Source organism: Leopardus geoffroyi, chromosome A1 (genome assembly GCF_018350155.1).
Source record: "Leopardus geoffroyi isolate Oge1 chromosome A1, O.geoffroyi_Oge1_pat1.0, whole genome shotgun sequence".
NCBI classification, from domain to species: Eukaryota; Metazoa; Chordata; class Mammalia; order Carnivora; family Felidae; genus Leopardus; species Leopardus geoffroyi.
In genome coordinates, this window is record NC_059326.1 from 44,602,173 (window position 1) to 45,178,888 (window position 576,716).

At 34.7% G+C, this 576,716-nt stretch overlaps 1 protein-coding gene and 1 pseudogene across 2 annotated transcripts; both read right to left on the reverse strand.

The window, feature by feature from the left end:
• Positions 1-38,003: 38,003 nt before the first annotated feature.
• LOC123608881 lies at positions 38,004-48,024 on the reverse strand (annotated as a pseudogene).
• A 13,253-nt stretch (positions 48,025-61,277) lies between these two features.
• Positions 61,278-422,148, reverse strand: KLHL1 (kelch like family member 1). Of its 2 annotated transcripts, XM_045478696.1 has the most exons (11): positions 420,832-422,148; positions 301,605-301,787; positions 285,627-285,763; positions 262,870-263,066; positions 210,544-210,756; positions 181,694-181,880; positions 152,227-152,451; positions 106,376-106,538; positions 86,790-87,002; positions 68,660-68,831; positions 61,278-62,435 (listed from the first exon to the last, which is right to left on the reverse strand). In XM_045478696.1, exons 1-11 carry the CDS (start codon positions 421,332-421,334, stop codon positions 62,376-62,378), a joined length of 2,253 nt encoding a protein of 750 aa, XP_045334652.1. In that variant the 5' UTR covers positions 421,335-422,148; the 3' UTR covers positions 61,278-62,375. The 2 variants fall into 2 exon arrangements, with proteins under 2 accessions (XP_045334652.1, XP_045334657.1); XM_045478701.1 differs by lacking the exon at positions 68,660-68,831.
• Between the last annotated feature and the right edge of the window lie 154,568 nt (positions 422,149-576,716).

Below are 576,716 nucleotides of genomic sequence, written 5' to 3' on the forward strand. Positions count from 1 at the left end.
AAAAAAAGAGCACAGGGCGCCTGGGTGGCTCAGTCGGTTGAGCATCCGACTTCAGCCCAGGTCACGATCTCACGGTTTGTGAGTTCGAGCCCCGCGTCAGGCTCTGGGCTGATGGCTCAGAGCCTGGCGCCTGCTTCAGATTCTGTGTCTCCCTCTCTCTCTGCCCCTCCCCCATTCATGCTCTCTCTCTCTCTGTCTCAAAAATAAATAAACATTAAAAAAAAATTTTTTTTAAAAAGAGCACAAAAAGTTGAAATCGGCAAATTCATTATATATTTGATCTACATTCTGTGATCATAATCACTGAAAGCTATGTACTTATTCAATTAAATTTACTTTAGGGTGCAAGGACAGATGGGGTTACAGTGCTTGCTAATCTTGGCAGAGGAGACCTCTGGAAAAAAAATTGGCCAAGAAATTAAAGAAAATGTTAATACAAGGAAGAATACGGTGGTTTGTTTCCAAGACTCTGCCAGAAGTTATTTCTCATAGTTGTCTGAAATATAGCTGACACTTTCCCTTTTTGCAAGTTTTTAGAGCTTTTTGAAATACAGTTAACCCAGAACTAAAAAGTGAGAAGTTGTCTTAAATAAATATCACACATTTGTGACTCTAGTGTCTTTGTATTTTAGGGTCAAAGTTGCTATATCAAAGAGACCTTGAAATACAGTGGTTTATACAACATAAAGATTATTGTCTTTCATTAGAATTTTGAAGTAAGTGTTTCATCTTTGTACCTCAGAGACCTAAATGTCATCCGGACAATTACCTCACAGTTCCCTATAATGCTACTGTCTTTATGGTTCAAATTCATACCTGGTTTCCAATCATTGGGGAGAAGAAAGATTGCTTCCAGGAAGCATGTCTCATGTCTTAAGTCCTAGATGTGTAATTAGCATACATTACTTCTGCTTGTGGTCCAGTGATCAGAACTTAACTAACTTAAGATGAGAAGGCTTAAAAATATCTAGTCAAATAGCATTGTGCAAGCGAAAATTGTATTATAATGGAAAAAGAAGGGAAGAAATTGTGTTACATGATTAGCAGTCTCTACCATAATTCTCTGTCATTAACTTCCATATTATATTTCTAGTTGTGAATTCGCTTTTCATTGATCCGTTATTTTATTCAAACTTTCGATTCACTATCTCCACTATTATGTTTTATAAATATATAAAGATCATGATGCCCACTTAATTTGCATCCTGCTATACTCACTGACTTGCCTATCTCTACTGATGAAAAACTCCATCCCCACTACCCCCCACCCCCAAGCTCAGAAGCCATTTTTTACCTAACTCACCATGATCCAACAAGAAATACTTGTGGAAACAGAAACCACACTAGGTCTTTTAAATAGTTATTTTTATTTTTTTAAATATTTTCTTACATAATATTGAAAGTAACCACAGAGATCTTTGAAATGTTGGCCAGATCGTATCAGTTCTGTGCCAGAAACCTGAATTGTCTCCCAATTTTACACAAAGAAAAGCCAGAGTCCTTATATATCCTAAAGGTACCTTCAGAGTCAGCTCTCCATCACTGCAGTTATTTATTTATTATTTATTTTCTTCACCTCACTTTGCTACAACCATATTTATATTCTTGCTTCCCCTTTAGCTATTTTTCTAACACTCCCATTCCTCTCTCACTTTACAGTTTGGGCATTGGCTATCTGCATAATAAAGAATGCTCTTAACCTAGACAAATGAACATCTTTTTCAAATTTCACCTTTCTGATGATATCTAACTTAATCCCAATTTTAAATTCTAATTTGATCTCATATTACATCTATCATTTTCCGTAAACATTCTCATTCCTCTTAACCCTGTTTTACCACCTGGTTTATTTCATATAATTTATGACATAAAATTCAGTTACTTACCATATGTATTATTTATTGTCTATTCCAATTTATTGACTATGACTAAAATGTAAGCCACAGGTAGGCAAGAAATTTTGTCTCTATTGTTCACTAATGTATCCTAGTACCAAGAACAATGTCGTGTAATGATGCTCAATAAATATTTATTGAAGTGAAAAGTAAATAAGTGAATTTCCTGTATAGAAATTCTCATACGTATTTTAAAATTACTTTAAGGATTGTTTCCTTTTGTCTTTCTTTTTTTTTTTTTTTAATTTTTTTTTTCAACGTTTATTTATTTTTGGGACAGAGAGAGACAGAGCATGAACGGGGGAGGGGCAGAGAGAGAGGGAGACACAGAATCGGAAACAGGCTCCAGGCTCTGAGCCATCAGCCCAGAGCCCGACGCGGGGCTCAAACTCACGGACCGCGAGATCGTGACCTGGCTGAAGTCGGACGCTTAACCGACTGCGCCACCCAGGCGCCCCTCCTTTTGTCTTTCTAATACAATCCTTAGATCCACAATCCTTAGATTTTAAATCTGAATTTCAGTGAAAAACACGCATCCACATTACCTTCATTAACAATAGAATTTGTCCTCGATATAATATACTCAGAACTGTTTGTATTTTCATATTATTTTGTGAACAGCTTATAGAAATAATGGAAATTTTAATATCTGAAGTTTTCTAAAGAATCTTTATGGAGTGCATTCTATTTCTAGAAAGGGGATATTTTTCTTTTAAAAAATCCATAGCTGTGGGAGAAAATCAATTTTCATTAATAACTATGTAAGTAGGAATCCATTTCATTTTGTATGTCAATTTTTTTTTTTTCAACGTTTTTATTTATTTTTGGGACAGAGAGAGACAGAGCATGAACGGGGGAGGGGCAGAGAGAGAGGGAGACACAGAATCGGAAACAGGCTCCAGGCTCTGAGCCATCAGCCCAGAGCCCGATGCGGGGCTCGAACTCACGGACTGCGAGATCGTGACCTGGCTGAAGTCGGACGCTTAACCGACTGCGCCACCCAGGCGCCCCTGTATGTCAATTTTTAATCATAACATTCTAGTGGCAGAACTTAAATCACCCAAAAACATTAAGTTTCTTAGTGGAAATGGAAATATCTCTAAAGATATTTTCGAGTATCTTTCATTCATCCAACAATCCTTCAACAAACATTTATTGAACTAGTTTAATACTAGTTACTAGCCTAACCCATGAGGACATATCACGTTTAATAAATGGATCCTCTTGGAAAAAGTATTAGATAATGGCATTACTGAAGACTAATATTTTACAGGAATTCAAGATGATTGGATATGAATGGTACAGGAGGGTAGCTTCCTCTCCGGAACTGTAAAGATCTGGAGCTCTTCACCAAACACAGATATCAAGGGTAAAGCAGGTTTCAGAGAAATTACAAAGTTTGGTTTGGGGGGTGTTAATCTTGTGTTTCATCTGAGACATCCGGGTAGATGATTTGGAATGGAAATATGGGTTCAGAGCACAGGCAAGAGTTCTGGATAGGAACATAATGTTGAAGCTATTATCATACCAGGAGGAAATTCAATGATACATGCAAGAAAGAATCTATAGAGAGAGGATAGCCACTGAGTCTTAAGGAGCAGTTATATTTAAACTACAAAGAGAAGTAAAAAACAGTAAAGGAGAGCAATCCATCATGATCAAAGAGTAGGAGTAGAATGAGGAAATACACACATTCACTTTAGTTCATTGAAGGTAAGTGCTGTTTGTGTATCTATGAAATATGGTGCTTGGAAAAAAGAAAGGATGCAATAAATTTTTTTTTAATTAAATTTTTTCTACTTTATGTGGTTATGTGTTAAGTATCTTTTAGTAACATTGGACTTATTTTTTTTTCAAATTTTGACAAAGGTGATATTTATCTGGATTTTTAATTCTCCCTTGTGATATATTTTAATAAATAAAATGCCACAGTCAAAAGGTATAAACAATTTTAAGATTGTTGATACATATTTTTAAAAATATTTCCAAAAAGGTAGCTCCTGGGTGGCTCAGTCAATTAAGTGTCCAACTCTTAATTTTGGCTCAGCCCTGAATTGGGCTCTGCACTGACAGCGCTGAACCTGCCTAGGATTCTTTCTCTCCTCCTCTCTCTGCCCTCCCCCACTTGCATTTTCTCCATCTTTCTGTCTCTCAAAATATATAGATAAACTTAAAAAAAAAGATTTCCAAAAATGCTTCACCAATTTATATCTTCACTGTCTTTTAATACAGAAGGGCATTACAAACATTGATTATTATCTTTTTGTTTGTTTTTAATTTCACTAATTTGATAGGGGGGTTGTAAGTTAATTCTTATTACTCCTGTTATTGTAATTTAATTTCTTGGACTTCTGAAGGTGCTAGAACATTTTTTTCCAATATACTATCTATTAGCATTTTCATGTCCTTTGATTTAGGGAATATTCCTACCATGAAAAAGATTAAAGTATGTAATATAGCTTTCATATTAAGAAAATGTTCAGCTAGATTTTTAGTTGAACAAATTGGTTAGTTTCTCTATAGTAAACACTGTTGTGAAAAAATAAAATCTCTTGCATAAATATTTTGAAACTGTAAGAGTAAAAACAGAAGTCCCTGATACATTTTAATATTTCTGCGTGTTATGCATTTATATTCTGTGAGAATAGAATTAATCCATTTCTTTATATATGTACATATATAAATACATATATGTATATACAATTCTTTAGAGTGGTTCAACAAGCATCTACTGTGATATACCAGTGATGTTTCCTTGTTTATCATCCTTCCCAAATGTGAATTACTAATGTAAATAGTGCAATGTCAAATGTAACCAGAAAATCCAGTTGAAATTAAATCTACTTAATCATTTGTACTGAAAGATTTAATAATGTTAGATGGCTTTACATTTTGCCTCATTCTTCCACTATGCTGCATCAGACATGTTTTCCGAATATATTATGTATCATTGGTTCTGTGTGCCAGAGACCAGTGATTTCTTCATGGTGTACTGAACCTAATTCGCTTACAATATGTTTTCCATTCCATTAATTTTGTTTTTTTTAAATAAGGATTTATTCCCATGTCAATATTATCTATGTAGTATTTCTTCTTTGAATTGGAATATTCAATAAAGAATGGTCACAAATATTACTTCACATATGTTCTGGTACAATACCTAGCTATATTTAAAAATTAAGCCAAAATAAATCAAAATAAATTAATAAATTAAATTAATACACTTTAAATGATATTACCAGTTGTTTTAAATTTTTTTAAATGTTTTTCATTACTTTTGAGAGAGAGAGAGAGAGAGAGCACAAGCAGGGGAGGGGCAGAGAGAAGAAGACACAGAATTTGAAGCAGGCTTCAGGCTCTGAGCTGTCAGCACAGAGCCCAATGCCAGGCTCAAACTCATGGACTGTGAAATCATGACCTGAGCCGAACTCGGATGCTTAACCAACTGAGCCACCTAGGCACCTCTAACAGTTGTTTTAATACAAATATATTGTTTGAGGGACACCTGGGTGGCTCAGTCTGTTAAGCGTCCAACTTCGGCTCTAGCAGTCCAGTCCATGGGTTCGAGCCCCATGTCAGGCTCTGTGCTGACAGCTCAGCACCTAAAGCCTGCTTCAGATTCTGTGTTTCCCTCTCTCTCTGCCCCTTCCCTGCTCACACTGTCTCTCTCTCAAACATAAATAAAGATTAAATTCTTTTTTAATACAAATATATCGTTTTCTTTTTTTCTTTCTTTCTTTGTTGTTGTTGTTGTTTTGATTTTTTGCTTTGCCAAGCCATATTCCACTCTAGGAAGGGCTCACTCAGTGAATCTAAATTCAAGCAATAAACAATGTACTGTCTACATTTATGGTATATCATATATATGTATGTATGAATGTAGGCGTGTGTGTGTGTGTGTGTGTGTGTGTGTGTGTGTGTGTAGATAGCTAGATTAACCAATAGACAGATTTTCTTTTTTACTGCAAGCTTACTTTTTGTAATTCTGCTCACACTCCTGATTCATGATTTGACTCTGACCAATTTCTTTGTCATGTTTTACAATAAGTATTGGTAAAATAGTTATACCAAAACTATAATTTAATTTTCAACTCTGTAATCTAACTATAAGACAAACATCTTTGACAATTTATCTACTAATATCTGTCTTTGGTGATTCAAGGGATCGAAAGTGCAGATAGTAGTAACATATGTATGTCAGGAGGGGTGGTACCTTCTCTTTTTCTCACCACTGTCATTTTAGCGTGCATTGCAGTACCAAGCATAATAAACATTTATCAGTAAGCAAAATGAATTATTGTTCTCTGAATTGATGTGTTATAATGAGAAATTTAACATTAAGAGAAAGAGAAGAAAGAAAGCGTGCCTAATTATCCAAGGCATCCCATATTTCTGTGTCTTATGTTCTTTTCTCTCCATCCTTTTAGCCTCATCTGTGTCACCAAATTTCGAGGATGCCAGTAGAAGTGCGCTATTATAAGTATTATGTTGAACAGTCTTAAATTTATTTTAGTGGAAAGAAATAATTTTTCATAACAGTTAATCTTTTTATTTTCAAGATTATCTTATGGGAACCTCATCCTAATGCATGTAACGTATCATTCTTATTGTGGATGTATTATACATACCCTAGGGACCCTTTTACACTATCATAGGCAATATCCCTTTTCTGCCAAACTCTGACCTGCCCTACAATTCATCCACAAACCTCATAGGAAACAATGTCTAACGCAAGCTGAAATCATTGAACTGCAAAAAAAAAAAAAAAAAAAAAATTAGAGTTCCTTTCTCCAGCATATTATTATTCAACCAGCAAAATTCCTGGTAGGTATTTATTTATTAATGCCATTCTCATTGTTGGTTTAGAGCACTTATAAAAGTAGAGCAGCTGTAGTATCTATATTATATCAATAATTGATAGTGCTGTATGGACAGTGAAAGATTTTTGTCTGCAGATAGAAGCACCTGGGGAAAAGAAGCTCTGGATCAAAGCAGGCTCATTCAGATCTCTAACAAGGTGGTTACTAAAAGGGAGATGAGAAACTGGGGAAAGGCTGATCTTAACTAAGCAGGTTTAAAAAACGATAGTAGTTGCATTCCAATCAGAGATTGTCAACTTCTAAATGATACCCTTAGAATATAGCTCTTATGCTAGCTAAAAAAAAAAAAAAAAAAAAAAAAAAAAAATAGGACTAATTACCTCTGTATTTCAAAAATAAATTATTGTTGCATGATATGTTATGATGTAAGTTTGTCACAATTCATCCAGTTTCAAATTCTCTCAACTTTATAGGTGTTGACTTCCTTCTAGATTGTGTTTTGCTGTTATCCAATGCTGCAGTAAACAATTCTGTACATATCTACTCGTGAACATGAACACGTTTCTTTTCCTATGTACACACATAAGAATATAATTGTAGGTTATATATATATATATATATATATATATATATATGTTTAATTTTATAAGACAACGTATACAAGAACTAAAGGGAAAACGTGGCTAACTCATAGAAATATAATACTGTGTGAAAAAAAATTGCAGAATAATACACAAAAGCATTGTGTTAAATGCTTTACAAAAAAAACAAAACAGAGGGGCGCCTGGGTGGCTCAGTTAAGCGGCGGACTTCGGCTCAGGTCATGATCTGGCAGTCCGTGAGTTCGAGCCCCGCGTCGGGCTCTGTGCTGACAGCTCGGAGCCTGAAGCCGGCTTCAGATTCTGTGTCTCCCTCTCTCTCTGACCCTCCCCTGCTCATGCTCTGTCTCTCTCTGTCTCAAAAATAAATAAACGTTAAAAAAAAAACAAAACAAAACAGGGAAGTATATTATTTATAATATACACATGACTTTAACCTATTTTAAAAAGCTTAGGAAGTGTAAAAAAAAATTCTATTAGTGGTGACATAGAGACAGAAAGAAGAAATGGAGAAGATTGCACAGTAAAGATATTGGCAGGCTTCAAGCTGTTAGATTAGGTGGTTGGATCAGGAGTATTTCTTTTATTATGTTTTGTATCAAGCATGTTATATATACAAATACATACATTATTTAAAAATTAAATAAATTATTATCATTTGTCAATTTTTTTCTTAAACAACACAAATAATTTTATTTCACTGTCAGTGTATTGTGGACACCTATAAATGGCCAGAGAAGCTGATTAGATGTATCTCTAAAATAACATTAATAATAATGCATATGAAATGTCAAATTAATAAAACATGAAGAGCTGTAATGACCACAGGAGAATTTAGTTGATAGTGATTTATAGAAAGTATCTTGTTGCCATTTATTTTTTGAACAATGGAAGATTTGTTTTGATTATGGAAAGAAACACAGCATAAAGCCCTGTTAACAACTGCTTTCTTTGTGGGTCCAGAGGACGTAGAAGAGAATACTCAAAAAGGAAGATTTGTAAAGTTCTCCTCCCCTGTAAGATCGATTGTGCCAAACACAGAGTCATGGAGAATGCCATAAGATAAACCCTAAGAATCTAACTAGACACCAGTTTACTAGATGAGGTGGCTAGCAAGTAGGAATAGGAATGCTGGATGCTGGACAAGAAGTTCCAACGAAATCTTTAAGGGAGTATCCTAGAGTGTGTTTACTTTTTGTAGTAGTGATTTTTTTTTTTTTTTTGAGAGACAGAGACAGACAGAGAGAGAGAGTATGTGAGCAGAAGAGAGGGGCAGAGGGAAAGATAGAAAGAATCTTAAGTAGGCTTGCAGAGCCCAACACGGGACTCAATCCCACAACCCTAGGATCATGACCTGAGCTGAAATCAAGAGTTAGATGCTCAATTGACTGAGCCACCCAGGCACCCCTGTAGTAGTGATTTCTAAATACTAAAAAATTTATATGATGCAATACTTACATAATACTTTTTATTGTATACAGATTTCACTGTATAAAACCAATGTTTACTATCTCAGTAAGTTTTGAATACTTCATGTACTACATAAATCTTTGAGAGTTTCTTCTACTCTTGAGCTATAAATGAAATAATTAACTACCTATTGATCTGGATCCCACAGTCTTTATTTTGTACATTAAGTATTCATCAAGCTAATTCTTGTGTAGTTCTTTTATATTATAAAAAATTTTCAGGGCCGCCTGGGTGGCTTAGTTGGTTAGGGGTCCAACTTTAGCTCAGGTCATGATCTCGCGGTTTAGGAGTTTGAGTCCCATGTCAGGCTCTGTGCTGACATTTCGGAGCCTGGCGCCTGCTTCAGATTCTGTGTCTCCCTCTCTCTCTGCCCCTCCCCTACTCACGCTCTGTGTCTCTCTGTCTCTCAATTATAAATAAACATTAAAAAATTATAAAAAAAAATTTAAAAGAGGGGCACCTGGGTGCTGGTTAAGCCTCAGACTTCTGCTCAGGTCATGATCTCATGGTTTGTGAGTTCCAGCCCGGCGTTGGGCTCTGTGCTGACAGCTCAGAGCCTGGAGCCTGCTCCGGATTCTGTGTCTCCCTCTTTTTCTGCCCCTCCCATGCTCACGCTCTATCTCCTTCTCAAAAATAAACATTAAATTTTTAAAAAAAAAAATTTAAAGAAAGCCAAAACTTTGCTGAGACTCTTGGAGGTCTATGAATCTCTCCTTGCCTTTCCACACACACACACACACACACACACACACACACACACACACACACCCCAAGTGGCTTTACCACTCAGAAGAATATAGTAAAGGCAGGTTCAGCTTATAGAAAAGATAAAAACTCAGCCTTCGGGGCTGGAAATTGCTATATATCCTATTAAGAATTTTTTTCTCAGCATTTTTATTGCTCTGCTCTGATGGAAAAAAAAATGAGAATTACTGCCAAAGAGCAAAACTCGCTGAGCTTTTATGATCCGTACTGTGTTGCCTGTTGTTTTAATGTCTATAAAATTTCAGAATATCCACGTGAATGTAAAAGTAAGAAAAAGAACTAAGATCCTTTATATTGGCTGGAGGAGAGTTGTTTAGTTTTAAACAAACACTATATTAAGCACTCTATCAAAACACATAATAGAAAAGCAGCTGCTTGAAGACTTTAGTTACTATTGTCACAACTATCTCATGATCCTTTTGTTTCCTATGAATTGGACAACTGAGTCTAGACAAGTTATATTTTTCCTCTATGCAATTTTAGAGTATGTTAAAATTAGAGAATAATTCTATCCTATTTATTTAGTATTTGACTTGTTCTTTTTTACCACCAGTTTAGACACAATTTAATTCCAACTATTAACCTCCAAAATCAGATCTTAGTGTGTAATTGAGTTTAAAACAGTTACTCCATTACCAGTGAATGTATGACACCTGCATGCTGTAGTGGAGGGCAAGAGTGTGGCAAAACACCCTATTAGATAAATCTATACATTTATTTCATGTAATGGATAAGCTTTTCCAAATATTTTATTAGATTTTCCAATGTGATGATAGACCAAAAGATTTTACACTAGTGCATCCTTACCTTTTCCAGAAATGTGGTGATGAAATGAGTATACATTTGAAATTTAAGCAAACTTTCACGTTGAAGGATGTATAGAAGAACTTATTTTGTGGGATTGTTAAAGTCAAGAACAGCACAAGACATTAACAGTCTCCACATTATTTCAAAATGATGGAATGTAATAATGTATAATGTTGTCCTCAATTTTCTTTTCTTCAGCACAGAACACAAATCTCAGAAATTAGGGGAAATTTTTCCACTATCTACCCACATTTTCTCCCAGCATATACCCTAGGGGACATCAAAGCAACTGTTATATTCACTCCTACTTTCAGCCAGCTGAGGCTTGACAGTAATAATCTACTTGAAGTAATTTTCTCTGCTAACGTTTTATACTTATCACTGTCAAGCAGTCATTATCATTGACATTTGGCAGCATTTCAGAATCTATCATGTTGTCTAACACCTGCCAAGGTTTATGCATAAGACTCAGAAGTGTATTAGGAACTACTCAAATTAATTACTATTTCATTAATGGTTTTACAATACTCATATATACCCATACTCTAACAGACACATACCTTCACGCTTAGATATTTCTCGATAAAGTTTTTAAAAATGTATACACCATTGTTGAATGTTAACATATTTATTAGTCTAAAATCTATGTAACCAGTTCAGATTTCTGGCCTTCTTATATTTAATTTAATTCCAAAAGAGGTAGAGGGGGGGAAAAGCCATTAAAAATGACTCATACATAACAAAACTTAATTCATAGAGATGCTATCTAAATCTTCTATCACTTTTTTTGTTGTATAAAATGTATTTTTAAGAGACCAAATGAAGAGTGCATCTAAAATGTAATTTGTATTAGTTACCATTTATTTTTAACATTTTACCTACATTGTAACCATTAGCTTTATGTTTACAACTTTTTATTCTGTACTGAAACTGGAAATTCACACTTCGTTTTATCTCCTTCTCCATATGAAAAGTCAATACATACAGAGTACATATTTTAGGATTGATGAAAATATGTATATTCCTTAACATTGGGAACTTTAGGGATTATTACAAGATTATTGCAGCTATAGATTTTTCCCTATGGAAAGCTTAAAGTATCCTTGTATGCTGTTGCTAGCTACAGAGATTATTGTATCTTTAACAATCAGGAAAACTTCTACTTACTTGATTTTAATTTGTATAGTTTAAAGTGTTTCCCCCAATATATATATATTTTTAATTCTTGAGAATGAGAAGAACATTGGTTATTTGGGATCTTTTGCAGTTATGTACAAATTTGAGGATTGTTTTTTCTATTTCTGTGAAAAATGGTGTTGGAAGTCTGATAGGGATTGCATTGAGTCTGTAGATTGCTTCGTTTAATCTGGACATTTTAACAATATTAGGTCTACTAATCCATGGATATAGGATACCTTTCCATTTGTTTATGCCCTCTTTATTTCTTTCATCCACATCTTGTAGTTTTCATTGTATGGATCTTTCACTTCCTTAATTAAACTTATTCCTAAGTATTTTATTGTTTTGATGCTATTGTGAGTAGGAAAGTTTCCCTTATTTCTTTTTCAGATAGTCATCGTTAATATTTAGAAATACAACTGATTCTGTTGAGTTTATATCCTGCAGCTTTACTGAATTATTTTATTAGTTCCAACAGTTTTGTGGTTGAGTCTTTAGTATTTTTTCTATACAAAATAATATAATCTGCAAATAATGATAATTTTACCTCTTCTTTTCCAAAGTGAATGCCTTTTATTTATTTGTCTTGCATAATTCCTCTAGTTAAGACTTTAAGTACTATGTTGGATAAGAGTGGTGAGAGTGGGCAACTTTGTCTTTGTCTTGTTCCTTATTTTAGAGGAAAAGCTTGAAGTATTTTCACTGTTCAGGATGATGTTAGCTGTGAGTTTGTCTATAATAAGACTCCTAGTAGCAAAACAATCACATGAAAGAGGAACAAAGCTGGAGGCATCACACCTCATGACTTCCAACTGTACTACAAAACTATAGTAATTAAAACAATATGGCACTGGCATAAAAATAAATACATACACCAATGAAACAGAATAACAATCCCAGAAATTACTCCCTGAATATAGGGTCTACTAATATTTGACAAGGGGAATGGATACTGTGTTCAACAAATGGTGTTGGGAAAACTGGATATCCACATGCAGAAAAATGAAGTTGACCCATATCTTACACCATTTATAAAAGTTAACTCCAAATGAGTTAAACACTTAAACCCATGATCAGACATCATAAAACTCCTGGAAGTAACATAGGAAAGAAACTCATTGACATTGATATTGGCAATTTTTTTTTTTTGGATATGACACTAAAAGCACAAGCGACAAAATCAAAAAACAACAAATAGGACTATATCAAAAAAGTTTCTGCACAGCAAAAGAAACCATCAACAAAATGAAAAGGCAACCTACAGTATAGGAGAAAACATTTACAAGCCATATATCAGATAAGAAGCCAATATCCAAATATATAAAAGACTCATATAACTCAATAACAAAGAAACAGCCCAATTAACAAATGAGCAGAGGAACTGAATAGATGTTTATCCAAAGAAGACATCCAGGACAACAAGTACATGAAAAGATGTTTAAAATCTCTAATCTTCAGGCAAATGCAAATCAAAATTGCAGTGAGTTATCGCTTCACATCTGTTAGAATGGTTATCAGGAAAAGGTAAGGGACAACAAGTGCTGATGAGGTTGCAGAGAAAGGCAACACTTGTAAATTGGTTCAGTCAATATGCAAAACAGCATGAAATTCCTCCAGAAATTAAAATTAGAACTACCATATGATCCATCAATCCCACTTCTGAGTATATTTTCAAAGGAAATGAAAACAGCATGTCAAAATTCGCCCTTTCTGTTTATTGCAATATTATTCACATTACCTAAGATGTGGAAACAACCCAAGTATATCAGTGGATGACTGGATAAAGTCCACTAGATCAGTGGATGACTGGTATATATACGATGGAAGGTTCATCTGTGAGAAGGAAGGAAATCTTGTCAATTGCAACAACGTGAAGGGACCTTGAGAGCATTAAGCTAGGTGAGATAAGTTGACAGAGAAAAACAAATACTGAATGTTATCACTTATAAATGAAATCTAAGAAAGATGAACTTTGGGGCCCCTGGGTGGCTCAGTCAGTTGAGTGTCCAACTCTTGATTTCTCCTCAGGTCATGACCCCAGAGTCATGGGTTTGAGCCCATGTTGAACAGGCTTCGTGCTGAGTGTGGAGCCTGCTTAAGATTTTCTCTCTATATACCCCTCTGCCTCTCTTCCCCACTCAGGCTCTCGCTCTCTCTTTAAAATTAATTACGTACTTAATTAATCAAGTAAAATAAAAAAGCTAAACTCATAAAAACAGAGTGTAGAATAATAGTTACCTGGGCTGGGGATGGGGGAATTCAGGAGATGTTTAAGGTACAAACATGCAACTAGCAGATAAAAAAGTTGTGGAAATCTAATGCAAAGCAAGTGGTTGCAATAAACAATAATACATTATGTTCTTCAAAGTTGATAAGAAACTTGTTCCCACAAGTAAAAAGAAATGATAAATATGTGACTCAATAGGTTGTAGCTAATGCTATAGTGCTGGTAAACATAATGCAATATATGTATCAAATGAATGAGTTGTATCAAATCAGTGAGTTGTACACCTTAAATTTACACAATGTCACATGTCAATTATATCTTTAATAATAATAAAATAAAAAAGAATGAGGAGAGCAAAAGAACTTATTGGAATTAGAAGAACCAGTTAGATTCAGGTATTAGACTGCAAGAGATTTTTAACAGTACAACTATTTAAAACCTTTGCTTGTTATAATCATAATACTTTGATACTCCTTGATATATTTAATTCTTTCTGCATTAAATCATTTAAGAGATTTTGGTGAAATCACAGAATAAAGAGAAAACGCAAACAGGACATCATCTTTCACAGTTTCCTGGAGGTTTTAAACTTGTCTAAATAAACTCTGTAAATGCTCTATGTAAACAGCAAATTTGAATTATACAGGATATATAAACCAAACTCACCTATACCACATAGTTAAAAAAAATAACACAGAGAGAAAACCAATAGTACTTCATTGTTTTGAATCATAGGAAAATGAAAATACTCATAGCTGTGCTTTAAAAATAAATTCACATAAGCTGAACTTTAATATATACATTATCTATAAGGTCAAAACAAATGTGTGATTATTTTGCAGGATTTTCTTTCAGATTTCCCATACTTTAATATCATATTCACATTAAACCTATTTCCCTCTCTCTCCTTCTCTCTCTTTGGTGCATCATCTTTCTATCTCTTTGGTAATTTAATGGGTCATCTATATATGCACACATATATATGTATATATATATATATATGTGTGTGTGTGTATATGTATATATGTATATATATGTATGTGTATATATACATATGTATGTGTGTGTATATATATATATACATATATATACACATAATAGGATAACCATTAAATTACCACTTATATAGGTATATAGTATTTTTTATATATAATGTATATTTCATATATATTTGAGAAATTTAATGGTTATACGATTAAAGACCTGAAAGCCTGAGAGAAAAACATGTAAATAATATAGCAGGTTTGAAGATACAGTCACTGCTGCTGACATTTTTCTACAAATTATGTCTTCAAATTTTCATCTACTTTCTGAAGTTATTGTTATTCACCAGATCTTATAAGAACTGAGTATCAGAATATCTAAGTTACCGGATACATTTCTTGAATTCTATAATATATTTTTCTTTCATGGAACCACCGGAGCTACTAGTATGCATCTCCATTTATTTGGGAGTTGTAATGGTGTTACTGGGTGTCCAGGAAGAAGTGAGGAATGGATATATACATAGTGGAAGGAGAACAGTTTTCTGTCTTTCACAATCAGTATTATATAACACCTAACTTACCAAATGTCAGAAAAGAAATTTGAAACAACCCTTGCTAAGGTCTGAATGTTTGTGTCCTCCAAAAATTTGTTGAAATTCTAAATCCCAAAGTTCATGGTATTAGTAGGGTGAGGCTCTTGGGAAGTGATTAAGTCATGAGGGTGACTCCTTCCTGAATTGGATTAGTGCTCTCATAAAATAGATCCCAAGAGGCCCCTACCTCCTTCCACCACGTAAGGACACATTGAAAAGTCTCTGACCCAGAAGAGGGCTCTTGCCTGGTCGTATTGGCACCTTGATCTTGGACTTCCAAACTCTAGAGCTATGAACAATACATTTCTGCTGTTTATAAGCTAGCCAGTCTGGTATTCTGTTATAGCAGCCCCAACATAATAAGACACCTTTGCTAAATCCAAACCTAGTGTTGCAAATATATGTCAGATAACTCTAATTTTCAATAGAAACATTTTTTAAAAAGAATATTCTGTTTATTTTGTATGAAAATACTGGAAGAATTAACAGTAATATGAAAGTGAAAATTCCAGAATTACTAAAGTATAAAGACTTGATATATTTTAGTTTATGTTTGAAATACTATAAAATATTATAGTATTATGTATATAATAAATATATTTATATACAATAATATATAAAATATTATTGAATGAGAGCAGAGGGAAAAAAGGAGAATTCAAAGAAAGCACAAAGTTTTTTTTTGGCCTGAGAAATTAGAAGGATGAGCTGCTTTCAACTGAGGTATCACAGGCTGAGGCTAGGTCAGATATTGGAAGAAAAGTTTGGGAGTTCAGTTGTGGACATGTTAAGTTTAAGTTTAGATATCCAATTAGAGGCATCATGGAGAAAGTTGGAAATATGAGTCTAGAGGATTAAAGAAAAAGATGAGTTGAAGTTATAAAAGTGAAATTTTAAGCATATACTATGATCATATTTAAAGACATAAGACTGGTTGTACTTATCTGGACAATAGGCATAGATAGGAAAGATTCCCTGGACATTATTAATATGTGAATAAGAGAAGGAACCCCCAGAACGTATTGCCTGACTTTGCCACATCTGAGTGATACTGATTTATATGTCAGAGACATGTCCTCAGCCATGAAATAATGTTAAAGCACAACATGAATTATTTCATTCAATACTGTCAAAAACTTTATTAATGAATTGTATAATTGTCCCCATTTTTATGTATATAAACCTGTTGAGTAACACATACTGATTAAGCAACTATCAGGTATTACTGAGTTTTTAACTATTAGACAGTATTATAGCTTGTATTGCTCTTGGATTGATATCTTCTTTAAGGGAAGAGAGAGAGAAGAGGGAGAGACAGAGAAGCTTCTTTCCAAATTATACACTGATGTAGTATTCACATGCATTTGTTCCATGAATGAATACACATATTTGTTGATTGAATAAACATTTCACTTGGGAATTTAAAAAGATAGCCTATAGCTAATTGTATCAAGTCTCCGAACTTTTTTTCTTTTTTTAATGTTTATTTATTTCTGAGAGAGAGAGGAGGACAGCATGAACAGGGAAGGGGCAGAGAGAAAGGGAGACACAGAATCTGAAGCAGGCTCCATGCTCTAAGCTGTCAGCACAGAGCCCGACGCAGGGCTTGAACTCACAAAATGAGAGCTCAGGACACTCAACCAACTGAGCCACCCAGGCTCCCCAATACTATTCTTACTTTCTAATCTTATAACAAACACAGGGTTCGAACTCATGAACTGCGAGCCAAAGTCAGAAGCCCAACGACTTAGCTACCCAGGCACCCCGAGTCTCAGAACTTTTAATCAGCATTCAGATCACGTTAACTACTATTACTTTTCTAGCATTACTTTTCATTATGTTTTCATTTGATTACTTTTTGTTAAATAATAGCTCCTGAATTCCATCTTAGTTTTTTTTCTGCATCCTCTTCTCTAGAGCGCTTCTTCTTCTTGATATTAAGTAATTTCCAGTATTTCTTCAAAAATCTCAATTACATGAATTATTTATTTTTATTCCTTCAGTTTTATACACACATTTGGTAGCGTGTAAAAATAGATTCTAGGTGGAAAGTGAAATAAATAATCAAAACTAGGAAAGTAACACTATACATGTAAGACCAACAGTCAAAGGTAAGATCCTGTGCATTTACCCTAAATAAGAAAATAATCACATAAAAAGGAAGCATTCAAAGAATATTCTGATAGAAAATAAGTAAGTAGAAGGTACAGAATGTGACATGTGATAAGCCTCCTGAAAAATCACCAATCAGAGTATTTGTGATCAGGTGTATCTATAAGTTTAACTCTTGACAATGCAAACTCAGTGGAAGGTCTATGCTCTCATGCAAAGAATACAAAATTACATATTTAGTGCTCAATTTTATTCATTAGTAATGATTAGGTTTCAACATAGCAGTGTTTTGGATAACATATGTTATTAAAATGAATATGTGCACCATTTTTGTCAGCAATAATTTATAGTCTAATTAATTGAGACAACATATAAGCACATCCTACCATACAATAATCTAGTGGATTAAAAATTTTAGTGTCTTTGCCCCTTTAATCATATCACGTAAAATATTTGATTTTGAGTTTATGAGGGGAAGCACACTGATGTTTTCCGATCTCAATTACTCACTCAATGCAGTAAGTAAAGGTAAATTAAAACCTATATATTTTTTAGCCGAATTCAAATGACTTATTATAAGGAGGCACTAAATAACTTTGTTTAAAAAGACTAATTCTACCTGTGAAGTGTGAGGCCTCCAAATGACCCAGACCACATTTTATTTTCTATCAGAAGATAATAAAACCAGAGAACCCTTTCTTGGTACTATCTGGTCAGGGAAAGTTGGTTCTATTTTTATGTTTGCCCAACTGTGACAGTCTCATTCACATTTTGGAATCATGACAGACAACCCAATGGCATTCTTTCTAGAATGCTGATAAAGACTGTAGACAGCTGACTAGAACAAATTGACATATTTCAGGCTTTTAAAGTCTCTATCTCCTAAAATTTCCACTTATGTGGCCTGGAATCTTAATGCCAGCTAATCATGGCTTTTCCCTCATCTAAAATAATTTTAGTTTAGGGGTGGCTGGGTTGCTCAGTTGGTTAAGCATCAGACTTTGGCTCAGGTCATGATCTCTCAGTTCATGAGTTCGAGTCCTGTGTTGGGCTCTTTGCTGACAGCTCAGAGCCTGAAATCTGTTTCAGATTGTGTGTCCCCCTCTCTCTGGTCCCCCTGCCCCTCTTGCTCACACTCTCTCTGTCTCTCTCTCAAAAATAAATAATTTTTTTAAATTTAAAAATTAAAACAGTAGATAATTTTACTTTAACAATGAATCTTATCTCTTTTTTCACATGCACTGTCTAAACTGATCTCACAGTTATTCTTCAACTTTATGCTATATTACTGTACATTAATGACTGCAATATCCATATAATCATATCACAAGATTTGATTTTGATCTTGTCTTAAGATTTTGATCTTGACAATAACCACCAGCTCTTTATGTATGCTTCTATTTAGCCAGCCATTGCAAGAGGACCTAAGACCTTGATATTCCCCAGAAATAGATCTCTAAAATCTTATATTTCAAATGCTGAGCTTGAGTTATAGTGACTACATTTATTTCCTCATCGTAATTCAAACAAACTGTGTTTTGACTTTATTGAGATCTATTTTATATCCAGCAATTTCTTCTTTCTTTCTATCATGTCTTTTATAACATTCTTTCTTTCCCAATTTGGCTTATAGAGCATAATTTTGGGCGGGGGTGGAAAGATTGCCACAGAAAGACAGTTTTAATGGTATCCTTTGTATTATAACTATAAAATGAATCTAAAATGGGTGCTAAAGAAATTTTAAATAAATCAATAACAAAATGATATTAAAAATAAGTGAGAGAGGGTTGGGGATAAGAAGTGGGTAGGATACGAAATGAGAAGTTTTTGAGGATATCAAAAAATGTAAAACCAGTGTTAAAATCTGTTTGCAAAGAAGTAATACATAAAGTATCATTGCAGGACAAGAAATAAATTGTGGGGTAGAAATAAACTGTAAAGCTCTACGGATGTGTTATATATAAACACTCTCAAAATGGACACCCAGATAAGCTAGCACACTCTATGTTTGTAATCTGGGTACTTTTAGGGTCTGACTAATTAGCTCAGATTTTTTACTGTGAATATCTGCTACTGGAAAAAGAGCATTCATGGTAGTTTTAGTACGTCCATGCTCATTGAGCACTATAGTATTCAGTAAAGTTTATTCTGGTCCAGAGTCATTGCTAACCAACTATAGTGTAATTGCTCAGCATTAAAATTAATTTATTAATATGCAATTAATAAGGAATGTAACTATCATATCTATCATTAAATAATTATCATATAAAATTTATTTCACCATTCAAAGGTGAACACTCTAAAAATCATTTTCCATTTATTTTCCTAAGCCATATTAGCAATCAGCAAACAAAAATAACTCTGCGTTCAAGATTAGGCATATATTGAGAAACAAAATACATTATTTCTTCTTAAAAAGATCACAACTTAGTTGCATAAGTTAGGAAGAGATTAAAGTAACTTTGAATAAAGTTTATTTGCATTCCTGTATTGAAATTGAGAGGTAACACAGAGAAACTTTCTTTACCACATATTAAAATAGTTTATTAAGGGGTGCCTGGGTGGCTCAGTTGGTTGAGCATCCAATTTCAGTTCAGGTCATAATCTCACAGTTTGTGGGTTCAAGCCCCATGTCAGGCTCTGTGCTGACAGCTCAGACCCTGGAGCCTGCTTCAGATTCTGTGTCTCTGTCTCTCTCTGCCCCTCTCCAACTTGTGCTCTGTCTCTCTCTCTCAAAAATAAATAAACATTTAAAAAATTAAATTAAAAAACCCAGTTTATTAAAGCTTTAATAATCCAGCAGTACAGTTCATTCATAAACAAGGGGGGAAGGGAGGGAGATAAAGACAGAACCAAAAACAAAGAGACAGAGAGATACCAAAGAGCAAAAGAAAACCCTAAAACATTAACATTAAAGATCAGTTCCAAGGTGCCTGGGTGGCTCAGTCGGTTGGGTGTCTGACTTCGGCTCAAGTCATGATCTCACAGTTCGTGAGTTAGAGCTCTGCGTCGGGGTCTGTGCTGACAGCTCAGAGCCTGGAGCCTGTTTCAGATTCTGTGTCTCCCTCTCTCCCTGCCCCTCCCCTGTGTCTCTGTCTCAAGAATAAATAAACATTAAAAAAAATTTTTTTTAAAGATCAGTTTCAGTACATTTCCCCTGTTTCCATGAGGGTTTACTGAATTTGAGTAAATCTTAAATAGGTTTTGTGAAATAAACCCATTCGGTGGGGTGAATTTGTAACCTGAAGTTAAACAAAAACAACACATTCTATCCTTTTGACCACAATAATTGATCAAGGATGAACACATGACACAATCTGAACGTGAGTCATCCAGAGGCTTTTGTTCCTGACACTGGGGAAGAGAAGTAATTAAAAACTGAAGGAATGTAAATGCCTCAACACAACACAAAAACAATGTCCAATGTCCTTAGTGAACAAAGTCATGAAAATTAAAAAAAAAAAAACAATTGAAGAGATATATTTTTTAATTATGAAGCTAGATTTTGAAGGATAAGTAAGTGTACAAAAGAAGAAAGACACAAAACACAAGGAATATTGAAAATAGTATTGCGTATTTTTAAAACTGCCAAAAAATAACATTCACCTCCTGTTTTTGTTTGTTTGTTTGTTTGTTTTGCACATGATAAGTCACTAAGTAAATGGTTGCATGGAAATTACTGTCAGCTCGAAATGTCTTTTTTCTTTCACAATAACAACATTTTTTACTTAATATATGGATATTCAAAAGAAAGACTACATTTCCCGGTGGCCTACCACCAAAATTCTAGTCAATAGGTGGAAATATTATGTGGCAACTTCTGGCAAAATCTTTGTCAAAGACAGATTGTACTGAAAAAAATTAAATAGACAAGAAAATCTTTATTCAAGACTGTTGCAATAAGGAAGAGATATTGAAATCAACTCCATTGATTGAAACAAAAGGCAGGAGGTTTCTTAAGCAATGGAGTCATTTTTAATATTTATTTATTTATATTTATTATTTTTGAGAAGAGGGGAGGGGCAGAGAGAGAGGGAGAGAGAGAATCCTAATCACTGGGCTGACAGCGCTGAGCTCGACACGGAGCTCAATCCCAGGACCATGCGATGATGACCTGAACCAAAATCAAAACTCAGAAGCTTAACCTACTGAGCCACCCAGGTGCCCATGAATGGAGTAGTTTCTAAACAGTGGAGTAAGTAGTGAAAAGTGGTAGAGGACAGGACTTTATTGGGGACAGGTTGATCTCTGGGATGTGTTAAGCACATTGAATCATTCCTGAATTTGCAGACATTTTTCTCTGTGATTAGGCCATCTGTGTTTCCTAACTAGTGTTCATCAAAGTTAGGTTCCTAAGCTCCCACAGATACTGGGAAATAGGGGCACTATTTTTCTTGATTGCATTTGAAAGGGATTATCTCCAGGTCCAGGAGAAAGACATTTCTAGGTTGTAAAACTGGCTAGAGGCTGGGAAATTTATCTACGATTCAGAGGAGCAGAGGAAGAATTTGCAATTAGAAGTTTTCTAAAGTAATTGTTCTAACAAAAGAGAAATTAGGGATTTACAGTCAGGAAAATATCTGTCTAAATTTTAATCAAGCTGAAGTAGTCTTGGCTATCCTTTAACAAAACTAAAAATGTTGATGACTTTTGCCCTTTATTAATTTCTTCTTCAATCCTGATGTCTGGGATGTAGATTATTCTTTGGACTTAGATAATATGGGATATACTTTAGTGGTAGCAGAGTAGTAAGCTGAAGAGATCCTGTGTCTGTGAGGACTTTGTGGAGCAGAGAGTACTATATCAGCTCTAGACTGCATACTTCCAGATATTCTGTGTGTTTAAGCCATTGGGTGATTTGGGTCTCTGTTGCTCTCAACTGAACATAATCTAATTTACTGCTTGTTTGTTGAATTGTAGCAAATCCAAAGGGATTCCAAAATAGCTTCTTTGACCTTCACCAACAGTATGTGTTCCTGAAGGTCAGAGAACTAAGAACCAAGAACCAAGAAGGTGTTGGACCCAACAATAACCATAGAAAGGAGAGAAACAAGGGTGGACTGAAAAGTCAAAGGTACAGGCAAAGCTTTCTTGGGGCTACAGCTGGAGCTGAAGGGAGACACAGCGCTAACAGAGAGGAGTTAGGCGGGCCTCCTCAACAAAGGGGAGGTCCTGTGTATTTAGAGAAAGTTATTGCTCAGGGTCCCACCCTGGTCCAATATGCTAATAAGGAAAAGAAAAAAAATGCCTCCTCCTGATTGGTTGGAAAGGCCTCCTCCTGCTTGGTCAGAAGGGCCACATCCAGGCTGGTTGATATTGGTGGGCAACTCCGGCAACTCCCTGGTGCTTTTTGGAGCCAGGGTCCTCAGGTTTGTGCAGCCTTGATCTTAAATCTGGCTCATATAGTGGCCCGCATCCTGGTTTTGCTAAGAGAAGCAGGATAGCAGCCAACAGAAAATGCCCCAAGTGCGTAATGTTCTTCACTTGGGGCTTGTTCCCATGGCTCCTGTCAATATGAGCGCCCTTTACCTAGGAGTTCCTACATTTGTTTACTCTCTATTCTCACTTATTATGTTTTGTGTGCAAGTATTTCACTTCCCCAACCTAATTCAAAGGTAATCACATTTCGTACATCTCCTAGAGGATAACGTGGTAACATAATTTACCCTAGTAATAATTATTTGAAAAATTATGTCTTAATAACATCTATATTTAATAATTGTACAAATTTCTAATATATGTTTTTGTGTGAGTTTGGGAATATATCAGAGAACATGGAAGCTTGTGAATATGTAATTGTCTTTACAACATACTACATTCTAAAAAGTTAAACCAAAATACTGAGTGTACCGTGGGAGAATGGAGTACAATATTTATTACTAATTGGTTTGATTACTGAGTGATTTGGAATAATATCAAAGTAAAAGGCAAAAAGAGAATTTTTCATACTTTAGAAATCTTTGAAGTTTTTAGCTCATCTTTTCTGGTCCCCTTTCTTCAAATAAAATTCTAGCTAATTCAGAATATAGAAAACCTCAAGTTTAAAAATAATTGCCTTTCAAGCTCAAGCAAATAGAAAATCTTTTCATTTTTATCATAGGTATTTTACTGAGAGCTTTAAAACCAATATTAATAATGTCAAAGTTCAGTGAAATGTAGTGCATAATAAATATTAAACAACAAGATAATAATGATAATGATTTTTTCATTGAGGACAGCTTTTAAATTTTTGATTCATATAAACTATTAACTTGAAGCCTTAATAGAGTATTGATTACGTATAAGGGCTCTAAATAACAATAAAGAGATCCTTACAAACAAAAAACATCACATGAGAGAGTTTCTAATTAAAGTTGTAATTTATTATTATAAAATAAATGTTATGGCTATAATTTACGATAACTACACCTGAATAACTAATTCTGATTGTGATCAATAAGTATTGACTAACAGAACTGAGTTGTTTGCAATTTTTTCCAATGAATGCAAATCAGGACACATTTATAAACACCAAAATTGTCTCCCTTTAAACAGTGCATTCTGTTAGCAAAAGTGAAGTAAATATACAATAAAAAGAAACCAATTTAATCATTGGTTTTATTTTACATGGAATCAAATTAAATTTTAATTTAAACTGGGTTGTATATTTGCATATCTAAGAGTCAGTCTGTATATTCAAATAAGTTTAGATGAGTAGAGTAGGGAATATGTGTTTGAAAGTGATGTCTCAAGATAGGAAGCACATTTTAAACACACTTCTGGTTGGGAATGAAAAAAAAACAAACAGCTACTTCCTATTGCTAGATCACGATCAAAGTTGAGACAATCACATTAATGTTTAATCCTAGTATGGAATTTATTCCTAGTATGGAATTTATTCATTTTTAAATGAGAATGAAGGGTGTTCTAAATATATTCATATCGCTAATTTTATCCACACATATTTATTGAGTAATCTGTCTGTTCTGAGCACTGTTCTAATGTGTTTAGGATCCTATGTTTATAAATGTCTTAAAAGAGAGCTCAGGCCTGAATAATAGTGAAGAATAGTGGATCCAGTACTGTCTTTGGCCTCTCATAGACCAGATTTCAAAAATAAGGGCCACTGTGTGAGCTTTGTCTGTTATTTAACTTTGATAGGTCTTTGTTTCTTCTTCTGTAACATTAGGATAATAATAAAATTTCAAGGCTGTTGTAAGGGCTAAACAAGATGGTATGAAAAGTGCTCGTATAGGAGACAACTCAACAGATGGCAGCTCACTGTAATTAAATCATAAGTAATAATTATACGCCTTGATAAATAATTGTGAGAATTGATAAATGCATTATTGGTGGTCAAGATTTCAAGTGACCAAAATATGTGGAGACGTTGAATGGTTCTTGTCTCATTTTAATGTAGATGTTTGCGAATATTTTCTGATCAGATTCCATTTGATAGCATATGGGCACTAACACCGATAATCCAATGTAGATAGCCTCCTCTGCAGTCAGCCATCATATTTGGTGGGCACCCTTATTGCTTCCAGAGAGTATCGCTGCATTAGCATGGCTCTATACCATTCTGAAAGATACTACAGAACAATTGTTCTACTTTTGATAAATTATTTCTTTCAACTATTAATGCCAACTACTGGAATTCTTAGGAGGCAAAAAGAAGTGTGGTAGTCTGTGGCTATATTGAAGAGAATGTCACTTTGCATTTAGACTTTATTCTGTTCGAGAATAATCTGAATCCTGCCACTTGTGCCTTAAAATTTTAGAATTTTCAGTGCAGAAGTTCTTTTAATTTACAACTGTAGCCCTCACTATGAAATTGTATGATTTTCTAATTCACTGTTTAACCTACCTGTCTGAATTCTCAAATGGTTTATCTTCGAATTTTATCAATTGTGTATGATGAATGGCTTTATTCTTTGACTATATATTCTCAAAGTGGCATCAGATAAATAGTCTCAAATCCTCTGTTAATAAAATATCAAAAGCCACATTGTTACTCTACTTCAGGCAAATGTTACCTATTACCCTATTTAAATTCTGAGACAATATGTATATATTTTGTCAGTATTTTTGGAAGACTGCTATGGAGAACATTAGACCCACAGTTACTCAATTAGAATGCAGAATCACTGCAGGTAGGATGTTTTATCTGTTTTGTTCATTGCTGTATTCCTAGCACCAAGAACAGTGCCTGGAAGACACTGAAAAAAAAGTTTTGCTGAGTGAGTGAATGAATGAATGAATGATTAAAAAAAGGAAAATTACTAAGGAAATACTGAATACCCTATCCTAATCTTAGAGATTTGTAGTACATATTTGTATATTAAAGACAGTGGGGAGTCTTGCATCAAATAAAATTATTAATCTAGATGTTTATACTTAATATTCTACAGAAAGCTTTCAACACCTATAAAAATCAATTGAAGTACATGCCCCCAAAGTAAATATACTTTGGAAAACCAAATTGTTTACACAATTTAATTTACATAAGGTCATCAAACTGGCTAACGCTGATTTTTAATATAATATTAATATTTTGTTCATTTAGAATGTCAAATTTCAATCTTAATACAGACACATTCGGTAATGGTATTTTCTTATCCTGACAACTCAGTATTTTAGGTGGATGAAATGATTTGCTTCTCGCTGACTACTTCCCTATCATCCTTATTTTAAGCTGACAAGCTCGTCTGATTTTTCTTTCTTTCTCGTACCAAATTGCTTGTTTCCTTCCCAAGAAATGCTGTTTCTGTTTCTGCAAAGAGATCCATGTTCATTTAAGATTCAGTTTGCTAAAGACTTCTCCTCTGCATGGTACCCTCAGAAGAGTAGTAACAGGCACACGATTCTGTTCTTCTGAAACATCACTTAAGCAGCAGGTCCTGGCTCTTCGTTCCCATGCTGTTCTTTTTTCTTATTCCTAGGAACCTAACTGGAAACATTACGCACAAATTGACATTGACTGGCTACTCTGTTAGGCTTTATAATGGACTGAAAAAGAGAAGCACGCATTCTCATTCAACTGTTTCCATCCAGGGGGAAAAAAAAAAAAGGAGATTCATTGATCCTACAGAGACAACACATCAAGCACTCAGAAAATCCAATTCACTTAAAAAATTAAAGCTGTATTGTTTGTCAGTCATATCTTCATTTTATTCTCAGAAAAGACTTAATACAACTACTTTGCAAGCACTCTATTCTAGTGAAAATATTTGTACATTGACACATTAAATAACGCTTCATTTTTCCACTGTCTTTGTTTTTCTTTCACTTGATTTCTTATTTAAATTGTAATGAAGTAAGGAGCGAGAGGTATGTGTTTTACTTCAACAATTTGTACAAAGATTTCAAAGTCAATCAAAAGTTATTTTTTAAATAAAAAAAATTTCCTCCAAAAACTTCCTCATATGCTTAAAAGTTCAAGTTCATTGGTTATGTCTGCTGCTGTATAAGCAGGATGGTTACAAGACTTAAGTCTTGGATATGAAACAGATTTAGCTGCTGACTATATGATCTTGGTCAATATATTTACTTTCAAGCCTTGTTTTTCTTAAAGAAATGGGAACATTAAAATCTTTACATTCCAAATAGATTATGCTAATTTAACCTGAGTCATTTTTTTTAGAGGGTCTTATGAAAAACTTCTATAGTGAATGCTCTATATATTTTTGAATAAAATGGTTTTTTAACTATATTAATAGCACAATTAATATAATAAATTAATAGCACCAACCAACTTATTTGTTTTTACTATTAAATCATATCTGGGGTGCCTGGGTGGCTCAGTCGGTTAAGCGTCCGACTGTGGCTCAAGTCATGATCTCACAGTTCGTGGGTTCGAGCCCCACGTCAGGCTCTGTGCCGAGAGCCCAGAGCCTGGAGCCTGCTTCGGATTCTCTCTCTTCTCCCTCTCTTTCTCCCCTCTCTCTCTTCTCGCCCTCTCTTTCTCTCCCTCTCTCTTCTTTCCCCCCTCTCTGCCCCTCCCCCTCCGAGGCTGTCTCTCTCTCCCTCTCAAAAATAAATACACATTAAACAAATTTAAAAAATCACATCCTTCATGAATTCTTAAACATTATTTCTTTTTTTTGTATTTTGAAAAAGGAGTAAAGAATTGATATAGAAAGACTTGATTATTTTGAGGAAAGCTCAATATGCATTATGTCATACATAAAAAAACTAGGTATTTAAGGACTCATTTGTCTTTATTGAACACTTACCACATCTTAAGCATAATTTCTATGAAATATAAATTGTGGGATACTACCAAGAAAAGGGAGTTATACCAGTATTTTGTATCACACAACACATAATGTACATCGTCACCAATTGTAATCCTTCTGCATCTTAGTATCAAAGCTAATGTACAGTAATGTCATTAAGATAATTCAGTGAAAAAAAATTAGTTTTAACTGTCTTGCCTCTAATGTTATCTTCATTTGAAGATATAGATAACTAAATTTCTTTTTACAATATCTGAATATTAAACACACAATGTCAAAATGCTAAAAATAGGTAATTTATCAAAATTAGAGATATTTATACAGAGATATATCAACACCTTGCTTTGAGAAACCTTGTTTTTGTACTGCATCTTTTTAATTCAATGTCTTTTGGTTAGTGTGATGCACTAACTACTGATTAATTTGGGTAAACTACTGATAAATTTGGGTAACATATTTTGAAATATATTAAAATACTGGGTAATTATGATGGTAAATTATAATTTCAGAAGAGTCTATATTTTCATTCACCTTTCTTCATATTTTATGAATTGTTTGTATACTGTAATCCATCAAATTGTTATGTTAATATGCTAACATATTAACTATATGCTAATAATTATTTGATTAAGACTTTGAGACCTTTGGGAAATACATCTCCCTATGCAATGCACTGACAAAACGATCAACATTTGCCTGGTATGTCACTCAAAAGGGAGCGAAAGCTACTGCTTTCTTCATCAATGGGAAAATGTACAATTTCCTTTGAAAAATTGAAAAGACTGAGCCAGGTATATTTTTCTTTATTCTGAAAAGAATAATAATGTTTTTAATATTATTAAAATAAATAAAATAAAATGGTTAATATGGCAGAATAGTAGGGGGAACCTATGCTTGCCTCCTCCCTCAAACACAGCTAGATAAATATCAAATCATGCTGAATACCCAAGAAATTGATTTGAGGACTGAAAAAACAAACTACACAGCTAGTGGGAGAAAAGAGGCCCAGTAGTGGAAGGGAAAAGGTGTGGAGATGTGATTCATGGGTGCTGTGGAGGGGAAGGAGCCCTGATCAGAGAAAGGGAGAGAGAGAGAGAGCAGCACACAAGGGATTGCAAAAGAAAAACACTTCCCTAAAACCATTGACTGGGAAAAAGAGGGGCTGATTATTTTGAGTTTTTACAAGCAGTAGAGCTCAAAGACTGAAGTTTTAGAAGTTTGTGTCATTGCCAGTGTGGAGCCTGGTAGGCCTAGCATGCTCCTATGAAGAAGGAGGGAAGACACCCAGGAGCAGACAGTATGGCCAGAGAATCCCTTGGGTCACAATGGGAGAGACAGTTCTCTTTTTTGGAGTGCATTTGGGAGAGGTGGCACTGCTTCTCTGGGGCAAAAGAGCTGAGGGGGTGCCATTGAGATGCTGTGTTCATTAGCATACAAGCAGAAACACCTGCTGAAGACAGCTAACCTGGACTCGGGCTTTTTACTGTGCTTTACCACAAACTCCAAGCCCCTGTGCATTCATGGGACTGCCCTTCTGGGAAAAACCAGCACCAGCCACAGCATGGTGAGACCCTCCCCCAGAAGATCAGTGCGTATATAAGTTGTGCCATATCGCTAAAAATTTGAAGGTGTTGTTGTTTTACACTTATTTTTGAGACAGCACTAGTGGGAGAAGAGGAGAGAGGGAGAGAGAGAGAATCCCAAAGAGCCTCCATACTGTCAACACAGAGTCCAGTGCAAGGCTTGAACTCACAAACCATGAAATCATGACCTGAGACAGACCAAGTCTACTGACCAGAGTGCTGCAAAGCTTCAACTCTACTGGACATAGGACCTAGTTTCTTTTAACAAGCAGACCAAAGTACACCTTGTCATAACTTGCCACATACTGGACAAAGTCCAAACACTCCCCACTGCAGGTAGAGAGAAACCCTGCAGAGGACTGACCTGAGAGAAAGACCAGACAAAACACAGCAGCAGAGTGCACACAGCATACACCAGAACACTTCTTGAAGCAACAGGCCCTCCATGAATAGTATATGACCTCTTCCTAATATAGCCATTACTCTCAGGAGCAGGAAACATAATAGGCTTTCCTAACACACAGAAGACAGAGACCTAGAAAAATGTCAAGACAGAGGAATTCATCTCAAAAGAAAGAACAACAAAAGGTCATAGCCAGAAATCTAATTGAAACAGACATAAGTAATGTGCCTTAGAATTTAAAACAACAATCATAAGGATACTAGCTGGGCTTGAGATAAGCATAGAAGACACCAGGCAGTCCCATACCACAGAGATAAAAGACCTAAAAACTAGTTAGGACAAAATAAAAAAGGCTATAACCAAGATGCAAAACCATCTAGATACAAATGACTACAAGGATGGAAGAATCAGAGGAATAACTAAGATATACAAGATAAAATTATGGAAAATAATAAAGTTGAAAAGAAGAAGGGAATAAAGATATTGGATCATGAGTGTAAACTTAGGGAACTCAATACACCAAAAAAGCATAATAACATTCATATCAAAGGAGTTCCAGAAGAAGAAGAGAAGAAAAAGAGACAGAAATTTTATTTGAGCAAATTATAGCTGAAAATATCCCTAATCTAGGAAAGAAAACAGGCATCCAAATTCAGAAGGTACAGAGAGTCCCCGTCAAAATCAATGAAAGCAGGACAAAACCAAATTTGCAAAATACAGAAATAAGGAAAAAATGCTTAAAGCAGCAAGAGAAAAGAAATCCCTAATTTCAAGGGAAGTCAAATAGGATTAGCAGCAGATCTCTCCACAGAAACTTGACAGGACAGAAGGGAGTGGTATGATATATTCAATGTGCTGAATGGGAAAAATATGTAACCAAGAATACTCTAGCAAGACTCTCATTCACAATAGAAGGAAAGATAAAGAGTTTCTCAGAAAAACAAAAACTGAAGGAGTTGGTGGCCACTAAACCAACCCTGCGAGAAATAGTAATGGGTACTCAGTGGGAAAGAAAGAACAAAAGTGACAAAGACTTAGAAGGAACAGGGAAAATTTCCAGAAACACCAAATGTATAGATAATACAATGGCACTAAATTCACATCTATCAATATTCACTGTGAATGCAAATGGACTAAATGCTCCAATCAAAATATACAGGATATGAGAATGCATAAAAACACAATACCCATTTATGTGCTGCCTACAAAAGACTCATTTTAGACCAAAAGACACCTGCAGATTGAAAGTGAGGGAATGGAGAACCATTTATCATGCTAATGGATGTCAAAGAAAGGTGAAGTAGCCATACTTATTTCAGAAAAAACAGATTAAAAAAATTTTTAACGTTTATTTATTTTTGAGACAGAGAGAGACAGAGCATGAATGGGGGGAGGGTCAGAAAGACAGGGAGACACAGAATCTAAAACAGGCTCCAGGCTCTAAGCGGTCAGCACAGAGCCCGATGCGGGGCTCTCACAGACCGCGAGATCATGACCTGAGCCAAAGTCGGACGCTTAACTGACTGAGCCACCCAGGCGCCCCCAGAAAAACCAGATTTTAAAACAAAGACTGTAACAAGAGATGAAGAAGGGCACTATATCATAATGAAAGGGCTGATCCAACAAGATCTAACAATTGTAAATATTTGTGCCTCCAACATGGAAAACTCAAATATATAAATCAATTAATAACAAACATAAAGAAACTCTCTTGATAACAATACAATAATAGTAAGGAACTTTAAAAACCTACGTACAACAATGGACATATCATCTAAGCAGAAAATCAACAAGGAAGCAATGGCTTTGAATGACACATTGGACCAGATAGACTTAAATATATTCATTTCATCCTAAAGCAGCAGAATACACATACTTTTTGAGTGCACATGGAACATTCTCCAGAATAACTCACATCTGGTTAATGAATCAGGTCTCCACAAGTAGGAAAAGATTGAGATCATACAATGCATTTTTCAGAGCATAATGCTATGGAGCTTGAAGTCAACTACAAAAAAAAAAAAAAAAGAAGAAGAAGAAAGAAAGAAAAAGGAAAGACCACAGATACATGCAGCTTAAAGAACATCCTACTAAAGAATGAGTAGGTCAACCAGGAGATTAAAGAAGAAATAAAAAAATACATGGAAGCTGATGAAATGAAAACACAGTCCAAACCTTTTTCATGCAGCAAAAGTGGTCATAAGAAGGAAGTATATGGCAATACAGGCCTATCTCAAGAAGCAAGAAAAATCTCAAATAGAGTCTAACCTTACACCTAAATGAGCTAGAAAAAGAACCACAAGTGAAGCCTAAGGACAGAAGAAGCAGGGAAATAATAAAGATTAGGGCAGAAATAAATGATATAGAAAAAAACAAAAATCAACCAGTATAACAGATCAATGAAACCAGGACCTGGATCTTTGAAAGAATTAATAAACTTGATAAAATCCTAGTGAGACAACAAGGAAAGAGAGAGGACCCCAATAAATAACATTAAGAATAGAACAGAGAGATAACAATCAACACCACAGAAATACAAACAATTATAAGAAAATATTATGAAAAACTATATGCCAACGAATTGGGCAATCTGGAAAAAAAAATGGATAAATTCCTAGAAACATATAAACTACCAAAACTGAAACAGGAAAAAACAGAAAATTTGAACAGACTCATAACCAGCAAAGAAATTGAATCAGTAATCAAAAATCTCCCAACAAACAAAAGTCCAGGGCCAGATGGCTTTCCAGGGAATTCTACCAAACACTTAAAGAAGAATTAATACCTATTCTTCTCCAACTGTTCCAAAAAAAAAGAAATGGAAGGGAAACTTCCAAACTCATTCTGTGAGGTCAGCATTATCTTGACTCCAAAACCAAAGACCCCACTCAAAAGTAGAATTACAGGTCAATATCCCTGGTGAACATGGAGGCAAAAAATCTCAACAAGATACTAGCAAATTGAATCCAACAGCACACAAAGAGAATTATTCACCACCATCAAGTGGGATTTATTCCTGGGTTGCAAGGATGTTTCAGTATTTGCAAATCAGTCAGTGTCATACACCACTTTAATAAAGAATAAGAACAATATGATCCTGTCAATAGATGCAAAGAAGCATTTGACAAAGTACAGCATCCATTTTTGATAAAAACCTTCAACAAAGTAGGGATAGAGGGAACATTCTTCAGCATCATAAAAGCCATATATGAAAGACGCAGAGCTAATATCCTCAATGGGAAAAATCTGAGAGCTTTTCCTCTATGGTCAGGAATAAGACAGGGAGGTCTACAAGCACCATTGATATTTAACATAACACAGGAAGTCCTAACCTCAGCAATCAGACAACAAATGTAATGACAGGAATCTAAATTGGCAAGGAAGAAGTCAAACTTTCACTATTCACAGACTATATGATACTCCATGTAGAAACCCAAAATACTCCACCAAAAAATGCTAGAACTGACACACAGATTCAGTAAAGTCACAGGATATAAAATTAAAATAATGAAATCTGTTGTGTTTTTATATACCAATAATGAAGCAGTAGAAAGGGAATTCAAGGAATCATTCCCATGTACCACTGCACCAAAAACCATAAGATATGTAGGAATAAACCTAACCAAAGAGGTAAAATAATTACTCTGAAAACTATAGAACACTTATGAAAGATATTGAAGAGGGCATAAAAAAATGGAGAAGCATTCCACAATCATGGATTGGAAGAACAAATATTGTTAAAATGTCTACACTACCCAAAGTAATTTACACGTTTAATGCAATCCCTATCAAAATATCACCAGCATTTTTGAAAGAGCTACAATTCTAAAATATGTATGGAACCAAAAAAAAAAAAAAAAAGACCCTGAATACCTAAAGCAATCTTGAAAAAGAAAAGCAAAGTTGGAGCTATCACAATTCTGGACTCCAAGGTATATCACAAAACAGTAGTCATAAAGACAGTATAGTTCTAGCACAAAAATAGGCACATAGGTCAATGGAACAGGACAGAAAACCCAAAAATGAACCCACAACTCTATGGTCACCTAATCTTCAACAAAAGATGAAAGAATATCCAATGGGAGAAAAAACAGTCTCTTCAACAAATTGTGTTTGGAAAACTGGACAACAACATGAAGAAGAATGAAACTGCACCACTTCCTTACACCACACACAAAAGTAAATTCAAAATGGGTGAAAAACCTAAATGTGAGACAGGAAACCATCAAAATACTAGAGGAGAAAACAGGAAGCAACCTCTTTGACCTTGGCCATAACCACTTCTTACTGGACACGTCTCCAGAGACCATGGAAACAAAAGCAAACATGAACTATTGGGACATCATCAAGATACAAAGCTTCTGGACAGCAAAGGAAACAATCAACAGAACTAAAAGGCAACCTTCAGAATGGGAAAAGATATTTGCAAATGATATATCTGATAAAGGATCAGTATCCAAAATCTATAATGAATTTATGAAACTTAACACCCAAAAACCAAATAATCCAGTTGAGAAATGGGCAGAAGACATACATAGACATTTTTGCAAATAAGACACACTCATGACTAATAGACGCATGAAAAGATTCTCAGCTTCGCTCATCTTCGGAGAAATACAAATCAAAACTACAATGAGATATCATGTTACACCTGTTAGAATGGCTAAAATTAACAACACAGGAAGGAAACAATGGATGTTGGCAAGGATGCAAAAAAAAGAGGAACGCTCTAACACTGTTGGTGGAAATGCAAACTGGTGTGGCCACTCTGGAGAACAGTAAAGAGATTCCTCAAAAAGTTAAAAATAGAACTACCCTATGAACCAGTAATTGCACTATGAGGTGTTTACCCAATTATAAAAAAACTGACTCAAAGGGGCACTTGCACCCCAATGTTTATAGCAGTGCTTTCAACAATAGTCAAATTATGGAAAGAGCCCAGATGTCCATCGATTGATGAATGAATAAAGAAGGTGTGCTATGTGTATACACACACACATGCACACACACACGCACACACACACACACACACACACACACACACAATGAAATACTACTCAGCCATCAAAAAGAATGAAATCTTTCTGGAGCTAGAAAGTATTATAGTAAGCTAAATAAGTCAGTCAGAGAAAGACAAATACCATATGATTTCACTCATGTGGAAGTTAAGAAACAAAATAGATGAACATAGGGGAAGGGAAGAAAATATAAAATAAGATACAAACAGAGAGGGAGGCAAACCATAAGAGACTCTTAACTATAGAAAACAAACTGAGGATTGCTGGATGGTAGGTCAGTGGGGGATGGGCTAAATGGGCTAAGTGTGATGGATATTAAGGAGGGCACTTGTGATGAGCACTGGGTGTTACATATAAGTGATGCATCACTAAATTCTACTTCTGAAACCAGTATCACACTATATGTAAACTAACTAGAATTTAAATAAAAACATAAAGCAAACAAAAAATAATAAAAACTTGAAATAAACAAAAAAGAATAAAATAAAAATAGTCTTTTTCTTATGAAATATTCTATGAATACCTTTAATGATGTAATTGTATTTTATAATATAATTATATTTGTATTAAATATCTTTAATTCTAATGAGATGTATAGGTACTTTGTTATATAATCATAAATATATTATTTAATTTAGGCTGACTAACATGAATGTATGTTCATGTATACAGGTTTATATATTCAGGTTTATGTATATATGGTAATATTCCACACATAGGTCTGTGTCTATCTATTTTATGTATGTATACATTTATGTATATAAGATTAGATATATATACTAGTTAATATAGGTTTATATATGTATGCATACATACCAGTTTATCAAACATATGAATTATCCTGAGTATAGATATACAAAAATCATTGGGATAGTTGTTTCTATGAGTTGTTTTCACTAGTTACTTAAATATAAACACATTTGCATATGTATGCAATATATATATATATATATCATAGTTAAACATTTTTTTCTCTTCTATGTAATGCTGGTAAAATAAGTGGACATTTATTTAACTATCAAAATTATGCTATTTTATACTCTATATGTAGTCATCAAATCTTCATTTTGATATTTGTTTGGGAAATATTTATTTATTTATCAAAATATTTATCATTTTGATATTTATTTGGGAAAAGCCAATGGACATCTGGTTATAGTGCATACTATAGGAAGTTATAGTGCATATGTGGATTAAAAATACAATTGGTAACAAAATGATTGACCTTGCAGACTGATCTGATGCCAACCACCATGATTTCTCTGTTTCAATATACTGGATGAAGAGTTTTCAAATCACTTAATTTTCAGCTTAGAAAATATTTAAAACTGCTTGAAACTATTTAGGTGAGATGTTATGCACTGTACTAACATGAGGTTAATCTGAAGAGGACAATGTTGAGATGAAAGCATTAATTTAACCTATGACTACACAACTGCATCCACCTCCAATTCAAACTATGTATTTGAACTTCTTCAAATCTACCTGGTTGGAAAGCATCTTCAAAATTGTTTTTTATTACTAAATTTTGACATATCTTCAAAATTCATATTAATGATTTGAGTAATTATATTTTCATACCAATATATGTTTAATAAATAATTTTTAATAAATTTTAATAATAAATTTAATACGTTTTAATAAATAAATTTTTTAATAAAGGTTTAGTTGTGACTAACCTGCCTTATCACAACTTATGACTAAAGTTTTGGAATTCTGTAGCATGGCAATAATTGCTTGTCGAGAGCAATTAAAGAAAAAGACTTTAATGGATTATGGAATGAGTATACACACACACACACACACACACACACACACACTCACATGCACAGAGTTTTCTATCAATATATAACAGATTATCAAAAACTTTGGCACTTACAACTACACCCAAGTATTATCCTATAGTTTTTGTGAGTCAGGAATCTGGGCAAATTAGCTGGATCCTCCTCCTGGGTCTCACAAGGCTGAAATTAATGTATTAGGTGGGACAGAGATTGTCATCTGGGGCTTGAATTTTCTTCCAAGCTCATCCAGGTTATTGGAAGAATTTGGTTCCTTGTGTTTGATTGCAGTCCCCCCACCCCGTTTCCTTCTGGCTGTGAAATCTGGGCTGTTCTCAGCTCCCAGGTGGTACTCTCAGATCCTTGATACACACCATCCTTCATTGCTTTCTTATGTTAAAATCTCCCTAAATTCAGAAGGATGAAGACCTTTGGAAGGGCATGCTAGATTAGTACAGGCCAACTTACATAAACTTCCTTTTGATTAAGTCATCTGATTAGTAACCTAATCAGGGCAATCTTTGTCTCATCATATTCACAAATTATTCCTTACCTCAAGAGGAGAGTAGTCCATAGAGCACCATGTAGGAATCAGACATCTTAAGGCTATCTCTGAATTCTGCCTCTCATATTATAGATGTGATATCGTAAGTCATGAAATACTAGTTACATAGGAAGTCTGCACTCTGCTTTTTACTTCACTGTGGGTTCTACTTTTCTGGAATTCATACTGGAAGATAGATTTATCTTGGCAGTCAGATCTACTTCTCTTTTGATAAATCTTCCATAGTAATATTTTGAAAATGTATATTAAATTACCAAACTCTCCCATTAAAAACACCTTCATTCATGACTCTTTATTTATTAAGATAAAGAAGGCCAGTTATCCCCAAACAAATGCAAAGTCCATATTATAGCATCACTTTCTTATGCCAGGATCTCACCTGCTCTTATCCCTATGCTTGCTCTGGACTGTGAACAGGCTGTGCTTCACCATGGAACACTGCACATGCCATTCTTTCTCCTTGGAGTGTCCCCCTTTCCTTGTTCTTCTAAGTAAATTATATTCATTCTTATTAAGCAGCATCAGTGCCTTGGAGAAAGTTCTCTGATCTCTGTACCTGTAAAATTCTATTAGTAGCTCTTTTCATAGATATTTTCTGTCTACCTGTATGATTATAGATTGTTTTCAACACTAGATTATGACTCTGTTCATTATATCATTAGAGCTTAATAATACTTTAAATGAATGATAGAATAAATCAAGGAAATAATATTGAAAATTAAGAAATCTTAGAGTCTCAAACAATTTTCTGGAAACTTTTTAAATTTGTATTTTTTCCCTGTTGTCAACATTTTATTTACAAGAGGTCGTAGGTTGGTTAGTTATTGGAAATCTATTGGAAGAAGTCAAAAATTAAAATAATTGCTTCATTCTTTATTCCAAAAATACTGAGTCATAAGATCTTTGCAGGTTTTATCTAAAAGAAGGGCATGAAAACTTGAAAGCAGGAGCAGAGAAAGGGGAGTGGAAGCTCAAGAATATATTACTGAGAACAAACTCTGTAAAACCAAATTCATTTATGACAAGTGGGTAGCAAAAGCAAACCAGCCTTCTTCATTTTGTTTCTCAGTCTTTGTTCTTGGATTAAGAGGTGTGAATCACCCAGTTCGTGAGGTAGCATTTAATGGAGAACAAGAATTACTAGCAGTCCCTGAAGATCTTGTATTTATTCAATTAGTAGGAGAGACAGCACTGCATTTTAAGCTGTCGGGGGGCTGTACGTGTATAATAAATACTTAAAATGTCCTCTTTTCTCCTTCAGTCCGTGCTCTGGCTCATGGCAGAATGGGCGATACTGTTGGAGAGAAAAGGTCCAAACCAACAAGTATCAGCTGCTCTGCAAGACTTTTCTATGAGTATCTATACTCTGCTAATTCATTCCTGCAATCTCTTCCTTCATGCTTCCTGGTGGTAGAGATTGTGTTGCTGGAAAATTAGCAGTCATGTCACTTGTATGACTTGTCTCTTATTGAATTCCTGAAGTCCATCCCCTTGCTGTCTTTCTGGCCCAATATTATTGCTCAGATGTATCTTGATACTAAATTCTGCAGTGTCAACTCAACAATTTGTACCATGAAATCCTTTCTTTGTATAGATGCCTCATTTGTTCTAAGCTATGGCCCATATCCCAGTACTAGGGGCTCTTCTGAGAAATTGGGGGTTCTGTCCTGCTAAATGTTTGAATGAGAACTGTGGAGGGTCTGGAAGAGGCTAAAAAAAGGAACCTGAGTTTTGTTCTCCATATCTTCCCCCATATGAGAAACCCTCCACCTCTGAGTGAAGAGGCAACTTCTTTGAATTCTGATTGTGCAGTAGGTAAGGTCTTTTCTCAATTTTGTTTCTTCTCAATTATTTTCATAGTTGGAAGAATTTGTGGAGCAGGACAAGTTTGAACAGTCCTCCTCAATACATGCTGCAAGGGAGAGAATTCTGAGTTGATCTTCTGCCTTGGTGGTGTTATTTGAGCTCAAATACATGTGCTGGAAAATTGTTGGCCAGATCCACACGATCTGGGGGGGGGGGGGTTGGCACCTGGGATAGTTTAACAGCCAAGTCTTCCTGTGGGAATTCAACCACTTCTTCCCCTCTGACCATCGATGGCACAGAGATATTAGCATTTAGAACAGGGCCCTCTGAATTATCTGTAATTCCTACCCATGGATCCCCTTTCTAATGCCTGATTTTCTGTGTTGCTATTTATCAAAGACAATTCTTTATGGCATGTGTGAGTGATGTAAGTTGCTACATCTATTGTGACCATGTACTGCTGAAGTCTTAACCTGGGTAGTATTTTCTTCTCCAAGAAGAATTTCAGGTGTAAGAGTATTAGTGAGCTCATGATCACCTAACACTTGTTGTAGCAGCTGCCTGTGTCTACTTTATGCAGCTGCAGCTCACTCTCTTTAAGGTACCAAATCAGGCAACAGAGGGAGCTCACCAGCTACAGAGTGAAACCTGTAAGACGGACTACTCTGTAGTCCCTTGACTTCACATCCTGTCCACCATTCATATTCTTCCATTTAGTGTTCCACTTCATGTATCATGTGTTTGAGGACATCTAGCCTGAATTTATTGCTATTTGGTAAGTCTGTGGAGGCTATGCTACCTGCTGACATGTTTTCCTTCTGCTTGGAAGGAGCAAACAAATCCATTTTTCCTTTTATTTTATTTAACAACTGTTTTTTGCTTCCTTGGGGTTAGCGCCTGTCCCACAATATAGCTTGAGTCTAGAATCTCAGTAGATTCTTCAGATTGAAGCCTGGTGTGGATTCTCTTGGCAGCACTGGTAGGATTTAAAGCAGCTTTTTGTTCCCCTGATGGAGGGACAGATGATGGAGTTCCTGCAGGGGTTACCTGTGACTGTGTTTCTATTTTTTGCTGAATATCAGTCCACAGTTTAATTAAGTCAGAATTATATTCTCTTAGTTGGGGGAGAAACCTGTCTGCATTCCTATTTGACTGAGAGTTTAGAGTTATCCAGTTCATTCTAACTTTCTTCTGTTACAGTTTCTCCTTCTTCATCATCATCTACTTCATTAGGAGCCTGAGGTTCCATGACAGATTCACTAAGAATGGCCTGGGTGACAGGGTCTTGATTTACCACTATGAGACCTTGTTAAAGATCAGGAGCCATTGTTACATTTAGAAATCCTATGCACCTATGAGAATCTTAGTTGATTCTGGTATAAGTATAATGACAGAAGATAGTTTTTCCTAGATTTCTGTTTTTATTTCTTCTTCTTCTTCTTCTTCTTCTTCTTCTTTTTCTTTTTTTCTTTTTTTTCCCTATACATTTCAGGTATTTATAGGAAAAGAATTACAAGCTGTTGACATAACATTTCTCTCTTTGGACACATTTCAGGATAATAAAAATTCCTCCCATCTTCATGAAGATTTGCTTACGTTCTAGAGTATTAAGAAACTTAGATATACCATCCCTTGAGAGACATCTGATTAGATTTCAGTGTAATAAACCAAGAAGGCCTTCCCCTCCTCAGATCACAAGAGTCTTTGACATTCTAGACCAAAATAAAGTTTTTTTTTTTTCTTTTTCCCACAGGGGCTAATGGATGGAAATACCAGCTATCCAACTTAAGCACTAAGTGTTATAATTTTGGAGTGCCTCTCCTGTGATATGAACTCACTGCATTCCCAAATAATACCTTGTTCTCACTCTGGGCAATTGACTGTGTCCTCCTAAAAGTGTACGTTGAAATCCTAACACCAATGTGATTGTATTAGGAGGCAGGGCTTTTGGGGCGATGAGGTCATGAATGGAGCCCTCATTAATGGGATTAGTACCTTATAAAACAGGCCTCAGAGAGCTTCTTCCCCACTTCCACCGTGTGAAGACACAGCAAGAAGAGAGCTGTCTATGAACCAGGAAGTGGACTCTCACCAAACACCACATCTGTTGGTGCCTTGATTTTGGACTTCTCAGCCTCCAGAACTGTGAGGAATAAATTTCTGTTATCTATAAGCCACCCAGTCTATGGTGTTCTTCTATAGCAGTCTCATTGGACTAATGCACTGTGTGTTCCAGTGAGGATTGGGGCTCAAAGAACTGGCACTAAGACCCTACCCAGGCTGGTGTTTTTGATGTGAGTAATGCATGGCCTGTTTTTCTGCAGTCTGATACTTCTGTCAGGATACACATGAAATTACATAGACTAACTTGTTAACTTGCAAGAAGGGTAAAGTCTCAGACCCTTCACACTTTCTGACTTAACATATATTCCATAAAATATTCTCTACAAACAAAAGAACCTGTTCTACAAAACAGAATTAATAATATCAGTCTGAATAATATCCCTAGTATTTAGATTTGTTTCCTTCAAGATCTTGGTGTCTGTGGTTTTCGGTTTATGATACTATCCAAAAAACAAACAAGCATCTATGGCTGTGGTAAAAATCAACAAACTGTGATTAAGCTGAAATAGCATAAACTACCACATGTATATAATAATCATGCATGTATGCAATGACGTCTCCCACAGATTTGGGGGTTGCATAGGTGGCTGTGGTCAGTGGAGCATTCCTAACCACTTCTGGTTACGCGCTGTCCCATTGGAATTGATTTTTGCTCAAATAAGTCATAAAATACTTGTACCTTAGTTTATCTTTTAACCATACAAACCTATTAATTGCATTCCTTGGTTTATTAAAAAAAAAGACATTGCTGCTGTGGGTTTGATTGTCTTCAATCAGTATCAGTTCTTAGTTTCTCTCATTTTGAAAATACAAGTTCCTCAGTAGGCAGGGGAACAGGTTTGCCTTTCTAAACAACAAATATTTCATTAAGAAATACCAAGATATTTTTGAACAAGTAGAGAAAGCCTATAGAACTCTACTTTACTTTCAAAATTGGTACTATCATCTACAAATGGGCAGATGTTGTCTGAGCATAAGAATATCAAAACAATGATGCCTATTTAAAATGTATTATTCTGTGTTGATAAAGCCAAGAGGATATTATCACTTGTGACATCTGAGCAGAAACAGTATAGCTATCATCATTTAAGATGATGGACTAGATAACTTCTAAGGTTTCTTTCTACTTTAAGAATATATTTAGTAATTGTGTGAGATAATAATACTTTCTGTTGCATCCATTTTGAAATTGTGCACAACACTGATTTTAAAGCATGGTTCCCTTTCAGTCTCCCTATCACAATGAATGGTATCAATATCCATTAAGTTTTACCAACTTAGAAACCCGGCATCATTCTTTTTACCTCTCCTCTATAAATAGAATCCATCACTAAGCCCTTTGATGGATGCTCCAATTTATCCACATTTATTCATCTTCACCACACTAACCTCATGCAAGATATAATCATCTCTTACTTAAACTACTGAATTACTTCTATCTGAACTATAAACATGACTCAGTCTTTAAGATCACAATTTGAGAAAATGCATTTTTAAAGCACCTATGCCAATCTTAGAAAAATAAACATGCTATAAATTCCCACTTCTTTCAGTACCTGCATATGTATGCCAACTAATGCCCAATTCTCATAATGTAATCTAAATAGTGTCCTCTAATATATCCTAATCCAAGCCATCATTTCTTCCTTTTTTTTTTTTCTTTTTTTTTTTGCTGTTCTTGATCTGGGCACTGCAAAAGAAAAAGAAGTTTTGGGAGGGAAGCAGAAATTTTTCTGTGACTTCTTACCAAAAGTTCGTAAGGGTTAAATCTCTCTTTACCAAGAAATCTAATCTTCATATATTTTAAAATTAATGTGAATATTCTGTTCTTCATGGTGGCCCTTTTGGATTAGCAAGTTACATTGTCAAAGACTTTAAGCAACTATGATTTCATAAATTTTATTGGGAAAAAAGTCCTCCAGGTGTGTTTAAGCACTATCCTTTTGTATTAGTTCTTCAAAGGGCATATGTTATAAAAGTTCATTCTGAAATATCAAAAGTGACCATAAAATTTGCCATGGTCATACTTAATTCATCCCAGAAGTGATATGCTTTTGCGAAGTTAAAGTGATAATAGCATATCCTCCTTTTTTCTTCTCAGTGAATGACACTCTAGAGGATATGATTGTCCAGTGATGTCAAAGACACTGAGGCAGTGAAATGAACTTTATCACTCATATCTAATAGAGTCATTGAACTGTATTAAAATTAAACCTACATTTTACTTCCTGGAATAGACAGAGGATGAACAGAAACTGAGCTTCAATAATTCCAATTTTGGAAAAAAAAATAGTTCTCTACTATTTCAAAAAGTTTTGGAGGGCAAATAAACTTCAGATATATTCTTTTTTAAAGAGATGAATCAAATGGGTTATTGCTGGGAACTCTTTTAAACACTAAATTGTAGCTATCCAGTAAGTTAGGAGGTATAGCTTGCAGTTTCTTCCCCCTAACTGGTTTGTTTTGTTTTGTTTTGTTCTATTTTTAGTTAGTCAAATTTCTCCAGGATAAAGATTTTACTTCAAACACTCTTATGTAATTAAGTGTGGCCCTGTGACAAAATTTTGGCTAATAATTAAAGATAGAAATGTCAGATGTCAGCTGCTTGGAATTTCTTCAGTAGTTCACATGAGTGCTTTCTTGTTTTGTTTTTTTTAATTTTTTAATGCTTATTTATTTTTGAAGGAGAGAGAAAGAAAGAGAGAGAGTGTGAGTGGGGGGAGGGGCAGAGAGAGAGGGTGACACAGAATCCAAAGCAGGCTCCAGGCTCTGAGCTGTCAGCACAGAGCCCAACGCAGGGCTCGAACCCACGAACCATGAGATCATGACCTAAGCCGAAGTTGGACACTCAACCGAGTAAGCTAACCAGTCCTCCAGTGCTTCCTTGTTTTATGTGTCTTTTCCTGGCTGCTACTGCTTTTATACAGATGTGGTGACTAAGTGCTAAAGCCTCCATATGTCCCAAATGGAAAACCAATAGAGCCTAAGTATATTGACAATGGAATGGAAGGATGCGGCTTATCTGGGGACTCCATGACACAGAGTTGCCGTACCAGCCCTGGCATGCATACCTTCAGCCTTTATATGAAATAGTGATATACTTATATCATCTCTGGTTTATAACCCTTTAATTGTGGTGTTTCCACTCAACTCTAAACCCAGTGGATAGAGTGACATTTCCTGGGAATAAAGATGTTCAGTCCAGTATAATATGCTATAAATTGCTTGTTACAAGTCTTTAACAAGGTAAATACATAAATAGAAAATAAACATTCAGATACTTCTAGAATGATTAACATTAATATGATGTTTTTATTGTATTTTACAAAAATATTCATCTGCACTAGATAAGAAAAATAATAGAGATCCTTATCACAGATAATTTGAAACTATTAGGCAACATGTATTATGTGTATGTGTGTGTGCATGTGTGTGTGTAATTATTATTTCCACTTGCTAGTAAATACCTAATGGAGGACAGGCTTTATCTGAAGAGCTTAAAATTGTTTAACAGATATGAAGTCATTCTATGTCTGCTCTCAGTTTCTATTGGCCCTGAAAGATGATCAGGAACCCACTTTAGCTACTCTTGGAATTATATTTCTTGCACCAAACATATTCGAAAACCCAGGTATGAAAAATGTGCCAAGCATGTGTGTGAGTATTGAGACTCTTTAAAAAAATTTTTTTTTTTAATATTTACTTATTTTTGAGAGAGAGAGAGAGAGAGAGAGGAGAGAGAGAGAGAGAGAGAACAGGCACGAGTGGGGGAGGGGCAGAGAGCAAGGGAAACACAGAATCTGAAGTAGACTCCAGGCTCTGAGCTGTCAGCACAGGGCCCCATGCAGGGCTGGAACCCCTGAACCGTGAGATCATGACCTGAGCCGAAGTTGGGCACTCAGCTGACTGAGCCACCCAGGTACCCCAAGAGACTCTAATAGAGGTACTATGAGTATCTTTGTGCTAAAATCTTGGTCCTGAGAACATCGAAGTTCAGGATGTGAGGGCATAATGATAGGCCCAACTGTAGAGAAATATCTACCACTAAACAAGTTAACTTTGCCCCCCCCCCAAAAAAAAAGGTCAATATAAATGACAGTTCTTGAATAACCCAAATGGATAGAGTTCAAGGTAAAACATTTTTCTAGAAGTGGAATGCAATTGCTGAAGGGCAGAGAAAGGAGGGTGGAGGAAGGGAAGGACAAGAATGAGGGAGGGAGAGAAAGTAGAGGGGATGGAATTTTTTATATTTTACATAGCTCCTACAAGTGTGTAGTGGGAGTGTGATGTCACACAGGAAGAAGTTTAAATAGGGCAATGGTTAATTTATTATTGTATCATACCATAGCAAAAAGGGGAATAAAACTTAAATGTAACAATCACCATTCTTCTACAAAAAATATATTATTCCCCCCCAAATAGCCTTTACAAAAAGGAAAAGAAAAGCAAGTGATGCCTGCATCACAAACAAGAGAATGTTCTTATTCCTTGTCTTCATGATTTTCCAGGCAACGTGCAATTCATTTCTAATTTGTGGTTTTATTTATTGCTCAATTTTGTTTTTTCTTATTTGCTATTGAAGATTGCTTTAGAAAGTCTATCAAATATACAACTTAATGGGTACTCCAGCTTCTGGTTTTATTGCTGACTATGAACAATACAGAAAAAGAGAGAGAGAGAGAGAGAGAAAGAAACAGTTTTATTATTACCTACGGCCACTTAAAGATAAACCGTGGCTCAGTTATTAGGGGGAATTGGATGTCTTTTCCAATCAGATTTGGAGAGAATGTAATTCTTGAGGGTAAATAACATCTAAGTAAGAAAGAGGTATAAATATAATTAAATTACAATTCTCAAAACAAGTAAAACTGTGATGTTTCTCATGATATATTATACCTGACATATTTTAAAAGGAGTAAAGAGAAATAAAGTTTGTTTAAAACTTAAATAAACAATATACTTGTAACTATTGAATGTGTCTAATACAGCTAATGACTAATCTTTAGTATGTACTTACTTTATTTCAGGTTTTGTATTAAATCACATTAAAGAGTAACAACCCCATTTCATAGATAGGGGCTTACTCTTATTTTATATGGCTTTCACGTAAATAAGTTTATGTTAAACATGGCGGGGGGAAGGGAGGAAAACAGAACAAAACTATATAGTAAGTAATAAAATAATAATAAACAACAATAACAAGAAAAATATTTTAAAAAGACAGAAATGAAAATGTAGAGGAGGAAAAGGTTTCCCTTGATCCTCTTAGGGTCCCTGGCTATACCTGAAAATTAAATTTGTAAAGACAGATTTACAGGAGAAAAACATATGCATTTATTTAATTTATAAGTTTCATATGACGGGACACCTGGGTGGCTCAGTCTGTTGAGCGTCCAACTTCAGCTCAGGTCATGATCTCACACTCCATGAGTTCGAGCCCTGTGTCGGGCTCTGTGCTGATAGCTCAGAGCCTGGAGCCTGCTTCAGATTCTGTGTCTCCCTCTCTCTCTGCCCCTCCCCTGCTCATGCTCTGTCTCTCTCTGTCTCAAAAATAAATGAAAACATTAAAAAATTTTATAAGTTTTATATGACAAGGGGACCTTCATAAGGAAATGAAAACCCAAAGAAACACTTAGACCTATGCACTTTTATGTAGGTTTGATGAAGAGTAGACAGCTGTGAAGGAATATGATAGGGTGAGGAGTATGAGATAATTGTAGCAAGTTTGGTCTGTTTATTTAGACTCTTCATGATGGTCTTTGTCTTCAAAGGTAAGGATTCTCCTTTTCTCCTGGTATAGGGAAGGCACCTCTCATTTGAGAGATTTATGACCCCTGTTTCTGAAGAAAGAACAAGGGGCTGGGAGAGAAGGCCAGAGTGACTCAAACTCTCAAATTCCTTCAGCTGAAAATATTAAACATGCAAGGGTGCAATATGTTGGGGTAATGTGTCCTGGATCCCTTCAAAAATTATATTTATGCTAGTGTTAGGTATATATCGAATACTGGTAAGTGTAACATTAGATTTTTTTTTTTTTTTTTTTTTTTTTTACTGAAATACAGCTGTGATATTGGCACTTCAATTACTCTCAGGCAATTACTATCTATACCTTTTTATGAAAGAATTTTAGGACTCTGAAAGGATGATCAGCTTTTCCTAATAAACACTATACAACTAATCATATTTTAGCAAACTGAAAATATTAATGGCAATCTGCACCACTGTAAATACCAACAGCAATTGTAACACACATCTCAAGCTTGCTCTCCCTTTTGAAGAGTACCTTTAAGAAACATCAGGATGACTGGGTGCCTGGGTGGTGCAGTTGGTTAAGTGTCTAATTCTTGATTTTGGCTCAGGTCATGATCTCAAGTTTCCTGAGATTGAGCCCCCGTTAGGCTCTGGGTAGACAGCACGGGGCCTGCTTGGTGATCTCTCTCCCTGGCTCTCGGCCTCACCCACACTCTCTCTCTCTCAAAAATAAAAACATATGTTGTCAAGATGACAACATCAGAAATAAAAAAAGAACTTAGAAAACCTATGGTATTCAAAAAGAGAAAATTTGGAAAATGCAACTGTATCTAGTCTGTAAATATTACAGCTGTTTCCAAAAGACTGCTGTTAGAATTTTCAAAATATAAGAGCTCATTTAATGCCTAATAATTTAGGGCAATCATCTTGACTTTTTCAGTTCTTTTTTCTCTATCATATTAAATAAGAGATTCGAACAGAAGAAATCTTATTGTGAGTTCAATACTGGAAGGAAGACTATATGAATGAATTTAATTTGCTGGTTAACATTAACAAGTAAATGTTAGAAATGGGCTTTCATTGGTCAAATTTGATACGTTTAAATTTTGTGAATTAACTAAAACATTTTAAAGACAATGCCCACCCTTGCAAAAAAAAAAAAATCTGCTGGACCTGTGGACTATACCTTAAAGATAGTATGTGAGGTTTTATCCTTATGATCCTGTGTTCATCCATTGGTATAGTAATAGTTTTAGTTTTCTGATACTATCAGAAGCTTAACTTACCTATTCCAGTTAACCTTTCATTCAGCTTTTCATCCATTCTACTCAGGAGGTTTAGGATTGTCTCTGAATTGTTCAACACTGACTGAATCATATTAATATTGAATAAATAGGGGACTAATGTTGTTACATTTACCTGAGCCCTTTCTTCCTAGAAATCTTGTTGAGAGACCCTCCCCTCCTCTCTTGTGTTCTGAGAAATGGCTAACTGCAAGGGAGTGACTTTTCTGGCATATTTCAAGAATTAAACACCTCCAGCCTTCAAATAAGACTCACTGTCCTCCTCCATAATCTCCTAATTTCCCTGTGAACCCTCCTTTTCCTCACTAGTCTTTTACAAGTCTTCACTAATGAATGTTCCTTCTGTTACAACAGCCTGAATAAAACCATCTAAGTAATTTGGTCTTTCACAGCACTTTTTAGATTGATAAAGTGAATGGAATTTGAGAAGCGGACATTAGGAAGGTTTGGATATGACAAGGAGAGATAATTTTTAATATTTATAATTATAGTTTAATTTTTGACAATTTACTTTTCTCTCTTTGATATTAGGAAGTTTTTCCTTTTTTTCCTTGACTCTACTACAAACAGGATTGCTTTCATAATGTATGAGGTGATTTGATGATCTAGTTATTTTCTTAGTTTATATATATATTTAAAAGGGTTTTGTTTGTTTATTTGTGTTCTGATTCAGAGCTAGTGCTAATATTCACCTGGGTTCTATTAATATGCCTACATTTCTCAGAGAAAATAAATAAACTTTATGAAAAATGTATTTTTACAATTGCTTCTCTTAAAATGGTTGTATAATAAAAAATTTTTTTTATTTTCTCTGTAAACATTTACTGTGCATACTTGTTATTACAGTTCAAGGGAGCTTTTATTTCTTTTGTTTTATTAACATTTATCAAGGATTAACTAAGGATTAGGCATTGGGCTAAATGGTTTTAGTTATTTTCACAATCCTTTCAGTATACTTACAGTGAGGAAATTCAGGAACAAAGAGGTTAGGTAATTTGCCTACTCACATACATGGAGAAAGACAGAGCCTAGACAGAGCCTGAGTGACCTGAACCCCAGTTGTAACCTCTTAACCACTCAGAATACTTCCAGAATGTTTAAGGAAATGTTTTGTATATTATGGAACTTACTACAAATTAAAAAAAAAAAAAATCTATCTGAATTAAACTAGTAAAAGGGAAGCTCGTTCACTAATTCCTGCTACTCTTATCCATTATTTATAGTTCCAAAGAAGAAAAGTAGACTGGTAAATGCATACAATGATTCTTTTTCTGACGGCCTTCCACGAGAGAAAGGCAGAAAAGATGAATCCTTTGGGATTCGGTTTGGGATTATTTCTGAGCCTTTGAAGAAAGGACGAGCAGAAATACCTTCCTCCTACCAAGATTGAGCAGTGCTAGGTATGCAAGGAGACAAGCGGGAAGTGGTTAGAGAAAGAGCATCTCACTCCAAGACTACTTAGGATCCCTCCGCATGACCTTTTGATACTTACAAATAAGAGTGTCTTGGGTAAATTTTTCTTCATCTCCCCAAGCAGTTTGATATTACCTGATCAACGTCTTTTACATCTGATACTTAATCTCTCATAGCACTTCTCCCGGGTATTATTTGCTTTTAAATGCCTTTCTTCTCACTGTTCTGGATATAAAGAACCATTTGTTGTTTAAAATTATGCTTCCAACACCGATTTGGATTCTTGGCATTATAGAAGGGTTTCAATATTTGACAGATGAATATATTGCATTATTAACATATTACATTTAACTTATCTTCACCCTATAGATTACAGAGAATCATATATTCATTTTAACATAGATCTATAATTTCTATATGCTTACATAATTTCAAGCCAATTGAATAACTGAGATTTTTCTAAAAATTCCTGATTGTTTTCATTGGCGCTGTTTAAATTAATAGCATAAAATATGAATAATAGCATTAGTCCAAAAAAGGTTTTCAGTCCCTAAAATAGTGTCTTTTTATGACCATAGATCTGATTAATTTTGATTGTGAATGTAGATCTAGGAATGTGATATATATATACCCTTTTTTTAAGTTTATTTATTTTGAGAGAGAGAGAGAGCGAGCGCGCGCGCATTCAAGCGAGTGGGGGAGGGGCAGAGAAAGAGGGAGACAGAGAATCCCAAACAGGCTGCACACTGTCAGCAGGGAGCCGGACACAGGCTCCAACCCATGAACTGTGAGACTCTGACCTGAGCTGAAATTAAGAGTTGGACACTTCACTGACAAATGAACCACCCAGGTGCCCCAGTGATATATTAAAGAAATATAATTTTATACACTAAACCATTTGATAATCAACAAATGCATAGAATATTAGACTAGCCATCCAAACATAAGTATTTTATGATTGATTAATCTGCTTCTCTGTTCCTACTCTTCCAGGCAGTAAGTAGACACCGTTGATTTCCTAGGACTTAGAAAAATTAATGTAGCATCATTGTATGTTAAAATAAGGCACCTTTTTACCCTGAAAACACCTTTGCTTTCTTTTTACTACATTCTTTGGTATTACTTTGCTAGTTCAATTCAGTAGTCAAGCTTTTAGTCTCCATGGTTACTTTTGCAAATGTAATTTGGTGAGAAGATGAGAGTAAAAATCAATCAAGGCAGTACCTGGATGTGCAATTTAGCTATTCTCCCTAATGTGTACACTTCATAGCCTGTTTTCTACAGTCCTTTAGGAATTATCTTAATGTTTTAATTGACATCAAACTAGATTTAATATAATCCCTTTTTTCAGTATTTAAATTAAACATAAATTTCCCCCAATAAAAATAATAAAAATAAAAAATAATAAATAATAAAAAATAAAAATAAATTCCCTGTAAGCATCTTCTATACCAGTTAAAATCTAAATATGCCATTTGTATCAGCCAATTATTGTACGTCATTTATATCTGGTAATAGAAGTGAGGGAAAGGAATGGGTTTTGGACTTTGAAGAAACATAGGCATTTAAGTATATATTATTTTTAAAAGTGTTGCAAGATTCTTTACTTCACTACACAGGATTCATTGTTTCACCACTTCGAAGAATGAAGAGGTGGACACAGAATAAAATGAGCAGCAGGCAAAAGTTTATTATAAGATTAGAAAGTAAGAATAGTATTGGGGCGCCTGGATGGCTCAGTCGGTTGAGCGTCCTGATCTCTCATTTTGTGAGTTCAAGTCCTGCGTCCAGCTCTGTGCTGACGGCTCAGAGCCTGGAGTCTGCTTCAGATTCTCTGTCTCCTCTCTCTCTGTTTCTCCCCGACTCAGTCTCTCTGTCTCTCTCTCTCAAAAATAAGAGTAAAGATTTTTTAAAAAATTAGAAAGTAAGAATAGTATGACAGCTCTCTGCAGAGAGGGGACACCAGCAGCTATAGGCAAGGGGCTGTGTTTTTTAGGGTTTGGGTTGGCCTCTCTACTTTCCCCTTGTTCCTTTTCAAGTTCTACCCTTACCAGCTGGTTAACTCTAAATGCCTAGTCATTCCTTTTTGATTGGCTCATTTCCATTGTACAAGGTGGTCTATGGCCATACTACTGTTCCTTGTGGGTCATGTGTTCTATGGTCTACTTATTTTTAGTCAGGTCTTCTGTTTGTCAAATTCCTGAGGGAAACCTGAGGGGAAGTCAGTGCTGTCTGTTACATTTTTAAGAGGAACTTTATGCCTGAGGGAGTTTGCTCGAGTTCAGACTTTCCCAGAAGAAATGTTTTAAAATATGTGTTTTTCCCCACCCGGGGACCTTCAAGCCTTAGCCTCTCCCTTTCTGCTTACTGAATCCTATCTTTCCCTATCATAAAAGGACTTTGACATTTTTGTGTATGGGCATGAAGGATAAAGGATATGACAATTGTGAAATTCCAAACATTCATATTGTATCAAATTGCAACTAGCATAGCATTATCTATATAGAATAAGAACACTTTACATTTTACTATAAGTAATCTAGTATCCATAAGTTGGGTTTTGAGCCAGTATGAGCCAATACTTACTTTCTCATAAGTATTATTTAATAAAATGAATTGTCATAGCTGTACTATGTAATTCTGTTCTTAGTTCTGTGATGGATACAGTATAACCTAAAAACAAAACTGTTATTTTGAATATTGAGGTAATGATGAATTATTAATACATATGAAAGTACTTTATAAACATGAAAAATATTTTTGCTTTTGAGTGAGTGTGCTCTATATGCAAAAAATACTGTTAGTGGTGGTTTTCTTCATGGAATAAAAAACTTTTAAAGGTAATAATGTCGACAAACAATATTTTCCTTAAGTTTCTAAATTGAACTTTCAAAGTTTTGGTGCTTTAGTTATAAATCTCTGAAATAGTAACAGTCCCTTTTAAGGGAGCCCTTGATTAATATATGCTTATATAAATTTAAGCACATTAAATTTCCTTAAATGATCAATCCCATTTTGAACTTATTTAAATTCCCTCCAACATTTTAATCTTCATTCATAAATATAACAACACTTGTGTTTTAAGTTTGTGAAGTAATTATCTTGAGACAGAAAACATTAAAACATTAGCCAACTCTAATAATACATTAAAATTATAAATTCAGTGGTTTAATTTTTAATATTCAAGTGTTGTCCATAATCTTTATCACATTTTCTTTTACCCTGCCACATAAAATTTATTTTTTGACTTTTTTAAAGATGCTTATTTATTTATTTTGAGAAAGAGAGAGAAAGAGAGCAGGCATGCGAGCCAGCACCAGCAGCAAAGGGCAGAAAAAGAGGGAGAGAGAATCTCAGGCAGTCTCTAAGCTGTCAACTCAGGGTCCCATGTCGGGTTCAATCTCATGACCATGAGGTCATGACCTGAGTCAAACTCAAGAGTCAGATATTCAACTGATTGAGCCACCCGGGTGCCCCATTACCCTTCCACATAAAATTTAAAATCTCAAATCAGTATTACTTCCTAAATCTTAATATTACTAGGATCTTAAGGCCGTTGTGAAGAATTTCTAATGCATCAAAATCCATAAATACTGTTCAATTAATTAAAGAAGGAGTCCATTAGACTGAGATGGTTCTAATGTCCTGGTGGCCTACATAAGCAAATCAAAACATAAACCTGTAAATGGCTCTAGGTTATGAAATCAGAGTGCTAAGAACAACCAGTCACAAACAGCCAACAAAGCTTCAAGCTATAGTCAATGGAGTAATTTATTTTGTTTCTGTACCTTCTTTATGTAAGTCTTTCCCCTGGCTCCCTTAGGTGGAATGCTTTTAAACCACTTCTGGTGTGGTGCCGCCACAGTGAAATCTATTTTTGTTCAATTAACCCTTAAAATATTTACTATGTCTCAGTTTATCTTTTAACACTACAAATCTTTTAATTGTATCTCTCAGTTTAATGCAAAAGGCATTGCTGCTGTGGGTTTTTCTCCATCCGCTATATAAGAAGTCTAAGTCTCTTTGAAAATACAAGTTCCTCAGTAGGCAAGGAAATAGGTTTGCCCTTCTAAGTAAACTGGGGATTAGTTCCCAAACTAAAATTACCATCTCAAAAGAATCCAGGATTGGTAAGAATAACTGTGATTGATTATTACCCCAGAAATTTGGCTACATGAAACCAGAGACTACTGTCCTCTCCAGTCTCAGTAATACTGAAACAGATTATAAAATAATGGGGATAGTATAAATATATGACCTACTTTCTCTTGCATCTTCCTTTGTAAAAATTTGCAGCTTTTTGTAATTGGAACAGTCTGCTTATCATATACCCCGTTCACCTAGCTAACTATTATTTCTCTGCTGGGTTTTGGGAGTAAGCCAATAAGTAGCACCTTTCCCCATCTAGTTTCTATGCCAATTAAAAAAAAAAAAAAATAGACAAAGAGAAAGCAGAGGAAAACCAAAGCATTACTTTTCTTCCTGATAAAGTTTATACTGGAGTACATGGATTCAATATGAGAACTGAGCAAGATTGCGAGCTCCCTACTTGATAACTTCATTGACAAAACCACAGGGGAAATAGAATTTGCAGAGAAATAATTACTTACATTAGTGTTTCTCAGAGTTTAACAAGTCACACTAGATATTTTGTTGAAAAGTGGGATCTCATTTGGCAGCTTTGGCTGGATCCCAGATTTAGCATTTCTAACAAACTCCTAGGAAATAGTAAAGTTGCTTGTTCAGGGACTATACTTTGATTACTAAGGTCCTAGACTAAGCATCCAGAAACTTTTTCTGTAAAGGTACAGAAAGTAAGTATTCTAGGCTTTGTAATTCTATTGTCTCCATCACAACTAACTCTGCTGGTGTAGCTAGACAGTAACCACAGTAAATAGTGGAGGAGGCATGGCTGTGTTTCAATAACACTGTATTTAGGGGTGCCTGGGTGGCTCAGTCGGTTAAGCATCCAAATTCGGCTCAGATCATGATCTCATGTCAGGGTTCAAGTCCTGACAGGGGCTCTGTGCTGACAGCTCAGAGTCTGGAGCCTGCTTCAGATTCTGTGTCTCCCTCTCTCTCTGGTCTTCCTCTGCTCACACTCTGTCTCTCTGTCTCTGCCTCTCAAAAATAAACATTAAAACAAATAAAGACATGAAAACCATTTTTAGTTTATAAGCCATAAGAAAACAAACAGTGTGCTGCACTTGGTCTGTGCCCTCTGGCTTGCAGACCCCTGTCAGAGATCATTACTTCACCCTGCCCTCACAGAGAAAAAGAACAAATCTGAAGTTAGACAAAAAACAACTGGAGGAAAATTATATTAATGTCAATTGTAAGGACAAATACAAATGTAAACAAAGAGGTTTAATTCTCTCTTTAAAATAAGGGAAGAGATTTTTCCTCCCCTCCTCTTTCTCAGAAAATTTACTTTAGAAAACTTGTAATTCTGAGTACTTTCTCCTCTCTTTGAATTTATACATAAAAACTTTCAAAACCTAGATGGGCCCTTTGCAGCTTTATGACATAGGAATGAATGTCTTTCTCAAGGGCCTGGTGTAGCCAGCACACAGAGGTGTGGGGGTACCTGGGTCCAGGGTCCCAAACAAGCCAGGTTCAGCCAGCCACTCGCTGCTGACAAAATCCAAGGCAGAGAAATTAGCGGTATTGAAACAAGAAAGGAAATTTATTTCAGCGAGGCCGACATCAGGAAGACTAGCGTCTCAAAGACTGTCTCCAAAATTCTGAAAATACTTCCAGGTTTATATAAGGAAAATGTGAGGCAGAAGTGGGTGGAAACGTGCAGGTAAACAGTGCAAGTCAAGTTGATCTTTGGGAGTCAATCAGAGGTGGGATGTTGCTGGTTCAGGGCAAGCTTGCTTGAGGGGATTGCATGGGTTGGCATCAGGGGATGCTTTGCCCTCAGAGTCTTTCATGAGTCAAGAGACCAGCTGGAAGGAAGAACCCAGCTAGAATGAGGTCAAAATGGAGGTAGCTGAAGTCCTCTTTCCCTGAGGGGACCATCTCTTTGATATGTAATTATCATGGAAGACAACAGTCCTATCTCCTAGTTCCTGAAGGAAGGTAGGGGCCTAACTTCAGTGGGATGCTTGGTCCAGGTTGCAAAATTACCTGCTGTCATAAAGTTTGAGAAGTGTTCCTCCCTACCCCCCCCAGATAAAGCTAATTAACACAGATGCTTATCCCAATTACCCAGTAAAATTAGGTGAACTATGTGTGACAAATGGTTCTATCTAGTCTTTTTTTTTTTAATGTTTATATTTATTTTTGAGACAGAGAGAGAGCACGAGCAGGGGAGGGGCAGAGAGAGAGGGAAACACAGAATCAGAAGCAGGCTCCAGGCTCTGAGCTGTCAGCACAGAGCCCGATGCATGGCTCGAACTCATCAACCGCGAGATCATGACCTGAGCTGGTCTGATGCTCAACTGACTGAGCCACCCACAGGTCCCTATCTAGTCTTCTTATTTGAGAAATACTGTTTGTCTTTTTGCTTTTCCAATTTATTTTTATTTTTTTAATCTTTATATATTTTTGAGAGACAGAGCATGAGTGGGGGAGTGGCAGAGAGAGAGGGAGACACAGAATCCAAAGCAGATTCAAGGCTCTGAGCTGTTAGCACGGAGTCCAATGTGGGGCTCAAATTCATGAACTGGGAGATCATGACCTGAGCCAAAGTCAGATTGTCAACCAACGGAGCCACCCAGGTACCCCCAAAAATACTGTTTATCTTGAAAATATGTGGTAACTGAGGCAAGGGAAACCAAAGCAAAAATAAACTATTGAGATTTCATCAAAATAAAAAGCTCTTTCCAACAAAAGAAACAAGAAAATTGAAAGGCAACCTACAGAATGGGAGAAGATACTTGCAAATGACATATCCGATAAAGGGTTAGCATCCAAAATATAGAAAAAAAATTATAAAACTCAACACCCAAAAAACAAATAATCCACTTAAAAATGAGCAAAAGACATGAACAGACATTTCTCCAAAGAAGACATGCAGAGGAGAAGACAGACACATGAAGAGATGTTCATCATCACTTACCATCACGGAAATGCAAATCAAAACTACAATGAGCTATTGACTCACACCTGTCAGAATGGCTAAAATCAACAAGAGAAGAAACAATAGGTGTTGGTGAGGATGTGGAGACAAAAGAACACTCATGTACTACTGGTGGGAATGCAAACTGGTCCAGCCACTGTGGAAACTAATCTGGAAGTTCCTCAAAAAGTTAAAAATAGAATTAGCCTATGGTCCAGCAACTGCACTACCGGGTCTTTACCCAAAGAATACAAAACACTAATTCAAAGGGATACATGCACCACTATGTTTATATCAGCATTATTGACAATAGCCAAATTATAGAAGCATCCACTGATTGATGAATGGATAGAGAAGAGGGGGTATCTGTTTACACAATGAAATTCAGCCACAAAAGGAATGAAATCTTGCCATTTGCAATGACATGAATGGAGCTTGAGAGTATACTAAGCAAAATAAGTCAGAAAAAGACAAATACCATATGATTTACTCATATGTGGAATTTTAGAAACAAAACAAATGAGCCATGGGGACAATAAAAAGAGAGAGAGAGAGAGGGAGGCAAACTAAGAAACAGACTGTTAACTATAAGAACAAACTGATGGTTACCAGAGGGGAGGTGGATGAGGGCATGGCTTAAATAGTGCTGGGGATTAAGGAGTGCACTTGTGATGAGCACCACATGATGTATGGAAGAGTTGAATCACTGTATTATTGTACACCTGGAACTAATATAACACTGTACGTTAATGAATTAAAAAAAAAGAATTTACTCTAGAGGGATAAAAAACAATATACAAAATTTATATGTCACAAAATATTAATTTTCCATATGAGACAACCATAGTCCTTAAGATGATACAATTCTAGGCCTTTTCAAATTATCTAGTAGTGTAATAGTGGAATATTTATAGGAAGAAGTCCTGTTAAACCTATGTAGGAAACAATAAAGTTGCCTTACAGAGGAAGAAAAATAATTTTTCCTTTATGCTTCTAGGCTCTTGGCTGAGAGTCCCCTGTAAAAAGAGAGATTAACAGGAGAAAAACAAACAGAAGTTTAATAATCAATACACCTCCTGTACATGGGAGATACCTAGGAAAAGTGACTAACTCACCAAAATGACCCAACGTACCACCTTAAATACCATCACCAGGAAAAGATAAAAGGAGATGTTGGGGGTGGGAGCCAGTTATGGGAGGCTATCAAGTAAAGCATAGCAAACAAGGGTAAGGTTTTTAGGCAGATTTAGGTTGTTGCCTTCTTCCTTATGAGTTTGGGGTACCTGGGTGGCTCACTTGGTTAAATGTTCAGCTCTTGAGCAAGGATGGGGCTCTTGACTTTGGCTCAGGTCATGATCTCATGGTTCCTGAGTTCAAGCTCTGCATCTGGCTCTGCACTGGTAGTGTGGAGCCTGCTTGGGATTCTCTATATCCTTCCTCTCTGCCACTGCCCCGCTTGCATACTCTGTCTCTCTCTCTTTCTCAAAATAAATAAATAAACTTTAATAAAAAGGTTTCTAGGGGCACCTGGGTGGCTCAGTCACTTAAGCGTCAGACCCTTGATTTTGGCTCAGGTCATGACCTCATGCTCGTGGGATTGGGGCCCACATCAAGCCCTGCTTGGGATTCTCTCTGTCCTCTTTCTCTCTCTCAAAATAAATAAATAAAAACTAAAAAAAAATTTCGACATTTTCAGTCATCCTCCTCTTTTAGTTATAGAGATGGAAACATTCTTACAAGTGGAAATTTCCCCTATACATGTAAATGTCCCTTACTGGAAAATTATTTTATACTCAATTTTCAGAGCTTTTCCTCTTTCTGTTGTTTCTTTAAAAATAACTAGCTCAAAGGGTACCTGGGTGGTTCAGTCTGTTAAGCATCCTACTTTGGCTCAGGCAATGATCTCACTGTGAGTTCCAGCCCTGCATCAGGCTCTGTGCCAACAGCTCAGAGCCTGGAGCCTGCTTTGGATTCTATGTCTCCCTCCCTCTCTCTGCACCTCCTCCGCTCATTCTCTGTCTCTCTCTCTCTCTCTCAAAAATAAAATAAAAACATAAAAAAATAAAAAAAATAACCAGCTCAAGCTAATCCTTATGCCAAAGAGGCAAATTCTCCTCCCCTTCATGCCTAAAATATTAATTTTGATTCTTATTCCTCCTATTATTATATTGTAATTTTCCTCTCTTTTGAAATATTAAAAACACTATGACCAGGTTTAACAAATGACATAGACATGTTTATTATTATTATTTTTTGAAGTTTACGTATTTCTTTATTTTGAGGAAGAGAGAGGGAGATAGATAGTGCCTAGTAAGGGCAGAGAGAGAAGGAGAGAGAGAGAATCCTAAGCAGGCTCCATGTTATCAGCACAAAGCTAGATGTGGGGCTCGATCCCAGGAACTGTAACATCATGACCTGAGCTGAGATACAAAGTCTGACGCTTAACCAACTGAGCCACCCAGTTGCCCTGACATGGACGTGTTTAAAAGAAGAATTTCCCAAAGCCACAAAACCTTAAATTTGTTATAGAAACATTTTAACCTAGAAATGTAAGACCATAGATATTTCAATATTACATTTTAGCCTATGTGTAAATGTTAATTTTTTAGGGTTATTATTTATCACAGGTTTTAGCTGACTGGTTGCAAATTTTAATTTCATACATAGACTTGCTGGTTTATTCAAACCATAATATTATGTAATTAATAATTTAAATTCTTTATACTCTTTGAAGAGCCAATATTTTTCAGGAGATTGCACTAATGCTTCTATTCTTATTCAGTCTCCTGTTCCAGTATTTAGGAGAAACTTACAAATGTCATCTCTTTGATTTTATTTTAACTGTAAGATTGATTGCATTTTATTGGCTTTTAATGTGCAACATAAAAAAATTCAGTACCGCCATGTTTGGAGATTTGGATGTGATTGCATACTTTATAAAGAATTTTGAACCATATTATGTATTCATATTCTCATTAACAGTCATCATTAAAATTGAAAATACTTGCAGAATATTCTAATACTTCATTGTGCTATTTATAAAAATGTTACACTTCAGGAATACCAATGTAATAAAAACATGGAATGGTATCTTGGAAAACTAGCCTCATAGATGCTATTTTCTATACTTTCTTTATTTAAATATGCTTTATTAGTTAATTTTTTAAAAATGTTTTTAATGTTTATTTTTGAGAGAGACAGAGTATGAGTGGGGCAGGGGTAGAGAGTGAGGGAGACACAGAATCCGAGGCAAGCTCCAGGCTCTGAGCTGTCAGCACAGAGCCCAACACAGGGCTTGAACTCACCAACTGTGAGATCATGACCTGAGCCGAAGTTGGACTCTCAACCAACTGAGCCACCAAGATGCCCCAAATGCTTTATTAATTCAAAGAGCCAAATAGTGAATCCTATTAGCAAAAATTTTACCTCAAGTGGCAATCGTTAGCAGAACTGATTTATCAATTGACAGAGTCAAGTTTCAAATCCTGGACTGGAGTCTTGGCAGAGTAGGTAATAAGTGCTGGGACTTATTTAGTATGTGACCTTGGAGGACAATTTCCTTTTCAGCAAATTGGCACAATTAATCCATTCTCCCTATTTCATATAGGCTTATCAGTTCATCATCCAAAGTGCTGTTCAATGTCATCATTTGATCAATTACTGTATACACTTACTCTGCAATATAAGCAGTAGCATAGGCTAATGTGATCTATATATAGAAAGTAGATGGTTGATGTAGCAAGTTTGCTTCAGGAAAATTCCTTATCAGGAAAAAAATATAGTAAAGATCTTGATTCATCAAATTTTAAATATAACCACCACAAAACTTTAGTGGTTAAAAAATAGACATACCTACTTTATCTTCTCCTCTATTCTTTAATTTCAAAACTAAGTTGTCTATTCTAGCTGGCTAATATTCTCTGTATGTTCTATGTCTTGGAGAAAATATGTGGGAAGAAGAAACTAAATGTACTTAATGCTACTAAACTATACACTTAGAAATGGTGAAGATGATAAATTTCATGCTATGCATTTTTTTTACCTGCAATTTTTAAAAATCATTGATACTTCCTCCTGTCTTATACTTCTAGTGGCATAATTTTTCTGAGGTAAAATGTGACCAATAAATTTGATCATATGTATATGTTGGGAAAATTTAGATTTCCTAATATTTCCTTTATACAAACTATCAATATTTTCCTTGGTTATTAGATTTCAAACATTTTTCTCCATCCGGCAATAAAAATCAATCCCATGGCTTACTCTGACTCAAAGAGGATTTTTCTTTTCACCTTTTCTAGATCCTGCACAATTATCAGCACTCATTATGTGATGTGTGTTTTGTAGGCATTATTTCTAACTACCTCAACTGAGTGACTACAAAAGAAAGCAATAATTAAAGACTGTATTTGATGTCAGTGTAATGTTTAAGAGGAAATAAACATTTTGAGAGAGATACATACTCCTTGATTATTTTGAAAACTCAAGCAATAAAAATGCCCTATCTCTACAGTATACCTTATCAATTTTTTTTATTTTTATTTTTTGAAATTTATTCATTTTTGAGGGGGGGTAGGGGCAGAAAGAGAGACACACACAGAATCCAAAGCAGGCTCCAGGTTCCAAGCTGTCAGCAGAGAGCCCAACGCGGGGTTGGAACTCATGAACTGTGATGTGAGATCATGACCTGAGCCAGAGTCAGATGCTTAACTGACTGAGCCACCCAGGTGTCCCAGCCTTATCAGTTTTTCACTCAGATTTGAATTCAAATTTATTGAAGAAAGATACAGTGATAAAAGCAAATTTTCTATCATTTATTAATTATATTTAAAATTTACATGAATCTATTAAGGACAATGTGTAATGTTTCCACTTTATGCTTTAAACAATTACAAACATTTGGCATAAAATAATGTGCATATCAATGTAACAAGTTTGAAAAATGGGGAATGAGAATCTGGAGTCTGCCCTCCTTCTAACAATGATCATTAATACTCCAAATGAATGGATCATAGATTTCTCTCTCAAAATTCTAAGTTGTTTTTGTTTTTTTTATGAACAAATTTCTAAAGGACTTGAACATGCAGTGATATATATAACATTCAGAGTAACTAGCTTCCATGCTTACACTGAACTCAACATAAGGCAAAAGCCCATAATTGTACTGATTCTTTGGCTCAGTGTGTTCAAAAAGCAAAGCAATGTGGTAAGCCTAATGAAAACAATCCTTTGTGTTTGCCAGCTTCGGATTGCTAATATGGCTGCAACAAATTTCAACCATCCACTCTGATGATATAGCAGTTTTGATTAGCAGAACAGTTTGTTTTCTGAATGCAAGAGACAGGCATGAATCTGTTTCTCTAATTGTTCTCATAGTTGAGAAAATGAGGAAGAAGCGTGTTTGTTTTAATAAAATATCATTCTGCCTCCTGGAGTGACCACAACTGATTAGGAAAATAGTAAACCAATCAGGTTCTGTCAGACGAAATATCATGTCTTTGACCTCTTTGATATTGCCACAAACTAATAAAACAATTGAATGAGTTGTAGTCATGAAATTATCCGTGTCACAAATATTGGTCTCTCCTCTTAATTGCTCAAGAAAAACAAGCCTTTGGTAACTTTAGTTATTGTATTCTACAATACAAAACAAATTACCAATAACCATTCCTGAACTAACTAATATACGGCCAGATATTGTTTCACAGAAGTTTGATGTTTTTTTTTTATTCTTATAATTCTTTTTGATAGTCTACCTCTTTTGACATCAGTAGGTAAATCTACAGAAATCCTTGTTCTTGAAGAATTTTCATCTCAGGAAATTCTCATTCTTGCTCTCTGTTATAAAAATAACCACTCCAGCAAATAAAATCTCTCCAAATAAAAATAAGTCAAGGTTGCTTGATGACTACCACACAGGCACCTGCTCTCCCGATATTCAAAGAAGCCATCTGTTGAAAAAGATGAAACACAACTTAAGACAATTTTTACTGTCATAGAATAGTATACAAATTGTAATATATTTAAACACTCATATGTGTTAAAATCATAAATACATGTGCTTCTATTTTCCCAATTTAGCCACAAGTAGTACAATAAAAATGGAAACAATGAAAATGGCATTTACAAAAGAGCAAAAATTTGCATATTGAAGTTGTTAAAACCTGCAGTCATTTATGGGATTTTTAATACAAGTAATAAGATATTTAATGATTTTTAGTGACATAAAGATACTATAGAAAAGTTTCCAACGAAGATTTATTTCTGGGCTTGCATGGACACATTTCTGACAATACTTCATAGTGGTATCTTGGAATATATTTCAGATCAAATAGCTATTACACTTATTGAAATAATTTTGAAGTTATTTCCCCAGATAGTCTACTGAATTAAATGTGTTATTCATTCATTCTAAACAGAGACATACGATGAAGTAACTTCAATATTTTGTCATAAATAAGCCATAATTACAATTTCTATACTGCTTATTAAAAAAATTCTACCTTATGATAGTCATCAAAATGAGAATTGAGATGTTTTTAATAATCCTGAATATGAAACTGGCTAGAAATATATTAAAAACAATAATTTTTTACACTTTGTAATGAAAATTTATTCCATAGAGGTAAGTCAAGAGTTGAATAATTTGAGCATTTTGATATGAAAGATTTTCATTACAGTTTTCTAAGAATAATTTATGCACATAAAAATATCAGAGTAGGCTAGAAATTACAGGATATTATCCCAAGCTGAGAAGAAAGTGAATAAAATGTAAGAAATAAAACAGCTAAGAGAAAAATAATCTCAGATCACATATATTATCTTATTGATTGAGAAAGGATATGGTTTCACTCTCTAATATGAAAATCACCACCCATATCTACAGTTCTGTTAAATGTACTTACTGTTACCTGCCATCCCTTTGCAGAGTTAACACACATACGCACGTAACATACTGTTACCTGCCATCCCTTTGCAGAGTTAACACACGTGCGCATGCACACACACACACACACACACACACAAGCACACAGAGCAACTTCTTATGTGATAATTTTTTATTCCTTTCATTCGTATTAAGAATAATTTTTATAGATCACCACATCATCTTTATAATCCTATCATGTATTGTTATTTTTGTGATAGGTATGTGAATGGAATGTCAGGGAACAATATATAAAGCAACGTATACAAACTGAAATGTATCTCACTCCAAAATGCACATACTCCTTCCATTGTCCCTCTTTTTAAAGTATTGTTTCATATCAAAGTCATCTAACGAACTTTTACAAAGTATATTTGCTCATGCCCTACCACTCAATAGGAATGGGATGAATATTGGGTACTTGTATTTTTGAAAACTTTCCCAAATACCCTCCAATGTTCATTCAATACTGAGAAATGCTGTGCATAGTTTCTAGAAGAAGTATAACATGAATAGCTTCACTTTATATCTACATCTACATCTCTCTACATGCATGAGTGTGTTTATAAAAATAAATCTCTGCACTTCTTTGCAAAAATGTGTTGTTCCTCCTGTGATTCCTGTGCCAGTTAATGACACCACTCTCAAGTTACTCAAGATAGACACCTAAGGTACATCCATAACCTTTAGTTTTACCTCATCAACCCTACACCTGAATAATCATCAAGTCCTATAAGTATCTCTCCATCCAACCTAATTATACCTATTCCTGTCAGTTCACATTACAATTTTACCTTGAGTGTGAAGCATTGCAGTATGCCACCCCAGGATGTGCCATTTTGGCATATTGATTATTTTGAATTAAAGGTACTTCAGAGATGATTGGTACAGAAAGGACTTGCTGACCCTCCTTGGTCCCACTGAAAGCGGGAGATAAATCTCCCATGTGAAAGGTAACCTCCCTGTACCAGGACACTGGAAGGCATCCTTATCACCAGAGATAGGGAATTTAGAGCCAAGAATGCTGTATAAGTAAACTTTGTTACTTCTTCACCAATTTACTACCACAAGCTCAAATCCCTTGTCAGTTCATCACAAATTTATCATTTTGTTGAAAAAGAATAAAGCTTCCTGCTTTGGCCACTTCTTTGACTCTCATATTTTTACGGGGTTCCCATACATACAAAATTAATTTTTTATCCCATTCATCCATCTTATATTAATTTAATTATGAGACCAACCAAATAACCTAGAAGGAGTAAAGAAAGATTTCCACCCCTACAGTGGATTGGTAAAATAACCTCCTAACAGATTTCTCTGACTCTAATCTTGCTTTCTCCTGTTTTTCACATCCTATCAAGTGCAATTATTTTAAAACAGAATTCTGATTATTTACTTCCCTGCTTAAAATTCATTTACTCCCATTCAGCCTTATATTAAAGTCAAGATTCTAAAAACATGGCTTCTGGCCCTGCCTCATATAGACCCTGTTTATGTCTCCAAACTCCTTGCTCACCACTTTATTTTTGGCCAGTACAACATGTTACATGTTCTTCCTGCAATTCTTTTCAAATTCTGTTTCTCAAACCAAACCATTCCCCATATTTTTATCTGATTAACTATTAGCCACCTGTCAGGCCTCATTCTACATGCCATTTCCTGAAGGAAGATTTCTCTACCCAAGACACTTAAATTCTATCATATAGCTAAGTATTTCCCTTACCACAGAATTTATCATGCTATTTTGAGCACTAATATATTCTCCATAAATAAATTTAAATACTTAAGAGATCTTTTGTCTTTTTCCCTTTGCTCTAACTTTGTATTTTATATATATATATATATATATATATATATATATATATATATATATTAATTAATTTTTATTTATTTTTTAAACCTGCTATGTTCTCCCTCCAGGGTTGCACCTTCAACCCTAGAATGACAACCTAGAAAAGTTGGCCACAGAACCAAGTATAAAAAAGAAACTGAGAATGTAGATATTTCACCAGGTTCCCCTGGAACTTATTCTCTACAGTAGTCCCCTCTTGAAGGGGGAATATGTTCCAAGACCTCTAGAGGATGCTTGAAACCATGGATAGTACCAAACACATTCTATACTGTTTTTCTCCTGTACATACAGACCTATGATAAGGTTTAATTAACAAATTAAGTACCATAAGAGATGAACAATAATAGCTAATAATAAAATAGAACAATAATAATAATAATAATATACTATAATAAAAGTTACATGAATGTGTTCTCTCTCTCAAAATATCTTGTGCTGTACTCACCGTTCCTCTTGTGATGATGTGAGATGATAAAATGCTTATGTAATGAGATGAAATGAGGCGAATGATGTCGGCATTGTTACATAACATTAGGCTACAACTAACCTTCTGACAATACATCAGGAGGAGGATCACCTGCTCCCAAACTACAGCAGCCCATTGCTAACTGAAGCCAGGAAAAGCAGAAGTGCAGATGAGGGGATACTACCATATATCTATTGTGTGTAAACAAACTAAACTCATACACAACAGAACTGAGTTGCAACAGTAATATTCAACTAATTTATTTAAGAAATATTCACATTGTCTCTTACTCCGTGCCAGCAATTTTGCTAGTCTTCGGGGAGATGATAGTAAATCACACACTATCTTTATAGTTACGGGTGGATAAAACATAACAGCACTATGACAATGTGCCAAGACAACACATGAAAGGGTGATTTTACCCATACCAGGGGAAATGGAAGAAAGTTCTTTTTTTATGTCTTGAAGCACACCTATTGTTTTTTTCAAATAAAACAGAAGAAATAAATCCAGTGTTAAATGACAAAGTCAAATTTATTAAAACACACACACACACACGTACACATGTATACATGTATGCATGTATTCTTGGTAAAACTATCTAAGACATGAATTGGGAAACTGATCCCTAATCTATTAACATTATTTATAATTAGCTAGCTTAGGAAGTGTTCCAAATATACATTCTTCGATATTTTAATATAGTTTGTTTATTTACTCTAATGCTCAGCCATTTGGGGATGCCAATGATAAATAGGATAACATATTGGTTTTTTCCATTTATGGGGTAAATGGAGGGAAAGTAACAGGCATTGTCCAGCACATATGGGATTTTTTTGCCAGGGACCTAGAATCCTGAAAATTTTCAAAGTGATTTTGTGTGTGTCTGCTATCTTAAAAATATAAATAATGAAAATATATAGACATAAAATCTTAGAGTAATTTAAGTGCTTTACAATTAATGTTTATTGTACTTAAAGTTGTTGTAAAACATTTTTGTAAAGCTGTTATAAACCATTTTAAATACCACCTTCCTGTTTGTAAGTTGTTATATGATCCAAAACACAGCACAGTAAAATACAGATGAGGGAAAATAGTCTTCAGGAGAATTTTACCTATTATTACTACATAGATTATTTTGATTTTAATTTCAGAAGAATGATAAGCAAAATGGCTCATTATTATAAACACGAAATGAAGATTACATTCTATCATTGATATGCCCGTAAACTTCCTTTATTTGATGTTCATTTGTGAAAGTGGCACATTTTAAATATGTATCATTGAACTGGTACATTTCCTTGGCAAATCAACAATCATTAATACATGCAGTGTCTCCTTTGTAAACACTAGGGAATCAGAAGGAGGATAGGTTATAATATATCCTCTAAAAACTTAGTGCAATAATTACAAACTGCTTTTATATTTGCTGCTCTTTGGATAGGAAATGATTCTTTTCTTAGAATTAAAGTGAAACACAGAAAATCACACGACCCAGTTTTCCAAAAACTTTCCCTTCTTTCCTTCATTCTGCCTTCTTTTTTCCTTCTTAGCCAAATTCATTTATCTCCTGTGAAATCAAAGGATTTTCTCTTAGGGAAGGGTATGATCCATAAGGCAGTCTGGACATTTGGAATTTAGTTTTGTACTTCAGATTCAGCCTATTTCAATATTGTGATTGAACATATCGAAACTGGCACAATCAAGGAAGTTATATATCTTTAAAAGTAAGTATCTTTAAAAGAAATTTACTTCAATCAGTGTTCAAGTTCTTCAGATAAACTTTGTTCAATTTCTGCAATCCCTCCCCCCCTCAAAAAAATGGAACCCTCCATCCACTGAGGAATATTAGGAGATGAGGTTCTTATTCTGCTTCAACTCAATAAGACCTTGGAATCTCATTGCATCCATCGATGGAAATGGTTTGTTTATTGGAATGGTATCTTGCTTCTAAGTTTCTGATAAAGGGGAGGAATAATAGAAACACTGAGAAATTTGGAGTAGAAAGTAATAAAATACAGGGACACAAGTCTTAGAATATATCCATTCCCTCCGTTAAAAGTAAGGTCATAGTAGTTATACTGAATAAGGGGTTTTCCATTATAATTTGGTTGCACTGCCCTTATTTTCCCCCAGCACCCACACATGCAACACAAATCTTCAGCTATGAGACCAGACAGGGAGCTGCCTTATTCTAGCATTATCCTGAGTCTCTAACTACAGTGTACTATATATCAAGGGATAGCACCTCACTTAAGATCAGCTAATTATTTCACTGAATCTTCCTGACCAAAGTGATTGTCTGGGAGTGAGCACTTTCTACATGACAGATCATTTAGAGCCCTTTGCTGTTTGTTTCTTTGTTTTGTTGTTGTTTTGTTTTGTTTTTTTTTAATTAAAAAGCAGGTGTTTTGTTTTTGTTTTTGTTTTCTGTTTTTGGTTGTGAGGATTGCTACTTGGAGTTTCTAGCATCTCCACTCCATGGTAAATGTTCTCTGCAGTCGGTAACAGTGGGCCTAATAAAGGGAGTAAAGCAAAAATGGGAGGCAGGAAGTTGATTTCTGTAGCTTTCCATCTTCTTATTCCAGCTATCTCTAAAACCAAATATGCTAAAGTTAGGATTTTGTGAACCAATATATTCCACTTTGATTTTTTTTTTGTTTCAGCTAATTAAAATTCAGTTACTGTTCCTTGTTATTACTTATAATAAAGTGGAAATCCCATTGAAGCATGAATATCACATTTTAATATGAATTTTATTAATTACAAAATACATAAGAGAAAAGTACACAAAAACATGTGATTTAGTGAACTTTTTACAAAATGAACATGAAAATGGGCTAAATCAATCACTTGGGGTTCAAGGAAATTTAGAACGAAGTAAATGAAGTAAATTCTTGTATTTGAAGTATTATGCTGGCAACACTCTTACCTGTGTCCACTCATTTGTTTGTGGATCATAGGATTCCATAGTGTTGAGGTATGTCTGCCCATCATAGCCACCAACGGCATATAATCTGTCACCAAGGAGACAGACTCCAACAGCATCTCTGGGCATACTCAAAGGAGCCACCATGGTCCATGTGTCTGTTTTGGGATCATATCTAAAATGTAAGGAAAATAGGACATAGCATATCCTAACCACATTCAACTTTGAGTATGTGGAAAATACTCTTTCAAAAGCACACCATGAAAATCAAAACTGTGTTTTTTCTAAAAGCTCAATCATTTGAGCAATGTTCAAGAGTTAATATCCACAATGTCTGGCTTTCTAAACTTTAAGGTGTTTAAAAAATATACATAGACTCTTAGTTGGATGCACAGTCACTTAGCAGAAAAATTTGCATCATGATTTCTCTCCAAGGGAGTCGGATATGTAAGCCACTATTTTCCACTGTAGAATGAGGTTCTGTCAAACAAACATAAGCAAAATGCTATGGTAATGATACAGAAATAATGGTTAAAAATCTGGGAGAATTATGGAATTCCCCCACAGTTGAAGTCTCCTTTAAATCAGGTCTGAAAGTGTAACCTAACTTTTCTAGAAAGAAAAGGAGAAGTTTATGCAAAAAAAAAAAAAAAAAAATCTGAAGTGCTAATGAAAATGCATGGCCGGCTTTGAGGAAAGCAGGGTTGCAGAGTGGCTAAGTTCAGGGAGGTAACAAGGAGCAGAGTGCCTGAAAGGGTAGTTTTTGATCAGCTTATGCATTGTGTGATGGGTAGGAAAGCATTCTGTGTTCCAGTAACAAAACTTGGGGAAAATAATTACAACATGAACAGAACTGTGCTTTAGTGGCTTTATTTGGGATTCACTGTAAGGGAGAGATTGGTAAATCAAGACACTGAAGCAGGGGGCCCAAGTTATCATTACTGAATTTAAACCAAAAATAATTGAATTTCCAGAAATTCTGATTTCCATACATTATATATGAATATTTCGTATTTCGAGTGGCAGAAGCCTGAAGAATACTTTGGTGAATGGACTTTACTTCAGCTAAGAAGGATTAAACCACTTCTTTGCCTTTAACCTGCACCTGCAAGGTCAGATACGGAAATGAAAAAGCTAGTACAAGCCAAGCAGAGTAAATATAAAAGAAGACAGGGTCAAAGTTTTTTGTTTTTTTGTTTTTCTTAACAGACACAGCAAACATATTTTTAGTTTGTTCTTCTACTCAAATCTTGCGTTTCACCAATTGAAACTTTCAACCCACAGACTCCTAAAACAAAGAAACAAACACAAACAAGCAAAAAAAAACAAAAAAAAAACAAAAAAAAAAAAACAAAAACAAAACAAAAACCTACTATAGTTTATTGAAAACAAAGAAGGTTGTTACAAAAGAAAAGGCTGAGAATACCCCAAAGATCTGAAATTTATATTTCTCTGTATTCATGTTATCCAAGATGCTACATGCATTTACATGCCGTGGTTGGAAAGGTTGTGACAGCCAAGATAATTTACGTGAAATGAGAGACTGGTTGAATGCCTCCAAAACCAGGACCACCATGAACCATATGCTATCTAGCAAATAAAAATGTAATTTTACATGCTGTAGTTAATAAACTCAAAACGTCACAAACACAGGCACCGATAGACACACATAAACACTTAATCTATGCCATCAAAATTTTATCATGAACATTTTGAAATATAAAAGATTTTTTTTAAATAAGGACAAAATTGGAACACCTGGGTGGCTCAGTCGGTTAAGCATCTGACTTCCGCTCAGGTCATAATCTCATGGTTCATTAGTTCAAGCCCTCCCCCCCCACCCCCACCCCCTCAGGCTCTGTGCTGACAACTCAGAGTCTGGAGCCTGCTCCAGATTCTGTGTCACCCTCTCTCGCTGCTCCTCCCCCGTTCATGCTCTGTCTCTCTCTCTCTCTCTCTCTCTCTCAAAAATAAATAAACATTAAAAAGTTAAAAAGAAAATAAAAATAAGGACAAAAAAGAAGAAGAGGAGGAGGAGTAAGAAGAGCAGGAGAAGGAGGAGGTAAAGGAAGAGAAGACATCTCAAGGAATGAAAATAGTAGAATCCAGAAAGTGTAACATTTTATAGGTTAGCTGACTGGATTTTCCAAAAACTCAGTAGCAAAACAAACAAAGGCCCCAGTTATAATGAATAATCAGGAAGAAGTAGCTATTCTAAATAAATTTGACTTCAACATGAGAAAAAAACGAGTGGACCTTATTTGGATCCCCATTCAAATAGACCAACTATTAAAAGATGAGGTATGTTGAAATTTTTAATATAGCCTGGGAATTAGATTTTAATAAGGAATCATTTAAGTTTTTATTAGTACTGATAATAGCATTTTTGTTATGTTTAAAAAAAAAAAGTCCTGTTCAATTTTGGTTGTTTGTTTCAAGATGAATTTAGAAATGTTTTGAGCTAAAATGATATGTTTGAGAATTTCTTTGAAATACTTAAAAAAGAGTGAAGGGGAAAGGCTGAAACAGGAATGACACATTGGTGATAGTTGTTGAAGCTGGGTAATGAGTATAGGGAAGTTTATTGTATTGTTTAGTTTTTTGTTTGTCAGGAAAGATCTGTAGTAAAAATAACCTTAGAAGTAAGAATGTATAATACACTTTAATTTCAGTGAAAAGTGAACGTTCTTTACACTTTATTCATTCTTCAGTAAAATCCAGGCTGGCTTCTGTCACAATTACTTCACCTAAATAGCTTTTTCTGAAGTCATATTTTATCCCTCATTTAATTGCTATTCAGCTCTATAGATTTTTTTTCAACTATTGTCTGCAAAGCAGACTTTGTCACTTGGCAAAAAGGCAGAAGAACTGAGAAAATAGCCAACACTAGTGTGTGAAGAAATAATAAGTTTATTTCTGAAGACTTATGAAATTTTAAGTGAAACTCAAATATTGAACAATTCTCAAATACTCACATTCCAGGGGAAAATAAGAAAATGCCAGTATGCCCTATATTTAGTACACATTTAGAAATAACATTCTATATTTAGAAATAGAAATAGATGTCATATATATATATATATATATATACACACACTGGCATATATATATACATATATACATGTGTGTGTGTGTGTGTGTGTGTATAAAATGTGTATATAATTTTACAAAATTCCTAAAGGGAACTTTACAAATTTAATGCACTCTAGAAATCCAGACCTTTGAATTGGATATACCTGTCTTCAGTGCTATGTAACATATTTTTTTGTAATAACAAACTTTTGATTCATATCTGGCAATGATGAAAATTTAAATTTATATATTGCAATTCAAAAATGAAATCTAACCCAAATAAAAACAATCCAACCCCTTCCTACCCATACACACACTCTCTCCTAGATATTTAGAAAGTAAATACACAAATACAAGGTTACCGACTAGTGGTTATTTTGTTTTTTACATTAAGGACTCTAATTTTTCTACATTCAGAACTCAATAGATTCACCTTTCAGCCCAGGGATATACAAAATTGTAACCCCCTAAAGTGAAATAAATGGACTTTTTTACCTTAGGAGAGGATCCACAGATGTATAACCATTTCCCAAACAATTATTAACAGTGAACTCTGTCATTGTTGGGGGTGGGGTTCACTTAGTTTTCACTAAGTTCCCCCAATTTTTTTTCTGGTTGCCTGTTCATTTTTTTTGAAAGAGAAAAAGGTGGAGTGGGAGGGGGTTGACTGTCTTTTTGTATTTAGGCTGTCAGCCTTTCCTACATCTCACCTTGGCCTTTGTTGTCACGGTGTGAGCTCTGTATCAGGGACTCTATTAAACTTTATAGCCTTCAGGAAAGAGAAGTGCCAGCATGTAGGGGCTAAAATTGGCTATAAAATGAAAACTTGCTGAAGGCATATGAGAGTCACAGAACAAAACTTAGTGTCTCATTGAAAGTCTCCATTGAAGCTTTTGAGGTACCATTAGTTTTTTAAGCCCCCCCTTTTTTTACATTATTTAAGGATAAAAATTGATCTTAAAATATTAAAGGGAAACTTTTTAAGTATAAAAGCATTACCTCAGTAACCAATAAAATTAAAAATACTCATTTTCCTAAACTTGAATAGGCAATATTCAGCTACAAAGCAAATTAAATGACATAGAAGAGATCTGTAGCCAGGTTTGTTCACCTGTAAAACAAAACAAAGCAAATAAGTGCAAAGAGAAATAAGAAAAGATGAGATCCATGCTACAAAAGTAAACTTCTCTGAAAGAGCTTTTAGATTTCTAGGAAATGAATTATATGATCTATAGTTGAATTTTCATAAATTATTTGAATTAGGCAATCAAGTGTGACAATAATGCTGGTCAAAAATAAATAATTTCATTTTTCCTGTAAAGAAAACGAGTATCTACCAGGCCTCATGAGATTTTCAAAACAGATGTACCTTGACTTCAGAAATGTTTTCATGACAGGAATGGAAAATAAATTAATTTTAATAAAATTAATTTTTAAAAACTTCAGAACAACTGTAAAAATGTTCCTATAAACATCATTGCTCAGATATTTTCATACATATGCATATTTAATGGGTATTTAGGAATAGCATTTGTGGGTCAAAAAGGAGGTATATTTTGAAATGTGGTAGATACTGCCAATTGGTATTATAGAGTCTGGGCAATTTACAGTCCCACCATGAGTGTCATGAGACTTTCAGTTGCTCTCCATCGTCTCCAGCATGTGGTATTAGCTAATTTCACTTTAGCCTGTCTAGTAGGTCCTGGTATGACATTGTGACTTTAATTTGCATTTCTCTGATGACTCCAAGCATTTTTCCCAATAGTCATTTTTTTTTTTATTTTTTTTCAACGTTTATTTATTTTTGGGACAGAGAGAGACAGAGCATGAACGGGGGAGGGGCAGAGAGACAGGGAGACACAGAATCGGAAACAGGCTCCAGGCTCTGAGCCATCAGCCCAGAGCCCGACGCGGGGCTCGAACTCACGGACCGCGAGATCGTGACCTGGCTGAAGTCGGTCGCTTAACTGACTGCGCCACCCAGGCGCCCCCCAATAGTCATTTTTTCAAGAGTTCTTCTCCCAATCTTCTGCCGACTTTTTCTAATGTTTTTAAGTTCTTTGAAAAATCATTTCTAGAATTTAATTTTTGGAAACAAAGCCTTTGTTGGTTAAATGCGTTGCAAATATTTTTCCCACTCTCTGGGGTAAATTTTTAGTCTTCATGCTATCTTTTGAGGAAGGACCTTTCTAGATTTTTTTTCTTTTTGAGTAATCTCTATATGCAACATGAACCTCAAACTCATGACCTCAAGATCAAGAGTCGCATGCTCTGTTAACTGAGCCAGCCAGGCGCCCTGATGAAAGGTATTTTAACAGGAATATTTGTCTTTATGAATGACTTTCCAGATTCAGTTTAAGTAATCTTTCACTTCCCTAAAACTGTAAAGATTACCCCCTCTGTTATATTATAAAAGCTTTGTTTCGTATTTACATTTAAAATGCATCCTGAATTGATTTTTGGTATGATATGAGATGGAGCTAAAACTGATTTTTTTTCCACATGAGATGTGCTCTTTTGCCTTTGCGGTAAGTCAAGATCCCTCATATGTGTGATTCTATTTCTGAACACAAATCTGTTTCACTTGTCTACTCATTTGTACTAGGCCATTACCACAATATCTTAAAGTAACTTTATTAGTTATAACATGTAGTACTTCAAAGTTTTCTTGAGATTTGGGGTCCTTTTCATTTTTATTTAAATTATAGGATTACTTTTCAACATTACATCCACAATCACACTCGACAAACATTTACAATTTTTTAAATTTTTTAAATGTTTATTTATTTTTGAGAGAGAGAGAGAGAGAGAGCGTGCGCACGCCCGCACAAGTCGGGGAGGGGCAGAGACAGAGAGGGAGACACAGAATCCAAAACAGGCTCCAGGCTCTGAGCTGTCAGCACAGAGCCCAATGTGGGGCTGGAACTTGGGAACAGTAAGATCATAACCTGAGTCGAAGTAGGATGCTCAACTGACCGAGCCACCCAGTTGCCCCAACAGTTACAATTTAAATAAGGATTGCAATGAATCCATAAAACATTTTAGAGGACAATTCTTCTGTTCCATGAATGTGGCATTTCCCTCCATTTATTTAAGATTTTTTGAAACTTTTCTCAATATTTTATTTTCCGTTTAAAGGTACTGCATATCTACTGTAAGATTCATTGCTAGGCATTTTTTAAACTTTTTAATGGCAATTATTTATTTATTTATTTAAAGATTTTATTTTTAAGTAATTTCTACACTCAACATGAAATTCGAACTTACAACCCTAAGATTAAGAGTCACATGCTCTGCTGACTGAGCCAGCCAGGTACACCTAATGGCAACTTTTTATACATTAATTTTGTTATTATAGTTTGCAGGTAGAAATGTAATTAATTTCATATATTGACTGAGTATATAGCAAACTTATTAACCCACTTTTTAAATCAAATAGTTTCTAATTAGACTGTGGTTAGATTATCATTAGATATTTATCATGTAACCTTGAATAATGGCAGTTTTATTCATTCCTTTCTAATGATTAATTTTCTTTCCATTATTGCTTTATTACTGGATACTCTAATAAAATGTTGAAAAAAGTGGTATTAACATTCATTTTTTCCCTAATGAAAATCACAAAACAACATATTTCAATATTTGACTACTTTTCTATTAATTTCTCTTCCAAGTTTGGTGAGAGTTTTTATTATGGTAGGTATTGAATTTTATCATTTTTGCATTTATTCAGATGTTTATTTATGACTTATTGATTTACATTGATTAGTTGTTCAATGCTAAACCAAACTTGTATTTCTGGAATAAATGCAAATTGGTTGAGATATGTTATCATTTTTATTCACATCTAGGTTTGATTTGTTAACATTTCTTTTGGATATTTGCATCTATGCTCATGAGTTTAACCACCTTTTTTAAATTTGTTTCTCTTGTTTTTTTATTTCCTACACAGTGTATAAAAGATTTTATTTTTCTATAAATTTGCTTATTTCAACTAAAATTTCAAATAATAGCATAAATATTCAAATAGTCTCTTTTTAGAGTCTCATAATAGTGACTCATTCATTTCTTTTATTTTTAAAATTTACTTATTCATTTTGAGGTAGGGGGGAAAGGTGCAGAGAGAAAGGGAGAGAGAATCCCAAGGGGGCTCCATGGAGCCCAATACGGGGCTTGATTTCATGAACTTGAGATCATGAGCTGAGCCAAAACCAAGACCCAAAACCATGACCTAGGGACCCAGAGGTCCCTACTCATTTCTGGTATAGGTAATTTTTTTTTCTCCTTTTCCTTCACAATCTAGCAACTAGCTTTTAAATTTTATTGCAAATATTTTTAGAGAAATAACCTAGGTTTCTTTTTAATCCTCTCAATTTCATGTTTGCTTTATATTTTGTTAATATATTTCAATCACTATTTCACTTCTGTTTTGGTAGTTGTTTTAGTCCAATTATAACTTGAGATTGAAGCTTAAATCTTTGCTTTTCAGCTCTTTTAACTTGCTAAGTACATGCACTTAAGTAAATAAATTTCTTTTCAAGAATTTCTTTGGAAATGCTAGAACTTAGTACCCCATGTTACATGTCACAGGAGTAGATTCGTCTCTTGGCAATTTATGATACATGTGGTATTCTCTTTATGTGAACTTTTTCAGTAATTCAAACAGTCTTGCCTAAATTGCATGGTTCCTTAAATGATTTTATTGTGTGGTATAAACAGAGTTTAATGATGTACATTTCTAATAAGATCTTGAGGAGAGCTTGGGAAAATTGGGAGGCCCCTCTTTTTTTTTTTTTTTTTTTTAAGTTTATTTAGTTTTGAGAGAGACAGAGAGAATGTGAGCAAGGGTGGGGCAGAGAGAGGGAGAATGTTAAGCAGGCCCTGCACTGTCAGCCCAGAGCTGGGCATGGGTTTTGAACTCACGAATCGTGAGATCATGACCTGAGTCGAAATCAAGAGTCGGATGCTCAACTGACTAAGCTACCCAGGTGCCCCAAGACCTCTTTTAATGATAGTGTGAATTTGTATTTTTTATAGAAATACCAAGTCTAGCGTGAAGCATTTGGAAAAATCTGTAGTGAAAGGAATATGATTTTTAAAAAGGAATTTCTTTAGCTACATCCCACAACATTTGATATATATTTTCATTATCATTAAGTTCAAATTATTTTCCAGTTTGAGTCACATATCATTTCAAAATATCTCCTAACTTCAAACAGTTGAACATGGGGCACCTGGCTGGCTTGGTCTATAGAGTATGCAACTCTTGATCTTGGGGTGGTGGGTTCAAGCCCCTCAGTAAGCATTGAACTTACTCAAAAACAAAAACGAAAAACAAACAGCTGATTAATTCCCTAGTTTAATTTAGTTTAATTCCCTGTTGATCAGAGAACATGCCCTATGAGATTTCAAACTTTTGAAATTTGTTGAGGTTTACTTTATGACCCAGAACACAGTAAATTTTGATAACTATTTCACGTGTAACTAAAAATATGACCTATAAAGGTAATCACGATAGCACCAAAATTATTTAGATTTTTTTCAAAATGTTGTATGTAATAAACTAGAATATGGAGGGAAAACTGTTTCTACTTCAAAACTTATCTACCCTGAAACAATTTAATTCTAGGAATTCTCATATAAAATAGTTGGTTTAATACAACATACATATAAGGAAATCAATCATTTTCCTAATAACTTGCTGCCTGGACTCAGGTTTTACACCACCACAGATTTTCATGGCTTGTCTACTTCCATGGGCCTAGACACAGAGGCCCTAGAAATTAATTCTTTATTGTGATTTATAAACCCTTGTGGCTCTTGGTGCTCCTGTTTCCACCTACCAAGGAGCCCACAACAGCAGTGCCTCCAGACAAAGGCTGGTGACTACAGTCCACACCTACAGGACTGGCTCCCCTAAAGGCAGAGAAAGGAGTCAGATTACATGACCTCAGTAAATTCCCCCCAAAGAAATGAATAGAAAGACATGAGAATTTTATGTTATTTGCTAAGTGATTTACTAAACAAAGAGTTAACTGATAACAAGTAAAGCTATAAAATGAGGGTAAAATATATTATATATTATTATATATTATATATTATATACTATGTATTATATATACATATATATGACTTCATATAATTACATATAAAAATGTGATTTCAATATGGGAAATTACTTTTAACATACAAGCATATTTGTGCTGGTTGTCACTTTGCTGGTGCCTAAAGAACCATACTCTTAGTGTCATACATTTGAGTATTCCACTCCTTCCTTGCTGTGACCAGCATTGGCCAGTGTGACTTTAATAGGTGTGATGCATGTAGAGGCCTGATGATTCATTGTATTGGATGCCTGCCATCTCTGAGCCCGTTCTCTTGGATTCCCGTGTCTTGGAACCCCTGCTACCATATGGTAGAATATCCTGTTAAAGGAGAACCACAGTGCTCTGGCTAAAGCATCAACTGAGATACCAGGTGAGAGGCAGCCCTAACTGCCAGCTCGGCCAGAGAATGATTGCAAATATTAAAGCCTTGTTGAGCCCCACACGATTGTAGCATCAGCCAATATCATGAAAAGTAGAAGAGTAGCCCAACTGAACCCAGTCAACACATAATCATGAAAGATTTTAATCATAAAAGAAACAATTATAAAAGTATTTTAAGTCACTAAGATTGTAGAATTATTTGCTAGAAATAACTAAAACAATAGCAAACAATTTCATGAAGAAGTATATATCTACCTTAAAAATATAAAGTATCTTCATTTATTTATTTATTTATTTTTTATAAAGAATTCTTTTTTTTTTTTTCAACGTTTATTTATTTTTGAGACAGAGAGAGACAGAGCATGAACGGGGGAGGGGCAGAGAGAGAGGGAGACACAGAATCGGAAACAGGCTCCAGGCTCTGAGCCATCAGCCCAGAGCCCGACGCGGGGCTCGAACTCACAGACCGCGAGATCGTGACCTGGCTGAAGTCGGACGCTTAACCGACTGCGCCACCCAGGCGCCCCTAAAGTATCTTCATTTAAATAAAATATTAAAAATATTTGTAAATTTGTATTAACCATATGACATACATATGGTTAGTAACATCTATACCTAATATTTATAAAAATAAACAAAATAACTATTTTGAGTATTGGTCTAAACCAGTGTCAAAAAAAAACCAACCATAGTGTTGGTAGAATTTAAGATCAGAAGCCATAGTCCATCAGACAATGTACATTAATCCATCCATTGATTTATTCAGACAGGATATTTAAGCATTCATTATATGCTCTACTCCTGACATATAGAACCTAAATGTACAATTGGAGAAAGGAACAAAGAAATAGTCTGGCTTTTTTCTTTAATTTAACCTTTGCTAGTAAATATGTCTCAATATATTGAAAAAGAATCAAATATAGACATCAATTTACATAAATGAATTTTAATGAGTTACTGACAAAATTGCTTTCTTTTATGATTTTTTCCTCATGATTTTCTATCACAACAACAAACACTACTTCTAAATTAAAAAAATGAAAACTTCATGGGGCACTTGGGTAGCTCAGTCAGTTAAGCATCTGACCCTTGGTTTTTGCTCAGGTCATGATCTCACAGTTCATGGGATTGAGCCTGGTGTCAGTCTCTGTGCTGACAGTGCAGAGCCTGGTTGGGATTCTCTTTATCCTTGATGCTGCCCTTCCCCTACATGTTCTTTCTCTTTCTCTCTCTCTCTCTCTCTCTCTTCCCCCCCCAAGATAAACTAACTAACTAACTAACTAACTAACTAAATAAATAAATAAATAAAAACATCAGAGTGGTTTAAATATCAGGCTGCAACTATCCAAGACAGGATTTCTTAGTTCAAATCCAGTCTCAATTTACAAATTATTCTCTGATAAGTATAAATTCCTCAACACAGGATCTTCCACACATTCTCTAAGGACACGTTCCCTGTTTTTATTTCATTGCAACAGTCTAAGTTACGGTCACATGTGACATAAGATGGTTTTGAGTTGAGTATCCATTTCAACAACAAGACAGAGGGAGAAAGGTCAGCACAATGTTAAGGGGAAAAAATGATTCCCAATATTGTTTGCGTGTTTCCAACTCTCATATTGATTATGTGCTTAATCTTTAAGATAGGCATTTAAAAAGTAGTTATTGATATTCTCCCAATCATCCTTGTTACTTCTCTTAAATATATAATGGGAACAGAAACATTGGGAAAGAAGACGGGGTAACTAGATTTCTTCTCCCCTTTTCAACATTCCCTGTGTATTTATAAAAAAATGTTTAAAAAAGTTAATTTTATTTAAATTTAATTTAACTGCCTATGAAGGCACATGAAAAATCCTATTTTGACCTAGATCATATTTATTACATCCTCTTTTTAAGCTTGAGGAGAAGAGAAGTGAATTGATGACAGAACAAGGGGAAGCAAGGATAAGCCACACAGCTCTTTGACTCCTTAGATGTAGTTTCCTCAGAGGGGCTTCAAAAATTATTTAAATTATTGTCAATCAATAGAACATGGAGCATACAGGAGATCTGAATGTTGGTTAAAATTCACTTTTAAAAATAAATACCTTGGGGCACCTAGGTAGCTCAGTTAGTTAAGTGAAAGACTCTTGATTTCGGTTCAGGTCATGATCTCATGGTCATTAGATTGAGCCCCACATCAGGCTCTGGGCTGGGCCTGGAGCCTGCTTGGGATTCTCTCTCTACCTTTCCCTCTGCCCCTTTCCCACTTGAGGTGGGTGGAGTTCACTTGCACTAGTTCTCTCAAAATGAATGAATGAATGAATGAATACATGCATACATACACACATACATACCTTTTAACAGTTCAGAACTAAGGAGCAATTGATTATATAATCACTTAATCTACTAATATAACAGAAAAGTCTTATTAGCAGTGTAAGTCCAGGTTGTGTATTAAATAGCTTCTCTCAACATGAAAATGGATTTGGTAGCTTGACACCAGGGTTAATACCCTTCCATCTGTTTGGACATGAGGTTTCATCTATTCATGGACACCTACCTTTCCCCATAATTGTTCTTTTCCTTCCTTTAAAGCATGTAGATGGAGTACCATGATGCTAGCATTCCAGGTAGTACATCCAAGGACAACAGATTATTCTGTTATTCCCTGTCCTTAGCTGACCAATTCAAAGATAACACTCGCCTCATAAGCCATTGATCTAATCACATATCACATATCTACAAATATCTACTCACATATCAAAATTAGTTTAGCTGTGGTGTTAGCTAATAGTTGTTACATCCACTTGTAAAGCAGGGCCCCCACGTATCTAGGCTATCAGAATTTCCATCTTTTGCATACATGTCTACAAGAAATTTGAACATAATTTTTTATCAAAGAAATAGCAAGGATTATGTGTGCACAATAATAGAAAAATAACATTAACAGCACACTAGTTAGTCGTTTTATGCTACACTCATTTGGCTAATGTTAACAGTAAGATCTTAGGAAGAAGAAGAAAATCTCTTACTAAGTAGTTCAAAACCCCAATCAAACATTTTAACTTTAAACAGTTCAGGTAGAAATTGAGAAAATTTAGAATCTTACATATGTCAAAGTATGAGTTAGTATATTAATATGCTATATGGCCTAGGATAAGTGCTTATGATTCAAATAAAAAGTCTCTCCTTGATCGTCTGTTTTCATTGTTTAGAACTGCTACAATTCTTGGATTATGTCCAAACCAAAAAGTTGAAATAAGAAGAGAAATGAAAGAATACAAAATTCTATTCTTACCTTATATATTATTGTGTATAATAACATTAAAAATGTGAAATTAATAATGTATTTATCCCTATATGTCTGACAGCAAATCTTAACTTTCATTATTTCATTCTTTATCAAAGATCTAAAGATGATAAAAATATTGAGCCATATCTGGACAGAAATGAATTAGGTATTCTTATTTTAGGTGACTTTTTCTTTTCTTTTTTTTTAAATTTTTTTACATTTATTTATTTTTGAGAGACAGAGAAAGACAGAGCACAAGCGGGGGAGGGGCATAGAGAGAATGAGACACAGAATCCGAAGCAGGCTCCAGGCTCTGAGCTGTCAGCGCAGAGCCCGATGTGGGGCTTGAACTCACAGACCACGAGATCATGACCTGAGCTGAAGTCAGACGCTCAACCGACTGAGCCACCCAGGCCCCCCTAGGTGACTTTTTCTGATATGACTAGACTAGAATTTGGTAAATTTTGAACAGACGTTTTATATTTATTGTAAGTGATGTATAAAAATTTATTAGATGCTTATTTGTTAATAGTGTTTGGATTAGATATAAAGATATAACTTTCAATAAATATATGAAAAGTTGCTTAATATTTTAGTCCCTATCAAAAATTTTGTCAATAAAACAAATGCCTAAAATATATGGATGTAAATCATTGATACTCAGTCTATAACGGTGGAAATGGGCATTCCTATGCAAATAGAAAAATAGACAAAAATTTATCTGTCTTTCCATCAGTCCACCCACACATCCATGCATCTTTCCATTCTTCCATCCATACATCCGTGCATCTCTATCTTTCTATCTATTAATCTATATACCTTCCTATTTACAGTATATCTCCAGATGTTTTCCCTTGTGAGAAATTTGAGGCCTGTTTTTCTTAGCATCTACCTGATTCACTATAGGCTTGGTGAGGACTCACTTTGTACCAAGAATTGTACCAAGGGGAGGATTATAGGGGAGAACAGGCTAATCTTGATCATCACCAGCACATGGATCTAGCTATGTTAAAAAATTGATTTAAAATTCTTTTTCATCATATTATTGATAGTGGGTACACAAGAAAACTCCCTTGTGCTTTCAGGTCAAATTTGAATTATGAAAAAATCTCTCTGGCTACTACTACATGGAGAAAAAATTGGAAGAAGGCAGAGTGAACATTACAAAGGCAGATTTAAGAGGCTCTTATCTTGATCTCTCTCTCTTGCAGGCCTTATGGCTGGGATGCAGATTTGAGGGTGAAGGTGGTCCCGATCTATTATTAGCCAGCAGAACTGATGCCTTTGAGCATATTTTTTGATTCATTTCCTGGTTTCCTGTTTTATTTGTGATCTTCAAGTTCTAATTATTTATTTGTCTCTTTTTTTCAGGTAAGTTTCAAGCTCTATTTAGTCCAGTGAAAATACATGCAAAACAATATTTGTTGAATAAAAAAAAAAATAGATTCATGCGCTTTGTCTTATGGATTGCACCTTCTGGGCAATCCTGCTAGAACTCACTACATCTTTTGGACATCAATTTTGTCCACTAGGATGCTCTTACCAGAGTGAGAGTTGGCTGTGAAATTGGTTTTCACTGTTCCATCAACTATTCTAAACTGTCTGTTCTTGTTGAGTCCTTGCCTTCTTTCTTGCTCTGATTTGAGATGCCAGTGTTCTTTGTGTTTAAGACAGCCTGACTCTTTACAACTTTTGATGTCTTATATAACTACTTTAACACCACTATTATGTAATACCTTTATGTTTCCATAAGAAATCCTTGTCATATAGTAAAATTTGTTCTATCTGTCAATCTATGACACATAACATTGTACACTACTACTTGTTATTCCTAATGGTTTGTTTTCCTAAGATTATATACTAAAAAGCAGTCTTTACATTATATGTGTAAAATAATCCTACAGAGTACTATTATGTATCTTGATTTATTGATGATTTACATGTGAAATCATCACTATAGAATATATGTGATAGAAACTACAAAAATGCTATTAATCTGACACATAATATGAGCTGGGATAAGAATCATGATAATGCTGTGTGCTTCTGCATTACTTAAACTGCTCACACCCATTGTACTCCTCTAACTTAAAATAGCTACACTTATTTGAGTTTAATTTTGCATCATAAATATATTTGTAGACTGGATTATTTATGCCTCTATTCACAACATTTCAATACATTAGACAGTAAAGTTAGAAGAGAATAATGAAATATCATTTCATTAGTAACATTTATGTAAGATATATAGTAAAAATAGGAGCCACATCATGTTAATCTTTTTTTTCTTTTTGCTATTTTTCCCAAGAATTTAGCAGAGAAAAATGTGAATGAGCTGTCAGTTTATTAGGAGTATATTTTAAATAAATGACTATGTTTGTGTATATAAAAGTGTACATTTATTTATTTGTCCTTTCACCACTGTCCTCACTGTAACACCTGTTGTTCCTAATTTCATTGGACAAGAGAATGGTGAAGTGAAACTGTGTTGAGCTTATTGCTTTCCTCTATGTGTAGATAGCCATAAATCTACATTTATGTATTTCACACACTAGAAATTTCACACACTAGAAATGTCATTAAACATGTTTCTACATTTTATTCAAGAAGTGGCTTAAGTTTGAGCACAGGCAGTTTACTAAAAACTATCTCTTGCAATGGCCTTATTCTCAACAAAAATCATCACGTATCTTTAGACAAATACATTATAAAAGAGAGAGCATCTTTCTGCCACTGACTACACCACCTGCAAGCATGAGTATAATGGATGTGATTTCTAAATATCAAGAGGACAATTGTTATTGCCATCAGTGCAATCTACCAATTATCTCTTGTTCTTCTACCAGGTGGAAGTTCTCCCACCCTCATTAATTTTTCTGTGGCCATGTGACTGGTTTGTCAAAGTATGGAAAAAAGAGAATTATATTACTGGCATGTGGACTCTAAGAGCCAGTGACCAGTGTACACGTTTCCCTTCCAACACTAGCAGTGCTTATACTTAGCTTATCTGCTATTCTGAGTAGCAGAACAATGATATCATGGATCTGTCAGGGACATGCAGCACTAGTAAGAAAAAAAAATACAGTATTAAGTCACAGAGAGTTTCAAAGTTATTCATTACAGAATTACTTATCCTATCTCAGTTGATATAACAGTTGACTTCAATATTCCCAATTCTCATATATCAGCATGTATTCTTACATAATAAGAAATATCATCTTAGGTTTCACTAACTCTCTATCACTGTACACAGTATAATAGTTCCAAGTGATATACAGCGCTTAAAGAGAACTTAGATATAAACATGCCAGGAAGTGTTTGGATTGTTGGACCCAAGCCTGAAGACAGGGTTCCTTTCTACTCCAGACCTTTGTGCACTTGACCATTTTTAGGGAGAATTAAAATAGAACCTATATTTCTACTCCAGAACTTTGTACACTTGGCCATTTTTAGGAATAGTTAAAAGAGGACCAGGATTACAGAAGATAGAGTTCTAATAAGTCTGTCTTCCATTAATAAAGGTATGACACAAAAGAAAGTCCGTAATGCACCTTTGAGAGTTGGAAGGGAGTAGTAGAACAATATAGGATGAACAATTAAATACCTAACTTTTAAAAAAGAATTAACAAATATTCATTGATTTAGTAGATTACTTAAAACTGTTTTAAAGGATCATTTAAAATATTACTTTAAATTATTGTGGAAAAAATTACAGGGCTTTAAATAAAAGTTGAAGAAAGAAAGGAAAGAACTGAGGAAAGAGGAAAGGAGGGAGATAGGAAGGAAAAAAATAAAACAAGAAAGAATGAAAGTAAATCCAAAAACAAACCCACAATTATATGGTCAAATAAACTTCAACAAAAGAAGCAAGAATATACATTGTGAAATGGAAAGTCTATTCAACAAATGGTGTTGCGAAAATTGGACAGCTACATGCAAAAAAAAAAAAAAAATGAACTGGACCACCTTCTGACACCGTACACAAAAATAAATTGAAAATAGTTTAAAGATCTAAATGTAAGACAGGAAACCATAAAAATCCTAGAAGAGATCACAGGCAGTAACCTCTTTGACACTGGCCCTAGCAACTAATTTCTAGTTTCTTCTGCGGCAAGGGAAACAAAAGCAAAAATAACTACTGGGACTTCATCAAACAAAACAAAACAAAGCAAACAACAACAACAATAACAACAGCATCCTCACAGTGAAGGAAACAATCAACAAAACTAAAAGGCAACCTATGGAAAGGGAGAAGATATTTGCAAATCACATATCTGATAAAGGATTAGTATCCAAAATATCTACAGAACTTATAAAACTCAACACTAAAAAAAATCCAATTAAAAAATGGGCAGAGGACATGACACTTTTTCAAAGAAGACCTACAGATGGCCAATAGACATGAAAATATGCTCAATATCACTCATCCTCAGGGAAATGCAAATCAAAACCACAATGAGATATTACCTCGCACCTGCCAGCCTGGCTAAAATCAAACACAAGAAACAAGTGTCAGTGAGGATGTGGAGAAAAATAGAACTACTGTATGATCCAGTAATCACACTAGTGTGTATTTACCCAAAGAATACAAAAATACTAAATCGGAAGGATATATGCATACTTATGTTACTGCAGCATTATTTACCACAGCCAAATTATGGAAGCAGCCCAGGTGTCCATCAATAGATGAAAGAATAAAGAAGATACGGTATACATACACAATGGAATATTATTCATCCATAAAAAGAATGAAATGTTGCCATTTGCAGCAACATGGATGGGGCTATAGAGTATAATGCCAAGCTAAATAAGCCAGTTAGAGAAGGACAAATGCCATATGATTTCACTCACGTGTGGAATTCAAGAAAAAAAAAGGAAAAATTAAAACAAGAATCAAACAAAACAAAACAAAGCAAAACAAAACAGACTCTTAACTGTAGAGAACAAATAGATGATTACCAGAGTGGAGGTGGGTGGGAGATGGGTGAAATAGGTGATGGGGATTAAAAGTACACTTATCTCAATGAGCACTCAGTAATATATAGAATCGTTGAATCACTATGTTGTACACCTGTAACTAATATAACACTATAAGTTAACTATGCTGGAATTAAAAAATAATGAAAGTGTGTATATGTGTATATGGGGGGAGGGTTGGATAAAGAGACAAACAGAAAGAGATTTAGAAAGTAGAATTTACCCTTCCTTAAATTATGCAGTTTTTACAATCACTTAAATTAGGCATCACTGTAATTCACATTATTTCTCTCACTGTAACTGTGACCTTAGGTCTTACCTTTCTACATAATCTAGTAACCTGGAACAGTGATTTGAAGCAGGAGCATCATGACCTCCTACTGCATAGAGAAAACCATCGCATGTGGCCACTCCAACACCTCCTCTCCTCTTACACATTGGAGCACACATGTTCCACTTATTTGTATGAGGATCATAGTATTCCATTGAACTCAAACAGGAACTTCCATCACGACCTCCAACTGAATATAACCTAAAAACACAATCAAAAAAACAAGATTTAATCTTATGGTCTGAATGACAAAATATAAAAAAAGGAGAAGATCTTTAAAAATATATTTTCTATTACCATATGAGTCCCAAATGTTTTTTTTTTTTCAATGTTTACTTATTTTTGCTCACATGCATGCAAGAGAGAGGCAGACAGAGGATCTGAAGCGGGCTCTGTGCTGACAGCAGAGAGCCCAATGTGGGACTCGAACAGTGAACCAGGAAATCATGACCTGAGCCAAAGTCAGACGTTTAACCAACTGAGCCACCCAGGCTCAGCCACCCTCAAATGTGTTTTAATAAGATTAGATGTTATGGAATTTTTGCTTTAGCCAGGGGACATTATAATTAATATAATGGGAAATAGAAAATGAAAAATACAGTATTAAAAGTTTAAGTAAATGTGCAGGAAGACACTATTGTCTAGTATATAAAATCATTCAGGTCTTAGATTTGCAAATGCATGCTCTAATATTCTTTAGTAACTCTAGAAAATGATGTTTAAACTGATTTCATATCCTAGATACATATTTTTTAAAAAGCTGTTTTATGTTTCTCTTAATGTTGAGCATGATAAAATGGAACTGACTGCCCAAGTGTGCCCTTTATGGCTGTAGGCCTCTTTGCTTGATTACTCATGGTTGTCTGCTAGGTCTCAGTCTTCAGTGTGTTGAAATTAACCAACAGGAACATTTTAAAGGACAAGTGTTGGACAATTTAACTCGCAGAAACACCCAGAAGTGAAATATTCACTGAGAAGTTTTTCTCATTCTAAATACTTTATGAAATCTGAACTTCATTTATTTCTATGAACATCTAACTCAAAAGAAGTATGCTCTAATCATGAGATATTATTAAAATTTAAAATTAAAATTATTAAAATTTAAATATTTGTCATTTAAATTATTAAAATTTAGATATTATTTAAAATTTAAAATTTTGCAGAAATTTCACTTATTGAGTAAGTATCTCCATACAAGGCATCTTGCACAATCCCTGGTACAGAATTTATATATAAGAAAAGTATCCCCCATGTTTTCTATTGTTTTAAAGGAATTGTTGACTTCAAGCTACTCTTTTATTTATACACATTACACTGACAAATTATAGTATTGATTTAGCTGAACCCAGCATTGCTAATACAGTATTTATGTGCAAGAATGTATCACATATTTTCTTTTTCTGTAATTATTTAAGATACTAACCTACAAATATATAGTTAAATGTATATAGAAACTAATTACAATTAAGCATATTGCTTACATTACAGAATTCAAATATTGAGCTTGGGAGTATAGCCTTTTATTTGGAAATTAAATAGTCCTGCAAAGTTCACAAGTTACAACATCAATGACTTCTTTAATGTAATTATGTATATTTCAAACACTATTTATTCAGTCTCTTTCTTCTGTGTGAACCCTCCCTTAGTAAAATCCAGTAACACAGGGATTACACAAAAAAGAAATTTATGTAATGCCTTAATGAAAATGACATAATATTTGACAGTCCCTTTTGTAACATAAATGTTTGATGTATAGTAGCTATTATTTTATAAATTACCTACTGCAGCCTAGGCTATGTTATCATGGTTTCTTTCATTTGGTACATGTCACTCATAATGTTTTTCTATATAGATTTTATGGTATTATATAGTCCACAGGTGAACAATGAAATTACTATAATTTCAGTATAATATATTGATTAATAAAAGGCAAAATTACTTGATAAGAGTAAATGCACTGAATTTGTCCTCAAAAATGAACTTTGAAAAAGAAATGAGGAAACTGTCATTTGTGTAAAAGATAACAGTGTCATTTTGGACTGCTTTATGAATTCCTAGTTAAAACTAATGATGTATTTTAATACTTGAAAGATTTTGAAAATTATGTACTTTACAAATATATGCTATCAAACAACATCTCTAATCCACTTATTTTGAAACATAAATTTGCTAAGTGACTAAGAATTAAATGGAAAAATAAGTAACAATAATAACTATTACTGTAAGTATTGTTAAAGTTATAAAAATAACCAACAGATAGAAACAGTATACTCTCAGCAGTTAGAAAAAAGGCTATAATGTATACACATAACTACATGGACAATTATCTTCTCAGATCTGCCCTCGCAAGCTATTTAGTCATAACTTAGGTTGATTCCCTGCTTTGTTTCACTCCAATGACAAATTAGATGCTGAGAATCTGAAGAGCAGAGAAGAATCTGATGCTAGAAGTAAATGCACTGACATGATAGGAAGTGGCAGCTGACAGTTTCACAGAGAGAAAGGAAACGTGACATTTTAACTTAGAGTTGAAAGATGAGTAGAAATTTGTACGATGAAGAAATAGGGGGGAAAGCACTACATGCAGGGAAAGCATTATGCATAAAGACAAGAGGCATGAAAGGTCACAGCAGGTGATAAATAAAGAGTGGCAGGTATGTCACATTGACGGAAGGGGTGGTTGGGAAGGAGGGGACGAAGTGCAGCTGGTGAGAATGAAGGGCTTGTGTGGTATGCTGCTGCATGGGATTCCACCCGTATGCAATGAGAAAAGCACAGAGAAATAACATTCTTAGGCATCATCAGGTTCCTAGTTCAGTTTGCTGCGACTATTGACCGATATATCCCTTGCATGTCAAAAATTGGCAGGAGATCAAAAATATCCCTGATGTGAGTAAACTTTTCTGAATTTTGCAGAGAATGGCAAGAATCTGAGTCTTCCCACACTACTTTCCCTAATTTATGTGTTTATTCAGCACACCTATGAGTTTAACCTCAAGTCTAGCTACCAGGTCTCAGTGTTTAAAGACCTAATTTCCAGGTGCCCATCTGAGCGAGTGCCACATATTTAAAATTGTAGTAAATAAAATATAGCAGTTTCAGGAAACAAATCCTGTATTTGGATATGGGTTAAAACGTGTTGAGACCCAGGCTGTTTCCCACTTGAAAGCATATCATCTGTAGAGTATGACCTTTTGTCAAGAACTGTGAGTAATCTGAAATTGTTTTACTACTTGAAATCTAACAAATTAGCCTATCTTAGCTTCATAGATGCTGGAAGAAGACACAAGACTCCTAGGTCAGAGAAAAAAAATGCTACTATTCACAGCACAATAAGCAACATGAGCTTCATGTTTACGTTGGGTCTTGTCCCCTGCCAAGTCGCAATGGGTAGATAAGAGACTCAAGTAAATACTGCACATGCAGCAGGGCTTGGCCTTTCTCACATCTGAGGAACATTAACTTTAGGAAATGCTAATTCATTAAAGAAAGCTGCCAACAAATCTGCCAAGCTTTGCTGTGAAAGGAGCCATTATCTTTATTATTCTGGCCAAGGAATGAATCTGCTCTCTGCTCCAAAGAAAGACAGTGGTTCTATCTTCCATAGCTGTTTGATTTACAAATATCCTTGCAAGACAGTGTGGAAAAACAATTGCCAGCACTTCTTACTTGGGAAATGTACAGTAATGCTAAAATCCCATTGTAGAGCTCTCTGCAAACTCTCTTGTGCTGATTGCCTGAGGTAGCCCCTGCTATCACAACCACAGTTCAAACATCAGGACAAAGAAAAAAGTAGGAGTGCACCCTCCCCCTTTAAGAATCTATCTTCTGTTTTGTTTCTTTACATTCCACATGTTAATAAACAAACAAAAAGAAGAGTCAGACCTATAAATACAGAGAATAGAGGCGTTTGAGTGGCTCAGCTGGTGGAGCATCCGAATCTTAATTTTGGTTTAGATCATGATCCCAGGGTCTTGGGATTGAGCCCCTTGTCAAGTTCCATGATGAGCATGGTGCCTGCTTAAGATTTTATTTCTGGGGCACCTGTGTGGCTTAATAGGTTAAGCGTTCGACTTTGGCTCAGGTCGTGATCTCGCGGTGCATGGGTTGGAGCCCCCATTGGGCTCTGCTGGCAACGTGGAGCCTGGAGCCTTCTTCAGATTCTGTGTCTCCCTCTCTCTCTGCCCCTCCCCCACTTGCATTATGTCTCTGTCTCTCAAAAATAAATGTTAAAAGTTAAAAAATATATTTTGTATATATTTTATATTTATATAAATATATATTTATATTTATTTATATATTATATAAATTTTATATATATATATTGTTTCTCTCTCCCTCTGCCCCTCTCCCTCTCTCTCTCTCTCTAAAATAAAAAAAATAAATACATTTAAAAAGTAAATAACTACAGAGAACAAACTGAAGGTTGTTAGAGGGAAAGGGGTGGGAGTGGGCAAAACTGGTGAAGGCAAAGGGAAGACACAGGCTTCCAGTCATGGAACAAGTCATGGGAATAAAAGGCACAAAATAGAGAATATAGTCAATGATATTATAATAGTGCTGTAAGGAAGGTGACAGATGGTAGTTATAACATAACTATGTGAGCATAACATGAGATATAGAGAAGTTAAATCATTATCTTATATGCCAGAAACTACTGTAACAATGTACATCAAAAATACTCAAAATAAATAAAATTAAATAATCCATCTTTTATTTTATTTTTTGCTTATTTATTTTATTTTATGTAATTTATTGTCAAGTTAGCTAACATACAGTGTATACAGTGTGCTCTTGGCTTTGGGAGTAGATAACAGTGATTTATCACTTATGCTAGAAAGTCTTTCCTGATCTCATTTTGTCTTTTTCCAAGAAAATTAACATTGTATAAACTGTATCCTGGGTAAGGTTATTTAATTAACTTCATACATTGTTAATAGTTCATACTTTACAATATAGAGTATATTATTATAATTTTTAATAGTCATACTTTATCAATAGTGCATACTTTGGGATGACTGTAACCAAACCCGAGTTCATCTGCCTGATGAGTAGCAAAGACCATCACTGAAACATGGAGTATGCAACAAAGGGAGGGTATATTCCAGAGGCAGCCAAATGAGACAGAAGGGCAAGCCTCAAAACTGCCCTTCTGAAAGAGTAGAGTAGGGGAAATCTAAAGTCAAATGGAAAATAGCTGGTGAAATTTTGCCACTGAGGGGCACCTGGGTGGCTCAGTCCGGTAAGTGTACGACTTTTGATTTTGGCTCAGGTCATGATCTCATGGTTTGTGGGATCAAGCCAAGTGTCAGTCTTTGTGCTGACAATGTGGAGCCTGCTTGGGATTCTCTCCCTCTCTATCCTCTGCCTACAAAATAAATAAATAAACTTGGGGGAAAAATGAAAAAAATTGCAGCTGAGGGTAGCCCTGCTAACTTTTTGGTTACTAGTTTCCATCCCCACTGTCTTTTGATCATTGCTCATTCTTGAGGGAATTGGGATGATGACCTCTCTATTTACTTTCTGCTGGAATGGGGGAAGATTGGGATTAGAGGAATGGAGCATTTAGTTCCAGGTTGAAACCCAACATTTTGCATTACCAAAGTTTTTGTACTTTGGTTATCACTCTGTTTTATCTAGGACTTTAGGGGAGATTTGTTGTAAACAGGTAGCTTGTTGTACTTATTGACTGATATCTTCAAACCAGTTCTCCTAAATAGCAGTTTTAGGTCCATCAGAGACTTGCTAGATCAAGCAGGGCTATTTCAAAGTTCTCCTTACTGACTCTGTGTAGGAAACCTGTGGATTCTTGTCATGCATGTATGATGAATCATGGCTTAATTCCCTTAAGTTTCACTGAAGAATGGGTGGTCAAGAGCATTTCATAAGATCCTGTCCAACAAGGTTGAAGCTGTTACTCTGGGTGCTCGGTTTTCTACATCTTTAATAACACCAAGTCTCCAGAATTTGGGAGGTATAGGGTATAACGGTGGGGTACATCAACCTGCTGTGTTGAATGTACCTAATAATATCCAATTTCCTAATGTAAGCTCCATCAGGGACTTCTAAATCATGGAAGAATGTAGGAAGAGTCTTCACATTTCACAGGGGCTTAATCCCTGCCTACTTCTAGGGGCCACTCTTACCTAAGGGGTTTTCCCCCCATGTTAAGTTGGTTTCTTGGCATATCTTTGCCAAAGTTCTTTTTTTTTTTCTTTTCGGTTGGGTGGAGTCCAGGAAATGTGTAATTTCCATTCAGTGACCAAGGCATTGAACACTGCTTATGTGACTTTTGCCACAAATGCTGGTCCATTGTTGCTCCGAATTGTTAGTGGCAATCCAAACCTAGGAATGATTTTGCTTGCAACTGTTTTGACAACTTCTGAGGCCTTTTCTGAGGGTCATGGAAAGGCTTCAATCCAGCTTGTAAAAGGGTCTACAAATATTAGTAAATATTGAAAATTACCTATTGTTTCTGGCATCATGGTAAAGGCTACTTGCCAGTCTTCAGGTCTGGTGTCTCTAAGTTGTATACCTTTTAATGTTTATTTTTGAGAAAGAGAGAGACAGAGCATGAACAGGGGTGGAGCAGAGAGAGAGGGCGACACAGAATCCAAAGCAGGCTCCAGGCTCTGAGCTGTCAGCACAGAGCCCGACATGGGGCTCATACCCACAGACCGTGAGATCATGAACTTAGCCGAAGTTGGACACTTAACCGACTGAGCCACCCAGGCACCCCAAAGTTGTACACCCTTTAGAGTGGGAAGAACCCAGCCTTAGGATTGTTTTTATTACAGTGTCACATTTTTCCATAGTTCTCTGAAGACTGGGACCAGCAATACACTTCCGGATCCACTGAAGAGTAGTATTTAGCCTTTATTGGATCTTTGGGGAATATGGTTAATCATTTTTCCATACAGTGTTCTTGGATAAGGATTCAATATATTTCCATCTGTTTTTAATGCCAGCATGGTGTCCAAATCCCCATTCCTTAGCTCTTTTGAGGTCTCCAAGGAATATTGGGGCTTTTATTTAGTTATGTCTATGTCTAGTACTAAAGCCATTATAGAGTCTTTGGAGTTTTTGTATGGACTGCCAACCTGGCAGCTTAATCTTCCCAACTGTGCCCTTGGGTTCTTGTACAGTATAATTTCTGGTGCCCTCAACAGTGGACAATAACTGAGTGCCCTCAACAGTGGACAATAACATCCAGCTCTTCCTCATCTTTGATCCATGAAACTGCCTGTCCATAAACATCTCAGTGTCTGGATTTCCCAATGGCAGATGCATCAAATTGGGATGGCCAGAATAAACCTATTGAATTATCTGTGTGTCTCTGGTGATCTTTCTGAGTGGCCTATATAGGAACAGCCATTAAGATCATCTAAACATGGACTGTGTGGCAAATTTTCTCTGAAGTTTGCCTCAAGTTGTCTAGTTTCAGTTTTCAGGGCTTCAGGAAAAAATAGTGGTTTTAGTTCTTGGTGATTCCAAGTCAAGAGAATGGGAAAAAAATGGAAACTTTTGTTGGGAGAGTCTTGCCAGATATTTGAGAAAACAGAATAATTCAGGATCTTGTCCAGCTTTTTAGGCAAACAACAAATATTCAAAGACAATTAATCAGAGCTAGAATCTAACATCCACAAAGGCATATTACTGAAACAGAATATCTCTCTAAAATCACCCTCATTTCCAAAGATAGCCAAATTAAGACTAATTTGTAAAATAAGTCCAATTTTAACAAACTTGGATTCATTATTTACATAAGCACAACAAGAATAGTGATTGGCCAATATAGGTTTCTTTTCTTTTTTTTTTTTTTTTAATCTACTTTTCTGGAATTTTTTCTTTAGTTTTGCTTGTTTATTTATTCTTTTGAGAGAGAGAGAGCATGTGAGCAAGGAAGGGGCAGAGAGAGAGGGAGAGAGAGAGAGAAAGAGAGAGAGAGAGAGAGAATCCCAGGCAGGCTCTAAATTGTCAGTGCAGAGCCCAACACAGAGCCCAGCCCACAAACTGTGAGATCCTGACCTGAGCCAAAGTCATATGCTTAACCAAGTGAGCCACCCAGGTGCCTTTTGCTGGAAATTTTCATAAGGAATTTCAGATTGAATTTTTAAGTTTCTCAAGGCTAAGAGAATACTTGCTATCAGGCGTTGCCTGCAATACCTGCAGATCTGGATGAATTCCTCTCATCTATAAGTCCCCCAAATATCCTGAAGTTTCTGCACCTACCAGGAAGTAACTTCTTTACTGCCCTGGTATGACTCCTGGGAATCTTATAAGCAAGGTTTTAGGATTTTTCCAAGGGGCTTCATTGGCTGCATAAAGCCAACCTTGGCTCTTTGAAGCTACATGGTTATATCTGAGTCTATGATTGGCTCCCTCAAATACGACTGTCCAGCCAAAGCCTCAGTCAACTGAGTGTTTCCAACAGTGTCTTGTCACAAGGAGACCAGATTCTTACTGAACTCCTGCAAATAAATACGTTATCATGGAAATATAAGAATACTCACTGAGAATTTTTGGTTTCTGGAAGGATTATAAGGAGAAAAAGATAAATGTTTCATATTTGTTTACAAAGAAATATTTTATCAAATTTCTGTAAGTCATAGATAGCCTTAAGTCTGGAAGAGAAAACTTTAGAGAAAGAAGAGTCTCTTTGGATGCAGCTTTCCCATTACTTCTAGAAATTCTTAGTTGAGTTTTATGACCTTAAAGATACCAGAGACCTGTATTTGTCATTATGGTGAAATTGACAAGAAAATTCTGTGACATACAACACTTTAATAATTAGAATTACACTTGATGACATTTACACCAGAATGTATCAAAACCTCAGGGATTTTGTATAATTTCTAGAATAGTTATAACATTCAACCATATAATACAACTTAGGAAGATTTATCATCACTTATCTGACAATGCTTCCCATGTAATTTGACATACCAAAGAAATAAGCCTAATTAGTCAAAAATACATTATATTCCAACAAGATGAATTTTTTTTTAAAAAAATGTATGCAGTTCCTCCTTTATTCCTCCCTGTCATCTCCCATGTTGATATATACTTATTGAGACAAGGACATCCAGGGCACTGCATGGATCTGAGTTCTTGCGCTAGATGCTGTGATTTGCTGACTAGAATCTCTATCAGGAATGAAGGACTCTCAGCTATAGGAAGGCTGCCAAGAGTCCTCAGCTCTCAGAGGCCATCAGGGATCGCCTTGACTGAAGACAGCTGCCTTGCCAAGGGCATGCCCTCTGCCCAGGTGGTCACATCCTATGACTGTCATAAAAGTCCAGCCCTTTTGCCTAAATTTAGAATAGTTATGAAGGGTAATTCAACTTTTGGAACTCCTCAGAGAATTAGTTAAGGCTTCTGTTGATATTGTATCACTGCTCAGCTTCTGCCTAATCTTGCTTCGTATGCTTCCTTCTCTTTGCTAATAAACTACTTTACCTACTAATCTCCATAATCTTAGTCAGTCTGAACCACATACAAAATTCCTTTCCAAAGATCCCCTTCTCATAAACCTTCTACAGCTGTCTTTTTTACATTCAGAGTTTGTCCTAAGTTTTCCCTTTTTAAATACCCAGTCTCATTTCCCTTCATACAGAGTTGTTTCCCTTGTTATTTCCAGTAGTCTTAATTACATGTATTAAAATTATTTATATCTATTTTTTATTTTTAGATTACCCATAAAACTTCATGAAGCATTGGACAAAGTCCAAGTTGTTTTTTTTTTTTTCTTTTCTGATGAATTTGTCAATGGAGATAAGTTGAACTTATTTGACGTTCAGTAAGCACAGAAAGAATAAAAATTTCATACATAATTCTGATAATTCTGAAGACATGTCCATTTTTAATTAAAACAACGTTAAATTATCTTTAACTGAATTATTTTCCCAGATCATGTGAACTTGCAAAACAATTGGGTTAGTTTCTATATTTCTGAGTCTTAGAATGCCCAATTTTTATAAGTGTTTACCTTTAAACTAAATAGAGCTCTTTTGCAAATTAATTTTAGCAATACAATCCAGAAGTACAGAAAATATCACATTTACAACATATGTGGAGACACATAAAATATATAAACAAGATAACAAAAAACATGTTAAAGGCCTAATTTCCAAATATCTCTCTTTACAACACAAATCTAATTGCAAGATGGTATTACAATTTATGGATCCATTAATTGGCCATTTTTATCCGGAGTCTAACAAATATTGTGTCCAAGCAGTATTGCACAAAAAAAAAGATTGCCAAGTTTTAAAGAATACAGCCCAAAGGGCCACATGCAGGGGTCAAACTATCATTTCCCATTCTCCAATGAGAACAAAGTTGATTTTTACTATAAGCTGCATCAATAACCAAACCAAATTAAGTCCAGAGTAACTCTGTGAGCACTGGTTCCTCCCTAAAAGTCAGAATGTCACCTACTGAACTAAATGGCTTCCTAGTCATCCTTTTCTTAATCAAGAAAAAGAGGCCAAAAGAACACAACCCCATATTTGGAGGTAACCGAATGGGTGGAAGAATGTAAACCAAACCAAATTGGAGAAGACTAAGCTCATCTGTGGTTGCACACAAAATACTCACCATGAGATGTCTGTCCAAACTGAAATCAAAAACCATTTCCTTGCCATAGTAGGAGTGGGGCCCCAGGGATGTTCTCTAGGACAGAGTCCCAGCTGCTGCATGGACTCATCACCTAACGCCTGTTAGCAGCTGGGGACCTACAAACCAAGGGCAAAGAGCTTCTGCCTGGCTCACCAAATCTGTAAACAAACTTAAGTTCCTCTGCCAGGTGTGCAGCAAAGACAATCACTAAGACATGGCATATGCAGCAAGGAAAGGATTTATTCCAGAGGCAGCCAAACAAAGACCGAAGGACAAGTCTCAAATCTACCCCCTCCACCCTCCTGAAGCAGGAGAGTGAGGGAAATTCAAAGGCAAAACAAAAAGATCTGAGTAAAACATCACAGCTGTTCTTACTAGTCTGCAGCTTACAGCAGTCCCATTAACCCTTTGGTTACCAGTTGCATGGCTACAGAAAGTGTTTCCAATACCACAGCTTCCATATTTGAAGGTCTTACTGACTAAGCCTATAATATTAAAAATATAATTTTCACTCACAACATACTGTTATCTAGAAACTATGTTCAGACATCCCTTCCTTTGCATAATAAAAATATAAGAATTTCACACCCCCCACAGTGTAAAACCTTTGAAGCAACTCCCTGGATCCAGAACTCTGTGTGATCCTTTGTTTCTCAATGGATAGAGAACTCTTTGATCCCAAGAGAAGTCTTGTCAGTGCTGCTGTCAGAATACTCTAGTATCTGCCCTTCAGGGAGCTCTCTCATGAGATGTTCCTGTTAGAGTATCTTACAGTACAGCGAGCAGAATTTCAGTAAGCTTACAACAGGTTCTGTGAATACTCTTGTTCCTGCTTGCTATGAAACGTGGATGCCTGTGGCAAATCTAGTTTAGATTTGCTGACATTGCAACACGGCTGGTAAGCAAGGTTGTATGTAGAAGTCTGATAGAAAACACTTAACTCTAATTATTAGAACATGCCCATTTTTTTACAAGAAACCTCTACTTGTAAATATGCACAGGAATTGGGGTCAATTAACCACATTCCAAAAATTGGTAGAATTCACTAACCTAACACCTGGTAGAAATGGTCTCTACTACCTAATCCTTCCATATTTCCCTGCCAGCAATTCCTCTCCCCCGATTACAATTCTGCATTTCCTTCCTTTCATGTTTCCTATTTCCCTTTAACATAATGTAAGCTCTCTGAGGGCAGATTTGATTTATTTTCTTTGACATATCACCATGGCCGGTACATGTTTGTACATTTTTTTAAATGGATTAAGTTCTTGGATTTCAGTTCTTGAAAAAGGGTGATTCATCAATAGAATTTGTCAAAGAAAAGGCACCTATGTTCCCCTGAAATAAGATTTTGACAAATGGCAGAAAAAAGTATTAATCATGTGTCCTGGGGACACAAAAGAAGGAATGATTAAATTTAAATGGGTGAAGTTAAAAAAGTGGTTTATGGAAAGGTACAGATTGAACTAGGCTTTGGATGATGGAAAATAATATAAATGGTCTCATTTAGGTTTTATTTGGGTAAAAGAAAATCTAATGCATTTTTAATACTTCCTGACACTATTGTCCTCAAATGCAATAACCTGAATCCTTTTAGTATTGATGTTGCCACATGGAATTTAATGCACATAGAGAACCAATGAGAGTTGTGCTAGGCTAGAGTTGTGTCACTTTGGAGAGATTTCAAATGTATCCAAAGATGAGGTGAAAATTTGAGCAGAGAAACTAGGTGGACAGTGGGAGGTGAGTGCAGAGTCACGAGGTATTAAGAAAAAAAAAAATGGAAAAGAAATTGAAGCAGAGAGATGAATCTGTGAAAGGGCAAAAGTGTGTGTACCATGTCAGCATGTTCGAGTAAACTGAGTGATTCGGTATGGCTGGGACATAGCTCGCTGGAAGGCAGCCGGCAGAAGTGGAGACGAGAAGGAAGGCGGGGTGTCAATCATAACACATAGTGTATGCCAGACTGAGGGATCTGGAAGCAGCCATGCTCCACAGGGAGCTCAAATGAACTGTCTTCCTTTGTTCTACATTCTAGTTCTGAGGCATGGTTTATCCAATAATCCCTTTGGACCACGGGAATACACTATATCCAGTCTACTAGTGTGATGAGACTCTGATAATTTTATAGTTTCCTTGGAAAATTATAAATTATTCTTCAGCCAGAGTGATCTTCATAAAATGCAACCGTGTCACTGCCCTTTCTTAACCTTTTATAACATCTTTACCTTAGCTAAGTTGCTGTATGACCCAGGGCCTGCCTTTCTCTCCAAATCCTTGCAGCCACTCTCTCTCATTATGTCAGAGACAAACTTAACTTGTCCTCCTTTTGTTTGCATGTCACACTCAGGTGCTTGACACAAATTGTTCCTTTTCATTACAGTGCTCCCCCACTTTCTGTAAATTTGTTAAATTAACTAAGTCCCAGCTTAAAAAAAAAGTTTTTTTCCAGGAGATAAATTACATACTTCCTGAGCCTCTTAGTAGTCCCAGGGAAACTCAGCAAACAAGGAGTTGTTTTTTAATGTGTGAATCTAAGACAATACAATTTTAATACAAATTATTTATCATACAAAAATTTAGGCAATTTGGGATCCCAGCTTATGAAAAAGAATAGTAAAGTTGAATACAAAACTAAAAATAGTATCTCTCTTGGAAGGTGCCTTGCAAATGACAGTCCTTGAGGCTTAAGTTACTGTGCTAGATATTGGTGCACACTGGAGAAAACAACACACATTTACTTTGTAAGATTCTTCAAACTGTGTCAGTTTCAGGCTGCACAGAAATTGCAACTTCCCCGTGAGTATTATTAGTATGAAGTTTTGAATGAATGAGCAGAATAAGTTTTGCCACAGTGAATCATGAAGCGAACCCAGCTATTTTTTTCTTGTTTGTTTTGAAGATTCTCTGTAGCATACATTGATTAAAAATTCAAGCCTATTTATGGGTGTGCTCAGACAGTATCAGTATCTGCTTCTTGAGCTAACTCAGGAAATAAAGAGAAACAAACCAGAAAGACCGTTAGCTACAAAGTTTGAAAGAATCAACAGAGTGCAAAGAAAAAACAAAAAGACTCGCTAGAACAGATACTATTTGGGGACTCTGAGGTTTTATATGGCCAATGACCACATCACAATGTCTATTCACTGTTTTGTTGTGTTTCCTTCATTTATCAAGTATGTTGACTCTGCCGGCATCAGATGACATATCTACTACTTAGCTTACTCTGTCTTATTGGAAGATTGACAAAAATGTTTCATGAAATTGATGTAATTTTGCTCTTGAATTTATCAGAATATACTCATTAAGTTTAAGCCATGAAGCAATTATTTATTTTTCCTCAACAAATGGTATCATAAAGAATCTAAACTTAAAAGGACTGTTAATTGGCTTTTATTAGTCTAATTGGGAAAATTATTCAAAATAATCTTCAGAAAAGCAACAGTCAGGTTAGAATGACACATTAGCGATATGTGAAAACAAAACAAGGAGAAAAAAGATCATGTCAGTAGAGACGAGAAAAAGATAAACGCCTGTCGAGGGTGATGCTGAAACAATTTTCTGCTATGAGTCTGAACCATGAAAGGTCACTTTCTAGTAATTATGTTTCTCTCTGAGTAAAACAGAAAAAGCAACTAGACATTAATAGACACTCATCAAATCACAGAATTTTTAGGTCATTAAATCACACTCAGGAAAAAAAAAAGGTACTCAAATGAGAGCTATAATATTTTGATTTAAAGGAGAAAGATTATTTGAAAATGAAGTCATTTAAAATACTTACGTAGAATATCTGGATTAAATTTGGGACAAAAGTACTCAAAATGTAACAATTTCATGAATGAAAACTAAGATGAAATACTGTCACACTCTGATACTTGTTATGAAGTACGTTATTAGAGGAAAACAGAATTTCTTAAGATATTACATAACCTAGCTGACCAAAAATTACAAGGACAAGAGAAACGACCAAAATGATGAATTCCATGTATAGCCAATTTAAAAGCCATATACTTCAAGACATATACTTCAAGAAGAAGATAGACAAATGACTAATAAACATTTTTAAAATGTTCAATCTCATTAATCTTTAGTGGAATGTGATAGCTCTATCCACTAGAATGTATAAAAAAACATAAAAGATAAAAGAATGACATTACCAAGTCAGTGAGGTATATAGTATCCAGAATTTTTTTTAATGTTTTTATTTTTGAGAAAGAGACAGAGAGAGAGAGAGAGAGAGAGAGAGAGAGAGCAGGGGAGGTGCAAGGAGAGAGGCAGACAGATGATCTGAAGCAGGCTCCACACTGACAGCAGAGGGACCAATGCTGGGCTCAACCTCTTGAACCGTGAGATCATGACCTGAGTCGAAGTTGGACGCTTAACCGACTGAGCCATCCAGGTACCCCCTGAGTACCCAGAATTTGAATACACTTTTAATGTGTAAATAAATTAGGAAATCAGCTTGCAAAAGCAGTATCTACTAAAGCTGAACACAAGAATGCCACGTAGCCTAGCAATTGCAGTTCCAGGTCTATACCCACCTAAAATGTGTACCCACGCTCACAAAGGATGTACATAAAGACATGCACAGCAGCACTGTTCTTATCAAAGTATTTAAACAATTTTTTAAGGTTATTCATTTTTGAGAGAGAGGGAGAGAGAGAGAGAGAGTGAGGGGGAGGGCCAGAGAGAGATGGAGACACAGAATCTGAAGCAGGCTCCAGGCTCTGAGCTGTCAGTACAGAGCCCGACTTGAGGCTCGAACCCATGAACCATGTGATCATGACCTGAGCTGAAGTCCGGTGCTTAACTGACTGAGTCACCCAGGCGCCCCAGCACTATTCTTAATTCAAGAACTGGAAACTATTAAAATGTCCAGTTATAAGAGATTGAGTACATAAAATTTCTATACATTAAAGAATAAACTACAAAGATAGTTATTAATACTATCTTTTATTAGATTCTGAATTTCAAGACATAAAACAAGTCAATAAATAAAACTAAGTCAAGCACAAATTGATGAATAAAAAAACAAGAGGAGAAAACAGGCATAGCTTCTGTATATGTACATGTTTGATTAAAAATAAATACAGGAGCACTTGGGTGGCTCAGTCTGTTAAGCGTCTGACTTCAGCTCAGGTCATGATCTCACGGTTTGTGGGTTCAAGACCCACGTCAAGCTCTGCTGAGAGCTTGGAGCCTGAAGGCTGCTTCGGATTCTGTGCCGTCTCTCTCTGGCTCTCGCTGCCCCTCTCCCCCCATCAAAAATGAATAAACTTAAAAAAAAATTAAGAACAATAATGAAACAGACAAAAGCGAAGGCAAAATGAAATTAATAAGTATGCTAGCACATAAAAATATCAAATTAGGAGGAAAATAACAATACAAAAGGAAGTTTTATAACAATACAAAATGGAATATTATTAATAATCATAGAATTATAAACAAAATAGGCCTGTCTTCCACTTTAAAATATCAGTAAAATAAAAATTTAAAAAAATTTTTAACGTTTATTTATTATTGAGAGACAGACACAGAGCATGAGCAGGGGAGGGGCAAGAGACAGAGACACAGAGCATGAGCAGGGGAGGGGCCGAGAGATGGAGAGACACAGAATCTGAAGCAGGCTCCAGGCTCTGAGCTGTCAGCACAGAACCTGATGTGGGGCTTGAACCCACGGATCATGACCTGAACCGAAGTCGGATGCTTAACCAACTGAGCCACCCAGGCGCCCCAGTAAAATAAAAATTTTAAAGGGAATATATATAACCATGTACATATACTTTCTACCACTATTTCTTTCTCTTGCTCAAGAAACTTCTGATGTTTATAGCAAGTTATAGCAGATAAATTGTAGAAAGCTCTCAATTCATGTTGTGATTATTATTATCTAAGATATCATAATGGAAAATGTTCTGAAATGGTTTTTCAAAAGCTATGTGGACCAAATATAGATGCAAAATCATAGTTAGAATATGGAATGCAACAAAAAATCAAAGGAGTAATGAAACATCAATTAGTTGGTTTTATTTTATGTATGTAATGAACATTACAGTTAGAGTATTTATATAAACTACCACATGAATAGGTCAAAAAAATTCCATTTTTAATAGATTCTTGGAAATAATTTAATAAAACATGAAACCAATGCTGTTTTTTTAGGATAAAATATCCACTAAACAAACTGCAGACAATAACTTGCCCTTAACATCATGCAGTACATATATCTCAAAGAACAACTAACATCATACACAGATTATGAAACCCTAAAGTCTTTCCAATTAGAGGACACAGACAAGGACACCTGGTCTCATTACTATTTATGCATTATTTTAAAAGTAAAAGCAATACAGTAAAAATGAAATAAATGTAAATATTAAGAAAGAAGGGATAAAGTTTCATTATTAGTTTACTATATGTTTATTTTCCTAAAAAAATCAGTTATTATAAAATAAAAGACTAATAGAACTAACATGAATTTAGTAAGATGGCTATTATATATCTATATCTATATAGATATAGATATATAAACTATTTTCTCTAGTGTACTGTAAATGTATAATTATTAATATATATGAATAAATATAATAAAAATGCACAAAAGTATACATAAATGTGAACAGACTTCAAAATAAGATATGAAGGCCATGCCAAAATTAAAAACCACCAAAATGTATACAGGCTGATTTTAAGAGATGAAAGCAGGCCCATATTCTCAAATGAAAAGATTTCAAATGTAAATACCTGTGATATTTGTTTCCAGGCAAAATCCTCAAGGGATTTTCAAATCTATGACACTAACAATGTCGTTTTCTGCCTAAAATAACTTAAGTGAAACCTGAAAAAGCCTAAGCCAGAGGAAATAATAAACAAAAATAGGTTGATATAAATACACAAACATGAAATTTGTGTGCCAAAACATATACAATTAAAAGAATAAATGGACACGATGTTGATACCAGTGGAAAATATTTCTATATATTCCATAAAAGTAGAAATATAGAAATATACTTGGTCAAATAGAATAAGGAATACACACAACTTTAATCTTGCTACTATAAAAATTTACATTTTAACAAAATATTTTTCAATTTCCTTCTAGGTGGTAACAAATGGTAACAAAATGTTGATCAGGATGCACTGAAAAAGGTATTTTTCATGTAATGCTGTTGAGAAAGTTTTTGGTAAATCTTACGAAGGAAAGGTTTAAATTATATTTATTTTAGTCCTGAAAATAACTCAGTCCCAATTCCCCTGAAATCCACTTTGCAGAAATTCTTCCTAAGGAAATACTCAGTAATTTGCCCAAAAATATTACATCTAACAGTGTGCAATGCAGCTTTATTGATAATATCAAAATTTGGGAAATATTTTACATATATATATTATGTTAAATGTAAATATTTTAGAGATATTTAGATACTTTAGATACTAATCAGAGACTAACTAGTTACTTACACTTCAGGACTTTTTTTCTTTTTTTCTTGCTGACAGTGGACTACTGCATAGCCATTAAAATTTGAATTTGCAAGTCTTTAATTCCATGGAAATGTTTATTTACAATTTAGATGACAAAATCAGCTTCTTTAACAACATGGTATAATAATAACTTTCTAAATATATACATATTTAGAAAAAAATTAGGTTGTCAAAGGTGATTGAAAGTGTCTCAATTGGATAAGGCAATTTATTTAACATTTACTCAATAGACATACTGAATGTGGATTATGCCCATTCATAACAATGAATGATGTAGACAGATCTCAACATTGACTGAACATATGTTAGTGAAAAGAGATGGAAAACAATGTATGTAATTTCAAGAACAGTAAGCAAATTGTTTGAGGTAGTGTGCAGGGTGGTCTATTTTAAGAGGGTAGATAGGAAGTACCTTCATGGAGACAAATTTTGAGATGGCATCTGAACAATAAGAAGGATCTGGACACATTAGGATTGGTAGGAAAATCATCTTGGACAAACAGAATAGCAAATTCAAAGGGACTGAGAGGTTAGAGCTTGCCATATTTGAGGCACAGATACAAGGGCAATTTGGCTGATGTAAAGAGAAAAAAAAAAAAAAAGTAGAGTACACCAGGAGAAGATCCAGTGGGTACCTTTAGGTGAAGATAGGCACTGTATACTCTTTGCTAAGAGAAGGCCTTGAAGAGGAATGATATATGCTTCATATTTGTAAAAGGATTGCTCTGGCTGATTTAGAAAATGGACTGTAGGAGAAAGAGAGGTAGGGAAACCAGATTGAAAGCTTTTGCCGTTGTCCAGGCCCGAGTTGTTATTAACTTTGTTTAGGGCAGGAATTCTCATGGGAGTGAGAGGGAGCCTATTTTGTCATCCCTATAGGATATCAGGCAATGTCTGAAGACTTTTTGGTTGTCACACTGGGATGAAGGTGCAGCTGACATCTAGTGGACAGAAACCCAGAATTCTGCCGAGTACACTCAGGCACAAGACAGAGCCTCAGCTCCAGTAAAGGATTATTTGGCCCCAAATTTCAACAGTATTGATGGTGAGAATTCCTGATTTAGGCCAATAGGTTGGAAATAGTACAAAGTGGACAGACTACTATAATCATGCAAAGAATATATATGAAGCCCCAAACTTTTAATAGCATTTTGAAAGCTTTCAATTTTACCAGTAAGTATATAAATATCCAGATCTTTAGTTGAAATAATTCTTATGAATTATACTTCATACTGCTTTTAACCAGCAATTAATGTGAAGGAGTTTGGGTTTCTGTTTTATATGGAGAGACAACCAGAAAAATATGCAGTCTTAATTTTTCAATTATCCATGAAGACAAAATTAAAGGAAAAAAAACATGACAATCGTAAAATCTATAAAAAGATTTTTATTGGATTAGCTTACTAAAAGTTATTTTAAGAAGAATATTTACTAAAAATATTTTCCAGATGAAAAAAGAAAAATCTACTCACTTGCCATTCAAAGCCGCTACACCAACTGTGCTTCGGGCAATGGACATACTGGCTACAAATGTCCATTGCTGACTCTGGGGGTCCCACCTCTCCACTGTATTCAGATAGCTCCAGCCATCATGGCCTCCCACAGCATAAATAGGGCCTTCAAGAACTGTTACACCTAAAACATGGGGGAAATGAAAGCTGAATGAATGTGCTTCACAGTGAGATTTAAAAAATCAGATTAACAGTACAAATTGTGATACAATTCAAAATAGGCTCTAGCTGTTACACAAATGCAATGGGGTAGAAACTTTTTACTATTAATTGTATCATTTTATTAAAGTGAAAACAATTAGAACCAAAATAAGTATGATCTAGGTGCTTTATAGAAGAAAATTAATTTGCTTATTTATATCTCTATGAAAAAGCAAATTCTAAAAATCAGAGATGATACACAGTGTGCCTCTACTTCTGAAAAACATTTCTATACTGCAGTTTAAAGTAGTTTGTTACTTTAAATGATGCTACATTAAGCAACACAATATTATCAATTTGAAATTCAGGGTAGGGTTTTCTGTGTTTTGGCTTTTTGGTAACTTCATAATAAAGTTATCTAAAACTTATAAAATATGAAGCATTTCATGTCACAAGCCGAAATCACTAAACACAAGCAATCAAAACAAAGTAATAGTGAGTCATGGATGAAAGGAGAGATAGATAACAGATAGATGATAGATAGATGATAGATGATAGATAGACGATAGATAGATGATAGACAGATACTCCTATATACTGCTTTTCCAGTGTATTCTTTTCTTCATAGATGAATTTTATTAAATTCTAGCAATTGCTAAATATTAATATATCATGTTAATATTGGCTGAAATGATTTCATTATATAAAGAGCAATTCTGATGAATTTTTTCTTCAAAATTCAAAGCCTGATTGTCAAGGACTCTGAAGAATCCGTAATTTTACCCTACTTGCCAGCTGACAAGTTAGACTGCCATAAATATACGTATGTTGGTAGAAGACATGAGAGTTGTGTGTCAAAGGGGAAAGGTAATTCATTACTTATAACAACAGTAATAGAGTATCACCTTTTTATTGTTTGTTTGTCTTTCACTTGTTCTTCAAGCCCTGGTTCCAATAGGGTGACCCAAAGAGGATGACCAACATGACCTTAACTTTGCCTTCAGCTTGACCAAAATTTAGAAAGGATTCTTCTTGCTTTGAGGGCCCTGACCTCATTTTCCTTAGAGCACTTATTTTAGAAAACATGTAATTGCACATTATTTCTCTCTGCACAAGATTTCTCTCTGCACAAGATTTCTAGATGGAAATCTTTTGAAATGCCTCCTACTCGTGTTACAACTCAGGACTTCTTTCTCAAGGACCTGAGAACTATTTCTTTGAAATGTAATCATCAAGAAAGATATTGAGAGCCTATCTTCAGTTGACACCTTGCTTCAAGTTGTAAAACTACTTCTTGTTGTGAAGATAGAAAATTTACCTTACCTTTGGGTACGGCCAATTAGCAAATACACTTTGCCTATAATCCCTTACACCTGCCTGAGCTCTTAAAAACACTCCTTGCTTTGTTTTGGTGAGGTTGAGTCCAGCCAAAATTCTGGGCTTTCTTCCCTGTTACAATAGCCCCTTGAATGTTAAATTTGTCTAATGAATGTTTTTGCAGTTCAGTTGGAACTTGAACATGCAGTGGATTGTATTACAAGAAAGGAAATGGATTTGCCATGAGCACTAAACCCATGTGCTTATTACTACAGAAGGAGACATTATCTTCATGCTTTTAAAGCATGCCTGCCTTTCACTTTGGAGAGAGGAATTATCCTCTCTTCTAAGACTTTCCATTATATTAACATCCTTTTGGGGGGTCAGTGCCTTGCTCCAAAGTTATGCAGAAATTTGAGAGACACATGGAGAATTTTCTTTCAATAGGAACCTGAAAATAAAACAACCCCTTGTTTGCTCATTCATTCACTCATTCATTTGAATGTCTGTTGTGTGTTAGAAATTGTTCTTATCACTAAAGACACAGTGCCAAGAACAGAGGTGAACAAGGCCAACAAAGTCCCTGCCCTCGATGAGCTGAGCTCATATTTATTAGGCAATAAATATGTAACTAAAATGGAATAAGTACATGATTCACAGTAAGCAAGCCCTTCACACATATTATACAATTATAATTTAATAAAGAAAAAAGTAACTGATTAGAATATCAAATTACTGTCATACATATCTCCAACTTAGGGATCCTATTTTACACACACTAGTAAGTAGATATGCATATGGAGGACAGGGTTCTGATGCAATGACTGCCAAAACCAAAGGACATAAGCTTTTTATGTTGATCTTTTCTTGGGGCAGCTCAAAGTAAGTGGGATCAGAAAGGATGAATAAATGTTAAGTTTGGGGCAATTTCCAAAGGAGATGAATATATCTTATGGAATTTTACAAGAGCATGTACAATCATTCCCATGTCTCCATAATGATTAAATATATGGAGATAAAGGTTAAACATCAATGAAGTTTTTAAGGAGATATCCATCAGAAAGGGCCAGATCATTAGCATGAATCTAATGAATTTACATTTTATTCTAAGAGCAAAGGGAAATCACTGAAGTGTTTATCAATGAGGGATTTTATCACCATAATATTTATTTTGATTTTGTTGTAGTAAATGGGTTGGAGTCAGTTTAGGAGGCAGTAGAGAGATGGTTAGGAGGAAATTGTAGTTATCCAAAAAGGATAAGATAGCATCTTGCCTTAGTAGGTTAAAGAGTAAATAGAGAAAAGTGGAAATATTTGAGCTTTATTCTGATACTGGAGGTTTGTTGCTAGAACATGCTAATGGATTGGATCTGGGGTATATGAATATGTTTCAACAATAGGTGAATTGACTGAAAAGTCTGAAAACTACATGTTGAAGATATCATGTCTGAGGGAACTATTAGACATCTAAGTGGAGCATTCAAAAAGGCTGTTTAATATACTTGTCATAAGTTCAAGTTAATGTTGGAGCTATATGTATAAATTTGGACTCCTCAGCAATGACATGGAGTTTGAAGGCATGGAATCAGATAAGGACAGTTAAGAAAAGAGTAGTAAGAGAGAAGGTAACAGAGACCAAAATCTAGCCCTGAGTGGCTTCAAAATCAATTACAACAAAAGAGAACAAAAGAGCCAGAGAAGAAATGGCCAGATAGGTGGAAGGAAAAGCAGAAGCTTTTGGTATCTGAAAACTAAGAGTGGAGAGTATTTCTGGGGGGATGGAGTAATCATACGCTTGCATATTTCTGACCAAGTACAAATTTCTATTGGATTTGGAAAAAGGGAGGTTATTGTTCACTTTCAAAATAGGTTCTGGACCATCACATTACAAGTTTTAATACAATCTGATAACTACTTAGTCAAATATATACCCTACAAAAATCATTGATCTGTGACTTGTTTTTTTAACTGTTTGAGATTATTTGACTTTTTGTACATGTTTCAGTCCTATAGTGTAACATATATAAAATGCCACAGATTTATGGACTCTGAATGCCTTATGATGTGACTTGCATAACTTTTGCAGCTGTGATGATTCCTTTGCACAAGGGTCTCATTAAGTAGAGTTAGTAAGTGGACCAGAATAATTTCAAAATTGGAATGATACATTTAATTTTTTCCTTATGTTTACCAAAAATATCTTACAGATGCAGTAATGCAAGGTTAAGAGTGTAAAAATATTTTTCTGTGCTTTGTTCAGTAACTACATTAAACCTGCACTAAAAAAATAATAATTTAATGGAAACATTTTTGTATGTCTCAAGCTTAGTAACTGCATGATTACTTCTGATAAAGAATTTTAAAACGTCTTTTGATGTTTTATGTTACCAAAATGTAGTTTTTCAGAACACATAATTATTTATATATCTTAAACTGTTGGTCTTGCACATATTATCCCCCTTATGATTTCCTCTGTAAAATATTTATTAGAATTTTATGTATAATTTTCCTTCAAGACCGTTCAATGAAAGAAGCAAACCCTCCCTAAGTTTCAGATAAAGTAGCACAAACTGAAGCTGAGCATTTTCTATACGGGTTACAGAGAATAAATGTATGCACCGGCAATTTAGGCCTTTGAACATGGGAAGTAATCAGTGGGGTGTGGTCCATCTGGATAGGTCCCTCCCCAAAATATTTCACTTAAAGCAAAATTTACTCCCACTTACATAATGTACGTCAAAATATTTATTTTACTATTTCTATATCAATACAACCAGATAATTTTTTTCCTGAAAAAAATTATTGCTCTTCTCTAACCTTGTTATTATTATCCATTTAAAATATTGCTAAATTTATTCTAAGCTCTAAAATTTTCCAAATTAAAGAGATTATGTTTTAATTAAAAATTGTGACAACACAAAGCCAGTTCTTAATATTGCTCTATTGTTTGCATTTTTGCCATTAATTACATAATTTGAAAAGCATTAGCCTGCAAAATGAGATCTTCTTTTGTTTAGGTACAGAACATTTTTTTTTTTAATGTTTAGTTTTGAAAGAGACAAGCCTGAGTGGGGGAGGGGCAGAAGAGAGGGAGACAAAGAATTCGAAGCAAGCTGCAGGCTCTGTGTTGGCCTGATGCAGGGCTCGAACCCAAGAACCCTGATATTATGACCTGAGCCGAAGTCAGATGCTTAAATGACTGAGCCACCCTGGCACCCCGAGAACACTTATTTTCAAATGAATAACAATACATTTAAGTTTCTTTTGACCTAATAACTATGTCAAATAAATTACTACAATACAACTAATTATTACCTTTTGGAAGTCTCAAAATACATTTAAATTACTAGAGGTTTCAATATGTATATTGCCTGGAATATAGACATGAATTTATTATTAATCTTCTTTTCTAAACTGTTTTCAAAAATAACCATCAAGGATACAGTAGCACCTAGTAAGTACTCATAACTAGTGATTAGGGTGATTTAAATCCAGTGTTATCAAATAGTTTTACTTTAGAAGCAATGAATCAATAAATAAGATACATAAAATTAATACCTCACAGTTGTGCTGTGCAAAGAATTAAACAAAAATAACTTACATAATTGGGAATGGAAAAATATGTAAGTAAAATTATATACATTTTATATACATTACGTTATAACATTTTCCCAATGATATTAAATTTATATGCATGTACATATGTATATATGTGTGTGTATATATGCATGTTTGTATATGTATATATAAATATAGCTTTGTGAATATCTATATATGCCTATAATATATAATATATTAATATGCTGTCTATATAATTATTATGTAAAATACTAATATATAGAGAGAAACAGAGAGACAGAGTACGAGTGGGAGAGGGGCAGAGAGGGAGACACAGAATCCAGAGCAGGCTCTAGGCTCTGAGCTGTCAGCACAGAGCCCAAAGCAGGGCTTGAACCTGTGAGATCATGACCTGAGCCGAAGTTGGACGTTTAACCAACTGTAACCGACTGTGCCACCCAGGTGCCCTAATACATATATAATTTTAAAGTTTATATATTTTTGAGAGAGAGAGAAAGCACATATGTTAGTGGGGGAGGGACAGAGGGAGAGAGAGAGAGATAGAGAGAGAGAGAGAGAGAGAGAGACAGAGATTGAGAGAGAGAGAGAGAGAGAATCCCAAGCAGGCTCCAAGCTCTGAGCAGCTCTGGACTAAAGACTTAGTCCCACAATCCTAGGATCATGACCTGAACATAAGTCAAGAGTTGGACACTTAACCGACTGAGCCAATCAGTGTGTGTGTATATATATATATATAATTTTAAAATGTTGATAATAGGTAGAGCAAAATGTACTGTGTTGCACAGAGATATTTTTTATGCAATCCTACAAAATCATGTTGGCTTAAGATAAATTTTTACTTTTGCTTAATCTTCAAACAGAGGATAAACACACTTTGTATTGGTGTATTGTATCCCATTCTTTCCTTAATTGTGATTGTCATTGTCAATTTTGACTACCCAGTGAAATCACCTGGGAACTTTTGAAAAAATGTTAATGTCTGAATTACAAAGATTCTGATCTAATTGGACTGAGATGATGTCTAAACACAGAGATGCTTCAAAGTTCTCTAGGGTGAGAAATAAATGTTTATTTTGAGAGAAAGAGAGATCGTAAGCAGGGAAGGGGCAGAGAGAGAAGGAGACACAGATCTGAAGCAGTCTCCAGGCTCTGAGCTGTCAGCACAGAGCCTGATGTGGGGTTCGAAGCCATGAACCATGAGATCATGACCTGAGCCAAAGTCGGATGCTTAACTGAACCACCCAGGCACCCCTCTAGGGTGAGAACTTTTAACTGAATCCTTAGCTGATTCCTCAGTCAAGATTGAGAATGGCTACTGCAGTAGAAAATGATATTAGTAACAGAACCATTAGGCAGAAGGTTTCTGACCAGTAATCTGCTTACCTCACAAGTCACTAACATCTATCATTCATGGTGTGTGTGCGTGTGTAGGTGTTTGGAATCAAGGTTGTCATTGAAGTTTAATAGTCAGCTAACATCCAATTTTACTACTATACAATTTCCCTTTCTTGGATTCATTCATCATCCATCCAGTTTTCCAATAATTATGGTATAACCTCTACCAGTTCATTTCCCCATTAAGTGTACAGTGGGGTGGAGAGGGGCAGGGCATATACATCAATGAAGTTCACCGATAGGTGAAAATTTAGTACCTGTCCACAGGATGAAAGGAATGTTTTTTCTCCAAAGTGAAAAAGTGTTGACTAAGCTAAAACCTGGAAAATATTAGGATTCCCTTGGGGGTTGAGGAATTCCAGGCGGAAGGAACATTGGTATAAGGGCCTTGGTGGTAGGCAGAAGCAGAGTATGTCTGAGGAGCTGCAAGAGGGCCAGTGTGGCAGTAAACCCTGAGAGTTAAGGGACAGGCAGTATGGCATGCAGTAAGCCTGAAGAGTTAAAGTACCACTCGGTGTGGGGCTTTATATATGAACGAGAATTCTTTTTTTTTTTTTTTTCTAATCCTAAGAGCAATGTGAAACTGTTGAAAATTTTAAAGCAGAGAAATGACGCAATTGCATTTATTTCTCAAAAATTGTCATGCTAGATGTGGTGTGGAGAAATGAGAACTGATGAGTCCATACCAACAGTGTATGTAAGAGATGGTAGTGTCTTCTGTTGTGGTAAAAGTTCATATAAAGAAACTTGAAAGACTCAGGAAATGTTTTCAAATGAAGATGTATTTATTGGATCCTTTCCCTAATATCCCTCCTTCATCCATTCCATCAACACGTTCTGTGTATTTAAAAAAAATACATCCTTGCCATGTGATTTGAAATGTTACTTAACCTCTTGTACCTCAGTCTTCTGATTTGTACAATGGAGCTAGTTATGGTGCCTAACCCACAGGGTTGTTTCAAGGATTGAAAGAAATGCGCTTAGAAAAGCACATGGCACATATTTAACATTGTGCAAGTATTCAGCATGATTAAGACTATGATAGTAATTTATCAAAACCCTAAGTCTTCTCATCAAATTTCAGTCTATTGTATCACTGTAGGGATATGGGAGAGACTTCTGAAGGAACCAGTTAAAGATTTAATACACTCCACTGTGCCACATTGTCTCCATCTCTGAGGGCTCCATTTATGTTTGCTCCCTGTAGGCAGTTTAAAATATTGATCAAAAACCTTCCACAAAAAAAGACCCTCTCTAAATATTTTACTAAATAAATATATATTTCCTCAGGATGATTGTGGGTAATACTTAGTCATTGTTTAAAATAGGAATATTGTAGGGGCACCTGGGTGGCTCTGTTGGTTAAGCAACTGACTTTGGCTCAGGTCATGATCTCACGGTTTGTGGGTTTGAGCCCTGCGTTGGTCTCCATGCTGACAGCTCAGAGCCTGGAGCCTGCTTTGAATTCTGTGTCTCCCTCTCTCTCTGCCCCTCCCTCACTTGTGCTCTGTCTCTCTCTCTCTCTCTCTCTCTCTCTCTCTGTCTCTCTCTCTCTCAAAAATAAATAAAGTGTAAAAAAATAAAAAAAAATAAAACAGGAATACTGTATACATCTAAACAAAAATAAATAATCACAATATATTTTGAAGTGCTATTCTTCCAAATGCCAGCTTTCCTTGTAGCTATGCATTGTTGGCTTTTAAGGCAAAAATTACATTGAGGTAACACAGAAAAGTGTTATAGAGGCTGTGGGTTATAATTGGGTGATTAGAGGAGACATCACAGAAGATGAGGCAAGAGAACTGTGGTTTACAGCTTGACTGTAATTTTCACAAACACAGATGCAAGACATTATAAGTGAAGGAAAACACTTGAGCATAACACAGAAGTACGAATCAGGCTACAAATAGCTAGAGTGACTACTTACTTTAATCAGTGGTTATGCCAACCATAAAAATGTGCCTGCCTATAATTGACTACTATTTTTCTGTATCCGCCATGGAATTTGCACCAAGGCCACACTTCTTACCAACCACTCTCAGACAGTGACCGTGCACGGTGATGGTGCTAATGCAGGCCCACTCCTTCAGCACAGGGGATCCCTGCAGATTTGCCTCTAGGATTCCCTCTGGAGTTGGCCAAACTGCTTTGGGAACTGGGTTGGAGTCTGACGCTCTTTCTACCCAATCCCAATCCTCTTTCCTCCCCTTTTGCCTTCGCAGAAGTTAGGTCAAACGCGAAGGTCTGAAATCTGTTTCACTCTCTTGAATCTTTCAAGGCTGTTTCAAACGTCTTGAACAGCGAATCCTGCCTTGGCATCTGCTGTTTAGTGAACCCAAACTAATATTATTGTTAAAAGAAAAAAGGTTGTAAATAAAGTTGAAAAAAATGTGGGGAGGGGAGCAGGTGGGATATAAAAGGCACTTTAAGAAGTACAGATTTTATGTGAGACTCTGAGGAACGTTTTTATGCAAGAGTGTTGGTATCATTAGAGCTGTATTCTAATTAGATTCATCTGACCTCAGTCTTTATATCATTGTAGAGAATATGTGGAGAGACAAGTGATAATGCTATTAAAAAATCCCTTCTCCTAGGAGCACCTGGGTGGCTCAGTCGGTTAAGCATCCAACTTCAGCACTCAGCTCAGGCCATGATCTCACAGTTCGTGGGTTCTAGCCCCACGACAGGCTCTGTGCTGACAGCTCAGAGCCTGGAGCCTGCTTCAGATTCTGTGTCTCCCCCTCTCTCTCTGCCCCTCCCCTGCTCATGCTCTGTCTCTCAAAAAAAAAAACTCTTCTCTTGTCTAGATGAATGTAAAGAAAATGTCAATGTGTAAGTATGCCCATTGGGATAAAACTGGAGAGATGGGATGTGTGACATTTATTATTCAATATGACATGTAGATCAAGATCCAGTAATTCAGCAAAAATGAATAATTGTTGACATTTTTCACGAAGGAAATTGAGAATTTAAGAGATCCTACTGGCAAAGACATATTAAATTCAGTTGGTTTGATGTTAAAATCTGAGCAATTGTCCTATTCAAATTGTTCTCCACTGCATTACTGCTGGAGTCTACCGAAACACACACTTTCTGTGTATGACAATATCAACTTCTTGAGATTCTAGGCTCACTTTCTTTAATGACATAGAAATACTTGAAAATAAATGTTCTTCGATGATACCCTTTTAGCTGCTCTCCTCTAAGGAACAACAAGATGATTAAAAAATAAATGACACTCAATATAATTTTTAGAACAACCAATTTCTCCCAGAGTTGTAGTAATTGTTCTCAAAGATACATAATTACACACAGTATGTTAGTAATGGACATAAAAACAAATATATGTAATCCAAATTACATAAAATTCCGATACATTTTTTTTCCTAATTTGTTTATAATTCAACAGGGGACAGGGACATTTCCAGGCTTAAGATATGGGCTAAACCTAACACCTGCCTGATTACGTGTTAATACCTGACACATATCTGAAGTTCGAAATATTTTGGCAAATGAATGAATGCACAAATTTGGTGTCCTATGAAAATTTCCATTATTCTCTATTTTCTGAATGTTAATATCTTGCCTTCCCAAATGGATTGTAAACTCTGTATTAACAGAGTCTGTGTTTTATACATTACTCCCCAAGGTCCCTAATATAACACTGCCACTATGCACCAACAGCCTCTCCTACTTCCAGTCTTGTATTCTTCACAGTGCCCCTGAAAATTCATGCTAACACAAACACGGTTAGGCATCTTCTTGCTAATGCACTTGTACAGACTCTGGTGTTGCACAGTGATTCTGTAACCTGGCCTCATTCCACCTGCCCATGTTTAATTTCATTGCATTTCCAAATCCCTTAACATTTGATGTATTATCATGACCCATATGTTCCCTGAACTTTAACATTCTATACCTCAGCTAGTCAGACTAAATTCTGTTCTTTTCAGATCTAACGCAAATAGAAAGCTTTCTGTAAATTTTCATTCTTTTAGTAAGATTTTGTCGCATCCTTTACCATCACTCTGCTAAACTTTTTTTATGTGATTCCTCATTCTGAAATTTAATATGTTTACTAAATATTTTATAAATATGTAGTATCCAGATTTCTTTTCAAATACCATTCATTATATGCATTGCCTATTTTATATTCTATTATTATATTTTTAAATATGATGGATGCCAATTAATAAAGATATTGTTTATCTTTTCTATAGTTGTATTGATTTAAAAAGTAATTTAAAAGAACAGCACTGTGGATGTAGTTAATTTCCTCAAGCATCTAATGCAATTCATTCATTAGGATTATTTTTTCTTACCTTTATGTATAGCCTATTGATTATACTTTATTGATTATATTTCAATAACTGCTAAATTAGATAAAACTGGGGAAATACTCTGCTTTCATGCTAAATGAAAATGAAGCAGGTGGGTAGTGGAAAGATCATACATTTTGAAGATTGTGTTAAGACTATTCATTTATTAACTGTGATTTTGTGAAAATCCCTTAACCTCTTTGATTCTCACTTTGTCAATCTTTAAATTAGGGATATGAGCTCTTCTCCTTGGATTGTTCTAAGGAATAATTTACATTACTATTTTTTTAAATCTCATAATATATGTGGGAAATATTTCAGAGCTGGGTTATTATTTTTGTATTTTGTACCTGTGCTTTAAATGTTGAGTCTATTGTCAAAGTAATATTCCTGGTTGAGAATATCAATTTCCAGGGGATTGTAGGTACAATATGAAACTATTAAAAAAAAGTGAAATATTTCACCAATGCTAGTCTAGATATTTTTATACATAAGTCAAGCCTTATTTGGAAGTTAATTTCACAGTATGCAATGAAATTAAAGGGAAGTGTTTTGGGACCATGTTTACTTGAACAAAATTCTCTTCCTCTTTACTTCCAATTCCAAGTTTTTGCTTCTGGGAGGTATACTGGTGATGAGATTTTTAGGCTACTGGGTAGAAGAAGCAAGACTATGAGATTGTTAGGCTTCCACGACATAGCCTGGGTAAGTTTCTCAGAGACACAACAGAATCCAGTAGTAAGAAGAATCAAAAAGCAATTCCAGCAAAAAAAATTGGCATCGTAGACATTTTTCCCCAAAGAGAGAGCTGACATTTCAAGTGACTTTGTGGATTTCTTTGGCTTTGGTTTCCTGGGAAGCCAAAAATTATGTAGAACAGACGGCTTCAGTCTTTTGAAGTTGGGACAGTACAGAGAATCTTCAGAACATGGAACCTCTGTCTGTCCAGAAACCACAACAGAGAACTGATGGTTTCATTGCTTCTTCATAACAGACTCAATGGAGTATGAGTCCATGGTACCTTTTTTACCATCTGTCAGAATTCCATCAAATAGGGTACTCCAGTCACCTAAACCTGAGACACAATGAGCTTATGAACAGTAGTTCCTAATCAACTAAAACTGTAAATATATATTTCAAAGATATATTAAAATTATATATATATACACACATATATATGTGTATATATGTATATGTATGTATATATATTGTAGGTATATATGTATGTAGGTACATATATGTATGTACGTATATATGTATATATGTATATACGTATATATATGTATATATATGTATATACATATATATGCATGTACATACATATATACATTTATATATATACACACACACACACATATATATATATATATATATATATATATATATATATTTGCTTGAGCTCTACTTAGAAGGGTTGTGATAAAATTTGCTAGAGTTGGGGCTCAGTATCCACAATTTAAAAGCTGCCAACGTAATCTGAATGTGTAGCCAGCATTGAGAATTGCTGCCACAAGGAAAAAAAGACTCCAACTGTTCCCAACTGCCAGAAAGGATAAGTAGAATAATCTATAAAGCTACTAATCTAAATAGAATTACAGAGGAACTGCCAAATTGCTTAAAAGAAAGGAAAGTCTACGGGTATTTATTTGTAACCACAAAAGAAAATTTATGGAGATTTTAAAAAGTGTGTGTTTATGTATTTATTTTAAAAATATATTATTTTCTTTTAAATAGTTATGGAAATACAACTGGACAGAATGATTTATGTTGAGACCCAAATGAGTAGCCTTGAGAAATAAAGAGGAAGAAATAGCTTAACTCATAGAACAAAGATATAAATAAATGGATACATGAAACAAAATAAACTAGAAAAAAAAATCCAGGAGAAAGAATATGTGAATAGTAGCAGTTCCTGGATATAAAAGGGGACATATAGATGTTATAATTTTACCTTTGGTAGAAGAAAAATTTCCAGAACTGCAGAACAATATTGATATATAGATTGAAACATCCTTGACTTCTAGGTAAGATCAATGAGGCAAAAAACAAAAAAACAAAAAAACAAAAACAAAAAAAAAAAAACCTCACCCTTGGACATATCCTTGTAAAATTCCCAAGCTTCTCAGTATTTTATTTTATTGGAGTTGGGAAGGAATTAGAGGGGTGGTAGAATATTTTATTTAGAAAAAATTGTCTTGATCAAAAAATTTTGGCTTAAAATATGGGACTCAAATATGTCTGATTAAAAGAGCATTTAATAATAAATTGAGACCTCTAATTAACAAGAGTAAAGAATAAAATAAATAGCATCTTCTATGGAAGATGGAAATATTAGAAGAGTAAGAGGGAACATATTAAGATAAATTAAGAAGAAAAAGGAGGAGGAGGTGGAGGAGGGGAAGGAGAAGGAGATGAAGACAAAGAAGAGGAGAAGAAGAAGAAGGAAAGGAGAAGGAGAAGAAGAAGGAGAAGAGGAAGGAGAAGAAGGAAAAGAAGAAGAAGAGGGGAAGGAGGAGGAAAGAAGAAAGTATGTTAGCTTTGATACTAATGGTGAAAAAACTCATTTTTTGAAATAAAAAAAGCTTTTTCAGATTAGGCTAACAAAACTTAGTCACATGATATTTCTAATAAGCATTTATATGAAAGGACAAAAGTGGAAAACAAATTGGTTAGCAAAAAAATTAAACAGCAGGCAAATGTAAACAGAAATATAGAATTTGCATTAACATTAATGTCACACAAGGATACAGAGGGGCATTTGATATGGCTATATTTATATACAGCATATATAGAATTGATTTCAAAGTTCCCATACAAAAAACCCTGTTTGCAACAAAAGACATAGCTAAATTCATAATGTAAAATCTATTAGAAATGCCAGCAGTGCTAAAAATACAATTATAGTGTGAAATTTAAGTATGCATCTCTTAGAGAAATATCGTAGAAAAATAACAATGTCTGAAGAATTGAACAGTCAAATTAATTGACTTGGCTTAATTGATTAGTGTAAAACCATGCAATATTTAAAATTTTTTTTTCAACGTTTATTTATTTTTGGGACAGAGAGAGACAGAGCATGAATGGGGGAGGGGCAGAGAGAGAGGGAGACACAGAATCGGAAACAGGCTCCAGGCTCTGAGCCATCAGCCCAGAGCCCGACGCGGGGCTCGAACTCACGGACCGCGAGATCGTGACCTGGCTGAAGTCGGACGCTTAACCGACTGCGCCACCCAGGCGCCCCAAAACCATGCAATATTTAAATGGAAAATATACAACTTCTGGAGATAAGAAATACAATTTAACATATTTTCAAATTAAAAAGCTAAACAGATTTCACTAGGGAGACACCATTAATAAAAGTAAAATAGTTGAATTTAATGAAAGAAAACAAACCAATCTAGGTAGTATAGATAAGCTTCAATGTTCTTTATTTGAACAGATCACTCAAATATTTTGATTTGTATACCTACCTGATTTATAAACTAAGATAATAATAATACCTAGATTAGGAATGAGGAAGACATTATCACAGAAGCATGAGAGACTAAAAGAATAAGAGAATACAGTGGTGCCTGGGTGGCTCAGTTGGTTAAGAGTCTGACTTCGGCTCAGTTATTCCTGGGTTCCAGCCCCGCATCGGGCTCTGTGCTGACAGCTGAGCCTGAAGCCTGCTTTGGATTCTGTGTCTCCTTCTCTCTCCGCTTCTCTCTCTCTCAAAAATAAATAAACATTAAAAAAATTAAGTTAAAAAAGAAAGAATAAGAGAATACAGTGAGAGACCATGTGTTATATGGACTGAATGGTGTCCCCCTAAAATTCATCTATTGTATTCATAATTCCCAATGGGATGGCATTTGGAAATGAAGACTTTAGGAGGTGATTAGGGTTAGATGGGCTCATGAGGGTGAAGTGCTTATGATGGGATTAGTGACTTTAAAGAAAAGAGGAGAGAACTGCTATCTCTAAATCATGGGGGGCACGGCAAAAAAGCAGCCATCTGTAAACCAGGAGGAGTGTTTTTACCAGAACACAACCATGCAGGGATGCTAATCTTGGACTCCCATTCTCCAGAACTGTGAGAAATAAATTTCTGTTTTTCAAGCTGCGAAATGTGTGGTATTTTGTTTGGGTAGCCTGAGCTGACTGGGATAGTGTGGTAAAATCAAATACTTAAAATTTAAATTAAATACGTAAAGAAAAAGGCAATTCTTTATGTACTGACACTTGTCCACATTAAGTGAGAAAAGAAAAAAGCTGCTAATCATGTACAGTTTAACAGTACTTATGTAAAAGATACAAGTATATATATACACATAATAGGATGAAGGAGTCACAAGGCATTTCCTCTCTCTAAACTCCCAGGACCTTAGGCATTTTGCTGTCCCACTACCAAGTTTACCTTGTTCTCAAAGGGTATTTTATGCTGGGGCTTCAGTGCTTTTCTTTGCCATGGACTTGGGTTAGAAATTCTTTAGTTCATCTCAACAGATTCCTTTAACTTTGGATTTGGAGGATCTCCATCCTTTTCTTCAATAGAAACCTAAACCACTTATGCAAATTGATCCACACCCTTCCCAGGAACAAGCTATCACCAAGTGATGCAATAGTAACAATGTTAGTCTATACTAATTTTTTAAAAAAATCAGCCATACAATTTTACCTATTTGGTTATATGCTGTAAATTAACAACTGACGACAGAAAAGTTTGCTTATCTGCTATATATCATTCATATGAAAGGGGCATTCAATATTACTGTAATATTTTCCCCTCACTTTCAGAAAAGAAACAGGAAATAGATGTGCATATGTCTAGTTTAAATTATTGCTACATTTATTAGTGACTAGATTTTTAAGAAGTAATTTTAGAAATGAAAACAAATATGTTATCCATGATTTTTTGTTTGTTTCAGGCTTAACCTAGAGTTATCTGCTTGAGGCAAAAATTATTCTTTTTTTTTTTTTTTTTTTAGCTTTATTTATTTATTTATTTATTTATTTATTTTAACGTTTATTTATTTATTTATTTATTTATTATTTTTTTTTTATAATATATGAAATTTATTGTCAAATTGGTTTCCATAAAACACCCAGTGCTCATCCCAAAAGGTGCCCTCCTCAATACCCATCACCCACCCTCTCCTCCCTCCCACCCCCCATCAACCCTCAGTTTGTTCTCAGTTTTTAACAGTCTCTTATGCTTTGGCTCTCTCCCACTCTAACCTCTTTTTTTTTTTTTTTTTTTTTTCTTTTTTCCTCCCCCTCCCCCATGGGTTCCTGTTACGTTTCTCAGGATCCACATAAGAGTGAAACCATATGGTATCTGTCTTTCTCTGTATGGCTTATTTATTCTAACTAATGCAAAATCCAGATTCTTTGCTTTAATATATAGATAAGTTTTGTACACTGGTAGGAAAGTGAGGAAAACATGTTATACATGATTTACACACAAATTTTAAACATTTACAAATTAAAACTGTTTTAGCAAACTACCTTATACTCTTGCAAGTAATATTAATCTACACTGTATAATCAATATCATCAATCTTTATATTAAAGTTAATTTCACAGATTATTTTTGAGAGAGAGAGAGAGAGAGAGAGAGAGAGACCACATGCAGGCTAATACAGGTTGATGGGCGAGGAGCTGAGACAGAATCCTAGGCAGGCTCCACACAGCGTGGAATGGGTCACAGGGCTCCATCTCTCCACCTGGGATCATGATCTCAGCTGAAATCAAGAGTCAGATGCTCAACCAAATGAACCACCCAGGTGCCTCTCACAGAATTTTAACAGATTAATCATTTACATGCTAATGATTTTTCAAAAAATTTTTAACGTTTATTTATTTTTGAGAGAGAGAGAGCACAAGCAGGGGAGGGGCAGAGAGAGACAGAAGCACAGAATCTAAAGCAGGCTCCAGGCTCTGAGCTGTCAGCAGAGCCCGCCCCGGGGATCAAACCCATGAATCTCGAGATCATGACCTGAGCCAAAGTCTATAGCTTAGCCAACTAAGCCATCCAGGCACCCCAACTTCCTAATGATTTTAATAGGATATTCTTTCTATAAAAATTTTTTTACAACATGTTCTTTCCCCTTGTTTTCTCCATATTTTAAATCTTACCCGAATCTGACATCATATATTTCAGTAGCCTTCTAACTGAACTTACTACCTGCGTATCTATGTTCTCCAACTGACTTTTGATGGTTCTATGAGATTGAGATTAACCTTCCAGTAGCACTGACTATTCCTGCTGAAAAGCTCCAAAGATTTTCCACTACTGAGGAAAAAATTAAAGAGAAAACTTCATCATGTGACATAATAGATTGATCAGTATCTGGCCTTAACCTTTGAAAGTTGTATCTACTGCTAGTATATCCATAAGTTTTTAAATCAGTGAAATGAAGTACCTGGTGTTTATGTTCCACGTATCCTCTCTTTCATGACATTCCTTATATTGTATCCTATACTGCAAAAGAACTTCCCCTATGATGACATATCAAAATTATACCCACCATTCAAATCTCTACTCAAGTCTCCAAAGAAAGAATTTTTCCTTACCAAGCAACAAAGAACACACCATGGTTTGATAATATTTTTAAATAAAGTTAGTATTTTTTAAGATTGTATTAAAATAATATAGAGTTTGTGTCTCCTAAGAAACTGCAGTCTTTGTGAAAATAATTTTTTTTCTGATTATTACATCTCACAAAGCACTTGCAACTGTGATTTAGGCTTAGTGGACACTCAATAAATGGATGTTCTCTAGAGCCATGAGTGGATGAACCATGGAGGAATAAAGAAAGAATGAAAAAATTGACTAATTAGGCAAACTAAAACCCAGAATAACAAATTAATCTTCTTCAGTGGTTTGAAATGCAGCATATGATGTTACAGATTCCCAAAAGATATGGAAAAGTGTAGTGCAGTAGTTTGAAAGAAAGTTAAAAGATAAAGCCTTAAGAACTTTTCCTCTATGAGAAAATTATACTGATTCTTGATCATATTTAATTTTTAAGGTAAAGCATATTATTTAATATTAACTATTTAATAAATGCTTACAGAATAAATTTCCAAATCATTAAGTAAAATCACTATAAATAAGAAATTAGACTCTTAAATACAGAGAACAAGCTTGTGATTGCCAGAGAGGAGATGGGTAGGGGGATGGACACAATAGATAAAGGGGATTAAGAGGTACAAACTTCCAGTTATAAAATAAGTCATGGAGATAAGAAATACAGCATAGGGAATGTAGATAATAGTATTGTAATAACGTATGGTGACAGTGACTGTACTTATTGTGGTAAGCACTGGGTAATGTATAGAATTTTCAAATCAATGTTTTCCACCTAAAACTAATATAACATTGTATGTCAATTATACTTCAATAATAAAGAAGAAATTATATGTTTTATTTAAGACAGTGTTCTTACTGTGAATAGTAAAGTGAAACAATTTTTAGAACTGAAAAATGTTTTTCCCCATTATTTCATATCGAGTAATATGACTTTAACTATCAGAGTAAAGGAGTAATTAATTTCCACATTGTAAACCAAAAATTAATGAGAATGTCCACTTCTCTAAGTCAACATATTTTGAGCTATATTTGAATCACAGGATTTTTTCTGGGTCATTTTTATAGAAGTTTTTAAAAGCCAGGTAGTACATAGAGTTCTCATTTTCTAAAACAAACAAACAAACTAACAAAAAACAACAAAAAAAATTCTATCAGAAAAGCAGATGAAAAGAAAACTGCCAGCATCTTGACTAAAACAAGTGTCTAGATGTTTAAAGGAGATGTTTTATCAAGTATAAGGTCAAAACTAACATATCAAATGATTTCCAGATACCAAACAGACTTCAGTGCTAAAAAAATAAATTTCCATTTCACTGTGTCTTAGAGACGAATTTTCCCACATTTGATCACAGTTTGCTTCTGTTACACATTGACTTTGACGTGATGTAAAAGCCTAGTAATTTTTAATAACTTCATTAGTTAAGATCCTGTTTATGCTTTTGTTAATTATTAACTATTTCTTGATTGAACTGAGATATTCCTGAGTTTCTTCTAGGTTTATTGCCTAAAAGAAAAAATAGATATATGCTTGAACTTCAGGTCCATATGGAAATTAAACAGGTATGGTTGTCATCTTAGGAGGGAACTAAATTTTTAAAAAGTTATTTTTAATAATTTTCTATAATCATTGACAGTGTCTTATATTTATTTTGCAGTTTTAATAGGAGCTAGCAATGTTTTAGGCACTTGTGAGCAGTTAAATAAAAATGAATATGACGTAGCCTCATTCTAAAAGCTAAGAGACTAAATGTGGAAAAATGTGTAATTAAATAATCATGATCTAGAATCATGGGTGCTATAATGGACTCATGACGTACCTGGAGCAGATAAGAGAGGATTATAGTATTGCAGAGAGTGGTAAAGGAAGACTTTACCTAGGAAATGACATTAGACCCATCTGTTGAGGGATGCATAATCTAGTTAGGGAATAGAGGAAGGGTCAATCTGGGTAGAGGCAACAGATTGTGCAAAGTAGGCTGTAAAACAGCTTTGTGAGTTTCCAGCTTGGTATTTCTTTTAGTGAGTGTGATAAATCTCAGGGTATAGTAGCAGAGGGAAGTAGGGCTTAAGATAGCAGGAGGCAAAAGCTAAATATTGGTGAGCAGTTAATGTCACATAGAGGAACTTGTTCTTCCTACACAAGTGAATAAACAATCAGATTTGTATTTTGGAAAGTTAACTTTGGTATTAGGGGCTATAAATTGAGAGGGAGAGACTAAGGTAAGTATTTCTGCAATACAACAGAAAAACATATGAGAACAAAATTGTTTTGTTTATCCTAGCCTAAGTTTGTCATTTACATATTAAAAGTATGTATGGCATAAGCAAATATAAAACAAATGCATAGTCTTCGGGGTGCTTTCAGGAAGGTATGATTGGCTTATCTCACTGTTGTAATATTTGGTCATCAAGACAATGATAATCAGCTGCACTAGATGCTTTTTTGCTTCTAACCAACCTGTTTCTCTGTTGTCCCTTAAGTTTACAAATCAAAGTTCTTCCAACTAATCAATACTGTCTGCATATAAACCTGACTCTACTACCTCTTCTATACCTTGAACACTCCTGTTCTCTGTGTTGCATGTTTGGTTATTCTAGCCTGTGCTCTCTGTCTCAGCTATTTGACATTGTGTGCTTTTAGCAACGTTTTAAGGTAAGAGAAAATAAATAATAACAAAGGTAGGGTACTTATCTTCTGTATCTTACAATATGGCAACAGTTTTAATCCATTGTCTTCAAAATTGTCTTAAACAATGAGAATCAACTGCCTCAATTTACTCTTAATGAAGCACTTACCTTTACCTTCCCATCACAAATCTTTTAGGGGGATGCAGACAGGTTAATATGCCTTCTATAAATTTCTAGATTTAAGAGTCAAGGTTAGAGATCCCTCGTATAGCCTTTTCCACTAACGTCTCTTGTCTGTCATTTCATGCTTGCTTATGTTGTAGCAGCAACTGACCTTTGTTATTACAGATTCATGTTGGCTGCTTCTAGTCAAAAACAGTTATAACAGTCTAAAATTAGAACCAGATATACTTTGCCAAGAGGGGACTGCTAGTGAAGGGATTTGGGTACAAAGCTTTAGATCTCAAGGCTTCCTAAATGCTAAGTTGAAGGATTATAAATTATAAAATAGTTTTGAATGGATTCTGTTTAATAGCAGTAATGCTATAACATGTCTCTTTTATGCCTTAACAAATGATCACCATAGGGAAACATGTGAATCAAAATGTGAAGATATGATTTCAAGACAGCAAACTCCACTAAGCGATTTGTCTGATGTGTATCCCTTTCAGTATTACAATATTCATAATTAAATGTGTATATTAGATAAAATAATTGCATTGACAGGGATCCCAGGAAACCATCATTTTATTGTGATGAATTTGTGTAGTTTGTAGCTGACACTGGGAAATGCTATTTTGGAGGCAGCAGAGAAAAGCATGTTGATTTACTAATCAACATGCTATTTTGCTATACCTACACAGTCCTGTCCTGCTATACCTATGCGGTTGTATTCAAGTAAATGGAAACAAATAAAATTAACATAAACAAAATAAGCAACTGTCTGCTCTCAAGTCCCTGAAATGTCCTTTCCTGTTGACTCCTTTTATTTTTTTCCCCCCTCATTCTGGCTGCATACACATCCTTCCGTTAGAAAGTCTTAGCAATTTGCCCATTGTCTGAGAGTAATTGATTGACAGGGAAGTGTTTCCTAAGCTAGAACCTGAGAAGAGTATTAATAAAAAATATCTCTTACAGCATGGAGTTGGTTGCAAAAAGTTGTGAGTATCCTTATGCCAGTTTTAAGTCAATTGCTTTAACTCTTTGAGCTTGTTTTCTGATCTATAAAACAGTGAATAATAGCGATTACCTCAAGGAGCTGTTGTGAAAATGAAATGAAAAAAATGTACTTAGTGCTTGGGAGAGATTTTAGCACATAGATTTTTCTTTCTTCTTTCTTTCTTTCTTTCTTTCTTTCTTTCTTTCTTTCTTTCTTTTAAAGCAGCTTTTAGTTTAATGTGATTTCATGTACTGAGGGCCAAAAATAAGGTCAAGGTCAAAACTTTGTCTAGGAAAGCATAAGGTAATGGTCTGGATTCCCATGAACCCAATTGCTTATTGCACCATTTTTCTTATAATTCTCCCCTTATTCTTCCTAATTATAAATTCTACCTATAATACTGACATTTACACTTAGAATTTCTAGTGTTTGGCAATTATTGAGATTCAAAATCAAGTTACTGCTTGACAATTTTTCAAGTTATTGCTTGAGGATTTTGAATAGTTAATATGTTTTTATTCATACTGATTTATGGAATAAGCAACTATATTTGTAATGGTTGAAACAGGAAAAATTGATCTCAATATTTATTTTGATTACATTATATAAAATTAACATGGTATTAATGAAATACAAGCATTTTATGATGGAAATAAAACAAAATGATAGGCTGTATTATAGAAAAAATTAATGGGACTATTGTGTCAATAAAAGATAAAAACCCTAAAGGAAAAAAAAAACCCAAAATTATAGATCAAAGCATTTGTCTTTTTATTAACAAATAGTGTGAGAGTTTATACATTCAACATGAGACAATGTACTAGGAACAATTTAAAGTTGTTTTATTCATTAAAAATCAGAAGTTTTAATTTCCTGATTGTCTATCTTATGTTCGAATATGTCAGCAACTAGAGTACAATGAGTTTTTCATATTTTTCTTTTACTTTACCCCTTAGAGAGACCAATTAATTAATATATGAAATATTTTTATCTAAAGTAACAGTTGGGAAAGTAACTGCTACAAAGAAGAGTGGTTTGTTAGCATTTAAACACTAATCAGAAGCTCAGATTCAGGTGTAGACAAGAGCATCAGCTATTTCAATTGTATAATGTTTTGTTAAAACATTTTTGATAGACATTTTCTGTCCCTTAATGAAATGAATTGTCTTTAAGATATGTAGACTAAGGGAGAATATTTTATAAGTACCTTCGTCCTCATATCAACAATTTATTTGATTACAGGATAAGGTTATAAGATGATAGTTATAACAGGTTGTTCTGTTCAGTCACCTATTCAAGGTCAAAGGCTTTATCAATTATAGCCAAATATAAGGACTCTATTGCCTAATTTAAACCACAATTTTAGCTGTATTTCACTACAAAGAGCTGTATTTTATTTAGCTTACAAATCAGGTAGTGATCTAGTTTTGCTTGTTTCTGTTTTATTTGCAAATACGAATATGTCATCCCAATTTGATCTGATACTTTATTTTTCATTGACACAAACAGTAAGGCTGTGGGGAACATAATTACATTCCGCAATTATCTACAGCTACTAAAGCCTACAAATATCTATCAAAGAAACTTCAATACTTATGTTTTAAAGTTAGGGTATTTAGGGGTGCCTGGGTGGCTCAATGGATTAAATAACCAACTCTTGATTTTGGCTCAGGTCATGATCTCGTATGGCTCCTGAATTTAGCCGTGAGTCGGGCTCTGCCCTGACAGCGCGGGGCCTGCTTGAGATTCTCTCTCTCCCTCTCTCTCTCTGCCCCTCCCTTGCTTATGCTCTCTCTCTCTCTCTCTCAATATAAATAAACTTTTTAAAAATAAAAATATAAAGTTAGGGTATTTATATAAAATACATTTATATTATATATATATTACATACATGTATACGCTTATATGTTTAAACTATATTACATTACATTATATATTTATTTATTTACACATGTTTATATTATATATTTTATATAAGTATATATATATAATTAATTTGTATTCTCTCAGAGGCACTCATCATTCTGTGCCATTTAGCAAGCACACATATTATGCAATACAGTTTTTCTATCAAGGTAAATATACTGTTACTTTTTAAATTTGAGAGCATAAAAATAAACATCTTTGTTTAAGAAAGTTTTGAAAACTTCAATAGTGTGGTATATCTATTATAATAATGTACACATTATATTTATAAGTATAGTTCTTTTTCTTATTTAAGTAAGCCCAAAGAGAAATTTTCCTAAAATCAAAGATTAACAGCTATGAAATAAATGGGGGTTTTGTCACCTTACTAAACCTGAAGCAACAAGACAGCAGGGTCACTAGTGCTGACAATTTTCTCTCTGGCACCAGACAAACTCTTGGCAATGTATTTGTTGAATTAATACAATTTAGTCTGAAAGTTTCAATCTAATATAATAAAATACCAAGTTGAACTTAATTGATCTGTAAGTGCCTAACAGATTCAATATCAATAGCTAATTATTTTCTAAAAACATAAGTGAAGCAAATAATTCTATTGCATAATTAACAAAATATTAACCTTCTTAAAGGAGTCTATACCAAATAAGGACAAAACTAGTTGAGTGCTCAAAAGAGTAGGAGCAAGCCAGCAGTCCTCTTTTCAACATGCTTTGAGTCGTCCTAATAATTAGGTTTTTCAGACTGAGGATAAAGGTTAATTATAATGTGCTATTCTTTGTAAAAAATATATAAACTCCTATATGATTTAAAAAGCATTAAAATGTCTACTTCAAAAAGGCTTTAATCAAAAAATTTTTTTTTTCAGAGAGTGCATGCATGCTTGCATGTGAGCGGGGGAAGGGCAGGAGAGAAAGAAAGAGAGAGAGAGAAAGAGAGAGAATCTTAACTCAGCATGGAGCCTGACTTGGAGCCTAATCTTAAAAGTATGAGATCATTGGGGCATCTGGGTGGCTCAGTGGGCTGAGTGTCAGACTTCAGCTCAGGTCCTGATCTCACAGTTAGTGGGTTCGAGCCCGGCATCTGTCTCTGTGCTGACAGCTTAGAGCTTAGAGCCCGCTTTGAATTCTGTGTCTCCCTGTCTATCCCTGCCCCTGCCCCACTCACATTCTGTTTCTCTCTCAAAAACAAATAATCATTTAAAAAATTAAAAACAAAACCAAAACCAACAACAAAAAAACTATGAGATCATGACCTGAACCAAAGTCAAGAGTTGGGCACTTAAGAAACTGAGCCACCCAGCCTCCCCTAATCAAATTCTGACATGAGGCTACAAATATATAGTTTTACAAGTATATGTATGAATATATAAATATTGTGGTCTATTTCAACTTCTTAAAACTTAATATATTGTTTTTGTGTATTATAAGTATATTAATGATTCTGCATTTACCATCCTTCAAAATATTAAATAGTACAGCCCAGCAAAATAATCAAACTGATTTGTGCTTTTTTTCTTCCCTCCTCCCAACCATAAAATGTAGTAAGTTAATATTTGCACAACTCTTTCTTTTTTTTTTTTTTTTTTTTTTTTTAATTTTTTTTTTTTCAACGTTTATTTATTTTTGGGACAGAGAGAGACAGAGCATGAACGGGGGAGGGGCAGAGAGAGAGGGAGACACAGAATCGGAAACAGGCTCCAGGTTCTGAGCCATCAGCCCAGAGCCCGACGCGGGGCTCGAACTCACGGACTGCGAGATCGTGACCTGGCTGAAGTCGGACGCTTAACCGACTGCGCCACCCAGGCGCCCCAACTCTTTCTTTTTTATCACAAAGTTTAAAATGCAGTGTGAATCTAACTGGAAAAAAAAAGTATAAATAGACCATACCATTCTGTTCAATTGTAAAGTATTAACACTATAATATTTTCTTGCGTATTAGCTTCTTAGAACCTACGACTTCTCAGGAGTCATGGAGCTGTCTTTCATTGCAGCAAGTAGGATTATCACTAAAGCCCCTTCTGAAATCTATTTGAACTCCTGCATTTAAAACCATCTTTTAACTGAAATGATCAGGGAAGAAAAGTTGCTAGGGCATCATTTTTCATTTTTATTGTTTCTTGAGCAGAGGCTTCATGTCCTGTGAAAATGTAAAATGTCTTTGGAACGAACTTTTGTCTATATTAAATCTGACAATCTAAAGTCTTTATCTGGGCAAAGAAAAAAATGCAGTGTGTTTTTGTTTAAATCATTTTTCCTGTGAGTGCTGAATGATGAAATTGTTTAATGCAACTAATAGATAAATCACTATTAAGGGCAGAAGTAGCTTCCTATGCATGGCATTGCTAATGCCAATACTCAAGCTTAAGTATTTGGTTTCTTGAAATGTTTTTTATGTTACACAAATGACATCTAAAGAGACAGAGAGAGGCCCAATTGTCATAAGAGGTACTAGTGATTCAAAGGTTGGACGATGAAAGATTTATATTATATTTGTCTAGTAAAAATAAACATTACAATAATACATGAACTATTAGTAATTTTCAATATTGATTCCTTCAAACTTACATGGCACACATTTAATTAAGATATTAATTCATTCAAGATATTTGGTTTCCTATATGCATTGGGTTGAGTGCGACCACAAAACCTGAGTCCTCCTGGGGCTTACATTCTACCCAGGGTGATTTGAATAATGATATGAAGAAGGGTGATTTGATTTCACTTAAAATAAAAATAACAACACATTGTCTTTACTTCTATAAGGAAATACTTTGGGGGGTAATTTCAATGAAATGTGTTTTTTTCTGGATGCCTAAAGAATTATAGGACAAAAATTCATACTATCCATTAATAAAATGGCAAATAAGAACATTTTTCTAGTGTCATAACATTGGCCATGACAAAAGTATTTATAAATAATTAATCTCATGCAAGTAATTCAGAAATCTTCTCTAGATTTATATGAACAATGGTTGTAACAATTTAGAACTATTTTATCTAATCAGCCACTCAATTAAACATCATAAGCATGCATATCCATGGAATTTCAGTTGAATATTTATGTATTCATTTTAAATATTTTACACCTTAGTAAATTTATAGCTGGAAAGTATAGGTCATGATCCTTATAACTTTTCTACTAAATGAAAAAAGAAACCAATTTTTATGAAATTAGAAACTGTGTATCCTCTTGAATGTAATATGAATTTATATGCAATGTAATCACATCAGTAATCCCCATAAAAGGGAAAACATACCAAATTACATAATGTATTTACTATAGCAAAATATTAGTCTTAGAGTAAATATTACTAATTGTGCTCATTGAGAAGGGATTTCCTGTGAACTGATGAAGCTGAAAGTTCAGGGCCCCTCACTATCCAAGCTTCTTTTGGGGCCCTGGATGGCACCCTAACAATGCGTTCAGATGACAATTGCATTTCTCTTTCTTAAGGACAGTCTCATCAGTAAGTCCCACCAAACCTGGCTCTGCTCATGGCTCATCATATTTATTGTGAAAAATAAACTTGATACATTCCAGAAATAGTAATACATAAATAATCAGAATGAGGTAGAAAACCAATGCAATAAGCAAAGCAAAACAAAATAAACCTCAAATCTGTGATGAACTCCAAACCAAGTTTTGCCACTAATGATCTGTACGAACTTCAACAAGCTACCTAATCTTTCTGGTCCTCCATTTTTCCATTTGTAAAATTAAGATTCTGGAGTAAATATTTTCTTACATGCTAAGTTTAAGCATCTCTTAGTCTACATAATTTTTGGTTTAAGTTGCTTTAGCATCTCATTACCACATGTACATTGAGATGGAAACTATTGGGGCTGGAGCAAAATTTCTATTTATTATGATTTTAACATGCATTTTACATTGAGCCTTGGAAGATTTGCATGGTCATTCAGGTCGAAGACATTGATGAAAAAAGTTAAAATGTAAACTAAAATTATCTCCCCAGATAAATCTACAAAAGCAAAAGCAAGCAATGAAACTAGCAGTAAAAGCCAGAATAACAGGAACGAAAATGGTGAGCTAACTGTAGTTGATGTAATGGTTTTCCATCTCTGTTAATATTTCTTTTTGTAGGATTCACCTGAGAGACTAGATTGTCCTCATGCTTTCAGAAAACTGAATCTTATTTGTATCTTATTCAATATGGAAAGGATATCAGGTGAATGTACACCTTTATCTTTTGAAATCTGGGCTAAATTGAAACATACAAGGCCAATTATGTGGACATATGGACAAATATGGACAAAAAAATTACCTCAAAATAAATATTTTGTTATTAAATTTCAAGTTTCAATTGAAATATTATCATAAAATGGAATTATAGAGGCCATATTATGTAATATATTATGTATTCTCCTATATTTCTTCTACGGCAGATGAAATATGAAACAGGGCATTTGTTATATGTTAAGATATATTCATAAGAGGGGCTTCTGGGTGGCTTGGTCGGTTAAGCGTCCGACTTCGGCTCAGGTCATGATCTCGCGGTCCGTGAGTTTGAGCCCCACGTCGGCTCTGTGCTGACTGCTCAGAGCCTGGAGCCTGTTTCAGATTCTGTGTCTCCCTCTCTCTCTGCCCCTCCCCTGTTCATGCTCTGTCTCTCTCTGTCTCAAAAATAAATAAACGTTAAAAAAAATTAAAAAACAGATATATTCATAAGATAATACAACATCATTGAAACCAATTTGTTTTCTAACAAGCGGATTTGCTACCCAAATATTCTGTTATTTCTTTTCACGTTTGCCTTGTTACAAATTTCACTTTGTTAGGATGCTTGCCTGGCTCATTTGGTAGAGCATGTGACTCTTGATCTCAGGGTTGTGAGTTTGAGCCCCATGTTGGGTGTAGGGATTATCACAATCAATCAATCAATCAATCTTACCAAAATAAATAAATAAATAAATAAATAAATAAATAAATAAATAAATAAAAAACCCACTCAAATTTGCTTTGTTGACTGAAATGTATTTTTTCTTCTTCAATTTGCCTATTAATCTTTTATAGTAAAAATTAGGCATCACCTCAAGGTGCCTGAGTAGCTCAGTTAGTTAAGTGTCCAACTCTTGACATTGGCTCAGATCATGATCTCACAGTTCATGGGTTAGAGCCCAGCATCAGGCTCTGTGATGACATCACAGAGCCTGCTTGGGATTCTCTCTCTCCTCTCTCTCTGCCCCTATGCCACTTGTGCTCACTTTCTTTCTATCAAAATAAATAAATAAACATTTAAAAAGATTAAACATCACCTCTCTTTAGAAACCTTTCCTAATTACCTGTTCTAACCTCACACAGTATGATGATAGTACTCACTTATTGTATTTATTTAACACTTTATTTTAATAACTGTTAACTTTTCTGGTCTTCTTCCTTAGTCATAAGACTTTTGAATACAATATCATATGCATCTTTTCATTCTAAAATGAATATTATAGTATTCAGTGGTATCATTTTAGTTGAAGGATGGAATGATTTAACCAATGAATATTCTTGCACAAACTTTCCTCAGATTTAACTAGCTTAATTCTTCTAGCCTTATCTTTATTTTAATACCTCATCTTATTATTGAAAAATTAAGGTGATTTCCAAAATATAAGAAGTAGAGACAGATATATTTGATTTAAAAACTATGTGCTAAAGAAGATAGCAAAATAAGCAAAGAAATATAAAATAGAGCCAAATCTGAGATGGCTATAAAAACAGCATGCATACATTTGCATATGCAAATTTAACTCTAGATTTTAAAGTATTTAACACACAAGGGAAAATCTAGTTACATCATCTCTGACATTAAGGGGATAAAAACTGACCAATTGCCCAGGGAGAGAAAACTAATACTGTGACTCAGATCAACAGTTATATTTCTCAAGTTTTCTTATAAAGAGGAAACTGTTGGTACTCAGAACCAGATCTTAGTTTACAGGAGCAGTGTTCTAGAAGATTTTCTATGGACCTTTACCATTTTATCAAAGCATGGTACAGTAGAAGGAATTCTGCTTATTCATTCCACTAATTGTTAGCACCACTGCAGAAATTCAATGTTCTGTGTTTTTTTGTAAAATACCACATCAAGGGGTGAAAAATAGTTCTTGACTCTTTAAGACAAGGGATATCCATAAATCTAAGATGAATGCATTGAGGACTAGTGAAACATTTTGTGACCCAAAATTTTACTTCTGGAAATAAGTAATAGATTAAGTAAAAGATTATTATGTAATGAACAGGGCACAAATTCTCTGTGGCTGAACAAATAAATTTTATTTGTAACTACTCTATGTAACTAGTGCGTAAAATATTGAATGTATGCATTCCTTCATTTGTCTCTTGTTTACCCAGGATTCTACAGAATTTGTAGGACAAAAAAGTCTTCAGTAAATGTTTATTTGAACAAGAACATAACTCAGTGGAAGGACACCAGGGAATATCTAATCTTATAATTCAACAGGTAACAGAATGAGGATTTTACTGATATTTAGAATTTACAAATCAGTGTATAAAATCACATTCTGTTGGGTCTTGTAGTTTGCTGATGCTTCTTTTTCTTTTCCTTCTTTCCTTCCTTTTTTTCTCTTTTTGTTGCAGGGATTATTAATGGTGTATCTATGATATTTATAAGGGGAACTGATAAAATTAGAGAAAATAGGTATAAAAGTTCTAAAATGTTATTTGAAATTTTACCTACATGTCTGTATAAATATCATATTTGTATAAACAATTAGAAAGGTGACCTTATTATGGTTTTCTGTTACTCAATTAAAATTTCAGATGTAAATGGCAACGTTATGAGCTCCAAAATCTTGTTTTTATGTCCCATATCCTGTTCAGAAATGTCACTATTTTATAAATCAGACTTTTATAAGTACTGAAAATTGTGGGCCTGTGTATACATTTGTTTATATGTGTTTGAGTATGTGTTCAGTGTACATTATCAAAACAATTAAATATTTTATTTGCAACCCCAAACTACCTTGTTATATATTTTTTTGCATTGTCAGTGTTTGTATCTGGCATATAAAACTGAGTGGGCTGTTTTGAATTTTGTTTCCTTATAAAAATTTGCAAACCTTTGAAGAGAGGATACTTTTGAATTTATTTATTAGTTGAGAGAGAGAGAGAGAAAGCATGAATGAGGAGGGGCAGAGAGATGGGGGACACACAGAATTGGAAGCAGGCTCCAGGCTCTGAGCTGTCAGCACAAAGCCTGACACAGGGCTCAAACCCACAGCCCTGAGAACATGACCTGAGCTGAAAGTCAGATGCTTAACCAACTGAGCCACTCAGGTGTCCCTGAAGGGAGAATAGTTCTAAAGAAATGTAGGCCCTCTGGTCTTATGAGAAATGCTATTTTTTAAGTAAAAGAGATATGAAGAAGACAAACATATACTGATATAATTTAAGAAAAAGAGGTTGAGTTGAAGCAAATATTCCTTTTAAGACAATGAAAACTGACAGTTTAAAATGAGATTTCTACTCTAATGGGTTTTACCACAAATAAATGCAAGTTTTCATTATGCTCATATTTCCTGCAGTCCATTCATTACTTATTGTTATAAACATAGTTTCTAAAAGCCAAGGAAAAAATTGATAATGTCACTTTGTGTTCTCTTTCTTCTTGTATACATTCAGGAATCTTATTAATTCAAATACGTAATACTGTTTTGAAAATACTCTTTAATATTTTAATGTTAACATCACATTCTGCCCATGCAGTTTATGAAACCTGATTTGCTTTGTTTTCTGGGCTGTGAGTGTTTCTGGATGCAAGTAAGAAGTTCCCTCCAATCTCCCGCCCTGCCCTCTGTTCTGAGCAGAGCATCCTCAGATTGTTTTAGTAAGCAAATCGAGGATAACAGGCAAGGATAACAAGGCAGAAGTGGAGTCAGACTTCTTTTAAGCAACAAGAAGGAGGGCAATTCAGTGACACCTTAGGACTGCCCAAATTTTGCAGATAGAAAACAGTCCTGTATTTGCTTTTGGCAAAGAGACCATCTCATGGCTTACTTCTTCCATGAGACCGAGAATTTTGTGCATGCACAACTATCTTTCCTCTACATTTCCTGACAACGAAGGAGATCTTAGTATCCTAACAGTAGAGTATTTTTTCTTCCCGAGATGCTCCTTTTCCAATGTCAAGCCTGTGAGAATGGAGTTTGAGGTTCACATCCTTACTGAGATCAGCAGAACCAATACTGTCTGAAGATGCTTTTTTTTTTTTTTTCAACGTTTTTTATTTTATTTTTGGGACAGAGAGAGACAGAGCATGAACGGGGGAGGGGCAGAGAGAGAGGGAGACACAGAATCGGAAACAGGCTCCAGGCTCTGAGCCATCAGCCCAGAGCCTGATGCGGGGCTCGAACTCAGGGACCGTGAGATCGTGACCTGGCTGAAGTCGGACGCTTAACGACTGCGCCACCCAGGCGCCCCTGAAGATGCTTTTTCTAATCCCTTCATACATGAGTAATAGTTTGACTTGACATAAGTAAGTTGAAAAGCTTTGCCGTCAGAAGTTTGAAGGATGCTTTCATTATCGTCTAGCATCTAAGATTGATACTGAAAAGCCTGAATCCAGTCTGATTATTCTTCCTTTGTAGTTGACTCAGATATTTCACTGCACTTTTTCATTGCTGTTCATTCATGGTTATTCTTGTTAGCTTAGGTTAATTTCCCCCTCTTTGGGAGACATTATAATCATCTCTTTATCCTTGATATTCTGAAATTTGATGCAAACAGACTGAACTCGCTCTTCACTCAATTTTCTAGTTGCTTGCTGGGTTACTCATTTTTGAGGCCATGTGTTGAACTCAGAGAAATACTCTCACATTATTTTCTCTCCTACTTTCTTAGTACTCTCCTAAAACTATCATGGGGTAGAATATTATGCTTTCTTACTATTGATTTTTATCTCATCTATTTTCCCATTATTTTAATATATTTCCTCTCCTTGAATTTAAGAGATGATACAAATTTTAATTTTTTCCATAAATTTTATTTATACTTAATTTCAGTAAACATTTCAAATTTAAAGAGACATTTCTTTTCTTTGCTATCTTTTTAAATAACTGTTCCAAGAGTTAATATCTTGTGAGTTCTATTAGAGGATACCAAATTAATTTTGTTCTTTTCATTTTATTTTTACTTTTGGAAGCTACCTATGATTTTTCAGAGAATGTTGCATATATGTACATATATCTTTACCCCTCTCCTGTCTCTAAAATGGCCTAGGAATCTTAATAACTTGTATAGTTTTAATATGAGGTAATAAGTTCCTAGACCTCTAATTGCATAGGAAAGTTTCCTATTAGGACGACTGGATGGGAGACTAGCCTGTAAGATGGGTAATCCTGAAGTGCCAGAATACAGAGATTTTTTTTTTAATTTTTCTGATTTACTAGTTCCAAACAGCATCATTGCAATGGCATCAAAATTGTTGATAGGAAAATAGCAAACGATTCACCCAGTATTTTCCCTTTTTCCACTCCTAGCAGAATTCAAATGAATATAGTTGCACAGTGAAATAGCACAGAACATCTCCATCCATTATCTATCTATCTATCTATCTATCTATCTATCTATCTATCCATCTATCCATAATCTACCCATTATCTATCATTTATCTCCCTACTTACCTACTTACGTGTTTATACCTATATCTAAATATATATCTATACATCTGTACTTCAAAACTAAAATATTTTGGTTGAAACATTCCTTGAAATCATCCTACAGGAATTTTCACAATTGATGAACGATGTTATCAATTTCACTCAGACACTCAGGTAGCAAATGCCTATTTTTGTGTGTATGTCTTATTTTGTATGGATAAGGTGATAGATGAGTCTCAATTGATTAATTAAAGTGAAAATAGTAAATAGAATATATTTATATATTTATTATTAATAAATAGAAGATAATTATTACCATTTACTTACATTAGGAAGAGCATGTTGTATTAGAAAGAATATGATTTTGGAGTGAAACAAACTTAGACTAAAATCACAATTCTGTCTTGTCAGATAATGTGACATTAAGAAGTAATTGATTACTTTGTGCATAATTTTTTACCTTTAAAACAGAAATAAGAATAATTACATTATACGGTGGTTGTCAGTATTTAATCAGTTGACAAACGAATAGTAGACATTGTTCTTTTTTCCCTCATGACCCCAATATCGAATGTCCCTTTTATTTTTTGAATATTCACACATATAAATGTTCATCGGAAGCAGGCCTTATCTTCCACTATAGATGCCAACTAGTTGAGTTGCTTCTTTTTCCTGATTCTGAAAAACTGAAGCCTGTACCTATAAACTAAGCTTCGCCAATAAGATGCTTCCAACAGGAACTTTAAAACTAGAATGAACAAAGCAAAGAAGGAAAGTAAGATTTTTGTTTTGTTTTGTTTTGTTTTGTTTTTGCATTGTCAATGTTTCCAGTCACATCTAGTTTCTTGGGTAATGTGACTCAGCTACTTCATAGAACTAGAATAGATAGAAGCAGATGCCAGCTGGAGCACCCAGTGTCTTTCGTGGAAACATCTTTATCTTCAGCAGACTTTCACAAGGATGTAATTTTGGTCTTGAATTAATTGCCAAGTTTCTCTTGGTTTCATCCAGGTTCCTGATTTTACCTGGGCATGTGCATAACCCTGAACATGCACTTGGCTTTCAATCACTTTTCTCAGCTAACCTTTTGTTCATGGATCAGTCCATTTCTGTTTATTGTACCCATTTAAGAAAAATTCCTTCATGGTGACATCAGCAGGAATGGTAGAATAAAGACATCCAAAAATCCACTACTCCATAAAAGTAATGAGAACACTGGCAACTGTATCAAAATCAGAACTTTGGAAAATAAATAAGGCTTATAAATATTTGAAGAGCATTTATTCAAGAAAAATAGCTGAATCTAGATAAGAACAGTAAGTTTGCTTGGTTTTAACCTGTCCTTTTTCCATTCATTGACAGGGCCCCATGTGGCCAGGGAACTCAGACATCATCTTGCCTGCAGTCAGATTCCAGAGCTGGGGCAGGGCAGGATGGAGGTGAGTGAGGCTTTCCCCTTAGCTTTACAATAGCCTTGAAAACCAACAACCTCACAATCAAAGTAGTCATGAAATCCATCAGGCTGGCAGCCACTGGAGGGCCCTGCACAGATTTGGAGATTCTTCAGAAGTCCTATACTCAAATAACTGTTTTTATCTGACCTCTCTGCCAGTTCTTTGGAAACCTTCACTTGCAGGGCTTGCCTTTCTATCCGTTGACCAAGGCTTCCTTTTACTGAGAATGCTCCAGGGCATATATCAAAGGAAAAAGCAATCAGAGGCAATTATTGAATATCATATCTACCCGAGGTGGTGAAATTAGGTGAGGCTAATTCAGGGATGTGTGTACGCTCGGGCAAAATCTGAGAATGCAATAGGTACCTCTCACTGACCTTGAGGATTTGTATAAACAGGAAGTGAAGGTTAAGGTATGAGGAGTCCAGCTCCTGGTTAAAAATCTACATGGGATTTTATAGACCTGACCACAGGTAATTATACTATCTTTACCCGGAAGGACTCACTAAGGAAATCTGCTCTCCCTACACCAGTCTTTGTGCACAGTCAAGGTACTGCAGTCTCTGAAGGGAGCTGCAATTAAGGACTCAGCCCCCTTTGGCTGGTCACACCCTTCATGTATTTGCATGCCTAGCCCAGGCACCTTTATTCCCCGGGCTTGAGAAGAGGTCTTCTTCAGGCACCTCTGCCAAAGTTTCCTTATGGGGGAAGAGGAGGAAAACTTGTCTTTGTTGGCATACTCCTTTAACACTTCAGTGTGCATGTTGGTGTACTCCTTTAACACTTCAGTAGGCAGTTAACAACTCTGCCTTGTTAGGAACCCAACTGAGCTGAGAGCCAGAGAGCAGAGCACAAGGGACCACCGGTAGGATAAGCTCAAAGATATGCACACCTGGCACATCACAAACCATCCAACACCAAAGACAGAATCTTGAAAGTAGCCAAAGAGTAGCAACATATTACATACAGGGGATTCTCCTTACAAGGTTATCCTCATCAGATGATGAGGAGGCCAGAAGACAATGGGATGACATATTCAAAGTGCTGAAAGAAAAAGACCATTAAGAATTTTATATTCTTCAAAAATAAAGGAGAAGTGATCTCATACTCTGGTTAAAAACAAACAAATTGTGGGAATTTATTGCCAGCAGACCTGCCCTATAGGCAATACTATAAGGAGTCCTTCAGGCCAAAATGTTGACATTTTTAGACAGTAATACAAATCCACATAAAGAATAAGAGCACTGATAAGTTAATATATTTTTTAATGTTTGTTTATTTATTTATTGAGAGAGAGAGAGAGAGCAAGCATGACCAGGACAGCGGCAGAGAGAGAGAGAGAGAGAATCCCAAGCAGGCTCTACACTGTCGGCACAGAGTTTGAGGTGGAACTCGACATCACAAACATGAGATCATGACCCAAGCCCAAATCAAGACTCGGACCCTTAAGTGACTGGACCACCCAGGTTCCCCAGTATTTTTGGTTTACAACTTTATTTTCTCCTATTTTATTTAAAAGACATTTACTCAAAGCAATAATTTTACATCTGTGTTGATGGATGTATAAATATGTACTTCGTATCACAATAATAATAAATATGTGGAAATTAAACACACTACTGAATATTAATGGGTCAAAGAAAGTCTAAAAAATAAATACTTTGAGAGGAATGAAAATGAAGACACAAAAACACCAAAACTTCTGGAGTGCACCTGAAGCACGGAAAGTATAGCTGCTAAAAATTAAGAAGGATCTCATTTCACGGTGTGTGTATATATTAAACCAGCATGTTGTACACTGTAAACAGAACAAAAAAAATAAAAAAAGTGTTATGTTTAAAAAAAAAGAAGAATCTCAAACCAACAACCTAACCTTAACCTTAAGAAATAAAAGAAAAGCAAACCCAATGCAAACAGAAGGAAAGTAATATTAAAAAATAGAATGGAAATAAATAAAATGGAGACTAGAATAAAGAAAACCAGGAAAATGGCAGTTGGTTCTTTGAAAATATCAATACAATTGACAAGCCTTTAAATAGTTGGAAAAAGAGAGAGAGAGCCAAGTGCCAGCTACTAAAATCAGATGTAAAATAGGGAACATCACTACCTACCTTAAAGAAACAGAATGGATATTAAGGGAATACTATAAAGAATATAAACCACCAATTTAGATGTTGTAATGAGATTGACAAATTCCTAGGAAGTCACCAGCTAGAGAGTGATTCAAGAAGAAACAGAAAAATCGGAATAGATCAATAAAAATAAAGAGATTTAGTAATTCAAAAACTGTGTCTTTCTGATGAATTCTACTAAATCTTTAAAGAATTAACATTAATCATTCACAAACTATTCCACAAGCTAGGAGATAAATGAACACTTCCCAAATCATTTCATGAAACCAGTTATTACCTCAATACTCAAGCCAAAGATCTCACAAGAAAAATACAGACCAATATTCTTTATGAATATAGATGAAAAAGCTTTCACAAAACACTAGCAAACCAAAAACAGCAACATACGAAAAGGATTATAGACCATGAACAAGTGAGATTTTTCTGAAAAAATAATAAGGTGATTAACATCTGAAAATCAATTAATGTAATACACTGTACTGTTAAAATAAAGGGAAAAATCACATGCTCTTCATATAGATGCAGGAAAAGCATTTGACAAAATCCCAGTATCTTTTATGATAAAACACTCAACTGGCTAGAAATATAAGGGAGTTTTCTTAAGCTGATAAAGAGCATCCACAAAAGAAAAAAAGAATAACATCACATTTAATAGTGAATAACTGAAACCTTATCCCTTAGTTTAAGAAAAAGGCAGGAGCACCTGGGTGGCTCAGTTGGTTAAGTGTCCAACTTTGCTCTGGTCATGATCTCACAGTTCATGGGTTTGAGCCCCGCGTCCGGCTCTGTGCTGACAGCTTGGAGCCTGGAGCCTGCTTCAGAGTCTGTGTCTCCCTCTCTCTCTGCCCCTCACCCACTCACACTCTGTCTCTCTCTCAAAAATAAATAAACATTAAAAAAATTAAAAGAAAAAGTCAACAATGTCCCCTCTTGCTATTTCTTATCAGTATTGTGCTGGAGGTTCCATCTAGGGCCAGAAGGCAAAAATGAGAAATAAAGACCATATGGTTTTGGGGTCTCCTGGGTGGCTCAGTCAGTTAAGTGTTTGACTTCAGCTAAGGTCATGATCTCATGGTTTATGGGTTAAAGCCCTGCATTGGGCTCTGTGCTGACAGCTCAGAGCCTGGAGCCTGCTTCGGATTCTGTGTCTCCCCCTCCCCTGCTTGTGCTCTCTCTCTCAAAACTAAATAAACCTTAAAAATTTTTAAATAAAGACCATATGGTTTCTCAAAAAGGAAATAAAAGCATTTCTCTTTGCAAATAACATTATATGTATAGCCAAAAAATTATTGAAAAAAGAACAACAAAGTCAGAGGGCTCAAACTTCTCAATGTCAAAATTTCAATGACTACAAAATGAGAGCAATAAAGACGGTGTGACACTGGCATAAGGACAGAAACAGAAACAAAAGGAATAGATTTGAGATTCCATAAATAAACCCTCACACTTACGGCCAATTGATTTGTTATTTCTTTTTTCAAGCTTTTATTTAAATTCCCATTAACATACAGTGTAATACTAGTTTCAGGTACAGAATTTACTGATTCATCACAGCCAGTGCTCATCCCATCAAGTGCCTTCCTTAATCTCCATCACCTATTTAATTTATCCCTCTGACCACCATATATATATATCTCCATAATTTGCCCTCTTTCCATAATTGGGCTATTGTTGATAATATGCTATAAACATCAGGGTCCATGTATCTCTTCAAATCAGTATTTTTGTATCCTGGGGTAAATATCTAGGGTAAATCCAGAAATTGCTGGGTCGTATGGTAGTTCTATTTTTAACTTTTCGAGGAAACTCCACATTGTTTTCCAGAGTGGCTGCACCAGTTTGTATTCCCACCAATAGTGTACGAGGGCTTCTTTTTCTCCAAATCCTCTCTAACACCTGCTGTTTCTTGTGGTGTTGATTTTAGCCATTCTAACAGATGTGAGGTGGTATGTCAAGGTGGCTTTTATTTGCATTTCCCAGATGATGAATGATGTTGAACATCATCTCCTGTGTTTGTTGGTCATCTGTATGTCTTCTTTGGAGAAATGTCTGTTCATAACTTCTGACCATTTTTAATTGGATTATTAGGGTTTTTTTGCTGTTGAGTTGTAGGAGTTCTTTATGTGTTTTGGATATTAACCCCTTATTGGATATATCATTTGCAAATATTGCCTTCCATTCAGTAGGTTGTCTTTTTGTTTTGCTGATGGCTTTCTTTAGACAAATACCACATTATTTTATTCATATGTGGATTTTAAGAAATGAAACGAATGACCAACAACAATGAGAAAAGGATAAACAAAACAACTGACTCTTAAATATAGAGAACAAACTGGTGGTATTCAGAGGGGAGGTGGGTGGGGGATGGGGGAAACGGGAAAAGGAGAATAAATTATATGAGTGCTGAGTAATGTATAGATTGTTGCATCACTGTATTGCCCACCTAAAACTAATACAACACGGTATGTTAATTATACTGAGATTAAGAATAAATAAGTAAATATAAAATTAAATTTAAAAAGACAATTCAATGAGAAAGAAAGTTTATTATTGTTTTTTTTAACAAATGGTGCTGAGACAACATGCAAAAGAATGAAGTCAAATTGCTTCTTCACACCATGTGCAAAAACTAACTCAAAATGAACTATATTCTTAAATTTAAGTACTAAAAGTATCACATTTCTAAAAGAAATCATAGGCATAAATTTTCATGACCATAGATTAGACAACATTTTCTTGGATATGTCACCGAAAGCATTAGAAATAAAAGAAAAAACCCTATAACCCAGCAATTGCACTACTAGGTAGTGCAAACAGCACAGCAAACAGATGTGCTGTTTCAAAGGGGCACATGCACCCCAATATTTATAACAGCACTATCAACAATAGCCAAAGTATGGAAAGAGCCCAAATGTCCACTGATGGATGAATGGATAAAGATGTGGTATATATATACAATGGAATATTACTCAGCAATCACAGGGAATGAAATCTTGCCATTTGCAACTATGTGGATGGAACTAGAAGGTATTATGCTAAGTGAAATTAGTCAGTTAGAGAAAGACAAAATCATATGACTTCACTCATATGAGGACTTTAAGATACAAAACAGATGAACATAAGGGAAGGGAAGCAAAAGTAATATAAAAAAAACAGGGAGTGGGACAAAACATAAGAGACTCTTAAATATGGAGAATAAACAGAGGGTTGCTGGAGGAGTTGTGGGAGGGGGGATGGTCTAAATGGGTAAGGGGCATTAAGGAATCTACTCCTGAAATCATTGTTGCACTATATGCCAAATAACTTGGACATAGATTGAAAAATAAATTAATTAAAAATATTATGTGAAAAAAGAAAAAAGAAATAATTTGAACTTCATCAAGTTAATATTTTTTTGTGCTACAAAGGACACTGTCAATGTAGTTAAAATAGAATGCATATAATGTATAAAAATATTTGAAAACTCGTATGTAACAGAAGACATTTTCAGAATATACAAAGAACTATTAAATTCGACAGTGAAAACAATCTAAACAAAAAATAGATGGGGCGCCTGGGTGGCGCAGTCGGTTAAGCGTCCGACTTCAGCCAGGTCACGATCTCGCGGTCCGGGAGTTCGAGCCCCGCGTGGGGCTCTGGGCTGATGGCTCAGAGCCTGAAGCCTGTTTCCGGTTCTGTGTCTCCCTCTCTCTCTGCCCCTCCCCCGTTCATGCTCTGTCTCTCTCTGTCCCAAAAATAAATAAACGTTGAAAAAAAAATTAAAAAAAAAAAATAGACAAAACGTTTGAATAGATATTTCTCCAAAGAATATGAGTAAATGTCAATAAGCACAGAAAAAGTTTTTTAAAATTATTCAGTAGGAAATGCATGTAAAACCACAGTGAGATACCATTTCATATATACTCAGATAATTACAATATAAAAAGAAAGGATAATAAGTGTTGGCAGGGATGTGGAGAAATTTGTACCCTCATACATTACTGAGGGGATAGAAAATGGTGCAACCATTCTGAAAACCAATCAGCAGTTCCTCCAGAAATAAAATATAGAGTTATTATATGACTCAACAATTCCACTCCTATATCTATCTGTATCTATATCATCTATATCTATATCTATCTGTATCTATCTATATCTATAAGAGAATTGAAAACATAGTACAGAAAAAAGGGATACATGAATGTTCATAGCAGTTTTATTTTATTCATAATAGTCCAAAAGTAGAAACAACCCAAATGTCTTTCTATTTATGATGTAAAAACATCATGTGATAAATTCTAACAATGGAATGTTATTCAACCATAAAAGGAAGGAGGAAATGATACATGCTACAACAGGAATGAACCTTGAAAGCATTATGCTATGTAAAAGAAGCCATAAACAAAAGACCACACATTATATGATTCTATGTATATGAAATGTCCAGAATAGGCAAATCCATAGACAGAAAGTAGATTATTATTGTTAGGGGCTAGGAGGAAGGGCGAAGGAAGAACAAGTACTTTTGGGTACACAGTTTCTTTATTTTTTTTCTTTTTTAATATTTATTTATGTTTGAGAAAGAGAGAGCGTGAGCAGGGGTGGGGCAGAGAGAGAGAGGGGGACAAAGCATCCAAAGCAGGCTCCACACTGTCAGCAGTGAGACTGATGAGGGACTCCAACTCAAAACCCGCAAGATCATGGCCTGAGCTGAAGTTGGATGCTCAACTGACTGAGCCCCCAGGCACCAAAAGTACAGTTCCTTTTTAAGATAATAAAAATATTTTGTGGGGGTGCCTGGGGGGCTCAGTCGGTTAAGCGTCCCACTTCGGCTCAGGTCATTATCTCACAGTTCGTGGGTTCAAGCCCTGCGTTGGGCTCTGTGCTGAGAGCGGGGAGTCTGCTTCAGATTCTGTGTCTCCCTCTCTCTCTTCCCCTCCCTTGCTCACACTCTGTCTCTTTCTCTCTGAAAAGAATAAATAAATATAAAAATATTTTTTAAAAAGATAATAAAAATATTTTGGAATTTAATAGTGGTGATGGCTGCACAACTGTAAATATACTCAAAAGCACTCAATTCTACACTTTAAAACTTGAATTTACGGTGTGTGGATTTTACCTGAATTGAAAACTAAACAAAATAAAAATAAAAACAACTCCTACCATATGTTTAATATACAACATTGGTTCCTAGATAATCCACAGCTATCTTACTCTTTATCAATTTCTCCTGAAAAGACATAATTGCAAGCACTGTATTGTAGTAACGTCTTATTCAGTTTTATATAATATAAAATGTGGTGCAAAAAAGTCATGATATGTGGATTATGTGCTTCAAAGACATAAATGCCAAAATAAAAACTCTTAGCATATTGAGAGAACTGTGGTCTTAATTAGTTTAATTCTCTAGGCAGATGCATTGCTCCCTTGACATCACAGACTTAATATGCATATAAGTTTTCTATGCTATTTTATGCAGCAGAAGGAGCTTTCTTCATTTATTGATAGCTATGAAACATTTTTGGCCACATAATCATCTTTAGCAACCAAGGAACTCATGTGACTTTCTCAAAAAATAATTCAAGGTTTTGTTTTTCCTATACAAATCAAGTGAGAAAAAAAAAAGCCATACAGGTCAAAAATGTCTTGAATTTTATACATAGTATATATATATATATATATATATATATATATATATATATATACACACACACACATATATATTATATTTTTATATATTTTACATATTTTTAAGTTTTACTTTAGCCTGTTACTTCTAGTCATTTGAATGCATAACATGGGATTACATAGTTAATTTTGTAATTTCACTGCATATCGCAGAATAAGTACTGATTATATGGCAAATAAAATGGGACATTCTTATTTCTGAACGAATAAAAAACTAGCACAGAAGGCTGTTGATTTATATTCAAACCAAATACCAAGGATTACATAAAGGGAAGGTCATGGTGCGTTTTTGAAAAACAAATATTGACACTGTAAAAAATAATTAGAAAAACAAAAGTTAGTTGTAACTTACTGAGACAAAAATTCATGGCACTGCAATGGGGGAATATCTCGGAGGAAAATTTGATCTGTGCTTTTTTGATGTGGTCAAAAGAACAACCAGTGAACCCTCTACATTGCTTGGCAGCAAGGGAGCAGAACCCATCAAGAGCCTGCCATAATTGGCTGGATGACATCAGAATGTCATCAGAGCCCAGCTTAAAGGAAGAACTGTTAACAGCAGAAGCAAATAGACTTACTGGTTCAGAACATTCCCTTCCTATCCAAGCTTCCAGTCCTATAGTTAGGGCATCACAGATAAAGAAGAAAGGCATAAGGACATTTATTTGCAAGTGAAAGTAAACAGATGTGTCCCTGAGGGTTACATGTCAGGAATAACAGCCGATAGGTTGCACAAAACCAGCTTGCAAGGTCAGGGCTCCACACCCTGGCATAACCCTCCCATCCAGTCCTGAATGTTTTGAGAGGGCACAAAGAATGGCATATGCCTTAACTTCCATTCAATTAGCCAAAGTGTCTGATATATTCATATGACTTAAAAATTACAGTTAAAAATACAGTTAAAAATTACACATTTCCATGGTTACAACTACTGTTAAAGTAAAATTAGAAGAGAAGAAGAAAAAAAAGGAGGAAGAAAAAATAGATATGGGGAAGAAGGGGAAGCAGAAGCCAAAGCAGAGAGAAAAAGAACAGCAACAGGAGGAGGAGAAAAAGGATGACTAACAGGAAAAAGAGAAGAGTAAAAGGAGAGCTGAAAGAGGAATTTGAGGAAGAGAAGGAAGATGATCACATATAATAAACAAAAAAGAAGTAAAGAGGCAGATAGGAATTTGAAATAGGTATAATAAATAGCCTCACAGAGACAAGGAGGAATATTAATATCATGGAAGAAGAAAGCAATTATAGTGAATTACCAAGCAGGAATAACGAGTTTGTGAAAAAAATTAATTAAGATCAAGACATCAATACATGGGAGAAATATCATGATACATGAAGATTAAGGACAATTTGGAGGGCTAGATATTAAAATTAACCAATAGGAAGGGATAAAAGAAAACATACCAAATTAAACTAGAAAGATATGGCGAATTAAATAAGAAATATCAACATCAATGTAATAGGAGTCCCTGGGAGAAGGTAAATCAAAGATTGATGTGTATATCGAAGGGACAGAAATCTTGGGCCAAGGAGGCTTATTGCATTTGAGTATGACATAGAATGATGAACTTCTGAGATTCAACTGATCACAAGGAATGTGATTGATCATAAAGGAAACATTCAACATCATCAGGAAACACACATGTATCTTGCATTGCTATCAATCTGGCTTCAGCTGATTAGAGCTTGGATTGGCATCCAAGTTGAAGGCAGCTTTCTATGTACTGGGCATTGCTAGCAATCTATGAGGCACTCTGGGATGAGAATTGTGTCCAGAAATGATGCTCTAACTACTAATATAACAAGGACGGATCTTGGGGAGTATTGTAGGAGAGAATTTAAAAAAAAACTGACAGGAAGCAATAGCCCCTAGGAAGTAAAACAGAGGAAGCCAATGGTATAAGATATGGAGGAGAGGTGAACCACTTGATAATAGAAGTGAAACAGAATGAAAAACACAAAGCAAGGGAGGGCGAGGAATGAAAATAGTGGACTACTACAGTTAGTATTGGGTCCCCAAAACTTGTGAGAAATGCTGCACTACATTTCAGATACCTGAAATACTTATTAGCTCATGTCATTTGCTGTGCAGCCTTACTTCCACATGAACCTTTACAATGAACCCTTTAGCAAATAAGAAAAACTGAAAGACTATACCCCAGGTTACCGTTTTGTCCAGTCCTGACGCCTAGAGGAGAGGACGCTGTGTGACAGAATTTGGAGGCACACCATCACCTTGTACACTTTAAACACTTGAAATTATATAGCATAAGATGTATTCTCGGTGAAATTTTTTCAAGTATGTTCTCTTAGCATGCAAATAACCTACATAATTGAACCTTAGTACACCTTAATAGAAAATTACTGAATTGTCGAAAACAAAAAGGAAGAAGGAGACATTAAATTCTAAACATTCTAAACCAGAGTGCTCATTCTCTACATTTCACTCAAACAGAAACATAGGTAATTAGATAGCTAGATAATTAAAACAACACATATAACTTTTACATGGATATAAAAGCAAAAATCCTCCATTATATTTGAAAAACAATCATGTAAGAAACCTTTAATACTCATGAATGTTACCTGGGAAGAATAATTTGCTGTTAATATTTTCATATTATAATTTGGTTCCATGAGATTTAAATAAATTATATAGTTATTATTTAAAGCAAAAAATTTTAGAACTTGAAAAGGTTTTCATATATTTATTACTATTCCTTAATTTACTAATACCTAATGTGAAAAAGGGAGGTAAAAGATCAAATAGTCCAGACCTATTTTATTTATGTATTTATTTATTTATTTATTTATTTATTTATTTATTTATTTAATGTTTGCTTAAATTGATGGTAGAGTAAACAAGAATGGGAAGTGCAGTGCTAGAGATATCAAAATTGAACTAGCATTAATATATATTTTAGAAATGTTCTACAATTTTGCTTGCCTATGAATGTCTAAATCAATGAATTTGCCATTAAACCTGGATAGCTCCCTAATATGTATATTCTAAATACATGAAAGACACTTAATTGACTGCCATATTTCAGGTATTCAAAAAAAGTCATTTGTACTTCTCTTTATAATCCCCATGGTACAAGAACAAATTCAGGAACTGTTCACCTTTATTTCATTCCTCTTTTCAAATATTTGTATAGGACTTTACAATTCACACAGTGATTTCATAACATTATAATTATATTTTTATCTACTTAATAACTTTGAATTGGTGGCAAGTCTTGAAATTGAAGTCTTATAGTTTAAGTGCTGTCTTCAAATCATGTCAATACGGTAGATTCAAGACTCACACCCAGATCATCTGAATCCCAATATAGTTCTCTGCATCTCTAGGTTCTTCCACAGGAGAAATCGGTTGAATCCTGTGTTAATGATCCCTGGTGCCAATTGATACGTTATTCTTTCTCTAAACTGTATTGCTCTTTCCCCACAGATTTTTCAAGGTGGAATTAATTACATGCAAAGGTATGGGTAGGCTAGTTATGGGAGTGGAGTGAGCCACCTTAATTAAGTTTTCCTCAATGCACATTAACTATTTTTTCCTCTGGGCAACATTACTCTGGCCTCTCCATGATAGTTCTATTTTTTTTTTTTTTTCATATTGAACTTTACATGTTGTATGAATGTCAGATTGTGAAAACTTTGAGGATTGCTTGAGGTCTACTCATTTTGGTATCTTTGACATCCTTCTCAACAGTTTAATGCACATTAGTCAACACAAGAAAATGTCAAGAACTTAGAAAAAATGCTCCAAATAAGCTCATAATTTATCTAAAGTTAATGATAATTAATGACAGTAATATTATTTTTAACATGCATTTTAACTATCAATAAATGTTTCTAAAAATAATACCAATAAAGTAAGAGATCTTACCTAGACCATGTCTATGTGTTGACATTGGTGGTAAGACAGTCCAAGTCTTGGTTTTGGGATTGTAACATTCAACAGTATTCAATGTCTTTAAGCCATCTCGACCTCCAATTACAAAGAGTTTGTCATCAATAACAGCCACACCAAACTGCAGTCTCCTGCCATTCATCATTCCTGCCTGGATCCACAAATTTGTTCTGAGGTCATATTTCTCTATGGTTGTAGCTCCTGATAAAACATAAAATCAAACAATCACCATTTACTACTAATCTAACACACAACCTGCCCAAGACAGTGTACAAATTCAGATGTGAAAATACACTTGTCACACTTATTTTTCTTAAAGACAATGTGGCAGAAAACCAAAGGGAGTAGTATTTTAACTACATTATTTCTTCTCCTTGGCAGAAACTAATTATCAAAGTAGACACAAATTTATAACTTGTTTGAATGTTATAATGGTCTCATGCTAAACTATCGGTTCAATAGAATTATTGTTGGTCATGGCACAGTTCTGTCAGATTTTACAACTTTTTTATGTCACTGTTTGCCATAAAAAAGTAACATAATCCTAGTATAATTTCTGTATAATCTCTGTACAGTTTCTGAAAGTGAATTGAATTTAATAAATTATTTACCATGTTTCTCTTTAAAATTGTTTTATGCCTTAAAATAACAGAACATTTTAAAAGTCAATTTGAGGTTATGTAAACAAATGTCAGCTATGCCTTTTAAGATCTTCTTTTAAAAAAATGTATCTGGGGAATAGCTTAATAGAATGTAGAGACTAAACTGATTTTCTATCCTTATCAATCATGTTACAATCTCTAAATAAAATAGCTTATCTTTCCTAAAAGCTTTTTATACATAAATCTGAGAAATGGAATAAATCTAACTTGCCATATAGAAATTGAAAGCAGAAATAAGTTAAATTGCTGATGAGATATGTTTTTATAGATGTGGTTACACATTTCACATTAAAAATGTCTGCCTTGAACAAGTTCACAAATGTTTATATGATAAAACATAGCTAACAAAACACTACTCTTGCTTTTCAGTGTTTGATCTTAGTGTTCAGATTCACATTCACCAGTGCTTTATCTTCAATGATTAAATATCCCTACAAAGGGAGTCAACATTCTTGTGTACTTTTCACATACTCACTAAAGATCTATTTTACTTGTAACATAATAAAAGTTTGCAAACTAGGGAAAGTATTCCTCAGGGTATTCACTTGCTATTTAGAAAGTAACCAGCAAGGAACTAAACAAATATGAACAACTTGGTAGGGGAAATTTTGCTAATTGAAATAAAATGAGTAAAATTGAGTAAATGCTCAAATGTTATCCAAAGGTAACAAAGCAATAATAATATAGATACTAGGTTAGATGCATTTAATGTTTTTTAAGTTAATAAAAATATAAGCTAATTTCCATATAACTAAATATGAGGCATTATAAGATTAGTACTATTATTTTTAGAATAAACATACATTGTAATGTTCAGAAAAGTCACCTATACTGATTAGTAACATAAGATATGCTTAAGTATATTTATTATATTTTATATTTGATGATTTTTTCATCCATGTACAAAACAAAATTCCAAGGTGAACTAAACCACTGAATAATTTCAAGGTCATCTGAATTCTCAAAGCTTGATGGCATTGGCATTCACGAATGCTTCACTAAAATTAAGTTATATGGAAGTACCTCTCTCTTATGACTAACTCTTGACAAATATTGGTGGAATAGTGTAACCTATTCCCAATGAACCCAATTTCATGAGACTCATATTTTGCAGATACGGCTAGACAAGGAAGTATTTGTACAACTGTACTTTCCATACTGTCCAAAACCTTGGTCAAAACCTTTGCAGAGAAATTAAGGTCTAGTCATCCTTCTAAGAGAAAATAATTGGGAATGCGTGAAATTAATGGCTTCCGAGCAACCAAAGGTGTTGTTATTCAAAGGGAAAAGTGAAGATTGATTTCAGTTTCAAAGTCTCATCCAAACAAGCTAGATGTATCTTAAATCTCAACACATGGCAGGATTTTTTGCTTTTACAGTGTTTTTCCTTGAACTGAGTTTTCAAAGGTGACCTCTGTATTTTATCCTAAAATTGCTACATCAGAAATTGAGTACATCCTGTCTTCATTTTTCAAATTAGAAGCTGTATTAATTTCCCATGGCTGCTATGAAAAATCACGTCAAACTTAGTGGCGTAAAAAAACCCACACATTTTTCACCTTACAGCTCTGGAGGTCAGAAGTTCAAAATAGGTCTTATTGTGCTAAAATCAAGGTGTTGACAGAGCTTCATTTCTTTCAGGGGCTTTGAAGAAGTAAATGTCTTGCCTTTCCCATCTTTCACAGGCCATCCATATTCCTTATGACCCCTTCTTCCATTTTCAAAGCCAGAAACACTGCATTTCTCTGACATTGATTTTTGTGATTCCTTTAGGCCCACCCCTTTATAATCTGAATTAATGCAGAACATTCCTATTTAATGTAGAATAGACTGCTTATGGTCAGCTAATTAGCAAACTTAATTCTCTTCACCACCTTAAAACTTTCCCACAGTTTTCCATGTAAGCTACCGTATTCATGGATTCTGGGGATTCAGATATAGATATCTTTGGGGAACTATATTCTACCTGCCCCAGAAGACAACACCTATTTTCACTCTGCTGTTTGATTTTGCATAGTTATAGAAAGTTTAGTAGAACAAAACAAAGAAATATTTCTTGATTTGTAGAACTTACTTATAGTAGCCAATCTAATTGATTATTTTCTCATTCGGTCAGAATGTAATATAAATATTTTATTTAGTTTTTAAGGATCACAAAGTTAAGCATATGCTTCCTCTTTTTCTAAGGAAAGCTATTAATAATAATGTTCTTTAAGAAATTCTCTCATCAGGAGTGCCTGGGTGGCTCAGTGGGTTGAGCGTCTGACTGTTGGTTTTGGCTCTGGTCATGATCACGGGGTTTGTGGGAATTAGTCCCATGCTGGGCTCTTCACTGACAACACTGAACCTACTTGGGATTCTCTCTCTCTCTCTGCCCCTTCCCCGCTTGTGCTCTCTCTTTCAAAATAAATAAATGAACATTACAAAAGAAAAAGAAAAAGAAATTCTCTCACCAGTATACCTCATTAGCTATCTGGATAAACATCACAATTCTATTATTACTATTTATTTTAATTTACAAATTTGTTTATGGGTTTGGTTGGTTTTCTTTGTTCATCAGAGTATATGTATTTCCTTAGTGGTCGCCTGAGTCAAAGGAAAGACAAAGCCATTCTCACTGAGAAATGTTACCCTGTTAAATGTGACGTAAAGGTACTATTTGTCATTATGTAAATTAAAAATAGAATATAAGTAACTATTGTGGTCATAAGTCATAAATTTGAAATGTTAAAAAGGAAAACTTATTTTAACATATAGTTACTTTGGAGGTCATGAAACTGTAACTAATTATCTCAAATGCCTGCATGACTTTAGAATGTGTGACTGCAGGCACAATAGAGTCCTGACAACTTTCATAAACTGGAAAGCACCTACTCTGAGACTCCAAACCATAAACATAAGCAACTAATTAATGCTTAGGTTCATTAAAACAGGTATAATGAGAACATCTGGCTATGGAGGACCAATATTAGGACTGGTTAGATCCCTATTGTTTTGTATTTTAAACTCTAGATTACTATGGTAAAGCAGTTTGAAGTTTGCATTATTTCTTGTAGGGAATTTTACTATTATTCTGCGAGCTATAACTTTGTATAATAACAATATTATTTTATAAAATGTGTAGTGTAACTCAATAGAATCTAAAGAAATTTGTAAAACTTCCTAACTTAATGGAGTTATATAATTCAAAGATACATCTCATTCTTGGCATATTGAATAATGTGAAATAAAATGTTAGGCATTTTTGAGACCATATGACATTAGTCCCAATATACTAATCAAATTAGTATACAGCATTTATTGAGTACTTCTTATGCTCTAAGAGATCTACATGTATTAGTACATTTGATTTTTATTAAAATATTATGACACGGGTATTATTATTAGGCCAAATTTATAGAAAAAGAAGCTGAATCAGAGAAAGCTTTAGTAACTTGCTCAGTGTCTCTCAGATAATAACTAGTTGAACAGCAATATTAAGCTGGCTCTAGAGCCCACTCTGATAAACACATATTTACTACCTTATCCTGGTTATATAACAAGTTAATTGCACTTAATGCATGTGGCAGGCAGAATTTTATAAATGCTCCTTCTTGAGATTTAGTGACCTATTTCCTGGAATGTGATAAGAAATCACTTCATTGGATTATTATGCTGTGTGTCACAGTTCACCTTAATATGGGGAGATAACTTGGCTGGCCCTGATCTCATAAACCCTTGAACATGGAGAGATTTCTCTGGCTAGTTGTGGATGGGGAAGTCAGAAAGATATGAAGCATGAGCAGGACTCGACTTGCTCAGGTCAGGTATGAAAATGGAAGGGGCCACATGAGAAGGGATACGGGTGGCCTCTGGGAGCTGGGAGTGTTCCTTACTTGACAGCCAGCAAGGAAGCAATCTTTCAGGGAGATGACCTCCAGCTCTGGATGAAAGCACAACCCTAGCCAACACTTTGATTTCAGTTTTTGACACCCAGAGCAGAGAATGTAGCCATGCCACCCTAAACTTCTGACTTACAAAACTGTGAGCTAAAAGATGACAGTTGTTTTAAACCACTGTTTGTGGTAATTTGGTACACAGCAATAACGTGTAGTTTTAATTTGCATTTTAAAAATTTATCAGGTATTTTTTTTTTCAAGTTGAACAACATAACTAGAAGGTCATCTATACAATGCAAATACAAAAGTATTTTCTTCATGACAAAAAAACACAGCAGACTCTTGTCTCAAAATATCAAACCTAGAATAAGTGTTCAAGATATTATCAAAGTGTGGTTATGGGTCTCTTTAGAGTTGTTTATTATACAGTCACATATGATTAAGTTGTAACAATAGCAATTAATATATACGCATTCCATTTTGGCATTACCGATAGCAGGACTTATTCCAATATCTGTAACTCAATCATTTGGCAACCTTACTTCTCTTGAACATAGCACAGAATAAAATGATCATAGTTTTCCGAACTGACAAAATGTCACAAAAAGCTTTAAAGAAGTTAAAGCTCTTTTATACAACTCAAAAGAAAGGGCCTCTGGTCTTCTCACAAAGCCTTTCTACTATAATTTTAGTGCACTATTAATAAGCTCAATTACCCTACTCACAAGACTTTACAAACCAACAAGTGAGAGTGATCTGGATCCTTTGACAACAGCAATAGCTGACAATGAGGAAGTAACCAGAATAAAAATGGTGTTTTCACTGAAATAGAACAATCATGCACATCAAATCATTAGGAAAAGGTTAAATTATGTTAGAATGTATTCTCTTGAAGGAAGCAGTAAATAGAAACATACTGGAAAAGTTTAAAAGCAAAGATATTTTTTATGATACTTAAAATATAAAACTTCAGGCTTTAAATAAAATAGCATTATAAAGAATGACTTATTTCTTGAATTTTTCATAGGATAAGCTTCTCATTGACTTTCATGTGTCTATATACTTATTGAAAATATAGTTTGGGATAATATTCTTACACTAATATAAAAGATATCACTGCAGGGAAAATATTTTTCAAAGACAGGCAAGTCACTACATTTTAGGTAATTTGTTATGTTTTATAAGGATGGCATTATAAACATTTCACACATAATAATTTCATATGTGCCGAATAAACATCCAACAAAATTCCACATTTCTCCCTTCTATAAATATAACCATTTGTAAGGGGTAATAGACTGATACATAGCTATGCATAGAGATATAAATGTAAATATATCATTAAGCTTAATGCTGAATTTTGAGGTAGATATATAAATTTCAAAAACATGGAGGGTATTTAGGAGGGCACTTGTTGTGATGAGCACTGGGTGTTGTATGTAAGTGATGAATCACTAAATTCTACTACCAAAACCAGTATTGCACTGGATGTTAACTAACTAAAATTTTACTTTAAAAAAATCTAACATTATACTTAGTTTAAATTAATTTCACTAAATTCAGGAATGCCAAAAGATGCCAAGTTCTTAACTCATAGCTTGGAGAAACAAAAGTATGGAGCATAATTTTAGTTATTTGTATTTTATGTAATAATGCACCTTAATAGTTAAATGTTATTACTATTAAAATCTTAGAAAAATTTAAAAGATTTCTGGAAGCTGTTTAATCATATAAGCAAAATGCAAACATCAGTGTAATTTCTTTAGAAAAATTAAATTTACCTTTTAGCACCACTAAAAGTGAGTTATCTAAAAACCAGCAAGATAGGGGCTAGTTCTAGATAAAGAAAAATTAAAACTTTATGGAAATATGTCAATTAAAATGAATGGAAAGAATCACACTAATTTTGAACAAGATGGCTTGTTTTCAGAAATGTGAATTATTATCTTATATAATCACAATTAATATGATGATATTTTTACAAAGTATTAATGAAATTATACTTGTATTTCTCTGGAAATTCAAATGGAAATATCAAAAATACATTTTTAAAAGCTGGATAATTTCTAAAACAAAGGAGTAGTAAGGGAAAAATGGCTACCAGGTTTTAAAAAGCATTATATAAGTATAGAAATTTTTATAAATGCTTTATGACAAAGGAAATAACTGTATTCATAACTCTGAAATGAAAGCAAGACATAACCTTAATACACTTGATATTTATAATTTAATAAAAGTATCTGTCTAAACCAATGGAAAACATGATGGGGGTGGGGGGGGGCGGTAGGGAAAATGGGTAATGGGCATTGAGGAGGGCACTTGTTGGGATGAGCACTGGGTGTTGTATGTAAGTGATAAATCACAGGATTCTACTCCTGAAGATAAGAGTGCACTGTATACACTATATGTTAGCTAATTGACAATAAATTCTATTAAAAGTAAATAAATAAGTACATAAATTAACTAAAAATTAGTTTTAAGATAACTAGTTATTCTTTGGAGAAAAATAAATAAGTAAACTTGGAGTCCTGTCTTACTCTTCATACTGGAATGCACTTGAGATGAACCAATGACTAAAGCACAGCACACACAGCCACAGAACCTACGACGTGGTTCTCTTCTCAAGGCTTCACAGACATTAACATAGACAAGGAGGGGCGCCTGGGTGGCTCAGTTAAGCGACCTACTTCAGGTCAGATCATGATCTCGCGCTCCGTGGATCTTGTGCTGTGTGACTGTGCCCCACATCAGGCTCTGTGGTGATGGCTCAGAGCCTGGAGCCTACTTCAGATTCTGTGTCAACCTCTCTCTCTGTCCCTCCCCTGCTCGCGCTCTGTCTCTTTCTCTCTTAAAAATAAACATTAAAAAAAAAAAAAAAAAACAGAGACAGGAGATTTTAAGTAAATTGCCCTGGGTTACACATTATTAAAACCTTAAATATCTTGGAAGATAAAAAAGCAGGTGATTAATTTTTACTTCTAGGTAGACTTAAGAGTGAAGTTCCATGAGGGAAGGCCATAAGGCCCAGAAGTTATAAAATAAATATGAATATATATGATCACCAATCATCTAAATATAAAATACAGTTACATCAAAAATACATAAAGAAACAAAAGACTGTAATAAACAAAAGGTTTATTACTTATTATATTCACAGCAGATTTGGAAAGTGAGTAATTTTGATATTGACATCAAAATCAGCTGGTTGACCTTAAATTGATGCAACATTTTCAAGGACTCCTGTGTGTGCGTGTGTGTGTGTGTGTGTGTGTGCATAGTAAAATACATAATAAATTTAGGAAATAGGGGGAGTTGAATTTTTGATTTGTAACTTCCTATTAAATATTTTATCAGAAATATGTCTTAGTCCTATAAATGAAATACTAATTCCTTTTTAATACCAGCTTTTGATGTTACTAATGATGTCATAGAAAAGAGACCTAAAAAGATAAGCCAAAATTGTAATTATTTCTATTATTATTACTTAGCCACCTTTTTTACAGCAAAGAACTCATTTATTAAAATAACTTTATTGCAAAAGAACACGTATATTAAAGCATTATTGCAAATACAGTTTTTTCATATTCTTAAAAATATTCATTAAACATAAATTCATGTGCTAACATTTTCAAATTAAATACTTATTTTCACAATTAACATTGGCCAAAAATCAGCGAAAATCTTGCTATTTTGATTGTTATTAAAATGCCCTATGTCCTAATTAATAATTTTTGTAAAATATTTATTAGAATTTTTCTAGCCTTTGCTGAAAATGTGGGTACCAGTGAATGAAAGGAAAAATTAATATTGTGACAATTGGGTTCTAGTTCTATTATTGACTATATAACTAAATACCAGTCATTGAAATGCTTTTTCGTAAGTATAGCAAAAGAACACGAGGTCTTATTGATCTCCACCTAAACTATAAACTCTTCGAAAATACATTTTTGCCTTTTTCATAAATGAGTACCCACTTTACAAAGATATATTAATGAAGGATCTCTGTGATCTACTGGTGTTTGCTCATTTAAAATAAAGTATTACATTAATACCACATTAGGTGAAAGTGTAGTGACTTCTACTTATCTTTAAATCTCTTACTTAACATTCTCTATCACAGAAGTAACTTAAGGTAGCCCTGAGGAGTCCTTCTTTGCCAGAGAAGAGCCACACATTGGAGGATTAAGATCTAGTTTGTATGAAACATATGCACAAACACACACAGACTTATTCCCTGTGGATCTGCAAAAGGAGACTTAATTTAGAAAACAGATGTATCTATTATCGCTTACTGTTCATTCACAGGAAGGTTGATCAAAAAGAATACTGAGTGCTCAAGAATTATAATTATGGTGGGAAGTTCATCATAACACACTAATTTATTATTCAATCCACATTCATAGAAAGACCTACAGAAGACGTATAGTGGCTTGGCCCAATTCCTCTGACTACTAGAAGGCAAAATAAAGTTATTATTAGACTAAATTTTGAAGAATTTGACTTATAATTTTAACCCTGATTTATCCTCACAAGAGATACCAAAAACAGTTACAACCAAAATAGTCACTAAGCTTGGTTTCTTTCTAGTAAGGATGAGGCTAAGAAAGGAGACTTCATTGACAGGTGATTCACTTTTCACCAGCAACAGCCTTCTTTGACTCCTCAGTAAAGAACATGGCTTCCACAGATTCCTAATTAGAGAACTGGTGGTTACCAGAGGGGGCAGGTGAGTGAGGCATGTGTTAAATAGGTGATGGGGATGGTGAGCACAGGGTGATATACGGAAGTGTTGAATCACTATATTGTACACCTGAAACTAATATAACACTATGTTAGCTAACTGGAACTACAATAAAAACTTAAAAAAAAAAAAATGACTTCCAGGGGCTGAAAGTCCCTTGTCTGGAGACTCCCTGAGAATGATATAAACAACCAGAATTGGGGCACCTGGGTGGCTCAGTCAGTTAAGTGTCCGACTCTTGATTTCAGCTCAGGTCATTATCTCACAATTCGTGAGTTCCAGCTCTGCATCAGGCTCTGGGCTGACAGTGTGGTGCTGCTTGGGATTCTCTCTCTCTCCCTCTGTCTCTGCCACTAGCCCTTGTCTCAAAATAAGTGAATAAATAAATAAACTTAAAAAAACAACAACCATATTTTAACAACACGTGAGCATCTTTCTTGATTCTAAAGAGTGTTAAAGAGTTGGATACTTTGACTTGGCCTTGTTCTTCATCTGAGACCCTTGGGGAAGTATGGTTCTCTCCTAAAAATATGTTAGCAGACCAGTAAATAGATGCCCATGACAGAAGACAATCCTTTGTGTCTGAAAAACAAACTGGGCTTACACTAACATGTTTCATGGTTTTGAGTTGTTTCTATAATTTTGTGCAAACTGATGACCTTGAACTGATAATCTCCAATGGTATATGTCAAGTTTAAAGAAAACGTACTGAAGTGGAACCAAAGTGCCTGAATGAAGTTACTGAGGCAGACATCAAATAGGGCAGTACTCAAAGGGCAAAGATGAAAGAATAAGCTTTCTTTTGTTATATTGCTTTTCTTCAGAAAAACTCCAACAGTATTTTAAAATTATCTCACCCACCTAATTGCAAATGCTCAGGTTTCTCTGACACAGAATTGTAAGTGAATCATTTTCTTAAAGCTACATGACGATTACTATTGAGTTAAATGCTTTAAAAATTATCCAGTTGTAAAATTGCTGTATTAAAAGCCATTCTTTAAAAGTTCTTGATAGTGAAGCTTGTACAGCTCAAGCCAAGGAAGTAAAAAAGTCAGGTCAAGATGGTTAATTCCACCTATCTATTTCACTTTCCATTTTTGCCTTTCAACAATACTGATAATGATATATCGAATTAGAGACAAATTCAGGGTAAATAATCCTTTCAAGTCCTTTGAATAAAGAAAGAAAAATAACAGGAGCTTATTCTTAAAGTTAGATAATTTAAATTTTTTAAATATATGAAAGTCCAAGGCACACATTTAATATTTAAATGCCATAATAATATATACTCTATAATCAAATTATTCAATAAAAAATACCTCAAGGAAATTAAGATTTTTATTTTATAATTAATAATTAATGCTTTTTTTTAATCAGCATTTTTCTTATTACCTTTATTAAGAAGATTTGCTTTTAGTTCACGTGAAAGAGGTAGGTAGGACTCTCTGCTCAGAAACCTGGCTGTTAATTGACCTGTGGCTGCAACAGGGCATCAACAAGGAAGCAATGCAAATATGTTGATATCAAAGACTATACACTCAGTCCATCACAATCTAAGAGAAGAGTCACTGCCAGTGTGGTCTTCCTACCAGTGTATCTGGGGTATCTCTTTAGGCTCCATTTATTGTTCACAGCTGTCATGTGTGAAATGATAAACAGAAGATATGAAGCTTCAATTTCATTTTTTTTCTCTTACCTCCAAAGAATATCAATCTGAAAAAGCTTTTAACCATTTTCTTACTCTTTCTTTGGAACTAAAAACAGTTGACCCTTGAACACCACTGGTTTGAACTGTGTGGGTCCACTTACAGGAGGAATTTGGATACTGCACAGTATCGTAAATGTATTTTCTCTTTTCTATGATTTTCTTAATAACATTTTCTTTTCTCTAGCTTACTTTATTCTAAAAATACAGAATATATTACACATACAAAATAACGTGTAAATAGACTGTTTATGTTATTTGTTAGGTTTCCAGTCAACAGTGGGCTAATAGTAGTTCAGTTTTGGAGGAGTCAAAAGTTACACACAAATTTTCAGCTGTGTAGGGATCAGTGCCCCAACTCACCCACTGTTCAAGGGTCAACTGTAGTCTCATACATGGCTTCTCCTAAGCCAGAGGGTCCTCTGCTTACCTGTGATGGTACTGTATTTAGGAAAGCTCACTGTGGTCACTTTGTGTCAAGAAGAGGGTAGTGCCTCTCATAATCTTAATTCTCCTTCAGTCAGAGAAAAGAGGGCTGCTTCATACACTTAGGCCTACAAGAAGGACCTTGCAGTTGCCATCAACCTCACACCCTAACATTCTAATCCTATTTCTTTGTATCAAGCAGCATAATTTAACAATGTCTCCTCAAATTAGACAGTGTTTGCTTTGAATAGTTCTGATATGCATGAATTTCAGTTACCATGGGTTAGTTAAATAACACCAACCCCCCCCCAACAAATTTCAACTACTGCAATATATTAACTGTGAAAAATTGCATAAAATGCAAACTTTGCTATTAGTTCTGCGGTCCACAAATCACTACTTAAAAAACAGATGTACATTATGATCAGTGGCCAATCACATCACTTCTTTCAAAGTCTGCAAGTGATTGCTCATTGCACTTCTCTTACTGAGTTCATGCACAGGCTATTGTGTCACCTTTTTGTCTCTTTGTGATAAAGTCACTGTCATTTTACCAAAATGAAATAAAAATAAAAATAAATAGATGAATGAATAAATAAAGGATAATTGAAGAGAGAATTGCCTAACAAAGGGGTAAGTGGAGCATAAAAGAGAACAGTGATAATGCTAGAAGTGAAATTATAGTGGAATCACAGACTTTCTTACCCTGTTGGTTGAGGATTTCCTCTGGAGCTTTTACCCCCAGCCTGTACTTGCACTATTGGGCTTCCTGTGCATGCAGTCTGACCTTGCTCTTATACCAAAAAAGAATGCTCTTAGGCAGATAAGCAGGGAGCCTGGGAGGTTGCTTGTGGTGGAACCTCATGAACAAGCACAGAAACTGTCCATTCCATCTGCCAATACGTTCAAGTTGGGTCAAGGGAAGTGGCGTTTGGCATACAAGTTTCCTAGAAATACTGTACAGAGGTTTATTTTCTTCTATAGCTGGGATTGGAAAACTTTCTATAAAGGGCCAGATAGTAAAAAATGTAGCTGTGGGTCTCCTTTTGGGTCTATTTGTTATAACCATATGATTATTATAGAGTAAAAACAACCACAAACAATAGCTAAACAAATGAGAGAGGTACAATAAAACTCAATGGCTATTGAAATATGAATTTCACAAAATGCAAATAGTCACTAAATATTTTTCTTTACATTTTTTTCCAGTTAGCTTTTTTTAGGTTTATTTATTTATTTTGAGGGAGAGAGAGAGCACAAGCTGAGGAGAAACAGAGAGAGAGAGAGAGAGAGAGAGAGAGAGAGAGAGAGAGAGAGAATCCCAAGCAGGCTCCACACTATCAGTACAGAGTCTGATGAGGGACTTGAACTCATGAACTGTAAAATCATGACCTGAGCCTAAATCAAGAGTCAGATGCTTAGCAAACTGAGCTACCCAGGTGCCCCATCAATTCTTATGATATAAAAACCAAAGCCATACAAAACCGATAGTGGGCTAGATTGGGCCTGTGGTCCATAGTTTGCCAACCCTTGCTCTTAGATGCCAATATAATATAAGCAAAATGCCACCTAACCAATGTTTGTTGGTTATAATAAATCAAACAAGTCTTCATTTTTGAAAGAAACAAATTGAATTTCCATATAGCAATTTGTGTACCAGTTTTATTAGAGTGGCCTTCCCTACTCAATCTTCATAAAACAGCAACACTGGCCCCTCATCCTGTACACCCCCTCTCACTTTCTTTATATTTCTCTATAACTAGCCATCAAATGAATTTTTTCATACTAACATGTATTTTTGTTTATTGTCTCCTGAATATAAGTTAAGCTATGACAGGCCAGTGAATTTTGCTGTTTAGTTGACCAGCACAAAGAACAGTGACTAGAAGTTTGTATGAATATTTGTACCAGAATTAGAAAATTCAAAACAAATGAGTTGGTAATATGGGAACCCAAGAAATGCTGAGGAACCAGCTATAGCAGTGAGACAGTTATAGTCCAATTTCATAGGGGCGCCTTGGTTGCTCAGTTAAGCGTCCGACTTGGGCTTAGGTCATGATCTCATGGATTCGAGCCCCGCATCCAGCTCTGTGCTGACAGCTAGAGCCTGGAACCTGCTTCAGATTCTGTGTCTGCCTCTCTGCCCCTGCCCTGTTCATGCTCTGTTTCTCTCTCTCTCAAAAATGAATAAACATTAAAAAGTTTAAAAAATCCAATTTCATAATTAATACTTTCCAATAATTGGGGCAGAAATTTAAGGAAAAAAAACACAACAAAATCTATTTTTTCCTAATTTTGGAGAAAAAGTGATAGCAGAATTCTCAGAAAGTTGAGTTTTCTATTCAAAATGTGAACACCTATATAAAAATGATTTTAATCTAATAGAATTATAGTTAAGACTGTCAAATATATGAAGTTGTTATTTATTCATGACCATGCTTCATAGGTAGACATTGGCAATGGTAACCTGTAAACAAGAAACTTAAAAGGAAATTAGAATTTTGTACAACAAAAAATGTCTCTAACTAAAACCTTATGACAATAGATGGAGTCAAGCTTAAGAGTAGTATACTAAATGAAAGTAATTTATTTGTATAACTGCTATAAAATAAACTTAATTATCCTTAAAGTATAATATCTGCTTTTAAAATTTAATTTTTTTAACGTTTATTTCTTTTTGAGAGACAGAGAGAGCATGAGCATGGAAGGAGCAGAGAAAGAGGGAGACACAGAATCAGAAGCAGGCTCCAGGTTCTGAGCTGTCAGCACCAAGCCTGATGTGGGAATCAAACTCACCAGCCGTGAGATCATGATCTGAGCCAAAGTTGGACGCTTAATAGACTGAGCCACCCAGGTGCCCCTCTGCTTTCAAATTCTTATCTGGATAAATAGTAAATTGATACTGACATTCAATTTTTTTTTTATTATTTTTTATTACATTTATTTATTTTTTGAGAGACCTAGAGAGACAGAGCACAAGTTGGGGAGGGGCAGAGAGAGAAGGAGACACAGAATCCGAAGCAGGCTCCAGGCTCCGAGCTGTCAGCACAGAGCCCGATGCGGGGCTCGAACTCATAAACCGTGAGATCATGACCCAAGCCGAAGTCGGACACTTAACCGACTGAGCCACCCAGGCGCCCCTGACATTCAAATTTTGATAAGAAAGCATAGCTAACTGTTTTTATAAGTGAATTTCATGTTGTTCATAAACTTCCTTTCAAATGAAACTTTGTCTAGAGGTCAGAAGCTTACTAGTGTGATTTTTCTTCTTAGGTATCTTTGTTCTTTGAACCATCAAAGTCTCAACCCCAATGACTAGAGGCTTAAGTGTGGACAAAAATTTACTAATGATGAGGGCACGGGGGTGGTTCAGGTGGTTAACCATCTGACTTCGACTCAAGTCATGTTCCTCTATCCCCTTCTCTCTTTCTGCCCCTAACCCCACTCCTGCACACACGGTTTCTCTCTCTCTCAAAAAGAAATAAATATAGTAAAAAAATTACCAGCAATGAATAATATATAACTCTTCAAAATATTACTCCCACTACCATTTACTGAATCAGTGTTCAGTTAAGGTTTTTATATGTGTTCCTGTCAGTATTTGTCACAGTGTCTCAGAGATATGAAATACTACATTATTCTTACTCTATATGAGAAACACTAACATTTGGAATACTTACTCATCTTACCAAAGCTCACACAACTCTAATTGTCTCATTTTTACTAAAATTAGTAAATGGCATGCACCAAAAGGTGTTTCAGGTTGTTGGTGAGGAGTTAGGCCTTCAAATCTATAGTTAAGTCCTGAAATAATTGAATTTTTAAAAAATCCCTTATATTTCTAGTAAATGCCCATTAATAGGGACTTACATAAATATGTATACATGTATGTGTATATTATGTACTTATATGTATATATAACTATATTTTTCAAAAGTTTAAATCTAGCACAGGAATTTATATTTGGTTTGGTGTTTTGACACAAAATGGAATGCTCAGCTTTTTGTGTATAATTTGCTTTTATTTAAAATACAAAGTAAGTGCATAAATGTACAAGTATACTCCTACATGACACAGATACTGGGACTTTCTGAGGCATCAACATTTTCACTTTTCCTATCTCCTGCTTATTACTCCAGAGAAATTGCAGTTGGAATCACCCTCATCATTGAAATTATTATCTCCCTCTCTCAGCAGGCATGGTTGGATTCCTTGAGTAATATGTATAGTTTACATGACTCCAATGTAGTAGAGTAAGTTAAATGTGCTTATCCCCTTTGGTATTTATTCATGAAATTTGCTCTCACACTTAAATTGCCTCTTGGTGGATATATCATTATTTGTATGGATCATTATCTACAAGTGTACATTTGTTTTCTGAACCACATTAATGCTGCATGGTCTTAAAGAATTCCCTAGAAGTCAGACACCAAGATGACTTGAGTGTGAAACACAACTAACATACAATCCTTCAAAAGCTTTGATGTTAAATAAAAATATATCCTGTAATGCTGGTGTATCAAATAATATTTCATATTCATAAAAGATGCCAAAACGTCCAGGTTGCTATTCAACATACGAAATGCTATTATTAGAACAATAAAACCATGAAAAAGAAAAAAAAAAGTTTAGTAATGATTAGGCATAGTGAAAACAGCACTTTTTGTGATTTATTTAGTCACATATTTGTATAGTTTTTAAGAAGTAAAGACACATTTGCAGTGGTATTTTCCACACATTTTTTTTTTTGCAGATCATGTATCTTATAACATCAGCTGATATACCTCTTAAACATAAATGTGCAGTGGCCACAAAGAATAGGCAACAACAGATGTTGGTGAGGATGCGGAGAAAGAGGATCTCTTTTGCATTGTTGGTGGGAATGCAAGCTGGTGCGGCCACTCTGGAAAATAGTATGGAGGTTCCTCAAAAAACTAAAAATAGAACTACCCTACGACCCAGCAATTACACTACTAGGCATTTATCCACGGGATACAGGTGTGCTGTTTCGAAGGGACACATGCACCCCCATGTTTATAGCAGCACTATCAACAATAGCTAAAGTATGGAAAGAGCCCAAATGTCCATCGATGGATAAATGGATAAAGAAGATGTGGTATATATATATATATATATATATATATATATATATATACACACACACACACACACACACACACACACACACACACACAGTGGAGTATTACTCGGCAATCAAAAAGAATGAAATCTTGCCATTTGCAACTACGTGGATGGAACTGGAGGGTATTATGCTAAGTGAAATTAGTCAGAGAAAGACAAAAATCATAGACTTCACTCATATGAGGACTTTAAGAAACAAGACAGATGAACATAAGGGAAGGGAAACAAAAATAATATAAAAACAAGGAGGGGGACAAAAGAAAAGAGACTCATAAATATGGAGAACAAACTGAGGGTTACTGGAGGGATTGTGGGAGGGGGGATGGGCTAAACGGGTAAGGGGCACTAAGGAATCTACTCCCGAAATCATTGTTGCACTATATGCTAACTAATTTGGATGTGAATTTAACAAAATAAAAAATCAAACAAGTTAAAAAAATATTATACTGATTGACAGAAACCTTAAAGAATGTGAAATGTGTGATTACATCCATATGAAGTTCAAGAATAGGCCAAACTAATTTAAGTTGAAAAAAATTAAGGAGTAATTCTCTTTGGAGCTGTGGAAGCTGGGGCCGATTAAAAAGGGATATGAGGTAACTTTCTGGGGTAATGGCAATGTTCTCTATCTTGTTAGAGGTTTGAATTATATAGATAGATATATTTGGAAAAAAAAACTAATTTAAGGTTACACTTAAGATTTATGCATTTTACTCTATGTTAATTTCACCTAAAAGCTCTAAAAATATTCAAATCTAGTTAATAAGCATGCCAATGTTTTTAGGATGAAGTGTGTCTATGTCTAGAACTTTGAATGCATTACAAAATTTGATGGATGAGCAAAGTGTTAACTATAAAATCCAAGCTGAATATATGGATATTCACCGTATGATTCTTTTAACTTCTATATGCTCAAAATTTTTATAAAATTTTGGGAAAATAAAATACTTAAAAAACTGATGTTTTCAATGTAACTGGATTGGTGTAATAAAAGTGGTAAGTATGAAATGCTAAGATATTATAAAAGATGGACAAGATGCAGCTAAGGGGTGGGAGGATTTTAAGTAGGGTTAGACTAGTAAAGGCAGGGGTGATGAAAGATAAAAGACACTGAAACAAAAGACAATGTACATGTATGGATAGTATTGCGACTTGTGTAAAGCTTCAAACCTGAGGAAATGAGTTGCGAAATTTGATAAAGATTAGAGATTTTATATCAAGACATTTTTGATGGAGAGAAAATAGGGAAAATCTGCTGGTTAAATCTGAAATGATAGCCAGTGAAGGATACATACACTAATAAAGAATGGGCTCTATCTAGGTGACTAATGAAGGATTATTATTATTATTCTTCATTATTTTGCATTTAGTGATTATGCTAAAAGTCATGACAAATTCGTTTGCCAGTAGTGAGCTGGATATGTAGAACTGAAAGAGACTAGAGGTAGGGAGATCATTATGTAGCTTATTTATGTACTGTGAGAAAAAATAAGTTTATCTGAGAAACACATGCATTACCCCAGGTTTGTAGGCATAAGGTGATAAAGCTTCAATCAATGTAGTGGAAATGCTGATGTAAATCAGGCAGGCTCTGATAACTGATTAGTTATGGAAGGCAGAGCAATTCTGATGAGAGACATTTGAAGCCAAGTTAGATGGAAATATTGCTGATAGGGTATATTCTAGACAGGATATTAATGGCTTTTTATAGCAGGAAGTATAATGACTTTGTTCAAATTACACTGCTTTTATTTAATAATTATACCATGTATTTTATATGTATCTAAAAGTTCCTTTTTTCACATGGATAATTTGTTCTTTGAGGAAATAATATCAACATAAAAGTTAAACAAAAAAGAGTATTTTGAACACTTTTAATAAACTTTTATTTTTAAAACAAAATACTGAATGTGATCTTTATACATTTGTATTCATGTATGTGAATATTCTGGAGATCAAGCAAATACATGTTTTTGTTATCTAAAAATACTAATTTAATAGTTCTTCATATCTATCCTTAGAATAAAATTTAAAATACAGTCTGAATTCTTATAAAATGTCTATTATATTCCATTTTGAAGATGTGTTATTGAAAGGTAAAGCTTATGAGAAATTGATCAAATAGAGAATTTTAAATTAAGGGGAAATACTTAAAATATTTATAATTCTGTGTGCATAAAAATTAATTTGCAAAACATGAAAGAGAAATAAATATAATAGAGAATATTTAATTTTCTCAATTACCTACTTTCTTATATTCCTAATGTGTTCCCTAGAGAACTAGTCCTAAATGTCAGTAAAATCCTAAAGAAAAATCATATTAAATATTAAAAGTACATCAGGCTTTTATGGTGGCATTTAAAAAAGTCACTTTCAACAAATCTCATCGTTAATAGGTTAAATGTGGGCAAAAGGGTAGGAGAAATAACACTGATTTTGGAATTACACACATGTCTTCATTTAAAATCTATCTTAACATACTTAGTAAAAGGTACAAATTAAGAATGTTTCTCAGGGGTGCTGGAGTGGCTCAGTTTGTTAAGCATCCAACTCTTGATTTCAGCTCAGGTCATGATCTTCAGTCATGAGATCCAGCCCCTGGTAGGCCTCTGTGTGGAACCTGCTTATAATTCTCTCCCTCCGTTTCCCTCGGCCCCTATCCTGCTTGGGCATGCTCTCTCTCGCTCTCGAAAAAAAAAAAAAATACCAACCTTCCTCAAAATCAAATAATTAAGAATATGCTCTCAACATGTTTGTTGTACAAAGTAAATGAAATTTTGTATATGTTGATGCTTAGAAGTAAGTATTAAAGGGGGCAGCTGGGTGGCACAGTCGGTTAAGCGTCCAACTTCAGCTCAGGTTATGATCTCACATTTTGTGAGTTTGAGCCCCATATTGGGCTCTGTGCTGACAGCTCAGAGCCTGGAGTCTGCTTCGGATTCTGTATCTCCCTCTCTCTCTGCCTCTCCCCCGCTCGCACTCTGACACTCTCTCTCTCTTAAAAATAAATAAACATTAAAATATTAAAAAAAAAAAAGAAGTACTGAGGGTCACCTGGGTGGCCCAGTAGGACTCTTGATTTCAGCTCAGGTCATTATCTCATGGTTACTGAGATCAAGCCCCATGTGGGGCACTATTCTGAATGGCAGAGCCTGCTTGGGAGCCCCTCTCTCTCTCTTTCTCTCTCTGCCCCTCCCCCACTCTCTCTCTCACTTTCTCTCTCAAAATAAATATTTTTTTAAAAAATAAATAGGTGTTCAAAGTATGCCATTGATGAAATAATTTTAACATTCTTCAATGTTCAGTTACTGAGGACCTGATATAGATTCGTGATATTTTTTTCTCCTTGAAGGATTATATTAGGAAAATTATTTAGGTAATAGCAATCTCCTATTTACAGTTTGTTTTTTACATCTTCAATTATAAAAAAGGAGAATTTCATATGAACACAGTTTATACTCATAAATGTTCTACTTCAAAGTTATTGCTATATATATATATATATATATATATATATATATATGTACAAGATTTGTTCATTTTGGACATCTACTAAGATCAGTTAAAGAAGTTGTAAACTAAATATGACAAATATTTACCAAAAGCCTACTAGAAGTAACAATATTGATCTATTACATTAGAATAAATATACTTATTAATTTATACTTGTAGTTCTGAATATCTGCTAATGATCATACAGATCCAAGATGTATCAATTTTTTTTAATGTTTTATTTATTTTTGAGACAGAGAGAGACAGAGCATGAGCAGGGGAGGGGCAGAGAGAGAGGGAGACACAGAATCTGAAGCAGGCTCCAGGCTCTGAGACATCAGCACAGATCCCGAGGCGGAGCTCGAACCCACAAACCATGAGATCATGACCTGAGCCGAAGTTGGACGCTCAACCGACTGAACCACCCAGGTGCCCCAAGATGTATCAATTTCTAATTAAGCTTGAGTTTGAATTACATTTGCTATCAGGAGAATGTGTGGGGATTTGATCAAATTGCTAGTGAATCATCATCTATGTTGTATCTAGCTGTTCTAATTTAATACATGATATAATTTAATACTTTGAGTTAGAATTATAATCTCTATTTTAAAGATTTAGACTTTTAAGTTATATTTGAATAGTACTCCCAAATTTGTGAACACTCAGAATTATTTAACCATGGATGTATCAATTATCTACTTTATAAATATGTGATAGATAGGAAAAAGTCAGGCTGCTAACAGTTGAATTCTAAACAAAATACCTACATTGAAAAAAGTATAGGACATAAAGAGGTAAAATAATCTATGAAGAAAAATTCTAAATGGAAAAGAAAACGGAGGCTTCTGTTTATTGGAGAATAGAAGACAGCTGATATGCCCTCTAGTTATAATACCAAGACACCTGAGAAAATTACTATCATAACACTATTTTTTTGCAGTGCTGGACTTCAACGAAAGCGAGAAGGGCACAACCAAATATCAGAAAGAACAGTGAGATAAAACCTGAGAGAGAGCTAACAAAATACAAAAGCCAGCACTTCCTTAGGAAAGATGTCTACACCTGTGATAGGATCTGGAGCACCTGCCCTTGGCCTACCATAAGGTGGAAGAATGAACCAGAGGCTTTGTGTGAAGTCTGGAGCTTTGAAGAGGACTGACAGGACTTATGTCAGTGGTGCCCCCAGTTCTTGGTTAGAGCTAAACTTGTTGGAGGCAAACATCCCAATTGAGTCCCCTCAAAGCCCGACGAATGAACTATGACTTCAAAATAATATTATCCAACAGTAAAAGAATCAAATTAACAAAAATGAGACTTGTCAGAAACAACAGACAACGCTTAGACTCTCAAACTTTTAAATGTTGAGATTATTCATTACGGAATAGAAAATAAATATGTAAAAACATTTAAATAAATAACGGATGAAATTTAAAAGTAAGATGAGAACATGAAAGATTATTTTATAAATCTCACAAAAGAGAGAATTTTCAGAAATGGACACTGTTGAAATTACAAATCCACAGGGGCCTCTGCATAACCAGGATGGATAAGCTTCTATAAGACTATCTTCATGAGAGTAACCATAAAGTGACAGTTTTAAAATACTCCAAAAATTAGCTGTTTAACGACATTAGAGACTAAAAAAGGCAGCTAACACTTAAGAGGTCAAAGACCCATAGAAGAGATGAGCATTGAAGTGATCTGAACAATTCTTGGTCCTTTTCCCCATAAGAAATGCTGATTCTGGGGCGCCTGGGTGGCGCAGTCGGTTAAGCGTCCGACTTCAGCCAGGTCACGATCTCGCGGTCCGGGAGTTTGAGCCCCGCATCAGGCTCTGGCCTGATGGCTCAGAGCCTGGAGCCTGTTTCCGATTCTGTGTCTCCCTCTCTCTCTGCCCCTCCCCGGTTCATGCTCTGTCTCTCTCTGTCCCAAAAATGAATAAACGTTGAAAAAAAAAAAATTAAAAAAAAAAAAAAGAAATGCTGATTCACAAGCAGCCAGAGACCAAGAGCCCTGGGAATATTCATTGCACAGGCTTTGGCAGTGTCATGGTGCAGGGAAGATACTAAGTGCATGCACTTCTACACAACCAAGGCAGTTAGGACCTCAGCCTCAAAAGAGAGAATGGTGGGGCATTGTTGCTTGTCTTCTCTGTGCATTTGGTCCTAAGACATACCTGATGAGAGGCAAAAATCTAGGCAGAAGATAGAAGCTAAAATGCTAAAAATTAGCTAGGGCTCATTCTTCTGAAAATAAAAGGGTATTCAGGGCCCACAATGGATGAATGGCTCTCATATAGATATTGAAAACAAACTAGGGGTAGAGCAGTCCTCAAAATACTGCATTTTAGTCTCAAATCATCCAATCCTGATTTGGAAGATGGGTTTTCCTCTTACTCAAGTGTCTGCCAAAATGAAAGTAAATTCTCTCTGAGACAATGTAATGTTATTTACAATCTCTATATAGAGGCATCATTTTTCCAGAAATCGCCAAGTATCGCTATGCTATTATTTACAGCAAACTTGTAAAATATTAGCTTTATTCTAAATAAATATAGAAAAAATATTAAAATAAAGAAATTAGGAAAATGAGATGATTACCCCAATGAACTGTTTCTATTGAACTTTATACTATATGATATAGGCAATTAGATCAAGACAATGAAATAGAATTTGGAAAAATAAAAAAGAAGGAACTAATATGTCATTCTATATCATTATATACCTGATTTTATACTTAAGAATTCAGTATATTCAAAACTCAATTATTACTAAGAAAAATATAAAGTTATGTCAAAACATGGGAGCTCATTATGTAATTTTTCTACTATTGTTATGCTAGAAAATTTTTATATTAAGGTCTTTTTGTAAGGCAGAAAATTGGTTTAGAAGACAATCTGGCCCTATGGTATAATTTGGTGATGCTATAAATTCTTATAAACTTTCCAGAAAGAAATTGGCTCATATGTCACAACCACTTTACCTTCCCACCCAGTAATTTTTCATTTGGTAAACTTTATAAAGAACACTCAAAGGTTAGGAATAACTCTTGATGCATGCAGATGCTAATGATCACATCATTTAAAGAAAACAGAATTGGATCCTACCAAGTGTTTAATAATAGGACTAAGCTCAAAGAAGCTGTGGTGTTTCCATATGAGTAAGAATTAGTAAGCTTCTTGATATGATGTATTCTAAAATTTTAATGAAATATAAATTAACATATGTAATATAAATAATGAATAAAAGCAACACAAATAATAATTTCAAGTAGGCTAATAAACCAACATATATTAGAACCTTATCTAGACAAGCACAGAGACCGAGATGAAAACAAATGTAAATAGGTATATCTCTATATAAATGTAAATATATAGTTATGGCTGTACACACTCATACACACACACACGTAGAAATTGGAGAAAAGAGGGGCGCCTGGGTGGCGCAGTCGGTTAAGCATCCGACTTCAGCCAGGTCACGATCTCGCGGTCCGGGAGTTCGAGCCCCGCGTTGGGCTCTGGGCTGATGGCTCAGAGCCTGGAGCCTGTTTCCGATTCTGTGTCTCCCTCTCTCTCTGCCCCTCCCCCGTTCATGCTCTGTCTCTCTCTGTCCCAAAAATAAATAAATGTTGAAAAAAAAATTAAAAAAAAAAAAAAAAAAAAAGAAATTGGAGAAAAGAAATATAGCGTGCTGTTAACAGGGATTGTGCTTAAGTTATAAGCTCATACTTGATTTTTCTTATCTATACTGTTGTAGTTTTATCAGATTTTCAATATGTGGTTTACTAGATTGAAAAAAGTTATCTCCAAAAAAAAAAAAATACTATTTTCTGATAGGTACAAAACCAACCTATTCCTATTTCTAAGGAATTGTCTAGTAATCAGTTAATATCAGAATATATACCCAATAAAGATATTTTCATGCCAATATTTTCCCTTAAACACTATCACCAAATTTTATTTCATAGTTTACATGACTCATACATAAGTCAATTCAACCACTTGAAAGTAAACAATTGGTGTTTTATCTTTATTTTTTCATTTATTTTTTTTTGTAGTTCCCACAAGCAACGAAGTTTTTATTTTTTTTTTTACTTTAATCTGCAATGGCTCTTCCTCAAAATAAATTCATCCAACAGGATGTTGCTTCAGCGATTGTTGTGGTTGTTGTTAACACCTGCTATTGGGATAATGCACGATTCCATTTATTTATTTTTTATTTTTTTTTTATTTTTTGGATGATCATATTTTATTTTTATTTTTATTTTCTTTATTTCCTTTTTTTTTAATATATGAAATTTATTGTCAAATTGGTTTCCATACAACACCCAGTGCTCATCCCAAAAGGTGCCCTCCTCAATACCCATCACCCACCCTCCCCTCCCTCCCACCCCCCATCAACCCTCAGTTTGTTCTCAGTTTTTAACAGTCTCTTATGCTTTGGCTCTCTCCCACTCTAACCTCTTTTTTCTTTTTTCCTTCCCCTCCCCCATGGGTTTCTGTTAAGTTTCTCAGGATCCACATAAGAGTGAAACCATATGGTATCTGTCTTTCTCTGTATGGCTTATTTCACTTAGCATCACACTCTCCAGTTCCATCCACGTTGCTACAAAAGGCCATATTTCATTTTTTCTCATTGCCACGTAATATTCCATTGTGTATATAAACCACAATTTCTTTATCCATTCATCAGTTGATGGACATTTAGGCTCTTTCCATAATTTGGCTATTGTTGAGAGTGCTGCTATAAACATTGGGGTACAAGTGCCCCTATGCATCAGTACTCCTGTATCCCTTGGATAAATTCCTAGCAGTGCTATTGCTGGGTCATAGGGTAGGTCTATTTTTAATTTTCTAAGGAACCTCCACACTGCTTTCCAGAGCGGCTGCACCAGTTTGCATTCCCACCAACAGTGCAAGAGGGTTCCCGTTTCTCCACATCCTCTCCAGCATCTATAGTCTCCTGATTTGTTCATTTTGGCCACTCTGACTGGCATGAGGTGATATCTGAGTGTGGTGTTTTATCTTTAAATCAACCTTTTTAAAAAAATTTATGATGATTACTGTGTGATTTTTAATAAATTTCTTAGCAAAACACCCAATTGATCAATACAACTCACTGCACTGATTTAAATCTGTATTTGATTTCAGTTGACACCATTTAAAGAAAATCAGTCTCCTTATAAAAACAGCTTATGATTATTGCCTTTTTAAAAATTATATTTAATTTTATGTCTCCTCATTTCTCAATTCATAGTAGAACAAATATGAATACATATAATAATGTTTTAATTGAATTTAAAATGTGCTATATATTGCTATGTTCTTAAATATTTAGTTTTCAGTATTTTTCTGTTATAAAAGTGAATTAAATCATGCTTTCTAAAACACTGCAAACTTCTATTTATGGCTTGAGTCTTTTTTCTCATTTGATTCATCATTTTTGATGTTCATTTGAACATCAAAAATGAACATTTTTGAATGTTCATATTAGCATAAAAGGTACTTACCATATATATATCATGATATAAATATAAATGTCATTTATATGAATATCTTTTTGTCTTCTTCCCATCCCTGTGCCGTATCACCATTATTTCACAGCACCCTGATAGTCTCATGTCTCCGAAGTTCCTACATGCCTTGGCCTTATTCCACATGATTAGGAAGGTCAGACCAGGTTTCTGCTGAGTCCCTTGGGAGTCCCTTTGAAACATGTTGTCCAACATGTTTCCATGTTGTCCAACATGTTTCCATGTTGTCCAACTCATGAAACAGGAGTCCAACATGAAACATGTTGGAATGCCTTGTGTTTTATACTTTAACCTCTTTACATAATACTTCATCTCATTTAATGAATATAATTTTTACAGAAATGGATATAATACTGAGAAAGAGTAAAGTATACTAGAGATTTTAAGTGACACTCTTGCATTTGAATAGGCACCCCCTGATTTCAAAGGCTGCTTAACCAGCCTTTCAAGACCTCTGTAGCTACAAATCAGAATTGATCCTGTAAAGTGCCTCACTGAAGCCTACTGTGTCTCTCCTTCACTACCATGCTTTCATTTCCCTACTGACTATAATTCAGCCATAAGGGATTTCACTCCATTTTTTGGAAGATGTCACTTTTCTTCAACACTAAACATTCACCTTTCATGTACCTACAGTCTGGAACTCCCCACCAAGACCAACCTCTCATTCCAACAATGTGCTAAACTAATGCATAATAGTTCTTTAGATTTCTGCTGGGGAAACGACAACAACCACAACGAAAGAGCAGACATGTTCTGTGTACTTCCTTACTTTTCTAGACTAGACCAGGTTTGCTCTTCAGCCATTATGCTCCTTCCACCTGCAATTCCCTTTTTATAACATTCGTTTCATTTGGGTGTTTGTTTACTATTTGTTTCCCCAGATTAACTTGGTAGCTCTGTGAAGTAGGAGTTATATTCATAATGTTCACCGTGGTACACAAGTTCTTAATGCAGAGCCTGGCACAAAATAGATGTACAAAACCTGTGCATCAGCACTGAATGTGTACACATATGATTATAAGAAGAAGGAACAGAGAAAACCATGCTCTCAATTTTCATATCTATGGAGAATCTGCAAGTGTTGTACCCATAGTTTATCTATCTCATGTGATGTCATCTTAATCTCAGGAATTATGGAGCTGAAGAGGAATCCAACAAAATGTTTATATAGCCCTATATATAGCACAATATAAATGTGTAAATAATTTCAAAAATGCCACACTGAGTGTTATGTATTGTTACTTTTCAAAATAATCACGCTAAGTAAATTCCAAATTTTTTGCTGTAGTTTTTTTTCTTTTGATGTTTTTTGCATTTTATTCCATTTTTATTATCTTTCAAGAAAACACAATTTAAAGATAAAATCTTAATGCTTATTTAAAGATTATACAAGTTAATAAGGTGTAGAAATCACTATTAAAGCAGTAAAAGCATGATGCAAATAGGAGGGATTACCTTGAAAATGGTCTATTTGCCCTTTAAATCCCTTGAAACATTGGGCTTTTATATGTTTCTGCTTCACTAGGAAAAAAAGGATCTCTGAGGTTTGGTATTAAATTTTAGATTTGTATCTAAGTTTATGGGATATTAATATCTGATTCCTATAGGGCTAAGGATATGGTAAAAATTCCTAAAGGTTCCCTCAAATAATTTTTTTCTGTTGTATTGCTGATTTAATCTGGCATATCTTTTGAAACCTGTATTGTCACATTCTTTTACACCTCTATCTTACTGAATATGTGTAACGATAAGTAAATTGTTGGTATTTTCAATTCTAAAGTGAAAGAAAACTCAGAATCATTAAGAAAGATCAATTTTTAAAGAATTTCTTCAATCTCAAAGACTGCTGAGAGAAATTCAAATGCTGGCAACAGTTTAACTCAGTAGACTCCATAGTCTCATATTCTTCTATGCTATAACAACGTGAAATCACCAGATTTAAAAATTCAAATTCAGTCACGCCCTTTCGTTCTTTAATAGTACAGTAATTTTTTTAAATATTCTTTTTTTTAAATTAATTTATTTATTTTGAGAGAGATGGAGACAGTGTGAGTTGGGGAGGGGCAGAGTGAGAGGGAGACGGAATCCCAAGCAGGCTCAGCACTCCTGGCACAGAGCCTGACCCAGGGCTTGAACTCATGACACTGTAAGATCATGACCTGAGCTGACACCAAGAGCTGAACACTTAACCAACTGAACCACCCAGGTGCCCCGATAGTATAGTAATTTTTGTATCTATTTTAATTTAAGTTTATTATTCAGCCTTCATCAGAAACAAAACAGATTCAATAAATATTCCTCCTCTGCCTCTCCCTCCTCTTCCTCCTCCTCTTCCTCTTCCCCAACTCCTTCCCCTGCTCCTCCTCTTCTTTGTAGTCTTCTTCTTTAGAAAAAAAAAATATCATGTGCATATTTTCAAGTGGAATGGTTCTTTTATGGGCACTCTTTCTGTAGAATACAGTGTTCTTTATTATTTATTTATTTATTTATTTATTTATTTATTTATTTATTTTACAGAGAGAGAGAGAGAGAGCAGGGAAGGAGCAGAGGGAGAAGAAGAGAGAATCTTAAGTGGGCTCAATGTCCAGTGCAGAGCCCAACTGGGGGCAGGCTCTCAAGACCCTGGGATCATGACCTGAGCCAAAATCAAGAGTCAGATGCTCACCTGACTGAGCCACCCAGACACCTCTAACACAGTGTTCTTTACAAAAATAATCACTCATTTGACTTTAAAATTTGAAACATCATAAAACCACCACATATACATATATGTGTACTCATATATATGCATATATAAATATAAATTACCTAGTGCTCATTTAATGTGATGGCTATGAAAAATCAATGTCCCAGTAAACAGAAATTAAACTTGTCAAAAAATAAACAAGTGAACACCATCTAACAGCCAGCCACAAGATATCTTCATGACAGACAAAATATGGGAATATGTATCTTCCCTAAATTATTTCCCTTTAGCTGCTGATTTGGGATCTCAATTCACAATGGTGGAAATAAGTTTTGTTGCTTCCCTCTAATTCTTTAATAACAAATATATTTAATAGAGATTGAACATGTGACCACACTCTGTCGTTGCCAACTTTTATGTGTATATTAAATGTATGGTGGATAATTATATCACTTACCAAATACAAACATATGACAGTTACGTTATTTGTCTTGTGAACTCACAACATAAGATAAGCTGAAGAAGATAAATACTCATTGATCTTTTTCCACTAATTACAGAAAAGAATGAGACTTTCAAATGTATGTGTTCAACTTTTAAATGAATCATTCAATTCCCTTTGAACAGCAAAGTTGGTAATCACAGTTAAATTTATAAAATATAACTGTCACAGTCATTACATTTGTTTATAGTTGTCTATTTATTTGCCAGGCTTCTGTGTAAGATTCCAAATGCGTCAAAAACAGAAACTCTCTTCTTCATAATATTGCTTTTAGCAAGCATGTACCTGGAATGTTATATTTCTTTTACTTAGAATTGAAATATAATTGTCAATATATCCAATCAATTATTTGGCCTGTGTTTGTAAGTAAGTGTTTTAAGTCCCCTTTTCATTTCATATGAAGCCTGGCACATAATGCACAAGAGATAAAGGATTTAAAGATGAATAAAAAGCAAAAGCAGCAACTACAGCTGAAAATAAGAGATGTTCTTTTAATTTTCCCCTTAATCTTAAATCTTAATGTGTAAAGCATGTGAGGTTTATTGGTATTATACAGATTGCAATATTAAAATTGTGACATGGTCTGATACAGGTTGTATTATATATAGATCAAGAAATGTAAAAACAAAACAAACAAAACAAACAACCCCCCCAAGAAACAAAGAATTGTATACCTTTGTTGTTATCCATTCCTCCTACAGCATACAGAGTTCCAACTGTAGATTTTCTAGGTTTAGTTCTTGGACTTTGCATTAAAGTTCTTCTTTCTGGCAATAGATGATATTTCATTGCTTCCAGAATCAGTTTTTGACATTCCAGATCATTCTTAAATAATGCATGGTTTTCTAAGTCAGCCAATATCTGTGAATAATACACAATTACTGTTAATAATATTTTTTATAGGAATGAGTATATGACATCAGAAGTTAAAATTAGAAGCCTAATGCCTATGATTTTACCCCTATATTGAGAAAAATGCAAAATGTAATAGGAATTAATTACATTGACAGAAAACATGAGTAAAATGGAAGGCTTCCATGAGAAACAGAATGGATTTTATTTTCTATTCAATACTATTTATTGTCATTTAATTACATGGGTGGTAAAGAAACTTCTAGAAATCACTTTTTCCATTCCCTTTCCTCTTATGAAACCTGATTATAAATTGAATATAGTTGCCTCTGTTGGCCATAAGGCTGTGTGGGAAAAGAAATTAAAAAATAACCTTCAACAAATTGCATTAACAATCTTCATAAATATATATTTATTTTAAGATATCTCAGGTATAGTTTAAAATCCTTTCGAATACAAAAAATCAATAAAAATGAAAACAATTCTCTTTATCTCTTTAAGTTTGCAAGCAGTTGGAAAGTCGTATAGTAGGCAAAGTTTCCAACAGTGAAACTAAGAACTTTTATACCAAAAATCTAGCACCTGAAGGAGGGTAGAGTAAGACCAGCTGTTTGAAGCTATATTATGTTTTTCTTTTGCTACACCAGAGTTTCATTCCCCCAAATGCTTCCGTGTACATTTCTTTGAACACATCCATTGTCTCTCTTATTTTCTTCTTCCTCTGTTGTTCTTTATCTTCTCTTTCTTTTTCTTTCTTTCTTTCTTTCTTTCTTTCTTTCTTTCTTTCTTTCTTTCTTTTTCTTTTTTCTTTCTTTCTTTTACTATTTCAGTATCACTTTCTCTTTCCTAATGAATCAATATTTCATTTCAAATGACAGTTAAATCTGTCACACATATTTAGAAAAATTAATAAGTTGAAAATTTAATATTGACTCACTGACCTTTTCTTACCCATCAGTAAGAAACTTGACAATATCTGTACTCAAATATGTACTGAGTGAATAAGTTAGTATATGATGGCAGCATATAATTAATTAATTTTAACATTATAATTTTAACCTTAATTAAGTAAATTTATTTAGCCATCACATGACACATAAATTGTTGGAGATGACAGGAAGAATATAAAACAAATAAGATAACTTAAATGACATGTAGGAAAGGTAACATAAAAGTTCTGAGGGTGAATAAGGAATGTAATATATTAGTTTCCTGATGCTTTGGAATATTGAAAGAAGATGTTCAATTAAATTCTTGGCTACATTGCACTTTTTGTACACTGAAATCTTAGTGTTGACTTCCTATCCACCTTCATTTTAAACACTAAACAAGAAAAACAAAAAAAATAAATTTAATGGTATGGAATAGGATAGAATATCTCTAATGGATGTTTTAAAAGGACTACTGTTTTTCTCTTTCAGTAATTAAAAAAAAAATTTTTTTGACCGGCAAAGAGAATATCTATTTCTAACGAGACCCTAATGGTCTTTATAAAGTAAATGGAAAAAAAGTATTTTGATATAGCTTTTGGTCATCTCTGTATCAAAGAATATTTTTCTACATCTAAGCCTTTTCCTTTCTTTAAAAGGAAAACAATTAGCTTTTCCAGTGATAAATGTATATATTGCTGAAGTTGGCTCCCATAAATTCTACTCTCCCTTTTTCACTGTTTTGGAGAAACATGGGGTTAGTTGACCATAAGAAACTTTCTTTTATTAGGAGCACACTCTAGGAATATCTTATCCAGATAAACAGTTAAATACCAAATAAAAGGGGAAAAAAGAAGCACATTCAAAAGATAGTGCTTCATTTCTGTGTTTGTGTCTTGGAAATCTATAACTCATAATCAAAAAGTTTAACTGGAAATTTGAGGCTTAGGTTTTAGATAAATGGATTCATGACATAGATGGAAATATTTGCAAATTTTAACATATGAGTACAAAGTGCCATTTGCATTAAAATAGAGTTCATAGACTATTTCCAATATGCAAATGACTCTTAACTAATTACAGTGGATTAGTTTTAGTTTAAAAATATCTCTATGCCTTCTTTTTTAATTTTATCACCATGTAAAAATAATGTTCAATATTTTAATAAATATAAGATTTGGGTTTAAAAATATTATAAAATATTATAAATTGTTCATTTCAAAGTATAACAAGGAAGATATACAAAATAAAACTAAAACTTGTAATTTATTTCTATAAAATAACCAAGGTATCCTGTACTTTGTTTTTTCCTTTTATTAACAAAACATTGCTTAAATTTTCTTAATTGTGGCATGCCTCTAATCATTTGACAAAGTTTTTTATTTTAAAAGAAATTGAGCAGCACCTGGGTGGCTCAGTTGGTTAAGTGTCTGACGTTTGAATTTGACTCAGGTCATGATCTCATGGTGGTGACATACAGTTCCATGCTGGGGTCTGTGCTAAGTGTGGAGCCTCCTTGGAGTTCTCTCTCTCACTCTCTCTCTCTGCCTCTCCCCCACACATGTGCACTCTCTCTCTATCAAAATAAATAAATATTTAAAAAATTGAATTCTTCATAATCACTTTTACTTTATTATTGTGTATTTTCAAATTATGACTTGTAATTATTGCTTATGAATACTATGTGTCTCTGATTATGTCCTCTGACAACACTTTTTAGCATTATTATTTCATTTCAAATTAAGACACAAATTCAGAATAATATAATGGTTAAGCTGTCTTTTAAACTTGAACTATCTTTAGATTTCCTAAATTAATCCAAAATTAACACCATTCACTCTTCCCTATAAAATGAAAAATAGTTTTTTTTTCATATTCTTCCATTTTTAATGAATCCTACACTATTGTGAAATACCATCTTTGTCAAATTTAGAAAATATATCAATGTATTTCAATAATTGTGTACTACTTAGAAACATACTCATGTTTATACAAGAATTTGTACAATAGGGTGCCTGGGTGGCTCAGTTGGTTAGGCGTCCAACTTCAGCTCAGGTCATGATCTCACTGTTCATGGGTTCAAGCCCAGTGTTGGGCTCTGTGCTGACAGCTTAGAGCCTGGAGCCTGCTTTGGATTCTGTGTCTCCCTCTCTCTCTGCCCCTCATCCACTCATGCTTTCTCTCTCTCTCTCTCTCTCTCTCACACAAAAATAAACATTTAAAAAAGTTTAAAAAAAAAGAAAGAATTTGTACAATAATTGTCTACAAATTAGTCTATTCCTCAGATTACTACCTATCAATACTCCCCCTAATGAAGGAAAATCATAATATAATTTATTTTATAATTTAAAAAGTTTTTAGGACATTTCACAAAATCTGCATTGTTAGTATATTCTTACACTGAGAACAATCATTGACTACATCATTATAAATTAATTGTGTATTACACCTCAAGAAAAGATTTTACTCTCTACAAACAATAACATTTCAAAATATTTTGTCATCTAGAAGTAATTTGAGAAATCAAAATATCCTGAGACTAAAAAAGAAGGGCAACATAAGGTATATTGACAATTAACATTACATAAAAATCTAATGGGTTGATCCTTGGATCTGTGTCAGCTAAGCAGCCACTTTGCAAATAAGTCTTATCTCCAAACAACCTTGGTAGGTTTTCCTTGTGATGAAGTAATGATCTGCAAGTTAATGGTAAGCCTGTAGCTGCAGAATAGAACGTGGTCAAGAAACATGTATGATAGTCAGATTGACTACTATGAAAAATCAGAATAATCTATCTATTAATAGCTAGCATTCTCAAAATAACTTGTTACAACATTACAGTTGCCAGAAATGTCATGAATTTTGATTAGATATATTTTTGCAATTGTGTATATTAAAACATTATTAATTTCTTTTTGCATACTCTTCTTAAAGTTCCATTGGCTTTATTACTAATTACCCTTTGGGGAAAAATACAAATTCAATTTTTAAAACAATGTTTATTTAAAATGACCATTACATTTGTAATTAAAGCACAAATAATTTGATTGTTGATGGTTTGAGGAATTGAACAACATGCTTAAAATAGCCACATGTCTAGCAACATGAAAATATTGATGAATGTTTAATCCCATATGTTTACACATAGACACTCCTCAACTGCACTTTTCCAAGAGTATTATAGGAATTTATTTTAAATGCCTTCAATAAATTCAAATTATGACTCTAAAAGTATTACTTCATGAAAATGGAATGCATTATTTAAGTACCTAGAGTTTGCATTGTTTTGCCAGCCTTCAAATAAGAAAATAGAATAATTATAATATGATGCAGAAAAAAGTTGTCTCCTCTCTGCATATTTTAACTTTATATGTCAAAGAAATTAATCTCTTGGTTAGAATCTTTGTCATGATTCTTTGCACTAAATCACATGTATGGATATTTCCTTAACATTATAAATAACTGTCTCATATAATAAGCAAACAAAATGAAATGCATAGATTTATTTGTGCTTCATGACCTACTCTTATTACATACAGGGCATACTCCTCTAATTTTGTAGTAAAAGTCAAAATATTTATATTATAAAAATTTGAATTATACATAGACTTTTTAAAATACCATAAAATAATGCCAGTTAGGAGATATAATTTACAGTAATGTGTTCTTATGATGTTAATGGCTAGAAAAAGGGAGAGTAATAACTGCATGAATGAAGACATACTTTGAAAGGCAAGGTGACTAACAGGATCTATACAAAACTTAGCAAATACATCTATACTTTCTATCTGGTCAGGGAGTGCACTGGAATATGGAATGCAATGTTGAAAAAACAGCTAAAGAAAGATAAATTTAAACCTCCTATGGACCAAAGGAAGTATTAACTCTTCTAACACTGTGTCCTTTGGCTATCAAGGTTATGAAAACATTCTCACATTCATAACAGTGTGACAAAATTCCATATATCTCATGTTATTTCATAATATTTCAAACTTTTGTTTTGCTACCAGAGGTTGTGCTAAAGAAAATCTATTCACGTTATCTGAATCTATAAACCAAAATTGATTCCATTAAAAGTGACAGTCCTTAGAGAACAAGTGACAGTCTCCTACAGTCTTTCAAGTTTATTGCTTGACAAAATGAATAGGATGAATGATAAAATATTATGATATACTGTAAGCTGCAAGAAAGTAAATGATTTTCTACTTCAATATCTTATAAATAGGTCTGATACAAATAAATTTTCAGGTGTTTTTATTAAGCAGTTTATAAGATGGAGAAACAATGATTTAATAGGCACACTTAGTGGTGAATAAGCCCCGTGCTTGTTTAATAGTCAATATAAGGTGTTGGTGAGAGGGGAGAGTAAGTTATCAGAAAACTTTGTAGCAACCTAAGAAATAGTGAAGCTTGTAGGTCGAGTTGTTCCACTTTGCAAGGGAAAATATAAACTGTCTCATGCCAGAGAGATTTTCTGCAGATTTCCTCCCTTTCAGATAGATTTTCGAAGACATAGAGGGAAGAAAATGGACAATTACATGAAAGCTTGGCAATAGAAGTTAGTTGGTGCACCAATGCCAACAACGCTTCATCAGCTATTATTTGAGTATCTGCTGTGACTGGAACAGCCTAAGCTTGTGTAAGAGTAACTAATCAACTATAGCCGGAATATCAATCTTCTGCCTGAAAGAAACTCATTGATATGAGTAGAGAGATCCTTATATTACATTTAAAATCCCATTTATATCTGTTGAGAAGAATTTTGGCAAAGGAAAGAATCATGACATATTAAGAGATGGAAATACCTTCTCATCTTTTCTGCAAGCATAATCACTATTCTGGCTAAACTACTTGAAAATATTATTTATATTTTAAAATAAATGAGAAAGCGGATACAGTACAGCTTCTATGTCTCCTCCTGTGCTGTCATTTCAAAAGGAAAACACAAATTACTGACACACTAAAGCTTACATCAGTTACATCTGAATAATTCTTGCTCAAGTATTTGAGGAATGAGAGGAAACCATCTACAAAATAAGGATCAGGTTAATTAATTTTATTCTGAACACAGGATATTTTCAATTCTGAATATTTGATTGCCTTAAGATGAAAAGTAATTGGCTAGGCTGACAGTACAAATAGAGAAGAATAATGACATGATCACAAGTAGAGCTCATAAAATTAATTCAAATGATAGTTTTTATTAGTGACAAATGAGATGGGTTTTATGCTGCTATAATTTATGATTATTAGTTATTTAACATGGATTTGCTTTTCCATAGGTAGTTTGAAAGCTCAAAATTTCAAAAAACTGAAATAAGTGATTCTGTGCCCTGCATGAACATCATCTTCATCCAGAAAAATTTCATTGCATTCTAGGTAATCTCTGGACCTTTCATTCATTCATTCATTCATTCATTCATTTAATATTCAGTCAGAACCTATTTTGTGCCAAGTGCTGTAATAGGCACCTGTTTGCCTTCAGTCTCTCTCACCACGAATCTATTCTATCAAGTCTACCTTCCTCCCCGCCCCTTACAACACTTTTGTTAATTTACTCATATCTAGCTATATTCTACAGCATGCATTAGTTTATTATTGTTTCCAGGACATTATTCAGCCTTCTCAGACTAGCAGGACAAAAATTGTGTAATACAACTGTATTTTAGCTATTCCATCACTCTCTAAGATACCTTATGTATATTTTTCTGGATTTCATACTTTAGCTCTTCAGACCTCTTTCTTCTCATCTGACTGGATCCCACCTTTTTAAAAAATAATATTGGTAATGTCTTTTCCCTCTAGGTCTTCTATTAAAATAGACACAATTATCAGAGTTTGGTGTACATTCTATTACTTCCATGAGTACTACCTAATTAAGTGGCTGAGGCCACAACTGACACAATTTGTTTTTATTGATCATATTGGACTTTAATCAGTTGCCATCTGTGTAGTCATTCAAGGGCTTCAGATGCATGCTAGTCATAAACTTGTAAGAAATCAGGAAAAAATGTCTGCTACCTCTTGTTGGGTACAACTAGCAAGGTTATAGGCTCCTAGGAATTGCTCAGTAACTATTTAAGGGATTGAATATTTACTCTGATTAGACTATTAATTTATTTTAAATAACATTTATAGCATTGAAGTTTGAAAATAGATAATGTATAGGCAGAGATATATTCAATATCATTGCAAATTACATGCATAAATTAATTGTCTGTACAAATATTTATGGTCTTGGAGCACCAGGTGGCTCAGTTAATTAAGCGTCTGACTTCGGCTCAGGTCTTAATCTTGGTATTTGTGAGTTCTAGCCTGCATTTGGCTCTCTGCTGCCAGTGAGGAGCCTGCTTCGGATCCTCTACCTTCCTCTCTCTCTGCCCCTCCCCAGCTTACGCTTCCTCTCTCTCAAAAATAAAATAAGCATTAGAAAAACAAAACAAATATTTATGCTCTTTCAGAAACATCTTTGCTTAACAATCAACCAAATATTTACATTTCTAAATAATTTATCTTTGATTCAGCTGATGGCTTGCTTATTTCTAGTCATAGTCAATAGCAAAACTCCATTGCACAAATAATTTGGGCTCTTGAACATTATGTAAGGTGATTTGACTTGTCACTAAGGAACATTGAGCTTGGATGTTCCACTAACAATTCAAACTCACTCATTTAAATCTGAACTTATTCTTTACCATTACCATTCTTCTTTCTGTATTGACTCATGCCTTCTATCTCTTATTGATGGATGACAGTATTTCTTTACCTGTACATCTGTTTAAACTACTATTTAAGCTGATTCAAACTTTTGGAAAATACAGTATATGAATAAAAAATATCCCCAAATGTGTTTTCTTTACTGAGATCCCTCGATAATTCAATCTTTAATCCATTGATAATTCTATTTAGAAAAGTTTATCTTCTCACTCAAGCCCACTCCAAAGAGTCATTAAATATTGTTGATTATTACAATACTGCCTGAGATCCTTCCATTCCGCTATTCTCTTCCCTTTCCGAAAGCCACTTTGCTTGTTGATATGAACTCTTTTCTGAATTTTTGAGAAAGATTAAAAATTTTAATTCTTGTATGTGACATAAGAAATCATATGCAGAATCTAGACTACTCCTACATCGTGTCCTAAAACATATGCATTCACCATTTACTGTCTTATTGTCTTGTTTTCATTCCTTGCATTAAAATTGGAAGTATTTCTTAAGTATTTCCACTTAGTTCAGGCTCATATCTCACTGTACTTCCAGACCAACCTTCTGCTTTGATAACGCTGTTCTATTTGCTACCCCCCACTTGAGCTTTTTCTTTATTGCATCTTTAATGTGATTTTTCACCTTGGAACTACCTGAGTCTCAGTTGAGTGTTCTTGTTTTATCTGTGTTTTCAATGAAAAAAACTTCCTCTATCTTTTCATATACAAATGAATTTCCTTAGGACTTAGACTTGATCTGTAATTTCCTTATTTCATTATTTAGTACTCTTTTGCTTGTACTTAGTAATTGCCAGCAGAAAAATACACTGTTTTTATCTTGCTATTATGGTTCTGTATGTAGCTGTTTCAATCTTAAATGTTAACTGTATTTATTTGAATTTTAAAGGTAAAATCTGGAGGAGTATAACTTTCTAAAATTCTGTTGTCATCTTATTTTGCAAAAAGATAATTGGAAAAGGACATGTTAAAATGTATGCAGATTTCTCATGAAAAACCATTATTACATTTTTGCTTCTTTTAGCTCTTTCACACACACACACACACACACACACACACACACACACACACACTTCTGATTGGGAAATAACAGATCATAGCAGTTAGCAAGCCATCTCTGTGAGGAATCAGGCACAGACTCAAATTGGGAAGAATGTATATTGCACATTTGTGCTTTGTGAGGACACCACGAGACTTATGAAAGATAGATTTCTTTATCTGTAGCATTGGATTAAATGAAGGTATTAACTTTTGAGCTGTGTGATGTAGTAATTTTCCACATGTTAAATAGGTATTGGGCTATGTCTGTGTCATTGCCTGCATGACAGAGAGATGCTTAAGAACCAGTATTTTTCTTCATAGATATTATACATAATAACATTATCAAGTGTTTGATATTTTTGATACATTAATAAAATGTATGCTTTCTAAGAATAAAATTAATAGATATTTCTATTTTCCTTGATGTTTCCTTTTCCTAAACTCCCTCTTCCTTTCTGAAGATGTTTAGCCTGCTCCTATATGTCTAGTCTCTATTATAGACCTTTCCTGGCCTGGACATATCTCAAGCTCTAATTTACACTAACATTCTGGATCATCTTTTCCTGTAGAACTCATGTATCTGCTAGATACCAAGATAAAAAGATAAATCTCCTAGGGAAAAAGTAGTTAAAAACATTTAATTATTACTAGTTGGATGATTTTACTAATATCTTATAGGAATGATTACATTTCAATCCTAGCTGTTTTTGCCTGAAGTTGATGAACTCTACTCAAATGAGGTACTCAAATCACAACCTGATTTCAAAACATCTTGCAATAAGTAACATGCTCTTGAAAGAATAAAATGTATTGTGTTATTCAGTGTTATTTGCATTTCTGTAAGTTTTTCTTGTAAGAAATTTCTCTGAGTTAAGACACAATGTCCCCATACTAACTGTAGTTAACAAGTACAATGCACTAAGTGTACGGGTCACTCTAAAGTATACTTTCCCTTGAGAGGGATAAATGTACCAGTGACCTACACACAATATCAAAAAGGAAGTAACTATCTTTTTTTTTTTTTTCAACGTTTATTTATTTTTGGGACAGAGAGAGACAGAGCATAAATGGGGGAGGGGCAGAGAGAGAGGGAGACACAGAATCAGAAACAGGCTCCAGGCTCTGAGCCATCAGCCCAGAGCCTGACGCGGGGCTCGAACTCACGGACCACGAGATCGTGACCTGGCTGAAGTCGGATGCTTAACCGACTGCGCCACCCAGGCGCCCCAGGAAGTAACTATCTTAGGCTTATAAAGAACATCTGGTGCTACAAGAAAGATTGAAAATTCTTCCCCTGCTCCTCCCATATTCTGTCTCAGAGAAGTTGATGCTGATGGTAAGAAGCAAACACTCCCAGATGTTAACACAGATATTCAGGAAGGCAATTGAAAGGACTGCATTCAGTTTACTCTGGAAAATTAGATTTTTTTAAATTTCTATAATAATGTAGGCACAGTATGAAATTTTTGTTTTGCTTTAGCATTGTCTCAATTATCTTAAATAAAAACTTTTCGATTTCTCTCACACTAATTATAAGGTATCAGTCAGTATTTCACCTCCCTCATTCCACAAAGAGAAGATGGAGAAAGAATTTTAATCACTGCATATTTGCAGATTTCCAGCTTTCTTTAGATTTACTCTGATCAAAGTCCAACATACCTCTTTTGATCATCATCAGTGAGATATGTTCCTGTGAAAACATCAAGGTGAATGCATCTTGCAAGTCAATAAGGGATTAAAATAATTCTCCCAAGTAAAGCTAATTCCACTGGGCATACACTCTGCCTGTAGAGTTTCTAAAGTTTGGGTATGAAATGAGTTGTTCAAACATCTTGACTGAACAAACTTCAGGGATAAGGGAAAATATAGTCGTATTAATATAAATATTAAGGACATTAAAATAATTGGAATGTGTCAAGCCCCATGTCAGGCACTTTGGAGTATGCAAAAGTAATGTATCAGTTCCTAATTTAAATAATTTACAATATAATTTATATTATATTGGAGTCACATGTAATTTATAATATAATGGAACATATGCTTATTATTTCCTAGTACTTACAGCTAAATAAAAGTATTTTTGTTGTGTTGAGAAGCCTATTATATCTTTACCCAACATCCTAATTTTCAGATGGTTGATTTTTCCAAAACAGGAATCATTAAGCCATTCACTTTTCTTCTTTTCCTTACAAGTAACCCTCCTGGACTTGTATAACAGCTGAAAGTCATTTCAACAAGCTACATTAATCAACTTAATGCACAAGAAGATAATTTTTTAAAGTGGTATTCACTTGATCTGACAATTCTTCTGGGTGTTTATCCAAAGAAAATAAAACACTGACTTGAATGTATATGTGCACTCTCATGGTCTCACAGCATTAGCATTATTTACAATAGCTGAGACATGGAAACAATCTAAGTGTCCATTGAGGGATGGATGGATGGATAAAGAGAATGTGATATGTATATATGTAGGATTATTATTCATCCCTATGAAAGAAGGAAATCCTGCCATTTGTGACACCATGGATGGACCTTTTGGAGGGCATTATGGTAAATGAAATGAGTCACAAAGACAAAGACAAATACTATATTATTTTACTTATATGAGGGATCTTCTAATACACACACACACACACACACCCCAAACTCATAGTTGCAGAGAACAGATTAGTAGTTGCTAGAGGCAGGGGACAGGTGGTGGGTGAAATGGGTGAAGGTGGTCAAATGGTACAAGAAATATGGACAAAGTACTCTAGGAAATAGGAAGGCATGCTTAACCAAGTATTATGTGGTAAATAAATACTTACAACAGAGTGTCTTCTTTAAATTGAATCAATAAACACAAGTACCTGTTTGCCAGGCACAGAAAAGAATAAACGATATTTCAATAAAAAAGTTTAGAGGTTCAGAGGAATAAAAGGAAGTCAAGCAGAATCCAGACTAATGATATTTATTCAAAATATGGTATTCATTGAGATTCTTTTTATTTTTTTAAATGTTTTTATTTATTTTTGAGAGAGAGAGTGAGCGCACACACGTGAGTGGGGGAGGGACAGAAAAAGAGAGGGAGACACAGAATCTGAAGCAGGCTCCAGGATCTGAGCTGTCAGCACAGAGCCCGATGTGGGGCTTGAACTCATGAACCATGAGATCATGGCCTGAGCCGAAGTCATACACTTAAACGATTGAACCACCCAGGCGTCCTGAGACTCTATTCTTAGTAAAATCTTTCTTTCTCTTATATCTTTATATATTTTAATCTCCATCCATCCATCCATCCACCCAAACTTCCATCCTTATATATAAAGCCATATAATAGTATAATCAGATTATGCTTATGTAATCATACAATCGAATGTCCTTATGAATCCTTTTTTTCTCTCACTTAACACATCAAATCCACTGGACATACTTTTAGTTTAACCTTCAAGATATTCTAGAATATATTTACAACTTTGGGACAAGCTAACATCCTCCCTGGACTATTGTAAAACCTCCTAACTAGTGTATCTGCTTCCAGTCCGTCCTTTTAGTGCTGATTGTTTTCATTTGTTTCCCTGTCATTCAATTTGCACTGTTCTCTGTCCAGTTTAGTTTCTTGAGAGGCTAAACATTCTGGAACTACATCACATGGCTCCGTTGCTGAATTGCTTTTGGCCAAGTCCAGCCAATGGGACTTACAAGCAGAAAGTTAGATGGTGGAAATAAAGATGAGTGTTTTCTTCCCTATTCCCTGCAAAACATGGCTGTAGTGATGTCGTTTTATGACTACAGCTCATGTAGGGCAGCCACTCTGTTATAGTTCTGATATTTCTGAAGTAAGTAATATGGTTTTCTCCATTATCACCTTGGTTCAGGGGCCCTGAGTCCTCAGCCTACTTTGTGCATTTTCTGAACACTGGCCACATCTCTGTAAGTAGTGCCTTCATTAACATCTCTTCATATGAACCATTTTTGGTAAATTTTATCTCCTGCTGGGATCTTAGCTATTGCACCATCATATAGTTTATTTTTCATACACTAGCTAGAATGATCCTTTTAAGATAGAGTTACTCTCTACTTTTGAATACATTTGAATTTTTCCATAATAAAAAATAAGAAGAAACAACAGAGCATGTGTCTTCTCTGTTCAAAATCCCTCAGTGACTTTCCATAGTAATTGACATAAAAGCCAAACTCCTTATGACCATCTAAGCCCTGTATTACCTATTTCCTGAACACTTCTGACCTCATCTTCCACACACCTGCTACCTTGTCCAAAGAATTCTATTTACCTTGGCCTCATTGCTGTTCCTTCTTCCTGGAACACTCTTTTGTCTGATATCTATTTGGTTTTTCCCTCATTTATTTTTTTGTCTCTGCTCAAAGTCACTTTCTCATAAAGGACTTCTCTGGCCTACCTAAGTTGGCAACCCCAAGCACTCTCTCACCTTGTCTTGTTTACTTTAATTCATAATTATTTTCACCATCTGAGTTTTAAGTAAGGCATAGTTCATTTGATGGTTGTTGCCAACCTTTCATTCTGTCCTCCGCTTCTTGTTAAAATGTGGCTGCATTAGAGTAAAGAGCAGTCTGTTTGAGTCAACACCACTCCATACAGGCGGCACTTAGAAAGTCTTCATGAAATGAGTGAGTGAGTGAATGAATAAGTGAAGAGATTTCTAGACTGATTTTCACCGAATGATTGATTCTGGTGTTTTATTAATGGTAGCAGTTTAGATCTTTGCTGTTTTCCCTGTTGTATGTGTAGATGATTTACTGTTAATCAACATATCAACATATCAATAAAATGAATATGTGTTTTGAAAAATTCACCCTGGAGGCATTGTGAAGAGCAGAAACAGATGGGGAAAGATGTCACTAGAGTTGGACAATTATCACTGAGTCCACTACAAAAAAGAAAAAAAAGACTAATCTAAAGTTATTGAAGATATACATGGAAAGAAAAGATTTAGAACATTTTTAAAGAATCACATTTACCAAAAAACAAAACAAACAAACAAACAACATACACACACACACACACACACACACACAAAATCAAAATAAAAACAAAAAATTCCAAAATTTGGTGACACATGAAGAAGACAATAGCTATTAATAAGGAATTTATTTGAAGATCTAACACATATCTAGTCCTTGTTTCTGGACATGACATCAGGACAAGATGCCATTCCTGTCTCCTAAAAAACTGATCAATCACGGGGTGCCTGGGTGGCCCAGTTGGTTCTGACTCAAGCATCTGACTCTTGATCTGAGATCAGGCCATGCTCTCACAGTTTGTGGACTTGAACCCCGCATCAAGCTCTGTGCTTACAACGCAGAGTCTGGGATTCTGTCTCTCCCAGTCTCTCTCTCTCTCTCTCAAAATAAGTATTTAAACTAAAAAAAAAATTGACCAATCAGATGAAATGTGTATTTATCATTCAACTAGATCTTCATATTTCAGGCACAACTTATGTATGTGCCCAATTCTACATATATTTTAGCATACACAGAAAATAATGAGCATTAGCACAAATATTAGGATGAGGTCAAATCTAATGGTCAGGATAAAATCTCATCTTTTATTTTTATAATAGCTGAATATTATGAGTGACGACTCACTGAAACTAGATTTCACGTGTTCCTTTCGATTAAATATTCATCACTCCCTAAATTCTTACCATATACTTGCCATCTTTTATTCTAGCTTCTTTTTGAAAAGAGTAGAACACTTATGTTGATTTGTAGCAAATTGGGAAGTTGTTTAATGGTTTGGAAAACCCCCATAGCTGACTGAATTGAGAATAACACACTCATTATTATTTATGACTCTATTTCCAGGTCTTTATAGGTCAGCTTATTGAATTCACTGAATATGCTGCTTTTCCAGCTCAGCAAAGCAAATTTTGCAAGCTACTTTGTGGCAGAGAGACTCATAAAAATGTGCCAATTTTTTAAGTTATAAACACATTTTATAATTTGTGTTTATAACTTGGGATAATATACTCTAAATGAAAATCTATTGTTCATTAACCTTTGCCATTAAGAATTCCAAAACTTTAAAAAATAATAACCACCCAGGGACACCTGGATGGCTCAGTCGGTTGAGCATCTGACTCTTGATCTCTCCTCAGGACATGATCTCATGGTTCATGAGATCTTTTTTTCACACCAGGAAAATGAGAAACATAATATGCAAACTACATCAGGAAAGAGATTAATAACAGAACATGATTTATATAATACTTATTTTTAAAAGCTATTTTTCAGTTAACACGATATTTATTTTTTAAATGTTCTTCAAAAGAAAAATAAATATTTTGCTTTAAAATCAACAATTGAATTTTGATTCTTTAAACATCTATTTATTAAATCATTATTCCATGCCAAATAAAGATAAAATTTCTTTGGTGAAAAAACAAGTGCTCAGAAGTATGCCTGAGTATTTTATTTTTTGATTTTTTATTTATTTTGTAAAGATTTTTTAAAAGTAATCTCTAAACCTGACATGGTTAGGTTAGATCCCCCAACCCTGGATCAAGAGTCACACGGTGTTCCGACTGAGCAAAGCTAGCGCCCCATACGTGAAATCAAATTCTATATTAGTTATTCATTCAGGAAAATGTTTCCTTTGAATTACAATAAAATTAAACTTTGTAGTTAAAATTATCTAACTTTCTACTTCAGATATAACAGGAAAAATTGAAATGTTCAGGATCTATGTTGTCTTTTCTGGTCTAGGTGTCATAATGACAGTTAATACCTCAAAAACTACTAAATGCTAAGTAAAAGTTAAAATATTTTTTTTGTTTGAAAGCTTGCTCTCATAGGTGGAAAAAATTGTTTTGATAATTAGAATTCCTAAGTTCCATTGCACATGCCTCTGTGAGTTTTTAAATTTAAAATATCTAAAGTAGTCTGCTTTAATTCTCACAGCTTGAATTTCTACTTGCAAAATATTAGGGGGCTGGTTTTGAAGGTCTTTCCTCCCCCCAAAAAATTCTGTGAAAGTAAGGTAGATACACATTTTAGTATGGCATTGTGATCATTCACATATTTTCCCTGGTGATTATGGAAATATAAATTCTAAACTGATCTGAATTGGCTTGATAAGGAAGGCAATAGTGTGGGTAAGAGATATTAGAGTAAACTACAAATTAGCAAAATTTAAAAAAATCACACAGTTTCACCAATTATTGTTCAGATTAAAAAGAAAAAAAAAGAGAAAAGTAATATACCCACTTAATGAGTTCTACTTGATGGGGTTAAACTATAGAAGACTAACAAAAATTACTGATAATAGCAAACTCTTAATTGTTTTCATTAACTTAAAATTGAATATATGGAAAGTAAATAAACCTTTCTCTAATTTATCAGGAGTCTTGAATTGGAAAATTTGATGTATTTGTGGGAAATATTAAATTAACATGTGCACCATTTTCTTAATGGTTGGAATATGAAATTGCATGGTACTCAGCCCCAATAAGATTATTCTAAGATAATTTATCTTTATATTTGAAAAAAATAACATCACTCCAAAAAATTCCGAATAGTTATGCAAAATAATATATAAGTATTTACCATTTTTTAACATTAGCAGTGCACTGTTACTTTCTGAATATTATTAAAGTAACAACTTATATTCTGGGTGACCTATAAGTATTTGCCATCTAATTAGAATGGAAAAGAGTGCTTTTGCCTGATTCTCTGGATAGTCATTAATGTTAAATTGCTCTTCTCTTGGGGGTATTTTTTCCATTTTCAGAGTCATTATAATAATAAACTATTTTATTTATTTGATACTCTTGGAAATTAAAATTATAGTCATAGTCATTTCAATACTTGTGTGATAAAATTCAATTCACTTGTGATTCATTCACACAGTATATAGTTTGCTTCCTTTCCTCTTAGGAATGATTTAAATTATACAAGCTTGCAAAGTAATTTTAAACAGTTTATTTTTTTAAGTCATAGGATTTTTGTCATTTAAAAGCTGTGAATGATGACTCTCAGGAAAACATGACTCCAGTGGAAGGAATATATATTTCACTAAAGGCCATTTATTTGATGAGCAAAAAGTTCTTTAAGCTTTTTTGTTTGTTTGTTTGTTTGTTTTATTTTAATACATATTGAATGACTGAAAGGCTCATGAGAGGTTTCAAGCATTGTAAAAATTATTTTTTTTCAGATGGAAAGACATACATATCTTAATTCTCCATAAAACTGTCAAGTATTTATTGAGTAGGCATCAATTCTTAGGGAAAAAAAATTAATTTCATTCACACAATGTTACTGACAGAAAAAAATATTTCTATCTTCTTGTCCTGAAGTGAAAACTGAGGTCCAATGAAATTAAACTTTCCATGAACAAACACTGAATTAATGTTGAACTCAAAAATATCAAATAAACACTCATTTATACCACTGCATCTACTCAACTACCAAAACTTGCATGCACATGTTTTTGCTTTTCTCCTGTTCACATAGATAATTTCCAATCCTCTTTTCTAAAGTCAATCTACCCACTTATGCATGAAATCCTACCTACCCTAGCACATTTAGATAAAATATTACAACAGTTCTTCCCTCTGTCTTACATCATCAAATTTCCTGTCTTCAGAATCACACCTGTGAGTATGTAAACATGCCTGATTCCTCTCCTTCAGTTTGGTGTTTATCAATATATTTTGTTTGTTTTATCAATTTATTGACCCTCAGCTCCAAAATGATCTTTTTCAACTGTTTTGTGAAAATGGATGATGAAATGGCCCGTTAAGGTTTTTTTTTTTCTTTGCCAGCTAGCACTATGGTAAGCATTGTCAGTAGAGGACACTGGAGAGACACTAGGGAGAAAGATTTTGCTTCCTGGTTTGAGTATGCCTATTCACCAGATTTCTGCAATGAATGCAGTTTCTCTAGTGCTTGCCTCCTGCGAGCATGATGGCCAGGAGAACCTAGAAAATTATCCCAGAAGTCTCCCCAGGTGATTTTGTAGCAGGTTGTCTCTTTTGGGATACCCAGAGGGAAGATTTCTAGTAAGTTCTAAAGGACAGATTTCTAGAAAATTCTACCACTGCTACAGCACAATGACTTGTCTGCCATTTAGTTAGCCATGGCTGCACTGTCTTCAAGGAGGTCTGAATCTCAGGTGGGGTGCTTCCGTGGGTGCTCTGTCTCAGCCCCAAGGCAGTAAGTAGCTGCTCCTTATACAAGAATACCTTGTTTTATAGGACTTTGATTTACTGTGCTTTGCAGATACGTGTTTATTACAAATTAAAGGTTTAAGACTTCACTGGAGGAAGTAACTAAAGATGTGGTAGAAATGGCAATAGAATTAGAACTAGAAGTAGAGCCTGAAAATGTGACTGAATTTCTGAAAGGTCACCATAAAACTTGAATGGATGAGTGGTTATCCTTATGGATGAACAAAGTGGTTTCTTGAGATGGAATCTACTCCTGGTGAAGATGCTGTGGAGACTGTTAAAATAAAGAATTTGGAATATTACATTAACTTTGTTGATAAAGCAGTGGCAGGGTTTCAGAGGATTGACTCCAGTTTTGAAAGAAATCTCTGTGAGTAAAATGCTATCAGGCATCATTGCTTGCTGCAGAGAAATCATTTGTGAAAGGGAAAGTCAATCAATACAGTAAACTTCATTGTTGTCTGGTTTCAAGAAATTGCCCCAGTCACCCCAGCCTTCAGCAACTACCACCCTGATCAGTCAGCAGCTATCAACATGGAGGCAAGACTCTCTACCATCAAAAAGAACATGACTCACTGAAAGCTCAAATGAAGGTTATTATTTTTTTAGTAGTAAAGTTTTTTCTAAAATAAGTATGTACATTGTTTTTCTTAGACATAATTCTATTGCATACTTAATGGGCTATACTTTTATAAATGTAAACATAACTTTTATATACACTGGGAAACCAAAAAATTCATTGGACTCACTTTACTGATATTCACTTTATTGTAGTGGTCTAGACCTAAAACAGCAATGTCTCTGAAGTATACCTCAGAAATCTGCTATTTCTATATTCTTTAGAGTTCCTTTAGCTTTTTAGTTTCTAATGCTTCCTTACTCCAAATCCTTCTTATACTTAGTGATTTTTTAAATAAATTTTCCATGTTAAAATTTCACTTTGTTTTTGTTTCTCTTCATTGAATCCTGGCTGATAAACCCAGCCACTTACAGACTATTTTTTTTTTTGTTCAATTTTGCAGTTTTAAACATCCTATGTATTTACTATTTTAAATGCTAGTTTTCCCACATTTGCTTAGCTCTATTCCACAGAAATTAATCTTGTCAAAGTTACCAATGACTTTCATATCCTTAAAAATCAATTAACGTACATCATTCTATTTGATCTCTCAGCAGCATTTGGTACAGGTTATCACTCAGTCCTCTCTGATGGTTTATTTTATGAAATTTCTGCCAGCAAGCTCCCTTGGTTTATATACTATTTGACTAGTGTCTTGATTTCAGTTACCAGGTTCTTTCTATCTCTAATTTTGTAATGTTTCGATGCCCAGAACGTGATTCTGAGTTCTCTGTACTTATTTATCTATTCTGACTTCTTAGGTAATACTATCTCATATCATGGCTTTAAATTATATCTATATGCCAACGGTTTCCTAATTTATATCTCCTAGTGTACCTCCACAACACCTAAATGATGCATTCAACTGCCTATTCAACATTTCCACTTAAAGGCTTAATAGAAATCTTCAATTCAGTATTCCATAATATCCTTCCTCATTGGGGCTCAAGCCAAAAAACCTGGGATCATTTCTGATTCCTCTCTTATCTCTTATTCTCCCATATAAACAGCTGTACTTACAAATATAACTAGAATGACAACACTTCTCACTATCTTCATTGTTACTACCTTATTACTCTTATGTGAATTCTCAAATATCTCACCTCTGCTATTGCTATCACCTCCTAACTGGTTTCCATTTTCTACTCTTGTTTCCCTGTGGTATACTCTCTACACAGCAACTAGATAGTCCATTCAACTGTGTACATGAGATCAAGTTCTTTTCTGCTTAAAACTCTGCAATGGCTTCCGTCACACTCAAAGGAAGTACCAAAGTCCTTGCAATTGCTTACAAGTCATTCAATGATTTCGATCCTCACCTTCTCTAAATTCCTCCAACAACTCACTCCCTGGATGACTCTGTTTCAGCCACACAGGCTGCCTTGCTTTTCCTCAAAGAGTAACAAGCAAAAATATTTTATAAAAATAGCAGTGTGGACAAGGGATGCAGGAACATATGTATTTTATCTATATCCCAAATAAATTACTGATCAAAATAAAATAATCTTATAATTGGATCAAGGTAGTTTCCTCTACTATAGCTTTACCTATGATATTTGCCCCCAAATTAAGAGTATTCTTTAGTCTAAGGATCCTATTTTAATCTTCAGATTTTATTTCTATAAACTTCAGTTACTAAAATATTAAAGTAGCTTCATGAGTTAACTGAGTTCCCTAAATCCTAAATTAAAATAGCTAGAAATATTTTAATGATTTAAATGGCTTTTGCTTCATTCCAAACATTCCACAATTTTTGTTAGTCCTCTTACAAATTATTATGTCCTTTAATTTTATCATTGTTATATAAAATAGGCATGAATAAAAAATGAAAATCTTCTTTAATGTTTAATTGAAGAAAATAATTGTTCTCACACTGTGTGGCCTCTTGGTAAATGTTATGTATATTATTTAATATGTACAAAAATGCTTATGAACTAACTGAAGTTCAAGGGTTTTTTTTCCCCATGGAATGGACTTTGTTTTCTGATATATTATGCTAGCAATGAAAATGGGACATTTTTTTCTTATAGCCAACTTATTTTTAAATGTATCATTAAATCAGAGGAATTCTAATGAATTTATGTTCTATGGATATATCTAATAAAGCAAAGAGATGAGGGAGCATATCCTATTTAATTTGCTTTCCTATTGTCCATTCAATAAAGGACTTTCAGTAAAGTCTGAATCAATGTGCTCTTTATGACTTCATCCATAGTACCCACTGTTAGCTCCATCATAGCACACTATTGTAGATTTCTCTCTCATTTCAGATAAGTCATATATCAACATACGGTTAAATGAAACTACAATTCCTAAGACCTAGAAAATGTTTTTTTTGTTGACTCGATGAATACTTTTTGAGTACTCATTATGCCAGGAATTTTGTGAACAAGAGCTTCAAATCTGGTTTTCTGAAAAATATATTTATAAGGAAAGAGATAAAAACAGATTAAAACTCAAGAAAAATAGTAGGTGAAAGTGCTAAGAACAGGACACATTTGATGTGGCATGTGATTAATTAGAAAGAGTCAGCCATGCTATGATGAATGTAAACATCTTCTAGGCAGTAGACGTTTAGAAAAGTGGTGTGGTGGGCAGTTCATCCCAGCAGGTAGGAGTATGTTATTAATGGCATTTTAAAGAATTGTCAAGGTCTAGTAATAACAAAAGTGGGCTGACTTTTGGCCATTTTATTATTGTCTTTAATAATCTACAAACTATGCCTCCCCTTTCATTGCTTGCACTTGAGAAGATATTCCTATCATCACCATCCTCTTCCACTGGCAAGCCACTGCTTCTAGCCCCCAGCATCAGCTGGCACAGATATGCTATAGAAGAAATAAACTTGACCTGTGCCAGAAACAGAAGGAATATCAGTGTACCTAGAGTATACTAAGTGCTGGGGAGAGATTAGGTCAGGGAGTTTGTAATCATGAAATAGACGATGTAGACTTTGCAGGGCAAGGATATTAGCATTTTGTCCTAAGAGTATAAATCTTAAATTTGAGATTAATGTATTCACACTTCAAGAGTTCTGTTGTTGGAAATTACTGCCATAGTTAAGCATAAAAGTTCGAGTAACAGGTAGGATACTATTCCAATTGTGCAGGAGAAGGATGGTGGTGGCTTATTTTAGGATGGGGCTGTAGCGAGGCCAAAAAAAAAAAAAAAAAAAAAAAAAAAAAAAAAAAAACAGACTAAGGACATAGCTTAGAATACAGTCAAAAAGGACTTCCTAAAGAACTGAATGTTAAATGCAATGCAAAGTTAAGAATTAAAAGTGATGCTAGAATTTAAGCCTAAGCAACTAGATGGTTGGTAGTGTTATTTACTGAGAGTAGAGGAGCAGGGGGAAAGTCTTGGGATCTTCAATTCTTCCAGTATGTGAAGTTTTGGATGGCTCTTGGATATCTAATTAGAGATATCAAGTAGTTAACCAGGTATTTGAATCTATCTCTCAGGAAAAGTTTAGAGCTAAATATATAAATTTGGAACTTACAATTGACTCCTATAAAGTATTTAAAAGTACAGAAGTAAATATTATTCTTTTTTTTTTTTTTAATTTAAAAAAAAATTTTTTTTTTCAACGTTTATTTTTGGGACAGAGAGAGACAGAGCATGAACGGGGGAGGGTCAGAGAGAGAGGGAAACACAGAATCGGAAACAGGCTCCAGGCTCTGAGCCATCCGCCCAGAGCCTGACGCGGGGCTCGAACTCACGGACCGCGAGATCGTGACTTGGCTGAAGTCGGACGCTTAACCGACTGCGCCACCCAGGCGCCCCGTAAATATTATTCTTTATGCAGAGCACATGGTGTCTTGGGGCATTGCAACATCACAGAGTACAAAAAAATTAGGAATAGCAATTGGGTAAGAGTGGCCAGATCAATTCTGTCAAACGTCGCTGGGAAGCCAAGTATAAGATAGAAACAAATGAGATAGGCAGAATATTACAGCATGGAGGTTTGCGGTGATTTTAAATTGTTCAAAGGATTGATTACAGTGGATTGAAGAGAGAATGATGATTATTAATAATTAGATTTATTACAACTATAAATAATAATTACATATTTTGCTTGAAAAGGAAACAGAATTGAAACCGTAGGTAGGAATATGAGGAGTTTTGTTTAATATATGCGAAACAACAAATCTACATGAGTCAATACCAATGATCCGATACGGAACAAATTAATAATATAAAATATAAAAGGGGTCACTGAAGTAGTGAAATTTCAATGGCGATAAAGATGGGATACAAACCACAAGCATTGAGATCAGCCCTTGACAAAAGCACAGAGGCTTTCAGCACTGTAACAAAAAAGTAGTCTTTCAGATTAGGTTCCAATTTCTCTACCCTTGTGACCAAAAAGAGAAATGTGTGTAAGTTTGAGTCTGTGCTTGTGCATATCTTTTGTTGTTGTTGTTGTTTTTACATTATAACTCACTTACAAAAAATGATGAAATAAAAAATTATTGTATTTTCTTAATATTATAACTTGAACCGTGAATGCCATCATGTGATAGATGATCATGAAACTAAATGGTATTTCCGGTAAGATTTTAGAGGCATATATTGTCTGAGCATTTCTGTTTTAAAAACACTGTTTCCCAAGTTTCTTTCAGAGAATAACATTATTCTACACTTTTAAAAACTATTACAGTCTAGTTTTGTGGAGAAGACTATTTCTTTGATGATGTCTGGTATAATCATTAATTAATCAGACAGCAAGCAGATCAGAGAGAGAGAGAAAAAAAAAAACCAAACAAAATAGAACAAAAACAAATTGAAGAGTAACAAAGACCGGAAATGCATTGTTAATGTGTTTGATTAATTCCTTTTGCCTTACTCCTTTGTAAGAGTTAAAAGTTTTTTTTCTTTTCTTTTCCTTTGTAAAAGTAAGATACATAATACACTAAATACTGAACATTTATGCTGACAAACTTGGAGAATTGTTGGAATTATCAGGTGGTTTATCAATGCTTCCTTTGGAGAAGTAAAACCAAACAAAACATATAAATTACTCAGGAGTATAATCTACTCAGTATATCTTACATTGTGATTTATGAATGCTCTTGTTATATTGATTTGTTCTTTGTCATTTGCTTGCTTTTCATTAGGATTTTTAGTGGTGGCTATAATTTTTATAGACAGCAGAATCTATATCACTGGTATCTGATCAACTGTCACATTTCCAATGGAGTAAAAAATGTTGATGACCTCTCCCTTCTCATATTGCTATTATTACATAAAGAATCTTTTGGAATAAATTAATTACAGCTTTGCATAGAAATATGTATTCTTATAAAATAGAAGTAGTATCTGTTTCCTTAAGATACACTTTTGGTTTCCTTGTTATTTTGTTATTTTTTTATTATTAAAATAAGCCATTTTCTTCTAAGCTTAGGCAATCATTTGTTATTACATTTCATATGTTTTTTTTCTTTCACATTTTGCTACCGAAAGTGTTTATGTACATAAACACACACACACACACACACACACACACACACACACACACACAGCTACATATTTGTTTTAAAAGTCAGTAGGTGTCTGGTTAGTAAGTTATAAGAAGTCTTTATCCTTGTCATCTCAAAAGAGAAACAATACCAATTCCAAATAAGAAACATAGTTTATTTGTATATGTCTAACCTTCTAAATAATCTCTGACTGTGATAAAACTGAGTTTTTTGGAAGATATTTTGACTTGAGTATATATACAATTGCAATCCTTTCATTTTTGGAATAACATGATTTAAATTTCCAAACCAATCATTAGAAAGGAACACACCAAAAATTGGATAGTTTTTGTACTTTTAAAACAGGTATATAAGAAATAAATATTTATGTATGTATTACAAGTTTATATCTTATGAAATCAGTTAAAACGAGTGGAAACAATAGTTTCATAGTGTTAAAACATGTTATTGCATAGGAACATATTCTTTTGTTGCATCTTTATAAAAGAAAATATAGAAAAAAAGTAAATCGATGCATACACGCACAACACACACATACACATTCACTCTCTAAAATGAAATTTCCATACTTTTTCCAATTCTGTTGAAATTTTTAAACCTCTGGGCAGTCCAGAAAAATATAGAAACTCTTATGGAAAATTCTACTTCTCCCTTATTTAAAATATAATGTTAAAAGATAATAGAAGTCACTCACTATTAGACTATAACTCAATTATGTATTTCTTTCATTTTGCCTTTTCCTCAGTTCCTTTCTATAGCAAAGCCAACTGAATTTATTTCAGCAATAACTATTATATTTCAATACAAGATAAAATAGACATTTCACTTCTGAGTCTTTTTATGTCTCTTCTTTTATTCTCTTCTGAAGCTCATGGTGTCTACCACTGTGCTTAACTAAAATCCATACTGTCTACCAAAATTTATATCTTTATTATATATTTGTACACCAAATTAACATAATTTATACTCTATAATAACATACATTAATTTATAAATAAAAGAGAATATCAGAACAGATTTTCTCTTGTGAACTTAAGAAATAACTAAACACAGATACACATGATGGAAAAAATATCTATGAGAATGCAGATTGTGATAAATAATTAAAGTGAAATCCACCTAAGGCAGGTTGGTCAATTGGCTCACAAGCATAAGAGAAGACTGTTAGTGTAGTAATAATCTAGATTTATTCTTTGACAGCAGTCAATCTTTTAACATGTTTTCTTTGTTGATGAAGTCTCTCTCAATGTCTTTATTTTTACTTTTTGTTTAAGCTCTAGAAATTTTTCCATGCACTTACTAAATAGAAACTAGAAAGTCAAGGCTGTAAAAATACTCCCAGTTATTTAGTTTAGCTTTATCCCAGAAGCACATATTTTTTTCTATATTTATTTCTTTTTGTTTTAGACATCTCTAAATCTTGGTTTTCTACTCTTGCCTTGGTCAGTACTTGTTGTGTTTTGCTTCACAATATTATATGTAGCTCCCAACAGGTCTTCTGAGCATCGTTCTCTCACTTACCTGAAACCTGTCATTTATATCACAGGAATTATCGTACAAATTCTTCTCTCAGGTCTCCTTAAAAAATTAGCCCATTTACTCTTTCCCTTTGAAAATAAATTCTTACCTCACTAGAAAAATGGAGATTTTCCTTCTTTTAAATATTGCTAGTACTCTAAAATGTAATATTGCATTTTATATAACTATTAAAGATTAAATAAAGGTTTATGTATATAATAAGCACATATATTTAATCTTTAATAGATATGTAAATTATGTATATAATAAACATATATATACATATATATAATAAACATATATATTGAGAGAGAGGGAGGAGGGAAGAGAGGAGAGTGTTGGTGTATAAGCAATACATAATAGGTGTAAACATATATTTAATGGCTCCAGGATCAAGAAAAAATGTTTCCTGATCATCATAATGGCTTTTCTTAAAGACCCTAAGATGCTTAGTTTCTTTGAAAGTTCATGTAAAAGGCTAGAAAATCCTAGATTTGATTAAACTCTTTTTTTTTTTAACCTCTGTCGGAGATTGAGTTAAATATGAAGCCAACAGAAAAATACTACACTCATTTCTCCTCAGTGGAATAATCAGATACATCCAGAGCACAATTTGACCTCTACAACTCCATAGGAAGACAGCTATCATTCCCATTCTCAATTTCTTCATTTGTCAAATGGTAATAATAATATTTACTACATGGGATAATGAAGAAATTAAATGAGATGAAGTGTATTATTATTGGTAACTAAAGAAAGAAATAAAAGCATGTTATTTCCTATTCCCCTGCTCTTCTTCCTTCACCAGTCTTTTTGTAGGAATATTCAAAACTGCTGTATTCAGGCGATTTTTTATAATCTTCCATTTTTGAAAGCAAACAAAGAAGCAACGTACACTCAGTAGAACTACATCACAGCTCAGGTTTGCAAGAAGTCTGGATTTCTCACTAGCTCTATGGCCTTTGACAAGGTCACTTAACCTCTTTCAACCTGTTTTCCCTCTGTACAATATAATTCATAACATCTACCTTGCAGTTGTGTATTGAAGGTTAGAAATATATGGAAAGTGCTTATCATGACATGTAATTCTGTTAGTTAAGAAGTGATAGCTCCTCCTATATCCAGAAACATTTTATGAAAAGAAAATGTGTTTTACTCTTTCTTCTTGCACATCTATCTTGAAATTATATATAAAGTTAGTTCGGAATGGCCCTAGTTTGAGAAATGAGGAATAGAGAATAGATATATGCTATATTTATACCTATTAGACACTGTAATAAGAGTATACTTAAAAGTCTTTTACTAGCGAGTTACATCAAAAATATATATCTTAATCTCTAATGTTAATAAATAGTTTAATGTATTAAGATGAATCAGCTGAACCAATAAGAATTAAAACTATAATTTTAATGTGTAGCCTTAGGAACAAATAAGCTAATAGGATGTACATGTCTATTCTGATGGAATAGTATAGACAGATGTATAGGTAAAAGCATCTCCCATTTTTGATGACAGATGAGTATGATATTTTTGGCTAATAGTGATCATTGGCCATTCCTATCCTGAGAGAAGATCCCCAGGCTTCAAAGAATATCTTGCGTCAGAACCTAGGATGGAAGATGCAGACAAATCCAGTGCTTGGCTTCACAGTTTATTCTTTGTTTAGTTACCTAAATGCATTTGTCTCCCTTTTAAAATCCTGGTATTAGGATAATCTTATATAATTTGCTTAGGTAGGATTTCCATAAATTCTTTTTCTCTGTTTTTATTACTTTATTCATTTCAGCAGCCAGATGAAAAACAATTATTACTGTATTAAGTTTGATTTGTTATCCCAGTTTTGACACAGTGTTTTTTTTTTTAACTTTCCAATCTTAATATACGACCATACCTCTCACTTCACGTATTAGCATGTTATATTTGGCCTGTCATTCTTTCCCAGTGCCCTAATTCCCTGTATTACATTCTTAGTAATATATGTATTAGTGAAAGTGTTGAGGGTTGTATGGATCCAAAAGAAGGATCAGGTGAACGTTACAGGCCCCCCACAGCTACCAGAAAAAAAATGTATACACAACACAATTTTATCTAACATTGCGGAGGTAAGAGCTACCTTCAAGCTTATTTTGGATAGCCTGAGAAGACAGAAACCCCATGTTAACATTGCTGCACATAGATAATTTTGCAACATTACAAATTAGTTTAAAGCACAAGACTCCAAATCAGAGAAAAATACTCTTCTTCTTACGAACTGAATAAACTTGTTCTTATCAATTCACCTGTGTCTTACATAACTCATCAATCAAAGGAGGTGGTTGGTTCACTTGGTGTATGGATTCTCCTTAGCTCCAATTATTAAAGATTTCACAATCCCAACTGCCAAAGGCTGTTGTTCCATAAGTATGAACCCCGCCAGTATATGTCTTATCCATCTATAGAGGTTTGATATCTCATGCATTGAGCCTTAAAATATACTTCAAGGATGTATTTTCATCAGAAAATGATCATATTATTACACCTTAGGCTAGATAAATAAATTATATGGAAGATAGGCAGATGGATAGATTGTCAAAATAGGGAACCAGGGAATTAATTGCAAAGTTTTAAACATCTTCTAGATACTATTTATCTAATTTGATCCTCTCAAAATGTTTGTGTGATAGCACAATTTTATTCTATATATAAAGGAATTGAATATCAGAGACATTAAGTGACATTCTCATAGTTATATGAACATGAGTCAATATGTGGCAGAGACGGAATTCATACCTCTCATCATCATTTTCCATCACCAAATTTTCCTGAAAAGAGTATTTGATTAAAAGTAAAAACAAAATTGTGAAGAATAATAATGAACAGGGTGTGATGCTCCTTTTTCTTTAATAATTGAACAGTTGTAAGAAAATGGTAGTGGAGGGGCATAAAACTTAGTTTGGGAAATGGTTGGACTTTCTGCCTTCAAGTGTGTGTGTGTGTGTGTGTGTGTGTGCGCGCGCGCACGCACGCATTTACTATATACATATTAATTGAACATGACTATGTTACCAAATGCTTTATGGGTATTATTTTCTATTTTAAGTTGTTATTATCCTTTTATTTATATTTTGATGTTACTTTTAACGTAGGATTTTTCAACACATAGTAGCCATTAATCAGCATCACATGCAATTACCTGTGGCGGAAGCAGTGGCAGTCTTATAAAGGCAAGAAGCATACTCAAGTCATTGCATCTCCTCTGCATGTCATACTTGACCCACATCATTAATGCATGGAAGATGGTTTCTTCATCAGGGACATTTACATCATCGCTGGCCAGGAGTTTATGGAGCTCCTCAGCTGGAAGCAGTAAAAACTCTTGATTTCTCATAACTTCCATTATGTTTTCCTGCAGGGAGAAAACATCTTGGCATAAATTTGGCTTCACTTTGATTTAGCTAGCAAAGCATCTCAGAAAGAAATGAGAAAAGTCGTCAATAACCTTTGTTCTCATTATAACATAATCCTTGAGACTTAATCCTTCAGAAACTAGAAGCTGTTAAAATGAAAGCATTGTAATTGTAATTGAAGTGTAAATGTATCAGAGACAGCACAGATCTTGTAATAACTGGAGGATTATAATGTTGAGCTTTGTTATGCAGGCAGAATGTACTAAGTGATTAAATGTTCAAGTTTCAAGTGGACCTGCTATGTAAGATTTGGTGAATACGAAGAGAATAGCATTTCAGATTTTTTAAAGCTTGACTACCTATACATGAATCAGAAAGTGGGAATGAAACTACATAGAGAGTAAATGACACTATAAGATGCATCATTGTTTATTTAGAAGCAAAAAAAAAAAAAACCCAAAACAAACAAAAAAACTCCCCAAAAAACAAAACAAAACAAAACAAAAAAAAATATAGCACAAATAGGCCAGAGAAGTCACAAAAGCACGTATGTTCCACCCTTTTATTATCTCTCATACCTCCCTCCTCTCATCACAATTTCTCTGGCTTAATTTAGATCCCCATTTATTTTCTTCCAGATTGCTGCCATAACCTTCTAATTACTCTGCCTGACTCTATTCTTAGCTTCTTTACTGCAGCCCCTATAATAATGATAGAATGTGTCTAAAACATAAAATGTATGCCATTACTCTGAAGTTTTGCTTGGTTTCGTTTGGTCTACTTTTGTTTTTTGGTTCAAATCTCTTGGTTAACCACACTAGTTTTTTTCTGGTCTGACCTCCTTCTGTTCTAAGCCTACACGGCTTCACCTTATTTGTGTTCCAGTCACAAAAATTACTTACTCTTCTTTCAATTTCCATCCTGATTGACATGTCCTCCCTCTCTCCCTCTATCGCTTTAAAATGACTTTCATCCATGTTGTTTTCCTAATTTCTGTCATTTTCAAGACTCAATTCCAAATCTACTTGCTATATATGGGCTTCTCGAGCCCTCTGTCTGCTTGCATTTGATTGGCTGCCCCATCCATCATGCCTCTGCAGTGCGTGGTATTTATATCTGAGACAGCAGTTACCAAACTGTGGCCTAATTTTCAGTGTACTTAGGGGGTCTCATCACAAACTGGAAGCTCCTTGAGACAAACACCTTGACAATTAACCTTGTATATCTAGATCCTGGAACATAGCAGGTGAATAGTATATATTTATTGAATTGCTGTGCTGATGATCTTTGTAGAGAAGAATAAAATCTTGGAATTAGTACAGAACAGTGCAGTTTTTTCAAACACATTTTTAAAACGACTTGTCAAAAACTTTGTATTTTAGCAGACAGGCTTCAGGGGCTGATGTATGGTTAGGGAAGACATATCTGACTGGTTGCCTCTTCTGTTCCACCTTCCTCCGTGTCTCAACCCCAACAAAGATATAAGTAAGGATTCTCAAATCACAGTTTTGATAGAAATCTCAATACATGCCTATTATAGAAAAAAATATAAAAGAGATGGGACTAGATCTCTTCCCCAAAAGGCATTATGATTATCCTAAAGCTGAGTAGGAGATTCAGCAAGTGCCCATTACTGTGTATGTCAGAGCAAATCCAAACACATTTTCTAAGTCAGACCTAACCTTTATTAAGAGTATATCCTTGGAACTGAATCCAAGGCTTGAAATGCCTTCAGCTGTCACAAAAGAATGTCAACTTTTACTTTCATTCAGGTCATTTTTCATATTTATGTACATTTAATTGACATCACAGAATAGCTGATTTCCTGCAAATTTTTGTCCCCGGTGTTTCCTCTGTGCCTAATGTAGTACTATGTAAATTATTGATGTCCAATAACTATTTACTGAAGTAACCAAGAGAGTGTTCAGAGAAATAGTGCCACCAAGTTTCTCTAAAGAACTTGATAAAAAGTAAGATCAAGATGTCTTTGAAATCTTTGAAAGATGTTTTTGTCCATCTATTTTTCGAGTTACTGAAAAATCTATGCCCCTATTAAACTACACACAGAATTGTATAGCTAAACCAGCAGTATACAGTAAAGGGTGCCATAAAAAAGCAGTTCTATGAAACTCTTAGTGGTGTCTATCAAAGACATTGTTTAAGGCATATTTTGTTATATTTTACAGTGTCTCTTTATGATGACCCTTGGGAGAAATTTCCTACAGGTTTTAGTAGCAGGAATAATTGCACTTCTCCTGAGTAAATTGGTTTGCTTTTACTATGGATGTTGTAAATTATGAAATTGATCAGATTTCTCTTTTTATTTGGACTTTAGAAAACTTAGAGTTACATTGAAATCTATCTCATAGGAAGGCTATAGCCTTTCATAGTTTGATTTCTTTTTCAGATGCTCCATAGGTGTCATTTAACATCACTACAGCAGAATTTTTTTCTTTTATTCCTGAATCTGATTTAGAGTATATTTTTATAATTTTATGTCTTTGCAAGGCATACTGCATTTTTGGGAACAAGCCAGGTTTGAAAAAACTGCAATAAATAAACTGGACATTAAGAGCTAGTAGCAGATATTACTGGATCTGTCACATTGTATAGTATGTTGTTTATTATTTTTCCTTTACATATTTTAGATTTCTGAAGTTCTCTTTGCTCTTTTTTTGTTTTCTCCATCAAGTCCCCTTTTCATGATACACTGCCTAATAGTTTCCTGGTATTTTGTTTTTTGTTTTTTTGGGTTTTTTTGTTTTTGTTTTTGCTTTTGCTTATTCTAGCTTCTGGTAATTGTTTTGATTTCATTATGTTCTATTCACTGAAGAAGAAAAGAATATAAATTCACACTAGTTTCCATACATTGCTTGTGCACCTTAGCTAACTCCTTGTCAGAGAAGATCAAGTAATGAAAGGCATCAAAATTCTTTGGCCTATTTACCTTTTGTGCAATAACTTTACTTTAAACTTATTCAATAATTCATTCTATATGGATTTACTGAACACATAACATATGGTCCCGGATAACTGTAGTAAGGAGAACAAAATGGATGTGCATCAAAAAGCATACCACACATGAGACACCTATAAAACATGCAGTGCTTAGAAAATGACTTGTCAAGCAGGTTTCTCAAATGGGCCTAGAATATAGCTAGGAGTGTAAACTAGAAAATGGGAAATGGAAAGATTTAGTATTACAACTAGAGGAAAGCATATAAACAAAGACATAATAGCAGGTAATATGGTATAAATTGCCATATTTGGAATGTCAATTTCATTGAGAATGAGAGAGAAATAATATTGAAAGTTTACTTTAGACCATATAATGGAATACATTTATTTTAAAGATTTGACAGTCTCTCCATTAAATAGTAATATATACACACAACTTTTACACACAGATTGAACCATTTATTATAAAGAAGATTTTAGCACCAAATTTAAGTTGCCACTACATAAGACACAAATAATCTTAATTAATTAGAGCAAGACTAAATTTTAGTATCTACTTTTTCTACTTCATAATATTTAAATAATTTGGCTAACTATAAAAATTATAATTTTTTTATTTGGAACAGAATTTACTCACCTTTTTATTTAATTATTTCATGAATGTGACACAAATATTTTCTAATATTAATTTTCTTCTCTCCCTTAATTATATTATTGTCTTCCCTTAGCTTATTATTGGTTATATATCAATAATTAGTAATTGATTTGAAGTTCCAGTAGGAATTAATTTTTTGACATAATTTTGAAAGTCAGTTAACAATTAATGGTAATATTAGGTCAAAATAATATAAGTAAATTTATTCAATTATCATATTTTAGTTATTGATGTGGTTAAAATTATGAGTATTAAATTGTAGTAAAATATTTTATTAATGTTCAAATAACTTTAACATAAACTTTAACATTGTTTACTTCATCCGCAGCTACTCCCAATGTAGTAGTACACTATATACATGATACACTATTATGGTTAACTCATAGAAACCAATGTTATGCACGTCTACTGAGTTAAAACTTATGTTTTACCATCTTGCACTTTGTGATCAGAGGTCAGTTAGAAGAACTTTCTTTTCTTTTATGAGTATTATTTGTTTTAAAATTTAAAATTTTTTAGAAAGAGAGAGAGAGCGCGCACTAGCCAGAGAGAGGGGCAGAAGGAAAGAGAGAATCTCAAGTAGGCTCCAAGCCCAGTGCTCAGCAGGCTGATGGGGGCTAGATCACACAACCCTGGGATCATGACCTGAGCCAAAATCAAGAGTTGGATGCTAAACTGACTGAACCACCCAGTCACCCCACTTAGAAGAACCTCCTAATTGCTTTTTTAAGCATTATATTGGAAAGGTTAATCCTTTGTCAGACCACCACAGAATCTCTGGCTTGGTTCCAAATCACCAGAGGCCATAGAATTCATTGTCCATCTAAAATGTTATTGGTTAAAAAGATGAATTATTAGGAGACTCAAACTATCAAATAAATGAAAAACTGAAAGGTGAGCCTGAGAAATGGCTACATCCTCTGGCTGAGGCTTATTATATAGATATGAAATTGCAAATGTTTGGTCTAAATTCGGAATTGAAGCAGAAGTTACATGATGCACCACCAGATTGAGTAGGGTCTCCTCAAACTTCATATCCACTTGAAAGCTCATGTGAGGTTTGGAAATAGGGTCATTGCAGATGTAAGTAGCTTAAGTTAAAATAAGGCCATACTGGATTAGAGTGGTCCCTAATCCAATTACTGGTATCCTAAAAGACAGAAACAGACATACAGTGAGAACACCACGTAAAGACAGAGGTGATCCAGAGGGAAGAAGGCCATGTGAGGGTGGAGATAAAAGTCATGCTGTCACTAGCCAAGGAATCCCAAGGATTGCTAGGAACCACCAGAATTTGGAAAAGTCAAGGGTGAATTCTTCTCTTGAACTTTCAGGGAGAGTATGGATCTGCTGACATCTTTATTTCAGACTTTTAGCCTCTAGAGCTATAAGAGAATAAATTTCTGTTGTTTTAAGCTACTCAGCTTTCAATATTTTGTTAAGGCAGCCGCAGGAAAATAATAAATATCATAAGAGAAAGTAAAAAAAAAAGTTACATTAAAAACCCTTACATAAACCTAAGAAACTATTCCCAATCTTTTAAATTATAATTTCTAGGCTCTTTATTTTATAGATTGATGCCTTTAAGAAATATCAGGTTTCCAATTACCTAAAAGATTGTCAGGGTCAGGAAAAAGTGTTCTACTATTAGGATCCAGATCTCTCTCTCTTGTTCTCTCTCCCTCTCCCTCTCCCTCTTCCTCTCCCTCTTTCCCTTTCTACTGCCTCTAGAATTTAAACCTTCTAGAAGTGCAGGGCGGGGAGACATATCTCTTCCAATTATCAAGGGCTTCTTACATCAGCTACCTTGAAGTTACTATACTGATATACTGGTGTCAAGACTAACCCTTTCAAGGTAAAAACTTGGCTTTTGATTACATTCCTTGCCTGAATTTTTAATTTTTAATCCCAGTGTCAAAGTTGCTCTCTGAACTCTTTCAATACTACTTTAGAGTTCAAAGGGAATAGAGACTCATTAAGAGATAAATAACACCTTGTTATTTTACAGGTGAGAATGTTGAGGCTGGAGGGGCTCATACACAGTCATTTCGTTAGTCACAATAGGTCTGGGATTAGGTACTCAGTCTCTTGTCCTATTATATTATCTGGGCTATCTATCCTTTGACTAAGTTCTCCTTCTGCTTCTTCTTTGTTCATCTAGTTTAGATTTCCCGCCTTACTTTGAACTATGCAACACATGTGCACCTTGATTCTTAAATGCTCACCTGAACTTTGTTTCCACCTCTTTTTGATATATCTGAGTTCCATGATGTGGCATGGTGATTATGGAGAGTCACACATTACTACTGACTTGGAGAGATGGTCAGGATTTAGATCCCAACCCTTGCTATCCACTGGTTGTGTGATTAAAAAGTTGGATTCATTGTGCGTAAATGGGATAAACATGGTATCCACTGTATAGTATTGTTGTGAGGATTAAGAGTCAGGATTAAATTATGTTTACTTCTCTTAGAGAAGTAGCTGATACTTAGTAAGTGTTATATACGCATCAGCCATTACCATACCATATCTGTGCCTACCCTTCACTTTAGCCTCCTATTGTTAGCTGTATTGTCTACATTCACATTTCTGTATCTTCCCTATTTTCTTTACTGATTATGTAGTCAACAAAATTTTATCGAGTGTTTTTTTTTTTTTTCTCTGCCTAGTATATTCGCAATGCTAAAGAATACTGAGACTAAAAAATAAAAGTTCTGGCTCCTAAAGAACGTACTTTTTAATGAGAAGGAAAATATGATATTATAAGATATTTTATGACGAGAGAGAAAAAATGGAGAATTTAATGGAGTCAAAATTATAAGAATACAAGCGAAGTAAATGAGGTCAAGGAGGAGTGTGAGTTAGGAAATATACACACCTTTCCTCTCTAGAATAGCAATTCCCAAGACAAGGAAATGTTTCTCATGGAATCACAGATTCACAGAGCACCAAAGACATGTTGCTGTCATGTGATCTAATTCTCATATCATTATCTAGCATGGAGACTTACTCTTTTTTAAAATAATGTTTATTTTTGAGAAAGACAGACTATAAGCAGAAGAGGGGCAGAGAGAGAGGGAGACACAGAATCTGAAGTAGGCTCTAGGCTCCAAGCTGTCAGCACAAAGCCTGACATAGGGCTAAACACTATGAGTGAGATCATGACCTGAGCTGAAGTCGGACACTTAACCCATTGAGCCACCCAGGTGCCCCCAGCATCAGGAATTTCTATGACCTCAGATAATCTCAAATTGGAAACAATCTTTGAAGCTACTTAGTTTAATGTATAGTCTATGTACTTTTCTGTGCACTGTCCACCGAGAGGATTTTCAATGATTGGAAACACATTACCCTATAAGAAAGCCCATATCATTGCTGAATAGCTCTGGCAGAAAATTGCCCTCATTTAAACATTTTTTTTTTTTGTTAATGTTAATTTGTTTTTGAGAGACAGAGAGAGAGAAGGAGAGAGGGAAAGAGAGCATAAGTTGGGGAGGGGAAGAGACAGAGGAAGACACAGAATCCAAAGCAGGCTCCAGGCTCTGAGCAGTCAGCACAGACCCCTACATGGGGCTCAAACCCATGAACCACGAGATCATGACCTAAGCTGAATGACTATGGGTGATGGGCATTGAGGAAGGCACTTGTTGGGATGAGCACTGGGTGTTGTATGGAAACCAATTTGACAATAAATTCTATTTAAAAATTATATATCAAACCCTTCCTTAATAATAGCAGTACGCATTAATGGCCACACCTGTATATGGATCCTCTTCTGAGTTTTCTTTAGCTACAGATAAACTATCAAGATCCAAATCTGCAAAACTACAGGGAATGGTTGCATTTTCATTATTAATTATTTTCCCTTTATTAAGTGTGGTTACTTAACTGGTTGTAACTACCCCCCCCAAATATTAGAGTATCAATGTTAAATAGAAGCCTTTTATAATAATTCTAAAGTTGTATCCATTATCAGAAATGATTTCTGATGGTCATCTTTCAAGATTATTGTATCAGACAAAAGATAGTTTCATTATTTTAAATTCCTTAAAAAATATTTGAGTCTATGACTGGAAGTCTTTTCTGAAAAAATATTGCTAAAGAGTTAAGATAACTTGGAAATTATAGTGGAAAAAGCGGTAATTATTCAACAGGAAGGATTGGAGAATATCCTTTTCTAATACTCTCTAGTCAAGATTTCTCAGGAAAAGTCACTTAATTATTCTAAGATACCATCTTCTCACCTCGAAAATGCGCTCTGTAAAAACACCTAGCCTATAAACCTTTTCTAATTTGCTTTCTAGCACATTGATCTTAGAAGGAAATAATTCCTAAACTTTACAATGTGATACAAATGAACTGCAAGTATCTTCATGGGATTCTGTAACCCTTGTAATAATTTGGTTTGCTTTTGATACTGGAGAAAATTATTCAAACTTAAATATGTGATATATTATCTACTAATATGTAGGAAAAGGGAGAAGGGAGCATATACAAATCACTTATAAACATCACTACCAGGAATAGCCCAGGCAGCTAAACAGTTCTACTTCCTTTTTTTTTTTTTTTTTTTTTTGGTTTAATGGAAAAGTAACTAATTGTTCCAAAACATATTAATTACTTTGCAAATTGTGAGACACTGTAATTATGTATGCATAAATTATTAGAGTAGTAGTATTGATTTTTGTAACTTAATATTAGGTACACATACTCCTTGGTAGAGCCCAAACCTATCTTTCCCCTCTCCCTTCGTAAATTGCTTTCCATTAGTATTTGCCAAGTTTCTTTTGGGTGTCTTATAGAAATCACTGAGAAAGGTAGCAGATGAAAAAAAAAAAGAGGAACATGAAAATCTCTGCACAATCTTTATAAGAGGCACATATTTGTGCCAGCCCACGGGAGAGATGGTAATATTGCCAATTAAATCTGGAGGTAACAGCATACCTATGAATTCAAAGCTGTTTCTTTTCACTGTAGCAAAATGTCCAGAACACCTGATCACATAAACTTTTTCTTAAAGGAGTTACAATGCCTCATAAAAACATTAAAATAATGATCCTCTACAACTTTTCTAGAAAAACAGAATTTTAACATAAGATAGTATTTCTGTCTTCCTTGCAAGGACATCTTGCAGAAAATTGGCTGTACGAATCTTCTTTGGTGCATAAAAATGTGTATTTTATCAGGTAGTGCTCATTCTGTGCTTACAGAAAATTGAAAGAAAGTTTATCCCTTATCTTAACAGAAAACAATTTTTTTCAGGACCAAAAAAGGATTGTTTTGTCAACCTGTATTTATATAGTCTTTTGTTCTTATGCGTGTAAACATAAATGATGCATCAGGAAAGACTGTTATATGCATAATCTAAAATAGCCTGACAGTTGGAGTAAAAAGTATGTGTAGAACAAAACAGAAGAGTGAGTATGGAAGTTGCTTACATAACCACATTGATTAGTTTGCAGTTAAGAACAGCATTAACATTCTGGAACAAAGAATGCATTACAATTTTGCAATCTTAAGGTTTAAATGGTCTCTACAGAAGCATGTAAAATTTTAATTATAATTGTGCATGCATTTATTGCTTAATAAAAGGATTTAGACTATTTTCCTTCTGGGGTGGACTAATTCACTAGCTGCTTTAAACCAATGTTAAAAATTACAGAATAGTATATTCTCTTATATTTAACATCTATAAAAAATTTTTAAACAACAGACATAATTGTAATCATTGTCAAAAAATCAAGTAAAAGTCAAAAGCAAGCTATAAAAATTCTTCCCAAGAAAACTGTAAAATGGAAATTAATGAAAGAGAATACTTTATGTAAAACAATTGGAAGAAAGAGGATAATCCCTTTAGTAGTTATGTAAATGTATAATAAATTTTCCTCCAGTTTGCCAAATAATAATTTAGTGCATGCCATTAATTTATCTTTCAGAAAATAAAATAGCCATTAACTACATTACAACATATATGTTTACATACAATGCATTACATATGAAAGTTGGTGCCAAACTAAGTCCATGGAATATTATTATATTTTATAAATAAAATGTAGTAAAAAGAGACAAGTATTTTACTCTGAAAAGTTAGATGTTCATACTTCTCATAGGCTATATACATTGGCATCCCAGAGTTTCTATATGAAGTAACTATTCATTGTTTTTAAAACAAAAGCTAAATATACATTTTTACATTTGATAAAGCTATTAAATAATCTTTTTTCTGTCTATTTAAAGTAAAAAGAATGATAAACTTGTATATTTGTTTCTTCTTGCTCCTGTAACAAATAACCGCAAATGTTGCGGCTTAAAGAAACACCCATTTATGACTTTATGATCTCACAATTCTGTAGTCCAGGCAAGGTGTGGCTCTGTTGGTGTGCTATTTCAGATTTCACAAAGCCAAAATTAAAATGTTGGCAAGGCTCCTTCACTTTCGGTCTTTGAGAGTGAATCTGTTTGAAGCGCATTCATAGAATTCAGTTCTATGTGGTTATGGGACAGAGATCCCCATTGCCTTCTTGGCTGTTGCCTGAAGGTCATTCTCAGCTTCCTGCATTACTGAGCATGTCCCTTCCTCCATCTTTAAATACAGCAAAAGCAGGCTGAATCCCTACATTTCAAATCTCTCCTGCCTCTCCTTCTGCCTCATGTCTCTTCTTTCTTATTCTGCCACATCTCTGTGACTGACTCTTCTGGCTTCCTCTTCTACATTTAGGCACTCATGCCATTATGCTTGAATAATCCTAGATAATCACTCTATATTGAACTCAATTAGTTACCTCAATTCCATCTGCGAAGTATCTTCACAGCAATACCTAGATTAGTATTTGATTAAATAACCAGGGAATTTTTACAAAGAGAGGAATCCAACAAAGGGGCTCTCAAAAAGTAGGAAAGCAGCTCCTGGCTATTGCTCATGGTCCTTTGGTGATGGACCCCTCACACACTGAGGTGCATCGGATGGAGCTCTAGGTTAGCCTTCGGCGAGTGCCAGGCAAAGACAGACTTCTGGCAATTCAGTGGATATTCAGGCTTATGGCTTTAGTGAAAAAGTGTGGACAGCCCTTTCAAATGGCTTCATCTAGTAGCCTCATGAAAACTCTGAGACTGAGTCTGCTGTCAAAATGAAGGAGGTAATCTTATTAAACTTAGTGAGGCTAAGTATTCCCAGTGAGCTGTCAGAGACCAGGCCCATGCATGATCCAGGAGGTCTCTATACTTGAGTTCCCATTGGGCCAGTGGAGACAGTGGCTTCTCTGCAGCTATGCCTAAGAGGTAGGTGGGCACTCCTGAGACCAACTCATGAAGACGCAAGACTCTAGCCAGGCCAGGTGTCACCCTGCCCTGTATGTACTATTTCCACTTCACTAGAGGAGACTCATGAGCTTCCTGTATCAGACAAATTGAGTCCTCTGTTAAGATCTATGACATGATTGGGATTTCTGGTAGTAAAACTACCTCACAACTATGAGTCATTTGCTCACTATCTGCTGAGCTTCTCTGATGGCTCTTTCCAATTAAGTTCTACTGAGATGGAATGAGGTGTGGCTACCATCCAACCTGAGAGATCTGTCCCTTGAAGATTGTGAGAAAAGACCTGTGGCACAATGACCAGAGCCTCATGGGGTACAGATGGCTATCCAGGCCACCACAGCAAATGTGCCATGTTAGTTTCACTGAATCATGGGCTATGGCTAATGGTCTGGTTGTATGGTAAGGTCAGTGACAAGCCTCAGACTGGCATATAGAACAGGCCTTCTCACCTCTCTGTGGGGACCAGAGATTTAGATACAATTGTATCTTTTTGTTAACCATGTAGATGCTCACCATAAAGTTTCTTACATAGAAAAAAGAGAACATAACCAATGGGCAGGCCATATTTGTCATCTAAACATAGAGAATGAATTATTTTTTTTCCCCAGAACAAACAGATGTTCTGGGATCTATGGAGGATATCGCATGGAAATTCAGACAACATCCCAAACTGAGCCTATGGACTGCCTCTTCTGTCAGAAGCTGCCACAACAGCATGGAAAAGCTGAATCACCTACCAGACTCTGGCCAAAAGTAATAATTCTACTCAGGGACAGATTCTTTGAGCCAATGGGCCAGGAAGATCTTTTCAGGAAGAATGTTGGGTCTGTCACCCCATATGGAGGAGGTTCTACTGGATCTTGAATGTAGTGTGAAACTTTCTCCAGGTTTGGTCTGGTCATTCCTGCCTGTACATTCCACTGACTTAGGCCACACTATGTGGGCGCTGTAAGATAATATTTATTTCTCATTTGGGTTTCCTAAATACATTGCATCTAATACCAGCCCTGAAATTTGTAGCCCAACTTATACCCCAGTAGGCCTAATCACAGGGCATATGATATACTCAAGGTGCTGTGTATCATTCACAAGCCACAGGGGAGGTTAAGTGTTTTAATGGAAAATAGCAGTAAGGTATAAAGGGCTGATGGGAAGGAACAAGAAAACCCCAGCCTGGACCATGAATTTCAGGTGAGTAGTCTGGAGCAATGCAGTAACTATATAAAATAGTACTTCCCATTTGCCCTGCATGTTTGACCAGGCTGTCTGTCCCCTTATTTCAATTGTACACCCCATTTTTACAGCTATTGACACCTTGGACTTTACGGGGGACTCTACAAAAGTCTTCCATCCTCTTTAGTGTCTTTTCAAAAATTCAAATAGATGGGCAATCAGGATGGCTATTAAAATGTGAGAGATAGGGCGCCTGGGTGGCGCAGTCGGTTAAGCGTCCGACTTCAGCCAGGTCACGATCTCACGGTCCGTGAGTTCGAGCCCCGCGTCAGGCTCTGGGCTGATGGCTCAGAGCCTGGAGCCTGTTTCTGATTCTGTGTCTCCCTCTCTCTCTGCCCCTCCCCCGTTCATGCTCTGTCTCTCTCTGTCCCAAAAATAAATAAACGTTGAAAAAAAAAATTAAAAAAAAAATAAATAAATAAAATGTGAGAGATAGAGACAGCAATCTCCTTTTCCATTTTCCCTTCAGGTGTAGAGCTTGAAGTTTTACCTATAGAAACCTTGAGAAGAATGGCTATCAACTTGAGATCTCTAGTTCAAACATTGTTCCTTACGGTGGCCCTGCCACTGTGTTCTTGGTAACCCCAAGGGATGGATATCAGCATATAAAATAGATTTGTCTTTTCTTCCTAAGAAGATCTTAGCCAGAAGACTTGGGTTGACTACCTTTAGGCTTGGATCAAATGTGGTATTCCTGATCATGGATAGGATAGACTGTTCATTTTACTGTTGATGTGGAGGATTCCCTCCAGTTCTGAACTGATAGTATATGAGTACCGTCAGCCTGAGTGCTACATATAAGAGTGGAAGGGGGGAGGGTCTCAATTCTCTTCTCTTTCTCCTATGGGTACCCCATGTGACTTCCATCTCATTGAATTTACAGAGACACCTGTTCCAGGCAGTGGCCACTGCTCTGAATTTGAGTGGCTATTGAGTATATGACAACATCTTGATCCTACAGATAAACATTTGATTGTTGTTCCATTACATACCACAAGTGGATATTTGTCTATGGATCTTTCTGGTATCTCAAGTGCCACAACCTTATGTATCTTGACTCAAAGCATTGCTGCAAACTGAACTCTGGCATAGCAGTAGTGAAATGTGTCTCTAAAATTCCACAAATTCCTGTGACAGGTGGGAGTAACCAGAACATCTGAAACAAAGCACACATCCACCATCAAGGCTGTTTTTGTTTTGTTTTTGTTTTTTCCCTTAACATAGCAGATTTTCCTCCCTATACTCATCCTTACCCTATTGTGTTTTTGCTAACATCTCATGTATATGGATCAATGAAACTAATAAAGTAAAAGAGTCAATTACAAAGTCCATAGGGCTTCTGGCTATCTAGAATAGATCCTAACGGATGTGGCACACCTTTTCCTTGGTAATAGTTGGAAATCATGGCTACATTCACTCTTCCAATCTTCCAATAAAGACACCTTACTGTCCTACTTGGGGTGATTTTGATTATGCCCCTTGTTGTTTGTTATCTTAGATTAACCAGCTCTGGTCACAGCCTCTCAGTTTTGGCTCATTCAAGCCCATGATGGGTAGCCCATGCTTCTTGCTCAGGCCCTCAAGGACCAAGAGATGGAATTGAGGAGTCCAGCTCCAGGAACAAATCTATATGTGATTTTTTAGGCCCAATCATAGGCAATGGCAAGGCTTTGGCTGGCAGGACTCATAAAGGAAAGCTTCCTTTCCATACCAGACTTGTTACACAGCTAAGGCATTACAGTTTCTGAAGAAAGTTGTAGTCAAGACTCACATCCCCAAGGCCGGCCATGCTCATACAGGTATCTGCATTCATAGCTTAGGCTCCCCCATTAAGAGGTCTCCTGATCAGGAGACTCAGCTGAGGCACTTCAATCTACCTTGACTCTGTACCTTTGCACTCCTAGCCCTTTCCCCTCACTTTCTCCTCTACTCAGTACTCCATAAATTAGCAGGAGTCTTCTGCTAGAGGCATCTTGGCAGTGGAACAGATTCTCTTGTCTGTGCCAATCCACCTGACCCTTACCCAGTGCCATTCTTTATGGAAAAAAATGTTTTTTGGGGGGAGCAAGCACAAGGTTTTACCTCTTGTTTTCACTGTCAGAGGATATGAATAAAGGCTCAACTATTCTCAGTTTGGAATAATTTGACATCTGGTTGCTTGATATATATAGGTTTCCCACCAATCCAATATTTTTTTAATTAGTATTTAGTATCTTTATTTTGTTTTGATTCCCTCTAGTTTCCATGTATTAGGACACTAGCCATAAATACAACTCTTAATCCTGTGACTACTCTTATAATAGGTCTTATAATAGCATCCCAAGGCAGGGGGGAAGGGAAGTGAGGGGTAAGAGGTCTGGTAGGAGTGGGATCAGGCAAGGCATTATGGTAGTGGTAAGTTCTCCTCATATGATTCCCCATGATTCCATTTGCTGTTACTCGACAAAGACTGACTTAAAATGTCTTGTTAAAATTATATATATATATATATATATATATATATATATATATATATATATATAATACAATTTATATAAAAAGTTATATAGTGTTTGGGGTTCTTGGGTGGCTCAGTCAGTTAATTGTCAGATTCTTGATTTTGTCTCAGGTCATGATCTCACAGTGGTTCGTGAGTTAGAGTGCCTCTTCCGGCTCTGTGCTGACAGCACAGAGACTTCTCAGGATTCTTTATCCATCTCTCTCTCTGCTACTCCCCTGCTTGTGCACATTCTCTCTCTCTCTCTCTCTCTCTCTCTCTCTCTCTCTCTCTCTCTCTCTCAAAATTAAATAAACATTAAAAAAGTTATATAGTTTTCTATCAAGCATTTTTTATATCAAAGACCATATTTTATCCACTTGATATGCCCTAAAGCTGTTAATACACAATGGTAAATTTAAATATTTACTGTAGCTTTACTGTTATCACAGATTTAAAAATTATTTGCAACATGACTGGTCATATTACAAGTTTGGAGCTATGTGTAATGCTTTTAGTTGAATTGCCATCTGTATGTATTACCATCAATGTTCTAGTAATTTTTATGGGATTCCACTAAATTCATAGTAATATCTGGATTGACTACAAAATAAAGCAAAAAAATTATATTTAGAGAAATATTTTGATATAGGTGTCTCTAACACTAGATAATGAGAGAGAGAGAGAAATTGTAACTTATCATAGGCTAGTAAATAAGGTATGAAACATATAGATTATAATATCTAATGTCTACATATGAATAAATTAAACTAATGAGGGTTAAAGTGAGGTGTGGAAGGTCCTACAGTTGTAAGTTGTAGATAGATGATAAAATCTTATTTCAAAGAAGAATGACTCATATAAGTGACAGGGAAAGAATGGGAACTTGTCAATTGAGATAAATATAGGGAGAGGCAAGCCTGAAAATCCTGAACCCTAATTTTTCTGAACCCTTCCCCTCTAGATTGCAGAACAGTCCCTTCTCTTTTGCTACACAAACAGAAAAAAATAGTAAATAAAAACCTTATCAAATATAACCAAAAAACAGTAACGCCAAAGGTGTTTGGTTTATCTCAATTCCTTTCCTCACCAACTATCATTGCCTCTAGGTTAAAAACCAGAGTCAAGTCTTGGTACCATTTGGGTAGAGAAGTAAAAACTCTGATGCAGGAAGAAGTAACATCCACAGCAAAGCAATTACAGGATCTGGTTAAAGGTATGAAAAAAGCAGGAAGGAATATGTTTTGGAAATGATCTTGGTATGAAGCCAACATGGAGGAATGTAGGAATAAAGATAAGACTACTTATGTGGGCCACTCACTCATTATTTGGGATTCAACATACTGGCTAAGAGTTGATTTTAGTAGTGAAAATGGAAGCTACCCTGAAGTCTGTATATGATTATGCCCTACTGTAAATAAATTGGTGATGCTAGAACTGTATTAGCATATTATTGAGGAAGAAAACAGAAATCAGAAGGAGGTGGAAATATTAAAATGGATTATGTGAAAGAACAGAAAATCCCTTCATTTTATACTCTTATGCCCTCTTGGGAGGGCCCAAAGAATAATGCTGAAAAGGGAACCATAATGTTAAGAAGGCTGAAGTTAGGAGTGGGAGGCCCTATCATCTTCCTGGAGCTTAGTGCCACTGGAATTACTGATATTCCAGCATGGAAGAATCTAGATGGCAGCAGTTAATTATCAGAAGCAAGATGGATATAATAAAAATAAAGAGTAGGAAGACCTGAATGGCATAGTTTTCTTTGATCCATGAGAATCTATGGAATTGATCTTCAAGTATGTTGAGGTTAGATGGATGGCTTTTCACTCAGGATATTGCTTCATTTGGGGAGTTAGAAAACTTGATAGCTGGTGATATGAAAGTGGATATTATCCACTGTAATGACAAATGCTAGTCCATACAATTTCTAGATCAAAACAAGTCCACAGATTCAGAATCTACTAATTTAAGGGGGAAATGAGAGCCCTTGAGAAGCATACCACAACCAGCATATACAAAGAATTTCCCTCTGATCCTTCCCCCGATGGATCTGCAGCCTTTGCTAGTATAGATGAGCACTGAGAAAAAGAAACGGGATACATTTGAGGACTGATAAGAGATTTGTGGTGACACTGAAATGCCATAATGTTTTTTTGGGTATAGTGGGGCCTATAGAAGCTGCATGCAAATGAAATTTTGCCTCGGTGTGGGTACAATGGTTCTATAGACCTTTCCTGTGATTATCTTCTTAGATATAAACGTGTAATTAAGATATGCTAACAGCTGGCAGAGCTCTCTCATTGATTCCCTGATGTGTTAGAAGACTGGTTCTCAAGTTTTTGCATGTATCAGAATGTCCTGGAAGCAGGGCTGGCTACATGATTTGTGAGGCACAATGCAAAGTGAATGCAGAGTCTCTTTTTCAAGGAGCATGAAAAAATGATGTTAAAGGTACATAGAAAGCTTTTTCTTTTCTTCCACTCTAGCCCTTTTGATTTGTCTTGGTGCTTTTTATTTGCTATTTAATGTCAGTCTAAATAAAGAAAAGTTAACATTTTAAACTACGAGGGTGAATTTTACTCTACATCTTTATGTTGTACAATGCTAGATTTAAATGTTAATAGTAGAGAATTGAAGTCATATGCAGAAGCACCAAAATTACATAATTTGCACTTTGTATCTAATCTTCAAAGAGTGCCTAGTGTTGGCCAGAGGAAGGAAACATAAATCAGATTCAGGAACGACTGGAAGGAGGAGGAGTGCATCCCCTCAGGCCTGGCACCAGGCCTAGGTAGTGCTCCCTGGTATGGCACAACCCTCCTGTATATAATGCCAAGGGGTATTATCACCCAGCTACTGATTCGAGAAATACTTTCTTCTCAATTCTCATCATCAGGAAAGAACAAAAGAAGTTTGTTTCTCCGTAACATAGGTGGAAGTACATTTTCATAATCACAGGACTCCTGTTATAATAGAACTATTTTCTGTCATAATAGAGTCTACAAAAACCTTACCTATCCTGACATTCCAAAAAGCATCATCACAGGTAGCCACTTTATTGATGATATCAGCGCCCTAATTGGGGTTAGTGGCTAGTAAGTGAAACGTATTTTGGATAACCTAGTAAGACTCATGCATCCTGGAAGGCAAGTGCTAAATCCCATGAGGTTTCAAGGATCTGCTTCATCTGTGGACTTTACAATAATCTTACAGTCTAGAGTAGCAGGAGAACTTCTCTAGATAGCAAGTCATTGTCCTTCACTCATCTAACCAGTGAAAATAAGGCGCAAAATGTATTAAGTTCCTCTGAATATTTTTAAAATTTATTTATTTACTTTGAAAGAGACAGAAATAGCACAAGTAGGGGAGGGTCAGAGAGAGAGGGAGACGGGGAATCCCAAGCATGCTCTGTGCTGCCAGCACAGAACCCAATGCAAGGCTCAAACCCATGAACCATGAAATCATGACCTGAGCCAAAGTCAAGTGCCTGACATTTAACCAACTGAGCCACTCAGATGCCCCATGTTCCTCTGAATTTTATAAAGCACATAGGAATACGATTCAAATCTATATGTTGGTTGGTTCAGCAGGCTATCAGTTTCTAACGGGTCTAGTGTTTGTAAGGCCCAGTTATTCTGTAAGCTTTCCTCCATTTATACAATGCGACTAGACATTATTTTGCTCTGGAAGTAGCCATGGTGGGTAAGAAGTTGGGAAGAGAATCTATCAAGTCTCAGTGGTAAAATTATGGTTTGAACTTCTCAGTACTACCCTCTGCAATCAAGAATTGTTCTCTGTTTGAGCAAACAGCTCCTGGAACACTGTTGGGCTCAAGTGATGATTGAGGATTTTACCATGGAACATTCAGGGACTACGAAAATTGTTTTGGTATTATTAAATCCATTTGATAATAATGAGAAGTAATCATAGAAACAATCCATTGTACAGTGCAATTTCACAATGGAAGCATTGCATTTAAACCAGGCTTGAGCAGGTCTAAAAGGCACTAATAAGTGAATGCCTGTTCCTCAACTAGTATGTATGGTCCAAGGTTTTTTTACAATAAACTTATTGAAAATGAAACAATTCAGTCCTAGTTTAGAAAAGGGATGGCATGGTATATCAGTGCTAGCCAGGACAGTGATGAAAGTATATTTTTTAATAGGCAAATCTGTGGACATTTCACTTAGATGCCTACTTTGTTGGAAGAGAGAAATAGTCCAAGTCACACATAAACTTCTGAGCACGAGCAGAAGTTGACTGGCTATTGAGAAGCCTGAAAGGAACAACAGAGAAAGATCAGTGACAAGGAGATCTGGAGTACCCTTATGTCAATAGATATACTCAAGTGATCATAAAGTAAAAATCTTTCTTAAGTGCCCAGCAATAGCATTCATTACAGAGGAGGCTCTCAATGATCAGGTCCCCAGTATAACTTGTACCATGGACATCAGCTATATTATTTTCTATGCCATCTCAGTGTTACAATGGGCCCACAAAAAGATGACCATGGTAGCAAGCATAGAAGTTATATATGGGTATGAAAATATGAACTCCCCTTCAACAAAGCTGATCTAATTATATTATTGATAATTCCTAATATGGCACAATTCTTTGAAGAAGACAAGCTAGCCATCTGGTGGAAGAGTGGATTATTTTTTGGAGTAGATACATACTCTGGACATAGGTTTACATCTTTGGCTTCTCAGCACCAATCTCTTAGAGAATTCCTGATCCAATGATACAGTGTGACTGGCAAAATTATGACTGACAAAATTTCCTTGAGAAAAGGAACCTAATTTTATGACAAAGGCAGTACAAAAAAGGACTCCGGAACATGACATTCATTGGTCTTACCATATCACCCATGAAAAAATGCATGTCATTAGAAAATGTCAAGGGTAATATAAATAATATTATATAAATAATGTAACATACATAATATAAATGTAACTAATATTTATTTTACTATGACAGGTACTTTACTCATACTATCTTATTTGGTGTTATTTTCTGTGTATAAGTAATGAGGCTCATAGAGATTAGGAGACTTATCCAAGGATACAAACCTTGATAAGTGGTTAATTTAAACCTAGAATTATGTATCTTCAAACCATTCCTCCTTGTACTTAACTTTGTTCGGGATGGGATTATATTATCAAGAACTAGGGTAGGTAGATAAACTTCCAGGAATGAGTTAGCTAATAAACATAATAATGAAGAGTTATAGAAAAATTGAAAAACAAAAACATGTATGAGATGCTTGGGGGACAATGACTATCCTGGTCAAGGGTAAACAGATGGCATATCTGGGGAGAGCAAAAGAATAAAGGTAGTCTAAGCAGAGCGGGATTAGGTGCAAGAGGCTGAATGTCAACCTAAATTTTAACATCAATTTGCAGTCTGGTTGACAAATACATTGATGAACCTTCGGCAGAAATTAATGTGGTCAAGAAAGACTTAACATCTATGAATGTACAAAGAGTTTTTACAAGATTCATTGCTTTTGAAATAATAAGGTATAATATATGGATACTATTTAGCAGAAATGTAGAAATATAAGCTCATGAAAAGTTAGGTTTTGGGCAGATTGGATCTGGAGTCATTTTAATTGGTAGAGAGTCAAAGAACTTGTATAGTTTGGCCAACATTGCTGATTTAAGGAAAAGGAAGAAAGGGAGATATTCATGAAACAGAGAAAGCAAGCAAAAGAAAACTTTAAGACAGTTGAATTCATACACTGAAAAATACAGAAAGTTGAAGGAGAATGAAAACAGAACAAGCCCATCGATTTTCCATTAGTATCATTAAAGATCACTTTCAGAGGTGCCTGGGTGGCTCAGTTAGGTAAGCATTCAGGTCATGATCTCACAGTTCCTGAGTTCAAGCCTTGCATTGGGCTCTGTGCAGACAGATCAGAGCCTGGTGCCTGCTTTGGTTTCTATGTCTCCCTCTCTCTCTGCCCCTCCTCTACTCTCTTTCTCCTTCTCTCTTTCTATCTCTTATTAATAAACATTAAAAAAAAAAGGACTTTCAGCCAAGTGGTGGGTGTAAAAGCTTGATTGTAAGAATTCAGAGTCTGGATAATCAATTTAGTACTAACAGAAGCAGAAGACTATTTGGAGAACTATAGTGCTGGAAAGAAAAAGTTTGATACCATAGTTTTACAGCATAAGACTCATCTACTTGACTAAATCCTTGATAATTGTCTCAAACCTGGAACAAGCTAGGTGTTTAACATTTTTTTTGTTATGTTTCTTTTCTTTCTTTCTTCTTTCTTTCTTTCTTTCTTTCTTTCTTTCTTTCTTCTTTTTCTTCTTCTTCTTCTCCCCCCCTTTTTTTTTTTTTTAATAAAAACTTGTTTGGACTCTCTTACAAAGTAGAGGGAGGAGCCTGTTGAGAAACTGAATACAATCATAAGAGAACTCAAATTTTAAATAAGGGTAAGGAAAAGGCAGAAGCAAATGAGATCATTAAAAAAGATAATTCCTATAAAGAAGAATGATTGTGATCACTTTAACCAAAAGTTCAAAAAATGAACTTGTCAGTATATTAAAATGAATCTTTGGATTTTAGTCCTGAGATTTTATTATTGGATATATGTAGAATTCCAAAGGATAGAGAGTAAATAAAAATGAAAGTACACAGACCATGAGAGAAATAAAATGGATAGAGCAGCTAAATCCAAGAAACACAGTATTAAAGAAAATACAGATTGAAACATTCAACTGAACCATAGTGGACTTGTATCAATGATCATGACATTATTTCTTAAATTTCTCACGCACATTTAAAGGAATGCTTACTAATATCTGTGCTGAACACTCAGTGATGTATGGAAGCATTGAAGCGCTATACTATATGCCTGAAACTAATATTCCACTCTATGTTAACTAACTGGAATTTTTTTTAACGTTTTTTATTTATTTTTGGGACAGAGAGAGACAGAGCATGAACGGGGGAGGGGCAGAGAGAGAGGGAGACACAGAATCAGAAACAGGCTCCAGGCTCTGAGCCATCAGCCCAAAGCCTGACGCGGGGCTCGAACTCCCGGACCGCGAGATCGTGACCTGGCTGAAGTCGGACGCTTAACCGACTGCGCCACCCAGGCGCCCCAACTAACTGGAATTTAAATAAAAACTTAAAAAAAAAAAGAATGCTTACTGTATGCCCTCTATATTTAAGGAGGCATACTGGAAATTATTTGGAAATATCACTTTTAGTTTAGTTTTTATAAAGCAAATATAACTGCTATGAGGTTTTATATTGATACGTAAAACAGATATTTTTTTTATTTTTAAATTGAACACTAAAAAGAGACTCTATAAAAGATTTATGACAATAATTCTATATTCATTATTTCATGAGAAAAATTCATTAAGGTTAGAGGTTGAAACTTTGCTGAGGTCGAGAAATATGAAAGCAGAAAAATCCTTTACAAAGTTACCTCGTTTAAATTTTATGAGTCTCAACCAGGGCATTATTAGACAAAGCTGAAATAATCATTAGGAATGTTCTCACCTTAAGAATAATGGAATCTGAATATTAGAGGAATGTATATGTATTTCAGCTAGATTCCTATCTTGCAAACCCCTCTTCAGTATCCTTAAGTCTCCAACATTCCTCATTCTTCCCATCAGAAGGAACTTTCTACCAATTGAAGGAATTGACACCAACCATTACAAAAAGCTTTAAATTGAATTCAGATCATTCTCCATGAATCTTATTCCTACCAGTCCTGGTACCATACAAGGACAGAACTCCATACAAAATTAAGTAGCTGTGAGTTTACACATTGATTCTCAAGATGGCTCTAAAGAGTAGAAACCTCTTTGGCCATCCATGTTCACCTTTTGAGGAAACTCAAGCACAGAGAGTAAAATATTCGAAGTTTACACAGCTTGTGTATGGTTGAGAAGGGCTGCACAGGGTTTTATTTCTAGCTCCAGGAACTCACACTTAATCTCTAAATTATTTTGTCTCTCAGTATGGCTTAAATAAAATGCTGCTGAACTATATTGGATTTGTATCAATTATCATAATACAATTTATTTAACTTGGGGGGAAGACTTATCACCGATGGTTTGTAGTTACTCTGTTCTCTGTGATAGCTCCCATAGCTATAGTTTCTGCAATAATGAAATGCCTTACTGAAATAACTAGAGAAAATAAAACTGACTACCTCATGGTTATCCAGAAGAAAGAAATTGAGAGAACAGTTAAAATTACTTTTCTTACATTCTTTCTATGTTGAGTAAATTCAGTTTGTTTCATACCTTTAAACCACATAAAATACACAAAAACAATATTTGGGTTCGTTTGGTTTCAAGTTTATATAATGTTCATCAGAAGACTCCAAGCAATGGCCTTGCCTAATACAGCAGAACGTGAATAGAATCTAAAGGTTGATTTTTCAAGTGTGGTGTGCAGATCATGTGCTTACTTGTAGTAACAGTGCTGATAATATGGGAGTGCTCTTTGATTTTCATAAATTTTCATCACTAACCTTTAATTTTTAACTCGGTTTTTAAAAATACATGTGAGGGGCGCCTGGGTGGCTCAGTCGGTTAAGCGTCCGACTTCAACTCATGTCACCATCTCGCGGTCCGTGAGTTGGCGCCCCGCGTCGGGCTCTGGGCTGATGGCTCAGAGCCTGGAGCCTGCTTCAGATTCTGTGTCTCCCTCTCTCTCTGACCCTCCCCCGTTCATGCTCTGTCTCTCTCTGTCTCAAAAATAAATAAACGTTAAAAAAAATATTAAAAAAAATAAAAATACATGTGAAGGAGAACACCATGCACTGTAACTTGGGGGTGATCTTTCTTCTGTTTATGTTCTAAATTGACCAAACGCTGGGCTGGGAAGCCTGAGTAGCTCAGTTGGCTAGGCATCTGACTTCGGCTCAGGTCATGATGTCAGGGTTCATGGGGTCGAGCCCCACATCAGGCTGTGTGCTGACAGCTCAGAACCTGGAGCCTGCTTCAGATTCTGTGTCTCCCTCTCTCTCTCTGCCCCTTCCCCACTCTGTCTTTCTCTCTTTTTCTCTCAAAAATAAATAAACATTAAAAAATAAATATGTGAATAAATTGGCCAAATTCTGGGGCTGGTTAGATATCATATGTAGTTATTAATATTAAAAATTGGATATGACGATTTCTCCCTATCATTTGTTTTAAAACATTTATTGATTTTCATTCCGTCACAAGCCTTTATGTTGAAAAGTAACAAGCCTTTGATTTCAATTAGCCCAACCTACACAAAAGTATCAGATTCCTGCCGATTAACTCCTGTCATTTGAGATGATTGCAACTATGATGAACTTGGGATTTCCTGCTTTATATTCTTAAGATACTGAATATATTATTTAATATTCAACTTGGTGAGGTGGGTAGTATGATTATTCATTCCCTTTAATAGGTGGGAAAAGTGAGTCACAATAAGACTTCTTGCCTTGAACAGTTTTCCAAGTGATTATATTAAAAAATGCAGGCATTCTGCTTGCAAAGTCCATGTTCTTAATCACATATCGGGTATCTCCTTGCCAAAATAATAGCTGATAAATAGTTAGGAGTAGAACACTGAAATAAATTTACCAAGTTTAACAAATTTACGCAATCACAGCAACCCAGAGATTCATTTAACATGATTGTCACACTAATCAATTGATGTCCCCAAATCAACCCTGTGTACCAAAGTCTCCCAAGGAGCTAAAATAACTGGCATAAGAATTTTGATCAGGAAAGTGACCTCACATAGTGAATTTTTAATAGGTAAATACACTATGTGTTTTCTTTCCTTCTTAACATCCCAGGAGAACTTCCCACTTATTAAGCAGTCACCAAGGTTTCACATGATTCACCTAATAAGTATTTAACAAGACTGGGCATTTTAATTATAGAAATGAAGCTATTTCTGTGACTCACGATTCCTGGGGAAACTTTTATCAGCTAAAAATCATCAGAAGAGCCGCAATTCCTGTTTATTATTTTATTCAGTGGGTCAAGGAAAAGGAATTCACAAAGTAGATTTACAGGGACATTTGTGAGAAAAATCTTATTTTATTTTATTTTATTTTATTTTATTTTATTTTATTTATTTTATTTTTTTCCCCTTGAAGACCAAACTGATCAAGGGCTGTATTTTTAAATTAATATGCAGGGAAACAGGATTAGAATGAAATATTTAAAAGTAATCATCTTATAGTGATATTTTGAGTTGTTTCCTTTGATTATTTAGGCTTAGTTTTAGATTTTCTAAGTTTCTGGAATTAATACATTTTTAATAATGAGAAAAAAACTAAGATCTTAGAATTATAATTTTATAGCCTTTATTTTGGATACAAAACCTTTTTTTTTAATTTTTTTTTTTCAACATTTATTTATTTTTGGGACAGAGAGAGACAGAGCATGAACGGGGGAGGGGCAGAGAGAGAGGGAGACACAGAATCGGAAACAGGCTCCAGGCTCTGAGCCATCAGCCCAGAGCCCGACGCGGGGCTCGAACTCACGGACCGCGAGATCGTGACCTGGCTGAAGTCGGACGCTTAACCGACTGCGCCACCCAGGCGCCCCACAAAACCTTTTAAATATGGTGTATTTCTTATTCTTTCATTCTTTTTGGCACTGAAATAGAAAGCTAACAAAAAGGTAAAATTTCTATCTTGATTTTTATACATGATACTTTCTTCATTTGTAATGAAAATTCATTTGATTGTAGTGGTTACACATACTTTGGACACCTTGATCCATTTTATCAAGTCTACCTAAAACACTAAAACTCTTGATGGACTAAAAAATATATATTTCATTTGGATTTCAGGTTAAATTAGCAAGCTTTCTCAGCTGGTAAGAATATTAGCATATTACCACATTTTTAAATCGTTTGTCTAATGCTACAAGAAATGAGGTTATTGCTCTGATTTAAACATTTATTTTCACATCAATAATACTATCAATGATCTTTAAACTTTCCCTTAAATCTCAGAAGTTTAGATTATCTTTGTAATCTCTAGCATATATTTCTTCATAAAGCATTGATATAATCTTTACCTCATTAAACAAACAAACAGATCAACAACAACAACAAAAGAGTTGACACAGTTGGCTATATGGGCCCATTGATGGCTAATATTTGTGGGCAAAGCTCTATAACACAATTTTGAATATTTACCTGATAGCTCTTCATTTTTAAAAGTATTTGACCTTTTGAAGTATTAAATTAAATACAAATTAAATTTGTATCATTTTACAAAATTCGAGATCGCTCATAAAACTACAAATAAGTGTGCTATACTGGCAATTAAAATACTGTGAGCAGTGTTGACATTGGCATAGCAAATTTCCAAAGTGGCAAACACCTATGGTAATATTCTGAACAGATGATATTTACATTATTTCTTCTATTTACATGGTAATTGCATTCTTCAAAAAATCCTTGGGAATATTTAATTCATATAAAATACTGAAAATATTTTGTTTATATGTAAATTTTACTCTTGGTTTCAGATAATTCTGAATAGCTGTCCCACTTACATTAATGCTTGGTTAGACATCTGAAAATCATGGATGGAAATGGACAATTCTTCATTGTGCAGAACTAACAATGTTGTAAGAAAGTTAGCTGCAATGTAGATAATACAGATTCTTTGGGAAAATTTGGAGAGGGTAGAGGAAGTGGATATAACCAGAGACATGCTGATTTAATGAAATGGAGTGTTAAAGAGTGCTTGGGTGCCTTGTAAGGAGTTAGGGCTTTATCCTATAGGGAATAGAAGACCAATTCACAGAATGCCCATCTTTTTACATAAAAAAGATCATATTAGCAGGATGCAGGGTAGATTATAATAAAACAAAATGGAGACGTGGAAAATTTGAAGGGATTTCAGCATAGGAGGTGAGGTCTCAGGATAGGAGTTGTGGTTTGTGAATAATTATTGAAATCATAGACCATGGATATACTGAAAGAGTAGAGAATAGTAAGAGAAGAGAAGAAAGACCAGAATCCTAGGGGTCAAGGGCAGGGGAGGGTGAGAGTGGCCAAGGAAAGACATTGAGAAACATGTTCAGAGAGTCAGGAGAATGAGAAGCTGCAGGTTAAAGTGTAATTATCAATTATTAGTGTTGTCATTTATGTCTGAATATGGTGAAGAAATGGTATTTGAGAAGAGTTGACAAAAGAATTTGTTTGTTAGGCATTTATGCTTTCTATCTTTGACCTGATTCAATATTCCAGTCAATTCTATAAACTGGGAAGTATAACAATTACATAGTTATGTATGGGAAGAATTTGAGTACAAATATGAAAAACACTTTCACTGAAATAAAAAAAAATTCTTGGGGGCACCTGGGTTGGCTCAGTCAGTTGAGTGCCTGACTTTTGATTTTGGCTCAGGTCATGAACCCAGGGTCGGGGGATCTAGCCCCACATCAGGCTCCATGCTAAGCGTGGAGCTTGCTTGAGATTCTCTCTCTCTCTCTCTCTCTGTCTCTCTCTCTCTCTCTCTCTCTCCCTGTGCCTCTTTCTCTCTCACTAAAGAAAGAAATTCTTTGTTGACAGATAAAATGAAATATATAATATATACATTTTATGTGTTATTACACATTTTCAACAAATATATCTTATGCACTTACACAGTAACCAAAAGTAACGCATATTAATAATTAGTACTGATTTAGACATCAATTTCCAAAATTATAAGGGATGTTGGTTTATACTGTTTTTGTTTCCTTTGGTAAATAAGGGCCAAACAATATAATAAGTGAGTTCCTATTTACCAATATTTCTTCCAAATTGATCAAATAATGTAGATTTGACTGCAATATTTTCCTATCATTTTACAGTGTTAAAATAGAGTATTTGTCCTTTTTTAGACTATATATTCTCTATAAATTCAAAATATTGCTTAAAATAATCTTGAATATTAATACACTTACATTATACATATTGATAAAAGTACTCATTATATTTAAGGTAAATCCTGGTTCTCACATGTGGCTTCAACTAAATTATGACAACTCTTTATTTACTTACATTATATACAAGTAATATTATATAGATATATAATAGAATTATATATTAAAAGTATTTCATTGGATGTTCAAAAGAGAGAGACAAAGAAAGACAAGAAAAGAAAGGGGAATAAAACTGTAAGTTAGATGCTTATTTGTCATATTTTAGCCCAGAGGAAATCTTAACTGCCTTTAATTTATGGCAGAATTTGTGCAGAATAAGCACACCTTGAGATGCACAGAGAATTTATTCCAAGTGGATCTACATCCACATAAATAATATTTCCTGAGTGAAAATATAATCCAGTTGTAAAATATTTCACATAATATTATTCCAAAGAATTTTCTTTCAAAATCACAACATAAGGGAGGTTAAACAGCAAATACCTCCAGTAAAGAAAATAAAGGTCACAAAATATATAAAAAATTACATAATTATTAAAGCAGAACATATTCAGACTTTGCAGTCATTGTTGTTTTTCTACTGGGGAGAGTTAAAAAAAATCTCAAAGTCCAGATCTTTTCTCATTACTGAAAACATCAAAATGTTTTCCCAATAATTTATCAAATATTAATTATATAGATCATAAAAATGTTCCTATTCATTCCATGAATGACATTTTGTATCTTGGAAAAAAAATTGAGAATCTTTTTAATGGTATAAAAGTCTCTATTTTAAGATACAACTATGTAATGAGGCTAAAGCACAAAATTGCATTATAAAGAACTCTGAGTATATGAAATTCATTTTATGAAGCTAGTAAAAGCAATGCATTAAATCCAGAAATTATCATTAATTAATATGTTACTATATCTTTTACCCATTTTTATTGTTCTGGTTTTCTTTTCCCAAGCCTCAGATCAGGTATTAAATTAACTGTGAAGTCCTTCTTAAGTTCCTTAGGCCAGAATCCCCTCCTTTGTGGTCTCCATATAGTCTGGCAAATCCCACTGCACTGAAAACTTTTTGTACTAGAAAAAAATATTGTCATGTTTAACATTGCCTCACCATCTGTAACAAGATGCCTGGATGGCAAGTTGCCTGGCCTTGGCCTTCAAAATTTAACAAATTTCCAATGTTTGCAACCACGTAGTGAATGGCCAATCTACCACAGATAAAGAATTTCATATGAAGTTTAAAAATATATTTAAAGAAATCTATCAGAGGGGAAGATAGCCATAGAATAGGAGACCTTAGGCTGGCCTCATCCCATGAACAGAACTAAATAACTATCAAAATATCCTAAATACCCCAGAAATCAACCTGAAGACTGGCAAAACAAACTCTACACCTAAAGGTAGAGAAGAGGCCACTTCAAGGAAGATGGGAAATCAGACACGGTTTGGAGGAGAAACGGACAGCTGCTGCTGTGGTAGGGAGGGAGGTGAAGTCACAGAAAAGGGCAAGAGAATCACTAGCACACAGGGGACCTCACCAAGGGAAAATGAATCGCCATAGCAATTGGCTTGGAAAGCAAGAATTTCATGAGTTCTTGCAACCAGTGGGTCTTAAAACCTAGAGTTCTATAGGTCAGCAGGCTTGTCTCAAGTAGAGCCCAGAGGCATTGTCCAGGAGGACAGAAAATAGCGCAAATAGCCTGCAAACATAAAGCATGGAAAGAGCAATCTAAAGAGTGTCTGGGGTACATGGTGGGGAGGTTATTTGCTCATCTCAAAATGTGTTCCAAAGAGGCAGCATTCACAGAGACCCTTGCAGGAAGAGAGCAACAGGCAGGTGCCAATCCCCTCCACTGCTGCTCAGCATAAACACAGAGCCACCTACAGGAACCTAACTTGCTTATACCAAGCCCTGTCTCTGGTGCTCTGGAAGAACCACACTTCCCAGTCATGATTGCCTCCGTCCCAGCAAGGTGGGCCCCCTCTGCCAGAGGACCAGCCCAAACTTCTTCTCACATCACATCTACTAACCAGGAGTTTTGCAGGGCCTCGGTTCTGGCAGCAGTGATGACAAGGTCTCATTTCACAAGAACACCTGAATGGTAAGGGTAAGGGACCAAACACTGCCCACAACAGGCAAAGCAAGCCTCTGCAGACTGGCCTGAAGGATAAAATGGCCGGAACCAACAACAGAGCCCATGTAGCATTCAGTGGAGACACTTCCTCAAGCGCCAGGTCCTGGGGAACAGGGGGCATTACACTCCAGGGCACTATAGAACCTCTTCTTCATAATGCCATTACCCTCTAGAACAGGTGACATAGCTGACTTTCCTAACACAAGAAGCAGACACAGAGACTTAGACAAAATGAGAAGACTGAGGAATTTGTTCCAAATGAAAGACAGGGAGTGGCTGGGTGGCTCAGTCACTAAAGAAAACCAGCAAACCATGAAAGAAAGATAAGAAAGGATCAGAGAAAATCTTCAGAAATCATCACAAAACAGGTAATAAAATGGCAATAAAGACATATCTATCAATAACTACTTTGAATGTAAACATACTAAATACTCTGATTAAAATACATAGGGAGACAGAATGGATAAAAAAGGAAAAAAAAAGGAAAAAAAACAAAACAAAAAACAAGACCCATCTATCTGCTGCCTACAAGACACTCATTTTAGACCTAAAAACACCTGCAGATTGATTGAAAGTGAGGGGATGAAGAAACATCTATCATGCAAATGAATGTCAAAAGAAAGCTGGAGTAGCAATAGTTATGTCAGACAAGATGGACTTTAAAACAAAAACTGTAACAAAAGACAAAGAAGCACACTATGTAATAATCCAACAAGAAGGTATGACAGTTGTAACAGGGGGTAATCCAACAAGAAGGTATAACCATTATAAATATTTATGCACCTAACATGAAAGCACCTAAATACAGAACACAGTTAACAGCAAACATAAAGGAACTAAAAAGTTTGCAGTATAATTTTGCTGTGCTCTCTTTCTCCTTCTGTATAGGTATGGATTCACACCATAAAATCAAGGCATACAAATATATGTATATGCAAAACCTTTTGTCTGCTATATAGTTTTCTGCAAAATTTTTATTTTTCCTTTGGTATAACATCATGACTTCACATGTGAGGCTTATAGATAGTTTAGTCATTTCAGTGATTTACTTTACTAAGGTATGTGATGTATACTTTATTGTCCATACATCTGGACTTATACTTGTATTTCTGTAGCACTGAATCCTAAAATTGGGATCAATTTATTGTGGGACATCCCACAATTGCTATTTTGATCAGCATGGCCAAATTCAGAATTTACATTCTTAACAATGATAGAAATATTGTATTTTACCTCACCTTCTTGATAATGACTGTTATTAGAGTTAAATTCTGTTTATTTTTGATAACCTTATAGGAGAAAAGTAAAATAGCATGTTTTTACTTTAATTTTCTTTTACTTAATTAGCACTAAATTTTGGCTTTAGTGCTATGTACTACGTCCCTTGGTTTTTATGTTTTGCCACATTTTTAATTGGTTGACTCATTTACTAAGTAATTTGTAAATCTGGTTTATATTATTAAGGTTAATCTTTTTTATTACATATTTAAACATTTTCTCAGAAAATGCCACTTGCATTTTGTCTCAGATAAGCTGGATTTCTATATGCACTGTTTATTTTTGACTGGCCATGAAACTGAATGTTGCATGAGGAAGCAGCAAAGTAGATGACTTTATTTATTTATTTATTTATTTATTTATTTATTTATTTATTTATTTGCCTTCTTTGCTTTGCTAGCACTTCACAAAAGGATATCCTTATAAGATCAGCTTATGTCAGCTAATTGAAGATGTTCTTGATAACTGGACTCCTTTCATGAAACCACAAACCTAATATAGTTTAGAGTCAGCCACAACAATGCAATGTAATTAAAGGTCAGGTTCAACTGGACTTAGTGTCTAATCTCATCAGGTGCTTTCTGCCTCCACAACATTTCCAAAATCTTCCTTTCTAAGAGTCTGAATACAGCCATCTCCTAAAGAGATTATTGCAGTGGCCTAGAGCAATTCTCCCTTCTAGTGTGCCCTTCCTGTAATCTATAAACTACATTCTCCTTTCCCTCATCTTTGTACCGCAATTTGTAGAATTCTTATAACTAAAAGCTGTCAAAGTCTCCCATTCAATTATAGGAGAAATATTCAAGTTTTTTTTTATTATGATAACAGAATCCCTTCAGAGTTGATCATCTACTAATTTTCCAGCTTGTTTTCAGAAACTACTTCTCACATACTCCTTAATCAAACATACAAACTCTTCAAAATTCTGAGCAATATTTTGTACCTCTATGAATTTTTGGAAATACAATTTCTGTGTCTCAGTAGTATGTTTCTGGATCACGAAATCAGAAGAAAAGACCAAACTTCTGGACCATCGTGGACTATTTTGGCATTTTTCCCCAGGAGTAGCAAGTATCTGAAGGCTGGCTATTCTACTCTTCAATGTTACGCTGAATGAAAAGAACTCTGAAAATTTTACTCCCTTTTCTATACTATGTAGACTACTCTTTCAGAGCATCCGTGTATTTTATGTGGAATATTTATGTCCTTCATTTATTTGTAATATTTGTGCTTGTTGTTACACATGATGATGATGATTACTATCAAAAGGAAACATTTGTATCTGGGACTGATATGTGTCCACAACAGATGCTGTCAACTTTCCTTAACTGATTGCTTTTTTTTTTTTTTTTTTTTTTTTTTTTTTTTTACCTGACATAGTCTGCATTCCATCCATGGACTTTAAACTGCATTGGTTAGATTGTTGATTTGTGTTTTTTTGTTCAGCTGTGAAGTTGCTTGAGTGGAAAAGATAAATAAGACAGGTGGTAGAAAAATCCATTTTTGGGTACCTTAGTGACACCAATTTTCTCTACAGATAGATGGAATCCCATATCACACAGCCAGGGCCAGCTCTGGAGGAAGGTCTAATAGTAAGTTCAGGAGAGTGTGCTGAGACTTCAACCCAGGGGGCAGGAGCAAGCCAGGGCAACCTGAAGCAGTCTTCAGAGCCTCTGTCCAAAACAATGGACTCAGATATTTCTGTTCTCTATTTGTCCCTGCCCCACCCTCAAGTTTAGGTTATATCTGGTCCAATCAGTCAATCAATCAATAAGTAAGTAAGTAAGGTTATACCTGGTCCAATAAATAAATAAATAAATAAATAAATAAATAAATAAATAAGGTTATACCTGGTTCAATCAATCAATCAATCAATCAATCAATAAGTTAGGTTATACCTGATCCATTAAATAAAAAAAATAAGTAAATAAGTAAGTAAGTAAGTGAGTAAGTAAGTAAGTTTCTTTCATCTCTGCTTCTTCCACCATTTTAATTTAGCTGATGAAACATCATTGGGGTACCCTCATTTTTCTTATGCCTCAGCCATGTCTTTTCATATTCTCCAGAGTAGAACCCACCGCCCCACACAACCTGCCTGCTTGCATGATGATATAAATTGAAGAAGAGGTATGCCAACTTGGTGCCTCCCTTTTATATTGGGCCTAATGTTTACTTGATTTGGCAACCTTTTTTTTTCTTCAGAGCTTACATTATTGAGTTATTATCATTCACTAGCTCAAATGCAGGTGAATTTTCTCCTTTATTCTGTGTGTTTACATCCATTTTGGAGAGTTTTGTGAATGGAGTTACAAAAACAGCGTTTACTCTCTTTACCAGAATTCCCACCCATTGAAAACGTATGTGAGCTTGTCAATCTCTAAATTTTGGAAGACAATAGGTGAATCCCAGGTTAACCCATTTTAACAGAAAATTAAGAAAGTAAATAAATGTGTAAAGATATAAAGCATTAGCCCTTTTGTGGTTTACAGTGTTAATTTAGAAGATATTCAGGCAGTATTCAATGAAATGGTATAATGAAACTGACATTCCTAAAGCAATGTCACCATGAAGGATTAGGCAATGTTACTTCGCACATATAAAAATGGAAAAGGGGGTAAAAAAGTAATGTGAAATTTTCCTTTGGTTGAAAACAATTAAGAAAGCTAAGTTGATGAGTAATATGTAAGGCATAATGGGTTTTCTAGGGTATTTGTGTTTGTTTTGATATGTTCTTAGAAAATATTAGATTTTACATAAATTTATGACTGTCTTGAGCTCTTTACATTATGGAGATGTATATACATATGGTTTTTTATACTAAACATGGTCACAGAACAAAGGGTAACAGCGAATGAAAAGATTCTGATTCACTGAATTTTTCAGTCTCAAATATTCTTAGGAGAAAAAGAGAGAGGTCAGCAAACATACCTGTTTGTTCACATATTATCTCTGACACAAAATACCTCACAAACATTAATTCTCCTCTGTATGCCCTCATAAAGTAAAGGTTGCACATGAAATAAACAAGAACATTTAATATACAAATACATAAGCAGTCATAAATGTTAACCCCATCCCATTTTAGCATATTCATAAACTCTATTTCTGCATAACAATTAACACCTCATGCTGTTTCAGCACCAACTTGGCAGATAATGAGGCTTCTGTATGTTAAAATGTAAATGATCTTACTGACCAAATAACAGGGGACATATATTTCTTTTCCATAAGAAAATCTAGCCAGTAAAAAAACTAAAGCAGGGCTGCAACTGCAATAATTTCCTTTGGAATCAATTAAAAACTTCTTCCTTCAGTAAAAAGAAACATCATCAAACACTTCACTAGAAATCTGATAAATAAAGTCACAGCAGGTCAAGTCACCCCTATCGTCTGCAACATGGTTTACAATGCATGTGTCTTGTGGGAAATCTATTAATGCAGATATAATCCTATAATCCCCATCCGTCAATGTGAGTGCAGTAATGGAGTTCTGTTCAGGGGATCTCAGTCTTGCATAGCAATGCCTTAGATGTTTCAAATAAGCATTTGCTATATAAATGTTGTTGTATGTGGACTGAGGGTCAGTATAGTCGAATTAATGTAAGCTTATAATTATTTTTGAAACTATTTTACAGTATTCCAAATCCATGCAACTGATCTCTCTTAAGTTTCTGTCCACCTTATTTGATGAAACTTGGTCATTTCAAACTCAGTGTGAAGACAGCCACTAAATCCTAACCCCGTTTCCATTCTGCCTTTCCTCAAATATTGGGTGAGACTTTATTCTCCCTTTTTCCTCATTCATAAGTTTACTCTATTATTCATTCATTTATTCAAACATTCAATCAAAACAATATATTTTCAAGTTTTAGGTAAGGGAGACCAATAGCTACTAGCTTTTAAAAAATTAATGTCTCATGACGATTAGGAATAAATAAGACACATAAAATGTAATAAGTTCTATAACCAATGCAAGGACAAGGTCACATAAAAGCTTAGTAAAAGTTTTTAGGGTGGCTTGGGGATATTTAAGGGAACATTTTACTTGTTATATTTTAGGGTTAAAAATTAGATTAAAATTTTGTGAACACATATGGGAAAAGTAAAAGACTTGGGTAGAAAGAGAACGATGTGTGAGGGCACAAGGTGGTGAAATTCCATGGAATGGGGTGGAGCTGCAGGTATCGAGTATGGCAGAATAGCAGAGTTATGGGGAAATCTGGTAACAGGACTGGAAAAGTAGGTGGCCACCAGATTATAAATCCAGTGTATGCTAACAGTTTATACTTACTAATGAGGAAATCACTCAAGAATGTTCACCTGGAAATAGATTGAATCACGTTTGGATTTAGGGAAGTTAACCACCTAACTTAAGGAAAGTAAATAATAGGGGCATCTGGGTGGCTCAGTTGGTTAAGCATCCGACTTAGGATCAGGTCGTGATCTTGCAGTTCATGAGTTTGAGCCCCACATTAGGCTCTGTACTGGTAGCTCAGAGCCAGAGCCTGGAGCCCACTTCAGATTCTGTGTCCCCCTCTCTCTACCCCTCCCCCACTCACACTCTTGTTTCTCTCTCAAAAGTAAACAAACATTAAATTTATAAAAAAATAAAAAAATTAATAATAAAATGCTATTTGATCTCCACTGAAAACCATGATTTAATACAATTTTTATGAAGCTCTAGAACAAGCAAAAACAAACAATATATATTTAGGGATACATACATGTGTGGTAAGTACATGATAAAGGACACATGTATTTAAAACACAAAATTCTTACTGTCCTCAAAAAATAGAATTTACCAATGAAGGAACAACAGGTAGAAGGGATTTCAGGGATTGCGCAGGTAGAAGTGTACTTAAGTGTAAGTAAGAAGACGTTTGATTTTTAAGTTACATACCACTATCATGGAAAGTTATTTGAGTGTTATACTTGATAACATTAATATATATTCTAAGTTTTAAGTTTTACGAAATAACCCACTTAAGATGAATAAACATTTAAAAATAAAATATTTGAAAACATTACAAATGAATTAAAAATATTACAAAAAATATTACATTATAATATTACATTTTAAAATGAATTAGATGGGGAGAAAAAGAAGCTAATTCAACATCTTAGGTAAGAACAGATGAGAGATGTAACAGAGTAGTGAACTCTAGGCAGAAGGGAAGAAGTCGGGTTCAGTAAATGGTAAGAGACAAAGGAAAAGAGTAATGAAGGCTGCCGCAAAGTTCAAGGTAGGAGGCACTCTAAAGAAGAAAGTGTTCAACAGAGTTTAACACTGCAGAAAATTGGGAGAGAAAAGAACAACTGGATTTTTTAAACTCCAGGGTGACTGGTCAATTTGGACCATGGCTTGCCTATGTCTTAGTGGAGACTGAATGCATACTGCAATCGGGGTTCAAGAATTTCTACGCTGGAGTTGCTTAGGGGTGATGATCTGGTTTGGAGGGCAAGTGCTAGGGCTCTTGCGTTGATACTGTGAAGACAAACTTTAAATTGTTAAGGTCAACTACATATCAATTAAAAATTACATTCTAAGATGCTTTTGTTTATTCTTATATTACTTTTTAAAAAAAATTTTTTTTTAACGTTTATTTATTTTTGAGACAGAGAGAGACAGAGCATGAACGGGGGAGGGTCAGAGAGAAGGAGACACAGAATCTGAAACAGGCTCCAGGCTCTGAGCTGTCAGCACAGAGCCCGACGCGGGGCTCGAACTCACGGACCCTGAGATCATGACCTGAGCCGAAGTCGGATGCTTAACCGACTGAGCCACCCAGGCGCCCCCTTATATTACTTTTTGAAATGACAGTTTTTAAACAGAATCATCATCATCATCATCATCATCATCATCATCATCATCATCAGTATTGTTCTTAGTGTTATTATCTTGCTCTTTGAGGCACTTCTAGGAGGTGCTGATGGGAAGGGAGATGCTCTTATGGCACCAAAATAGTTGAGGAGGAATCAGGATGTAAAGAGGGAGAGTTAGTGAGAGACAATTTAGTGCAATGGTTAAAATTACAGACTTTGAAGCTAGTTCTGCTAATTTGAATTCTGGCTCCATGTATCCATGAATAAGTTACAATTCAGTGAGTTAATTAACTTTTCTTTAACCATAAAGATACTCCCTATCTCATAGCACTGTTAGGAATAAAATAGTTAACATATAATACTTAGAATATTGTATGGCTTATAGTAATCTGTTATAATTATTAATATTATTTTGGTGAAATTGTGAAGAAATTGTAATTGCTTGTCATGTTTGCTCTCTATGTAGCTAAGAAATATTATGTGACACTTATAAATAAGATACATGAATGACTGTGTATCATTTTAATGTCATATTGGAACATGAAAGTCACCATTGAAGGATTATTTAATTTAATAGAACAATATACCTTTGTTTGATTTACCATTCCTATTGATTAGAGACTAAGTTCTGTGAAATTACATGTTAACTTGCAGAATAATGACAGTTGCAAATAATTTCTGCCCTCTGCAAAAGAGAAAAAATAATGTTTAAAGTTTAATGACTTGTAGGACATTAACCAGATTTGTCTTTATCTTTCAAGTTTATTTCAGTGTTCTTATTCTTAGTAACTTTGGCCTCTTTAAACTAGTTTACCACCCTGCTGGTACTCTCATTCATGAGAAAATTATATGGCATATGCTCAATATATATTTGTGTGGCTCATGTTTTTACCCATGATTTTTTGTTTGTATTTGCATGATGTTGTAACTTTGGAAAATGCATACCCATTTCTTTATATGTCACTTTTACCTACTTTCCCTTCTTGTATAGTAGCAGTAAACCAGTAAATAAGGTTCAATAACAAGTTTAGTGTTGTTTGAAAATAGGCAATTCTTACCTGGATATGGAAATATTATTATAATATTTGGGGAGCTTATTTCCTATATCTTAGGAACAGTCAAGCTGCCCCAGTTCTCAGGTAACCATTGTTTCTATATTTTGTTCCAGAATGTAAAGGCCGTGGGCACTTAGCATGCGCTAAAACTTAGATATCTTTCTGCAGCCTGCTCCCCTCTTTATGCCTATTGAATCATTGAAAGGCTCCCATTTTTTCTGTTTAGATCACACAGAACCCTATCACTATGAATTTGTTTAATACTGGCATGTAGCAAGTTTTCTTTCTCTCTCTGGGTAAGATATTTTTGAATGATTACACCACATGAAACTGAGATCGAACAAGCCCACTAAATTCCTTTCTGTACTTATTCTGTGGACTGCCTATTCTCCATTAGCCACAGTGTTTTGAGCTGTGAGTGTATAGTGGAGACAAAGGATAAGACACAGGTGGATAGATGATAAACACATAGTCCTTAATGCCAAGTACCCCCAAGTCCCTCGAATGTAATCTCCAGCTAAATTCGATCTTCCCATTATTATTTAAAGGCCTCAGTGCCAACTAAGCTGAGTCATTGCCTTCTCATAGTTAACTATTACAGTAACCTGAAGATTATACTGCAGATGGAGAAGTGGAGAGAGAGAAAAATGGTTTCTTTGGATTGTGTCCATGCAAAAAATAAAAAAAAATATGAAAGAAGATACTTAATAAAACAATTCTAATAATAATAGAGGAGGAATGAAATCAAGACGTAGGAGAATTAGTCTTGAATAGTTGGAGGAACACCTGATATTCTAAGATTAGAAGTAAACTTAAATGTGTTGATAAAAATATAACACTGCCTTTCATTAGCCTGGCACTTTATACTTCTTAAAGTACTTACATATATGTTCCATGCTTGACATTAATTGCATTATTTTACTTAAAGCCAAAATATATACTTTCACCAATTCTGTTTTTAAAAATCACTTTTGAAAAGTTATCTTCCCCTCTGCATAATATTTTTATCAATAAAGTGATAAAACAATTGTAGTCTTATAAGTAAAAACTAAGACAATGACACATAGTGGTTACTGCTTGCGCTGCGTGTTCAAATTCAGGGTCTGCAATTCATTAGCTGGGTGTCTTTGGGCAAGATTTTATCTTGTATATTGGTTTTCTCATCTATAAAATGAGAACAACAGTTTTACCTATCTCACACAGATGTTGCACTAATGCATATAAAGCCATTTGTGCCAAGCCCTGGGAAAGTCTCTAATATATAAAGAACTTTTTTTTTTTAAATTTTTTTTTTCAACGTTTATTTATTTTTGGGACAGAGAGAGACAGAGCATGAACGGGGGAGGGTCAAAGAGAGAGAGGGAGACACAGAATCAGAAACAGGCTCCAGGCTCTGAGCCATCAGCCCAGAGCCTGACGCGGGGCTCGAACTCACGGACCGTGAGATCGTGACCTGGCTGAAGTCGGACGCTTAACCGACTGCGCCACCCAGGCGCCCCAATAGAGAACTTTTATAACTAAAAAAACAAAAACCAAAAAACAAATAGGGGCCTATGGGTGGCTCAGTCAGTAAGCGTCTGACGCTTAATTTTGACAAATTGTGAGACCATGTCCTGCATCAGGCTCTGTGCTGACAGGATGGAGCCTGCTTGGGATTCTCAATCTCTCTCTCTCTCTCTCTCTCTCTCTCTCTCTCTCTCCCTCCCTCCCTCCCTCCCTCCCTCCTCCACTCATCTCTCTCGTACTCCCTCTCATTCTCCCTAAAATAAACTTAAAAAAAATTAAAAAGATAACCAACATGATTAAAAATGGGCAGAAGAGCAGAACAGATATTTCTCCAAAGAAAATATAAAAATATCCAATAAGTACATGAAAAGATGTTCAATTTCATTAGGATTAGGGAAACATAAATCAAAAGCACAAAAGATCATTTAACATCCATGAGAGTGGTTATAATCAAGAAGAAAGTTAATAAAAAATTATTGACCCAGATACAGAGAAATTGAAAACTTAGACACTCCTGTAGGGAATGTGAAATGCTGCAGCTACTCTGAAAAACAATCTGGCAGGTCCTCAGAATCTTTAACATAGAAATACTATACAGCCACTTCATTCCTGGTTACATATTCAAAAGAAGTGAAAATAGTATGTCCACACAAAAACACGTATGCAAATGTTCATAGAAGTAGTATTCATAATGGTCCCAAAATGTGAACAACTCAGGTGTCCATCAACTGATGAACAGATACATAAAATGAGGATCTATCCATGTGATGTAATATTATTTGGTAATAAAAAGAAATGAAGTCTAGCACATGCTATAACGTGAATGAATCTTGAAAACATTATACCACACAAAAGAAGTCAGTCTAAAAAGCCTACATATTGTATGATTTCAGTGGGGGGAAGGTTAGTAATAGATACAGGGTTTCTTAATGAAGTGATGGAACTGTTTCAAAGTTGATTATGGTGATGGAGGCAGAATTCTGTGAATATACTAAAGAGCATTGAGTTGGACACGTTAAATTGCTGAATTGTATGGTTGGTGAATTATTACCTCAATAATGTTGTTTTTACAAAACATAACATATTTGGAAGCAGGAAAATATTTATCCATTCTTCCACAGTTACTTGTTGGTCCTCTACTGTTATCAGATAATGTTTTACTTGTAGTGCCACTAAGGTCTTATTAATGATAAAATGGCACTTATCCACCTTATCTAGAAATGTATTTACATTTCATGGAATTTCAGATTTAACAAGATATTTGCAAAATCATGAAGCTGCAAGGAACCATATGGGACCAGTATGATCTGAAATAAACTTTATTATTTTATGGTTAATGAGACAGATCTCATGTGAATTGCTAAAAAAACATACAGTTTTATTAAACATTTAAAAAGGCAAGTTTTAAAATTTTCAGTGCTATGTTTTTTGTTTTTTGTTTTTTTTTGCCTTATACTTTACCTTCTTTTAGTGCTCAAGAAGCATTTAAATCTCACACAGCTTGAGCATTTGGGACATAATGGAAACTTGAAACAAAGTAGTTAAAAAATGAAATTGTTGGTCAAAAATCAAAGGAGCAGGGGTGGGAACATATTCTGGACTAAAATGAATGAATGAATGAATTAATTAATTAATTAATTAATGATAAATAAAAGAGTGCAGCCTGGACTTCTAGCCCATGTTTTAAAGAGAGACTTGAGAAATTATCTGGTTTAGTATCTTATCTAATTGGAATTACTTCCACAATTTCTATGGCAAAATTTTGATCATTTTCCTTAAATCCCAGTGGTGTTCTATGCTCTCACAAATTATTTTTAAAATAAACTTCAAGGAAAAAAAATCAAGCTTCAAGAAATGTCAAAAATTCTAAGATATTATTAATTAAAATTTTATGTTACAATATTTAATGTTAATAATATGATATGCTAATATATTTGTACAAAATATTATTTTAGTCATAGTTTGGATTAAAACAATAATAGCAACAAAACTAATACTTGGAGGGAATTATGTAACTTTCAAAATCTAATTTTGCTACACATTATATTGGCTTTTAAAAATAAGACAAAGGGCACTGCAGATTACTATATAGTTTTTGTTCTTCAGTCAACAAGATAAACCTATTCCTGCTAATATTTGGTATCGGAGAATGCCATTGAATGAAGAGTTGATGGTTGGCCTATGTTATTCTATCCACCCAAGCCGATTCTTGGAGTTGGTAAGTTTTTCAACCGTTGATCTTTCAGAATATTCCTTTTATTTTGGCCCAGGACCTGAGGCTTCAGTGATTCCTGTTTTTATTGTCCAGGTTGCCAAAAGATACATTTACTATGAGAAGATTAAAGATCTTGGTGTTTTTTAACTTATGTTTCTTACCAAGTTTTATTTGTACTAAGCTGGAATACTTCACTCATATTTCTTGCTCCTTGAAATAAAATAAAGAAATAATTCTCAAGGCATTTTATGACTTCAAAAGTAAAAGAGAGTGTCAATTTACTGTGATGAATTTCAAGTGAGCTCCTCCAACTGTCCACTTTTGATTTTAAATGATCTAGTAAAATAATATTCTTTCCTAAGTCAAGTGATGTTTCAGTCTGCTGACAACTAAACCATCACAAATCTCTAAAGGCTTTTTACGTGTGAAAGCACACTATTCAAACACCTACCACATCATTGGTTACTTAAAAACCAACCTTCAGAGTCTTTGATGAAATTTAGGATTTTCAAGTTTTCAATATTTAACAATTTCCTTCTCCATAATCTTTCTGAATAATTGAGTAAATGCACTTGCCACATTCTACTTCCAAAGGGGAAGAAAGTATATTACTGCATCTTAAAGTGCTGTCAGAATATATGACAAACTTTATTAAGGAAGACACTATCCTAATTGCTGTCTATGTTTTCTTTATGCTTTTTCTCATTCTATAAAAATATATAAATTTGAACTTATAAAAGTATAAAATGTAGAAGTTATGATAATAATGACATAATATAAGTATATATACGATCTGCGAAAAATGTAGATTTTCAAAACAGTGTAAACTAGGGTTATCATAGAGTTTACTACTTAAAAATAAAACCTTTCTTCTGAATTAATATATGCAGTCAATGTTCATACAGATGTCTATTTGTGCATGCAAATTTATGCATATATGTCCTAATCAGCAATTACATATAATAAAACCTAATTTTAACTTCATCAATTTTCTTCAATTGCAATATATTTATTTGAAAATTATCTTCTTCTACATTTTATGTTATGCTCTGTCTCCTCCTCATTTTGTTACCCTCATTTTTCCTTATCCATATACCAGAAGTAAAAATAGAAACACTACTTTATAAATTTATGATCAGCCTTTTTTCCTTTCCAATAAAACTAGAGAAGAACCTGAATTCCATCTCTATCCATATATTTGGAAACCTCTTAATACTCTTTTAACTTAGATCCAATTAAAATGCAAATTGTCTTTAACAAAGGTTTGGAATAGTATAATATCTTGTTGGAACATTTACTCAGTCTTTAATAAATCTGCTTAGATTTGGTATTGATGAAATAGTCCATTTTGCTTTGAAAGTCTACCCTTCATTATTTCCAAAAAAACCTTTTCACTGATTGTAAGTTATGTAACTCTAATATCATATTTCAAATTATTAATATTTGAAATTATTCATTTATCCTTTCTTGCAAATATCATTTATCATGTATCTAAAATGAGAAAGGTATGGGTCGCCTGGGTTACTCAGTTGATAAAGCATACAACTCTTTATCTTGAGGTTGTAAATTTGAGCCCCATGTTGGGTGTAGAGATTATTTAAAAATAAAATCTTTAGAAAAATAAAAATAAAATGAGAAAGGTGCTATATGCTGAGAACTAAGAATGTAGCAGTGAATAAGTCAGATGTAGTTTGTTACCTTGTGGAACATGTAATCCAGCTCTCTGCATAATATTATACACTTAGACTAACTTGGAGTCTGAGAGGAACACCTGATACTCTGTAAGAAGTTACTTTTTTCTTAAATTTGTCTGGTTGTACATTTCTAAAAGCACTCTTTTTAGGAAATGATCAGCCCCATCTCAACTCTACCCTACATACAAAGGACAGACTGAGTTTCCCCTCAAGCAAAGATAGATGTATCATGTATCATGTATCATCTGATGAACTATAATCGATACCTTTACCTTTTATTCCTCTTTAAAAACTTACTATTAAAGATCTTTAAGTACAAGTATAGCCCTAACTGAAAAATGACAGTGAAAGAAAAATCTAAAAGAGAACTGTAAAAAGAAATTAGTTTCATAGTATGTGATTCATTACCTCATCAGAAAATATAAATATTTTACATTAGTTCATGAGGTGCAAATTATGATAATAGAGTGAAACTTTATTTACGCATAAAAATCAGAATTTTTTTCACTTGAACAAAAGCATATTATTGATTTCATGTGTTGAAGAACCGTGCTTTGCAAACTGCAAAGGGCACTGTACCCAAAATGTTTCTGGCTTTCCTTTCTGCTGACATCACATTAGAAGCTCTTTTAGGACTATTCTAATAATGTAAGAATATTACTTGTTCCAGAAGGGAATTCTATAGATTAAGTGATTGAAATAATTAAACACTTGGGGACTACTTACAAGTTACCATGAAAAAAATCTTTTGTATGTGTATTTATAGGATATTTTGTAACATTAGTTCCTTCTCGATACTTTGTTAGTTCTACTGTTGTTACAGCATCAGCTCAACATACAGCAACGCCATAAACATTTGTATCTGCTGACAATAAAGAAGACCTAATACATTTTTAATCCTAGATTCTGCATGTATGTGTGTGTGTGTGTGTTTGTGTGTGTATTTGATTTTATACAGCTATGCACTGTATCTTTGTGTTTTAGAAATAGCTCAGTATGAGAAATAAAAATAAAATTAAAATATGCAAATGAAATCATCTTTAAAATGAATAGAATAGTTCTCAAGTAGAGGAATATTATAATTATATTCAACATCATCAACATCAAGAAAGCAGAAGGATATGTTTCTTAAAATAGAATGTTCTTCAGTTTGGATATAAAAACCTAAAATGGAAACATATCTGAAGAATATCTGAATAGAAGAAATGGACGGTATCTAAAATGGACCCTTAAGAGGCTTATAATTTTCATTTGATACTCTGCAATAATGCTTAATTAGTCTTTGAAACTGTCATAAATGCACATTTAATTGTGGTTATTTTATGAACCCTAACAATTACAAAGTTCTGTGTAGTCAAACTGCAATCACATGAGTGAATAATTATGTGTTATAATGCTACTATTTATTATACATCTCTATCAGTTTATCCAGTGTCATATGAATATCCTGTTCACACATGACACTGAACACAAAAGTCAGTTTTTTAAAACTTCCACTGAAATCAGCTTCCGGTCTTAGCTAGTAGACTTGGTTGTACCAACGACTGTGATTTAGGACACAAATAAATACCTGTAAAGTGTTGTGAGCCTAATTTAGGCACAGAGGAAGTAAAGAGAAGCAAAAACTAAAACAATAGGAAGTTCATGTCTGTGCAAGCTTCCACCTGCTTCCCTATTACTTGTGATCATTCATCTATCTTCGGTGACAGTTGTCATCGAAGCCACTCAATGTATCCAACCTTCATTTCTTATCAATTTACAAAGAAATGCTGAAAGTCAAAGCTTGCTCATTTTCAACTTGACAATTGTATATTAACTTAAACTCACTACTCAGACCATGTATTACTCAGATACTGAAAAGGAGTAACATGAAGTAATGAATAACATTTTTAAAAAGATAACTTTCAACACACATTTTAGTACTAATATATCACATAATAATCCTGGGGATAATATGGATGAAGGGAACTTTGTTTTGATGACTTAGAAAAGCAAAGCAATTTAAAATTAAATTCCAAAAAAATGAATTAAAAATGTTAAATTAAATTAAATTCCTTGGATTCCCCCAAAGAAAACTCTAACTAATGGGTTATTAGAAGAGTTATCAGTAATGATAAAAAAAAAAAGAGCATGCTTCTAACTAGAAACCATGAGAAATGTCAGGTATTTCAAAACCATGAACAGAAACCGCATAAATAAGGTTGGTTCTTTTTGTCTGGAATTGCTCTAATGGCTCTGAAGCACAAGTGAATGATGTATAGGATTTTTGAGGACCAGACTGAAAGGGCAGCCATTCTCACACTGACTTGGCAGGGCTCTATGCTGCAGTGCTGAGACGTCTATCTTCCAAGGCTATTGATTGAACATGGTAGCCTTTGATCAGCCCTATTGCCACACTTCTGCCCCCAGCATGAACATCGGGAAATGCTGTAAGCCATGATGGTAGCACTGGGCAGAAAGTGAGAGAGTGACATGAACAGGGAAACGAAAACAAAACAAAACAAAAACAAAAACTGAGGAACAAAATGTTCATGGCGTTCTGTACTCTCATCTATATTTTAAGTTTACAATATCCATTTGTCTAAAGTAATCCATGTTTTGAAGTGTTCTGGACATCAGAAATCTAATTTGATTTAATGAATAAAATTCAATTGCTGTGTAGTCATTAGCATATTAGATAGAGCATCTAATTTCTAGTTAGACAGTACTGGCTTAAATCTCCGTTCTAGCATGGTCTTTCTATTGTTCTTCAGGAAATTATTGAACATCCCTGAGTCATTTTTAGAATGGAGATTATGCATATGTTGCAGGGGTTCTGGAAGGATTAAATTAACTAAGCATGCTTCACCCTAGAACAATGCTTGATATGTACTATATACACTTGTATACCTCCAGCACCAGCAGTGGGAAGCTTTGCTACCAGACACAATGGCAGAAGTTTAGAGTTACCTGACTTTCTCTTTTTCTTTCTCACTCACCCAATATGTGTGTGAGTGTACACATATAGGTCTCTATAGAATGCCAGCCTTTATTCTTGGTTTCTTTTCTGGCCTCTTCCTCATGGCAGTCAGGCAACTAGTCTTTAAATTTAATCTCGGCTTTTACTTGCTTAAGAATTTTTTCAGTGATATACCATTATACTCGATATAAAAGCCCAAATCCTTAACAAATTCTCAATAACCTTGGAAAATCGGCTCTGCCTAAAACTCCAGCCTCATCATCCACCTCTCTTCCTTTCTCCCTGACTATTCAATCACAATTGAATTTCCTGAAACAGAATAAGCTCCTTCCCACCTCAGGTCATTGGCACATCATGAATGTTCTTTAGCCAACACTTCACCTGATGAATTCTGCCTCATCCTTTACAACTCCATATAAGGCATCACTTGTTTAACAAGGCTTTGTCTCTTTCACTGTCCCATAGCATCTTACCACTATCCTTTGTAGCAGTTAGCATATGTATGCATGATGCAAATATATATGCATGTATATAAATGTCATTTATAGGAATAATTTATTTGCACTAAGTATCTTAATTTTTATTCTAAGGGCAAACTATGTCTATTTTAGCTACCATTGTATGTCCAATGTGACCTATAGTCTGGGTACAAAATATTCAATAGTCACTCTGTCACTATTCAATCAACAATAAATGCTATGCACTTAAGGTATATAAGTTTAATAAAAAATGCTAACAAGAAGCTACCACAGTAATGGAAGAGAAGAAAACACAGTAACAAAATCAAAAATATAAAGCCAGAAACTAATAACTACACTAAAGGATATAAAACAGTGTGAGGGTGTAGAGGGTTTTGAAGGCAGTGCCACATTATATAAAATATTCAGAGATGAGAACTCTATAGAAGTGACATTTGAGCAGACATCTGAATGAGGCAGAGGAGAAAAGGATATAAATACTTGGTAGAACAGTGTTTCTGGCAGAGGGAAGCAAGAGCAAACACTAAGGTCATCAGGTGAAAGGTCCTTAGGTGAGATGCTTGATGTAGTCAAAAGGCAGTACGAAGACCAGTGTGGTTGAAAGTGTATGAACAGGGAAAATATGGTAAGAAGTGGGACTGAAAAGAAAATTAGAGGAAAACTATGTGTGTTCTTGAATGACTGAATTCATGAGTGGGGAAAGTCGCAATCCTAAAAGAATATCCAAAGGGAGTATGTTAGTATATTACCATTTACTAGATACTTCATCAGGACAAAATAAATTTCAACACATAATGCTTATTCTGTCATAAAGGATTTTGCAGTACAATTGTGAAGACCAGTCACAAAGACAAAAAAGGTCATTGATTGCATAAGGAAATTTATGATGATGTCACATAATCCTAAATAAGGGAACCCTAAGATTTCAAAGGAGACAAAGAATGCCATGGAAAGGTTTCTTAAAAAGATTTTTGGTTTATTTTTGAGAGGGAGAGACAGAAAGAAAGCATGAGCAAAAGTAAGGCAGAGACAAAGGGAGAAAAGAACCCCAAGCAAGCTCTATGCTGCCAGCACAGGGCCCAATGTGGGGCTCAAACTCACGAATCATGAGATCAAGACCTGAGTCGAAACTAAGAATCAGACGCTTAACCGACTGAGCCACCCATGCTCCCACCATGAAAAGTTTTAAGATGTTTCTTAGGCATGAATGAACTTAAACTGGAAACTGAGGGGTTATTTAGAATTATATTCCAGAGATTCCAGGCCAGAGACATTATCATGAGTGAAGTACAAGTGAAGGGAATTCACAGCACATGTTTAGGAGGAGGGAGGTCAGGTCCGCTTATTTTTGAGGAAAAATGCCCAGGTAATGGTTTAGAAGTTAGGTAAGGAAGACTATGCATATCAAAACTGTGTGAATCTGCTATTTTGAGGTAAATAAATGTTGGATGAGGAAAACATGCCAATCTATTCAATGTAAGAAACATTGTGGATAGTGAATTGACAGTGCTATGCAAGTGAAGGTCAGAGAATTCATGTTAATGGTCTCAACCTTCAGTTCTATGTGAATTGTCTTCAAAAGCACTCAGCAAAGGTACTCCATTTCTCAAGAACCTCCAGAAGGCTCCCATCAACTGACTCAGTCTACAGTTGTGAAGTAAATCTCTTTCAAAGGCTTGCTAAGAAGTTATTTCAAGTCTCCATTTGTCCACCTTTCTGCTTTTAACTGCTTGTGAAGTTGTACCTTCCACCTCTTATCTCCCATAGCTTACACGGATGCCCATTATTGACAAACTCTAACCCAGAACCAAAAGGAGAGAGTATTTCAGAGAAATGCAGTTCCAGGAGTCCCCTGAAAAGGCAAGATGACCTTGGAGGGAAGTGGTGGTGATGATTAGTGGAAATAGACAACCCAGCAGAGAAAGAAAGGTCAGATGACTGAAGTAGACCTTTGGACTTTCCATTCATCTTTGCACAAAGCAAATTAATCTTAGTATTATTCTTTCATATAACATTTAATTTGAACAGAAGATTACACCACTAAGATGGAACACAATGAGGAACATTCACACAACACTATTAGACACAAACCTATTTTGTCAAATATGTGAAAATAGCTATTTTCATCCCCTACCGTAATTCAGCTATACGCACCAAATTTTTTTCAATATCTCTTCATATGACATGAGTATAGAATCATGCTATTCTTGATATTCTCATCTGTTTCTATTTGTCACTCTAATGATTTTAAACTATGATTTTCAAAATTAAGCACAACTCTCATAATGAACTCTAATAGTTAGAGGGGGCACATTTCCTTCAATTATTTGTTGCTGTCTGGATATTCATGCAGCCAAAGTTTAAATTAATGTTTTAGAATTAGTTTCACACTTCTGCCTAATATGGAACTTGCAATCAAAATTTTCCAGTAGCTTGCACATGAACCACTGCCAAGCTGGGTCACCTTCCTGAATAGATTTTGGAATTATCCACACAAAATCAATAGTTGAAGCCAAGTACAGAGGTGAAATTTCCAAAGGAAAGTTACCAAATGATATAAATGGCAAAAGCATATAACCAGCACGGTAAGATCTGGATGTTCAAGGTCAAGTTGATATCTAAAACTTTCAGCAAGGAAATAGAAACTTATGGAAAAATGTTACTTATAAAATAAACAAATAAATAATAGATCCAATAAAGAATTTAGCCCCAGATGTACTAGAAAAAGTAGTATGATTTGCTATTAAAGCAACTAAAAAAAAGATAACATAATGGGCTTGTTCTTAAAGCACAGAATGAATAGATTGGATGAAGACATATGCAAGATTGAACAAGGATCAGAAGTAAAGATGTGGTGAGAAATTATAATACCAGATGTAAAACACTCATTTGAAAGTGTTAGAAATGAGAGAAAAGAGTGATGTAGGACCAATAGGTCAGTAAATTTTATTCACTAAAAATAGTAACCCACGAGCATCGAGAATATTGGAGCTTCATGTTCCCAAAAGAATTTGAAATCATGTTTGAAATCACAAAATTAAATTTCAACCTACATGACACAATACATAATCCATTCATAGTCTCAAAAATAAATTAAGATAGAGATGTTTAGAATATTGAGTATATTAACAAAATTTGTGTAAATTTCAGGTTTAAATATATTTTACTATAGAATATACATTTTAAACTGTCTAAAGAAAAAATATTGTTAATATTGTGTGATAAATTGTGGAGCAGTCCAACCAGCTGCAAGAAAAACATCTTTATTACTAAATTAATAATTTCAAACTAGACCAGAAGGGACCATTATCCCTCTGGATATGGACACATATTGTTCTTCGGCTTAGCTACGCCAAGAACTCCTAATTGTAATGAAATGTGCATAATTAAATGACTGCAGTTGGACTTTGATATTTTGGTTGATGAACTGTTTGTTTACATTGATTTTATATGGTTCATGTAATTTCAATAGTGGTATTATGCCTTGTCATGGAATATTTCAAAGGAAAATTTTGACAATAGAATCACAGAGCATGTATCTCTTTCTTTTTATTTGTATATTTTCATTTAATTTACCACTCGGCTTAAAGGATTAAAGAAGAAAAATAAAATAATATTGAAATTCTGTATAAGAATAACAATCAGAATAACTTTTAAATGGCTGACAGTCATTAGTGATTTGAAAAGATGTTGAATCTTAAAAGAACTTTTTCATAAGTAGCAACTACAAAGCTTAATGAGATTTACCTCATATAAATTCTTTCCTTGAGTTGAAAGGGAAAGTTCTATACTTTACAATTGATTGTTTCAATAATTACAATCAAATCATTAGTAATGTTAATAATGACAATAACAAAATTGGCTAGCATTTTGTAGAGGGCTTACTATATGCTAGACACTAGAATAAGAGCTTTTAGAATGTTCTTTCTAGGGTATGAAATATGATCAGTGTGACTTTTTGTAGCTGATTATTCTATTCTAGAATGGAGATAACAAAAAACATCTCACACCACAAAGTTCACACATTTAAAGTGTACAATTCAAGTGATTTTTGGTATCTCTATAAAGATGTTAAAATACGTATATATAGAAAAAATGAGAAAAATATAAATAGACTTAAATTACTTTATGAGTATTTACTGACTGATATTCACTCAGTTTAAACCCATCATTAAAATGGTAAAGAGGGGCGCCTGGGTGGCTCAGTCGGTTAAGCGTCCGACTTCAGCTCAGGTCATGATCTCACAGTTTGTGAGTTCGAGCCCCGCATCAGGCCCTGTGCTGACCGCTTGCTCAGAGCCTGGAGCCTGCTTCAGATTCTGTGTCTCCTTCTCTCTCTGCCCCTCCCCCGCTCACGCTTTGTCTCACTCTGTTTCTCAAAAATAAATCAATGTAAAAAAAAATAAAATAAAATGGTAAAGAATGTCAAAGTTCTTAAAAAAATAGATCAGTTCATTTATACATCTAAATATTTTCCCTTACTATAGAAGTTTGCAGAGGTTCTGAAATCCAGTATGTACTATGCCAATAAATACTTTATAATATATACTTTAAGTAATGATATTTTCCCTGGACAAATCATACAGGCAGAGGCATACCAAATATAATGTGCTATGATGAAAATGCATTTGGCAGCTTGGGCTGCTATAACACAATACTATTGCCTGAGTAGCTTAAAGAACAGGAATTTATTTCCCATATTCAGGAGTTGGGAAGTCTAAGATGAAGGTGTAGACTGATTTGAGTTCCTGGTGAGGGCTCTCTTCATGGTTTATAGGTGGTCACCTTCTTACTGTTCCCTCACAAGGTAGAGAGAGAGAGGAGGCAAATTCTCTGGTATCTCTCCTTATAAGGGCACTAATCTCATCATGAGGGACCCACTCTTAGGACTTCACCTAAACCTAATTACAACCAAAAGTCCCTATCTCCAAGAACCGTCACATCGTGGGTAGGCTTCAACGTTGAATTTTGGTTGATACAACTTATTCCATAGTAGAAATGTTGTAAGAAAAAGGCAAAAAAAAAGTTGTTGTTGTTTTTTTTCTTTTTTGTGGTACAGACTGGTAGCTCTTCATCAGAAAGAAAAGAAGAAAAAAGGGGCAGCTGTGGAAGTAGGTTTAAAAAGAGATATGACAGGAGTACTAAGAAAGATTAAACAATTTTAAAATCTTAAATAGTCTATAGTTGCTTTATGGTTTTATTTATGATTTATACACAATGTAGAAATAAGTCCATTAAGAACAGACTTTTTTGCTTTGATATTATAAAATTCTATGTAGTACATTGTGCCCCATAATAGAAATGTGCCCAAGCCTATAGAACTCATTTGAAACATAAAAAAGTCATTCAATGCAATGATAGCAATTGTTTTAACCTCTGATAATACAGCTATGCCTCTATTATGAAAATAGTACATTTCCTTACCATTGTGTAGCTGTGGGCCACCTTCATTAATTCAATGCATCCTTGAGCATCTGCGAAGGCTCGGATCCCCAAACAGTTGGATGGGTGCAACAGCTTCATGAGGAAGTGGCAGCACACTTCTACTACTTGAGGGAGCTGAAGAAGGCACGCTGCAGCAAGAAGGTTTTCAATGGTGTCTTCCTTTAACTCCAAGCAACCTAAACATTAAGTGAACAGAATCACGAAACTGTTTAGAACAATAACTTGCATGTCTCACTTCACGTAACATTCAAAATCTTCTAGTATGTACAAATGCCTTGTCAACTAAAATGTCTGTATCCACTTCAGCAGGAATTATGGTTGTTCCTTTTGTTGTGAATTAAGGAAAAAAAAGGAGGCACAAGAAAGTTTCACAAAAACATGTCTAGAAGCTTAGGAGGGCAAAGATTTATGAAGTTTCTGACAATACACTTGTGTATATTAGTATGAAGCACCTATATGTGGATAATGAATACATGTATATGTACATGTCTTATATATACCTGTGTTGTAGATTGCTAATACTGTTTTTAACTCACTGTACCCATGGTTATAGTTTTCTGTAATTTTTCTTTCCGTTTAGTCAGTTCTCTTAACCTCAGAAAATGAGCTCTTGAGTATTTCCTCTTTTTTCTAACTACTGGAATAATTTATTAAAGAATTGGACTTTTTGTGGAATGTTTGTAAAACATTCCTGTGAAGCCTTCTGGGCTTAACTATTTGGGGTTAGGTTTTGTTTGGCAACTCAACACATCCTTAATAGGTTTACTTCCATTCACATTTTCTATGTGTCACTCAGGATTGAGTATTTCTAAACCATACAAACAGCTTATTCCATCTTAGTTTTTGTGGCACAGACTGTTACTCTTCACTAGAAATAGCTTCACGCGGGGCGCCTGGGTGGCTCAGTCGGTTGGGCGGCCGACTTCGGCTCAGGTCATGATCTCGTGGTCCGTGAGTTCGAGCCCCGCATCGGGCTCTGTGCTGACAGCTCAGAGCATGGAGCCTGTTTTGGATTCTGTGTCTCCCTCTCTCTGACCCTCCCCCATTCGTGCTCTGTCTCTCTCTCTATCTCAAAGATAAATAAACGTTAAAAAAAATTTTTTTTAATTAAAAAAAAAAAAAAGAAATAGCTTCACGCATTTTCCTGAACACAGGACCAGGCCACATGATAACATCAGGATACATGTCAATGGACTACAAGTAGAGGGATGTTGGTTACTACCACACCAAGGTAATTATGACTTGATTGTGCTCCATCCATGGTCTCTTTCTCTTCTACCAGCAAAGTAAAGATGGCATAAAACCTTGGTGGATGGAGGATGCACATGGTGTAAGGAGCCTGTGTGCCTGAATCTATACCAAAAACTATTAGTTTCAAATAATAACTCAATATTTAAGATAATAATACTCAATAAACTCAAGTACTCAACTGTATATAATTTTATTGGTTTATTGGTTTTATTGATCCTTGCAGTCTAATCTACTCTAAATTTTTAAAAATTTTTTGAGTTTATTTTATTTATTTTGAAAGAGAGAGAGAGCACAAGTTGGGGAGGGCCAGAGAGGAGGAGAGAGAATCCCAAGCGGGCTCTGCACCATCGGAACAGAGCCTGATGTGGGGCTCAAATTCACAAACCATGACATCATGACCTGGGCTGAGATCAAGAGTCAGATGCTTAATTGACTGTGCTACCCAGGTGTCCCCAATCTACTCTAAATTGCAGTTTTAATTTTATTTTAATTAGTGTATGCCTATAATTATTGGAAATTTTTCATGCCATAGATTGTTTATTTTTACTGTCATTCTTATTTTGTTAAATTAACCTATATTTTCAGTGGATTGTTTAATCATTTCAGAGAATCAACTTTGGTGGGTCTCGTTAATGCATAATATAGAGTAATGGTAATGGACGTGAGTTTTTTTAGAATTATTTTTATTAATTTTGCTTAAAGATTTTTGGCTTTGCTAAATATGAAAGTTCTGGAAAAGTATTGCCTATTTTTATTCAAATGGTTTTTCCTCCTTACCTTTGCTTCTCCAATTTTCCCTTAGAGACTATTATCAAGGGCTTTGTATTGATCAAATCATTCTCTCCTCCCTATCTGTAGTTTCTTTATATATTCCATTCACTGATTATGTCCCCAATATGTTTAATATTTCATTTAAACCTGATATGTAAAACTTTACAAATATTTCTTATTTACTTCTAGAAGTTCTCTCCATGAGAATTATTTGTATTAAAATTTATAATATTTTTATATCTACCTTTAAATCCATGGATACTTATTTGGTATATCTAATATCCTGCTTAACCCTAACTTACTAAAAATTTAAATAACTTTTAATTGTAGAAATTCTACAAATGGGAATCACTCATTTCACAGAATTTTTAATTAATTCATAAACATTAATTTTTAATCCTAAGTTTTAATAATGTCATTCTTTTTCTTTGATTATGGATTCGTTTTATTTCTACTGTTCTGTCTTTATTTTATTTATTTTTTTTATGTTTATTCATTTTTGAGAGAGACAGACACAGGGTGTGAGTGGGGGAGAGTCAGAGAGAGAGGGAGACACAGAATTTGAAGCAGGCTCCAGGTTCTGAGCTGTCAGCACAGAGCCTGACGGGGACCTCGAACTCACGAACTGTGAGATCATGACTTGAGCTGAAGTCGGCCGCTTAACTGCTTAACTGACTGAGCCACCCAGGCGCCCCTCTACTGTTCTGTCTTTATGTAACTTTACCACCTTTAGTTTTAATTATTATTACCCAAAAATAAGTATCTGTGTTCTACATTTAATAGCAAAATTTTGAGAATTTTAGATATCTTTCTGAGAAAATAATGTTTTATTTTCCTTTCTGAATGTTCTAAATTTGACTGAGGTTTGAATTATCCAAACAAGTTTTATTTATATGGTTCTTTTACTTTTGCCTCAGTAAGACCTATATTGCAGCCTCTTATATTCAATGATAGTTATTAGTCCCTATATAAAGGGGATATTTTAATTCATCTGTGCACTTGGAAGACAGGCTACATGAAATTTGAAACTCAAACACAAACTTATATGAATAAAATAATTGATGAACTTTTTCTTTCTTTCTTTTCTTTCTTTCTTTCTTTCTTTCTTTCTTTCTTTCTTTCTTTCTTTCTTTTTCATTTTCTTTTTCTTTTTGAGAGAGAGAGAGAGAGTGCATGGGCAGGAGAGAGGGACAGAGAGAGAATCTCAAGCAGACTCCACACTGACCATGCAGCTGGATCCCATGACCCTGGGATTGTGACCTAAGCCAAAACAAAGAGTGACACTCTCAACTGACTAGGGAACCCAGACACCCTAACTTTCATTATTAATATTCTATCATCTAATTGAAATTTAAGTGTGTATTCTTGCTAGCTAGAATTTATTTTCTAACTTTATGATGCTACAGAAAACTTTTTTTTATTTTTCTTTTTTTTCATCTAGCATGTTAGAAAAGTTGTCTACTTTCAAAAATTCATCTTTCAAGGACAGAATATTTATTAAGAAAGATCTTTATAAATAGACTGCCTTTATCTTTTTCCAAACCAAAGTTTTTTATTCTGGATTTTTTTAACCTATAGTAATTTGTTAAGAATAGTACAATAAACACCCATATACTCTTTATCTAGCTTCACCAAATGTTAACATTTTGCCATATTTTTCTGCGTGTGTTTGTGTGTGTGTGTGTGTGTGTGTGTGTGTGTGTGTGTGTATTTATGCTATAGCTGCTCAATTACTGGATTATTCCAAACATTATACTTCACCCCTAAATACTTAAGCCTGTGTCTCCAAGAACAACGGTATTCTCCTACATAACTACAATGTAATTTTTACACATATGAAATTGATAATATTACTAGTATTTACTATGATGCATATTTCCCCAAATGTCCAAATAATATGCTTTATAGATTTTAGTTTTAAATTCAGGATCTAATTAGGGCTTACACATCATATTTATTTGTAATGTCCTTTTAGTCTACTTTAACTTATATTAGTTTTCTAGCCATTTTATCATTCATGACATTTATAACAATAGTGAAAATTCCAGACTAGTTGTTATGTAGAATTTCCCCAGTTGTGTTAGTCATAGTATATCACCACGATTAAACCTAGCTGAAATCTTTTTTTGGCAGGGACATCATATAGGTGATATTGTACCCCTTTCAGTGCCTCTTATAGGGAGGTTCATTACGTATGTCTCATCATGGATGATGTTGTTTCGTACCTTGTTTAAGGCAATGTCTGCTAGATTTCTTCATTTTAAAGAATTTTTTTCCTTTATAATTAGTAAATAATCTGTTGGGTGAGGGATATCTTTGCTTTCAAACATGACATTTCACCTATAACTTAACATGTTTAATAGTTAAAGAGTTTTATGTTTTATTTATGAGTGTCATGGAAAGAATAAGACAGAACAGGAATCTAAAGCATGCTTCCAAATGTTGCAAGGGATTTGATGAGGAAAGAAAAAAAAAAGCACATAAACTCGAAACAATAAATTGAAAGGAACAAGGTATGGGAGCAAAATTAAAATACTTTTTATTATATATTAATTTCCAATTGAATTAGCTACCTAAAGTTTAATTTTAATTTTAAAATAGGGACATTATCAATAACAAAATTTAGAAATAGTTATTTTTAAACTTACAAAATTTTAACAAATTTACAAGTTTCCTATTATTTGGATATTATCAACTAGTAGAACATTGAGTATCATAGGTCAATTTGGCAGAGGAGACATTTGTCAATACAGTTCTTTGAGGTGTTTATATTTCACAATATCATTCAATAATAATGTAAAACAAAACATTCATCTGAAGTTGAAGGATTCAGACAAGCTCAAATTATTTTAAGATAATCATGTCAGTGTAGTTATTGATATATATTTTAAGGTTTGTGAATATTGTAGTAAGCACAAGAATAAAGTATTCTACAGGTCATAGACACCTGTACTTTATAGATTTTGAATGATTTATGAAATGTGTACCTTTACTTGTTAAAATAAAAATATGAAATATAGAGGAGATAACATGAATACATTAAAATATATTATTATTTATACTTGATCATATGAATAACAGCTTTTTATAACATGTATATCTTTAAAACATCATCATGATTTAAGAACTGTAGAGGAATTTTACCTAAAATTTTTCATTAAGATTGCCAAGATATGGATATATGCTTCCTAGGATGGATCCTATGAAAATCAGATAAAAGAGATAAATGAAAGTAGCATGGCTTTTATAGGTTCCATTATTATGACCTCAGTACATTTGGAGAATGACTTCCTTTAATTTTATATAATTGTTTTCAACAGCACTTATGAGGAGAAAACTCACACAATAGACCTGACCTACTATTTTTGAAAAGGCCTGCTTGTTAAGATTTGACCTTGACTGGTGTCTGAAAATGTACATTTCAAAGGGGTTCCTATCATTAACTAATACAAATGGCTCTCTGTACCTAAACTGTCTGTATAAACAATACGGTTTATGCTAAATACTTGCTTTCCTTCTGAGAATCTTGAATTTTGGTGCATGTCAAGCAGAGGCTGCCTATGTGATCAGTCCCCCCAAAAAACCCAGGAGACTGATTCTCTAATAAATCTCTCTGGTTGGAAACAATTCACATGCTTTGTCACAACTCATTGGAGAGGATTAGATGAAGTTGAAGATACACTGTGACTTTTGTCTGGAAAACAGAACATTGTTAACATTTCAATTCACCCCAAATTAAGCTATATGTTTATTATAATCATATTCAAAATCTCAGCAAACTTTTTGTAGAAATGAGAGAACTTATTCTAAAAATTCATATGCAAATGCAATGGCCTGGAATAACCAAAAAAAGTTTGAAAAAGAACAAATTAGGAGAAATAATGCTATCAGATTTTAAGACTTCTTACAAAGCTACAGTAATCAAAACTGATTGGTACTTGTCGAAATATATACAGAACAATGGAAAAGAATAGAATCCAGAATTAGAACCACTCATAAAAAATAACTAGTTTTTGCAAAGCCATAAGACAATTTAATTTAAAAAGTATAGTCTTTGAACAAATGGTGCTGATACAGTCAGATATCCATATGGAAAACTTGTATTTTCATTATAACCCATACAATTTATAAAATGTACTCAAAATGTTAATTCAGTGAAGAAACTTCAGCATTTAGCATTACATTTAGCATTACACGTGACTACTATTTGGAGAGGTTAAGCATGATCTAAGATTGGCATCCTTGTTGGTCAGAACCTGAGTCAAGTTTTGGAATACAGACTTAGATGCCCTCCTAGAGAAACACATTTCTGTTCAAATTAAGGGCAGTGAGTATGCAGAGGACTTTCTGATAAGATAGAGCAGGTAAGATAAAATGCAAATATGTCCATAAGTCATTCCTTTCTTTATATCTTTGCCCTTTGGTAATACTCTTCTATACTAGCTCTGAGGTTGGCCATGGGAAATACCATGGACAAAGGAAAAGTGTAAAACATAAGGCAAGCAAGTCTTTGAAAGGCATTTCCTTTGTTGCATTTGAGACCTTTCCTGTTTCATCAATCTGATGCCCTCTGTCAGGTGGTTATGCTGCTGACAGTCAACTGAGCGCCAATACAGGATTAAGCTTAGTTCCAAAACACTAGAAAAACTTCTCAGCCAAGTCCAGCCAAATTGACCAGCCGCAAACTCATAAACTAAATAAACGGTTGTTGTTTTAATACATTGTATTTGAGGGGAAATTTTGGGGTCAAGCAACTGTTATGCATGAAATGCTAACTTAGAAAACACAAAATTAAACATGTTATAGGCTAATGAAAAATAAATTACTCAAAATGGATCATAGTCCTAAATGTAAAAAACTAAAACTATAAATATCCTGTAAGATAGAAAATTTGTGTAACCTTAAGTTAAAGGTTTCTTAGATAAAATATCCAAAGCATAATCCATGAGAAAAAAATTGTTAAATTGGACTTCATAAAAATCACTGCAAGGGACAACATTAAAGGAACAAAAAGATGAACCACAGACTGGGAAAAAATGTTTGCAAAATCTTACATCTGATAAAGTACTTGTATCCAGAATACATAAATAACTCTCAAACTTTATAATAAGAAAAAAATTAATAGGCAAACGATCTAAACAGATATTTCCTAAAAGAAGATACATGGATAAAAAATGCTCAACATTATTAAGGTTCAGGGGAATGGAAGCTAAAAGGTATTTCATTATACCACCCTGCATGCATTAGCAGTACTGGTGGCAGAGTGAAATGGTGTATCTATTTTGGAAAACAGTTTGACAATTTCACCTCTCAAATGACTCAGTCGTTTTACTCCTAAGTAGTAACCCAAGAAAAATAAAATAGTTATATTGATATAGAGCCTTGTACATGAACATTTATAGTAGATTTCTTTTGTAATAACCAAACACTGGAAACAACTGAAATGTTCATTAACAAGTGGGAGCAGATGAACAGACTGTATTATAGTACTTTGCTTTATCTGTGGGGGATGTGCTCCAAGACCTCCAGGGGATGCCTGAAACCATGGATAGTACTTAACCTTAAACAGTATTTACTGTTTGTCTTTATACATATATAGCTCTAATAAAATTTAGTGTGTAAATTAGGCACAGTAAAAACAATAACTAATATATAATAGAACAGTTATAATTGTATACTATAATAAAGGATATGTGAATGTGGTCCCTCTCTCTCTTAAAATAATTGATTGGGCTGTACTCACCCTTCTTTTCTTTTCATGATGATGGAAGATGATAAAATGCTTCCGTGATGAGATGAAGGAGGTGAATGACGTACGCATTGTGACTTAATAGCTTACTATTAAGCCTACAGACCTCTGACAACAAGTCAGGAGGAGGATCATCTGTTTGGGTAACTGAAACTGTTGAAAACAAAACTGCAAACAAGGGGAGACTATTGTAGATCTACACTATACAATGGAATACTACTCATAAAAAGGAAAGAACTATAGATATATGCAACATCATAGTTAAGTAGGCTTAGTGCAGAATAATTATGCTGAGTGAAAGAAATCAGACAAAAAATAAGCCCTGTGACTCAACTTAATTAAAATTCGTAAACATCCAAACTATTGTGACATAAATCAGATCATCAGTATAGGATGGGGTGAGGAGGGGCAACAAGATGGATCAGAAAGCATGTGATGGATACATTCATTACCCTGTTTGTGGTAATGGTTCTATGGGTATATACAGAGATCAAAACATCAAATTGTACATCATATATATATATATATATATATATATATATATATATATATGTGTGTGTGTGTGTGTGTATACATGTATATATATGTGTGTGTGTATATATATATGCAGTTTCCTGTATGTCAATTATTCATCACTAAAGCTTTTAAAAAGAATAATAAAATGCCAACAAAGATGTTTAGTACCTATGTATTCTGAGGGCTTTAATTCAAACTTTGCTGACAAAATTACAAAGATAGTATATTGTAATTTAGAGAAATTGAGGGTTATGTGTTATTTTTTTTCTTGAAGTTTATAAAATAGATAACATTATAGTCATGGCAGCTTCACATATGCAATTATCATTTAAAATACTTTATCAACATATTGTTAAAATAATCTCATAAATGTAAACCTAGCATATAAAATGGTGTGTGTGTATGGGTGTGTGTGTGCATGTTAGTATCTTTACCTTGCCAGATCGATACTTGAAAAGTGATTCAGAGATATTATGTCAGTGTAATGAGCTAAAAGATATGTAAGATATTTGGTTGTAAGACCAAATAGTTCAAATTCAAATATTGAGTCTAGCATTATACTTCATAATAATTTAGATAAAATTTTAGCAGGTATTTCTCCTTCCTTTCCTAGAAAAATAAAGGCAGAGGTGGGGAGAGGAAAAACATGAATTTTCACAGGTTGACTATAGATTAATTTTTTCAGGTTACTTATGGTAACTTTGGATGCAAATTTGGAGGATATAAGCATTGTGTGTTTCAAAGACCTAAAATATTCTATTTTTTCCACTTGGAATATATCCAATGAAAAGACCATTTGTAAAAGCCAGAAGGCACAAATGGAATATTAGTGAGTGTTGAGCTTGAATGAACACAAATTGAGCTACCTCGTGCATGATATTTTTCTTCATAGAAAATATATAGATATACACCAAATGGGAAAGTCTACATGTTTTTACTTTAGGTGCCATAGAAAATCAGTTTAAAAATATCTGATACTTAAATGAAACTTTGGGTACTTAAGGAGCCTATCCCTGTAATAAGAGAAAGCCCTGAGAAATTTTCTTAATAAGGAAATAGTTATAATCTCTTTTGACAAAGGGATAGGAAGGTTGTCTCCAGAAATGATTAACTGAAAGGCTCAACACATCATCAGAAGATGACCATCTTCTCAAGTATGTTGTTTCCCTCATAGCTGCCATAGTTTCAAGCTTCAGATTGGACAGAAAAACACCCATCAGAAGAGAAACTATTCCTTCGTGCATGTTTCTCTTCGATCAGTGAAGAAATCTTTACTAAAAGTTATCCAGAAGTCTTTCTCCAGGTTGCCTTAATAAAAATTGTATCACATGACCATGCTTACCTCAATAGTTAGCAATATGGTAAAACCCCAATAATTGATTTTGACCCTATATGAACTAGATTGATAGAATTAGAGCCACTCTCCCTTGAGCCAACTTGGGGAATAAGAATGGAATGCCTTTTGAATAGAATACTCCCAAATGTTTACTACATATATCTATAGTCTCACCTTAAGTAAATGTTAAAGTGGCTGAGAATTCCAAATATACATCAGTGGACTTAAGCTGGTTTTCTACAAGAATTTATATTTAAATTTACACTGTATTGGAATGAAAGTATGTAAAATAAAATGGGGAGGAAAAAGTGACGATTATAGAAGAATGGAAATTTATGATGCTGTATTTTTAATGGACAAGTGATATCCTATTACCAACTGTGCTGTATAACCATATTTGATCTATAAAATCAGTTACATTGAAAAAGAATTCATTTTACCAGATAGATACAAAAATTGCCTATAAAGTCCATAAAGTAAATTAAATCTATCAAATCAATTTATCTATCCATCTATATCTATCTATCATCTCTATCTTCAGTAGAAAGAGAAGTAATATCATTACCACAACTAGAACTGAAACAAAATTAAAAATTAGTATTTAATTAATTCATAGAAATTCTTAAAAAATAAACATTTTTCTTCAAATACTTTCAATTTATAGGAAACTTACAAAAATAGTACAGATTTCTCATATTAATTACCTACCTGTTTTACGTTGTTATTAACATTTTACATTAGTATGATACCTATGTTAAATTAATGAACCAATACTGCTATACTATTATTAACTAGTCCATAATTTACTCTTATTTATTTTTATTTATTTATTTTTTACCTATTTAATAGCCCTTTCTCTGTTTCAGGATCTCATGCATGATACCATATTTCATTTAGTGTTATGTCTCCTTAGGCTCCTCTTGGCTGTGATAGTTTCTCAGACTTTCCTTGTTTTTGATAACTGTTTTGAAGAGTTCTGGTTAAGCTTTTTGTAGAATGTGCCTCAACTGGGATTCATTTAATTATGATTACACTGGGATATGGATTTGGTCTCATCACATGGTACAAGGGTACATACTGTCAACATGACTTCTCACTATTGATGTTAATTTTGATCACTTAGTAGGCGTAGTGGCCACTTTTACGTGACCAACTGGAGCAATGGAAACCTGAATACAGTAAAAGGGCCCACAGTTACCCCCAGGGCTGAATACAAAGAGGCCCATCAGACAACCTACCTCAAAATATCCATAAGCCTTTGTTGACCAATGGGTTACTTATATCTGGACAAACGTACCAAAAAAGGAAAAATCCATGTCTCCATACCTCCTCCTCACCTTCCTCACTTTTCTACAGCCTGTCACCACTGCCTCCTGGCAGACAGTCTCTCCTTTGCTGTCCTGCCCCTGCTCCCTTGCAGTGTGCTTCTATCTCCTTTATTCTGCTTAGGTGATTTTTTTCACCACCCGAACTGCTGGTCTCCATCCAATTGAGTCACCCAACAATAGAAGTAGTGTTTGTCAGGTTTCTCCGCTATAAAATTACTCTTGGATCTCCTTTTCTCTATTGTGCTTTCTGGAAGGAGGTCCTTATGAATGGTCACACTTTTTTTTTTTTTTTATAAATTTTTTTTTTCAACGTTTATTTATTTTTTGGGGGACAGAGAGAGACAGAACATGAACGGGGGAGGGGCAGAGAGAGAGGGAGACACAGAATCGGAAACAGGCTCCAGGCTCTGAGCCATCAGCCCAGAGCCTGACGCGGGGCTCGAACTCACGGACCGCGAGATCGTGACCTGGCTGAAGTCGGACGCTTAACCGACTGTGCCACCCAGGCGCCCCATGAATGGTCACACTTAAAGAATGGGGAGTTGTGCTCTATTTCCTTGACGGCGTATTAATTACATAAATGATGTGGAATTCTACATGAGAGGTTTGTATATTCTTGGTTATTTATTTACTTAATAATCTATATCATCAAATTCCTAAGATTTTTTGAGTGTTTCAAAAAAAAGCAGGAGACTTAAGAGAATGTTGGTTTGTATCATTTTATTATTTTTAATAGGCTTACATATCTTTTTAACAGCTACCAAAAGCAATTGATTTTTACTGCACTTTAGATTTCTGCTACCATCAAATTATTTATTCCTTATTCTAATATGCTCCAATTACTGGCTCCCTGGTCTCCCTCTCACCTTTCGTCTGGAAGAAAATCTTTGTTTTTCTCTAAAAACTTATAGCAAACCAGTTTTATAAGACAGAATGACAAGCTATGCCTAGAATATTCTATAATCTTAGAGCTTATTAATCAATAAACAATATCTTTTCTGTATTCTAGTCATAAAAAAAGCACACTTTATGTTTTTTAAGTAGTAAATATATCTCAGAGTTTAAGTGCTCACTGTTTGAAAAGTCAGGGAAATCCCTCGCAAGAACCCATGAAAGGGTAGTTTTAATAATAAAGGCCGTCATTTTTTTCTAATTCTAACTACACATCTTTTACTTTAAAAAGTCCAGGGGTGCCTGGGTGGTTCGGTCAGTTAAACATCCAACTTTGGCTCAGGTCATGATCTCAGAGTTCAGGAGTTAGAGCCCTGCATCCAGCTCTGTTCTGACAGCTCAGAGCCTGGAGCCTGCTTCGGATTCTGTGTCTTCCTCTCTTTCTGCCCCTCTCCTGCTCATGCTCTGTCTCTCTCAAAAATAAACATTAAGGGGCGCCTGGGTGGCGCAGTCGGTTAAGCGTCCGACTTCAGCCAGGTCACGATCTCGCGGTCCCTGAGTTCGAGCCCCGCGTCGGGCTCTGGGCTGATGGCTCAGAGCCTGGAGCCTGTTTCCGATTCTGTGTCTCCCTCTCTCTCTGCCCCTCTCCTGTTCATGCTCTGTCTCTCTCTGTCCCAAAAATAAATAAACGTTGGAAAAAAATTAAAAAAAAAATAAACATTAAAAAAAAAAGTAATAAATAATTAAATAGTCCAATGGGTATCGGAACTAAAAAAATTCAGTAGTTCTCATTTACCTAAGTTGTTTTAAATCCAATATTCTCAAATATCTATGATTTGGAAAGAACAAGGAATTATTTACTGAGAAAAATCTTCACTTTTTCTGAACATACCTTTGACCCACATTCATACACAGGTGTTTAGCTTACTTGATTTTAACCATAGAATATACTCCTTAATTTTTAGTATATCATAGCTTATAACTCTGTCTTTAATCAACTACATAGATTTTTTTTTTTCTACTTCTAGTACTTGCTGTAGGATTTAATCCAACTGAGGCTGTCACTCAATACTTAAGGAAATTTTGGCTGTGAGAAAAATGAAAAATAAAAAGGATCAACTCATAGTTATACAAGTTATCTAAACTTGTACTGGAAATAACATAATTTGTCTACTGGTGTATCAAACATACCCCAAATATACTCACTTGGCTCTTCTAAAATTAAATACTTTAGGGTACCTTTAGATGGAACATATAATTTTGAGTTCAGCATCAGTAATACCAATCTCTTTAAATTAAATGTACCCATAATCCAACTGAGTTTGATCCCTGAGTTTTAATATTTTATTGTTTCATACATGAAATTATTAGTAATTTGTGTGTCTGGGCAACATCATTTGAACTTGAATCGGCCAACAGAAGAAATAGCTCCATAATTCATTATTATATCCACTTTTAGCAAATTAGTGAAGATGTCTGAAGTACATCATATAGTGTTTTACAAATATTCAGATATCCAAGGATATGCTCCTCAGACTTCAATATTAGAAACCCGTGTTTATATTGAGTCAAATATTTGTTTTTATTTTATAACATAACTGATTATGCTTCTTTCTTTGCCTTGGTGACTGAGAAGTTAAAACAAACTGGTGTGTAATTTCTATGAATACAACAGAAACTTAAGACTCTTATGGTGCAAATCATACCACAGGTGGTGTGGATTTGAATTTGGATGCTCTTTTCAGGTCTTTTTTACTTGAATTTCAATGCCTTACACATCATAGATACTTAGGCATGATATTAAGACTAAAATTATAGTCTTGTGCCTTCTGTAAATGACTTTATATTTGTTCTTCCTTTATTGTTCTACTTCAGTCAGAAAAATAGAGGGGAGATTGAAAGGGATAACTATAAGAAAATATAACTTGTCACTGGACAGATTTTACAGCAACATTGCATAGAAGTACGTGCTCATAGAACTAGGCTCGATTGAAGTTATCTACAAAGTTGCTCCATCTTGGGATGCTGAAAGATTTTATGCACTAAGTTGGATGGTGGTGATGTGGAAATAAAAAAGGCTGCAGTTTTGACATTTTATTACCTGGCAATCTCCCCAGATTGAGAGTTCTACCCATGAAGGCAGCCATACACCCACTGCCTCTGTACTCCATGGCTTCTGAGTTGCCAGATGTTTTTTTTGTTTGTTTGTTTGTTTGTTTGTTTAACAGATAACTTTCTTTGGAACACTATCTCGGCTCTCAAAATACGCTTAATATGTTATCTTAGTCCTTTACTGCTATCATTATAGATCATTTCAGAGCTTTACCACTTTCATTTTCTGACTGTTAAGTATTCATATTTTTCTTGAAATTTTCACATATAACAATCCATAATCATACTCAATATTTCTTAGCCTCAAAATAGTTACAAAGTAACTATGTAACTAGTTACAATAGTAACAAACGATATGTTATCATATGAATGTACAGTTAACTCTCCAATACATGTCAAAACACTACCCTATACATTATTGATACCTTATTTCTCTCTCTTATGTATTTTACTCTGAAGTCATTTTAAGCCATTTTGTGACATGGCAAATTCAAATTAAATGCATACAAAAATGAGGTTTGTACTTGAGGTCCTGAATATATTTTCTGTAACTTAACTTGATAAATAAAATAATAATTTGTCAAAAAATGGTTATATGTCCTATTATAGTAAAAATGCCCCTTTATCAGAAATTACAGCATGTAGTCCAAGGAAACACATAAAAATTATTAATGACATATATTTCTAAGTATTGTTTACATTTTGCAGACACGGATGTATCAGAAATGAAAATGTCATATGTTAAACAAAGTAATTTTTTTTAATTGTTTTTTTTTTAACGTTTATTTTATTTTTGAGACAGAGAGAGACAGAGCATGAACGGGGGAGGGTCAGAGAGAGAGGGAAACACAGAATCTGAAACAGGCTCCAGGCTCTGAGCGGTCATCACAGAGCCTGACGCGGGACTCGAAATCACGGACTGTGAGATCGTGACCTGAGCCGAAGTCGGCCACTTAACCGACTGAGCCACCCAGGCGCCCCAAACAAAGTAATTTTTATAATTCTCACAAGAGAATTCTGCCATTACTAGTCCATATTTTCTTTATTGATATTTTATTCTGCACTATGCTCCCCCCTCAATGCTTCCCCCCCACTCCGCTAAATATTTCTTCAGAGAAGAAGAAAGATGGGGTGGGAAATAGATATCAGACTTGCATGAATGCCATTTAGTGGAATATTTTCTCTGGTGGAGGAATGTATGTGCTATGATGTGCCTAAGGAAGCTCAAATGCAGTCTAAAGGAGTCAGGAATCAAGGTATTCCTTTATTATGATGAGCATACCATCCACTTCTGGCTGAAATGTTTCCCCTGTGGGGTAACACCACCCATTATCTGAGGTAGACAAAGCATTTAAAATTAAAGTGCTTAGAGTTCTCATCATAAATCTCCAACATGAAGGAAAAATCTCTCCTGAATGAAAGTGGTAAACCAGACAAAATGGTAATTTCTGGAAGACTTCAGAAGGAGACAGTGACTGGAGTTGTTTTATTTCCTTGTTTTTGTTTATTGTTTTCAGTTGTTTTTTTACACCACAATAGTATCTGTGCAAAGAATCAGCTCTGTCAAATTTTAAATGCAGAGCATTGAGAAATAGTCAAAACACAACTAAAGTAATATTTGAAAAGATGTGTATTGTTGAGAAACATATGTGAAGTTGGTGCTATATTTTTCCAACTGCACGACAAAACTGAATGTTATGAGAAGGACAGAGATGTGTGTAAAACATCCTGAAAATGTTAAATGTTAAACATGTAGTGTTTCCTATAATTCTTCTTATTTACATAAAAACAACAAAACAAAATTAGACTTAAATTTGCAGTTATGAAATTGTGAATGCCCAAGCTTGAGGATGATAGTTTAAATGGTGCTATTATCAATCATAAATTGTTCTCCATTTGTAGCATTAATAAACTTTCCTCAGGTTATTCATGATTTTGTGTAAAACGAAATTAACTGTAAGAAAAAATTTTGTTTGATGGCAGTTCATACTTGGAAAATGGAAGGTGGCAATAACATAAGTACATATAAGCAGCCTCTCTCTCATATTTATCAGTCAGAAGGTTGAATAACTTTAGATCTAGCAGAAAGCACATTGAAATGTCATTGGGAAAACTAGACCATGCTTTCACATCCATGTAATTATGTGGATCTGTCTCTAATAAGATATTTTCATTTTTGTATCTGACAGTAAGATTTGACTGTGTGGGATGGCATAAAATATGCTAAAATAATGAATGCAATATGTGATAAAAACATAATTAAAATATATAAGGCAGCAAAATTACAAGTAGGTGACCTAAAAAAATGTAGCACTAAAAATGTATATAAAATCGTACATATGAATTAGAATTCATATTATGATACTAAAGCATATAATAAATCAGTTCAAAATTAATAAATGTTGACAAAATTATTACTCCCTCCCCAGTTCTGACTTCAGCTTCATTTTAAAAAAATTTTATATGTTTTTGAGAGGGAGCACAAGGAAGGGAGGGGCAGAGAGAGAAAGAGAGAGAAACATGGAATCCGAAGCAGGCTCCAGGCTCTGAACTGTCAGTGCAGAGCCAAGGAGGGGCTATGAGATCATGACCTGAGCCAAAATTGGACACTTAACCGACTGACCGACCCAGACACCCTTCCAGCTTCACTTTTTATAATGGATTGTACAAAGGATTTTACGAAACTAATAAAAATACCTTTTATGAATAATCATAATTGAGCACTGACAATATGCTAAGATTTATGCTAACCTCACTTGATTTTATTTAATTACTCTTTAAAACAATCCTCTTACTTAGACATTATTATTTTTCCTTTCTTATAGTTGACTAATATTAAGACTATAAATCTAAGTAATTTGATTTCTCTAGGTATGAAATGGGGGAGCCCAAGGGATATAATAAAAATACTTGTGTAATAAGAAACAAGTACCTGCCAATTAGAATAAATGCCCAACAATTCAAATGACCACTGGGCTGCAACATCTCAGTGAGTTCTGGTTGAATATTAGTCTTGGAAGTCCAAAGAAAACCCCACATATTTCTGATGTTAAATTCTACATGATATCGCTCAAATGTAACAGAATCAAGTGTATAGATATTTTGAGATTAGAGTGATGGTTAAATAATCCTGAGAAAATATAGTCAAATATAAGATTAATGCACAAAAAATACATAGCATGTACTCTTCACGCATGCTATAGTGGCATATGATTCATTTTCTGCCTTCCTAGCATCCAAAGCATAATGTAAGATCCAAAGGACATGTAAACAATTTTCCTGTACAACATCTAGTATGAAAAGGAAAATCTAAAAAAATTATAAGATTGTGAGCAACAATAACATAAAATCCAAAAAGGTTTTTTTAAGAAGGCAAAGTCGATTATGAGACCTGAGAGATTTTCCTTACTTGGAGACCCAGAAAGCAAATGTGAGTTACAGGGCAGAAGAGACATAACCTTTCCTCTATCTCTAGTAAATATTAAGTTTCACAAAGCAATTTCTTTTTCAACCTGTCTATGAAATCCCATGGCATGAAGCCAGGATGCAGTTCAGTAATAACAATAACAGAACATTGTGAAATATTCAGAAAGTGTACATAATTTTCATTATTTATTTTAATACAAAAAATTTCCCTAACTTAGTTTATATTATTCATTGTTACACACACACACACACACACACACACACACACACACACACGGGTTCTTGGGTTAATGAAAAGGGAGAAGTATGATGGCAATATACAACTGATTTATTTTTATTTTTATAATTTTTCCTTTTTTTCTTAATGGATATATAGGTTATTTAAGCACCCTATGGAAATTATTAATTCAAAATTGTAATTGATTGGTAATAATAATAGATAAAGCCAGTCTTTAAAGGTTCAATTTATTAAATTGAGGAAAGAAATTTTCCATGTAGTAAAAGTTCTTACTTTAAGACTAATATTCTGCTAATGTGCTTGCATAATTCATGCCACTTGAATTAAACCAGTAATAAAAATGCAACGATAATTTACTTTTAATTACAACAAAAAACTCTGAAGGGAGTTTAGAATATTCAGTCCAAGCTGACTATATTGATGTATACTTTTTTAATATTAAAACAGAACATTAAACATCTCAGCTCCTGTGTGTGTATATTTATTTCGTTCAAATGTTTTGAAGTAAGCAGAAGTCATTTTAACATTTGTTAGCATGTACTAAGACTTTAATTAACTTCAGTGGCACACAAACCTTTTTTTTTTTAATTTTTTATAAGGAAGTTAACTCTTCAGTATGATGAAAGGTTTGCCATTTGGCAGTTTAATTTTCTACCTCTCTTCTTAATACTACTGCTAGATGGACAGCTTCCTTTATTTAAACCGTGTCCTTATCTGTTCTCTACAGGACCTGACACACTTAGCTAGTAACCCTGCAATCCCATCTCTCACATTTGTTAGAACTCTATTTCCTTACGCATCAATGAACACAGTATATTTTCAGGTATGTCCAGATAGTAGGGACTATGTAAAAGATAAACCAGAAGGAAATTTCTATCAACCTGAAAGCCACTTTAAAACACAGTGAACTCCAGAGCATTCTTTTCAAATATATTACATTTCTTCTTTCATTTTCACAATGTGATCATCAATTTTTGGCTAGAACTGAAATATGTGTGTGTACACATATCTACATATATATTTATTTATATACACAATCAATATAATAGTCTTCAAAATTTGCTTTATACCCGTCTCTAATGAAGAAATATTAGACTGTGTATATCAAAAGTATGTTTAGACGAAACGAAGACAACAAAGGTTATTTTAAACCCTAAACTCAAAAGTCTCTCTATACTTGAGTGTCTTATGGTTTGTTTCCCTCTCTCTATTTTTTTGTCCCCCTATGTTCATCATTTTTGTTTCTTAAGTTGCACATATGAGTGAAATCATATGGTATTTGTCTTTCTCTGACTTATTTCACTTGGCATAATGCATTCTAGTTTGATGAGGTCCCAGTAGTTCACTTTTGCTTTTGCATCCAGTCTGCATCTATATTTTGTCTTCTGGACCCTAGTGTGACCTGATTCATGCATTGTGCTTACATATTATTAGCTGAATTTTAGTTTGATTTAAAAAAAACTGATATGCAATCATAATTATATAACCTTTCGATTGCAACTAAGAATTCAAACTTTAAATGTAAGGCAGAATTGTTAAAGGGCACCATTTTATAATATACACTGTTGCTTAAATGGGCCTTTGTTCTCTGAAGAGCTAAGATCATACTCAGATTTCTTGCTTAAAGCCATAAAGAAAATCCAATGAAAAGTTTTAAAAAGAAGAAATTTTGAAACACTTTAAACACCCAATTAAGAATTTTGGAAACTGATATGAACCACATATTAGATATACAATTATTTCTAACACCAGTGTAAATTTTCATTTCCTTTTCATTCTTGAGCTATGACAATGTGTGAAAAAAAATTGACCTAATGGTGCCTTTTAAGTAAAGCTTATTTTGATACTGTAATAGACATTGTTTTTATCACTGTATCTTAATCCTTCAGACTTCTAAACATGTACAATTTTGTAAACACAAAGACCTTATTGATTTTCTTTATCCTATCTTACATATTTTTAGTGTTAACCTTTTTATTATTATATTTTTCCTTTAAAAATATTCATACTCCCTTTGAGCTATTACCATCACTGCAGTCACCCTGGGTACCCAAGTCACTGTCCCTAGTAACCAGAAAAAAAAAACCCACAAAACTGTAAATACTGCCTTAGTTCTTACTGAATCTCTACCATGCCCCTGGTCTCATTTCTTCTTATTCTAATTTGTTACAGTAGGAGAAAAGAGGGGTAGATAGGGAGGGTGTCTCCCACGTCTTACCATGTACAAATTTTACTACCTGAAATTCCTTAAGGGATAATTTCTCATTCTTTGAATCAAAGATTATTAAACCCTATAATCATTGAAGTTTATCTTAGTCAAAAGTCTATTTCAAGCTATGTTATCCTTTCATTCTTTTCCTTAATATCTAAGCTAATGAAATAAATTAAGCACATAGGGTTCTTTCAAACCTTACAGAATTTCCAGATCTCATGGATTTTTTATCTGTTTAAATCATTTTAAAGCGATCTTATGTACCTGTAATGAATACTTTATTTCTACGGCTAATAGTTAGCTATCAGTTCTTGACATAGTGGATCCCCCTTAATTTCTCCAAAGCCTCTCAAACCTCAATTTAAGAAAACATTACCAAATAACTGCCCGATATCTTTACTGCTTATTCATTTTTTCCCTCTTCGATGAGGCATTTATTTTTATCCTCCTATCAAGAAAACTCTCAGAGACCAGCTAGCACACTACGTAAGTGGACACATAGACAGGTACCTTCTACTATTCCCTTCCTGTCATTTGCTCACTTGATCTCTTCTATTATTACATTTTGTTATATATCTATACAGATAGATAGGTAGATAGATAGATATAACAAAAGACAAAGTATTTTATGTTATGTCTAACATTCTCCCAATATCAGCTTGTAAATCATTTGCTCATCTAACATTTCTATAAACTAACAATTAGAAATTTATGAACTACCAGTGAGTACGGATGTTGGAGAAAAAACCAAAGTGACAGTGGCACGTGAAAGGCCACTTTGTATCCTGTCTGTCCTCTATAAAGCAGAGCAAAATCTGGGTCATTACATTCAGCAGGGAGGTTTGAAACACCTTCCAACTTTGTGCTGCATGATGATGAGTGTCTTTTGACCTAGTTTTGAACAAGAGAAATGCAAGGTTGCCAGGCCATAGAGGCTATAAGGATTGGATTTATGCTTTTCTGTTGCTAGAAAGATCCCTAAAATGGAAGCTTCATGATTCTTCTCTTTCAAGGAAACACTAATGTGGTTCTGTTTGCCATCTCTTGGCTGAGAGGCCAAAGGTCCTTTCTGCTACTATTTCAGGCTATAAGCAGATTGAAAACAATCAAGATGGTCTTAATGGCCCTTCAGCTTGACGAGGATATAAACAGGCTACTTTCTAAACATTAGGCTTTTGGTCTCCCTTTCCTTAGAGAATTTACTCCAGAAAACTTGCAATTATAAATTCTTTCTCTATCCCTTTGAGATGTTAATAATTTGAAAAGCCTTTTGCCAGTTTTACAAGCCAGGAATCTTGCTCTCAAGGATCCGGAAGCATTCTGTTTGAAATGCCAACTTCAAGGATGATAGCATCCTTATTTCTCAGTTCTTTGTGGGAGAGTAGAAGTGTACTTTGAGTGAGTGCCTTGCTCTAAGTTTTAAAATTACATCATATCGCAAAGGAAAAGTTTACTTTTACATCTGCAACCGCAGATGACTTGTGTTCTCTCTCATCCTAGCATTTAAAAATCTTCTCTCCTTCCCCTTAAATACTGAATTCTGCCTCTCTTCCCTATTGCAACAGCCTTGTTGACTCCTTTAACTTTGCCCAGTGTAATATTTACTTTGACAAAATAGAATTTAAAAATAACCGAGGCTGGGAAATATCCATGTCTGTCCATCACATTGCTACTTTGAGATACAGCACCCAGAGCAGAAGCATTTTTCTTTTTCAAAAAGGCTTCATTTACTGATTGTTATATTAGCAAACTCCTCTGGATGAGAAGCCAAATCCTCCAGGAACACAGATTCCCAATAGTTTTATAGACTTTTCGTTCTAGTGGCCGATCTTTACCAAGTCATCTTACTTTCCCTGTAACCCGAAATACTACAAAAACACAGCTCCTTACACTGGGGTCCTCTGATTTGATAATCAAGTCCTAGCCTACTTTTTTTTTGTCTTATTAAATACCAGGATTGATAGTTCAGGCAAAATGAACCACCTGCCATTTCTAAAAAAAAAAAAAAAATATATTACATCAATTCATTCTATCTGCCTTTGCTTCTATACCAAGATTTTATTATAATGTCTCCCCTTACCACACTAATCTTGGAAATTATTAAAATGTTTTAAATGAATATGAGCCCTGATAATGCCTGGAGAGGCAGGTTTTATGTCTTCAACTCTCTTTTAATGTATCACCTTATACTGTATTCATTCCCTCATTTAACTTCTCTACTTGGACTGTGAGCTTCTGTAAGACAAAGGCATGGCTGATTCATTGGTTTATTCTCCAGAGATACAGCTGATACTTGCACCTTTGAAACATTCATCAAATGTTTGCTAATTGGCAAACTTATCTGAATGTGGTAAACATAACACGGTGCAAAGGCCATTAGGAAACATCAACATAGTAGATCAGGAAGAAAATGCTTCAAAAATTAGTCACTTTCATAACTCTAAATACCTTAATTGTCCCTTTCAACTACATTTGTCAAATCCACATTAAATGTTCTGTGAAGATTTTAATGTTAAAAATAATATATTACAAGGAGAAAAGAGTTCTTTCAACCCATACTTTCCAAAAGGAAAACAAATGAGAATGTATTTCCTTGACTAATGCTCTAAGTATGGATACCAACAAATTTTTATTTGAGAATTAATAACCTCTCCCCAGCTCATTCCATTGACTATTTTTATAAACTTATTAAATCCTTTGTGGAAGGGAATAGGATATATGTATACATATATACATTTTTGATTTCACGACAAATGAACAAGTAGTCTGATTTTTCTGTTAGATAATCTTTCAACTGAAAAAAATAAAAAAATACAAACTAAGCACATTTTTAAGCTTTAAATCCTGTACCAAAATTCTAAAGCTCACAAGACAGAAACATAAAGCTATAATTCTTTTTACTGTACCTGTATATGCAAACTGGACAAGGTCCCAGAGGGCATTGGGGTCTATGCCTTCCATCTTGATCTCCTCTTGCTTGGCTTCACAAACATCACTTGTAAACATGGCAGCAAAATAGTCGGAGACTGAGCTCAGGACAAGCCTGAAAGAGTCATAGGATCTAATTTAGGTCACAAATGTAAAGCAGCAAAATGCTAAGTACTAATAAGAATGCAGTATAGACTCTATTTATCTACCTATATGACATCTATCTATCTCTGTATCATCAATCTATTTACTGCCTTACAGATTGTACTTTTCAAAACTAAATTAGGATCTTCTGTTCCACCTTTGGTCACAGAACATTCTCCTACATTTTCGTCCATCATTTTAAACCATTTTTTTTTCTTTCTCACATTTAGTTCTTTGACCCTTTTAGATAGGAATCCAATTTTATTTCTGTCTACATACTCACCTACTTTTTACCATGCTATCTACTAAAGACTTTGATTTGCCCTTACTGAATTAATGGTGCCATCTATATTAAAAATTTGAGTCCTGAATGTATAGTTATCTGTGTCAGAGATTTCTATTGTTTTTTGCTTATTTGCCTGTTCTTGTGGTAATATAGTATTCTTTTTAATACTGTGATTCTAAATATGCGTTTATAACCAAATGAGGAAAATCCTCTGTCTTTATTTTTATGTAACTATTAGTGAAGTTTTATTCTTCATGTAAAGTTTAATGGAATTTTGTTAAGCTTTTCAAATAAGTTAAATGGAATTTTAATTAAAATTGCACTGGGGGCACCTGGGTGGCTTAGTTGGTTGAGTGACCTACTTGGTTTCAACTCAGGTCATGATCTCATGGTTTTGTGGGTTTGGGCCCAACGTCAGGCTCTGTCCTGGCAGCTCAGAGCCTGTTTGGGATTTCCTTTCTCCCTCTCTCTGCCCCTCCCCCATTCGTCTCTCTCTCTCAAAATAAATAAATAAAATTTAAAAATGCACTGAATTTCTGATTTTATTTATGGGGATCACTGGCATATTTATAATTTAAAGTTATCCAACACAAAAGTATAAAATATCTCTCCATGTAGTCAGGATATCTTGTCTGCTTTCTATTCATGTTTTAAAATTTTCCCTAAAATTGTCTTGTATATTCTTGGTTGCTTTCTTCATACTTTATAGTTTTGTTGGCTTTATGTGTCATAACTTAAGACAAATTCTATTATTTGTTGGTTTTTGTTGGTTTAAAATCCATTAGTTGAAATTGTCATAAATCCATCTTTTATCTGGCACATATACTGAATTATCTTACTAGTTCTTTTGACTCTGCCACTTTTTTTTTTCTAGATAGATGATTATAACACCTGTAAATAATCTCATTTTGACCCATTCTTGTTTATTTTCTATAACACTTTTTCTTTTGTTTTTCTTAAAACATCCTCCAGGACCTCAGGTGCTCCAGTGCTGTGTTGAACATACACTCTGCCAGGGGAGAAAATTTGTGTATTTCTCTATCCTGAAAGGAACACATCTAAAGATTCTCCTTTTAGTGAGATAGTTGCTGAATGGATTGGTATATAATTTTTATCACGTCAGAAAGACCCCTTTAATTTCTAGCTTTGCTAGCCACTTTTGTAATTTATATGGGTGTTAAAATTCATAAAGCTCCTTTTATCTTAATCACAATTATTTTTAGGGTTTTTTATTTATAGTCACAAGAAAAATTAACCTATAAAATTTTATTTTGTGGTATTTTCTTATCTGATTTTTGAATTAATATTATATAACCTCATAAAATGAGGTGGCATCTTCAAGTCTTTTAAATTTTATATAATGATTTATAGAAGAAAGCAATTAATTTTCGTTTTAAGATGTTCTAGAACTTACCCTAAAAATTTCTTGGTTTGACTATTTTGAGAAATGGTGACATGATCTCATTTCAATTATTTAATAAGCGGCATGGCTTATTTTTGTGCTCTATTTCTTCAACATCAACTTTTGCATTGAACAGTTTTAAAAATTTATGCATCTTATCTAGATTCTCAGATTAATAATGCATATTAACATGCAAAAAATTAAGCTTGGCTTTAGGATGCCTGGGTGGCTCAGTTAGTTAAGCTCTTGGTTTAGGCTCAGGTCATGATCTCAGGATTCATGACTTCAAGCCCCACATGACTGCTGCTAGTGCAGAGCCTGCTTGGGATTCTTCTTCTTTCCTTCTCTCTCTGCTCCTTCCCCTCTCACTTTCTCTCCCTCTCTCAAAATAAATAAGTGAACTTTAAAAAGTAATATTAAGAGTTAAAAAAGTATATATTTTAATGTATTTGTTCATTTGGGTTAATCTTTTTGATGCCTTTTTAAAAAATTTCATTCAGGGGCGCCTGGGTGGCGCAGTCGGTTAAGCGTCCGACTTCAGCCAGGTCACGATCTCGCGGTCCGGGAGTTCGAGCCCCGCGTCAGGCTCTGGGCTGATGGCTCAGAGCCTGGAGCCTGTTTCCGATTCTGTGTCTCCCTCTCTCTCTGCCCCTCCCCCGTTCATGCTCTGTCTCTCTCTGTCCCAAAAATAAATAAACGTTGAAAAAAAAAATAAATAAAATTTCATTCATTAATATTTTAATTGCATCTTTTTCTTATGTATATATGTATGTATTTTTTTAAAAGTGCTTTTTCTTGAGTAGGTATCAGAATTTATTTTTTCTGTAAAGAGTCAGATATCAAGTATTTTAGGCATTGGGATACACACACACACACACACACATATATATATACACACACACATATATATGTGCATATATAAATATATTTCCCTTTTCAAAAATGTTCATTTCATTAAAATACAAGAATGAATTTTAGCTCATGATCCATTCAAAAAATCTGTACACCAGATTTGGCCCCTGAACAGAAGTTGGCTGACTCAGTCTAGAGATTGAAATTTTGATTTTTAACTAATAATAGTATCATCAAATAAAATGATACTACTTTCTGAATATTGTAAAAGCCTTACAACAGCATAATTCTACTTACCCAATCCTGGGCAATCAAAAATAAAGAAATTTATTTATTTATTTATTTATTTATTTATTTATTTATTTATTCATGTGTTTGTTTATTTATTTATATTTTGAGAGAGAGAGACAGAGAGAGAGAGAGAGAGAGAGTTCCTGCACACACACACACACACACACACACACACACACACACACGTGAGCAGGGTGAGGGGCAGAGAAAGAGGGAGAGAGGGAATTAAGCAGGCTCCATGCCAAGAGCAGAGCCTGATTTGGGGCTCCATCTCACACCCAGAGATCATGACCTGAACAGAAATTGATTCCAATGCTTTACCAATTGAGTCACTCAGTCACACCAAGAATATTTTAAAAGAAGAATGTATATGCGAAGGTAAATAAAAAAAATATTTCATATTTATCCCTATCTTCATCTTTTCTGGGCTCTATTCATTTCTGAAGAAGTAGACTTCCATCTGGTATCAATACCCTTTAACTGGAAGAACTTTCTTTAGTATTTATTGTACTGCAGGTCTGATAATAATAAATTCTATCAGTTTTCATTGATCAAAAAAGGTCTTCATTTTGGTGTATTGAAAATATCTTGGGGAACCTGGATTGCTCAGTCAGTTAAGAGTCCGACCCTTGGTTTCAGCCACGTCATGATCTCACAGTTCATGGGATAGAATCTTGCATTGAGCTCTGTGCTGGGAGTGTGGAGCCTGCTTTGGGATTCTCCGTCTCTACCTCTGTCTCTGCCCTTCTTCCACTCGTTCTTTCTCATTCTCTCAAAGTAAATAAATAAACTTAAAAAAAAGAATATCATACAAAAGTTTTTTCATTTGATATAGATTTCTAGCATTTGGGGCTAGAAAAATAATAATCTGTTATGATACAGGGTCTAATGTTTATAATTGAAAATCAGCTTTCATTCTTATAATTGTTTTCCTGATGTACTATGTCCTTTATCTCTAATTGTTTTTACTTTCTTCCCCCTCTTTATCTTAGGATTTTAACAGTTTGACTGCTATGATATGCCTCGATGTGGTTACGTGGTACTTACTCTGATTATGGTTTTCTGAGCATCCTGGAGCAGTGAATGGGCCTCTTGACAAATTTTAAAAGTTATCTGCAGGGTGCCTGGGTAGCTCAGTCAGTTAATCATCCAAATGTTGGTTTCAGCTCAAGTCATGATCTGATGGTTCATGATTCAAGCCCCACATCATTCTCTGCACTGACAGTGTGTGGAGCCTGCTTGAGATTCTCTCTCTCTCTCTGTCCCTCCCCAACTCACATGCCCTCTCTCAAAATTTTCTGGTGATTTATTTGCATTTTAATGGGAGTGAATATTTTTCACATGCTGTAAAATCCAAAGTAGAAATATAAATTTAAAAAATATTGAGCACAAATTTTGACAAAATATTCTGTTTCCAAAGAAATATAAAACTGTAAAAAAAATGCATTGTGCTTAAGAGGTATGATTTTCACAGTTGTTTAAATTAGAAATGCTGAAACTTCTTTTTGTTTTAAATATATTAGGGGAAATTACTACATTCTTGAAGATCATCAGAGAAAGTTTACTCCGTGATGGAAAAGGAGATGAAAATACAGAAATGCAGAAGAGTAAAATAAATCCTATGATGCTGGATTGAAATTTGATATATCTTTGTAAATTTACAGTTCTTAATAAAAAAATAGAAATACTGTGTGCATATGTGTGTACAGGTGTATGTAAATTAAGAGATGTGTGTGTACATGTGTATCCTTGGGTAAAAAAACTGACCACAGACAGTGCTGAACCAGGGAAAGCACAAGGGCATTTTGGAACATCATTCTTTGTTTTTTCAGAAAGTGAGGAAATGCTTACAAAGTGATGTGGGATATGTCAAAAGAACCAAAGGTGGTGCTTACATCTGTAAGCTGAACAACAGTACACTTTGGATGCACTTTTCTTTCTAAGAACGTTGTCAGGGAAAAGAGAGGAAGAAACGTCAATACAGGGCATTGTGATCTTAACATTTTCATTTTTTTAAATCAGGAGAAAGTTTTAAAATTATTTATTTTTTAATTTGATGTGTTCATATCTTATTTCTATGTAAGTGAAAGGCATGGTGAAAGCTAACTTTAACAATGAAAGACATTCCTTCTTTTAAGTGAAAACAGTCATTTAATATATACTTTATGCATTTAAAGACTACTTTATGGGATCCATGATTTTAACTATCCTATTAATATTAATGCCTAGGGTAGAAACATGTTCAAAATATTTAAAGTTATCAATTTGTTATAAATTTAATTGATCCATTAGTAACTAAACATGTCTTTTCTTTATATTCTAAAATTCTGAAAAAATAGTAAAGACACAGATATCTTCAAATATTTATCTCATGCCAATTACATACATCAGTGTCAAATCAAAGGAACTTAACAGTCTATACTATGAAAATAACCTGCCATAAACCAGAGATATGTATATCTTTCCTAGAGCACAAGAATATTAATATAAAGTTAACTGGTTTAATCTTACACATAGAAAGCCTTTATTTATAACAGGGTCACATCCATATAGAGAAAAATATGTGACCTGTGGAATTCGATTTTAATTACATGAAATCTTCTCAATCAACTACGATGTACAAAATATGTTACATCTTTAATTCAGTAAGAGAAGTGCAAACAAGTTTATACTGCATTTAGATTTAGTGACACATGAGATGTGAATTAGATTTTGGAAGAGGGATTTAATGCATAACAGAAAATAATATATTTATACATACATACATAACTTCTATTAATGCAAGGGAAGTAAGAGTAGAAAATACATAAACGTGAATGCATGCAGCCATTCTGGAAAATCTTTCATTGAGGTCATCACAAATTTATTTCCTTCCAAATCTATTACTTGTCTAGCCCTACTTCAATTTATTGGTGGTGTTTAACATTGTTGACCTCCCCCTCTTCTTTAAATCCCCTTTTTAGCTAAGGCAGTACAGACTTTCTTATCTCAGCTTACTTCTGATTCTTTGACTTCTTTCTCTTCTTCCTTCTTGACCCTCTCATTGCCCTAGGTGTTTTTTATTTTCCTCAGAATTTTCTCTAAATTTTTGACTTAACACTGACTGTTAAGTGAGTCATTCTCTTCAGAATCATCCTCTAGCATAGCCTTTATTATTACTGTTATGGTGGTTTTACATTTGCCTTGCATCTCAAATGCCTAGAGAAACTGCTCACCAGATATCACAGTATTTCAGATGCTCTAAACCAAACTCAGAGTGTTCCCTGTGAGATTTCTGTATTCATTTTTATTTCTCTGTTACTGATTCGCATACCACCAATATATTGAACTTTCAGAGTATATATTACAAAGTCATTATTTACGTCTCCTCTTTTATCGCCTATATCAAATATGACACAAAATCCATATTCTCTTTTGTATCGGACTTTGAGGTTGCTCTACCCAGACCCCCTTTATCTGTCACAACTATGCCCTCCAGTGCCAGTGATATTATCATCTAACTGCTATCCCATCTCTAGAATCACACTTGGTGGAACAGGAGCTGCCTCCCTGGGATTTTATGTGTTCAGTTCTTCCTACCTCATCCCCTGACCCTCACAACCCCTCCCTCAACCTGTGGGTGGGCCCGATGGCAATGAATCATAGAAGCAGAGTGTAAAATGTTGTCTTTTTCCTCAAAGTGTGACTAACTCTGCAGCAAGTCATGTGCCAGAGCTTCTTGGGAATTAAAGATAAAACAAGGCTTCAGCTGAGACTACATCTTTGATTTGCTCCTTCCTCTGCCCTATCCTTTGCCTTTCTTCTGAGGATGCTCTTTAAATAAACCTGCCTACCTGAATTCCAGTCTCCAGCTCTATTTCCAGGACACCTTACTTAGGACACATAGCTCCAAAATATTTCTCAGTTCATCTCTTTCTCTATATTTATACAGAACTCATTTCATGCCTGGATTAACTTCAACAGCTTCCTAGATCATTAACTAGTTTTGGCTGCCCCCATTTTCTGTGTTTTCTAAAGTGGTCCCATTTTTAGAACTATCTTTGTAAATTATAATAGTTGTTAATATATTGTTTCTACAGAACTACCTGGGTTTGAATTCTACTTCTACGTCTTGTTAAATGCATAACTTGGATGAATGCCTTAATTTCTCCATTTCTCCATTTTCTATTCTGTAAGAAAAAGGTGGGGGAAATAAAGATTTCTTTCCATTTCAGGACAAAATGGGTTAGTATATTCAAAGTACTTCCAACATGGCCTTGCACATAAGCAACACAGTGAATGTTAACTAGCATTAGGCCTATTATTATTATTATTGACTTAATTATGTTATACCGCTCTTCAGGAACCTACATGAGCTCCTAATTATGTACATCATTTGAATTTAAATTTCTCTCCTGGTTTTCAAAATCTGTCATAATCATTTTTGCCCCATTTTACAGCTCAATTCCCCAGTATTTCCAATACAAATGGTTCCACTTCACTAAGCCAGTATCTCACAATTTCCACAAATTCTTTACTTCTCTATTTTTCCATATTATTATCATAATCTAAAATAGCACACTTGTTCTTTTCCACTAGGCTGACCTCAAACAGAATTTTTCAGAAAAACTGCTCATTTCCTTATTTGATTATCTCTGCATTTGGAATCAAAACCATATATTTCCATTTGCAGTTAAGAAATATATGATAACTATTATAACTTTCTTAATTGTCATAGGGGTTATTCTTTCCTCCTCAAAATTAGTGTAAACTTCACACGGGAAAAGTCATATTTTATAATCCTTTTATATCACCAAAAGGGAATAGACCAAGGCATACATGTTTGATATACATTTTTTTTCATGCAACGAAAGATGCTTCATGTATTGCAGAATATCAGTAGTACACATAAAGAGGACATTAAAATGATACCTAAATGATGGGTAAAAAAAGTAAGACAAAAGTTTTTCAGCTTCTCTTATCTCTCCCTCTCCCAGTTTTATTGAGATATTATTGACATATAACATGGGGTGGTAGTATAGATTATGATGATTTGACATCATAAAGGGATTACCACAATAATAAAGTAAAGTAAAGGGATTACCACAATATATTTATAATTGTTGCATTTTGTGGTGAATTGACTCCTTTGTTATTATGTATGGTCATCTTTGTTTCTTGCCACCATTATGCTTTAAAGGCTATGTTGTCTGATAAAAGGATAGCTATACTTGCTCTCTTTTTGTTTCCATTTTCTCAGAATATCTTTTTCCATTCCTTCATTTTTGAGACTATGTGTGACCTTGAAGCTGAAGTGAGTCTCTTGTAGGCAGCATATAGTTAGGTGTTATTTTTTAATCCATTCATTCACTCTATACCTTTTGATTTCACAATTTAATCCTATTTTATTTAGAATATTTATTGATAGGTAAGAATTTACAATGCCATCTAGTTATTTTCTAGCTGTCTTGCATTCCTTTGTTCCTTTCTTCCTCTTTTGCTATCTTTCTTTGTGAATTAGTAATTTCTCATAATGTCATGCTTCGATTCCCTTTTTTCTTTTGTGTATTTACTTTAAGTTTTTGTGCTGCGGTTACCAAGAGGCTTACATAAAACAGCCTATAAATGGAACAGTCTATTTTAAGGTGATAACAACTTAACTTCAATCATATACAAAAATTACTTTTTTACTCCCTCCATATTTTGTTTTGATTTCACAATTTCCCTCTTTATGTACTGTGTACTTTACATACTTTATATTCTGTGTAATCATTAACTAATGATTACAGTAATAAGTACTTTTAACACCTTTGTCTTCTTTTTTTGTCTTCTAATCTCTTTATTAGAGTTAAGTGATAAACACATCATGACATTACAGTTTTAGATTATTCTGAATTTGACTATAGCTTTACTTTACTAGTATGTATTATACTTTCAAGTTTTCATGTTTCTAATTAGAATCCTTTCATTTCAGCTTGAAGAACTCCTTTCAGCATTTCTTGTAAGGCAAGTCTAATAGTGATGTCCTTTCTCAGCTCATGATCCCTTGTGGCCTTGCATTGTTGTCTATGCATTCAAGGAAGGTGGTGGCTCTTCCAATCTTCACAGACTGGCTTGGGCAGGCAAAAACCTTCACCAGTCTGTCTATCCAGAGATCCTGGGTTGGCCATCTGGTGGTATCTGTTTACAGGCTTCATTCTGAAGTCCTTGAGTGGGCATGTCTAGTTTCTGGGTGAGCAGGTGAGTGGGCCTGACATTGGGTATGCAAGGGTCTAGCCTAGTGCTTGAGTATCCAGGGGTAGGCCTGGAGCTTGGGATCACTGCAGTGGGCCTGGCATTTGAGTCTAAAGTGACTGGCTTGGGACCTGGACCTGCAGGGGCAGACGTGGGTCCTGGGTCTACATGATCCAATCAGGTACCAGGGACACTGGTTTGGGTCTGGCATCTGGCTCCATAGACCTGATTTGGTCATAGTATGGTTTGGGAGCCTGGTTTCATGGGAGCCAAACTGGAGGCTTAGGGACATTGTATCCAGCTTGGTACTAGAGTGAGCATGGAGGTTGGGGCCTATGGAGTCAGCTATAACCTGGGAGTTTGGGAGCCAGCCTGAAGGTTCTTTCTGCTGGGGCAGGTCTGGTGTTGAGACAAGTAGAGAGCCTGAATCCATGGGAGCCAGCTTTGAGTTGAGGTTCTCAGGGTCCGGCATGACACTGGGGTGAGCCAGAGATCACAGGTACACAGGAGCTGGCTTGGTGCTATGGTGGCACAATAGCCTAGACCTGTGGTAGTCAACCTGGCTGGGCCCAGCCAGGGACCTGGGTTTATGAGAACATGCCTGCAGCCTGGGTTCCAGGTGACTGATTGGGGGTATGGGGCCACCAGGAGCCGGAGCCATGGTAGCAGGCCATGGCTGGGATGTGCTGGGAGCCCGTGTCCACACGAGTCCTCTGGAAGCCTGGCACTATGGGCCCTGCTTGGGGCTGTGGGAGTTACCTGGGGCCACTGAATCCAACAGGCACAGGGATTTTTTTTTTCTGAAGTTGATTCAGAGCTTTTTTAACTGTCAAGCTGATTGAGAGATTTAGATGGATGTTGGCTTTAATAAAATAGGAGAAATGAGTTATTCCTCTGTTAGCACAGATAAACTATGTAAAACAACTTTCCATCAGTACAGAGACACTACTACTTGCCTACTTCTGAGTATTAATATCTAAGTTACTTGTGAAAGTAATTTCTTTTTACTGTATTTAATATTTTAAGTGTTTCTTTTTAAAATTTTTTTAACATTTATTTATTTTCAAGGCAGAGAGAGAGAGAGAGAGAGCGAGCAGGGGAGGGACAGAGAGAGAGAGGGAGACACAGAATCCAAAGCAGGATTCAGGCTCTGAGCTGTCAGTGCAGACCCCGACGTGGGGCTTGAACCCACCAACCATGAGACCATGACCTGAGCCGAAGTTGGACGCACAACCGACTGAGCCACCCAGGAGCCTCATGTTTTAAGTGCTTCTAATACATCATTTCAATTTCCGCTTTGAGTTTCAACTATTTTCATGATACTAGTGTTCAGTAAAGAACACACATATAAATATGAATATATATTCATAATATTCATATATATAATCTTAAAATAATTAAATATATTCACAAACATTAAAAAAAATGAAAACATAATATGGTGCTAAACGAAATGCCCAGGGTTTTGGTCTACAGAGCAGGATTCTTTCTGTCTGTCACATATTATCATTTAATTTTTAATTTAAGTCTTTATTTGATCATGAATTATTACACACTCATTCTAAAGAGTTCAAAGAATATCTATGTTTATACATTAAAACAATAGCTAGTCCCTTCTTTATCCTGACTACTCGTATTCTCCAGGTATAAGCTTTATTGACAGTATGTTGAATATCTTTCCACACTGTTTCTATGTACATAAAATTATATCTAATATTATTTCCAACTTGGAGGATGTTAGCTATTTAAGATTTTCTCATTTATTTCTGTCAAATGCACTTACCCTTAATAATTGCTAGAGGGGGAAAAGACTTTCACAAGCTAAATTATATTTCATTATATACCTGTACATTGTAACAGAGTAGGCTCTGAAAACCCCTTAAATCTCTTACCATTGAAAATTCGACTATCCAATTATTAATATTGATCTGTCAGTTTAATTTTCAGTATCTGAACTCTCTGATTATAGGAAGACTACACAGCAAAAAATTCTATATAATTAGTACTTAGGGATTTATGTTCAGTTTTTTGGTTCATTTGTTGTTAATCAATTATTCTGGGCCATTTATGAGAAGTTTATATTTATTTTAGAATTCCTCTGAAAAATTAAAGCACAGATGAATTCAGAATTGTGATTATTTTCCATGACAAAAAATGTATTAATGTGTCATCTTGAGTGTTATTAACTTTTCAGAGCTAACTTACTTAAATATATGCCTAGTGGGGCACTTGAGTGGCTCAGTCAGTTGGGCATCTGACCCTCGATTTCAGCTCAGGTCATTACCTCATGGTTCATGAGATTGACCACTGCATCAGGCTCTGAGCTGATAGCATGGAGCCTGTTTGGCATTCTCTCTCTGCTTCTCACTCTGACCCTCCTCCACTTGCACACACATGTGCACTCTCTCTCTCAAAATAAATGAATAAATTTTCAAAATACATTAAAATATGCTGAGCAATAACCTAATATATGTATATAAACATGGGATTTCATAATACATTCATAGTTGTGACTTATATCAGGTTAAAAACATATATACAATATAACCAAAACAAAAACAAAGGGTTTTATGGAGAGCTCTTTAATGGCCATAATCTGTTAATTTAAATAGGGATTAATATGAAAGTTTTGAATGATGAGATAATAAAATGAAATTAAATATATATGACTTTATGAATGGATATTTAGTGAGTACTTATAACACTAAATTTCAATGTCTTTCCTAAAGGAGCAGTAGACCTTACTGAAAGTTATTTCTTTTTTCATTATTTGAAATTATTATAATAGTCCCATGTTCCAGTGCTAATGATCATATCATCATATATATTTTGCCCAAAGGCAATATTCATCTGTCCTAATCAAAATATAACAAAATAACTTCAAAATCCATTCCTTTGTTACTATTTCTAAGATGATTATTTGTTTAAAGCAAAGAGCTAATCACTCATTCATTACTATCATTTCACTGTGCAAAAGTATAAATAAAGAGGGGCATTGTATCTACAATTACTAAAAACAGCACTTGCCTTTTTTCAGGTGCCTTATAAATATTTCCCCACATATTTGTTAATGTATGTTTAACTTAGAATCATAACTATGCAAATTACTTGTAAAATAATAGTACTAAAATTTTAAGCCATGGTGTAAAGAAAATATAAATTCTTATTTGCATCAATTTAGGATATAGACTTAGATTAAATTTTTTCTTGTCACATTTAAGGGAAATATAGATGACCGACAATAATATACTTGTTTTAATATCTGCTAACTATATAAAATATTTTAAATGTTCAGAGTAATATGTATAAAAATAATACATTACTCAAATGTTTTAGAATATCTGAAATTAGAAACAATATTATTTCTGGGACATTTGGGTGGCTCAGTTGGTTAAGTGTCCAATTTCAGCTCAAGTCATGATCTCACAGTTTGTGAGTTTGAGCCCCGTGTTGGACTCTGTGCTGATGGCTCAGAGCCTGGTGCCTGCTTCAGCTTCTGTGTGTGTGTCTCTCTCTGCCCCTCCCCTGCTTGCACTCTGATTCTCTCTGTCTCAAAAATGAAACACAGAAGGGGTGCTTGGGTGGCTCAGTCGGTTAAGCATCCAACTTCAGCTCAGGTCATGATCTCACAGTTTGTGAGTTCTAGCCCAACGTCAGGCTCTGTGCTGACAGCTCCGAGCCTGGAGCCTGCTTTGGATTCTGTGTCTCTCTCTCTCTGCCAAACCCTGCTCACACTCTTTCTGTCTCTCTCTCTCAAAAATAAACATTAAAACAAATTAAAAAATAAAGATTAAAACAATTTAAAAAAATGACATTATTTCTTAATCATCTGGATTATTATAAAATAACTTGCATAATTAAATTATTTATAAAATAATATTAACATTCTAGATTTAAAAAGTAACAAAGAGGGGCTCCCGGGTGGTTCAGTCAGTTGAACATCTGACTTGATTTCCACTCAGGTCATGATTTCATGGTTAGTGAGTTTGAGACCCTCATCAGGCTCTTTGCTGTCAGCACTGAGACTGCTTTGGACCTTCTATTCCCCTCTTTCTCTGATCCTCCTCCACTCATGCTCTCTCTGTGAAAAATAAATATTTATAAAAAAAGTAACAAAGAAAAGAATGTAAAATATAATTAATATGGGAGGATTGCTCAGTATATTGGTTACAAATGCTTCAAATGAGAAATCTTAAATTACTACAAATAAAAGTCTTAAAATATGACTGTAAATTATGTGAAACATTGCTCTTTTTAAAAAAATTAATGACCATTTGTTGTGCTGATATACTTTCGAGTTAATTGAATCTCTCTCTCTACACGCATATATATATATATATATATATATGTGTGTGTGTGTGTGTGTGTGTGTGTATGTGTATACGTAATTATTTAACCAATTTGTAAGTTAAATGAAGTAAACTTATACATTCTCAAAGAAGAATATCTCTTATATTGAAATTTTTATCCAGATGTTAGTTCCGGATAATTAGCATATTTGCCACACATATTACAATATCGAATATCTCAATAATAATGACTATTTGTTAATTGTTTTTTTGCCAATAATAATGCAATTTCATAGAAATATTTGAAAATGCATGTGAATATTATATAATTAGAATTGTCTCCAAAGTTAGATGATCGATTGAAAACTACAGTAGTTATTCAATGTTAAATGTTCCCTCCTATGCATTTCTAAGTGTATCAAATTCAATGTTCACATTTTAATATTGCTATCATAGTAGAAATATACCCTCATTCTTCAGGAATGTTTTTGATTGTCAGCACTTAGATGTATACATATTTTTAGGTAGTAAATTTAAGTTAAACAATATAGAAAATAGGAATACATTAAAAATATTTTTATATGTTGATAACATCTTCTTTCTACTAATCAATTAGTGTTAATAATATTAAACAACATATATCAAGGTAATCTAAGATTATTTGCCTATATATTCAAATATTTAAAATAATAAAATAATAAGAATCCAAACTAAATTTAATTCTTTTCTCAATTAAAATTTCACATTAAAAAATTGAAAAAGTACAAAATTGACCTCAAATTTAATGAATTTTCATAAGTAAACTGATAGGAAATTAATATGGCACAAAGTAATTGGATGTTTAGTTCATGTATCTTGAAATTATTAATGATAAATATATAAGGAATGTTAAAAATATATTAGCTTTCAAATATATTGGACATTAAGAATAATATTAGTATGTCATACATTAAAAAATAATAATAAATGTAAAATAAAGATGTCATCATGAAGTATTTTGAATTTCCTAGTTGAAACAAATAATGTATACCCAATATAACCTGATTTCATTTTATTTTTTATTTCTATTTATTTATATTTTTAAAGTAGGATTCATGCACAGCTTGGAGCCCAACACAGGGCTTGAATTCATGACCCTGAGAACAAAACCAGAGCTGAGACCTAGAGTCAGTTGCTTAACCAACTGAGTAACTGAGGCACCCTAACGCCTGACCTGATTTCCCTTTATTTTTGTCATAAAATTACATTTCATTTCAGATTTTAGGTACATTCTCTTATGTTAAAATGGATCTCCACTTAGTGTGATTATGTGAAACATAAAATGGAGTATTTATCAACCTTAGTTAGAAGAAGTTTTCTTTTTGAAGTATTTATATTTGCTTTATTTATTATAAAATGTTTACTCTAATGGCATTATACATCTTCCCCAAAATAAATAAAAAGTAAAAGAAAAATAACTTAAGCTCTCTTAAAAATATGGATCCTCAACTATTATAAATAGATTTAGCTATGATCATTTGACAGAGATTAGTAGGATACATTTATATTATGATTTATAATTCTACAAATTTATCTCTATCCTTCATCTTTTTTTTTTTGCATTTGAATCATAGCACTATGAAAGATGACATGTGTTAATAGATGGAATATCAAATTATTCTTGATGTTCTTACTGGAAAATCTAACTTTCATTCACAGTAGGCTTTGACCATCTAATATGAGCAGGACAACATTTAAGAGCATAACAGCCACGTTATGGATAAACACATGAAAACACACAAACACAATACAGTAATCCTTAGTTTGCAAGCATAATTCATTCTGGAAACATGCTTGTAATCCAAAACACTCATATATCAAAGTGAATTTCAAGAACAATTGGCTCGATCATGTGAAGTATCACATACGACTTACATTACAAGACATCTCTTGTTTACTAAGTTAAAATTTATTAGAAATGTTTGCTCATCTTGCAGAACACTTGCAGACCAAGTTACATGCAATCTAAGATTTTACTGTATTTTTATAATAAAATATCCCATATGTCATATATTTTATCATAAAATATCTAGAAATTCATAACAAAATATCAAAGTCAAAATATTTCAAATTGTATTTGAACCCCTTTCTTTCTTCCATAAATCAGAGACTTGAGAACTTGAGTCCTTTAACACAGGGATCAGCAAACTATGACCCATGGACTAAATCTGGCCTGCTGCCTATTGCACAACCCACAAGCTAGTTACAGGTTTTATATTTTTAAATGGTTGGGGAAAAATCAAAGGATCAATATATTCCACAACATGTGAAAACTAAATGGAATTCAAATCCCTTTGCCCATAAATAAAGATCTATTGGACCACACATACAAAAAAATAGATTCTTACCTCTCTAATCATATAATGTTTTACGTCTACATACCAGAGTATCATTTCCAAATATATGAATGCATGTATCCAATTAAGACAGGTTACTATACCTGTGCGCAGGTATCTTTCGGTTCCCAACAATGAGGATAACATCACAGAGTTGCTGTTGTTTCAAATAACTTTCCATTTTTCTGAAGGTTTGCTCAGCATGGTGAACAGCCTGATAGAATTCTTCAGAGCTACTGGAGTCCATATCACTTTGAGGTGTCAGTGAATGGCTAGTTGCTGACAACCTGCAAGTCACATACAAAAAAGATGGTGTTTATAAAGTGCTAGGAGTTGACCAAAATGACACACAGAGTTTTAGAATTTTATAGGGAAATCAATGCATCTCTCCTTATGTCCATCATTGTTAATGTAAGTCAGAAAAATCTATTTAGGGTGAAATAATTTGCGCTGGAAGCCATAAATGAATTGTTAATTATCTTTTTTTCTTGTCTTAAAATGATTTAAAAGATAGGTTATCTGTATTTATTAGGACATTAAATTAAAAAACCCAAAAAAGTAACAGAAATAGTCAATTACGAACATGCATGCCTGTTCTAAAATTGATTACTAATAAAATGTTAATTTAATACATTTGAAAATGAGATAGATTATCTAATTATACTACCCTAAATCACGATTCCTGTGAGGTTATAATAAATGTTCCTTTACAGAAGTAGGTGACTTTTATTATGAGAAATTATGACACATGGTTTGTAAAAAAGATTGACAATAAATTTGAAATTAAATTGTTGAGTTTTATATTCCACACCCAACTGATTAAATATATATACAGCATGCAGTAGCTCAACAAGTACTTTGAAATATATATATATATATATATCAAATATATATATAATATGTATGTATGCATGCATATACACATGTGCATACACACGTATATATGCATATACACATATGAGTATATTTAATAAACTTTAAATTTTGAAAAAATTAATACTGAATTTTGGCTACTGCATTTATTAATATCATAGACTGTTTCACAATGAAGACATTGAAATACCATGCTCCATATCAAGGAGAAGAATCTATCAAAATGTGAATGGTAGGCCCAGAAGACCCAACCAAGTGTTTGATAACAATAATAATGAAATATCTTATTTCAAGATAGAAAATAACATGGGGGAATTATGTTTCCAATTACAGGGGAATAACTTGTAGTTGACTAAACCCCTCACCAAGAACACCAGAAAAAATGTTACATATAATATCAAAATAATTAAATGAATTTAATAATAACTACTAAGGCAACCAGGATCTGATAGATCAAGAACTTAGAATAAAGATAAACTCACAGAAGTCAGCTCAAAATTCTACACTGCTTTTTTTTTCCCTCTAAAGTTATTTACTAATTATAAGCAGCATAGGATGAGACTCTGAGAAACTCAGCATAATGAAGCAGCCAACAGTATCATGGGGCTTGGAGGAAAGGATGGATATTGGAATTAGGGGCTCCAAAGGTAATCAAAACTTGAGAGATAACTGAAGGGCCACAAAGGAAAGTTTAGGAAAGGCTGTCATTGTGTACCAATTTTCCCCAGAGGTATTTGTGACTCCTAAGCACTGCTAGACAAGCAGAAAATGGCTTATAGGACATTGAAATGTTAAATAGAACTTGAAAGATAAAAATTTGGATTCAAGGACCAGCAAGGATGAGGGATGCTGGTAACTACACAGGCTCTCAGTTGGGCCCCCTGAAGGATTGTATCCCAGGAGTCAAGGGTACTGGAAATACAAGAGATAACACAAAGACAGAAATCTAGATTTGAATCAATGAAGCCTCTGAGTGCATTAAGGTGATCCTCTAATCTAAATGTCATAAAATAGTCAAAATAAACCCCTTAAAAAAAGATAACTTGATGGGGCGCCTGGGTGGCTCAGTCGGTTAAGCGGCCGACTTCAGCTCAGGTCATGATCTTGCAGTCCGTGAGTTTGAGCCCCGCGTCGGGCTCTGTGCTGACAGCTCAGAGCCTGGAGCCTGTTTCAGATTCTGTGTCTCCCTCTCTCTGACCCTGCCCTGTTCATGCTCTGTCTCTCTCTGTCTCAAAAATAAATAAACGTTAAAAAAAAATTAAAAAAAAAAAGATAACTTGATAGAAACTCTGATTTCTTCTGCATGTATATAATGCTTGACATTAAAGTAAAAAAAAAGTAGGCCTATAAATAAACTAGACCTAGGGAGAAAACAGACAATAGAAACAGGCTCCCAGATGGATCACTATTAGTTATAGATGTGAAAATATCTCTTATTAATATATTTTAATATAAATAAAAAGGTGGATAGTTTTAAGAACATTAGGTTATATGAATAAATCAACTGGAAATGTAATAATTTAAGATTTTGGTAGAGGAATTGAACTTGCAGATTGGATGCAGGTGAAGCAAAGATAATGTAAAAATAAATAGAAAATATTGAAACTAAATTATTGATATAAAAAGATAAAAACAGTAGTTCTGAAACAAATGAAACTTGGTAAGACATTGTAATATTCGCATAATTATAGTTTTAAAATTAGAGAGAGACATAATAGGGCAAAAGCCATCTGAAGAAATATTGGCCAAGAGTTTTCAAAAATATGTTAAAGACATCAAGATTCAAGACTCACTATCCATCCACAATAAAACAAAACTGCACATGATGGTAAAACCAATGCAAAGCTGGAAAAAAAAAGGAAGAGAGAAAAAAAAAAAAACTTTCTTAAAAAGTTGCCAGAGAATACAAAATGAGAACTTTTCCTCCAACTTGTTTAATGAGGTAAATATAACACGGAAACAAAATTGAAAAGGATGTTACAAGGAAAGAAAAATTAATGGTCATTCTCTCTCCTAAACAGATTTACAAAAATCTTAAAAATTTTTAAATGTTTATTCATTTTTGAGAGACAGAGACAGACCATGAGCAGGGGTGGGGCAGAGAGACAGGGAGACACAGAATCCGAAGAAGACTCCAGGCACAAAGCCCGATGTGGGGCTCGAACCAACAAACCATGAAATCATGACCTGAGCTAAAGTGGGATGCTCAACTGATTGAGCCACCCAGGCACCCAGATTTACAAAAATCTTAAGCAAAATACTAGTAACTAAATACAAAACTGTATGTAAAAAAGAAATACATAAAAATGATATATATTAAATATATACTGGATAATGCATCACAAGTAAGTTACACTTAATTAAGGAACACATTTTCATCATATAAAATCACCTAATTCATTCATATAGCAAACATATTTAATGGAAACCTTTCCTCATTGAGATTTAAAATGAAATTCATTAGTGCTACCTCTATTCAACATTTTTCTGGAGTGTCTTTCCAATGTAATGTAAGCAAAGAAAAAAAAATAAAAGTCCATTAGAGTTAGACAAGGAAACACTATATAATTAATATTATTTCCAGAAGACATGTTTGTGCACATAGAAAATCCAAAAGAATCTGCAGACAAGTTTACAAATCTAAATCCATTAAAATTATGTGTGTTCTCTGTTATCTACAATATTTGTCTACACAATATGGTTATTTTCACCAGACTTTACCAGTTTTTCCTTACATATTTAAAACTAATAGAAATTTTGCTATACCATATGTTTGCCTTTCACAAGTTTGCAAATTACAACCCCAGAATATGGTCATTTCCTGGAATATATTTTAGGAATTCAGGCTCAGGCATATGTGGCAAGAACATTCTTCTATACATTAACACATTGAACAGAAAAGTCACAAAATGCCCTGCAAGAAGGAGTTGTAAATCTAGACCAAACATATCATTATTGGATTTCAGTTTACTATGGAGAATCAAGTCACGACTATCAGGAGTATAGGCTGCCAAATAGATCAAAACTGACCCACTGAGATCCCGATGTTTCTGGTCTGGCACCAGACTGCGTGAACAGAATCCTAAAGTCAAGATATTAGAGATGACCCTGCAGAAGGGCTCCAGATTGGCTTAAAGGAGGTTTGTGATAAGGGCTACATTCAGATCCTCATGTAAATTTCCTACAAGTCAAATAACATACTTATGGCTGAAAGGTTTATACCTCACTAAGATTTTCAGAGCCTGGGAAATGTTAGCAAGGAAAGAATTTAATGTAGCTGATCTTCAAGTCACTCAAGTTGTAGTGGACATGATATTAGAGGAAATAGTGAAAGAAATAGAATAATACCATTTTAGAGTTTGGTGAGACCAAAGAACTGCAAATGAAGTAGGGCACAGAATTTTACAGGATTATTTTAAAGTCAAAAAGCTAATTACTGTGAAGGTGGCACCTTCTTTTCCGTAATCTAGGTACTCTAACAAATCTTGACTGTCATACACATGTGGGCCTTTGCTGAAGAATTTGAAAGTAATTTAAAAGGATAAGTCAAAAGAACAGAGAGCTGGAAACTAGACTACAAACTATTTTTTCCGACTTCATCTTCACTCCTCACTTTTTTTTTCTAAAAGTTCTAAATCTTTGACTTTCTCCACATTATATTTGAAAACTAGTTACTTTTCTTGGAGGTTGGTAGATCTGTCAAGAAAAATGGTTATGTTGGTTTGACTTGATTTTTCTCCCTATAAAGTCACTGTCACAGTGCTTGCACATTTCCTCATAAATCATTTCCTGATCTCAGGCTTGAATAGAACTCCTTGTCCTTGACCTTTGACTCAGGATTTAAGAAGAAGTTTCCACATCAGAGCATTTAGGATTATTAAACTAATATTTATTATTTAATCTCCCCATCATATATCCAGCCTTATTAGTTTAACAAATCAGATCTTAAAATTTTATGAAATAGAGATATCTTTATAATGTTTCCTATAAATATAAAGTAAAAATCTGACATTGTATGATTTCTCTTATTGTCTAATTTTTACGTGTTCATCCTAAATAAACTTTATAATCTCTTTCCAATGTGAGAGTCTCTCAGATGTTGTGATCTGACACCCTAACTTCTATCTTTATTGTGGCCCAATAATGTAAAGCCTCAAGTTCCAAGAAATGAAATTTTAAAAGGGCAATATGACTTCTTCCCATCGGAATTTAAACATGCTTAGGAATTCCCCAACCAGTGATATACAAAACAATAAAATGATTACCAAATTTTCTTGATCTCATGAACTCAAGCCACAGCTATTCCTATTTCCTTTCCCAACCATATGTCTGTCCCCAAAGTGTTTTCTGCACTCATTATCCTACTTCCTGACCCTCTGAATACTCCTCAATCCATGGCAATCTAACTTCCCAATCACCCATATAATGAAACTGCTTTTGCAAGAGCACTAGTGTCTTTTCTTATGGCTTTATTTAGCTTTAATTGTCATTTCTTAATTGCTGAGAACTGGCCAATGTGCATTCGTATTCCTATGCTGAACAATTCAGGACTGAACATCACTTACATTTCCTGTACCAAACAATTCTGAAAAAAAGGATATTTTCTTCTTTTTGTGGTAAATAATATTGGGATCCTGTGGAAATAATTTGACTCTCGCACCAGGAAATAGTTACTTCTAGATTAGACTGTGAATTAACTTAAAAAAATAAACGGCTGTAAGAACTAACCACTATTCATCTCTTTTCACTTTAAGACTCTCTACCTATGTGCCCATTTAAAGCTATTACACCATAAATTGTGCACTGTCAATCAGGCTCCAGCCTTCAGTGTCTCCATGGTTCAAACTACATATGATATATTATAAATGCCTAACGATCTGATATTTTCTCCAACACTTTAAAAAATTTTTTTAACGTTTATTCACTTTTGAGAGAGAGAGACAGAGGGTGAGCAGGGGAGGTTACAGAGAGAGAGAGACACAGAATCTGAAGCAGACTCCAGGCTCTGAGCTGTCAGCACAGAGCCCGACGTGGGGCTTGAACCCATGAACTGCAGATTCATGACCTGAGCCCAATCAGATGCTTAACCAACTGAGCCACCCAGGCGCCCCTATTTTCTCCAACTCTTAATACCTATCAGCTCAAGTTCTAATTCTAATCATACTAATTAATTCCAGTTTTCCATACCTGTTTCTTCTATAGCCTTCACACACATTTTGCTCTTTACCTAAAACCTCCATAACATAGTCACATTCTCATGGACTTTTTCAGAAATTAGTTTAACTATCACTTTTGTTTCAGAAAGATGTTTTAATCCATATTGTTTGGGGAGTCATGGTTTACCCTGACATGCTAATTATCCAATATGTTTTAAATATGTCTTTGGCATGTAGAATATTTTAGGAGTTTAATTATTTGTCGAGTAAATGAGTGAAAATATTCTATGAGAAATTGGCCTTGGTCAAATACTGATTTTAATTGCTCATGGTTTTCTTGTATGCTTCATTGAACACAAAAATATACTTTTGGTAAAGTAATATATATCCCCAAATTTGACAGTGTGCCTGGCACACAGAAAGTAGTTAGTAAATGTTTGTGTGAATTCCTATTGTTGAATTTCAAATAGCTTCCAGAACTGAGAAGAAAAAGAATACATAACTACTATAACCCAAATATGAATGCTTTTGTGTTCTCTGATAGTGTTTTTATGCACATTGTGAAAATACTAAAGAATACACTAAGTATACTACAGAAATATTTTTATTTTAATTTTTTAATATTTTAAAATATTTATTTTTAAGACAGAGAGAGACACACACACAGAGTGTGACTGGGGGAGGGGCAGAGAGATAAGGAGACATAGAATCTGAAGCAGGCTCCAGGTTCTGAGCTGTCAGGACAGAGCCCAAGGTGGAGTTTGGACCCACAAACCATGAGATCATGACCTGAGCCAAAGTTGGACACTTAACTGATTGAGCCACTCAGGTGCACTCAGAAAATACTTTTAAAAATCCTTTAAACAGGGGCAGTTGGGTGGCTCAGTTGGTTAAGCATCCAACTTTGGCTCAGGTCATGATGTCGCCATCTGTGATTTTGAGCCCCACATCAGGCTCTGTGCTGACAACGCAGAGCCTGGAGCCTGTTTCAGATTCTGTGTCTCCCTCGCTCTCTATCCCTCCCCCATTCACACTCTGTCTCTCAAAAATAAATAAAAACATTAAAGATTTTTTTTGTAAAATCCTTTAAATAGATACAATGAATTTATTTCAAACAAAGTCCCTAAGACTAGGTCCCAGTGTCATTATATCTTTAATGTTATTATATAAGTGTAGACCTAAAATGGCAAATAAATTTGCAACTTTTTTTTTCTGTAGCAATAAGATAGTTTTTGTTTTGAGGGAATAATTTAAAGAACATTTCCATAATTTCAGATAAAGGAATTACCAATACATAATTCTTGGGCGAGAAACTGAAGACAGTGAAAGATGTTGTTATTTAAGTTATTAAGAAATAAGTATTTGTGTTAGCTATGAAGTCAGTGTATACTACAAGCTTCTGTTCATATTAGCAAAACATTTATTTTAACTTTAAAAATTGTTTCTCATTAAAAGTTTGTTATTTGGGGGACGCCTGGGTGGCGCAGTCGGTTAAGCGTCTGACTTCAGCCAGGTCACGATCTCGCGGTCCGTGAGTTCGAGCCCCGCGTCAGGCTCTGGGCTGATGGCTCAGAGCCTGGAGCCTGTTTCCGATTCTGTGTCTCCCTCTCTCTCTGCCCCTCCGCCGTTCATGCTTTGTCTCTCTCTGTCCCAAAAATAAATAAACGTTGAAAAAAAAAAAAATAAAATAAAATAAAAAGTTTGTTATTTGCTTCCTTCTTTACATTGCTTAAATATTTTATATGAAACATATGTCATTTAAATTTTAAAACCATAAAGTCATTATTACAAATCATTATGTAATATTATATAAATAATATTATGTAAATAATTATGTAATATTATGTAAATAATATCAAAGATCAAAAAGTAACCAAAAATTATCAGACAATAAAATACAATAGTAATGCTTATGTCACCCTGAAAGTCCTACACCTAAAGTTAATATTTGATTATTTAAAAAAGATAAAGAAAAGAAATGGGAAAAATTTGTAAATAAGTAAATTTAAAGAACCAACTTTGCTTATTACAATAGGAGAGTATGAAGCATCATCGTCATATATTGGTATGGCAGAGTAAACCAATGTTCAAAATGAATGTCTGGTTATACAAACACACTAATTTTCAAATCTTTTAATAACCCCCAAGAGAGAGATTTAGAACCAGGAAATATTAGAAGGGATAAAGTTCAAGCACCAGGTGCTACTACTTAGAAACAAGAAAAATGAACATAGTCATTAATGTTGCTTCTGGGTACAATTTTGTCTTATAAGATAATTGGAATTTTAAGTAAGGCTTTTTATCAGAGTATTGAAACACACACAAATGCAAACACGCATACACACACACATACACACACACACACACACACACACCCGGATGAGACAGAATAAAGAAAAATGAGCTAGGAAAAAAAAAACTGTATATATTCTAGGCTCTATCATTTATTGCATTCTGAATCTCAATTAATGGATCTGTAAAATAGAATATCATTAAAAACCTCCTTGTAGAATACTTGTGGAAAGAAATAAAATATGTATTTGAATCTGTTAAGTATATTTCCAATGAAATACCAGATGTGAAAATGTAACCAATAATATTTATAAAATAAAAAGGGTACTTTTATGAGGTGTACATCAGTATGCTGCAAATGTTTCTTGAAAAATTACACCTACCTTTAATAATAAATAATCCTATAAACATGAAGGATACTTTGTCGTTTTCCTCTTCTAAATTTTAAAGTGTATAATCTATAGATATATCTATTTAACTTAGAAGTATTTTTAAATGTTTGAAATTGCCAAATTGAAATAATTGAAATATTTCCAAGATCTTTAAACTGAAAATAAAGAAAATCATAATTGAAGGCATGAAAAGAAGAGGTGACAAGTCATATTTAGATGCTGAAAGTTCTCAACAAAACGATGCCAAATCTGGGAAGAAAGACAACTACTAAGAGGGAATGGGAAATGCTACAAAATCTGAAAGTGTTTCTAATATGAAATGCAGTTGCGAATTGATTAATTGAAAATGATTAATCAAAACAAGTTCTGTTCTGAGAAGATATACCACACAACAAAGGAATTACAGTAATGTGCTAACTTGGATAGTAGGTACCTGGGAAGTGTCTATAGGAAAAGATTCAGAAGTTATCAGATTAAGATTGACCTGGATGAAATAAAATGATGTTTCTCCTCACCCAGGATTCAGAGGAGTGGCTCTAACATCTGTTGGGCTAATGGAATCCTAAACTAAAAGGGATCCTAGAATCTGTAATGCCAAGATTTCTCAGTCACATAGAAGAAGAAATAAAAATACTTATGTATATGGGAATGATACAGCAGATCTATCACAGCCAAAATATGAAAGAGTAGAGATACTATTACATCCCAACTTAATTCATTCATTTGGTAGGTACAAATTCCAGATGGATCTTGAATAATGACCAGATTATCACAAACATAAGCAGGTAGTGATGATAATTATAGCTGATATTCTAGATGTTGATATTTTTACAGAGGAAAATATCAAAATACAGAGATATTTTACAGAGATGATATTATAGCTGATATTCTAGATGTTGATATTTTACAGATATTTTACAGCCCTGGCACTTAGTATTCAGCTATCAACCTGGCAGAACACTTTTTTCTCAATCAACAGTATTAAGGAAATCAGAACTTGTTTACCTTCTTCTAACAGGAGCATCAGCATCATTTCAATGGCTTGCCACAGAGAAAGGGCAACTCTTTACAGTGTGCAAGAGCTTTGATCACCTTGATATCCCATAAAACATCACATATTTCCACGACATCTGTGACATTATGATCACTGGATCTGACGAGGAGGAAATAGCAGGTGTGCTAGATGTCTTCCTTGCCAGAGAGTGAGAGAAAAATCTTGCAAAATTTAAAAGGCCTATCACACTGTTGAAAATTCTAGGGGTATAGCAGTTTGACCATGTTAAGAAATTACTTATAAAGTGAAAGACCTTAAATGGTATACCATGTGTCACTGCCACTATGAAAAAGGCACAAGGTTTGATTGTCTTTTTGTTGGAGACGTAACATACAAAATTGAGGTGTTTTATAACTACTAGTTTGCCAGTAAACTCACAAGTCTATCAGCTCTGACAGAAGCCCAGAGAAAGGCCTCTGCTGCAGGTTTGAGCTGTGGAACAAGCAGTTCTATGCCTGGGGCCTTATGATCCGGAAGACTAGATATGAGTAGAAGGGTCTGTAACTTCTAGAAATGCTGAAGGTACCTTTTGGCCAGACCAGTAAGAGAATTATAGCTCAGCAAGACTTTGGGAACAAAATCATAGTTCTTCCAATAAGCATTCTCAGAGAATCATCTCCTCACTTACCACTGGGTCAAAGAAGAGAATGAATGCTAGCCAGGAGGCAACTGTTAACTAACCAACCCATTACAATTTTCGAAATCATTAAGAAGAATGTGTGCATTAGCATTCCATCAAATTAGAAATGATACATATGAGAATGGGCTTAAGCAGGTCCAGAAGTAAACTGCATGAATATGTGGCTAGACTCCCTAATACGTATTTCTGCTCTATTAACACTTCTACTTCAACCAGTACCTAGGGCCTTCTATTAGTTTTCTATTGATAGTAACTAATGATCACAAAAGTGTCAGCTTTAAACAACCCACTAGGAGTGTGTGTCAAGAGTCAAGACATGGTTTGAATCCTCTGATCAGGGTCTCAGAAGGCTGCAGTAAAAGGTATTGGCCAGGATACACTATCATCTGTAGGCTCAACTGGGAAAGAATCTACATTTAGGTTCACTCAGGGTATTGGCACAATTCATTTCCTTGTGTCTGTAGAACTGAGGACTGTGCTTCTTGCTGACTTTCATTGAGATGATGCCCTCAGCCCCTAGAGGTCATCTTCAGGTCTTGAAGGAAACTATCAACTCTTAAAGGCCACCCACAATTTCTATAGGTCATCTATAGTTCTTTCCACACAGGCCTCCTCACTATGGATGCTTTCTTCATCAAGTCAGCACAGAGGATCTCTAGAGAGAATCTAAATGCAAGATAGCATTTTATATAATATGACATAAGCACAAGAGCAATACTGCATAATTTTTTCTATACTCTATTGGTTAGAACCAAGTCACAGACCCTTCTCATACTCAGAGGGAGTCATACAAAGCTTCAGTTACAAGAAAGCAGGGATCACTGAGGGTCATCTTTGTGCGTGCCAGAGATCTCACGAGGTGGGGCCTATGACCCATTCAGAAAAGCTGAAATCATAGATCTGCTTTATAGATCCTGAAACAAGTGGCCTTTAAAACAAATTATTACTTTGATAATACATGGAATTCTTGCTTACAATTACAAAAATTTTTAACATTAAAGGTTTGGCGGTCCATTTTCAAATGTCAATTTTCTCCTGACTAACTTAGGCTCCCCTTGACACTGAATCAACAGGCAAGCAAGATGTTACACTGTGGGTTAGAGTGATCAGTCCCAATTATTAAGGGGAAAATATGGGTTGCTTGTAAAATGTGGCTAATGAGGAAGATGTCTGGAAACCAGGAGACCGACAGGAATGCCACTGAGCAATCTTATATCCAGTGATAAAGATCAGTTGTGGCAACCCATTCAATACAGGACTAGTAAGGGCTCAGGACCTTCAGGAACAAAGGTTTAGCTTCCTCCACTAGGTAAATAACATTGACAAAATTGGTACTGTCAGAGAACAAGATGTATATGGAACTGCTAAGGGACTAAAGAAGTTAGGATTAATAAGCTAGGTCACTCACCAGCAACAAAATTCACTTTCCCTTATTTCCCTTGCATGGCTATAATCAAGATACAATGGTATATCATAGATTTGATAGGATATTGATCCCTATTAAAGATATTAATATTTTATCATTAGTAAATTGAAAAACAAATCCTGTTAGGCTTTCAATAAACATCCAAATATATAAATAAGATAAATGTGAGATTACTGATCACTGTTATTGGTGATGTTGTATGAAGTTCACAAGGGAAACTTCTTTTAAAGGAAACAAATTATTTTTAAAAAAAGTTAAAAATAAAACTTTAGTAATTATCCAGCATGCCTTAAATATATAGGTTTTGGAAAAAGATGCTCCTAGGGTGCCTGATGGCTCAGTTGGTTAAAGCATCCAACTTCGGCTCAGGTCATGATCTCACAGCTTGTGGGTTCAAGCCCCCTGTGGAGCTCTGTACTGACAGCTCAGAGCCTGGAGCCAGCTTTGGATTCTGTGTCTCCTGCTTTCTCTGCCCCTCCCTGGCTCATGCTCACTCTCTCTTTCTCTCTCTCTCTCAAATAAACATTAAAAATTAAAATAAAAAAAGATTTTCCTAAAATACAAAAGCCATTGTTGGTATTTTAGCTTACAAATTTATTCTTTTCCTTTTTTTAAATGTGTATTCATTTTCGAGAGGGAGAGCTTGAGTGGGGGAGGGGTAGAGAGAGAAAGGGGGACAGAGGATTCAAAGCATGCTCTGCACTGACAGCAGAGAGTTCGATGTGGGGCTTGAAGTAAGGAACCTGAGCCAAAGTCGGACACTCAACTTACTGACCCATCCAGGTGACCCAGTTTATTCTTTTTCTAAGTGGTAAAGTCTTCCAAATAAAAATTTTCCTCCAGTTATCATGTTTCTGACTATCTGTAAAGTAATAATTTAATGAATTTTAAAGTGCAATTATAATAAAAGCTAACCTATATTGAGCATGTGTAATGTAGCAGGTGCCCTCCTACATGATCTCATATTTGATATACAACTACTTTGTTCCCATCTTACAGGTTTGAAAACTAAGGCCAAGAGAACTTAAGTAACTTGTATAAGGAATTAGGCATGAAAGTTTGCAAAAACTCTATGACAGATAGACTCATTCTGAAAGAATTACTCTACGGTAAACTCAAGCACAATTTCAAATAACCAAGATTACAAAGGATATAAGAATAACCAAGCAGTAAAAATGTATAATTGTGACAATATAAATAATTGTTGAATCATAATGTACATTATAAAAATAAAGAGTATCCCATATTATCCTTTGGAAATTTTAGGAATTGGATTTGGGGGTAAAAGTGCAAATGAGGTAAATGTTACTCTCTTAACTTAGGGGAAAATATATATATGTAAGTTTATATATTGGAAGAAAAAGTTAAAAATACGTGGTGAAATGCCCAACTTAGATCTAAAATCACTGGAGTGCCTGGGTTGCTTCAGTTGGTTAAGCATCTGAAGCATCTGAATTCCACTCAGGGTATGATCTCACGGTTTGTGAGTTTAAGCCCCTCATGGGGCTCTGTGCTGACAGCTCGGAGCCTGGAGCCTACTTCAGATTCTATGTCTCCCTCTCTCTGCCCCTCCCTGCCCATTCTCTCTCTCTCTTTCATCACCACCCCCCAAAATAAATAAATAAATAAATAAATAAATAAATAAATAAATAAATCTGATCCATCCAACAAAAGGCAGAAAATAAATTTTCAAGAACACAAAAATTCATGGCAAATAAAAAACACAAAATGGAATGTCAGGAATAATTTAAAAATTACTAATTTCAACAGCGTAAGTTAGAACAGATATGGGTATAGACATGCACGGACCTAAACATAGGCATATATTTGCAACTACATTCAAATCTCAGTTCATACCGAGACCAGTATCTACACATACACAAGCCCATGCACTTAGCTGTGCGCAATTACCGAGAAATGTAGGTACTGAGACACATCTAAAGCGAAAGGACATTAAAAAGTTGAAATTACAAAAAGAGAAAAGCATTTATGAGGCAGATGCAGGCACTGTTAACATCAGACCAAAAATTTAATAACTTGTAATAACTATCAAGACAAAAAGGGATAGCTTATATTGATAAAATAGTCTGGAAGAACTCATAAACATGAAAACAGCTAAAATAATTTTAAATATATAATCTCCAAATTTCTAGAAGTTCAAAAACATTAAGACAAGTCCACAAAGTGGGATATGTGAAAATATTTTCCCCCAAAACTGATAAAAAGGAAGAAAAAAGAATATATAGGGCAGTTACATCATACCAGTAGTGAGATTGATTTAAAAAATATATAAAGAATGCTGTGCCCAACAAAATGATGTTTCTCATGCAGATTTGGAATTTAATAAAAAATACTTTGTATTTTATAACAAATGTATTACACTAGACATGGGTTCTGATCATAGTGTAAAATCCCTGGAAAATAATAAGAAAATATAGTTAAAATGTTTCTCCTCTAAGAAAATTTTAAAATATAGTTTAAATAATTATTAAAGAAAGAAATCATGGATTAAAATAAAAATGACTTAGAAATAAATAAAAAATACCGGTACTGAATATAGAATGCCTATATAATGAAGTAAAATGTTACACTGAGAAAAGTATACAACTTTGTATGCATTTGTTTTAAAAAGAATAATGATAATAAAGAATGAATATTAATTTTAAGCTCTAATATTAAATAATTGGAAAAGAATAATAAAATAAAAATAAAGTAGAAAAGCAACTAATAAAGATTTAAATTTAAAAATTAAAAAAATAGAAGGCAGTATTTTAATAAGAACAGGAAAACGACTGGCAAATATGATGAAGGAAAAGAAAAATAATGGAGAGGATAGAAATAGAAAACATGAGAGAAAAAGAATAAATGCTAGATGACAAATAGCAGTAAGAGGTATATATGATTACTTTTTGTTTATTCATTTAATTAATAGAAGGTTATTATGAAATCATTGGGATAAATTTTAAAGTTTTATAAAATGCCAAATTTTGTAATAAAAGATAAACTGGAACTATTACTTAAAAGAAAACCTGATTAATCAAAGAAAAATTGAATAAAAAACTTAGTCAAACATTTTACCTTATATGAACATTCTTACCCTAGATAATTTGGCTGATAACTTCTGCAAACATTTAATAACCCAAGAGGTCAAATGCTATAAAATTGTTTTCATTCCAAAGCAGATATGTAAAATGTTTTACTTCATTATGAGTCTAGTAGACTTGGATTCCAACATCAAAAAGGCAAAACAAGAAAAGGAAAGAATAAGCAAAATCTCACTTATGCAGCTATACATATGAAAAAACACATATGCCAATCATGTTTTATCCCATATGATTTATTATTATTTATTTATATGATTTATCCTGGGAGCACTGACATTAGAGCTTTAGTTCAGCCAGGGTGGGAGACCTTATAACACCTGGCCATCTACTGAGATGTCAGAAGTCATTATCTTAGGAGTAAGAACCACACAATAAGTAAAAGCTACTCTATGACCACCCCCACAAAGCATAAAATCACTCCTCAGTGATATCCTAGTGATACACTGCTCCTAGTGTACAGATCCAAAACAGGCTACTAGTATTTTTAAAATAACTGCTTGACAAAACAAAATTCAACACTTTTAAACGAAGAGAACACAATGCACACTTCTTTTCACATAAGTATAATGTCCATTTTGTAATTAAAGATTACTAAACACGTAATGAAAAAAGAAAAACGTGGAAAAAAAAGTACGCAGTAGAAAAAGACTCTAAAGTGACCCAGATGTTTAGGGGAGCCTGGGTGGCTCAGTCGGATGAGCGTCCGACTTTGGCTCAGGTCATGATCTCACGGCTCGGCTCATGAGTTCGAGCCCCGCGTAGGGCTCAAAAAACCATTAAAAAATAAATAAATAAAATGGCCCAGATGTTTGGATAGTAGAGGAGGTCTTTAAAGAAGTTATTATTCCTATGTTCAAGGAATTAAAGGTCACATTATGGTCTTAATGCATGAAAAGAGAATGAAAAGATTAGGGAAGTGGAATCTAACAGAAAAAAAAAAATTCTGTAACTGAAAAAGCACAATATTGAAAAAAAAAAAGAAATGAACTGATGAGTAAAGTAGCCAGTTGGAACTGGGAGAAGAAACAGAATAAAAAAAGGAAAAAAAATTGAAAAATAAGTAGAGCCTTAATGATATGTAGGAAAATAGTAAAAGAGCTACCGTACTATAATTGGAGTCTTAGGCAAAGTGAGAGAAATAGAACAGAGAAAACATTTAAAGAAACAGTGGTTTAAAATGTTTCCAAATTGGGGCGCCTGGGTGGCGCAGTCGGTTAAGCGTCCGACTTCAGCCAGGTCACGATCTCGCGGTCCGTGAGTTCGAGCCCCGCGTCGGGCTCTGGGCTGATGGCTCGGAGCCTGGAGCCTGTTTCCGATTCTGTGTCTCCCTCTCTCTCTGCCCCTCCCCCGTTCATGCTCTGTCTCTCTCTGTCCCAAAAATAAATAAACGTGAAAAAAAGAAAATTAAAAAAAAAAAAAAATAAAATAAAATGTTTCCAAATTGATGTATACTGTAGTGTACAGATCCAAAAAATCACAGTGAACTCCAAGTAGGATAAATACTAAATAAACCCTGAACCAATTACAAAACGACTGATTATTCAACAAATGATCTTGGGACAAACTGTTTGCATTAAAAATAACTTAGGTCACAACCTGATATCATAAACTTCAGACATGTTAAAATGCTAAACAAAAAGGCAATTATATTAAAGTGGGGGGGGCATACTTTTATATAATTTGAATGGGATGCATTCTTAAGTAAGCTGCAAATTCCAGATTTCTTAAAGGAAAAAAGGACCACAAAAATATTTAAACTATCTTTATGAGAAAAATATGATAAACACATTTAAGTTCTAGCCACACACTCAGAGAAACTATTTAGCTTATAAAACAAACAAAATATTAATACCTAGGTTTTCAAAGCACTTTTAAAAAACAATAATAAAAAATACAAACAGAAAAATAGAAAAAAAGATATTTTCATTTGATTCAGAAGAGAAAGCACAAATGGAAAATAATTATATTAAAATAAGGTGAAATGTAAATAGCAATTATGAACACACAAATTATATGTACATATTTTTGCCCATAATACTGGAAACATTTTAAAATACTGACAATCAAGTAATATGCAACCTTTGTGTTGAAGCATGATAAGAACATTTCTTAATAAATAAGCGACTTAATAAAATTTCAAGGGAAAAATAAGAGTCAGAGAAATGGATGCTATGTTCAGATATGAGAAAGCAATCAAGGGCACTAAGGTAACTATAGAGGCATGTTGAGAGTAGAGGCAGAAAATGATTTGAATGAAATATTAAAGAGATTAGAATTTATCTTTTAAGCTGCATCTAATGTGGTGTGTTTCATGTAATACTTTTATGATGATATCTAAATAGAGATGATCAGTTTGAAAAATACCATTGTCTGCCTCACTTTAGAGGTTCCTGTTACACTTGAAGATAACAAAGGATATGCAAAGAAATAAAATGAGCTTAATTTTGTTTAGCTCTGTTTTCTCAAATACATTTATCATTGAGACAATATGTGAGTTTTTTTAAATATTCATTTCTCAGATAGTAGCACAAGAGGATAACCCCTGTTAATATCTCACAGAACTTGTACACCACAGAACACTTTGGAAAGAGCTGTTTTAAGCATTTAACCATTTAGAAGCATCAGAGTGAGATAACTAGATACATGGATTGGAAGGAAGAAAGACTGCAGACAAAGATATATATTGGGAGGCTTCTATAGTAATCAAGGGAGATGATACAGACCTGGACCAGATCAGACTGAATATAGGAAGTGTTAAGAGAATGAGCATGGTTTCACAAGATACAGTAGAGATAAAATCTACAAAACCTGAAAGTCAATACATATATTTGGATAAACTCATTTTTAGATATTAAATCATATACAATAGTCTTTATACATGGTTACTATATATGATAAATATATTTATTATATATGATAGATTCATACTGATTATAACTTTTATGTGGGACCTACTTTCAGGCCAACTAATGACCAATATGTGGTATATGTGAGAGTTTTACATGGTTATTCTAAATAGAAATTTATTAGTCAATGACTGGTTAATGGAAATAGGAAACCAGCAGTGAGAGGCTAGAAATAGAGCTCAAGTTTGGAAAAGATGAAACTATCAACTACTGTATAGAGTTAATAGGTAGGAAACTGTAGGATCAGATAATAAATACATGATAGATGACAACAATGAACAACATAAAAACATTTGACTAATAATCCAGAAGCTAATCTATGCACCACTAATGTATTCAAAATTATGGTGCTTTTAGTTTCATGCTGGCATTTTCTCTGGTCATAGAAAAGCTCATTGAGGGTTACATCTTTGCTGTATATAGTAGCTGTGTTCTCATTTGAAGATATTACAAGTGCTAGTTTTTTATCTTGCCTTCCTCACTTACTAGTTCACTTTTCCCTCTTTGTATTATTCACTTTGCTGGTGATTTAATGCAATTAATAACTTTAATATTATCAACATATTTCTGTATCACATTTCTACCAGGACCTTATATGACATTCAAAAGTTATCCCATGGTTCTTAAAGGCAAAATGTCTTACCATTAAACATGCTCTTGTTAAAATGTTATTATTGTTGTACCACTTTTTATTATCCCCAAATAATTTGATTATCATAAAATAAAATGTTATGCTGGGTAAACAAATTAAGAGTTACTGTACTAGCTGAAAAACTACTAGTTGAAGATATACTAAATTAGTATAATCACTTTGATAATTATAACTAAAATTTGCTACAAATACACTTTATTTTATTACTTTTGTGGAGATATATGTAACTCCATAAAGACTCCAACTATTTTCAATTAAGTAGGAAATCCAGTTAATTCAATGTCTTACTTAGAAAATAATTTCCTGTTGTGCAGGTTGTTAGAGTGTTAATGTGATTGCAAAAGTCCTTGAAATTAAGAACTATATCTATGCCTTCACATACCAGCAGTATATCTTCTTTAACGAGTTGCAAAACTATTTATTAGATCAGTATATACTGCCCTGTGTATATTTTCAATATTTTTTGAGAAAATAAATCTAGAAAAATTATTTTTACACACAAGTTTACTAGGTAACTACAGCTAAAAATTTATTCCTTTTTTTACAGAAATGCCAAAGAAAACACTGTCTATGTCTACATTATGAAAAAATGTACATGCCTTTTCTCCAGAATAATGCAAAATGCTAATGCACATACACACAAACTTACAGTTGACCCTTGACAACATAGGCTGGGGGCACTGACCACCTGCTTCGTCCCCGCCCCTTTGCAGTAGAAAATCCGCATAAAACTTTTGAGTTTCCTAAAAGTTAACTGCTGATAGACCGTTGGTTACCAGAAGCCTTACTGAAGACATAAATAATTAACACATATTTTGTACGTTCCATGTATTACAATCTGTATTGTTACAGTAAGGTGTGCTACATTAAAGAAAATGTTATTAAGGAAAATATAATACATTTATAGTACTGAATTGTATTTATCTAAAAAGAAGTTGTATATAAATGGACTTGTGCAGTTCAGACCCATGTTGTTCAAAGGTCAGATGTAATTGTGAAAAATGGCTTTAAAACAAGTATATAAGCATATGATCATATACATATGTATATAGATATCTGTATATACATCTATATAGATGTATATAGATTTATCTGTTATAGATAGATCTATAGATATATCTGTTTAAATGTATATAGATATGTATATAGATATTATCTGTTTATCTGATGTTTACTAAACAGACTTAGAGAAAAATAAATATTTATTTCCAAAATAAATAACCAAAATAATTTAGAAGGACAGTTTCTAAAGAGAATTAGAGAATTTTCATGATTAATAATAAAAAAATATTATTTTACTAAAGGTAAATTTACTAAAATTAACATTTCTCTGTTTAAATATTCAGAAAACAATTAATTTTAGATACATTTACCCGCTATTACTCATGTACAACCAAAACAATTTATGCACTTTAGTGACTAAAACTAATATTTTGCTTATTTTAATTTGATTAAAGAATTTTAAATTTTACATAAAAATATATACCTGAGAATAGCAACAAAAATCATACAAAAGAAAAATAGTTAATGCCGTTTTGGTATCAGAATATACTCTTTTCAAAAAATTTTTTTTTAACATTTATTTATTTTTGGGACAGAGAGAGACAGAGCATGAACTGGGGAGGGGTAGAGAGAGAGGGAGACACAGAATCGGAAGCAGGCTCCAGGCTCCAAGCCATCAGCCCAGAGCCTGACGTGGGGCTCGAACTCACGGGCCGTGAGATCGTGACCTGAGCTGAAGTCGGACGCTTAACCGACTGAGCCACCCAGGCGCCCCCATATCAGAATATACTCTTAAGCCATTACAATTAGATCAATATAGTATTGATATAGGTTATTAAAAATAAGAAAAGCTCATAAAAATATGCCAGTTATTACTAATATATTAGAAAATTGAGAAATGGAAGGATTATATATTAAATATCTCAGGAACAAACAACTAATCACTGGGAAGACATAAAGAAAGGTACGCATTTTACATTGTATATTGTAATAGATTCTTGATGAGTTAAATTTAAAGAAAAGAAGCATACTTGAGAAAATTGAGAAAAGTATATCAGCAATTTAGGTTTTGAGAAATCTTCTTCAACTGAAAACACAAAGAGGAAGAGAATTTCTATGTATTGATAGATCCCGTGCATAGATTTTAAGCATTGTAGGACATTAGCCGAACTGTTTTCAAAGCAGAAATATTGGCATTGCTGCCTTGGCAATTGGTGTAAAAAATTGAAAGAAATTGTAACATATCACAGTTATATAGAGAAGATAGAAAAGTCAATTCAAAGATAGAATTGTGGCAGAGGTATGTTAACTGTTCTTTCTTTGAACATGTGTACTATAGTTATATTTGAAAGTTAAAACAAGTTTAAAGTCAAACATCCTATGACTGACAGTGTTGGAAATTTTTATGAAGATTATTGTGAAAGGCTTTCCAGATATCCCACACCCAGTTCTCCCTATTGATTATATCTTTCATTATTATGATACATTAATTATAATTAATGAGCCAGTAGTGATACATTAATACTAAACTCTATACCTTATTAGTTTGTACCTAATGTCCTTTTTCTGTTCCAGGATCCCATCCAGTATACCACACCACATTTAGTCTATATGTCTCTTCAGGCTCCTGTTGGTCATGACAGGGTTTTAGACTTTTCTTGTTTTTGATAACCTTAACAGTTTTGAGGAGTACTTCTACGGTATTTTGGGAAATGCTCAATATTGGAATCTGGCTGGTCCTTTGCTCATGGATAGACTGGGATTATCACATTTGGAGAGAAGATCACTGAGGTAAAGTAACATTTTAAGAACATACTGATGATATGATATTACTCCTTTTTTTAAAATTTAAATTCAAGTTAGTTAACATACAATATAATGATAATTTCAGGAGTAGAATTTAGTGATTCATCACTTACATATAACACCCAGTGTTCATCCCGACAAGTGCCCTCGTAATGCCCATCATGCATTTAGCATATCGCCTTATCACCCTCCCCCTCAGCAACCCTCAGTTTGTTCTCTGTATTTAAGAGTCTCCTATGGTTTGCCTCCCTCTCTGTTTTTATCTTATTTTTGCCTCCCTTCCCCTACGTTCATCTGTTTTGCTTCTTAAATTCTACATACGGGTGAATCATATATTTCTCTTTCTCTAACTGACATTTCCCTTAGCATAATACACTCTACCTCCATCCACATTGTTGCAAATGGCAAGATTTCATTCTTTTTGATCACTGAGTAATATTCCATGGCATGCCATTACTCTTGATGTCAACCTGGACTACTTGGCTAAGGTACCATTTGACAGGTTCCTTTATTGTAAAGTTATTTTTTATTTCTCCCTGATGATTTAATTTTTATTTTGGTTAGCCATTGTGCTTATATTTACAAAACTAGGTAGATACCAAAAATAAAACTACCATTTTGATACAGTCTGTTTCTCCTCTTGTTGGAGAAAGGGGAAGTGTGGCAAGACCATTTGCTTTATTATCCCTTTAGCTTTACTGTCCTCTGCAAGTGGATCTCTTCACTGTTAGCTTTCAATGGCAGGACAATATTGTCTGTCATTGATAAATGAATAAGCCATTATTATATTTATATGCACATTTATCACTTTCAGTAGCTTAAAGGAAACACTCGTGTGTAAAACCATTTAGGAATATGTGGTAGCTCCATAGCTCTTCTCTCAAGGATTAATTTGATAGGGGCACCTGGGTGGCTCAGTTGGTTAATCCAACTCTTGATTTTGGCCCAAGTCATGATCTCATGGTTTGTGGGATCAAGTCACTGCACAAAGAGCGTGCAGCCAGCTTGGGATTCTTCTCTCCCTGTCTTTCTGCCCCTTCCCCACTTATGCTCTCTCTCTCTCTCTCTCTCTTTCTCTCTCAAAATAAATAAATGAACACTAAAAAAAGAATAAGTCCAAATTTTATTTCAAAAAAGGGACAGGTAATAAAGACTTTGGGGATGCTTAGATCTTTAGTAAGCCAACCAGTTGCATTATATTAAAAAATAAAGAATTTGGTTTCACAATCCAACCTTTAAGCATAACCACGTATAGACATTTAATATTTGAAAATGTGTCTCACTTCAATTAATCTTTTTCATCTTTGTTACCCTGCTTCTCCTTACTTGTCTCAAGGCACACTATTCTTTAAACTCCTTGACCTCCATTCACCAAGAGATAACCTCAGCTATTTTTCTAGAATATTTACTCTTCTTTTTAAACATTAGCAAGACTTTGTCATTATAAATAATTCATATGTGATGGTAAAGGCAAAGAGAAAGGTATTTGTTCAAAAATCTAGAGGTAGGGTAGAAAACTTAGGGTAATTTTCAACTTCAGAATGTAGTTAGCTTTTCCTCCCTTTTGTCTCCAATTATATGAAAGAAATAACAAATTTAGGATCAGAAGAAGAAAGGCAAAAACCAATAGTAATAAGCTTAAAACCCAAAGAAACCTATGATGCCTATTCCTTTAGTACTTTCTTCTCTTCCTAGTAGCAGAGAGGAGCAGGAGAGAGACGATAGGATGTCTTTCATGATAAGATACACAGTGACACTTAGACTTGCTAAATTTGAAGGAAGGATAGTGGAAAAAGAAAAACAAGAGAGACAGAGACTTCAGAAGAAAGTTCTTAAAATGCAGGTTCTTTGGGGGTGGTTGTGAGTAGAGGGAAGAACAAGAAGAAAGGAGAGGGCACTCAGGGCACTGTCATCCAGCCTATCAAACTTCCACAGACTGGCAACCTGATAAATTGGTAGTAAAGAGCAAGTTAAAAAACAAACAAACAAACAAGCACACACACAAACAAAAAGTAATGGTCATAGGATTACTAAACCTAGTCATCTAATATGTGTAGTTTAGATTCATGACTACAGACTTTGAATAGAATTAATCACTTTTCAAGATTGCATGCACATATTCAGTTCAGTGTCCAGAAAAAGAATTGATATAGGGAGGGAAATTGTCCTTCCCCTGCTCAATGGCAGGCAATGGGGGCCTGTTCAAGGTGAGCTAAGGGGCAGAGAGAGCACCTACTTTAAGATGCCAGTGTAAATAGAGGGAAGATTAGGCTAACATCTGAGGAGAGTTACAAACTTCAAAGGATTAAGAGGTAAGGAGCCCTCTTATAGTCCTTGAAAGTAGTCATTGAAGGTTATGAATGTGTCAGGATCAGTGTCCCATGATTATTTCCAAAGCCAACATGACATTCTTCAGGTTGGGTTAACTCAACAAACATTCCTTTCAGAACACTGGGCTAAATGCCTTGTATATACCAAGATGAAAACACATTTTTAGCTTCTCACCATTCCTGAAATTGTTAGTATTCCAGATAAAGTTATACTTCATTCACAAAAAAACAAAAAAAACAACTTACCATTAATTCAATTATTATTTCTTGAAATTACATTTAAATGTCTTTTGGTTACAGCAGAATATGCATTCCTAGAGCTTACAATCTACTGAGGGTAAATAGTCACTAAAGAAAGAAAAATTATAGCATTGGGGAAAGTATGGGCTAAGGTACAAAAGAATGGAAGAAGGGGTATAAAATGAAACATCTGAGGAGAGGTTTATCACAATTTTGGCATCGTACATTTTGTAGTTAAATATTCCCTCAATGACTAAATGTGTTTTTCTTGGTCAAAAATGAGTTCAAATAAATATTTTAAATACATATGGTGAATTTACTAGGCCAGTTAATATGCAGTTAAAATAAACATTTTCATCATACTTTGTGAGCATTTATCTTATTTGAAGAAAATTTGAGGACCAAAATGGAAAACTGTTGACATGGATAAGGATTAATCTAAAGTTCATAACAGGAAATTATTTTTGGCAGTTATTCCTAATGCAGCTTTGATTTCATGGCTATAATAAATTTTACTTTCAGTTACTTAATAGGCATAAATATTCCTTCAAGCATCATATATAATCATCTTCAAGATGCCCATTATTTTCCATTAGACTTTAAATGCAATTTTAACCTGGATAAATAAGAATTTATTTGTGCACTAATATTCTTCAAGGTTAAACATTAAATCGAATTAAATCACTTACAGCCGCATTAATAACTTCTTAAATGGCTCCCTCCACTCACTCTTGTGAATTATCAAGAATTTATTGGTCTCCACTGAATTTTTTACATCAAAATTCTGCAGAAAAGTAAAGATGAATGTGGGCAATTCCCCGTCTTAAATGTAATTCTAATTGTGCAACTTCAAATATCTATAAAACAAGCTGCCACTAGGTATGGAGTCGATATATTGCTTACCTTAAAAGTTAAAAAAAACAGAATAATATTTTGCATAATAACATGAAATTTGAGAGTCAGCTTTGATTTAACATAACTCATAGAATTAAATAAGAACTAAATATTCAGAGACCCATATTTTTCTTAAATGTGTAAGTAAAATAACTAAAGTTCAGTAATAGATGTCTGTTGAGTCTTGTGGTAAGTCACATCTAAGATGTGGTCTATAATGCCTTGAGAATCAGGATAATCTTCAAGAAAATGGTCAGCCTTGAATTAAGACTCAAAAAATGTGTAAGTGTGCTGTAGAAGAGATGGGAAGACGGGCTATTGCTGAGAGGAATACCTATAAGCAGAGACAAAGACATATTAAAAACATGAACTTTTGAAAGAGAAATCATTATTAAATTGACATATGGAAAACAGCAACAAGTGATAAGATCTGAGAGATACACACGGTTGGGATCATGAAACGTTTTGCTTGCATCTTAGTTAATCTGTGGGTAATTGGAGCCATTCAAGAATTTAATGCTCTCAACCTTCACTTAAAAATCATGCCCCGCCCCCACTGCTATCTGAGGGTACAGCACTTCTATGAAACCCTTTGTAAGCTAAAATGGAAGAAAGTGGAGTATTTCCCTACTTTCTGAAAGTTGCCTGTAGGATATTTTGCTTTTATGAAAGACCTGCCTTAGTACCTGTTTTCACTAACCAAAAGCAATCCAAAAAGGATTTTTAATTTTTTATGAGGAAAGCCATTACCCTACTAATGTACCTACTGCATTTCCTAAAAGTGAAGTAGCATTAACGTGAACTTTCGGAAAGCAGGGGATACCTGTCTCTGAGAACTCTGCCAATGAATGAAGTTAATATTAAAGATTCTGTAACAATTAAATCATCATGTTTCTTTTTAATTAAAATAAAAATAAGAAATCACCACAAAAGAAGATGAATAATACTAAGTTATTTTCTTGAAAGATTTGTTAGAAGAAAAGTATCTTTCATAATCATAAAATCTAGAACTATAGGTAATAATTGATTGCAGATAAATTTGTTTTCTTAATTAGAAGATATGAACCTCACAAGAGGTTTCCAGGTTAACCTTACATATGCACAAATTTCTCTTTTGTTTTAAATACAACTATTATTTATCACTGCCATTATTACTTCTACTGTTGGCATTATTATCCTATCATTATGTACATTGTTGACAATAGTTCTTTTTGGTTTTTAAATGAAAATACATTACCATTACATTTTATTATATTTAATGAAAATTGATGGCATTATGGATGATAACTATAAGAGCTATAAAGCTATTATTACAATATAGGTTTTAAGAAAACAACCTGATTGCAATTATGAATTCTTTGTTTTCTTAGATTTCAAAGATATTAAGGGAAATGCTGCTGGCAATTTAAGCTAAAAATAATTTAAGAATTTATTAACAACACCCTATGATATTAATCAGAATGGAAAGATCATATTTGAAACTGCCATATTGAAATAAATAAAGCAGGTACATCTGATTTTGAAAAAATAGGTACGTCTATGATTCACAATAAATTATAGAAGTTAGAGTTTATTTTAAGTTTTTTCTAATAATTCTATTCTGTTCAAAAAATAACTTTTCCCAGAAATCATTCACAATAAACAAGCACATTTGCATGTATGCATGTGTTGATATACTCATTATTTAAGTGAATCTTACATTTTGAGTTTCTGACATACATATGGAAAATATCTACTTTAAAAACAGTATATCCTAGAATAGATAATGATGGCACTTGAATTGATGTACTTTTCAGTAATATAAAGAGCAATACCAAAAATAGGCATTTGCATTTTTTAATAATTCAGCAAAAGTAGAGATGTGGGATTTGCCTTTACCTAAAATCTATCTATTTAAGCTTCGTTGGTAGACCATTAAATAGAAAAGAATCTCAACTGGCCTAGTACTTTTTAACTTCACACATTTAAATAATTTAAAGAAATATATATTCACAAGCCCTAACCATTCACTAAAACACAGAACAAGAAAATAAATAGACACAGAGGTTCCCACTCACAATGAGGATTTGGGTACTGTGGAGACACTTTTGATTTGCTTTTTAAAATTTCTTTTTCTATTATTATATAGATTGCAACATCTTATTTGCTCATTTAGCTGTTTCTTATATACTGTAAGAATGTATTTCTAGCCGTGAAAAAGGAAGTCTGTATTCTAAACATGTGGCAATTCAAATAGTGAGCTGAAAAAGAGGAAAGAAAGTATGATGGATGGAAAATAAATAAAATTTGAAAACAAAAACGTGTGACATCCCATTCAGAGAGTGTATGCTCAAGTACTGAGCAGGTGTCGGAGGCTTAACATCCTGGTCCCACCACTAGTCTTTGTTTTACAAGTTTCTCTCAGTGAAAGAATATTGCATACAGGGTAATTTAACAGACTAAGATACATATTTTTTTGTGCTATAAGTTAGGTAACTAATCTGGTGTTGAACAAATATAGACCCACCAAACCAAGAAAAGCTAAATTTTATTTGTTGAAAGAAAATCAGATGGTTTTAGATTAATTGACGAAAAAACCAGTTGATCTCCAGGGTGATGCTTTCCTAAGAGATGCCGAAACATATTTTTAATGGTACAGTACTTAATGTTTCCATTACTGATTAAGTTTAAAACCTACCCCTTAACAACCTACAACTGTCCTAACTCATTAAAAAAATGTAGTGAACCATAGAACTGTTCTTGTTTGTAATGAGATATGATGTCTAGTTTTTAGATTTCCATCACACCTTCCCATGTTATATCACTTAAAAAATAGTATTATCTAGAAGCCAAACTCACTGTTTTTACTGAAAATGTTTTTCTTTCCTTAATATTATTCTGGTAATAAGTAGATGATCCAGGTAATAAATGAGGCATAATAAAACAATTCATATTTTTATGGGCAGGAAACTATCCAAAATTTGATAACTGGCTTTTCTCAACAACACGGTAGCTCATATATAAAATTGGTAATATTTTTTATTTCATGTTGAAAATGAATTTAATGTGGAGTTAACATATATTGACGTATTCTGACTTGGTGACCCTTGCTGTTTTGTTTTCTGCTTTAAGTATCTTGGTGGACTCCTCTAAGAGATCTAGCATTACATTTTCCAATCTCTGAATTTTTGGAAGTATTTATTTTAGACTATCATTTCTGAAGTACCTATTACACAACTTAACCATATTCAAAATTTGTTGCACTGAAAATCAGGTTGTCATAATTTTATATGTTTCATTTAGAATATTTATTCAAAACTAAATATTTTGGGGCTTCTGTAACTCATAGAGGGAATTCTCATTCTCTTAGGAATAAAGGTTATGGGCAACCTCAAGCTGATTATTTAGGAATATTCACTTCTGTCTCATAGGTATTTTTTATGTCGAGAGTCCTAACTTTTCAGTCATAAAGATCTTTATCATCCTGTGAACATATAAGTGTGTGTGTATCTATATATGGTATCTGGGAATTAGTCCCCCTATTTGGATACATTCATTTATCCTAACATCTCCCCTGTACTTTCCACAGCTTTCTCACCCATAATTATGTGATTCTCATTTAAGATTCACAGTTGTTCTTCTCACACTACTTTTCTCTTTTCTCTTACCAGATGCTGATAATAACAATCGATTACTTGTCCTTTTTTAGTGAGTTGTAGACAAAACTCTATCAAGTATTTAAATTGCACTGAATATATACACCAAAAGTGCTATCAATTTAATTATTCATCAGTATGAATCTGCCATTTTGATGTGATCAAATTAATTAATTTTCATTGATTTAGAAAATTGTGTATCTACAATAGAAAACAACCTACTAAGTGGATCAATACTATAATAATCCCTCTCACAGTACACTGCACTTCATTCTCCCTCCTAGATTTTAAATTTGTCATCAATGTTCAGGATTATATGATGCTTTATCTAAAAAAAAAAAAAAGAAATGAAGGTGAGATTATAACTTTCACTGTATTCCTTATATTTTGGGATTTTGAAAAATCCTATTTATACCATAAGCATGTGAATTATTACATACTGAGGAAAAAATATTTAAAGGTATACACAGGTCAGTTTCTGTCATTAAGCAGTTTTATAGAAAGACAAACAAGTAAACCAAAGACAGCCGGATCACAGTGTTTGAATGAGGAATTTACAATATGCTATGAAATTAGAAGGGTGGAGTTTAATTCACTTCTGCCCCTGGGAGTGTGGATTGGGGAGTATGAGCTGAGACATCCTAGAGGACAAAAGTGTGTTTCAAGAAATTATGAAGAGTTGCATAGGTAAAGAGGGTAGGTAAAGTGATAGGCTTCTCAACAAGAAGAGCGTGTTTAGAGGCTCAGAAGTTATATGAAGTATTGGGGGAACCAGAAATGTTTCACTATATCTTTAAAAAGTGAGTTTTCTAATAGGAAGGAGGAATAAAGGACTCAGAACATTGAAATAAGGACCTGAGTTCTACTACCTTTCTATAACTTGATTATGGGCTGCTTCATACTACTACTCATACTACTTTGAAGAGTGAGACAAAACTGGAGAAAAGTAACTGAAGTTGAAATATGGACTGTGCTACTTACAGGCTGTCTAAATGTGGTCAAGTAGACCTCTCTTCATGTGAGCTTCAACGTTCTCTTCTGTAATATGAAACCAAAACATATTTCATTGCTGTTTATTCATTAATGTATTCACTCATTTATTCAACAGATATCAATTAAGAGCTATTACATGTCAGGACTTCTACAATCTAGGATCACAGCAGTAAAAAAAAAAAAAGAGGCAAAGTTCCTATTCTCATGTAGTGTCCTTTGAGTTGAAAGGGAACCAAGCCAAGTTGGGGAAAATGCTAATTTGAAAGGAGGAAGTTATCATTTTCTGATAATGTGATAATTTAAAAGTAACTCAAGGAAATGAGTAAACACAGAATGTATATATTTGGGGATTGCTTCCCCAGAAGAGAAAAAAATAAGTCAGAGAATTATTGGTGGTTTAGAAATAGCAAGGAAGGCATGCCTCGGTGGCTCAGTCCGTTAGGCGTCCAACCCTTGATTTTGGGTCAGGTCATGATCCCAGGGTTGTGAGATCGAACCCTGCATTTGGCATCATGCTGAACGTGGAGCCTGTTAAGATTCTCTCTCTCTCTCTCTCTCTCTCTCCTTCTCTGCCCCACCTGTGGTCTCTCTCTAAAAAGATGATGATGAAGAAGAAAAGAAGAGGAGGAAAGGGGGAGGAGCACAAGGAGAGAGGAGGGGTGGGGAGGAGGAGGAGGAAGAGGAGAAGGAGGAAGAGGAGGAGAAGGAAAAGGAAAAAAAGAAGAGGCAAGGGAAGGGGGAGGGGGAGAGGGAGAGGGAGAGGGAGAAGGAGAAGGAGAAGGAGAAGGAGAAGGAGAAGAAAAGAAACAGCAAGGAAGCCAGTGTATCTGCAGTGGAAGAACAAGAAAGAAAGTTATAAGAAATGGCAAGAATATTGAGTCTGTAAGGCCTTGTAGGGCTAGGTAAGAGCTTTGGATTTTATTCTGTATAAGATGGAAAACTATCAAGATATTATGCTTTAGAAGGATCACTAACTTCTGTATGCAGAACAGATTGCTTGGACAAAGGTGAAATCAAGGCCAACAATTAGAAGCCTATTTCAAGAGATGCAATGGGTAATGATAGTGGTTTGATCACAGAAAGTAGCAAAGGAAAGGAGATGTGTTTGAGATATTTTCCAAAGGTACTGTTGAGAGAATGTGTGATTGGATTGGCTATGATTTAATAGGAAAAGAGGGGAAAAGAGGAATATAGAATTATTTAAATCTTATGTTAAGTTCTTTGATCTTAGCAACTTAGAAAATGATTTTGACACATACTGAGATGGAGAAAAGAAGGAGATGTGACTATAGGCAAGAATTCAGCGTGAAGTGAAGATGTTGGTTAGGCTATTTGGACATATGTTCTTGAGTTTTGGGGCAAGTTAAGAATTTGAGTAATAAATTTACAAACCTTATTTTTTATTGGAATTATTTAAATCATGCCACGGGGTCAGATCACGTAAATTGTGACTGCATGTATCAAAGGTAAAGTGACCAAGAACAGAGTCCTGGAACAATCCATACATGAAACTAAGGAGAATTTTCCAGTGAAAAATACATAAAACCAAGAGATATTGGTGTCTCAAAGGATAGGTAAAGAAGGTATGTAGAGATAAAGTACTTTAAATGCTTTTACTAGATCCATTAAGATAAAGATGGAGACATTAATATGGAATCTGGTGACATATTGGATTGTGTGCATTAAAAAGCAAATAGAAATTCTTCAGGTGAACTCCCCCAATGATGAGTTCTAGTCAAACTTCTCATTACTTTCTCCTTGATTTTCTGCCACTGATCTCCTAAAGACATCTTCATTGACAAAAGCATGCAATTTCCAGCAGTAAAAGCTATAGCTTCTCAAATATTTCTAAATTGTTCTTTCTTTGTCGCCTTTTTCAATGCTTCTCATCACCATAATATTTATTCTATTAATTAAGGTATGCTCTTTTGAGCAATGTCTGACTGCCCTACTCATCTGTCTAAAGACTGCCATACCCCTTCACTGGCTACTATAGGCTCCATACTATAAAAACAACAAAAAATGAAATCCTCATAATGGAATTGTAGACAGAGTTGCAAAGCGGATCTTACAAAAGAAAATGAAGGCTTATGGATTGTTTACGCTCAGCCTACAGAAAAGTTCACAGTTAAATCAGGAATAAGCCAAATGGTATACCTTATTATACCACCACTTTCTAGTAATTAAAAAAAATGTGGGCCAAAATATTTGAAAATTTACTTTGGAAATACAAGAATTCTTCACTTTTTATTAATTTTCCACATTCTAAAAGTTATTTCCTTTCCAAAAATTAAAACTAGCTTATTTTCCTCTAGGGTTCAGCCAAAATATACAGCACATGAATATAAAATTAAGAAGTTTTCTGGGGCACCTGGGTGGCTTAGTCAGTTAAACATCTGACTTTGGCTCAGGCCATGATCGTGCAGTCCATGAGTTCCAGCCCTGTGTCAGGTTCTGTGCTGGCAGTTCAGAGCCTGGAGCCTGCTTTGGATTCTGTGTCTCCCTCTCTCTCTGCCCCTTCCCTGCTTGTGCTCTGTCTCCCTTTCTCTCAAAAACAAACATTAACAAATTTAAAATTAAGATGTTTTCTAACCCTAAAGTCATTTCTGTTTTTTTTCAAATTTAATGTATTCTTTGAAGAAAATGGAGAGGAATAGCAGGAAAATAAGGAGTTCATTTCTGTTTCTATCACTCTGTACTGATAATTTGGTTATGTGTTTATTATGGGGCATAGTTTTCTATATGCATAGAAAGCACGTATAATTCTAATGCTACCTAGCATGTAGCTTAAAATAAAATTCAATTTTATATAAATCTTGTAAGTCACATGTTTGGAGTGCCAAATAATTTATGTTTTTTGTTCAATTAGTTGAAATAACATCTTGGATGCCACTTGTAGGCAGTGGGACCAGATGATTTATAAAAACTCTTGTCTGTTGAGAGACAAATGTTTTTCTTGGCTTCTCATACAAAATATTTCAAGGATAGCACTGAATTGGACAATATACTTTGATATGATGTTTTTCTTTGCTTTTTCCATTAACAGATAAGTAATAATTGATTGTTATTTTGGCTGTGTCAGCTTTAACTATGTGCCTGAGAATGAAATCACATTTGTCTATTTTTTGGATAATGACAGGGAAAAAAATGACAGTTTTACCAATGCCAACTAAAATCTTGAATGGCGCCTGAAATATAACACTATTAAGACACATCTTACATATCCTGCATTGATTTATTTTTAGACCTAATCCAGAGCTTACATGTTTATTAAACAGTATCTCAACCTGCCAGCATTCTTTTGTACTGTCATATACAAGTTTGCAGTATTTTCCAGCTTGCAATCACACAAATTTAATGAGTGTGATCTCTAACTTTTGGCAAAGTAACAGATACAACTATTAAATAATCAAGCTCACAGAGAGAACAGGGGAAAATTTCCCATCATTCTATTCTTTACTGGCTTTTTCATAAAATTGTTCAACTACAAACAAATAATCTTTTATATGCCACCATTGCTTTACTTTATCTACATGAAAAAATCGAATGCCTTCTTAAAATAAAGATATCCTTTGTCCGTGACATTTATTTGTCCAAATTAACCTAGCAAATCATGAAGAATGGTCACTGATCTCTCTTTTAGGGCTAACAAAATTTTAAAATCCATTAGTCCATATCATTAATATCAAGTTCATTGGACTATCTGAAAACCCCACTCCCCCCTTTTCAGAAAGCAGCCTATTTGTTTTCCTCTAGCTTTATGGATTCTTTCCCGATGGCTGATGTGCTTCAAAAGTATGGAGAGAGTGGGGCAACTGGGTGGCTTAACTTGGTTAAGCATCCGATGTCAGCTCAGGTCATGATCTCGCAGTCTGTGAGTTTGAGCCCTGTGCCAGGTTCTGTGCTAACACTCAGAGCCTGGAGCCTGCTTCAGATTCTGTGTCTCCCTTTCTCTCTCTGATCCTACCCTGCTCACACTCTGCTTCTCTCTCTCAAAAATAAATAAACGTTGAAAAAAAAAATTAAGTATGGGGAAAGTGTCATTTGTATGCTTAGCATTTTAGTATATCTCGACCAGATATGAAACTTACTTTGAGTAGTTATTTACACTCTTTCTACCTTTGCTGGCATTTTATATGTCTTAGCCAATATCTTCACTGTACTTTCCATTTTGAAGAACATCTCTTCTGACAGAAAATAAAGAAAAAAATAGAGGAACTGAGGTGTAAAGTATTCTCTATCAGCCATCAACATTAGCTACAGGTTCCAAGAGATGGATTGAGCCCTATCCTGAGAATTTTGCTCTGAACATCACTGTCCTGATATTTTACAGGTGCATATTCCTAGTTGAGACACAGGACTGGATAGATAATGTTATATAAATATTTGTAGGTAAGAAAATCCAGTTCTCAGAAAAGTTCTGACTTAGGACTCATCTTTTCCTCTTGCAAATTGTTCGTATTTTATTCAGGTAATTTTTAATTAAGCTGTGTTGCTTTTTATTATTCAAATAGTCTATAGCATTCTTTAAAGGCTATTGATATTTTTCCAAGTATATACAGCAAATATTTGTTCTCAAAAAAATCACATCTTATATGAAATACTTCTTTAAAAATTGTTTTTAATGTTTATTTATTTTGAGGGGAGAGAGAGAGACAGAGCATTAGCGGGGGAGGAGAAGAGAGAGAGAGAGACACAGAATCTGAAGTAAGCTGCAGGCTCCAAGCTGTCAGCACAGAGCCTGAAGCAGGGCTCAAAGTCCTGAGCTGCGAGATCATGACCTGAGCCAAAGTTGGACGCTTAACCGACTGAGCCACCCAGGTGCCCCTATGAAATACTTCAATATTCCTTGTGAATTTATTAACAAAGAGTCCAGAACTCAAGATTTTAGGGTTCTATTAGACTTGAAAATTTCATAAATAGAGACTGTTTTCCAGGAAAACTCAATGGTCATGAGAATTTCCATGTTTTGTTTTATTTTGTATGTAACTATCCTACTTTTCATGATTCCCCACATTTTCCTTTGTCATTTTAGGAGTAAAGCGTTTGCCTCAGTTTAACATTTGTCTTCTTAGGTGGCTCTGTAGCACAATGGATAGTGCACTGGACTTCCAACATTTGTCTTCTTTCTCATCAGTTTAAATTTTTTAGTATTTTCACTTTTTTTCTGCTCCACATTTATATTCTCTTAACTGTTTTTACTCTCTAATTTCTTTACCTTCTGGACTGAAGTCTTGAAATTGTTTTTACTTATCTCTTTAACTCTCCATTTTGTTAACATGTTGGTAGATTTCTACTTTTAATTTATTAACAAAATTTAAATTCTTGGTTCTCAAGGCATATTTTATCTAAAGAACTTTCTCCTACCTATGAACTCCAGGAATGTCACTTAATGGGATTTTTTTGGCAGTCTTTTAAGGGGGAGAAGGAGGCTCGAAGATGCTATTTGAATGGTAGTATGTATTATGAATATTGTGACTATGCAACTCATGGAGCTTTAAAAAAATTCTATACTAAATTTTTATATTTTTGACCTATAACAATTTTGCATTTGATTTTTTAATTCTTCATTTCCAATATTATTTGCATGTAAATTCTTGTATATTGTTCAAAATTATCTTCCATGAAGAACTCTAGCCTAGATTTTGACACAAAACATTTAAAAATATAATTAGAACAAATCAAAACTACAGTGAGATGCCATCTTGCACTAGCCATAATGGCTTAACTCAACAACACAAGAAAACAACAGGTGTTGGCAAGGATGCGGAGAACGGGGAACCCTCTTGCACTGTGAGGGGGAATGCAAACTGGTACAGCCACTCTGGAAACAGTATGGAGGTTCCTTAAAAAGTTAAAAATAGAATTCCTCTATGACCCGGCAATGGCATTACTACATATTTATGCAAAGAATACAGAAATATTAATTCAACGGGATATACGCACCTTGATATTCATAGCAGCATTATTTACAATAGCCAAGATGTGGAAACAGCCCAAGTGTCCATTGATTGATGAATGGATAAAGAACACATGAGATATATAATTGAATATTATTAAGCCATAAAAAACTATTCATAAAAATAGCCATAAAAAAACTAGCCATAAAAAATTATTCATCCATTTACAACAACATGGATGGAGCAGACAGTATTATGCTAACCAAAGTAAGTCAGTCAGAGAAAGACAAAAACCACATGATTTCACTCATATATGGACTTTAAGAAACAAAACAAACAAGTGAAGGAGAAAAAAGAGAGAGGCAAACCAAGAAACAAACTCTTAACTGTAGAGAACAAACCGATGGTTACCAGAGGGGAAGGGAGTGAGGGGTGGGTGCAATGGATGATGAGGGTGAAGGAGTACATCTGTCATGATAAACACCACGTGATGTATTGAAGTGCTGAATTACTATAATGTACACCTGCAACTAATATTACACTGTATGTTAACTAACTGGACTTTAAATAAAAACTTTAAAAATAGTAAAAATTAAAAAAAATTTTTTTTCAACATTCATTTATTTTTGAGACAGAGAGAGACAGAGCATGAACGGGGGAGGGTCAGAGAGAGAGAGAGACACAGAATCTGAAACAGGCTCCAGGCTCTGAGCAGTCAGCACAGAGCCCGACGCGGGGCTCGAACTCCCGGACCGCGAGATCGTGACCTGAGCCGAAGTCGGACGCTTAACCAACTGAGCCACCCAGGCGCCCCAAAAATAGTAAAAATTTTTAAAAAATTAAAATATCATTAAGAAATGAAGGCCAAGTACACCAATGTCTAGTGCCCTATTACGTTGGAAGGAGATAAAGAAAAACTCACACTGTGAAGAAAAAATGTAGTCAGAAACATTACAGAAAGCACAGTAGCGTCTCAAAGTACAACACTGAAAGAAATTCCAGGCTTTAAAATGATAGTTAAAAAAATTCCGACAGAAAGAGAAAAAATGAAATGGGAGAACCCATCAGCAAATGCCAATGGTGATTACTTATTACATGTTTACCTTGCCTCATGCTAGAGTTTTTCATGGCTCTTATAATTAGTCTGGACAGTCAGAAAAGCTTCAGTTTCCGCCCCCCACAGATTTCTTTCCTTGTTGGTAACTTGGAGTAAATGCCAGACGGTAATGTAACAGTAGTGGAGCATTTCTATCTTAATTTTATCAGAGTGAAAATTGCCTCATGAAGTTGAATCACTGCTCTATTTTAATAGCCTGTAACTGTTTGTGGTTGTTGTGGTTGTTGTTGGTGGTGGCGGTAGTTTGTTTCTAATAGCGTGGTTTTATTCTGAGTTGGTGCTAAATGACTCATGCTACTTAGAGTTTCCTAGTAGGAATTCAGTACCATATTTGCATTTAAACTATTATAAAATATTTGAAAGTTGTTAAAAACAATTTCTAGGATATATTCTATTTATTCTGCTAGTGTAAAAGCTTAGGGTAGATGCCCGTAATGCAGTTTCGGCAATAATACAGAATTCCATACCCATAAAATACAGGTTTCTGTAGGTGGCAAATCCAGATTTTAAAGCAAGTCATTTAATCACTACTTGTTATAGACACCAAAAGCAGTGATTTAAGATGAGGGTATGATTTATTCTCTAACGTTTATAATTGCAAAAAAATACACACAGTTCTCTGCATAATAGTTTGCCTTTACATGGTGGCTAATATAAGGAATGCTGGGAAACACATTTGAAGAGAAAAAAATATATTTAATCTTATGTTGTTTCTAGGGACACATATCCCACAAAGTAGAATACTAATTAAATACCAATATATAATATAAAATAATGAAGTTACATAGATTGACATATTTGAATGAGAAAAAGAAAAATTTTTTTATGAAGAATTGGGACAAAAAATGAGCTGAAATGGATTTGACATCTCTAATGTTCGTATTAATTTTTTGCGTAAGTAACTAGATATAACCCAGTCTCCTAATTACAAAAGTCAACAAGAAACTCTGTCAGGAAAAAGGAGAATGAATACTGAGGGTAAAATGAGTGCACAACTTTATAAAAAAATCAATCATTTTATGTGGCTATAAAGTTCATTGTTTTTTGTTTGAAGAACACCCAAATACTCTGCTGCAGTCCATAATAAGAATTCCAATCTCATTTATCAGATGATAGAAAGTAAAGAGGAAAAGTATAGAAATCTTACAATTTGAGTGTGACAGCTAAGAAAATCATCACTGAGTCTGTCAAATTGAAAGCTAGTGAAGAAGATAAGGAAGCACAAAATAAAGTCTGGATGTTTTTCATACTTCTCATGCTATCATCCATGCATATATAATGAGAATCTCTAAGATTCAGAATGTTACTCCAATTGCTATGGGACCTTTATATAATATCAATGTGTTTGAAGCATTGTGAAGTCTTATAAAAATGGAGTGTATGAATGATGATAATGATAATGTTAGATGTTTATGAATTTTCAGTGAGCTTCTGGGGCTGAAATATAGGAGAGCTAAAACAAATGAAGAGACAGTCAAAACACATTTGCTTTAGTGAGAAGAATATGCTGGTAAACAGGATATGTTAGCTCATATTTTCCTTTAATTGAAGTATGTTTCTAGAGTATGTATTGCTGTTTCCCAGTATTTTAAACAATTTTAAAACAATATTACAGTATAACAACACCTATTGTATTATGAAAAAAAATAAGCAAGACAAACATTACAACAAAAGCTTTAGTTTAAAATAATTTATGTTAATGAGAAATGATCCACACGATCAGAATTTACCATTGAACTGGAAGCAGTAAATATATGTCATTCTTGTGTGGTAGAACCTTAGGGTTTTAATACTTTTATTTTAGAGATGAATAAAAATAAGGTACAGAAAGGTTAAATGAGGTCTTGCACATTTCAATGAAAATATCAGTTTTAGCACTCAAAACCTTTCTAAAAGAATGCACTGACCTTTGTAAAAGAAAAACACCGTAAAAATTGGAGGTCAGTATTGATCCTTCTCTGTCCTCTAAAAATGCTATACCACTTTACCCCAGGAGTATAGGCTGGGGTATAAAATCTCCAATAGGCTGCTAAAGTTAACTTAGCCATCTATGACAACAACAATGACAACAACAACAACAACAACACACACACACACACACACACACAATTATGACTACAAAATGCTAATGTCAAAACAGCAAACAGAATTGAAAGTCCTGAAATAAAAATCAGATAAAAACATAAAACATTATGTGGAGCTTAAGTGTAATGTTGTGGCTGATTCTTAGCATGCTTTCTGGAAAGGGGCAAAGATAATTGTAACAAGTTAAGAGTGGGGGCAAAACCATGAAGTGTTTTATGTGCAAAGAAAAAAAAGTTTAAAATTTATCTTGAAAGCTATAGTTAAATATTTTAAGGGGAGTTTATCCTGATATGGCATATGCTAGAGAGTATTTTATATTATGTTAGTACAGTTATTATAAGAAGTCTATGATACAGGTATTATGGCTGTCCCCATATTATAGATTCAGAGCATGAGAAAAGGGAGAAAGTCAATTGCCCAATGTCACACAGCTATAAAGTGGCAGAGTCTAGAATTTGACTCAGATGGTGGTTTTTAGAGATTGCCTCCTTACCCGCCATACTGCTTATTCCTCAAGGCTAATTATTTAGCTGTTATAGCAGTACAACCAAAAGTAATAAGGACCTCATATAAGAAGATGGAGAGGTGAAATCTATGGGGATTAGTGCCTGGTTTTAGGGAGTGATGGAGAAATGTTCAAGGAAAACTTTCACTATTTGCAGATGACATGACACTCTAGAAAATCCAAAAGTTTCCACCAAAAAAATGCTAGAACTGATACACAATTTCAGTAAGGTTGCAGGATACAAAATCAGTATACAACAATCTGTTGCATTTCTATATACCAATAATGAGGCAACAGAAAGAGAAATTAAGGAATCATTGCCATTTATAATTGTACTAAAAATAATAAGATGCCTAGGGATAAACTTAACCAAAGAGGTGAAAGACCTGTACTCTGAACATTATAAAACACTGATGTAAGAAATTGAAGATGCCACAATGTAATGGAAAGACATTCCATGCTCACGGATTGGAAGACCAAATATTGTTAAAATGCCTATAGTACTCAAAACAATTACACATTCAATGCAATCCCTATCAAAATATCTCAGCATTTTAATCAGAACTAGAACAAAGAATCTTAAAATTTGCAAGTAACCACAAAAGACCCTGAATAGCCAAAGCAACCTCGAAAAAGAAAAGCAAAGCTGGAGACATCACAATTCTGGACTTCAAATTATATTATAAAACTGTAGTGACCAAAGCAATATGGTACTGGCACAAAAATAGACACAAAGATCAATAGAACAAAATAGAAAAGCCTGAAATAAACCCATAGCTATATAGTCAATAAATCTACAAAGCAGGAAAGAATATCCAACTGGAAAAAGACAGACTCTTCAACAAACTGTATTGGAAAAACTGGACAGTGACATGCAAAAGAATGAAACTGGACCACTTTCTTACACCATACACAAAAATAAATTCAAAATGGATTACAGACCTAAATGAGAGACCTTAAACCATAAAAATTCTAGAAAAGAACACAGGCAGTAACTTCTTTGACATCAGCCTTAGCAACTTCTTTCTAGATATGTCTTCTGAGGCAAGGGAAACAAAAGTAAAAGTGAACTACTGTGACTACATCAAAATAAAAAGCTTCTTCACAGCAAAGGAAACAAACAAACAAAAAACTAAAATGCAACACATGGAATGGTAGAAGATATTTGCATATTTGACATACCTGATAAAGGGTTAGTATCCAAAATATATAAAGAACTTAACAAACTTAACACCAGAAAAACCAATAATTCAATTTAAAAATGGGCAGAAGACCTGAATAGACATTTTTTCCAAAGAAGGCATCCAGATGGCCAACACACACGTGAAAAGATGTTCAACATCACTCATCATCAGGGAAATACAAATCAAAACTACAATGAGCTATCACCTCACACATGTCAGAATGGCTAAAATCAACAACACAAGAAACAACAGGAAGAGATGAGAATGTGGAGAAAGGGAACACTCTTACACTGTTGGTGGGAATGCAAACTGATGCAGCCACTCTGGAAAATAGTATGGAGGTTTCTCAAAAAAAAAAGTAGAACTACCCTATGATGCAGCAGTTGAACCACTAGGTATTTACCCAAAGAATATAGAAATACTAATTCAAAGAGATACATGTACCCAATGTTTATAGCAGCATTATCTACAATAGCCAAACTGTCGAGTGATTTTTTTTTCATTTGAAACATGTGACTTTATTTTTTTCTTCCAAGTTTTTATTTAAATTCCAGTTAGTTAACATACAGTGTAATATTAGTTTCATGTGTAGGGTTTAGTGATTCATCACTTACATAAAACACACAGTACTCATCACAAGTACCCTCCTTAATACTCATCACTCATTTAGCACTTCCCCCTACCTACCTCCCCTCCAGCAACTCCCAGGTTATTTTCTATTGTTAAGAGTCTATTTTATGGTTTGTCTCTCTCTTTTTTTACTCCTATGTTCATCTGTTTTGTTTCTTAAATCCCACAGATGAGTGAAATCATATGGTTTTTGTCTTTCTCTGACTTTTTTTGCTGAGCATAATACTCTGTAGCTATGTCCATGTCATTTCAAGTGACAAGATATCATTATTTTTTATGGCTGAGTAATATTACATTATATATACACTACATCTTCTTGAAGTTTAGAGCTTAGGTGATTTGTGGGATGATTGTGTCATTTACTGAGACTGGAAGCAAGGAAAAGGAGCTGGTTGGAAATAAAACACTTAGTTCAGTCATTGAATTGTTGGAGACACATGTAATTAATCCAAATAGAAAAGTGTTTGAAGATTTAAAGAGAAGCCTGGATAGAAAAAGATATTTGAAACAGTACATAGTTAGGAGTTTAAACCAATGGTTAGAATGAGGTCACTTCATGATGTTTTGTAAAGTGAGAAAAATACGTCTTTAGTGACACCAATATTAAAGGGATGACAATGGCATTGGGGCCAAAAAGACAGGAGGAAAACAGAAGACATTAATGCCACTAAAGCAAAAACAGATGAGAGTATCTCAAAAAATAACGGTGATATGGTCTAGCTAAATGCTACAGAAATTGATGGGATATTAGAAAATAAAATATTCACTGGACTTTTTTGTCATTAGTAACTTAATGGCAATCATTTCAGTGGAATGTTATGACCTGAGGTTGGATTCCTGAAATGGGGAGACATGAGTGTAGACCACTCCTACAAGACTTTTAACCCATGTAGGGGCGCCTGGGTGGCTCAGCCGGTTAAGCGTCAGACTTCGGCCCAGGTCACAATCTCATGGTCCGTGAGTTCGAGCCCCACATGGGGCTCTGTGCTGACAGCTCAGAGCCTGGAGCCTACTTCGGATTCTGTGTCTCCCTCTCTCTCTCTGCTCCTCCCCCGTTCATGCTCTGTCTCTCTCTCTCTCAAAAATACGCATTTAAAAAATTAAAAAAAAGACTTTTAACCCATGTATAATGCCTAGAGGGCTAGCCAGCCAGAAGCATCCAACCCAGGGAAGGTTATTTTAGTGTTTTGAGACAGAAGGAACAGGTGTTTAAAAGCCCAATGAGGGGCCCCTGGGTGTCTCAGTTGATGAAGTGCCTGACTCTTGACTTCGACCCAGGTCACCATCTCAGGGTTGGTGGGTTCACGCTCCTTGTCGGGCTGTGTGCTGACAGCAGAGCCTGCTTGAGATTCTCCGTCTCTCTCTGCCCCTCCCCTACTCACATTCATCCTGTATCTCTCTCTCCCTCTCTTTTCTCTGTGCTTCTCCCTGCTTGTGCACTCTCTCTCTCTCTCTCAAAATAAATAAATAAATAAACATTTAAAAAAGCCACCTGACAAGCACCAGTTGAAAAGGAATGTGTTGAAAAACAAAGGGAAAAAATGGAGTAGGGCTGGGGAGACTAACTAAAAGGAAGAGATAGGATACAGAACCCCAGAGGAAGGAGCATTGCAGAACTGCTAAAGCCATTCCAAGATGAGGAAGCTCCCAAACTCAGGCACTCACAATGGAGGACAGAAGTTCCCTCACCGGCTGGTCTCACTTACCTCAGCAACAGCTATTGTTGCCTTCTAAGAGCCTAGGGTAAGTGGAGGGGCAACAGAATTGGTGAGGAACAGCAATAACACTTAACACTTATTGTACACTTATACTCCATGCTAGATGGTGTGCTAAATCTTTTACAAATATTACCTCCTTAAATCTCACAACTATTTTCAGATGCAGATGCTATTATTACCTCTATTTTACAAATGATGAAATTGAGCTCAGAGGGCTAAATATCTTGCCCCAAATTACACAATTTGTAAATGATACTGGTGTGAATGCAGATAAAATTTGACTTCATGCCTTTAACTGCTAGTAACCTTATGCTGTTTCTTGAATACTAAAATTCTTTTGTAATTAATGAGGAAAAAATCTGTTTAAGCAAAACTCAAATTACTTTTTAGCAGCATCAGCGGCTAAACTGGGGCTCAAGAAAGAGAATTTTAAGACCAGTATGCAAGAAGGCATGATTCCTCCAGAATGGTTCACTAGCTAAAGTGGCTTAACGAAGTACCACACTTTCTTCGGACCTTCTTCTTTCACTTTCACATCAGTGCTTCAAAGCTCACAGAATCACACCTCTTTAAAAAGACTTTTGCCATCCCCTTTTCCTTGCCCTCAAATTATAGGTTAGGCATTTTTCTCAATATGCAGCACCATGTCTATAGATATATCACACTTACCTTGTTCTCATCTCTGGCTAATTTGACTGTCAAGCTCTATATCCTGAGACTACCTAAAGAGCAGAAGCTATGCCTTTTATCTCTCAATTCTAGCCGCACAGCTAATCAAGTTACATAAAGGCACTCAACACAAGCCTCCTGAATGCATTAATTTTAAGTATGTTTTTATACATGCTAAAATGATTTTTCTGATTCATCAATAAAACATTAGTTTAAATGCTTTATTTTCATATTGTGTTATTGTTTTACCCTGGTAATGGATTAAGCTGATTCATCTCTCCCTCTCCCTCTCTCTCTATCCACATATATTAATGGACTTTTTAAAAAACGGTTTCAGGTTCACAGCAAAATTGAGAAGAAGGTACAGAGATTTCCCATATGCTACCGGCCCTCACACACGCATAGTCTATTAGCAACATCCCCCACTGGAGAGGTACGTTTGTTATAACCGATGACCCTACCTTGAGACATCATTAACACCCAAAGTCCATTGTTTATATCAAGGTTCATTCTGGGCGCTGTGCTTTTGGTCAGTTTGAAATGTATGATAACATATATCCACCACCTTACTAATGTGTGGAGTAGTTTCACTGACCTAAAAGCCCTCCATGTTCTGCCTATTCATCCTTCCCTCTCCCCAGCTCTTGGCAACCACTGATGTTTCTACTTTTGCCATAGTTTGGCTTTTCCCAGAATGTCATTTAGTGGGAATCATATAGTGGATAGCCTTTTCATATTGGCTTCTTTCACTTGGTAATATGCATTTAAGTTTCCTCCATGTCTTTTCATGGCTTGATAGCTCAATTCCTTTTAGTGGTGAATAACATTCCATTGTTATTTATTCATCTACTGAAGAACAATACCTACTAAGGACATCTCAATTGTTCCCAAGTTTTGGCAATTATGAATAAAGCCACTTTATAAAACATCCACATACAGGTTTTTGAACAGACGTACATTTTAAACTCCTTTGGGTAAATCCCAGGAGCATGATTGCTGGACCGTATGCTAAGAGTATGTTTAGTTTTGTGGAAAACTGACAAACTCTCTCAGTAGTTGTATCATTTTGCATTCCTGTCAACTGTGAATCAGAGTTCCTATCGCTCCACAGCCTCAGCAGCATTTGATGCTGTCAGTGTTCCAGATTTTGGCCATTTTAATCTATGTGCCCTGGTATCTCACTGGTTTGATTTGCACTTCTCTGATGACATATAATGCAATCTTTTCATAGGCTTATTTGCCATGGTAAATTTTCTTTGGTGAGGTATCTGTTAAAGTCTTTGGCCTGTTTTACAATTGAACTGTTTGTTTTCTTATTGTTGCATTTTAAAAGTTCTTTGCATATTTTAGATTAGAGTCCTTTATCAGTTAGGATAGGTGCAAACATTTTCTCCCAGCATATCACTTGTCTTTTCAACATGTTTTCAGTGTCTTTAACAGAACAGGAATGTGTACTGTTTTTAAAGTTTCTATTTAAATTCCACTTAAATGAATACAGTGTAATATTAGTTTCAGGTGTACGATATAGTGATTCAATACTTCCATACAACACCATATGCTCATCACAACAAGTGCCCTCCTTAATCCCCATCACCTATATCACCCATCTCCCACCCATATCCTTTTTGGTAACCATCAGTTTTTCTCAATAGTTAAAAGTCTGTTTCTTGGCTTCTCTCTCTTTTTTTCCTTTGCTCATTTGTTTTGTTTCTTAAATTCCTCCTATGAGTGAAATCATATGGTATTTGTCTTTCTCTGATTATTTTGTTAGCATAATAAGCTATCTCCATCCATGTCACTGCAAATGGCAAGACTTCATTCCTTGTTTTGGCTGAGTAATATTCTATTGTGTGTATATGCCATATCTTTTGATGTAGCCACTCTGGGGAACAGTATGGAGGCTCCTCAAAAAGTTAAAAATAGAACTACTTTACAATCTAGTATAATTTCACTACTAGGTGTTTATACAAAGAATACAAAAATACTACCTCAAAGGGATTAATGCACACTGATCTTTATATTAGCACTATCTACAATAGCCAAATAATAGAAATAGTCCAATTGTTCATCAACTGATGAATGGATAAGGAATGTTTAATTGCAATGAATTCCAGCTTAATCAATTCTTTCTTTCTTTTGTTGCCATGTATCTAAAAAGTCATTTTTGGGGTGCCTGAGTGGCTCAGTTGGTTAAGTGTCCAACTCTTGGTTTTGGCTCAGGTCATAATCTCACGGTTCATGAGTTCAAGCCCTGCATTAGGCTCTGTGCTGATAGAGCAGAGCCCGCTTGGGATTCTCTCTCTCCCTCTCTCTCTGCCCCTCACCTGCACGCACACACACTCTCTCTCTCTCTGTCTCAAAATAAATACATAAACTTAAAAATTTTAATTAAAAAAATAAAAAGTCATTTTCATTCCTACAATCTCCTGGATTTTCTCCTATGTTTTATTCTAGGAATTTTATAGTTTTGCATTTTATATTTAAGTTTTTTATTCAATTTGAGTTAATTTTTGTGAAGGGTGCAAGGTTGTGTTTGACTCATTTTTTGACATGTGGCTATCTCATTGTTCCAACATCAATTGTTGAAAAGACTATCGTTTTTGCATTGTATTGCTTTTCCTCCTTTCTCAAAGATCAGCTGACTATATTGATGTGGTTCTATTTCTGGGCTCTTTATTCTGTTTTTATTGATTTGTTTCCAATTTTTTTTCTTGTCACCACTGCTACTAATGACACTGACCTGCTTATTAGAATGGGGTCAAAACAAGAGTTTTATATACAGAATACATCAAAATATTTTGTGTCATTATTTTATTGTGCTCTATTACTTAAGTTAAAAAAAAGAAAAGTAATATATCTGTAATATAAAATATGGTGGACAAATAGGCATAGTATGAAAAAATTTGCATAAATAACTGATAAAAATGTGTTATTATTTAGATTCACCCCCAAATTACTATTTACACAATTGTAAGGTGTAATACAACCATCAATAAAAGCAAAAATCCTTTACTTTTTAGGTATGCAAATTAGTGTGAGGTTAGATGAATTTAGCAAAACAGAGTTCGTTGTTTTATATGCTACCATCTGAAATGGACAGATGTGAAGTTATTCTCTAAGCATATGTTGAAGCTTAAGCCTTTTTATGCCTTAATTTCATGCTTTCCTTGATGCATAGTTTATAAAGCAGGCAATCTGGCAAACTGTAACTGTATTAAGGGTCCTCAAGTAAGATAGAATCTATACTGAGTAAAACTACATCACAAAGCCCAGAACTACATCATGGTTTATTTATGTTGAAGCTTGGATTATATTTTCCAGATGGATAATATATCTATGTCCTCTTAAAGGGTCCCTCTGTTTAGAGAGTTCTATGTTTTTGTTCACATTCTTTTGCTCACTATACCTTTATAACGTTTGAAAAGTGCATGCTCCTTCACATATTTCTGAGGAGTTACACATAAGGTTTATACTAACTTTTGATTTAGAAATGTTCAAACCTATTAGACCTATCCAACCTATTAAAAAGTTAAAAAAATATTATACTCATATGCCCATCACCAGATTCAGTGTTAACATTCTGTTCCATATGCCTTTATGCCTTCTAGCTCCCCCCACACACATGTGCTTGTGTGCCCCACTCCCCAACATACACCCAAACTGGTTGTTCCCTGAAACTCTTATTAGTATCCTGAGGACATTGTAACACTTTACTCCAAAATGCTTCAATATGAGTTTCTTAAGAATAAAGACATTCTGCAATATAAACTCAATACCATTTCCATCACCTAGAAAATCAACAATAATTACATAACATCACCTCAGTTTATATTCATATTTCCCTAACTGCCCTAAAAACATTTTATTCTGTTATTATTTTAAAATCTAGGATCTAATCAAGTTCACAGAGTGCATTTGCTTTTTGTATCTGTTTGAATACCTTCAACCTAGAGCCACTTTACAACCTCCAAACTTTCGTAATCTTTCCAAGACATTAACTTTGTTAAAACAACCAGGGCAATTCTCCATAGCAAATCTCACATTACAATTTTGATTGCTTTCTCATAGTGTTGTCTCACTTGTCTTGTTTGTGTACCCTTTATATTGCTAGTAAATGGAAATTTAGATCTGAAAGTTAAATGTTTGTGGCAAGTATAGGTGATGCTTTGCCTCTCTCAGATGCCACAATATGTCAGGCTGTGTCTTCTTGGTTATATATACTGTTTGATAACCTGCTTAGGGAGTGATTACCAGATATGTCCATTAGAGAAGTACTTATTTTTCTTTTGTAATTAGCCTCCTCACACATTTTTATTGTGATGTCAAGAATGTTTCTCATAAGATCAATTTGTTGCAAAGGATATATGATTCAGCATTTTAGATATTATTGGTATTCTTCATAATGTTTAATGTTATGTGCCAACCTAACTGGCCACAGAGAGCCAATATTAAACATTATTTCTGATTATCTGTCAGAGTGTTTCTGGATGATATTAGCCTTTGAATTGGTAGACTCAGGAAAGTAGATTGCATCCCCCACCCAACAACAATGTGGGTGGGCATCATCTAATCAGATGAGGGTTTGAGTGGAATAACAGCAGAGGAAGGAAGAATTTTCCCCTTTCTCATGCCTCACTGCAAAGCTGGGACATCTCCTCTCATCTTTTCCTGCACTTAGACAGGTATTTATACCACTGGTCTATTCTCTGGTTCTGAGGCTGAAACATATCACCAGTTTTCCTGGATCTCCAGTATGCAAAACCAGATCATGGGACTTCTCAGCTTCCACACTCACACGGGCCAATTCCTCATAAAAAATATATATATACATAGATACATGCACACACACATCTGTATCTCTGGAGAATCTTTACTAATACATGCTTTAATATATTTTTTTCAAAAGCCTGTACCATCAAATTTAACTCATTTAATGTACAGAAAATATCTTATTAAACTGAATTTGCAAATGACCCCACTAAATGAGACTTAATTTTAATTTTAGAAGTCTAACAATTTTTTAATATGAAGAAACATGGTTATTTACATTCCCATGAGAACCACATTACTTCTGAATTCACAGATAGGCAGGGATATGAAAAGTGAGGAAAGGGGTAGAGAGAGAAAGAGTGAGAGACAGGGAAGCTTGCCATGAATTTTTTTTTCACAAAGATTGAGATAAAGAGTGCCATTGTCTTTTTTTTTTTTGTTATACACAAGCCCTCTCTACTTTTCAGAGGATTTTCCTTAACATAAAATCATTCTAGAATTGTCTCTTTATATAGTGTCCAGCAGTTGTTAGCATTCAGTCGCAAGATTTGGATTCCCTCCTTCCTTCCTTCCTTCCTTCCTTCCTTCCTTCCTTCCTTCCTTCCTTCCTCTCTCTCTCTCTCTCCCCCCCCTTCTCTCTTTTCTTTCTTTCTTTCTTTCTTTCTTTCTTTCTTTCTTTCTTTCTTTCCTCTTTCTTTCTTTCTTTCTTTCTTTCTTTCTTTCTTTCTTTCTTTCAACTTAGGAGAATGATAATTATGAAAGGGAGTTGGAAAGGAGAATTTGTTCAGCACAGATGCATTCTTGCATGGATCACGTTTAGGAAGTGGTATTTATGGAAGCTGAGGATATGCAAATTGATTACCTTAAGTATAAGCCAATCCTTGTAGCTCCTAAAGGTATATATGTATACTCCAGTGTTGAAACCTCTGGTCTAAAGGATAATCACCGAGGATAATAATCGCTAATAGTATATGAGTTTATAATATGGGCCAGGCCCTTTAGATATTTTATTTGTAGCCCTCACAACAGTCCTGTGAAGGAAGTATTATATTTCCAATGTAGAACCAGAGATGTGCATACACATGAATTTCATATGACCCTGCAGCAATTTAACCAGGTCTGGAGGCTACAAAACCTCCATTTTTCCATTATTCGAAGTTGCTGCTCACATAAATTATAGTCAAGACCTTTTGACTAATTTTCCTAAATGAGGCCCAGAATTTTATACAATGCTAAACAAGGGATTTTCATCGATATTTTAAATTTAACCTATGAGTATGATGTGCTAATGAGGATCAAGGCCTTTAAAGTATAGCTTGTATCTCTAAGTGGTTATCTTCTTTAGTTGATAGTGAGGTAAAATTATTTTATCAATCAATATAGATGCTCAGGTTCATGCTTAATTTATTTATTTATCCTTAAGAATTTTGGTACCTGCGATGTAATGGCATTCAGTCTTCATTTGTTCCTCATTTACTTACTTACTACTGAACAGAACACCTGGACAAGAACATGCATGAAATATTTTAGTAGTAGATTCTGGGGTAATTGATTATATAACTTGAAAAAGCTGCCCATCCTAAAGTCTGGACTCCCAACTCCTGTGTATGTATAAGTTAAGAAAAGTTAAATATAAAAGATGCCATTTGAATTCAGAAAATAACTCCAATTTGTAAACATGTGACCTTCCCAAACTAATTTTATGATTTTTCCCATTTTTTTCAATTTTTAAAGCATTTTAGAGTGTTCAGATTGCCTTACATATGTAAACTTACTCTTATCATCTTTCTGTTAGCCCTCCAATGCCTAGTTTGCTAAAATAACAGACATAACATTCCATGGGATGCTCTAAAGCTAATAAAGCCCTGGTCCCAAAAGCACTGACTCAGGTAAAACGTTCTGAAGGTTCAGGAAAGGCAGAGCAAGCCCTGTCTCCTCAAATAAGCCTTCCCCTTGAGGTCATGCAAAATGCCCTGCTCACCACAGGAACATCCTAACGTTAAAGGCAAAGAGGATATCCTTTTGGCTGCTAGTTGTGTGTGTGTGTGTGTGTGTGTGTGTGTGTGTGTGTGTGTGTTAATGTTAAAAGAGCTCCTTTGTTAAAAATAACAGAAGCAGTAATAAATAATCTAGATAAATGAATATTTGATAGTACCAAAGGAAGTTACACATAAAAATTTTAAAAAGTCACAAATCACTGTTGTTTCAACATGTTATAAGAGAAATGCATAACTGAAACTAAAAACAAAAAAGGGCTTGGATAACATAGAATTGATACAATTGTGTGGGTTGTTTTAGACATAAATATTTGAAGAGGCAAAACAGTACTATACAGAGTTCAATTAGAGGAGATAAGACATTTTTCAGCAGTCAGTTTTAAAAGGATCAGAAATATAATGTGATTTTATAAAGTTCTAATTTATATTTATCTGCTTCATTTATTCATGTATTACATAGAAAGAAATATTGAATTGAGAATTAGTGTATTTGGATTGTTATCCTACTATTCCCACTAGTTGACTATGATATTGAACAAGTCACTTAACCAATTTGGGCTCCTGTTTCCTCATGGGTAACAAGAATATGATACATATATATAAAGTACCCAATAAAGGCCAAGAGTTGTGCAGTTTGCTAGAAATTCAAAAGTGATTAAGAAAGATTTGCTATCATTTAAGAACTTAGAAGTGTGTGTTGGGTGGGGGAGAAGAGAGGGCAAGGGTGAGAGAAAGTGAGAGAAGGAGACACCATTTGAGTTGTACATTGAAAAAAATAATTGTACAAAAGGTGGAAGCAAAGTACAAAACAAAACAAAAAAGTATGGAGTAATGAGAATGTATAGTTGTTGGAAAATTATGTATTTGGACTAGACTTCTATGATTAATCAATGTTCTAAAATGTGCAATGCCTGTCAATTTTATGCTTAAAATAATTCTAAGTAAGAACAGTTACTGGGTTCATGCCATTGGTTGCACATGTATCAGGTGACCCATAATGTTGGTGGCTTAGAGTAATTGTAATGAAGAAACATTCTTAAATACAAGAGTAACTTTGAAAGAGTAAATGGAGAAAGAGAACCACACAGTATAGGATGTTTACATTTTAAAAGACTATTGTAGCATTTTTTACTGTTTTTAAAAATGTAACACTTTTTAAAAATTTTTTAATGTTTTCTTTATTTTTGAGATATAGAGAGACACTGTATGAGTGAGAAGGGGCAGAGAGAGAGGGGGACACAAAATCCAAAGGAGGCTCCAGGCTCTGAGATGTCTGCATAGAGCCTGATGCAAGGCCTGAACTCATGAACTACAAGATGGTGACCTGAGCTAAAGTTGGATACTTAACCTACTGAGCCACCCAGGTACCCTGAAAATGTAACACTTTTAAAAGGTAGAAAAATAACATGACTTCTCTTACCAAACTTTAAATTCCTGAAAGCTAGATCTGGAAAGACAGAGACAAAGCAAGAAAGCACAGATATACAATGACTGCTTTGGTGCAAAACAATGCCTAAGGAGAAAGATAGTAGTATAAATCCCTTTTTAGAGTCACTTCAGAGTAAATGCTGCTCTTTTCTCTTCTTTGGCTCTCAACAAAGCCCATGTTTTTTTCACTTTAGAACTTTGCAGTCACAAAATGAAGACAAGATATGAATACAAATATAAGTTCTCTATTGTAGCAATCTGAAGTGATCACATTTCATAGAGCAGGAAGAGGAAAACTATACCAATATTCTCTTCTACCATGACAGTTACTATGCTCTCAAATGTCCTTAAATGTCACCTAATAGGGACACTTTCAAAGCACACAGTATAAAAAGTTTATTTCTGCAACAGCTGATTAAAGACAACCTTAAATATTTGGAATTGGATTTAGAGCTAGGTGGTGGGTAGGGAGGAATCTGTTTCAGAGAATGAAGTGACCATGTTATATATTGGCAAAATATTTGGTAAACTTACTGTATAGAATATTTGAGAGGCAGAGCATATACGTAATGAAGTTATGGCTCTGACCAAAGAAATTCCTAGAAGAAAGTGACTAGAATGAATAGTATTTTATTAACTACATTGGATAAGGTACTACAAGGATAGATGAGGTCATAGATAAAAGTACCTTTAAAAAATATATTTTGGGAGGGCGCCTGGGTGGCTGTCAGTTAAATGACTGACTCTTTATTTCAGCTCAGGTCATGATCCCAGTGTTGTGGGAATGAGCCCCATGTTGGGCTCCATGATGTTAATAGAACCTGCTCAAGACTCTCTCTTGGGGTGCCTGCATGACTCAAGTCAGTTAAGTGTCTGACTTCAGCTCAGGTCATGATCACATGGTTCATGAGCTTGAGCCCCACATTGGGCTTCCTGCTGTCATCACTGAGCCAGCTTTGGATCCTCTGTCCTCCCCTCTCTCTGTCCCTTCCTGCTTATGCTCTCTCTCTTTCTCTTTCAAAATAAATAAATAAACAAATAATCCTTAAAAATATATATGTGTATATATACATATTCATATATATACATATTTATGTATAAATATATATATGTATATATATATATGTATATATATCTCTTTCCCTTCCTGCTTATGCTCTCTCTCTTTCTCTTTCAAAATAAATAAATAAACAAATAATCCTTAAAAATATATATGTGTATATATACATATTCATATATATACATATTTATGTATAAATATATATATGTATATATATATATGTATATATATCTCTTTCCATTCAGCATGATATAGGACATTGCTAAAAAGAATATATGAGAACTAACATAGTGGATCCCAAACATCAGCTGTGGATAGGCTGCAGTTTTTTGCACTCTTTGCAAACTGGTTCTGGGTGATCAATCAAGATCTTGAGCTAGATATGAACTGAAAGCTCTGATACCAATTTACCTAATCACTGTCCTCTTTCTACCAGAAAGAAAGGTATAAAAAGGTCTATTGGATTGGAAGTTGTAGTCTCCCCAGTTGTGCTACAGGAAAGGTATTACACAAGGCAATGAAAAAAACATAAGTAAATAATTCAAAGCCATTTAGAATGGGTTTATAAAATATAAACATGATAACAATAAGAAGGATAAAATAAGTGAAAAAAAGAGTCAAAATACAATAGATCTCAAAGGACAGAAAAATGTGGCATAGACAACAAAGGGTACAAGACTTAGAATATGGAAGACCAGGGCTTGATACCTGATTATACCACTCATGTGTTATACAGACTTAGGCAAAACAATTTAACCTATGTGAATTTCAAGATCACAGTCTATGAAATATGGATATTACGCTTACCTTAAAGGTTTATTGTAGACATTTAAAAATATACAAATATGTCTAGTGGTAAGCATAGGATCTTATGCACTTAATAGCAATAGCATAATCCATAATGATTATGGAGCAGTGGTGTGGAACGAGAAAGTAAGAAAGGGCTTGATGGGAGAATGTAGTAATTGCCATGATGGCTTTTGAAACATACCAGATTCCCAAAGCCAAAAGCTTGGGTAAAATAGGCAGATCTTTCATTACCAAAGGAGAGAAGATTTGAAAACAATGTGCTTAGATATTAACCAAGAGATTCTAGTAATAAGTTACACCTTATTTCAGGAAAGAATTTGATAGAAAATACAATGAGAGAGTAATTTGAGGAAATGAGTATAGTGGACTCCAATTTCAAAAAAAAAAAAAAAAGGAACAAGTATAATGCTCTACCATGTTGTATGTTTCTCTGCCAAACACACTTATATTTTATTCTCATATATCACTCTAGTAAACCAAAAATCTTAAAGCTCCAAGACCATTAAGTAACTGAATGTGTTCTCCATTTTAAAAATGTATAGTTTTCAAAATTTCTTCACCAGATTAAATGGGTTTTGAAATAATAATTATTTCTTATGCATTTAAACATGCATCAAATATATATATGAAAAATATGTATCTATGTTGATTTAGATTCTTTTCAAATTAATGATTAAAATATATAATCTTTAAATACAATGATTAATTTTTTAGATTTTTTTTCAGGTAACTAGCATTCTTTTCTATGACCATTCAATACCATAACACTTTTGAATTTCCTTAAATGTCATTCATTTGTAGCTTTTCATTTTTGAGCATGTATATTACCTTTGGAATTCAGTAAGGTTGCTTTCTGAGTATTAGGTCTTAATCTGAATCTACAAATATAGTTTTGTAATCTGATATGTATTAAAATGTGCACTTAGTTATATTTTAATTATCTTTATTTTTCCTCAAATATTTTTCCTCTTTTTAAAAATTTTTAAACATTTATTCGTTTTTGAGAGACAGAGAAAGACAGTGCGAGTGGAGGTGGGAAGAGAGAGAGGCAGGCACAGAATCTGAAACAGGCTCCAGACTCTGAACTGTTAGCACAGAGCCCAAAGCGGAGCTTGAACCCATGAACCATGAGATCATGACCTGAGCCAAAGTTGGACACTTAACCAGCTAAACCACCCAGGCGTCCCTCAAATATTTTCCTTCTGAACTGCTCATTTCTCGTTTTTAGTATTCCTTGAATAGCTTTGTGTTTCATAGATCTGTGTTGGAAGAAAAAAAATTTACTTTTCTTTTTCTAAGTAAAGTGATGAGGGGAAAAGCCTGGTTTGTAGTTTTCTCTCAACTATTCTTAAACCCCATAATGAGGACTGTTCTTAAACCTCTAATAAATGTTGCTTGATGAAAATCCAACCACTAAGCACTAATAGAGACTAAACAAATACCTCTCGTGTATTCATTCCTTACTCAGGTAGGCCTTACAACATAGCACTTCCCCAAAAAAGAAACAAAAAGTAACAGTGCTTCAGTTATTTAAGTATTAAGAATCACCTCAAGTAATCCAAAAATACATGCAGCCCTGTTAAAAAAAATTTTCAGAATTTACATATCATTAATTTTTAAACCATGCATAGTTTTATTGTTCTGTTCTAAAAGTCTTTGAATATGTACAGATTCTAAATGAGTTATTGTTATCTTATTGAATGTTTGAATAAATGTTTTACTACAAAATCTTTCACACATAAGAGACTAAAGGATTTAGAATACAGAAAGTAATTGGCTACCAACTTTGATTAAAAACAAAGTCTTCTCCATGCCAAAATGGACTCTTCAGGTCAGAAGAGTCAGAAACAAAGAAGGATCTGAACCTGGTTTCTCCATCTGTCTGCGGAGCAGAGGCTCAGCAGTTATTATGATATGAGTTTGCCTTAAGTTTGTGGAACAGTTGTCATGACAACTGCATTTCTATGCATCACTGCTTCTTTGGGATCAGGAGAAGGGCTGAGAAAAAAGTTCCCTTGTTAGAAACAGAAAACATTGGAAAGTGAAATTTTGCAGTCATCTTTTCCAGAAAAGAAAATCCGTGGGTGTGTCTGTGTGTGTCTGTGTGTGTCGTGGTGCATGTAGCTGTGTATGTGTGTTTGTGTTTTGAGGAAGAAGTGGTGTCCATTTAGAAGATTATAAGCCATTATTTTCTTTTTCTTGGGACACACACCTGTATTTGAACTTCATTAAACAACTGTAGAATAAGGTGTATAAAGTTTAGAATAAGATCAATATATTTGATAACTTAATAGACTTATGAAATTGAACCAGACTACAAATTAGCCCAAAACTTAAATATATCACTAATCTTTCTATGTGTATTTTAAAATAAATGTATTAAAAAATAAATTTTATAAAATAAGTGCTATAAAAATAATAAAACAATAAAATCACGGGATTATAACTAAGGGGTTTGTCCTTCATAAAATCATTATGCAATTTAAGTGTTGCGTGTAGTTACAAGTACTAATATTTGTGGTACTTATAGAATAATGAAACATGCCCATTTAAATGGTATAGTGACTCAATGAGATAATATTTTTTGGTTTATTTAAGTTAAAGTTAAACATAAAAAAATGTAAAAATAACTTTTATCAACAAGTCTTTAAACAGAATCAGTCTTGGTAAGTATTAAGGGAAGAGCCTTAAGTTCACTAGCAGGTCTGTTTAGAGGAGGTTGACAGACCAGGCCAGAGCCCCCGTTTCACTCTAAAACAGCTGGAGGATTGAGAAATAACGGAAATGAAGCTGGTGGAGTTTTGGGAAAGTAGAAAACAGGAGCACGTGAGCCCGAGTTTGGTGAGGGAAGGGTAAAAGTTTTGATGTTAAATCTTCATTTTTGGGGAGTCAAATGAGGTTATGAGGACTTTAGTCAAATGAGCCCTGAGGACATATCAGGGCTGATATGAGAGTAAACATGAGATAATGTTCAGGGAATGGATGTGTCTAGTATGTTAATTAGGCACATTTTAAGTTCATAGAAAGGAGTACAGAAAAAAAATATGTCAAAAAGAAAGGAGTGTTTAATTTTACAATGCAATTGCTTCAGCAACTACGCAACAGAATATCAGTTAAAGCTTTAAGACAGATGTTTCAATGATGCAAATAAATGTATTGAATAATTTGTGATTAAGCTTTTAGAATACTTATGATGGCCATGTATTTTGTTTTTATAATTTTATTTTATCTGAGAATAATGTACCGAACTGATTGAATACCAGTTGTATATAGGTGAACATAGGACTTTTATGAAGCTGGCTTTGTCATTTTTCTTGAGATAGTGTCAATGGATATACCCCTAGATTTCTTTAACTTTTATCATAAAAGCACTTTAAAGATGTAATTACACAGTGTTCTGGATTTTACTGCTGCTGTTGAGCATTTAGAGTCAGGGTTGCAATTCTACTGGACAGATGCGATTGACTTGTGTCTTTGTTCTGCCATCTAAGTACACTTTGTTTCAGTGTGGGTTTCTTATTATTTATATTATTTGTAACTTGTCTAAAATCTAAGAATATGTGTGTTTTATTATTTCTAAATCATTCTTTGCCTTCATATCTTTGTATCATCTCCTTATTCTGTGTTTATTTCTGATATTCCAATTAGATATGTTAGAATTTCTCCCTCAAAAACAAACAAAAAAACCTTCTCCTTCTAACCTCAATATTTCTTAACTTTTCCTTAGCATTTATCATCTTTATCTGTTCTTCCTATGCTGTGCTCTATGTAATAGGTTCACTACTATTTCTAGCTCATGAATTTTCTATTACTAAATGATATTTAACAGACAAATTGGGTTTTCAAAATTCAATTAGTATTTTCTTCACTTCTTCACTTCTTAAAATGCTATTTTGTATTTATGGCCAATATGATTGTTTTCTTTTTCTTTTTTGATGAACTATTAACTTCTTTGTTATATTTACAATCCCCTTTCATTTCTATAGATGTTTTATATGTACATTTTATATATTTGATCTAATCATTTCAATAACTGTCATCTGTGAGTTGAATTTTACTGTCTTGATTTTATTACAGAAAGCCTCTTTGTGCTACCTATTTCTTGTCACATCTGTCTTCCCCTACTCTCTCTCTACCATACCTCTGACAAACACTAATCTGTTTTCTATCTTTATAATTATGCCATTATGAGAACAATATATCAATTTAATCATGCAGTCAATGATTTTTTCTCATTATTATGCTTCAGCCAAGTTGTGTGTCTATTAATATTTTCTTCCCTCTTATTGCTGAATAGTATTTCATAGTATGGATGTTCCACAGTTTGTATATTCATTATCTGTTGAAAGATATCTGAAACAATCCAGTTAGGAAATGGGCAGAAGACATTAACAGACATTTTTCTAAAGAAGACATACAGACTGGGGCACCTGGGTGGCTCAGTCACTTGAGCGTCCGACTTCAGCTCAGGTCATGATCTCACGGCTCATGGGTTTGAGCCCCGCATCAGGCTCTGTGCTGACAGCTCAGAGCCTGGAACCCACTTCAGATTCTGTGTCCCTCCCCTCTCTCTGCCCCTCCCCTGCTCATGCTCTGTCTCCCTCTATCTCAAAAATAAATAAAAACATTAAAAGAAAAAGAGAAAGAAAAAAGAAGACATACAGATGGAATTTAAAGCAAAAATGAACTATCGGGACCTCATGAAGATAAAAGCTTCTGCACAGCAAAGGAAACAATCAACAAAACTAAAAGGCAACCGATGGAATGGGAAAAGATATTTGCAAATGACATATCGGACAAAGGGCTAGTATCCAAAATCTATAAAGAGCTCACCAAACTCCACATCCAAAAAAAAAACAAATAATCCAGTGAAGAAACGGGCAGAAAACATGAAAAGACACTTCTCTAAAGAAGACATCCAGATGGCCAACAGGCACATGAAAAGATGCTCAACATCACTCCTCATCAGGGAAATACAAATCAAAACCACCTCTCACAAATCAGATACCACCTCACACCAGTGAGAGTGGCTAAAATGAACAAATCAGGAGACTATAGATGCTAGAGAGGATGTGGAGAAATGGGAACCCTCTTGCACTGCTGGTGGGAATCCAAACTGGTGCAGCTGCTCTGGAAAACAGTGTGGAGGTTCCTCAAAAAATGAAAAATAGAGCTACCCTATGACCCAGCAATAGCACTGCTAGGAATTTACCCAAGGGATACAGGAGTACTGATGCATAGGGGCACTTGTACCCCAATGTTTATAGCAGCACTCTCAACAATAGCTAAATTATGGAAAGAGCCTAAATGTCCATCAACTGATGAATGGATAAAGAAATTGTGGTTTATATACACAATGGAATACTATGTGGCAATGAGAAAAAATGAAATATGGCCTTTTGTAGCAATGTGGATGGAACTGGAGAGTGTTATGCTAAGTGAAATAAGTCATACAGAGAAAGACAGATACCATATGTTTTCACTCTTATGTGGATCCTGAGAAACTTAACAGAAGACCATGGGGGAGGGGAAGGAAAAAAAAAGGTTAGAGAGGGAGGGAGCCAAAATATAAGAGACTCTTAAAAACTGAGAACAATCTGAGGGTTGATGGGGGGTGGGAGGGAGGGGAGGGTGGGTGATGGGCATTGAGGCGGGCACCTGTTGGGATGAGCACTGGATGTTATATGGAAACCAATTTGACAATAAATTTCATATAAATAAAAAGACATACAGATGGCTGACAGACACATGAAGAGATGCTCCATGTGACTCATCATCAGGGAAAGAGAAATCAGAACTACAATAATATCACTCTGATTTTAGCCTGTCACAATGGCTAAAATTAACAACACAGGAAACAAAAGATGTTTCCAAGGATGTGAAGAAAGGGGAGCCCTCTTACACTGTTGGTGGGAATACAGACTGGTGTTGCCACACTGGAAAACAGTATGGAAATTTCTCAAAACAGTTAAAAATAGAACTACCCTATGACCCAGCAATTGCACTACTAGATATTTTCTTAAAGGATCCAATAATACTGATTTGAAGGGAAACATGCATCCCAACGTTTATAGCTGCACTATCAACAATAGCCAAATTATGAAAAAAGCCCAAATGTTAATAGACTGATGACTAGATAAAGAAGAGGTGGCATGTATACACACACACACACACACACACACACACACACACGCGCGCACACACAATGGATGTTACTCAACAATCAACATGAATGAAATCTTGCTATATGTAACAATGTAGATGGAACTAGAGGGTATTATTCTAAGCAGAACAAGTTAGTCAGAGAAAAAAGTACTATATAATTTCACTCATATGTGAATTTTAAGAAACAAAACAGATGGGGGTTCCTGGGTGGTTCAATCGGTTAAGTGTCTTCTTGATTTTGGCTCAGGTCGTGATCTCACGATTCATGAGTTCGAGCTCAATATCGGGTTCCATGCTGGCAGTGTGGAGCCTGGTTGGGAGTCTCTCTCTCCCTCTCTCTGTGCCTCTCCCTTGCTTGCATTCTTACTCTCTTCCCCTCTCTCTCTCATAATAAAATAATTAAATAATAATCATAATAATCATAATAATAATAAAAGAAATAAAACAGATTAACATAGGGGGTGGGGGATAAAAGAGAGTGAGGCAAACCATAAAAGACTCTCGGCCACAGAGAACTGAGGGCTGCTGGAGGGGAGGTGGGCAGGGGATGGGCTAAATGAGTGATGGACATTAAGGAGGGCACTGGTGATGAGCACCAGGTATTATATGTAAGTGATGAATCACTAAACTCTAATCCTGAAACCAATAACATACTATATGCTAATTAACTAAAATTTCAACACAAACTTGAAACAAAACAAAACAAAACAAAACAAAACAAAACAAAACAGGGGGAGTACCTGGGCCACTCGGTTAAGCATCTAACTCTTGATTTCAGCTCAGGTCATGATGCAATGGTTCATGGGACTGAGAGCCACATCAGGTTCAGAGCTGACAATGTGGAGCCTGAGTAGGATTCTCTGTCTCCCTCTCTCTCTGCCTCTCCCCTGCTTGCATGCTCTCATTCTCTCTCTCAAAATAAATAAATAAACATTAAAAAAAAGAAAGAAAGAAAAATATCCGGACTCTCCTGTTTTGGGCCATAATGCTGCTATAAAATATGTAAATATTTTATGCAGAAATAAGTATTGTTTTTTTATCTTGAATAAATGCTCAAGAGTATAATTTCTGGGTAATATTCAAAATGTGTGTGTGTGTGTGTGTGTGTGTGTGTGTGTGTGTGTGTGTATGGATGTATATGTGTGTGTTTTAAAGAAACTGCCAAATTATTTTCCATAATGGCTGTGCCATTTTACATTCCCAGCAATAGTGGGAGACATCCATTTCTTTCTTTACATGCTTAGTAGCATTTGAAGCTATCACTTCTTATATTTGTTGTTATAATGCATACACAGTGATATCTCATTATAGTCTTAATTTCTATTTCCCTAATTGGTAGTAATGTTGAACATCTTTTCATATGATTGCCATTTATATACCTGGTTCTTGTGTTAAATATTACTTCATGTCCTTCGCACATTTTCTAATTGGATTGTTTGGTTTTTTTTTATGATTGAGTTTTGAGAGTTGTTTATATATTCTAGATATTTGTCTTTTGGCAGATATGTGGTTAGCAAAGATTGTATTCCATACTTAGTTCATTTTTTTTAAACAGCGTCTTTCAAAAAGCAGAAGTTTTAGTTGCTATTTTATTTACGCTTTATATTTTTCTCTCTAATTTTTGCTTCTGTTTTCTTCTTACTATTTTACTTTAGGTTTCCTGAACATTTTTTAAATTACATTTTTATTTATCTTTAGTATTTTTTAGTGTATCTTTTTGTATAACATTTTTTAGTGGTTGCTCCAAATATTCCATTATATATAAATAACAACAAATTTTATATGTGTCAACATTTTCAACATTAGACAGTGTTATAATTAGACATGGATGAAACTAGATTGTGTTATGCTAAGCAAAATAAGTGAGTCAGAGAAAGATAAATATCATATGATTTTACTCACATGTGGAATTTAAGAAACAACAGATGAACATAGAGGAATAGAAGGAAAAATAAGAGAAAAATAGAAAGGGGGGCAAACCATAAAGAGACTCTTAAATACAGAGAACAAGCAGGGTTACTGGAGGGTAGATAGGTGGGGGGATGGGCTAAGTGGGTGATGGGCATTAAGGAGGGCACTTGTTGGGATGAGCACTAGATGTTATATGTAAGTGATGAATCACTGGGTTCTACTCCTGAAACCAATACTACACTGTATATTAAATATTGAATTTAAATAAATAATTTTTTTACAAAAAGAATAGGAGTCAATGTCTGTTGTCTAACTTCTTCTGTCTGTGGACAGGGTGATGCAAAAGTAGGGGGTGTGAGGTGCTCTTAGTTATTTCTGGATGGAAGTAGAGTAGGATTTCAGGCTCCCCATGAAGTCTATGATGTCACTCTGACTGGGATGGGTAGGAACAAGCTATTACTGCTTCCCACGTGATTTCCACTAGCACCATGGAGAGGTGGCCTTGTTAATAACAAGTGATGAGTACTCTGTACTAGTACTTCTCTGACCTCATCCTAGCAGGGAGGGGAAGAAGTGTCTTACTACTCCTTAGTGAGGTAGAAATCCAGGCTCCCTATACGGTCTCCACCGATGGGGTAAGGTATTGGGAAGGGGGTCTTGTTACTGCCACGTGAGGGCAAAACACCAGACATCCTACTTAGCCTTCTCAGAGACCACGACAACAGGAACCCTTTAACCCCTCCCAAGGGTGGATACTTAGTTTCCTCAGCCAGCATTTGCTGGTTGGTGGGAGTATAGATTTTCCCCTTGTGTCTGGCTGAAGTAGATGATTTATTACCTAAAATTTTTCTGTCTAAATCGTTTTGTCTTGCTAGGCTGCCCATTCTTAGTATTTGGCCAGAGAGAGTAGAATTTCTTGGGACTTTTTTCTCTGCCTATTTGTATTTCCAGGTTACTGACTTCTCCATAATTCAATCTGGGCTATCTAAGGCAAAAATAAAACCTGGAGAACTCATCATGGTGTCATTCCTTGGGTCCCCAGGTACCTACTAAGTCTGCCTTATTTCTACCCTCTATGTTTCTTATGTGCTATTTACTGATTTATATATTTATTAAGTATATACATTATATATGTATGTGTTATTAGCATATATATGTGTGTTATATGTGTGTGATATATAAGGAAGAGGAAGAGTCCATCTATACCATTTTCCCAGAAGAAAATCTGCCTATATTTTTAAAATACAGCAGGAGTCTCTCAGCCACTCTGCCACTCCGGGCCTGACCCACCATTTCTCACCTGCACTTCTGCAACTGCTTGCTACCTGGTAGTTTTTCTGCATTTCTTACCCTCATACATGCTTGTCTCAGAGCAGTAAGAATCCTATAAAAACTAAGTCCCTGTCATCTCTGTTCAACACTCCCCAACAGTTTCTCTTCATTCTCGGAGTTATATCCTAACCTTTCCCTGTGGCCCAAAGTCTCTTCATTACTTAGCTCTCTTCTACCCACTTGTTCCTTCTCTTACAATTTTTTCCCACGGCTCAATATGCATTGGTTTTTGGAGTCTGTTTATGTCCCCAGAATATCTGCTTTGTCCTAAAGGCATTTAACTTGCTCTTCTCTCTGCTACAACACAGCTCAGTTATAAACATGTCTCATTCCTTCATTGCACTTACATTTTTGCTCAAATGAATTCCTCTGGAGAGACTTCTTATCAATCTGTCTATAATAGCACCATCATTTTGATCACTTCCTGACCCTTTACCTTTTTTTTTAATAGAGCAAGAAGTAGGTACCCAATAAATATATTAGTTGAATTAAATTATTTAAATTAAATAAATGGCAAATTCACAAGAAAGGACATAAACCTAAAAAATTATATATTTTTCCCTTATCTATTTGCTGAAAACTCATTTTAAAATACCTGGTAGCAAGATCTATGCCTTGCTGTGGGTTACATTGTTTTTCTTTTTGACAGATAGCATTCACATTTCCAAATGTGAATAACCTTGTGGTCTTCTGATTAGTGTGCATGGAAAAAAGGAAACGATTTACCCTCCATGTGCTAATTTAAATGAGCTTATTGCTATTATTTTGAAATATAATAAATTGTCACTTAATTCTCAGTTTGGAATTGTATTTTAAGATTAAAGTAAGAATAGGTATTTTAATTGACTTATTAGAAAGAAATGTTACTCACTCCCTGAGCCTCTAGACAACACAGTCAATCTTTCAGTTTTTAAATAGTTAGCATATAGGAGTCACAGAACTGATCTGGAGTCCTGGGCTCTATTTCCAGTTTTGATTATGACTCACTGAGTAACCTTGGGAGAGTCAATTAACTTTCTGGGACCAAGTTCTGTTGGTATAAAAAGGAAACAGTAACACTTAATTCTCATGGGTATTGTGAATTGTTATTCATATTTGAAGTCATTTTCATGGTCTTTACACACACACAACACAAATTGCTATTTGAACTATAACAACTGAGTCAACACACAACTCAAAGAATGTAGCCTTGATTCATATATCCATCATCCGAAAGGCTGTCAGTTCTTTTTCTAAGATGATCTTTCCAAGAGACAAGTAGGATTACTCTCTAAAATTATTAAGTCAAACATATTACAATCATGAGCAAACTAATCTGATGCATCCAATAAATCAAATACACAAAAGGCCACTTCTGCTTTATCTTGACCTTTAAAGCTTTAGTTTTTGTGACTATAATTCCTCAAATGCAAGAATTCTCCTAACCATTTGCAAACATACTCTAAAAACATTTTCCTATTGTGTTCTAAAAGCAAAAAAAAATATTAACTTATGACACATTTATGAAAGACTTACCATCTGTTAGCTAAATTGCAAAAAGTGGAAGATACAGAGATAAGTGTCTTATACTTGGCAAGCAAAAGAATGGGGAAAGAGCTAATAAATAAATATTACAAATTGAAATCCATGAAAAACCAAAAACACAAGAAATTCCCTTCTGACATCTAAAGTTAAGCACAATATATGTTTAAATGTTTAAAATGTTCCTGGATTTACTCTTATAATTGCATATCTAGCATAAAGGAAAAAAAAATCCTAAATGACTAATGACATCCCCATCACATGTATCTCCTTATTGGGCAAAATCAAATGTTTCACATTAGTTCTTTTCAAGACAGGGGGCACTTACCCTAACTCCACTCATTCATAAGGACAAGAGCAAATGTTTGGTTTCCAGATTAGTGGGGAGATTTTCCTCTCTCAATTTTGTCAAAACTTTTAATCATATTTAAATCCTATGCCTGAACTTGTGTTGAGCACTGGGAATTTTATGTAAGTGATGAATCACTAAATTCTACTCCTAAGCCAATACTACACTAGCTAGAATTTTTAAATAACCATTTTAAAATATGAATTAGAAACAGGAAAGAAAATGAATAAAAAATAAAAGTAAAAATAAAATACTCTATGCCTGAAAACTGCCTTATCCCAGTAAAGCTATCTTTCATTCAATCAAACCTTCAACTGACCTTTTTAAGGAAATATTTTTTAGTTAAGCTGTTCTTTTGTATTTTCTTTTGCTGTTCCTTTCTCTAAAATGAAAAGAGGGAATAATGTTGAATCTCTTTTTATTACCAGGGCAAACTCACTATAGACATGAGATTCAATTTGGTCAAGAAGCAGCAGAGTGAAACGTTCTACAAAGAGGATAGAGCTAGTAAAAGGACATGCAAAGAACTGAGAATATTTCTTGCATTTGTCACTGGGGCTTGAGTGTGAGATAAAAGGTCACAAGGAGTAAGATGGTTAATATAGTCAGGAGGATCACAGTGGCTGACTTTGTGAGGGAGTCTCACATTAATGATCACATTTAATCCTCCCAAAGCCTTTGGAAAGTAAGGATAATTATCTCCGTCTTACAAAGGAAGAACATGCTGTGCAGAGAAAATAAATAATACACTAAGATCCCACAAGTACAGTGTGACAGATTCTAGACTTGCACCCAGCTTCCTCTGACTTCACAGCCCATGTTTTCATAATTTACCACACCAAACACTGAAGCTACAATTCTGGATTCTCTTGTCTTCTCATCCAAAGCATTAAGGGAATTGTTTTTCTAGGGATTTAGATCTTTGCTTCATAGTTTCAAACTCAGGTTACATCGACTGTTTTAAACAAACTCCTTCGCCCAGTATTTATCCTGTGTTAGGGATTGTGACTATTGCTGTCAATAAAATGCCTATCCCTTTATGGAGCTTGCAACTGACCATCCTAACACATCCTAACACATACACAATAGAATTGATATGGACCAGTGCAAAATACAGGAATAGCTCAGTCAGAAATGTTTATGCAATACTATTTTTTTCATAAAAACACAATGTAATAGATATAGCACATAAGAGAAAATTAAAAACAAACAAAAAATAAAAATAAAAAAACAACAACTTAGCTTGACCAGTTTGGTTTTAAAAGATGAAAACAAGGGGTGCCTGGGTGGCTCAGTCGGTTAAGCGTCCGACTTCGGCTCAGGTCACGATCTCACGGTCCGTGAGTTCGAGCCCCGCGTCGGGCTCTGGGCTGATGGCTCAGAGCCTGGAGCCTGCTCCGATTCTGTGTCTCCCTCTCTCTCTGCCCCTCCCCCGTTCATGCTCTGTCTCTCTCTGTCTCAAAAATAAATAAAAACGTTAAAAAAATTAAAAAAAAAAAGATGAAAACAAGATCAGCAATGCCAGGGTGGCTAAGTGGGTTAAGCGTCCAACTTCAGCTCATGTCACGATCTCAGGGTTTGTGAGTTTGAGCCCCACGTCGGGCTCTGTGTTGACAGCTCAGAACCTGGAACCTGCTTTGGAATCTGTGTCTCCCTCTCTCTTTGCCCCTCCCCTACTTATTCTCTCTCTCTCTCTCTCAAAAATAAACATTACAATTTTTTAAAAAAGAAATTAGTTCGTTGTGCAAAAGTATACACATTACCCAAATTAGCTTAAAAAGGAAATTAGTTTATTTATATACATAATAATCATTTAGGAAAAATTTGGTCCCATATAGTAGATTTTATGAAGGCCATGTTCTTCAGAGACACATCACTTCACCCATTCACTGTTTCTCAATAATAATATAGGGAATTCATTCATTAAGCATAAAATTCTGATCATATTGGAAAGGAAAATTCTTCTAACTTCTAAGCAGTAGTATGCATGCCACATTTTAGTGATTTGCATTTAGCAAATTCTGAACACACTGCTTTAAAAATATAGCTAAACATATGAATTGAAACATCATATTAGAAACAAAGTTAAATTCTTAACTACAAAATGTAACTTTCTTCCTTCCATGAATGTGTGTAACTATATCCTATTTCTCTGGCTGCTCTAGATTTCCAGGCATAAGCAAAACAATATTCAAAGGTAGCATAGTACCTCTTTTAAGGCCAGAGGCCAATATTAGTGCTTTCAGTGGTCAGATTTAAAACCTTAGACATGTATTTTTGTATCTCTGGACCTTAGCCCCCTTATATCATAATGGAACTGTTTGAATAAATTACTGATGAGATCTCTTCGAAGTCTGAGACAAGATTCCATTTCATTTTGGGGGAGACTTCAGCTTGTTATCACTGGCATACGTCACCCCACAACTTGGCATGCTGTCTCAAGGAAAATCTTAGAAAAAGAAACATGATACTACTGCACAAATTACATTTTCCAGGAATCTAACTCAAATATATGCTCCCTCGAGTTTCAGTAATGCTGATTGGCCTGACAAGAAACGGACATTCTGAGAACTCAGAACTTGATGTTGAGTGATTATCCACTTATCAAAAATGTTGATGCTACTTAGAATGTACAATTACCAGAATTCTGTGTGTATTTTAGAATATGATTTAAGATTCAGTGTTAATTTTGTAATTATCTCTAGATTTATTTTAAGCATATTTGAATAAAAGATTGTTCCAATTCATAGTCTTTGGTAAGCAAGGAGGTTATCAAATAACTATAGTACATATTTACATCAACATTATCTGGCAAAATAGCCAACTAGAAAGACTTTGAAACCTAAGGATATAATGGTAAGGCTAGAAGAATCATTTCATCCACTTTTATTTTGCTTTACTCTGGTCTACATTACTAATATACTTTGTCTTAAAGAGAAATTCACTTGTTACAGTTTAGACCTGTTTTATTGTATGCGATATCTTTAGTACTAATAATAGATGTTTCACTAGCAATTTATAGTTTAGAAATTACTTTCTTATTCATTATTTAATTTTATATTTCCTGTGACATTTTTTTTTCCAGAAGGGATATATTAAAATCCATTTTACAGACATGGAAAATTGAGGCTAAGTAGGTTTAGATGAGTATTCATCATGGAGCTGCCAAGTGACAACTGAACCTAATTTTTAAATTTCTTTTGTCTCTAAACCCAATTATTTTATTTCTTTTTGCCTCTAAATCTAAGTTGAAGAAGTATCATTAGTTCTTAAAAAGCTATATTTTTTCCTTTTTAAAGTTCTCTACTTATATTTTAAAATACTTCTGCAACAACTTATCAGATTTCAGAGTTCCAGCAGTCACTATTAGACCTTGGTCTGAATTACTAAGAAAAACATCAATGAGCGCTAAATCAGTACATAAATGAACTATAGCTATTTTGCCTGTGCTTGCGAAATAGAATATAATTTCTATATAGCTATTTCGCTTGTGCTGCAGAGAATATAATCATCGTTGCCATAAACGTAAGTATGTATAATTTATGACATGCCAATGGCACTACACAACCTCTGCAAACTTTTAATGCTTTATTTATATAGGATTTTATGATTTACAGTGGCTTTTACATACAGTACAATGATTCTGTTTTAACTTCATAACAAAAATGAGAAAGGAAGGTATTTTTGTCCCCATCTTATCTATGAGGAAAACGAGGCCAAGAAAAATGATGTAGTGTCCCCAGAACATGAAATGAGAAAAACAAATTTAGTATTGTTCAAATTTGATTTGGCTCACTCCAAAACAAAACAAAATTATTCTACTTGTCTTTTAACAGAAACTAGAAGTGACATTAAACCAAATTAGTTAAAACCATAAAATACTAAAACGGGAGGGAAAAATGAGGAATGAAGTAACTAATAGCTAATTTATTTAGAAGTGACAATTTAACAAATATTTTTCAGAATGTGAAATATAAAATTAAAACTGTAAGGAAACAATTTACTGTTTTAACTTTTTACTGTGAAAATGCTGCCTTTAATTGATCATCTAAGTTGATCAGCTGAAACTATAAAAAAGAAATAACTTGTCATTTTATCACTTTAATATTAGTAATACAACCCATCCAAAATTTGAAAGTCAATTTTGGTGCTCTATATGTCATCAAAAGGAGCCTTTCGATGGAAACTGACTTGTGTTACATGAAATATTCACACCTCAATCTGGAGCCTTCTTCCTTCTTAAGAAGGCTTTCCATAAAAGTCTTCTTCAGAAGCCAGCATCTACCTTTGTATGAAACTTTTATCTAGAGAGTTAAAATTTTATAAGGTTTAAGATGATAAAATATTAAAATGAAGGCTGAGGTTCTGATATGTTCACTCAAAGGAAGTGAGCTGAGCTTTCCTTTTTTTTTTTTTTTTTTTTTTGAACTCTTACTCCTTTCTCTGTGAAGAGCATAAGAACTGAAATACAGCACACTTCAGAAATTCCCTAAAGGACAATGGTGATTGATTTCTCTTTTCATGTGTCATAACTACGGTTCCAAGACTCCGTTAAAATAAATATTAATCTGGCCAGTTACTACATTGATTTGAATTACTAATTCTTTTTTTTTTTTTTAATATTTATTTTTAAGAGAGACAGAGCGCGAGCGAGGGAGGGGCAGAGAAAGAGGGAGACAGAATCCTAAGCAGGCTCCAGGCTCTGAGCTGTCAGCACAGAGCCTGACGTGGGGCTGGAATTTGTGTGGACCGTGAGATCATGACCTGAGCTGAAGTCGGACACTTAACCAACTGGGCCACCCAGGCCCCCACTAAAATTCATTTTTTTATATCTGGGTTTAATTATGGTGATGCGATCTCCATTTCTCCAGCCTATACAATACTGTAAAAAGTATTTTTAATCATGGTAAAAGACAAATATTAACTTGGTAGTTTTTAACCATCAAGCCCTAAGTGTAACATTTTTTTATGAGAGCAATTTCAACAGTAATCTTCCAGATATATCTGTGTGGCATTTTACTAGTTTAAAAGTCTTTTTATACGCACCAACAAATTTTGTTGTAATAATTATTGTCCCTAGAAAACTGAATATCATATCTTTCCATAGTTAGATGTAGCAAATAAGTAAGTCATTCTCTAATGCCATACTTTTAAAAGGATTGTAAACAGAAATCAATACTAGAGACTATAAAGAGGTCAGTTACATTCCCAAGCCAAGTTTAGTTGGGATATACCATGTGTCACTGGGAAAGATATTAGATGTGGCTAGATCACAGATTTCTACAAAGGGAGATGTGTGGAGTGAGGAATTAGATTGTTCTATAAAATAATAATTATTTTTTTTTCTCATGTAACAATTTGGGTCTTGATGAGTTATTATTTTTTTAATTTATTTATTTTTTATTTTTTAACATTTATTTATTATTAAGAGACAGACACAGAGCATGAGAAGGGGAGGGCTAGAGAGGAGAGACACAATCTGAAGCAGGCTCCAGGCTCTGAGCTGTCAGCACAGAGCCTGATGTGGGGCTTGAACCCACAAACTGTGAGATCATGACCTGAGCTGAAGTTGGTTGCTTAACCAGCTGAGCCACCCAGACGTCCCTAAACTTATTTTTAAAGAGATATAGAGAGCATACTAGGAGAGGGGCAGAGAGAGAGGGAGAAAGAATCTCAAGCAGGCTCAGTACTGTCAGTGCAGAACCCAATGCGGGGCTCACACCCACACACCTTGAGATCACGACCTGAGCGGAATTCAAGAGTCAGATGCTTAATCTACTAAGCCATCCAGGCGCCCTTGATAAGTTATTCCTAATGTTGCCTAACTATGTCTTGCAGAGGTTTCATAGCATTTTATTTAATCATAATTACTAATACTGTGCTTTTCCTAAAACCAAAATCTCAAAAGGTAACCATTTGAAGACACTTTCTGCTCCTGCTTAGCAAATGAAAATGAATAACAGATGGTTATATCCTTCACTGATTGTTGCCTTTAGCACATCAGACTTTACTTTTGATCACAGAAGATTTTAGTGTTACCCTAGAGTTCTTTCTACATAATGTTCTTAGCCATTACTGTTTACTTTGGGAAAACCAATGCAGCAGGGTCTTGATAATCACCAGAAAGAACCCATATGGGTATTTCCTGTTAAAATGCAGGCATTTTATGCAGACATTCCTATTTAATTCAATACAGGGATAAATTTAACTTAATACATTTATACTCAATAATAGGATAATTCTAGCATTGAGATTTCCTAGAGGAGGTAGTGAGTTCCACACTAATTGAACTCTTTAAATGTACGGTAATGGGGCCCATGATAAATGTATTGTTAAAGAGTTTCTTGGACTAGATGAGTGGATGCTTCGCTGATTTTAGGGGCTCTTTCCACCTATGACTTATGATTCTGTTTGCCCTTGCTGACATTATGGGCTCTCACCAATTTGTTCTACTAACTTTTCATAGATGGTGGTAAATCGCTAAGGAAATCTGCATCTTTTGTGTGTGTGTGTGTATGTGCGTGCTCCAAAATAAAAATCGTAACTTAAAGAAAATGGAAATAAAAGTATTTTTCCATTTTTTTCCAGAGTTATTTTGATTTGTTAAACTCTATTAAGCTACACTTTTATAGATTAATTTTTATCTTATATTATGACAAATATTTCCAATATTTCAGACACCTAGATTTTATATTATTTATCATTGATCTCTACTTTCTTAGCAGTTGTACAGGGCATTGATTTTGAATTCAGTTCATACTGGAATCTAACTTTTCAGTAAGTAGCAGAAATTGTGATGCACAGAAAATGTGTTTGCTATTAGTAAGCAGTGGAATTCAAAGTTAATGAAGACATAATAAAGGATGAGTTACATCTCTTTTCAATGTAGTATATTTGGTCTCACATTATAAGGCTAGAACTATTCCTTTAACCATGAAACATAAAGACAAAATCAATACTCTTGCCTTATGAGAACTTGAGAGAAAAGTATGGTACAATTCTGGAGAACATTTAAGTTATTTCTCACACTTCTCCAATATTTCTGAGGGGTGTTTTTGAGAAGGTATCTTCTATAAGAAGAGACCTTTTGTGATGGTAGCTAAACTGTAAGAAAAAAGCTTAATATTTTTTGTCTTCCAAATTTAGAAGGCACTATGGAACTAAGGCTTTCCCATATTTGAAGCTATTACTTAAAATTTGAATTTAATAAAAATGTTTTTGCTAAAAGTGGTAAATGTCCCAGACACACCATAGCATATTTTAATATTAGTTATTCTTCAGTGTATTTTGAGTGCCAATATTTAGTAATATTAACTACTAAAATATTTATTAAAAACATAACAACTGTTTTTTTTTTCTAATTTCCTTTTAAAACTGAAAACAAAATATAACTTGGATTTTTGTTCATTTTCTCTGAAACAGGCTTTCCTCTTCTCTTTCTCATACACATATATTAAATTCAGTTCTAGATCATTGGGGAAGGGGGAAGACCACTCAAGTGCTAAGCACTGTTCTTGAATATGGAGAAATAAAAAAATATGAATTACACACATTGCTTAATCTTCATGAAAATGTGCTTGAGAAAAACAAGTACACAATTAACGGAAACATATACAAGGCAGAAAAAATGATCATTGCAATAAATATACTAAACATACTATTATAAGCACACCAAGAAATAGACTGGTTTTTTGAGGAGAAGACAGAAAGGTTAATTGTAAGTGGTGAAATTTGGCTGTACTCTTGACGAAAATATAGAATTTCAAAAAAGTATGACATGAAATCAAAAGTATAAAGAGTATTGCAAGTTCTATGAATAAAACATAGAAAGAGATGTTTAACTACAAGACTTTTCCAGGAAGTATGACACTTAGAATGGCAGGGCCTTAAATATCCGGTGGGTAATTGAAGATGCAAAAGACAGATGAGTGTCATGTTTTGGAGAGCATTATATGCATTATTAAGAATTGTATTCTTAATGCTTGAAGTCACGGGAGACACTGAGACCTTTGCGAGAAGTGACAACAAGACATGTTTTTAAAGATAAATTTAATTCAGAGAATTTTGTCAGAGGTATACTTTAGCAGGAAAATAGGTTAAACACAGGAAATTAATTATGAAACTATTGTGAAAGTATACATAAAACAGAAGCAATGGAGAAAAGAAAAAACAAAATGTGGAGACATATTTAAGAGATAAAAGGGATTGATGACTTATTTAATGTGGGAAACAAAAGAAGAGAACTGAATAAAGATGCCTTCAAGGTTTCCATTCTGAAATACAGGATACCTGGGAAAATGAACAGGTTCTGACAGGTTCAGATGAAACAGTTGGGAAAGAACTCTCATTGCCATTTATTTACCTGCTGCCAACAGTGAGCGTTACTCTACACGCATCAGCCCACTTGCTTTCTGTGAGAATGCAGTGAGACAGACATTATCATCTTTATTTTTCATTGAAGTCCTAACATGTCAGGAAAAGCAAATTTTGTATCATGGTAACGATAAAACGTATCATGGTAACGGTAAAAATATAATTTTACAAATTAAATAAGCCCATGTTTGTTTTGAACTGTAATTTGATGTAAGTTCACAGTAAATGCTATCCTGTGTCTGGATTTTTCTCAGAGTTATGTCTGTAAGATGCATCCTGTTGCATGTAGCAAATCAATTTTTATTGGTTTAAAATGGTCCAGTGTATGAAGATGCCACACTTTATCCATTCCATTATTGATGGGTACTAGGTGGTTTCTGGCTTGAGTCATTACAAATAACGTTGTTATAAAACTTCTCTCACATAAGTTTGAGTTCACATATGTGGTTATTTTGAGGGTGTGCATTTTTACGAGTGGAACCAGTGGTCTGTAAAATATGAGTGTGCTTGTATTTAGTATATACTCCTGAACAGTCTCCATACAAGTTGACAAATTAACACTCACGTCAGTAGTTGTACTGCATCGTGAAAATACTGGATATTAAATATTCCTTTCTTTTTAAAAAGTTTAGCCATTCTGATCGGTACTTAGTTACATTTCATCATGTTTTTATTTGCATTGTATTGGTAGCCATTTGGGTATCTGTTTTTAGATACCGGCCTGTTCAAATTTGCTATTTTCAAAAAGTTGGTCCTTTGTACCTTCATTGTCTACAGAAGTCCTTTGCATGTTCTGGATGAAAAGTCATTTTTGGAACTATATATTATAAACATCTACCCTCTGGCTTGCTTTTTCACCCTCACAATGGTATGCTTTGATGAGTACAGTTTTAAATTTCAATAAAGTCCAATTTGTCAATCTTTATCCTCTGTGAATCTTATTTAAGAAATCTTTGCTTGTCACAATATAATGAATGTTTTCTCATATTTTGTCTAGATGTTTTATTGTTCTGTCCTTTATGTTTTACGATAAATCTGCTATTGAATTTGTATATAATATAAAAGGAATCAAAATGTTGATTTTTTTTTTTTTTGCAGATACACAACAGACCCAGCATTATTCATTAAAAACACCATATTTTGCCATTGCACTGCAATGGTGACTTGTCACATACCAGGTATAAGTGTGGTTCTGTTTCTATTTCAATTAATTATTCATTTCTCTTTTCAGCAATAACACAATGTTTTATTTCCTTTAGCTGTACAAGAAGCTTAGATATTTTGTGGAGTACCTCTTTCAGGTTGTTTAAACTGTTTTTGATCCTTAAAAATTTCTTAAAATTATAGTCAATCTTAACAACCTCCATCAAATAAAGATGAATTTTAATTGGGATATGATTTAATCTATACATAATTTAGGAAGAATTGGTATCTTTACCAATTCTTGACTCTTTCCACTCCCAAATATGGTATATCTTTCTACTCATTTAGTTTTTTTAAAAAAATTTTGTCTTAGTAATATTCAGTTTTCAGTTTAGAATTTTTATATATCATTCGTCGGATTTATTACCTAGAATGTGATTCAATTTTTAAAGTTCTTATAAAAATCATCTTTTACACATCCAGTTTTGACAGTTTATTCTAATTTAGAGGTGTTAAAGTAACTTTAGATAGTGATTTTGCACCCAGCAGTCTCACTAAATTCATTCATGAATTTATCCGCAGATTAGTTAAGTTGCTTTAGGAAGGGAAGTTGTTTGATTTTGGTCATTTGATTCTGATTTTTTGGTGTGCCGGATTCTTTTTATTCAAGATCAGATATTGTATATGAAATATTATAGAGATCCTTGATATTATCTTCCTCTGAGAACATTAAATTTTGTTTTGGTAAGATGATAAATTATGGACAGATCACCTTTTAATTAGTGAGGAAAGTCAAATTCCAGTTTGCAGTTACTTTTGGAATATAGCCTACTCAGGGGTCACAAAAAAACCTGGAGTGTTGTTGTTAGTCCCTACTTTTTGGCAGGGCTTAATTCCGATTTTTGTTTGATCAGGAATATGAGACGTCTTATATTTTTGTTTAGTTTGTAGCCCTAGTAGTCATTTACTTCTTGGTTTATTGGTGTCACTTCCAATACCTGAGCAGTGCCTTAATCAGCAATTGCCTCAAGGGGAAAAGATGTGGGGAGAATGTCAGGCTCACTCTTCTTTGTTTCCCTTTATCCAGGAACTTTGACCCTCAAGTCTTTGTTGACTTGGTAGCCCCAAAGTCACTTTTTTCCTTCACAGTGAGGCTGCAACAACCACCAACTCATGGCTTTTTACACAGCATCCAAGCCATGCCCTCTGAATTGGCAAAGCATTTCAGGATAAATGTAGCTGCAAATGCAGGGTTAATCTCACTTCCCTTCTCTATACTCTAGGACCTTGCATCCCTAAATCCTTGCTGTCTTCGTTTCTGTTTTTGTTTGTGTGCTTGTTCATTTTTAACACACCCTTTTTTTCATTCTCAGCTGGAGGTGTTTCTTATTCCAGCTTCTGTGACTGTGTCACAGAAAGGGAAACAGAAAATCCACAACTATCTATTTATCTTGGACTCATGAGGAATTTTGTGGTATATGTGAACATTTTAAATTTCAGATTTATTCACCCAAATTTACCAGTATAAACCGCTCAAATGACTTAGATGGGAAAAGTAACATGTGGGCTTTTTAGATGTATTCGAATTACATGCAACACAAGTAAATTATTTAGGATGCATAAATATATTGAATTGGATATCTAGATCAAAATTTCTAAATACAAGATACACAACGTTTTCTTCTGTTAAATAAAACTGCAGTGGTTCACCTTTAATCATTGCAAGAGAATAATGAATACTCATTACATTTAGTATAAATAAATGAATTGATGAGTATGTAAATATAACATCTTTCCATGCCTGTCTTATGCTTTTTTTTGTTGAATTTATTAGATTTTCAATGTTTTAGATTTGCCTTTGTGGACAAGCATACTATTCATTTCAGTTTCGACAATTTCATCCCAATTCACAGTTGTATATTCTGGTTACATGAACACAAAGTTTGCTATAAAAGAAAAAGAACTTAAAAAATTAAATGCATTTGCCTTTTTAGTTATCAGTTTTTTTTTTTCCTGTTCAAAGATGTGTGGTTTTTTTCTTTGATCTTCTTTTTACCTTAAATGAATAAAGAATTTTACTTTGTTGTGTAAAGTTCCTTTTTTCATTTTAGCTTTCCCAATCATACCATACTTGTTTCCTGGAGGTACATCATACTATTAAGTTTGGCTACAGGTTCTGATCTTTCCTGATGGCAATTCAGTTTCCTCTAACACAGCTCGGTTTTAATTCATCAGTGATTCTAAACCTTCACCTAAAATTCTATGCATCCAGGCCCCTCTCTGACTGCTTCTCTTTAAGTGGACTGTTTTAGGTGGGATACATAAGGCCCTTGGGAGGTACAAGTATTTTCTGTATTCCAATGTATTTTTTTAGGAATGATAGACACCCCACCACACACACACAAACCAGGCAGCCATTCCACAGATAGCATTAACAACACGTGCATAATTTTTATCTCTAAGTAGGATAAATCTTAGGTTCTTTTTAAAAACTGCAACCACAGTTTTTATAACATGCAATGCATTTACTAAAACTTTATCATCACATGGCTTCTGATTTGATCATTATAACTAATAAAATGTTACGTACATGTTCATACTGTCACTTTCACTCATACTTTCATTTCCCGATGCCATTTTGTCATTAAAATTCTATCCATTGGTGGAGGTACCCAGGTGGCTCAGTCAATTGAGCATCTAACTTTGGCTCATGTCAAGATCTCATGGTTCTCGAGTTTGATCCCCGCATTGGGCTCTGTGCTGACAGCTCAGAACCTGGAGCCTGCTTCAGATTCTGTGTGTGTGTGTCTCTCTCTCTCTCTGCCCTTCCCCCACCCACACTCTGTTTCTCTCTCTCCCTCTCTCTCTCTCAAAAATAAGTGTTAAAAAAAAGAATCTAAAGAAAGTATCCATTGGTGAAATTTAAATAAAAAAATATATAAATGAAAAAGAAAAAGGAAATGCAAGTTCACAACCTCACAAGCTTGATGATAATTCTCAAACTCTACCCACTAACTAACACACTTCATCAGAAACTTCAATGCAAATTGAGTTTTGGTTTTGCAAAATTCCTGGTTTTACAAAATGTTGTAACCTCACCTTTTTACTCCAAAGAAATCCAAAGAAGAAAGAGAAAAACTATCGACATAATTGTGAATTCAGTCTAATTAAAAAAAAGAATATGAAAGTATTCAGTACTCCACTTTGCTAATAGCACATCCTTCATCCTGCATGTGAGGCATGTAGTTTGGAGAATAAATTTTGCAAATACCAAGATTTAACTTAGATTACATTTATAGGCGGGCTTATGTAACTAGGTGGCTTCCTTTTCTTCCTCGGGCCTGACCCCTTCATAAACTCAGCAGGGTTAACTCTAAGCAACACACACACCAAACCCATGAAATGTTTCCTTCAGGAAAATATCCATTGAAATACTGAGGTAATAACATAGGTTATCAAAAAAAAAAAACCATCCTGAAAACTGACTATCAGACTTAGAGGACTAATGTCAGGATGTGGAAACATGCTGAAAAAAGCAACAATGATTACGAGGACTAGTTAACCGGTATGCAAATAGAAGGAACGAAGCACATCTTTCAATGATTCCTTTGTGTTTATAGAAATATTCTTATTTTTTACTATGGCTGCAGATATTGGTTAAGGACAAATTAAATATTTAATTTGTCACTAAGTGACTAAAATTGGTGGTATTTTTATGCAGGATTTCATATCCTTGAGTGATTGAGGCCAAGCACCTCACCTCACTTACAGGAAATGACCACAGCAACACCATCAGTTCCAGCTTCAAAGTCGAATCTCTCTAGACTATGGCGTCCTAGCCAATCCTCCCTACACCTCAAAGCATATTAGGGAGAAGACAATAGATTGGGAAGAGGTGAAGCAGATGATGAAGAGTAGAAGGCTGTGGGTCGCCTGTGTGGCTCAGTCTGTTAAACCTCCAACTCTTGCCTTTGGTTCAGGTCATGATCTCAAGGTTTGTGATTTCATGCCCTGCCTTGGGCTCTGCACTATCAGTGTGGAAATCAGTGGGATTTCCTCTCTTTCCTTCTCTCTCTGCCCCTCCCCCATTTTCTCTCTCTCTCAAAAATAATAAATAAACTTAAAAAAAAAAGATGAGGCGCCTGGTGGCTCAATTGGTTAAGTGTCCAACTCTTGATTTCAGCTCAGGTCATGATCTCATGGTCATGAGAAAGAGTCCTGTGTCAGGCTCAGCATGGAGTGCAAAACCTGATTGGGATTCTCTCTCTCTCTCCTCTCTCTCTCTCTCTCTCCCAAAATAAATAAATAAACTTAAAAAAGAAGAGTGGAAAGCTGAAAGAAATGGCGCTTGCCTATTCCTACAACAATCAATAACAAGAAAGCAGCCATTCTTTATTTAATTTTATTGTTCTCTAACACTAGGGAAGGAATACAGCTTGCAGAATCAATTACTGTTTAAATAAAATTTTGAGAACAGTGGAAAGTTTTAAGGAGTGTAATATTTTCCCCTGGTTTTATTCTTTAAATCTCTACATTTTTGGAGAAATAAACTGTGCTAGAGGGGGTGATGTAAACCTATTATAACCAGAACTTCACAGATCCACTTTAAAGCCAGATGCAGTGTCTTTGTTCAATGACACCTGAGCATCAGTTGACGTAAGGGCTTAGCAGGTGGATCAGACAGATGGTAGTTAGAATTCCCAGGTTTACCACTCGCATTCATTGCTTCATCAAAACCAAGACAAAGCAAAAAATATTTAAAAGAGAAGGCTAAGCATATATCAACTCTTATTATGGAGACTAGTAAGCTAAATTTTGCATTCTACGGTGATTATCTGGGGGAAATTAAAGCATTAACTAAAGACATTGATAAATATTTCTATCAATTTGCTCAGACAAAAATGTTTTTTAAACTACAGACTATAGCATAATTATTCAAAATAAACAGTAATTAACTGAACTAAATCAAGCAACACAAGGGTTTGCAAATTTGCCCTGTGGTTTACCAGCTGTGTTTTTTACTGTCTGCACTGTGAATTTACACTGAGGCTTTGAGTTCTCAAGAGGTGGTAGAAATTGAAGCACATTTTAGAAGCATATTAAGTAAAGATAAAATTACTAATTTAGTCAGTCTAAATATTCTGGCAATTAAAGATTTAAAAAAATCTTCATGAAGCAAGTTTAGCAAGCTTTTATTGGGCACCTACTGTATGCCAGAAACTGTGTGAAAATGAGGATACAGATTGAAAGATGACACTGAGGGTGTGTGAGAGAATGAAAAATAGAGACATGATATAAAATTTTGAGGAAGAATTAAACTCTAGGTTACTGACTTAGTAAATCAAGAAAATGAGCAGAATTCTTCTTTAGAGTTGCATTAAAAACAGGTTTGGAAATCAGAAACTCCATGTATTACCTCTGTTTTGGCCTCAGATTCATAATTCTTCCTGGGTAGTGAGAAAGGTTTATCCCAGAGCCTGATCATGCTGAGGATGTTTTCTTTTATTTGTCCCTTTTTGTCATTAGGGACAGTGCTCACAAGGCATGCTACAAGAGTCCTTGTCATTGTCAGAGTTGAATTTATAATGCATAATTTGCATGGCACAGTATGGCCTGTGCCAAATTCTTAGGTTCCTATTTGTAACCATTATATTTATATGTTACACTCCCACTGAAGTGAGAAGATTGCATTATAAGAGAATGGAAAACAATCATTTTATATAACAACTCTTAAATACTAATCTATCTATGCACCTCCCTAGGTTATGTTTCCCATTGTTCAGAGACTCATATTTTCTTTATAATTCCAAAAGCATAGCTTTCAGTGTTCAATTTATAAAATAATATTTATTGAGCACTTTCTAGGCACTAAACAGAGCATCGGGAGGTATGGCATTAATAAAACTTCATTTCTGCCCTCATGATCCTCACATTCTAGTTTTTACAAGATTCAGTTTTATAATCCAGTTCAAGTGGATAAGACCATCATGGCATGATCATCCAAACAGTGTCTAAACTAGTATTCAGAATCTATATAAAAACACACTAATCAAACCTGGGGAAAACTGTCTCAGCATTTTTACATTATACTTTACAGAGAAAAAGTTAATATGTAAAACGTACCTTCTATTCAGTGTTTATTCTACGTAATACTTTGAATTAGTAGCATTATCTCACTTAAATTTCAAAATACTCTGTGATGTAGGTATCATTGTTTTTCTATACCTATATTTATCTTAATTTCCTCTCAATTTTATTTGTAGAGTATTAGGTCTATGAGAAGGTGAAGCACTTGACAATTGTTACACAGCCATTAAGTGGTCACCCAGGGACCTGAACTCTGTCTGGGGAGATCCAATGAGGAACTAGCAGTAAATTGCCATCCAGATCACCTGCTACCCAAGCTGTGATCTAACATGGGCTGATCATTCGAGTGGAGTTCCTCCTCCTCAATAGAAGAGAAAAAGGACAGGCAATGCTAGAGAAGGGACTCAAGAGAACAGATTCCTGCACAACAGGTTCTTGAGGGAAGTGTTAGATACCATAATTACTAGAAACAGGCTGAAATACACAAGCAGTGGGACTTTCCAAGAACTGTGGAATCCATAATTGCTTTTGGAGCCAGTGAGAGGCACTATCTTTCATCATTACCTCTGCCATAACCATTGCTCTCCTCAGGTAAGCTCATCTACCAGTGGAACAAAATGTTACCTAAAACTGGAAGGAGGTACAGAAGAAATAGGAAGCTAGATTTGCTATCCCCAAGAAATCTAGTAAGAAGGAAGATTCCAGAAACAGACAAGCCTGCACAGTGACTAGTGCAGACCTACTAGTCCTCTGGAACATTCAAACTATCTCAGACACATAGATCATCACTCCCTAGCCTCCTTTATGGGGAAGTGCATAGCAGGTTTAATTACTCTATTAACCCTTAAGGCTATTTTTAATGTAAATAAAAAATGCTTGGTAGGGGCGCCTGGGTGGCGCAGTCGGTTAAGCGTCCGACTTCAGCCAGGTCACGATCTCGCGGTCCGTGAGTTCGAGCCCCGTGTCGGGCTCTGGGCTGATGGCTCAGAGCCTGGAGCCTGTTTCCCATTCTGTGTCTCCCTCTCTCTCTGCCCCTCTCCCGTTCATGCTCTGTCTCTCTCTGTCCCAAAAATAAATAAACGTTGAAAACAAAAAAATTTAAAAAAAAAAAAAAATGCTTGGGTTTGTTTTATTAAGGAAATTATCATATGGAAACCAAGCTAAATTTAAATCAATTTTAATTTAACTTTTTCTGAGGTATGTATCCAATTTTATTTTTTTCCAAAATTTTTTTACATGTTTTCTCTCTTCTTATTTTTTTTCAGGTTTATTTAAGTACAATTGGTAAATATAAAATGGTAAGATACTTAAACTGTACATTGTGGTGATTTGGTTTAACGTACACACTGTGAAAGAATTACGCCAATCTAGTTAATTAACACATCCATCATTTCACATATTTATCTTGTTTCTTTTGTAAAAATATTCAGATTCTACTTTCTTAAAAAATTCAAATGTTTCTAAGCATTTATTTAGCCAATGTTATTTAAATTAATTTTAGAATATGTTTTAAAAGGAGCAGAAACATGTATCAATGCTCCTAAACTTAACAGAATGCATACAGTAATAAGTTTTGTACATGCTTTATAATTACACAGTATCTGTCACAGGGTTATCATTATCCTTTCAACAGAATGTGCTGTTCCTTTTCAAGCTTTTCTTTGATCATGGTAAACCATATGTTATTCACTCAAGTTTTGACCATTAGACCTATCATATGGTATATGTGAAAATAATATCATTTTTAATTTTATTTACAGTTATATTAATAAATTACAATGATTTTAAAGTCATTAAGATCTTCTAGAATAAGGTATATTGTATTGGGTATAGCTAATTGTTTTTAAATTCTTGATCTTTTTTATGGTTGCATACATTTGAGATTTAGACCCCAAGTTAAGTTTCACAAATTTTCCTTCACCTACAAGGAAATTCCAATATTGTATTTGGGGTCATTATATGCAGAGGGTATGCATATGCTCAGCTGTTTAAAAATGTGCCTATTCTGTGAATGGAAATAGAGATGTATATGCTCATCTATGAAAGAACTAAATCTTGTAGCTTTATGTAAATTCTGATATAGAAAATTGATAATAAATTCATGCAAATTGTTGAATAATTCGTTTGCTAAGGCCATCAGGGTTTTTTTTTTCCCCCTGATAAAAATAACCCACATTCAGTTAAAACTATTAAAAATTTAGCTTGAGAGTTAAAATGTTCTAGAACTCAGTCTTAGGGGATATTCATGTTTTCCTGAGTTTTAACTCCAGGAACCCTCTACTAGAGTCTTACCATAAGATATAAGAAAAATTTCCTCTTGCTTCCAGCAGGGCAAGGAAAAAAAAATAATTCTTTTGCAATAAGAGTTTTCTGTTCCCTTTAACAAGTCCGAACCTCAAGGGAAATTATTAAACTGTTGTATCAAAACCAAACCTATCGGGATTTTATCAAAATTTAATCCATCTGGGGGAAGCGAAATACCCAACTCGGGCTCACTAAAAGACTTCCAAACCCCACGCTCTACCATCACATTCATAATACTCTTATATAATAAAATAGGATTATAGCTAAAAGAACTACAAGACTTAGATGTTTTTTAAAGAGTCTCTAGGGATACCCAAGGAAAACAGAAGAGCACCAGAGGAAATTTTAGGCTCTGCCACAAGAGCTTCTAACTTGTAGCCAGACAACCATAAAACCTCAGTTCCTTTTACCTAATACATTATGCATTGTTTTTAACAACAACAATAAAAATTGCAAATCATGTAGAAAAATGCAAAAAAATATAGTCTTAAGAAACAGATCAGATACCAGACTCAGCATCAGAACCAGACTCAGATATAGCAGAGATTTTGAAATAAGTTAACTTGGAATCTAAAATAACTATACTAAGAAATCTAATGGGAAAATTAATGTGCTAAATATAGCATGCCAAAGTCTTTAATAGGAAAAGTAGACAACATGCAAGAAAAGGCGGGTAATATAAGCAAATAGGTAGAAACTCAAAGGGAAAAAAAGGAAATGCTGGAATTCAAAAACACTGTAACAGAAATGAAGAATGCTTTTGATAGGCTCATCAGTAGACTAGACATGGTTGAGGAAATAACCAGTGAGTTTGAAGATATGACAATAGTGGGGTGGCTCAGTTGGTTGAGCAGCTGACTTTGGCTCAGGTCATGATATCATGGTTTGTGAGTTTGAGCCCCACATCAGGCTTGCTGCTACCATCAGTCCAGAGCTCACTTTGGATCCTCTGTCCTCCTCTCTCTGCCCCTCCCCTGATTGAGCTCTCTCAAAAATAAATAAACATTAAGAAAAAAACAGAAGATATGACAATAGTAACTTCCAAAACTGAAATTCAAAGAGAAAAAAAGAAAACTACGAAACAGGATATTCAAGAACTTCAGGATAATTACAAAAGGTGTAGCATACCAGAAGGAAAAGAATTAGAGAAAGGAAAAGAAGAAGTAGTTAATGTAATAATGACTGAGAATTTTCCAAAACTAATGACAGGCACCAAACCATAGATCCAGAAAGCACAGAGAACATTAAGCAGGGTAAATACCAAAAGTTCTGTATCTAGGCATATTGTATTCAAACTTCAGGAAACCAAAGACAAAGAAAAAATCTTGAAAGAAGCCAGAAGGAAGGTAAAAAACAAGCAAACAAACAAACAACAAACACACACCACCCCCACACACACACAAAACAAAAACAAACAAACAAAAACATACCTATACTGAAACAAGGTAAAAGTTATATCAAACTCCTTTAGAGATTTGTCTTCTATAAGCAATAAGAGAGCAGAGTAAAATATTTAAAGTGTTGAAAGAAAAACAAAACAACAGGGGCACCTGGGTGACTCAGTTGATTAAGGGTCCTGGTTAAGGGACTTTGGCTCAGGTCCTGATCTCAAGGTGGCTTATGAGTCTGAACCCTGTATCTGCCTCTGTGCTGACAGCTCAGAGCCTGGAGCCTACTTCAGATTCTGTCTCCATTTCTCTCTGCCCCTCCCTGACTGGTGCTCTGTCTCTCTCTGTCTCCCAAATATAAATAAATAAATGTTTAATAATAAATAAATAATATAATATAATATAATATAATATAATATAATATAATATAATATATATCTCCACCAAACTAAATTCTATAATATATATATATATATATATATATATATATATATATATATATCTCCACCAAACTAAAATTCTGTTTCCAGTGAAATTCTTTTCAAACATCAAGTATAAATAAAGACAATCTCAGACAAACAAAAATAGAGAAAATTTATCATCAGTGAAGTTTGCCTTGTAAGAAGTGTTGAAAGTTATTCAAGGAGAAGGTAAATGATATTGCTCAAAAACTTGGATCTACCTAAAAAAAGGAAGAATTGTGGAGAAGGAATAAGTAAATGTAATATATAAAACTTAATTTTCTCTTACTTTTAATTGATTTAAAAACCTGTTCAAAATAAAACAATAATGTATTTAGTAGTTAATAACTTGTGGATAAATAAAATAAATGATAGTGATGTTATGAGTAAATGGAGTGAGGAATTGGGAAATCTCTGTCATAAGGTACATGCAGTATCTGTGAAGCTGTGGTGATATTTGGAAAGGTATTTATATTACTCATAACTATGTATTTCAAACACTAATGCAACCACTAACTTTCTTAAAAGAAGCATAATTGATAAGCTAAGGGTAGAGAGAGAACTGAATCAGATAAAATTCTCAATCAAAACCAAAGAAGGTAGAAAAAGTAGAAAACAAAAAGGAAACAAAGAATAGCAGCATATAGAAAACACAATACAGTAGATACAAAGAGAAAATGCAACTATTAATCATTTTAAATGTGAATGGTCCAAATAAAATAAAAGACAGATTCTCAGAGTAATAAAAAAATAATAATAAGGCCCATCTGTACATTGTCTACAAGAAACTCACTTTAATATAAAGACACAAATAAAGTAGAAATAAAGGAATGTAGAAAGACATGCCAGGCTGACACTACTCGAAAGAAAATTGGAGAAGCTATCTTAATTTCAGATAGCACATACTTAAGAGCAATGTAAGTTTTAAGGAGCAGCATTACATAAGATAAAAGGGTCAATCAAGAAAACATAACAATCCTTAATATCTATATGCCTAATAATGGAGTGTCAAAATATGTGAAGCAATAGAACCGCAAAGAGAAACAGATGATTCCACTATTATACTTGGAGACTTCAGCACTCCCCTATTAGTGGTAGCCAGATACAGCAGGCAGAAAATCAGTAAGGATGTAGTTGAACTGAACAGGACCATCAATCAACTGGATTTAATTGACATTTATAGAATACTTCATCCAACAGCAGAAAACACATTCTTCTCTAGCTCACATAGAACATTCACCAAGATAGATGACATTCTGGGCCATAAAACTCACTTTAACAAATTTAAAAGAACAGACATTATACAAAGTATGCTCTCAGAACATAGTGGGATTGAACTAGAGATCAATTACATGGATAGGTGGAAAAATCCCAAAATATTTCCAGTTTTTGAGACTCCTCAACAATATATAGATCAATGAGAAGTTTCAAGAAAATTCTAAAAATATTTTTTAACTAAATTAAAGTGAAAACACAACCTATCAATATATGCTGGATACATCAAAAAGAGTAATAGAAATTAATGACATCAAAAACATATATAAGAAGAGAAGATCGAAAATCAATAGTGTATGTATCTACCCTCAGACTCTAGGAAAATAATAAAAGTAAGAACATAAATCAATACAACGCAAATTAGGAAAATAGAGAAAATCACAGAAATCAAAATCTGGTTCTTTGAAAGGATTAATAAGATTGCCAAACGCCTATAGAGGCTAACCAAGAGAAAAAGAGAGAAGACACAAATTACTAATATCAGAAAAAGAGGGATTACCACTACTGAACCCATAGAATTTTACATAATTAAGGAATATCATGAACAATTGTATGGTCACACATTTGGTAATTTAAATGAGTGGATCAAGTTATTGAAAGACACAATCTGCCAAAACTCACTGAAGCAGAGAAACAGATAATCTGAATAGCCTTTAAAGAAATTGAATCAGGGGCGCCTGGGTGGCGCAGTCGGTTAAGCGTCCGACTTCAGCCAGGTCACGATCTCGCGGTCCGTGAGTTCGAGCCCCGCGTCGGGCTCTGGGCGGATGGCTCAGAGCCTGGAGCCTGTTTCCGATTCTGTGTCTCCCTCTCTCTCTGCCCCTCCCCCCTTCATGCTCTGTCTCTCTGTCCCAAAAATAAATAAACGTTGAAAAAAAAAAAAAATTAAAAAAAAAAAAAAAAAAAAGAAATTGAATCAAATAAATAACAACCCAAAACCAAAAGCACAATGCCCAGATGTTTTCACTGGTGAATTCTATCAATCATTTAAAGAATAAATGATGCCTGCTCTCTAAAATCTATTCCAGAATATAGAAGCAGGAACCATATTTTCTAACTTATACCATGAGGCATTATCCTAAAACGGAGTCCAAAGATATTACAAGAAAGGGAAACCACAAATGGATATTCTCATTAATATGTAAAAATCCTCAATATTAGCAAAGAAAATAGAACAATGTATACAAATAAGTATATACCATGACCAAATGGAATTTATCCTGGTTATGCAAGACTGGATCAACATTCATAAAGCAATTAATGGAATCCATCTAATCAATAAGCTTAAGAAGAAAAATCATATGATTGTATCAAACAGATGCAGAAAAAGCATTTGAAAGAAACATAACACCCATTTATGATAAAAGCTCTCAGCAAAATAGGAAAAGAGAACAACCTGAACTTGATAAAGAACACTTACAAAAAAAAACAACTACAGCTATCATCATACTAATAATGGTGAAAAATTAGATGCTTTCCCTAGAAGATCAAGAACAAGAAAATGGTGCTGCTTATGCGCCACCCTTATGCAACTTCATACTGGAAGTTCTACTTAATACAGTAAGACAAGAAAGAAAGTAAAAGCTATAAATATTGGAAAGGAATAAATAAAACTGTCTCTTTTTGCAGATGACATTATTGTCTATATAGAAAATCCTCTTCCCATATCAACAAAATAACTCCTGTATCTAATAAGCAATACATACAACAAAGGTGCAGTATACACCACATGGTCAATACACAGAAGTCAATTACTTTTCCGTATTCCAGAAATGAACGGACAGATTTGAAATTTAAAACACAGCATTATTTAAAACTTCCTACAAAAATAAAATGCTTAGGTGAGCTCTAACAAAATATATATAGGGAGACTACAGAACTCTGATGAAAGAAATAAAAGCTCTTAATAAATGGAGAATATCTATGTTCATGGAGAGGAAAACTCAATATCATTAAAATGTCAATCCTTCCCAATTTGATCTATAGATTCAAGCTCTCCCAGTCAGAATTTCATCAAGTTATTTTGTGAAAATTGACAAACTAACTCTAGAAGACGACAGAGAAGAAAATCTATGTGACCTCAAGATTGCAATATGTTTTTAGACACAACACTAAAATCCTGATTCATAAAAGAAAAACTTGGTAAGTTGGATGTCATCAGAATGAAACACTTCTCCTCTGCAGAAGATTTTCTGGTTTTTTTTCTTTAATTTATTTATTTATTTTGAAAGAGAGAGAGTGCGAGCAGGGAGAGAGAGAGAATCCTAAGCAAGCTCCATGCTGTTAGTGCAGAGCCCTGATATTGGACGAGATCTTACAAACCATGAGATCATGACCTGAGCCAAAATCAAGAGTTAGATGCTTACCCAACTGAGCCACCCAGGCTCCCCTTTGCAAAAGATTTTCTTAAGAGAATGAAAAGACAAGCCACATACTGGGAGAAAATGTTTGCAAAATACATATCTAATAAAACCACTACATCCAAAATATACAAGAACTCTCAAAAGTCAACAATAGGAAAAAAGCAATTAAAAAGTAGGCAAAAAATCTGAACAAACACCTCACACACTCATACAGAGAGAGAGACAGAGAAATACAGATGATAAATAAGTATACAAAAAAAGATGTTCAATATCATGTCATTAGGGAACTTCAAATTAAAATAACAATGATATACCACTATACAGATATGACCATTGCTAAAACCCAAAATACCGACAAGACTGAATGCTGGCGGAAGATATGGAGCAACAGGTATTATCATTCATTGTTGGCAGGAGGGCAAAATGGTGAAGCCACTTTGGAAGACAGTTCAGCAGTTTCTTAAAAAGCTAAACATATTCTAATGTTTATATTCTTATGTTTATATTCTCACCTTATGATATATAGCAATTGCGCTCCTAGATATTTATTCAAATGTACTGAAAACTTATGTTTACAAAAAAGCCTGCACATTCATGTTTATAGCAGCTTTATTCATAATTGCCAAAAACGGGAAGCAACCAAGATGCCCTTCAAAATGTAACGGATAAACAAACAGTGCTACATACATCCATAAAATAAAATACTATTCAGTGATTAAAAATGAGCTATCAAACCACAAAAAGGCATGAAAACCCTTAAAAGCATAGTACTCAGGTGAACAAAACCAATCTGAAAATGATATATACTATAAGGTTCCAGTTATATGGCAGTCTTGAAGAGGGAAAACTGTACAGATTGTAACAAAATCAATTGTTGGGGCATCTTGGTGGCTCAGTCAGTTAAGTGTCTGACTCTTGGTTTCGGCTCAGGTCATAATCTCACAAGTTCATGAGTTCGAGCCTCACATCAGGCTCTGCTTGGGATTCTCTTTCACTCCCTCTCTCTCTGTCCCTTCCCCACTCGCACTGTGTCTTTAAAATAAATAAATAAACTTAAAAAAAATCAAATTGTTGAAGGGTTGGGTAAGGGGAATGAATATGTAGAACAGAGGGGATTTTTAGGGCAGAGAAGTATTTTGTATGATACAACAATGGTTGGGTCGATAACTTTAAACATTTAGCAAAATCCATGGAACCATATATCACAAAGAGTGTACCCTAATGTAAACAGCAGAGTTTAGTTAAAAATAATGTATTAATATTGGTTTGTCAGTTGTACCAAATTTACCACCCTGATGCAAGATGTTAATAGTAGGTGAAACTTGGTGAGGTTGGGGTGAGGGCAGTGGGAACTTTATGGGAACTTTCCTTTCTGCTCTATTTTCCTATGAACTGCTCTAAAATAGATTCTATTAATTAAAAATTGATATTGAGCTATAAATATTAGGGACTATTTTACAAGAACAAAAAGGTAAGGAAAAATAATATCTTATCCAATGTGATAGAAGCCACGCAAAACCTGCATATGTTCCGTGCCCTTTCTGTGATATTTACTGTGTTCCGTTTTGTGTTTTTTTTTTTTTTCAAAGACTTTCTTCTCATTAAATAAAAGGTCAAGTAGAATTCAGTCCATATTTATTATTCTTTTAAAAATCCTGTACTGGAAAATATTCTATTAACCTGTTCTTTACAGGTGCCCTTCCAGAGGGCACCCAGCAGAAATCTCTGCATCTGTTCTGCCTGTTCTAAGCTGAGATAGGGAGGATTTAGAGAGCTAGCATAGCTCAGCTCTCTACGTGTGACTGGCATGCTCTAATGAAGGGAATTAACTCAATCTGGGCAAAGGAGAAAAACACATATTACAAAAGATTCTTAGACCACTTAAGCACCAGCCAACAATCTTCTTGCTACAACATCCACAGTGAGGAAAGTAGATTCAATTTCATCTGCTTATATTTAAAAGGTCATATTAAATAGGCTCCTCATTCACACATAAAAAAAAGTATTTGGGATTAGCACATTAATGATGTTCAAAGAGTTATTTAAATACCCCATTAGGTTTTTAATGACAAATTGAATCATAGAAAACTTTAATTTGTGGAACTTCCAATATTTTTTCTCCAATTATTAATAAAAATGCAACAAAAAAAATTTATAAACTCAAAGATATTTGAAGGCCAGGGAGCTTAGTGAATGATATTGGCTTTGCAGTCAGACAAACAGTTTTATAGAACTGGAAAACCACTAATGAGATCTGGGACCTTGTAAAGGTCAATTAACATTTGAGAGCCTTAGTCTCCTCGCCTTCTCTTCTATAAAATAAAAATGTGAGTCCAGCTAATGGAGATCACTGTCAGCTTGGCTGTTCTTTTAATATCACCACACCATTCAGTGCACTGGTATAAGCATGTTTTTTTTTTTTATTATCAATGCATTTCAACTGAAATTATTTCACTAAAAATAAAATTTTGTAAGCATATAAAGTAAGGAACATAATATGCTTGATTAAATATTTATCAAAAACATGAAATGTGAGTTTGCTGCAATGAATCAGTTTAAACAACCAATTCTCTAAAATAATCTATCTCAAAATACACACACTGGTTTTCTCATTAGCTCAAATTATCAGGTCTTCCATTTGACAAGCTTTACAGTTTGATGGCCAGCAGAGGAATGGGATGGTTGTAAGATATTCAACCCAAGTAATTAAAGACAGAATACTCCAGAGTATTTGACAGAACTACAAGCTAGACAATTATCAACCATGTCATACACCCCACAGTTGACAAAGACCCTCCACACCTTCCTAGAATGTAGACCTGAATCAAGGCAGAGTCAGTAACTTCAGTAAATTTGTTCCATATCAGTGATGTCCAGACCAGTCTGGCCCTGAGAATCACATATAAGCTTCTTAACACTTCCTGTTCCCAGAGCCCTTACCACATTTACCGAATCAAAATCTCCCAGGATGGGACTTATCAATGGTTACTGTTCAACGATTCCCAGGTAATTCCCCCTGTATACTGAAATTCATAGTCCAAGGCATATATGCCATGGTAGATACCTAGTTAAGTACCAAGATGCATAATTTTCTCTGTTTATGATGCTTATGTAACCTGTGCTATTTCACTTTCTATTTCATCATGTCTAAAAAATTCTCTTTGTTAATGTCCCATCTAATCCAAAATAGGGATGCCTTTTATTTTAGTTTCATCAGCATAAGAACAGAGTAATATAATTTAAGACTACTCACACACCTTATAGTCTCAAAATTTTCAAAGGTGGAATAATAATAATAGCAGACATCTACATAATGGTTATAATGTGCTGGATATTGTCCTAAATGCTTTAAGACTATCAACTCTTGGGGCTCCTGGGTGGCTCAGTTGGTTGAGCATCTGACTTCATTTCAGGTCATGATCTCACGGTTTGTGAGTTTGAGCCCCATGTCTGGCTCAGCGCTGACAGCTCAGAGCCTGGAGCCTGTTTCGGATTCTGTGTCTCCCTCTCTCTCTGCCTCTACCCCACTCACACTCTGTCTCTCTCTCTCCCAAAAAAATAAACATTTAAAAAAAATTTTTAAAATACTATTAATTCTTTACAACAACCCAACAAAGTCGGTAATATTACCCTCATTTTACAAATAAGAAAAAGAGGCTTAGAGAGGCTAAGTAATTTTCCCATGATCACACTTCTAGGTAAGGGTTAGATCTGGGATTTGAACTCAGGGTACTGAGATCTTAATCTATACGCTATATGGTTAATTTAACTTATTTTACTCTTTTAGAATGTTTTGAGAATAGTTCCCTGGCAGATCTCCAGTGTAGGTTTATAGCAGGACATGACTGTGTATCCTGATTCAGTCTCTGGTTCAATAGGTGAGAGAAGGGATTTGTGGAAAGTACTGAGATGTATTTTCCTGTGGCAGTTACTGCCACTAATAAGGCATGGTGTTCATTAGTCAACATGCTGCTTGGTGCAAGAATTTGGCAGAGTCTGAAAGGATGCTCGTTGGCATGGGTCTCAGACTGCCTTTGTGTGTCTGCTAGTCTGTGTGCCATCTGATTGGACCAGGGAATGAATCTGAGGTGTGTGCCAACATGGCTTGGCTCTTATTTCAGACACCTGTCAACACTTGGCAAGGGCTCAGAGGGTACAGTCGTTAAGTGACCACAGGATCATTTATACTTCCCAAAAGAAAATCATAAATGCAGAAAGAGGTATGAGATAATTAGAGGAAAGAGCTTTAAAATTAAATCTTTTACAATATATTTTTAAAACAAAGTCATTCTGTATCTACCAGATAAACCTAGAGCTTAATATTGCCTCCTCACTTTGCTATATCTCCTCTTCTCACTAGAACATCTGCTCATATTAGTTTTATAAGTGTGCTGACAGACTAATATATTGGCCAGTCACAATCATGTTATAATTTAGTTTCTTTTTTTAATGTTCAAGCATCTTATTTATTTTTGTTATGTGCACATACATATACTTTTAATTAAAATCGTAAGTGCTCTTTTTGTTTAGGATGAGCTATTTTTCCCAGCTTGATTTTCTCTTTTCTTTCTGCTCAATAGTACCTTATGGCAATCCTTCTAATCAATCAGTACAGTGTAATGCGATTCAGTATTTTGATGTTTGCTTACTATTTCATGGCATGGGTGTGTCGTTTATACTTTTGACTGTCTTTCATATTTTTTTTATCAAAACTACAAATATACCAGTGCAACAAAAGTATTTTGAGAGTTTAATTTAAAACTGTGTTTCTAATGAGGAGTGACATTGTTCCCCAGAGGACACTGAGCAGTGTTCAGAGACATTTTAGGCTGTCACACTGGAGACGGTTTGGTGGAAGCCAGGGATGCTCTAAATATGCTACAATGCATAGGATAGACCCCACTACAATGATCTGGCCAGAATGTCAATTGCATCAAGGTTGAGAAAATCTCAGTTAAAGAATATCTGTACTGTCAATATTTAAAGCCTTCTTCAGAATATTCCCCAAAGTTGTAACATTTCAAAATTCTGCCAAAAACATTAAAGAGTACATTTTGTTACCTGTTTTAAAGTCCCAACCCCAAGCTGTGTGGCAGGTCTTTAAAGGCTTTTTTTTTTTTTTTTTTTTTTTTTTTTTGCCAGGTTGGTGGGTGTGAATGAGATTTCTTGTTTTCATAAATTATTACCAAGTTTGAACAAAATTCTCATATTTGATCACCACTCTAATTTGTGTATTATTATATGCCTATATATTACATGCCCATTCTCCTACAGTTACAAGCATCTAAAATGACTTTTACAAACTTTTACTAAAAGTTGCCTTTTAGTTGGATATTTTTGGCCATTAAAAGTTTTAATTTTGGGGCACCTGGGTGGCTCAGTCAGTTAAGCATCCAACTTCAGCTCAGGTTATGATCTCACGGTGGGTTTGAGCCCCGTGTCAGGCTCTATCTTGACAGCTCAGAGCCTGGATCCTGTTTTGGATTCTGTGTCTTTCTCTCTCTCTGCCCCTCCCCTGCTTGCACTCTGTCTCTCTCTCTCTCTCAAAAATAAACATTAATTTTTTTTTGAGTTTTACATTTCATTTAGTTAAATATTTCTATCTTCTTACTTTTGAGTTTTGTGCCTTGATACACCATGGTCTACTTGTAATTTTTTTTTTTCTTTTAACAACTATATATAGCACCATAACTCATACCCCAATGTAAAACATAGAACATTTTATTACCCAAAATAGTTCCTTGAAAAATAATTTTTCCCACTCTTGTGACTTATATATTCATTTCCTAATAGTGTCTTTTGTTTAGCAGACATTTTAAGTTTTGATTAAATTCAATTTATTACTTTCCTTCTTTCATGTTCAATGCTTTTTGATTCCTGTTTAAAATATCTTTGCCTACATTTATGTTAAAAAATATGTATACATTTTCCTCTAGAAGATTTATGGTTCTGGTTTCTGCAGTTACATCTGTGATCCATGTGAAATTAAGTCTTATGTAGAGAATGTGCTAGAAATTGAGGCTTGGTTTGCCCAATAAAATTTTTCATCATTCTAAGCATAAATTATTTAAAAATTTTATTTCCCCATTGACTTGACTTGGAAATTTGACTGGATATTGATTGAACATGAATATATGGCAGTCTATGTCTTGACTCTCTATTCTGTTCTATTGATCTCTTAGCTCTATCTATCTTTTACCCCAGTGCTACACTGTCCTGATTACTAGAGTTTTATGTTAAGCCTTGAAATCAGGAAGTATAGGCCCTGAATCTGTGCATCTTTTTTTAAAAATTGTTATGATTATTTTATATAATCACTTTGCACTTCCACACAGATTTTTAAAATAGCTTGTCAGTTTTGTCAACAAAGTATCTGGGGTTTGTATTCCAGTTGCATTAAATCTATAGTTTAGTTTTAGTAGAATGGACATACAACAGTAAGTCTTCCAAGCTATAAAAAAAAGGTATGTCTCTCTATTTCCCAGATCTTAACGAACTTCTCTCGAAAGTATATTTCGTTGTGGGTGACTTTGTGCACAGCTGTCACTAGATGTGTTCCTAGGTCCTTGATGATTTCTGATGCCATTGTAAATGTACTGTTTTTAACTTCCAGTTTCAGATCGCCAGTACCATGTAGAAATACAACTGCTTTTAAATTAATTTTGCTCAACCATGATTTGTTCAATGGGTAACTATTCAGCGATTTTGACAGATCATTGTCTCCTTTAATATTATTCTTAGGGGTGTCGTATGTTTATGTTATTGTAATGTCATCCAGGACTTCCTTTTCCAGAGATATTGCAAAGTACATATCATAAAAAAAATAGTTGTGTAGAAATCTTAAAAATTATACCCAGTATCCATTAAAATTCACATCGGAGCCAATACAAAACATAAGGGAGGTTTAGAAAAACCAATTTGTCCCAGTTTGCTCAGGGTTGTATCAGATTTAAAGTTTTTTTTTTTTTTAATGTTTATTTATTTTTGAGACAGAGACAGAGCACGAGCAGGGGAGGGGCAGAGAAAGAGGGAGACACAGAATCTGAAACAGGTTCCTGACTCTGTCAGCACAGAGCCCAATGCGGGGCCCAAACCCACGAACTGTGAAATCATGACCTGAGCCAAAGCCGGACACTTAACCGACTGAGACACCCAGGCGCCCCTGGGTTGTCTCAGATTTACAGCTCTAAGTCCCATATCCTGGAGAATACTTTAGTTCTGGGTAACTGGCACAATTGGTGTATTAATTCTCTATTGCTATATAGCATATCACCACTAATTAACAGCTTAAAACCATCCACATTTATTACATCCTAGTTTTCTTAGGTCAAGATGGAGGACTCACAAGGCTGCAGTCTGGGTGTTATCTTGTCTGATTTTCCATGTAGAGGCTCAACTGGAGAAGAATCTGCTTCCAAGCTTATTCTGCAGGCTGACCAAATTCAGTTCCTTGCTACTTAGAGCCTATCAGAAGATCCATGCCCTGTGGATCTCTCTTTTGGTCCCCTTACAACATGGCATCAGACTTCCCCTAAGCAAGCAAGGAAAAGAGAATCTATACTGTATATGCTGCAAAGTATAGTTGTATCTGTGTCTATATCTATCATCCTCTTTCCTTTGCAATATAATATAACCTAAACATGGGAGTTCATTATCATGATTTTTGTCATATGTTAGTTAGAAGCAAGTTACATGCCCCATTCATACTCAAGCAAAGAGACTATAGAGGGTGTGGACATGACCCCAAGCAGAGATAAACAGGGTATGGACATGATGACCATTTCCTAAGGTCTATCTGTGACAACTCCCCCTCTGACCCCCAATAATGCATGCCCCTCCCACAGACAAAATACAGTTACTCCTCTCCCCAGGTTCTCAAGAGTCAGATCCTGTTACAGTATCAATTCAAAGTCCCCAAATCCCATCATTTAAATCAAGTCCACAAGCAGATGAGACTCCTGTGTGTAGTTCATTAAGTAAAGCTACTAATGCAGAATTCCTCTTCATTTGTGGGACTGTGAAAGTAAAGACAAAATATCTATCCTAAGAAGTCCCTATATATGATAATGAAACAATCATAAGGTAACAGCTAGGAGGAAAGGGGAAGTACGGAAGAGTCACTGCTCCACAGCTGTTCTGTAATCTATCTCCTGAAACTAGCTGCCTGCTGTTATTACATCCTGTTTTGCCCTGAACTTTATGACCAGGACTGTTTGTCAACATCTTAGCTTTGCTCATATTCTTACGCTAATTCTGTATGTTATCCTTAAGCGTGTGGGTGACAGTGGTTTCGTTATTGAGGTCCACAAGAGTGCACACATCCTCTGCCATAATACCTCCAAACACCAAATGAAATGGACTGGTACTGAAGGCCTAGGTTATTCAAATAACCACAGACACTCACCTTCAAATAGATAAGGAAATAGGGGGGTAAAATCTAAGTATTTCTAGGCACTATAGTTATCAGAAAACATTCTTTAAAGGAGCACAAATATCTTTCAACTTTTTCTCTTGGTATCTTGAAATATCTCTCCCATTGTAAAAAAAAAAAAAAAAAAAAGAAAGAAAAGAAAAAATCAGGAAAAATGTTTGACACACAAAATGTATGTGGTGAGGTATAACTTGTTAGATTTTAAAGTAATTCTTTAATTCCAAATTTAAGTTTGTATTAGACATTAGGCTGCTTTGACAGAATATTTTATGACTTTATTTTCTCATGATATTTTGAACCAATTATATCATACTCAAACAGCTTTGCCACAAATGGACTGATTCATCCTTGGGGAATTAAAGGGTGGAGTATGAAGGCTAAGTTATAAAAGCTATGTGACAATTGGAACTGAAGTTCATACCGTGAACTGGCATATACATTTTATCAAGATCATATGTATATAAGGTCAGTGAATATGCTTGAATAATTAAGAAGAATTTCTATAATGACATTATTTGAGGAGAATATGCATATCTGATTGTGGAATTACATCTTTTACTAAAACATGGTAAAAGGCTATGTTTAATTTTACCAATCATGGGAACTAATTTTATTTTAAATTATCAGTAGTTCTTTCTAACATGAGAAAATTGGATTCTTTAAACAAGATATTATGTGGAAATGAGCCCTCTTAGGCAAGGCGGATAGGTCATTATAGAGCATCTAGAAATTTGGCTAAGATTTATGTTAAAGAAAAGTAATGCAATTCTCTAAAAGTTTTTGATATAAGATCATATTGACTCAATCATCGCTGACTGGATTGAATTTGGGAAAATGGGGCTGCTTGGAAAAAAGGCAAAAGTTCACCTAGTAAAATTATTAGACTCATGTAGACTAAAATATAAAATTCCCATTCTTACATATCAGAAAACTGTTGGGTAGACTGTGCTCAAAAAGTTTAAATTACGCTACAAGACTCCACATTTCAGTTCTCCATCTAAAGCAGAAGAAACCATTTTACTCTGAATGTAATTTGACTTCTTTGGGAGAAAACTGGAGACTGTCATTTTTTTTTTTTTTTTTTTAATTTTTTTTTTTCAACGTTTATTTATTTTTGGGACAGAGAGAGACAGAGCATGAACGGGGGAGGGGCAGAGAGAGAGGGAGACACAGAATCGGAAACAGGCTCCAGGCTCTGAGCCATCAGCCCAGAGCCCGACGCGGGGCTCGAACTCACGGACCGCGAGATCGTGACCTGGCTGAAGTCGGACGCTTAACCGACTGCGCCACCCAGGCGCCCCATAGACTGTCATTTTTACATATAACTTGAATATCTTCCTTAGCTACTTAAGTGAGTTTAAGACATCCTTTTGATCTCCATCACTCCCTCCTCTGCCTTCTTCATTGGAACACTTAACTGTCAAACTTTTTTCTGCCTGTTTATCCAGTTTTCCTCTCATACTGCTCCAAATAAACAAAATAAAGAATTATGCCTGTCTCTCAACTCACTTACATGCTGAGTCAGCCAACAGAATTGATAGTAAGAGAAGTGAGAAAGGAGTTGAATAAGTTTCAGTGGCCATGTTCTCCACTAGTCCCCAGTGCTACTAAAAATAGTATTTTCCTGGGGCTCCTAGTTGGCTCAGTTGGTTGGGTATCTGACTTTGGCTCAGGTCATGATCTTGAAGTTTGTGAGTTCGAGCCCTGCATCAGGCTCTGAGCCTGGAGACTGCTTTGGATTCTCTCTCTCTCAAAAATAAATAAACATTTAAAAAATTGTCTTTTCCTTATTTCAATGCCTATATAACTAACCTTCAAGCTACTGTTTCAAGGACTCTGAGATAGCATTCATCTTCAACCCTAAGAGTGATTAAAAGCCTAATTACTGTTTCAAATAGTAAGCATTGCTTCAGTCGTTGATCTCTTCAACATAATCAATAGTATCAGGATCTAAGTGAAATTTGGGATGGTCCTGGGACTTTAGGACTCCTTATGAGAGAGCTTACTGCAATAATTTCAAAACAATTTTTTACAGTGATTGGCAGAATTCTCAAAGTAAAGTTAAAGATACTTAACATCTAAGGAAGGGAAAGACTCGTTCTACTTATATTTTCAGGATTATTAAGAATTGATGAAGTAATTGTGGGACTCAGTGAAAAATGCAAGTGAAGAGAGTGATTCAACATTATTAGGACTTTTAAGAGGGAGAGGGCAGATTATTAAACCAAATGTGGGACCATCCTAAGCACGGCCCCGAGAGACTAGCAGATCGAGTGCACATTAAATTGGTTCTACCAGGAATATGGTTACGGCTTTTTTTTTTTTTCTTTTTTTGAGACATCATGCCAAATTTGTAACTGTCTTTTTATGCCAAGTCATTTCTCTCTTTCTTCTTTTTGTTGCCAGCAATAATATCCTTTAAAAATGCAATACTATTTTATGCTTATTTTAAGAGAGGCTTTAAGGAGTGTAGTTACAACCTGGCTTGCTATCTCTTATTATAGGTTAAGATGAGTGAAATCTTCTAATAAAAAGACAGTATTAAGATAAAGGCGGGGGAAGATAATCAATTGAAGGCTCCTGGAAGGACAGGAAGAATATGTTCTAGATTCCACAGGTTAAAGCAGACCAATAGGGATTTAGAGCTAGATTACATCCTGTTTCTCATGCTGTGTAAAATGAGCCCCTGATTCCACTGCCATGTAAATTATTGGGGGAAAAATTCTCTTCTATAATCCTCCAAATAGAAATTTAGTGGCGGGGCATCTGGGTGGCTCAGTCGTTAAGCAGCTGACTTCAGCTCAGGTCATGATCTCGTGGTTCGTGAGTTCGAGCCCCGTCTAGGGGTGTGTGCTGACAGCTCAGAGCCTGGAGCCTGCTTCTGATTCTGTGTCTCCCTCTCTCTGCCCCTCACCTGCTCATGATCTGTCTCAGTCTCTCAAAAATAAATAAAAATTTTAAAATTTTAAAAAAAATTAAAAAAGAAATTTAATGGCATTGCCAATAAGATGATTCAATTCTAGTGTAATTAATGTGCATTATTGGACTTTTTGAGAATTTTTCAGCAGTGTCTTAGGGAGAAAATTCAAAATAACCTTTCAGAACAGCTCCATTTGGGGACAAGGGCTTGTACTTAACAATAAAAACCTCCCAATGGTAAGAGTTCTGAAAAGTATTTGCTGTGGTAAAAAATAGATTTAAAAACAAAAATACCATAAGCAAACCTCAACAGTGGAAAAGTTCTTTGCTCAATGTATTATAACTTGACCCCACTTTCTAGGTAAGAGAGGGATGTGATTAGTAGATTTATCAATATATAGTCTCTTCTGAAGGAAATGGAATAAGAGGAGAATCAATTGCCAGATTATCTAATCTGAGTGAGGACAAAACTTAATTTGAATTACTAAGGCAACAGTTAGCTAAATGAGAATACTATGGTTGTAATTTACTAGATTCAGGACAAGATGATCTGAAAGATCTACCTAGAGTTAGAATTAAAACATGTTGCTTCTATAGACTCTGAAAAGTTATCCTGATACTGTATTTCATAAATTCAAAGAAACTTTCAGAGAATTAGTTTAAAGAGAGCCCAGTGTTTATTTGCTCTGTTTATCCTTTTCTTTATTTTCTTTATAATAGCCAATGGACCATTGTGGAGAACGTTGTCAGGTTAATATGCAATACTAGTTTCAAGGTTACATGTTTTACTGACAAAGTTCTATATAAAAAATCTTGAGCAAATTACACGTGTCAATAATAAAGCCTAGGAAAAACTCTGGACTGATGGGAAAGTGACATGCTGCAAGCATTTTCAATCTAGTTTCATTAACTCTGGTATTATGGGCCACACTCCCAACGCTGTTAGCTCAACTGCTATGGTGTAATGTTAGTCTCCGAGAGCCCTCAGATACTCTGCCATAATTCACTCAAATCTGCATGTGAGGTGGGTCAGGCAGACTTGGAACCTCATGTAATTCAGCAAGACACAGACTTAAGAATAGTAGGCCCATTGTTTCCTTCTACTCAAGAGTCCATAAATTTGCCTTGCATGACTTGAATGTGTGGTCTTTTTCAAATACAAAATTCACTTGAATTATAGGTAGTACGTATTTAACATTATATTTATCCATTATACTTTTATATAATTTTAAGTAATTGAAATTATTGCATTTTATAAGGTAGACACTCTTAATTCTTTTTCAATATTTTTGGGAAAAAATTAAGCAAATTTTGAGAATCTTTGAAAAGTTGGGAAGAGTGACGATATGAAAATATTGACACAGGTTGCTCCTGACTGACTTCAGTCTCTCTCACAAAAAGACAAACTAACAACTATCCACAGATAAAACACCATTGTGAAAATCCCAGCATTTGGCATTAAGGCTGTAGCCCCTCTTGGACCACAGAAACTGAGAAGGACCTCATTGGTTTCCCTTTACTCTCATCACTCCTGCCCTGGGCCAGCATAGCACCTCACCAAGAGAGCCACCCCAGGTTTTTTCATAGGGAAATGTGAGCCCCAGGTAGACATCCAGGTCTCATTGCCCAAGGATCATGAGGGGAAATCCATGGGTGCTCCATCACTGGGGATCAGATAGAGATAAAAAAAAAAGGGTGGTGCTTATAGCAACCAGTGCTCAGACCTTGGCAGACTGAGTCCCTGCTTAATAGTAGCACCCAAACAAAGATCCCAGCCACTGGCTCTTCCCATCTGCAGGGCTGAGCTGGTGGCCCCATCTGGCCAGGGAGCTCAGCTGGCCATTCTGACTGATTTAAGTTCCCAGACAAGAGGTTGTACTGTCCATGAAGCCCATTCTATGCCTCCACTGGGCAGGGGACTAATTTCAAAGCTCCACCTAACTGCTAAGCACATTCTACAGCAAGGGTAGAAGAGCAAATGTACAGCCCCACCCAACTACTATGCAAGGCCTCCAGTACCACTCCACCAGGAAGCCTAGTCATAGAATCCAGGCAGGCCTGGAGCCCATCCTACAGACCACAAGGAACCAAGCCAGCAGTCCACCTTGGCTGTTGAGCATAACTACTGGCCCTGAATAGCCAGAAAGCCTGAACAGTGACCTTGGACAGCCTGGGAGCCCATTGTCCAGTACCGCCCAGCCTACAACCCCACCCAGCAGTAGAGCCCACCCTGTGGCCTTGCCCAATTGTTGAACACAGCATGGGACCTTATCCAAACATGCCTTGCCCAAATTGCGGCCCACTAAATCATGGAATATAGAATTCAGCCCTACCCAACCAAGAGCCTGGATAAGACCCTGTTCAAACACAGAGCACAGCCTGCACCCCCACCCAACTGCAGGGTACAACTGAAGGCCCTGTCCAACAAGAGAGTCCAGACAGTAACCTTACATAACAGCACAGTATAGCCAAGGGCCTACCTAATTGTGAAGCCCAGCCTGTGGCCTTACCCAATTTGGGGGCATAGCCAGTGGTACCGTCTGGTCAAGGAGTACATACAGCCTGAGGGCCAACCTAACCATGAGCAATTGTGGAGCCCAGACTTCAGCTGTGTGCAATTAGACTCTCACTAGTAGCATCACCCTGTTAGAGAACAGAGTCTGTTACCCCACACCCAGATACGGTTGCAAAGCCGAACTAGCAGCCCTACCTGACCACAGAGAATATCAGGAGCCCTACCCAACCAGGGAGATTACCTAGAAACCCCACTGGAATAAGAGCTCAATCAGCAGGCTAATCCAGTCATGGAGCTCAGCCAGTGGCCACCCCCCAACACACTCCACCCCTACCTCAGCCACAAATCTCAGAGCATGCACAGGCAGTGGGCCTCAACCAACTAAGGAACTTGATAGTAGGCCCTGCCTGCCTGTGGGCAATACCCACAGCTGATAGATCTAAAATCTCAAGCTGAGCAGACTGGAGAAGATCTTTCCTTCAAAAGTGAACCTGAAAAGTGTGGAAGCATGTATCACTTACTCAAATGCAGATGCCAACACAAGGTACAAGGATCACAAAGAATCAGGCGAACACATCACCGAAGAAAACTAATAAAGTTCTAATAACTGGTCCTAAAGAAAAGGAGATCTATGAACTGTCTGACAAGTATTTCAGAATAACCCTTTTAAAGGACTTCAGTAAACTACAGAACACATAGACAACTAAATGAAATTAGGAAAACAATGCGTGAACAAAATTTGGAGTTCAACAAAGATAGAAACTATCAAATTATCAAAGAGGAGGGAACACTCCAAAACTCATTTTAAAAGGTCATTAATTACTTTAATAGCATAGTGAAAATTGAATATAAAAAAAGAAAATCTTTCCTAGCAATTTGTTAGTAAGTTAGGATATTTTGATGTCCTTGTTTATCTGCTATATTATATGGTTTTAACTGCTTGATCATCTCTCACATTGTTTTCAAGGGACCATGCATCTTCTATGTGAATAAATGACCAATAGATGGCAATATTACTCTTCTTGAACACCTCCAATAGGCATTTGCCAAAGTTTGACACCCATTATATGCATCATTCTCAAAGTCAATATTTAACAAAATAGTTTTTTGCAACCTTTATTAGCTTATTAATTTAAAAAATAGGATTAAAGTTTAATGTAACACATTAACAACATAGAAAACAATAGATACACATAGTCTATATGTCTTATAATCTTCATGTAACAAATGTAAAATATGGTGTTTGATTTAATCATAGTATTCTCTGATCTTACAAAGGAATTTACACATAAAGAGATGCATGTGGAGATTTCTTGTTTTTAATTTATACTATAATGTAATCATATCTCGCACATGTCTCAAATTACTTTATGCATTGAACACTAGTGTTATCTGAGACATTCTACATAATTTATTCTTTTCCTACTTATATAATCTTACAGGATATATTTTATATCGCATATTTTATATTGTTTGTTTTACAAAATGAATATAAAATGATTTTTTTCATTCTTCTATTGATGAAAAAGCATGGAGCATGGGAGTTTGTTAACGTCAAAGTGCTTCTATTTCTGAAGGATATGTTCTCAAAATTTGTATTCCTGAATTAAAAGGCTTTTATGTTGTTTCATACCATAGATATTGTCCCATGGCTCTCTCTACACCCCCACACCAAAGCAAATTACATTCCCACCAGCAATGAAATATTCCTAATTATTTCTAACCCTGTATATTATAACTACATAAATTTAAGCCATTTACTTAATAGAAACTTGAGTATAAGGAGATAATTTCTATTTTAGATATATTTGCTATTTGAGAGAGATTAACCTTTTCTATCATGAAGCTTCTATAATTATAAGGAATCACAAATTTGTAATTTCAAGTGTATCACTCATTCTTCTAATTTTTAGCTGCCAGAATTTCTCTGAAGAAAGTCCAAAATAATTGCCAACTTACTTTATACATTCAGTTAAATTTATCTGCACATTTAAATACAATATGTTTTTTATTTTTTTAATATAATACTTATAAAAAGTTATACTTAACCTCACAATGTAGTTATGGCCAGTAAGAAACAATAGGAAGGATGTTTCCTGAGATTGTGGCAATCACTGGTTTTTCACAATTGAATATATTACTTTGATGTTCTTTTACACAGGTGGATAATGTTACATTGGCTCACTTGGGTATACTTTTCCTTGACTAGCTCCTGGACCAATGTAATTCTCCAACCTGGTAGACAGTTGGATAAAGTTGAGTGAAATATAAAGCTACCGATAAATTCTTTTCTTTTCTAAAGAATTAACATAGGAGGGGCGCCTGGGTGGCGCAGTCAGTTAAGCGTCCGACTTCAGCCAGGTCAGGATCTCGCAGTCCGTGAGTTGGAGCCCTGCGTCAGGCTCTGGGCTGATGGCTCAGAGCCTGGAGCCTGTTTCCGATTCTGTGTCTCCCTCTCTCTCTGCCCCTCCCCCGCTCATGCTCTGTCTCTCTCTGTCCCAAAAATAAATAAACGTTGAAAAAAAATTAAAAAAAAAAAGAATTAACATAGGAAACATTTTAATGAATATGCCAAACTCAGCATAGAAAACTATAGGCATGTGTGTGAATATTGAGAAACTATCTTGAAGTAGAGCTGACTAGACATACTTTTAAGTTCCTTGAGGCTCAAGTTTTTGATATTAACTTCTTGGTTCCAATAGCATTCCTTTCAAGTGTAATGACATGTTGGATATTTAAGAAGTGTTGTATTGTTTGGGGAAGTTATTTACCACTTCAAATTAATAAAGTTAAAAAGCATATTTTGCTAAATATTTTGTGAGCTTTGTAATTATATATGGCCATCTGTATTTTGTGTGGTGTGTGTGTGTGTGTGTGTGTGTGTGTGTGTGTGTGTGTGTGTAAAATTCACTGAAGATGTAGCTGTTTACGCTGGAAGTGATTTACCATTTCTTGGCTTTCCAAACGTATCTTATTCTTAGTGTTGTGTAAAAGAGGTCCCTTTCCAGATTGTGTCAACTTTTTATATTCTGTGGCCACAATCTTATTCAAGGCCAGCTTCATGTGTGTGGACCTGTGTAGTCAGATAGGGACATATGTTCAGAAAGGCCCTTGGTTTTATGCTCTACTGCCTGGGTCCTTAAATTATTATTAATTTTAACAACATTTTATATATTTTAATTATTAATAATTTATAATTTTCATTTTGCCTCAGGCCCCACAGATTACACAGCCTGCCATAATGACAGCACCCAATCCACTCTCTTATCCATGAAAAATATCTCCCAAATGGTTGGTGAAACATATACTAGTCCCAACCTCTCTGAAAGTACCTCTCAAATCTACCAACTTTTCACCACTGGTTTATATGAAACTATATCCAATTAATCTCACTAATGCTCTTAACACTTACTACCATCCTTGACCATCGCACAAAACACAAGCCTCAGTAGTGATCTGTTCGTTCATAACCTTATACACATAAAGGTGTGGAATTGTGCCTCAGCTGACTTTTTGAGATTTTCAATCTGAAACTTGCATTATTCCTTTCAAAAGTGCTTTATAAATCACTTTGCCTCCCTTGCACCCCTCTCATATTCATATTCTTCCCATCTGTGGTACCTGAGGTAGTGTCTGGAAATGTCTAGCACTACATTTGTGCACCTATGAGCCTTTCCTTCTCAAGCAACAAAGCCCTTTCTTTTTTGAAGACTCAAGTGACTTGTTTGTATTCATATACTTCATATTGCTGTTTTTATGCCTTCTCATCACTGAAGACATTGACACCCTTCAAATCCAACTATATTCCTGGGCATATTAAATCTTCTATAGATGACTTATCAAATAATATAGCCCCTGCTTCCAGCTCCTTGAATTGTACACCTTTAACTCAAGTTACTAACTCATTCTCTTGGCATCATATTTGATGCTCTCAATATCTAGGTCTATTGTTCATGTGAAATCTTAAGACCTTACATACTCTATAACTACACTTTCCTAAATTTTAATTTCTTTATTTTTTTTAGCCCACTACAACTACTGCACAAAGACTAAGACAAAAAATATTTACGTCAGCTACTTTACTGGACTCAGATTATTCAAAAAAAAAAAAAGTCATTCTCTTCCCTCCAGCCTTCTGCATTATCCACTTTGTACCCACACAAAAATGTACATTCATTTGCCAGTGCAGAATTGTAGATATTCTTCTCTCATCCTCTCTTTTACAATTAAACCCCAATTAATTGGCAGATGTGGCATTTTATTTTCTAAATGCTTTCTTTCCTTCTGTCCCTTTTCTTAGTAATAGTTCCTCACCAGGACTGTTGTTTTAGCCTTTCTAACATGGCTCTCCACTTTCAGCTTCCCCCATCTTTTCTCTGGTCCATCTCAAATATTGTCACACTAAAGTTTGAATCTCATCAGCTAGATTCATTCACAGTCACAATACATAAAATCCAAAATCTTTAGTATGATCGAGAAAGGCCCCCATTTTCTGATTATGATCTATAGCCCCAGCCACATCAACTGACATTTTACCCAGGCATAGCCATGCTAATTCATTTCTATTTTTCCTTCTAATTAGCAACTGCACATGCTGATGCTGGTCTGAACTTTATTAAGACCTTTTCAAAGCCTTCCTTTTCTGTACCTTTAAAAATCTCTTTTAAGATATATTTAGTATATTACAAGTTAAATTTCTAAAATTACTTAGTTTACTACTACTTTTTTACTCTGAAAAAAAGGGAGATTTTATACCTCTCTCTATCTCAAGAAGCCAGCATAGGGGCGCCTGGGTGGCGCAGTCGGTTAAGCGTCCGACTTCAGCCAGGTCATGATCTCGCGATCCGTGAGTTCGAGCCCCGCGTCAGGCTCTGGGCTGATGGCTCAGAGCCTGGAGCCTGTTTCCGATTCTGTGTCTCCATCTCTCTCTGCCCCTCCCCCGTTCATGCTCTGTCTCTCTCTGTCCCTTCTGTGTCTCCCTCTCTCTCTGCCCCTCCCCCGTTCATGCTCTGTCTCTCTCTGTCCCAAAAATAAAAATAAACGTTGAAAAAAAAAAAAAAAAAAAAAAAAAAAAGAAGCCAGCATATTGTCTGGAAATGTATTTCCAGACTGATTTCCAGACTAGTCCAAACTGATTTAAAATAGTCTTCATGAAGTGGAGGAACAGTTAGCGTTTTCCTTGGGGTACATTTGGCTCAGAATATACCTTAAGTGTTCAAATAGAGCTTACCTCATATCTTAAGTAGTCAAAGTGCAGCCTAATTCACGCTGATATACTAGGAGTCAAGCTGAATCAACTATAGGTAAAGATCCACTGTCTTCTTTTGTGGTGGCAAGGCTAGAGGCCTTTAGATATGATGCATTTTTTGCCCTCTCCCACCATAGTCTAATAAAAAAATGAGATAAAAAGCAATTTAAGTGGCAACGGTGACATTTTCCTATACAAGTAGAGTGTACTCTAAAACTAAGGTTTTCTATTGCCAAATCCAGTTTTCTTTCTGTTGTAACATGCAACTGTGGAGGCTGATATATTTTTTAAAGTCAAACAATATTATTTTAGAGAAATATATGCCATAAAAAATTTTCAATATTTAAACACCATACATATTTCAGTTTGCAATGTTATAAAAACCAAAGATTTTTCTGGAGTTTATTGAAGAATAAGAATTAAAATATTTACCATACAAAGAGAGAAATTTGGTATGAGGCAAAGATAGAATATAAGAGCGAGAACAGATACAAAGGAGTTTTAAGATTCCCACTAGGTATATCAATCTGGGGAAAGGAAAAGAAAATTTACATTTAGAAAATATTTTTAAATTGTGTCTTTGAGGGGCTCTAATACTAATACAAATTTACTATACAATACAAATACTAACACTAAAACTAATTTAGCATACATTACAAATACTAATACAAATTCAGTATACTATACTATACTATACTATACTATACCAATAGAAATTTAACTTTACAATTGAAAAAGTATTTGATAAGAAATCTATCTAAAAGTCACAGGCTGTTGTTAGGGAGAATAATGACATGTAAATATTTTAGATCAATTAGGACAAGAATGAGTAAATAATGAGCCTTTTTTTCTCTGTGGGGAAACACGTCTAGTGGAATGTTCAAGTCATCTGGAAAAATCCAAAGAGGAGTCAAAAAAGAAGACGGCACATAGCTCATTCCTTTCTGAATCATTAAGGTAAAGTTCATGGATTGTATTGTTGCTCCTCTAGTACTGGCAATGGAGATGCTTCCGATGACTCATGATACAAAGTCCCTTGTGGTCACAAAGCAAGGCCTTCTGAACTTTCTTTGCAGAACACTTACTATAAAACTATTTAGCCTTCCCTTCTTTATGATCTGCTGCCAAGTGGGAGGTAGCAAAAGAGTAGGTGTGAATATTTCATTATCAAGTTCTGCAAAATGTCAATGGATGACTTCTTAGGCCGTGTATCAACTCAAAGAGGCATCTGACTCCAATAAATGATTCAAGGCAAGTTAGAATCAAATTTCTATTCAAAGTATGAATAATAAATACAATGAATAAGTTTATCTGACTTATAATGGGAGAAATATACCACACAGTTAGTTTCTTTGGCTCATCATAACATTTTTACATTCAATCATGGCATTTGAGGATCAGCTTATTCTTTTTTAAATAGCATAATGTTGTTTCATAAAATGGCTATCATCAGAATTATTTACCATTCCCTATTCATATATATTGTGATAATGATGCCACATTGTCTCTATTACTGTACCTTAATAACAAATCTGGAAATCAGGAAGTGTTAGTCTTCAAATATGTTAAATTATTTCAAAGTTGTTTTGTTTATTCTAGGTCCTTCAAATTTTCAATGGATTTTAGAATAAATCTGTCAATTTGAACAAAAAATGCAAACATTTTCTTGGGGGAATGTTTATAATCTATAGATGAATTGGGAAATATTTGACATCTTAGTAATAGTAATTTTTCTGATCCATGAATATAGTATATCTTTCCATTATTTAGGTTTTTAATTTCTATCAGAGGGCTTTATTGTTTTCGATGTATGAGTCTTCATATTTTTGGTCATATTTATTATTAAGTATTTCATATTTTATTGATATTACTATGAGATATATTATTTTTATATTTCTAATTTCTAGTTTTCCCTTGAAAGTATATAGAAATATAATTGATTTTTGAATGTTCACTCTATATGCTGCCACCTGAAAAAAGCCATTATCTGTTTTGCAGATTCAAATAAAATTTTTTTAATAAACAATTATGCCTGCAAATAAAGACTATGTTTTTCGTTTTTACATAGATGATCAAGTCTTATGCAAATTAAAATGATTTTATTTCTTACTTTCCAGTATAGATGTCTTTTATTTCTTTTTGTCTCTTTATTGAATTGACTAGCATTTCTAATACAATGTTTAATAAGTGATAAGAGAAGAAATTCTCATTTTGCTCCAGATCTTAGAGGAAACACATTTTGTCTTTCAACACTAGGATGTTAACTGCAGGTTTTTCAAGATTGTCATCAGATCGATATTCTTTGTTTTGAGATATATTTTGTTTTGAGATATATTTTGTTTAGTATGAATATATCCATTTCAGCTTTCTTTTGATTAATCTTAGCATACTATATCTTTTTTATCCTTTTCCTTTCAACAAAAATTTGTGTTTATTTTTAAGTGTATTTCTTATAAGCAGAATATACTTATATCTGGCTTTTTAAACAACCCAATAAACTCTGCATTTTAATCATAGATGCATAGAGGAGCTGTTTTTAATGTAATTGTTGATATAGTTAGGTTTCAGACTAAAATTGTGCTGTGCATTTTCTAATTGCCCTATCTGTGCTCCCATTTCCTACTTTTTAGATTAATTAAATAATTTTTATGAGAGTATCATATCTTCTTTTTTGGATTACTAGCTATTTATCACTGTTCCATTACCTTGGTGGTTGCTTTATGATTTATAATATACTTCTAAGACTACCTTCAAATGATATACCACTTCACATTTAGTATAATAACCATATAATACTGTGCTTTCATTTCTCCTCTCCCAGTATTTCTTTTAAGTTTATTAATTTATTTTGAGAGAGACAGAGAGAGCACGAGCAAGGGAGGGGCAGAGAAAGAGGGAGAGAGGGAGAATCCCAAGCAAGGGGTTCGAACTCAGGAAACCATGAGATCACCACCTGAGCCAAAATCCAGAGTCAGATGCTTAACTGACTGAGCCACCCAGCCATCCTGATTCCCCTACCAGTCTTAATGCTATTGTTGTCATACATTTATCTTATACATATGGAAAAAAAAATACAACACACCTCTCATATTATAATATTTTTGTTTGTTTAACCATCATATATCTTTTAAATGTTCCAGATTTATATAGTAAAAACTAATCTTACTTTTACCCATGTAGTTATCATTTCTGGTGATTTCCATTCCTTGTTCCAGCTGGTACCATGTTTTTCTGCAATCTGTGCTCTACCATTAATGTCACCCTATATGTATGTGTGTGTGAGTGTGTGTGTGTGTGTGTGTGTGTGTGTGTGTGTATATATATATATATATATATATATATATATATATATATATATAAAATCTCAGGCATTATAGAAGTCTGATGTTAATCTTTTATCATCTACCATGACCCTACTTAACTACTTGAATATATAAAATATGATTTAACTGCATTAATTACCTTGTCGGCCATAGTTTTTAGTCAGTTTTAATTGATTATTTTGCTCCTCATTATGGTTCATATTTTTCTACTCCTTTGTTGCCTAGTCATCTTTAATTGGATGTCATACATTACAAAATTCACCTTGTTTGGTATTAAATACTTCTAAATATATGAATTATTCTTCAATTTTTTTCCAAGACACATTTAATGTTACGTGGAAACCGTCTGATACTTTTGGATTTGTTAAGCAGAACCATGGCAGCATTTATTTTAGGGCTAGTCATTTCCTGTTACTAATATAAGATTCCTCCAAATACTTTCTCTAATTCCATGAATCATTCCATTCCTATTGCTAGGGACAGGTGTTAGTCCCTCTAATTCTAATATAGTTCTTTCCCAAGATTTGGGCTGTTTCCTAAACACATGTATCTGTCATTATTCTACTGAATACTGATCTGCCAAATACTCAAGAGGCCCCACCGCAGATTTCTGAGACTTCTCTCCATGAAGGTCTTTTCTGTGACATTCTGTCTTGTGAGATCTCACTGACTTGGGCTCCTTGGACACTCAGCTCCCTCTCTTCAATCCAGGGTGGTTATCATATTTCTCTTGGTTTCCCCTGCATCAGTGCCTGGAATCTCTCTCAAGGAGGTATGCTGGGACAATCACAGGGTCATTTCATTTGATTTTCACATCTCAGGAATCACTCTCTTTCAGTACCTGATGTCCAGTGTCTTGAAAAATGTTGTTTCATATATCCCCTCCCTCCCTTCCTTCTTTCCTTCCTTCCTACCTCCTTTCCTCCCTCTCTTTTTCCCTTTCTTTCTTCATTCCTTTTTGCCTTTATTTGTCTTCCTTCTGTCTTTCTTTTTCTTCTCTCCCTCTTTTGTTCTTTGTTGCTTCTCTAGGTGAGAAGGTGAGTCCAGTCCCTGATACTCTGTCTTAGCCAGGCAGGAGGTCCAGTTATTTCACGGTGACTAATAAAATGATTAGAATATTATTTGGCCCAGGATTTTTTCATCTTAGTTTCTTTTTAAGAATTTTGAATTTATATAATATGGGCATATTGCTTTTGTTAATGACAATTGACTGATCTAACCAAAGCCACGGTAAACCAGAATCATAAAATAATTATAATACAAAAGTTCCTCTTGAGAAAAGAAAATTGCACCAATAAATGTTTAAACATTACCAGGATCACCACGTGCCAAATATCTAGGTACTAATTTGTGTGAACTTCTCTACTGAAATTACATACCAGTATCTCAAAGGTAAGTGTAAAAGTAGGCATCACATTTAAATTTTATTACAAATAAGAAAAAAACAACTCCAAGTTTATTTCCTAAATGTTAGAGTTCGAGGTTGAATCTCTGAGTTAGAAAGTCAGAGTGTTTTTGTATACATAAATTCAAAAATATAGATTTTAAAAATAGCCATATTTCCTATTTTTCCATTTTTTTGAAGCTCTGGTATTTTTGAATATTGGCCTAAAGAGACACCTTGGATATTTTAGTAGAATTCGAATCTACTAAAGAAATAAAACAAAGTTGTGTTTTATTGTTGATACAAAGAGATTTTTGGCATTCACCTCTTGAAAAACTATAAAATTGTTGAATTCTTCCTTTCCCTTATAGTATAAACCCTCCCAGTTTTCTGGTCTCATAATTTAAGTTGTTCCACCATATTTTAGTCAAGATGGAAATGCTGAGTTACATGAGCAAATGTCAATCAACATCACTAAGGAAAAATGTGGCCTGGACACAGTGTCACAATTATGATAGAAACTCAAAATGAAAGATTACCTACAATAATCAGTTATCTGAATTAGATTAAATCCACAAAAAGAATGGGAAAGGCCAAATTTAGAATTAACATCAACTAAATGCACTCTTTATTATTACAGGAGATTCTCAGATCATTTTCAAAAAGTACCATTCCTGTGACATGATCATCAGTCAAAATGATCTACCTCATAGACTTTCCACTCAAAACAGATATTTCTTGGGATCCTAAATTATAGCACACATTCTCTCTGGTCAAGAAAACCTATGTTAAGCTTTCATACACACTTATATCAATCTGTTCTCAAATTCTGGCCAGAAAAGTCAGCAAAGTAGTCATCCTAAAACTTATATGGTACAACACGTTTCTTTGTTGTTGTTGTTTTGGGTTTTTTTGTTTGTTTGCTTGCTTTTTGCTTATATTTGACTTAAAAATCTTCAAAAATTTAAATCAGCTCAGATTATCAGTATCTATATCAGATGTTTTCCTCAAAGTTTGGAATAACATTATTTTAAATGTAGAAAGGTAAATTATTATTTGGCCAAACTAGTATGTAAATTCCAGAGGATTTGTTTTACAACTACTACAAAAATATCTGTGGTTATTTTAGATGGTAAAATAAAATCAGTAGAATCTTGTTACTTAGAGACTCTGTTTAAAATGCTGCATATTTTCACGTTCAGAAACTTGAAACTCTAAAATATGCTGTAGATCTTAGTTTTCTGTAAATTTCGTAAGAGTTCTTGGTCAAAAACAATGAAATGTGACTTAGAAACACATCATCTAAGTAATCATCAGAAGCATATTATCCCCCAGATACACAAATTATTTTTTGAGGCTTAGAAAAAAGAAACCAACTAAAACAAATATCTGATCAATATTATATTCTGTATTCGCCAAATTCTAATTTGATTGGATAGGGATTACTTTCAGATTATTTAAAATCACCATACCTTAAAGAGGTTAATAATATAGTTTACAAGGTATTCATTAGAAATTCATCAATGAAAAACAGAAAATGGTACTCAATTAGCATGGGGTTTTGTCTGTTTATTTGTTATATTTGTTGTATTTGCTTCATTCTGCACTTATAGTCACATCTTTCACTCAGATGGTTCTGGAGTTTTGGGTACCTGCAGGTTCAATCAAGTGGTCTCATTTCTTTCTCCTGTATGATCTTCTTATTTTCCCTGAAGCAAGTGTGCTCAGAAGGGAGGGCACCTGGAAATTGTGGGCTTCTTTATAAAATGACGAATAATATTGATAAACCCATCCTAAAATAAATAAAAGAAGCTCTCCCCAAACAAGGTATCATCTGCTGCTAGTTCTGCTCTAAATAACAGTAGACTGTGTAACACTCCAGCCTGGGATAAATTAGCCAAGAAGACATAAATTTGAGTAAAATCACTCCATACTCTTTTTCACTATGAAATGGGGTTACAGGAAAATATGAACAGGACTTCATTTTAGTGTTCCATAGAAGCATAGTTTAAGAACTCCTTTCCTGAATAAATAGCCTCTAACCATTTTTAAAGTTGCTTTTTCCTTTTGACTGAGGCAAGACTGATTTCTTAACATTCTCAACAAATACCTGGTTCAGGTCTCACTAACCTTCATGATAATTTAATGGTGTATGCTTTCTTCTGGTGACAATTTTCCGTATCAATTGTTCTGACCCTCAAAAGCAGATTTCTATCATAAAGCTCTCTTTTGGATTCAAAAATTAAATTAGTTTTCCCTAAATCATTTCCTCATGGTGTTGTTTAATTATAAAGTAAAATGCACAGAATGAACCATACTTCAGAAAAAAAACTGAGTGTTTTCTAACTTAGGCTAAGAAGTTCTCTTTGAGCCTTATGAGGCATTGTCTGTCACTATTATTATTTTTATTTATATTATTTATTTTAATTTTTTCAACGTTTATGTATTTTTGAAAAGAGAGACAGAGCACAAGTGGAGGAGGGGTACAGAGAGAGAGAGAGAGAGAGAGAGATTCCGAAGCAGGCTTCAGGCTCTCAGCACTCAGCACAGAGCCCAACACAGGGCTCGAACCCACATACCGTGAGATCATGACCTGAGCCAAAGTCAGAGGCTTAACCGACTGAGCCAGGCATCCCACCCATTACTATTATTTTAAAAAGTCTATTTAAACACTCAAACAGAGAATCATTGCAACCAAGGGAATAGGAAAATTGCTTCAGCATAACTTTAGCTGTAGCCCCTTTCTTATGTTCTGTTGTGTTTGTTTGTTTAAGCAGAAGGAAAGGAGAATTAGCAAAGTGGCTTGGAATATGGTGTCTGGATCAGAGAGTAAGAAGACAAAGTGCAGCTGTACTATGTACAAGTCTATGATTCTGGGCACATTAATTAGCTGTCTGTACCTCAGTCTTCTCATCTATCTAATCATTATACCTAAGGGATACATAATTGTTCCAGAATCAAAGGACTGTTCTGAATATTAAATTGCACAGTATAAACATTCAACATGCTACCTAGCAAATAGGAAGTTCTTAATCAATGTCACTCACTATGATTATGACAAATATTTATTCACTTAACAGTGTTTATTGAGTAACTACTTGCTCTATGATAGGGACAAAATGATGAGCAAAATGGAAATAGTCTGTCCACAGGGCAATGTTTTTAAATTTTTTTTAATCTTTATTCATTTTAGAGAGGGAGGGGGGGCAGAGGGAGAGATGGTGATACAGAATCCAAAGCAGGCTCCAGAGTTCAAGCTGTCAGCACAGAGCCCTATGCAGGGCTTGAACTCACCAACCATGAGACCATGATCTGAGCTGAAGTCTGATGCTTAATAGCTTTATCAACTGAGCCATCCAGGTGCCCCAGGGCAATTTTTGTTAGAGACAAACAATAAAAACAACATAGATATTAATATGCAGTTACAGGTGACAATGAGAAATTGAAAAAAAAAGTAGAGAGTATTTAGTTACTCCAAGAACATGGAATGAGCAGATGCAATAAATTTTTAAAAATTTAAATTAATTTGCCTAGGGGATCAACGGATGCTTCTTTGAGAAATGTACAAAGCTCTTAATCAAGAAATCTCAATGATAAATAGGAATGAACTCAGAAAAGGGTGGGTTGAGGGAAGGAGAGCCAATATGCAAGGAGACAAAACAAGTTTGTGAGGCCCAAAGATAGAGAAAAATGTTAAGGGAGGACACTGAGTCTGGAAGACAGAGGGTAAGAGGGAGGTTGGTGAGGGAAGGGCCTTGATAATAGACAAGAGACAGATCATCCAAGGTCCATCTGTGCAGAGTATGGATTGTGGTCAGAGGGTGGTGGCAATACTTAAAAAAAAAAAAAAAAAAAAAAAAAAAAAAAGGAAAAAGAAAGAAAAGGAGAATCTGGGTGTGGCAAAATAGTTCATATTTTCATTTTAAATTTTTCATTCACTCCACTATCAGAGAATGGATTATATGTGGCAAAATTAATGAGTGAGGATGATGCGAATGGCAGTGGCAGAAGCTGAGTTGAAAGGGGACAGTATATTGGAATTAGGTGCAAACAATGGAGATGGAGGGATGTGGTACAGATAGAAGAAGGGAATTTTTGAAGAAAAAGTGACAGTGCTTGGTGGAATACTGAAAACAATGGAGAAGAGCATGTTGGCAAATATGACCCTGAATTTTTGGCTTGTACAACCTAATGCATGGAAAGCTGTTCTCTGAGATAAAGAAGGAAACTGAGCAAGAGAGAGGGGGACATTTATGAGTTCAGTTTTGTACAATGTTGTATTTATATTGTGTCTGTGATATCCACAAGAGAGGTCAAGCAGAGAGGTGGGTGTGTGAAACCAGAGGTCAGGGGCAGGTCCAAATTTTGAGATACAAATTTCGAGATACAGGTTGTGGACAGCAGTTGAAACCATGGAATCAGATGACTGCATTCCGTGAGAACTGAGAAAACTAAAAAAGGAGGCAGTTGACCATGACATCTCCTTTCCCACTCACATTACTACAAACCGTGAAAATATAAATATTTCTCTTTGGTTCTTAGATTACTACCTATAGAATTTTGGATAAAAATATCCACACCAAGAATGTATGATAATCTGAATAGCTAGATTACATACTTTCCAACAACTAAGTTCACAATGAAGTAGAGAAAATAAATGACTAATCACATAGATGAGGAACCTATTACCATAGTCAGAATTCTTAATGGTGTAATGGTTAAGGTATTAGAATACTGAGATTTCTTTATGTATGCCTAGTAGGGTGGGACCAGATAAAGTCTGGGTTCAGGTAATAACTTAGTTTACCAGTGGCTTCCTGCTGCCTTTATGTTTAAACTCCATTATAGTTTTCCAGAATTCTGAGATTACAGGAAGTTTTCCCTTGAACATCCCCAGCAGCTGTTTGAACAAGTGAAACCAACTGAGTGACTTTTACTTGTCTAAACCAATCTTCCTAACTAGCATGAAACCAAATGAATAAACAGAAGATCAGAAAATGAAGAGAAAAGAAAGGGGTCAGCTCTTGTTTCATACATGAAGATTAATTTAGCATGGAAGTCACAACTGATAAAACAAGATGCTAAATATCAAATGGGACTTCACAGTATGGTTAGATAATAATAACTCAAGTAATCAAAATTATCATGCGGGGTTTAGGTGGTTTATGTACTCACTGATCAATATAAACCCTATGTAGATTCCCTGCATGTGCTAAGATAGAAACAAAAGAAAATGCACATTACTGATTATTTTACATATTATTTTGCATTCAGTACTTTGGAAATGATGTCTTTTCTGAGAAGTGAACCCTATTCTTACCACACATTAAAATTCATATATATAATTATAATATATATGCAATATCTATATATGGCTAACTCAAGTCTAGTAGCATGGTTTTAATCAATCATGAGCACAGAACCAATGCTCTATGAAGGTTTGGAAACTCATGAAATCCACACTATCAGTAATAACTCCTTTTTCCAGTGAGAAGCTCAAATTTTTCTAAACTATCTATGTCTTAACACAATTTTAAAAATAAAATTAGACCTGATTTTTAATATTTTAAACATGCAAGAACTCATAGGAAACCATCATTCCAATAGCAAAGATGGTTTTGGTGGGACTTGCTTATATTCAGAATTCTTTTTATATACAACTCTTTGTGAGTAAAAATGATATACATTCAAAAGTGAGGGACCAGAAGTTACATCTGATGGGTGTTTTGTGCCTAAGTGTTCTATTGGTTATGACTTTTATTTTTTTATTTATTATAATTTCTTAAGTCAATATTCTATTAGTATTTTCAAATTCTTCAACTTACATAAAAATCTTCAGAAATTACTCATGACAAATATGTCTCATTTACTTAAAAGTGTATTTGTTGTAAAACAAATTTTAAAAAATTATTAAACATTAGTGTTTTCAGAAGGTCACATATTTTAAGCTGGTTTTAAGATTTTACAGAATTGAAAAAAATAATGTACTTTTTATAAAGTCTCTTAGTCATAAAATATCAGTTTCAATAAAGTAGTAATTAGTTAATATTTAACATAATGTTTTCTTTTACATATATAAAATGAATTGCTAAATGCTTATGATTTCTGAAAACTAAAAATAAATGGTTTTAAATATTCTACACTAAAGGAGGTAAAGCTCAACATATTTGATAGAAAAAAAAAGGCTTAAACTATAATAACTAGTAAATACATAAATCAAATTACTTTATGGTATTGGTGGTACCCAAAGTTATAACCATTTTGGTAAAATATCTTACTTAATTGAATAATATATAGACTAATATTTAGGTCTGGTATATATGGGAAAAAAACTTTGTCATACTTGAAAATTACAAATTAAACTTCCTCCTTTTTAATAAATACATTACATTAAATGTCTTAACATATTAGGGTATGTCCAAGGCTCTTCCATATAATCCACATAATTGAAAATTGTAAGGATATTTTTTCATATATTTAATTTCACATTTGTCAACATCATGAAAAGCACCTACAGTATTATTTTGCGCATTCCTTTTGTGACTTAATCAACTTTATAAGAAGGTGATTCAATCAACCAGAAGTTTAAAAAGTTGTTTCTGTTTTGTTATTGAGAGGTAATTAAATTTAATAAACATATCCATTATAATCTTCCTATGTTTCCTATGTTTCTTCAATAATGTATCCTGATATCAGATGAATTTAAATGCAAATCTTTTCATATTCTCACTGTATGCCAAAACTAGTAGTGAATAATGAGTCAATTCTCTAAAAATGTAAAACTCAGAAGTTTTATGTGTCTGAAGGTTTTCTATAAGTCTTGAAGGTAGAATTCTTCTAAAAGAATCTAATATTGGAAATAGACAAAACATAAATGTTGACCTACCACCTAAAGATCCCATCCTAAACCACCAAATAAGAACAGCTGAATGCAAACAGGCTCAGCAACAGTTTAATTCTAAGACTCTGAATAAGGCAAAAGTGAACACACAGGAAGATAAAAAGGGAAGTTAGAATAGAGAATAACAACACTGCATTTCATGGAAGAATAAAAAAGAGAAAGAGAAAATGCTTCTGTCCAGTGGCCTCCTTTCACGTACCTCATTAGTTCTGGTGTATAGATTCAAGACACAGGGATCCTAGATAACACACTAAGTCAATTTCTAGGCCAGTACATGAGATCCTTGTGACTGGTGTTTAAAACAAGTTTCATCTCACATCAGGTAACGGGAATACTGATGTGACAGAAGACGACAGAAGAACGCCATCATCTCAGAAATATGAGACCCACTCCACTGAAAGATTTACCAAAATGCATATATATTCAATTTGTGATTACAACTCTGAAAACTTGCAAAAAGCAAAACCATATGAATGCGCCTGTAGAAATTAATGAGCAAACTTTCAGTGAGATGATATAAACTTGGGTCATAAAAGCCGAGCTGGCATCTCTCAATCAAATTTTTCAACCTGAAACGTTTTAGTCTTAGTAACTACCAAAGCCCACAGGGGAGAGGGGAAATCAGTGGAAACTGGGAGATGCTTGGATGCCGCATGGGGTCTTACTGTACCTGTGTCCACATCCTTCACCTGTTGCCTGGCTTGAGTTGGCCGGCTCCACTTTGAGCTCTTGCAGGACCAGCCCTTTATCGTGTGGTCCAGGAAAGTCCATGCCTGGCACCTCCTCCTCCTCTAGAGACTCCACGTAGAAGAGAGTCCTGGCTGGCTGTTGGGTGCCCTGCCCCGGCGCCCCTTGCTGCAACCTTGTGGCCACTGGCAGCAGGGTGCCATTCAGTGGATTAAAGGAAGAGGAGGAAGACGAAGGGGAGGAAGACGAAGGAGAGGAGGAAGAAGAGGAAGGCTTCTTCCAGAAAGTGCTCACGCTGCCCTTCTCTTGGCTTTTGAGCAGGCGGCTCTGACTGGGGCCCCAGTGCTCGAAGCTGCTGCTGCCATCCTGTTGCAGGCAGCCGCCCCCCGCCGGGCCGCCTGGGGCTGGCGACGGGTGGCTGAAGAGTTTCCAGCGGAGTCGCAGGATGTGCTTCACATCGAAGTCTTTTCTCCCAGAGCCTGACATGCTTGACGCAAGAAGGCAAAGAGACCTCAGCGGGCGCGGGAGTAGACAGACCAGCTGGTGGGGGAGGCCAGCAGAGCTCGGGGTTGGAGGCGGCGGCGGACTGCGCCCTCTGCACCCCGGGAGCACTCGCGGCGAGGCGGGCTGCGCGCCCTGCTAGGCAACCACCCGAGCGTGGACGGCAGAGCCGCGCCGCTCAGCTGCGGTCAGGTCCGCAAGGACCCGCGCGTGGGGAGCCCACCGGCTGCGAGCAGAGGCAGGAGCCGGACGCAGAGGGCTGAGAATCCTTGATCCGTGCGCGGGGGCCCCGTGGTTACGGCAGGGAGGGACGACCCTGGTGATGGAGGTGCGCGAAGAAGGGAGGTCTGCACGCTCGGAAGCCCGGGAGGCGGCGGCAGCTGGATACACCTCCCTGGGATGCACCCGTGGCAAAACCTCAGTCGGGAAGGTGTCGGCTCTCCTGTCCTTGCAGCTCAGAGTTCAGTGCCTGGAGAGCGCAGAGAGAGGGAGAGAGAGCGAGATAGAGCGAGCGAGAGAGAGAGAGCGCGCCCCAAGTCGCGAAGAAGCGCACCCCCTAGTCTTCTCGGTGCACCTGCGCCCCTGTGCCTGGCCTCTCCGAGGATGCTCTGAGAGCTTGCCGGGTGTCTTTGACAAAGTCAAATGCCTTCTGCAAGGCGAGAAGGGGTGGTTTTATATAGTCAGTTTGTAAAAGAGAAGAATAAATATTCCAGAAAATATAGGAAGGCAAAAGGAAAAGCCCGCCCGTGAAGCTGTCAAGGTCCTCACAGTACAATTTTCTCTCTGCCTCATCGCCTCCTCCTCCCCTGTAAGTGACGCAGATGTGCACTGGGGCCTATACGGAGAGATGGAGGGAGGGAGGGAAGGCTTCAATCTTCTTTATGCAAGTGAGTCTGCCGCTCTTATTGTCCCCTTGCTAGGTCCTGTCACCTTTTTTCATCCCCCTTCCTCACTACATTACTGTGTGGCAATAAAAGTAAAACAAACAGGCATTATGCTTTAGTATCAGTAAACACCAAACGTGAATCATGGCAACGTAAACTTAATAGGCTGCCATAGGTTTGCAGGTTGCATGTTAAGGGCTTGAATTATTTAATAAACCACATCCTTTAACCTTTAGCCTTGGTTTGTCCGTAGTGAGACACAAGAAACAGTGATGCTGGCATCAAAGAGTGATAATGCCACCATTCTGACACATTGTGATTCTGCCATTAACACACTCAGGCAGCGCTTCCTCTTGGGGTCCAGAGGCGTGCTGGAGAAATTTTAAGATGGGCATCTGAGTGCAGGGGACGACTTTTGCAAAATCAGTGTGTTCGGTGTGTAGCTTTGGAATGAAAGCTGTTGTTCGTGTAAACCAAGCAGTGGAATAAAATGATAAAAGAGAATTTCCAGGCATAACCTTCTGGTGCATAAATCATGATACAGAATGCATAGAAGAGTTTAGGCAATGAACAAATGCATCCAAAGGCTACTATCCTGCAAAAATTTCCTGTTTGAAGAAGGGAAGATACTTAGAACGATGAGGATTATGATGCCTTTCTAGCTATGACTACTTGGAAATTTTTCATCTTTTTCCTTTAATGAGCCATTAAAACAGAACCCAGTCACCTTTGCTGAAGGCAAAAGGAGGTGAGAAGCAGCAGGTTCCTTAAGTACATGGTGAATGTGGCTGTTGTTCATTTGTGAAACTCACAGCTTCAGCGACCCCCATCAGGGCACAGGAATCACATATTAAAGTGCAGTTATATTACTGTTCTGTTCCCTCTTCTTGAGCAGTAAAGGTAAATAGAAACCAAAGCTGGGGCGCCTGGGTGGCGCAGTCGGTTGAGCGTCCGACTTCAGCCAGGTCACGATCTCGCGGTCCTGGAGTTCGAGCCCCGTGTCAGGCTCTGGGCTGATAGCTCAGAGCCTGGAGCCTGTTTCCGATTCTGTGTCTCCCTCCCTCTCTGCCCCTCCCCCGTTCATGCTCTGTCTCTCTCTGTCCCAAAAATAAATAAACGTTGAAAAAAAAAAAAAAGAAAAAAGAAAAAAAAGAAACCAAAGCTAAGTATGAAGTCATTCCTAGACAAAGTTGGCCATTTTAACAAAACAATAAATTAAGCACACAATTTTCCCCCCACTTTCAGGGGAAGAAAAATCACTGATGTGCATTTTAAATATTGATTTATGCCACAACAGCTGGACTGCAATCCCCAGTGCCTTGATTTTTTCTTTCAGTATTCATTGTTTAAAAGAAAAAAGAGAGAGAGAGAAAGAATAAAAAAAAAAAGTCCTTTAAAGCAACAATGGTGACAGATCATTTTTATCCAAGAACTGAATCAAGCAAGCATTTCCCTTAGGGAAGAAAGCAGTGTATGAAATTACACATCACAAACAGGACAGAGAAACTTTCCATCAGAGGTGATGTAGAAATTTCAGATGCAGCAAATTAAATGATTTATATAGAAATTCGTGCTTCATATATTTTCTAACTTGAAATAATTTTAACTTAATTAAAATAACAAAATACAAGGCTGTCATATGCATGTATTCTTCATTGATTAATATCTATAAACTTTCAAAAACTGTAATATAAAATTCATTTTTGTTGTCATTCTGAAATTCCATTTTGTATGCCTCTTTTACTCTACAATACTGGTATTACTATTATATAGCTTAAAAGTCTATTTGAAAGAGTAATTTATATGATCCAAAAGAAATATAATATTGAGTTTTATTATAAAGGAACATGAATTAAAAAGATTAAGGCATATTTAACAAATGATGACCAATGTAGTTACTGTGGTAGTGATATTTTTTATGTTTTCTCAGTATTTGGTGGTCTTATAGTGATATGTTATGTGCTGAAAACACTGTTGCAAGCTACTATTTAAAATAGCTACTTTTCTATATTTATCAAGCTGCATACAATAATCAGTCTTGCTGAGGAACACGTTTAAACATAATTCATTTAAATTATCAAGTAAAGGGGCGCCTGGGTGGCGCAGTCGGTTAAGCGTCCGACTTCAGCCAGGTCACGATCTCGCGGTCCGTGAGTTCGAGCCCCGCGTCAGGCTCTGGGCTGGTGGCTCAGAGCCTGGCGCCTGTTTCCAATTCTCTGTCTCCCTCTCTCTCTGCCCCTCCCCCATTCATGCTCTGTCTCTCTCTGTCCCAAAAATAAATAAACGTTGAAAAAAAAATTTAAAAAAATTAAATAAAAAAATAAATTATCAAGTAAAATACATAGGATTTAGAAAATAAAATATGCCTGAAATTATGTTAAAGTAAAATTATTGAAGAAAATGACTGATTATATTCTTAAAATTTAGTATTTATTTATTATTAATTATTGTTACTAGACTATTATTAAGAAACAAGGAGGAAAAGACGGAGGATAAAATAAAGTATTAAAGGAAGGAGAGGAAGGGAAAAGAAAGAGGAAGAAAGAAAGAAAGAAAGGAAGAAAGGAAGAAAAAGAAAGAAAGAAAGAAAGAAAGAAAGAAAGAAAGAAAGAAAGAAAGAAAGAAAGAGAAAGGAAGAAAAAAAGAAAGTGAAAGAAAGAAAGGAAGAAAAAAAGAAAGTGAAAGAAAGAAAAAAGAATGAAGGAAGGAAGAAAAAATGAAGGAAAGAAAAGAATTTACTAAGATATCATGATTTAGCTTAACATATTAGAAAAAATCCTGGAAAAACATGCCTTTTGAAATATTGCACTCATTAATTTATTTACCGACTATTCAAAATTTTTAAAAAAAATTAATTGAGCGTTTACTACATACTGGGTCCAGTGCCAAGTAGTAGTATATATGGCAGAATTAGGTTCCTTGCCGCTGGCTGAAGATCTAACAAAAAAGATTGTTTAGCCAATCCTAATTAATAATTCACTAGAAAGTCAGGTAAATTAAGATTTAAGATCTCCAAGTTCATAAAAGGCATTGACATAACAAAGATAATTTTTTAAAACAATCTTAACAGTCACATTACATTTAGTTTTAAAGACAAAATCAACTCAATTACTCTAAACTTATTTAATTAAATTGAATTGTTTTCAGTCAGTCAGGATCTTTCAGATGAGTGTTCATATTGCCATAATTTCCTGACACAACCTTAGCAAAAATGCTTCATCAGGATACTACAAATCTGGAGGATGCTCAAGCATTTACAACTACATACATGTACGAAACTCTTTACATTATTATTTCATCCAAACTGGATGTTAACTACGCCATACTGAAAGTTCCTACAACTCAAATATTTAAGCAATACACAAATTTGGATTTGGACCCAAGCATTTTCTTGGCTGAGGACTTTTTCCTCTTAGTAACTGTTTTCTAAAATACAGTTAGATGTGTGCTTATCCAGGAAAAGTGAATTCTGATACTCTTGAATCTTTTTGACAGCCTTCTACGATGTCAAACAAGTTGCCTCTATGTAATAACACTCAACAAAAGCATTTTAATGGCCAATTATGATCCTGTTTGAAAGTTCATGTCTTATGATGAGGACTGTATTTTTGTTTTTGTTTATCTATGCTTTATTTTAATGACGCATATCTATGCATATTACCAGAAAATTATTTAAAACTGGTGGATATCATTTAAATTGAGTGCCCAGCATTGTGGATGTGTAAATGAAATGAAGATTGTTTTGTAATGACATTTTCTTTCCAAAAATGAATGGAACATATAGCACTAACATATAGCACTAATATTAAGTGATCTTATGGATAATATCAAAGCCTCTTACTTTTGCTTAAAACACATAATCATAGCCTGTTCAACATCTATTAATCTTCATTACAGTATAGGTATAGTTTAGTTAAGTAGCAATTGAGTGACTGCTTAATAAACATCATTTGTAGACGTATTGATCCGGAGGGGCCAATTTAGTCCACTCTACCTCTTTAGTTTATTTGACCTTTTGATTTGAATCAGGCGATAAATGTATACACTTGAGAAATTCTCATAAGTAAACTACTGAGTTAACTGCATGAATTCAGGAATTCAAATGGCACTAATATAATGCATTCATATTTATGATGACCCAGGCTTTATTTAAGTATGCTTTTATTTGCCAAAATCATGTGCAGAATGTCCAAGGTGGTTTGGGAAAATTCATTATTTTGACTTTTCTACTAGGTCCTGTTTGGTTATTTAATACTGCTCAGGGCAATATGATATGATTAAAGGAACCCTTACCTCTTTTATGAAAATAGTTCCACAAATATGTAAGTATAGATTTGTGTGTGTGTATATATATATATACATAAATATATATATATATTTAATGTAGATATAGATACATTTAATATATAATTATTTTTCAAGAATATTTTCTACTATAGAAAATATTTGGGGGGATCACGTGACTGATTTTGTACATATAGCGATCTTTTAAAAAAAATTTTTAACGTTTATTTATTTTTGAGACAGAGAGAGACAGAGCATGAACGGGGGAGGGGCAGAGAGAGGGAGACACAGAATCTGAAACAGGCTCCAGGCTCTGAGCTGTCAGCACAGAGCCCGACGCGGGGCTCAAACTTACGGACCGCGAGATCATGACCTGAGCCGAAGTTGGCCGCTTAACTGACTGAGCCACCCAGGCGCCCCTATGTAGCAATCTTTTAAAGAGAAAACTGCTTAACTAACGCTTTATGTTTTCTAAAGTGTTGTAATTTCCATAGTATAATTTCATTATTTTACACATTATATGTAAATTCTCCAGGATCATTTTGACATATTGTGTGCCCCATGGAATTTTTACCATTAATATCAAAATAAAATAGTAAGATTGTACTGTATAAAATGCAGAAGCTTGGAAGTTGTAAGAAAGAGGTTATGATGTCTATATAAATATAGATAAAATAACAGAAATTAAAATTACTAGTTTTAACATCACTACATTTTCTTTTCTGCTTAGAATACCTAAAAATACCCTCTTCTTGTAAGCCAAACTACACTTGGGTGATGTTTTACTGTCTCAGGTCTCATTTGGACACAAGTAATATTTCTACACTTGCATCTTCCATCTCGAGATGCATCTGGCAAACTTTTATATCTGCTTTCGTCTTCATTGTTACCAGATCTTTTAAAAATTTATGGTAATAGAAGCATGGCTGAGGAAGCTAGGATCCCATTTGCCCTAATATAATTCTGATTAAGGAGATAACATAAATTACAGATAGTTTACAAATACTCTTTTTTCCAGATGTTCATGTGTACGTAATATGTGACTTTATAACAGCTGATAACATTTTATACACACTACTCTAGAAATGGTACTGTGATTTTTATTTCAAGAAAATTATATATTCAAAGACCTTCAATGGGTTTATTCTAACAAATCAAATTTCTTTAAAAAAATTTTTTTAACATTTATTTGTTATTGAGAGACAGAGAGAGACAGAACATGAGCAGGGGAGAGGCAGAGAGAGAGGGAGAAAAGAATCCGAAGCAGGCTCCAGGCTCTGAGCAGTCAGCACAGAAGCGGGCACGGGGCTCCAACTCACAATCCTCGAGATCGTGACCTGAGCCAAAGTTGGTCGCTTAACTGAGCCACTCAGGCGCCCCACAACAAATCAGATTTCTTCTGAACATTGTTACTATAAGTAAATAGGCCTCTATTTTCTAATTTGAATATAAAAACTGTCATTATTTAATATGCTCTCATGACTCTTATTGCCAAATTGCCTTTCATCCCCAGTCCAAAAGAATATTACTTGGCAGTCTTGGGAAAAGCTAACGAAGGGCCCCTTGCCCTAGACTCTGTCTTCTGCAAGTACAGTGACCTCTCTCTTCCTATACTTCCCTAGTTCTCTAGTTGTTAATCAGCAAGTGAAATCAAAATTGTCACTTTTTTTTTTGAAAGCAGAGGAAATGTGACATGTACTGAATACAGTCTGAAAAATATTAGGATAGATAAATCTGAAGATCATAATACTACATAGAGTTCCTGAGATTGTGGTCTACTTAAGTTTTTGTGTAAAGTTCTAGAAGAAAACAAATGGAGATGAGAGTGGGAAAATAACAGATGAATCTGCAGATTATACTAGATTCTTCACATCTATTCATATTAGATAGATGACCCTCAGATTAAATACGGAATATTTTCTCCAACAGTTAGATACATGATAAAGATATATAGATATAGATATAGATATAGATATAGATATAGATATAGATATAGATAGATATAGACAGAATTTTTACTATTATTATTATTTTCTTCTTAAATAATGATCTGGGAAACTAAGATGAGGGCTATAATTTTATGACATCCCCTAAATGCCAGCAAGCTATTTCATTTAATCCTTATAAAAATCTTATTAGGTAAAATAAAAGACACAATATAAGAAAAATATTTAAAACCACTTGCCATAGATATTTCCTTTTTATTATCTATCTTAGACACTTATTCATAGCTATACTTTCTCTCCTATCATGTACTGAATAATTTTTTAAAAAGATACACTTGGGGCGCCTGGGTGGCTCGGTCGGTTAAGCATCCGACTTCGGCTCAGGTCATGATCTCACGGTCCGTGAGTTCAAGCCCCGCGTCGGGCTCTGTGCTGACAGCTCAGAGCCTGGAGCCTGTTTCAGATTCTGTGTCTCCCTCTCTCTCTGCCCCTCCCCTGTTCATGCTCTGTCTCTCTCTGTCTCAAAAATAAATAAACGTTAAAGAAAATTTTTTTAAAAAAATTAAAAAAAAAGAAGAAAAAAAAAGATACACTCATTATGTGTTGGTGTTCTCAATATTCTTTCATGAATTCTGTCATTCAAAGTTCAGAATACTGCTAACTATCTATGAATTTACTATCCTCTAATAGAAGTGAAAATTTCAGCATTCTCAAAAGTGAGCTTTTTAATATTATGGTAGTGTGTATTAATTTGTGTGTGTCAAGTCTAGACTTGAAAACAAAAATATTTTTTCCTTCTTTGGAGCAATAATCTTTGGAAAAATGAAAATTACCTTACTAGGTACTTCCTAGGCTAGGATGATTCTAGAGGGCAGAAAGTAATGTCTTATATCATATGGAATTCATAGTGCCTAACGCAGTGGCTATTATGGCATGGGAAATGAATAAACACTTTTTGAATTAATAATAATGGCCAATTGGGGGTGACACTTTACAGTGAAGAAGAGAGCAAAAAATAAATATTTAAACAAAAGTACTATAAAACTATGTATGTTGTCATATAGTGTAAAAGCAAAGAGACTTACAAAGCAGTGGTTTCTAGAATATTTCAGTACTCTCATTTTTATTACAAAGGACTCTAAAACACTAAAAAAAAATAGCATGTATTTTGAAAACGCATTTTCAGAAAGATGCAATGAAATGCACAATATATTTAGAAATATTTTCCATTACGTCTGTTAAAATTTATTTTAAAAGTCTTGGGACACCTGGGTGGCTCAGTTGGTTGAGTGTCCGACTTCGGCTCAGGTCATGATCTCACAGTTTGTGGGTTCAAGCCCCTCATCAGGCTCTGTGCTGACCGCTTGCTCAGAGCCTGGAGCCTGCTTCAGATTCTGTGTCTCCTTCTCTCTCTGCCCCTCCCCCGCTCATACTTTATCTCACTCTGTTTCTCAAAAATAAATGAATGTAAAAATTAAAAAAAATAAATAAAAGCCTTCATATTTAAATTCAAAAATTTTATTTACATTACAAATAAAAGTGTGTGTGTGTGTATATATATATATATATATATATATATATGAATTCTATCCATGCATCATCCATCTATCCCCTCATTTATTCAAACACACACACACACACACACACACACACACACACACACACGTATATACATGTTTTTCTTTTTTTACTAAGCACATTTTATGTGCCAAGCCTTGTTCAAAGTGTTGAAGATGAAATGATTTATTTTGAAACTATGTGTATATTTAATTAACTTTCATTTTGAGATAGACAGAGTTTTGGAAATAAGGCTTTTAATAGTTGGTCTTGCAACTTTCACAAGCATTTTATAAAAAATACAACTTACTCTACATTTGAGTATTCAAAATATATGATTCTTGATTAACCACAGAATTGCTCTTCAGGTGACCTAGTGGCTTTGCAAGTAAATGATAAAAATTGACAATTCACATAATTTATTGTAGGAGTAGCCATTATTCATAAATGTCTGTATATATTCAAAATCTTTTCAAGTAGGAGAAATTCATTAGAAATACTTGCTTCAGTTGACAAATAACTTAAGTAATTTTACTTTCTCATACAAGTGGGAAACATAATGAGAAGTTAATGAGTAAATAAAGTAATTTAGAGATTACAAAAACTAGTATTGGCATTGAGCTGTGAGGAATTAAGAGAAATCCTGGTGCAGTAAGTAAATTCCTGATAATGTGAGTGAAACAACAAATTTACTAAGAATATTGCAAACTATTTTTCCAGTTATAAAACTTGCCCTTTAATATTTATTGAACCATGTACATGGAATTTACATATATAAACCACCATATATACTGCATTATGAGACATCATTGTGTTTTTATTTGTAGTAAAATTTTAGTCAAATGAAGAAAGTATGTCCAAGTGCCGGTTTTGCATGAGAATGTTAATTCTATTTCAACATAAATTTTTTAAAAAACTTAATTTGCTTTGTTTTCAATAAACATTCCTTCGCTTACTAAAGTTGTTTGAATGAATAGAATGGACTACTAAAACAATTTACATTACAGGATAGATTTGAAATTTCCGCTTTGTAGATTCTTGCCTGAGGAGTCGAAGACTGACGCTTACATCCAATAGAACAAGCTTAGCGGAAGACTCATTCATTATTTCTGATCTACTGCTACATATCTATACTTCTATATAAGCACTGAAAATCCAGAGTATGGATTTCCGACACTCACAAAAATGTCTAGCCATGCAGATTATTTGAAACCACAGGATATTTCAATCAGTCAATCAACTAACATTGAGAATTGGCTGTGTACTTAGCCCTGTGCAGTGAAGGGTATAAGGACTTACCTTGGTAGAAAACACACACAAAAAGAGAGATTTTAAATTTTGATTATCCCACAACATAAGATGCTTTAAACATTTTTCAAATTCTTATACTGTACATACAGCTTTTGCAGCTACGTTTTCATAATTAGTTTACTTGCCTGTTTTCCAAACATGCAAAAAGAGGCATAGAGAGGCCGAGGTGGCAATCACACAATTATCTAGACTCCTAGAAAGCCATGCCTGAGTCTATTTCTTTGGTTAACAAGAGAGAATTTTATAGGTTATAGAGAGTTGTAAAATTTCAATTTTCATATGCAACATAACTCCTAAAGTTGCCTACTTCCTTCACATTAGATTGTGTTTCACTAACCCCTTTTAAAGCTTCTTTTCCTTTGCTGTAGGTAGTGTTTTCTAATAAAGCTGTAGAAGAAAGCAGTGACTGCAGCCTGAATTAATCATTTCCTATTCATACTCATAGTGTGTGCATACGTATGTGTGGTAATATACCTATTACATGCATGAACACACACGAGGTGTGAAAGGGACTCAAGTCGTACAGAATAATATTGTCCATGACATTGAAATGAAAACAAATAGTTTGACGTTTATTTCTTTTTGACAGAGAGTAGGTCAGCTTATGTGGTAAATAACATTTATTAAACATTAAAACATACTTTTGAAACTGTAAATGTAGTCAATGTACAGAAAGTATTGAATTCCATACAATCGCAATTTTTAAACTGTTGTTTTATTAGTGCCACTGACAGTATGACAGTTTAGGAGGTGTCACTGACACATAACAACCTCTATAATGTATTCTTTCAAAAGGGTATTTGAACAGAAGACAAAGGAGAACAGAATTTCAAAATGTAGGTGGTAAATAGTTCAACGATGTCAGAAAAGTTCAGGAGAATTACAATTTAAAAAATGAACTTACCAATAAGAAGATACGTATTCATGTTCTTCAGTAAAACAAGGAATTTAAGTAATGTGACTTTTAGTTAGATCAAGACTGCCCAATATTGAAATAACTAAATTTCTAATAATGAGTTAGGCTGTTAGGTGGAAATGATTAAATATTTGACTTAGTGTTATGAAATTGTTGGAATCTATTCAATCATGAAGCAAATTATTATTGAGCACATGTTACGTGCCTATAACGTGCACTGTGAATGGGGGTTCTCACTGTCCACACAGAGCTTTTACTTTATTTGTGGACAAAAACTATAAACAACTAAATGAACAAAACCTACACAAAACACTTCAACTGTTATGAAGTGATCAATGCGGTGAGATCACAAATGGCATTGCACAGACAGTTCTCTTCACAGAATTCTTAGAAAAGTGCTCCCCCACTAATCTGACATTAGAACCCATCCAAACAACAGAACATATATACATGGCTCGTGGATGAAGAGAGTAAACACAAAACACAAGAAAACAACATAAGAGGAGGAAGAAGAGCAAACCAGAGAGAAAATGGCTGCTGAAAGTCACTGAAGTGCAAAAAGCATGGGGTATTGGAGGAACAGAAAGATGGCTGTTAGTGAGTGGGTGTGGAAGAGAGGGCGAGAGATGGTGTAATTCACAGTATAGAGGTTCAACTTTAATTGTACTGTGCTGGAAAATTAGTGAAGGGTTTTAAACAGGGAGATGATATATAATTTAAGATTTTCTAAAGTTACCTTGATTAGATTGGAAAAATGCAAAAATCAAAAGAAAGAGATAGATCATTGAGGAATATCTTCTTCCCCAACAGAAGACTTAAAAATGTAGACAAAGATAATTCGGTAATAAGCTTTAGAAATAAGAAACCAGGCAGTTTCATACTTGCTTTCATATAGTAATGCCATCTTAATTTAATTTAGGAATTGTATAAGAAATGGTATTTTTTTTAATGACAAATTACAGTGCCGGGTTTTGTATTTTTAAAGAACTTTAACATGTTATCTCACTTTATACATTGTGATGGTTTTCAAGAAGAAAATAGGGCTCTAAGCTCTGATAGTAAAGGTGAGACTTGATGCACAAGGAAAAGCAAACCATGGGGAAAATAAGAAAAAAAAAAAAAAGTTAGATGCAAATACCCAGGGTGTGGAGACTGCTTGGCATATTGAATGAACTGAAAGGATATTGTGGGGAGAAGTAATTTTGAAAGAATGGAGAGGTGGTTAGTACTCTTTTCTAGATCATTAACCTAAAGGCTAAAACAATGATGTAATCTGTACAAATTTTTGTATTAGTCTCCAGCATTTTCACAATTCAGACACAGATCTTTTGAAAGTACCGTACCACACTGATCCTTTCCTGAAAAATATTGAGGTGAAATATCATAACCAATGATACTGTATCCCAAGTAAAACTGTAGATCTTAAACCTATGTCATCAATGTAGAAGGTCCATAGACATGTATCTCAGTAATTGTATCTGAGTAATCTCTAAAATTTTACTCTTCCATCAGTCTAGCACCAATTACTTTGAGGATTAACTCAATTTTATTACCATCTGCTCACCTAGTACTCTGCATTTAACCTACAGTTTTCACTTCCTGAATGCAGCTTACAATTTTTCTAACATTAAGAATAAATAATCCATTTTATCCTATGATTTAACTTCAGAAAGTTACATGGTTCCGAATAATACATGATTGTAAATACCCAAGAAATCCTGAAACTTAACTTAATAAACATTTGATAATGTCTATTATCTACTTTATTAGAATCTACATCAATATTAGCTCAGATGACAAAGAAAAAAATATATACACAATGAATTAGAAACTCTCCATAAGTCTAAAATGGCATATCTTTTAGTGTATATAAATAAAAACAAAATATCTGCACATTTTTATAAAACTGTGACATCTATCATTTGGGATTCTTTTAAAAATATTTAGTGTTTATTTATTTATTCTGGGGGAGAGAGAGAGAGAGAGAGCGAGCAAATAGGGGTGAGGCAGAGAGAGAGGGAGAGAGAGAATCCCAAGAAGGTTCTGCAATGTCAGCACAGAGCCTAAAGTGGGACTGGATCCTACAAACTGAGACATCATGACCTGAGCCAAAATCAAGAGTCTTAACCTACTGGGATCCCTGGGATACTTTCAAAACAGTATATAGACAAAAATAGGATTGGAGAAAGTCCAGAAAGTAGAAACTGAGACAACAAAGGGATCAAGGAAAAGCCTCAGGAGGAGAGATATATTCATGGATCTTCAATCCTGACTATATGAGAGGAGCATGATCAAAATCTATTCAAACTAAAATGACACAGATAGAGCTTCCTTGTGGGGCAACCAGATCTGGATTTGAATTCCAGCACTGACGTATTAACTATGTCAACTTGACACAGTTTCAAAACCTCTTAGAGACTCTGTTTCCTAATCTACAAAATGATTTTGGCGAAAATAAATTACATTTTTTATCATAGGGCCCAACATATAGAAGATATTCAACAAATATTAACATTCGTCTTTCTATATACTTTATCTAAATTGAGATGGTTCAAATAAATGCACTACTATTTAATATATAGAGTATGAAACTTAGTCGAGGTAAATTATGAAAATCAGATATTATAGATGAAAAATATGACTGCTGTTTAAATATTAAGATAACGCATAGATATCCATGAATTATAAGGAGAAATTGGACATTTTGTAGTTGACTTTATTTTTTTTTTTTTTAAACGTTTATTTATTTTTTTGAGACAGAGAGAGACAGAGCATGAACGGGGGAGGGTCAGAGATAGAGGGAGACACAGAATCGGAAACAGGCTCCAGGCTCTGAGCCATCAGCCCAGAGCCCGACGCGGGGCTCGAACTCACAGACTGCGAGATCGTGACCTGGCTGAAGTCGGACGCTTAACCGACTGCGCCACCCAGGCGCCCCTGTAGTTGACTTTAAAGAATAATCATGCACTTAACAATAGGGTCTTTAATAGCAGATTATTATATTGATTGATTAATGATGAAGTATGACAAGATTTATGTTATTAAAATTTTGTTCATTGATCATAGTTATAAGAGTGAATCTTGAGAGTGATTGTGAAGAATGTTCAAGTTTCATTTGCTATTGAAAATGTTAGTAATTTTTAATGTTAGAGCACCCCATATTTGCTTTATGTGACCTGCACAAAGGATCACTCCGGGAAGTCAGTGTCCAGATGGTAAAGGCTCAAACACTGTCATTCTCCTGTACTTGGGGAGGTCTGAAGATGCAACTGACAGGTAATAGCCCTATAGTCCTATTTGTCATTTGAGGGACACAAATGACAATCATTTGGGTACCAGAAGAGGTTCTGAATATATTATGTTAAACCAATAAAAATTCATCACTTAATAATGGGGAATACATATCAAAAAGTGAAGCCTAGGGAGAAAGAAGTTATTAGCACATAGAAAATCCTTCTCATAATAAATATTTAACTCAGTGCCTGAGGTTGTCACTAAGGATCCCACTTTGCTGAATTCTTATATTTATTTAAGATCACAATATTTAAAGAATATATAATTTCGGTTATTTGCAAATTTGCACTCAAATTGCTGAAATGTCATCTGAGTATGCTAAAGACAAGAGGTAGGCATTTTGAAAATAAGATTTTCTTTGATAAAATGCAAACAGAATTGAATTTATTTCATTAATTTGGTTTGTAAGAAACATATTTAGAGACACACTTAAATCCAGTAAAAAGCATTTGTTGTTGAAGTTCATGTATCATTTCTGTTCCTATTCTTTCCTTCGCATTTAAAGAAGATATAAATAACATATTTTTCCCATATGATTTTCTGCTTTTGTACATTAGCAAGTAACCACCATTTCCCAAAGAAGTGTTGGTAGGGGGTTTCAGCTCTTTCCTTTCCAAGACATTAAATAATTTATAATGTTTTCTGTTTCATACCAGTGTCAAAACCTGTTCTAGATGCTTTATTGGAGCTTACATCCTAGTGGGAAAAGACAAACAAGCAAATAAACAAGTAAACAATGTCATGGGGATTTAATTATTATGTAGAAAAAATGAAGCAAGCGAAGGACTAGAGAATTCTGGGGGAGCAGCAACAATTATTTTAGATAATATGGTTAGAGAAAGTCTCTCTGATCAAAGACATTTGAGAAGAGGCCTGAATAAAGAGGTGGGAGGGAAGGAGGGAGTCTTGCAGTTACCAGGGCAATAGTCATCAGGGCAGAAGGAAGGCAAGTGAAAAGGCTCCAAGGCATGTGTTTGGCATGTTAGAGCAACAATAAATGGGGTAGAAAAATAATTAAAAGGATGACTCAATTAACTGTTGTCCCTAGTGACAGAAAATCTCAGCAACACCATCTCCTTGTTTTGTTTTTGTTTTTGTTGTTTGTTATTCCCCCCAACCTCCTCCCAGAATCTGCCTTTCCCAAAGCCTTGCCATCTCATTCAGTTCATTTTTCTCCTACCATTATTGGGCTGAAATTATATTGCTGCCATCTACCTTCCTAATCTAATGGTGGGCTAGCTTTAAAAACGAGTTCCCTGAGGTTCTCGTTACTCTGCCTTCAGCATGCGCTGTGGTTGCTAATAAAACAGGTTTATATATTTGTAGGCACATACATATGGTTTACTTGCATGGCTGATAAAGCTATTCCATTTCATTTATAATATTTTTGAATTTCTTATTTACCCTCTGTGATGTTAAATTCATGTACCAAACTGGACTTTCTGTTTGTTTTTGTTGTTGTTTGCTTGTTTGGGTATTTTTTCATTCTTTCACTTTAATTCACTGGTGTGCTCTAAAGTCACCTAACCTTTTTTTCAGCTCAATGTTGTATTTTTTTTTCACATGTATTTTACACCCTCCTCTTAGTACATCAATTAGACAAAGTTGTAAATTATGGGTGTTTCATTCACAGCTAAACTTTCAGAGCAAACACTGCCAAATTACACTAATTTTTTCAAACCACCTAACTCATTAAACTGTTCCCTACCTTTGTATCCTCTGCTTTCCTGTCAATTGAAACCATATGCAAAAATAGAAAGAGTGGTGTAATAAGGTCTTATGTACCCATCACCTGAATTCATTATCCATTCATGGATCTTTTTTCACATTTACTTCCATTTACAATATCCACCTGCTCTCCTGTGGATTATTTTTAAGCAAATCCCAAACATTATATTATTTTATGTGCAAATATCTATCAATATACATCTAAAGATCTCACTTACATATGGAATCTAAATCTAAAAAAAAATAACCATAAGATCATAGATACACAGAATAATAGATTGGTGGTTGCCAGAGGCAGGGGGGTGGGGCATGGTCAAAATGGGTGAAGGGGGTCAAGAGATAAAAAAAATCCAGGTATAAAATAAATATATTCTGGGGATGTAATGTGGAGCATGGCAACTATGTTAATAATATTACACTGCATATTTGAAAGTTGCTAAGAGGAATAAATCTTAAAAGTTCTCATCACAAGAAAATAATTATGTGTGGTGATGGGTGTTAACTATACTTATTATGGTGATCATTTCGCAATATATACAAATATGAAATCATTATGTTGTACACCTGAAACTAGTATAATATTATCTGTCAATTATACTTCAACAAAAAATAATAAATTAAATACCATTATCAAGCAAAAAAACCCCACAGTATCTCCATAATATCATCACATATTCAATGAGTACTCAAATCAACTCCTATGCTAGAGTTTTTTGGTTTGAATTGGGACTTGAGTAAGGGTCATACCATTTTTAGTTTTAATATTGATGCTCATATTTTAAATTCCTAAGATCCATATTTTACAAAAGATTTAGACATTAATTATCTTTATTTACTATTATTTTTTTGTTATCTTGTTTCCTTAAAAGTCTGTTCTTTGGTTGATATTTTGTCTTTTAGGTGGTTTTGATTTTTCTGAAATTTTGGTGATGTGATGTCTGGTTGTATGCTCAGTTGTCAAATGATGTCTCATTGGTTCAAGAATCCCTGTTTGTCTGTCAATCAGTTGCAGATATTGATTCCAGACATATCTCCATTGATGTAGGGTAGGGTGGGGTATGCTGCTTTTTATGGTGTGCAGGTGATTTCTGAGTTTCAGGGCTCCACATTCCTTCTAGACATTACTCATTATTGGAATACTTGTCCCGCCTCACTCCCAAACCCAACTCTTGAGAGGAGGTGTGGGGACAAATGGAGAGAAGGCACAAATATGGCTACTTTCTTTAGCTGAGGACAAGTGATGTAAAGAGAAGAGGAAGGAGCCAAATCTTCTAGTTTTATTAGTGCAAGTTCATAATTAGTCATCCTGATAATTATATGAAGGACTTCTCTGGGTTTATTTCATCTTTTCAGTATATGCTTGAAGAATACCTAGAAGTACCCCTACCACACACTATTATACAGTCCTACAAGTGTTAAGATCTGTTTGTCTCTGCTCATGGTAAGCTCATCCTCTTTCTGCATTTTGAGTATTTCTCAGTTTATTTCCTGTTCATGATACTTTGTAAGCACAGTGATAGATGTGCATGCATAAATACAAAGACGCATGTTTTATAGATACATTTATATGTCTATCTATATCTACATAATTTTCTATCACTCTCTTATTGCATAAAAGGAATGCTACATACATCATTCCCTCTGATTCATGGTAGGACAAAATGCAACACAGCACTCAATCTTATCTATTGATTCAATACATTGGTCATTTATTTCCAACCTTAAATTAAGTTATGCTAATTAATATATATAATGTCTCTGTGTATATCTATTATCTACCTACCTACCTACCTACCTATTGAGCAAGTTTAAAATCCAAAACTAAAATTTGAAAAAAATCCAAGTTGTATAATTTAATAATTTATCTCCTTTATGTCATCTAATTCTTTCTATCAATTAGATATGCATCAACTCAAAATAGTTATGACCTAATGAGACAAAAATTGTTCAAGGTAGGAAATCTATATTCTATTAGCTTTGTCATTTATTACTAGGTGTTCTTTAATAAGTGAGGTCAAAATTAAACTCTTATTATGAACATTTCCAATCATGGAAAGATGTTGATAATGTCCTTTACTCAAGTCTTAATTATTAAATTCACAGACAAGAGTATAGGGAATTATCCATGCAAATAGTCATAACAAATTAATTCTGTATTACAGAAATAAACTAATATATAGAGGTATGTGAATGTTAAAGTTTATAAACATGATTTCTATGATATTCATTTTATAAGAGGAATTTTAAAGGTACTGGGAATATTGATATCAGGAAACAGATGAAAAAGAGAAATTCCTGATGTCACCTCCCCCAACATACATTTGCACTAAATATCTGAAAGCCTAGCATATGAAAATAAACATGATTTTCACCTTGCTTCAAAGAGCAATTTAAAATTTTGTGGAGTTAAAAATTTTATAGAGTGCACACTTCAAGTCATTAACAATAACTTATTAAAAATACTGCCAAATAATGAAATATTTTTTTTATTAAGTAGTGAGTTTGAGTTTTTAGTTATCCAACAAGAGGCTAAATTGTCACAGGGCTATTTCACTGGACATAGAATTCTTGATTTAGGAGAATGTGTGTTGGTAGGTGGGTGAGCTAACTGTCACTCATACCCTTTAAGATACTTTGATTTCATGTGGTTATATTTTATTAAATTCCATATAAATTATGCTAGGGGCAAGTCAGTATTGAAAAATGTTTGTAAAAGGTTACCATTAATTGAGAAACTGCCTTTTATCCTATTTTTGCTTATATCATTTTACAAATTCAGACTTTTAAAAGGTGATCTACCCGACAGCTTTTTCTTTCATTTCATAGATCCACGAATTGCTTTGTTGCCTGTTCTAATGGTTATTAAGTAAAAATGGGCATCTGGAATAACACAGCTGGGGTCCACTTTACCAAGATTCTTTTTATCTGTGGGTAGCTACATGACGTTCATACCCACTGTTCTCTCTGCACATTAGTGCTCCATAACTGTCTTTTACAATTGAACTCATTTGCTTCCTTCACTTGACGCTATTGAAGGAATAAAAAACTCTTAGGCTGTGCTTGTACCAAGGAGGAGAGAGTAGGTGGTGGTGGTGATAGTGAAAATAAACACCTTACTTTAGAAGGAACATTAAAATTTATGGGCCCATTTAATCTGTATTGACTTGAATATAAATATGAAAAAGCATGAATCGCAATAGTAAATTCCAAAGATTCAGACCTATTGATTCAGATAGAAATTCATAACTCAAAGGGCTAACATTTATATACTGTAACAAGTGTTACCAATTGGCATAGTTTTCCTTGTTGCAAAAATTCACTCATGAATAGTGTTTTTTCATTCTAATATTGAGATTCTCTTTCCCAATGCCATAAAAGTCTCATGTTCATATACTTCTTTCAGATATCTAGGGCATTTGTATATGAAATAGTGCTTTAAAAGGATACATTTGGCCCCAAGAAACAGTTCATAGGCCTGTTTAGATTACCTTTTTCCCCCACTCAATACATTATGTTTTAGAAAGTCAAATGTATCACATATACCCATATATGAAACTTCATCACAGTTATTAATTTAAAATGTATCAGTGATTTTCAAAATAAAGGTTTACCTGAAAGGTCAGGATGCTGTTAATAGAGGCAAAAATGTTACCATACTTGGATTGTAAATTGTCGGATTAAAAAGATAAAGCCAGTGCTTGTAACTTACTTTGTGTATGTGTAATTATGACTTTGTGCATACAGAGTACACTGTCATTAATATAGGAAATGTGCAAATATTTCTCTCTTGGAAACACTCAGTTTTTCTTTATTAATAGTATTTCCTCTGTGGATATATACCCAAGATTAATATCCCTTTATACAATGTACTTAATATAAGAAAATGAAATAAATTTGTTAGACATAACTTTTTCAGATTTCTTTACCTGAGAAAATCTATAATTATATGTAGTCTTTTATATAATAAGTGAATTATGTTAAAATTTTTAAGTGCATTAGATGTTTAAAATACATTTAAAATGTTCTTATTGTCAGAATTACTTTAGTAATATATTCAGACTTGCAAAATATTTTCTATGTATATCCTTAATGTTTCCCTGAATTATCTCTCTCCTTTAATCACGTAGCTTTGCAACCACCCCATAATGACAAAATGCCTAGAGTGCGTGTATAAAAAGTTGACGTGGTGGAGCGTCTGGGTGGCTCAGTTGGGCAGTTAAGCGAATGAGTTCAACTTGGGTCATGATCTTGTGGTTCCTGAGTTCGAGCCCTAAGGCGGACTTTGTGCTGAGAGCTCAGAGCGTGGAGCCTGTTTCAGATTCTGCGTCATCCTCTCTCTCTGCTCTTCCCCTGCTTGTCCTTGCTCTCTCTCTCTCTCTCTCTCTCTCTCTCCCTCCCTTCCTCCCTCCCTCCCTCAAAAATAAATAAACATTAAAAAAAACTGATTTGCCATTAAAAAAAGTTGAAGTAGTGAGAAGAGAGTGGAGCAGAATCAAGCTGCAGATAAGGTAAGAAAGTCAAGATGTGCTCACTGATAGGGGCATCTGGGTGGCTCAGTCAGTTAAGCATCCAGCTTCAGCTCAGGTCATGATCTCACAGTTTGTGAGTTCAAGCCCAGCATCAGGCTCTGTGCTGGCATCTCGGAGCCTGGAGCCTGGAGCCTGCTTTGGATTCTGTGTCTCCTCTCTCTGCCCCTTCCCGACTTGTGCTCTGTCTCTGTCTCTCAAAAATAAATAAATGTAATAAAAAAACTTAAGATGTGCTCACAGATAATGGCAAAGTGCATGGTCATTAGTGCCTACACACATACACACATGCACAAATGAAGACAATGGATCAGCCGTACATTAGTTGACTCATGCTCAGTGATCACAATTTGTGTTGGATCAAAAGACATTAAACAAGCTAGAGCTTAAGTTCAACATTTGAAGTGTGAGTTTTGTCCCCAGTCTATTTGAAAATATCTAAACTTTACTAAGTACCAAGATGTCATCACATGAAGAAAGAGAGTGACATTCTTAGAGGAAAAGATGTAACCAGACACAAATGCCAAGATACTAAACCTGCTTCATTTTTTAAAATTACATGTGAAGCCAGCATTACCTTGATTCCAAAATCATACAAAGACCCCACTAAAAAGGATAATTACAGGACAATATCCCTGATGAACGTGGATGTATAAATTCTCAACAAGATATTAGCAAAACAAGTTCAACAGCATATGAAAAGAGTTATTCACTATGATCAAGTGGGATTTATTCCTGGGCTGCAGGCCTGTTCAATATTTGCAAACGAATCACCACGACACACGACATTAATAAAAGAAAGGATAAGAACCATATGATACTGTCAATAGATGCAGAAAAAGCACTCGGCAAAATACTGCACCCATTCTTGACAAAAACCCTCAACAAAGTAGGGTTAGATGACACATACTTCAACATCATAAAGGTCATATATGAAAGACCCAAAGCTAACACCATCCTCAATGGGGAAAAAGTCACAGCCTTTCCCCTATGGTCAGGAACAGGACAAAGATGCCCACTCTCACCATTACTATTAACATTAACATAGTACTGGAAGTCTTAGCTTCAGCAATCAGACAAAAAAAATAAAAAAATAAAATAAAAAATAAAAAAATAAAAAAAATAAAGAGTATACAAATCAATGAGAAAGAAGACAGACTTTCACTATTTGCAGATGACATGATATTCTTTGTAGAAAACCTGAAACACTCACCAAAAAATTACTAGAATGAATACATGAATTCAGCCAAGTCATAGAATATAAAATCAACGTGTACAAATCTGTTGCATTTCTATACACCAATAGCGAAGCAGCAGAAAAAGAAATCAAGGAATAAATCTCATTTATTACTGTATCAAAAGCAATAAGATACTGAAGAATAAACCTGACTAAAGAGATAAAGAGATAAAGTATAGAAGACATATGAAAGATATTGAAAAGGACACAAAGAAATGGAAAAGCATGGGCACCTGGGTGGCTCAGTCAGTTAAGCATCTGACTTCGGCTCAGGTCACGATGTCACAGTTTGTGAGTTCGAGTCCCATTTAGGGCTCTGTGTTGACAGCTCAAAGCCTGGATCATGCTTCGAATTCTGTAATTCTGTATCTCCCTCTCTCTGTGCCTCCCCTGCTCATGCTCTGTCTGTCTGTCTCTCTGTCTCTCTGTGTCTCAAAAATAAACATTAAAAAAAAAAAGAAATGGAAAAGCACTCCATGCTCATGGATTGAAAGAACGAACATTGTTAAAATGTCCATACTACCCAAAGCAGTCTACACATTTAATGCAATCCCTATCAAAATACCACCAGCATTCTTTGGAAAGCTAGATCAAACCACCCTAAAATTTGTATGGAACCACAAAAGACTCTGAACAGCCAAATCTATCCTGAAAAAGAAAAAAAAAACAAAACTGGATGAATCACAATTCCAGATTCTAAACTATATTGCAAAGATGCAGTCATCAAGACAGTATTGTACTGGTACAGAAATAGATGCATAGTCAATGGAACCGAAGAGAAAGCTTGGAAATGGACCCACAACTATATGGTCAACTCATCTTTGACAAAGCAGGAAAGAATATCCAATGGAAAAAAGATAGTCTCTTCAACAAACAGTGTTGGGAAAACTGGATGGTGACATGCAGAATGAAACTGGACCACTTTCTTACAACATACACAAAAATAAGTTCAAAATGGATGAAAGACCTAACTGTGAGACAGGAAACCCTAAAAATCTTAGAGAACACTGGCAGCAACTTCTTTGACCTTGGCCAGAGAAACTTCTGCTAGACACATCACCCACCAAAGGCAAAGGAAACAAAAGCAAACATGAACTGTTAAGACCTCATGAATTAAAAAAAAAATTCTGCACAGCAAGGGAAACAGTCAAGAAAACTTATGGAATGGGAGAAGACTTTTGCAAATGACATAGCTGATAAAGGGTTAGTATCCAAAATCTATAAAGTACTTATCAAACTCAACACCCCAAAAACAAACAACCCAGTTAAGAAATAGGCAGAAGATGTGAATAGACACTTCTTCAAAGAAGACCTACAGATAGCTAACAGACACATGAAAAGATGCTCAATATCACTCATCATCAGAGAAATACAAATCAAAACCATGATAAGATACCACCTCACACCAGTCAGAATGTCTAAAATTAACAACACAAGAAGCAACAGGTATTGGCAAGGATGTGGAGAAAGGGAACCTACTGGCACTGCTGGTAGGACTGCAAACTGGTGCAGTTACTCTGGAGAACAGTATGGAATTTCCTCAAAAAACTAAAAAAATATAACTATCCTATGATCCAGCAATTACACTATTAGGTATTATCCAAAGGATACAAAACTACAGATTTGAAGGGGTGCATGCATCCCAGTGTTTATAGCAGAATTATCATCAATAGCCAAACTATGGAGAGAGCTCAAATATCCTTCCACTGATGAATAGATAAATAATATGTGGTACACACACACACACACACACACACACACACACACACGCACACACAGACACACACACACAATGGAATGCTACTCAGCATCAAAAAACTGAAATCTTGCCATTTGCAATGATGTGGATGGAGCCATAATGTATTATGCTAAGCAGAATAAGTCAATCAGAGAAAGACAAACACCATATGATTTTACTTGTATGTGGAATTAAGAAAGAAAATAGATGAACATATAGGAAGTAGGGTGAAAGAGAAGAAAGGGAAACAAACCATAAAAGGCTCTTAATGATAGAGAACAAACTGAGGGTTGATGGAGGAAGATGCATGGTAAATGGGCTAGATGGGTGATGGGTATTAAGAAGAGCCCTTGTGGAGCACCTGGGTGATCCAATAGGTTAAACGTCCAACTTCATCTCAGGTCATGATCTCACGGTCTGTGGGTTTGAGCCCTGTATCGGGCTCTGTGCTAACAGCTCAGAGCCTGGAGCCTGCTTCGGATTCTGTGTCTCCCTCTCTCTCTGCCCCTCCTCTGCTGCACTTTGTCTCTCTCTCTCTCTCAAAAATAAATAAAAATTTAAAAAAAAAAAGAAGAAGGGCACTGTGATGAGCATTGGGTGTTGTATGTAAGTGATGAATCACTGAATTCTACTTCTGAAACCAATATCGTACTGTATATTAAATAAAATATACATTAAAATAAATTAAAATACATTAAAAATTACATGCAGATATAATTCCATTGTAGACTCCCACATTTTTTAGCTTTGAATCTTTACATACTGTGTCAGGCAGATCCAGCCAAAAATAAATAACTCTTTCCTTAATTTGAATTTCAAATTAGGATTTAGTTTGTGTGTGTAGTAAAATGTTAAACTTGAAATCCAGATTATATAGAAATGGGTAAAAACCTTATAATACCAGAAGTTTATATTTATATACCAAGAATAAGGCTTGGAGAATATAAAGCATACCTGGAGGATCAGTATGCAAACTTCATTCTGATAAAGTCTTTTGCAGAGAGAATGTATGATGTGGAAATGCGTGATATGATGTAGGGAAATCACTTCCTACAAGAAATGGGGAGGACCATGTAGTTGCTGAGAGTGGGTTTGAATGGGGGGGGGGGAAATGGGCATGTGATGTGAAGAAACAAAAACGTTTAGGAATATTGAAACAAGTATTCTAGCTTCCATTTTACAATCCAAATCTCAGGGGGATCAGGAGGAAATTAATCTAGATAGATGGGAGATAATCCAAGACTACTGACAAACGCTCTATTTTCCCCAACACAGAACATAGTTCATCTGTCTTGGGACCCCAGTGAGCAAGCAAAGTGAAGGACAACTTGTTGAAGGCATGGAGAAGACAGCAAAGCACACAAGTGATCCTCCCCCCACCAGACAGTATGTATCTAGACCTCTCATTTCAACTGTGGAGTGAATAAAGGAAGAGAACACACACTAACGGAGGGGAAACAGCACTTACTGGGATTTGAAAAATGAATTGACTGAATATCCCAAAGAGACTTTGGAAGTGACACCAAAGTGTACTGGGTGACTTTTCTTTGGCAATTTTTACCCTATTCCTAATGCATATCATTTCTTGCTGGACTCAGTACATGTATAGAAGTATGCACAGGCACCAATTTACGTTAAGCATGAATGATGTTCTAAGGAAAGGCAATACATGGTATAGGAAATAGTTAAATGTTGGGTTTTTTTTCACATCTATATCACAGTGTATGCAAATTCATTTATTTATCTCCATTTCCAAATCCCTAGTTCAAGCTACAAACGTCTCTTACCTAAAATAATACTACAGTTGTCTCCTGAATTATTTCCTTGAACCAATTCTTCCCTTTCCAAATGTTAGGCAGGACTATATTCTCGAATTGCAAATATGACCCTTTTATTTCTCTCTCTTAGTATATAGAACAGAATCCCTGATGTGGCCTGCAGCTTCCTGCCAGTTCTGGCCTCTACTTGTTTTCCGTCTCCTTTCACATTTTCACACAAGCTCTCTACAACCCTGGAATTAAACTGTTTTTTCTCCCCTAGGGCCTTTGTACTGCCTCTTTCTTCTGCATAAAACACTTTCCACCACTCACCTCTTGGTTCAGTTAATCTTACTCAGCATTAGAACCTCAGTGACAGGTATCATTTTTTCTTTTTTTTTTCCCCATACATATTTTATTTTATTATTTTTTTAATATATTAAATTTATTGTCAAATTGGTTTCCATACAACACCCAGTGCTCATCCCAACAGGTGCCCTCCTCAATACCCATCACCTACCTTCCCCGCCCTCCCACCCCCCATCAGCCCTTAATTTGTTCTCAGTTTTTAAGAGTCTCTTATGCTTTGGCTCTCTCCCACTCTAACCTCTTATTTTTTTTCCTTCCCCTCCCCCATGGGTTCCTGTTTCTCAGGATCCATATAAGAGTGAACACATATGGTATCTGTCTTTCTCTATATGGCTTATTTCACTTAGCATCACACTCTCCAGTTCCATCCACGTTGCTACAAAGGGCCATATTTCATTCTTTCTCATTGCCACATAGTACTCCATTGTGTATATAAACCACAATTTCTTTATCCATTCATCAGTTGATGGACATTTAGGTATCATTTTTTCATGAAAACATTCTCTGATCAACCCAGGCTAGCTCACATCCCCCACTCTGTGCTTTCACATGTCCCTCTGTGTTTCATTCATAACACTTTTGCAGTGTGTAATTATACACCTGTAACATCATTTTTATTATTTCCCATCTCTCCTATGATCTGTAAACTCAGTGCAAGCTGGAACCTGCCTGTTTGTTTCACTATGCTATACCTAACTCCAGGCAGAGAGTATTAAACATAATAGGCACCAAAATATCTGTTAAGTCATTGTGTAAGTGCATAAGTGAATGAACATGTGAATACAGATATGCTAGTCTAAACATGTTTCTATAACACATACATCTATAGGAGTTCCTAACAAACAAAAAAGAGAATGATAATTGACCATTGCCAGAAATTATATCTGAGTAATATGGATGACTAAACACAAGTTACTCATCTCTTGATTTGTTCTACAACATAAGACTTTATTCTGATGTATAAGACTTTGTTACAAAACTCATATCCCCAAATGACAGTAATTCTGGCACTTAGTTCATTTGTTCTCTTTTTTAATGTCAGACCAAAGAAAAATGTTATTGCTGTTCTGCAAATATCTAGAACAGCAAAAAATTCACTAAATTTATCCTGAGGCCAATGGGTAAAATACTATTTCACCTCATATCCCAACTTGTTTTACTTTTGGAAGGACGTGATTAGCCTACTACTTTGTTCCATGCTCCTATTTAACAAAAATATTTTTAGTTCCCCAGGGCTGCCATAATAAAGTACCACAAACTGAGTGACACACAACAAGAGAAATTTATTATTTTATGGTTGTGGAGGCTAGAAGCTCAGAATGAAGGTGTTAGCAAAGCCATGGTTTTCCTAAACCACCAGGTAAGGATCCTTTCTTGCCCCTTCCAGCTTCTATCTGATAGCCCTGAGTGTCCCAGGCCTGGTACAAGGTGTTAAAGATTCATCAAGAAACACAATGGGGTGCCTGGGTGACTCAGTCAGTTAAGCATCTCACTCTTGATTTCGACTCAGGTCATGATCTCATGGTTTGTGAGATCCAGCCCCACCTTGGGCTCTGTGCTGACACCACGGAGCCTGCTTGGGATTCTCTCTCTCTCCTTCTCTCTCTCTGGCTCTTCCCTGCTGTGCTTTGTTTATCTCTCAAAATAAATAAATAAACTTTTTTAAAAAAGAAGAAGAAACACAACAGACACAAATATTTGGCATATCTTTTTCACAGTCAACAATAACACTCCCTATTTAAATATTTATCTATTTAAAACTTAATCACTAATATATCATGAGTTGGATGGCACAGGAGAGATGGGAGGGGAACATATCACATTTTATTCTAATATCAATTTACACTGTGTATACTTCTACAACTTTGCACACTATAACACTTATTATTTTATAGAAATAGCATTTTAACCTTTTATTGAAAATAACCTAAGAATTTGAATTCTTATTAATAATTTATATAATTGGTACCAAATAGTTATAATGGAAGATTCAGTTACTGAAGTTTTGAAAAGACTAATGGGGATACATGCCTGATTCAGGATCTGCCATGGTACCTACCAAACTCCCTTCCTAAGCAATGATAGTCATGAAATCACTGACTAATTTTGTTAGTTACATTTTTAAAAATACAGGATGGTTGCATACCTGGCATAAGTCTACCTTAAATTATATCTTGAACCATGGGAAGTACCTATCATGTTTGGTAAAAAATACCATTAGTCTGTTACTAATTCTTGGCTCCAAACTTATGATCTGTTGATTTGTTTGTTTGTTTGTTTGTTTTTGATTTCTGAGACACTCCAGTGTCTGTTTATGATATTCTTTACTAGTCCCTCATTTGTCCCCACGTTTATATTGTTTTCTCTCATTGCCAGCTTCCAATGAGAGATTCACCATATTGGCTGCCACCCCACTCCCAATCAATACCTTAGATGGACTCTGGGACTTTATTTATTTTTAATGTCCATTTATTTATTTTGAGAGAGAGGTAGTGCAGGGTTAGGACAGAAGGAAAGAGACAGAATCGAGAATCATAAGCAGGCTCCATGCTCAGTAGGGAGCCTGATGAGGGGGCTCAGTCAACCTTGAGATCATGACATAAGCTGAAATCAAGAGTTGGACACTTAACTGAACCATCCAGGCGCCCCTGGGAACTTCATTTTAAACAATCGTGGGGCACGTGGGTGTCTCAGTCAGTTGGGCGTCCAGACTTCCACTCAGATCATGATCTCATGGTTCATTGGTTCAAGCCCTGTGTTGAACTGTGTCCGGACAGCTCAGAGCCTGGAGGCTACTTCAGATTCTGTGTCTCCGTCTCTCTCTGCTCCTCCCCTGTTCATTCTCTCTCTCTCTCTCTCTCTCTCTCTCTCTCTCTCTCTCTCTCAAAAATGAATAAACATTAAAAAATTTTTTTAAAAAGGAAACAAACTTGACACACCACTATCACTAATGACTAGTGATATGATTGTTATTAATTTTAGACACTTAATTACCCCATTTGCCTCTATTTACTAATTTAGGGATCAATTTGAGCATTGATTTTTCAATAAATTCTTCCAAAAATCTCAGCTTAGGTTTTTTGTTTTCTTCTGTGTATTCTCAAGTTTCATGAGCATTCCTCCAGTAGCACATCCAGGAAACAAAATTGCCTCCACCAATACACTTACAAGTTTTTAGTGTATCAGCCAGTATGAGCTATGCATTACTTATTTTATCCCCAATGGAAGAAGCTTAAATATAACTTATTTAAATGATTGAATGCTTTTTCTTTCTTTTTAAAGGTAGCTTCTTCTTGCTTCATTGAAAATGGTATATAATTATTGATAGTTAATAAATTCCTAACTCTATCATTATTTTTTTAATGAGAAGTTTTAGATATTTTCAAAGTTCGGGGTATTTTTTATGTAGACATATTATAAATTATTATCTGCTGAAGTCTAAGCTCAGACAGTTCTCCCTGTACAAGAAAAAAACATACTCTCATTTTGAACTTAGCACTTAATAATTAAAACTACAGCACTTCATGACAAATGTTCTGATTGAAACAAGAAACAGTCACAGAACCTAATTATTACTTTGCACTAAGAGTGGGATTAGTGGTAGAAACTGATGAAAGTAATGTATGGCAAGTACATATTGACTCTATACTGTGTACCATATATGCTGAGTTGACATATAAACTTAAGCTATGGGATTTGGACTTATTATTTCTATGTGGAAATTGTATTGATAATGAAATTACATAACTCGCTCTGTCAAACCATAAGCTCTTTATTTTTGTATTTACAGATAATCTTACATTGTTTCTGGAAGAAGTGTTCAATGACTTTGAAATTTAGTTTTATTATTTCAATCAAAATGTCCACTGAACTTCTTCAGTAAATAAGCCTGCTTCTATCTGAAAATACTTTTATCCTGCAATATACATTGACCAGTTGTGACAAATAGTACCAAAGTTTAGGGAACATACTTTGAACAATGTGTAGAATTACTAATTCACCCCCCCTACATTTTTTCCCTCAGAATGTGGTTACCACAATACATGATCAGAAGACTGGGAAAGTTTTAAAGTCACTAATAAAAGTAATCCAATTGTTATGATGCTGTATATAAAACATCTTCACTTATATATAACTGAGAATTCCTCTTGATGCATATTTTATTATCCATGAGCATGATGTTTTAAAGAATAATTTGAACTACTTAAAATAATTTGAGCACAAAGAAAAGAAGTAAAGTTAGTTCATCTTTGGTTAAGAAAAACAGAAATATATATGTTCATTGGTGTAAGGGGGAAAAAGCCAATAATTTATTAAATGAATACATGAAGAAAGGAACAGGTAGAATTTCTAGGCTTGATGGACTAGAACTAGAAATCTACAGTTTCTATGGTAAGGTTTCCATTCTCTCTCTCCCCTCCCCCACTCATGCTTTTTTAGTACTGCTTCATTCATCTTACTTACTACAGATTAGCTTTCTTTGTTTCTCTATGCCTTAGTGGAAAATGTCTCCATACCATTTTCCTAATTTAATACCACCTAATATCTAAACCTGTTTTAATAATCCCAATTTTACATTCTGGGAAGTAAAGAAAAAAAAAAAAAAAAGAGCTCAAGTGTCTCAACTCTCTCTGTGAACTGGTCTCCCAGGACTGGGTTTCTATTTTACATCAAATTAACTATGGTCAGAGACAAGGTTATCAACTATGAACGGAATCATAGGGGGCCACTTCCTTTAGTTACTAAAGCAGATACATAGAGTCTCAGAACCAAAACATGTCTACTGAAATTATCACCCTTGGCATAGATGAGCCATTTAATGGTGGTAGAAGGTTATATAATTAAATAAATGCACTATGCTGGACAGTAAAAGACTATTTTTAATTAATATATACATTTATATTTATTTATTAATGTTTATTTATTATTGAGAGACAGAGAGACACAGGTGAGCAGGGGAGGGGTAGAGAGAGGAGGAGACAGAATCCGAAGCAGGCTCTGGGCTCTGAGCTGTCATTACAGAGCCTGACACAGGGCTTGAACTCACAAACTGTGAGATCATGATGTGAGCTGAAATTGGTCGCCTAACCAACTGAGCCACCCAGGCACCCCAATGAATATATTTATCAATAAGTTGAGACACTTAGTAAGCTTCCTTATACATGACATCATCTTGCTCCATATCCTCAAGGATGCCCCAGTATTTATAATATCTCTGGGTGAATGACAAAAAGTTCCAATGTTCTTTTCTCTCAATTATTGAAAGACTATTGTAACAAATAGATTTTTGTTAGTTAAGACATGATCTCCTGGAAATATGTTGTAATATGTATTAAATCTACAATGTGTTTGATGTGAACAGTATCACCTTACATGCTGTATAATGTGCAATTTGTACAATGATATGTGGCTATTTATAGATTCCTACTATGTATTTTGCACTTGAATGATATTTGGTATAATTAAAGTATTTATAACTGTAAAATATTTTAATATTTCAAATACATTTTTGGAATTTTTTTAACTGTCTAGAACCTGTTATTTGCAGAATATAATAAGAATGTAGTATTCCTTAAAATAAAGAAAACTTGTAAGGCCTTAACCAATTCTGGAAAAAATATATGTAGAGTGTATAATTTTAACTCTCTTAAATTTACTGTATTATCATCACCTGCTCCAGACAAAAAAATGGTTATATTATATTCATTAATTCATCAAAATAGATCCTATTATGTTCCAAGGATTACTCTAGATGCTAGAAATTATAGGCAAATCCTGCTGCCTCATGCAGCTTACAAAGTAGAGGAAAAGAGAAAGACAACAAGTAAATTTTGTTTAAATCTTGAATAATTACATAGAGTAATAAGTGTAAAGATAATTACATAAGGTTTTATGATAAATAATGCCACAAGAGTTTATTTTTTTTTAATTTTTTTAATGTTTATTTATTTTTGAGACAGAGAGAGAGCATGAATGGGGGAAGGGCAGAGAGAGAGAGGGAGACACAGAGCCAGAAGCAGGCTCCAGGCTCTGAGCTGTCAGCACAGAGCCCCACGCGGGGCTGGAACTCACGGACCCTGAGATCATGACCTGAGCTAAAGTCGGACGCTTAACCAATGGAGCCACCCAGGCGCCCCGTAAAAGAGTTTAATTTGAATTGGACAGTTCCAGGAGTTCACTGTCAAGAGATAATCTTTAACCTGAGATTAAGAAACATTGGAGTTGAAAACTCTTGTGGAAAGGATATTCTTTTTATGGGAAATGCTGGTTATTAAATGTTACTTGTACTATATACAAGTGGCACAGTAAAATTACTGGCATGATTGAGTCCCCTGAATGTACTTAGTATCACACAGCATTGAGTACTTTTTTGTGTGCCTGTATGATATGTATGTGTGTGTGAGAAATAAATATGAACAAAAACTTGTGATAAATTTATTTATAACTTGGGATTGTATGTCTATTGTGCTTTGGGCTGAAACCTGGTCTTCCATAGTTCTCAACATTTAATTTGCATTTAATAACGTTAATTATTTACCTTTAAAGGGATAGAAAGGGACACAATTTTCAATACTGGTTAACATAGCCAATTCAAAACGTTTCCTCTGAAAGAAGAATATGGAAGATAGTGTGTGTGTGTGTGTGTGTGTGTGTGTGTGTGTGTGTGTGTGAAATCCTCATTCCAATTGTGCTCTAGCCATTGCATAGTAAGGTGTTTTTATTACTTTATGAGTTTACCTGCAAGGTATACCTCAAACCTTGTTTGTACTTTCATACCTTTATGTCTGCATTTTGTGGTGATCACCATTAGACAATGCTCTTGATTAATTAGATAACATAAATCTGAGGAAAACAAGTCCTTTCATGCTTTGGACAAGATTATATGCGCAATTTATTCTTTCATAATACAGTGATACTATTTTTCAAGGGGAAAATATGAATAGGTACCAGACTGTAATATAAATTAATAAATACCTATGACATTTTAAAGTATGTAGCGTGTTTTCATATTCATGTATTCAATTCACACTTAAAAGGATAATTTAGCAATTTGGTAAGGAATAATTAAAATAAATTACATTTGAAAGACTAGACTTATTTTCCTATTTACATCCTTCTTTTTGATGACCTTTGACTTACTGTAAAGTCTCCAATATGATCTCTGTCTCTTGTTCTTGCTCCCTTCCTGCCTCTCTCTCTTTCTAGAATATTTGCTGCTCTCAAGTATCACCCAGAGAATTTTACCTTTTGCTCTCAATGTACTTGCCAAAGCATCAGCAATAAATATGAGACAACTTAAGCAGTGAATTTGGTTCAATTAAGTAATAATTATGGACTTATTTCTTTATCTCTGTTGGTATACTGTGGTTAAGCCAGATGAGAACTAGGATTTATTTTAAATGTGCTTGCTGAATGCTTTCTGCAAACTTCAACTGAGTTTACAGATAAGATGAGGCCAATTGTCTCTTCTCAGGTCTAATATGTACATTTGCTTAGTCATGGAGAACTTAGGCTGAGCTTTGAGATATCTCATATCTCTCTTCTGTCTGACAGGTACACATGGTTTTGGCTGCACATTGCTGCAGCAATCTATATAATATGTATATGCCTGGGACCCTGTGAAGATTTTTTATGGCATAAAATATTTTTAAATACCCGATCTCTCTAAAAATAAGTTTATACACAGATGACCAACAAATACATGAAAAGAAGCTCAACACCACTAATCATCTGGGAAATGCAGATCAAACCTTAACTTTTCAGAATGGCTAAAATCAAAAAGACAAAAAAAAATGTTGGAGAAGGCATGGAGAAAAAGGAACTCTGTGCACTGCTGGTGGGAGTATAAATTGGCATAGCCACTGTAGAAAGCAGTATGGAGGTTTCCCTCAAAATTAAAAATAGAAATATCATATGATCAAATAATTCTGTTACTGAGTATTTACCCAAACAAAACAAAAGCACTAATTTAAAAAGATGCATGCACCCCTATGTTGATTGCAGCATCAGTTACAATAGCCAGGCTATGTAAGCAACCTGTGTCCATCAATAGACCAATGAATAAAGATGTGATGTGTGTATATATAATATATAATGGAATAAAAAAAAATGATATCTTACATTTTTGACAACGTGGATGGAGCTAGAGATATTATGCTAAAGTAAAGAAATCAGACAGAGAAAGACAAATACCACATGATTTCACTTATGTGCAGAATTCAAAAAACAAAACAAAACAAAAGAATAAACAAACAAACAAGTAGAATCAGACCTATAAATATAGGGATCAACCAGATTGGCAGAAGGAAGGGGGGAGTGAGGGGTTGGGCAAATGAGTAAAGGGGAGTGGAAGATACAGGCTTCCAGCTTTAGGATGAATAAGTCACAAGAACAAATGGTACAATGTATGGAATATGATCAATGATATTGTGATAGTGTTGTATGGTGACAGATGGTAGCTACACTTGTGATTAGTGTAGCGTTAACATACTGAGTCGTTGAATCACTGTGCTCTACACCTGAAACCAATGTCACGTTGTGTCCACTATACTCAAATGAAAAAAATCAAATAAAAAGTTTATGTATAGGAAGACTTGTAATTAAATTTGGAATTACTACAATTAGCGACTTTACATAGAGTGTGTTAACATGAATTTTTAGGCTGCATTTTAAACTTATTTAATGACCCGCTGAAAGATTAAAAATAATTATTGTTTCCCAATCCTGTGTATTTTATGTATAACTAGTTGGGGTGTAACTCAAAAGATTAGATCATTTGATTCTATGCCTCGACTAGTTCTTATAAGGAAATAACGTTGTCCCAGAATGGTGTTAGTGAACAGAAAATGGGACTATTCAGGTAAAACACAGTCCCTAGCAAAACATAAGAACTTGATGGGCGTTAATTTTTAGTATTCATTTTTTCTTTTCATCCAGAAAGATTTCCCTTTGTAGCTTGTTATCCTTTTCGCATTTGACCATTCCATTTTCAACATGGCTTATCACATTTACTGTCCTTTAGGAAGTACAGTTTTCTCCATCAGGTTCATTTCCGGTGACTCTATTCTACTTCACGTGTATTGGTCACGGGGCAATTCACTCTTTGTGTGCTCAACATGACTGAATATCATTCTTCCATTTTTGAACTCCTATAACATGCATATAGAGGCCTGTGTTTTGTCATCACAACCTAGTTGAATAATGATTTTTCTTTTCTGAGTAGAGGATGCAATATATCTGTTTTTATACCCAACAATCTGATATAGAGTCTAACATGTAATGTTTTCATAATGAGCAATTATTGAAGTAAGCCAATGGTTATAGTATGTATACTGTTAGGATCCTTCCATGTATTAAAACCAAAGTAAGTACTAACATAGAGGTAACTCATTTGATTTCTATGAGGAAACTATTCTTGAGTTGTAGGCTATTTCTCCTCAATTCTATTCTTTAATTTATCAAATAAAAAGGGTAACCATCTATTCTGGTTTTCCTGACCAAGAGGTTTCCAGGATCATAAGACTTTCAGTACTAAACCAGGGAAGTCCTGTACAAGCTGGATGGCTGATGGCCCTAGACAGACACCCTAAATAAATGTATATGTTTGACACATGTACAATGAGAATATAATTTATATGATTTCAGACATCTTTAGCAAAGGCTAGGTATTATAATAATGTTTAAATATTAGAATTATGGAAATATTCAAAATGTTCATACCATGTGGCATTTTTCTTAATCCTTTTGTTTGCAATCACATTCTCACATCTGTATCTCTCACCTAAAAATATAACATCCATGGTATAAATAGCACATGAAATATTTTATATCCAATTTAAAATTCAATATTTCTAAGTTAAAGAAATTTAAAAGAAACTGTACTTATAAATGATAAATGACTTTAAAAGACTTTATTGTTTGTCTCTGATATGTGATTTATAACATATTCATATATTAAATAGCAAATATTCTTATTTTTGGTATCTGTTTATAATAACCTATTTTCTTTTAAAGTATTTCAATTAAACCTTAATTATTGTTGGGACGCTTGGGTGGCTTAGTAGGCTAAGCGTCAGACTCTTGGTTTCAGTTCAGGTCATGATCTGGCAGTTTGTGAGTTTGAGCCTCACATCCGGCTCTGTGCTGACAGTGCAGAGCCTGCTTCCGATTCTCTCTCTCACTCCCTCCCTCTATCCCTCCTCTCAAAAATAAATAAATAAGCTTAAAAAAATTAATTATTGTTAACTGCTTGACCTTCTTTGGTGAAATTTTCAGTGAAACCTCAGAGGAAAAGGAAATAGAATTACACTGCCTGGATTCACATCTCAGGAACTCACTGAGCGACCCTCCACAAATTACCTAGCCAACTGTCTGTTTCCTAACCATACAATACAGATTAATAATAATAATAATTAATAATAATAAAAATAATGATGTCTTCATTTATAATGTTGATGAGAAGAAGAAACACGTTGGTTACCTGGCTAAGAAGAAGTATTCTTTGTTTAGTATTTTATAATTACATACAAACAGATGAGTTTTTTGCCATATCCATTCTCCTTCCAATTATAGAATAGGTAAGTTCTTTTCTATTTCATGTGCTTAAATATAAATAGTGAACTACAAAATATATGCTGGTGCCCAAGAATGTATGACCCTGAGAAAATAGTGAGAGTAAGCATTTTTCTCCCTGTTTTCACTTTGTCAAAAATAATTTTTCTGAATTATGTAGTCTCTGAAACCCTTTATGACTGTGTCCTTGGAACCAGCTTTCATTAACTTCCTTATTCACTTCAGGATATTTTTGTTATTTCTTTGGTTTATAGGTATGTATGTATGTATGTATGTATGTATGTATGTATTTATTTATTTAAACTCTTTTAAGTTTATGTATTTATTTTGAGAGAGAGCCAGAGACAGAGAGAGCACAAGAGGGGTAGGGGCAGAGAGAGAGTGAGGGAGAGAATTCCAAGCAGGCTCCATGCTATCAGCACGGAGCCTGATGTGGGGTTTGAACTCAAACTGGGAGATCATGACCTGAGCCACAATCAAGTGTTGGACGCTTAACCAATTGAGCCACCCAGCACCCATGTAGATTTATTTTTAAAAGGTCCAAATAAAACGATGAGTTTTAAAAATACCATTTTTGCATATATAAAATTATTATATATGTAATTTTACTGTTAATATTCAATTGCATTCCCTTTTTAGATACAAAAACAATTTTCAGGGAAATGTGTCTATTAGTGGAAACATATATATTACTCTCTCTGGCCTCCAAAAATACAATGCATAATGACAAGTAACCTAAGTACAATGTAATGATTTGAAAGCTATTGATTTGACAGTCTTTGCAAGGTGATCTTAAATATATTTTCATTTCTCTTGAACCAAGATAGTATTTTCCCTTGAAGTAAATATACTTAGTGTTTATCATGTAGTATTATAAGAGCTATTATATCATGTAGTCTTAGAATAACTATAATAATACAAGATTACCTTGCAAATCTTTGAAAGACCTACAAAGTTCCCTTTGTATTTCAGGAGAACCATGGAGGATACAAACCTACAAAATCAATTTGCAAGTCTTGTAAAGAGTGTATAGAGCATTGCTTTTTCTTTCTTTCTTTCTTTCTTTCTTTCTTTCTTTCTTTCTTTCTTTCTTTCTTTCTTTCTTTCTTTCTTTCCTTCCTTCCTTCCTTCCTTCCTTCCTTCCTTCCTTCCTTCCTTCCTCCCTTCCTTCCTTCCTTCCTTTCTTTCTCTTTCTTTTCACTATGTAAATTTGTAAAGAAAACATATGTATCTAACTTTATTCTTTCTATGTCAAAGTGTCATGACTTATCAAAAAAAAAAAATAGATGCAATTATCTTAATGTAATGTATGTTCATTAACTCCAAAGTTTAGTTTTCCCAGTAATTGAAAAAAAAAATTGAGGGGCAACTGGGTGGCTCAGTCATTTAAACTTTGGATTTCAGCTCAGGTCATGATTTTATGGTTCATGGGTTTGAGCCCTACATCAGGCTCTGTGCCTACAGCTCAGAGCCTGTAGCCTACTTCAGATTCTGTGTCTCCCTCTCTCTTTGCCCCTCCCCTGATTGCACTCTGTCTCTGTCTCAAAAACAAAAACAAAAACAAAACAAAAAAAAAACCCAAAACAAAAAAGAAATAATCATTAAAAAAATTTTTAAAAAGAAAAAAAATGAATGCATTCATTTTCTTGTTTAGGGTGTGTTTCCAATAAGCTACAAAAGGATTCCAAAAGACTGAAAATCAGCATGTCAAAATAATGTGGAGGTGAATACTGACACTTGATTTCCAAAATGATCTCAGTTCTAGAAAAAAAGTATTGTTCACAATGTTTTAAAAACTAATATGAGGACACTAATTAAACTCCAAGTGACAAGAAATGAAGAGGGAAATGTTAAAATCTTAGAGAAAAGTATAATTTGAAATGAAACTGGGTAATTGGAATTTTCATTTTTTTTCTAGTTCTAAATCTGCATGAAGTGCCAAGTATCTTGAATCTGTTGGAAAATATAACTTGCCCCATATACTGGCTTAGCTGGTGTTCATGATACAGACAGAACATATGTTACTTTCCCCAGTGTTTTCTTCTTCTTAGTCCTGTTTCACATCTCCTGATTGATCAAAAGTGAGCTTAATGGTTTTCTAATCAGGAGAAAAGAAGTTGTTATACATACAGTGTCCAGGAATCTAAATAAAATCACTTCTTTATTGTCCCTTATGTTTCAAACAGAGATATCACTGGTCCTGATTTTAAATATAGGACTGTATTGCATTATATCTCAGTAATGTTAATGACTAAAACATTTTCACTCACTCTTTTTTGTGCTTTAATTTTCTTTTTATAATTTGAAATTATATAATCAAGATTTTTATAAGGATAAATTTAACATTTTATAAGAATTTTCTAGACAAGTGTTTTCAATATTCAGCAAGAATTTATAGCTATTTTTTATTATTTAAGAAAACAGGAGTGCCTGAGTGTGTAACTTGGTTAAGCATCTGCCTTCTGCTCAGGTTATGATCTCTTAGTTCATGAGTTCAAACCCTACATTGGGCTCTCTCCTGTCAGCACAGAGCACGCTTCATATCCTCTATCCCCCCTCTGCCCCAAACCACTCATACTCTCTCTCTCTTTTCCTCTCTCAAAAATAAATTAAAAACGCTAAAAAAGAAAACATGCAGAAGAAAATACATGATTTTCTAAAGTGCCTATATATCATTCCACTCTACTAGTAGAGAAAATAGTTTCAATAAGACCCATAAAACATATGCCCTAGTAAAATTATATATTTAATGTTAACACGGAAATATCTTCAAGTAAATAATGCCAGGGACATATGTGTTATGTACATGTAATTGTACACATGTAAAACATTTATAGAAGGATAAAAGAGGAAAGATAAAGATAAAATGGTTAATGTTTATTACACCAAAGATGTGGGATTACTTAGAAGGCTTCAGGTGAATTTATCATGCTTCATTTTGCATGGCTTGAGTTTTTAAGATATATCAAAATTTATTTTTTTAACTTCAAAAAAAATGACTCCAGGCTTAAGCAGAACTGATTTTGTTGAAGACATGGTAGAAAAAAGTTCTAGAATTTCTGTATCAGAATTACAGAATTTGGGATAACTTTCTGGAATCTGGTTTTTAACACGAACACTTAATGGAAAATATAAATGTTAAACTCAACTAATAAAATAATAAAAAATGAATACATTTTCATCAGATGTTTTCCTTCAAAAATGTGAAAAATACTATATCTTAGTCTGAAGGAGGAACAGTTCACTTAATGCTGATACAACTGTGTAAATATTTCAGTGGAAATTAATTATTTTATAATAATCTTAAAATTAAAAAATGCATTTATATGAAATTATAGGTATTATAATAACATTAAATTATGTATATATTTTGAATATTTGCATTTTTTGAAATTTAATGAAATTGTTAATCATTACATTGTATTTAGTTAGACATTGATAATAACTCATTTTAAACATAAACACTTTTAAACATAAACACTAAAGGGCACCTGGGTGGCTCAGTCAGTTAAGTATCTGACTTCGGCTCAGGTCATGATCTCACAGTTCATGAGTTCAAGCCCCATATTGGGCTCTGTGCTGACAGTTTAGAGCCTGGAGCCTGCTTCGGATTCTGTGTCTCCCTCTCTCTCTGCCCCTCTCCTTCTCACGGTCTGTCTCTGTCTCTCTCTCAAAACTAAATAATAAACTTAAAAAAAATTAAAAAAATAAACATAAGCACTAACAATTAAGGGAGCAGGATCACAAAGAAATTGCTTCCTGGCATCATTGTTTATATGCACAAGAAGACAACAGTTGTATGCATATTGATTTTACAATTTTTAATAAGTATAGACTAACAATTATAAGATATTAACGTGAAGTAAATACTTACTAATACCACCTTTAGTAAGGTGGTACCTTACTAAATACCACCTTTGTCACTACCCATAATGGATTAACCATAGGCATTCTGGAACCATGACAGCATGCCATTGGGGAAAAGCTGGGACTTGCTGCTGTTGGCGCTAGGGGACATCATCTGACTGATTTTTGTTGCACAAGGAATGGTTACTCATTTTAAAACGGCCACTGTGTACATTAATGAAGTTTGAATGGCACATTAAGAACAAAATAAAATCCTTTTTGACTTTTGGAGAATATGGTTTACATTAGTGGAAAAAAGAAGGAAAGAGGAAGGAAGGAAGGAAGGAAGGAAGGAAGGAAGGAAGGAAGGAAGGAAGGAAGGAAGGAAGGAATTGAGAAATACAAAAAAAGCAGCCTCCTTAACATAGAATCCCAGAAGTGAACAGTTTCTCGCCTACTCAGAAACAGCTTTCTGGGGCTGCTGTATGATCATCAGTTTTCTTTGATATACAGGAATAAAGGAAAATGAATGGTTCCTGCAGTCAGCTAAGTTCCCCATAAAAAGCTGAAATGGAAGGACAGAGTCATCCTTGCCTGGCTTCTTTTCCTAAACTCAACTTGAATAAATTCCCTTTTCTATCCCATGAATAAAGAAGGTAACAAACAGGGTCCAGGGTTATAATGCTAATGAGTGGCCCTGCTCATGGAATAAGATATCAGGGATGTAGATTAAGCATTTCCCCCAATAATTTGTCTATTTGGGAAAAGTGGATGATGGGTGGTTGTATGAGAAAAATGATGAACTTGGTTTTGAACCATGATGGCAAACAAGTACTAAGGATATATGATAGGACTTAACAGGGAAGACTCCATGAGCTTTCTAGTCTTTAGTACCCGCAGTTGAAGAGGTTGGACAGGAAAGAGATTATTTTTTAAATTTTATTTAATGTTTATTTATATTTGAGAGAGAGTATGAGCAGGAGAGGAGCAAAGATAGAGGGAGACACAGAATCCAAAGCAGGGTCCAGGCTGTGAGTTTTCAGCACAAAGCCCAACGTGGGGCCCGAACCCACGAACCATGATATCATGACCCTAGCTGAAGTCAGATGCCTAACTGACTGAGCACCCAGGTGTCCCATGAAAGAGATTATTGTTTACTCTGTGCAAGGCAGAACACCCCTGGCTGCTGCATATATGAAGAAGCAGACCCATGGTCCAAAGTCAGAGTGTGTATACTCCAGAAGTAGTAAGATATGAACAGACATTCCTCCTCTCTGGAATGCCCTTGACCTCACATGGTCTGAACACTCTCATCTTCTTCAAGGCCTAGTTAGGCACGCCTCCTCTGACCCTACAAAGCAATATTTAATGTTTGCCCTTTGAGCTCACATTGATATTATATACCCTTAGTACAAATTACAACACTGCATGATACATCTTTATTTGGGTGAAAAGGCATGTTTTTCTCTAACAGAAAACTTTTTGTATTTATCTTAAAGCAAAGATAACAGTGTTTTGTTTGATCAAAAGAAAACAACAGTGCCTAGCAGAGTGTCTTCAAGATTACAACTCTCTCTATATTTTTTGCCTAATTAATTAACTGATTAAATTATAATACAAGGGAGAGGGAAGAACAAAGCATCTGGCTTGAGTTGGTCAAAAATTTGTAGGTATTAGACGGGTCATTAGGGTTATATTTTTAAGCCTTGGGAGAATTTGAACATAAAAAGAATAAAGGCACAGCAAACAGGTTGGGGAAAATGATGAGAAGGATTAGTTGCAAGTATGTGGAGTAAATGTGGAGGAGTTCAAGTTGATTGACAACTAAGTTTTAATATAAAATAAGGCAGGAGACAAAAAATAAGGAGTTTTGAATGTCAGCTAAGGAAAAGGGTAACATCCTTTAGCTAATGAGGAATTTCTGTATAGGAAAGAGAGAGGATCAAAGTTATTCGTCAACACAAACCTAAATCTGAGAGGTCTTTTAAAAGTCTCCTATAATAGTTCAGGCAAGGAGTAATAAGGACCTGGATTCGTGGATTGATTGGAACTCTCGGGGTAGTGGCCATAAGAATAGAGAGTATAGAATCTTTTGGAGAGATGTTATGAAGGTAAAATCAGTAAATGTAACACTGATTGATCATTTCACTCACCCATTTAAACCCTTCAATTGTTGTCATCTACTGCACTTAGCATAAATTTTATAATCTCTATCTTGACCCACAAAACCCTTAATGATTTGGCCCTTTCTTACCTTTTTTATCTGCCATCATCTTGTGTCACTAACTCCACCCCTTCTACACTTGCCTCATCCATAATTTCCTCATAATTTTTCTAAAGCTCCTAGTTCTTTTCCCTAAGTGCTTTCACACAGACAATAAATTCTCTTGGAATGCTATTTATTTTCACCTGCCTAACTCCTACATATACTTCAAGTTTCAACTGAAATAGTCCTTCTTCAGAGTGGCTTCCCTGTGACTTCTGGATATCCTGTCTTTTAGCACCATTATGTTCATTTATAGCCCTAATCTTATATGTACAGTGCGTGTTTGTGTGTGTGTGTGCGTGTGTGTGCATGTGTATGTGGTTGTTTTATGAGAGTTATTTGGGTTCTCCTTCCTTTCTGTATCACCATTAATGGAGGAGGGGCTTTATTCATTTAATTCATTATACATCTACCCCAGCACATTTGACACAGAAAGGGGATTAATAATATTTTTTAAAATGAATAAATGGGAGCAAGATGCTAACATCTTTTAATATAGACAAGGAAATTATCTCTCTGTTTCAACCATGCTTAGCCTGGTCTTCAGAAAGTAAACACTATTTATAATGAAGGTGTCAAAAAGATTCAGAGGTCTATCTATCTATCATCTATCTATCTGTCTACCTATCTATCATTCTCTATCTATCTATCTATCTATCTATCTATCTATCTATCTATCATCTATCTATGTAATCTTTCCCAGCATGATTGTCCTTTGTATATAGAGTTGAAGCCAAGAGACTTCTAGATTACTAACAACATTTAAAGAGAGAAAAGGAGGACATCATACCCATGTTTATAAAGTAAAATGAGGGAGGCTAAGCAGAGGTCATAAGGAGAAATTAAAGGAGGTAGTGAATGTATCAGAAAAAATATAGTTTGGAGAATATCATAAGGCATGTAGTGGCTGGTAGTGAAGAATAAGAGAGTAGGACATTCTATGTTGAGATTTAAGTGTCTTCATTACATCTCTCAGAGCAGAAGACATTGCAGGAAATGAATAGCTAACTATAGTCAAGAGTCTACAAGTATGAGACACAGTTTTCACTTGCTTCTTGTCATGGAGAAATAGAACTTGAACTCGTATTGAAGACTATCCCTATTCAAAATTTGGGAATTAGCATAATGTGTTGGGAATATACATGTATTGTTCTTCTAATTGCTTCCTATCATACATCAGTGTCATGCCCTGAAAGTCCCTAGAATCTCACATAGATGTTTCATGTGACACCCAGGCATTACATTTGTAACCATGTTGAACAAGGAGGACTTAGTTAAGGGTGATCAGGCATTAATTTTATTGTTTCAACAACAACCTTGAAAGCCATGCTCTAGACTTTTCTTTGGGGGCAGGGGTGCATGGGAGGGTGGTGAGTGAAATTTTGTGCAGGTCTCATCTAGTCCATGTCAATCACAAGTGGAATTTCATTTCAGGATTAAATAACCTTCTTTTTAAATCTAATATTAGAATTTTATTGATAAATTCAGTTTAAAGTTTCTTCTCAGTTCCAACTCAGTTCTGCCTCAGGCCATCAAACTTGCAGTTGGGAAAGACTTTCTTTTTCCTTCTCTCCTGCTTTTCCTATACAACTCAACACCTAATACTTTGGGTTCCTCTGGATTGAAACAAATGGGGCGATGGTGAGAGGAGGAAAAGGGATATGCTGAATGGTTTTTATTGCCTAGGAGAGATGTCTTTTGGTGTTGGTGCCCTCTTAAGGGCAAATGTGAAATTGGTAGATCTTGCTGTTCAAATGGTGATCAAATTAGTCTTTGTGATATTTACAATTTTTCCTGTAGCTGGAAACTTTCTGCTGTCTCCTCAGCCCTCAGACTTGCAGGAGTCTGTCTCAACATTTAGGCAGCACTTTTAGGGTGAGTTACCTTTAGGCTGATCCTAGATAGATTCCCTTGCTCAATTCTCTGTTCAGTCCATATGGAATATACTTGTACTATGCAGACATAATCTCTCTATATCGCCTTTCTTTACACCTTTGCCAGAAAATGACAACCTAATCTACAACTTTATATTAAGATTTCTCAAAGAAGAAGAAGAAGAAGAAGAAGAAGAAGAAGAAAGGAAGGAAGAGAAGGAGGAGGAGGAGGAGGAGGAGGAGGAGGAGGAGCAGCAGCAGCAGCAGCAGCAGCAGCAGCAGCAGCAGCAGCAGACCTCCCTGCAGGAGTCAAATATTATCTATGTTCCTGGAACTTTAGGAAACACATACCAAGCTGTCAAGCGGTTGTATTAATAGTTCCTTCATATATTTTAAAAAGGGGAAACACCCTTCTCCATTTCTAAAAAGGGTACAGAAGCCAAGAATCTGAAATCCTCTCTCCCAAGTGGATTTTACAATTTCAAATTCTTATACAAACTGGAGGTAGCCATTTCACAATTAAATATGTCTTTAATAGGCAGATCTCTTCTTTAGTTTAGGATCTGAGGGTATTTTGCAGCTATTAAATTGTCCTTGGTTTTTGAGGCATCAGCCAAAACTTCAACTAAAAAAAAATCCTATTTTAATTTTCCACCATATATTGTGTCACCAAGTAAAACAAAAAGTCAGGTGTCATTTCTTGCCACTCTATTTTTGTGTTTCTTTCCCTTAGAAAAAAATACTCACATATGCTATTTCAAATTCCATTTGAGTCTTGCTCTATACCTATTGTCATATGCTTTAGATTGTCCCTGTCAATGCAATATAAAGGGTGTATGTTATCAGATCAGACTGCCATATTTGAACTAACAATGTTGAGATGATTTATTTAAATTTATATAGAGAATGTCAATCTTTGATATTTATATTTTCCAACATATATAGCCTGGTTCATGTAATACAAAAAACAAAGATATTTTTTTCTTAGTGTCCATAGCTAGTACTTAATCATTTACTTGCTCTTTGACTTCTCCTTTAACAGCAGGCTTGTGTTAGTACATGTGTGTGTGAGTATGTGTGTGTGTGTGTGTGTGTGTGTGTGTGTGTGTGTGTGTGCACATAAATGTTGAAATTACTTTATAGGCCCAAGATGGAGCCTGGGATCAGCCTGGGTACCACCTCCACAAACTAAAACTTAGATAATTTTCATGTCCCTGTAAATGTTCCACTTGGCCAGAAATGCAGTCTATTCAAGCAACCAATTTCAAAATGCCAACCCAACTCTGGGGTCTATACTTGTTTCTTCTCACTCTATACAAGGTGGCCCCAGCCAATCAGATATTTTCTATTTTTCTCTTCCTTTATCTTTATTCTTTATCCTTTACAAGCTTCCTTTCTCCCACTTCATTTTGTGGTTCTCTGGGCTCTTGGGAGAGACTGTCTGCTTCATGAAGTATTAAACACTAGCTTGTTCACCTAAAGTGTCTTCTTTAATAATTTTAACCTGTGTGTGTGTGTGTGTGTGTTTATATGTGTGTGTTAGTTAAAGGAACTTCCCAAATAATTTACTCTACATCTATATTTCCAATTCCAGTTGGTCTGAGAAGTCATCTGAAAATTGATCACAGAATTTTATGGGGATTTAACCACTAAACTTTCATGCATTCAAATTGTTTTACTTTTATTCAATATTGTATATGAATAAAGCTTTCTGAAGATTTAAATTACAAGAAATAATCAAGTATTGTATTTTGTGAAGATGCCTGTAGGTAAGGGGAATGAGTTCCCAATTTTCTTTATACACTTTCCTAGAAGTTAAATTTACAAGTATACATAGTAAAAATTGACCTTGATTGATCATTTATGGCATGCTATTTCTTATTTTAAGACTAGATTTAGTGAGATAAAGATCTTAATATTTTGAAAAAGTGATAAATTCAAGCTTTCAAATTATGTTTTTTATGAGAAATATGAGTTCTTATAAGCTATTTTGATAAGTAAATCATTACTGAAACAGGATATACTATACTCCCTAATTAACTTCAATTTTTTTTCCCATGGTCGTCAACCTTCTTTGATTTGATCATCAAAAAGCTAATTATGTTTTAACTTTCAGGTATATACTTAAATTCCAAATAAATTTCCATCACACGTCATAGAAATTATAAAATCAGGTTGCTGACATGTTACTATGATGCCCTTTGTATGTTACATCTTCTCTAATTGTTAACCAATGCAACATGTTATTTAAATATCCTTTCTTATTAGAAAACAATACATAGGGGGCGCCTGGGTGGCGCAGTCGGTTAAGCGTCCGACTTCAGCCAGGTCACGATCTCGCGGTCCGGGAGTTCGAGCCCCGCGTCGGGCTCTGGGCTGATGGCTCAGAGCCTGGAGCCTGTTTCCGATTCAGTGTCTCCCTCTCTCTCTGCCCCTCCCCTGTTCATGCTCTGTCTCTCTCTGTCCCAAAAATAAATAAACGTTGAAAAAAAAATTAAAAAAAAAAAAAAGAAAACAATACATAGTAGAATAAATAACAAATGAGGGACAAAAGAATTACCACTTCTATAAACCAATGCAACCCTTCAGTTGGTCTACTTTTCTAAATATGTTAACATTGATTTTCTGCTTAGAGGCTCACAAAAATATTTTAAAAAATTTAGACACAAGTTTGAATATATTTTTACTATATTATAAAAGGGATGACAGAAATTAAAAAATGCTCTGTGAATTATAGCCATTATTAAAATATAATGCTGTGTTTCAGGAAACAGTTTTGAGAAACAGATAGGAAGAGTTCTTTCTATCTAAAAAAACTTCAAAGCGTAGGATCACCTGGGTGGCTCAGTTGGTTAAGTGTCCAACTCCTGGTTTCAGCTCAGGTCATGATCTCACAGTTTGTGAGTTTGAGCCCTGCATTTGGCACTGGGCTGGCATTGCAGAGCCTGCTTGGGATTTTCTCTCTCCCTGTCTCTGACCCTCCTCCCCGCTAGGCTTTTTCTCTCTCTCAAGATAAATAAAAAACTTAATAAAACAAATCTTCAAAAAGTGTACTTTTTTTACTCCAGCAAATTATGAAAGGGGAAAAATCCTGAAGGAATAAATTTAAATTTAGAGTTTAACATTTTTAGGAAGGATGTATTATTTAAAAGAATCACAAACCGAAATTACAACAAGATTACATTAAGAAGAAAAGAGAATTACTTAGGCTCACAACTTAGACACTTAGGCAACAGGGTTGCCTGTTTCAGGCATTTCTTATACCAGGCATTTAACAATACTATTAGTTCTCTCTGCCTTCATTTTCCTACTCTGAGCACTTCTCTCTGAGTGTGGGGCTCATTGTCCCCCACTGAACACAACTGAACATGTATGTGGGGAATATTGGCACATGAATCATCTTATATTGCTTTCAAATTCAAGGTCTTACAAAGAAGCTGAGAAAAATCTTTGCTGGTATATGGTACCAACATACTGACTCCACTGGCCTAACTTAATCATTGATCATTTGCATTGAATAAGGGAACCACGGATCCCTAAATAAAGGCTACTTGGAAGACCAGAGAAATGTTCACATTAAACTAAATGGGCTACAGCTGCAAACTATCTATGATTTAAATTTGTCAATTAGCACAGCCCTGAAATAAGCTTGAAAAAATCATTAGAGCCATGAGAATCCCATTCAGCATGCAAAATGTTCATTAGCCCTTGATTCATTTATTCAGTAAAACATTTATCCTGTATGATACTGCCAGCTTTTCTAAATCGGAGATTGCGTGTAAAGCCACTAGGATGAAACTCAATACAGGTTTATTATACTTTTATTTAAGGTAGAAGAGCAGAAATATGTAATAGGACTCTCAAAATAGTTGAGTCTTTATGCTGCTTCATAGCCTTTCAAAACAATATGCCTGGACAGCAAATGTATCTTCTCCCCAGTGCACTATGTGGTAAAACCAAGGTTGGCAAACTTTTCTGTAATAGCATCTTGGCAAATGCTTTCAGCACCGCAGGCCTATAGTCTGTCTCAACTACGTGACTCTGCTGTATAGCATGAAAGAAACCATAGATAACTTAGAAACAAGTGAACATGGTTGTTGTCCAATAAAACTTTACTTATAGGTACTGGGATTTGAATTTCATGTATTTTTCACATGTCAAGGAATATATTCATCCTTTGATTTTTTCCCCAACCATTTAAAAATGTAAAATCTATCTTAGCTTGTGGGCTGTGCAATAGACAGCAGGCCAGATTTAGTCCATGGGCCGTAGTTTGCTTATCCCTGTGTTAAAGGACTCAAGATGTCAAGCCTCTGATTTATGGAAGGAAGGAAGGAAGGAAGGAAGGAAGGAAGGAAGGAAGGAAGGAAGGAAGGAAGGAAGGGGTTCAAATGCAATTTGAAATATTTTGACTTGGATAATTTGTTATGAATTTCCAGGTATTTTATCATATACATATACTAAAATATATATGATATGTACAATATTTTATTATAAAATATCGTGTGTTTGTGTTTCCATGTGTTTATCCATGCCCTAAAATCCAGGCTCAGATTAGATAGTCAAAAAACTACTGTGAATGAAAGTAAGATTTTCCATTAAGAACATCAAGAATAATTTGATATTCCATCTATTAACACATGTCATCTTTCATAGTGCTATGATTTAAATGAAAAAATAGATGTAGCCTAGAGGTAAATTTGTAAAATTTAAAAATCATAGTATAAATGTACCTTACTAAGCTCTGTCAAATAATCATAGCTAAATATATTTATAGTAGTTTTTTATTTACATTAAAGTGTGAGTTTTTTTTTTTAATTTCTTAATTTCTCTCTTTTAAGCTCTGAGTTTTAGAGAGTAGGAAAGCAGTCTCTGACTTGAACAATCTTCCAGTTCTGTCCAATATCAACAGGAATGGTTTTGTTCTCAGGTTCAGTTGTTCCATGCTGTCCCATTACAGTGGTCTAGAGACCACTGTAAGTGACAATGTAATTCCCTTAGTCTATTTACAGTTTTGTTCATTTCACAAAGTTTTGTTCATTTCATAGGTTTTTAGCTTTAATGAAATAGATTTGGAAGTAAACTATGAATGTGATAAACAAAAATAGAATCTTTATTACTGCATTTCCCCTTGATGAGAATCCTATTCCTTCTAATTTTATACTTTATCCTGAGTAGGTATCATTGACTTCTTTCATTTACTTAAGATTGTATCTTCTCATTAGATAATATTATATTTTAGCCTATTTCAGATCTTTCTGCAAACTGTTGCTTTGTTTCTTTTATCTCTCTCCCTTCCTTTTTCTTTCTTTCTTTCAACTTTTCATTGAATATATATGTGCATATATATATATACATATATATGTATATATATGCAGATTTTTGCATATATATACATATGCATATGTATATAAGAGAGAAAGGTTTATTTCAAAGAATTGGTTTGTGTGGTTGTGAGGGCTGTGAAATATGTATGGCAGGGTGGAAACTTCTGGGCAGGGGCTGGTTTTGCAGTCTGAATGAAGAATTCCTTTTTCTTCTCAGAAAGTTCAGTTTTTACTCTTGAGGCCTTTTGATTGGATGAGGCCCATCCACATTACTGAGGGTAATATTTTTACTTAAATTCAACTGATTATACATGTTAATACAGGTCTACAAAATACCATCATAGTAAGATTTAGATTAGTGTTTAATTAAATAACTGGGTATTATAATCCAGTCAAACTGACACATAAAACTCAACATTATAAGTATTCTGTCAACTCTTAGACAGACTTGGACATTTCAAGCTAAAATTAAAAAAAAAAATTAATTACTCAAGATGACAAGAGCTTAGCCTCTTCTCATCTGTGCTGTTCTCCACATCTTGTCCTCCATGTATTCCAGATAGAAGGTCTTTTTCATTGCTAAAGAAACTATGCTCAGGGATCAGTTGAAAATTCAATGTAGGAACAGAGTAATCAAAACCACACTGTCTTACCTGACAGGACATTGCTAAACCACTTTAAAGATACTCCACCATGCTTAAACCTGCCCACCACACTGCCCAGACAACTCACAGCAACTCGACAATTAAGGTATTTTGGAGTCTTCCTTCCTCAACTCTGCTCACCCTTGACATTGAATAATGTTAGGCATCCACAACAAGCAATGCTAGAAGAGTGGAGTAACACTTAAACTTCTAAAGAAACCTGATTTTTAGTTCAAATCCTATACCTCAGCCGATATCTCATCAAATATGAGAGTTTTAAAAATAAGTCATTTACAGAAGTGCTAAGATGAAGAAATTTTACATCGTACAAACCTGTTCAAAGGAAATGACTAGCAATTAGAAACCAAAATTGAAAATTGTGTGGCATATGAAATATTACACAGCTTACCTAACAGTCAGTGAAAAAAACTGAAAGGTACTTGGGCAAAGTTAGAGCAAAATGCATGAGCAAGGTTGTGTTCACTTTAAAGATTAGAATGAATTCTAAAAACCACACGAGGTTTTGGAAATGACAAAGGCGAAATACCTTCCAAATTCCAATGAGAAATTGGAAAGGCAATCAAAAGTCCTAGGAATGAAAACAAAACAAAACAAACAAAAAATTTTTGCACAACTATGTCATTATTCAAATATGAATGGAACTAACATGCAACATAACTTGAGCAATTAGTGGATTTTAAAAAGAAAATCTACTTGACCTTGCTCCCAGGAACTTTCTCCTTTGAGCGACCACAGGGCATGAACACTGATAGCCAGAGAAGAAAATGCAATCCATCAGTTCTCACTAATTGCATCTGCAGTAAATAATATTTACATAAACTTCTTATATTAAATGTTATTTATCCATACTCAATTTTTAGCTAAGAAGAACTAAGCACAGAAATTTTAATTGTCTTTAAAAATAAAAAAAAATGTTATTAACTAAATGCAAATCAATGTACATGTGTAATAATATAAGAGGGGAAATGTGGGAGAGGACAGGCAGAAGGATAGTGAAAATTTGGATAATCTCTTTTTATTAGGAAGAGAAGAATCAATAGACACTATTTTATATTTATATAAAGCAAGATATTCAGGGGCGCCTGGGTGGCTCAGTCAGTTGAGCGTCCAACTTTGGCTCAGGTCATGATCTCACAGTTTGTGGGTTTGAGCCCTGTGTCGGGCTCTGTGCTGACAGCTCAGAGCCTGGAGCCTGCTTCAGATTCTGTGTCTCCCTCTCTCTCTGGCCCTTTCCCTCTCAAGCTCTGTCTCTCTCTCCTTCTCAAAAATAAATAAACATTAAAAATTTTTAAAAAGCAAGATATTCAGATTTAAGTTTATTGTGTGAAACTTAAAATATTACCAGTTAAGGTAAAGAAATAGGGCAATTATCAGAAAGGACAGGCTTACATGCATGGGAGATGTAAATCAATTAACTCTCCATCAATATTAATATTAGGTCAATGGTTAATAAGCTGAATTGGTTAATCGAGAAATAATAATCTTGGAGTCTGGAAGATAGTGGCAGAGTAGGAGGATGTTAGGCTCACCTTGTCCCACACATACAACTAGATAACTATCAAATCATCCTACATACCCCAGAAATCAACCTGATGACTGGCAGAACAAATCCCACAACTAAAGGTAGAGAAAGGCCACAGCAAAGAAGGTAGGAAGTGAGGCAACAGTGTTTGGGAGAGTAACGGATATTGCTCATTGAGTTATGGAGGGAGCTGTGGTCACAGAGATGTTTGAGGGACAGACTAACACACAGGAGAAAACACAGGGAAAGTCAATCCCCATAGCAATTGGCTTAGAAAGTGAGAAGGGCCGAATTTCATAAGTTCTTACAACCAACAGGGCTTAAAGCCTGGAGTTTGAAAGGTAAGTGGTTTTGGCTCAGGGAGTGCCCAGAGGCACTGGTGCTGCTTTCTGACAGAAGGAAGGGCAAACAGCGCCCCCCTCCCAGCCCCCCCACATACAGTATGGAAAGTGATCTGAAGAGTGCCTGGGGCACACTGCGGGAAGATTATTTGCTCATCTTGGTGTACATCCCAGACAGGCAGAATCCAGAGACAGACCTCCTCCAGGAACAAGGGAGCTGGCCAGCACCATTTCTATCTCCAGCATAAGCACAGGGGCCACCTGCAGGAACCAGAGCAGCACCAACGCTTGCTACCCAACTTGCTTACACCAAGTCCTATCCTCTGCGCTCTGGTGGAACTGCTCTTCTCAGTCACACTTGCCTCAGTCTCAGTGCAGCAACCCCCTCTCCTAGAATATTGGCCTACACCCCTGCCCAAACTGCATTTCCTGATCCAGGAGTTTTTCAGGGCCTTGGTTCCAGTGGTGTTAGTGACAGGTCTCCTTTCACAAGCAGACCGAAGCACACAGAGTTAAAACTCGCCATGTTCAGGCCAGGAACTAAACACTGCCCACAAGAAGCAAAGAGACCCTGTGCAGAGGACTGGCCTGAAGGATAAAGTGGACAGAATATGACAGCAGAGTACATGTACCACACATTGGAAACATCCTCTGAAGTACCAGGCTCTGGAAAAACAGGGGATACTATACTGCAGGACACTACAGGACCTCTTCTTCATAAGGTCATTACTCTTAAGAACAGGAGATGTAGCTAAGTTTCTTAACACAGAAGCGGGCACAGAGATTTAGACAAAGTGAGAAGACAAAGGAATTTGTCCCACATAAAAAAAAAAGGTTGGGGGGTGCAATTCCAAGTCCAGACATCTAAGTGAAACAGATATAAGTAACATGCCTGATAGATAATTGAAAGTAATGATCATAAAGATATTCACTGGACTTGAGAAAAGACTGGAAGCCATGAATGAGACCATTAACTCAAATATAAGAAATAATATAGAAGAGATAAAGGGTTCAGTAAGCAAACTGAAAAACAAAATTGATGGAATGAGTTGCAAGCTGGAAGAAGCAGAGGAACAAATTAATGACTTAGAGGACAGAGTAATGGAAAGTAGTCAAGCCAAACTGAAGAGAGAAAAAAGAATTATCCAAAACAAGAATAGACTTAGGGAAATCAGTGACTCCATCAAATGTCATAACATTTGCATTGCAGGAGTCCCAGAAGAAGAGCAAGAAAAGGGGACAGAAAGTTTATTTGAAGAAATAATAGCTGAAAACTTCCCTAACCTGGGGAAGGAAACAAATACCCCGATCCAGGAAGCCCAGAGAACCCCCAACAAAATCAACAAAAGCAGTTCCATGTCAAGACATGTTATAATTAAAATGGCAAAATAGGGTCATCTGAGTGGCTCAGTCAGTTAAGTGCCTGACTCTTAATTTTGGCTAAGGTCATGATATCATGTTTGTGAGATCAAGACCCACACTAGGTTCTGTTTGGATAGTGCAGAGTATGTTTGGGATTCTCTCTCCCTCTCTCTCTCAAAATAAATAAATAAATAAACTGTAAACAAACAAACAAACAAGCAAACAGATAAATAAAGGGCAAAATAAAGTAATAAAGAAAAAAATCTAAAAGTAGTGAGATAAAAGAAAATAGTTATCTATAAGAGAAACCCCATAATGCTATCAGAAGTTTTTCAGCAGAAACTTTCCAGGCTAGAAAGGATTGGAATGATATTTCAAACTGTAAAATGGGAAAAATCTTCAACCAAGAATACTCTAGCCAGCAAGGCTATCATTCACAATATGAGAGATAAAGAGTTTCCCAGACTAACAAAACTAAAGAAGTTCATGACCACTAAATTAGCGCTGCAAGAAATAATAAAGAGGACTCTATGAGTGGAAATGCAAGTCAAGAAATTCACAAAACAAAAGGATGTAAAATATGATGCCATATACCTAAAATGTGGGGAGAAAAGGTGTAAAAATGGGTTAAAATTTAAATGACCATCAACTTCATATGAACTACTATGCTCAGAAGATGTTTTTTACAAACTTAATGGTAACCAGAAGTCAAATATCACCAACAAATATACAAAGAATTAAGAGAAAAATGCAAATATATCACTAAAGAAAACCAGCAAACCATGAAAGAAAGACAAGAAGAATCAGAGAAAATATTCAGAAACAACCACAAAACTGGTAATAAAATGGCAATAAATACATATCTAGTGATAATCACTTTGAATGTAAATGGGTTAAACACTCCAATCAAAAGACAAAACATAAAACGGATAAAAGACCAAAAGCCATCTATATGGTGCTTACAAGAAATTCATTTGAAAGCTAAAGACACCTGCAGATTGAAAGTGAGGGGATGGAGAAACATCTAACATGTAAATGGATGTCAAAAGAAAACCAGAGCAATACGATTTATGAGACAAAACAGACTTTAAAACAAAGACTAACAGAAAACGAAGAACACTATATAAGAATAAAAGGGACAATCCAATAAGAAGACATAAAATTGTAAATGCTTATGCACCAAATATAGAATAACTGAAATATATAAAATAGTTAATAATAAACATAAAGAAACTAATCAATAATAAGTATAATAATACTAGGGGACTTACTTAAATCAATAGACAGATCATCTAAACAGAAAATTAACAAGGAAACAATGGCTTTGAATGACACACTGGACCAGATGGATTTAACAGATATATTCAGAACATTCTATTTTACGACAGCAGAATACACATTCCTTTCAATTGCACATGAAACACTCTCCAGAATAGACCACATATTAGGTCATAAAACAAGTGTCAACAAATTCCAAAGACTGAAGTCATACCATGCACATTTTCTGATCTCAAAGCTATGAAATAAGTAGTGAACCACAAGGAAAAATCTAGAAAGACCACGAATACATGGGGGTTAAATAACACATTCATTAAACAATGAATGGGCCAACCAGGAAGTAAAAATAGAAATAAAAAAGTACATGTAAACAAATGAAAATGAAAATGCAATGACCCAAACCTTTGGGATTCAGCAAAAATAGTTCTAAGAGGAAAGTTTATAACAATACAGACCTACATCAAGAAGCCAGAAAAAGCTAAAATAAACAACCTAACCTTACACCTAAAGGAGTTAGAAAAAGAACAATAACAACAACAACAACAACAACAACAACAACAACAACATCAGCAAAAGGAAGGAAATGATAAAGATTAGAGCATAAAACATGATACAGAAACTAAAAAAACAATAGAATGGACTAATGAAACCAAGAGCTGGTTCTTTGAAAAAAATTAACAAAATTGACAAACCTCTAGCCAGACTTATCAAGAAAAACAGAGAAAGGGCTCAAAAAAAAATCACAAATGAGAAACCAGCACCATAGAAATATAAACAATTATAATTGAATGTTATAAAAAAAAACTATATGTCAAAAAATTGTACAACCTTGGATAAGGATAAATCCTAGAAACATATAATCTACCAAAACTGAAACAGGAAGAAATAGAAAATTTGAACAGACTAATTACCAGCCAAAAAAAAAAAAAAAAAAAAAAAAAAAAAAATGAATGAGTAATCAGAAACCTCACAAAAACAAAAGTCCAGTACCAGATAGCTTCACAAGCAAATTTTACCAATCATTTGAAGAAGAGTTAATACTTATTCTTCTCAAACTATTCCAAAAAATAGAAAAGTAGGGAAATTTTCCAATTTCGTTCTATGAGTCCAGTATTACCCTGATACCAAAACCAGATAAAGACACCACAAGAAAAGAGAATAACAGGCCAATATCTCTGATGAACACCGATGCAAAAATCCTCAACAAAATATTAGCAAACCTAACCCATCAATACGTTAAAAAAGAATCATTCACCACTATCAGGTGGGATTTATTCCTAGGTTGCCTGGGAGGTTCAATGTTCACAAATCCATCAAAATGATACATCATATTAATAAGGGAAAGAATAAGAACCGTATGATCATTTCAATAGACACAGAAAAAAAAAACTTGACAAAGTACAACACCCATTCATGATAAAAATCCTCAATAAAGTAGGATTAGAGAGTACACATCTCAACATAATAAAGGCCATATATTAAAAATCCACAGCTAATATCATCCTTAATGGGGAAAACTGAGAGCTTTTCCCCTAAAGTCAGGAACAAGAAAAGGATGCTTACTCTCACCATTTTTATATAACAGTACTAGAAGTGCTAGCTATAGCAATCAAACAACAAAAATAAATAAAAGGCATCCAAAATGGTAAAAGAAGCAGCAAAATTTTCACTATTTGCAGATGACATACTATATATAGAAAAACCCACAAGACTCCATCAAAAAGCTACTAGAATTGACAAACAAATTCAGCAAAGTTGCATGATACAAAAATCAGTGCACAGTAATTTGTTACATTTCTATAACCCAATAATGAAGCAGCAAAAACAGAAATTAAGAAAAAAAATCCCATTTACAATTGTACCAAAAATAATAAAATACCCAGGAAGAAACCTAACCAAAGAGGTAAAAGACTAGTATTCTAAAAACTATAAAAGAGTGGTGAAAAAATGAAATGACACAAAAAAATGGAAAGACATTCCATTATCATGGACTGGAAGAACAAATATTATTAAAATGCTTATATGACCCAAAGCATCATACACATTTAATGCAATCCCTACCAAAATAACAATAGCATTTCTCACAGAACTAGAATAAACAATACTAAAATTTTTTATAGAACAACAAAAGACCCAGAATAGCCAAAGTGATCTTGGAAAAAAAAAAAAAAAAAGGCAAAACTGGAGATATCACAATTCTGGACTTCAAGTTATATTACAAGCCTGTAGGAATCAAAACAATATGGTACTGGCACAAAAACAGACACATAGATCAATACAGCAGAACTGAAAACTAGTAAGTAAACCCACAAGCATATGATCAATTAATCTTTAACAAAATGGGAAAGAATATTCAATGGGAAAAAACAGTCTCTTCAACAAATGGTGTTGAGAAAACTAGACAGCAACATGCAGAAGAATGAAACTGGACCACTTTCTTACACCATACACAAAAATAAATTCAAAATGGATTCAAGATCTAAATGTGAGATCTGAAACCATAAAAATCCTTGAGTAGAAAAAAAAAAATCCTAAAAGAGAACACTGTCAGTACCTTTCTGACATGGGCTTTAGCAACTTTTTCCAGAAAAGTCCCATGAAGCAAGGGAAAAATACAAAAACAAACTATTGGGATACATCAAAATAAAAAGTTTCTGCACAGTGAACAAAACAATAAAAAAAAAAAAAAAAAAAAAAAACCTAGGGGCACCTGGGTGGCTCAGTCAGTTGAAATGTCCGACTTCGGATCAGGTCATGATCTCACAGCTTGTGAGTTCAAGCCCCGTGTCGGGATCTGGTGCTGACAGCTCGGAGCCTGTACCCTGCTTCAGATTCTGTGTCTCTCTCTCTCTCTTCCCCTAACCTACTCGCATTCTGTCTCCATCTCTCTAAAAAATAAATAAACATTAAAAAGAAAAAAAAAATTAAAAGGCAACATACAGAATGGGAGAAGACATTTGCAAATGGCATATCTGCTAAAGGGTGAGTATCCAAAATATATAAAGAACTTAGAAAACTCAACATCCAAAAAGCAAATAGTTTAATTAAAAAATGGGCAGAAGACATGAACATAGATGTCTCCAAAGAAGACATCCAGATGGCCAACAGACTCATGAAAAGATGCTCAACATCACTATCATCAGTGAAATGATATCAAACGGCAATGGAATATTACCTTACACCTGTCAGAATGGCTAAAATCAACACAAGAATCAATTGTTGGTGAGGATGTGGGGAAAAAGGAACCTTTTTGAACTGTTGGTGGAAATGCAAACTGATATAGTCACTGTGAAAAACAGTATGGAAATTCCATAACAGTTAAAAATAGAGTAATTGTATCACTGGGTATTTACCCAAAGAATACAAAAACACTAATTCAAAGGGATACATGGGCCCCTATGTTTATAGCAGCATTATTTACAATAGCCGAGATATGGAAGCACACCAAGTGTCTATCAACTGATGATTGGCTAAAGAAGATGTGGTATCTTTATACAATGGCGTATTATTCAAGCATAAAAAAGCACGAAATCCTGCCATTTGTGAGGACATACAGGGAGCTATACAGTATAATGCTAAGTGAAAGTCTGAGAAAAATAAGATATGGTTTTACGCATACGTGGAATCTAAGAAACAAACTGAATGAGCAAAAGGAAAAAAAGAGAGACAGAAAGAGACAGCTAAGAAACAGACTCTAAACTATAGAGAACAAACTGATGGTTACCAGAGGGGAAGGACGTGCGGGATGGGTTAAATAAGTAATGGGGATTAAGGAGAGCACTTGCCATGATGAGTACCAGGTAATATATGGAACTGTTTAATCTCTATATTGTATACCTCAAACTAATATAACACTGTACATTAACTAACTGGAATTAAAATAAAAGCTTAAAAAAGAAATAGTAATCTCAATCATTTAGAAATACTGATATCTTCCAGAAAATATTAAAAGAGAAAAAAAATAAAACTAAAAAAGAAAAAAACTAAAACTAAAAAAACTAAAAACTAAAAGAGAAAAAACTAAAAACTGTTCTGAGGAACATTAATAAAAAGTAGAAAGAAAGAGGAAAAAGGAGTATATCTCAATAAAGTTAGAAATAAAAGGATTTTTAAATTATTTTCCATTACATTGTTAAATACATGAAATCTCATGTGGTAAAAACAAAATAAAAGCATACACATATAACAATGACAACTACCACCACCAAAACAACAACAACAAAAAAATACTTTCACAATGCCAAAGTAGTTGACATTTCTTTAGTGAAAGATGTTAGGACACCAAGGTCAATGTTAAGAACACATCATTTAGACAGGCAGGATCACAATACCACAGTAATTCACATCCTTAATGTAAGTACATATAGAAAACATTGAAAAATAAAATGTTTGTAATAAAATGGAATATGTTTACAACTAGGCTGGGAGAGCATAGGCTTATTTTGTAACTTTGTAATAATTTACATATTATTAAATTAGAAATTTATGTTTAAAAATTATGGATTTCTGCCTCTTCTGAGTGAGTATTACTTTAAAATTATTATGCAATGCTAGACTAACATGGATGGGGCTTGTGGTTTGTGAGGTGTGTGCAGTCAGAGACTGGCAGAAAAAAGCAAATGGTCCACTGGGGGATACATGGCCCCACAGTCATTTATCTCAATTTGAGTCCCAGGAAAAAGAAGGAATGCAAAAATAACCAATGCTACCATTTCCCTATGCTTGTCTTGTTAGTTAAGATTTATTGTTCAAATTTATTCTTTATTAGACTTGAGTAGTGCTGTACTAGTGGCCTTATCAAAATACCAAAAAAAAAAAAAAACAAAAACGTGGGGGGGTGTGCCTGAGTGGCTCAATCAGTTAAGCGTCCCACTCTTGATCTCAGCACAGGTCATGATTTCACATTTCGTGGGTTCGAGCCCTGCATCTAGCTCTGCATTGATCGCCCTGATGGTATGGAGACTGCTTGGGATTTTCTCTCTCTCTCTCTCTCTCTCTCTCTCTCTCTCCCTCTCTCTGAAAATAAACAAAAAATACCTTAGAAAGCATACCCAATGTAGCATTTTTTTATTAGTCATTTTGTAACATTTGTTATGTATAAAAATAAAAATTCCTTACCTTTAATAACTAGGACTTCAAAAACATTCTACAGGGATGCCTGGGTGTCTCAGTCCATTGAGCATCCAACTGTTGGTTTTGGCTCAGGTTTGTGGGTTTGAGGCCCTCACTGGGCTCTGTGCTGATAGTGCAGAGCCTATTTGGGATTCTCTGTCTCCCTCTCTCTCTGCCACTCCTACATTTACCCTCTCTGACTCTCTCTCAAAATAAGTAAACTTAAAAAAACATTCTACAATTACAAATAGTATGATTAAGAATCCCTTTCACATTCTCTTATTCTTAACTTTGTGAATCATTAGTTTCCCTTAAAATAATAAAATATTTTAATTTAATAAAAGAATTGCAACAAAAGTTGACTGATACTATTAATAGTGATGATTCTTAATGAAAATTGTCTTTTATTAAAACTTTGAAGTGTCAATTGAGAAATTGTAAAAGATTTAGAAATAAATATTTTCAGCAAATGTCCTTAAAGTTGTAGAATATATAGATGCCTGGTTGGCTGAGTAGGTTAAGCCACCGCCTCTTGATTTAGGCTGAGGTCATGATCTCTGGGTCTTAAGACTGAGTCCTGCATTGGGCTCCACGCTGGGTGTGGAAGGCCTAAGATTCGCTCTTTCTCCCTCTCCCCCTATCCCTCCCACCTCACTCTCTCTTTCTCAAAAAAAAAAAAAAAAAGTTGTAGAATAGATTACTTTAAAGGGAAATATCCTCTAAGTACGGCATGTTTAAATATGTGGGAACTAGCCCACACCATTAAAGATGCTCTCAGAAGAATTCAAAGTGTGATTTTGTGTATCAATTTGACTTCATCTGGATCTGAAGTTAATTTAGTCTTAATTTAACACATCTCTTGTGATGGTAATTAATTTGGATGAATTTCTTCATGTTAAAAATTGCAATTCTAATGTTAATAAATTGTCATAATTACATTTTCAATATGGAAATATAATTTTACATGTTTATATTCTAAGTTGACAGGTATCACATAATAAGTCTAAAGTAAGGAAATTTTTTCAAAGAGTGTGTAGAAAATGTTTTGGTAGAGATGCCTAAGGCAACTAATCTAACTGAATTCTAGAAAGCTGAACTAGACTTACATAATTCTATATATATTTATATAAAATATATCAATCTAAATTAATTAAACTGAATAAATTACTACACTTATTTGAATACTCTCAAATTTCTAGTTGACTGGCATAATTTAGAGAAAGACTGTTTCAAAATATCATAATATGTAAAGATACTTATGCCATTGAAATTTCCAAATACAAATCCTTAAATTAGAAAATGCTTTTAAACCTACTCATGTTGATTTTTAATGATGTTAAAATTGATTTTTTTCTTATAATTAGGAAAGAATCTAAATATTTCAAAGTTGAAAACTTTAAATAAGGTTAAGCTGAAACATGTCCACATAAGTTTAAACTACAAAATAAATCCTCACTGTCATATGAGGTATTTCCATGTAGTGTTAGGTGGATCAATACAGTTAGAAAATAAATATTCTAGGGGCACCTGGGTGGCTCAGCTGGTTAAGCATCCCAGTCTTGCTTTTGGCTCAGGTCATGAAATCACAGTTCGTGAGTTTGAGTCCCCCATCAGGTTCCATGCTCATGCTGCAGAGCCTGCTTGGGATTCTCTGTCTCTCTCTCTCTCTCTCTCTGCCCCTCCCCACCTCAAAATACATAAATAAATAGTTAAAAAAAGAAAATAAATATTCTAGATAATAAAACAGCAAACATTTTACTGAATATTCTTGTCTTATTACTTGGTTCCTGGAAAAAAATTATGATTTCTGCATTTCATCAGATTAGTATAAAGTTGATCTAGCTTGGTTATACATGAAGACAGAAAAGAGAAGCATGTATTCTTTTGACCTAGAGTCAGGGATTTCTCTCTTGCCTTTGCCTGGTGTCCTCTTCTACCAGGAATAGGCATCCCTTCTGAGCTCCTCACTTAGTTTGACACCATTCATTCTATACTTAAACGTGACTTTTTCAGGTTGCTTTTTCTGACTACTTTGTGGAATAGCACAAGCCACGAGGTGCCCCCCCAATGTAGCCTGTTATCCTACTTGATTTTTCTCCAAAGTAGATACCGTTGCCTAAAGTACTAAATAATAATGTGGATGTTTTCTGTTTTTCTCCCCTAAAATATAAAATCCATGGCAGCAGGATGGTCTTTCATTTAGTTACTACCTTCATGCCATCCCTTGGAACAACATCTAGCATCCAGTCATTGCTCCATGTGTGTTTCTGAGTGAAAATAAAAGAAGGAAGAGAGGGACAGAGGAAAGCAGGAAGGAAGGAATGGAGGAGGGAGAAAGAGGGATAATGGTGAAAAAGAGGAAGGAAAAAAGTATTAAAGAAAGAGAGAGTAGGGGCGCCTGGGTGGCGCAGTCGGTTAAGCGTCCGACTTCAGCCAGGTCACAATCTCGCGGTCCGGGAGTTCGAGCCCCGCGTCGGGCTCTGGGCTGATGGCTCAGAGCCTGGAGCCTGTTTCAGATTCTGTGTCTCCCTCTCTCTCTGCCCCTCCCCCGTTCATGCTCTGTCTCTCTCTGTCCCAAAAATAAATAAACGTTGAAAAAAAAAATTAAAAAAAAAAAAAAAAAAAGAAAGAGAGAGTAAGGGAGGAAGGGGAAAAGGAAGAAAAGAAAGATACTGAGCTTAATTTTTATTATTTATGAAAATAACCTCTGATAAATATGTATCCAGGCTGAGATATGAAGAAGGCTTTGAATCTCTCACAGTCTTATCAGGAATGAGATGGAACACTGAGATTGAAGCTGAGGAAAGTTACATGAAGAAACTAATTACAAAATGAAAAGAAGTGTGTGTGTAGGAAAACTGGGAGGCAGCACCCCAAGGTCAGTAACAGTGGAGTTCTGTAGTGACGCCTAGGACTAAAGGACTTGAAAGGAAACTGACCAAACCCTCCCAAGGAAAGCAGGCATCCTGGGCCACTGTCACAGGAAGAGATGTAAAGTAATAAATAATCTGACCACACTTGATACTGTATTCCAATGTCCTTCTGTTGCTCCCCTTTTGTGGATTCCAACCAGAAGCCAAAGAACCAGGGAGGTATTGCTGCAGGTTAAATTCCTGCTGAATATTGGAGAAGGGTAGATCTGCTGGGCCAGACAGATTAATGCACATTTAAGGAATTTGTTTACAAATCCTGTGCCTTATATCCAATTAGATGTACATATTTCGGAAGTTTTAGGCAAAATGTTAAGTCTCACAACCTCAAATAAGACTCTCTTTTAATCTCTACTAATGCTTTGTCCCAAGAATTTTTGTATACGTGCTATGACTTAAGCCCCTTTTTGATGAACTGAGTTTCAAATACTGTTTCCCATGCATAAGTCTATGAATTACTAGCTCAAAAAACACTACATTTTTCTTAGATCTGGGACCCTAGGTTCTTCCCTGATTAGTCTTCCAGTAACAATACTCAACTTCTCTCCCAAATTCCTACCTTGTAATTCTGAGCCCGATATTTTGAATCTTAGCAAGTTGATGTTGAACACATGCTTAATTGAATTTTTGTATGCACTTTCTTCATAACTCTCTGATACTACATTCTTCTAAACGTCCTGTTATTTTTCCTTGTTTCCCCTTCCTTTATTATTTTCTTTCTTAAAGTACAATTACACTATGATTAATAACTCTAATAACAGGAGTGGCTGGGTGGCTCAATTGGTTAAGAGTCTGACTTCAGGTCATGTCTTGTGGTTGATGGAGTTGAGCCCCGCGTTGTGCTATGTGCTGACAGCTCAGAGTCTGGAGCCTGCTTCAGATTCTGTGTCTCCCTCTCTCCCTGCCACTCCCCCACCCATGCTCTTTCTCTCTCTCTCAAAAATAAACATTAAAAAATTTAAAAAAATAATTGTAATAACATTATGAAGAATGACAGACATGTAAATAGTAATAATGTACCAGTCATTATTCAAAATAATTTCAAGAATTTTCTTTTAAGAGTCATACACTTGACCTTTCAGTGGTTACTGTTACTATCAACTATTTACAGATGAGGAAATTAAGACGAAGAACATGTAAGTACCTTGCTGGTCTCACTGCTAGAAGGTGGTAGAGAATGGATTTTGACCTCATAATCTACCTAAATCCAGGATCTTAATAGTTTTTCATCACTCTTTATAAAATTTTCTGACATGTTGGATGGAATTTTCTTCCACTTTTTATGGGTTCACCCCAAAAGACTCATCCTTATCATATTTACATTGTTGGTAATATAGTTTAGTCTCAAAGTTTCCTTTGTGCTCCACCCCTGCCCTCCTTCCCCACCACTGATAGACTTAATCAATTTATGGAAAATTATAAATCTCAGAATTAACTAACAATAATTTCAAATGGACTTGGAAAATAGAAATGTGCAATGCTTGCTTTTTATGATTTTTTGATAACTAGGTCAAAACGAGAGCAGGTGATCAAAAATTTATTAAAACCAAGAGCCGTCCCACAGATTTCCTCAACTTGTACAGATTCAATTGGGGATATTTTCTAGAATATGTACCAGCATATAATGTGAACCTCTTAGGTTAAAGTTCATGTAAATTTCAAACAAACAAACAAAAAACGTTTGTTAGTAAAGCCTTTTTGAAACATTTCTTTTAACATCTGTCTTTTTTCCTTCCTGTCCACAACTGTTTTTATCAAGCATTTCACCAATCAGGAGAAATCATGATCCTTTTTTCATATGCTTTGCCTGTTGGGTGTATGTTGCCCTCCGATGTTGTCTTATTTTTAATATACCCAGTAAGAATGTGCTCAATATGGATGCTTATAGTACTTAGTTCAGTTTATTTACTAAAATTGTAAGCTGGAAGATTTTTGGTTCCAAATCTGAAAATAGGATAATAAATAAAAAATAAAACAAAACGCAATTCCATCGCCTATTTCTCAATGGCTATTACCCTTTCCCCCTTCTAACTCCAGTTGAATTTTTAGTTTACTCAAGATTAACTTCTCTGGAAGATATTCAGTTTTATATTGATATTCTATATATAATTTCAAATAAGGTTCTGTCTCTTTTTCTTCTTCTCTTTTTGCTTTGGCAGGCAAAGCACAGAGTTCCACCAACCAGATGGGACTTCATGAGGGGAAAAAGAAATAATGCTGTGTTTGGAACAATCAAATTGGTATGTGTGGTCTGAATGTGAAATTAAATCTGCCTTCTTGGTTTGATATCCCAGAGAGGAAAGAAGGAGGGAATTGAGGATAAAAAAAGAAAAGTTTCAGATCTGCCATCTTTGCACAAAATAGTCTAAATGCAACCCAAGACAGAGGAATAATGTAAGTGGGAAGACATCTGCGGGTGCTTTGTCACCTAAGGATAAACTAAAGATTAAATGCTACATATACTCAAAGTTTTCCATGATATGCTGTGGAATGTATCTGGTGATTCAGGGTTATTACCTGGTAGCCTGCACAAAGTAATACCTAAAACTAAAATTGCCAAGGAGAAATATATAATAGACAGTAGAATAAAATACCAACTTCTACTCTAGGTGCCTTGAGCCCTTTATCAATCTTCTGGCTTTACCCCATCACTGTATTTCTGGAAAATAGTCCAGGATGAGCTCTTCCCATTCAATTATGTGTAGCAATGAAGAAAAAAAAAAGAACTATTTTGGAAACTGTATAAAAGCCCTGCACAGCTAAAGGAAAAAAAGGAGTGTGATAATGATTTTCACAGAAATAACCCAAACCAGTAAGACGACATTGTTAAAAATGTGGAAACTTTGATGTAAAACTATTGCTCATGAAATCTAAGAACTTAATGCAATATGGCCTGAGTATTTAAAGGCCTCAGAGAAGATCTGTTCAAGGAAGAGATTATATAAAACCAGCAAGAGATCAGTTTTGAGCTTGCAGAGCTTAAGAAATGAATGAAAAAGAAAGAAAGAAAGAAAGAAAGAAAGAAAGAAAGAAAGAAAGAAAGAAAAAGAAAGAAAGAAATCTGGAAATGAGGGTGATATTGTAATAGAAAGATAAATAAGGAAAGTACTCCATGGACAATCCAATCAGAAATATGTTGCAGTGGCAGAGAAGAGCAGAAAAGAAAAGAAGTGAGGTAAAAAAGAAAGAGAAGTGAAAATCATAAAGTGAGCAATAAATAGGAAGGGAGAAATTGATTCTGCATTGGAATAATTATTATCTTGAAGAAGAGAAAAGAACCAATTAAACTTTATATATATATATATATATATATATATATATAGAGAGAGAGAGAGAGAGAGAGAGAGAGAGAGAGATGTTAAATATATAGATTGAAAGAAGATAATCTGACTCCTGGGAAACATGATTCCAGCAGATTAATACAAACATAGTTTGAAAAAATTTTCTAGAAATCATCAATAAAGAATTCTCTGAGTATCCAGGCCAGAAAATACACACACACAGGGAAAAACCTAAAAAGGAAAACATCAGGCTAGATTTAGATTTCTCCAGGGCAGCAGTCAGTGATAGAACATAGTGGAGCAAATTTCCTAAATGTCAGGAAAAGAAAAATCACACAGATTTTATTTGCAGCTAAAATCCCATCCAAGGTGAAAAGTAACAGAAGATGTGTTCAAATGTGCAAACCTGAATGAATTCGATGTACCCCATAGTTTCTTGAGAAAAATTATGAGGAAAAACAACTAGATAAGAAAAAGAAATAATACAATAAATAAAGGTGTCTGTAGTCACCAGCAGAGAAAGAAAAAAAGCAAAACCAAAACAAAACTCTAAATACATCATTTAGTTTGGAATATACATCAGTTAGTTTGGAATACACTGAGGAATTGGATGCTCTAATACAATTTTTCTATACCTGTATATACATGTGTATATATTATTTTCTATTTCATCTTTATATTCGTGCATAGAGAATATATAAAAGTGTGAGAGAGAAAAATCTGTCCTCATAATTAATGGTAAAGTACATAAGCCTCTCATTGGCATAAAGAACAAGACATGGTGATGATTACTCTTATCATTTAACATTGTGGAAGTGTCAGCCGATTTTCTGACTCTATACTATTGTTATAAAAATCGGGAAGAACAAAAAATATTATCACAAAAGATATAATCTGAAATATGCCCATTTGACTTACAAGAATTTGGCATTATAGGGGATAACTTTCCATGTTTTCTTTTCCTACTGGGAGGCATGTCCTTGCAAGATTGAGCTCATGTGGCTTTCCCATGGCTTGGGAGCAGCTGAGCACAGAGAGGGGAGCGGCCAGGCAGTTATCTTCTCAGGTGAGTAGTTGACACCATGGCATTAAGGTCTTCTTTCAGACTACTCTAGCTTTGTCAGTGGAGAGTAGCTGCAATTTCATGCATCGTTTGCTTTGCTAATATTGATTTGTTTTGTCTGTTCTTTTGTATTCTTTTTGCATAAGAGTTTCAATTGCATAATCACATGATTTTTTGTTAACTACTGAAGAAATTGTAAACCAATAATGTCACTTATAGTTAATGTTCTAATGATGAAAATTGACCTAGGTTTGCTTTTCCAGAAACAAATTGCCATTTTAAGTAAGGGTTGGCTTAGATGTATATACTTTTGGAAACTAAGATGATAAAATTTTTAAAAAGTAATTTAGTAAAGTGGGAAGTTACATAATTATTAGGCAAAAGTCAACAGTTTTCCTGCACTAAAACATCTTTTAGGAAATACAATGGAAGGAATATTTGTATTAATAATAGTGACAGGAGAATAACATGTCTATAAATAAAGTTAATATTAATGGGAAACATTTAACCTTTGAGAGATTATCATCATGAATAATGTGATGATCTGCCTGGATGCCCCCTTCAGGGCCAACACATCAATTTCATTTGCTGCTAAAAATATCAGCAGCTAAATATTCACACCTGTGCCTCTCACTGGGCCTTGTCCCTGGCCAGAGGGAAATGTCTCCCCAAGGTTACACCTCCTTCCAGAGGTCTGCCCATTGTCATTGACAGTAGAGGAGAACAAAATGTTTTCCTCAACCCCCTGAGGGTCCCTGGCTGGGTTTGAACATCACAAGGAAATAGATCAATAAGAAAAGAGCATACAGATTTAATGGAATTTTTACACACACATGAGAGTCTTCACAAAAGAATGAAAACCTGAAGAAGTGATCAGAGCATGAAGGTTTTATACATTTTGAACAAAGAAAGAATCAATTTGTGAAGCATTGACAAGACGGGGCTGGGGGGGTTGGGGGGTTGCACTAGTGGTAATAAAGGGTGAGGAAGTAACTGAGAAGGTATGGTTAGTTTAACAAAGTTTGTTTATACAAATTACTCTGCCCCAAATCCCTTGTCTCTAGAGATAAGAATATCTTCCTTTCACTAGGTATCAGGAAGGTACTTTTCACATTGGTGATTTCTCTCCTGCTTTCAGAGAAGGAGCGCAAGTGTGGAGGGACATCAAAGTGGTCTTCCTGCTTTTTTCTGTTTTCTCAAACTCATTCAGCTTAAAATATTCTGTATACCAAGGTACCGTATTTTTGCGTTGCATGTCCTGAGCCCCAACAACTGGCTGATATGAATATATGAAGGCCTTATCTTCTTGCCTTAATTTGGGGTAATTATGAAGGGCCATCCCAGATTCATAGCACCTTGCAGAATTAGCTGCGGCCTTATTTACAAATACACTGTAAGTCTAATTTCCTTTGACCCAAAACTACCTATCTTTCATGCCTTTTCTGTTGCTCTTTTTGGCATACTTGGAATTGGCATTTCCTTGTACACTTAGGTTGAAGCTGTGGGTGTAAATAGAGGAAGTAGAGGCTTTAATTTTAGTCATTCTTTACAGGTGTTAGGCCTTAGCATCATCTGAGCTTACTAGAAGATACCTACATTCAGAGCTTGCCTAGATCAATAAATCCATTTCTTTTTACCCTTTTGCCATTTATACTTCAATAGGCAGACCCACATAAGGGAACTGGGATCTCAAATGCCATCCTGAATTCTGAACATATATTAATGAATTTATATAGACATAGACAAAGATAACTTTGGTATCTTCACATTCTTAAACATTTCAGAGTCTCTACTCTTTTAATGTCCAAATAAAATAAGTTCCACATATGTCTGGGAAAATCTGGGAAGTGTTTATGTGGGTTACATTTTCTACAGCAGAATGAAGAATTTTGCTGCTGGAGCAGACACGAGAAAGAAATACCTTCTGCTTTGGGAATAGTGAATCGCAAAAAGAAACACATTAGATCCTTGAAGGAATGTAGAAAAATAAACAAAGTTTCACATTGGCTTTTATGCTTCAAAACCTCAATTTACATCTCATGGGCAAACAGAAAACCACACTTTTATTTCAAATTCCAGAAAACTACAGCTTTTTTATAGTATGGGCAAAATAATGCAATTTGATTGTGGAAAAAAATTAAAACATAACTTTTAAGTTTAATTATATATAAAATTATTAAACTATATGAGTAATATTATTGATGAACTATCCCTAACTTCATTTTTGTTATATGTAGAAGGGGAAAATATGCAAACTTTCTACATCTTATATTAAGCAATGGTTCAAAATAAGAAATAGGGAAATGTATGCAAAAGCATTTAAAAAATGTACAGCCTTCAGTGCCTGGGTGGCTCAGTCAGTTAAGCATCCAACTATGATTTCGGATCAAGTCATGATCTCACCGTTCATGAGCTCAAGCCCTGCATCAGGCTCTGTGCTGACAGCTCAGCCTGCTTGGGATTCTCTCTCTCTCTCTCTCTCTCTCTCCTCTTCTTTCTCTTCCCTTCCACTGCTAGCACTCTCTCTCTCAAATAAATAAATATATAAATAAACAAACATTTAAAAAAATGTACAGTCATGAAAATTCAAAGTATTATTATTTTTATTGCTCCAAATATTTATTATTATTGACATTACTACCATTCCAAATAATTTAAAACCTGCTGCAAAAAACTGAAATGTCAGTTACTTAAAAAAAGAAAAAAAATAAAAGACTTTATCCTTGAGAACAAAGATGGCCTTATTTCTCTTCATGGTCACTATGTACTACACCATGTATACAATACATTAGTTCTTGGCTGGTTATGGTATTCATCAGGGTTTTCCAGAGAAATAAACCAATATAATATATATATGGATGAAGCATTGTTATAAGGAATTGACTCATGTGATTATGGAGGTTGATAAGTACCACAGTATGCTGTCTGAAAATTTCCTGGAGTCCCAGGAAATTCAGGCCTGTGAACCATTGGAGTTGATGGAGAACACCGGAAGATTAAATGAGGTCCCAGTTCAATAAGTGAGGCAGGAAAATAGGTATGGACCTCTCCTTCTTCCGCCTTTTATTCTATTCAGGCCCTAAGTGAATTGGAGGATGTAGAATCACATTGAGGAGAACAATCAACTTTACTGAGTCCATCAACTGAAATGCAAATTTCATGCAGAAACACCTTCACAACCACATTCAGAAACGATGTTTAATGTGGGCATCCATGTCTCAATCAAGTTGACATATAAAATTAACCATCACAGTTATAATACTAACAAGTCAGGTAGATAGACGGATAGATATTTATATAGAGATATATGAATGATGTGATGTGAACATAAAAATATGATTTTAATATGTAATGCAGTGATATATCCAGTGTATAATGATAAAGAAGTTATATAATTTTATTTTGAAGATTTTATAAATATTAGCAATTCTGAAATATTTTATGTGAATATATTGTTTTAAGGCTAATATGAAAATGTGTAATATCTGTTTTTGCTTGCACTGCTACATTTAATGTAGTGCTCTCAAGAGTATTTTAGATCTATTTAATGCATTGCATTCTGTCTGACCACAGTGAGCACTGTGATTTATAACACATTTGAAAATGTATTTTAATTAGATAAACAGTGAATGACTGAAAGAACCAGATCAGGCTGCAGTATATTCTTTCATTTCTGTTAATGAAAATATAGGAACCTAAAAATACTAAGGTTTTATAATCAACATTAAATCATATATATTGAATTTACATTGTATGATTAGGCATTAAATAAAATTTGCCTCTGTCTTATGAAGGCAGATTCTCACAACCAATGCATTTCCAGATGACAGTTAGAAACTTTGGAAATAAGTTTAATACCTTCAAGTCACTGACTCTTTGTATAGTATCCTGGTGTTCTAGTTAATGGAAATTTTAAATGTGTCTCAGGGTAAGATTTGGAAGACTATATGACATCAATTTTTTAGCAGAAATATGTTGAGGGCCCCCGTCATATCTGGTGTTATACTAGACGTTGGGGATACACCAACTGGGAACAGTGTAATCATCTAAATAATACAATTTAAATTTATTAGATATTTGTCTGCATATAGAGGAATATGCTGATGAATATCAGCATGGGGGTAATTTAATTCATAATTGGTTTAGCCTAGTAAAGCATTCTGTGAAACATTTAGGTTGATTTGATGTCTTTGGCCACAGAAAAAAAATCAGGTAATAGTATTGATCGCTTCCTAATGAAAACATTCCAAAGAACTTAGCTTTGCATCTGTGAATGACAAATAATTGACCAGGAATATGACACAGTCTTGCTTGTTAACTGTAGATTGACAGCAGTCCAGATATTGCTGTTAAACTGTTCTTATCAGTGTTAACAGTGATTCTTAACTCTACACCAAGCAATTTGCCTAGTTTTCAGTATTTTTTCAACTCTCCCCAGACCAGCCTCCTGGTAACCTTCAGAGACCATTGAGGCAGTGGCCCAACACAAATGTCGGAGTCCCAGGTTCAAACAAGCCCTATTCTTAGACCCTGACACGCCAGCCCCAGGTAAGGGTATGGCTCATCCTCAGAGGTCTGAACTCCCTTCTGGGTGCTCTTCTCTAAGGTTCTAGGCTCTAATAAACCCCAACCTCTGTCCTTTCTTCACAAAACCCTAGAGACAGTAGCTACTTCCTGCAAATATAATTTCTGTTATGCCTGTTTTCCCTCTCTGCCTTTCTGTCTTTCAATTACTGTTTAATTTCTTATATTAATTTTCCAATTAAAATAATTAGTATGATATCTCTTTTCCTGTCTGGATCCCAACTGATATGGATTAACTAAAATTAGTTAAAAAACTGCTTTGAGGTTTTGAAATTAACTGTTGATGCAAAACACGATGGCAAATGTAGATGTTCCAGACCAGGAGCAAACAAGAGTTTGAGATAAAAGAATATTCAATACCTTAAGGACAAATCTTTAAATAGATGTGCATCTTATTTAGTAGTTATCATTCATCCTTTGTTGGAATTGAATTACAAAGAATATTGAACTCTGCTTATGGCAGTCACTGTGCAGGGTACTACATTTACAAAAGCAAACAATGCATGGGGTGCCCGGTGGCTCAGTCAGTTAAACATCCAACTCTTGATTTTGGCTGAGGTCATGATCTCACAGTTCATGGGATCGACCCCCCTTTCAGGCTCCATGTTGACAAAGCCTGCCTGGGATTCTCTCACTATCCCTCCCCCTTTCATGCTCTTTCTCTCAAAATAAATAAGCCTTAAAAAAAAAAAAAAGGCAAACAATGCAGGATTCTTTACCTCAAAAAGCTAGTCCAAAGAGATACAGTTATATTCTAGCAGTATGTACACACTCATATATGGATATAGTATTTAAACACCATATAATATTCAGAAATATCACAGAGAAGTTGGTGATTAACTGTGCCAGGTCGAGGAAAGGGACTGGCTGCAGAAAAGGTAAAGCCCCAGACAAAGTAAATGAATCAGTGAAGTTCACTATCTTTATTGTGATCCTAGAAGCTTCAGTGAGTGGAAAGAAATTTGTCAAGTAAAAGAAAGGAAAAGAGCCTACTGGGAAGAGGGAAGTTTTAAACAATGTGCCATGTATGCAAACTGCAAATTAGTTGGGCATGAATGCAGGGTGTAGTGCCCCAGGAAGGGGAGAGTTGGGTCTAATTTGGATGTAGACAATTGAAAAAATTTAAAATTATTTTACAGATGATGAGGAAAAATTGAAGAATAAAAGTAGGGGAATAAAATAGTCACAATGTTAACTTTATGGAAAAGTAATGATAGAGATGAGAAAAAGAAGTTTAAAAATTAGATCAAGAGTCCAGGTGAGTGGCTCAGTTGTTTGGTCATATGACCTGATTTCGGCTCAGGTCTAGAGTCAGGCTCTGTGCTGAAAGTATGGAGCCTGCTTAGGATTCTCTTTTCCTTTCTCTCTGTCCTTCCCCAGCTTGCACATACACACTCTCTTTCTCTCTCTCTATCTCAAAATAAATAAATACACATAAAAAAAAGTCCAGGTGAAAGATGAAACTGAGGTTAAGAACGTACCAACATAGGTGGTGTGTGGAGGAGGGTGATTTAGAGAGGTATTTACTAGTCACTCATGGAAATGACTGTGTAAGTGGAGTGAAAGAGAAATGCCTGAGAGGTGTAGCAGGTCTCTGGTTTCAGTAAATGGTGTCATCAGTCAAAGCAGGAAATTTAGGGGGCCTGGGTGGCTCAGTCATTTAAGCTTCTGGATCCTGATTTCAGACCAGGTCATGATCTCATGGTTCCTGAGCCCCACGTCAGGCTCTACACTGCCAGTGCGGAACCTGCTTGGTATTCTCTCTCTCTCCCTCCTTCTCTCTCTCTCTGACCCTCCCCCACTAGCTCTCTCTCTCTCTCAATATACAAATAAATAAAAATTTTTTAAAAATTAAAAAGCAGGAAATTTAGTGAGGAATTCTATCTTGGGGGAAGGACAGCTAATTTTAGTATTCAGTGTGTTGTGTTAGTAGGTGCTGCATCTCACATGCAGAAACACTCTAGGCAATCACAAGCTGTTATGCATACATGGATATGAAGTCTTGCAGCCTGGAATACAGACTTGGAAGTTAAATGTATATTCACTTGCATGTTAAACTAAACTACTAGATGAGGATTTCTAAGAGCACATATAGATCAAGAGAGGGTAGAATTAAGGATAGAAATCTGGGCAATCTCAATATTTAGCAAACTGCCAGTGCAGTATACTATGCATTTAATTAACTATCTTTATTGGGGTGCCTGGGAGGCTCAGTCGGTTAAGTGTCCGACCTCAGCTCAGATCATGATCTCACAGGGTTCAAGCCCCGCATCAGGCTCTTTGCTGACAGCTCAGAGCCTGGTGCTTGCTTCAGATTCTGTCTCGGGCTCTCTCTGCCCCTCCCCTGCTTGTGCTGTCTGTTTCTAAAATAAGTAAACATTAAAAAAATTTTTAATTAACTATTTAATTAACTAATTAATTATTTTTATAAAACTCGGAGTTAAAAGAATACTTGAATAAATTGTGGCATACATATGTAATGCGTTTCTAGATAGAATTGAAAATAGAATTATTTTGTAAATGCCTTAATGTGATGTGTACACTAAAAGAGTGAAAAATTAAGTTGGTCCGAACGGATTCCCAAACCACATATATAGTGTAATTTCAATTAAAATACATAAATAGCTATAGAAAAAAAATGACACTAAGATTTAGCATCATAATGTGATCTCTACATGTTAGGATTCTTGATGACTTTTCTTCTTTGTATATATATAAAATTTAAACCTCAAAAAATGTAGGTTTAAAATTTTATTTCAAATACTGTTGATGAGATTTAATAAAAATGTGACCTCCAATGGTATTATCAGCCAAGAGGTTACGTCTACAGAGAGCAGATGATATAAGAAAGGGGCTTCTCGAAAAATATATATGTAATGTAATCATCTCCGTGGCCTTCACTTCGATCACCGTAGTCTAAACCACCAGCCTACCTGGTTTGGTGTTTGCCCTTACTGACTAACTAGTCTCCCTTCTTGTATTACTGTCCATGGCCACAGCCTGTTCTCCACACAGCAGGCAGAATGGTATTTGAAAATTATAATTCAGATTATGTTACTCCCTAGCACAAAACTGAAAGGCCTTATTTTGCATTATGACTCCATTCATAATTTGGCCCTCAACCCCATCTTTGAACTTGACCCATAACACCCTACCACATGTGAGTCTCTTTTTAGGAATATTAATCACTCTGTTGGTCTGTGAGTATTCCAAGTCCACTCTTATTCATGTCCCTTTGCTCATGATGTTCCTTCTTCCTCAAATTTATTTAGATCTCAGAATAATATTAGTCTCTCACAGATAACCTACCAGAGTACTTTGTCTTGAATGACAATTTCTTTTACTCGGTGCCCCCTCACCATGCTTCATTTGCCCATATAGACTTTAGCCACTGACATATTAATATATGAAGAAATTTCTGTGTTTTTACATATGTCATTTCTCCCTCGTCAGAATGGGAACTCTGCGAGAAAGAGTTTGTCATGTTTACTAGTGAATTATCAGTCTTAAAAAAAGCAGGCTTTCCAATAAGTATTTGCTGACCAGTGAATGTGTATTTGTAGAAGTGCCTGAATAAGAGCTAGTCCTTTTCGAGAGTATAAGTATTTGCTAAAAAAAAAATGCTCAGAAATTTACAATATAAAATTACAAATTGTTGGGGCATCTGGGTGGCTCAGTTGGTTATGCGTCTGACTCTTGATTTTGGTTCGGCTCATGATCTCACAGTTCATGAGTTTGGGCCCAGAAAGGGCTTTGTGCTGACAATGCAGAGCCTGCTTGGGATATTCTCTCTCCCTCTCTCTGCACCTCCCCCACTCCTGTTCACTCTCTCTCAAAATAAATAAATAAACTTAAAAAAATAAAATTACCAATTGCTGTAAATGCCAAGAGATTAAATAATATTTTTCAATAAAAAAGTTACCTGTAGAACTTAAAAAAATTCACTCATGCATTTATCTTCCTTCTCACTGAAGACTTTGATTCATGATATCTTTTTTTTTTTAATTTTTTTTAACTTTTATTTATTTTTGAGACCGAGAAAGAGCATGAATGGGGGAGGGTCAGAGAGAGAGAGACACAGAATCTGAAGCAGTCTCCAGGCTCCAAGCTGTCAGCACAGAGCCCCATGAGGGGCTCGAACTCACAGACCGCGAGATCATGACCTGAGCCGAAGTCGGCTGCTTAACTGACTAAGCCACCCAGGTGCTCTGATTCATGAAATCTAAGCTCGGTAGAAGGGTTTTTTTTTTTTATCATTTTATTTTGTTTTGTTTTGTTTTTTGAAGTTTCATAGTTGAAATACTGGTGGTTAACTTAGAAACTATTCATGAAATAATATTTTTTGACAGAAAAGAACACATGTTCAATTTTTTTAACTTAATAATTAATTTTAGCATTCTGGCTAGACTGTGCAAAGATGCACAATTAATTTTTAATTACAACTATCAGTAAAAATATGAAACTTTATAAAGTATTTATAATTGTGGACTCTGTTATCATATTGGAGAAATATTTCTGCAGATTTAGCATTATGTGTTTTGATTCATTTTATATTCATGGAAATTCATGCTATAGCATATTCATGGCACTTAACAATGAATTTTAATGAATAATTAGAAATATGGATTCACAAACATTCATTAAAAATGTGTGTATATGTTGGAGTGTTATGAAAAGCAGCAACTGTCCAGGCTTAATGGCACATTTTTTTTCTTTCAGATTTTAGTTCATTGAACTCTTTTCAAGATATCTTGTTAGCATAACAGAATAATTTTTTTAAGGTTGTGGTCAAGTTGCTTACACATAAATTCAAACATCACCACAGTAAATCCAGAGTCTCCTTTATGTGATAAAATATTAACATACACAAAGTCTATGTCATAATTAAACATTTTTGAGAGGAGAGGAAAATATAAATACTTTTTCTTAACCATATCATGTGACAGAAAGATCTGTTAACCTTGATTAGAAACCAGCATAGAACTGGTTCAGATACTGGGAAAGTCAAAGTAAGCTCAGAACTGGTTTGTTTTGTTTTTCCTTCTCCTGTGAGTGAATAGGGACACTCACACACTATATGGAGTGAAGTGAGGTTTCCACTCTCCAAGTGATAAGATTTATTACAGATAAATCCCTGTGAAGATATAGACATGGTAGAATTTTACAACACTGAAGAATTAAACTGAGGATGGAATTGGATTGGGTGAGTGAGGATTCAGGGCTTGGTCTAGATAGTCTTTACCTCATGATAGCCTCAAAAGAGAAAAAAAACCCATGACCTTCCATCCCTTGCTCTTACAATTTCCATATCCGGGAAGAGACTGAAAATTCTATAAAAAAAATAAATGGGTAAAAATGATCAGAAAACAAGTGAAAGCATATTTTCTGTAGTCTCCAAGTCAGGTTAAGAAAAAGAAAACGTCGGGGCGCCTGGGTGGCACAGTCGGTTAGGCGTCCGACTTCAGCCAGGTCACGATCTCGCGGTCCGTGAGTTCGAGCCCCGCATCAGGCTCTGGGCTGACAGCTCAGAGCCTGGAGCCTGTTTCCGATTCTGTGTCTCCCTCTCTCTGACCCTCCCCCGTTCATGCTCTGTCTCTCTCTGTCCCAAAAACGAATAAACGTTGAAAAAAAAAAAAAAAAGAAAAAGAAAACGTCTAGTAGGAATTTAGTCTGGATGGATGCTATGGTTTTTAAGAGACAACATGTATTTCTTTTGTTAAGAAAAATATCCAAACTTGGATATAAGGCAAAAGGATGAACTAAATGTCTTTTCAATATCACACTGGAGCACTGTATTACAGGACCACCCAGGGACTATTTAATTATCTAAGGAAAATACTCTTTTGCTTTTTGACTATCATTGACAGGAGCCTAGACTCTCTGCTGTTACATGTTTACTTGTATATTTTTTTTCCCAATAAAAGTGAAAATGGCTTCTCTTTAGTAGAGAGAATAACTCCAAAGTTTGTTTTTCACTCAGTAGGGTAGTAAATTGTTGTCTATAACTTACCAAACTTAACTGTAGCATGTCTTCCTTGACTGACTTTGTAAATCTCCCTCAAATCCCCTTTCAACCAGCTTTACTCTCCTACTGATGTCCTCACCAGGTAAAACTTTACTCTATATGCAGCCTATACTTGTAAATTTTGTATATTTTGACACTACCCATAGTAGTGAAAGGAAGATAATATTTCAGTAGGGTGAACATTCTCTAGGTTTCTGTTGTAAGTGAAGATCTGAACAGAGAGCTGCATGCTTAATTTTCTTTGTTTGGAGATACACTCTCATCTAGTTTTCCCCACCTGCCTTTATGGTCTGATTTCTCCAAAAAGTAGCTTAAAAATCCCTCAAGTCTCTTGTTCTTTTAATATACATTCTAGAAAAACTAGAATTCTACATGAACCCAAACTTCTGCCCTTTGCATGCATGTCTGTCTAGATGTAACTGCATGCTGCCATGTAGAAAAATGAGTAGACTAACATCTGTATATATTCGTGGTTACCTAAATCAGTAAAATAGAAATCTTATTATGCTTCCTCTTTCAGTCTGCTCTCCATATTCTTAAAAATTCTCAGCAGGTGCCCGTATCTCCTACTCAAAGAAAGTAGGAACAATAGTCTAAGTATATTATCTACTTCTTGATATAAATATCTACAAGTATATAAATCTACCTGAATTTACCTGAAACTGCATTCTCCCTTTGATGTTCAGTAGTAGATAAATGATTACTAATGTTAGGTTTCCACTAAAAATACAGATTTAGGAATATAAAATGAGAAATAGGTACATTTAAAAATAAAACGGGATGCAAGAATAGTAGGAGTATACTTTGTAAAAAGCTATATGGGAGTATTGAAAAGGATATAATATTTGAAAATACAAATTACTCAAAAAGTTTTTCTGTCTGTTGTAAAGTTTTTATTATTTTAATTTTCTTCTTCACATTTTAGGTGCTTCAAGTTGTAGCTCTCTGGATCCTTCAAAAGGTATTTTGCATCTACCCAGTTTGTGATTTTTTTTTCTTAGAAAGATGTTACCGTGTTAAATCAGATTCTATGTAAAATATTCTGCTCTTCAGAAATACAATTTTTTCTCAGTTCAAGGTGGGCTTTTTTTTTTTTTTTATTTGTTTGATTGCTGTGTTTCCTATTGTTTTTGTTGTTGTTTTAGTTTCACTGGAGGATAAATAATTTTTGCTAACCTTTTACACAGCAGTCCTAAGCAGCAAAGGAGTCAATCCCTGCCAAGTCACATTTTTCTTTCCCAGGGCCATTAAGCTCACTGTATATGAAATGTTTCCCTCTTATCATGTATCTTAATTCAATGATCTGTGGCACATAGAGTCTATCCAAATTCATATAAGAGATAAGTCAAATGGGTATTGAGGAGGGCACCTTTTGGGATGAGCACTGGGTGTTGTATGGAAACCAATTTGATAATAAATTTCATATAATAAATAAAAAAAAAAAGAGATAAGTCAAACCATCAGCTGAGACATTTACTTTTATAACCAAGCCAACTTTCTCCCAGCGAATCATTTTTAGGTGATGACTTCTTAATTTTACATACAATTTGATATTTGGGACAAACACTATATGTGTGTACTAATTTGTGAAGCTTCCTCTGTATTCTGTCCTAGGCAGAGAAATTTTTATAAAGCAAGATAAGCTTGTAGGTAGGGTTTCAAATTATCCACATTCATGATTTAATAGATTTTCATAGCAGCTAATATTTCCAGTGTATCTATCTCAACATGAGTTATACAAACAACATGAACACTTGGCAGGGTTTTTTATCTTAGGGTGTGATGTCTAAATGCGAGCAATAAATATTTTAGTGGTTAACGAATGCTTTAAGAATTAAAACATATATATCAGTCTGAAATATAGCTACTCTAACTTCATCTAAATAATGTCATGTAAAAATAAATGAAACTAAATAGACTAACAATATTTTAAATCCACCAGTATTAATGGAATGGGAAAAAAATAAAAGAAGAAGAAAATTATTTGGAGAGTCAGCAAAGGAAAAATCTGCAGGCTTCCAGAGATTAAAGTGAATTGGGAAGCTATTGTGGCACCTTTCTTTCACTGAATTTAAATGACATATTTCTTCACATGTACTGAATTTAAAGATGTGTTACAGAGTGTAATATTAAAATAATAACAAATTTTATAAAAATGAGATTCAAGAAATTCTAAAATGCCTGACTTCTATGCGGAGTTATGTATACTTTGAAATTCTTTTTTTCTTGTGATATTTATTTATTTATTTATTTATTTATTTATTTATTTATTATTTTTGAGAGAGAGAGAGACAGAGACAGAGACAGTGTGAGTCAGGGAGAAGCAGAGAAAGAGGGAGACAGAATCTGAAGCAGACTTCAGGCTCTGAGCTTTCAGCAAATAGCCTGATGTGAAGCTTGAACTCACAGATGGCGAGGTCATGACCTGAGCTGAAGTCTGATGCTTAACTGACTGATCCACCTAGGTGCCCCATCTTCCTATGATTAGAGAAAAGACTGAACTTATTTTGTTAATTGATACAGCCAGCATTTATTAAGCACTCATTCTAAGTTGTTATATATTACAAAAACTGCATTATGATAATGAAATGTGTAATACATTGAAGATGCAAAACATTTCTAAACACAAATGAAAAATAATTTGACAATTAGAAATAGAAACTTACTAGGACATCTTAATTTTGAAATTTTAAAGATGTTTAGATGTTTTATTTAGAAACATTTTGCATCTTCAATATATTATTATACATTTCATTCAAAGAAAAAAAAGAGACAAATAAAAAGCAGGTTCTTAAAAACAGAGAACAAACTGGTGTTTGCCAGAGCAATGGTGGGGATAGGGTGGGTGAATTAGATAAAGGGCATTAAGAGTACACTTTTCATGATGAGCACTAAGCAATGTATAGAACTGTTGAATCATTATGCTGTAAACCTGAAACGAATATAGAACTAATGTTGATTATAATGCAGTAAGAAAAAATATGGAACTAATATAGGTATTATTGTCTGATTAAGCAAAAATCAACTGGTGTTAATTTAACAAGTCAGTAGTTGTAAATTCAACATAATAGTTTGTTATATATTGATCAAAATGGTAGAGTGCAGATCTAATCTCAGCACCGCCCTACAACAGAAAACAATGAATTGTCAAATAGAGATTTAATATTTCATTTATAAGCATTATTCAATCCATCTTTAATGTATATAAAACTTATTGTAGATTTTCATGATCACTGTTTGTGTGTGTGTGTGTGTATATATATATATATATATATATATATATAGTTATATATAGATAGATAGATAGATATAGATATATATACATATATATATGTATGTACAAAATACACACATAGATATATACATATATACACACATAGAATATACATATATACACACACATATATATATAAATACATATGTATACATACATATTTAGTTTGGAATAAACATAGATGTACAGAAAAACTGCAAAGATAGTACAGAGAGTATTCATATATACTTCATCTAGTTCCCATTAATGTTAACACAACTGTGGCATACTTGTTAAACTAAGAAATTATCATTGGCACATTACTATTAAGTTTTCTATTAAGCAAAGTAAAGTAGAGCTCATTTGGATTTCATTAGTTTTTCTATCAATGTCCTTTTTCTTCTCTGCATCCCATCCTGGATGCCATGTTGTGTCTTGACTGTATTTGTCTCCTTAGTTTCCTCTTCTGTGAGCTTCTCCATGTTTGATTTTCATGACTTTGGCAGTTTCAAAGAGTGCAAGAAAAATATCCTGTAAAACATTCTATTTTTGGGGTTTGTTTGGTGCTTTTCTCATGACTGGACTAGGATTATGGCTTTTGGAGAAGAATGTCACTTAAGTCAAACACCCTTCTCATCACACCATGTCGAAGGTATGTGATATCTGCCCAACATGATTGATGAAGTTAACTTTGATCACTTATTTAAGGTTGTCATCCCAGATTACCCCATTGTAAACTTATTATTTTTTCCCTTGTCATACTTTATTTTTAGAAATGAATCACTAATGCAGTCCACATGTAAGAGGGAGAGAAAATTAAGTTCCACTCCCAGAAGGTGGAGTATCTACAAATATTATTTGGAAATCTGATAGTAAGAAGCCAGGCTCTCACTATCTATCATTCAATACTGATTTTTAAAAAATTCAGATACATGTAAAGTAGTTTCAAAACTGTTAAGCTATAATTCTGTGATAAATTTACTAGACTATCATGTTTCCACACAGTTCTTTTTTGTTGTTAATCTTAATGTTTCCAGTCAAAACACTGTTTTCCAACAGTACTTAGGTCAGATTGGGTCTGCTGCATTTTCACTCTACCTGCTGTAAGGTTGTTATATATTTGTAACCACACGCGAAGTAACCGCTTGAGCTAAAGCCGACCCTGTTATATATTTGTAATACAGTTAGATTCACTTATTAGATGTTGTATTCCATCACTAGACTTCTTGACATCCTGGTTGATTTTTCTTCTCTTTTTTAATTTTCATATATTAAGGTTAATGCTTTGTAAAATACATTTCCTTAGTTTGGACAATTACATAGAAAGATGTATCCAGCACCCTAGTATCATATAGAATATTTCTACCACCGTAAAACATTCTGTGTATCCCTTTGTTCTCAAACCACATTCCATACCTCTAGCCCCTACCACTGATTTTTTCTGTTCCTGTTGATTTGCTCTTCTGGAATGTTATATGAATGGAATATTACAATCAATACCCTTTTGGACTCTGGATTCTTGCACTGAGCAAAATGCATTTAGATTCAGCCATGCTTTTGTGTTAATCAATATATATTTTTCTTTTTTAGTATTAAATTATGGTTGACATACAATGTTATATTAGTTTCAGGTGTACAACATAGTAATTTGGCAATTTATATATTACTCAATGCTTACCGCAATAAGCGTAGTAACCATCTGTCACCATACAATGTTATTACAATATTATTGGCTATATCCCCTCCTTGGAATATTTATTTTACAACTGGAAGTTTGTACCCCTTAATCTCCTTCAACTATTGTGTCCATCTGTCCATCCTCCTATCCTCTGGCAACCACTGGTTTGTTTTCTATTTAAGAGTTTGTTTCTGTTTTTTTCTCATTTGTTTGTTTGCTCATTAGTTTTGTTTTCTATATTTCACATATAAGTGAAACCCTATGGTATTTGTCTTTCTCTGTCTGTATTTCACTTAGCTTAATACCAACTAGGTCCATGCATGTCACAGCTGGCAGGATTCCATTCTTTCATATGGCTGAATAATATTGTGTATATGTACCACATTGTGTACATATACGACCTCTTCCTTATCCATTCATTTATCGATGGACACTTGGGTAACTTCCATAACTTGGCTATTGTAAATAATGCTGCAATAAACATAGGAGTACATATATCTTTTCAAGTTAATGTTCAAGTTAATAATCTTTTCAAGTTCATTTGCCTTGCACAAGTAACCCAGAAGTGAAATTGCTGGCTTGTATGGTACATTTATTTTTAGGTTTTGTTTATTTGTTTGTTTTTTCTTAAGGAAACTCCATAATGTGTCCACAGTAACTGTACCAATTTACAATCCCACTAACAGTGCTCAGGGTTCCCTTTGGTCCATACCCTCACCAACACTTGCTATTTCTTGTCTTTTTGATACTAGCCATTTTGATTGGTGTGAAGTGATATCTCACTGTGGTTTTTATTTGCATTTCCCTTATGATGCATGATTTTGAACATCTTTTTATGTCTCTGTTTGCCATCTGTATATCTTTGGGAAAATGTCTATTCAGGCTCCCTGCCTATGTTGAATCGAATTTTGATTGCATTTTGAGTTGTATAAGATAGGCAGATAGATAGATACATGATAGATAGAAAGATAGATAGGTAGGTAGGTAGGTAGGTATGTAGGTAGGTAGGTAGGTAGATAGATAGATAGAGAGAGAGATAGATAGATAGATAGATAGATAGATAGATAGATAGATAGATAGATAGATGATATTAACCCCTTATTGGATATATCATTTGCAAATATCTTCTGTGATTTAGTAGGTTGACTTTCCTTTTGTTGGTTTCTTTTGCTGTGCAAAAGCTTTTTAGTTTGATGCAGTCCTAACTATTTATTTTTAGTTTTGTTCCCTAATATATTTTTCTTTTTATTGTTGAATAGATGTTCCATTGTACAGAGGTACAAGTTTATTTATCCATTTTCCTGTTGACAGACATCTTGGTTGCTTGCAATTTTTAGCATGTCTGAGTAAAGCTGCTACAAACATTCATATGCAGGTGTTTGTGTGAACATGAGTTTTCAATTTATTTGAATAAACATCTAGGCAAGGGATTTATGGGTCTATTATGAGCTGTATAAAATTTTCCAAACTGTCATCGAAAGTGGCTATCCTATTTGGTATTACCACCAGCTATGGATGAGAGTTATTTTTGATCTTCATTTGTTTGTTGTTATTTAAAAATCATGTTCAACACCAAGATTCTGCCACATTCATCTCTCTAATTCAAGAACTCAGCATAGTGTTAATCATTTCCTAATAATACTAAGGATATTGCTAATATTAGTGACAATATGACTAGTTACTATGTAATAACTGACTTGTTCAATACTGAAAACACATAAATTAAAAAAATAATCGTGCAGAGAGCCTGGGTGGCTCAGTTGTTAAGCTTCTGACATCAGCTCAGGTCATGATCTCATAGTCAGTGAGTTCTAGTCCCACATCAGGTGAGCTCAAGTCCTGCTTCGGGTGAGCCCCTTCTCTCTCTCTCTCTCTCTCTCTCTCTCTCTCTTTCTCTTTCTCTCTCTGCCCCTCCCTCACTTGTATCCTCTCTCTCTCAAAAATAAAAATTAAAAATAAATTTTAAAAATAATCGTACATGGTGCCTGGGTGGCTCAGTTGATTAAGTGTCTGACCCTTGATTTCGGTTCTGGTCTGATTTCATAGTTCATGAGATTGAACCCCGCATCAGGCTCTCTGCTGACAGTACAGAGCCTGCTTGGGATTCTCTCTCTCTCCCTCTCTCTCTGCCCCCTGCCATTCTCTCTCTCCTTCTCAAAATAAATAAACATTTCAAATATTTAAAAAATAATAAAATTGTTTTTTAAACAATTGTGCAAATTACATCTTTAGTGGGTTGTATAATGTAATATCAAAACAAATATATAAGTGGGTATTGTCATAATTATTTTTGTTATTATCCACATTGACAGGGAAAGCATATGAACCACAAACTTCTTAAGTAACTTGCTCACCATCACAAAACTAGTAAATGGTGGCATCAATTTTCAATGAAATCTTCATAAATAATAAACCCATTTGATATTATCAGCTTAGCTCAAAGACTATTTTAAGAATATTACATCCAAAATATCTCCACAAACCGCTAATGAAGTTTGAAGTCCACAGGACTTAGAATAATCAAGGACAGCAGTTAAGCTAGTTAAAATAGTGGTTAAAAAAAAGAGAAATCTGCCTAAGTGTCTTTTCTGGCTTTGGGCTTAGGAAGGAGCTTTACAGACTGACACACATGATATAATGTCTCTCTACTTCCATTTTCTCCACTACAAAACAGAATTAATAATTATTACCTCATGAGGTGTATGTAACAATGTCTCAAACTTGGTAGGATATAATAAATTTCACCTCTAACATTAATTTTGTTAATTTTATTTCATATTAGAAAGTATGGGTAATACACTGACAGAATTTTTTAAAATATTATTACTAAGTAATGATTTTCAAAATATATTTCTCTCTTGTTCATCACATATTTCAGAAAATAATATTTTCCAGGGACGCCTGAGTGGCTCAGTTGGTTAAGTGTCCAACTTTAGCTCAAGTCATGATCTCGCAATTCATGAGTTTGATCCCCACGACAGGCTCTGTGCTGACAGCTCAAAGCCTGGAGCCTGCTTAGGATTCTGTGTCTCTCCCTTCCTCTGCTCCTTCCCCACTTATGCTCTGCTTCTCTCTCTCTCAAAACTAAATAAACATTAAAAAAATGTTTAATAATATTTTCCAGTTAAAAAGAGGATAAAATTTTAAGTTCTCTTTTCAAATATCATCTCTATTCTAAGACACAATTATTTGTGAGGTTCACAATCTGATACCTGCCTTGAAAAAATGAAAGGTAGAAAAGTAAGCATAGTATTCATTTTTATATGGATACTGCTGCAATTCATTAATTACTTTTCATTTATGTACTTTCCACGAGTTTTATAAAAAAGTTGGGGAAAAGAGAATGTTAACACAACATGGAATTGCCTTAAAATATTAATCATCCTTTTGAGTTTAACTTCACATTTGCATTTTGCTGCTTGTTTGACACACAGAATCCAAATTAAACTCATAAGGAACTAAAAATTCAAAATACTGACATTTACATAAAAGTGAAAAAATATTTGGGGCACCTGGGTGGCTCAGTCGGTTAAGTGTCTGATTTTGGCTTAGGTCATGATATCATCATTTGTGGGTTCGAGCCCCACATCAAGCTCTGTGCTGACAGCTCAGAGCCTGGAACCTGCTTCGGATTCTTTGTCTCTTTCTCTCTCCGGCCCTCCCCTGCTCATTCTCTGTCTCACTCTGACTCTCAAAAGTAAATAATCATTAATTTTTTTAAGTGAAAAAAAATTTTAGGTTTAGAAATCTATGACAGGAATTCAGGTGACATTTCAATTAATATAGTCCAAATTCCATCAAACCTGAAAATCATACCTTAAAATAACATGACTATCTCACTATTTGATTTTATAATAGGTGTTTTAGTAATTGTCATGTAGTTAACAGAATATCTATAATAAAATAAATATAAAGTTGCAAGTGGTCTTATGAAATCTATAATATATACTGGAAAATGTAATGCGGTGCCTGGGTGGCTCAGTCAGTTAAGCGTCCGAATTCAGCTAAGGTCATGATCTTAAGGTTTGAGCCCTGCATTGGGCTCTGTGCTGATGGCTCAGAGCCTGGAGCCTGTTTCAGCTTCTATGTCTCACTCTCTCTCTGTCCCTCCCCTGGTCACACTCTCTCTCCCTCTCTCAAAAATAAATAAACATTAAAAAAACTGGGGGGCACCTGGGTGGCTTAGTCAGTTAAGCTTCTGATTTCAACTCAGGTCATGATCTCATGGTTTGTGAGTTCGAGTCCTGCCATCAGGCTCTGTGCTGACAGCTGGGAGCCTGGATCCTGCTTTGGATTCTCTGTCTCCCTCTCTTTCTGCCCCTCCTATGCTTATACTCTGTCTCTCTCTGTCAAAAATAAATAAACATTAAAAAATTAAAAATATATAATGATATCCAAGCTAGTAGAAAATTATAATTTGGAAAATGTGTATCTGAAAAAAATAATCTTAAAGATAACCTAAAACAAATCGACTGTCATACCCTAGCTACTTTCATCGACATGTCCTCAGACTCTTATGGAGAGTGTGATGACTTTTCAGAATCTAAAATATATTCATCCTTAGGTGCAGGGGAGTATCTGCGCTTGATTTGGGGCTTGGTTCTTCTGCTTTAAGTTAGTTAAGCTGCTAAACAGGCACTTCTTGAGTACTTCATTAATTTTAACCAGGTTTTGTCAAGTTGTAGAAGATTATCATATTTCAGAAGTTACAAATAACACTGGTGATCAAATGATACTCTAGACATTCAAACTTCCTCTTTCTAGAGTTTTTGCCACTCATTTTCCCCTCCAGAGTCAATTACCAGTCAATCTAAAAGAGTATTTGGAAAGACTTCTGTGTTCTACTTGAATAAACATCCTTATTATAAACGTAGCAAAAATAAAATAATCCCATTATACACACACATACACATAAACATATATATGTACACACACACACACATATATGTACATATAATTTTATAGCTTTCCACTATATTTTCTTCTCAGACAACTTTCCTAGAAAACCCTAGAGTTTACTGAAAAAAGTTATGCAAAGAAATACAATACTGTGTTAAGTCTGGTTAATCCTCTGTTTTATATATTTATTTAAAGACTATAATTCTGGGAGTAAAATGATTTAGGAGTTGACCTAGGCATAAGTATTTTGTGCCCTTTTTAGCCTGTGCTATCTCTCAGAAAAAGAGAGTCAATAGGCAATTTCATTCTAATTTATTTCTTGGCCTCCAGTTGTACCCTGATATATTTTCCAATATTTCACATTAATTCAAATGTGTTTTTTCCCAGATAATAAATTTGAAGAAAAAAAAAGCCAAACAACTAGGTAGTAACAGGCCAGGTTACAATTAAAATAATTTCCAGTTAACCATGAATAAGATTACCATGAAGTCATTATAGAATATCTGACAGTGTCCGTAATTAAGCCTATGGGCACATATAAATCTTTTGCTCATATACTGTTTGAATTTAAGAAGCTGATTTAAAAAATAAATAGCTTCTAAAATTTATAATTCCTAACCACTTTTTGTCATTAGTATAGACTGATGGCTATAAACCTTAGGCTCAATAAATTACAATAGAGTGCTAAGCTCTATTTTCTATAAATGTTTCCATGACTGTTTGCTTTTAGCAAGTTCAGCTACTGCTAAACTTTGAGTTAGTGCTTTATGTTTTTCCCTTTTGTTCTTATTAGTGCAAACAGCCTTGCAATGAACATAGAATATGTTATGTATTTAATAAACTTTGACGGGGAGCATATAATCAGGAAGCAGTGCGAACAAACTGTACAACTTTAGTTCCAAATGCAGAAAGTTTAAGTAAAATATACACAATTCTCAATCTGAAATAAATAAATGCAATCTGAAATAAATAAATAATTAACCTTACATAAATTTAGTATTAATCATGGATCCCCGATTGACAAACAAGCTGTATTTCTAAAGGTTTCTTTTAAAGTGTCTTTTTGGGAAGATATTAGTGTTTCCCTTAAATGCAGTATTATACTGGTTGGTTCCCTAAGCTGTAGTTTAAACGGTGTCATGATAAATTAATAGGGACAACATTCTACCATATGATCATTACAGCTCTATTTCGGTAATAAGGTTTTAAATATACACAGCTCCCTCTCTTGTCTTCTTTCTTCTACCTAATATTTTGTGCCCCATTGATCCAACCCCTGACCATTACTTAAAACCAGAATTTTGTAATTCTTATAAAATAGAACAGTAATTAAAGAATGTATTGGTTGTTCTTGATTGGCTATTGGGGATTTTAAGATTAGATGACTTTAAACTTCATTTCAACACTAATACTGAAAATCCTAATTTCTTCTTTTAAATAAATTTTACCCTGAAGGTAACAATAGCCTGCATAATAAAGTAGGGATTGACAAATGCTTTCAAAGAAGACAATAATTTTGCTGTGCAATACTGCTATAATAACAGTTAACAATCCCTACTGCAATAAAGATATCATCATTGGTATGGATAACTAGATAAAGAAATAGATGTTGATGTAAATAAATGTGTTAATTTGCAGTGACAACATACTACAAATACTTTTGACCATTCTATGTCTATAATAAAGTGTTGTCAATTGGCTGAACAGAGTTAATCCTAACTAACCATAGGAAGCTTATCAAATGTTAAATTTTAGTGATAATATGATTGTTTTGAAGAACAAGATAACCGTGTTAACAGGAGATAAAGAGAACTAAATATAAAGTGGTGGCACAGCATGCTAAAATTCTGTGTTCTCAGGGGTGCTATTCTCAATTAAAATTTTGATTTGATTTTTAATGTAATAATCTGACTAGATATAGATATAGAATTTCCTCTGTAACTCTCATATTTTCAAGATCTTATTAATGAAAACTTTAAAAATGCATATCTTTTACAATTTAACCTCAAGAAAATGAGATCTGGACATTAACATCTAGATGTAGTATCAGTGAAGGTATCTGAATTACATATTTACATATGAATTAAGATATACTATACAATTTAAAAAAAAAGATTTACTTTAAGATGAATATAGGTCGGTCCAGGCAAAATTGAGAATAAAACATTTTAATATTTATTTTTAATCCCCCTTTTCTATTCCTTTTCCTTTTTTACCCCTGGTTTCAGGCATTTACCAGTACGTTCATGCTCTCTCTCTTCCACTAAAAATCATTTTCTGAGAAAAGCTTCTTGGAGTACGGGATGCCTAAGCAAAATCATGAACCATGAATTGGAAGTTAGCCAGGTACAGATGGTGAGAAGGCATTTAAACCTAAGAAGCAGCATGTGCAAAGGCACAGAGGTGTGAGAAAGCATGACCTAATCAGGAAAATGCCATTAGTCAACCTGTCACAACCTTCGACAAAAGGAATAGGCTTTATTTTCATGAAAGAGTTCATGACTGCGTAACTTATAACAAAGAATGTAACTGTAGAGAATGTGCTGAGAGTTGAAATCGTACTAGTGCTGCCGTTGTATTGTTATTTTGGGGGAACTTAAAAGCAGGGAGTGGTTTAATATGTGTATCAGCTTGCTGTTATTGTTCTGGGAAGGTGATCTGAGTGGCCTTAGGTATATTCACAAGTCTGTAGCGGACATGTTTCTAAACACAACCCACATTCCAAGGTAGCCATGAAATACTGAATTTCTTTGGTTTCTTGAAACACATCAAATTCCTGATAGGATATTCATCCTGTCATTCTAAAGTGCTCTCCCTTACCTCCAGTCAATTTATGCAAAAATCTGGAGAACTAATCAGTCATTCATTAATTTATTGACTAAGGAAACATTTATCTGGTCTTTACTAGAGCAGTTCTGGGAACTGTTTTTCTGCCAAGCCTATAGCACTCACTCAACAAGTCAAGGGCCTCGTCTCATGGGAGTTATATTTTAACGGTGTAAATTCTAGCACTTATGACTGAGGTGTCCTTTGTTCCAGTCCCTTCAGATCTGAAAACTGGACTTCTTCTTCCATATTGTGCATGGGAGCCAAGAATCCTTGCCAAAATGGAACATACCACCTGCTTGGGATACTATTTTAGAACAGAGTTGTGTATTCCTAGTGCTCAGAGAAGCAGCCAATATTTCTGTCTCTCATTTCATGACACCATTCCCCCCATTAGGAAGTTCATCAGAGATTTTCTTCATCTTTTCTTAAACACCACTTCCCTACATATCAAGTCAGTCAGTTTAGGTTTTAACAGATGGGAGTAAGAGTTTTTAACCTAAGGTTTCTTCATCTTACCTTACTATACCACCAAAGTAGGAAATGACAAAGCTTCTCTACCTGGAAAAAGGAAATAAAGGAAAAGTACATAAGTTGTTAGAAAAATGAACATCCTCCAAATTTCCCTGCCATAAATGTAAGACACATATATATGTCTTACTTTTAGAGTAGTCCTGTGCTGTTGCAATGCTATAATCTAAGTTCCTTATATAGTGCATCAACACCTTAGTCAGTAAAAGGAAAAGTATAGGAATTAGGGAGGAACCAGGGTTAAGGAGATGGCTGAGGGCAGGCAAGTTGTAAATCTGAATGAAGAGAGCCACCGGCAGAGGTCAGTGAAAAGATGGCTCTGGAGGGTAACTTGAGGGCTTTGAAGCATCTGGGACCAGGTACACAAACAACGGGTAGATACAATGGTGATAGAACAAAGGATTTCACCATGATATAAGCATTTCTTTAGGAGTTACGTGGGGTGGAAAACCAATGAAAAAATACTAGGTGACATTTTCACAGCATTACTGTGTGCTAAACATGGTTCTAACCACTTCTTATGCACTAATTTAACCTTCATGGTAACTCTGTGAGGTATTATGTCTGATTTTCAGATGAAGTGGATAAAGAACAGGTAAGTCAAGTAAGTATTCTAACAATGTTGATAGTAAATGACAGATTCAGTAGTCAATCGAACCTGGCAGTGTGGTTCAAAAGTGCATGCTTTTAACCACTAGACTGTCTAGAAGAACGGACTGCCTGAGATTCACAGCTCAGTGATGATGAGTAAAACGTCACCAGAAATCCAGGAGCTAGTCTGGTACTCTTAGCTAAACTACAGTGTTCTTCTGTCAAAAATAATCAATTTCACAAAATAGCAACGTCAGATAATGTCACTCTGTGACTATGATGATTTCAAATAAAACAAGACCACTTTGTAACCTTCTCTGAACAGACAAAACATGAATGATGTCTGAGCCAGAAAAATGACCAAACATATCGCTATCCTGACTAATAGAAATGACTGCTGCTTCTTTCATAGTTTTGCTTCTACCCAGTTCTTCTTTGTTCTAGAAAAGAGTGATTAAGAACCAATTACCCATGCTTCCTGAAGGCATCCAATCCAAATCTAAAGTCCACTGCCTTAAACTCACCCTAAATTGCTATAGCATAAGCCCCAAAGTTGTAATAGATTTTTTTTCTAACACCCTTACACTGAGACACCCCATGGTGTGTGTGGTTTTTTTTTACTTGCAATAATCATTAAACCCACTTGTTTAACTACACATATCTCTGGTAGGTTTTGTCTGGAAGGAATTCATAGTGACTTTAAATTGTTATTTGAGTATTGAAATTGAGGCATTTGATACTAACTGATGAAATGGAATAGGTGGTTACCTAGAAACACAAAAAACAAAAGAATGAATTTAAAAAAGTTTTAAAATGAAAGATAAAAAGAAGAGAAGGGCATATACAAAGAGGAGGAGAGGAAGTAATAGAGATAGAGTTGGAAAGATGGAAATAGAGATAGAGATAGAGATAGAGATAGAGATAGAGATAGAGATAGAGATAAATAGAGATAGATAGAGACAGAACAATTCCTTCCTTAGGCTCCATCTAGGGCTAGGGACTGGAGAAATGTTATTTTGTTGATGATTATAGACTTAACAAACCATTGCTTCCCCAACCTTAATATTGATAATTTTATATTGTATAGCCTGACTTTAAAGCATTATCCCTTCAGTGGTAATACTTTAGCATTTTTCCCTAATTATAGAGTGAAAGACATTGAAGAAGCAGACTGAAGGGGGGCATATTTGGGTGCAGGAGGTATTTTCTCGAGCCACCCAAATGTCACACAAGCACAGTCAACTCGGCAAACTTATGAAGCAATCCTTAAGCAGTAAAATTTAAATACTAAATAAACAATTTTAGATAGATAGATAGATAGATAGATAGATAGATAGATAGAAATGTATTTTTTCTGGGTTACAAGTTGTGTAAGAAAACACTATTTCAGAGGTGGCTTAAATGATACAAGAGTTTAGAACCTCACTTTCAAATTGTAATACATATGCCTATTTCTCAGCAAACTTATGTTGGAAATGTCTTAGTTAAAGCATGAATAAGGGTAATCATTATTAACACATGCATAAGTTATATTTATATTATTACTTCCACTGTGTCTTATTGTGATGCTAGAAAGTATATGCCAAAAAATTTCACAGTTGCTCATCCTTCTTCTTCACAAAAGAGTGTTAGCACATAGATTTCTTGAGAGAAATGACCTCGGGGTTGTCTCCTAGCCTAGCTTCCTCCAGCAATGAGATCTTCAGGTCAGCTCAATGTCACCTTAGATAAAAGTCAAACTAAAACCCTGATGGAATTAAATCTACTGCAATTTGCATTAAGAATAGTCTTTAGTAAATCTCTCTGCATCCTTGTACATATTTTTTTATTTATTTTAACAGGTGAAATGTACAATGTATTGCCCTTTGTTCTTCCAGTTCAATACATAGGAGAAAGTAAACTGAACTTATCTTGAAATGCATGTGTTGATTACTGATATTATCTACTTTAACACAAAGCATTCCAATTATATCTTAGCCTTTGAATGTGAAGTCTGCTAAAATTAGTCCACCTTAATTGGAAAATAAAACAAAATAAACACCAGAGACCAACTCCTTCTTCCCTCTGTAACTTTTGAGGGAAACAAATTCTAGGGAAAAGTAATCAGACCCTTTTCTACCCATGCCATGCAGAGATTTAGAGGCAGAATGAGAAATAGAACTTTGTTTTTCTAAATCTTGATTCAGTGCTTCTGACATCTGTGTATGTCTGGGCATGTCTGTGTGCACACATGCACGTATTTTGGTTGGATTTTTAAGCAAAGCGGTTTGCTATGGCTGAAGCATGTACAGTTCCTATGGAATATGATACGTACTAAAATACTAACTGGCCAATGATGGGTATAAATTATATTTATTTAAATGATTAGGGATATACATGTAGATCTAGAAACATAGATTCAATTATAAAACCATATGTAAAACAGAAAACAGGGAATATACTAAAAGAATTTATCTTTTGAGCAATGGTATATTCTGGACAAATAAAAAGAGGGGCTGACCAAATTAGGAACACCAAACATTTATAATACATTTTCATTTTAACTAAAGTAGATCTCTTGTTTTATGATAAACTTAATGCCAAAAAGAAATGCATTGTCATACAACAACATTTAAATGTTTTTGGTATTCTAATTAGCTATTAGGAAATTCAAATGTAATACAAAAAAATGGATTTTACAGAAAACTCTGGAAAAGTCAGTTGGCAATTTCTTTGGTTGCTCTTTTAAGAGTAATGTATTATTTTTCTACACTTTAAGAGTTTTTTCCATATGTCTCTCATTTGGTTAGTTTTTTCTAAACTTCATAAAGTCAGTATGAACTTCATATTTAATTTTTTATATGGTATTTTCCCGTATGTATCATGTTGGAAATCAACAGAGTATCTTCAATTCTGTGGGTCAGTGTCTTTCATCAGCTTTGGGAAATTCTCAACAACTATCTTTTCAAATATTTTTCTGACCCATTCTTTGCATACTCTCGCTCTGGAAATACATTTTCTGGAATCCCATATATTTTAGATCTTTTCATTGTTTCTCTTATGTCATTTATTCTCTTGTTTAGTTTGATTGTGTCTGTATTCTTCAGTTTTGATATTTCCTATAAACCTGTTCTTCAAAGTCACTAATAACATCTTCTGCTTTTTCAACAAACTAATCAGTTCTTAATTTTGCATACTGAGATTTCCAAGTCTACCATTTGCATTTGTTTTTTAAATAGATTCAGTTCTCTGATCAAACTCTTCATACTGTCATCTGTCTTCACACCACTGAATATTTTTCTCATATGTTTTCTATAGTTATTCTATAGTCTAACTCTGACAACTGAATCACTTGCTATTGTGTTTCTTTTCTCTCTCTCTTCCTTCTATTTTGGCCATGTTATTTTATTTATTTATTTATTTATTTATTTATTTATTTATTTATTTATTTATTTATTTTGGGTGTGCCTCATATGTCTATATATTTATTATTCAGTCTTTTGTTATTTTTCTCTGACTGCTTTCCTCATTATCTCTGTTATTCCAGTTAGTTAACATACAGTGTAATATTAGTTTCAGGTTATAATATAGTGATTCAACACTTCCATACCACACCCAGTGCTCATCACAAGTCCACCCCTTTTTTTTTTTTTAATTTTTTTTTCAATGTTTATTTATTTTTGGGACAGAGAGAGACAGAGCATGAACGGGGGAGGGGCAGAGAGAGAGGGAGACACAGAATCGGAAACAGGCTCCAGGTTCTGAGCCATCAGCCCAGAGCCTGACGCGGGGCTCGAACTCCCGGACCGCGAGATCGTGACCTGGCTGAAGTCAGACGCTTAACCGACTGCGCCACCCAGGCGCCCCTACAAGTCCACCCCTTAATCCCAATCACCTATTTAACCCATTCTGCACCTGCTTTCCCTCCGGTAACCATCAGTTTGTTCCCTATAGTTAAGAGCCTGTTTCTTGGTTTGCCTTTCTGTCTCTCTTTTTCTTTCTTTTTTTTCCCTTTGCTTGCTTATTTTGTTTCTTAAATTTCACATAAGAGTGAAATCATGCCATTATCTCTGATTTTCAGTGACCCCTGATTCTATTAGCTTTCTCCAATGAGACTCCAGCTTTCCCCCCTGCTAGTCAGAAAATGTAGTGGCTATCCACTGTTATTCACTCAATGGAGGGATGTAGCCTTGGTAAGTTTCAGCCTACTCTGGTAGCTCGTGAACCTCCATGGCTCTCAAATGAGAATACCATTACAAGTATGGGACTGTGTGTGCATTTTGTATCTGTTGCAAAGAGAACAAAGGGTTAGAATACAAAAGTAAGAAAGCAAGAGTAAAATAACAGTGACTGAGTATAAGCAAATAATATTTTAAAATTTCAGTTTTATTCTACAGGGAAGTAATTGATTTTCTTCCTTTAGTCTTGCCTGACAGGATGTTTCTTAGTTTTACTGTAGGGTCAGTAAACATACAATGAAACACTAACTATTTTGGATAAAATCTGAACAATAAGTATAGTTTTTTAAAAAGTTTGGAAAGAATTAGATTAATATTTTTACATTAATAATTGGCATTTTTTCCCAAACTTATAAGAAAATGTTGTTAATTTGTTACTTTAAAATTTTTAAAACATTTAGATTTGAAGGATTATAATTTATATAGGTGGTTACTGAAGTAGATTCTTTTGGAATACAAGTGTTCTGAAATCTCAGTCAAACCTACTTACTATTAATAATAAAATACTAATAAATTTTTCAAACTTAATGAAAAGAGTATATTGTTTCTAAATTCAAAATATTTCTAAAATACATGTATTCTTAAAATTTTATTACCTGATACATGCTAGAATCCTAGAAACTTTATATATAACACTCCACTGACTTATATATTTAATTATTTTAACTTTGGTGCAACAATATTTCATGGTGTTAATATAAGATGAGATCCAACTACTTTTTTACTGAGACGTTTTAGACTGACCAATATATATAAACACTCTGACAATTTTTCCTGTTTCACTCTCTTTAGGTAAGTCCTTATGAACGAGCTCAATTTTGTTTATTCAAATGTTATCAAGGAAATTTGCATGCTTATACATATGTTATCCATTAATCTTGTAATAAGTCCACTCTTTCAAGGTTTTGTCTTAACCTTAACTTTCTTCCTCCTATTTTAGTTCTCTTTCATTTTGTTTATTTTCCTCATTTCTGTAGTTTTGAGGACTTTTTAGAATGTCAGTATGTTGGGGAGCCTAGGTGGCTCAGTTGGTTAAGCATCTTACTTCGGCTCAGGTCATGATCTCACGGTTTGTGGGTCAGAGCTGCACTGGGCTCTGTGGTGAAAGCTCAGATACTGGAGCCTGTTTACAGATCCTGTGTCTCCCTCTCTCTCTGCCCCTCCGCCCACTCGTGCTCTGTCTCTCTCTCTCTCTCTCTCTCTCTCTCTCTCTTTCAAAAATAAACATAAAAAAAATTAGAATGTCAGTATGTTCTAGGCAGTTCAAATCCTTTTTTAAATGAAAACGTTTCCTGAAGATTCTATAGTTAAAAAGAAAAATAAGAACAATTCTTAGGAGGAATTTTAAGATAATTGCTTTAGTTTAATAATTTGCAGTCTAACAGGGTTCTTACAACTTACATTTTATTCTACTCAGCTCAACAAAGTGTATCAGTGCTACCTTTATTCTTTGTTACTTGTATTTTTATTTAATCACCAATGAATGTTAATTTGTGAAGCCAGTGGCAAATATATGTTAAATATTTATGACACTTGAAAATAAGTCAGTCCTTATTTGTGCTTCTAGGAGCTCTGATTCAAATTATAATTCTACTGTAAAATGAATCATCAACTGCTAGAGACCATTTGACAAAATTAGCATCTACCAAATAAGAACATACATATTCACAAAGAGTGCAATATTTAGCATGATATTTTCTAGATGTTTTAACTTTGTGGTAATGGTTTCTTTCCTTATTTCATACATTTTTAAATGCCAAGCATCATCTTTTTCTCATTTTTCATTATTTATTTAAAAATTTCAGCTTATGTGTTGCAAACTTTTAAAAATCACTTGTATCATTTCTCCATGTATCATTCTGAATAGCTGCCATGTTCCCAGCACTGTTAAATAGTAGTTCCTATAAAATATGTTCAACATTGATTTCAAAACTTAAATAAATAGGGGTGCCTGGCTGACTTATTCAGTAGAGCATGGGATTCTTGACCTTGGGGTTGTGAGTTTGAGCCCTGTACTGTGTGTAGAGAGTACTAAAAAAAGTAAAATCATTAAAAAAAAAACTTAAATAAATTAAAACTGTACTTTTAACTATGATAAAATAGTCATTTTCAAATGGATATTTGTCAAAAAAAGTAGAACGAGTTGTTAATATTAGAAGTTATTTTTATTTAAGTAAAAGCTTAAAGGTTACCTATTTTTTAGGAAGGAAGGGTGAAGAAAACTAGACATCTAAATTTGGAGGAGGCTAGTGTTAATACTTCCTTTTCAAACATAACTTTCCATATTCAGTTATTTACTTACTATTTTATTACAGGTTGTATTTTCCAGATACATTTCCAAAAGTTCATATTATTTTCCATTGAAATATGGAAAATGTTATATTCCAAAAAATTTTATAATTTTTGAAGCCCAGATGGTTTGCTAAACTATCTGTAAATTGTTAAATTCTATTCAGGAATGCATCATACTGCATCAAATAAACATAACAAGGTGGGTAATATAGAAAAAGTGTTTTTTCATTAGTTTTTATGAACACATGAAAGTTTCATACTAATTTAATAGCAAACACTCTTTCTGTAACATAGACATATAAAAAGTAATTAGTGCATGCAGTAAATGCAGGTGAAGCTAATATTCACGAGAATTTTGTACAAGTATTCACTGTTAACAATTTCATTTCTCTTATTTCTCTTTTACCACAACAGGGACTTCCTTGGACTTTTGTTTTCCACGTGTGACATGCTGAGAACAGTATAGAAAAGAAATATTGATTTAATTATTTTAACTATTAGACATTCCTTAAAATGTCTTAATTTATGACTGTCTGCCAACATTGTTAGTAACAGCTAAATCGGTTTATCATCATCTGCTCTCTACATTTGTTATGTTTTAATCTCATGAGAATAACTGTGCGTATGGTAATCCTGACCTTGTTTGTTTATATCTTATTTCCTTGGATATACTACCTCAAGTAAGAAAAAGAAGGTCTATTTATGTTAGGCTGCTAAAAATATACTGCATTTAATCAGTTTTAGAATTTTGTTCAAATCACAATTTTATAAAAATATATTTACATCTGGAAAACAATTTGCAAGTTTGAATGTTAACTGGTGATTCAGGGCTGAGTTAGCTATCATTTGTTGAATATTTTAGCAGAAGTCAGATGCTGTGCTCTATATTTTACTATATATTATATATAATACCTTATATAAGATGAGTAGTAGTATTTATGTTTTGCATTTGGTATACTAGGATTTTATTTTCTTATGTTATCAAAGTAATTAGTTATAGAGCCCAAATTTAAACTCAAAGTCTTCAAAAGCTCTGCTATATTGAGGCCTGTGTTTATGTAGATTTGGGGTAAGCTGAATTTTATCAACCATGTTGCGGGTATGCATTATACTTGAACTTAACTATGTAGCTGAATTCTTTTCTTTAAATGAAATTCCAATTGTGAGTGTTTAGGAATTTGTTTGGGTCCTGATCACTTAATTTTCACACAGAGCAAATGACCAAAAATTATTTTTACCGTTTTATTTTATTATGTATGGTTATTTGGAAACTATGAATTTCAATTGTCACTCATATAATACCAACTTTTAATTTTTTTTTTTCAACGTCTATTTATTTTTGGGACAGAGAGAGACACAGCATGAACAGGGGAGGGGCAGAGAGAGAGGGAGACACAGAATCGGAAACAGGCTCCAGGCTCTGAGCCATCAACCCAGAGCCTGACGCGGGGCTCGAACTCACGGACCGCGAGATCGTGACCTGGCTGAAGTCGGACGCTCAACCGACTGCGCCACCCAGGCGCCCCATAATACCAACTTTTACATGTGTTTTTATAATAGTTGAGATGGAATAATTAGCAATTACTGTATCATGTCACAATTTACATAATTTGTAAAACTATTCTCTCATATCCAATATTTCACACTAAAATGAAACCTAGAATGAGTCCTATCATGATGGGCATTTAATCTACTGAATACTGCCAAGCCAGATAGTCACGAAGTCTAGCAAATAAACAAGGCATCAAGAGTGTCAACTAGAATGATGTCTGTTTTCTTTCTACATAAAACAAGAGTCTGGCACAGCATGGGACATTCTGGGGGCAGGTATTATAATCACATATCTTGCAAAGCGTTTGCCTCACACATATCCCTAGTCCAAGACAGAAAGATAAATAGAAATGTGTATGAGTGGACCAAATCCTCCTTGAGCCTCAAAATCCAAAACAACTGACATGAATCCTCCCCAAACTGAGATGAGAAGAAATTTAGGAGATTAGTAAGTAAAGAGACCTTCCTGACAGGGGCGCCTGGGTGGCTCAGTCAGGTAAGCGTCCACCTTTGGCTCAGGTCGTGATCTTGCAATCTGTGGGTTTGAGCTGTGTGTTAGGCTCTGTGCTGACAGCTCAGAGCCAGAGGCCTGCTTCAGATTCTGTGTCTCCTTCTCTCTGTGCCCCTTCCCCACTCACGCTCGCTTGCTCACGCAGGCTCTCTCTCTAAAAAATAAACATTAAGGAGGAGCCAAGATAGCGGAAGAGCATGGAAGTTTTTTGTGTGTCTCGCGTCCATGAAATAGAGCCAGACCAACACTAAACAATCCTGCACACCTAGAAAACTGATCTGAGGATTAACACGACAATCTGCACAACCCGAACCACAGAACTCAGCAGGTACGCGGCGCTGAGAGATGAACTGGAGGAAAGAGAAGCGGAGGGCAGAGAGCCATTTTTGCATGCTGAGAGAGGACAGAGACGGGAGGGGGGTAGAATATGGGAAAAGCACCCCCCCCTCCCCCGCCGAAAGCAGCTGGAGAGAAAGTGGAAAAGTGGAAATAGCCACAGGGACTGAACTAAACTGGGAAAAAGGAGAAAGGAGGGGGTTAAATTCCATTAAGACTCTATAAACAGGGGGAGCGCAGAGTCTGAAACTCCACAGCTCGCAGCTCGATACCTGGTGGTGCTCTGGTGAGAAGGGCAAATCCTCAGGAGCAGAGTGAAGTGTGGGGGTCTTCGGGCCACATAGGAAAGGGCACCTGGTAGACGCTGTGTGACACCCCAAAGGCAAAGGCCCCAGTGGACCTGGGAGAACAACCACATTCCCTGGTGCTGGAACAAGGTCGTTGGGGGTGAAGACTGGTGCCAGGTGTGTGTTGTGATTTTCCATAATCCCTGAAATGCTGCTGCTACATGATCGCGTGAACTTTTTCTGGGGTGGGCTGCACCTGACTGCAGTCTCTAGGCGTCAGCAGAAGCATGGTCCCACGAACATTCCTAGGTGCGGCCGGCACCCGGCCACTGCTTGGTAAGACCCTCCCACAAAGGGGCAGAACAAGTGAAAGCCGCAGTTCCTCAGAAATAAGGGGTCGGAAAAAACTGCAGCATCTGAGATAAAACTCAGGAAGGAGGTTCTACCTGGGGCTTAGTCATGGACTGTGTATTGGCGGGGAGTGGACAGAAGCCAAAGACAAAGGGTGGGTGTGCAATTGTTGATCAGTGAGAACAGAGTTCCAATACTAGAGACTGGATACGTGGGTAACGCCCTTAGCACCAGTCCCGCGCATGCGCATACACACCTACAAGAGCCACAATAATCCAGCCTATTAAGCTAAGCAGCACCATCTGGTGGAGAAAGCAGCCATTACACTAAGCCCCGCCCAGCTGCAGCAACCTTCCTCTTCACAAACATGAGTCTCTCCGCCTACCTAGTTTATGGACTATAAAGTGCTTCACAGTTTGACTTCTAGGAGAAAATGAAGTAATTTTAGTCATATTTCAGTCTGTTCGCTGGTCCATTTATTCAGTTTTCTTTTATTTTCTCTTTTTTGTTTCTTTTTCTTGAATACAGAAATAGAAAAAAAAATTTATTTTCAATTTTTATTAAAATATTTCCTTTAATTTTTTCTACTATATTTTTCATTTTGTGTAATTTTTTTAAAATTCTGTTTTGCTTCCATCATTTCATTTTATTCTACTTCAATGTATTCATTTTTTCAAATTTTTAAACAATTTCCTTGTTTTTAATTTCCCCTATTTTCCCTAATTTATCAAGCCCCTTTCAACACCCAGACCAAAACACACCTGGGATCTTGCATCAGTTGTGTGTGTGTGTGTGTGTGTGTGTGTGTGTGTGTGTGTGTGTGCTTGTTTTTAATTTTTTAATTTTAATATTTTTTTAATTTTAATTTTTTACTTCATTAATTCATTTTCTCCCTTCAAAATGATGAAATGAAGGAATTCACCCCAAAAGAAAGAGCAAGAATAAAAGACAGCCAGGGATTTAACCAACACAGATACAAGCAAGATGTCTCAACCAGAATTTAGAATCATGATAGTAAGAATACTGGCTGGAGTCGAAAATAGATTAGAATCCCTTTCTGTGGAGATAAAACAAGTAAAAACTAGTAAAAATGAAATAAAAAATGCTATAACTGAGATGCAATCACAGATGGATGCCGTGGGGGCAAGGATGGATGAGGCAGAACAGAGAATCAGTGATACTGAGGACAAACTTATGGAGAATAATGAAGCAGAAAAAAAGAGGGAGATTAAGGCAAAAGAGCACGATTTAAGATTTAAAGAAATCAGTGACTCATTAAAAAGGAACAACATCAGAATCAATGGGGCTCCAGAAGAAGAAGAGAGAGAAATAGGGGTAGAAGGGTTATGTGAGAAAATCATAGCAGAAAACTTTTCCTAACCTGGGGAAAGACACAGACATCAAAATCCAGGAAGCACAGAGGACTCCCATTAGATTCAACAAAAACCAACCATCAACAAGACATATCACAATCAAATTCACAAAATACTCAGGCAAGGAAAGAATCATGAAAGCAGCAAGGGAAAAAAAGTCCTTAACCTACAGGGGAAGACACATGAGGTTTGCAGAAGACCTATCCATAGAATTTGGCAGGCCAGAAAGGAGTGGCAGGATATATTCAATGTGCTGAATCAGAAAAAATATTCAGCCAAGAATTCTTTATCCAACAAGGCTGTCCTTCAAAATAGAAGGAGAGATAAAAAGTTCCCCAGACAAACAAAAATTAAAGGAGTTTGTGATGGCTAAACCAGCCCTGCAAGAAATTTTAAGGGGGACTCTATGAGGGGAAAAAAGATGAAAAAAACAAATAAATAAAGACCAAAAGCAACAGAGACTAGAAAGGACTAGAGAACACCACCAGAAACTCCAACTCTACAAGCAACATAATGGCAATTAATTCATATCTTTCAGTACTCACTAAAAGTCAATGAACTTAATGCTCCAATCAAGAGACATAGGGTAACAGAATGGGTAAGAAAACAAGATCCATCTATATGTTGTTTACAAGAGACCCACTTTAGATCTAATACACCTACAGACTGAAAGTAAGGGGATAGAGAACCATCTATCATGCTAATGGTCAACAAAAGAAAGCCAGAGTAGCCATACTTATATCAGACAATCTAGACTTTAAAATAAAGACTGTATCCAGAGATGAAGAAGAACATTATATCATAATTAAGGGTTCTATCCACCAAGAAGACCTAACAGTTGTAAACATTTATGCGTCAAATGTGGGGAAAACCAAATATATAAATCAATTAATCACAAACATAAAGAAACTCATTGATAATAATACCTTCATAGTAGGGGACTTCAACATCCCACTGACAGCAATGGACAGATTAATCAAAAAATCAACAAGGAAACAATGGCTTTGAGAGACACCCTAGACCAGATGGACTTAACAGATATATTCAGAACATTTCATCCTAAAGCAGAGGAATATACATTCTTCTCCAGTGCACATGGAACGTTCTCCAGAATAGACCACATACTGGGACACAAATCAGCCCTCAACAAGTACAAAAAGATCGAGATCATACCATGCATGTTTTCAGGACACAACACTATGAAACTCAAAATCAACCACAAGAAAAAATTTGGAAATGAACAAATACTTGGAGACTAAAGAACATCCTACTAAAGAATGAATGGGATAACCAAGAAGTTAAAGAGGAAATTAAAAAGTATATGGAAGCCAATGAAAATGATAACACCACAACCCAAAACCTCTGGGATGCAGCAAAGGCAGTCATAAGAGGAAAGTATACAGTAATCCAGGCCTTCCTAAAGAAGGAAGAAAGATCTCACAACCTAACCTTATGCCTTAAGGAGCTGGAAAAAGAACAGCAAATAAAACCAGCAGAAGACAGGAAATAATAAAAATTAGAGCAGAAATTAATGCTATTGAAACAAACAAACAAAAAAAAAAAACCAGTACAACAGATCAATGAAACCAGAAGCTGGTTCTGTGAAAGAATTAACAAAATTGATAAACTCCTAGCCAGTTTGATCAAAAGAAAAAGAACCCAAATAAATAAAATCAAGAATGAAAGAGGAGAGATCACAACCAACAGAGCAGAAATAAAAACATTAATAGGAGAATATTATGAGTAATTATATGCCAATAAAATGGGCAATCTGGAAGAAATGGACAAATTCCTAGAACCATATACACTACCAAAACTGAAACAGGAAGAAATAGAAAATTTGAGCAGACCCATAACCAGTAAAGAAATCAAATCAGTAAATAAAAAATCTCCCAAAAAACAAGACTCCAAGGCCAGATGGCTTTCCAGGGGAATTCTACCAACATTTAAGGAAGAGTTAACACCTATTCTCTTGAAGTTGTTCCAAAAAATAGAAATGGAAGGAAAACTTCCAAACTCTTTCTATGAACCCAGCATTACCTTGATTCCAAAACCAGACAGAGACCCCACTATAAAAGAGAACTATAGACTAATTTCCCTGATGAACATGGATGCAAAAATCCTCAACAAGATATTGGCCAAGCAGATCCAATAATACATTAAAAAAATTATTCACCATGACCAAGTGGGATTTATACCTGAGATGCAGGGCTGGTTCAATATCCACAAAACAATCAATGTGATTCATCACATCACTAAAAGAAAGGACAAGAACCATATGATCTTCTCTATAGATGCAGAGAAAGCATTTGACAAAATACAGCATCCTTTCTTGACAAAAAAACCTCAAGAAAGTAGGGATAGAAGGATCATACCTCAAGATCATAAAAGCCATATATGAAAGACCAACGCTAATATAATACTCAATGGGGAAAAATTGAGAGCTTTCCCCATAAGGTCAGGATCAAGGCAAGGGATGTCCTCTCTCGCCACTCTTATTCAACATAGTATTGGAAATCTTAGCCTTTGCAGTCAGACAACACAATAAAATAAAAGGCATCCAAATCGGCAAGGAGGAGGTCAAACTTTCACTCTTCACAGATGAAATGATACTTTATATGGAAAACCCAAAAGATTCCACCACCAAAAAAATGCTAGAACTGATTCATGAATTCAGCAAAGTTTCAGGATATAAAATCAATGCACAGAAATTGGTTGCATTCCTATTCACCAACAATGAAGCGACAGAAAGAGAAATCAAGGAATTGATCGCGTTTACAATTGCACCAAAAACCATAAAATACCTAGGAATAAATCTAACCAAAGACATGAAAAATCTATACACTGAAAATTATAGAAGGCTTATGAAAGAATTGAAGAAGACACAAAAAAATGGAAAAATAATCCGTGCACCTGGATAGGAAGAACAAATATTGTTAAAATGTTGATACTACCCAAAGCAATCTACATATTGACTGCAATCCCTATCAAAATGACACTAGCATTCTTCACAGAGCTATTATGAATAATCCTAAACTAAAATTTGTATGGAACCAGAGAAGATCCCAAATAGCCAAAGCAATCTTGAAAAAGACAACCAAAGCAGGAGACATCACAATCCCGGACTTCAAGCTGTACTACAAAGCTGTAATCATCAAGACAGTATGGTACTGGCACAAGAACAGACACTCAGATCAGTGGAACAGAATAGAGAACCCAGAAATGGACCCACAAACATACGGCCAACTAATCTTTGGCAAAGCAGGAAAGAATATCCAATGGAATAAAGACCGTCTCTTCAGCAAGTAGTGCTGGGAAAACCGGACATCGGCATGCAGAAGAATGAACCTGGACCACTTTCTTACACCATACATGAAAATAAATTCAAAATGGATGAAAGACCAAAATGTAAGACAGGAAGCCATCAAAATCCTCAAGGAGAAAGCAGGCAAAAACCTCTTTGATCTTGGCCACAGCAACTTCTTACTCAACACGTCTCCAGAGGCAAGGGAAACAAAAGCAAAAATGAGCTACTGGGACCTCATCAAATAAAAACCTTATGTACAGAGAAGGAAACAGCAAAACTAAAAGGCAACCAACAGAATGGGAGAAGATATTTGCAAATGACATATCAGATAAAGGGTTAGTATCCAAAATCTATGAAGAACTTATCAAACTCAACACCCAAAAAAACAAATAATCCAGTGAAGAAATAGGCAAAAGACATGAATAGATACTTCTCCAAAGAAGACATTCAGATGGCCAACTGACACATGAAAAATGCTCAACATCACTCATCATCAGAGAAATACAAATTAAAACCACAATGAGATACCACCTCACACTTGTCAGAATGACTAACATTAACAACTCAGGCAACAACAGATGTTGGTGAGGATGTGGAGAAAGAGGATCTCTTTGCATTGCTGGTGGGAATGCAAACTGGTGCAGCCACTCTGGAAAACAATATGGAGGTTCCTCAAAAAAGTAAAAACAGAACTATGCTACGACCCAGTAATTGCACTACTAGTCATTTATCCAAGGGATACAGGTATGCTGTTTCAAAGGGGTGCATGCACCCCCATGTTTATAGCAGCACTATCAACAATAGCCAAAGTATGGAAAGAGCCCAAATGTCCATCGATGGATGAATGGATAAAGAAGATGTGGTGTGTGTGTGTGTGTGTGTGTGTGCGCGCGCGCAAGTGTTATATCATATGACTTCACTCATATGAGGACTTTAAGACACAGAACAGATGAACATAAGGGAAGGGAAGCAAAAATAATGTAAAAACAGGGAGGGGGACAAAGCATAAGAGGTTCTTAAATATGGAGAACAAACAGAGGGTTACCAGAGGGGTTGTGGGAGGAGGGATGGGCTAAATAGGTAAGGGGTATTAAGGAATCTTCTCCTGAAATCACTGTTGCACTATATGCTAACTAATTTGGATGTAAATTTTAACAAAAATTAAAAAATAATTAAAAAAAAAAAAAACTAAACATGAAAAATTTTAAAAAAAGGAAAGACAATTTTCCTGCTGCAGTATATGACAAGTAGCACATAGAATGTGTCCTGACTTTTCTGGGGTCTCCTAGAAGGTGATCCTGAACTCCTATGAATTCACATTGACAAGTAATAGCCTCCTGATTCTGCTAATATGGAGAATTCAAAAATGAAAAACAAAATCCTCACTAAAATTCACATAATAAAGATATGATAAACATTATTTTAAATAAGTGAAATTGGTTAAAAAAAAGTGTGACTATCAGTGTTTGACAGCAAAAATGGAAATGATAAGAACATTATCTGGAATAAGACTGGCCCTGACTTCACTTAGAGAACCTAAAGTTGTAAGTATGAATAATTAAGGAGTGATATCAAACTACTCACAAACAAGAGGCTAAAAATTGTCAGATTATATAAACAACTGTTTATAAGGGACACATCTCAAGTATAATACAAAATAGGGTTCCTGGGTGACTCAGTCGAGCATCTGACTCTAGATTTCAACTCAGGTCATGTGTCCAGGGTTTTGGTATCAAGCCCCATGTCTGGCTCTCTGTGCTGAGCATGGAGACTGCTTAAGATTCTCTCTCTCCCCATCCCCCCCCAAATTGTGTTCACTCTCTCTCTCTAATATAAAATTTTTTTAAACTATAAGACAAAAATATTGTAAAGGTTTAAAAATGCTAACCAATGAAAGCTAATAAAGGTAGAGTAATATAGGTAAACTTTACAAACTGAAAGACACACACATGTATATTGAATTGCATTTACAGAGGACAAAACTAAGACTAAATAAATGACCATATATCATAGGAAAATATGATCAAGCTCACTAGTAATCAGGAAAATCCAAATTGAAATTGATATGCAATAACATTTTACAAATATCAGACTTGCAAACTTTAGTCTGGAAAGCACACTTGCTGGAAGTGAGGTGAAACAGTAGGCATTCTCACAACCTGCTGCTCAGAGTTTAATTTGGTATAACTACTTTACAGTGTAATTTGGCTGGCAATATTTAGTAAACTTGAAAACGTGCATATTTTGTAATCCAGCCATTGCCCTTTTAGGTATAATTGCCTGGAGAATCACTTGTAGATGCACCTAAGGAAACATGTAGAAAATGTTCATTGAAAATGTATTTGTATTAGCAAAACAAATTATTTAGCAGTCTAAATTCATAAGATTATGGTGATGATTGATGAAAAGGCTGAAATCACTGAAGGTATAATCCTATGCATCAACATGTATAAACCCCAACTTCTAGGAATAAATTAACAATGATATATACACAGTCTGGTAATACACAGACTCACGTATGCAAACACAAGCACACACATATGTATAATAAGAGCCCAATTAGATCCATACTGTTTGTGAACCAGTAGTTATTTAGTAAAATTATAACACAACATATAAAAATGATAAATATTAAAATCAGAAGTGTTTTTACCATGCTTTAGGACACAAGATGAGGTTGAGACTTGGAGCAAGTCTCATATATATATATATATATATATATATATATATATATATATATGGTGTGTGTGTATATATATGGTGTGTGTGTATATATATATTTTTTATTTTTATTTATTTTATTTTATTATTTTTTTAATGTTTATTTATTTTTGAGACAGAGAGAGACAGAGCATGAACGGGGGAGGGTCAGAGAGAGAGGGAGACACAGAATCTGAAGCAGGCTCCAGGCTTTGAGCTGTCAGCACAGAGCCCGATGCGGGGCTCGAACTCACAGACCATGAGATCATGACCTGAGCCAAAGTCGGATGCTTAACTGACTGAGCCACCCAGGAGCCCCTATATATGTTTTTTTTAATGTTCATTTATTTTTGAGAGAGAGAAAGTGAACATGAGCAGGGGAGGAGCAGAGAAAGAGAGAGAGAAAAAGAGAGGGTGAAAGAGAATTCCAAGCAGGCTGCAAGCCATCAGCACATAGCCCAACAAAGGGCTTGATCTCATGAACTGTGAGATAGATCATGACCTGCCTGAGCTGAAACCAAGAGTTGGCCACTCAACCAATCAAGCCATTCAGGCTCCCCCATATGTTTGCTTGTTTGTTTTTTAAAGAAAAATCAAGATCTGAAACAAACTTGATAAATATTCAAAAATGTGTAATGTTGGCACAGAGTTGGTCACTCCATTATCCTTTATAATTTTCAATATAATTATTTTTCATACAGTAAATGGTAACAACACCATAGAATCTTATATTCAGAGCAGTAAGAAGAATCAGAATAATTAGAACAGATATCTAGGAAAATAGAGTCACTTAATCTCCTCCAAGGCATAACTTGAGCAAACTAAGAAAAAGTACTCATTATATTTAAGTTCAGCAAATTAAAAAGTTCTCTAGAGCTAAAAACAGAGAAACAAACAAAAAAAAACAAACAAAAAAACCAGAACTCTGTCCACATTTTGTAAAGAAGTTAGTAACTAGCAGAACTTTTATTAGTGGGCTAGAGGAACAATGGTAAAAATATTTGAAGTCACAGAAAAAAATATGAAAGCCAGGAGGTTTCAAAAGGTAAGTGATAAAGCCAAAGGTTTATCATACATATGATAGCAATTCCATCAGAAGACAAGGAGATAGGTGAAGGAGAGACAAATACTCAGCAAATAATAGAAGTTGTCCTGGAACTGAAGAAAAGACCTGAGGCTGCAGGTTGAAAGTGCTCATCTAATTCCTGAAGGGATTGATGAGTAAGAGACACAAATCATGGCAGATTTTAGAAATATTCCTGACCTAGAAAAATTTTAAAGTGCAAAAATGTGCCGTTGGTGTTGGAGAGTCATAGTAAAGCAAGTTCTCACAAATTGCTGATGGATAGGCAATTTGTCATGGCGTTTCTGGAAAGCAACTTGACAACATCTCTTAAAAATAAGATACATATACCTATTCTTCTACCCATCGGTCTTACATCTGGGGACCTATTATAAAGAATTTTAGAAAATCAAATAAGTAAGGATATAAGTAGATACATTTACTGAAACACTGTTTTTGTAGCATCCCAGTAAATCCATCAATAGAAAAATGATTGAAAAAAATATGGTGCCTCTACTTGATGCAATGTTATTCAACTTATAGAAAGAATTAGTAAAAAATATACCAATTGACTTCAAGGGACTTCCATAATGTATAATTAAGTTAAAGAAGTAAGGTAAAAAATGATTTTGTATCATGTATAATATTCCATTATTAGAAGGCAATTAAATGGGGCGCCTGGGTGGCGCAGTCGGTTGAGCGTCCGACTTCAGCCAGGTCACGATCTCACGGTCCGTGAGTTCGAGCCCCGCGTCGGGCTCTGGGCTGATGGCTCAGAGCCTGGAGCCTGTTTCCGATTCTGTGTCTCCCTCTCTCTCTGCCCCTCCCCTGTTCATGCTCTGTCTCTCTCTGTCCCAAAAATAAATAAACGTTGGAAAAAAAAAAATTAAAAAAAAAAAAAAGAAGGCAATTAATGACAACATTCTGTACTAGTGTATATACATATGAATGTTTATATCTATGCACATTTAAAGGTATTAAAACATTAACACATATAAAATGCCTACATAAAAGCATAATTAAAAAGTGGATGGAAGTTACACTTAATGCTAATATAGGTTGTGGGTTGTAATGCAATTTGAGAACAGGAAAAGTTAAGTGAATAGCCATGACAGAGCCTTTGGAAAGTAAACATGTATGATATGATACTTTGGATATAATTGTATATATATGAATAAATCAGGAAATATTATGTAGGTTACTATAAATAATAATTAATATTTATATAACTATCAGTCTAAATGAATGAGTCTGAAAAAATAAACTTAAACTGAAAAAGATTACCTCTAAGGGTACCAATATTAGGTGAACAGAACAGCTTTATGTATTACGGTTTTATTTCAACAAAATAAGAAACAAACAACAATACTCAGTCTATGAGTATCATGGTTGTATATATTTGCATTAGCAAGGATTCATCCAGGCCCTAAATGTGTTATCTGTAGGTTAAGTTGGATCAGAGATGATTGGTTAGCTTTGTCTTAATTCATCTTGCTATTAGGTGGTCAAGTATTGAAACAATGTATCTCTTTAATTAAAAAAACATAAAATAATTAAAATTACTCAACAAATTTTTCGAAGAGCTTTAAACTGTTATAAAATTACATTGCCAAAAATGAGTTTATATTTAATTCAATAAAATGTAGATGTTACAGGTACAAAATTCTGTGAGGCACAATGACCTAATGATTTACGTGCAAGTCTTACAATCAGAGAAACTGGAATCATATCCTGCCTCTAACATGCACTTTCTATGTAATCTTGGGAAGTTACCTAATGTTTTCATGTACCAGTTCCATTGAATGTAAACACAAATAACAATAGGAAAAATAAGGATAATAATAGATGATTAATAGTACTTCTAAGAATAACACACAAGAAATTTTCAAACTTCCTGACACACATTAAATGCCAGATATAGGTTAGTTACAATCATTAAGAAGAAAAAAGTCTTCAGTGAGAATAAGAGGCAACAAACACCAGCTCAGTAAATACGACATGTGTGCTACAAAATTCAGATTTACAAATGTCCACTGGAGGATTTTCATAACAGCATAGGAGGTTTGCCACTTCAAACATATGTGCCATTTATTTATATCATTTCATAAGAAAAAAATTCAGAAAGGCAAAGTGATTTAGCCATTGTCACTCAGATTGTCTACCTTAAAATTCAGAACTTCCATTTTTTGGTCCAGTGGTCATACACTTGGGACATTTGAAAAGCCCTAAATTATATCACTGCTATATCTCTGAATATGTATTATGAAGTATCTTCTGCACATTTGAATAACGCAGTTTGAACATGAATCTTAATTTTGAAAACTGGTAGCATGAATAGTTATGTATCCATTACATGTTTACAATTAATCTATCCTTTGTTCATGGTAGATAGATATCAGTTTTATACCTTTCAATATTTTTTTTTAGAATTTGTTTAAGTTTACTTATTTATTTATTTTGAGAGAGAGTGAGAGTGCGGGTCACCGAGAGGGGCAGAGAGAAAGAGAAAGGGAAACAGAGAATCCTAAGCAGGCTCTGTGCTGACAGCACAGAGGCTCGAACTCACCAACCATGAGATCATGACCTGAGTTGAAGTCAGATGCTTAGTGGACTGAGCCACCCTGGTGCTCCTGTACCTTTAAATTTTTGAATGGTTATATTGATTTTGATACTTGCAGTCTTCACAGATATGGATTATTTTCAAACACTGGTTGTAATAGCAACTTGCTAATGCAGTTCAGTGAGAACTGGGCAAAGTACATATTTGGCTTTCTCATGGCTTCATCTTACCTATGTTCAGACAAACATAAGCTCATTTAATGTTTAATCTTGTGCACATGTATTCTGGTTCCACAGAAGAGATGGATGTCATGTCCTCTACCTCCAACTAGCATTTCTGTGGGTGCTCTGGCTTTCTTGTGTCTTAATGCCCATAGCCCTTCACCCTCTGATATAGCAGGTTAGAATCTAATTATAAACTGGCTCTTGAGTTTTTATAATTATATACAAAGTATTTTATACTCTCAATTACATAGTAAAATCATTAAAGCAGGCATGATTTCCTTCCATTTCCTCCATAACTCTCCAGCTTGGAACACGTAATATGATCAAAGAGTTTTTATTTTATGACTTAAAGGTGAAAAAAAAATCATCCTTTGGAAGCGAGCATTCTAATTAAATGAAAAACTGGTGCTGGTGTTACGACTGTGTCTAGATGTTTTCCTTTTTGTTTGCTTGTCTTTTTGTATTTAGGCAAAAATATTGAGAAAATGCTTTTAGAATTTCTTAAAATGGGGTTAATATAAAGATACTGGAAGAATTAGACTTCACAGCATGCCCCAGTTTCAGAATACTAGGGGAAAAAAAAGGCTTATTCTTAGAATTACAATTAAATACTTACGGACTTTGGGGAAACGTTACAATTTTCTATTTAGTTCACAGTAACTAGAAATAAGAATTTTATCTAAGTCTAAGGGAAAATTCTGCACTTTGACTTCTCTCCACCCTTCCCTCATGCCAGCAAGCCTAGCTTAATTAGAGAAGCAAGTTTGAAGTGAACAACTAGCCATTTGAAACTACTTTTATCATGAGTGCCTGGCATTGTGGTAGCATAGTTTACAGATCTTGTATGCACAAGAGCTCTGAAATTACTTATAGATTGATTTTTTAAATGTTATTTTTTGAGAGAGAGCAAGAACAAGTATGAGCAGGGGAGGAGCAGAGAGAGGGGAGCAGAGGATCCAAAGTGGGCTCTGTGCTGACAGCAGAGAGCCTCATGCGAGACTCCAACTCATGAACTGGGAAATCATGACCTGAGCCAAAGTTGGAAGCTTAACTAACTGAGCTACCCAGGTGCTGCGACTTTTAGATCGATTTTTAAAAATATTCCTGCCATAAACGCATCTGAACATACATGGGGATGAGTGGACTCTATTATAGAATCCTACTGATGATGTTGAATAGCGCTTTATGGTCCGTTATTTGTCTCTTTCTCAAAATGGGGACCATTTCTCCATTCACTCTTAGTCCTGAAAGTAAATAAATATAAGAATAGCAACTGACATTTTTTTTTCTTTTTTACTGTTTCCCTTTTTTTTCCTTAGTTTACTTATTTAATTTGAGACAGAGACAGAGACAGCGCAAGTGGGGGAGGGTCAGAGAGAGAGAGGAAGACAGAGAATCCCAACCAGACTCTGCACTCACACAGGTGCAGAGCTTGAACTCGCAAAACTGTGAGATCATGACCTGAGCTAAAACCAAGGAGTCGAATGCTTAACCGACTGAGCCATCCAAGCCCCTCTACTGTTTGCCATTTTTAAGATGCTTTATAAGTGTTAAATGAAATATCCATGTTTCTAGCCCTTTACCTGTATACTAGATCTCATCATTTAGAATGTGTCTCAAGTAATATTCTCTTCTGTCTCTACATATCAATCTTTCTCTACTTAATACATCATATGAGAATATGAACATGTTACTTCTCTGTTTAAAAGCATTGTTCACTTGATTCCATTATCCCCTATATCTGCTGGCACATTTCTCTGCAACCCTCTACAACAAAATGCCTTAACAGGTATATAGATTTTCATACCTATATTTAACTATATTTATATATACATTTAACTACACTTCTCTCCTTTTGCTCACAGGAAAACTATCTCTTGTCAAGACCACCAATAATCTAGGGGCGCCTGGGTGGCTCAGTCGGTTGACCAACTTCAGCTCAGGTCATGAGCTCATGGTTCATGAGTTCCAGCCCCGCCCCGCCCCATGTCACATCGGACTCTGTGCTGACAGCTTGAAGCCTGCTTCAGATTCTGTGTCTCCCTCGCTCTCTGCCCCTCCCCCTCTCATACTTGTACTCTCTCTCTCTCTCTCTCAAAAATAAACATTAAAAAATATTTTTAAAAAAGATCACCAATAATCTTTATTTTCTCTTTACAAATAATGGACAATTAGCTTTTCTTGACTAAACTCTCATTTTCATCTCATATATTTATGCATAAACTTATCCTTGATGCACATGTTTCACTTGCCTTCTGGGACACCACCCTGTCCTGGTTTGCCTCTAGTCCACCTGTTTGCTTCTTCTCAGGGCTTTTGTCAGTTCCTCTTCATCTTCTGGACCAATCAATGTTAGAGAATCCAAAGACTCTTCTCATTTTACATTCATTTTTCACAATTTTTTTTAAATCTCTTTCAGCCTCATGGCTTTAAATAGCACATATAAGCTCTCAGTGCTATCTCCAGATCAGTTGTCCTTCTTAAAATCTCAACTGGCTTTATATGAATCTGATGGCTATCAAGATAAAGATGGGATTGAAGATAAGATAGTGAAAGCCTGATATAAATTTGCAGCATCAGACCTTGGCTTATCTCTACTAGAGCTCCATCTCACCAATATGCTCCTGGTGTACCACTTTCCGGAGTATCTAAGAATACAGTTCAGGACTTTGCAAAAGCTACTCCTTCCCATGGCGCGCCCTCAGCCCTCCACTGCCGTTAACCCATATCTGGATCTTTCAGCTGACTTTCATGAGCCCATAAATAAATAAATAAATAAATAAATAAATAAATAAATAAACGGTTGTATGTATTTACTTGCGTTTCCACATATGCATGCATATATTCACATATATAATATATACATACATATATATGTGATCATTTAAATAAATTATTATTCTCTCATTACTATATCATCCCCATTATTGTATCACAATTTGTATTTATGTACTTATTTAATTTCTGATTTTTGCTTTTTTTAATTTATTTTTTACTTTGAGAGAGAGAGAGAGAGAGAGAGAGAGAGAGAGCGCTGGGGAGGAGCAGAGATAGGGGTAGAGAAAGAGAATCCCAATCAAGCTCCACAGTGCCAGTGTAGAGCCCAATGCAGGGCTTGAACTCATGAACCATGAGATCATGACCTGAGCTGAAATCTAGAGTGGGATGCTTAACTGACTGAGCCAGCCAGGTATCCCATGATTTTTGTTTTTCTACTTTAGGAGGGTATAAGCTCCAGGAGGGCAGAACCCATGACTGCTTTATTTACCAAGTACTTCCAGTTCTTAGACTACAGTCAACAGTCAAAATAAGATTTGTTTAGTATCTAACTGAACATGAACATGGAAGGATAGATAAAATCGTTTATTTAAAATAAAAAAAAAAAAAAACAAGAGAGGCTAATGAGGTAATAGGAAAACCAAGAGAAAGGGGTATTATGGAAACTAAAAGAAAGGAAATAGTTTTAAGAGGAATTAAGTTGTCAAAATGACACATGTTGCCTGAGGTAAAGTAACACAAAGATTGAAAAGTGTGCAAAGGCTAAGATGGCAATGAGTTCAAAGTGCCACCTTCAAGACAGAACTTTTAGTTTTCACAGAGTGTTGAGAAGTTAATGAAAGATAATGAAGTAATGAAAGCAACCGAACACAGGCAACATTTCAAGATATTTTTTTCTACATGAAGATGAGCAAATTAGAGCAGATAGAGCAATAGTTGGAAAAGGATGTGGTGACCACAAGAGATTTTGTCTTGTTTAAATTGTTTCAAGGTGATATATATTGACACGACCATTATTCTGAGCTTGATATACTCCCAGCTAAATAGAATTGTTGCCAGACAGGTAGAAACACTTTCATAGTAACTATTATTTAATTATGTTACGCAGCCATATTTCAATCCATAGCAAGATTATAAAATATCCTAGGTAAAATACCACATTTAAAATACATACATTTTTCCAGAAAATTACATACAGAATTTCATTTAAGCCTTTAGTTTATAACACAGCTCTAGAAAATGTTTTCCCAGTTATAATAGCTATTACTACTACTTGATTTCAATACAAATTAGGAAATTTTAAAATATGAATTCTGCTTATCTTTAAACAATGCCTAATAGGAATATTCTGATTTCTTCTCCTAGAATATGTGACAAGAGAAGTAGGATTTGCCAAATCTCAAACCCAGAATCACAAACTAAAATATAGAAAGAGCTTTAGGGCTGAGAGAAAATAGCTTAACAGAAGGAACATTTGCATGTTTGAATTTTTTTTTTTCTTATCCTGTTGCACCAATTACATTCTCTACCACAATGGTAAGTGGAAAAGATCATAGTGAACATCACTTCTTGAGCTGAAGAATATATTGTTCAGTATTTCACAATGTATGATGTTTGCTCTTGGTATTAAGTAGACATCCTTTGTCAATTTCTTTCTGTTTCTGGTTTGTAAAATTACTTTTGATAAACCACTTTGTGTTATATTTTATTAATCTTTTGTATTTTTTTCACTTTTTAAAAAGTTTATTTATTTTGAGAGACAGAGAGCATAAGTGGGGGAGGGACAGAGAGGGAGAGCGAGAGATCCTAAGCAGACTCCATGCTGTTAGCACAGAGCCTCATGCGGAGCTTGAACCCACAAACTGGTGAGATGGTGACATGAGCTGAAAGCAAGAGCTGGACGCTTGATCAGCTGAGCCACCCAAGAGCCCCAATTTATCTTTTTTATTTAAAGAAAATAGTGCATGTTTTACTTTCTCCCCAAATTTTAGTGAAGCAATGAATTACATTGATTTTCAAATATTAATCCAAACTTACATTCAAGGAATGAAAACAAGTTTGTTGTGAGATATCATAGTTCTCTATTGCTGGATTTGATTTGTTGATATTTTGTTAGTACATTTGCATCTATGTTCATGAGAATGACTAGCCAGACATTTTCTTTTTTTAAATAATGTTTTGTCAGGTTTTGATATCACAGTTATGTTATATTCATAAAAGAATTTGAAAAATATCCCTATTCTCTTGAAAATGTGTGCAGAGAAGGTGATGTTTCTTCCTTAAACTATTAGAATCATTCAATATTCAAGATATTCAGGTGATATCTTAAAATGAACTTTATTAATCATGAGTTCAATTTTCGATAAAGTAAAAGGCAGTTTTAAAAAATACTGTGTATTTTGAAATTTGTGTATTTTAAGGAATTTATAAATTTTATAAAGTTATTAGGTTTATTAGCACAAAGTTTTTATACTATTCTATTATTTTCTTTTTAGTTGTTAAAGTTTTAGTGGTGTTCCCTTTTCACTCCTAATGTTGGTTGTTGGTTATTTTCACACCCTCCTTTTTTATCCTTGACAGTATTTTTGAGTTTATCAATATTATCAGCTACTTTCTAACAACCAATTTTTGTTTTCTAGAGTCTATTTTATGTTTGTAATATGTTATTTAATTTCTGTGTTTATTACCATTATTTTTGCTTTTATTTTTCTTTCCTTGGGTTTAACTCCTTATTTGTGTGTTAAGATGAGATGCATACTTCAGTCATTGCTTTTTCAACTTTTCTGATTTCTAATGTTTTTAGGGCTATACTTTTCCCCCCAAATACTGCTTTGTCAGCATCCCATGGATTTTGATATGCCATATTTTAACTATCATTTAATCCAAAAATATTTTCTGATTTCCATTGTAGTCACTTATTATATTTGATAACATTTTAAGGGGATTAATTTTCAACATTTCTAGTAAGCCTTATTATCTATGTTTACTTTAATTGCATCCTGATTAGAGAATATTCCGGGGCTGATTTGAAGGCTGGCTTTGATTCCCTATGAGAGTCATTGTACCTGCCATTATTACTATTTGATAGCATTTCCAAGTGCCACCTGAACAGCTGGGATCTATCCCCAAATCCTTCCAGCCCAGTAGGCACTGGGCCACGACTTTTGTATCTCTAGCCCCATGAGACTGTGGAATTCTCTACTCAGCCTCTTCACAACTTTCAAGTTGACAAATGAGTCAATGGACAAGCAGTGCTAAATGTCAAGCTCATTTTCTGAGTTTCTTTTCTCCCTGAGATTTTGGAACACAAGTCCTCACTGCCTTCTAATAACTTACTGTTGTTGTTGTTGTTAATGTCATCCAGAAATAAGGCCAATTTAAAGCACTGTTAATATTTGTGATCAATAAAATCTTAATTTTTAAACACTGTCCTCTATTTCATGTGTTTCCTTTTGTTATTTTGAACAAAAATTGGAACTGTTTATAACAAATAAACATGGGATTGATTGTAAAATTTCGTGCCTTAGTATCCAAAATTCATAGTATATTATCTGTTACATTTTCACTTATTTTAATGAGATTACAAAAGCAAAATAATTCATTAATTCATTAAGAAAAGTCTTAATAGACAAAGATATATACATTGCTGGAGTTGACCCCTTTGCAATAACTTGAATCTTATTTATCAGCTTACACAGGATAAAATAAATGTTCCCAGAGAGAAAGCCATTATAAAACCAACATAAAACCTCAGGATATATGAAGGTCAAAACTTTCAAGGTCTTAAATTATCTCAAGTTTTCATACTGAATTACCATGTATATGATATTTCCTGTAATTCTTCCATCATTTTGTATTAAAACAAAACAAAACAAAACAAAACAAAACAAAACAAAACAAAACAAAATAAAGACCTAGTGTGGAGCATACATGCTACAGGGAAGAGATTTTAGGACTTTTTCTTTTTAATAAACCTATGCACAAGTTTTTAAACAGGGAGTTAAATTATACCAAGTCAAATTAGTGATAGCAGGCATATTAATTTTTTAAAAATCTCAGCTAGATTTAATCTTAGCTACAAAAAAAGGGTATGTGCCTTAAACTACAATTTCAATGTGGTATGTATTTGAAGTCTCTCAGGCACAATTTTATGAAGGAAATCAGAACTTCCTTACCTTTAAAACTTGGGGAATATTTTATGAAAAGATGCTCAACATCACTCATCATCAGGGAAGTACAAATCAAAACTACAATAAGATGTCATCTCACGCCTGTCAGAACAGCTAAAATTAACAACATAGGAAACAACAGATGTTGGCCAGGATGCAGAGAAAGGGGAGCCTTCTGAATGCAAACTGGTACAGCCACTCTGGAAAAGAGTACGGAAGTTCCCCAGAAATGTAAAAATAGAGCTACCCTATGATCCAGCAATGGCACTTCTAGGTATCTACCCAAAGGACAGAAAAATACTGACTCAAGGCATATATGTACCCCAATGTTTATAGTAGCATTATCAACAATAGCCAAATTATGGAAAGAACCCAAATGTCCATTGACTGATGAATGGATAAAGAAGAGGTGGTGTTGTATATACAATAAAATATTACTTAACCATAAAAAAAAAAGAATGAAATCTTTCCATTTGCAACAATGAGGAAGGGGCTAGAGAATATTATGCTAAGCAAAATAAGTAAGTTAGAGAAAAAGAAATACATTATGATTTCACTCATCTGTGGAGTTTAAGAATAAACAGATGAACATAGGTAAAAAAAAAAGTAAGAAAAGAAAACCAGAGAACAGACTCTTAACTATAAACAACAAACTGAGAGTTACTGGAAGGGAGGTGGGTAGGGGTAACTGAGAGTTACTGGAAAGGGGTTAAATGGGGATATGGATTAAGGAGGGCATTTGTCATGATGAGCATTGAGTGTTACATGTAAGTGATGAATCACTAAATTCTACATCTGTAATGAATATTACACTGTTTCTTAACTAACTGGAACTTAAATAAAAACTTGAAAAAGGAAAAAAAAAACCTTACATGGAAACTATTAGATTTCCAGTACTATCATATCAAGCCTGGAAGTTCTACCTGTCCTTAAGTTCATGTATTCATTTAATAAATTATTGTGGTTTTTATCCCCTACACTAATGGAAAAACAAAACAAAACTCAGGGATTATTTTTACACGATCTTTTAAATCTTAGAATTTAACTGGCTATATCTAAAATAAACTGTATTGATCCCTAGAACCATTAGAAACAAGCATATTAATTATAACATTCTTAAAATTTAGAAATAAATCTCATGTCTAACATATAATGGAGTTGGGTGTACTTAATTATTTTATGCAACAAGTAAGTGGATAAATAAATATAACATGTATTGGGCACCTAGTATATGCTGGACAATGTTCTACGTACTTTTAATTTTAACATCATTGATTTATGTTACCTTGACTTTATTCTCCTAGAACTCAGAATAATAATTAAATAAACAGAGCTTTACCTGCCATATCAGGTGTAATTCCTGGCTCATTCCTATAAAGGAAAATATTCACAAAAGAAGGGAGAAATAAGGGTATTAGATCCTTAGCTATTTTTCCTACCTGTGTTTATTAGACTTTTTTTATGTTTTTTTAAAAAAATTATTACTAACCAGATAATAGCAAGAAAAAGGAAAAATGTAATAATATCCTGGGATCTTTTTGTAAGATGAAGAATACATACCTGCTGTGATAAAATACAGTGCAGATGCTGCTTATTGCAAAGAGCAAAACTATCTGGTACCTTATCAGGAAGAGATTATGGTCTGCCAGATAAGGCAGGATTTAAATGAATGACTATACACAGAACTATAGATAATGTAAACATTGGCAAAAATGTCTTAGTCTCTACGAGTCTGTTCTGATGTAGCTAAGAACACAGGCAGTTTCAAAATAGGCAAAAGCTGTTTCACTTTAAACTCTGATGGAGTGAGATACAAAATCATCCTGGAAATGCACTATGCCAAACTAGAGCATTCTTTAGTCTGCTAGAAAATTCTTTATGATTTCTTTCTAGCCTTATCTGTAGGTTTTACCTCTCACTACTACCATAATTTTCACAACTCAAAAGAAATTGTGTGTGTGTGTGTGTGTGTGTGTGTGTGTGTGTGTGTGTACTAACAGGGAAGAAGTAAAATAAACACATCCTGTTCAATAGCCCAAATTACTTATGGTTAGTAGAAAATTCAGGGAAACTTTTATAACTAAAGCATTGCAATCAATGGTGGCACAAAGAACCAAGGTCTATTTTGAGGGCTTCACATTTCTACCACTCAAGCTTCCACTAAGACACATTTTCCTATTTGAAATAGTTGATGCTACTGTCCTCAGTTGTAGTCACTCTGGGTATAACACACCAAAAGGAAGTAAGATTCGTTCAGAAAATGTTTACTAAAACAAACTCTATATACTGGGCATTGTTCGAGGCCATTTTCTGTGTTGGAAATACTCTGTCCAGTGATTAGGTACTAACCACATCTGGCTATTGAGCACTTGAAATGAGATGGATATGACTAAGGAATTAACTTTGTATTTGAATTTATTTTTAATTATCATTTTCCAATGTTTATTTATTTTTGAGAGAGAGAGAGAGAGTCAGAGCATGAGAGGGGGAGGGGCCAAGAGAGAGGCGAGACACAGAATCCAAAGCAGGCTCCAGGTTCTGAGCTGTCAGCACAGAGCCCAATGAGGGGCTCCAACCCACGAGCTGTGAGATCATGATCTGAGCCAAAGTCGGTCGCTGAACCAACTGAGCCACCCAGACGCCCCAGTTTTTTTAATTATTTTAATTTTAAGAGTCCCATGTGTCTAAAAGCTATCATATTGGAGAGTGCAGTTTAGCACTGAGATTGCAATAGCAAACAAAAGAGACAAGGTTCTAGCTCACAGGTGGCTTCAATTCTAGTAGGATCAATCAGGCAATAAGTACATAAACAAATGTATGTATTCTGGTAATAAGTGCTATCTAAAATGGGGATTCAGAAGGGGCGTCTGGATGGCTCAGTCGGTTGAGCATCCTACTCTTCATTTTGGCTTAGGTCATGGCATCAAACTCTTCATGGGTTCCAGCGCCCTGTCAGGCTACACACTGAGCGTGGAGACTGCCTAAATTTCAGTCCTCCCTCTTTGTCCCTCTCCCCAACTTGCATTCTGTCTCTTTAAAATTAAAAAATAAATTAAAAATAAAATACACAAAATAAAATGGGAATAGAGAAGTTAGGAATTGAAATGAAAGTCTGTTTTGGAGAGGATAAACAGGTAGAGTGAAATCTGAGCCAAACCTGAAGCATATAAGCAATTCATGCCTATATATTTGGGAAGAACATTTAAAGCAGAGGGAATAGAATGTTCAAAATCCTGAGAATGGGAGTATGCCTCACATATTCAAATAGAGCAAGAAGACCACAGTGCTTCAATAAGGGACAGGTAGAGAGTCAACAAAGATGAGGTGGGTCACATCATTCAGAGCCTTAAAAGCCCTGTGGAGAACTCTGATTTTTCTAGTAGATGAGAAGGAAGCCATTGAGTTACATACTAAAAAAAAAATTACAAAATTCATAATACATAATTAGAGAAATAACAGCATTAAAAAATCCTATGCTGAACATGTTGTAAAGTAGTTTCTAGATACAAGAGCAAGTCTCTTCATACAAGACACAGTAAATTCCCTTTTGTCCTCAATTAACAGAACAGAGGTCTCCCGCTTTTGCTACCCCAATATCTCACGCACTTAGCAGTATTTTTAAACTTACATGATATTTTATGCTTACTTTTTGCAGGGAATTTGGAATATAGAAATAGCAGAGTAATTTGGAATTCCCAAACTTCGTGAGAAAATTATCTATACTTTATTTTTCTTTTTCCTATTTCTCATCATCCCTCAAGCCTTGGCAGAGTGAGTTCTCAGAAACTGTTCCATCCGAGTCACTAATGGCTTTCTAGCTAAATGTAGCACATGTTTCTTTATGCTACTTGATTTCTTGGCATTCTCTAGCTCTGTTAGCCCTGGCGTTCCTCTTTTAATGCACTTTGATTTTAGCTTCTGAGATAAAACTCCAACCTGAATTCTTCCAAAAGGCTCTGACTGTTCACTTGTAATGTCTTTAGTGGTGTTCTGTTCTTGCGCTCATGGCATTAAAACAAAAGTTCTTTGGGTTCTTGCACTGTGACTTCTACCCTCCTCAGTTGCACAATTTTCCTGGGTTATTTCATTCCATAACTTCACTTGATACTTCTGTGCCAAAGACTTCTAAATTAGCAATTTCACATCCACTCATTTGCCTCAGTGTTGCCTCAAATACATATCCCCCCATCCACTTTTATCCTCCGCACTCTTTTCTAACTGAATAGCTCCAACATACATATGGTTGTTGAATCCAAAACCTAAGGTTCCTAAGCCAAAACAATCATCCTAATTACTAATTATGACTTTGTTAAATGTTGTATATATCATACATTGGAGTCATTACTACATGTCAAGTAAAAATGAAATACAGACCTCAAAAGCAGGTGTCAAAGTCCAATACTTGACTCTAACATATTTTGCAAGCTGATTTCCATTCTAAATTCAGTTCCCTTTAGACAGGAGGGTAGAAAAAGTTCTTGCCTTTGCTTCCCACCTTCCACTTAAGCTAAGTCCATTTCGCTAGGAGGGCCAACCTCTATTCTACCATGGAATTTGCAGAGTGCATCAGATTTTCACAAAAATAACTCATGTCCAACATCCCACTGGGCAATGGCCATGGTATGTGGTTATTCTTTTTTTCTTCTATGCCTCACTTGAGAATAGAAACCCTCGATAATAACTGTCCATGGACCGAGCTACCCAGATACACTTATACATTCACTTTTTCTCAAGGTTCTTGACATCTTTCAGGTAGTACTGGCAGGCAGTCTAAAAAAGTCTCATTTCTTTCTCTTTTCTCTTCTTCTTTCTACTCAGGATAGTGACTTTCTGGAAATGAAGTGACTGGTATCACATCCACACATTGTTTCTGCCAGACTTGTGTCATATGCCCTGAATCATCTTTCTGTAACCTATTCCACAAAACATTGCAGTTCTCTAAGGCTTTAGACATTTAAAATGAAAATCCAGAAATATACAAAGTCTATTTCTGTTTTATTTTTTTTCACTTTTTCCTTCCCAAACCAAAGAAAGCTGATGATGATTGATTGAACAGGAAGAGAGGAAAAATTAAATATTTTTTAAAGTCTTCAACAAGCATCTCAAAATATTACACTATGCCGTATATTTTAATTTCCTATATATTGTCTGCATTTCTTTCTACCCGAAACTCAGTACAAGCTGGAAATATATGTAACTCCTTTGCCTTTATATCCCTATTGGTGTTAATGTCAGAGATATGGAAAATGAACATACATTTATGGATAATATAAATGGATATTTATTATAGAAAACCCTTATCTGTCTTCTTCTTCATATGTAGACACAATCCCCATGAGTTGTGGCAAAATTGCTTATCCCTGTGGCCAAATAGAGAATAGAATTATGATCAAAGATAAGGAAGGGTATTGCTCTCATTCAAAACTCTATCAAGATTGTCAAATTCCTCAGACTAACATTTACAAAAAATTATTCAGAGTTCAGATTTAGATCCAAATGAGAATTTTTAGGAAACTAACAATCTAAAGCAGAGTAGGCAGCTATCTTAATATCCTTAGGAGGCCTTTGGTTTGTTTTATTGCAGATTTAATCTTTTAGATGTGTTATTGGGCATGAACCAAAGCCAAATATGTTTAACTAGCAAAGCTTTGCAGTTATTTCAGAATTGCTTACTGGAATGTGTTATTACAGATAGAAAATGATGTTTTAAATCTGTTAGAGTGAGTGCATTTTTCTTAGAAACCGCATATGTGCTTAGAAACAACAATATTTATTTGAATAAGAAAATTGGGTTGCTAGATCTTGTATTTAGAACATCAGTTCACAGGTTTTTATATTTTAATTTTTTTCATGGATCAGTTCATAGTTATAATACAGTTGAAAACTAAACTCTTTTATTTATATTTTTTAGTGGATAATATTCTGAAATCCTTCTATTGAAAATTTACTAATTTGTTTCTAATTTTAAATACTAACTATATACCTCTAAGACTGAAGTGATGTCTTTAGTGGTATGTGATGGTCTTTTACATCAATTATTTAATAAATAGCCATTCAATGCTCCATCTGTTTTATGGACATTTTGGATAGAAACCTTTACTGAGCCTGCTTGCAACATCTACATGTTATTATCTAGCCTGTCTCCCATTTTCTTACCTGTTAAAGGCTAAACTGGTTAAAATAGGCAGATACTTGCTGAGACTTTTTTTTTTCTTGGCTTGTTCCTTCTTTGCAGTAAACTGCACAGGAATATTATACAGGTGGAGCAACTAAGGGCCAAGTAAGTATAGGCTGAATCTGTTTTTGTTTGTTTATATTTCATACATTTTAATTTTTGCTATATTTTTGAGATAAACTGTTACATAAAATTGTGGAAGACTGAGGTGTACAAAGTGTTTGTTTAATGCATTTTTATATTTGCAATATAAAACTTTATAAATATAAATATATATTTGCAATATAAGTATTGCAATATAAATATATATATAAATATAAATTGCAAATATATAAATTTGCAATATAAAACACAAAAGCGTTAGCAAACCCCTTTATCATATCATGTAATCTTTTCTTTTTTTTTTGCGTGTGTTGAGAACAATTAAGATCTAGTCTCTTATTAACTTTGAAGTGTATAATACAGTATTATTATAATCACTATGTTGTGCACAAACTGTACAGAACTTATTTATTTACTAGCTGAAAGTTTGTACCCTTAAATAACATCTCCCCAGTTCCCCACCCTTCAGCCCTTGGCAACCACCATTTTGTTCTCTGTTTTCAAAACTTCAATATTTTTTATTTTTTTTCTTTTTTTTTTTTTAAATTTTTTTTTTTTCAACGTTTATTTATTTTTGGGACAGAGAGAGACAGAGCATGAACGGGGGAAGGGCAGAGAGAGAGGGAGACACAGAATCGGAAACAGGCTCCAGGCTCTGAGCCATCAGCCCAGAGCCTGATGCGGGGCTCGAACTCACGGACCGCGAGATCGTGACCTGGCTGAAGTCGGACGCTTAACCGACTGTGCCACCCAGGCGCCCCTATTTTTTTTCAAGTTTAGTATTTGTAGGTTTTATATATAAGTGATATCATACAGTATTTGCCTTTCTCTGTCTGAACTATCTCACTTGGCACAATTTCCTCAAGGACCATCCATGTGTATCAAATGGTAGGATATCTCAATCACATTTTCTTTTTCCATTTATCTGTTGATGGACACTTAGGCTGTTTCCATATCTTGGCTGCTGTGAATATTGCTTCAATGAACATAGGTGTGCAAATATCTGAGATATTGATTTCAATTCCTTCGGTGTATACCTGAGAGTGGGATGCCTAGATCATATGGTAGTTCAATTTTCAATTATTACTCCAAGAAAGGCAGCCTCCTTATTTGTGTGCTCTCTACAGCAGCTTTTGTGTTACAATCGTAGACCTAAGTAATTGTGACACAGATAATATGGCCCAAGAGTCTAAAATATTCAGTAATTGGCCAACCAATTCAGTGAGTTTGCTAACTCACGAAGTTTGCCAACCCTTGCTTTATTAGAATAATATAAAAATGCAAATTCATATGTTCTTTCATTAACAATTTTTCTTGTTGTAAGTAGACTAATAAACGTTTATTGCCACACATTTTCTACCACAGGGCATGGAAAGCCCACAGAATTGAAAATAAGATAAGGGTGGGAAAAGGGGTTACTGGCAAGATATAATTTTAGGAGGAGGAATGTTGAAGAGAAAAATAACAGCTGGTGCAAATACAGGCAAGAGTTGCTCAGGGGAAGCATGCAAGAGGGAGGTTTTATTTGTAGAGGTTTGGGAGGAACAGTTCTACCAAAAGTAAATTGAAAATTAGGCCTCTGTTTGTTTTGTGGCCATATTATAAAGGTGAACTATATCACTCCTCCCCCACCCCCACAAATATGGCTGAACATAAGGACTGATTACGCCCACTCATATATCAAGATGGTATGGAAAGGTTTATTGCTGACATAACGAGGTTTACGCACTAAGGGTGAAAGCAGAACAGTCTCTAAAGCTTGTCCAAAAATGGCTTGAGGGAGAGAAAGAAAAGGAGACTGGCTTGGGTTTTTCTCGTGAAAGTGTATTTATATATTGTTTAGTAATCTCTATACCCGAGGTAGGGCTCAAACGGCATGACCCTGAGATCAATAGTCACATACTCTTCTGACTGAGCCAGCCAGGCACCCCTGTCTTGGGTTTTATAGTGATAAGAGGTAGGGGCTTAGATGAGCCATGATTTGAATGTCCTTCCACCAACACCAAAGGAGAGAGCACCGGGGATTTCTTATGAGTTTGCCTATACGTGATCAGAGGGGGAAGGAGTAGTGAGGCTTGAAAGCTATCCCCAGGCAAACATAAAAAATGTAGTTATCTGAATATTCAGCATTTTTTCTTTTGGAAATCTCACTAGAATATAAATATGGGATTTGAGTTTCAGGGTTTTTTAAATTTTTTTTTAATGTTTTTATTTATTTTTGAGACAGAGAGAGACAGAGCATGAGCAGGGGAGGGGCAGAGAGAGAGGGAGACACAGAATCTGAAACAGGCTCCAGGCTCTGAGCTGTCAGCACATAGCCCCACGCGGCTCGAACCCACGAGCCCGTGAGATCATGACCTGAGCAGAAGTTGGACGCTTAACCGACTGAGCCACCCAGGCACCCAAGTTTCGGTTTTGTTTAAATAACTGGCATTTGGTCAAGTCTTTTAACCTCAAGTTCATACTTGAGCAAAATGATAATGATAATACTAGGACTCCATACCTCACAAAAGTACTGTGATATCCACGAGAAATATTTGTGGAATAAAACTGAGAACTAAATAGTAAGGGGTGGGGGGTGGTGGAAGTGTGCTATTATATGTTAGTGTTTTACATTCTGGGAGCTGCTGGTTTTAAATACAGGCTATTTGAGTACAAAAATAGACTGGTTATTTGTGTGAAGTTTTGTAGATGGCTCAAAGTATTTTTGAAGGTAATTGCAAGACTGCTTTTGTTTCCTTTAAGCGACAATTTTTCTGTCAGAAAAAAAATGCTATTTTGAAATTATCTTGGTTATCACTTCAGTACAGAGAAAGAAAGGATAGTGTCATGACCTTCTGGTTACATTTTGACACGGTTATATTATAAAACAAGATAAAAATCTTAACCAACAACAACAAATTATTAGGCACTTATCAGTTGAACAACATAAATAGATGCTGTAAAAAATTGTCTTCACAGGAGTGCCCCACTAGTTCCAGGTGGAAACAGGATAAATATCTTCTAATTGAAACACTTTATAACCACTCCTATATTTTAATTTATGGCTGAAAATATGCATTCCAACAGCAACTCATCTGACATTTACAAGCTGAGAAAGAATATGCCTTCCTTGCTGCTACTGGCTATAAAAAATGATAATAATAAGAATGACAAGGAACTCCTACAACCAAATGTTGACCTCCAGGCTCACAAAAATGAAACTAAAGAGATTCGCAATAGTAAGTCACCACAGTGAATTTTCTAGTACATATTTTTAAAAAAGACCCATAGCTGATTCTAAAAGCAAGTCACACTAAAATCTGAGGTGCTTTAAAAATTCTAAAAAATTCTCAATAATTGTCTATTTTCAGATATCCGTTATGCCTCATAGTTTTGTTTTTTAAGTTGCCATACAATTGACCAATAGCAATGTCATATCAGGGGACATGTTTTATGCTTACTATCCCTTTTTAAATGCTTCAGGAGAAGGCATGAACAAATCAGTTATGCATTGTATGCATTTTTTTATTCTTAATGAAATCAATACTACTAGATTATATCATCCTGGTAATAAAAATAAATTTTGTGGGGGCGCCTGGGTGGCGCAGTCGGTTAAGCGTCCGACTTCAGCCAGGTCACGATCTCGCGGTCCGTGAGTTCGAGCCCCGCGTGGGGCTCTGGGCTGATGGCTCAGAGCCTGGAGCCTGTTTCCGATTCTGTGTCTCCCTCTCTCTCTGCCCCTCCCCCGTTCATGCTCTGTCTCTCTCTGTCCCCAAAATAAATAAACGTTGAAAAATAAATAAATAAATAAATTTTGTGTCTCCTAAATTCTCTGATTAAACTCACATTTTCATTTCACTCCTTTTTGGCAACTGAGAATTATTTTGTTGTATATTATTTTCTATTTAAGTTTATTTATTTCTTTTGAGAGAAAGAGAGAGTGAACAAGGGAGGGGCAGAGAGAGAGGGAGAGAGAGAATCCCAATCCCAATGTGTACTTTCAGCACAGAGCCTGACAGAGAGATTGATCTCACAAACTGTTAGATAGTGACCCAAGCCTAAATCATGAGTTGGATGCTCAACTGACTGAGTTACTCAGGTGCCCCTGAATATTCTTGATAAATATATTTTATTATCAATATCTACCTTATCTGGGCGCTGAAGTATTATACCACCTTAAAAAACTTAAATACAGTAAATCTTAAAAAAATTTTTTGAAAAAGAATACTTTAGAGGTATTATATTTTCCCCAAATTCATCTAATTTTTAGCTTAACCATAATTCTCAACATTCTTTTGTTGTTGTTGTTGTTGATTTATTTTTGAGAGAGAGAAAGTGTGAACGCAAGCAACAGAGGGGCAGAGAGAGAGGGAGATAGAGAATCCCAAGCAGGCTGTACTGTCAGTGCAGAGCCTGATGTGGGCTTACAATCCATGAACTCATGATCTGAGTGGAAGTCAAGAGTCAGAAACGTAACTGACTGAGCCACCCAGGCATGCCCCAACATTTTTATGTCTTAATGGAATATAAATTGTAAGGCCACTGATAGGAAATATATTCTAAGGTACAAAATTCTTTTGTTCATTCTCAACAATAGTGAATAACTTTGTTTTTTAGCATTGTATCAGAAAAAATAAATATATTCAAACAATTTCTGATGGTCCTATTGTGACAAAACAAAAATTATGATGTTATCTCAAGTTTCTGCATAAATAAATAAATTCATCCATTCATCCTAATCTTAATAATATAACATATAGAAAAAAATCCAAATACCACCAGTTGTGGTTTTATGTGTAGATTTTAGGCACAGAAATGCAATCTATATTTTCTCTTCCACCAGTTACTTTGTATGATCGATGGCTGCATTTGGGTGTGATGAAAGTTGTTTCTGTGGTCTCTCACAAGGAGGGATATACTCCAAAAACAAGGTAAGAGTCCACAATCAACATAGAACATTCTGTCCTAATATTTTGTAACCATACCTCATATCTGCTAAGGTTACAGCATTCATCACCATGCTTGTGCATTTAAGAATAAACTAATATAAGGTGAAATACCTATTCCAGAGAGATCAGTACGTGACAAGAATACATTAGAAAGGAGGTGGAGTTCTAGAAGCATTTCCATTACAATCTGTGCAACATGAATATTCATTACATCATATACTTTACCAGCCATTGACTTTATAAGGTTGCAGTAATAATGAGGTTATATAGGACTGTTGCTACAGCTGATATTAAAAGATTAGATATTGGAAACTTGCCCCTGTCATTTTGCTTCTCGATATAAATAATTATTAGGATGCTAGTGCTTCACAGATGACCTCTGAGAATATTTTATTAAGTCTCAATGATTTTAACTTGGCTATATGTATTATTTGCATAGTAAGCTGCTGCCTAGTCACAAGTGGTTTCAAAGTGAGCCATACATTTTACTCACCCAAATTTCACAATTTGTAATTCGGGTATGTAGTATGCATTATACTATTCACTCTGGATGCAAAAACATGAACGAGATGGACATAACTACTTTTTCATAACCTTCACAGTTTGGTAAAGCAGATAAGAGAGTTAAAAAAAATAGTTCAGTGTACGAAATTCTATGTTGTGGGAATTACATGATTAACTGAAAGCAGGGAATACAGAAAATAGGCTATAATAGAGTTACTAAATATAGCATACTGCCAGTTGCCCCTCAGGCATCCTGTGCAGGCATTGTTAATTGATCACAGTATTCTGCCAAGATCACAGTCATGACCTTGTCACTTTTGGCACTGTAAGCCATGTAGTATCTGTCAATCAAAAGGAGTCTGCCAGCAAGTAAGGCTCCTCACACTCTGGTCAAATGCTATCACCCAAAGTCCAGAAACAATATTATGTTTTGCCAAAAAAAAAAAAAAAAAAAAAAAAAAAAAGTCAATTCTTCCCTTTGTTTTTCAGGCAAATAAGTGTGCCCCTCAGCAATTTGCCTCCAACTTGCAAGCATACTACTTTTAACTGGCAGAGACTACTATTACATTATAACTGCAAGTTAATCTTTGCAACTTCAGCGATCTTTGTCTGTGATATGGGGATAAACATAGCATCCACCTGACAGGGTTGCTGTGAGGAATAATGTAAATAAAGTATGTATTAAAAGCCGAAAGTCTGGCTCATAGGAAGTGCATTCTATCAGATGCACTTTTTAAAAAATATAACTCATTTAACTTAATATACATATAGTTGGATAGATACAGAAATAATGTAGCTATAGAAATATAAATGTGTTAGTAGATAACAATATTACCTAGCTGTGTCTTCTGGGAGGCCTAGAAGCAATGGCACCTCAAGTGCCTTGAGCACACTAAGTGGCCAGACTTAGTTTCTAAATATAATTTTCTGATAAAAGGAATGAGAGTATTACGGAAATGGCTAATTGTCAGCCTTAAGCATGAAAAATGCAAGGTGAGCCTGGAATATCTTTTAGTGCCAGAAAGTAAGTTCTAGGTGTTCAGAAAAAAAAAAAATAAATAAATCCCACTTTAGGCATAGAATTTTAGAGCAAGAGAAAGTAAGATGGGCCACTATGTGCACAGAAGCAGAAAATTATTAATGAATAGCCAAAATAACAGAATGCAAAAAATGACTAGACACAACAAACATATTTCTCTGAATAATGAGCATTACATAAGGCAAAACTAGAAAATGATACTGAAAAAAAGTGCTTTCTCTTCCTCCTATTACTATTATTTTAAATTAGATGTGTGTTATTTCTTTAGAATATGCAATATGATTTGTGACTATAATTTTACACAAAACTTGCAAAAATCTTTAATAAAATGCTTAACTATTTATTTTAGAAAAACATACACAAGAATGAATAGATAAATTGGGCACAGACATGTAATTTGTAAAAATTTTAGGTGCGAATCAGGCTCAAGTCTTCAGCCTCATGATTTCCATCAACAGAAAACTTGATAAAGTGAGGGTCTGAAAAAGATCTGAACACCAGATTTCTTCATTTTGATTTTATTCTGTGAGAAGTAAGAATCCATTGTTTTAGAGCTATTTGTCTAGATTGTATGGATATATTTGGAGCAAAATATGAAGTATGGAGTTAAAAGTCATTCAGCAGGCAATTCAAGCTCTTCTGAATTCATTAAAGAGAGTCTCAACAGTAAACTCTAAATCAGAATAGTTTGGAGAAAAGAAAAGGGAGAGGTGTTAGAATATTGGATATAATTAATTATCAGGAAAGAATTTTGATTGAAAAAAAGGATCAAGGGTGATACAAAACTTGGATGGCATGGAGAATTGTGACATTAACAGAAATAGATCTGTCAAGAGGAGGAAATGTCTTACAGATATCTAGCCATATTTTTGGAGGTTTTCATGAGAACAGCAGATGGTTCTCATAGTCACAATTATTTTCTATAGGGCGTATTAGTACATGTTGGGGATGAGTCTAGATACAGAAAGCCACTTAAACAAAATTCCTAATAGACCATGATGAACCTAATTTTAGAAAGTTAAATATATTTGGCAAAGCAGCAGTTGCATGGTAAACTACGGTAAACAAATAAATAAAAGGCAGACTAGACAGAAAGGAGTGCATTGAGGATACACCAAAGCAAAATTTCAGACATGAAGTATCATTGTGGACACTTGGGCACTGGGTTTTTAAGAAATGGACCACCTGCTGTGCTGCAGAGGAAGATGCCATTACTGGTGCTTTCTTCCTCACCCTCAAATCCAATTCCATCCATCTCCAGGTTATTGTTTCACCAAAATAAGGTTGACATCTCAGCAAAAGATAGCCTATCTAGATACTTCTGTATTACTTTTATTATCATATGATTAGCACTGAGAAACGAGTGCACAGGTATGGAGTTTTTAAAATATTTAAAATGACCTGAAAATACATTTTCAAGCACTTTTTAAAAATATCAAACTTGGGGCGCCTGGGTGGCTCAGTCGGTTAAGCGTCCGACTTCGGCTCAGCTCATGATCTCATGGTCCGTGAGTTCAAGCCCCACGTCGGGCACTGTGCTAACTGCTCAGAGCCTGGAGCCTGCTTTGGATTCTGTGTCTCCTTTTTCTGATCCTTCCAGTCAGGCTCTGTCTCTCTCTGTCTCAAAAATAAATCAACACTAAAAAAAAAATTTAAAAATATCAAACTTATATTAGAATTATTTCTGTAGCATGAAATAGATTTTTCCACTTGCTTACGCAGGAAATAGTGAACATATATGAATTTTTTATTGATGACTCAGTGTGATCAACATATTATTGTCCTAATAAATATGGCGAGATGTAACTCCTACCTCCTTCATCAATGTCACCATGTCAACTATAAATGGTTCCTTACCCTGCTGTCAGTGGGTTTGCTCCAAAATCCCCCCCACATTCTAATTTATTATTTGTTTTTACTCTATGAAAATGGAAGACAATAGTGACAAAACCATGACTTTCAATATTTAACAGAATGAGGGAGTTAGAAGTAAGTTGCAAGAGTCTATTTTAGTGTGCAGTTTGTTGTTTTATGGTCAGAAGACAAAACCTTATGTATGCAATGAAAAAATTTCTCCAAGGGGATCGAGCTTAAAACTGATACATCTTCAAAATCAAATCCCCCCCCCAAATTTAGATTAAGCAGCCTTAAAGATCAAACATGAAGTAAATAAAACATGTTTTCGTTGATGGACTTAATCTTCCTCCTAGTATTCATTACATATTCTTAGACATAGAGATAGATATAGAAAGAACCTACTTTGAATTCCACTTTGAACCTGAGAGTTAATCTTTAATCTAATACATATCTTAGTTGTTTTAAAACAGAGTGCATTTGTTATGCAGAATTATTAATCAAGTTAGGAGACATGCTAATCTTTGTTTTAATCATCTACATTCTAACAAAGTGAGCCATTTTTAACACAAAATCATGATACCATTATCTATCTAGTGGCCGTTTATTAAAGATACAGGCAGGAGAAAACATCTAGCAGCCTCTAGAGCTCTGATATTACACACCCACATCTACTAATAGAAAACTCAATTGTAACAACAAATTGTATCATTATTATTGATGAGTCTGAATTTATCTTTAAACATAAGAAGAAGCTAGGCATTGGGATTCAATTATATGTAGGAAACAATGTACCTACTATGAAAATAGTATTTATACGATATCGTGTAGCAAAAATGCACTAAGCAAAGTTCCTCACACAAAACAGGAGAGACTATTAATGCACAACTAACTAAAATGTGACACAAATGTGATACATGCCAAGAGAGAAGCACAAATAAAGTGCCATCAGTGTTGAAGGACAGAGAAATTCTATGCTAGAGCAGCTATTCCCAGGCGGGGGCAACTTTATACACAAACACCCTTCCTACATAATGAACATCTGGCAATATCTGAAGAGATTTTTGGTTTCCACAACCACGGGGGAGAGGGGAGTGCTAGGGCATAAAGAGGGTAGTAGACAGGGATGCTGGGAAGTATCCTCAATACTCAAGACAGCATTCTGACAACAAAGAATTACTTGGCTCAAAATAAAAAATAGTTCCAGGTGTACCTGGGGGGCTCAGTCGGTTAAGCATCCGACTTAGGCTCAGGCCATGATATCACAGTTTGTGGGGTTTGAGTCCCACAATCAGGCTCTGTCCTGACAGCTCAGAACCTGGAGCCTGCTTCAGATTCTGTGTCTCCCTCTCTCTTGGTCCCTCCCCTGCTTGCGCTCTCTCTCTCTCTCTCTCTCTTTCCCTCTCAGAAATAAATAAGCATTAAGAAAAAATTTTAAAAATAGCAATAATAAATATTTCCAAGGTGGAAAAACCTTGTTGCAGGAATTCTGAAAAGCTTCCTCAAAGAGGCCACATGTTAGTTTTCCACTGAAAAATATGAAGGGTTTCAAAAGGCAGAATTGGGGTGGAAATATAATGAAACTGAGTAGTTAAGGTGGGCAAAATCCATTTCTTTTAAATAAAGGTCATATTCGAGAAATGAAGAATAAGAATTTCGTTAATGGCTGGAATACAATGCACATCCCAGATAAGAGAGGAGTTTGAAAAATTGAGTTGAGGAACATGCCAAGACTTTGCATGTATGTATTACATATTGATGCATAAAACAATGTGTTTCATTTTTTAACAACCTGGATGCTACTATAATTCTATCTTGCAGTGAGCTCTTGTTCTTATTATTTTGTTTGGTTTTGTTTTACTTAGCTGGTATTTCCATGTTAGTCTGCCAGTTTTTCTCCCAATGAGTGATTTTATTTCACAGTATAAATGGATCAGAATGTACACAACCAGTCCACCACCAATGGGAACTCAGACTGCTTTACAGTGTTTCTACAAACAATAGTGCAGTTAATATATCTGTACATATTTGCAAATGTTTTCCAGTGAAATATTTTCTAAAGTGCTTTAGTAGAATTGAAGTTTTTTTATGAAGAAATCTTTTAAACACAGATGTTTTTGCAAAGCTGTAGCAGGGCATTACAGGGACTATAAATAGGGAAGAAACAGTAGGAATGCAAATAAGTAGGCCTGTTCAATAATTATTGTAGAGGTTGATATGATACATTTGATGTTAATTAGAGAAATGTGAAATTTGAAGAAGAATCCAAATTCTCTATGATGAGTGCTTGAGGTTGATGCAGTAGTGTGATGGTTAATTTTAAGTGTCAGCTTGACTGGGCCACGGGGTGTTCAGACATTTTGTCAAACATTATTCTGGGTGTGTCTGTGGGAATGTTTCCACATGCAAATAAGATATGAATTGATAGACTGAGTAAAGCAAATGTGGGTGGTCCTCATCCTATCAGTTGAAGACCTGAGTAAAATAAAAAGGGAATGTGTCCTCTGTCTTCTGTCTGGGACATTGTTTCTTCCTGTCTCAGGACTTGAACTGAAACAGTACTACCTGAGTTTCAAGCCAGTTGGCCTTCAGACTAGAACTACACTGTGGACCTTCTTGTTCTTTGACTGGAACTACACCATCAGCTCTCTTGGATCTCTACTTTGTCAGCAGATCTTGGAACTATTCGACCTGTATAATCACGTGAGATAATTATTATCAATCTTTTCAAATATGTATACATACATATGCATATATAATTAATATTAACAATAAAATTTACTATTGACTGTGTTAATATTACCATATCGTAATTTATATTTATGCTATTGGTTCTATTTCTCTGGAGAACCCTAACTAATGCAAGTAGACATTGTGGTGATTGATTCTTAACATATTGCTTTTGCCTTGTTTTGTTTGATGCTGCTTGTTTTGAAAATGAATTTGGGGGGTGCCTGGGTCGCTCAGACGGTGAGCATCCAACTCTTGATTTTGGTTCAGGCCAGGATCCCAGAGTTGAGCCCAGGCTCCATGCTGGGCATGGAATGTGCTTAAGATTCTCTCTCCTCCCTCTGCCCCTCTCCTACTCACTCACTCTTTCTCTCTCTCTCAAAAAAAAAGAAAAAATAAGTGTTTGGACACTGACCAAATTCATGTGCTTAAAAGCCAGCTTATTTTTTCATTATTATTACCATAGCATATATAGCTAACAGTTGACTTATTAATGACTTTGATTTATTAATGGCCCTGGGAAAATGGTAGTTGCCGTCTTTATCCTGCCGTTGAATCCTCTTGAGAAGTAATAAATCTTTATTTTCTGGTGAATTCTCAACTCCTGTTGTCCCTGTTGGTGCTACCCTCTGTTCTTTCCGTGGACTGTACGGTCATCAGCGCTAGAGTTGCTGGCATCACCATTCTACCTCTACCGATTTGTCCTGTTTATAGATATTTTTCTCTGTATGTTATTAAACTATGCAGAACCTGAATTCTTTTTGTAGAGATAGCATTTATTGTTTTATTTATATTAAAATTCATGTTTACTGATTCACAACTGGAAAATCTATATTCTCACAAGAGATATCAAATATTTGTTGAAAGGACAAATATCAATGAGACTACCACCAATGATTTTGGGCTATTAAAATACTGGTATTACCACAGAAATTTTGAGAGAAATTAATAGGCTTCTAATTTTATCTCTAACAATTATAATAATGCTTGGAAAATGTATATATTTGTTTACATAGTTTATGGATTTAAGACCAAGTTTCTAAAATCCAAAAGGCAGGTATGAGTTGAGCAAGGATAGATGTTTCTATCTAATGGAAGCCTTGTTCCTTTGTGTCTGGTGTTCCTGTTACTGTGGATACATTCATGAGAGATGTCAGACCCTAGTGCCCTTGACTCAAGTACCAAAGGCATCCATTTGGTCTGTTAAGGAGAGACCAGTGTTCATTCCTTTGTGTGATTCAATCTCATCTCTACATGAACCCTTAAATATCAAAAAATCTCTTTGATATAAGAAAAATCAGAGTATCAACTATGCCCATAATCTTCTACCTTTTTTCTTGGAATGACACTTAAACTCTATAAAACTCAGTTTCTTCATTTAAAACATGTATAGGTATACAAAATAGGTATACCAAAACAATATATAGGTAAAGCACTTGGAAAGCACTGTTAGTTATAGTTATTGGTACAGTTTCAATAAAATGTTAATCAGTGTATAACACTTAAGTTAAATAAATGCTTTAACAACATTTCATGGCAAGTTAGGATCTAGGTTTTATTTATTATGTTTTTAGTAACAACATACATACCATTCTGATCCACAACCTTAGAAGTGTATATGTGGCCTACATCTTGTTCATTGGGAATATCACTTTTATGGATCTTACATGACACTTCTTTTCTGCACTTTGCAAAGTAATTGACAACCATACTCTTCTTACTATCAGCATATATTCAGCAGATAGTAGTGAATTTATTCCAGAGTATGCATGATATCTTACTCTTTCCTCTCCGTGATAAGAGGAATAAAAATTTTAATTTAATGGCTAGTATTAGAAATATAGTCAGAGCACTTGGGTAGCTCAGTTGGTTAAGCCTCCAACTTTAGCTCAGGTCATGATCTCACAGTTCATGAGGTTGAGCCCTGTGTCAGGCTCTGTGCTGATAGCTCAGAGCCCAGAGTCTGCTTTGTATTCTGTGTCTCCTTCTCTCTCTCTGCCTCTCCCCCCACTCGTGCTCGGTCTTTGTCTCAAAAATAAAATTAAATAAATATTTAAAAAGAAAAAAATTAAATATAGTCTAAAAAGAAAAATAAAAGAAATGTAGTAATATAGTATAAGACTGGAGAAGAGAGGATTTTCTCCAACATTGGAAACAAATGTATAACACAGACAGTGCATTCTTGTCTGAACTTCAAGGATCAGGGAATAGACATGTTATTTAAACATTAAATATAAATAATGAATTAAAATGGTAACAACTATGTAATAAAAAAAACCAAGCCCCTTAATTAATGTGCTTAATTGTCTACACTGATAAAAAAAGTTTCTCACTTTCTTCAACAAACACCAAATTCATACATGTCTTAGGCTAGGATATTGCCATTCCATACATTCAAAATAAATGGGAAGTGAAGAAAATAATAGTTGTAGTCAGAAGGTTGATATCAAAGTAATATTTAAAACATAAACACAGGGGCGCCTGGGTGGCGCAGTCGGTTAAGCGTCCGCCTTCAGCCAGGTCACGATCTCGCAGTCCGTGAGTTCGAGCCCCGCGTCGGGCTCTGGGCTGATGGCTCAGAGCCTGGAGCCTGTTTCCGATTCTGTGTCTCCCTCTCTCTCTGCCCCTCCCCCGTTCATGCTCTGTCTCTCTCTGTCCCAAAAGTAAATAAACGTTGAAAAAAAATTTATAAATAAATAAATAAATAAATAAATAAATACAAATTAAAAGCATCAATATACATAATTCATTTGATATACTAATACCTATAAATGAAACTTAAGTCATAAACAAAATGAATTCTTTTTTTTTCAAGTTTACTTATTTATTTTGAGAGAGAGAGAAAGAGCTTAAGCAGAGGAGGGGCAGAGAGAGAGGGAGAAAGAAAATCTCAAACAGGCTCTATGCTATCAGCACTGAGCCCAGTGTGGGGCTTGAATTCATGAACCATGAGATCATGAACTGAGCTTAAATCAAGAGTTGGATACTCAATCAACTGAATCACCCAGACATCCCCAAAATAAATTTTTAGGGGGAAAAAAGAAAATTAATCGCATTCATAAACAACACATTTTATCACTAAATAGTGAAATTATATATGTGTGTGTGTGTGGTGTATGTATAATATATAATACAAATGTTATATATGTAATTTAACTTTGAAATTTAAAAATTCATTTTCAAATATAAAATATATACAGTATCTCTCTTTCTCTCTCCCTGGAATTAGAGTGTAGTGAAATTTTAGATAACTGTAATACAGACAGTAGAAACCCAGAAGACAGATATTTCCATTTGAACACAGGTTGATCTATATAACACATAATTTGTAAGAGTTGCTTGATTCTCTTTGCTTGCTTCAGTACTCACTCTCTCTTAAACATAGATGGAAACGTATAAATATCCAACCAGGTTATTTTAATAGTACTTTTTGGTTTTCTCAATCAGGAGGAAAGAGAAGATGAATCTGCAGGGCACTTTTGGGAAGCCCTTTGGTGTTTATGATCCCACCAGCCTCCCTCCCTCCTCAGAGTCCCAGGGATGGATGGATGTTCATTGAGCAGACAATTGCATGCTCTTTAATTCCTCCTTCAGCTTCTGGAGAACTTTTACTGTTAGTCTCACCTGTAAACTCTGAGACAATTTTTTTTGAAATCTATTCCTACTAAAATCACATAATATAATGAAATGTTGATTTAAAATGCGGATGATCTAGTTTTCTTAAAGAATTTAAAGCATGCTATGGGTAATTTCATTTCAGGTCTCACCCCCATCATTAACCTCATTTACACATGATTCAGAGTTCTTGAGAAATTCTCTCTATGGTATAGTACTTTCTTCTCTTTGCCAAGTGGACAACAGCAACACTGTTAAGTTTAGTCAACTGCTATGTTTGTTCCACCTGGTATTTACACTTGGCATTGCCCAACATGTAACCAAATATAGAGATGTGTCTTCCCTGCCTACAATTGGCTTTCCTGAGCAGAATTACATAGCATCTTTGAAGGTACTTTTAATGTATTAATCCAGTGTTGTCAACAATAAAGTTGATCAAGAAGTGCATAAATTACCTTTCATGCCTCTCTTCCCCTTTTTGTATACTATCATATGCACCTCCTGGAACAGACCTCTCTTATTCCCGGAGCTTCTGTATTTTTTTTCTTGTTTTCACCAGCGACCAAAGGCTTAAAAAGGCTACAATAATTAAATTACAATGTTGAGGATTGGCCACCCAACACACCAAAAGGAGCATATTATGATTATAGTATTACAGTAGATTTCTCAGTATAAAACCTGGTGTTGATTTCAATGATTGATATTTGTTGAAAGTCATCTTCCTTTTTTGTTTATCAGTCACTATGACAAATTCTTAAGAATGCCCTTCCATGACATTTTACTGGATAGACTAGAGGAAAATATTTTAGAACAACAATGTTCTAAAGCACTGTTGCACATTTAGAAATGACTCAGGATTTTCTTTCCAAGGGCTCTTACAGCCACCTTTGTTGGATGTTTCACAAAGAAGACAGGCAGATCACAGTCTTAAGACTTTTGTTTGTTTTGTTTTCTTTTTAGAATTTGCTCACCAGGAGAGCACTTGATAGAAAGTGCAGTTAACACTGGTGGATAGTGATAAAAAGCCTTGGATTCAATGACTTATTGTGGTTCAGAAGCTCTTTCCATCCTCAAGATATATTCTGTATTCCATTCAAAGATTATAGTTGGAAGTTCACGTGGTGAAATGAATATTTCAAAGGCCTCTATCCTGGCATGCCAGATGTGATCTTTGAGATTGCTTAAGAGAGCTACTTGTAAAAGAAATACAAAAACAAAACAAAACAAAAACAGACAAAAAACGATTTCATTGGCCTAATCATATTTACAAATTAGGAATAAACCCCTGAGTTTTGAGCTCCTGTTCTACCTAACGACTGAAGCCAACATACAACATCTTCAGCTTTATTTTCCCCACCTGTCACACTGGAATTATTTTCTTTATACTTTCAGTGATATGATGAAGACTCAGAATAGTGGCAACATGGGAAACATTAATGAGGAGAGAAAAGTGCCATGTCTCCGCTCCCATTGCTGTAGTGAAAGCTAATTATGGAGGAGGAAAGTGATAAACATTTGGATTTCAGGCCTAGATAAAGTAGAAATTAATAAGAAGAAAGAGGAAAAAATTCTTAAAAGAAGTTACTTATGTTTCGATTACTAAAAAGAGTGTTGTCTACCAAGGAGAGGTAGTTGCTGCAAAATGCCCTGGGTTGCACCTCATTTCCTTTGGGTGACTCAAGTACTGGGGAGGACTGTGGAAAAGGCCCTAAAATGTCACCAGCATTGATACAAAAAACAACATTTCTTAAAGCCAGAGACACATTCTTTTGTTGTCCTCCTTTTCTGTTGAATAGTTCCTTAACCACATACACTCAACATGAATGCTAAGAATAGTCATCAAAACCATTCAAACCATCAAAGAAGTTCTGATGACAAATAGAGATCTACTGGAAATGACCTTCTGTTCTTATAAGGTGTTAATTACATATTATCAAAATTATACATATTTTCTAAATAATTTATCTAGTTTATAAGTCATTATGGTTCTTAGAACTAGGTTACATTGACTGAATAATTAATTTTAGAAAAAATGATTTTTCAACTTAAATATTGTCTTTTAAGAATATAGAATGTATCCAAATTCAAGTAGTGCTGATAAAGTAAATTACTTACAATTTATTGTATTGTTGAATGAGAATTGTAGGTTAAATACCAAGATAATAAAAGCAGCCACGACAATGAGACACCCAAATTCTCTCTCCTGATTTTGACAGACAATTCTTAGTTTTTAAGTTATAAATTTCTATGGCTCTTAAGTATAGGCTTAATATCTTATTTTTCTTTGTCTCCTATTGTCATGCACGTGGCTTAGCATATAGTTTCTCACAAGAATGGTGATTTAAAATCAACTAATGCACCACTCAAGTTAGAAATGGCCATTATAGGGGCACCTGGGTGGCTCTGTTGGTTAAGCATCTGACTTTAGCTCAGGTCATGATCTTGCAGTCTCTGGGTTCAATTCCCGCATCGGGCTCTGTGCTGACAGCTCAGAGCCTGGAACCTGCTTCAGATTCTGTGTCTTCCTCTCTCTCTGCCCCTCCCCTACCCTCTCTCTCTCTTTCAAGAAATAAATAAACATTAAAACTTTTGTTTAAATGACCATTGTTGGGGGGCAATTTTGGCTAAAGGTTAAATGTACAAATATTCCCTCCATTCTACCCTCATCTATTGCTTTTTGTCATTAATTTGGAAAAAAATAAAAGTGAGTAAAAAAGTCTAAAACATAACCTTAGGAGAGATAATGTTATGTGCCATGATACATCAATGAGATATATGTGAGATTTTCTTGTTAGATAAGAAAATTAGAGGACAGAGGAAAATAAAGGGTGTACTGGCATAAGGCAACCAATAAATCACTGTACAGTCTCAACTACTACAAACATTCTATAAGGGGACATATCTCAGAAAGATAATCAAAAGCACCCTTGAAAGATAACAAGAAGGCAGTACATCATATTTTAGGGAAAGCCTTTTGGCATGCTGTAAGTGTTTCATGAGAGCACATACTGGGATGGCTATTTGCTTATCAGTCTCCTCTCCATGACACAGTGCAGTTTTCTTTTGCCATTGTTTTTGTTTGTTGGTTTTGTTTTGTTGGTTTTGTTTGCTCGTTTTGTTTTCTTGCTTTTTTATTTTGTTTTTAAATAATTTTTTAACGTTTATTTATTGTTGAGACAGAGACACAGTGTGAGTGGGGGAGGGGCACAGAGAAAGGGAGACACAGAATCCGAAGGAGGTTCCAGGCTCAGAGCTGTCAGCACAGAGCCCAGCGCGGGGATCGGACTTACAAACCCTGAGATCATGACCTGAGCCGAAGTCAGATGTTTAACCAACTGGGCCACCCAGGCACCCCTGTTTTGTTTTTTAATGAGTTGGCTCCCCTGTAGTCAATGTATCTGAATAGCTTTCAAGTAAAAGTAGCTTGGAAAATCCCCATCTACTAAGAATTAGTATGTTGCTACACAGTGAAGTCATGATACTTACATTTTGGTATTTAGAAAGTTTATATTTTTAACAAGCTTCCAAATCATTTCCAATACACCTCAAAGTATAAAAATCACAGCTCTTAGAGAAACTCCAATTACATTTCCTAACTCTAAACATCTACATGGTAAGAGACAAATATGGAGTAATGTTCCTTTTTACTTTAATGAGAATTATAGATTCATCATTCATTTCCTAAATGTTCTGAGAATAAAACCCTAACTCTTTCCTCTTAATGTATACAAATTGTTTAAAATCAGTCTGAACTTAGGGGTGCCTGGGTGGCTCAGTCAGTTAAGCGTCTGACTTTAGCTCAGGTCACGATCTCACAGTTTGTGAGTTCAAGCCCCACATCAGGCTCTGTGCCAACAGCTCAGAGCCTGGATCCTGTTTCGGATTCTGTGTCTCCCTCTCTCTCTGCCACTCCTAGCTTGTGCTCTGTGTGTCTCTCTCTCAAAAATAAATAAACATTTGAAATAAAATAAAATAAAATCAGTCTGAACCTGCGCCTGACATTTTCCTTCATCATTCAAGCTTCTTAAATAAATTATCCTCCATTTATTACTAGTTATTATTTGGTTGGCTTCAAAAACATTGGATTATTCAATCTTGATTATTCCCTAATACTGCTCTGGAAAAAGTCATCAAGCCTGTCTTAGTTATGAAACCCAAAGGATCCCTTCCAGACAAAATAAAGTTTCATTATTTACTCAAAATTTCCATGTTTTTTCTCACTGTCAGGTTTTAGTCAGATTATTCCCCATACCGGAAACTTATGCTAAATCTCCCCATTGCTTCCTCTCCTTCAATTCCCTTACCCTTTTCCTTCCTCTGAACTATAAAAAAGCATTTATTGTTTACTGATCTGCGTAAATATTACTTTCTCTAAAAAGTTTTCCCTGCCCTTGCAGACTGGGTTAGTTGATTCCACAGCACACGTAATTATCTTGGCAGTGTATTTATCCCTTGTGGAAAATTCTTTGTTTAGTTGTTATCTTTCCCACCAGATTGCCAGCTCCTGTAGAATAGAATCCAGGTCTTTCTTGCTAGGAGGCATTCAACTGAATGTTTGAAAGAATGAAATGCTTCTCCTAATGTTTGCCTTTGATGGCAACCTCCTTCTTATTATATGTCCAAACTTTTCGTTCCCGCTATCTTCATTCTTCCTTCTAGGGGTTTCTAAACACTGTTTGAGTGTCCTGTATCCTGCCATTTCCCCACCTATAAAGCCTACATTTCCAGTGTAGAAGCTAAAGAGATCTCACTTTCCTGTCTTTCTTGCACATGGATGCAGACTCGTGACCTGGGTCCACCAATTAGATACAAAGATTTAGATTTAATAGCAATTTGAGGAAATGGGACTGCATGGAATCCATTCTTAATGTAAGGCTTGCTAGACCAACAATGCAGAGGTTCTAGTATCCAGTTCTAAATGTAAGCAGTGTCCACTGGACTGTTTGTGCCCAGTTGTGACAGGGGGATTTGCAGAGAAAACCATTATGGTGTGTTGTATCATTCATGACCTGACTCTAAGACTAACTTTCTGGCCTTCCCAGAGATACATTAAGCTACCAGATATCATTAAATAAATTCCTGTCCTCTTAAGCAAGTTAAAGTAGGTGTTGTTCCATTCCACTCTGAGCTGATAGGTACATCCCATTATTTTGAGTTGTTCCTTTGCATTCAATTTTGTCGATTCTTATCTCTGTGTCTGGACTTCAATTTTATTTATTCACTTAGCTATTCAGGAAATATCAATAGTGTGGCAGTAGATGTCAGAAAATGCTGTAGTTACCACTGATTCTGCAGAGGACAGAACAGAAATTTTTCCTGCCGTGTTGCTCATATTCTAGGCTGAGACAGAAATTATCATTTCATGACTGGTAATTATGTTGAAAACTTAAGTAGGGTAAGTGGTATATGAGTGCTGTTTGAGGTATGATACACAGGGAAGACTTCTCTGATCTGGGACATTTAATGAGAAATCCAAGTCTCTGAACCAGTCTTTCACTTTCTGGAGGAAGCATGTTGCAGGGAGAGCAAAGAGTAAGTGCAAAGGTCCTGACGTGGAAATATAAATCATGTGCTTGGAAGAACCAAGGGTTCATACGGCTAAAAAGTGTGGATGAGGGGGAGATAAAGAAAATGAGACCAGAAAGGCAGATCATGCAGAGCTTCATTGGGCATTGTAAGAATTATATTTCATGACAAGTGAGATCGGAAGCCATTTGAGATTTTGAGCAAAGGATGGTATCATCTGGCTTCACATGTAAAATGTCACCCTGACTGCTCTGTGGTAAACAGAGTGCATGGATCATGGTAGAAGTAAAGACAAAACAGCTTTAACTACAGAAGAGCTCAGAGCACCAAGCATTGAGCTTTTTCAGCCGCAGGAAGAGGAAGGAGATCTAGCAAAATAGACTGAAAATATGAGAGGAGGAAAAAGGAAAGAATGTGTTCCAGACCCACTTAAAGAAAAAAAAAATGTCAAGAAACAGGATGTCAATGATATTAACCAGTATCAGTTGACAAGGTGAAGACTGAGAGTTGGTAACAGGGACGTTAGTGATAGTATGAACCTAGAGTTAGTTCCCTCATTTTGTGTATTCAAACCTATTATTTTCTACTGCTCAATGACATCTACTTCACTTGTCTTGTTTCTGCTACCTATATTTGATAACTACATGCTTCCATTCAGTTACTATTTTTTTTTATTTCATACAATACCAAAATGATTGGTGACACAGATTGCAAGTTGCTTAATGCAGTATCTATGCTTTCTGTTTTCCTTGGTAATAGCTCATTTATGTTTCAGGTCAACAACAGCCCCAGCTAAAAGGCAAAATAGCACAGTCTCCTTGCAGCTAGGTTGGACCATTTAACTAAAATCTGCAGAATGAGATTATGTCAGTTTTATAGTTCTTTCAAGAATCCTTCTTAAGGGCAGGAGTGTTTCTTCTTTCTTCCCTCTTTCTACTATCTGCTTGCTGTGCTATGCATGCAATCACATGGAAAAGTGACAAGATCAAGGAATCTGTAAACTTGCTAATTGTATAGATGTAAACAAGACCCAGATGCTGAAAAATAGCTGGAAACATTGCTGTCTCGACCTCGGTTTTGCAGTGGCAAAGCCTTTCTGGTAAAGTATTACACACTGTGCTGTGGAAGGGGACTAAAGGCTGGCCAAGGTAGTAGAGTCAAGTGGAATTGCAGAGGGCTTTACAAGATTCCCTTGTGATGCCAACTTGCTGCTTTCAGTAACATCCTACAAAAGGATTATGGACTCAAGCCAATGGAAGCACATCTCCAAGCACAGGTGGTTATCCCTTATTTTATGGATCTGCTGTTTAAAAACACAACACCTTTGTGCTAGAAGATGCAATGTGTTTGTGTGTGTGTAGATCAATTTGGAGAAAGGAAGAGAGAATACATTTCCTACGCTGCTATAACAAATTACTACAGACCTGGTGATTTAAAACAACAGAAATTTAGTCTCTCATGGTTAGGGAGACTAGAAATCTGAAGTCAAGGTGTCAGCAAGGTTGATTCTTTCTGGTGGCTCTACAGGGAGTTTCCCATAATCTCTCTGCTAGCTTCTGATACTGCTGGCGATTTGTGACATTTCCTTTGTTCATAGTTGCATCAGCCTTCTCTGTTTTCACACAGCCTTCTTCCCTTTCTGTCTGCGTCTTCACATAGCCTTTTTATAAGGATGCCAGTCATTACATTTAGGGCCCAAACTAATCTAATGTTATCTCAACTATTTACATATGCAAAATCCCTATTTACAAATAAGTTTACATTCTGAAGTTCTGCGTAGACATGAATTTTTGTGAATACTATTTGTCCCAGTATACATAGATAGATGATAGATAGATAGATAGATAGATAGATAGATGATAGACAGTCAAATAATGCTTTAGCTTTAGCAGTACCAGAGCATGAAATATGACTCTGCTGGCAAAGATGATATTAAGAGGTTTCCTTTTCTATCTAAGGTCATTATTTCAGATGGCCTCAATTTTCCAAAGAAGTGCAGATGGGAAATAAACAGAGATAAAGAAGTTTAAAAATCCTTAATCTCAAACAGTTTGTCTATTTAAATTCTTTGGCTACGGTTACTTGCATTTGGGATTGGAAACAAATAACTCAAAAGTCTACTACATATCTGGAGAAATGTATCACCTGTCCATATATATCCTGCAAAAAAAGCTTGCGGCAGTTATACACCTAAAGAAATTCTGTGTCCTTAAAACTACACTGCTGGAAAATGGTCTAAGAAATTAAAGCAATCACCAAGGACACAGTCGTCATTACTCATCTCACTAATGGCAGTGGAGAATTGAGGGAAAGGAAGAACCTTGAAGATACTGTTAGTGTTGTGGATAGCAACAGTTCTCTAACACTGGCTTCATTCTTATGTGCAAACTTTCTGAGAAACAGGGCTGTAGACATTTATTCCATTCAGTGTTTCCAGATCTTTGCACTCTGGAACAAAGGTGTATACCTGCAGAGAACAGTCCAGCTGTAATTTCAGAAATGACTTCAGTTCATCTACCACTCCAGCAAAACAATCAAAATCTAAAAAAAGGTAACAAGAAATGTCCTGCACATTTGATGGATGCATTGCATAGTTTTCTTGGGTTGGGTTGGATTGGATTGGATTGGATTGGATTGGATTGGATTGGATTGGATTGGATTGGATTGGATCCGGTAAACATTCATGGTATTCAAGTGTCCTCCTAAACGTGAAACAACCTCTATCTTATAAAATAGCTAATAGTTGGGGTGCCTGGGTGACTAAGTCAGGTAACCGTCCGACCTCGGCTCTGGTCATGATCTCACAGTTTGTGGGTTCAGGCCCTGCATCAGGCTCTGTGTTGACAGCTCAGAACCTGGAGCTGTCAACACAGAGCCCTACACAGGGCTGGAACCCACGGACCGTGAGATCATGACCGGAGCTGAAGTTGGATGCTTAACTGAGGGTTAAGCATCCCTCAGGCACCCCAGGCACCTCAAGCCTCAGGCCGGAGCCACCCAGGCACCCCAAGCAAGGTTATTTCCTATGTTAACAATGATGTCTTTGGCATGCATGTTTACTCAATAAATATAAATATGAAACGACTGACAAAATAGCTGTTAAACACAAAGATTGTTATTTTCCATGTGAATAATGATATCCCTGATATCCCTGATATATATATATATATATATATATATATATATATATATATATCCCATGATATCCCTGATATCCCTGATTATATCCCATGATTTATGATTTATGATAATTTTACAGTCTAATGGTTATAATTAAACTGTGTCGGATGGTTTGGGGCCAGAATATTACACCATAGACAAAATGAGACGTGAGTCCTTCTAAAACTATTGTAAGATATTCTGGTGTCATGAATGATTAATTCTTCTCCTAAAAAAATAATTACCTGAGTGTTAATATTATCCATCAATATTAAGTGTTTTATTTTATTGAATCTTATAATAACTATAAGCAAGTATGATAATATTAATCATATTTATCGTAATTCCTAACAAGATTTTAAAATTATAAAATGTAAGGATTTACAGAAAGAAGAATTTAGAAAAAAAAAAAGAATTTAGAAATGACTCCAAAAATCTTATTGCTATATGATTAATACATAATACTTGAACTGTACACTTATTATCCTGCAGTGTATAACTGCATTCAGTGTTGGTCACATACGATTTATCTCAAAATGTAACTTGTACATCACTCAGAAGCAGAATACATACAGTAGCTTGGCAACATACTGAGAAAAAAAAGAAGCTAGAATACATAATGTTGATAAAGCCTAAATATTGTAATTTCTTCACTTAAATACTGGCTATTACATCGATGTCAAATTTCTGCCTTTAATAAAATAACTAGCACTTGGATTACTTATTCCTTGAGCATCAGGCAAAATTAGATTTGGTGGCTTCATAGACCCTCATTGTAACAACCAAAAATGAAATAGATATTCACCACCAAAGAGTACTGAAGATCAGGAGTGTAGGATATAGGAGAAATGTACAAATATATAACAAGTTCCACACTGGGAAAAGTACCCCAATGTTTATAGCAGCACTATAAACAATAGCCAAATCATGGAAAGAGCCCAAATGTCCATCAACTGACGAATGGATAAAGAAGATGTGGTTTATATATACAATGGAATACTAGTTGGCAATGAGAAAGAATGAAATCTTGCCACTTGCAACAATGTGGATGGAACTGGAGGGTATTATGCTAAGTGAAATAAGTCATTCAGAGAAAGACAGATACCATATGTTTTCAATCATGTGTGGAACTTGAGAAAATTAGCAGAAGACCATGGGGAAAGGGAAGGGGAAAAAACAGTTTCAGAGGGAGGCAAACCATAAGAGACTCTTAAATACAGAGAACAAACTGAGGGTTGATGGGGGTGAGTTGTGGGGGAGAGGAGAAAATGGGTGATGGGCATTGAGGAGGGCACTTGCTGGGATGAGCACAAGACTCTCCTCTCTAAGTATGTTAGTTAACTTGGCAATAAATTGTATTTTAAAAAAAGAATGTATTGAAAAAATAGACAACAAAAAAGAGATTTTTCAAGGTTGTGTGTGGTCACCTTTCAGTTCCAACTTGTGGAAACAGATAGTAAATACTGGTTATACATAATCTATTAATCATATCTTCAATTTTACTATGATAGATCTATTAAAACTCTGCAGAACATTCATATAAATTTAAGTATGGAACAAAATGATTGTTTTTAATCAGAATATAATACCTTTTCTCATTTTGTCTCTTACAATTTGATTGAAGGAAACATATTGATAAGCTAATAAAGTGTGTATGTCGATCGGTTTGTGATCATAAAATTTGAAGTTACAGAAACTTCTAAGGAAAAAGACATTATTTATGAGGTAAAGGTCAAAGTACATTTACATGCTTGTTTAAAAATGAGTCTACTTCAAATGCACTAAGTTCATTCATCTGGAAGTTACTTATAATTGCAAAAAAAATTACTAAGTGACATCGTTTAATGAATTTCCTCACATTTCATATCCAAAAATTATTTCAGTTGACACAAATATAAATGAGTTTTTTTTCTTAATAATAAATAGTTCACTTCTCCTTTTTTTTTTTTGTCTCAAGATGCTGAAATAAGGAAAACAAAACCAAATCTTGGCTGTGTCAGGAAATGCAAAATAAAGTACCTAACTTTGAAAAATAACAAGAGATAGTGACAGTACAGAAAATAAGTATTCAGGGATTATTAAAAAATGTTTTCTATCTGTTGGAAACAAAAATAACCTTGATGAAAATGCTTTCCTTCATGAGTGAAAATGGTAAACATAATTCTAGAGTGTATCTTCAGTTTCTGAATGAAAATCTATAAATACAAATTAGGTAATGTCATTGTACTATAATAAGTTATGTGATATCAGTATGAAACACACAATGTAAATTCCTAAGGTGTAAGCAGATTTCATTAGTCTCTACCCTTTCATTAATTACATGATCTCATGGGTAGCAATTATAAGGTACAATTTTTTATGTACCAAATATGTTCATAGCATAGTTTTTTAATTAAATATTATTTTAACTAGTGGTTACCTTATTTATATACTTAAAGATAATCAAAATAATATAAAACCCACTTTAAAATAATTGGCATTTTAAATATATATTGATATATATTTTCTGTTTGTTTTTTTTTTTTTTAATAGGCTTCACGCACAGTGTGGAGGCCATTAGGGGGCTTGAATTCATGACCATGAGATCAAGACTCAGTTGCTCAAACGACTCAGCTGAACAGGCATCACTCAATATATTCTTGATCCTATAGTAGCTTAAATTTATTTTTATAAAATAATATATTTCACTGTATAAGATTTCTAAAGTTCTATGGTATTCCGATGAAAAATTATTCAAGGTAAAACTTTGTCTGAGTGCACTTATGAACATATCAATCTCATTCAAATGTGTAAAATGATCCCATGTAAACACATCAATAATAGCATTTGAAAGTTACATACAGATGAAAAGCTATTACCTGTGTGTATATATATTTAATATATTGTATAGATAATTTATATGTATATATAGTTATATATACACATATCTATATCTATATCTATATCTATATCTATATCTATATCTAGATATAGATATAGATATAGATATAGATATAGATATAGATATAGATATAGATATATTTGAAGAGCATGTGTGCAAGATACACATGCATACACAAGACAGTATATTTCAGAAATTCACATATTTAAAACTTTGTTTTTATGGTTCTGGACAATAGGGAAATAAAATTTGGTTTTTATTAATTAATTGATTTTTAAACTGATTAAGTTAATTTAATTTTGTTCTCTTGAGAATTCTAACCTCTAGTTATTTTTGAACTGTTCTGAATAAATTTTAAATTCAAAATGGACAATATATGTATGTACATATGTTTATACATAGGAATAACGCTGATTTACTGTGTTCCATTTATTTATTTATTTGTTTATTTATTTTTATATTTTTATTTAAATTCCATTTAGTTAACATACAGTGTAGTATTAGTTTCAGGTATAGAACTTAGTGATTCATTATTTACATACAATAGCCAGTGCTCACCACAACAAGTGCCCTCCTTAATACCATTACCCATTTAGCCCAGCCCCCCAACTCCCCTCCATCAACCCTCAATTTGTTCTGTTTTATGGTATACCTCTCTCTTTTTTTCTTTTTTCCCCTATAGCTCCTCTGTTTTGTTTCTTAAAGTCAACATATGAGTGAAATAATATGGTATTTGTCTTTCTCTGCCTGACTTATTTTGCTTAGCATAATACTCTCCAGCTCCATCCACATTGTTGAAAATGGCAAGATTTCATTCTTTTTGATGGTTGAGTTCTACATCTATATCTATATATATCATATCTTCTTTATTATTCATCAGTTGATGGACATTTGGGCTATTTTCTCAATTTGACTATTGTTGATAATATTGCTATAAATATCTGGCACATATCCCTTCAAATCAGTATTTTTGTATTCTTTGGATAAATACCTAGTAGCACAATTGCTGGGTCATAGGGTAGTTCTATTTTTAGTTTTTTGAGAAACCTCCATACTATGTTCCAGGGTGGCTGTACCAGTTTGCACTCCTACCAACAGTGTAAGAGGGTTCCCCTTTCTCTGCATGCTACCACAATGCTATGAAACTTGAAATCAGCCACAAGGAAAAAATTTGGAAAGACCACAAATACATGGAGGTTAAGGAACATCTTACTAAAGAATGAATGAGTCAAACAGGAAATTAAAGGTGAAATTTAAAAAAAAAGACATGGAAAAAAATGAAAATGATAACACCACGGTCCAAAAGCTTTGGGATATAGCAAAAATAGTCACAAGAGGAAAGTATATAGTAATACCAGCCTATCTCAAGAAGCAAGAAAAACCTAACCTTACAACTAAAGGAGCCAGAAAAAGAGCAAATGAAGCCTAAAGCCATAGAAGAAAGGAAATAATAAAGATTAGCACATAAATAAATGGTATAGAAACAACAACAACAGAACAGATCCATGAAACCAGGAACTGCTTCTTTGAAAAAATTAATAAATTAATAAACTAGTCCGACTTACTAAATCAGATGAAAACCAATAAAATCAAAAGTGAGAGAGGATAAATAGCAACCAAAACGACAGAAATACAAACAATTATAAGATAATGCTATGAAAAATTATATGCCAACAAATTTGATAATTTGGAAGAAATGGATAAATTCCTATAAACATACAAACCACCAAAACTGAAATAGGAAGAAATAGATAACTTGAACAGACCAGCAATCATCAAAGAAATTGAATTGGTAATCAAAAAACTCCCAACACAAAAAAGTCCAGGGCCAGATGGCTTCACAGGGGAATTCTACCAAACATTTAAAGAAGAGTTAATATCTATTCCTCTCAAACTATTCCAAAAAACTTAAATGGAAGGAAAAATTCCAAACTCATTCTATGAGGCCAACATTGCCTTGATTCCAAAACCAAAGACTCCACTAAAAAAGAGAACTACAGGCCAATATCCCTGATGAATGTGGATGCAAATTTCTCAACAAAATACTAGCAAATCGAATCCAACAGTACATTAAAACAATCATTCACCACAATCAAGTGGGATTTATTCCTGGGTTTCAAGGGTGGTTCCATATTTTCAAATCAATCAATGTGATACATCATGTTAATAAAAGAAAGGATAAGAACCATATGCTCCTCTGAATTGATGTGTTCCTTTTAAAATTCCCTTTGCCTCTTTTTTCTTTTCTCTTCTATATTTTTGTAGAATTCTATAACAAATAGCACACTTTATGTGAGCTATAGGCATAATGAACTCCTATGCACACATCACCCAACTTAAGAAATATAACTATAACAGCAAGAATACTTTGTACCTACTCACATGTTCCTTGGATGTCATTCCTCTGCCTCCCTACCCCTAGGAAGTAAGCAATACTTTAAAATCTATCACATTACTCAGTTTTCCTTTCAAGAAATCACTGCAAAATTTGAGTGAAAAACATTAATTGTTTATTTCTTACACATAGTTCTGTGGGGGGAATGGGGTGTTTCTGCTCTAAACTGTAGTATAGTTCAGGTCCTTCCCATATTTGTCATTTTGAGGGCTCTTGAAGAAGCCCAGAAACAAAAATGTAAGATGGCACATTGCCAATTCCACTCACAATCACACTCATCAAATAAGTCCCATCGCCAAAACCAACATCATAGTTATGTGCAATTGAAACAATGTTTTTGGGGGTTGAGGGGGTATATTTGTTAAAGAATAATTGGTCTATTACATCAGCTTTTATCATTGATTTGATTTTCCCCCCAAATTATGAGCATTTGCATATGGCACTAAATTCTGAAGGGAAGGAAGAGAGGTTTTTGCTATATAACCCAACAGGGTCAATAATACCTTTCTATCCATCAATTTGTATATCATCTCTTTAGGAAATGTGTACTATGTTTTAGGTTCTTCTCACATTCTACATTTTCTCCCACCCAATCAGTTTTATCTCTTAAGAATCCATTTTTTTTTGCATTGTTTTACTCAGGATATAAAATATATATTTTTTTAAATTATAACTTCTAGGGGCGCCTGGGTGGCGCAGTCGGTTAAGCGTCCGACTTCAGCCAGGTCATGATCTCGCGGTCTGTGAGTTCGAGCCCCGCGTCAGGCTCTGGGCTGATGGCTCAGAGCTTGGAGCCTGTTTCCGATTCTGTGTCTCCCTCTCTCTCTGCCCCTCCCCCATTCATGCTCTGTCTCTCTCTGTCCCCAAAAAAATAAATAAACGTTGAAAAAAAAATTAAAAAAAAAAATTATAACTTCTATGTGGCATAGTTAGATGGTGCTGTTAGAGTTGTTTTCACTGATTCACTGTGGGATATGTTCCATGACCCCCAGTGGATGCCTGAAACCCCAGATAGCATTGAACTATATGTATGTATATATATGTAGATAGATAGATAACTATATATATATATATATATATATATATATATATGTATACACACACACACACATACACACACACACACACACACATATATATATATATATATATACTATGATTTTTCCTATACATACATGCCTATGAAAAGGTTTAATTTATAAATTAGGTACACTAAGAAATAAACAAAAATAACTAATATAATAGAACAATTATTATAACAATATACTATAATAAGAGTTATGTGACTGTGGACTCCCTCTAAATTTCTTACTGTTCTGTACTAACCCTTCTTCTTGTGGTGATGTGAGAGAATAAAATGCCTA

Bases quoted from the DNA above. Each gene is read 5' to 3' on its own strand.
- KLHL1 (XM_045478696.1), bottom strand. From the start codon at position 421,334: ATGTCAGGCTCTGGGAGAAAAGACTTCGATGTGAAGCACATCCTGCGA. The intron at 106,539-152,226 runs GTAAGATCTCTT...CCCATGTTTTAG, and splicing joins AACACATAGACATGGTCTAG to GTGTAACAGTTCTTGAAGGC. The intron at 62,436-68,659 runs GTAAGAGTGTTG...CTTTTTCAACAG, and splicing joins AAACAAATGAGTGGACACAG to ATGGCTTCTTTGAATATCGG.